The sequence below is a fragment of the Panthera tigris genome, chromosome A1 (assembly GCF_018350195.1).
Source record: "Panthera tigris isolate Pti1 chromosome A1, P.tigris_Pti1_mat1.1, whole genome shotgun sequence".
NCBI classification, from domain to species: Eukaryota; Metazoa; Chordata; class Mammalia; order Carnivora; family Felidae; genus Panthera; species Panthera tigris.
In genome coordinates this window covers 2082190-2658905 of record NC_056660.1, presented here as the reverse complement: position 1 = coordinate 2658905, position 576716 = coordinate 2082190, and the positions used below count along the sequence as shown (strand labels likewise).

Below are 576716 nucleotides of genomic sequence, written 5' to 3'. Positions count from 1 at the left end.
ACCTTCCATCATGACACGTCAATACGCAAAGACAAGCAAATGCGACCCCTCCCCCGGGTCTACCAGGGAAGACAGAAGATCCCAAAGCCCAGGGGGAGGTTGCCTTGAACACCGTCTGTTGGAAGCTCTCCATGCGAGGTTGCCAAACTTCACAGCACACACGCTCTGAGTGACATTATCATATTTTGAATCAAAATGAAATGTGCCCATCAAATTTCTCCCTAGGAAGCAAACAAACTAATGCTAGCACATAACTTGATGTTTCCTTAGAACCGATAATATCCCCGCATTTAGGTGTTTGTTACTGTAAATCTTGACGACAGGCTTTGTCAAATGATGTTCATACTGCCAGAACCAGGACTGCCCGTGGCTCAGCGACGCCACGGAGGAACGTCTCTTGTGCGCAACTCTGCATGGACCGGTCAGGCCTGGTCTCCATAGTGACCAGAGTGAGAAGAAACTACCCCAAGCCAAGAAGACTGACCCCTCAAGACCTGGTACATTTGTAAAGGGAGAGAGAGTCATCTGGGGAACCAAAACACATCTTGTCCCCTGGGGACTGGACAGGTGGTGGGGAGTGGGGGTCTTTGTTGTACTAATAAGACTCGCAGGTGATCCTGGTGCACGACAGCCATCCCAGAGAGACGAAGGAAATCACGCGTTAGCCTCACGTGCCCCATGAGCTGGGGTGGCCACAGCAAAGGGGGTGGGTGACACAGTGGCCTGCCTAAGAAAGGAAGGCTCTGGTAAGGAGGTTAAGATGATTGTTGCGACCGAAGCCAAACCTCTTGGGGGTCAAGACGAAGGTGGGGCAGCTTCCTCATGATACCCCACCGTGCAGTGCGATCTGTCCGGAACACCTGATCTCCTCATACCCCACACCACTCTGAAGATCGCCGGTCACCAGTCCCCCGCCCATTTCCTCCCCCACATCCAGGCAGGCATGTCTGGGCTTCCCCTCCTGACCCTCCAGTCTGTTCTTACGACCACTGCTCTGCCTCACCTCTCTCTCCTAGAATCCAACAGGAGCTGGCTGCCACTCCTGGCTCTGGTCTCCACCTCTTCCACGCTGTGGCCAGAGAAGCCCATCTAAAGGACACATGTGAGCGGGTCTCCCCCCATGCTGCAAACCCCCCGATGGCTTCATGCCAGCTCCTCTGAAAAGTCAATGCACCTCGCCTTGGCATAAAACTGGGACTTAACACTGTTTGTGATAACCAGGCAACATGCTGGGTTCAGACGCTCTGAGGTTGCATGAATCGCTCAGGGGTCCTATCTGTTATGAGCGTCGATGACACAGCCCCCTCAGAGCCAGAGGAGAAGGCCATCAAATACCACTTATCAATCACCTCCGATACCCTTGGAAACTCTCCCGTCACACAATCAGAAACAAGTTTGCCAAACAAACAATTCTTCCCCCAAGCGTTCATGCCATGTAAACTTGCCTCATACTTTAATAATCTGTCCCTTTTTTACCCATTAATCCCCAAAGCGTAGCCCTGGGGCTACAGTCATCAGCATCACAGGCAGATTCCTGGGTTCCCCTGAGTCCTACAAACACCGCGCCCCTAGACAGAGGACCTAGAATCTCCACATGTGACAAGTTCTTCTATTTTTTCCGATACACACTGAAAGGTTGGTCCCACTGATATGTACTATCTAAAGTATAATTTAGGCTTTCCCATATGTATTCCAGTCGGTCTCCATGTTTTCAAGGGGAAAAGTGTTCAACAGCTTTGCATTTTACCAGCCTGCCACAGACGAAAGACCCACCGTGCCTTCTCGATAGGGTCTGCGGGCCCTGGGCGCTTTTCTCCCTCGTGGCAAGACTCGGTGTCCCTCCCCTGAGGAAAATGTCAGCAGCACGGGGCTGATGACCCATGTGGGCATTTCAAGAGATGGTGAGCGACTTTGGAAAGGGCCACGGAAGAAATCTATTGTAGCATGATCACGTTAACGACCCGGGTCACGCCTGGGGTCTCATTCAAGATATTGTCCCGAGAAGCCGTTACCTTCAAAGCATGATGCAACCACCGAGGATATTCTAAAGGGAAGACAAAGGCCAGGAAAGCTGGAATTGAATCAAGAGCGCGCGGGGGCCGTCCTGCCGGGGTCTGGCTTTTCAGACTTCCCCACTCAACGCCGCTTTGTCCGGCTGCGCTCTGTATTTTCCGTGGCACTGCTTGCTTTTGCGGTCAAAACTGCACGTGTCTTTAATGCTTCCTCAAAACCCAAAGAGGTGAGTCTCTCTTGCCCGCCTTGGGCCAGGGTAGGGAGTGGGGCAGGGAGGAATACTGAACGACTGAGGCTGGCAAATGGGGAGGCGAGCCGCCAAGGGCCGAGGTGGCGACAGAAACGCGTGCCCCCGGGCAAGGCCCAACACTTTCCAGAGTGGTTTCCCACTCGTCACTACCACACCCCGGACAGTGACGGGAGATGACCAGTGGCTAACTCAGAGGAAGTTCCCTATGTTCCCGTACCAACAACGGCTGGAGAGGCAAGGCCCTTGCCCGGTCCCAGGCTGTGGAGTTCCCGCCGCCTCGGTTTCACCAGTGGGATCTGTCGTGAGAAACGGAGGGCTCCCGGGCCACAGGCTCACATCCGCTTGGGACTTACTGGCTGCCGTTTGGGGGAGTCTTGGACATACGTTTCCCTGAACCTTTGTTTTTCCCGTGTCTCCCCAGACATTCTCCATATGCCTCTGTGAGAAACAGAGCAAAGAGCGTGTAGGAATGCAGACACACGCCCTGGGTTCCCGGCGAGAGAGGGGAGAGGCAGGGATTTTTTTCTTCCATTAAGCCCTGCCCTGAGCAGAAAGAAATCATCTCTAAGCTCTTGTCTTGGGTGACATTTTCCCTGACACAGGGTTGCTTTTCCTCACCTGTCTAAACTAAGTAAAGAGGATCCAATATCCACTCAGTGCTGATCTTTTCAGCAGATACTCAAAGGATAAAGGAAGGATAATTTATTATTCTTCTGTTTAATCCCATAGAGTGGATTGTGAACTTCCAAACAGTAAGGCATTCTTCTGAGAAAAGAGCCCTCCTTATCAGTTTGGCCCCGTCCAGAATAGCAATGACTTTACATTGGCTTCAGCTTCAGGATGTATTTGTCTCCTGTCAGTAACTGACGCTCGGGATTGCACTGACCCTCCTTATAAGGGAAATCTGGAAAACAAGACAACCCACCCTTCCTCACTGCATGCCAGTTCCCACTTTCTGGTGGTCCCCCTGTAACCCTCAAGAGGAGAAGGGAAGGCCGGCCTTCTTCCGTGTCACTTGGCTCAGCCGGGGGTCGGAGTTCTTCAGGGTAAGGAGACACGGCAAGTGGTTTCGAAGGTATTTCTTTTAGAAGGCGTAACCTCCAGGTGGGTTTTGCATACCTCACGAACAAAAAATTTGAGTCGGTGCGATGTTGAGTTTGCAGTACAACGTTTAGATGTAAGCCCGGTTTATTGGTTTGTCTGTCCAAGCCAGAATTAGAGCTGGCCCCCCGGATAAAGGGTCCGCGGAGCGGTGGGGATCTACACCAGGCCACCTGCCCGCAAGGCTCATGGGGCCCCAGATGCCAAGACAAGCCAGCCATTTGGTGCGGTTCTCCATGTTCCCGTCTCTTTGTGCGATGACCCTGGGGGGCCTGGGGGGCGGGGGGCATTTAGGTAGACCTTAAAGTGAAGAGTGTCACAATGGAGCCTCCTCTCAGTGGCCTGGGGGTGTGCACACATACGTACACAACCACATGCACACTCACACACAAACACACAGTGCCTCTATTTATTTATACAGGTGTATTTAAAATACACCCACATATAGTACATGAGTACTGAAACTATTCCCCAGAGAACAAGGAGGCTGTCTTTCTCATCTTTGCATTCCTTGCAGGGGTATTCAGTCAATATGTACCGGTTGGAACCGGTTCGTTCCCACTATCGTGCCTGATTTCAGCATGTATTCATTCAGAGCTATCTATTGAGCACCGACTGTGTTCCAGCTACCCTAAGGAGACATCGGGATACCAAGATCTCTCCAGGAGTACATCATCTACCGAAAGAAATATTTTGACGTTACAAATGAATTCACAAGAGTGCTCTCAAATATTTCAAGTCGGAGGGCTAAGGGTCAGTAGAAAAGTCCCAGACTTTTTTTTTTTTTACTTTGCGTGTAACCTAAGTATCCACCACTCACTCAGAAAAGAAAATAATAGCCGCCTCGAAATCCTTCCCTTCTCGTCTATTTGTTTCCTAAGTCTTCACTAGAGTGTGAAATCCTGGAGGGCAGAAACCACGGCTCACTGGTTTCTGCATCCCTGACTCCTGGCACATGGCAGGCATTCACCGTGAGCAGTCAGACCGACTCACTAAGTAAACCAATATAAAAATTTTCAGCATTCAAAATATCTGAATAAAAACAGATAGGATACGCCAAAGAAATAAATCAGCTTCCCCGATCCTCCCCCAAGCCCACTCCTAGAAGATACCTTCCATGGGAGGGCAGAAAAGTTTCCAATGTTGAGCCCACTGGTACTGAAACACAGGAATTTCAGGAATTCCTTCATCTCATGATAGCTCTGAATGTTTTTTTTTTTGTTTTTTTTTTTCAAATAACGCGGATGATGACAACACAGGCCATACATCCCGGCACCAACACGCCAGTCCCCGGCTGGGCCAAATGAGCAGAGCCGCAGATCAATCAGAGTTCCGATTACGACATCCCTAGTGTTATTTGGAGGCCGCTGATTCTTACAGCCAAGAGATTTGCCGTTATAAGGTCACTTCAGTGTGGCCCCGAGGGATGGAAATGAGTTGACAGAATGGCAGAGAGGCTTTATTTTTTCCCTTTAATCCACAGCCATAACTTTCACCTGGCTGAGGTGCCTTCACCAGTAATACGAATCGATCATCCAAGCCAAGAAAGTGTTATGGGTGACGCGATCACACGCACGATTACCGTTGGAGAAAGAGTCACGCTCTCCGAATCATCCTTCATGCTGGCATCCCTGAGGAGATCGTTCCAGGTGTGATGCTGATTCTCACTGAGGAGGTAGAGAGGACTGGCCTGTCCGCCCTTTGTTTTCAAGTACGGGCAAGAGGGCACCCAGAGCCAAAGAGCTGTGATAAAACGCAACTGAGCATTTCATCGTCCGTGCGGGATGCTGTGTTTTCTTCGGGGACGGAACCATTGATGTGTGAGTTGGTGTCTGTGCCATCAGGAGCCCCCGAGTGACTGTAATAGGCAGAATAACTCACCTACGTGAAGCAGAGACGAGGTGTGGATGAGAAAGACTTTTGTTTTGAGTCACAGAGATTGGGGTTTTCTCTGACTGCTGTTATCATAGCATAATCTAGTTGATTCTGCCTGATGCACTCAATTACTGGCAGAACTAACAAACTAGGTTAGGGCCAAGGGACACCAAAGGACCGTGCCACCAAGCCTCTGTGCTTCTCTGGTTTGCTAGGAGAGAAATTCAGTCGCTAGCTTGACACGGTGAAAACCAGAAATACAGATGCCTCCTTTCCAATGTTGTCGCATTTACCTACAATGTATATAAAGGCTTTTACACAGTTCCTTGCACACAGTAAGTGCTCAGAAGATGTAGCTATTATGACTAGAATTTTAGCTGCAAGAACCCTCTCCTTCTAGATGTTTGGGCATGAGTGAGTCTAGACGGGAGGGGTCAATAGAACCCAGACTTGCACTCGGTCATCCAACAAATATTTATTTAAAAACCTATCATGTACCAATCACTATCTAGAAGTCCCTTCCTGAGTAAAGTTTATCCAGGTAGAAGGGACATCGGAGATGTAACTAGAGGCAGATTCTACCCTGGAGAAGCACAGGTTGCCATGGGAACCTTAGCAGGACCACTCTCCCCAGGCCTGGGGCTCTGGGAAGGCTCCGTGGGGAAGGTGATGTGGAGGTTGAGATCCGTGAGATACGTCAGGGATGGTCAGGCGTAAAGAAGGGAAAACGTGTGCTCCCTTCAGAGGAGGGACAGCACGTGCAAAGGTCCTGCGGGCGAGGAGAGCGTGGAGCACGTGCAGAACCGCGGTGGCCAGGAAAGAGAGGGGGAGGGGGAGGTGGGAGCCCCGGGCAGGGGGCACACCAGGAAGTCTGGTTCTACCCAAAGCACACCCAAGCAGCCTTCACGGCAAACGAAACCTCTTGAGCTCCGTTTCTTCTCCTCGTCCACCAGAGGTGACTTGAAACGAAGTCCTGGGGGCACAGGAGACAGAAGAATCTAGCATTCCTGCACAGTTATTCAACATCCCCTTCTCTGTCCGCACGCCGTCCCGCAGAAGGACATCCAAATAGATGCGAGAATTCCCTCCTTTAGATTGGCCGGCGCCCTCCTTGCCCCGGAAGAGCGTTGGACTCCTTGTGTCCCGCCAGGACCGACCGGTTTCTGGCTGGCTCGTGCACAGGCTGAGAGACGTAGAGGATTTGGAGATGTGGCGAGGTCTTGTGACGGGCACAGAGGTCACTGACTCGGCACCCACCGTAGAGCGGAAACGTGGCACCGGAGCTAACGAAGTCTGTGCCATCAAAAGCAAGGCGAAACACAGCGGATCCAGCAAAGCGGCCAGCGGATTGTCGGTCTGTCTTCCCAAGCAGGAGTTTCGCAGAAGAGCCCGCAAAGAAGCTGGCGAAGGAGCCAGTCAGGGAGTGAGTTCCACGGGCCCCACCGCTGCCGGAAAAACACATTCCAGCATCCGGCCTCTGCGTCCTGCAGCCGTGAAGCGTCCACACGCGCGACCGTGAGGAGGGCAGGGGTTAGGTGCAGAGGTCAGGCCGGCGGCCGAGGCCCGGCCAAGGCCGCCTGGACATCCGACGTGGGCCGCTTTCCTCGCGCGGTACCGTCCGGGTGCAAGAAACGCCAGCCTTGTGTCTGGAAGAAGACAAGCCCTCCAGGACACGGATTGTTTTCCAGGCTGGCTGCCGTCTATTCATGAGACGCAGGGGCTGGGGATCGAATCTCCGAGAATGGCCTCGGAGCGGGGCTTGAACAGAGGCCAACAGGGGACAGGAACGCAGGCTGAACGCGGGAAAGACCTGTGATCAGCACGCTGCCCCAACCCCACATTCCAGAACTGTCTCTGCCCGAGGCTGCGCTTTGCTTCCCTGCTCCTTTTGCTTGATCTCAGGGCATTTCCACAATGCACAGGACCCTGCCTCCTCGAGAGAGAGGCGGCCCATTGGCTTCTTGTCACCGAGTTTGGAACAGTGCGGTCCTGTCCCCGCGAACAACCCCTGGTGGCCGCAGATCGGGGACCGTGGAGCCAGAGGAGCGGTGGCCAGAGGCAGCAGATGATTTTCCAGACTCTTCTTTCCAGGGAATGACTCTACAGAAACCGTGTGTGGACCGGAGAGAGGGGATCACTGTTGCAAGAACAGCGTGCGGGATCCTTTCGGTGGTTATCGACCTGCTTCGCAGCCTCCACGCTTCCTTAGGCCACAGACGAAGCCAAAACGTGATCGAAGGATTGTCATCAGGTGTGAGCAGGTGAAGAGATACCACCCCCTGTAAGGCATTTCTTTAAAATAAAAATCACGGGGGGCGCCTGGGTGTCTCAGTCGATTGAGCGACTTCGGCTCGGGTCACGATCTCGCGGTCCGTGAGTTCGAGCCCCGCGTCGGGCTCTGTGCCGGCAGCTCGGAGCCTGGAACCTGCTTCGGATTCTGTGTCTCCCTCTCCCTCTGACCCTCCCCCGTTCATGCTCTGTCTCTCTCTGTCTCAAAAACAAATAAATGTTAAAATCAATAAACAAATAAAATAAAAATCACGGGCTTATCACCTTAACTTCAAGCATCTTCAGAAAACGTGGGAGCCCCCCCCCCCCGCTCTGTAGAGACCGTCCAGAGTCTCCACAAAGTGAATTCACAGCACAGCCTCGACTCTCAGGGTTACCGCTGCATCAGACAGACAGCAAAGGGGGTAATGGGCATGGAGGCAACTGTTCGAGGCCAGACCAGATGCACGTTTTAAAATAAGGGGTGGGTTAATAACAGGCCCCCTGCAGAAGGGTCTGGGCACAGCGGAGAGGGGCCAGGCCAAGTCCCTCAAAGGCCCTCCGAGTGGACACGGGGCCAAGTAAGAGAAGCTTCTTCACATTCGGCACCTACCAGTTCCGGAGTTCACCTTCAGTCCTGACCTTGGCAGGCTGAGGAGGCAAATTAAAATATAGCAAGTCATGAGTTGTTATTATTCTGCGAGCTTAGCTACGAGGGAGAAGCCCTGCAGAAAGCCCGGTCAGTTTCCTTCCTGGAAGTCCTATCTTTGACATATGAAGTCACTTTCACCACTTGGGTTGCTGCCGACGTCCAAGAACGATGCGAGTCCTCTGGGAAGGAGTGAAGGGAAGTTGGTCTCACCTCCATTTTAGAGTCCTTGCGGGGAGGGGGCAGTTTTTCCTGCCTTCCTGTTTTCCATTTTTAAATTCGGGACTAGCGGGTGGGGTACGAGCAGACCTCGGAGAAGGGTCTCGAATGGGTAGGAGGGCAGCTGCTGAGCCGGCACGGTAGAAGGGGCCTGCACCCCAGAAGGCCTTGGGGTGAGCTCCCTGCATCCCCAACAGAGCCCCGGCCACAGGTGCGGACACTGAGCAGCAGGGCGGCGTGCACAACAGGAGCCGTCTGTCCCAGGTCTGTCCTTGACCCTCTTCCGCAAGCCAACTGAGACGCGGCTTCCCCGCGAGGCTGCGCTCTGCCTCTGTCAGGCCGCGCCACAGAGGACGCGGAAGCCAGAGGATGGGTTTGTTCTCTCTGCAAAAGACCCTGGAGTCGGGGGAGCGCCCGGTGTGGCCGCAGAGATGCGCCCGCCCTTCCCGCTCGGTAAAAATGAGAGCAATTCAGGACCCAAGGAGGAGAAATATGTACTCACGCAAGATAAAGATTTAGAGCCCACGCAGGGAAGTTATGATCCACAGATCTCAAGCATCACAGAGTAACCATGATTTAACCACATCACATGCCCGAATCAAGCCATGAATTTAATAGCAAGTATTCACAAAGTAATGGAAGCCCACATATCACATTTTCAAGGACAATTCCGCAAATCTGAAAGGAGATTAATTTGACTGCTGGACATTCCTCCGAATATTTTTCTACTTGTGAAATTAAATTCTCTTCCTCACTGGCGCGCTGATGTGGAGGCTTTATGGACGCGTTATAGAAAATATGGGAAACAGGTGAGGAACTGTCAGAGGGGCCCCGAGCCACTGTCTCTAAAGAGGCCAGATTTTCCGTGAGTTGAACGGGCCGGGACAAATCCTGCCTGCCGCATTCTGTCACAGCACGGGGTGTTACTAATGTCACACGATGGGAGCAGTCGTGCAATTTAACGCCAGGCTGAAATGGGCTTATGGCAGAACACGGAGGGGTTAACTTTAAAAGACCTGCCTCTGGTGTCCTTCAGCTTCTCAGAGAATGCCATGCCAACTTCGGGGTTTGTTTGCTTGCTTGTTTGTTTCTGAGAAGGGGAGGGAGCAGAAGCTATTTTCTTAATTTCTTCCTAGCGGCCGTCTTGTGGAACCCAAACATCTGCTGCCCTGAAAACATAGAAGGATGACATTTTATGTGTTCCTCTTTCATTTTTTATAAGGTCTCAGTAGAGGCTTACGGTCCGGGGCTATGCGTCTAGGAAAATAAACTGATTCGACAAAAGTTCTAGAAGCTTGGAATCCCATTTTATTGAGCCGTTGCACAGACTGAATTCGTACGAAGGCAGAGGGCATCTCGGGGGGGACCCGCAGAGGCGCCAGCAACGGCTCCTGATATCACCCTGGCAAAGGCTGGAACTAACCAGAAGAGGGTTCTAGCTGCTCCCAGTGATCCAGACAGTCCAAAGTTCCTGGACTGGGCTCCAATCACATCTGATTTTTGCGAGCCTCTGAATGTCCTCGCGGTGGGAAACGGTGGTGCTCGTCCCATTCAGGTGATTCGTCCACACCCTTTCTTTCCCAAGACTGACAAAAGGTTACGGACCAACAGCCTAGACCTTCCCAGCCAGAAGCGAGGCCGCCAGAAAGAACCACCAGGTTGAGCCTTTCGCGCGCAAGGCTAGGCATCTCCCACCAACCAACAAGAGTGGGGAAGGGTGAGCCAGTGAACAAATGGGTTGGTTGGCAGACATTTTGCAGAGGAAAGATCGGTGTATCCAGAATATAGGACAAAGCACCAGAAACACAAAGAGCTGGGGGTGGGGGGAGAGTGGGGATAAAGACATCGGTGGGAGGGAAGTGGAGGCTGTGTCCCTGCTGCCTCTCTTATAAACAAGGTTGCCCCTGCCTGTCCACGGGGTTCCCGCCCAGCCTCAGAAAATGCATTTCTGCCTCAGTTGCAATTAAAGAAAGTGTTGGAGGAAGAGAAGAGATTTGGCAAAAATGACCGGTGCTGAGTGCACAGAGGCATCTAATCAATGAGATTTGATTAAAAGGGTGAATTTGAGCCAGAGGAAACAGTGGGTAAAGTGTTGACAGCAGCAAAAGCATCCTCAGAGGGATTCTAGTGCTGGCTTCTGGCTCTTTCCGCAGGGCCCTGGGGTCATCGGGGTGTGTATGCCTCTTTCTTACCCCAAAGCCTTCTTCTTGTAGCTAAAAAGAAAAGGGGGGGGGGGGGAAACAAAGATTCAACATAATGATGCTGCCTGACTGTTCAGGCATAGGTCCCTTGGAGAACCTCGCTGGGGTCCCCATTCATTTTTGCAGTAGCGTTTATTAAGCGCCTACTGTATGTCGACCAGAGTTACATCCTTCGGGCTTTTACATTCAGGAACTTACAGTGTTATCGGGTTAACTCGGGAAGGCTATTTATTTTAGATCTTCACTCACTGCTGAGACAGGAGAATGACATTTAACTTAGGATGTCACTTTATCGATATAAATAGAAGACGTATCTTTCTAGTGACCATAATCTCTCAGACCCTGACTTCTTTAAGGGTGGTCCATGTGCTATGGAGCCATAGCATTGGCAGCACCTGGAACTCGTTAGAAAGGCAATCACTGAGGTCCTATCCCACACCTACAGAATAAAAACGACATTTTAACAAGATTCACAGGTGATCCTTATGCACATAGAATTTTGGGAAACAATGGTCTAGAATAGAAGACCTCAAACATCAGTGTGCATCTGAAGTCACCTGAAGAGATTGTTAAACCAGATTGGGGGGGTTCCAGCTGCAAAGTGCTTGATTTAGAGGGTCTGGGCAGGGCCCAAAAGCCTGCATTTCTCACCACTTTCCAGCCCGACTGTATTGTGGGGCTAGCGGTGAAAACTTAACCTCACTGGTTCTCACACTTGAGCCGCATCAGAATCACCTGGAGGGTTTCTCAGACACAGACCGCTGGGCCACCGCTCGCCTCTGTGTGTGCCCCGTGGGGTAACAGGGGTGGGCTTATACCCCAGGACATCGGAGAGAAAGGTAAGAATATCAAGGACAGAAAGAACATTTTCTAAAAAGAAATAAAGAGCTGATGGACCTTCTGAAGATTTGCTTAGGGTCTCTTCAGAATTAGACGGCAAAAGCCAGCTCAGGTACTCCAAAGTGTCGGGCAAAACCGTCATTTCGACGTGCGGGCGCCTACTTACTTCAAACTCCAGAGAGTGCCTCCTGCCTTCTACTAAAAAAGTAAATACACTTCTTTTCTCTTTCTGCTTTCACTCAGCGTTCTTGATATAATAAAACCCTATTCCCTCACCATCCCCCGAGCGTTCCTGCACGCCTACTCGGCAAATGGTTCCAGTGCGGGTTTACAAGACGTCCCCGCTTAGATCACACTTTCTACATTGCCCTTCTATCTGAAAACAGGTTGCTCTGGGTGCCTCACCTGTACTTAATGTTACAGGCCCACTGGCAATAAGGGTATCAAACCGCGTCGAAATACCATCATGGCTAAAAATAACCCCAGAATTCCTCTGGGACACACCCGGTGGCTGCCCTAGACGAGCCACAGGCACGGAAAGTCCTGCGTTGGCCTGGGTTCCTGCCTGATCTTCAAACAAGCTGCTTCCACCCGTTCCTTCCCCCCTTGATGCAGGCTTCTCGAAAAACTTGCACAATCACAGAATCAGGTCGGGGTTCCTGCCCCGTCTCCTGCCCACCAGCCACTGCGATAACGATGCATCGACTATCTCTTTCTCTCCTTCACCGCACAGCCTCTTGGGGCAGACTTTCCATATCTCCCTCTCTCCATAGCACCTACATCTAAATATGTCTTCCTCTCCTCTTGAGAAGAATCCGTTAGCAGGAAAAATAGAACACGTTCCATTCAGAAGGACTATCGAGGAGTTCTCTAGTGCTTTCTCTCTCTGCCCCGTAAGTCTTGGGGACCAGATGCTTTCCCGTGTCCCCAGCGATGCTCAAAAATAACAGAAGCAGAGGAAAAATGCTGTTCTTACTACAGTAGCTGTTTACTGTATTCATCTGGCCTCTTTGAGAGAGCACTGCTGATTCTTAAATATGCACAGGGTCCAATCTGGGCATTTAAGCGACCCTGTAGTTCCAATGAACCCCACAAATTCTTCAGATTCCAGATTTTTTGATTCTACAAACTTTGAATAGACACTTACCCCGTGAAAAAGCACCATTCGCTAAATATTAGACCTTACGAATCTGGAATCCCAGAATTGTCCATACAATTTCATGCGAAAACCCCAACTTTGGCTGTTGATTTTTCCTCAAGTTCTGATTTCTCAGGAAGTCCCTTGACTCTCCGGGCCGGGACCGTCCTGAGCTTCAGGGTCCCTCTCAACACCAAGCCCCCATGTGACCACCCGTCTAACACACGATCGATACTTGAGATAAATTCACAATGGCCTCCTGGCCTATGGCAGCTGGCTAACATTTCGCCTCTTCTCTGTTTCCCACAAAAAAAAAAAAAAAAAAAAAAAATACACAGCTGGCATCTGTGGCTGCAATTCCAAGCCGCTTTGAATACCACCGTACAAAATTGCAGATGATGAGGGCTCCGTTTTGTCTGCTCAGGTCCTCTGCGCCCTGCCCTGCCCTTCCGGGAGGGTCGCAGCCAGCCACCTCCACCCTGCACACGCTTCTGAAACGTCTTCATATTCACACGTATTGGCCCGAAGCCTCGGCAATTAGTCCCAAACAGCCCTATAAATGAGCACCTGGCGAGGTGTCCTAGATCTCATGAAAAGTCAGAGAGCGTCAACGACATGCTTATTATAGCGCACGTCTCCCTTCTCTGTTAAGACTGTTTGGGTTTCATGGAAACCAGCGTGCGTAGGAAAATGCAGGCAGCTGTCCGGTCCCCTCGGCTTGCGCCAGTGTTCCTCTCGAGCTATATGAAGCATGTAAGCAAACCCCTTCCACTTCTGGGGCCCCCCAGAAACATTCCCTGAATTCCGGCATTTCATATCGACTGCAATGTTGAGGAAAAAAATAGAGCGCTCCGGACTAAGGGCCTCCGAGTCTGCCACCAGCGAGAGAGAGTGTTTTTCCCTCGGTCTGGTTGGTGCCAGGGTCGTCCTGGAGGATTTGACAGTCAAAAACAAGATCAAATACGATACAAAACAAGAGTGCTTTGGGCCGTAAGAACAGCAGAAGGGTGGGTGATGAGTGGGGTAGGTGGGGATCACGTGAGTTTGAATGACTGGGATTGACAAGGAACACTTCGTGTTAGCACCCAACGCTCCGGACTCCCCGGGCGCTGATGTGACACCGCATGGCTGCCCTGACCTCCTTGCACCCCCGCAGGCCATCCCGCTGAGCTCAAGAACAGGGCCTAGGATGTGAAAAAGTGTGAGAACAGTCACGGCACCTGTTTTCTCCTTTCACCCAAGCCCTGCCCTCCGCCTTGTAAGATCTGAGATGGAACGCCGCGGGGTGGGGTCCAGAGTTCCAGCGCTGGGTCCCGGCTGTGCCTCCAGCACGTCCTGCCAATGTCACAGCTACTGCCTGGTGTCCAGTTTTCTCTGAGGTACAAAGGTCCCCACCCCGCAACCAGCAGTGCTCACGGCGGTCGCAGCATCAGAGGACCTGCTCCCTTCCGACAGGCCTTTTCCAGAAGCCCCTGTGCTGAGAGGCTGGAATCCCCTCAGCTCCCCCTCTCCGGTCGCCCTGTCCTGAGGCCTCCCTGCAGACCTGCCCAACACAGACTTCCCACTAACCTCCCCCCGCTGCTCGTACCCTGCGCTCATCAGGAGTCTTGACAGCAGACCTTCTGTGTCCCCTCGGCACAAAATATTTGGGAATTCCTGGCCTTTCCCACTTTAAAATGCACTCTTTTAGGATGCTCTCTGATAAATGAACCTCCGTAGAGGGGTTTTTTCTGGGACTGTGAGAGGAAGTTGCCTCTTTGTCCCTGTTTAAATGAGACCCGGATTCCTTGCTTTTTCCACTTAGTCCTTGGCTTTGCCCGAGCCGCACCGCCCGGCAAGGTCAATGTTGGGCATGAGACAACCCTCCGGCACGGAGGGGCGTAGGGAAGGAGAAGCGTGGTGCCCCTGCCCCAACCAGACGCCCATAGCCCTGCTGGGCCCTGGATGCTGAGGACAATGCCCACTGACTTCCTGATTTTCCCGTGTTTACATGGGCCTGGACCCAAAGCTTCAGGAAGTTAGGCCCCCGGAAGACGGATGGTCTGCAGAGCTCCAACAAGTTGGTAACTCATCGTGGGGAAGCAAATCACCAAACATGCTCGGCTGAATTACAGCAAGCAATTAACGTCTACTGAGAAGTGTTGTTGCCTCACAGCCAGGGGCAGGGAGGTAGGTAGGGGATGCTGGCCCTTGTCCATGTGCCGCTGTCTGCCCTCTGCACACGCCCTTCCTCCTCCCCCTCCGCCTTCACCTGCACTCCTCCCTCCTCCTCCCCCCTCCTCCGTCTCAGGCTCTCACGCTCTCTAAACTACATCTCCCTTCCCTTGGGGCCAGGCTCTGAGGAGCAGGTGCCTTCAGATCCTGAGGTCATCTCAGAACCCCCAGAACGTACAAAATCTGGACGCCCAGACAGACGTAACCCCAGATTCGTCGGGGAGGGGGCCACCTGGAGCTGAGGCAGGCTGGCTTAGCTGCCTGTTCCTCCTGCCACCAGCCGGCCACCAGGGATGGGAAGGGCCATCGAGGCGCTCCCCGTGAGCAGAGAAAGAAACGAAAAAACCAGGAAGAAGTTTCCCACTACAAGATGTTTTCCAATAAAGGGCAAGCAATACTGAAATACCATCGGCCAAAGCCAGGAAAGAGAAGACAGGACTATGGGAAGAGAGACACAACCATCAGCTTGTAGGTACAACGGATACAGGTTCAAGGCTTCACACGCTAATAAAAAGAACAGGAGAAGAGCGTCGAAGCAAGCTAGGAGCTCTGACATAACTCTGTGGAGTCATGTGCTCTGTCAGATGCAGATACGCACCTGGGGCTTTGTCCCCTTCCGACACTTGCTGTGCTTGCAAACGTCTTCGTATTGGGATCGCCGGGAGTTTCGCTATCCCCCCAAAATCGAAGGACTATCCACAGGCCCCTACACAGGCCCTGCTCTAGGCCGGGGTGGCACGGAAACACTTATCGGAACGAGGACCAGGACTCTCTAGGTCCTGTGCGTGCTGCAGACTGGAAGATTGTATGAGAAACAAGACAGGTGGGTGTGCATGCATGCGTACACACGTCTGTGTGTGTGTGGCCGTGTGTGTGTACGTGTATGGGCGCGTGTCATACGTGCGGACGTGTGTGTGTGTTCGTGTGCGTCTCCCTCGAAGACAAGAGTACATGCTCCTGCCTCGTCACACCCGCATCCACACGTACATGTTTGAATACAGCCCTTCCTTACAGAAACCCACAGGCACCTGCAAGAGCCCCAGCCGTTGCCAAGCCACCAGCCCAGCCGCACAGCTCAGAGACAAATATTCGTGGTAAAGTCATTTGTTCCAGACAGTCTGTGTCTTTAATGGAAATGCCAAAGGTGCTTGGAGGTGGGCAGCCTGGGTCGTATCCTACTCAGGAAATCTCGTCAGATTGCTTCAAGATTTCCTCAGCCTTCACTCAAAATGCTCACTGCATATGAAAATCAAACCCCACAAAGTGGATGGGTCTGCCTTGAATTTTTATGTAATTGGAAAAATGAAATAAATTCTTTAAAATTTGATTCTGATTTGCCCTCGACTTTTATGGATTTTGTAGCTAATCAACCAAGACAGTACTTACTTCATTCTTCCCTTAAAACCGTGCAACACGTATGTATCCTTTTTTGGCGAACAAAGACGACTGACAGATATTAGTATGTTCGGAGATCGCTGTTATTTAAACTTAAGTTATTTATTTACATTTGTATCAAATAGGAAGGAAAAGTAACAACAATTATTTAACTGGCCATTAACATACTGAAAATGCTCTAGAGATTTATGTAGCGATCAAAAAAATCATTACAATTTTTTGCTTTGTGTAGAACATTAGGGAACTTCTTTGTTCCTTTTGTGAGTTGTAAAAGCCAAAAACCTAAAAAGAAGAAAAGTGCTCTCCTTAAGGCAAACCCATTCAGCATGGCAACCAGTGACCGTGGGATTCGTGCAGAGGAGCCAATGAACAAGACTTAAACTCGAGAAAGGAAAGAAGGAAATCTACAAACCTTGCTGAAACAAAAATGGAAGGAAATGTGACTTTTAAAACAGGACCGTCTTAACTAGAGCCTCCAGCCATTTTGAGCCACACAGATCGCTTATACGCTTACATTATCTGGGCACGAAGGCTGAGTTAAATCAAATAAATGATACAGGTTCCAAATGTTTTGGAGCAGAACTAAATCACACTCGTTTTTTTTTTTTTTTTGTTTTTAACGTAAGGCAAGACACTGGGTTTGAAGCCGCAGGCTGTGGTCAACAATCCCACAATTTAGCACTGAGGCAGTGTCGCGCTCAAGGTGGTCCACGATGCCCCCCCTTATCCACCTCTTTCCAAGGCATATTCCTGGCACATGGGACTTTTCGCAGCCTTTGGGACAAGACTAGGGATTTTTAGTAAGAAAACCTTAGCCCTTCGGTGGGCAAATCCAAGCCTGGAAATTTGGGAGCACAATGCTACACAGCCCCAGATTGCTTTTTACCTCTTTCAGACAACTCATTTTCAATTTGCAACAAATAATTTATAGTTAGAGCCTAATGCCTGCTAGACCGTGGTCATTGGAAACATATGTTGATCCTGTTGTGGCTTCAGAAACAATCAGAAGTCATTTTATTTCCCATTTCAAAGACCAAAACAGTAGCTTACATTTTTAATACATAACCAATTGTTTAAAAACATCTGGAGAGCCATACCTTTCAGAGTTTATAGGCAGATTCTTTCTTTAAAGGCAAATAGGAAAATCTTATGAGGTCTCTTTCTTGCAGATCCAATACTCTCCACTCTGCTGGTAGAATTCTTTTGCCTGTGTTACTCACTGTTTCCATATTATTCAGACTAGAGATACATCAAGAGTATAACACCATTGCAAATAAAAATTATTCTGCCTTGGATTACCCATTAAATCTCACACTTTTCTTCACCATTAAGTACCATCAAAATACACACATAAGCACACGCACACAGACCGAGATGGCAAAGAATATAAATGGGGTCAATGGCAGCACCCCCCCCATCATAGGACTCTCCATTGGCCATTCCATGGTCTCATGAAGAACAAATGGCATGATGAAATATGGATTCTATTGCAGAGTCCTTCCCAGAGAGTGACAAGTCTGTAAGAACCTGCATTTCAAAATGTCTTTGAGTGTTCTCCCAAGTCTTAACTTTGTACACTTGTTTCTTTCTTCAGACAGTTAAAACAAAACAAAACAAAACAAAGCCCTGTGCTGATTCAAAGCTAACTTTCAGTGACTTTCTCCTGTATTAATTGTGTTAAACCTTTTCAACTTAAGTGTTAAAAGCAATCTATCGTCATAGCATGGTGGTAATGTTAGGAGTCGTGGAATTACAGGTGGGGCTTTAATGGCCTAGAAAATTCTCTAGAATCCTGTTTCTGAGAAGTTGGTTTTCAAATGGGCTCTCTACAGCCCCAATTCAGGGAACTGGTGGAGTCGGCAGACAGAACATTTTCTGTTCATCTCTCAACATTTTCAGTTTCACTGCCCAGCTGAGGGACGTTTCTTCACCTCCTGCAGGTATAGCATAGTTCTCCCAGGTTTTCCTCTCAAAGCACCACCACCTTCACCATAAGAAGAAGACTCTCTGCTCCTGTGTACATAAGTATGTTTGTTTTCAAAATACGTCTGTCAACCCAGGACGACACTCACTGTCAAGGTCTCGGCATCCGTCTCCAAAGTTGGTGCCATTGACATCTTCATGAGGAGATGCCACTGAGAAGTCCAGTGAGTGAGGAAGGGTCCTGCCCACATGTCATACCAGTTAATGTGGTCCCTCGGTTAAGACTGAAAATGACATCGTGCAAAATTCCATCTGGTTTGTAACTTGCCCTTCCTGAGTCACGCTCTGTCCAATGCCGTGCTGAGTCTACTGTGGGGCAGCTTTGGTGAATTTGTCTTCAACCTGGCATCACTTCGTTCGTTACTTTCACTACATTTATATACGACCAACTATAACACCAATCTTGAGAAAGTTTACGAATGCCCCAATTCCAGAACAACATAACAGGCTGACACAAACATGATGGGCTTATCCTAACTCCCACTTTAAGACACTGGCCATCAGCCCTACAATCACCGTTCATTTCTTCCCTCCTTCTAATGCTTGAAGCTGCTGATGGCAACCAACCGTTCTCTCTCTTTGTGGTCGCTTTATGATTCTCTTTTCCCCTGTTCCCCCTGGCAGTCTTCGTACCCAAAACACATTTCTGAGAAGTTGCTAAGAGTCTAAGATCTTTTTCCACAGGCTCTTTTACCTCACCCTCCAGGTCACCTCTGACCTGTGCCTCTTAGTGGTCAAAATGGTGGGTGCCCATGGAGGGAACTTCCAGAATATGGAGAGAAGATTGAGTGATACAAGTTATAAAGGTTGGAGAATGTTGGCAAAATTACTCAAGCTCCTTGTTCCCCCTCCAATTTATTCCTTAAGTACCTAATAAAATGTAAATGTATTTGCTAACATCTCTTTGACACTCAGATAGCTAACTGCCCCCTTTACAGGACCATTTCTCTAGTAACAGCTCACTCCTAACATGTTCAAAAGCAAACACACACGAACCCATCAGAAGTTATCCCAGCACTCGGTCCAGAGACCACGGACTCATTCTTAACTACGGTTGACCCTTGAACAACACGACTTTGAACTGCACAAGTCCACTTATAGGTGGGTTTTCTTAAACACATACAGTACAGTATTGGACACATGTTTTGTCTTCCTAATGATCTTAATAACATTTCTTTCCTCTAGTTTACTTTGTTGTAAGAATGAAGTGTACCATGCACGTAACATATAAAACACATGTTAACCGACTGCTTATTTTATTGGTAAGGCTTCTGGTCAACACCGGGCCATTAGTAGGTAAGTTTGTGAGGGAGTCAGAAGTTATACTCAGATGTGTAGGTCGGTGCCCCTAGCCCTCAGGTCTTTCAAGGATCAACTGTATTCTCTTTCTCTCACACTCACCTCCAACAGTTTCTGTCTTCATGTTCCTAAACACGTCCTACCCTCGATCCCTTTCGTCATCTCCATTTCTACCACCCGGCTCCAACCACCATCATCTCTCACCCGGATAGTTACAACAGTCTCCTAACAGAACTCTCGGCTTTATTTCTCAAAACACTCCAGGAGTTTCCATCCCACAGAAAGAGAATCCAAAGTCCTCACCATGACCTGTCCACCCACCCCCCCCCGCCCCAATGGCAACCTCACACCAGCTCCCCCTGGTTCCCACACCACACTCTGCGAAGCTTCGCAAAAATACCCACCCAGCTCCCACCGCAGGACCCTTGTACTTGCCATTGACTCTGCTTGGAAGGCTCTTCCCTCAGAAATCGTCATGGCTGACTTCCTTCCTGCTCCCACTTAAATGTCTCTTAAGCAGGGATGCCTTCCATAACCACCCCATGTACACTTCACGCTTCTTTTCTAATACTCTCTATCCTGCCACCCTTCTTAATTTTTCTCTACAGTGTCTACCACTCCCTGACGTATTGCATATCTATTTCATCTAGCCTCACACTAGGATGCAAACTCCCTGATGGCAAGTCATTGGTGCTGATACATCCAGATCCATAATTCACCTCCACGCTTACATCCTTCTTACTACCTGTCCACACAGTGGACCACCCAAGGTGTGGAGACATTATGGAAATGATACCAAGACCTAAACTCCTTGCACACCATTGAGCCAGACCATTTGGTAGTAAACTCTTTTATTCAGCCAGGGATGCACTCCTCATTTTCCAGGTACCAGGTAGATGGAAAATAACAGCTGGGAAGACACTAGTGGCGTAGACTTCATCATTATGACAGACCTGTAGAGCCCCTAATACTCTTATTTCTATTTTTTAAATGTTTATTTATTTCTTTTGAGTGGGGAAGACAGCAAGAGGGAGAGGAGAGAACCCCAAGCAAGCTCCACACTGTCAGCGCAGAGCCTGGGGATGCAGGGCTTGAACACTCGAACCATGGAATCATGACCTGAGCCAAAATCAAGAGTCGGACGCTCAACCCACTAAGCCACCCAGGTGCCCCTCTTTCTTCTATTTTACACAGGATGACCCAAAGTTGCCAGAGGTTAGTCTCCTTGGCCAAGGTCACAGAACCAGGATTCCAACCCAAGTCTCACTCCAAGGTCCAAGCTTTGGCCAGCACACCACCTTTCAGGATGTGAGTTTCATTACCCTTTCTTCCTCCCCTTCTTGGTGGATGTTTTAACCATGGCTGACGCTGATCGCCACACACACAGAGACTTAGGGGCGGGCAGGCACTGAATGGGCAGGCGGGGGAGGGGGCATTCTCACCTGTCACTTGGGATGAAGGACATCTCTCTTAGAGACGTTTCAAGTGTGCATTGCTTAGAATTGTTGTGAAGGCCCGGCTGCTAAAATAGCCCAAACTGTGCCAATATGTTTGCCCATCCACTTTTATTTAATGACTATCTCCACCACTTTGAAACCAGATAGTTTTTATGTAGTGTCCTAAAACTTTCCCCTGCTATTTGCCCTGCAGAGATTCCATTTATAAATTAGCGTGCCGTTTGAAGGCAAGTCAGCCCGCAAAGGGCCAATAACATCCTCCTGATGGGAAAATAAAAACAAGGAATGATAATTTAGAATTCCAAGTGTGGAATCCAGTAACAGATGTTCTCCCACTGCCTGAGCTTACTTTCCAAGCAAGATGTGGATATAAACGGTACTCGGTGATTATAAACAATAATTAACACAGGCTGACAAAGAATGCATCTTGGATTCCCCTGGAAGCTTCACCCAACAACAACAGGAGACAAGAGCTGGAGGTTGGGAGCGGTCCGTGCGAAGGGACATGCTCGCAAGCAGCTTGTGCTCCATAAAGGCCCAGCGCACCACGACGTTGTTCCCGCATCTGATTCTGCAGCTGCCCTGGCCGAGAACGAAGGACCGAAGTGGGTCTATTTGGTGTCAGAACTTCAGCACTCTGAGCCTCCTGGCTCAAACTCTCTGGCACTAGTCAGCGGATGACAAAAGAATGGTGAAGAGGTGACCTGGGTTCATCAGGTTCAACGAAACTGGGGGCATGGACACCTTTTTCTGCTCGGCTTCCATCGGGTCGCACCAAGGCTTCATTGGTTTTCGCTTCACTCAGAAAGCGTTCTGGCAGCTCCTCTCCGGAGTGGGCCACCTCAACCCTTAGGAGCCTCGGCCACTAGAAAGAGCTCCCTATGGCGAAGCCTTCTTGGCTTCCGCTCCCTCCTTCTTCTCCTAGTCCCAGAAAACCACACGGTGTCCTATACACGTATTTGCACAGAGGGCCATGCTGCTCTGACTCGGTGCCTCACACGGCCAAATAAATAAGTAAGCACACATGGCACGTGGGCCAACTCAGCAGCAGAAACTCTTCCCTAACTCGTGGGAAAGGTGTATCGTACTCCCTGGGGATCCCTTCTCCCCAACGGGACTCTGAGTGAGGCCGCGGGTCCGGGTCGCAGGAGTCATCCACAGAACACGATCGGTTTTCTTGACCAGCTTTCAACGGATTATCTGACGGGGAGGGTTGATTAGCCGCACCTGTCCTCTCTTTTCCATGACGACAGAAGGAGCAGGCTTTGCTGTTTCGAATGGTATGATACCGTGTGCCATCATAGCTCCTAACAAGGCTGGAGCATTGAGCAAATCCTCCTCCGATGGCCGTGTTTATGTTTTTGAAATACTAAAATCTGAAGATGACTACAATTATACGCAGTCTTTCCTACTATTTCATTGGCTTGTCTGATCATTTCCAGCTCACGAATCTTAACAGAACCTCTTCACTTTTTCCCTTTACCCAGAAACACGTCTGCTCTTTTTATTATTGATTTACGAGGCAAATTTGGCACGCGGTTCACTTACACACGCTGATTCGGGCTTATTGAAGGCAGGTGCACACTTTAATATACGTGGGCAAAGGGACCCCCTTCCATCCCATAAAAGAATACTGGGCATGTTCTCATGTGGAATATCTGTGCTCTTGTATTCATAAACCTGAAAATCTGAGACACTTGGATTGCTTTTACATATTACCATGAACAAATTAGAATAAGCAGAAATAATGTTCCAACCCTACAATGGTACCATATTAAAAGTGTTTGAGCCAAAATCTGGCCTCTATTTACTGACTGAAAGGGATCCAAGAACGGAGTGCTACTCTCCTCTTAGCGTTTTTGTATTACTGTTGTATAAACACAGTCATACTGCACCACAGGGACAGGTAAATGCAATACCATATTTCCATCAAAGGGAGACATGTGCACGGCCCTCCGGTCGCCCAGGAAAGCGAGCAGCTCTAACAGACGTATTGTTGTTTGTACAAGACTTAGCTACAAACAACCAGTTAATTTGAGAAGACCTCGTTTAGTGACCTCAAAAGTGGCTGTGTCATCTCAGCGACTGTTCCTAGAAGTCGTCAGATGTCGCTTTCAGGTGTAAGAGGAACACAGCTGCAGGTGACGGTGTCTGACATTCACGGACCAAGGGAGTAGATAGCTCCTAAGCAGGTCTGCTGCGTCCCTGGCACAGCCACATGAGCGAGGAAAAAGGGAAGGGCAGGGCTGAGAGCCCTTTCGTCTGAGCTCCTCGAACAATTTGCAAACCTCTCCTCTAGAGTAGCACGTGGTGGGCCAATTGGTGTTTACTTACTCATACCCAGCTGGGCAGAATTGGTTTTCTTGTGTCTGTGTACGAGGTGGTAGCCCATATGGGCACATGGCAGGTACTCAAAAGGGTGTCCTGAGCAGACAAATGAATCGAAGAAGGAACCCAGGGTTGGATGACCTAATGCTAATTAACTGTAAAATGAAAGGGTAGGTCGTGAGAGGATTTTGAGGAACCGTCCAGTCAAAGCCTTTATCTTACAAAGAAACAGACCAAGGTCACCAGAAGTTAAATGAGACACCCAAAGGGGCACAGGTCTGTGGTGAGGAATAGAATCTAGGTTGTTTTCCTCTCATTCTTGTGCCGCACGCACATATCTGACGTCACTGATCTTACAACACAGCGATGTTCACCAGCTAGCATATCTTCAGTATACTCCTGAACCTTATATTTGGACAGAGTGGTGCCACGCAAGTGTTAGGACTACAGCCTTGACCTCATGTGAGCAGGGCTGAGCCGTGACCAAGGTGGAGCAGGCAATTGTGAGGAGGTGGATGGACTTGAGCTATGGAATAAATGGGAGCCTTTATCGACAGTTGACTACGAGCCTTGTTTCCAAGACTTTGTTTGCTTTGTCTTCACTTTCGATTTCTATGCCCCACAAGAAGGTACGTGGATGCCCCAAATTCAACATATATAGAAATGAGCCCATTCCATCCTATGAAATCGACAGCCCCATTGTGCCCCCCAGCCCTGACCAGTCCGTCAGATGACCTCCAATTTACCATTGGACTTACCCAACCCCACTGGTGACTGATACGATCACTACTACCTACTGAAAGATGATTAAATGCTCCGCACAGTGCTGACCGCCCACCTACATTATCTTTCAACCCCAACGGTGACCCTGTAAGATAAGTTACTGTTACCACCCTCATTTTGTGGATGAGGAATCTGACTCGGAAACTGGCAGTAATTAAACCCCTAGCCAGGACTCAAGCTCAAGTCTGTCCATGTAAGAAGGTTAGTGCAGTGTTTAAGGTCCAAGAGAAAGAAGAACATTACCAGCCCCAACTGGACCATAGGCCAGGAGATGTTTCCCACATCCCTTTTATAAAAATGCACTGGTCAGCATTAAGCAAATCCAGATAATGCGTGTATGCCAAAGTGTACTCACTCCTTCCACATTCTTCCCCTGACCCACTTAGCAGCCCACAGCCCCCCCGCTCATCTTCCCTTCACCTCTATCCCCTTCTTCTCTTTTCCTGACTCCGCTGCATTCTGTTTCCCCCAGCAGGGGACAAAACTCCTACTCTGTGTATCTAAGTTATTTGAATCGTTCTGAGAAACATCGTCAGAAATCTGTCCCGTTTTATTTATTTATTTTTTAATGTTTTAATGTTTTATTTATTTTTGAGACAGGGAGAGATAGAGCATGAACAGGGGAGGGTCAGAGAGAGGGAGACACAGAATCTGAAACAGGCTCCAGGCTTCAAGCCGTCAGCTCAGAGCCCGACGTGGGGCTTGAACTCACGGACCGCGAGATCATGACCTGAGCCGAAGTCGGCCGCTTAACGGACTGAGCCACCCAGGCGCCCCTCTGTCCCGTTTTATAACCACCACATGGCACCACACAAAAGCTGCATCTCGAAGAAAAGGGAACACGTCACAGAACAAGTCGAGAGCAGCCAACTGCTGAGGGTGGGAGCGCTCGGCAGTGCATGGTCTGGCACAGAAACTCCCCTCCGTCTGCAGCCACCCCCCTGCAAGGTCGCCAGTGTGGGTGCCCTTTGGCAGTGCTTCTAACACAACGATGCCCTGCCAGTTGAGTCCCCTCCACAGCCACGATCCTCCCTTTCAGGCATGATCACTTATCTGTAGAATCTAAAATTCGGCTTTGTTCATCAATAGGTGGTGAGTGTGGTGTCCTCGGTGTCCTTTTGTTAAGACCCAACACTTCCCATCCCTTCATTTCCGTGAGACAAAGCCTGGATATTAAATTCCCTCGCACAGGACTGAGCATCTCCCTGTAATAAGCCCATCTCGGAGCTGCAGTTCAGAGTTGCCTTTGTTTCTCCCCCACAGAGGCTTTCCGGCTGGAAAACCCACCGGGCGGCAGACACCCCAAAGCCCCTCTGCCAAGCCCTTCACATGCCCAGTCCCTCATGAGCCACAAGGGAAACAACATTCCCATAGTTTGGGGTCATGTGGCCTAATATGGGACAAAGCTCAACTTCAGGTAAAGAGACACCAACACATGCATGGAAGTAGGAGAAAAGTTCTCTTCAGAAACGTAAGATCTCCACAATTAAGACGTGTCTGCAAGGCTACCTTGTGTCCATGATAAGGTATTCTCAGCCTCCCTTTAGGCTAGCCAGATTCAAGAGTTGGTATTTATCACTCCTTGCAAACCACGGCACCGGAGCAGATCCAGAGGTAGGGAAGGTCCCGGGGGATTAATCAAGGCATAACTGGGAGCCTCAGATAGAGACAATTGCTCAGGAAGGTCAACAAAGCATATTTACAAATGACCGAATGGAAAGCGTGCTGGGAAATGCAATTCCTTTTGAGGCCATGTGAAGACAGCACCTTTATCTAATAGAGCTTGGTTCAGACCCCCTGGCGACAGCAGAACGAGGATGCCTGCCCTGGTGGATGGGCCCCGGTGGACAGGTGCTTGGACTTCAGATCCTGTCCAGGTGCTCACTCCCCTTTATGCCGTGCTCTTATGGTACCAGCGTGGAGAAGGAACAGCGGATGATGAGTGAGGAATAATACATGTTTCATTTATAATGAAGAGCGATATAAGCAAAAGGCGAGAACTGTATAAATGATCATCTACCTGAAAATCAGAAAGCAGTAAAGACAGGGCTGCCGACAACATCTAGGTTACCTGAGCCAACAGTAAGGCTCATGGTGCCGCACACCCCCCACCGGCCACTGGTGTCCAGAGTCCTCGCCTGTGGTCCCCTGCACCTCGCGGGCTCTGTCGAGGATGGATCCACGTGCCGGATCACAGCTGCCACCTCATAAAGCACAAGGTGCTGCCGTAGCTCCTTCAGAAAAGAGGAGACTCCCAAGGAATCCCAGACGCTGGGGAGCAGGGCTCAAGCTGATCGCTTTTACGGAAGCCGGAGCCAGGAATGTAGATGATGCTGGCAGCCTGCAGAGCTTAGCACACGTGAGGAGAAGGACTCAGATGGCCTGGGCTGTGGTTCTAGAACCAGGCAGGAGGAGTCTTCCCTAACCGGACTGGCTTGATTCTGTGTCTGCTATGTTTTCTTATAATGATTTCTGTGTATGAAGTTTTGTGACACCAATAATTATATGTGTGCAAAAAAGTACTTTGTCGCTCACACACACACACACACAAGTTGTCTTTGGTTGCCGTCACAAACAGGAAGGCCATTGTGGTGACTTTCTACAAGAAGAAACAGAGATGTCTGGAGCTGCTTCTAACACTGTGGCCACCAGAAAGTTTGGTCCTGGCACAAAATCCCTTAATGTTCAGAACCAAGAGCCGGATGTTCAAAGATCTGGCCTCTATGGACATGGGCCAGGCAGGCACAATGTGGGGAAGTGAACACAGTGATTATTCAAGGTTGTGTATCTATGATAACCAGAGCACTTCTGAAGATCAGGCACAAAGAGCAGGCGCACCCTAGAGAAGAGGTCAGCATGGAGAGCACCCCACTGGGCACTTATCCATGGCCCAGGGACTACAGGTGGCCATCTGCACCTGTCCTCTTTCTAGAAGGACTGTCCACTTTCTGGAATTTTTCTTCAGTGCATCATATTTCATTTATATAAGAGATTATGCATCAGATTCCAACTCGACTTTTTTCCACATCAGTGACAGTTCACCCCCTCGAAGGACAGGTGGGTTAAGACAAAAAGCTCTCCTGTGCAGGGCAACTGGAGGGTGTAGGGGAGGGAGGGCCTACACAGGCCAACAGGGTCACCATGACTGAGCCACCCAAACCCCAGCCACCACAGCAGACAGCTCAGGAAGACAGCTGCAACTCCACTACTGTCCCCAAAAGGCAGGAAGATGCCAACACCCTAGGGACACAAAAATGCTGATTCGAAGGGGCACATGCACCCCAATGTTTACAGCAGCGCTATCAACAATAGCCAAAGAATGGAAAGAGCCCAGTGTCCATCAACTGATGAATGGATACAGAAGATGTGGTTTGTATATAATGGAATATTACGCGGCCATGAAAAAGAATGAAATCTTGTCATTTGCAACAACGTGGACGGAGCTAAAGTGTATAACACTAAGTGAAATAAGACAGAGAAAGACAAAAACCTTTCCTTCATATATGGAATTTAAGAAACAAACAGATGAACACAGGGAAGGAAGAAAATAGAGAGGAGGAGGCAAACCATAAGAGACTCCTAACTATAGAGAACAAATTGAGGGTTGCTACACGGGAGGTGGGTGAGGGGATGGGCTAACTGGGCGATGGGCCATGAAGGAGGACACTGGCTGTGATGAGCACTGGGTGTTGTATGTAAGTGGTGAACCACCAGATTCTCTACGCTTGAAACCAACTTATATCATGCGCGTTAGCTAACTAGAACGTAAATAAAAACTTGAAGTTTAAAAACAGATGGCAACACCTTAGGGTTAACAAAGTGCAAACCTCGTCCCTCCAAAAAAAACTTCCAAGCACTTGAAACGCTGGGATGAGGTCCCGTCTGTGACCTTTCAAAATGAGGAAGTGCTTGCTGATAAACCTTACGAGGGCTTGCTAGTCTCAGGCAGGGTTAGCAAGGAGCATTTTCAGGGTTGAGAGACAAGCGTAGTCCATGGTTACCAGGTCCAAGGAGATTTACAAATGTTAAGGAGCATTGCATTCCTCTCTGGACACAAGCCAGTTTTCTCCCTGAGACCAACAGGGATCCCGTATGTCAGGAAGAACTCCCATTCTTCCCAAAGAAGAGGCCGGTGAAGGTCCACAGCATGCTTTCTGCACACCGTCCGTGTTACCTTCCGTTGGAGGAAATGACTGATTTCGGTATTCAGTTTCAAAGTAACTCGCTGCGCTTTACAGGGTGTGTTTGAGGGGCAATGTGATCCAAGGGATAATCATAGTTGTCATTTATTGAGCGCTTAATATTTGCCAGACACTCTGCTAAGCACTTAACATTTATTACCTCATTGAATTCCCACATTAATCCATGAGAGAGGTAATATTATTTTCCTCACTTTTATAGATGATAAATTGAGGCACAGAAAGTGTAAGCAACTCGGCCAAGTTTATGCGGCAGGTGAGTGGCTGAGCTGGGGGGATTCAAACCCAAGCCTGTCTGAGTTGGAAACGTGGCCCTGGGATTACAGCCGCAGATTCCGTCTTGGACCTGCCTCGGGGCCCTGGGTGCTCCTGAGCAAACCACTTCCCTCCTCTCCGCACCTCGCTGTCGTCGCTTCGACCAAGACTTGCGTCCGCTGTCACTCTCCGATCAAAGGCGCCGCCACTTGTCCGGTCGAGGCCAAGCGTGACTAATGTCCATCCGTGCTTTCCGAGCTAAAATACTGAACCCACAAACAGGGTCCTGAGAACTGCTCCCCCAGCATGACTACCAAAGGCTAGAACACAGGCCCCTGCCATTTTGGTTTCTTGGTTTATACCCCTGATCTTCTACAGGAGGACACTGAAGCCCCAGCATGTTAGGCGTCCTACCCAATATCACTCAGCTTGTAAACGGCAGGCGAGGAATGAATGTCCAAGCCTGGGTGAGTCCAGAGTTGGCTCACACACCCCACTTTCCTGCCATCCGGGGTTTCAGTGACTACTTACAGGAAGCTGACTGCAAAGTTTTCACTGAGATAGCTATCTTACCGCCATGACACATCTTCAACTACGTCCAAAGCTGACATGATTATCTTACTCCCCAGAGGAAGTAAAACAGGCTCACCTTCCTAAATTCCCATGCCTGGGGGCAGCAGGACCACCTCTTCTACACCAGAGCCAGAAAACAGGGACACCCGACAGTTCCTCTCACTCACCCCCCGGGGGTCAGCACAGTGCCCACCGCAAAGCAGGTGCTCAATCAACAATCGCTGGCACAAAACAAGGGAATCGGTATAGGCGAGAATTCATAATCTAAGGGTCGAAAAGGAGTGAGATTTTCCTACTGGTTCCAGAAAAGCCCAGCAAGTGTCATGCAAGATCACTGCAGGAGAAGCATCGTCAGATCATCTGCTGTGGAGCCTCAGAGGGGCCCTCGCGGTCACGTTCCCACACGATAAGCCTGTCTTCCTACCCAGCAGGGAGAGCCGCCTGGCCTTGGCCCCGGGCCAGCCCTTGCCCGCCACCCTCTTCAGAGACAGCTTCAACCAGGATTCAACCTGCAACGTTCCCTTCCACAGCCCTGAAGGGGATCCCAGACAAAGGAACCATTGTCCATTTCTCCCTGGGCTCGGGGGGATGCTGACAGCAAATGACCAAGGATAAGCTGTAACTTCTAGAAAAGACTCATTATCAAACACTGGCTCCACGGTCCGGGATGATTTTGCGCAAGGCAAGTTGCTGGAAGAGGTCTGAGCTGGAATGGGTCTGGGAAATAGGAGGGAAATAGGAGGGAGTCAGGGGGAGAAAAAGGAGACGTTTTCCTCCCGTATCGAGAGCAGCAAAATTTCATCTAACAAAACAACACGGGGAGCATAAATACAGTGAACCGAAGGCGCCTGGGCTTTGCAAGTGCAAGGAGTTCCTCGTTTTAGATCAAAGCTCTCAAAGATAAACAAGCTATAGGAGGAAAGTCAGGCAGGGGATGAGAGGGAGGTTGAAACGTAGCTTCGATTTCTTTCTTCCAGCCACCCTCTCCGGGGAGAATTCTTCTGTTTCATACCACGGTAATCAGTGCAGCTTCTTGGGAGGGGGTGGGAGAGCGCTGCCTGCACGGAGGTGGGGGCTGGGCTCCTCTTCTTCCCTTCTACCCCAGCTCTCCCTCGCTGCATACCTGTTGTGTGCTGGGCACGATGCTGCTTCGGACTGGCCGAGGATCTCACCGCTAGGAAAGAGAATAGGCATCGAATCGATCGGGCTGACTTTAAGAGCCGTGGTCAGAAACTATGTTTTCGAGTGATTCGTCGTCTACTACCTACTAAGTTCCTACGAGGTGCTCGTAAATGTTGAGTCATAACATCAAATCATTGAACCCGGCGGCCCTCGAAGCGTGATCTGGGGACCCCTCGGGTCCCTGACGTCCTTTCAGGGGATCTGGGAGAGCCAGCTGTCCTCATGGCGATCGCAAGGCATCATTTGGTTTTCTGTCTCTCCTCCTCCCGCAAAGTACAATAGAGTTTTCCAGAGGCCACACGGCACACACTGGTGCCTCCCTTCTGATGGCTGACAGGGCGCGTCCTTGTATAGGTTCTTGGGGTTTAAATTTTTCTCGCTTTCAATTTGTAAAATGGCAAACGTTGACAGGTATAACTCACGTAAACAAAGGCTCTCTGGGGTCCTCTATAATTTTTTAAGAGCATAAAGGAATCCTGAAACTAGAAAGTGTGAGGCCTTCCAACTTAAACAAACTGGATCAGACCCTTGATGTACAGACGTGTTAGCTGCTTTTCGGTGTCCACGTTTTATTGCTATCTGACCACACTCGGATGTGGAAATCTTATTTAATCTGAGGTAGGTGTGGTACTATTTATAAAATGGGTAAGTGCTGCAGTTTTCACGAGGACGTTCATACTGCATATTTGAAATCTGGAGGTTTTTCAGGAATGTATCATAAAACCACCTTCCATAAACTGTCTGTCAGGAAACAGTAATGATAACACAGCCAGTCAACTCTCATTTTTAAGCAGGTTATTGCAAACTTACAAAATCTCTGGAATCATCACTTTTATTATTATTCGTAAGTGAGGCAGAGAAACCTTCCCATAGTTTTGAAATCTTATCAGCCCAGTGTTCAGAGATATTCTCTTTGTCCAGTTGCCCCGTAACTTATAATTTTCTACCGTTTTCACCTAGCATGATTTCGTACGGCTAATCTTATGATCCGGGCCCAGGCAGAGTGGTGTTTGATTTGAACAGAGCCTCGTCTAACAGGGTTTTAGCCGTTTGGCTTGGCCGATTTATTAACACAAAGCTCCTCGGTGGTGTTTTCAAATTTTACTTCAATAAGTTATTTAATTAGCAAAAGAAAGAGAAAAGTCAAAGTCTGCCCTTTGATTTATAACCGGGAGAAACGTAGATCCAAATGAATATGGAACAAACAGAATTAGGAGTTCTACTTAATCCAATCGTGTTAAAATGATAAACATAACACGGTGAATATTGGACAATTGGGGAGCACAGCCCTGGATAGCAGTGCCACGAATTACTTTTGGAATAAATTAATATGCTGTGAAGAACGCACGTAAATCTCTGCTGTCCACAGTGTATGTCAGAGGTCAGGGAAGGCTGGAACTCTCGGAAAAGAAGAAAGTGAATTTGTTTTTTATTCTCCTAAAGTGGAAGTTTCTCCAGACAGAGACTTTCAAGAGAAGAGGCTCTGATTTCGATAAAGCTGAACTAGAACACGGAGTACTTAGAAACAAAATGTACAAAAAGACATCGCATCCACCAGGAATTATTACAGTATTCGCCATGACATCATTGAAGAGTTCTATTATTCTCCCGGTGTTGTATTCTGTCCAGGGACATTTCAGCTCAACTCTCCCCCTGGCCCCCCGGTTTCAGTTCTACAATAGAGCCCAAAGTCTACGTCCAACACAGCATGACATCAGCCTTCAAAACGTGTAGACAGTTACTGATGCTTCCTAAGTCCGAATGAAAATGCAACACGACCGAGAGAAGATATTTTGTTGAAACAAACATCAGACTGAAGTTGGCTTCCTTTGAACCCTCAGGTGAGGTTATGCAGGGTGCAAACCCCGCTTCCCATCCAGGGACATGCTTTTCTTCAGACACTCTCCCGCTGGGAGGTTGGAATCCATACCCTGCTGTTTCCTGGCTGTGAGGACACGGGCAGAGCCTCTCTGCCCTTCGCCTGTTAGTGGGAGTCACACCTGGGAGGTCTCATGAGACTTACGTGCACTTCACCTTGCACAATCCCGGCCACCAAAACTTGTGTTTCAAAATCTCAAAATAAATGTTGTTATTGCAACACTACTTAAATGTTCAAAATGAAGAAAAAGAAAAACAAGAAACTTTCATGATTGTTGGGCACACCGTTACCGGACGAAATGGGGTCGGGGGAGGTTTTTTTGATATATTTAAGTCACTGAGTGTTTGTCTTGAATTAAGTGGGAAGTCAGTCTCATTATAAGGTGGCGCGTGTACATTTTCTACAGCTTTAATTTACTCGTCTACAGGAGGGATGAGAAATGTGTGAACAGATGTGTAATGTCTTTTTGAAATTCACTTTCAACGTCCTTCAACGAGAGGGTAGGAAAACACTCCGAGAAGACAACGGGGAAGTTGTTCATCTGTTAGAACAGCCGTGCCTCGTGATTATTTTAGCAGATGGCAGGTGTGCATTTTTCCCTCCGTTCCACCAGTGGAGATCGCCTTCCTTCAGTCAGCATGTGTCACTGTGATCAGCACAGGATGCTGAGGAACACAGGAATTACACAGGGTCTAGTTCGGATGTAGAAAGAGACAGGCAAACGAACGCTGAAACTTAGATTCGAAAAACTCTATTAAGAGTGTTCGTCGTCAGGGGGAACATCTGCCCCCCAACACACACACAAATTCACGTTTGCATGCGAGAACTTTATGCTTAGGACAATATTTGTGGTTTTTTCCTACCCTTCACTCACTGCCTCCCAGGGGAGGGAAGTCTAGAAGAAATTGGAGCCAGTGCGCTGGCCCCTTCCCCTCCCCACAGACTCGGATCCATGCAGGGCGCCCGTCCACTGGGCTGGCCCCGCACTGGACAAGCTCCCTCTCTTCTCCAGCTTCACCAGGGAGACAGTGGGTGACTCTGATTTGGAGCGAGCTATTCGTAAGCCCACTTACCCACGGAGCTACGTTCCATCTTCCACTCTGACGGCCTTTTCCCTCCTTCTCTCACTTGATCCAAACTCAGGGAGGGAAGGCTTATCGACCCCCTATATTCCCAATATCCGGCTGAGTGGACCGGAAACCTTTAAAAATGGACCAAGACTTGCATTTAGAAACCAAAATAATATGCAGAAGATATAGCGACCACAAAGGCAGGCCGCTTTAGGGCTCAAGGTGCAGTAAACGCAGGTCATGTGGGATTTTGAATTCTGCAGGTCCATGTTGCTCGTGGGGTTTCGTGACAGGTTGGAATTCGGCAAACACTGGCCACTTGGGGCATTAGCAGGCCCGCGGACAAACTGGGGTCTCAGAAAGCAGGCTGGTTGCCGGGGGCGTTGGCACAGGCCTTACCAAGCCAAGGCAGCGGAAGCCCGGATTTTCTTAGGGCAGAAAGACCTTCTTTCTCTACAAGGGCCTTTCATCGTTGGGACACAGAAAAATGATTAGTCGATTGTGCTGTTTCTCAGCCGTACCCACAGGCTGGGAGGCCAGACACAGCTATGTTTAGCTGCAGGTTTGAGCTGCTTGGGCCCTACAGCACTCGACACGAAGTTGGACCTCAAACTGTTTTCGACAGCCATGCTTCCCCCATCCCCATAATCTGAATCCAGGACCCAATGAGGAATCGGAAAGGACCAAGTTCGACTTCTTGGGGGTTTCGTCCAACAGCTATCAAAAGTCACCCCCACACCTATAAGGTCTCAGACTGGCACAGCCAATTTTTGTGAATTATATTAGGAACTGACTTTAGGTTTCAGGGACCTGAACTGTGGCTTTATCCTCAGTAGGATTATCACGTTTTATTTATAATGACACAAAGAAATTGTTTTATATACCACAGGTATATCCCAAGTATCGAGAAAAGTGCCTGGTCTACAGTAGGTGCCTGATGAATAGTTGTGAATGGCTGCCTGGAGGAAAGCATTTAGTAAGAAAAGAAACGATGCCATGATCTTGAGTTGCAGTGAAGAAACAATTCGAAAAAATGACCACAAACCTAAAAGCTAGGTATGCATTTTAAAATGCCTGTGCCTAAAATATTCTGCATCCAAGAATTCTGTTTGCTTGGATAATCAAAGGGAAGCTATATTGGCTTGAAAAGCAGGCTTAGTCTTATTATCAGATGGGGAGTGTTTTTTTAATAATGAAATCGGAATAAAGGAAGACAGGAGAGGCGTCTTTAAAAGAAATGTTGACATTTTAGAAACTGATGTGAGACTAAAGATATGTGAAAGGGAAATGACATCTTAATGGCAGATCACAGAAAGAAAAAGAAACATACACAGGGTTCACCACTTGAAAAGAGGGCTTTAGAGAGACGTCCAGATTTCAGTTGTTACAGTTCAAAAAGAGAAATTGGGGCCCAAAGACATTTGACGCGCAATATGGGACAAGCTTTCTGTGAGCAGGTTGGAGTGGTTTCCCCAGAACAGTCAGGATCCTGAAAACTCCCTAGAACCCCATCTTAAAGCTGTGAATGGTCCAGGGGTCCGTCCGCAGGGTCCTCTAACCTCCTGAAAAAAACAGTGTGAGAGAGCTTCAAAATCTTTGTTCCAGACAGACAGCGGACACAGGTAACCTGAAAATGATTTCACCACAAGTACCTAGAAATGATAGATTATATAGTAAAAATAAACCCATCCTATGGCAGGTGAGCTTGCAAGAAGAAAGAGAAAACTCAAGGTCCCAAGTAAAAAGAGATAAGTGAAATCTCCCAGGCTGGTTTTGTGTGCCTGACAGGCCAAGAGCCGGGAATGTAGGGCTGATAACCTCGGGGCTTAGGATTTCATGATAATCAACATGGGTTGAATAGAATAAAATGAATAGATCCAATTTACATTAGAAGCTTAAAACACTGTAATATCAGTCATTCATCTCCTTTTTATAATTTTCATTCCAAAGAACTTCTTTTAGCTGTTTTTTTGCAATCATCTAATGCAAGTTCCAGAAAGAACTTGAAAGTGGACATTTTAATTTGAAAATGAAAAGCAAAACTGTGCAAATGCATAGGAGATTATGATATTGCAGCAGGGAAGAATTTATTTTACAAAATGCCCCCTCACAACCATAAGCCATAAAAGAAAAGATTAATAAAGTTGATTGTATTAATAATTAAAACTTCTGTATGACACAACACTACAAAGTAAAGAACCGACCCACAAGAAACAGAAGATATTTAGAACCCAAGTCGTGTAATCGGGAAAAGATTTTTATCCAGAATATATAAAGAATATGACTAGTCAATATGAAGTGAATTCAGCCATGAGTAAATGATATGAATAAGGAATTCAAATAGAAGGAATACCAAATGTCCAATAAATGTTTTTTTAATGTTTCAAGCTTTCCCTAGTAACCAGGGAAAGACACATGAAAATAAAGATGTAACATCTTACATCCATCTGATTGAAAAGAATTAGCAAGTCTGATAACACCAAGTGTTGAAGAGAGCATCAGAACATGGGATATATCCCACTTGCTAGAATATAATTGGTTCAACTGCAGGCATACCTCAGAGATATGGTAGGTTCAGTTCCAGACCACCAGCAAAAGTTAGTGCATTTTTTGGTTTCCCAGTGCATATAAAATTTACATTTACACTATACTGTAGTCTGCTAAGTGTGCAATAGCATTATGTCTACAAAAACGTACATACCTTGACTAAAAATACTCTATTGGGGTGCCTGGCTGTCTCAGTCAGTTAAGCGTCCAACTTCGGCTCAGGTCATGATCTTGCGGTTCATGGGTTTGAGCCCTGTGTCGGGCTCTGGCCTGGAGCCTGCTTCAGACTCTGTGTCTCCCTCTCTCTTTGCCTCTCTCTCTCTCTCTCTCTCTCTCTCTCTCTCTCTCAAAAGTAAATCAACATTAAGAAAAAATTGTAATACTTTTTGGTTAAAAACTGCTAACCATTATCGGAGTTTTCAGTGGATAGTAATCTTTTTGCTGGTGGAAGATCCTGCCTTGACGTTGATGGCTGCTTACTAATCAGGGTGGTGGTTGCCAAAGCCTGGAGCGGTTGTGGCAATTTTTTAAAACAAGACAACAATGACGTTTGCCGGATCCGTCGGCTCGTCCTTTCACAAACGATTTCTCTGTAGCGTGCAATGCTGTTTGATAGCATTTCACCCACCACGGAACTTCTTTCGGAATGGGAATCAATCCTCTCAAACCCCGCTGCTCTTTTATCAGCTAAGTTTGTGAAATATTCTAAATCCTTTCTCGTCATTTTAACAGTCTTCACAGCATCTTCACCAGGAGCAGATGCCATCTCGAGAAACCACGTTCTTTGCTCAGCCATGAGAAGCAGCTCCTCGCCCGTTCACGTTCTATCACAAGATTGCAGCAAAGCTGTCCACCTTCAAGTCCCACTTCTAGTTCTGGTTCTCTCTCTGTTTCCACCACACCTGCAGTGACTGCCTCCACTGAAGTCTTGAATCCTTCAAAGTCATCCATCATGGTTGGAATCAACATCTACTGTATTTCTGTCAATGTTGATAGTTTGGCCTCTTCCCATGAATCACAAATGTTCTTAGTTGCATCTGGAATGGTGAGCCCTTTCCAGAAGATTTTCAATGTACTTTTCCCAGTTGCATCAAAGGACTTACTGTCTATGGCAGCAGTAGGTTTATGAAATGTATCTCTTAAATAATAAGACTTGAAAGTCAAAAGTACCCCTCAATCCATGGGCTACAGGAGGGATGTTGTGTCAGCAGGCATGAAGACAACATTCCTCTCATTGTACATCTCCACCAGAGCTCTTAGGTGACCAAGTGCATTGTCAGTGAGCAGCAATATTTGGGGGAAAAAAATCTTTTTCTTTTTTCTGAGTAGTGGGCTTAGAAATACTCAGTAAGCTATGTTGTGAACAGATGTGCTGTTATTCAGGCTTTGTTGTTCCATTTATAGAGCACAGAAAGAGTAGATATAGCATGTATAGATATGTAGGATTTTTAGAATGGCCATGAGCATTGGCTTCAATTTTGAGTCACCAGCTGTGTTAGCCCCTAACAAGACAGTCAGCCTGTCCTTTGAATCCAGACATTAACTTCTCCTCTCCAGCTATGGAAGTCCTAGATGACATTTTTCCAGCATAAGGCTGATTCACTTACATTGAAAATCCGTTATGTGGTGTAGCCACCTCCATTAATTGTCTAATCTAGATCTTCTGGCTAACTCCCTGCAGCTTCTGCATTAGCACTCGCTGCTTCCCCTTGCACTTTGATGTTGTGGAGACGGCTTCTGTCCTTAAACCTCACAAATCAACCTCTGTACCTTCAAACTTTTCTTCTGTGGCTTCCTCACCTCTGTCAGCCTTCACAGAATTGAGGACAGTTACAGCCTTGCTCTGGAAGAGGCTTTGACTTAAGGAAGGGTTGTGGCTGGATCAATCTTCTATATGGACCACTCAAACTTTATCCATACCAACAAGAAATCTGTCTCATTTTTTATCATCGGTGTGTTCACTGGAGGAGCACTTTTAATTTCCTTCAGAAATTGTTCCTTTGCATTCACAACTTGGCTAATGTCCCTCTAAACAATTACAGCAGTAACATCAAAGACCACTGATCACAGATTATCACAACAAATGTAATCATAATGAAAAAGTTGACAATATTGCAAGAATTACCAACATTTGACACGGAGACCCAAAGGGAGCAAAATCTGTAGGAAAAATGGTGTTGATAGGCTTGCTCGGTGCTGGGTTGCCATAAACCTTCAATTTAAAAAAAAAGGCGGGGGGGGGGAGTTGTAAGCGTGAAACACAATAAAACAAAATACAATAATATAAGCTTTGCCTATGCTTATAAAGCCATTTGGCCAGGTCAAAGTTAAAGATGACCACATACTGCAAGATACAATTTCACTTAGGTTATCTACCCTAAATGCTCTCATACATCCTCTGATCAGAAATGCAGACAATGTCGGCTGCAGTGTTATCCATAACAGCAAAACGATCTGTTCGTCAGAGGGGAAATAGAGAAATAAAATGTTTATTAATATTATGGAATATTATACAGAAGTTTAAATAAATGAATAATATTTACATAAATATATTTCAAAACATATTGATGAAAAAAATGAGTTGCAAAATAATATGGCATCATTTATGTACATTGTAAAGCATAAAAACAATATATATTGTTTGTAGATATATACTTACAAGTGGAAAAGCACAAAGCACCCTCCTGGGTGGCTCAGGAGGTTGAGCGTCTGACTCTTTATTTCAACTCATGATCTCACAGTTTGTGAGATCCAGCCCCACATTGGGCTCTGCACTGACGGTGTAGAGTCTGCTTGGAATTCTCTCTCTCCTTCTCTCTCTGCCCCTCCTCTGTTTGTGCTTTCTCTCTCTCTCTCTCTCTCTCTCTCTCTCTCTCTCTCTGTCAAAATAAATAAACTTTAAAAATATTTTAAAAATATATATCTTTAAATTTATTTATTTATTTATTTATTTATTTATTTATTTATTTATTTTAGAGAGAGATTGTGTGCAAACTGGGCAGAGGGGCAGAGGGAGAGAGAGAGAGAATCTCAAGCTGGCTCCAGGCTCAACATGATCCCGACTGAGAACTGAATCCCACAACCCTGGGATCATGACCTGAGCCAAAATCAAGAGTTGGATGCTCAACCAATGAGCCACCCAGATGACCCAAATTTTACTTATTTTTAATGATAAATCTGAAACATACAGGTGTGTGAGTGTGTGTGTGTGTGTGTGTGTGTGTACATACATAGGTATGACCTTACACTATGTATACCATCTTAGAAATGGTTACATAGGTATCTTTTAAAACATTTACATTTCATGATCATTTCATTAAAAAATCATTTTTAATGATAAAGCTTTATCATAGAGAAGTAGGAAGGAGCTCCATGTAGAAATTCATACTAAGAAAAGGAGACAGTACCTGAAAGACTAAAAAAGAGAGAGGGTATACCAGCCAGGTGAGGTAAACGTTAAATTTATGTGTCAATAATAGTTATTCTATTTCTCTTAATTATTTATATCACAGCTGATTTTAAAGCTACTTTGAAGCACTTTGCAACAAATGAGGCTTTAAAATTCGCTTATTAAATAAGAATAAAAGAACCAGCCTACAAAACGAAGATATTGTAACAGAAGACGTGGGCTAGAACAGGTAGCAGGTGACAGTCTCGTGGGATGTTATAAGTATAGGATCTGGGATGGACTGCCTGGACTGGAACAAGGGTCCACCACTAACTAGCTGTCACCTACACAAGCCAAGTGCCTCGGTGAACCTCAGCTTTCTCATCTGGGAAATAAGGATTCTATCGGTAGCTACTCTGTAGGGCAGTTATAAGGATTAAATGAAAGGATTATGTCAAGTGTTTACTTAGCACCTCAACAGAGACCTAGTAAGGGCTCAATAAAGGTTAGTTTATAATTTCCATTTTTACGACAGAAATTAAGCCTAGAACTTAATTCAAAGCTTTCTACCAGCTAAACTAAGCAAAAAGTAACTCAAGCAGTTACATAGATCCCACTACTTTGGATGGATGGATGGATGGGAGGAAGGAGGATGGAAAGGAAGCAATGAAATGTTGAAGAGAAGGGCCAGGGAGAGAGAGAGGAAAGGAAATATCTAGTTTAAAAACAGCAACATGTTTTTCCAAATTCCGAATGTGAAAGGGTCTTTGCATGCTTCTCCAAATCATGGACCTCAATCAGTACAAGGGGTGTATGTCCCAATATAAACTTAGAAACTCCAATTTCCTTTCCCATTGAATTTCACTCCCAAGAAAACTAAGGCCCCGGTAAACATCTAGGCCTTTACTGCACTAAGAAGTATCACTGAGGCACATACACAGAGATCAGTTGTGACAGATATTTTAAAGTTTCCATAAGTGCTGGACCGTTTGGGACCAAATATCAGCAAGCAGACTAAACATCACATCTTTTTCCTAATGTGTTTCTCATTACTAGAAAAAGATTTTTGGTGAATGGCAAAATTGCCAGGGATTAAAATTAAAAAGATCACTCACTGCCTGTTCAACCTCCTCCCCAGAAAGTATCAAATCTTGGGCTTTCATTCTTCCTAGATTTTTCCATTGGCTTAATCACTCTAGCATTACATACAAGAAAAAATTCCTTTGAACAGGTGCCCTATTTATGAAGACATTTATAGCTGCCATAAAAAAAAATAGAGGAAAATTATTATTCCTCCTCTTCTCGCTTTTTCTGCTAAAAAGGTAGAACAGCAAATTGGGGCTAAATTGCATGACCTCCTGTATTTACCTTGCCTAAATATTCACAAGTACAGAAAACAAAGTTCATACTTACTTGTCTTCGTTTCCCTTGATTTCTAACTGGCTTCTCCAGGACTAACTCTGACCTTGAATTTGTGCAGAGTCCTTTGAAGGGCCACTGATAATAATGAATTGTTGTATATGGAGGATGCCTCTGTGTTTCATTCCATACCCATAAGTTAATATTGCTGGTTGAAAAAGACTTCACACCCAGGTGACACCTTTACAGTATAAAGTAGTCTATTCAACACCCTAAGTGCCATCTACTATCATGAAGAAGGCCTCATGAACTTTAATTCTTTCATTAACAATTAATTCCTCCATAATTGTCTCTATCTTATAAAACCTTAAGGACTTAATGGCGTTACCACATTTAAGGTTCTGTACGTATTACGACGGGAAGCATGAAAAATTCCATGACATTCGACATGCCATAGAAAATGACGGAAGTAGGGAAATTTAACTTGAATCATCTTGATGTGCAAACAGAATTCTTAAAATTCAAACTACCCTTTTGGCATGCACGCACAAAGACCCCGCAAGAGTGGAAACTTGTAGGAGCCATGACTAATTTTGGCAAAGCCAGGCATGAACTGCGTCGGCAAAATGACCCTTGTCTGTCAGGAGCCTTTGCCCTGCATCCACGGTACGTGATCCAGGGGTCCTATCGCACCGAATTCTTAGCTATTTCTTCTCGTCTGGATTTAGTGAAGTGCTTCTCAGTGCAGAGAACAAGCAAATATTCATTCTTCTTGTTTGGATGGAGCTGGAGGGAAGACACCCTTCAAAAACTTTCATTAATTATTTGTGGGAGGAAGAGGTGAGGTGTATGGGGTGGGAGCAAAATCTTCTTGAGGTCTCCCGGATTCAGGAGATCCTAACCCTTTCCCCGCTCTGTCCCCACCTCCCAACTGCTCTCCTAGGTCCTCCTCCCAGCAAGTCAAGGATGTCAAAAAGGGGTCTGTATCTTGTCTAGAAAAACTCAAAGGCAGCCATCCCACACACAAATAATGTGAAATAAATATTATAAAAGATGGTGAGAAATGACACCTTGGCTTAGCCTCGACTGGGAAGAGAAACCTAGGAAGCCTGCTTGGAATGAAGCAAACACCAGCTGGGAAAAGAGGTTCAGGCCAGGGCCTGACCCTGAGTTCAGAGACAGAGGAGCAGGGCAAAGTGTGTGTTCTGTTTTGTAACCTTAATTTTTATGGCTATCTGCTGGTGGGCCTGGTTCTGGTCTATTTCAACATCCATTTATGCTCCACGGCTCGTTTCTTAATAAACACATTTTTTACTCTACCTTGCCAAGCAGGAGTCCTCAAACCTGGACCCACCCCGATAATTGTAGGAGGTCTCGTCTATCTGATTTGGTAGTCCTTTTACGTGTACTTCTCCCCCACACCCTGTAATTCTCAGCGTGCTTTGATTCCTGGAGCACACCAGGACCCCTGGTAACTTGAAGAACCTTGGCCCGGTCTTACCACTGAACGCCCTGGATATGATCTCGTGGTGAAAGAATCCACCTCCTCTTTCAAAGCAGAAAATGAAAACTAATTTCACTTGCGATTCTTATTCAAGATTGCCTCCATCTCGGAATTTGTAAATAGAACAAAATGATTTAAGACGTGCGAGAAAAGAACATTGCTCAGAGAGGAAAGTTCAAAAAGAACAGTCTATTCAGACGAACAATGCCACGCACACAGCCATGCAGGGATCACAAGAATTACCTGATAGGGTCTGGGAGGCAGCCTGGTGTGGAGAAGGAAGTGAATAGCTCAGGTTTCAGACCAAGGTGGGTATGCATCTTGGCTCTGTCATTGACCAGCAGCCCAACAAAAGAAAAGTGACCTAGCCCTTCTCAGCCCTAGTTTTCTCATTTGTGTAATAATGGTAGCCCTGCCTACCCCTGCCCACCACCCCGCCCCCAGCCTCCCTGAGGGTTCCACACTCTAACATGTATAGCACAAGGTGGCATTTGCAACACTTCTCACATGGTGTTGGCCCATAGCAGCCACATGGCAGAGTGGCTGTCCTTTCCCTTCCTGTGGTGTAATCCACAATAACTCAGTGTGATGAGCTTCCTCACCTTTCCTATATTGACTTCCCGCACCATGACCCTAAACATAATGTAAGACTGTGCCGTGACATTTTAAACGAAGTTTGCTGTAAACCAAATCTTCATGTACTCTTCTATTTATTACATTTGACCCCTCTTTCTAAATTTTTATTTTATTTTTTTAACAAAAGGTGTCTTTTTTTAAGTTTATTTATTTATTTTGAGAGACAGTGTGTGTGCATGAGCAGGGGAGGGGCAGAGAGAGGGAAAGAGAGAATCCCAAGCATCCTCCGTGTGGTCAGCGTGGAGCCTGACATGGGGCTCGATCCCACGAACCGTGCGATCACGACCTGAGCCAAAACCAAGGGTCGGATGCTTAACCGACTGAGCCACCCAGGTGCCCCAGAAGTGGTCTATTTTTAAGGTGAATGACATGTTGGCTTAATGTACATATACATGATAAAAAAATCATTATAGTCAAGCTAATTAACATACCTTCTCCTCCAATAGTTACCATTTACTATGGATGATTGAAAGCACCTGAAATCTACTCTCTACGCAAAGTTGCAGTACTCAAGACAACAGTATTAACTATACTCGTGTTGTACTCTAAATCTCTGGACATTCATCTTTTTTAACTGCAACTTTGTACCCTTGACCAACATCCCCCATTTCTTCCATCTCCCCACTTCTGGTAACCACCATACTATCTCTGCTTCTATATTTTCAGCATTGCCACACATCAGTGAGATCATGCAGTTTTATTTCTTTCTGTGGGGTCTGGCTTATTTCACTTAGCATAGTGCTCTCCAGGTTCATCTGTGTGGTTGCAAATTGCAGAATCTCTTTTTATGAAGTTGAGGTGTAGTCCATTGTGTGTATATATATCTCACATTCTTTTCATCCATTCATCCATTGATGGACATGCCATTGATGTAGTCTCACTTGTTTGTTTTTGCTTTTGTTGCCCATGCTTTGGTATTGTACCTTAAAAAAAGTCATTGTGGGGTATCTGGGTGGCTCAGTCAGTTCGGCCTACCACTCTTGATTTTGGACTCAAGTCACGATCTCAAGGTTCAGTTTGTGGGATCTAGTCCTGTGGCTCCAAGCTGACAGCATGGAGCCTGCTTGAGATTCTCTCTCTCTCCCTCTCTCTCTGCCCCTCTCCTGCTTGTGCACTCTCTAAATAAATAAATAAATAAATAAGTGGTTAAAAAAAATTCATTGCCACAGCCAATGTCAAGTAGCTTTTCCCTCATTTTCTTCTATGAGTTTTGTGGTTCTAGGTCTTATGTTTAAGTCTTTAATCCATTTTAAGTTGATTTTTGTGCATGGTGAAAGATAAGCTTCCAATCTCATTCTTTTGCATATGGATATCCAGTCTTCCCAGCACCATTTATTGCGGAGATTTCCTTTCCTCGTTGTGTTCACCTAGTGCCCTTATCTAAAACTGCTTAATCATGTATGCTTGGACTTATTTCTGGGGTCTCTATTCTGTTCCACTGTATAGGTACACATACATGGAGTGTTATGAACCTTTTAACAATACTAACTCTTCCAATCCATGAACATAGGCTATATTTCCATTTATTTTTGTCTCCTTTAATTTCTTTCACAATGTCTTATAGTCATCAGTGTACAGACTGTTCACCTCCTGATTTAATTTATCCCTAAGTATTTTATCTTTTTTTTTTTTTTGTCTTCTCAGCCATGGGTTTATCTTATTTTTTTAAAGTTTGCTTGCTTCATATTTTAGTGCTATCATAAATAGGATTGCTTTCCTGATTTCCTCCTCAGATAGATCTTTGCTGATGTAAAGAAATGCAACTAATTTTTGTATGCTGATTTTGCATCCCATAACTTTACTAAATTCATTTATTAGTTCTAACAGTTTTTCTGTGGAATCTTTAGGATTTTCTACACATAGAATCATATCATCTGCAAACAGAAATAATTTTACTTCTTCCTTTCCAACTCACATGCCTTCTTCTGTTTTCTGATTGTTCTTATGGTATTTCCAATCCTATGTTAAAAAGAAGTGGTGAGAGTGGGCATCCTTGTCTTGTACCAAATCCTACAGGAAAGCTTTAATTTTACCCATTGATTTTGATGTTAGCTGAAGGCTTTTCATGAATGGCCTTTATTAGTTTGAGGAAATTTCCTTTTATGCCTGTTTTTTGAGAGTTTTTAATCATGAATGGATGTTGAACTTTTCCAAATGCTTTTTCTGCATCTATTGAGATAATTACATGGTTTTCATCTTTCATTCTCTTGATGTGGTGTATCACATTCATTAATTTGCACAACCTTACATCCCAGGGATGAATCCCAGTTGGACACTATTTGACCAATTGAAATTGTCTATAGAGGTGTAGGATTCTTGGTGACTGGTTTTTAAAAAATAGAAATGATTTATACCATTATCTACCAATCGAATGGTACATACTTGCTTGTTGTCTCAATAAACTAGTTGATTGGAGGGAGGATCTATATCGTCCAAACCGATTTTTATTAAATACTAATCCAAACTTCCATGTAGGTGTGTTAAGTAAAAGATGGAATCCAGTGCCAAATTTTATTGGAGGCTATAATTCACAATTTCTCCTAAATCTGACCCTAGGAGAATGTACTTGGAGCAAATATTCAGCCCAATGAGGACCTATTCAACACCATAATAGCCTAGTAATGGAAAAGAACTTTCCCTCAGTAAAGTCAAAATCAAAACGCTCATTCAAACACACACCTTCATGAAAAGTAGAAGCAGTGTCAGAATATTAGAAATACGATGCAGGATTTCACACTCTAGAGACTTTTCTCCCACAAATTTGTTGAACTTTAAAGTCAGGACAGTGGTACAAGTGGTATAAGTGATAGATAAATTCTACGAACTTGAGGCAGTCTGGTCTTCACTGTCTAGAAAACTGGACTAAATACAAATTCTGGACTTAAATACAAATAACCATCTAAGGTCAATAGGTGGTTTACTAAATGACAATACAAATACAAAATACAAGTATTTTTGTCTGTGAATAAAGTCCTGATGAAAATCAGTGTTCTAGAAAAAAAAAGTACCTAGGAATTTTCTAGGTTTAATGGGCATAGAGAGGGTCAGTACCAGACATACAAAGAATTTACCAAGAGGTGAAGACACAGAAAGAAGGACAAGAATGCAGCGACAGAGACACAGAAGTGGAGACAGAAGTCAGAGGCAGCCACGAAAAGAGGGAAGTTATAGGAGCACAGTCTAGAAACTGAAGGTCACCTCACCATATATCACTGGCCCTGGGCTCTCTTGAGATCACGTATTCACAAAGCTGCACTATTACCACACTGGAGCACGAGAAAGTGATTTGGAGAAGTAGTTGCACATGGTAATGAGCGGTTAGAGGCGTCATTCCCCTCTACTGGCTGAGCTAATGAACTACACCACTCATTTTCATTTGATCACACACAAAAAAAAAGTTTGTGACCAAAACATAGAGAAAGAATATTAAAAATGCAGTTCATTTCTGGGAACTTGAAGCTACTTTCCATTACTAGCTTCTCTTCATTTTTTTTTCTTGGTTTGAAAATGGAAACAAAATAAAAATAAAGCTTAAGTAGACACAGTTAATGTCCCCACCAACCAAGTCATCTCCACACCCCCCCAAATTCCTCTCCATATATCATGGGAGCAGTTCTCCTCACCTGCCTAGCTGACACATTTAGATTCAATTAAGCCTCAATATCACTTTGGATTTTTTTCTTCTGCATCATACCTGCAGCAAAAAATGGTCCCCTTGCAACTTAACCCAGAAGTCAAGTGTTTCTGGGTAAAATGTTTGCAAGGACCTGTATTTTAAAAGAGTCCTCTCCTGAAGGGTAGTACCAGCTAGAGAGTTGTGGAACTGTTAGGATGGCCCAAATCACCCCAGCCTTGAAATCAGTAGCCCCAAGAAAGCATCCCAACATGGCCCAGATTTGGCCTTCTCCACAGCAGGCCAGATGCTCATTGCCAAGTCTTGGCAAAAGTGGGATCCAGCCTAAAAGGGTGAGATGCTAATCTTTCCCTCCCACACAGCAGTTGTAATGAATTCATTTTCTTTCAGTGTTCAGAAATACCTTCTCCACGGCATTGAAGGTATACTCTAATAATAATAATAATTAAAAATTAATGATTTTTTTAAATCCTTGATCTTCATTTTAAACAGTGACTTACTAGCCCTTAGTATAAATTCAGGAAAATAATGAGAAGCTAAAATAGACTATTATAATTGGACAGAAAGTGATTGCAAAGGGAGAAGCGTGGAAACTGTCTTATTTTGTACATCTCCGAGACGACTTTGAATTACATGGAGGAAATTATCTGGGAGCATATCAGAGTAGTTTCCTCTGCTAAAAAAAAAAAAGAAAAAAAGAAAAAAAAAAGCAATGAGATATAGTTGACATCGGAGTCAGGATTACATTTATTTTAATATGAGTTCCCCCTCACTACACAAAGCTAATAATTAACATTCATGTAAATAAGATAAAAATATTACTCATGGAGGTAAATCTGTGATTGGAAACACTATGATGAAGATGTAGTCAAGTGACAGATATCCAAACATGTAATGTGTTCCAGGAAGCAGGAACAATGATCATGACTGCATGTGTCGCTTAAGGTCCCCAAAGCCTTCAGTGGGGAACACAAATCGATACGGTTCACATGGGTCTCCTTTGAGACTGAAGTCCAACAAAAGATGGTTCTTTGAACCTCTAGCAGATTCAGGGACAAATCTGCCAGTTGCCTGGGCAGTAGCCTAGCCTAAAAATTTCAAAGAGCAGAATAAGATTTTAAAGTGGTTGAACATGTAATGATTTAATATTATGGAAAAAAAAAAAGGGCTTTCTCTATCACTCACTGGTAGGGAAATCAAAGCCACCTTACCAAGACTTCAGGCCCTTGATGGATTCCTTCCATAGTAATTGGGAACTCCATTGGGGGCATAACACTCATTGGTTATTTTAAGATCTGCTAGGATTCTAGGTTTGAGACAATACAAAGCTTGTATCTGCAGCCTTTCAAGATTGTGCCCAGCTAATTCATGCTGTTCAGATCTATGATACAATATACTTCTGTGTCCAGATCATACATCTGAGTCAGCCAGTATCAGACATCAAATCTTAAAATTCCTACCAGGAAGAGTTAAAATATTTAAACAACACTTACATGTAATAACTCATTCATATAGTCACTCAACGAATAGTCACAGGACAGATCCTCTACTAGGAAAAGTAGAAGGCATAAAGATAAACCTGACATAGACATAGTCTTTAAAGAGCTCATATTGAATATTGAATATTGAATATTGAACATTGAATAGTGAGAGCTCCCAAAGAGAAACAATTCAGGGCTGTGCCATCTCAGGGGAGGACAGATTCCTTCTACCAGGCATGTGTCAGCATTCAAATGCCACCTCATCGAATCCTCACATGAAGGACTATTTTTCCCATTTGACAGCAAAGGACACGGGCAGATTTATGTGATGTGGCCACAGTCACTGAGGCAGCGAGCAGGGAGGGCTGAGCCGCAAGCTCTGTCACCACCAATGACTGCAGCCAGCAGCCCCGCACTCTGACACAGCTGTCCCCAGACTGTGTCCTTCCCGAATCCGGCTTCTGCATATCTACCTGGTTACTTGGATAAAATCTGTTTGTCACTAGGCATTCAGTTAGTTTAATTTGCTTTCATTTCCTTTTTTGGATCTGAAAAACTATCAGATATTGGGTCTGTAGTTGTTCCATTCAGAGTTAGCAACCAACAGACTGAATAAATGTTAGCTTTTAATCAAAGTCAGTGTTTTCAAGAAGTGAAATCTCATATGTGTTTCCCCATTAATCATTTAAAGGTGAAAAACACTTACAATTACCTAAAAACACTGGATTATATTCTGGTAAGGGTCATTTATGAGGCTTATGGGTTGTGACCCTCATGGAAAAAAATCAACCAGGAGATCAGAAAGATCAGAATAGGATTTGATCCAAATAGCTAAAACCAGTGACAGCAGAAACTAGGAGTATTTTTTTTTAAGTTCAATAACACACCAAATAAAATAGATGGGTATGAAACACTGCAATGAAGCTATGAAGCCCTCTCTATTGGGACAGAAAGATGTGGAACTCTATAAGCGGCTCCATAGAAATTAGAAAATATTCTTCCAAAGCAACGCAAGAGATGAGAGTGTCTAACACAACAAGCATCTAAAGACCAGCGCACTTTGTGTGGCCAAAACGCCGTGGCGTAATGGTAAAGAATCGACAAAAACAATAGAAGAATTAGGTGGTTGTAAGCTAATACAGATGAGGGAATTGTGGGTGTTTTCACACCAGTCCACATTGTTCAAATCCATTTTGGCACAAACGTTTAACATGTATGTTTTCAGAATACTGAACTGAAGATCCTCTGGGACCACAGGCAGACATTCAGGCAAAAACCAACCATATCTGGGAAACATTATGGGGAAGAGTTTTGTTTTTCTTTTTCCATCCAAAGTCAGGGACTGGGATGTGGGGACTGGGGATTCTGTTGTGTTGTGTTCCGTTTGGGCTTGGTTTGTTTTTTTAGACCTGAAAAACAAAGGAATAAACAACCAGTATAGCTTCCCAATCAGCTCATAAGCCAGAAAAGGAGCTTAAAGATTCTAAAGTTATCACCTGGTAGTCACTCTTAGGATAACACAGTAATTGTATGTAGCCTTGCCCTCTTATCTACTCACATACACTCAAACTACTCATCTACACCTTAAAAAAAAATCTGCTTACAAATAGTCGGGCCTTATGGGCTTTCTTTGAGAGGTTGCCCAATGACACGAGCGGGAAGCAACTTCCCTATTTTGATTTAATCCTTGTGGTTTAAATGCTTTCAGAAATATCCTAAATTTAAAGTATTTAAAGTAAATACGTCAGTGAAAAGTTGGTTTTAGAGGCAAGCAGCCTCTATTTAGGCTATTTAGAAATGGCCTTCTAAAGATACCGCAGAAGCGATGGTTTTACGAAGTAGTTATAGGGTCGCAAAGACAAAATGCAGTAAACTGGTAATAATTGTTACCCTAGCACGCATCCCCCTAGAATATTAGTTTATATTTGTTAGCTTTAGTTCTTTTTATGAGTTATTTGACAAGGCTATCATTTATGTCTCAGTTTACAAACTCAAAAGCACGGACTTCTTCCGATACGATGTAAAGCTGAAAACCATCATTACAGCCTCCCTCTTGTGGGTAGGATTTGTTTGGCTTGCTGTAATAGCTCCCCAACACCCAGCTCCCTCAGTTATCTCTGTTCCGTGATCTCCCCGTTCAGCCCTGTGGTGGCAATGTCACCACCGTGCAGTTAGAGGATCCCCAGGTATCTGCCCCCACCAGCTGGAGCTTCTGGAGGACGGGGACCCTGTTCCCTCTGCCACTTCGAGCCTCACATGGCACCTGACACCTACCAGGCATTTGACAAATGTTTAAGAACTGCCCCAACACAAGGGGCTGACCATCCCAATGCCAAAGAGGTGGGATGGAAAAAGTAGGGGACAGGAAAGACTTTAACAAATGTAGAAAGAAGAGACCTTCTGAGAAAGTCCAGGACAAGAACAGCTTCTTGACTAAGAGTTCACAAATTCCTTAAAAAGAATGGTCTCAATGTTGACTCTTGTGCCCACCATTTGCAGATGTAGTTTTTATGATTGTCTGTACACTGGAGAGAAATGTTTATAAACAGTACACGGTTCTTGGTCATAGTGTGGTTTTTGTCATCATTATAAAATCCTGAGTTAAAGAATGTGTGTAAGCATTATTAAGAGAGATTCCTGAGCCAGGAGGACTCTGTTGAAAATCGCTGGCAAATCCCAAGGGTCCACAGGGGGCCAGACAAAGTCACCATACTCCTTAAGACATGGCTTCTTGAAAAGGCTTATTATCTTAATTTAGTATATTACAGGTTGCATTAATAATCATTTCATGGCTCTGCAGAAATCATTAGAAATCAACTAGCAAATAAGAACAGGAAAATATCTTTATTCCATAAACCATGTGGTTTGTTGACATAACTGTAGAGATTGCCTTTCCCATAAAAGGCAGAGAAAAAAAGTCTAAAATCAACATGATAAACACAGTATCTAAATAAATCCACTACAGATAAAAAGAGAAAAAAAAATAATCTGCATCCAAAGCCAAAAGATCTCAACTTCTCCAAATTCAAGACAGTCATGTTAAAGAGTCATTTTTTTGTAGAACACAGCACCAAGAGAATTCAAAATCTCGGCTGGAGGAAGAAAAATCCTAGTGGCCTTCACCAAACTACCTCACAATTTGGAGCAAAAATTCTTGCACATAAACGGTTCACATGCCCCATTTTCTTCCTTGATGAATGTCACAATTTTGGCAAAAACGAAACTCATAGCACCAGCTATTTTTGCTATGCAAACACACTAAAAAGGATTTTGGCTATTTTTCATATTGAATCAAAGTATGTTTTCCATCTTGGCGTAACTTTATAACTAAATTAACTTTTTCTTCTCAAACTTTACTAAGCTACTTAATAACATGTGAAAACAAAAAATAAAATTCAAGGCAAATCTCTGAGATACGGACTTTACTAGGGAGCAAGTAATTCCATAAATATGCTAAAACACTCTTCTGACTTAATGCACTTAACTACATTCTAATATGTCACATGTTACTTTAGAGGTTACATTCTCATCGGCCTCATATTAAATTGAGAGATTTGGAAACAGTGACCTTGCCATATAGTGGAATTCTTACACACTTTCACATTCTGAAATAAGATTGTTGCCCACCTAACAAACGAGGTATTCACTTAAGGTCAGTCTTCTTAATAATTTTATAAAAGGCCTTTACTGTAGCTAATCTCAAAAAAACATTATTTGGTCCATAGTAGATTCCTATGTGTGTAGCAGAACTGCACTACATAATGTTAAAGAATGATTTTTTTTAACTAGAAACTGAACACAATGTTTTTCCACATTCTCCACCAGCTTAGTCATTCATCGGGAGAAGTTTTTACTTCTTTCGAGCGATGATTTTATTTTCACAATTGGGATTTTACGACTTTATAATTTTATGCAAAAAAATAAGAAAACCTATTCTGAAGGAGTGAAAAAGCATGAAAATTGTAACAAAACTTTGAAAAACCCTGCTTGCAACACAAAGGGAAAAGAAGAACAAATCATCTCTACTGCACAGTGAAAAAACACACTCAGGCAGAAGACCCGTTCTTCCAAATTTGTGTAACCCTCATTTGAAGATTTATAACATTCAGAGACGTTTCTGTATGTAGATATGATCATGTGTGCACTTTGTAAATATTGGCATTATTCCTTGACTTATCAACACTCCTAAGTAGAAAAATGCTATATGGATATGAAACTAAGAATGGGCCAGGAGCTAAGCTGTGCTCTATATCTGCCCAATAGTTTGCAATACCTGCATAAGTGCACAATTATCTAATGGCTCGTCTCCAACCCAGTACAGCTAGTCTATGAGAATGTCTGTCCTCACCATGGCTTTATTTTCTGTTGCCCTTCACCATGACCCATGAGTACATCTCAGTAGCACTCTGAACACATATCAAGGCAAGGTACTGGTACCCAAACATCAAAACAATAATTTTTGAAATAATGTTACATTTGAATATTTTTTAAGTCATAGAAAAGATGATAGATGGAAGTTAGAAGTTTGGAATGCATGGAAGACTGGACATCAACAATAATCTCTTCACTACTTAGGGCCTTTCGCTAGTTTCTCACTAATACAGGAAAAGCTCATGATACATTGTTAGCCTTGACCCTTGGTACCAGGATTCCATCACTTTCCATGAAGAGCTGCAATATTTATCGAGCCCACCAGAGACCATTCAAAAGATATGGATGGCAATTTCCATTTATCTTAGATGACAATCATACTTTTACATTCTATTTATTGGACAAAAACGGAGCTAAAATTATAATATTCATTCGTTTTGAAACTGTCACAACACTGAGTCCATTTTTTAAAAGGATTTCCCATTAAACTGTCATTTAAACAGCAAATACTCATTTGCTGAGTAGACAAGAGACTTTTTTTTCAAACTCATTTCACTTTATTTTCTTTAATTTAAATCCAAATTAGTTGACATATAGTGTAATAATGATTTCAGGAATAGAATTCAGTGCTTCATCACTTACATATAACACCACTGCTCACCCCAACAAGTGTCCTCCTTAATGCCCCTTGCCCATTTAGCTCATCCCCCCGCCAACACCCCTCCAACAACCCTCAGTTTATTCTCTGTATTTAAGAGCCTCTTATGGTTTGTCTCCCTCTCTGTTTTTATGTTATGTTTGCTTCCTTTCCCTTATGCTCATCTGTTTTGTATCTTAAATTCCTCATATGAGTGAAGTCATATGACATTTGTCTTTTTCTGACTTATTTAGCTTAGCATAATACCCTCTAGTTCCACCCGTGTTGTTGAAAATGGCAACATTTCATTCTTTCTAACCACCGAGCAATATTCCATTGTGTATACATACCACATCTTCTTTATCCATTCATCTGTCAGTGGACATTTGGGCTCTTTCCATACTTTGGCTATTGTCAATAGTGCTGCCATAAACATTAGGGTGCATGTCCCCCTCCTAAACAGCACTCCCATACCCTTTGGATAAATACCTAGTAGTGCAATTGCTGGATCGTGGGGTAGTTAAATTTTTAATATTTTGAGGAACCCCCAAACTGTTTTCCAGAGTGACTGGAAAGTTTACATTCCCACCAGCAGTGCAGAAGGGTTCCTCTTTCTCTGCATTCTCGCCAACATCTGTTGTTGCCTGAGTTGTTAATTTTAGCCATTCTGACAGGTGTGAGGTGGTATCTCATTGTGGTTTTGATTTGTATTTCCCTGATGATGAGGGATGTTGAGCATCTTTTCATGTGTCTGTTAGCCATATGGATGTCTTCTTTGGAGAAGTGTCTATTCATGTCTTTTGCCCATTTCATCATTGGATTCTTTGTTTTTGGGGGGTGTTGAGTTTGATAAGTTCTTTATAGATTTTGGATATTAACCCTTTATTCGATATGTCATTTGCAAATATCTTCTCCAATTCCATCAGTTGCCTTTTAGTTTTGCTGATTGTTTCCTTCACTGTGCAGAAGTTTTTTATCTTGATGAGGTCCCAATAGTTCATTTTTGCCTTTGTTTCCCTTGCCTCCAGAGGTATGTCAAGTGAGAAGTTTCTGTGGCTGAGGTCAAAGAGGTAGTTGCCTGTTTTCTCCTCTAGGATTTTGATGGTTTCCTGTCTTACACATAGGTCTTTCATCCATTTTGAGTTTATTTTTGTGTATGGTGTAAGAAAGTGGTCCAGGTTCATTCTTCTGCATGTCGCTGTCCAGTTTTCCCAGCACCATTTGCTGAAGAGGCTGTCTCTTTCCCATTGGATATTCTTTCCTGCTTTGTCAAATATTAGTTGATCATACATTTGTGGGTCCATTTCTGGGTTGTCTATTCTGCTCCGTTGATCTATGTGTCTGTTTTTGTGCCAATACCATACTGTCTTGATGGTTACAGCTTTGTAATACAGCTTGAAGTCCAGAATTGTGATGCCTCCTGCTTTGGTTTTCTTTTTCAGGATTTCTTGGTCTATTCAGGGTCTTTTCTGGTTCCATACAAAGTTTAGGATTGTTTGTTCTAGCTTTGAGAAGAATGCTGGTGCAATTTTGATTGGGATTGCATTGAATGTGTGGATTACTTTGGGTAGTATTGACATTTTAACAATATTTGTTCTTCCAATCCATGAGCATGGGATGCTTTTCCATGTTTTTCTGTCTTCTATAGTTTTCAGTGTGCATATTTTTCACCTCTTTGGTTAGGTTTATTCCTAGGTATTTTATGGTTTTTGGTGCAATTGTAAATGGGATCGATTCCTTGATTTCTCTTTCTGCAGCTTCATTATTGGTGTATAGAAATGCAACCAATTTCTGTACATTGATTTTATGTCCCACGACTTTGCTGAATTCATGGATCAGTTCTAACAGTGTTGGTGGAGTGTTTCGGGTTTCCCACATAGAGTATCATGTCATCTGTGAAGAATGAATGTTTAACTTCCTTCTTGCAGACTTGGATGCTTTTTATTTCTTTGTGTTTTCTGTTGAGGCTAGGACATCCAACACAATGCTGAATAACAGTGGTGAAAGTGGACATACTTGTGTTCCTGACCTTAGGGGGAAAGCTCTCTGTTTGTCCCCATTGATGATGATATTAGTGGTGGGTCTTTCATATATGGCTTTTATTACCTTGAGGTATGACCCTTCTATCCCCACTTTCTTGATGGTTTTTATCAAGAAAGTATACTGTATTTTGTCAAATGCTTTCTCTGCATCTATTGAGAGGTCATGTGTTTCTTATCCTTTCTTTTATCAATGTGATGTATCACCTTGATTGATTTGCGGATATTGAACCAGCCCTTGATCATTGTGAATAATTCTTTTAATGTATCCAGTTTGCTAGTATCTTGTTGAGAATTTTTGCATTTATGTTCATCAGGGAAATGGGTCTGTAGTTTTCCTCTTTAGTGGGGTCTTTGTCTGGTTTTGGAATCAAAGTAATGCTAGTCTCAAAGGATGAATCTGGAGGTTTTCCTTCCATTTCTATTTTTTGGAACCACTTCAAAACAGTAGGTATTGACTCTTCTTTAAATATTTGGTAGAATTCCCCAGGAAAGCCATCCAGCCCTGGACTCTTGTTTGTTGGGAGATTTTTGATTATTGACCCAATTTCTCTCCTGATTATTTGTCTGATCAAATTTTCTATTTCTTCCTGTTTCAGTTTTGATAGTTTATATGTTTCTAGTAATTTGTCCATTTCTTCCAGATTGCCCAATTCACTGGCATTTAATTGTTCGTAATGGTCTCTTATTATTGTGTGTATTTCTGTGGTGTTGGTTGTGATCTCTCCTCTTTTATTATTATTATTATTTATGAAATTTATTGTCAAATTGGTTTCCATACAACACCCAGTGCTCATCCCAACAGGTGCCCTCCTCAATGCCCATCACCCACTTTCCCTGCCCCCCATCCCCCATCAACCCTCTTTAATTCGTGATTTTATTTATTTGGTCCTTTCCTCTTTCTTTTGATCACTCTGGCTAGGAGTTTATCAATTTTGTTAATTCTTTCCAAGAACCATCTCCTGGTTTCATTGATCTGTTCTTTTGTTGTTGTTGTTGTTGTTGTTGTTGTTGTTGTTTGATATCATTGATTTCTACTCTAATCTTTATTATTTCCCTTCTGCTGGTTTTTGGCTTTATTTGCTATTCTATTTCCAGCTCTTTTAGCTGTAAGGTTAGGTTGTGTATTTGAGACAAACTTCTTTAGGAAGGCCTAGATTGCCATATACTTCTCTCTTTGCTACATCCCAGAGGTTTTGGGCTGTTGTGTTTTCATTTTCATTGGCTTCCATGTACTTTTTAATTTTCTCTTTAATTTTTTGGTTAATCCATTCATTCTTTAGTAGGATGTCCTTTAATCCCCAAGTATTCATGGTCTTTCCAAATTTTTTCTTGTGGTTGATTTCTAGTTTCATGATGTTGTGGTCTGAAAATATGCAAGGTATGATCTCAATCTTTTTGTACTTGTTGAGGGCTGATTGGTGTCCCAGTATGTGATCTACTCTGGAGAATGTTCCATGTGCACTCGAGAAGAATGTGTATTCTACTGCTTTAAGATGAAATGCTCTGAATACATCTGTTAAGTCCATCCAGTCCAGTGTGTCATTCGAAGCCATTGTTTCCTTGTTGATTTTCTGCATAGATGGTCTGTCCATTGTTGTAAGCGGGGTGTTGAAGTCCCATATTATTATGGTATTATTATCAATAAGTTTTTTTATGTTTGTGATGAATTGATTTTTATATTTGGGTGTTCATATTGGGGGCATAAATATTTACAATTGTTAGATATGTTTGGTGGATAGACCCCTTAACTATGATATAATGCCCTTCTTCATCTCTTGTTACAGTCTTTATTTTAAAATCGAGTTTGTCTGATATATATAAGTATGGCTGCTCCAGCTTTCTTTTCATGACCATTAGCATGAGAGATGGTTCTCCATCCCTTTACTTTCAATCTGCAGGTGTCTTTAGGTCTAAAATTAGTCTCTTGTAAGCAGCATATATATGGGTCTTGTTTTCTTATCCATTCTTATACCCTATGTCTTTTGACTGGAGCGTTTAGTCCATTGACATTTAGAATGAGCAATGAAAGATATGAATTTAGTGCAACTGTGTTGCCTGCAGAGTTGGTATTTCTGGTGATGTTCTCTGGTCCTTTCTAGTCTTTGTTGCTTTTCATCTTTTTTGTTTTGTTTTGTCTTTTCTCCACTTAAAGAGTCCCCTTTAAAATTTCTTTCAAGGCTGCTTTAGTGGTCACGAACTCCTTTAGTTCTTGTTTGTCTGCAAAACTGTTTATGTCTCCTTCTATTTTGAATGGCAGCCTGGCTGGATAAAGAATTCTTGGTTGAATATTTTTCTGATTCAGCACATTGAGTATATCCTGACACTCCTTTCTGACCTGCCAAGTTTCTGTGGATAGGTCTACTATAAACCTGATCTGTCTTCCCTTATAGATTAAGGACTTTTTTCCTTTGTTGCTTCCATTATTCTTTCCTTGTCTGTGTATTTTGTGAATTTGACTGTGATATGCCTTGTTGATGGTCGGTTTTTGTTGTCTAATGGTAGCTCTCTGTGCTTGGATTTTGAGGTCCTGTGTCATTCCCCAGACTAGGAAAGTTTTCCACTGTAATTTGCTCACATAAACCTTCTGCCCCTTTTTCTGTCTCTTCATCTTCTGGGACTCCTATGATTTGGATGTTATTCCTTTTTAATATGTCAATGAGTTCCCTAAGTCTTGCATTGTGCTCTTTTGTCTTTGTTTCCCTCTTTTTTTCTGCTTCATTATCTCCATGATTTTGTCTTCCATATTACTGATTCACTGTTCTGCTTTGTCCATCTTTGCCATTGTGGCATCCATTCAAGATTACATCTCAGCATTGTAAATTTCATCCTGACTAGATTTTACTTCTTTTATCTACAAAGAAAGGGCTTCTATGCTCTTTTCAACCCCAGCTAGTATTCTTATTATCATGGTTATAAATCCTGGTTCAGACATCTTGCTTATACCTGTGTTGATTAAGACCCTGACTGTCATTTATTCCTGTTCTCTTTTTTTTTGGGGGGGGGGGGGGATGAATTCCTTTGCTTTGTCATCTTGGAGGAAGAAAAAAATTAATAAAATAAAAATGAAAAAATAAAAAACAAAAGAAAAAATCAAATAAAGGAAACTAGGTCCTAGGTGTGTTTGGTATGCTTGTTGAAAGAAGCTTGATAGAATAGCAAAAAAGGGGGGGGGGGAGAAAAAAAGGTAAGAAAAAATTTTAAAATTGAAAAAGTATATAGTAAAATAGAATAAAATGAAATAAAGTGAAATAGAAATAAAAAATTTTAAAAAAATAAAGTAAAAACGTAATTCAATTTTTTTTTATTTTAAAAAAAAAGAAGAGAAAAACAAAATTTTCTCTTCTGTATCCAAGAAAAAGAAAAGAAAGGGGGGGAAAACAATGCAAGCAAAAGCAGAAGCAAAAAAACCAAGCTAATAAATGAACCAGCAAACATAATGAAACCCAAATGAAGTTTCATCCAGTTTCCTCTAGAACTGAAACTATGTAGCACTCTATGTGCAAACACTAAGCAGGTGGAGAGACTTGCGCTTGTCTTCTAGGGGATCTGCTTGGAGGGTGTAGTTGGGAGGGACTTGGTGTAACGGCTCCGCTCTTCCCTAGGTGGCGCTGTTTGGCTTATTGGGGTGGATCCATGTGGCGGGTGAGTGCATGTGCCCTCAGGCATGTGTTCCAGACAGGTGGAAATGGCTTTGCCCAGCTCCCTCATCTCTGGAATAGGAACTCCGTGTTCTCACCGACCCCCTATCAAGCACCCCTCCTTTGTCTCAGGCCTCTGTCCACTCCCCACCTCCCACCCTGTCCTTTTCCAAGAAGTCTGTCTGTCAGGCAGAAGCTCCCTCCGGAGTTTTATCTCAGTTTTATCTCAGACAAAACCCCTCACTTCAGAGACCCCTGCGGCTTGGACCTGTGCCAACTCTCTGGGGTAGGGGCTTGCTGAGCAATGGCCGGGTGCTGGCTTGCCCCAGAAAACGTTCATGTGATTGCATGATGGCGGAGGTTCAGAGATTGTGGCAAATCACAACACACAGCCAGCGCCAGATTTTACCACACTCTGGAGTCTTTGTCCCAATACCAGCAATGTGACAGCTTTCTGGGGTTCGCTGGGACCTTTGCCTGTGGGGAGGCCATATGGCCTCTACCAAATGTTCTTCAGGCAGGGGAGCCACTTCTCCCCAAGTGGCACATGGACCCCTCCAACCCCTCTCCCTGCACCTGGGGATTCACCTTAATTTCTCACCAGAACACCGCCAGGCACTGAGCTCCAAAACTTCAGACCCTGCACTGCACTGTCTACAGAATCCCGGTGGTCTTGAAACCCTCTCCTTTCCTCCCACCAATGGTTTTGGAGAACAGATTTCTTGTTCAGTCCCGTGCAAGTGTTTTCACTCTTCCTCTCTCTTTCTCTCCAGCTACTTTTGGAAGAGTGCTTTGCTTGCCCCATCCTGACGCACCACACTCTCCCCCTTTCTCTGTCTTCTCTCCACAGAAGCAGCTCCCTACCCTTCACGGCTTTTCTCTCCCCCAGTTCCGCTCTCCCCACTGCGTACCTGCCGAGTTCTGTGGCTCAATTTGTGCAGATTGTTGTGTTCATCCTCGGATCAATTTCCTAGGTGTCCTATGCAGCTGCATTTAAGGGACGAGACAAGCTGAGGACCTCCATGCTGTTCCAGCATCTTCTCTCCTCTGGCTCATTAGAAACATTTGAAGCCATTAGGTATATTGACGATGCTTGCTCTCCTCTAGGTAGAAGATCTATACAAATACTCACACACACACACAAAGAGAAAGCAAAAATGATGTGATATGTTGCCATAATCTTGCCTAACGATGAAGCGTAGCATTTAAGCTCATTAGATACATTCCATTGTACAGACAAGGAAACAGCCTCAGAACTGAAGTGGCTTGTTAAATGTGGTACATCAATTAGAGACAAGAATTGTGGGCAACTGTTGAAGTTTCATTGCAATTACAGTTTTTGAATCTTCAAAAAATTCTCCTAATCATAGCATACGGTATTTCTTTTATGAGATTTTTTTTTAAGTTTAGAGAGCTGAAATGACTGGGAAGTCCTCGAATTCCATTCCTCGTGATAGAATTGGAATGGACCTTTTACAGTGTGTTACAAATTCCAGAGGCAGAGATGAGGGAAGAGCTAAGACATCTCACATGGAAGAGGGAAAAAAACAATCTCCCAAAAACAAGCTGCAGTCAACATGCCATTTAGATAAATGAAGATCTTCACTCCCCAAAACTCAGCCAGATATTTTTATTTTGTTGGGGGGTGGGGGGGCTGGTAACTTCTGATTTATGGAGAGTCTCAAGAATTTGTTGCTTAATTCTACTTTGGTAATAAAATCTTTGGATATCACTATTTGGAAATATTTTAGACAGTCCATCATCAAAAGCCCTCACCTCCTAAAAGGCATTCAGCCATTTCCTATTTCATGCATTTTGTTCTTAATCATCCCTCCGGAAGACTTTTGAACTGTAAACAATCAGGATTTAAGACCTTTAACATCAGGGGAAACTTCACTACACAACACACCCTAACATATTTAAACTCTCATGTGCTTTCTATAATTTTCCTAGCTACTGCCTAGAATGGTTATCTGAAACAACTGTAGTGTTTAAACAAGGGTGTGCAATATGGGGTCAAGGGGAGTCGGATGGGTTAATGTTTGTTCAGCACTTTGGACTAGACAGACTTGACACTGGGCCTATTGTACTAAATATAAAAGGTGCTTTATTTGACACAGGAGACCAAATAATAGTAAAGCAAAATGTTAAACGGAGGAGTTGAAGGAGAGGAGGAAAGAGACCACACCACTACAGAATTGAGGTACAGATCCCTCCATATTTAAAATGATCCACATTGAGTAAGCCTTTGACTGCTACTTTCCATCCCACGGAAGTGGGCTCCCATTCTACTTTCTAAACAAAGCATTTGCAACTACAAGTCTTGGTGCTATTGAAAACTTCTCACCTCTTTGAAGTCGTGTTGAACTCATAGAATGTGCCACACAGAGAGGATGTTCTAAGAAATAAAGCTAGAATATCCAATGGGGGACTTGGATTATAGAAGCGCTCAGACTCCTGACACCTCTAAAAGTCTATGACTTGCCCGGAATAATGAAATGGGACTAGCTCCATTTCTAAAATTTTCTAGACATTGTTCACTCGTGCATGTTCATTCACAAGCTCAGCAAGTATCTGTTAAGACAGTGTGAAAGGGGCAGTGCACAGCACTAGAAGACATATGGAAAAGCCAGTGTCTGCCCTGGAGCAGATTGGGTCTTGCAAAAAGGATGGGACCTACCTCAGATGTGCCTGTGGTGAGCCACTGACGAGAGTACCATCGTCACAAGTATGACAGAAATTCAGAAGAGGAAGACATTATGAACTGGGACAACCAGAGAGGCCAATGGACATACAAACACTTTAACTGGACTGTTAGAGAGGTTACAGATTTCAGCGGAGAATGATAAGGACTCTGCTCAGGCTGCTAATAAAATGTTACGGGAGACTTAGCTCTTTAAATAAAACTCAATGTCTTCTAAAGTGAGGAAAGAATAACAAAGAAAGGCCTTCACTTTCCAAGAGGATATCAGAATGCACCAACCCCTCTGCCAGAGAATGGGGGAGTGATGAAAAAGCTATCCTCATTAAAAAGAAACAGCTGGGTCCGGAGTGGTCCAGAGCCTATAAAACTCACACTTGGTTACTTTCAGATTAATATTCTCTTTGGATCTAAGTCTCCAGCCAGTAAAAGTCCATCTTTAAAAAAAAGAAAATAAGCAGGAGCATTTTCTAGCCAGAAACAGCAGCACACCCTCATTGTCACATGAGACTTTTCCTCATAACGTCGCTTCTGGCCCCCCTGCCCTCAATTACAAGCGATCCACTCACTCATTCCGCCATTATTCTTTGAGGCCCTGTCTGTTGGATGCTAGAGACATGATGACGGGCAAGCACAGACCCTGTCCTCAAGCAGCTTACAGTTTAGTAGAGGCGAAAGTCAAGCAAACAGACATTCCTCCTTCCACCAGCTCCACTAACCTGGAAAAGAATGAGTCTGTGGGCAACACCACCTCATAAACTTTGAGTTAAGTCAAGAATTCATAGAATCATGGCATTCAGGGCCACACGATACCTTAAGGACTGGCAAGATGTGGAAAAGGGGGCCGAAAAAGATTAAGCTCTTAAGGTCTTAAGGTGGGATTCTGGGAGTAGACTCTGAATCTTTGCAGACTGTATCTGCTGCTGTCCCAGGAACCCATTTGCTCAGGTTTTGATCCCAGTAGACATCTTTGTGCTTTATGAAGCGTCACAACATAAAATTTGTTTAAAAGAGATCTGCTATGCCAAGACTATTGTCGGCCTTCTAAATATAGTAATATAAACCTGTTTGTTGTTAATATGAACATTATTGCTAATATTAATATTAACTAATGATTTTTGCAATTGTGCTTCATACCAAAAAGGTGCTATTTCGGTTCATCTAAGTTAATTGGGTCCACCACATAGTTCAATGATACCAAAGAGATTTCCTTTGCGTGATGTACATATCTAATTAAACAACTCGTAGACTGAATAGAAAAAGAACAAACAGTTATTTTTAGAAGGGAACACATACTCAGGACAGAAAATAATCTAAGAAGTTCCTTTACTGTTAAATGTGAGCTGAAACGCTCATAATGGAAGCCTCTTTGTTTTCCTATCCCAAATGCTGTCAGGAACCTTACCTGAAATTGCATGCAAGAAAACTCCACTGTATGATATCGTACTAACATGTTTTTTGAATGCGTAACTTTTCCCAGACTTGTCAAATTCTGACACTTACATAAAACAGCAGAATTTTTGAAAATTTTTACCTCACCTTTTACTCTCCTGATATCACAGCTGCCCCAGCTTCTTCCACTTAAAGTTTACTTGTCCCAATTCAACTGCTCCTTCTCAGAGGTCTTGTGCTACTCCTGGAAAGTCCACCTTTTGGGGGGCTGGGAAAAGCAAAGGACAGGTTTGGGAACCTGCAGCCAGAAGCAGAAATGCCCTCTCTCACTAGCTGGAGATGAAGGTTGGGGAGGGCCCCAGAGGGCATTTTCAGCCCCTAGGCCAACGGTGGTTTGACTTCCACCAAAACAGAGAGGAGATGAGCACTAGGCAAGAACACAGCTCCATAAAAATAATAAAATTAAATAAAAAGTAAAAATTAAATCAATACTACAGCACGAGAAAGGGAAAAAAGTAATAGATCAATGCCTTTTTAATTGAAGTATGTGTTAAGGAAAAAAAAAATGCCTGAAAAAATGCTTCCAGAAGAGTCAACTCTCCAAGTTTCAGAAACTGCTCCCAATATAGAATGGCAAGCCAGAAACAGAGGTATCATGCCTGGGGACAATCCTGGATGCCTGACCCCACACCAGCCCTTGCTCCAGCTCCGTGGGTCTGTGGGAGGCATTTCCTTGCCCTTGTCATCGCAAAAGGACGGGGTTCTGCAGCAGAAAGAATACGTACCCCACCAGGCCTGGAAAAGCAAGACTTTGGAAACCATGTGCTGGGAAGTGGAGAATTTGCTGAAGCTTTATAGGGTAAGTCTCAACCAAATGTTTTATTCATGTCATTTAGAAGTCAATTTAACAACAGGTCCCATCCAATTCGAGCGAAAGAAAATCATCTTCTGCAATATCTTCCTTAGCTTCAGAGTGGATTGTTCTACCCAACAGAAACTCCACGTCAAACCAAGAAGGGTGGCAACCACGTGATGAGAACACTGACCCGCTTTCCCTGAGCGTTCAGGTCACGCCCCTGCGTCCCCCACTCTGGCGTATTTCAGGTGGAGGTTGGCTCCTAGGAGTGGCTGGAAGGGAACCTGATGTCTATGTGCAACAGACTCAACCACCAACTTTTCCGAGCGCTAGGGCTCGAGCTGCGTCTACTGAACGCAGGCCATTCTGGCTCATTCGCTCTCTTCCTTCTTCCTGACTTCCCTTCTCCCTCACCCTCATATTCCGATGTGAAATTTATGTATTCAGTTTATTCTCACTTTTTTTTTTTTTCTTTATCCCCACAGCTTGACCCTCTTGCCCTCTTCTCAATGTTCCCGTTTCCAGATGGTGGTTGTGTTGTCACTCACCTTGCCTAATGCATAGTTCACCCACTGGCCCAGGCTGTAGAATCAATACTTTGAAAGAAAAGTATTTTTATTCCTTTTTAATGAAATGAGATAAAAGAAAATCTTAAATGTATTCCCCCATCAATATTTTGTAGGGCTCATTCTAGATGAGTCTCCATCCTACCCCACCCTACCCCCGGGCATCCTTGGGGAAAACATCAGTGTCACAAGTAACATCTGTAATTCTCTTTATTTTATCTGACTATGCAAGACAGTCATTTGTTTTGTTTTGTTTTGTTTTCCAGGTGCAAATCTTTAAGTCTTCTAAGTATAGGTTCTCTTGCATTTCAATCTGTAACGTCTGTGTTTTCCATCTTGCCACCGGTTTAAGGATGCAGGTGCTAATAAAAAAAAAAGGTATTATTGTAAATAACTTTGAATCAAAGTGACATTCTTGATCTATGAAAAACAAAGGTTATCGCCCATTCATATAAGCAAAGAATGAGCACATATCTGATTGAACAAAGCATCTGATTTCATGATGATACAGATCATTCTTCTTGTTGAATGCCAGTGACTAAGAGGCACATGATTAGAAGCATATTATAATCATTCTGATGAATTTTTTTATGTCACAGATCCAGATTTTATAAGGGAAAAAACTCCAACCTTGAGAACGTGTTTAATGATGATATTCTTACTGGAAATAAACATTTAACAATATTGTTAACGAAAATAAATTTGGTTTAGAAGTAAAGTTTGCATTTTAAAGCATTAACAGGATTTTTATGTGAACCAATTTATTTTAAAGCAAGTAAAAACAAAACAATAGAAAACCAAAAACAAAAAAAAAAGTAAAATAATACATGTTTGAACTGAGAATTACAAGTGATCCATACCTGTAACAGTCTTCATTGGGTTACAAGTCTAGTAACAAGAGTCTGTGTATGATTTAATTTTCATTCATTTATTTAACAAGTGTTTAGTAAGAGCCTGTTATGGGCACCATGGAATAATAATGAGTAAAACAGATAAGTTTCTGAACCCTCATAGAGGAGGGTCTTAAAATTGAAAAAGCAAAATAAAAATGCCTCAAGGAACTAAAAGCCAAAATAAATAACAATAGTTAGAAATAACCTCATCACTTAGATGAATTTAGGTCTCTAAGTCCAAATGGATCACATTCAAAATACTAAAAGAGGGGCACCTGGTTGGCTCAGTCAGTTAAGCCACCGACTTCGGCTCAGGTCATGATCTCACAGTCCGTGAGTTCGAGCCCTGCATCGGGCTCTGTGCTGACAGCTCAGAGCCTGGAGCCTGTTTCAGATTCTGTGTCTCCCTCTCTCTGCCCCTCCCCTGCTCATGCTCTGTCTCTCTCTGTCTCAAAAATAAATAAGCATTAAAAAAAAAATACTAAAAGAATGTGCAAATATAGGTGCACCTGGGTGGTTCAGTCAGTTAAGCAGCCTTGATTTCGGCTCAGGTCATGATTTCAAGGTTAGCTTGCCAGGCTGTTCACTGTCAGTGCTTGGGATTCTGTCTCCCTCTCTTTCTCTTCCTTTCTCTGCCCCACCCCCACTTGCACGCAAACTCACACTCTCTCTCTCTCTCTCTCTCTCTCTCAAAATAAATAAACATTTTTTTTAATGTGATACTACAGAGCCATTGTATTTCAACAGAGAATGTGAAAAAATGAGAAACGAGAAATGTCCTGCCTTCCAAACACGAGGGAAAAGGCTAAAGGAAAATGGCAAAAAATTATAATTCGAGAGCGAATGTCAATCTCCAGAAAAATCCTTGAATAAATTATTAAATGTAGGCCTGTAAACACTTTCAAAAGGAGGCTCTTATCACTAAGAATCAGCACTGATTCACTAAGAGCGCACTTTGACAATGATCCCCACTGCTACTTATTGGCTAAGATTGTCAGAGCAGCTAGTGGTGAAGCAGAAGTATGCCATAGACACTTGGTTTCTTCATTTCAATCCGGTATTTAGCAAGTCTCTTGTAGTATTTTTTGTGGGTAGGAATAAAAATTAGAAAATTAAAAATAAAGCTTTGTAGATTTCTGATTGAATTGCCAAAGACTTTAAATTAACAAAGTCAGGTTGATTTGAATTCCCAGTGATATGCTCAAGTGTTAGCTCATGGGCCTGACTTGGTGGACATTTCTATTTAAAAAGAAGAAGAAGAAGAAGGAGAAGAGGAAACAGAAAACACAATTCTCAAGCCAGTAGGCGATACGTTGTATAGCAGAGTCGAGATTTAGAAGATCTCAATAGACTGGAACAAATGAGCCCAAAACAACAATATCAGATACACTAAGGGAAATCACATAGTGCTTCAACCAGGTTCAAAACATAAACTTACCAGCTCCCGGAGGTGCACCAAATATGTAGCTACCCATGGAGCGATTGTCTCAGAGACATCCGTGGTGACTCCTACCTGTTGGGTGAATGAGAAAAATGCCTGTATCAAAATGCATAGAGAAGACTGAGACACATTCTCGCCATAAACCCCTTTCCTGGCAGAATGCCATAAAATCATGGGCCATAAAATCAGCACAGAATCTCCAATCCCCAGCATCTCCCTGAGGAGCAAAGGGTTTGGACCATAGTTTCTAGTGCCCCACCTTTTAAGGTTCTCACCCCGTGGACAGGCTGCCAAAACATCTAGCTCTGAAAGCCAGTCCGGCTTGCATCCATAAGTCCCACTAGACTGTAGCAAAGGAGTAGTACTTAACAATCCCCATCACTATCCCCCCCAAGACTCAGTGCAGAAGAAGCAGGCAAAAATGTCTGCTTGGAAGGGGCTTGACTATATGTTGACAAGCTGCTATCTTAGAGCCTGGCTCCTAATTAGCACACATCTAGAGCACACATCTTCCTAGAACCCAGGGAAGCCAGTGGACACTTCCACCATCTTCTTTCTCCAACTCACTCCAACAATAAAACCAACACCAACATCCCTCTGGAAAGAGGTTGCATACATGTCTGGAATTCCAGCTTTTATAGCTGTCCTGGGTAGGATAGGCCCCCCTAACAACCAACTCTGATAGCTAATGAGCTTTGCATTCATAAGTTCCACAAGACTATATCAAACAAAAAAAGCAGTTTTTAAATGGGCACAGAATTGCCCCACCCCTGCCAGTGGCTATATACCCAGGCTCAGTGCAGAGGGAGTAGGCAAAAGTGTCCCTCTCCCAGTTTCTCCCTGAAAGAAATTTAAATATGCAATCTCCCAGCTGTAGCCAGAGGGAGATGCTCCTACCTAGTAAGCCTACACCTAGGTGCCAACTGTGACTCCCCTTTGGGACACTGATGGGCCTTGGAACATTCTCAACTACTGGGAGTTACTGGGAACAATGACGACGGTGTTGATAATCACAAAGGTTTGAGAGACAACAGGGAGCTTATTACCAGGCTGACAAGGTTGATCTCCTATATGAGACCAGTCTGTCAAGACGGGGGACGTGGCTGTTTCATCTAATGCAGAAAAACCAACGCAGAGTGTCAAGGAAAATGAAGAAACAGGGAAATACATTCCAAACAAAAGGCCAAGATCCATTTCCAGAAACCAATCTTAATGAAATGGATATAAGTGCATTATCTGATAAAGAATTCCAATAATGGTCATAAAGATGATTGCCCAGTGAGGAGAGCAGTGCATGAACAAAGTGAGAATTTCAAAATATTAAAAATATTTATAAATAACAAATATTTGTTCAAAGAAATAATGGCTGAAAAGCTCCTTAACCTAAACAGACATCCAGATCTAGAAAGCTCAGAAAGTTCCAAATGAGATAAATCTAAAGACATCCACACCAAGACACATTACAATTAACTTGTCAAAAGTTAAAGACAAAGAGAATCTTAAAAGTAGCAAGAGAAAAGCAACTTGATACATACAAGGAAACCCTCATAAAACTATTAGCAGATATTTAGGCAAAAACTTCCCAAGCCAGAAGGGAGTGCCATGATGTGTTCAAAGCGCTGAAAGATAAAAACTGCCATCCAAAAATACGTACAATGAACAATTATAAGCCAACAATTGGTCAACCTAAAAGAAATGGATGCATTCCTAGGAACATACAACCTACCAAGACAGAATCATGAAGACATAGAAAATCTGAACAGACTAATTACTAGTAAGGAGGTTGAATCAATAACCAAAAAATTCCCAATGAACAAAAGTCCCAACCAGATGGTTTCATTGGTGAATTTCACAAAACATCTAATTTAGAATTAATACCAATCTTTCTCAAACTCATCCAAAAAATAGAAGAGGAGGGAATACTTCCAAACTCATTTTCTGAGGCCAGCATTACCATGATATCAAAGCCAAACAAGGACACTGCAAGAAAAGAAAATTATAAGCCAATATCCCTGATGAACATAAATGCAGATAATCTCAAGAAAATATTAGCAAACCAAATGCAACAATACACTGAAAGGATCATACACCACTATCAAGTGGTATTTATTCCTGGAATTCAAAAATGAATCAACATACACAAATACATCAATGTGATATACCACATTAACAAAGAGAAGGATGAAAACCACATGACCATCTGTGTAGATGCAGAAAAAAGATATGACAAATTTCAAACCCTTTCATGATTAAAAAAAAAACCTCCAACAAAGTAGGTATAGAAGGAATGTACTGCAACGTAATAAAGGCATCTATGACAAGCCCACAATTAACACCATATTCAACAATGAAGCGCTGAAATCTTTCCTCTACAATCAGGAACAAGACACTTGCCACTTTTATTACACTTTTATTCTGGAAGTCTTAGCCAGAAGAATTAGGCATGAAAAAGAAAATTTTTTTAAAAAGCATCCAAAGAGGAAAAGAAGAAATAAAATTGCCTCTGGTTACAGGTGAAAACTTTGGTCTTTAGAAAAATCCAAAGACTTCACCAAAAAAACTGTTAGAACTAATAAATTCAGTACATTTGCATGACACAAAATCAATATACAAAAATAAGTTGCTTTTTTGTACACTAATAATGAACTATCAGAAAGGGAAATTAAAACTATCCAATTTATAATTGCACCAAAAAGAATAAATTTAACTGGTGAAGTAAAAGATCTATACACTGAAAACTATAAGACACTGATGAAAGAAACTGAAGTGGACAAAAATAAATGGAAAGACATCCCATGCTCATGGATCAGAAGAACTGATACTGTTAGAATGTCCATACTACCCAAAGCAATCTACAGATTCAGTTCAATCCCTATCAAAATTCCAATGACATCTCTCACAGAAATAAAAAGACCAATCCTAAAATTTGTATGGAACAGCAAAAGACTCCAAATAACCAAAGGAATCTTGAGAAAGAAAAACAAAGCTTGAGGTATCACACTTTCTGATGTCAAACAATATTACAGATGTGTAGATTAATGGAACAGAATAGAGAGCCCAGAAAAAAAACTCATGCATATATCAATTAATTCATGATAAAGGATCCAAGACTCTACAGTGAGGAAAAGGATAATCTCTTTAATAAAGAGACTGTTGGGAACACTGGATATCCATATGCAAAACAAGGAAACTTTACTCTTACTTTATTCTACACAAAAACCAATTCCAAATGGTTCAAAGACTTGAACTTAAGACCTGCAGCCATAAAACTCTTAGAAGAATACATAGGAGGTAGGCCCCTTGACACTGGTTTTGACAATAATTTTTTGGATTTGACACCAAAAGTAAAGGTAACAGAAGCAAAAGTAAACAAATGAGACTAGACCAAACTAAGAAGCTTCTATGCAGTAAAGGGAACCATCAACAAAATGAAAAGGCAGCCTACCAACTGGAAAAACATGTTTGCAAATCACATATCTGGTAAGGGGTTAATATATAAAATATACAAGGAACTCACATAACTCAAGAGCAAAAACAATATTCAATTTAAAAATAGGAAAAAGGGGCACCTGGGTGGTTTGGTCGGTTGAGCATCCGACTCTTGCTTTTGGCTCAGCTCATGATCTCACAGTTCATGAGTTTGAGCCCCACGTGGGGCTCTGTCCAGGCAGTACAGGGCCTGCTTGGGATTCTCTCTCTCTCCTTCTCTGCCTGCCCCTCCCCACTCATGCTGTCTCTGTCTCTCTCAAAATAAATAAATAAACTTAAAAAAACAAAAATAAAAATGGACGAAGGACAGGAACAGACATTCCTCCAAAGAAAACATACACATGGCCCAGGTACATGAAAAAATGCTCAACATCACTTTAATCATCAGGGAAATAAAATCAAAATCACAATTAGATATCATTTCACACCTGTTAGGATGTCTATTACCAAAAACATTTTTAAAAAATTAAAAAACAAGAGGTAAAAAGTAATGGAAAGGATATGGAGAAAAGAGAATCCTTACACACTGTTGACAGAAAGGTACATTGGTCCAGCCGCCCTAGGAATCAGTATGGAGTTTCCTTCAAAAATTAAAAATAGAACTACCTTCTTATCTGGCAATCCTACTTCTGGGTATGTATCAAAAGGAATGAAAGCAGCTATCCGAAAGCAACCTAGGCTCTCACATCTACTGCAACAGCATCACACTAGCTAAGACATGAAAACAACCTAAGTGTCCACCCAAAAAAAAAAAAAAAAAAAGGATAAAAATGATGTGGTATATGCACACAATGAAATACTATTCAGCTATGAAAAAGACAGAAATCCTGCCATCTGTGAAAACAATTGATGAACCTACGCAAATTGAAATAAGCCGGACAGAGGAGGACAAATCCTGCATGGTGTCGTTTGTATGTGGCATCTTTAAGAGAGAGAGAGAGAAGGAAAAGCCCGATGGATAGCAACAGACTAGAATGGTGGTTGCCAGGGTCTGAGGGCTGGGAAATAGAGGCTGGAAAAGTGTTCCAACTTTCAGTTACAAGATGGGTAAGATCCGAGGATCTAGTGCGTAACATGGTGACTACAGTTGACAACACTGCATTGTGTAATCAAAATGTTCTAAGAGAGTAAAACTTAAGTCTTCTCACCAAAAAAATAACAGTAAAAATAAATAGATGTGGGGAGCCCGGGTGGCTGCGTCGGCTGAGCGTCCGACTTCAGCTCAGGTCGTGATCTCCAAGTCTGTGAGTTTGAGCCCCGCGTCGGGCTCTGTACTGACAGCTCAGAGCCTGGAGCCCGCTTCAGATGCTGTCTCTGTCTCTCTCTGCCCCTCTCCCGCTCATGCTCTGTCTCCCTCTGTCTCAAAAATAAATAAAAACATTTAAAAAAATTTTTTAATAAATAAATGTGTGAGGTGATAGGTGTGCAAATTAACTCCATGGTGGAAATTCTTTCACAATGCATACCGATGTCAAATTGTTATATTTTACACTTTATTTGTTTTTAGAAATTATTTTTTACATTTATTTTTGAGAGACAGAGTGAGACAAAGTGAGAGTGGGGGAGGGCCAGAGAGAGAGGGAGACCCAGACTCCGAAGCTGGCTCCAGGCTCCGAGCGGTCAGCACGGAGCCCAACGCGGGGCTCCAACCCACGGACCGCGAGATCGTGACCTGAGCCGAAGTCGGCCGCTCAACCGACTGAGCTACCCAGGCGCCCCGTACACTTTAAATATATTAAAACTTAATTTGTCGATCATACTTCCATAAAGCTTAAAAAAGCAATATCTTCATATGTATATGTGAACCAGAAATACAGAGAGGAGCCCATTTGTTTTAAAGCAAAGTAGCGGGAAAACGTTCAAAGATAATGGGAGAAGTGAAATATTTTTTAAATCATTCTATTTGAATATTTCTCCCCATCTTGTAACTTAATGTATACCTACAGTGGAATTTACTGAGGTCAATAAACTTAATTGTATATCCCAAGAAGCTTAAAAGCAAGCACGGCCAACTTGAAAATGGGAAGGAAATTCCCATGGCAATAACTTTGCTTTCTAAATCTGTCCACGTGGTGATTTTCTTTCACCTTCCCATTAAAGATTTAGAAATGAATAAACCCACTCTGCAAACGATACTTTAATAAAAGCAAAACTACCTTGAAAAATAAAACGAACAGTACCAGAAGGCAAACGCCCAAGTACCGATAACTGCAGCTCATGTCAAAGAAACATAGAATGGTTTTTCCCCTGTCCGTTTCTGTTTTACTTGAAGAGCAATGTGCCTCAAAATTATAACACGGTGGACCAAAACAATGAACATGCTTTTCAACCATGTGGATAGAAACACTGCGTCCGATCTGTTCGGCCCAAATCTAGGATGCCAGAGAGAATCGGGACAAACAGAACTACATCGGGGGCATGACGGATAGATGACCTGTGTGGATTGCTGGGTAGACTGAGGAGTGTTTCCCCCGGGAACGGATGCAGAGAGGGGCACGGACGCTCTGGGCAGTGCCGTGGAGAGCAATTTTTTTAGTTTAGAGAGCTCCAGAAAGTACACCATAGCTCAGAGAATGGAAGTTACAAGAAGTCGGCAGAATATCTTACCGATCAAAACTAAAAGAATGTTTTACCAGTTCCAAAGTATGATGTGCTTCCTCGTTGGGAGATAAGGTCTCTACCTAATGGAAGAAGCCAAGCAGAGGTTGAATGGCCTTCTGTTAAGAAAAGGAAGTCATTCGGGGCACCTGGGTGGCTCGGTCAGTTAAGGGTTTGACTTCAGCTCAGGTCATGACTTCTCGTGTGGTGACTTCGAGCCCCACACCAGGCTCTGCACTGACAGCTCAGAGCCTGGAGCCTGCTTCAGATTCTATGCCTCCCTCTCTCTCTCTGCCCCTCCCTTGCTCACACTCTGTCTCTCTCTCTCTGAAAAATAAACATTTTAAAAAATTTAAGATAGAAAGAAAAGAAAGGAAGGAAGGAAGGAAGGTCACTGAATTGGGGAAAAGTTTCGACCAAAGCTGTAGTTTTCAAACTCTAGAATGCACCATAATCTCCTGGAGGTTTTTAAAACTCAGGTTGCTGGACCTCACCCCCAGCATTCTTGATTCAGGAGATCCAAGATGGGACCTGAGAATGTGCATTTCTAACCAGAATAGAGGCGATACTGATGTTGCTGGTCTGGGATCACACTCGGGACCTTAACGGTCTAAGCAGTTTCCCACAATCCCCGCTCAACTCGGTTCCCACTCTAAGGATTCTTAATACATTTTTTTTTTGGACTCTCAGTGATAGGTGCCTTTATCAAATATACTTAACCATTCCGAATTGCAAAACATGAACTCTCAAAGTTCATTACAATGATCTGGTACTAAATCTCTAATTCATGTTCTAGAAAAAAAAATCATGAACTTGCAGAGGAAATTTTATTAATTGGAATAAAATATTTTCAAAAATAAAACTTTCAAAACCTTCAGTTGTAACGTTGTACATTACATTCTCTTCTTTCAAGAAGCAAACTCTCAAAAGGAGAATTGGAGATGTATCATTTAAAACGACATTTTCTGGGGCACCTGGGTGGCTCCGTTGGCTCAGATCAGGATCTCAACGGTTTGTGAGTTCGAGCCCCACGTCTAGCTCTGTGCTGATGGTGCGGAGCCTGCTTGGAATTCTTTCTCTACTCCTCCCCTGTTTGTGTTCACTCTCTCTCTGTTTCAAAATAAATAAATAAACTTTATAAATAAACAAGGAAATAAGTAAAGTGACATTTTCCACAAGTTGATGTGAGAAATTATATTTCCTGATATTTTTCTAACAATATTATTATAAGCCAGAATTATTTTTGTATGCACCAAAATAGATGTTAAAAGGGATGGCTTTCAAGTGTTCAATCAATCAGCAAATAGTGCATTCTTATTATGTGCCATTAGCACGAAGTGATAATGAGGAGAATGTAAGAAACTGTTTCTGCCTCCAAAAGCTTGGGATGTAATTTTAGAGAGGAGCTTATACCCCTGTAAAGAAAGATTAGTCAATTCCTAAGATGTGGATAAGACCAGTAAAAGAAACTTCCTTTCATCCATTCGTTCATTCAAAATATTTACGGTGACAGACACTGTATTCAGTGATAGGGACAAAATGGGAGTGATTACGTGACTGGCATGCTCTGTGCCTCCAGAAACTCAACCTAGCAAGTGAGATAGACACGTAGGGTAATGATTACGGCACAGTGTGGCAAGAGCGAAAAGTAGAACGACCAGGCACGGTTGGAGAAACCACAGGAATGGAGGAGCCATCGAGCTGATTCGAGAGAAGTCTTCATGGAGGGAACTATTTGGGTTGGGTCTTGAGAATGAGTATGACTTTTCCAGATAAAAGACAGGGGGCAAAGGTATATCTGCCTAGAAGGATCGCATGTGAAAATCAGAGTGTGAGACACCTCAGAGAGCTCAGGACGCACTGTAGAGGGTGTGAGGGGACAGGGTCAGGCGCTCGGGGTGGAGCTGGTAGCAGCTCACCACGTGGGAGGAGGATGTTTTCACCTTCAGTGGAGAGGAGCACGATCAGATTTGTGTTTTGGGGGCTTACTCCTGCGGCATGAGCAACTGTTTTCATGAAAAAGGGCAAAAACACAAACAACGAAAGCACTGAGGAGCCTATGGGGAGTCACAACAACATGAAAGGTGGATAAAGGTGACCCCCAAGGAGTCTGGGTAGGTAATGAGTATGAGAATTATGAAGAGGTTAACCCACACATGAATAGCATCCACTAGGAATCCACCTGTTTGCTCCAACAGTATTTATTCGTCAAATATTCGTTGATCTCTTACTATATGCCAAGTACTAGGTACTAGATGCTAGCACTCGAAATGTAAGGCTCACGACACCGGACAGCAGTCTCTGGCCTCATGGAGTTCAGGACTATCAGGGGTTACGTAGACAATTAAATAATCACACAAACCAAAATGAAGTTGTGACGGGGGTGGGAAAATGGGTGAAGGGGGTCAAAAGGTGCAAACTTCCAGTTATAAAATAAACAAGTCACGAGGATGTATAGCATGATGACTATAGTTAATAATACGGTGTTTCATATTTGAAAGTGGCTAAGTCGATCTCAAAAGAGCGTATTACAAGGAAAAAAGGTGGCTCAGTCGGTTAAGCTTCCGACTCTTGGTTTCAACTCAGGTCATGATCTCGCGGTTCATGAGTTTGAGCCTCCCCCATCGGGCTCCTCACTGTTGTGTGGAATCTGCTTGGGATTCTCTCTCTCTCCCTCTCTCTCTGCCCCTCCCTTGCTCGTATACTCTCTCTCACTGTCTCAAAGTAAATAAACTTTAAAAACACTTTTTTTAGATAAGGAAAAAACAAAAGCTGTGACTATGTGTGGTGACAATGTTAACTAGACTTATTGTGGTGACGGTTTCATGATACAATTTCAAATCATGATGTAGTTAGTGCACCTGAAACTAATATAATGTTATATGCCAACTATACCTCAATTTGAATGAATGAATGAATAAATAAGTAAATAAATAAATAAATAAATATCACTCATCATCAGGGAAATACAAATCAAAACCACAATGAGATACCACCTGACACCTGTCAGAATGGCTAACATTGACAACTCAGGCAACAACAGATGTTGGCGAGGATGCGGAGAAAGAGGATCTCTTTTGCATTGTTGGTGGGAACGCAAGCTGGTCAGCCACTCTGGAAAACGGTATGGAGGTTCCTCAAAAAGCTAAAAGGCGAACTACCCTACAACCAAGCAATTGCACTACCTGGTATTTACCCAAGGGATGCAGGTGTGCTGTTTCGAAGGGACACAGGCACCCCCGTGTTTATAGCAGCACTATCGACAATAGCCAAAGTAAGGAAAGAGCCCAAATGCCCATCGATGGATGAATGGATAAAGAAGATGTGGGATATATATACAATGGAGTATTACTCAGCAATCAAAAAGAGTGAAATCTTGCCATTTGCAGCTACATGGATGGAACTGGAGGGTATTATGTTAAGTGAAATTAGTCAGTCAGAGAAAGGCAAAAATCATATGACTTCACTCATATGAGGCCTTTAAGAGACAAAACAGATGAACATAAGGGAAGGGAAACAAAAGTAATATAAAAACAAGGAGGGGGACAAAACAGAAGAGACTCATAAATATGGAGAACAAACTGAGGGTTATGAGAGGGGTTGTGGGAGGGGGGATGGGCTAAATGGGTAAGGGACACTGAGGAATCTACTCCTGAAATCATTGTGGCACTCTATGCTAACTAATTTGGATGTAAATTTTTAAAAATAAAAAATAAAATAAAAATAAATAAATAAATAGGCTGTGACCACAGCTACAAATGAAAATACAAGAGATTATGAACACTTATAAGAGGGGAGTTGATTTTTACCTTTCCAGACACGTCAGAAAATGCATCCCTAAAGATGAAACATGTGAAGTGAGACCGGAGGGTGAGGGGGGATTGTCCAGTAAACAGGAAGGCTGAACAAGGGTGGAGTGCGGGCAAGTTCATAGCAAATGTGAGATTTGAGGAAGAAGAGCTCATCTCCCGGGTCTGAATTGGCCATCCCTCAACTTCACCCCCCAACTACAGTGAGCAAAACTCTTGAGGACAAGATCTCCACACCATCTAGCATCTGGGGCGCTTTTGAGCCCAAAGTGAAACAAGTGATGACTACCTCAAACAGAGGTCCACCAACCAGCTTCACTTTCGCATCATCAGTTGGTCTGCCTCCCAGCTCGATCCATTGCCCATGCACCTGTTCAGGTCTCACCTCCTCCAGAAAGCATCCCTGACTACCGTAGCCTCTGCACAAGAAAGCGGACAGCATTCAACTGGCTGGTCAGGTTCAGACGTGGGCTGTCTGATATCATCATTTCATGCACCGCCTTCTTAAACAAGATAGCAGTGGAAGGATCAGAATTATGTCACATCTGTTCTTAAGCCACCGCATAGTAGGTACGCACTTACTAAAGAGATCACCCATTGCTTTGTGTCTTACTTTATGAAACGTAGGCTTATAGATTTATAATTAAACTATAGACAACACAGAAAAGCACACACCAGTTAGATTTGGAAGACAAATAATGTATTTACCAGGTTTAAAAAAAAAAAAAGTTTCTCATTCCAACATTATCTCTGTGTACTTTCTACCAAAGTATAGCATGGCTGTCCTTGAAACCTCGGAGCTCAATCTTTAAATGAAAAATGAATCTTCGGGCTAAGGATATAAAAACCTCAGGTAGGCCTTTCCAAATTGGTGTGGGAGTTTAAGGGTTTGGAGGCATTCCAATCTAAGCACAGAGAAACATTTATCATGCACTGCCCAAGTTCATCTTCACTGCTGTGTTAATATGAAATGTTCAGCAGTTATTTTGGTTGAGCTAGATTTATTGCTACTTTTAATTTAAAAGAAAACAATCAAACAGAAGAGGGTCCTTTTTCTCTCTCATCAAAACATTGGTATTCCAGAGACAGAGCGGTTAACGATAGAGGAATCAGGGTTACATTCCATTAGCTAGAAGGAAAGTAGCCCTCATCACATGGGGAATTATGGAGAGATGTTTCTCTTCATACGTAGACGAACATTGTGAAACATTCAAAACTGAGGGCAGGTGACTTGCTAAAAGCGTTTGTAATTTACTTATCTTCAGCCTGTGGGTCTTTGGCTTTGCTGTGTCCCCGGTGTCCCAGAGGCTGCAGTTAGTCAGAAGCTGCTTGGAGATGCCTCTTGATGAAAGCTTCATATGGGTTTCATTCTGTTGACCACTCATCAAGTATTCATAGGGCAATAAAAGACTTGTTTACATAGCCAAAAAAAAGAGAGAGAGAGAGAGAGAGAGAGAGAAAGACTTGAAGGCACAACAAAATTGTTGTGCCTGTTTCCAAATACAACCAAAGATAAAATTAGATGTTACCAAAAAAAGCATGTTTGCGCAAACTTTTACCAACTTTAGGGTCATCATGACTGTAATTTAACTGAAGATAGTGGGCCCAGTGCGTGTGTCATGTAAAAATCTATACTGCTCAGTACTTTCTGTTCTTCATGACATTTCTGCTTTGAAAGTCTTCTGACCGTAACAATCTAGAAACCCATCGGTCATTGCTTACACAATGTTACAAACAAGCCCTTATTTTCTGGCGAGATGTCAAAGGGCCTGGCCAAACGTCTACTTTTTCCAAGTACAATTGATAGCGGATGACAATGTCCAGCTCTTCTCTAAATTCTGACAACTATGTAACAACAAATAAAAAACATTCCAATGATTTACTGTTTTAATTCTACATTGTTGTGTTCTGTGTTTCTTTAAGAAAGGTGCAAGTGTATGTGTGAGATCGTGAGACACTGTGGTTACCATGGTAATTATCTCTGTTTAGAGAGCGTGTGGAGTAAAGGTCCATGTCGTAGTTGAAGAAGAGTGCATGTTAACGATGGCTTTTCACGAGCCTAAATCATGTTAAGTCCCCGGTTTCAAAGAAATGTTAAAAAAAAAAAAAAGTAAGCTTTTATCCGGAAGAGCCGTAAGTGCAAAATGTGTTTTGTTCCAGGGACCCTACTTTCCTCCTAGTGGTTAGATCATATCTAAAGGCTGAAGTTAGGACCCAGGGGGCTGTTGTACCAGGGGAAGAGGGGATTTTCTGATCAGTGAGCTTTCCTGGCTGATTTATGGGTTTTTTGGGTTTTTTTTGCTCCCTTGCTTCCCACAACCTAGTTGGCAGTCCCAAAGTCCCTTGGTAAGTTCCAGGTAGCTCGCCTCTGAGAAAATACCAAGTCCTGTCATCTGGAGGCTGCCATCAGTGTTGCCATCTAAACAGAATTTAGGAGCACTTGGGTGGCTCAGTCAGCTGGGCGTCCGACTTTGGCTCAGGTCATGATCTTGCAGTTTGTGAGTTCGAGCCCCAACTTGGACTCTGTGCTGACAGCTCGGAACCTGAAGTCTCCTTCTTCCTCTGTTCCTCCCCCACTCTCTCTCTCTCTCTCTCTCTTTCTCTCTCTCTGTGTGTGTGTCTCTCAAAAATAAATAAAGATTAAAAATAATAATAATAAAAATAACTAAACAGAATTTAGCACCAGCTTAGTCTATGTAATGCTTCCCTCATAAAGGTAAGACATGTTGATTGACTGACTGATGGAATTGTCTTCACTTTCTCTTGGGTCTGCAAAAGCAAAGGACCCAACCACTAAAAAAAAAAGAAAGAAAGAAAGAAAAGCAAAGAGAAGAACCTGATTCAAAAATGAACAAAGGACATTACTCCGAAGAAGATATACAAAGGGCCGAAGGGTACGTGAAAGGATGTTCAGCATCGCTAGTCATTAGGAAAATGCAAGTCAGAACCACAATGAGACACTACCTCACACCCACTAGGGTATCGTATTTAAAAAACAAACAAAAAAAAATACAGAAAACAAAATGTCGGTAAGTCTGTGGAGAAATTGGAATCCTTATGCGCTGTTGGTGGCAATATAAAATGATGCAGCTGCTATGGGAACAGTACAGAGGATTCCTCAAAAATACAGTAATGCAATTGCCGTATCCCGGGAATCGCACTTCTGCGTCTATACCTAAAAGAAGCGAAGGCAGGGACCTGAACATGTATTTGCACACTCATGTTCCTAGCAGCCCTGTCCACGAAAGCCAAATGGGGGAAGCAACCCAAACGTCTACCTACCGATGAAGGAGTGAACAAAATGTGGTAAACACATAAAAACAGAATTTACACACAATGGAATTTAGCCTTAAATCTTCTCTCATCCTAAACATACATGAAGCTTAAGGACATCACGCCAGGCTGAAACAAGCCTGTCGCGGGACAGATAGCGTGATTCCACTTCTATGAGGTCCGTAGAGGAGTCAGATCCATAGAGACAGAAAGTAGGATGGTGAAGAGCAAAGGGCCCATCATGCCAGAGGACCTTGGGGTGAACCCTGCTCGTGCAGGATTCTCACTAACACAGCAACCGAACAGCCAGCAGAGCTAAAGTCGGTCTAGTTCCTTGAGTAGGTAGCCTCAAAATGAAATGGTGACTTTCCCCAACTCATGGCTTTCGCTACAAAACCCAAAGCAAAAATGTTTGCGGCTGAGCGATATTCACAAGACAATTTATCCTCGGGGTTCCTCAGACCAAGTTCCAGTTAAACAACAATCAGGACCTTCTAGTAACTCAGACTCTGGAGAAAGGCAGGAAGCATCAACATTTTGCGTTAGACTTGGCTCTAAAGAAATTCTGTCCGGCGTAGCCTTTCCTCGCTTGTTTTCCTGAGGGTTAGGCAGATGTTTTTACAAAGTCCTTTCTAAATATTTCTAAGTTTGTGACAATGAAGAACACGAATTAACTTTGAAAATGTATTCACTCGAAGAAGAGGAATGAAGGACTAACGCAAGCCTTTCCTAGGAAATAAACATTGGCTCATGGGTCGGCAAGTTAGGAGAAACGTGTACAACGCTAATGAAAATCAAACAATGAGTTTAATTGGATATGTGCTGTCTTTTTGGGTGGCACAGGAGGAAGGGGTGGCAGGAGATTCACAGGATGTGAAAGAACAGAATGTTGCTATAAGCAGATTGGTTTGAATCTTTGGCCCGCAGGCACAGAAAACTCTAAAAAGATGCAAAATCATTAGGAAGCAGTGATCATGGTAAACTAAGAATGGAAAAAATACCCATTTTGTGGGTTTGTGTGGGCTTAATAATATTTGAAACTATAAAAGTACCCAAGTAGGACACAAGTATAATTAGTTACGTTACTATGCTTAGCTTACTGATAAGCCTTTTGACGGACATAAATTCTGCAACCGATTATATACAAATAAACCACACCTATGTTCTAGAAATGTACATATTTATTGATTCTGCCACAGGATCAGGCTCATTAACCCGGATTACAGGTTGGGAATGCCATCTCCACGGTGACATAGACTGTCCTTGTCCCCTCACTGACCACAGGAAACCCGTAGGCAGAGTGGACCCTGAACAGAGTTCATCCTACGGTACTTAGCAAATCCACTCGATAATACGAATTCACAAGGGGAACACCAGATTCTCAGGAGCGACCGGAAGCAAGAAAGTATTTTAGGATGAGAATAGTTACAGGGATAGCAAGGACAGCTCGTGCTGTCTGAAGGTAAAATTATTTAGGACGACACTTCGCCTACTTAAAAGAATCCTAAGAATTTAGGGGTGATTCCTACAAGGTAAACTCAGTTCTCCAACCAGCAACAGGGTCAATTCCTTTCGCTGGAACTAAGTAGTGCCCCCCAAGAGAGTGTGTTTCCTTCACAGAGGGGAGTACTTAACTCCTAAAAGGATTTTACTCATTCTGGCTCAATTCCAGGATAAGAATTCCACCTCTAATTGTCAGGAGATCCATCTTTAAGAAACATGTTATCATGTATCAATCCTCTATCACTATGGCCTTCATGCCAGTGAGGCTCGCTTTACAAATATTTATTTTAGGGGTTGGAAAAAGTCCACTCCGCATTTGGTAGTAGTTTTATTTCACTCACTTCAAAAAGAATAGTCCGCAGTGTGATTCATTGCAACGTTCTTTGTTGAGTTGCTCTCTTAGAACGCTACAGAATTGAACTAGACGGATCTTTTTAAAGATGAAGGTTCTTTGTAAATACAATCTCTTTGGAATCAAAGCGTATTTAAGCCTCAACCTGTACTGAAGAGAAAGACCTTTACAAAAAGAGTGAGGGGAATTTGAGGTTTTTTGTGGGGTTTTTTTTTCCTTCTCATTGGGTAAAAGAATAAGACAGCATACGGGATGTAGTGAGCAGTTGTTCCAAACATAACATGGACGTTCAACCTAAAATGGTTTATCGCTTTCTGTTCATGGGACCAGCGGCTAAACTTGGTGGGTGACTTCTTTCACCGCTGAAGTTAGAAGGAAAAAGTTCAGCATCTTGGTATTCCCCAAAGTGATATTTACCAATTAGCCTTTGCTGTCAACGCCACTTCCTAAAACGGCATTTTCCGATCATGAATGAAATAGCTGACTCAGCACTTAGGATGTGCCAGGCCCTGTGCTAAGTATTTCATGCTCATGGTATTATTTAACCTCAGACCATCCCAAGGGGCACTTGGGTGGCTCAGTCGGTTGGGCGTCTGTCTTCAGCTCTGGTCATGATCTCATGATTGGTGAGTTCAAGCCCTGCATCAGGCTCTGCGATGACAGCTCAGAGCCTAGAACCTGGTTCAGATTCCATGCCTCCCTCTCACTCTGCCCCTCCCCTGCTTGTGCGCTCTCTCTCTCTCTCTCTCTCTCTCTCTCTCAAAAATAAATAAACTTTTTCAAAAAAGTTTAAACCTCAGACCATCCCTATGAAATAAGAAATATAGTCCCTGTTATACTGGGGTGGAAAGCCAAGATTGGGCCACTTATAACTTATTAACATCACACAGTTATTAAGACTGAGTCTGAACAGCAAATCCCAGGCTCCTGGCCACCGCCAGGTTTACCTCTCCAAAATGCACCCCTGGCTTTTTCCTCCATCCTTACAAAGAAAGCCAGTCGAGTTGGCCCCTTGTGAAGATTTTTTCCACGGCTGAATTCAGCACGTGAATTGTGCACTGCACCAGCTTCTCCAGCCATTAACTGAGTAGAAACACTTTCTAACAGTGAGTTTCCCACGTCCCTCCCAGGGCACTGGTTAAAATGCAGGTTCTGGTTCAGCCCGTCTAGGGCAGGGCCTGAGACTGCATTTCCAAGAAGCTCCGAGAAGCTGATGCTACTGGTCAGTGACCACATTTTGAGGAGCAGGGGTGGGGCGAGTGCAAGAAATCTGCCCATTAGACTGGAAAGGGGGTCTCTAACGCCAGAACAAGGTAGGGTATTTGGTAAGACACAGAAGATAGAGTTCAACGCTTCAGGAAAACTCTCAAATGGCGCCCAGCCCCCACCCCCACCCCCACTCCTGCCCTTGAGCACCTCTAACCTCAGAGGTGCCTCTACCCCCACCCCCACTCCTGCCCTTAAACACCTCTAACCCCAGAAGTGAGGGACAGCCATCCAGAAAACAGGTAGACGCGCAGTAGTCATTTGCTCTCAGACGGGTCTGGGGCCATTTCTGAAGGAGCTTTGGGACAGCAGATTCACGATTTTCACGAATTCTACAAAAGTGGTAGGTTAATTAAATAAATTCTGATTCCAATATACAAGGACTCGACAGCCAACGACATTGTAAAAGAATATTTCAGTACCTTGAAAGATAGCCACAGTAAGTGGAAAGAGATGATTATGATATAATATATATTATGAAGAAATGCTGGAAGGATCTACATCAAAATGTGGATGGCAGTTATCTAGGGTTGGGATTTTAAGACAGTTTTATTTCTTTTGCTTATCTCTATGTTGTAAATCTTCTACAATTAATATGTCTTACTTTTGGAGTAAGAAGAAAAACCATTTTTTACTGTATATTTTTAAAGATCACTCTGAGTCCATAATGATTCTTAGCAGCCCTGAGGTGGGATGACCAGATGTTGTGGGCCGCCCAACATAGGCCAGAGAGAGCAACAGAATCACGTGTAAAATATTCTTGCCAAAAATGACGAGGCTAACCCTGACCAATTCTCTAGAGGTAACCTCCTCTTACAGGAAATATGGCAGGCAGAAGACCAAGTTCAAGGACAGAACAAGGAAACCAATGGCCGAATCCCGAATGTGGGACATTCTAGAGGACATATGACCCACTTTCTGCACCAATGATGTGAAGGCGAGTGGTCTTCTTTGTAATAAAAGGGTCTCAAGAGACATTATAAATAAGTGCAGTGGGTGATACATTCATGGGGCGTTACAGACGGCCAATTTATGTCCCCCGCCCCAAATTTACATGTTGCAGCCCTAATCCCCAGGGTGGTAGGAGCTGAAGCCTTTGGGAAGTAATTACGTTTAGATGAAGTCGTGAGTACGGGGCCCCCATGATGGGATTAGTGCCCTTATTAGAAAAACAGAGAGACCAGAGCTTTCTCTCTGCCACATTAATTACACAGCAAGAAGGCAGATTGCTGTCTGCAAACCAGGAAGAGGACCCTGGTCCCAGATACCAAATTTGCAGCACCTTGATCTTGGACCTCCCGACTTCCAGACCCGTGAGAAGTGTTTATCGTTTAAGTCACCCGCTCAATGGTATTCTGCTGAAGCAGCCCTAACTAACCAAGACGTGCAGGCCTCCCCTGAACCAACCCAGTGTAAGAAAGCATTTTTGAGTCAATCAAGAAAACTTGGTGATGCAAGCAATACGAATTTTTAAGCATGCAAGTAGCATTGTGATTGCGGAGGAAAATTACGCTTTTTTAGAGACGCAATCTGAGGTTCATAGGAGTAAAACGAAATGATGGAAGAGATATTTTTTTTAAATATCCAGAATTTTATAAATGGATCCATTAAGCAAAGCGGCAACCGTCAAATCTGAGTCAGTGCTCGCTGTGTTCTTTATTCCCCTACATTCGTGTGTTTGAAATTTGTCACCATACGATCGATATCCTCATGGAGTCAGGGTTTCTAATCTCTCTACACTCCAGTAAAATACGAACGCAAACTAGGACACAGACCCCCCGGAGACACACAGGTACTTTTTAAGCTGGAGAAAGAGGCACCCTGTACGCAAATTGAGCTTCTAAATACTTCACATAAACTCACTTGAATAGTCGGGATAGCTGCCCAGATACCTGGGCTGCGGGAGCTGCGAAGAAAGAACAGCAACACTGTAGTGAAGCTGTGTGATACTGATGAAGGCTGGCCTTTGACCTCAACTGCAATTCGCCCGGGACACCAGAAACATAGAGAAAATAATGAGGGTAATAACCAGCATGCAGCTAGTGCTTGGTGGCTTAAATGTATTTTCAGGGACCTCATTTTATTATATCTTCTTTTCCTCTCTTTTACCTCAATTTTGAAGTGTAAAGATGATTTTCCACCTTTTATAGAGATTTCTGCTATTAAAAAAAAAAAGAAAACATAGACGGACTCATTCATTCAATGAGTAATTACTACACGCTGGGCACTGTGCCTGGAGCTGGAAACGTGAGGGGGACGCGGTCTTCGGCTTTGTCAACTTAGCACTGGCAGCCAGAGGTTTATTTTCCCCTCCCTACCTGTAAGATGGAAATCTGATTCTATCATTCCCCAGATTAAAAGCCCTCGATTCACCACAGCCAAACGGGGGAAGCAACCCAAGTGTCCCATCAACCGACAAGTGGATAAAACAGAATGTGGTCTACACCTACAGTGGAATGTCATTCGGCCTCGAAAGGGGAGGAAATCCTGACACACGTTACCACGTGGTGAGCCTTAAGGACATGATGTAGGCGAAATCAGCCGGTCGCAAAAGGACAATGCTGTGGGATCCCACTTACGTGAGGTTCTAGACCAGTCAAATCCACAGAGACCAAAAGTGGGATGGTGGGTGCCAAGGGCCAGGGGAGGGGGCATGGGGGCTATTGGTTAATGAGAACAGAGTTTCAGCTTGGGAAGGCGAACACGTCCTAGGGACGGATGGTGGAGAGGGTGGCACAACAACGTGAAGGCCCTGAATGCCACCGAACTACACACAAAAATGCTTCAGATGGTTGCATTTTCTGCTACGCATATGTAACCACAAGAAGAAGGAAATCCTTCCATAACTATCACCTAGAAAAGAATCCTAAGGTTAAAGTCTAAACTCACAGCCCAGCCCCTACTTTCTCTTCCAAGCTCTGTGCAGAGGTCACACCAAATGACTTCCAGAATATGCCATGCTCCTTCACTCCTCCATAGGAGGTCTGGACACACCTCTTCCTTCTGCCAGCAGCTTGTTCTTCTTGCTGGACAAGAGTGTAGCCTTGTGCCGAAGAACAAGGGCTCTGGCATCGCACAGCCCACAGCGGCTCCCTACTCTGTCACTTACCAGCCGCACCTGTACCTTGCCTTTCAATCCTCGGTTTCCCAATCTGTAGACTGGGCACAATACACTGGCAGTGGTGACAAAGATTAAATGAACTGGCACGTGCCAAACAGTCAGAGCTGTGCCTGGCACACAGCAAACCTTAAGAAACGAGAACATCCTCTGATCCTCGAGAAGCCACGTCCACGACGGGATCGAGCCTGGGAAGCCACCCGTGCCTTCCCACCCTCATCTTGGGAATAGCTGGGCACTCCTTCCTCTGCGCTCCTGAGTAGAAATGTCATATGTTTTTAAAGAAGTACGTAGTGTCACTATTTGCTTAAACGGGTGCCTCTCCTATCGAACCATGAGGAGCTGCATTTTATCTCCTCGCCGAGGGCCATGTGCAGCCCCCCGGCGGGCACGCGCCTCGTAAACGGTGGGCACACGTTCGGCGAACAGCGGAGTCCGCCTTGTGAGGAGCATCCCCACGTGGGGTGCAGGGCTGAAGTAGACGCCCTTGAGGCCTGGGAGACTTCCTCTGTCCACATACACCTGCAAATCACCTCTGCACGTCAGTGGCATGCCAGGAACAGAAAGCACACGCTTCCAAGGGCTTACAAAGGAACCTGCATATCCTTTAAAGATGTGGGTATTTCGGGGGCGCCTGGGTGGCTCAGTCCGTTAAGCGTCCGACTTCGGGTCAGGTCATGATCTCACAGCTGGGGAGTTCGAGCCCCGCGTCGGGCTCCACACCAGTAGCACGGAGCCCAGATGGGATTCTCTCCCCCTCCCTCTTTCTCTGCCCCTTCTGCGCGGGCCCTTCTGCGCTCTCTCTCTCTCTCAAAATAAATACATCAACTTTAAAAAAGCACTTGGGTATTTTGGCCCCAGACACAAGTGGAAGTTACTGCTACCCTTCGTCGAGGAGGTACTGATTGGGCACCTGCTTTGTGCCAGGCGTCGAGAATAGGGTGGTGGCGACAAAGCCCCCGGGGTCCCACCTGCCGTGGAGCTGAAATGCAGCTGGGGCCCCGTCCCCCCCAGCCCCCGCCATCCAAGTGCTTTCACATTCTTGACAAAAAGGTGTTCCGCAGGTGCACTCGACACAGAACCGAGTTAGGGGAACCGCGGCCACTGAGCACATCCTCCAGTTACTTGAACCGAGTCACTTTAATAACACGGTTTTTTCCTTGACTGATTGTACCTGTAAAAGGATCTCCGTTTCCAGCTTCTAAGAAAGAGGGGGTGGTTTTTTTTTTTCTTACTTAAACCTCTAGTTCTGACATTACCTTGAACTACAGGTAGAGCTAACCTTTCCGTCTGTTCCCCTCACCCCCACCCCACCCTCTTCACAGGATATGTTAAGCCTCAGGAAGAATGCCTTAGTAAACACCGTTTTCTGTTTAAACATGTTAATAATTGTCGAATTTGGTTTGGGGGAATGTTTTATTATAATGGCTGTTAACAGGAAGGTCTCCAGCTGTCAAATCACCTCACGGGCTTCATACAGAGAAAAGTCTAGGTGTCCCAAGGGTGGTCCGGTGCACCTCTGTGGATTAACAGTCTAAACAGGGGGAGACGCGGGAGAAGGGAGAGGGGAGGGAGCAGAGTTCACAGGAGAACAAAGAAGAGAGAATTTGCCACTCGAGATACAGGGCACCTGCTTATTCTGTCCTCCGGAGTTTGCAAATCCCCTGCGGATCTTGTCAAAAGGCAGAGTCTGTGTGAGGAGCCTGGGTGGGACCCGAGCTGCTGCCTCTGTAACACGCTGCCTCCTGGTGCCCGTGCCGTAGATCCGATGGCCACCTCGCTATCGGGTAGAACAGCCACGGTCAGCACCGGGCGGAACTTGTCAGATGCGTTAACAGGCACCGAGTCTGTCATCCCTTTAAAAAGTAAGAATCGGGGCGCCTGGGTGGCTCAGTGAGCTGAGCGTCCGACTTCGGCTCAGGTCATGATCTCCCGGTCTGCGAGTTCGAGCCCCGCGTCGGGCTCTGTGCCGACGGCTCAGAGCCCGGAGCCTGCTTCGGATTCTGTCTCCCTCTCTCTCTCTGCCCCTCCCCTGCTCGCGCTCTGTCTCTCAAGATACGAATAAACATTAAAAAAAAGTAAAAGATAAAAAAGAAATTTACAAAAAGGTGAGACTCAACTTCACCCGGTTCTTTTTGGATTTGGAAGAACTGTGGGGGAGCTACTGTCGTGTGTTTCCTCGACCACAGCCGCACCGAGGCTGTCTAAAGCGGGGCCCAAGTGTTCTGTCTTGACCGAGCCGCTTACCGAAAGACGGACAGGTGCAGGAGCACTGTCTGAGGAAAGCAGTTGCGTTTTGGGTTCAAAGTAATGAAGAAACGCTTTTCCTTCCATTCACACCTTGTGAGGCTTCTCCCCGTGTTCTCCGTTCAGACTAAAGAGGGTGCTGACCGTGAGAATAAGGATGGCCCTCGTTTGCTAAGCTCGATGAACACGTTCAAAGCTGTAAGTTAAAGCTCTCCTCGGGTTTCACGGTCTCTGGAAAAGTCCTCCTGTCAGGAAGATCCCTGTTACAAATATTTCTGTTAATCACGAACATTCTTAATTTAGCTTTATGTAAAGCCGAATTGTCCCACGTTGAGTTAGACGATCTTGAATGAAAACTCACACTTGTTTTTCCTGTCGAGTATTCAAGACCTTTTGACTCTCTCAAGCCCAAGATTCTACTAATCCAGACAGTACATTCCCCCAAGAATTTGGCTGGTGTCCCATGACCCCTGGAGCCTTCCACAGCCTGGCCTTCATTTCAGCCTACGCCTCCCTGAGATATTACACGCGCTGAAGGTGAGTGATAGAGAAGAACACTTTTCCTTCTGTAAGAAAATGAGATGACCACAGTGCTCTGAGGTGGTCACAGCCAAATACGGCAGGTGCCGGGCAGGGAACGAGTCTCTCCACCCACACCTCTTCGTGAGCGAGCACGTAAATGTGCCAAAGGGAACACGATGGCTTTGCACGGGACCACTTCCCGATCTAATGTCACCAACGCGAGTCCCAAGTCTGATTCCCACCCTCTGACTCCAATTCCCCAGGCATCGCTCTGCCTGCGGGTCCCCAAAGCCGGGAGTGTTCGAGCAGGCTTCCCAGAGGCAGTGGCCCCTAGATCGGGGGCCCATCCAAGCACACAGCCATCCGGGAGAAGAGCTGGGGCCCCCGAGGCTTTCACACAGCTAATTAGCCCTGGAACCACATGCCTATTGTTCTCCTGAGTTCGCAGGCAGGAACCTGATGCCAAACTGCTCAGCCCACCAGGCAGCGCACACACATTCCAGAAATCTGGGCCGCCTGCCAAAGCCGCCCCGCCTGAAGTCCCCACCCCCTGAAACCCAAACCTGGGGACCATTAGCCCAGGAGCCCTCCTGATCACGCGCTGGCACCGCGGGGAGACACAGGGCTCAGGTTACCGGACCCGACGCAGAGCCAAGAGGCTTAGAAACCAAAACCCGCGCCTCTTGAATCGCGCCCAGTGGCGGGGCCACACGGAGCCTGCTCAGGTGCCCGCGCCAGGTGGCTTTGCCGCCCTCACCTTTTGACTTCGTTCTGTGGTTTCCCAAGTCTTAGCCCTGAAAGGAAAAGAAAACACCCTGGGACACTTTTATCAGCAGTTGGGTTTTGTTGTCAAGCGGTCAAAGTTTGCCTTTGGGTCTGCTGAGTTTGGGGCTTTCTTCTCCCAAGCACCCGACCCCCTCCCGCAGGCAGCATTGAACTCTAGGTCTGTCTGTCTGGGGGGAAAGCAAGTCAGTGTCACTTTCAAATCTCGTCCAGTCGGACCCTGGTAAAGCATACCCTAGTGGAGCCCTTGGCCACGGCGGGGGGAGGGGGGATACCAGGAGCACCCCCAAGCTTTGCAACAAGAGAAAGGAGGGGGAAGGTGTGTAGAAAATTATAAAATGAAAACAAGTAATTCTCTCGAAGGTTTCCGAAACGTGTCTTTTCCTACATCTCACAACACTGGCCTCCCTTCTCTCTCTTTCTCTTGGCTTTCCTTGAATATCAGTGAACCCAGGTCAGATAGAAAGGGACTTTCTGTAGCCCACCCCTCTTCACTTTCTAGGGTTTTTTCTCATCCCCTCCAAACTCCCCGCGCGCCCGCATCCCCGAGGCAGCCCTGGCTGCTCCTCCCTACTGTCCTGGCTTTTCTACCCACTTCGCCCAGACCCCTCCCTTTGCCGACCCTCCCTCTGCTCACAGCATTTCCTTTCTCCCTCTTCCCTCTGTGTTCTCACCCATCCCAAAGCATTGAACCGCCCCCCGCCATGTAGACTCTTGAATCTTCTCCTTCAGCCCGCACATCCTCCCGAAGTGTCTTTCTGTAACTTGTGGGATGTGTCCACCAGGACTTGTCCGACACCTCGGAGTCGGCAGGTCGGAGACCGAGTTCATCCTCCCCACGAGACCAGCTCCTGCCACTTTCCTTCTTTCTCTTGGTGCATCACCGCTTCTCCGAGCAAATGGGCTTGAAATCCAACAACCTGGTCGCCCATGATTCCCACCTCCAGTGGTTTCCAGGCAACGTGCATTTCTTTCTCTCATAGCTTTCCCCTCTCTCTTTTCCCACTGCACCATTCCAGACTCTTCTATGGCTTGCCTACACCGCCAGATAGACCCCTAATCGATCCCCATCTTTTTTCCTCCAAAATACTAAAGTAGAATTGGACCTTAGAAAACATCTCCTTATGTCTACGGGTGAGGGGGAGAACTGAAGCCTGGCCTCAGCATGAGTACAAGGTTACCCGCAGCAAGTTGTTCCAAGGTGGAGTCTGACGTCTCTCGCCTGTTGCTTATATAAACTGAACGCTGCAATCGAGCTCTCCTACGTAAAATCCCCATTATATCGGTCTTCGCTGAACATAGTCATCCTTTTCTGTCCCCATGCTTTGCTTCTTTTGCTTCCTTTTCGGTGAAATAATTCCTTCCTGGCATCCCTGTCCCCTTTCTTTACCCCAGTCGAGGATCACCTCAGGTATGACGCTTCCTGGAAGAGGAAGCCTATTCCGATCCCCTGCTACTCTCAGCTGTTGTCTCCTTCTTCCGAACTCCTACAACATTTTTCTCGACTCTCTTTGGAAACAAGCACAGAATTCCCTTTTTTACCATATTTGTCCCACTTGAAATCATACACTGCCTTGCTCATTTTTTATCATTTACAGAGTCTATCATTACGTCCTGCACAAGAAACCGTTAAACCGAATAGCATTGTATGGCTCCCCTTTATTTTAAAACACAGAAGCTGGTGATGAGGTCCCCAGTGCCATTTTGCTCTCTCTCTCAGATTTTCTACTCTTGCCCCAGGAATGATCCAGGTTGCTGAAAGGAAGAAAGAGTAAAATAACTGTAAAATGAAAAGAAGTAACTGTGTTTCATGGTAGGAGTGATGGCAAAGCTGAGCACTCCAAGAAAGCTGAAACTGGGGAAGCCCCTGTCACCCCTGCTCCTGGAACAGGAGCTAATGTGCACTCACTTCTGCTGTCCTACTGCCCGCACAAGAACAAAAACCAAACGTAAGTCATGTTTTGGAGAACGTGTCATGAAGGCACCCAAAACGAAGTCATGTCATGGAGACTAAGTTGGAGGCTCAATTTCAACACTTCATAGTTTCCTTTTCATAGACCTAAACATTCACCAGAATTGAGATCATTCTGAAGGACCGTGGGGTCTTAGCCCACAAACAACGGTGTAATCAATGCTTTCTACTCTTGGGGCAGGGTGGTACTGAGCAAACACAGAAGGAGCAGAAATCAGCCTCCCTTAGAAACAACCTCATAGCCAGGAATCATAGGAATTTTCTCAGGCTAATTTATAGACATCATCTGAGCTTGGTTTGCATTGCTATTAAACTCTCTCACGGAACCGAAGAAAAAACCTTTTTAATGGGCATTTTGATATTCATTTAAAAGGTTAAAAGTATTTTTTGTATTTTCAAAATACTACTTTCAAATAGTTTGAGTAGGAAAAAAAAAAAAAGATCCGGTGTACAAATTACTCTCAAATAAACTTGTAAAATGCAAATATGGCTAAAAATATGAAATATTCTTCCTCCATGCAAGCTCCAGGCATACTTTCCCCTTGGCAAGGTGCTAGGAACAAAAAGTAATGAAATGAGCTGAATAAAACCAGGAGAGTAAAAAGAGATCAAATGGTCCTTTTAGCGTCAAACGGTCTCCCTTTGAAAATGTTTCCCACTCGGCCAACGCACACGTGTCTTTCGAAGCCGTTTCAAGTACAACCAGACATTCCGGTCTCCTGCCTGCCAGCTCTGGGTCCAGCAGCCCACTGTGGACAGCGCTTGGCACCTGCAAGTAAGGGACAGCATGACATTCATTTACTTCCAGGTCAAAGGTGAAACACATTTGTCATTAAAGTCCTCAGCTCACCCGTAGAACAGTCCTTTTTTTTTTTTTTTTTTTTTTTTTTTCCAATGGGACATCAAATATTTTAATGTGGTCGGAGACATGAACAAGAGAACAGATGTTGATGTCTGGTGATGTCAGCACCAAAATAATTTTTTCCCCCTAAACTTTGTTCTTCCTTCTTTTGCATAATCAGTTTCTGAACATATTCAAAAGCCGTGGAGGACAACGTAGAAACTAATAATTCACTGTGGGCCAGTGTCAAGGAGCAGATCCAACGGCAAGACACAACTACGTTGTAAATAAGTTTTCCCTTCCTTTTTCTCTTTATTTATTTATTTTTTTTTTTTTGGAGGCTCATTCAAATTTTTTTTAATGGTCCCAAATATTACCTGTACTTCTTTTTTAGAAAGTAGTACTTTTTTCTCCTCCAAAAATGAAACAAAACAAAAGCACCTCTGGGGATGTGTCGTTGAAGTTTTGAGCTCTTCCCCTGTCCCTAGAATCTACCACGGTGACTGTGCAGGCTTCCATCTGACCCTGACCAAAGAAGGTCAACTTCCTGGTCTAGAAAGTTCCTCAGCTTTCATAAGGCTTTGTAAAAAAAGGCTGCAGTCCACCAACAAGTCTACATAGCTACTTCATGACCGCTGGGTTTTTGCATTATAGTAACTGTACTGGGTAGGGGAAATGTCACGTGCTCTAAGGGACCAACGTGGCCGCAACCATTTTAAAAATTGGCCAAAACAACTTGCTTTTGTTTCAAAATCTAAACGCCACATAGGACAATTTCTAACATAATCTCTGTTATCAGTTTAGGGCACACGTTTCATATAGAAAACAAAATAGACATCAGACCATGAACTGACCTTCATGCTTTCCCAGGTTTCTGGTCGGTTTCCATTGTCATCCTACGGGATGACACTTAGTCGTGAGTCTTTTAATAGATTATCAGACAGCATGAGCGATTGGAAAAACTGGAATATTTATTAGCGCTTTTTTACCTTTAAAGTAGATACCATTTCATTGAGATGTAATTCACTTACTATAAGATTCACCATTTTAAAGTGCATACTCAGTGGTTTTTAACATATTCTCAAGGTTGTAAAACCAGAACACTTTCATCAGCCCAAAAAGAAACCCTGTACTCATTAGCAGTCATTCCCCTTCCCGTATCGTCAGTCCTGGCAACCGTGATCCATTTTCTATATCTACAGAAGTTGCCTGTTCTGGATCTCTCCTCCAAGTAGAATCATACAATACATAGTCTTTGTGTCGGCTTTTCTTCACTTATCACACTGTCTTCAAGGTTCATCCATGTTGCAGCACGTGTCAGAATTCCATCCTTTTTCTAGCTGAATAATATCCCACTGTATGGAGAGACCACATTTTGTTATCCGTGTGTCAGTTGATGGGCACTTGAATTGTTTCCACATTGGGCTGTTCCGAATGACAATGCTGCTATGAACATTCATGTACATGTTTTTATGCAAACACGTGTTTTAAATCCTCTTGGGAATAGACACTTTTTTAACCCATCAATTGTCCCGGTTCCTCAATTTATACTTACAGACAGGTATTAGGGTGATCTCAGCATGGTCTACAAGGCCATGCATGAGCTACTGGCCCCTACACACAGCTCTGACCATACCTTTTACCATAATTCCCTTTCTCTTTATTTCCAGCTGTTCTCGTATCCCACTATAAATCTCCTCTTCGTCTACACCTGACCACTACCACCATAATGTTCCCCTCCCACAAAATTTTTTAAGTGAGTAATTGAAGAGATCTTTTCTCAATGCAACTAGCTAGTCTCACTCATTCTCTCTCCCAAGTTCTCCACCACCTTACCTGCAGGGGCTAAATAATCTTATAGCTCTAAATATCTACACGTTATGCTTGATCTTCACTCAAAGTAAGCTGTAATTCTTGACGCTGTGCCACTCATCTTCCATGGGGAGAACTTTTTTCACTGAGTTCATCACCCACTTCTCCCTTATCCACAAAGTCCAGTCTGACCCATGGATAACCCACTACCACACATCTGCACCCTCCACGCACTCACCTGGAAATCCCTGCAGAATCTGTTTACCAGGTAGTCCGGGTTTCCCAGCCTTATTCTGACCAACTGTAGGGAGAATGGACTGACACGCAGGAGAACACATCCATCCAACCACAGACGATCTCACTCCAAAGACGTAACGAGATCTCGCCCCTCACCGTGCAACCCTGTTCATCTACTAGAATGTAGGGGCAGAGAGGTCTTTTTGTCTTGATCACTACTGGGTGTCCAGGACCTAGAACGGTGCCTACACACAGTAGTCTCTCAATACATATTCTGGTGAATAATGTAATGGGTACGGGAGAAAGGAGAAGTCTTCTCTTTCCAGAAGCATTGATGCATTTTGCTTCTGCTCCTTTCTGTGCAATGTGTGAGCCTCTGTGCTAACTTCACTATAAATTTTGGGCTCATAAACCCTTCAACAAAAACAGTTCCTCTCCCTTTTCTTTCCTTTTTGGATACGTCGTGTGTTTTATGGCACTAACAAGTAGCTGAGAGCCTAAAACCATAATTAGAAGCCTACTCTTGGTTTTCTACTGAAGACAGCAACTCGATGCTCAAAACACCTTGTCCAATTTTTAATTAGTTCTGGACTTGCTGATTCCAAACAGCCGGTGGTTAGCTCTCCATAAGTGTCCTCAAACCCCATAATTTAGACTAGTCCCCAATATACAGCTAAGTTGCGGCCTTTGGCAGAACCATTGGACTCACGGTGTTCCCCCATTCCCTCCTGGCCCCCATTCCCTCCTGCCCCAACGTGAGCACTGGCTGCCACTCTTGCTCCAGAGAAGCTTGTCTTTATCTCTTCCAAAGACAAGCTATCTGACTCTAAGCTTTTCATTTCCCCTCTCCGGAACTCGGTTCCTCTGTGTAAGAACAGGGCTTTAGTCTAGATCAGCGGTCTGAAGACAACCACCCAGGGCAAAATCCAGCCCATTGCCTGTTTTTGTAATTAAAGTTTTACTGGGAAACTGCCATGCCCACTCATTTACATATTGTCGATGGCTGTCTTAATACTCCCGTGACAGACCTGCATAATTGCAAAGCCTAAGATATTTACTACCTGGTCTTTTATAGAAAACTTTGACCCCAGTCTAGATCATCCAGCCCGACATTCTGTAATCTGACGCTCAGACAGATTTTTATTTTCTATTTCCTAGTTAATGTCAGAACTTACCTGATGGGCTCTCAGGAAAGCAACTGGAAAATCTTCCAGTCTCCAAACCAAAGTAATATTTTTCTTATTTAGACCGAGTCCCTGTACCCCTCTCCACTAGACCATCAATTTTAACAATGTTTACAGAAAAACCAATATTTGCAAGGGTTGTTATGAAAATCCAGGGGTCGTAGGCAGTAATGAAATTGGTGATGGGATGTCCTGCTACAGAAGGATGCAAAGCAAGTGGAAAATGAGGTGTTCCCCAAAAGAAGGAAAATGGAGGCTAGCTCAGTTTCTGGGGAGGCCACAGACTCCCGGGCACCCCAAGTACTAGGAGACTAAAAGGGAAACCTGACTGAAATAAATGGGCTTTTTAGGGGCGCCTGGGTGGCTCAGTCGGCTAAGCTTCCGACTTCGGTTCAGGTCATGATCTCGCAGTTTGTGAGTTCAAGCCCCGTGTCGGGCTCTGTGCCGACAGCTGGGAGCCTGGAGCCCGCTTCGGATTCTGTGTCTCCACCTCTCTCTGCCCCTCCCAGGCTCATGCTCTGTCTCTCTGTCTCAAAAATAAATAAACATTAAAATTTTTTTTTAAATAAATCAGATAAAATAAAATAAAAGGGCTTTTTAAATAGAAAAGTAAGACACTGAGAAAGAGGAATGGGCGCATCTGAGAGGTGGACTTAACATGTAGGGCTTGGAGAGAAAGGTGGGAGGAGAAGTGTCACTTTGTCACTGTCAAGGGAGGAGGCAAGGGCTGGGGGAGCAGTGTCCCATGTACTGGGCCAGCCCGGTGCCGCCTAACGGGCTCCGGGCCCCAGAGCTGGCAGCTGCCGAAGCAGATATTGGCCCTGCACACTTCAAACAAGGTTTGTGTGCCTGTTGAAACTTTAGAAAATTTATTTAAGCCACAGGGTACTCGTTTTTAAACCACAGACTGTTCTTTGAAATGTGGAACGGTCGTTCAACACTTTTGAACACCTACTATGTGCCAGTGAGGGGATCAAGAGGTTTGGGGTTTTGTTTTGTTTTGATTTATTTTGTTTCAATTGGAATACAGTTGACATCCAATGTGGCATTCGTTTCAGGGGTACGACACAGTGATTCGACAGCTCTCTATTACCATCTGTCACCCTACAACGCTATTACAGTGCTTGGCTATATTCCTTATGCTAAACAAGGTATTGAAAGGACCCTGATCACTCACAGCAATCTGAAACGGAGACGCTGGGTTGGATCACTAGTTTTCTAGCCCGTAAGTAAAGGTCTCTTGCTGGGCTCTCCTCCCTGATGAGGCCAAGGTGTATGGTAGGGCAATGAGAAGGGCGTCCACTCTCATGGGGGTTTGGCCCCCAGACTTCCCCATAAGGACTCATCCTGCACACGCACACACGGTGGTCCTGTGCCTGGATGTTTACACACCCCTGCACAGGAGCTACTCCTGGTGGAGGGTAAGAGGATGGGACAAAGAAGAAATAAAAAGAGAGGGCGGGAAGGAGAATGTGGGATCATGGGTGCAGCCTCTGAATATCGGGACCTCCTCTTCACGTCGGCTAAGAAAGAATGCATTTCAGGAAGCAAGAGGCACCCCAGAGATGACAGGTCACCTGTCTCCCTGCTCTCCTGCCCTCACCTCTACCGGAGACTCACAGCTGTGGGACAAGGCAATGAAACAAGGGATTTGGGACATTCAAGGCAGGTTGATAGCTACCAAATTAATTTCAGCGATGATTAAACCCAGTGTCATCAAGAGAAAAAAAAAGGGATACATACGTTCACTACATCCGTTCAAGTTTCCAGGGGCTTTTAATATGTTAAGTGTAAGTAAATGTAATACTTGGCCTGAGCATTTTTATCATAAAGAAAGTAAGAAATTTCTATTGTGTAAATTATAAACACGTTGATAAGAATTGCGAAATATTTGATAATATGCCATATCTGTTAAGTATATGTATTTCTTGGCTTAATTGGGACAATTATATTTTGAATAAATTGCTGTATGCATTGAAAATAAGTCATTCTTTTGTATGAAAAGAAAGTGGTCAATTGGCATAAAGCATGTTAAGCGAGGTAAGTGAAGGTGCAGAAAAGTCCCTAAAACTTGCATCCAGTACTGAACTGTGACTTGTTCCTAGAAGACTTCCAGTAGCCTCTCTGCACTCCAGGAGGGAACCAGGAAACGACCATCTGTGTCAGAGAGGAACTTACTGTTTTCTGCACGGTGGGGAGCAGTGGGTGGAGCCTGGGACTTTGGGTCCCTCCAGCTAAGATTCAAATCCCAGTTTTCTAACTTACTAGCCAGGTGCCTTTGGTCAAGTTGCTTAATCTCACTGAGCCTCAGTTGTCTCAACAGTAAGATGGTGTCATAATGCTATTATACTTGCTTCTTTTATTAAAAAGAAAGTTTGCTTATTTATTTTGAGAGAGAGAGAGCATGAGTGGGAGAGAGGGAGAGAGAGAGAGAGAGAGAGAGAGAGAGAATCCCAAACAGGCTCTACTCTCAGTGCGGAGCCCAACATGGGACTCAATCCCATGACCGCAAGATTGTGACCTGAGCCAGGGTCAAGCATCAGACGCTTAACCAGATGAGCCACCCAGATGCCCCTATACTTGCTTCTTACGGTTACTGCGAGCATAGAGTGAAATAATCCAAAGTGTTGGCCAGGACTGGTATCCCTCAGCGTTGGCCCTTTTCCTACGCCTGTCCTGTAGCAGGAATAAAATGGGAAGTACTGAGCCCCTGGCACGGGGTAAGCGTCCAAGAACAGTGGCTCCTGCAAGGAATGGGTGGTTCTACATACAGAGGCACGGCGGGAGAAGGATCTGAAGACGCCCTCCAGCCCCTGGCAGGATGCCCCCTCCCGGTCCACACAGGGAGGTATTCGGGAAGAACGTCCTGGGACGGTGCCCGCAACTAACAACTGTAGTGTGGACCAAGAGGGACTGCACCCCAGCGTCCCAGTCCGTCCTGCTTCGGTGCCCAGGAGAGAGAAGACCGTGCAGTTCAACCACCCCGCTCTCTGCACGCGCCCTGAAGAGCACACAGCTCCGTGGAAACTACCGCGGACACAGAACTCTAACTGCCTACAGGAGCGGCCGCGTGGAGTGGCTATCCGCACAGCTTGCGTTCTACGACTCCCTCCAAGCGAGGTCCAAACAACAACAGATGGGTCTTGTAGCCCCGATTCCCCTCCCCCACCCAACAGGAACTCTCACTAGCATCCTAATTAGAAAAGTGTTTCTTCAATGTGGTCAGTGGGTATTTTACACTTTGTTGTCCCGAAGCAAGATCATCGAACAAACGGGGCGGGAGGGGGGCAGGCTTTCACGAGACAGCAGAGCCCTAAGCTTTAAAATCCTGTCGGGCTCACACGGCCAGAAGTGGGCACAGCTGTAAGAGGGGCTCCCACACCCCGTTTGTCGTGGCCGACGCCAATGTCATTTCTCAAAGCCCTATCAACAGACACGCCGTATCTCCAGCTTCCTGGGCTTCCCAGGCGAGTTATCCGTCAAAGGCCTAAGCCCTGTCATTTATCTGAGAACACTGACAGTGGGAGAGGGGCCAGGTTGGCAGGATCTGTGTCTGGTATTTGATGCAGGGGCTGAGCACCTGCTCCTGGAGGACGCACTTTAAGTGCACACGTCCCTCCTTCCACACTCTCTAACTGACGTTGGAATGTGCGGAAAGACAGTCGATAACCACAAAAAAGCGTTGGGTTTCCATGAAACAGGCTCGCACCAGCCTCTTGAGCTATTTCTATAGAAATATAATGTGCCACGGAGTATAAATAGAATTCACGGCTGCCAGGAATTTTGTTTTCTCCTCTTTGTCCTTCTATAGGAGCTAAAGATATTCACAGCAGCAGAAGAAAAATGAGTGAAGAATAATTTAAGGCACCTTTGAAAGGCCCGCTAGGGCTATTTTTACTTTTTCTCATTCCATTGAAACAAAAGGTTCTAAAAATGGAGGCGGCAGAGCTAAGTTCTGCTGCAACCATTTGGTAAGCTCCTTGAGAGCAGGACCCGTGCCTTATAGTTCGTTGGGTCCACCACAGACAGAGTGACAGGGACAGAAAACAGTGTCAGGAAACAGGACTGAGCGGAGGAAGCAGTAACGGCCAGCGGCCAGCTGAGGAGCCAAAGGCCGACGTGGGCAGGGGGGGACGGGTCGCTCACACACGGCGTGTTCCCGTGCAAGTTCCGGCTGCACGACTCACGTTCATCACGTGGGATGGGATTGAGAGCTGCCTTTGAGGTTAGCAAACAGAAGGGAAGGTGGAGGTCTGTCCTACGAAGCGAAGTTTTTAGCAGAGTCTAGGAAGTACTCTTGGGCCCAGGGTTTCCCTTCTGCGCGGAATCAAGGCCAAAGTCTTGCGCAGTCTGTGGCTTGCACACTTGCCCGTGCGATATTGAGACCTGCGCACTGTGTCAGGGGCTTTCTGAGTGCCAGAGCGCATCACCCCACTTCATCTGGAGAACAACCCTTGGGGGAGTATAATGCTCACCGCCCATTTTACAGAGAGGCAGACAAGCCCAAGGAGGTGAATCGACGTGCCCACCGTCACAGAGCAAGTAAGCGGGAGAACCAGAGCGAGAAAGCGAACCCATGCGTTCTGAGTCCAAAGCTCGTCTAAGCTCGTCTAGAGAGGCTGACCTCACTCTCTCTCCCTGTCTCCCTCCCCAGCTCTTTCCCCCCTCTCCTCTGCTTCTCCAGCTTTCTCTGTCTCCCTTTCTCGTCCCCTCTCCTCCCAGGGATGACCACGAAGCTGGCTGCCGCATACACGTGGCCACCTGGGTCGCCCCTCTCTCTCCCCCTTCTCCTGACCACTCTTCCCCAGAAACCAACTTATTAGTTCTCATGGAAGGCCTCATCTCATTACTAAATTCCTTCAAGAAGCTCGCTTTTGCAGAAAGCGCTCAATTCCTTGAGAACGTAGGCTACGTTTTACTCTCCCCCGAATGCCTAGAAAATACTAATCCTAAAGTATTGGCTCAGCAAATATCCACTGAACTGAAAAATAAAAGTGGCCACTTGCACCCAGCTCAGCAGGTGTGGTTGGAATCACCAGTCCTCACCAGCATTCAGCTCTGCCCCCCTTCGGGGCCCACAGAAGACTCCGCTCCCAGCCCCGCAAAGGTAGGCAGGGCCACGGGGCCAGTCCTCGCCAAACACGCGTTGCTTTCGGGCCAGGCTTCTGCCTCGGCTTCCCCTGCTGCAGGGACGGCCACTTCTGCCGAAAGGACAAGATCAGATCAGCTTGCGCCAGCGTCCCACACAGGGGACAGCTGCCCTAAAAAGTAGCCTCGACACCGGGTAGAAATAAACCCTGTGGCAGGCGGCTGAGATGGGGGTTTGTTTATTCCCGCAGAGGAAGCTGGCCTCCCCTGACATGTTTATTCTCCCTCTGGTGAGAGTCAAGCTCCTGTTGGCTTTTCCCCCGCAGAACCATCCTTGCTGATGAGTAGAAAATGGAACCGGCTGGATCCTCACGAACCCGGGCCACGCTGGCTGCTCCATGGTAGGCCACGTGAGCCCGAGCCGGGGGACTCTCTTCAGGACCAGGGCCCTCCCGGCCGCTCCCCAAGGCGGCCGCACTTTGCTATTCCCACCACGCGGCCATCACCCCCACCCGCACCCCGCTCCCCCTGGGCCCCGCCTGCAGAACCCGCAGCACACAATTTTGCCCCTTCGACGGCTGCAAAAGTCATTCAGATTCTGCAACTGTAACGAGAAGTGCCCTTGAGATGGCCACGGCTGTTTTCATTGTTAAAAATGAGATGTAGTTATAAAGTAAGTAAACTCTCTCGCGTGATTCATAACCTGGCACTGGAGGCGTTTATAAAAACGTTTTGAGTAAGAACAGTCTTCTCATCCCAAATGCCCAGTGTCTCCTAAGTGTAGCTAATAATAAGTGAAAAAGTAATCATTTTTCTCTGTGTTTTCCTTATAAATGAAATTGTTTAAATGGCAGAACGTAAATATCAAAGGGTACAACGCTCCTTGTTGTGTTTAAACGGAATATATCTATATGGTAATGTTCACAAAAATTATTTTTTGGAGGTACACGCTGGAACTTAACTTCATCAATTCGTTCGCTCTGGCCTTCGAGCCTTTAAAGACGTGATTGATATGAAATAAACACTTGGAAAACCAATCAATCAATCAACCAAATAAAACTGTGATTGCCTTCACGTGGGCGATGAGGTGTGGTTGAAATCACATTGACTAAAGTACTTTGTGCGGCCTCAGGAAATTACAGTCTAGGGGGGCAAACCAGACACGATCCCACAGAACACACATGATGCAGTTGGTCAGAGGACGATGAAGTGTTCTAGAAAACAAGGCGTGAGGTCGTTTTCAGAGTGTCAGGATGGCAAATGCAACTTCTATGGAGGAGTGTTCCTTTATCTGGGCCCTAGAGGATGAGTAGTATCTCAACAGAAGGATCGAGTCGAGGAGAAAGGGCCCTCTGGGGAAGGGGACGGTGTGGACAGAGCTCTGGAGGCCTGAAGGGCCTAGAGCAGAGCAGTTGGCTAGAGATCCAGGCTGGAAGAGTGACCGGGGCCCCTCACAAAACTCTAAGAGGGTGCATGTTAGGATGACTGGACTTTACTCACTGGGCAGTTGGGAGATTTCTGGATCAGAGGAATTCCAAGCTCAAAGGTAAGCGAAGGGCGATTGGGCCGGCAGTAGTACACGGGCTGGAGGGAGGGAGGCCAGGAATCACAGAGGCTGGTCAGGAAAACACTGCTGTGATCCAGGTGACAGTCACTAATGGGGGGGAGGTGCTCCAGGGACACCATCAATGAGAGATTAAGTGACAGGTGAGCCTGGAGTTGCCAAGTGACTTTGCGAGATGAGAAGGAGCGGCCTTCAAGGGCAACGAAGGGAAATCAAGACTTCTGCTTCGTCTGCTCTGTCTCTGAGATCACTGAAGCCGCTGCAGCGGGCAGCCTGGCACAGCACAGGGGGAGTGGAGGTGAGGCAGGAGAGTATTCGGAGAGGATGGGAAGTCACGGAGGAAGAGGACGGGCAGGGCGGAGAGGAGAAGGGAATCTCGTGGACCGCTGCAAACCAGGCCCATTCTACTGGGGCCCTGCCCGGACCTTGGACGGAACCAGCCCACGTGAACCAGCCTCTCTTCCGGTCCAAGCGCCCGTGCCAGACCCTGGCCAGCTGTGAGGACACCTGCGGGTGTTTGCTCTTTCTCTCTAGTCCTCGTCCTCTCTCTGGCATGAAGCCGGCTAGCTGCTTACAACGTGATGGAGGAAAGGGCTCAGTTTGCCCCTCTGAGTTCCCGCATCCCAGCCAGCCCATTTGTACTAACAGCTTGAGTATACCAGAGGAAAGCCATAAAATTACATGAAACCAATGATCAGCATGAAACCCCATGGCCATTGCCCCCACTCAGTTTAACTTTTCATAAACCTTAGAAATTGCCCTTTAAAGCCAGAGCTCCTGGTATTTCTAACCAATGTCAAATATTCTTATTAGCAATGATCATGTTTGTGGGAAAATATTCTCTATAGAGACAGCTTTCTGAAATGTGCTTGGAATTATAATAATGTAGCCATACTTGAGTATTATTTTTTTACTTTATTTTTGAGAGAGAGAGAGAGAGAGAGAGAGAGAGAGACAGAACAGAGCATGAGAAGGGGAGGAGCAGAGAGAGAGGGAGACACAGAATCCAAAGCAGGCTCCAGGCTCCGAGCTGTCAGCACAGAGCCCGACGTGGTGCTCGAACCCGCAAACTGCGAGATCATGACCTGAGCCAAAGTCAGATGCTTAACTGACTGAGCCCCCCAGGCGCCCTGAGTATGATTTTTCAATGTGTCTCTTCTTTAAAAATGCAAAGCAACATGTTTTATTTAACAATGTACATACCTGCCCTCCCTACCATGACTGGATGGCCAAGGATGGGGTCTGGAAAGGAGACCAAAAAAAGAGAAACTGTAAAAACATGCTCTTAGCCATGTGTAGGTAGAGTTGGCCATTGCTAAGAAACCATGACTCAGGACTCCCAAAGAGGGTGACATCGCAAAAGGCCTCTGTGCGTCACAGCAGGTGCAGCCAGGAACTCGGGGTCCCGGGTCCCTACTCTGCCCCATTCTGGCCTGGGAGACTGAGCAGAGGGCGTCTCTGCTTCTGTTTTCTAACTGCTACCCTGACTTGACCTCAGAATAAAATCTCCATCTCTCGATCTCCTAAGTAGGGATCTCGATTCAGCATCCTGGCAGCACCTTCAATTTGCCACTTTGTTTGGGCATTTCTGACCGTGGTTTGTCCCTGACTCCAACTACCCCAGTACCGGCTGTTGGGAAAGAAACAGCCCAAGGTGCCCCCCTCCTAACACCTACAGCACATTCCCTCAGTTCTCCCGGCAGAGTCTTCCTTCCATGGTTAAAGTCCAAAGGAAAGAGAATCTAGAAGTGGGGAAGAGAACAAGCAACTTTTCCTCTTTCCTGGGGAAAAAAAATTACTTTGCTCACATAACAGTGGAGAAGGAAACATCCCACCCTGTCTGGGGAACTGCATCAGGCATCAGGGAATGGCTATTTCTGGACAACCAGGCATGACTCTGCACAGACAAGGCAGAACTAAGCAAGGTGGTCATAAAGCATTTAGATGAAGAAGACATAACTGAAGGAATGAGCTGAGGCTCTGTCATCCACTCCCCTCGAATACCTCGTGAAGGGACAATAGAACTTATTAGCAGAAGGACCCCCAAGGGACAACGCTAAGTCCCACCATAGAGGAACAGAAGATTGGGCACCGTTTCACAAACCGGAGTCCTGGTGGAAAGTTCTACTGACAGAGCTGCATAAACAAGGGAGTTGAGGCTCAAGGTGACAGCCAGCTTCCATTCCAGTTCAAAGACCAGAGCAGCCCTGATGAGATGAAATAAAATCAAATTCATTTTCCTAAAATGAAGCTGATGTCACAGCCTCGAGATAAGATGGATATTCTCACTGAAAAGTTTGAGTGTGTGTCTCCAGTTACTTGCTGGGGCAAAACAGGGAGAAACGTAGCAAGTGGTTTTGTTGATCATTGCGATCCATTCATCCCCTCTAGAAAATATAAAAGGGGCCAGATTTAAGGCCGAGCAAACAGAGGTAGAGTCTGCCCCTGACCACCCACCCCCCAACTTCAAATGTAAGGTCATGCTTGATACTAAAACAAGAAATTAAGAAATCATGTTGGACTACTAAAACGAGATCCTACAAGCCACATGTATGAAACAAATTGTATCCAGGAAGCATTTTTGAAAACGGTAAACTGTTATTCCAGTGGCAGCCGACTCTGTTCACATAATCCTAATTATCTATGTTCTTAAAGCAGCAAGAGTCCAGTCTGCTTCTAAGATACTCTGACATTTAGACTTCTCCCTAATGTCTATTTTATTATTTTTTTCTTACAAATGATAAAGGTTTTTATTTTTTTGACCATTTCTTTTTTTTATTTTTTTAATATGAAATTTATTGTCAAATTGGTTTCCATACAACACCCAGTGCTCATCCCAACAGGTGCCCTCCTCAATGCCCATCACCCACCCTCCCCGCCCTCCCACCCCACATCCGAAAAAACAAATAATCCAGTGAAGAAATGGGCAGAAGACATGAATAGATACGTTTCCAAAGAAGACATCCAGATGGCCAACTGACACATGAAACAAGTGCTCAACGTCACTCCTCATCAGGGAAATACCAATCAAAACCACACTGAGATACCACCTCACGCTGATCAGAGTGGCTAAAATGAACAACACAGGAGACTATAGATGCTGGCGAGGATGTGAAGAAACGGGAACCCTCTTGCACTGTTGGTGGGAATGCGAACTGATGCAGCCGCTCTGGAAGACAGTGTGGAGGGTCCTCAAAAAATTAAAAATAGACCTACCCTATGACCCAGCAACAGCACTGCTAGGAATTGACCCAGGGGATACAGGAGTGCTATGCATAGGGGCACTTGTACCCCAATGTTTATAGCAGCACTTTCAACAATAGCCAAATTACAGAAAGAGCCTAAATGTCCATCAACTGATGAATGGATAAAGAAATTGTGGTTTATATACACAATGGAATAGACTTTTCCTTAATTTCAATGGAACTTTCTCTCCAATTAATTTTGTTTAACTTTAATAAGATTATATATCTAAAAGACATTTTATTATTCTGGCATCAAAATATACCCCTTTAAAGCTAAGGATCCTAAGGTCCGGGAAAGTTAAATGACCTGCCCAAGGTCAAATAGCAAGTTGGTAGCAAAACCGGAGCAAAAACTCAGGTCTCCTGATGAGCCAAAAGGCTTCTCTCCACATACTCTGCTTTCTTTGTCCTCTGTTAGAAAACCACACTCACATGGGGCACCTGGGTGGCTCAGTCGGTTAAGCAACTGACTTCGGCTCAGGTCATGATCTCAGGTTTGTGGGTTCGAGCCCCACATTGGGCTCTGTGCTGACAGCTCAGAGCCTGGAGCCTGCTTCCGATTCTGTGTCTCCCTCTCTCTCTGCCCCTCCCCTGATCACGCTCTCTCTCAAAAATAAATAAACATTAAAAAAAAAAAAAGAAAGAAAATCACACTTGGTATCTAGAATATATAAATATCCCCCACGAGCCAATAAGGAAAAGTCAAAAGAGAAAATACAAATAGGCAAAAGATGTCAACAGGCGATGCACAGAAAAGGAAATGTAAGCTGTCAAAAAGTGTATGAAAAGGGGCTCCACCTCAGTAGTAATCAGAAAAATGAAAAATGAAGCAAAACACAATTTCGCACTCAGAAGATAAGCAAATACCTAAAGTCTGGAAACACCAGATGAGGGCTAGAATGTGGAGAAGTGAAAACTTTGCACCCCGTTTATAGGATGATGGGAGCACCAGTTGGTATAACCACATTTGACAACAATTTGGCAAAACCTACTAGAGCTAAAGGCGATGTTACCTAAGACCTCACGATTCCACTTCTAGGTGTGACCCCAAGGAAGTTCCAGACAGGTGCACAAGGAGACATGGGTAAGAGTGTTCTTTGCACTATTTTACTAAGGAAAATATTAGAAACAACTTAAGCATCGCTTGACACATTTGAAAATCAATTGGGAGCGGATAAATTCTGGCATGTTCTTACAATGGCATAATGAAGAACACTTAAAATGAATTAACTAGATCTACATGTATCTACATGGCTAGGTCCCAAAAATATAATGAGACACAAAAATAGAGCAAAAACGTAAAAACTGTACAGTAGGATGCTATTTGTGTAAGTTTCTAAATACTCAAAATAATACCATATATATTATTTTAATTGTACACATACTTACATAGTGGAGATGCAAAGAAGAATGTGGTATTTGCTTTCTAGTGAAGGTATTGAAACACAGATGTAAATAATAGAGACCTACTTCTGGATAGTAATTACCTCCGTAGGAACAGGTGAGAAATTAGACTGCCAGAGGGATGAGCCAGGACTGGTGAGCCTTCAACTGTATCTCTATTTTTATTTCCTTTGAAAAAGATATGGCCAAATGTTATGCTTCTGCATGTTCCTGCACTTCTTTGTATGTTTCAAATATTTTATAATCAAATTGAATTGAAGACAGAAATTTTCATTGTTTTGACTAATAGAATATATATAAACCCAATATGCCATGCAGAATGTGAATCTAAACAAAATGTGGATGATTGTGGGGAAATCTGTCCTTACATGGTTCTCTGCCCATTTCCTGTTGGGATCAGCAAATCTGGATTAAATTTAAGGGGAAATCTTTAAGCAGATTTGCAGATTAACTTGATTAACTTTGTCTTTTAATAATTTTCTTTTCAGAAGACAATTTTCCTAGACTTTTAGTAGCTGTACTTAAAATTCCCTAGACTTTTATTAGTTGTTCCATACTGGTCTTTTAATCCTATTTCATAGATGATGATAGATTAGAAGATAGATACCTAGATACATAGTAGATTGATTGATATATAGATGATTGAATGACAGATAACAGATAGATTAGATAGATAGATAGATAGATAGATAGATGATAGAATGAATCACCTATTCCATAAGGTTCTCTCTGATGTGTGGCTTTCTCTTCTAACAATTTATAAGATACTGGACTTGGGGGTTGGCTTGGCACATGGAAAACATTGGAGAATAAAGGTGAGGGGCTCAAGAACATTTCCATGACTTTCTATTGATCAACAGTTTTCCCTAAATTTGCCCTCATTGACGATTTCCTGTGAAAGCGACTCCCCACCCCACCCCCCCAGAATGCTGATTGCCATGCTACAATCAAGTGGACAGAGTGCCAACTCCTGAGGTTCTCTTTTCAACCCTTGAGACTTTGAGCCTCTACACTCAACTGTCTTCAACCAGGAACTGTCTGATTGGGATTACAATGGTTCACAAAATTCAGGTCGAATTTTCTGGTGCCTGGATTGGAAACGTCTTTGGAAGCTAACCATTCCATGAGCTATTGGGGAAACTTTCTGAATAAAGCTCACTTGTTTACAAGCAGGTACTGGACACTGCTCCTCACAAGAGCCGACTGTCTAGTGCACAACCCCAGCACGCGCCTGGGGCCCACCCAGCTCTTCAGATGCATTCGGGGCTCCCTCCCGTCTCCTCTCTCTGCTTCAGCTGTCTTTGTTTTCTCCCAGTTACACAGCAACATCTTGCTCTCTCCATCCCAGAGTCTCCAAACCACTACTGCATTTCAGCCTTCTCCCACCCAGAGGGTTTCTTAGATCTCAGAGGATAGTCTCTTCCTGGGCAATCTCCCCCAGCGAGGCCTGTGCAGGTCCCTCCAGCACCCTGTCCTCCCATCCCGACAGCTGCAGCAGTTGGAACTGTATGTTCCGTGTCTGCCTTTCCCACCGACGAGAACTCTGCTTTGTTCAGCCCACTAACCCCAGAGCCAATGTACCGCCCTACCGTGCCCGGCATTTAGCACACGCCCAATTAATATTTGCTGAATGAAATCATTTACACTATCACAAGGCAGGGTGCCTGAGGTGCAAATGAGCAATCTGAACAGATAGTGGAAATGGGAGAGAGATCATTTGTGCTGGGAAGCACTGGAAAGGTCTCAATGAACTCTGTCACCTGAGAGTTAAGCCCACTTTGAAGGTAACTCGCTTTAGGAGGGGAAGGTAGGGGGGACACACTAAAAAGCTTCATCTCTGGGAGAGCAAATTAAATGTACAAGAGCTACAATATTCAGGACAGGATTGGCAAAGTAAGATGAAGTCCCTTCCACAATTTCACTCAACTTCAGGGCACCAAAATACTCTAGAGTATTAGGTTAAAAAAAAAAAAACAGGTCACAGTCCAACAGACTGTGAGACCAATGCCACCAAATAAACCAAAGACGTCATCGCTGTCCAGAAACCACTATTTTTTGGTTTCCTCCAGCCATTGATTATTCAAAACCAGTACAGAAGGCCCAGGTTTGAATGTAGGCTTTGACAAATAATCTTAGTACTAAAAAATAAAACAAAACAAAAAACCCAAAAATGTGACAGTTACCCTTAAGAACCCAATGTATGCATTTTGAGGCACGGCTCAGTTGGTTAAGTGTCCAACTCTGGCTCAGGTCATGATCTCACAGTTCATGAGTTCGAGCCCCGCAACAGGCTCTGTGCTGACCGCTCAGAGTCTGGAGCCTGCTTCGGACTCTCTGTCTCCCTCTCTCTCTTCCCTTCCTCCACTCACACTCTGTCAAAAATGAATTTTCTCTCAAAAATAAATAAACATGAAAAAATTTCTTAAAAAGAGCCTAACATTCATCTAAAAAATATTAAAACTCAAATATTTCAATGTTAAAAAAAAGATGATCACCCAGGAGTATCATTTTTGGCATATGATGCGACATGTACCATAATAAAGCATCAGAGCAGCTGTCCAGGGCCACGGGATTTCCATCCTGTCTTCTCTCTTTTGCCACGATCTTTAGAGGACTTGTTCTCAGCGCGCGTGAATGTGGATGAAGACTGCGGTTTTGACTAGAGACTTTTCACACGTTTCTAAACCCCACCTATCCAATCCCATTCTGGTTAGAGACACAAACGCTCTACCCTTCATCATGCAAGGGACGACATCACTTGTTGCCCAACAACCACAGACCAAATGGATGAATACACCGTGACTCTCAGAAGAGCACTTGGGAGAAATTTCCATCACTGAGCACAGATTGCAGCATCATTCCTGCCAGATTCTAGCAACACACTCACCAGGCTCACCATCGGGCACCAGAAGGACAACTGGACCAGCTTCCTCTGAGGGTTAGGACATTTAAAAAGTTGTGTGAACTCAGGATACCATCTGTGCACTAACAGTAATTGACTACATAATAGATTATTCTCGGAACTACGTATCCCTAAGTGTCGAAATGTACAGAGAGTTCTGCCCTTGGTTGAATTTTTGTTTATGTTTCTTATTTTACTTATTTTGCTGCTACTTATTTGGTTATTATTTGTTCTGATGTTGCTTATTTTATTGTTACCACAAGACCGTATTTGGACTCCTTCTTTCACAAACCAGCAAACTGATTACTTGCCTGTTGGGTTAGAAGCCAGCCTTCCTGAGGCCCTTCATGCTTTGTACCAACACTGGGGCTCACAGGATGGAAAAAAAAAAATTTTTAAGTCCCTGGGTTTCTCTGAATTTTTTTAAAATTAAAAAAGAAGATCGGCCTTTGGGCTTTTAATTTATGCATCTTCAGTTTCCATCCCAGCTGTCAGCCTTGGAGAAGAGAGCAAGAGAATCTTGCAAATCTGATAAACTGTAAATTGATCCAGCCAAAGTTTGTTGTTGTTGTTTTTTTTTTTTTTTTTCCAATGCTGGACAGTACTGCTCAGTTCCTAACAGGGAAATGATAGTCACTGTTGATCTTGGTTAAAATGACCTTACTCTCTCCAGCCTTGGTTTCCTCACTTGTAAAAGCAAGATAATAAGCTTTCCTAAAAGACTTCTGTAAGTATTTTAAAGAGGACACATTTAAAAGCACAATGCATGACACACAGAAAATGCTCAGTACTTGACCCTTCATTCCCTTACCTCCAGATTCTCAAAAAGAGCCTTTACCTAGGAGTCAAGAAATTCTCAACAAATTTCACAACCCGAATACAAGTCAAGTGACTGTTTCATACATAGAATAGAGCCAAATTCATTTGGACCCCATGAATTCACGTGTTGTGATCATTTCATCAAGGACTTTCCTTACAAAAAAAAAAACTTGTTTCACAAATAATACCAACTACAATGCCAAGAATATCAAATATAGGATATTTTTAAATCCTGGAAATTTCTTCCAATATCTTTATGCAGTTCAGGAGCTCTGTTCATATATACTAATTGTAAATCTCTTATCAATCCATTAATGCAGGTAGTGAGGAGTGAACAATGGGTTATTTGAAGAGCACTAAAAATTCATTCCCATAACAAATCCTAAAATTGGAATTTTTAATAACTTGCTCTTATTTCTCTACAATTATTCCAAATAAAAGTTCACATTAGACAGCTCAGGCATCTATTGAAGGACAAAGAAACCAAGGGCGACTCTCACCTTAACACAATATTGCTGGCGTCCTGTCTTCAACAGCTGTGAGCTGATGCCTACGTGCCCCCACGTGCTGCACCTGAATGCAAAGTAGCCTGTCACCTTCCCCAATACTTGACCTCCTTGTACAACCAGATTACTGTCTTAAACTGTTTACCCATGATGTGTTTCGCCATGCATTTTTCTCTTAGGCAAAACCCTCTGAGACTTATGGGAAACTGAAATCATGTGTTTCTGGTTAGTTTATACTTTAAAGTACCAAAATGTTATTTTGTAGAGCTATTTCAATGTCCAAAGAGTTCTTCAAAGATGTTTTCCTTAGAAATAGAGGTCAACATTTTGCCCAGGAAAAACAATCCTCGACCCCAAGGACCAGGTCTGGCTTAAGATTTCAAGTCCTTAAATTTGCAGAAGACATTCAATTCAGCCAACTAGATGTCACATCCACCAGAAGAATCCCAAAAATCTGATCAATGCGCCACGTGGGGAAGTCTGCCATTACCTTTGGGGTATGCCACAAAGAGTTCACATTCATTCCTTTGAGGAATACTGGGTTTGAAACAAAAGTCATTTCACTCTCAAGACCAATAATACAGAGCTTATTTTTCTGTTCAAACACATCTTTTGAGCATTGCTAGACAATGTACGAAAAGATGTCCTTGAAGAGATGCCCATTCTGTTTTGAAATTTTAAACCTAACTGCAAAATGTTTTTACTTAAGAGCATTCTGAGGCTCCCATCTAACTCAAACTTTGGGCATATTTTGAAACCAGGGAAAATCTGGAAACAAGTTATGTCCCTCAGAGCTCTCCAAAAGCATTCACTGTCCCTCCATGCCCCTTGCTCCCTATGTCCTCCCTGTTTCCTTCGACTCTGGTTGTCACTTATTCTCCCATCCTGGCCCACTTCCACCAACACAACTAACTCTCCCTGAGAGTTAGTCCAAAGGAAGGCATCGCTGTCTTCATGAGACCATCCTGTACCACGGAATCTAATAGTTGATGAACTTGGGTGCTTTCACTTTAAAATACACATTGTGGATATTGTGTATACCATTTAGATTACTTAATGACCTACCCCACATTTAGAAATCACTTATTTCTAAATATAGATTCATGGTAGATACATAACTTGTGGTAAGTTATGAGATGCATCTTAGCATGTTATACAAGAATGGTCATCTCTTCTCACAAAAAATTGTTACTCAAAAATTACTACTCAAAATAAAATTAGTACTATTACATTTATTACCTACATATGTGAGCTATTATAAAATCATGTGACTTTTTTTTCACTAAAGCATCAGAATTCGTAGAGTATCCATCACAGAAGCAACAGGTAGCAGCAAAGGCAGCCATAAAAATCAGAGTAAAGTAAAAAAAGTAAAGTTGCCTTGAGTGAGGCAGGGTATGAAAGAGGAAACAAGGAATAACCCCATCTAAGAATGTTCTACCAGTTCAGATGTAAAAGGGCAGAGCCAAAAGTTGGTCATGTGAGAATCGTAAGGGTGTCCACTTACGATTTAATAACACTTTTAGAACTACACCAAGATACCAAATGCAGCAGGCATTGTCATCAAGATAGTTCAACTTATTTATACTGTGTCTTTTCATAGCAACAGCCATGTCTAATTTTATATGGTAATAATTTCAGATAGGGAGAGTTGATAAAGGTCGCCATGGTGACCACACATTTTTTTGTCTCCATGGTGACACTCACAAATGGTGAAGACCTTTAAATTTAATTTTATGTAAAGTTCCAAGTGATTTTTTCTCCTCAGACTAGATAATGTAACACGACTAAAACAACTTTAGTTGTCTATCATCTTGTATTCTTAGGAAATCAAAGGGAGAAGAAAAGTTAAAAAAAAAAAGAAAAAAGAAAAAAGGACTAGGTAAAAACTCTTTCAAACAGATAGAACATGGGTTTGTTTTTCTTTCCTGGAAAACAAACAAGTGGCCTTTGATAAATAATCATAATAGTGTCCGATAATTAAACATCCACTCTTTTGTATCTGTTCTCCTATTCAATCTTCATGATAGACACTTGTCCTGTTTTTTCAGATAAGAAAACCGAGAAGCTGAGTCGTTGGTTTTTCTTAAGGTCACAAAGCTGGTAAAGGGTGGGGCTGAGATTTAAAAGGCTGTCTGACTCCAAAACTCCTACCAGGCCCGTGAAGATATTCCATTTATTAAAGGGTGTCAGCACAGTCAGCACTTAGTCAACTTCATAAAAATTGGTCGAGCTTCAGGAAGAAGTCAAGTGAGACATGAATTTCACTCCTTTTGTCTGGACAGGAATTTGAGAAGACTCGGTTAGTCACACAATTGCTAGGGAAATGTAAGCAAATGAAAGAAAGTTTAGAGGGGGAAAAATGGGGAAGAAAGTTTGGAGCTCAGAAGTTTGGATAGCAGGCCAAGAAGATAACTAAAAGGTAACGTGACAGTAAAATATAAACAGTACAAGCTTAGAATTCTTGGATAGGGCTAAAAGTATCTGTGTCTTTATAGACTAGGTGTAGAGCAGAGAAGCTGGAAGGACAGTTTCTTGAAGTAAAATCCTATTTTTCATTAACTTCGTTTTAAAAGTACAGCTATTTTAGGGACACCGGAGTGGCTCAGTGGGTTAAGCATCCAACTCTTGATTTTGGCTCAGGTCATGATCTTATGGTTCTAGAGATAGAGCCCCATGTCAGGCTCTGCACCGACAGTATGGAGCCTGCTTGTGATTCTCTCTCCCTCTCTGCCTTCTCCCCCTTTGCACAAGTTTCTCTCTCTCTCTCTCTCTCTCTCTCAAAAATAAAAATACATAAACATTTAAAATAAATAAGAGTACAACCATTTTACCCCAAATGTCCTTTGATGTTCAGTGGAAACACTGACAAACCTCAGGGTTCCCAGAGGTGAGCCTCAGAATATTTCAGCTCTGCCTTCACCTGTTCATGGGAGAGTGGCCAGATCCTAAGAGCTAGACTTCTTCCAGGAAGAAGACTCCCCTTTTTATCTGGGAGTCTCCACTTGACCCATTTCTTACATCACCTCTGAACACCAATGTCACATCTCCCAGTTCCAGTCATTCTGTTCCCTTCTGGTCCTTTCTGTGTGCAGAAGGTCCCTCATTGAGTTAAGTGCTTCATAGCCTTAATAAGGAGGAAAAGCTACTTCTCGTGAACTATTCCAGTCCATACTTCCAATCTGGTGAACTGTATTGCATATTCTACCCGATAAATCCTGCAAGGTTCATATTTTATTAAAACATACTCATTTAAAAGGAAGGACACCTGGAGAACACGTCCTTGTGTTTTTCAAACTTCCACTCTTGAAAAACATTTAGTTCAATGAACAACCTTCAGGCAAAAAGTAGAAGCAACAAGAAAATAGCCATGGTTCTCACAACTGCCCTTCCTCATCTCCTAAGTGTAAGATCATCCGTTTTCTGGTCTCCATAACAGAGCCAAGAAAAAGTCAACAATAAATAGCAAGAGAGTAGTATACATGTGGTAGACATTCAGAACAACCACCAAAGAATAAGTGAGCAGGGCAAGTTTACAGGAAAGCACCCGTGGAAGGAGTTATGTGAGCAACGTGGGCAGTGAATACACTGGTGATTGAGAGTTTTACAAATTATTCTTCGACAAGAAGAATAATCAAAACTGACGAAGGTCACTTTCCTGCTACACTAAGTTAGTGTGGCTGCACCTTAGACGTTTAAATATGGTATATCAGGGTACTCCAGAGAAACAGAACAAATAGGAAATGTAGAGACATTCAGAGAGCAGAGGGGATAGATTCTGTTTAAAGAATTCACTCATATAATTACATGATTATGGAGCAAATTTGAAATTGAAGGAGCCCAACATCTGGAAACTTAGGCAAGCATTCACGGTCCAGCCTTGAGACACCATTCATTCTTCCAGGGAACCTCAGTTCTTTTCTTCAGGCCTTCGACTGATTGGATGAGGCCCACCAAAGTTACCAAAGATAAGCTCCTTTAAACTAAAGTTACCTGATTGTAGATGTCAATCACATCCACAAAATACCTTCAGACGATATAGGGACTAGTTTTTGATCAGCCACCTGGGCACCAAAGTCCACCCAAGTTGACACAGAATCAATCGTTACACGGGACACAATCATTTCCTTTAAAAGGCAAGTGACCTAAGAAGGTAGGAAGATCCCTGGGGGTGGGCGTGTTCCTGAGGACGGGGACAGGAGCCAAAGCAGGTGAAGAGGGGCAGGGAGGAGACACTTCCTTCATAAAGAAAACACAGCAGGAAGTCAAAAGTGTCAATAGGTTTCTTAGGGTCTAGGAGGTCAACAGGCACGTTTCGTGCCTTAATGGATATTTATTTGAAACAGCCCAGCAAAGCATTATCAACGCAAAACACTGATTAACTTCCCATTTTCCATCGCCGGTTCACTTTTAGTCGAAAAGAAGATGACCCTCAAACCAAATAATTCTGTGTTTTCCTTGACAATGTTTTGACCTCTAATTTCTCGCTCTCTGTAAATTCTCTCCCAGTGAACAAACCAGAAAGTGCTGGAGGAGGAAGTCAAGGCCGAGTTGTAGGGTCATTCAGAGAATGGGTATGTGGTGGGCAGGACCATCAAGAGGCATGGAATGCACCCGTTCTTTAAAAAACGTTCTGTGGGAAATTTCATTCAGTTCAGACAGGTTGAAATACAAGCTACTGAAATATATATATATTAACATGAATAGCTGCACTACGGTAAGAATGCCTCTATTATCCCAAATTAGCTGCAAAAAATCCCTTCAGAGGCTTGACAGGAGGTAAAAAAAAGAAAAAAAGAGAGAGAGAGAGATTTCTCACAGCATCACAGAAAAGAAAAACCCCGGGATAAGAATATTCGTACAATACAATTTTGTTTCATAACACACTCACACAGACTTTTAATACCCAGCAATTACAGCAAAGGATAAGAATGAAAATTGCTGCAGGAAGCAAGGATAAAAGACTGAAGAGACTTCGCACAAACATTTAAGAAAAAAAAAAAAGAAAAAAAAGAATACTACTTAAAGTCTCTTAGGAATTCCCAGACTTTCAAGAGGTCAGCGTGAGGTGGTGTCAGCGGGATGAAATTTATTTCAAGGCGTGCTCCATGCCGCGTGGTTCAGCCTTGTTTTGGAGAACAGCTCTTTGCCTTTGCCTTACCAGTCAACACACTGGCAAATGGAAGCATACGTGGGAGATGCTGTGGGACACGTTCCAGGCCACCGCAATAAAGCAAATATCACAATGCAGCCAGTCAAATGCATGCTTTGGTTCGCCAGTGAAGAGCAAGGTTACGTTTACACCGTGGTGTAGGCCTTTAAGTGTGCCACAGCATTACGCCCCAAAAAGCAACACACACCCCTTCATGGAAAATACTTTATTGCTAAAAAAAAAAAAAAGAACGCTAACCAGCAGCTGAGCTCTCGGCAAGTTGTAATCACTGACCACAGAGCAGCCAGATGAGATAATAATGAAAAGCTCGGAAATATCGCGAGAGTTGCCGACACGCGACGCGCAGACGCAAAGCGAGCGAACGTCGGCAAGATGGCGCCGCCAGGCTGGCTCGGTTCCGGGTTGCCACAAACCGTCAATTCGTTAAAAGAGCGCTATCTGCAAAGCACAAGGAAACGAAGGGTGTCGTAATCCAAACTGCAGGCGCGAGGCAGCGTGGAGCTGCTGAGGGGGGTATTATGATGAGCGTAAAATGGTCCCTGCCTTCAAATATCTCAGACTCTAGTAAACACTGATTTTTTTTCTGAGCAGCTGCTATGGAGTCTTCTGCTTCCTCCTTAAAACTGAGTGATTTTGTCTGTACAACTAGACCCCCCCGCTTATCGTACGGCATCATAAAGATCAACCCCACACCGAGGATGACCCGGTCCTGCCTTCACATGAACCCGTTCGGTTCAAATCCATAAAAGATACTATGTCAGCCCGTGAGGGTTAAATAGAGAGTGGAGCGCTCCTGGCGACCTCAGACGGCTTGCATTCTAACGGAGGATACTGACCTGCACACAAACGGTGCAAATATTAGCAAAGTAGAGCAGAGCTCTGAAGAGCAAGATGAACACCAAGGCGGCCGTCGGGGAGGTTCGCACGGAAAATCAAGGCGGGAGACCACCACTGACTGAGATTCTACCAGCCATGCAGACCCTATGCCGCCGGGATTTATGCGAGGACTGAGAAGAGGCATCCAATTTCAGAAGGTGAAAGAGGGTGTTCCAGGCAAAAGAACAGAGGTTGCAAACAGAGACAACCTGAGGCAGGCAAGATGCCATGAAAAGGCGCTAGGCTGTCGGGCCAAACACACTCAAATGGCAGCTCTCCCCGTGTGAAGCGTGGAATGTTCGTTTTACAGCCTCCTTGAGCCTCGGTCTCCTCGTTCGTAAATTACAGGTGCTAACAGGTGTGTCACCCACGAGTGACCCAATGAGATGTCTGCATACCGCCTGACACCTGGTAGTGCTGTATGTTTGTTTGCAAAAATAACAAAGATAAATAACTAAACCATGCTACTACCTAACAGATTTTTTTGAGGCAGCCAGATGAAACTCCTCTAACTTCATGTCATTTTCTCACGTTCAGCATTCCCTACCTGCAATATTCAGATGCAGCGCCCATGAGCATTATTACAGTTCACCCATTTCCAAACTTCACAGCCATTCCCCTCATCATTCCGCTGTGAGGCTAGAGTCGTAATGGCCCAGCATACGCCCTCAGTGCGCAGTAACCCTTGCTGGATATTACCGCTGTCCGCTGGGCGACTGGAAGAGAAGCAGAGAGAGAGAGAGAGAGGTCTTTAAGAGCGGCTAGCCACTTTGCTTTCCTTGGAAGTAAAATTCTGTATGTGGAAATTCCTGAAATGCTACAGACAGAAATTTATGCGAGGTGTTAACAAGGTCTCTGAAAGCTTAGAGATGCCTCCTAGGCTAATGTCCAAACTCACACTTAGGAAGACTCTGTCCCGTGAGAAGAAAGAGCTATGGTTAAGCGGGTGTAAATCACCAATGTAATAAAGTAAGAGGTGCTATGAGCATGTGCCGGCAGTTTAACAAATTCCCTCATTTTATGCATGATTTTTGCAGTGTTTGCCCCAAACCCTGGAGGTACTTTACTAAACAATCTATCGTTGGGATAGAAGTAAATGTCAACTAACTCAGAAATATGTTTCCAAATAATAAAAAGATATGAGGCCTGGTGGCTTGGAGAATACCTACTAGCCCAAAGCCTCTTTAAAATTTAAACATTTTTTAAATACTTTGTTGATTAAAAAGGACAACAAAAACTCCAAAAGTGACCATATTTACCTTCTCTCTGAAACTCTATTAACAGGCTCTGCCCATTTGAACCATTTCCTTTGTCATATCTAGCAGAAATGGGTTTTCCTACGGGTATGATGACAGACAGATACAAAGAAACATAGCTAGATACTATATAGACTATGGTTTTCCTATATAAAGTTGCACTGATTTTTCTCCAGCTCTACCAAGTGAGAGGTGTGATGAGAATGAAATCGTATTTGCAGGAAAGGAGTTGGTACGTACTGGATAAGACCATCTTCAGCACATTCAGATGTCGTGGGCAGTTTAAAGAAAGATTAAGGATTTCCTCAAAAATATAGTAGGTGGCATCCCCCTCCTTTAAAACCTCACTTAAATGACAGCAAAAAAAAAAAAAAAAAAAAGTAATCTAAGCCAACAATGATGCAGAGAAGAAAAGAGAGAAGAGAGTTCAGGGAATTTATGAGAATGAGACGTTCTAGAGGAGCTGGAAGTGCTGAAGCAGGACAGGAGGGACCAATCAAAGCAAACATATGAAGCAATCGAGCTCAGGAGAGCAGTGTTCCAGACAGAACCCCAGAGGCTCAGGACCTAGAAATATCAGGTCCATGAAGGACAGCATGGGGGAGACAGTGCAACCAAACCAGGAAAGCAGAGAAAGGAGAAGAGAAAGCTCTAGGGAGGCCAGGGAGGAAATAATTGAAAGTTATTATAAGAAGGAGTCAGTTTCACATCCTTTAATTTTCAACCAGGAAAATACTTCCAGGCAAAAAAAAAAAAAAAAAAAAAAAATCTAGAACTTCATCTGACCACTACAGAAGGAAGAATTTTGGATTCTAGTATATAGAAGCCCCCCAGTAAAAATCTTCCATGACTACCAAGTACCCTAAAGCAAGCCCCACCAATTCACAAACCCCATTCATATACAATGAATATCAGCATCAGGCTTTTAGTGCCTCACCTTAAAATTGAAAGGTTGGCCAAGGATCACCAACATATAAGCCTCCATCATGGTCGGGGCAGTGGAGGGGAGACCAAGGTAAATAAATTTTTTTTAAAAACATGCAGTACCTGGGTGGCTCAGTCGGTTAAGCATCTGATGCTTCAGTTCAGTTCAGGTCATGAGCTCACAGTTCTTGAGTTCAAGTTCTGCATTGGGCTCCACGCTGCCAACATGGAGCCTGTTTGAGATTCTTTCTCTATCTCTCTCCCTCTTTCTCTCTCTCTCTCTCTGCCCCTCATCCCCCCCCCAAAATAAATAAATAAATGTTTAAAAAATACAATAAAGTATTTGGGAATAATTTGAACACTCTCATTTGTGTACTCATTAGAGAGGTTTTGTATTCATAAAGCAAAAATAGAAAAATCATAGAAAAATGAAACTTTTCAAGATTAAAAACCATAATAAATTAATAGAAATATTGGGAGGTAAATTGGGAAAACCTCCTAGAAATAACTAAAAGAGAGACAAAGTTGAGATAACAGATAATAAGTGAATAGAATTAGTCTCAAAGGTCCAAGACCCACTTAAGAGTCATTCAAAAAAAGGAAAAAACAGAGAGGAGAAAATGATCAAAAAAGGTATTCAAAAGAATTTTCTAAAGATTGAAGGATAGCAATCTCCATATTTTATTTTATTTTTTAATGTCTATTATTTTTTTTTTAATTTATATCCAAGTTAGCGTATAGTGCAACAATGATTTCAGGAGTAGATTCCTTAATGCCCCTTACCCATTTAGCCCATCCTCCCTCCCACAACTCCTCCAGCAACCCTCTGTTGTCTATATTTAAGACTCTTTTATGTTTTGTCCCCTTCCTTGTGTTTATATTATTTTTGCTTCCCTTCCCTTATGTTCATCTGTTTTGTATCTTAAAATTCCTCATATGAGTGAAGTCACATGATATTTGTCTTTCTCTGACTGACTCATTTCACTTAGCATAATACCCTCTAGTTCCATCCACATAGTTGCAAATGGCAAGATTTCATTCTTCTTGATTGCCAAGTAAAACTCCATTGTACATATATACCACATCTTCTTTATCCATTCATCCATCAATGGACATTTGGGCTCTTTCCATACTTTGGCTATTTTCTATAGCACTGCTATAAACATTAGGTGCATGTACCCCTTTGAAACAGCACACCTGTATCCCTTGGATAAATACCTAGTAGGGCAATTGCTGGATTGTAGGGTAGTTTTATTTTTAATTTTTTGAGGAACCTCCATACTGTTTTCCAGGGTGGCTGCACCAGTTTGCATTCCCACCAACAGTGCAAAGAAATCCTCTCTTTCCACATCCTTGCCAACATCTGTCGTTGCCTGAGTAGTTAATGTTAGCCATTCTGACAGGTGTGAGGTGGTATCTCATTGCAGTTTTGATTTGTATTTCCCAGATGATGAGTGATGTTGAGCATTTTTTCATGTGTCAGTTGGCCATTTGAATGTCTTCTTTGGAGAAGTGTCTATTCATGTCTTTTGCCCATTTCTTCACTGGATTATTTGTTTTTTGGGTGTTGAGGTTGATAAGTTCCTTATAGATTTTGGATAGTAAGCCTTTATCTGATATGCCACTTACAAATATCTTCTCCCATTCCATCAGCTGCCTTTTAGTTTGGCTGATTGTTTCCTTCACTGTGCAGAAGCTTTTTATTTTGATGAGGAGCAATCTCCATATTTAAAATGTTCCCACATGACTAGAAAAAGGATCCACACTTGTGCCACACCTGCGTGCAACATTGTGAAATTCAGAATGCCACCAATGAAGAGGAACTGTCTACAGGGAGAAAAATCAGGCTCAGTAGAAAATAAAAGGCATCAAGTTGCCTTCTAATCACTATTCTCAAAACTCTGAGGGAAAATTACTTTCCACCTAGAATTCTACTCATAACTATGAATTAAAAATGAGAATAAAATGTAAACATCTTCAGAAATGGAAGGCCTTGGCAATTTATTCCCATACTCACTACATCTAAAAGTTATTTGAGGAGGTGCTAGAGCATGCAAAGTTTAAACCAAGATGAATCAAATCTCAGGATCTAGGAAGCAGTGAAACCAAACTAGAGAAGCAATAAAGAAAAGTCCCCAAATCACAACCAGGCAGCAGGCCTGGACAGAATTAAGTCCAAATTGGAAAAGGAGGAGGCAAGACAGCAGAACTCTTTATTTGGGATGGGGGAGGCCTCTAGGGAACATCATATTAAATAGATAATTAGATAGGTTGGGCAAAGTTGGTTAAAACTGAGAATGTGATAAAGACAACAGGAAAAGTCAAAAGTAAAAGCAATTAGAAACTCCAGGAAAAACAAAAGGATAAACAAGAAAGAAAATATAGGGCTTTATTTGGTTCTGCAATGAATAATACTTGCATAGTCACAATAATGAACTATATACTAATTTTCAACTTAACCTCCAGAAAATGAATGAATGAGATATTTATGGTTATAGAACAAAATTTAAATGTTAATAATCTTTATATTTTAAAAGTAAGAAGAAATGACAGTAGAAGCAAAAGAGAAGAAAGAGAGCTGAAGAATAAGATGGGGTGCAGAGGCACCTTCAGGATGTACAACCTATGCAGTCACACACAGCTCATGCCTAGAAGGACCCCATGCAGGGTTTGATGATCCTGTATCATCATCTTGATATTCAGGATAGTTTTTAAATGAGAGAACATGCATTTTTATATTCCACTGGGCCCTACAAATTACAAAAACAGTCCTGAAACTGAGTGCAACAAGAAACAAAGGTCTGCTTACAATTCTTTTTTTTTTTTAATTTATTTATTTATTTTGAGAGAGAGAAAGTACGAGCAAGGGAGAAACAGAGATAGGATAGAGAGACGTTGCCAAGCAGGCTCTGCACTGTCAGCACAGAGCCCAATGAGGGGCTCACATTCACAAACTGTGAGATCATGACCTGAGCCAAAACCAAGAGTCAGAAGCTTAACCGACTAAGCCACAGTCTAGTTATACTTCTTAAAGTTACAGAGTAACTATATTTATAGAGATACTGGGAGAAATGGTGAGAAGAATGTGTACATTAACTAAATCCTCATCTTACCCATCAGAATAAAGACATAAAGAAATAATGACTGTATTTAGGGATTGACAATGACTAACATAAGAAACAACTAAAAGAGATAAAAGTAGTTGCCCCTGGGAAGAGGGACGAGGAAGAGAAAAGATGGGCCCAGGCACCACTGCTTCTTATTATAGGCCCTAATATGTTTTGTTTTATTTTTAATTTTTCATGTTTATTTATTTTTGAGAGAGAGACAGACAGACAGAGTGTGAGTGGGGAGGGGCAGAGAGAGAGGGAGACACAGAATCCAAAGCAGGCTCCAGGCTCCGAGCTGTCAGCACAGAGCCCAACGTGGGGCTCAAACCCATGAGCTGTGAGATCATGACCTGAGCTGAAGTCAGATGCTTAACCAACTGAGCCACCCAGGCATCCCGTGTTTTATTTTTTTAACCTTGTATGTATATATTACTTTCATTTTTAAATGAACTTTTAAAGGATAATTTTAAAATCATACTATAGAAAATAGACATTCTATAACATATTCTAAAAAATAATTCCATGAAGCAACAAATCATTTACATAAACTTTATGTAAACTTTACATTAACTTTATGTAAAGTTTACATAAACTTTACATAAACTCTAATTTATTTAATACAAATATTTTATGATTTATATCTTAAAATGGAAAGTGGCAAGCTCAGAACATGTATGACATAGTTTCTGCCCTCTTAACATTCACTTATGTTATAAATCACATTGTCTCAGCCAAGGTCAAGGCTATACAGAGAAAGAAGAAATTATCAAAGCTGAGTAGCTTCCAGTGGTCATGATTGTTTTAAAGGTCTGTTTGTCCCATTTCTTTTAACCGTAACACTGTTTTTAAAAGCTAAATATTTCCAAATACCGATACAGTTTTTAGTGACTGGTCCATATTTTCGTTAAGGAGGAAAGAAGTAGAGTTCTTATGCTCTGAAAAATAACTACTTGCTTATTAGTACTCTAAATAAAAGGAGGGGAACCCTGTGGGAGGTTTGAGGAAACCAAGAAGTACTCTGACCCATTAGCTGCTTTCCTTGGACTTTTCCCATGATACAAACACAGGTGCACTTCATTCTCAGCAAGTCTGGATAAATATCTTTGGCCAGTGGGTCAAACTACCAGTTTGCTGATGTAGATGTAAATAAGAAAGTATTTGGAAGACAGAGACTCTGGTAATGCTACTAAACATCCCATGTCATGAAGAGAAATTGTAGTGGTTACTGCATAATCATCAAGTCCTGAATACTTTTGCCTTAGGGGGAAAAAAAGCAATTTACAGCAATATCTACAACCTGCTTCCTGATAAAATAATCCAGTGTAACGAAGTATTTTTTTAAGTTTGTTTATTCTGAGAGAGAGAAAGAGCATGCGCACGCGCACGTGAGTCAAGGAGGGGCAGAGAGAGGAGGAGAGAGAATCCCAAGCAGGCTCTTTGCTGACAGTGCAGAGCCAGATGCAGGGCTCAGGGCTCGACCCCATGAACCATGAGATCATGACCTGAGCCTAAATCAAGAGTCAGAGGTTTAACCAACTGAGCCACCCAGGCGTCCCATAATTTAACCAAGTTTAAAGGGCCTACAAGCTCCATCAAATTCCCCTTCCCAGAACGTTTTAAAAAAAAAAAAAAAAAAAAAAAAAAGGACAAGGAAATCCTAGCATGAAAACCATAGTCCATTAGGTGCATAAACCAAAATCTGGCATTGTTCAAGTCTTGCTTAGTTCCAGTATTTTCACTAATGGTCTTAATGCCAAGATGGCCAAATTCCCTTAATGTGAAAGAGTGATCATTACCAATCACGTGATAATCTTTCGGTATTATTTTAACTAATTGATCTCATACCCAGCTGATGATAGGGTGCTGGAACTTTGCTAAGGTCGACAGTTGGGCCATACCTAAAAGGGCAGACAGGTGCTGATGGCCTGTGAAGTTTTAAGTCCTGCCAAGTGCCTGAACGTAAAGGACAATTTTTGAGGACGCAGTTTTGAGGAACAGGAAAGCATATGGTGAGTTTGGTAATTCCTGAAGGAGCCATTCCAGATCCACCTAAAGGACATGGTTTCCCGGGGGAAAACAAAAGGCCCGTCCACTCAAGCAGCAGGTAAGAAAGAGATGGGTCATCAAAGCGACACCATGCAGCCTAACCATGGCCACCCACCCACTAGGAAGGTAACTAGCCCTGTGGTAAGAAACAATATGGTGGAAGGCAAGCGGGCAGGGAGGAGGGAAGCAGGCACTGCCTGTATCACAGGGAGTCAGAAGAAGGGCGAGTTACTGGCCAGGTAGGTGGGAGGGGCCACCAAAGCAACAGCTGTAGAAAGAACCAACATAAGGGAAGAGAAGACGTGGCAGGACAAAGTGACAGCATGTGGCTGGTCTGCAGAGGCAGCAGGGCAGGGAGGCTGTGGCTGCCTGTCTGCGGGAGTCCCCCAGCCCTGCCGTGGGAGCGTGCCTGCAGACGGGGTCATTTAAGCACATGTTAGTGGGCTCCAGAAGGAAAACATGGAACACCAGAGAATAGAAAAAACAGAATGAGATCCGGATTCGACTTTCTCACTTGCGTCCAGCAAAAATTGTGGCAATATTAGTAACCTGTTTCCCTTTTAACTTTTCCTTTTGAAACCACTGCATTTGCAATGATTGCAAAAATGAGACAAAGAACTCCCACACCCTTTATTCAGATTCACCATTTTAATGCTTTGCCACAGTTGCTTTATCATTGCCTTTCTATATATAGCACATTTTATATACTTTATATAGAGTCTATGCTATATAATAAATAATATTGGATTTTTTTCCCTGAAAGTCTTGAGAGTTTGCTGACAATCTCCTGCCTTTTCTCCCCAAGGTCCTTCAGCATATATCTTCCGAAGATAAGAATGGTCCCTTCCATTACAATGAATTAAAAATACAGAGAAATTAACTCTGACTTGATAGGGCTATCTAATCTACAGGCCGTATTCAGATTTCTCCAGTTGCCATAATAAATGTCTTCACATCGGTTTTCCCCCTGATCCGGAATGCAGTCCAGGACCCTGTGTTGCATTGAATTGTCATGTCTCTTTAATCTCCTTCAGTCCGGAGCACTTCGTCCCACTTTCCTGGTCTTCCACAACATTGGCACTTTTGAAGACTTCAGGCCAGTTGTCTTTCAGTACGAATTAGATTCAAGTTATGCATTTCGGGCAGAGATTCAAGGTAAGGGGTGCTTTAAGTACCTCAGACCGGAGCTGTGTGTTGGTTGCTCCCGTGATAGGTGCTGTAAACTTTGATTGCTTGGTTGGTTAATAGGAGGTCCCCAGGTATCTTCACTATGAAGTTACCATTTTTACCACTGTGGTTAATAAGTCGTGTGTGGGAAAGACTATGAGACCGTGTCGATCTCCTGTCCCTCTCTAAACTGTCATCCAACAGTTTTAGCATCCATTGATGATTCTGAATCCATCTTCACTCTGATGGTGACAAAATGGTGATTTTTCTAAACCTGTTCTTTCCACATTTATCAGATGGCATTCCACTTTAAGAAAGAGGTCTCCTTCTATTCCCCATTTATTTATTTATCATCACTATGGACTTGGGGATCCCTATACAATTCAATGAATTACAACCCATTGCTGCCATCGTTCCTTTTGATGCTTAGACTGTCCCCCGTGGCCAGTGCGAGCTTCTTAAGCCTGTCCCAGTGGCCTTTCGAGGCGTCCTCCTGTTCTGTGAGCACTTCCTTACTTGCTGACATAACGAGATGCCCCAGAGTCATCCTGGGCTTTCTCCCCTTCAGCTCCGAAATCAGCCATTTTTTTGAGGAGCGTTGGTTTACCTTAGTGGTGCATAATATTTAGAAACGGACATCTAAACACACATAGTGTGCTCAGCTATTAGCAACTTCTTACAGAGGACCATGAAGGTCAATCTAGAGGTCTTTCTCTCGGGGGAGAGAAGGGTCGGGTGGGTTTCAGAGAAGGAGTTTCTAATTGATCACACGGCATTTATATTTTATACTTTACGTATTTAATTTATGTGTTAGCAAGAACAGGGAAAATGGTATTGACACTGCCCCTATTTTCATTTCCAGATGAATGGTCTTGCGATGGCTGTGGCTGAGGTTGCGGTGGTTGCTGCTGTTCCGTAACCCCAGGTGTCGTCCGGTGTCTGGGGCGTAAATACCTCGAATCCAGCCGCAACCGACCACCTCTCTGACCGCTCACGAAGGCTGCGTTTGTCGGTAAATGTAAACTAACCCAAGCTGGCTCTTTCTGTACTCCTACTTTGGGGCCAGGACACGGTAACCCAACAAGGGCAGTGGTAACACATCCGGCAGTGAGTATTCACACAATCACGGGCCGCACCGGACAGCTGGGACTCAGGCCGCTCAGAGCACTCAGCCCACCAGCTACCCCCACTACTCGAATAAATGTTCCACGTCCTCTAAAAGCTCTTTCAAAATACTCACAGACTCTTTTCCATCCTTTCTAGGTCCACCTTTAAGTACAGCTGCGTTCCAACTCATGCCTTCCGTTGGCTGAACCTCCCCGCATAAACCAAAATGTTCGGTGACATGATATTTTCGCAGACTACGGTCAACATAATTGGCGGAAATAAATGCAATAAGCAACACTTCTTGGGAGCCGTCTATTCCCGTTGTGGGCCAGCTTCAAATCCGAAGTGGAGTGATCAGCCCAAATTTCCGCAGTTTGGTGGCATGAGGAAAAGAAAATACTTATTCAACACGAGTGAATTTCCTTAAGCATTGTGAAAAGATTGCTGTCAACAAGCTGTATCTCATGCCACTTTAACTTCTAAAATCCTGCTCCTGATTTAGAGCAGCTGCACCGGGAAATGGCGTCCATACGATGTCCAAAGAGACATCCCTGCCTCTTAACTAAATAAAAACCGAAACAAGCATTCTCGGCTGGTTATAGAGTAAAACGTGACCTGCGTTCCATCCGTTAAGAGATCTGCCACCACTACGTCTGTAATTTTTATCACTGAATGCTAAAATTGTTTTCATGTTCCCGTACCTTTTGCTCCTAAATTTTCTTTACGATGTACACGCGTTGCCTTTGCCAGAGGCTCAAAAGATAATACTAAACATGGGTGTATAGGCACTGGGAAAAGAAAAGGACCCGTCACCCTAGCGGCTGTTGCAGGCCCCAAAGGAGACGCTGCCGGGGTAGTGCGGGACGGCAGTGGGGAAATGACATTCAGTTAAAAGTCCCTTTTTTGGTGGTTTTGTTCTGTTGCGGTTGTTTGTTGCAAAGACATAACATTTCTTTAAACGGCAACTATAGGCTATCTCGTGAGTTTTTCACTTCATAGTGTTTTCTGCCAATGCTCAGAAGAGAAGTTTGCATTTTGAGAGATTATGTTAGCTGGCAGAACCCCAAGAAGACATCAGCTGCCTCTGGGCTCTGGAAATCTGAGTCTCCCTCTGCACGCAGAGCGGAGGGCCCATGAGTCGGGTGGCAAGGAAGGTGTAAGGAGGCCACCTCAGAAGGGGGGGTTGCTCTGGCCACCACGAGCCCCAGACAGTCCCCTGCACTGCTCTATTTCAATACATCGAAGAGGTGCATTCATTCAACAACCGTTTTCTCTAGACCTACCCTATTCCGGAAACTCTGCTAAGTATCAATAATACAAAGATCAATATGGTCCCTGTCCTCAAAGGTTTGGAACAGGAAGGACAGGATGAGGGAAATTGTACATTTACAGAAGAGAAGGCTTTCTGAGTAAAAGGTCTTCTAAAGAGAAGGAAAGGGAAAAGAATGAGTGAAAGAAGAAGGATGGCAGGAGAAAAGGAGGGGAGGGATGGAGGGACGGAAAGGTCTATGTGATATGTGACCACAGTTCCTAAGCACTTTGATAAGCCAACTACTTTAGCGCAAAGCACTTCAACGCCGAGGAAAAAGTCCACTCCTTTGCCTTAATCATTTCTAACATCGAACCAATACTGATATCACAGTCCCTCCAGTTACCATCCCCACAGGAAACACTTGGCTACAACTGCATTTCCTACAACCCCAAGCACTCACTAGTCTATCAAGGGCGCTGGCATCTCGCTTCGTCCTGTGGGGGACAACCTGTACTCCCGACAGTGTGCAAAGTGGGTGGGTGGTAGAGAGCATCCGGGGGGCTGTTGACCTTAAGCACTCTTCAATAGCCTGGCCAGCAGGGTAAAAGGTGTCTGTCGCAGAAACCGTGGGTGCCCCTGCCCCTGCATTCTCAGCATTTACCACTTTCCTACAGGCTGGCCCAACTTCCCAACTGCCAACTCCCTCAACTCTTTCCCTCAGGGCTTCATCCAAGCTGGATCCCACTCTTCTCTCCCACCAGGCAGTTTAGAAGCACTGGGGAGTTAGCGGCCTCCCCCAAAGGCAACTCTCAACCAATGACCAAGAGGAGTCAGTGGAGAAATACCCCACTCCCTTCCACCGGGGCGTGGTCTGGAGACACGTGATCCACACTGGCCCTCAGAGTTCTCGGCGGGGACAAGACCCGGATGCCCACAGCGGTACTTGCGCGAGAACGTGCTGTTTATTCACTGTCTTCACGTCCCTATCTGACTCCCCTTCCTGTGCCTCCTGGAACCACCTCCCAAGTCAACTACTTGCAGTGGAATCCTTATCTCAGCATCCACTTCTGGAAGAACCCAAACTAAGACAGCATCCCACCCTAGACAGCTTCCCATTCAAATTGGCTGTCAGGTCTCCTAAATAGGATGAGTGCCCCCAGCCAACTGCACAAACACAGCATTTCATTTCAAAGCTTGTTCAAAATATGTGTTAACGCACCAGAACCCAAGAGCTAGAGTCTGGTAGGTCCTTTGTTGATTGTATACTTCTGTTGCATGGATAGATTAATAGAGTTAAGGATTTGCATATGCCTCGATCATTCAATTTAGATAGTACATCGCTTACTTCCAATTTTTTTTGTTTTTTTTTTAAGTTTATTTATTTATTTACTTAGAGAGAGAGAATATGCACAATCAGGGGAGAGGCAGAGAGAGAGGGAGAGCGAGAGAACCCCAAGCAGGCTCTGCATTGTCAGTGCAGAGCCAGATGAGGAGTTTGAACTCACCAACTGTGAGATCAGGACCTGAGCCAAAATCAAAAGTCAGAGCCTTACCCAACTGAGGGGCACCCAGGTGCCCCTTCCAATTTTTTTTCTTAAACGCTTAGATTTTTCTCATATTCCAAGCCACCATGGCATATTTAAAACCACTGTCTATTACAAATCATAACATTAAAAAAGTTAACAGCGTGTAAATCATTTTGTTGTTAGTATTTACTGTAAAAAATAGTGGATTTTATGTAAGAAATTAATAAACAATACCCACTTTAGCTTTTTGTGAAATATATGTCTTTTAACAATAAAATTGCTACATGTGCCCTAAAGAATCACGTGAAAATGATAGGCAGAAAAATAATTATTTACGCCTACATACAAATTGTTGCTTTTGATATCTGGGTCCGGAGGTCAGACGCATCTGGGACCTCCCGGTTAAGAATCCTGGCCTTACAATAAAGGAATACAGCATTTTGGAAGTGGTGCAAATAGCATCTGAATTGTTTTTAATCATAATTGCACAAAACTAATCAGATACACTGCGAGACTCGATAACAGACACAATTCCCCTAGTCGGTTGTGCTGAGGGTCTGCTGTACATGAGACGTACGTGAAAATCCAAATCGGTATCTAGAGCTTTCTATACTCTGTATAAGATGAAAGGCTCATTGACATGTTAATACTGAACAACACTGACGGCAGCCCAGCCTTATACCGCCTTCTCCTGTCACCACAGCAAGAAACGGCCTTCCGTCTCAGAACACCCCAAGCTTTCCAGTCCCGTGTACGTGGTACCAGCATTCCCTGCCTTGTGTTGGTGGAGGGCGTCTGGTCTCCTCTCTCCCTGCTAGATCAAGGCCATCTGACACCTTTCTTTTTTTTCTCACCCAGACTACAAAACAGCATCTCGCTTTCTACTTAATAAACATTTGGCGACGGAATGAACTAACTCACTGGTCTTTTTGAGGTAATCATTTGGAAAAACGGGCCAAGTGATTCCAAATAGCAAACGCTATCTCTATTCATCAACCCAGTGGCTCTAGACATCGTACTTCCTCGCTTTCTCCACGCTGAACACGCACACATCCCACGGACACCTTACTGATAACCCAAATGAAACGTCAGAGCCAAGTGACCACAACTCAGTGACAATTTTACAAAACAACTGTGATAATGTCAGATGCCCTCCGTGCATTCAGTCAGATGCCCACACAGCCCAGGCAACACGGAACGTAAAACTCATCCTTAGAATCACTTGACCTCCACATTCAGCACTACCATCCACACCCACCAAGTGACCTTGGCTATGTTGCTCATCCTATCGGCACCTCAGGTTTCTCTTCCACATGTTGGGAACAACCATAGATAAAGAAGCTGATTAAGTGATAGCTGTTGTCACATTTGATGTCTCAAACTTGTACTCCACCCCCACCTACCCGATACTCAGAAGCTAGATGCAGCACCTATCTACTTTAAGTCCTTAACCAAAGCCGCAAGCAAGCCTCTTTGCCCAAAAGGATCCTTCAAACCTTATGAATTAAAAGAGAGTCATCTGACCAACAAGCATTTACTGAGCATTTGCTATGTGGCAGGTGTTGTGCCAGGGACTGGGCAAACAATGCAACAAGAGCCACACAATGCCTGCCGTCCTGGAGCTTAGAGGTTACGGAAGGGACAGACCAAAACATTCTGCAGGGGGGTGAGTACAGTATGGGGTCCTTGGGGGTACCCAGGAAAGGATCTGGAGGAAGAGGTGTTGGAGCCCAAGGATGTATAGGAATTGGTCAGGCAAACACAGCATGTGCAAAGGCCCAAAGTGTAGCAGATTATTGTATTCATGGACGTTATAGACATTTACTATCACAGAGGTGTAGAACAGTGGCCAGAGATAGGCCGGGGCAGAAAGCACAGCCGGATTGCCAGCAGCCTTGTAAATCTCATAGGGGAGTTTGAGCCTTGGGATACCATTCAGGCTGTCAAAGCCATGGGATGTGGAACATGATCAGATTAGAATGATTGCTCAGTTCTGCAGGACAGAACTTTAACATGAGAAGAGCAGAGGCAGGAGTAGTTAAGACGACGACTCCTGCAATACCCCAGGCAAGAGCAAATGGTGCTTTGGGTAGGATAATGGCAGCAGGGGTAAAAGTAACAGTGGATGAAATTGACAGATGTTTAGGAAGTAAAATCATGAAGTTTGTGGATACAGGGGCGACAAAGAAGAAGGTGTTGAGGATGACACCCAGATGTCTGACTTGAGCAACTGGACACATTTTTTGTGATGGAGAAAACCAGAAGACGAATTTGGAGGAAAAGATCCTGGGTTCTGTTTCAGACCTGGTAAGATGGTGATGACCATGGGACATACGAATGGAAATAATTGTTGGGCGCTTAGAAACAGGGTCTGGGGGGCAGATGCAAGTTTGGGCTTGTTGACTCACAGACAGTAGTTGGGCCCTGGGAGTAAAGAAAGGGCCAGATTGCTCAGTAGGCAGACTAAGCATGCCCTTAGCATATTAGCAAAACAGGAAAAGAAAGGAAAAGAAAAACGATTATGAAAGAAATTACACATTTTCTATTTCAAAAAGTGGAAGAAACTAGTCCTCGTGGGGAAAATCAGCACTTACTTAAGCCATCATTGGGTATGTTTTGCAATTTAGAATGAATTTGAATTTGAATTTTTCATAGCCAGGAAGTGGAAGATTATCATAATGCTTTCAGTATTTAGGGCCCCTAAAGATTTTACTGCACTCCTGAATGTAAACATTACCACCGCAATCTCAGAGCCACCGTGGGAAATCCAAGCTCCAGAAAACAAAAGCGATGGCTCTCTCTACAGATGCTCTGGGAACCTTGTGGCAATGTGAACTTGGGAAGGTAAGGAGGGCGGAGTCCCTGGTCAGAAGCCAGGTGGGTGACGGAGGCACTGCCTGAGGTCCCCGCGCCCTCGAGCCCCTGCAGGTGATATCTATTTAATCATAGTATGTGGTCTGGGTGCCGATACCTTAACACATTCCTCTTTTAAGTAGAATTTTTGCCTTTTAAAGGAGATGTTTTGGAGACCATGCCCAGACCAAAATGCAGAAATCTTCTGGTCTAAATTTCAGACTCTGAGGTAGGTCTGTGAGGAGAGAGGCCTCCTTCTTGGTCAGGGGGCTGCTTTTCTGGCAACTTCCAAGTCACACTACATAGGTGGCCCCATTCCTCCGCCTGCTTGTGTGGACAAAGCCATAGAACGGCCATCACTTCTCAACTCTCTTTGTATCCAAGGCCTGGATGGCGTTCAAACCTCACCCCCCTACCAAGTCCCAAAACCACTTCTGGCTCTTGAGGTGCTAGCCACTTATAAAACTTCTGAAAAGTCAAAGTAAGGGCCAACTGCACTGTAACCTGAAGGCTTTTACTCGAGTAATCGCCACTGCTGCTGAAGGTCGAAATGCTGGCAGGAGAGTGTCCCCAGGGCCCATAAAGCTGTGTTTCCATTAAAGCGTCCTCAGATAAATAAGCACTGGGCCCTTGTAAACACTCTGTCCTCTACGGATGTAAACATTCTCAAGGTGTATTCAAGAAACTGAACCACTTCCAGTGCGGCATGTTATTAACAGCTGCTGGTTATTCCGCCCCCCCCCCCGCCCCGCCCCCCGGTTCTCATGTGCCACTCATTTAGATCAGTATGGAAAGGGGGGGGGGGGAATTCTGTTTACTTACAGAGCAAGAGTTACTGCTTAACCAAGCCGTGCTTCGCATGTTTGATAAGAGACCAGAAAGCAAGAAACGGTATTTTTTCCTTGGAAGTTAGCAATTAACTTATGAAAAGCATAGATATGTACCAGACTGGTTTGACAAAGGTTCTAGAAGGTGGTACTCACCTTCCACTCACCCCCAGGCGTGCAGTTTGCAATGTTGCCAACAGAACGACCGAGCGAGCCTTACTGAAACGATTTCGGGATGGGTTGCAGATCCGTTGGAATAAAAACCACTGGAGCTGTCGGAACGAAAGACATGTGTGAGGGCCCAGAGTATAAACTGGCAGTAATTCCCTCATCAGGCTCCACAAACCCTAAGAGGCGGCCATTTTGTTCTGCATTAACAGCTCTGTGCGCGCTCCCCGACGCCACACATGGAGGCCTGAAGAACTTCCGGTAAACCGGGAGCCCAGACAGCCGGGAAAGGACTGTGGGGAGGGAAAACACGGGCATCCTGCCCTCTGTGTATGAGGGATTCTTCTTCACGTGAGAGGCCTGGGGACTCAAGGCAGGGACATCCTCTTTAAAGCGTACTTCTCCGGAAGTAAAAAGCAGACATTTTTCTCCTACGCTGGTGAGAGGCCTGAACTTCAGGCACTGGGACAGGAAGTGACATAATATAAGAGCAAGAGGCAGTGAGGTCGGTGGTGATAACCACGCCTCTCAAAGCTCTGTACATCCACTCACTTCAAAGCGCGTCCTGTGGAAAATGCCGAGAACGCATTTTCAGAACCAAGCTGATGGCCAATTGTGCAAAAGGTCCTCCCTGGCATTTCCGGCCCTCGGTTGGCATGCTCTAGGGGACGTGCCCTAGGGGACGGTGAATAATTGTTCTTGGCACGAGGCATTGCGCGCTTGACTCTGCTTCAAATATCCTTTGCATAGTTTTCTTTCCTCCTATGTTTAAAATTGCTTTTTAAATTCCTCTGTGTTATCAGAGGGGGTTGTGAACTCTCCAAGTGTCACCGTCTTCTTTGGATCCATTTTCTTCCCTTTAAGAACGAGGCTTTAATACACAACATATTCATTGAGAAAGCTGCTTCACCGGCGTGCTGATGAGCCGCTCAGTCACAGAATGTGTACTTCTCTATTTATCTAGGTGTGTTTCTTTGTCTTCACATTTATTTAAAAAAAAAAATAATAAAAAGGAGTTTTATGAGCTTGGTGTGAAGTCTGGGAAAGTCCCACAGTCCGGGAATAGTATCAATGTGCTGTGGGTAAAAATTCAGGAGCAAACAGAAACCCAGATGAAGGGATAATTGAAATCGAAGTTTATAACCCAAAGCTGCTTATCTGATGGCTCGAGTCGCTGAGAATCCACTTTCCACATCCTTCTGCCTTGTAACCTTCATGTTCTCAGACTCCCTTTCTCCTTCCCTCCCTCTTTCTCGCCCTCCTTCCCCCTCTGGGCTTTGAGGAGACATTAGGATATGTGGGAATATGATGAAGACATATTTGTGGCATTTATCTTCAGACAGCAACCAACCAACCTTCTATAAGAAAGAGATTCCAGGGCACCTGGGTGGCTCAGTGGGTTAAGCGACTAACCTCAGCTCAGGTCATGATCTTGCAGTTCATGGGTTCAAGCTCCGCATCGGGCTCTGTGCTGATGGCTCAGAGCCTGGAGCCTGCTTCAGATTCTGTGTGTGTCTCTCTCTGCCCCTCCCTCATTCACTCACTCTCTCTCTCTCTCTCTCTCAAAAATAAATACACATTAAAAAAATCATTTAAAAAAAAGAGATTCCATCTTCTTAGAATGGGCGAGCTATCCACCCTGACTTTTCTGATTGACCTCTAGCATTCTTCCCTTTGCTAAAACCCCTGCGGAGGGAAGCATACGTTGCTCATCTTAGAAAGGCTCTACCTGTCTGCACACCTCCAATCGTCTCGCTACTTCAGCCAAACACTCAGGATATCAGGACACAGTCAAAACATTTCAATAGTTTATTCTGACTTTAATTTACACTGAACTCAAGACACTTTATCCACAGAACAAGCTACAGAATAGTTAAGTCTGTAAAGCCCTCTCTTCCTCCCTGATGTGAGGGGTAAAGAGTTGTCCTAGAATCAATTATGTGTACATGGACAGATGGGCAGAAGTTCCCCCCAAATTGCACTGTATCCAACTAGAAGTTTTCTTATTTTGAAAACTCTAGCTCATGCCAGCATACCTAGCTGATTGTCAATCCAGATTCTTCCACCCCTTATTTCTTAAGCAACTGATCTTATCTCACAGTCGTGGTACCATATCTGCCACAGTGGATGTGCCCAAAAGTGCATGCGGCCAGGCACGCCTGTGCACACGTGCACGCCCACAGCTCAACGTCCAGGCCCAGTATCCCCTGAGTTTCCCCACCCAGCGACATAGAACAGTGCATCCAGTTGGCACTTACTTCTGCTTCCATAGGTCCCTATCTACCCGGTTATTCCCAACTGCACCCACCGTGTCTCCAGACAAATGCCTTTTGCCTCGGGCCACAGATCTAAGTTGATTTCCAGCTCTGAAGCCTGGCTTGCCTTTTTCTACTAAATATATCATCCCTGTCTTTGGTTTGTTGTGGTTTTTGTCTGTTTTTTGTTTTTCAATGTTCTGAGTTCTTGGGTTATAAATTCACATTTGCCCTCATAGTCAACTGCCTGTCAGTCTCCCTTTGTCAGTGGTTTCCTCAATATAAATCAACACACAAATGCCCAACAATTTACAAATGCAGCCTGGGTTCCCTAGGCCATCCCAGCCGGCAGGCAGGTCTGGGGTCTCAAGAAGATTCACACACAGCAGGTCTCAAGCTTTGCCCACCCTCGCCACCTCAGAATGTCAATCTCTCTTCAAACTCGTCCCCTTTCAGGAAATCCCCAGGAGCGTTCCATAGTGTCTGTCCCTGTCCCTCGCTTCTACTGAGGGCTCTGAAGTGCACGTAGCAGCCAGGACTGTGTGAGCCCATAACAGCAGTGCCTTTGCTGAGGCCACCCCGGGCTGTGCCACAGAAGAGATGCTCCCAGTTGTCGGTACCAAAGCTGTCCCTGCGGAGGGCAGAGGAGTCGGTGCCAGAAGGCCAACCCTCATGGCTACCAAGCCACTGGACCTACTGGCTTCTGTCTCTGCCAAGGGCAGTCAATTTCTCTCCCCCACATTTGTCCTGAATTATCTTGGTTCTGGAACTCATCAGCGAGTGCCCCCTCGCAGCCCAGTATTGTACAGACGCCAACGAGGCAGCTTTTCCTGAATTTACTCCCACGCTATTGCTGTAGGACTCAGACACAAACCCAGGGACAGGCCGGTGTGTATTGCAAATATTTTATCCTAACTGGCCTTGAAGTCAGCTTCCCTTCCACCCTGAGCATGCATGTTTTCCAGGTGTCTTTTTGGTTCTTCTCGAGGACAGCCCCCCAGCAGACTCACATGCCAGCCTCTCAGGCAAACTGAGTCACATCCAAACCCCTGCATGAACTATATAGCCTGGGTTCCAACTGCAATCTTTGCTACACATACGTACAGTGCCGTGGGTGTCCTGGCTCGGAGGCATGAGAAAGGTCTGCTTCTCCCCATGTTTTTGTGTCTATTGTATTTAAAAAAATGTGTTCCTAGTGTTCAACACAATGATATTTCTAAGGGGGAAGGGATCTTATTTAAAAGGTAAGTGAAACTAATGAGGGAAAGAGGCAACACTTTGAAAAGGATGCCCTTGCACCAACCGCGGACTAGGCCCACTCAGTCTCCCTGGTCAGCCATTCACCTCTGTGGGACGGGACCCACCCAAAGGAAAAAGTCAGCTCCCTCCCGGGTCCAGCCTGTCCTTGGTGTCCTGTGCCAGAGCACTCACGTCCATAGGAAGGCATCAGAAGTTGATGGGTAAGGGGCTGGGGGGTGCTGAGGCTTATCAAATCCCATGAAGCACCGACTCCATGCCCATATCAGCTTACTCATCCTCTCATTAACTATGTGTGCTAGTTTTCTGAGTGCATTTTCCGTATGAAGCTATCGATGCCCAGAAAGAACAATTTGCCCCCAAATCACACAGCTAATGGAAATCGTTGTGACAAGTCTCATATTCAGAGCTGCCTGACTCCAAACTCCACGCTCTTTCATTTAACTGAAGCTTTCCTTGGGGCTAAGGTGTAGAGAATGGCCCAGGAGAATGGAAGCGATTCAAGAAAACCTCAGGGACCGTGAAGAACATTAGGTAAGTGGTGACCGCCACATTACGGTGCCGTAACTTCCCTCACGCTGGATCTGTAGGAAGCGTGCACCCCCATTGGTCTTGACAGTTAAAACCCCCTACCAAGACCATCTGCGGCTTTTTAGTCTCAGGCCCTTGGCACCTGGTCGCATTGCTGAAACTCCAGATCACCTGGAATCAAGCGACAAGTGGAGTAAAGTCCTCTACAAACACACACAGCATGGGGAGTGAGCCTCTGACTCACATCCGTGGCATCTCCCCACTGCCCCACCGGAAAAGAGACTCCGAGTTAATTTTTAAAACTCTTCTTTTGGATGAGATCTAAATGAAGATCTCACCGCCGCTGGCCCTTCTCATTCTGGCATGGATACTTGGGCCACATCCTACCCAGCTGATTAGAATCTGACTCTTTAATCTCTGGCCTCCTATTCAAAAGTGAAAACTAAAATACATTGAGACTTTTCACAGAGAGTTGATTAGTTCCACCACAAAGTTGTCTGCTAGTTCTCCGGTTAATGCCTTAAGCAAACAGAATAATAAACAATCGCCTGCACGACTGTGATAAAGGGGACTATCTGGCTAGAAAATGGGAGTGCTTGGCTTCTATTTTCAAAGATGCAGTCCTCGTAATTCAACAGCAGGTTAACAATTAGTTATTTCAAACAGTGTCCTCTTCTATCTAGTGTGTTATCACAATTTACTATCTCTACAGCTACATACTCAGACGTATACGGGAAAAATTACATACATTCTCACGGTCCATTGTACTTTAAAAAAATCAGTTGTTTCCTTTGGGTTTTGATACCTGTACTTCTGGTACTTGGGGGCTAGAGGCCAAAAAATGTTCACAGATCACCATGAATATTGCAAAGTTTCAAATGAGCGCTACCCTCCATACAGTCCCTCAACTTAGCATTTCTTTTTCATCTCCTCTTTGCTCTCCTAAACCCGCTCTCTGTTGGTTATGCAATCCGAGTAACCCCATTCAGAGCAGGACGCTGCCAGTTCAGATACAACACTTCACAGACTCCTGTTTTTCTCATATTTAGTCCAATTTCTAATCCTCACTCAACCAGAAAGAGATAGAAAGATAGAAGGCACTAAAGAAAGACTTTATTAATTTTATGGCCGCTCAATTAAACTATTACTTCTGCAACTTCTAAGTTCTCATCTGACCATCTGGGAAGGTCTGCCAAGACATAACCCGAAGACAAACAAGCACAAAGTTTGTTTGCATTTTGCAAAGCGCTGGAAATCAAATACGTGTGTACCGCAAGCTAAATTCCATGAGTGTCCCGATCAAATGTGTATAATTCCATACGTATATTCCAGCCCAGATTTGAAAGTGGAAAGAAGGAGAACGTTTTCTTCCTCCCTCCCCCAGTGCAACGTTAGAATTCTGTTTAATTTAGATCACTAACAGCAAAGATTTTTTGAGATGCAACATAGCGTATTGGTTAGGAGTACGGATTCTGGAGCCAGACCTCCTGAGTCAGAATCCAGGCCACACAACTTACCAACTGTGTGTCCTTGGGCAAATTACATAATATCTCTGTGCTTCAGCTTTCTCGTCTGCAAAGTGGGGATATTACAGAATACTTACCTCACAGGAAGCTATGAAGATTAAACAAACAACATTTGTCCAGCTTTTAAAGGAGACCCAGACAAGTGTTTGATAAAGAGAGAAAAGAAAAGAAAAAACTAAATACCATTGTGGGTCACACACCATCTGCTGCCTTTAAGGTAATCAAAACTAGCTAGGAATATAAAGGAAAAGCAAATAATAGTACAAAGAAACATAACAATTATGAAATAAATACTGGCTTTTGCTGGTGGCCGTGAATATAACCGGAATATTTGCCTGAAAAACAGACAATAGTTATGACGTCCTTTGAATTGACAAACTGATCCAATATTTACACTGTAAGTCAGAAAGACCAAAGTCATTTTATTCATGGCACTGTTTAGGTTTGAAACTATCCCGAAGAAGGAAAATCATCCATCATCTTGGAGCTTCCAATTCTGGATTCCAAATCCAGGCGATTATTTTTACTGCTTCATTTTTTTCACCAGATGGAGTTAAGAGTTCTCTCAGTATTTCTGGCCTGGAAGAAACAAATTCCAACTTATGTTCTAACGTCATTAAACGCTCAATGGTGATGAAGGTGATATATAATAATTTTCTCACCTCGAACCTTTAAGTAAGTGTAAAGTTGGGAAATTCATCATGTTAAAACTTATTCACAGCTTTGTCTTCTTACGTTTTTAGTAAAAATGGAAGTCTATCGTAAAGCATCCATTTTTCCCCAGAGCCCACTATGTGCCTAAGACAGGGCTATATTCCATGGAAGAAAGAGAAAATCAGAGAGGCAAAAAAGTCTGTTCTAGAAAATTTTACCATCACACTGGAGAGACAAAACATGCTGATACATTTAAGACAACCAGAGAACAAAATCAAGATCATATGGAAGAAAGTACCTGGTGGGGTGGATCTTCAAGATGGAGAAGAACTTTACACAGAGTCTCAAGACGGTGAATTTTTCTGGTACAGGCACAAAAAAACGTGTAGGAACAAATGCCTTCGAAGTTAATTTAATGGCTAGGTGAGGAATTAGAATAAATGCCATAGGGCTGTGAACCAGGAGTACACCTCAGCTAGATTAGACTATACACAAGAGAAACACACCATCACCCCACCCCACTGGCATGAGTTTTCGGTGAGAGTAAGTCTAACCCTCACTTGTTTTGTGGTTTACCTGATGAAATACTCATGTTCCAGTTTGGTAGAGTTGGTACATCCGTTTGTTTACAGACCACGAACACGAACAGAAAATGAGAAAATCGTTTGTATTTGCTTTTGAGCTGTCACCATCGACAGTGGAATACAGGGGAGGTAATCATGTGAAGTTCGTGGCATAAGGGAGGCGTCAGAGGCCCAATGCATTCAGAGCCAGGGCTTTAAAAAACATTCCGTTGGCCTCTCCAAACATCTTCAGCAGGATTTGACCCTCTGGCACCTTCAGGCCAAACTCAATTGAAAACAAAGCAGCCAAATCATGGGGATGTAATGTACAACATGGGGACTATAGTTAATAATCCTGTACTTTAGGGGCGCCTGGGTGGCTCAGTCACTTAAGCATCTGACTCTTGATCTCGCCTCAGGTCATGATCTCACGGTTCCTGAGTTCGAGCCCTGCATCAGGCTCTGTGTTGACAGTGCAGAGCCTGCTTGGGAATCTCTCTCTCTCTCTCTCTCTCTCTCTCTCCCCCTCTCTCTGCCCCTCCCTGCTCATGCTCTCTCTCTCTCTCAAAATAAATAAGCAAACTTTAAAAATAATAGTAATAATATTGTACTATAATTTCAAAAGTTGTTAGAAATTCTCATCACAAGGAGAAAAAAACGTAACATGTCATGGTGACAGATGGAAACTGGGCTTAATGTGGTATACATGTATAGGCCATGTATACAAACGTTGGATTTGTATGTTATATACCTGACACTAACATAATGTTGTGCCCCGGTTATACTTTAATTTTGTTTTAAATCAGCCAAGTGTAGAACAAGAGAAGCTGCTTGCTAAAAAGCAAGAAAAAGCCCCGTGTCGAAAGACCAGGCAGGAGGTACAGAACCCAGAGGAGGCTGGAAGCAAGGGGCAGGGCAGAGAAAACAGAGTAGCACAGGACAGCACCAAAAGCTGGGTCTGGTCAGAAACCTATCTCAGGCCATAGGCAGCCTGAGGCCACCTGCGGGTATAGACACGTGGGCCCAGAGATCGGGCTGGGGGCAGGACGGGCTAAGACGAATGGCCTGTGCCCATGGTTTCCTGAGGTTTCCCGCCAGGATTGCCATTAGATACTCTGATTTCAGGGAAGGCCCCAAGTGACCTACCTTTTGAGTTTCTTTTTTTTAAATAAAGTACTTGCTGTTACGAAATTGCATATTGATTTTCATTTTGTTTTACTGTTCTCAACACGACACATGTGTTCAGTCCAATGGCAAACCGTTCTGTAAGGCTTGTCGAGAAAACAACAGTCACAGCTCCTGCCCCATATTTCGCTCCCCGAAAGCAACCGCTTTTGAACCTTTTAGGATGAGAAGCTGAGCTGGCTATGACATCTGTCACCCACTGATCACCAGGGTGGATTCCGCTGATCTGGCTGGCGAAGCAAGTGTCCCCTTCTTCCCTCACTGCTTCATCGGCATCTGTCCCGAAGCTCCATTCCCTGGGGAGGAGGAGGGCCATCCCTGAGAGAAGAGGACCATTCTTCAGTCAGGGGTGGACAAGCAGCGGCACTCCGCTTCTAGAACCTCCAACCAAGCTCTCAAATCTTTTAGCTCATCATTTGCATATTTGCATCCACGTCTGTAAGTCACTTACACATATTGCTACTTCTGAATTCTTCCATTTTAGGTATTATCTGTTGGCTCTCACACACACACACGCACACGCACATCCGTTGCACAGCCACCGTCTTCCCGATGGAGTTAAACTGTGATTTACATTTGACCCATATTCACGGGTTGCACTGTTATATCCACGTAAATGCCATTCACAGATTATTCACGTGACGCAGCATTTACCCTTCCCTGCGGACACAATAATTTGCTTTCCTTGGGGCATATCTGCTTTTCTTTTACTTACTTCTCTATGTTCTTATTAATTCATCTCTCAGTTCTCCTCCAGTTCGGGAAAGCTCCTCACAATACATTCAAATGCAAACGTGTGCTAGCTCCTGGCCTTTTCTTTCTGGACCTGGTGGGTGTAACCTTTCTAACAGCATCGTTTCATTGTCCCTTCGTCGGTGCTACAAGAGGGATGACAGCCAGCTGTGGGTGTTCACTCTGCCATGCTGCTTAAACTTGTCATCTTTACCCATTGATGGTTTAATCAGAGCTTCAGTGCTTGGGAAATCGAAATATAAGGATATTGCGAAAATAAAGATGAGGGATTTCATTTTCAACGCCCCTGGTTTTAAATTTCGTCAGCGGCGTTGTGCTTGATCTGAAGGGTCTCTTGTGAGTGAGCCTCGCCTGAAGGAAGAAAGCCACGCGGAAGACCTCGGCATCCACCTCGAAGCTCGCATTGACTGCATCTTGGCCCTTGGCCACCACCTGTTTGCTGAGGCGACCTTCAGTCAGACTTCCCTTCGGCGTGCCCTTCGTCAGGACACTGCTCGGGTACCCGCTGTCTTCTTTCTCAAGAGCTATCAGATGCGGCTAATAAAAAGCTAAGGAAGGAACTGTGTCCCTGTGCCTCCACGAGCCAGCTCCTCTTCTGGGCAGATCCACGTTGATCACCTGGTGACATGTTTTTGGTGACCCAACCCCACAGCCCTAAAATGATTAAGGCTTCAGATCCGGTCCTAGGAAACCCGCAAAGTAGGGAGTGGATGCCATAGACAAGACCCCCTTCCTCGTTTTGGCCGCTCTCGTCCCGCTCGGGGCTCACTCCTTGTCTCAAGCTCCTGGCCGGCAGGTACTAGTAAGAGCACTGGTGGAAGTAAGACAGGTGTACTTCCCATGCCCACTGTGTGATTCTGGGCAAGGAATTTAATCCCTCCTGAGCACATAATTATTTGCAAACTGGAGATAACCATGCTGGCCTAGAGAAACTATTATGGTATTTATAGTTAATTAATACAGAACTGTCACTGCCAGCAATATTAAGGATTTAGTAACCTGAAAACTCCCACTGTAATACAACGTGAAACACCAAACAAAATATCGGATTCCTTGTAAATGCCTAGCTGGGTCGGTGGGAATGCGAACTGGGGCAGCCGCTCTGGAAAACAGTGTGGAGGCTCCTTAAACAATTAAAAATAGACCTACCCTATGACCCAGCAATAGCACTGCTAGGAATTGACCCAAGGGATACAGGAGTACTGATGCATAGGGGCACTTGTACCCCAATGTTTATAGAAGCACTTTCAACAACAGCCAAATTATGGAAAGAGCCTAAATGTCCATCAACTGATGAATGGATAAAGAAATTGTGGTTTATATACACAACGGTATACTACTTGGCAATGAGAAGGAATGAAATCTGGCCTTTTGTAGCCACGTGGATGGAACTGGATAGCGTTATGCGAGGTGAAATAAGTCATACAGGGAAAGACAGACACCATATGTTTTCACTCTTATGTGGATCCTGAGAAACTTCGCAGAAGACCATGGGGGAGGGGAAGGGAAAAAAAAGGTTAGAGAGGGAGGGAACCAAACCATAAGAGACTCTTAAAAACTGAGAACAAACTGAGGGTTGATGGGGGGTGGGAGGGAGGGGAGGGTGGGTGATGGGGATTGAGGAGGGCACCTTTTGGGATGAGCACTGGGTGTTGTATGGAAACCAATTTGACAATGAATTACATATTAAAAAATAAATAAATACATACATACATACATACATACATACCTAGTTGGGTTCTCAAAAACGGGGAACTTTCCAGAAGCCAGATATAAAGAAGAAACCAAAAACCAGAGTGCAAAGTTTGTGAGCTCACACTGTGACAACACAGGGAGGGGAGAAATTGGAGTTAGCCAGAGGAGCCAAGAGGTTAAACTGCAAGTCCCATATAAAGACACAACTCTCCAAGATAACTCAGGAAAACAATGAATTAGGAAAAAAATTCACCTCCAGTATAGGCAGAAAAAGAGAAAGCCATTCTATTTCTGATTGGATTAAAAAAAAAAAGCTCCCCTGGGAATTCAAAACCTCAGGCCAGATCTCACACAAGTTTGAAGAAATCATGCTATCCAAGATGAAACCTTGGGTCACCTAGAAAAGCAATCCAGAACCCCTCTAAAGGGACATGATTCACAAACCTGAGTACAGCACATGGAGAAAGAAACCGCCATCAGTAAGACTCAGCAGACAAAATACACAGCAGGATTCTATTGTTAACGAATTCTGACCATGAAACAACTGCATAGACACTAAAAAATAAAATTTTTAAAGATTTAGGACAAAAATCATAAAAAATATACAAAATGAATAAGATGCTATTTTAAAAAGGAATAGGCAGGCCTAAAAAACAAATAGAGCTTCTAGTAATAAAAACTATAGCTGATGAAATGAAAACAACTCAGTGGATGAGTTTTAACAGACTATTAGACAAAGCCGAAGGAAGAATTAGTAAACTGAAGATAAACCTGAGGATACTGCACAGAATGTAGCATCTCTTTTTAAGAGGTAAAAATATGCGGTGGATAAAATGAAAATGTCCAAAAAATATCTAACTGGAACTCCAGAAGAAACGGAGACTGGTAATAAGAGACATTGTCTGAAAACCAGGAACTGAAGGTGCCGAACACATTTTAGGACCCCAATAAATAGTAATGATTTTGAGTTTGGTTCTTATACTTATGTAACCCTGAAGCTCAAGCACTAGAAACCACACGAGCTCATAAATTGCCATAGATCTTCTACAATCTGGTCTGTTGGTGGAATAGTTATAAAACGAAAGAAACTTAGAGGTAACCTATTTATATCACCTAGTGGATAACCTGCGTTTTAATCCCAGCTCTCTCACTTATTAGCTAAGCTTATTGTTAACTCACTGAGCTTCAATTTCTTCAGCCATATAATGGAAATACAAACAATCTTCAAAAAGTGTTCCTCTAAAGATCAAAAGAACAAAACACATGTAAAACACTTAATACAGAGTTTGGCACAGAGTAAACATTCAATAAATGAAAGCTATCAATACTTCTTATTGTTAATTTTCACTTCAAGTGAAAAATTAGAAGCCCAGAAAAGCTAAATAACTTCTGAGACTCACACAGAATATTAACAGTACACCAAGAATTAGAATCCAGCTTTCTTAGCCCATATTCTTGTGCTGTCTCTGCCATAATTCACTGTGTCTCAAATGCAGCTATTAGGAAGCTAGAGGCTGGCTTTAAAAGAGGTACGTGAGATTTCAGAAGCATGGCCCAAGACGTTTCCATCCCATCTTAAGATGACATAATACACAGTGGACAGACACAATAAGCTTTCATGACATAAACAAATGACTACTCAGTGATGAAAAATAGGCCTATAGGGAAGGCATTTCTTTCTTTTTTTTTTTTAACATTTATTTATTTTTGAGACAGAGAGAGACAGAGCATGAACGGGGGAGGGGCAGAGAGAGAGGGAGACACAGAATCGGAAGCAGGCTCCAGGCTCTGAGCCATCAGCCCAGAGCCCGACGCGGGGCTCGAACTCACGGACCACGAGATCGTGACCTGAGCCGAAGTCGGACGCTCAACCGACTGAGCCACCCAGGCGCCCCAGGGAAGGCATTTCAAGTGAGAGGACAGATGTGACATCTCAGGGCATATCAAGAGAAGATCAATGTTGACTCCACTTCTCAGAGTGATGGGATGTACAGAGGCACCAGTTCCTTGCTTTCAGGGACCGAGGAAACAGGAGGACTCAAGTGTATCGGGGAGGTACTTATTCATGGTATATTGCCAACAGCCTCTGGAGCTCAACTGGAAAAATCAGTCAGTATCAACCTCACAGAGCTGTGTGTGTTTCAGTAGCACCCAAGGAAACCTGAAATCGTCTATGGTCAAAGGTAGAGTTTCTTGTTTGCCCTGAGGGAATCTGCAAGTGTGGTGTCAATTGTGCAGTTAGAAGACTCAACTATATGCTGCCTATGAGAGACTTACTTCAGCTTTCTTTTCACCTCAGCCTTAAGGGTGCACAGAGACTGAAAGTAAAAGGATGGAAAAACATTCTATACAAATGGAAACCAAAATAAAGTAGGAATAGCTAAACTTGTATTAGATAAAATAGACTTTAAGACAAAGAGTATAAAGGTGAAAAAATGCTCACCATCACTCATCATCAGGGAAACACAAATAAAAACCACGATGAGATACCACCTCACACCTGTCAGAATGGCTAACATTGACAACTCAGGCAACAACAGATGTTGGCAAGGATGCGGAGAAAGAGGATCTCTTTTGCATTGTTGGTGGGAACGCAAGCTGGTGCAGCCATTCTGGAAAACGGTATGGAGGTTCCTCAAAAAGTTAAAAATAGAACTACACTACAACCCAGCAATTGCATGACTAGGTATATATCCAAGGGATACAGGTGTGCTGTTTCAATGGGGCACACGCACCCCAATGTTTATAGCAGCACTATCCACAATAGCCAGAGTATGGAAACAGCCCAAATGTCCATTGACAGATGAATGGATAAAGAAGATGTGGTGTATATATATATATATATATAATGGAGTCTTACTCGGCAATCAAAAAGAATGAAATCTTGCCATTTGCAACAACATAGATGGAACTGGAGGGTATTATGCTAAGCAAAATAAGTCACTCAGAGAGAGACAAATATCATATGGCTTCACTCATATGAGGAATTTAAGATACAAAACAGATGAACATAAAGGAAGGGAAGCAAAAAGAATATAAAAACATGGAAGGGGACAAAATATAAGAGACTCAAATACAGAGAACAAAGTGAGGGTTGCTGGAGGGTCAGTGGGTGAGGGGATGGGCTAAATAGGGGAGGGGCATTAAGGAAGACACTTGTTGGGTTGAGCACTGGGTGTTATACATAGGGGATGAATCACTGGAATCTACTCCTGAAAACATTATTGGACTATATGCTGTTTAAATTAAACTTAAGTAAATTAAAAATAAATAAAGACAATGACTATAATAGGAGACAAACAAGGTCATTATAATGATAAAGGGACCAATCTAACAAGAAAATATAGCATTAGTAACTTAAAAGCACCAAAATACATAAAGCAAATATTAACAGAACTAAAGGGAAAATAGATAGCTATACAGTAATAGTAGGAGACTGCAATACTCCACTTTCATCAATGGATAGATCATCCAGACAGAAAATCAACAAGAAAACATTGGACTGAACTGGCATGTTTGACCAGATGGACCTAGCAGACATACACAGAACATTCCATCCCAAAGCAGCAGAATACACATTCTTCTCAAATGCACATGGAACATTCTCCACGATAGATCTTATGTTAGGCCACAAGACAGGTCTTAATAAGTTTAAGAAGACTGAAATCATATTAAGCATCTTTTCTGACCACAACAGTATGAAACTGGACATCAAATACAAGAAGAAAACACAAATATGTGGAGATTAAACAACAACTGAACAGCCAATGGATCAAAGAAGGAATCAAAAAAGAAATTTAAAAATTTCTTGGGACAAATGGAAATGGAAATAAAATCTTCCAAAACTTACTGGATGCAGCAAAAGCAGTTCTAAGAGGAAGGTTCATAGTGGTAAATATTTACATTAAGAAAGATCTCAATCTTAAAAACTGAGAACAAATTGAGGGTTGATGGGGGATGGGAGGGAGGGGAGGGTGGGTGATGGGTATTGAGGAGGGCACCTTTTGGGATGAGCACTGGGTGTTGTATGGAAACCAATTGACAATAAATTTCATATATTGAAAAAAAAAAAGATCTCAAACAAGATCTCTAACTTTACAACTCAAGGAATAGAAACAGAACAAAGCCTGAAGTTAGCAGAAGAAAAAAAACAGCAAAGTGAATAGCATCTACCAGTGAAATAAAAAACTAAAAAGACAATAGAAAAGGGGCTCAGCATCACTAATCATCAGTGTGTATCAGAACCATGAGATATCACCTCACACCTGTTAGCATGGCTATCATCACAAAGAGATAACAAGTGTTGGCAAGGATGCGGAGAAAGAGCATCTCTTTTGCATTGTTGGTGGGAATGCAAACTGATGCAGCCACTCTGGAGAACAGTATGGTGGTTTCTCAAAAAAAAATTAAAACTAGGACTACCGTATGATCCAGCAGTCCCACGTCTGGGTTTATATCCAAAGGAAATTAAAACTAGGACTACCATATGATCCAGCAGTCCCACGTCTGGGTTTATATCCAAAGGAAATCAAAACAGGATATTGAACAGATATCTTCGCTCCCATATTCACTGAAGCATTATTCGTAATAGCCAAGAGATCGAACAGCCTAAATGCCTATCAATTGATAGATGCATGGATAAAGATGTGGCATCTACACACAGTGGAATACCTTTCAGCCATGAGGGAAAAAAAAGAAATCTTGCCTTTATCCTTGAGCTCATTATCCTAAGTAATGTCCCTTGAGAGCAGTATCCCAGGAAAAATAAGCCAAAGAAAGACAAATGTTGCGTGGTATCACTCATAGGTGGTATCTAAAACAAAAGTCAAGGGGCGCCTGGGTGGCTCAGTTGGTTGAGCGTCAAACTTCAGCTCAGGTCATGATCTCACGGTTCATGAGTTCGAGCCCCGCGTTGGGCTCTGTGCTGACGGCTCAGAGCCTGGAGCCTGCTTCAGATTCTGTGCCTCCCTCTCTCTCTGCCCCTCCCCCACTCATATTCTGTCACTCTCTCTCTCAAAAATAAATAAAAACATTAAAGAAAAGTGTTTAAAAAAATAATAAAAAAAATAAATAAAATAAAAGTCAAACCCATAGAAATAGAAAGTAGAAAAGTGTCTGCCAGGGTTTGGGGGGTAGAGGAAATAAGGAGAGTTTGGTAAAAGTATACAAACTTTCATCTATAAGATAAGGTCTGAGGACCTAATGTAAACATGGTGAGTTTAGTTGATAACACTGTATTGTAAAATTGAAATTTACTAAAAGAGTAGAGCTTACATATTCTCACAAAAAGAGGGAAATCCTTTCACAATGTATATATGTATATTAACCACTATGGCATACATTTCAAATATCTTACAATTCTTTATGTCAAGTATATGTCAAAAAAGCTGAAATAAAAATAAAAATAAAATAATAATCATAATAATAATAATATATGGTAATAAAAATCCCATTACTAGCAAAAATAGACTAACAAGGATCAGGTTAACCCTCCCACCAGAAACTACTAAAAACTAAACAAAATAAATGAAAAAGAGTTTTCACAAATTAAACATCAGACAAGTCAGTGATTCCTGAAAGAGGAAATATGAGGCAAGCTTACTGTCTCAAGAGGGTTTCGAGGCCACAATGCACTGATAAGGAATGCAGGCGACACCATGAAGTCTCCCTGAGCTGAGGAAATATAAGTCCAGGAAAACCAAGGCAGCTAGAGCTTGCCAAGCAAAGTACTGGAGAGGAGAGGGCTGAACAGAGGGAAATCCCTGGAGCCTTCTTCATTCAGCTAAGTTCTGACAAGAACATGCATATGAGGAGGGGCACCTGGTGACTCAGTTGGTTAAGCAACCAACTCTTGATTTCAGCTCAAGTTATGATCTCATGGTGGTGGGATCAAGCCCCACATTGGGCTCTGCACTGGTCATGGAGCCTGCTTAGGATTCTGTCTCTCCCTCTTCCTCTGCCTCTTCCCTGCTTATGTTCTCTCTCTCTCTCTCTCTCTCTCTCTCTCTCAAAAATAAATAAATAAATAAACATTAAAAAAAATAACATGCATATGAGCAAACTACCATGACTAAGGAAATAACTACCCAAAAGGAGCAGAGAGAACCATCCCTGGGGCTTAGACTCATAAATAATTCGTGTTCCCATTAGTCAGAATGGAAAACCTCATAATTCATGAATTATCAGGTCACGTACTCAGTGGAGCATTTCCTCAGCAGAGGGCAAAAACTAACACTATATTGAAGGATGGCTCTAGTCATGCTTTAAAAACTTTTAAAGCAAACCCTAAAAACATCAAGACACTTCTACATAATTGTTCCATAGCCAGAATGAATCTCTAGAATATTTATAGAAATACAACTATATCGATCATACCAATGGATAAAACTTACAATGCCCAATATCTAATCAAAAATTACTAGGCATGCCAAGAACCCATGGTTAGAAAACGATCAGTAGAAACAAACTTAGAAGTGTACAGATTAGTACAGACATTAAAACAGTGACTTAGCTGTATTCTATATGTTCAGGAAACTAAAAGATTTGTATGTTAAATAGCAACATGGGAGATTTTTTTTTAAAGATCCACATCAAACCTCTGAAAGTGAAAATATGAGAAAAGAAGACCACCAACCTGGAATTCTATAGCAAACAAAAAGAAGTTCCAAAAATTAAGAGAAATAAAGTATTTTTCAAATATACAAAAGCTGAAATAAGTCATCACCAGCAGACTTGCACTGTAAAAAACATTTTAAGTCCTTCAATCAAAAGGAAAATGATACAAGATGGAAATATGAACCTAAACAAAAAAAATTAAGAGCACCAAAAATAAAATATGAGAAATACAAGATATTTTTTTCTCATTTTTAACATCTCTTTAAAAACTAACTGGTCAAAACAAAAATAATGACAATGCACTATGGAGCTGATAACATAAGTAAAATGTATGACAACAATAACACAAAGACCAAAAAAAAAAGAATGGACATATATTGTTATAAAGTTCTTATCCTACACACAACATGGTATATTACTTGAAAGTAGACTATGTATCCCAAAACAACCACAAAATAATAAACAAAACTTACAGCTCGTAAGCCAACAAAGGGGATAAACAGAATTTTAAAAATCAGTTAATCCAAAAGAAGCCATACAAAAAGGGAAAAAGAAATAAAAAACAGACGGGACAAATAGAAAACAAATAGCTGGATAGTAGATTTAAACAATGCCATACCAATAATCACATTAAATATAAGCATTTTAAATGCCTTATTTAAAAGGCAGAGATTGAATTTAAAAAATAAAAAAAGCAAGATTCAACTATGTGTTGCCTACAAGAAACACATTTTAAATATAAAGATGCAAGTTGGTTAAAAGTAAAAAGATGAAAAAAAGGCATAATAAGCTCCTACTAATCAAAAGTTGAATTGACTATATTAGTATCAGACAAAGTAGATTTCAGAGCAAAGAATATTACCAAAAGTAAAGGCTATTTCATAGTAACAAAAGGTTCAATTCATCAGGAGAAGATAAAAATCCAAAATGTTTATGTACCTAAGAAAAGCTCCAGAATGCATGAATAAAAATGACAGAACTGCAAGGAGAAATAGACAAGCCCACATTTACATTTGCAGATTCAGCATCCTCCTCTCAATAACTGATAGAACAAGTAAGCAGAAAATCAATAAGGATGTAGATGGGGGAGCGGGGGAGGGCAAAGGACTTTGAACTCCAAGAGTCTGGGCGGCAAAGTGGCAGAGATGCCTCCAGGGACCCACCGGGACAACGTGATGGGCCATAGGTGCCTGATTGCAAACTGGGAGAGATAAAATGAACGGAGGGAAAGGATCCCCTTCTGCGGAGAGACAAAGGGAAGAGAAAAAGAGGCTGGGAAAGCATAGGACTGTATTTGGACAAGAGAAAAACCACAGACCTGGACAAAGATCCAATGTCTAACTGCCAGGAGTTCTCCAAACTGGGGCCGGCTGCCCGGATCGTGCACCTGGGGAGGAGGGGAGCCATCCCCAGGCTCAGTGGTAGGTCAGGGGTGCAGTCTGCAGTGGGAGAAAGAGATCCCCTCCCTGGAGTGCTGTGGGCAGAAGGTATATATCCGCTCAAAGGAGTAGCACATCCTGGAAACTGGGGCGGATGGGGCGGGACCCTTAAAGATATCAGGGTGCGAATCCCAGCGGAGCACCAGGGAGGTGAGGGAGTCAGTGGAACGGCACAAACCGCCTCGTTCATGCCCACAGCACAGTGAGGACAGCCTGAATGGGGTGGTTTGGGACACCAGGTCCGGGGAGGAGAGACTGGGGTGTTGCCATTTTCCTCCCCATCACCACCAAGGTGAGACCTCAGGGGATGGACAGCGGGCCCACAGGGGAGGTGGGACGCACCCACACCAAACCATGCCCTTCCATGCCTGCTAACCGCAGATCTACTGGAGTGGGATTCACAGTGGAACCGGACAGCCCCTCCTCCAGACCAGTGCTGCCACCACTTCCAAGGCACCCAGCGGTTTTGCACTGCCTGATGTAATTCTCAGACAATTCTTATTATATATATATTTTTTTCTTCCTTTTTCTTCCGTCCTCTGGGCTCGTTATTCTGGTTGTTGGTTTGTTTAAGCAGACATGTTTGATCCATTCTCTTGATATATGTTCTACACCTCCTTCTTTATTTTGCTCTCTCTCTCTCTCTGGACTAAGTCTTAGAGATTCCATGTCTGGTCATTTTCTTTTCTTTTTTTCTTTCTCTGCCCCATTTCAATCCTCAGATGGGATAAGGCCTCTTCCATCAGCTCTGCTCCCACCCTGTTGTTTACTTGTAGCTGGTGTTTCTGGTTTTTGTTTTTCTTTTGTTTGTTTGTTTTTATTTGTTGTTTGTTTTTTCTTTGTTTATTTTCTTTTCCAAGGCTACTTCAATGAACAAATCAAAGCACACCTGGTGGAGGGTCCAAAACATCACTACAGTAGGGAGATAAAGTAAGCAAAGTCACAACAACAGAAAGCAAGTAACACTTTCCAAAAAACACCTGCTGAAGGGCCAGGCCCTGGACAGTGTATGACCCCTCTTTAATATACTAGTGCTCACAGGAGCAGGGGACATAACAAGCTTTTAAAACACATAAGGGACAGAAAACTAGCCAGAATGATAAAGTGGAAGAATTCTCTCAAAAGATATCCCAGGAATAAATGACAGCTAAAGAATTGATCAAAACAGATATAAACAATATAACTGAACAAGAATTTAGAATAATAGTCATAAGATTAATCACTGGGCTTGAAGAAAAGCATAGAAGGACACCTGGGTGGCTCAGTTGGTTGGGCGTCCAACTTCAGCTCAGGTCATGATCCCCCAATCTGTTAGTTTGAGCCCCACGTTGGGCTCTGTGCTGACAGCTCAGAGCCTGGAGTCTGCTTCGGATTCTGTGTCTCCCTCTGTCTCTGTGTCCCTCCCCCACTCACACTCTGTCTCTCTCCCTATCTCAAAAATAAATAAACATAGGGGCACCTGCGTGGCTCAGTCGGTTAAGCGGCCGACTTCGGCTCAGGTCATGATTTGTGAGTTCATGAGTCTGTGAGTTCGCGGTTTGTGAGTTCATGCCCCGCGTCGGGCTCTGTGCTAACAGCTCGGAGCCTGGAGCCTGTTTCGGATTCTGTGTCTCCCTCTCTCTGACCCTCCCCTGTTCATGCTCTGTCTCTCTCTGTCTCAAAAATAAATAAACGTTAAAAAAAATTTTTTTAATAAATAAATAAATAAACAAGAAAGAAAGAAAGAAAGAAAGAAAGAAAGAAAGAAAGAAAGAAAGAAAACAGCAGAGAATCTATTGCTGCAGAGATCAAGGAACTAAAAAATAGTCACGATGAATTTAAAAATGTTGTAAATGAGGTGCAAAATAAACTAGAGGTGGTTATTGTGGGGATTGGAGAGGCAGAGGAGAGAATAGGTGAAATAGAAGATAAAATTATGGAAAAAGATGAAGCCAAAAAAACACAGAGATTAAAAAAAATTCTGGACCACAAGGGGAGAATTAGAGAACTAAGTGATTCAATGAAATGGAACAATATCTGTATCATAGGAGTTCCAGAAGAAGAGCGAGAAAAAGGGGCTGAAGACATACTTGAACAAATCATAGCTGAGAACTTCCCCAGTCTGGGGAAGGAAACAGACATTGAGATCCAGGAAGCACAGAGAAGTCCCTTCAGACATAACTTGAATTGATCTTCTGCACAACATATCATAGTGAAACTGGCAAAATACAAAGATAAAGAGAATTCTGAAAGCAGCTAAGGACAAACAGGCCTTAACCTACAAGGTAGACACATAAGGGTAGTAGCAGACCTATCTACTGAAACTTGGCAGGCCAGAAAGGAGTGGCAGGAAATTTTCAATGTGCTGAATAGGAAAAATATGCAACCAAGATTCCTTTATCCAGCAAGCCTGTCATTCAGAATAGAAGGAGAGATAAAGGTTTTCCCAGACAAACAAAAACTGAAGGAATTCATCACCACTAAACTAGTCCTACAAGAGATCCTAAGAGGAACCCTGTGAGTGAAATGTTGCAAAGGCCACAAAGGACCAGAGACATCATTACAAGCATGAAACCTACAGATAACACAATATCTTTCAATAATAATAACCCTAAAGATAAATGAACTAAATGCTCCAATCACAAGACATATGGTATCAGAATGGATATAAAAATTAAAAAAAAAAAAAACAAGACCCATCTATTTGCTGTCTACAAGAGACCCATTTTAGACCTGAGGATACCTTCACATTGAAAGTGAGGAGATGGAAAACCATCTGTCATGCTACTGGAAGTCAAGAGAAAGCTGGAATAGCCATACTTACATCAGACAAACTAGATTTTAAACTAAAGGCTGCAACAAGAGATGAAGAAGAACATTATATCATAATTACAGGGTCTATCCATCAAGAAGAGCTAACAATTATAAATGTTTATGCACCAAATCAGAAGAACCAAAATAATAAAACAATCACATATATAAGCAATCTTATTGGCAAGAATGTGGTAATTGCAGGGGACTTTAATACTCCACTTACAACAATGGACAGATCATCTAGACAGAAAATCAATGAAGAAACAATGGCCCTGAATGATACACTGGACCAGATGGACTTCACAGATATATTCAGAACTTTGTATACTCAAGCAGCAGAATACACATTCTTCTCCAGTACACATGGAACATTCTCCAAGATAGATCACATACTGAGACACAAAATAGCCCTCAATAAATATGAAAGAATTGAGATCATACCATGCACATTTTCAGATCACAATGTTATGAAATTTGAATTAACCACAGGATAAACTTTGGAAAACCTCTAAATGGATGGAGGCTAAAGAACATCCTACTAAAGAATTAAGGGGTCAACCAGGCAATTAAAGAAGAAATTAAAAACTATATGGAAACAAATGAAAATGAAAACACAATTGTCCAAACCCTTTGGGATGCAGCAAAGGCACTCTTAAGAGAGCAGTCCAGGCATATCTCAAGAAACAAGAAAAATCCCAAATACAAAATGTAACAGCACACCTAAAGGAGCTAGAAGCAGAACAACAAAGAAACCCCAAGGCCAGCAGAAGAAGAGAAATAATAAATATCAGAGAAGAAATAAACAACATAGAATAAAAAAAAAAAAAAACAGTACAACAGATCACTGAAACTAAGAAATGGTTTTTTGAAAAAATAAACAAAATTGATAACCCCTAGCCAGACTTCTCAAAAAAGAGAGAGAGAGCACCCAAATAGATAAAATCATGAATTAAAATGGATTTATCACAACCAATCCCTCAGAAATACAAGGAATCATCAGAGAATACTATGAAAAATTATACGCCAATAAATTGGACAATCTGAAAGAAATGGACAAATTCCTAGACACCCACACACTACCAAAACTCAAATTGGGAAAAATAGAACATTTGAACAGACCCATAACTAGTGAAGAAATTGAATCAGTTATCAAAAATCTCCCAACAAATAAGAGTCCTAGGCCAGACAGCTTCCCAGGGGAATTCTACCAAACATTTAAAGCAGAGTTAATACCTATCTTTCTCAAGCTGTTCCAAAAAGTAGAAACAGAAGGAAAACTTCTGGACTCATTCTATAAAGCCAGCCTTACCCACACCAGAGACCCCACAAAAAAGGAGAATTACAGGCCAATATCCCTGATGAACATGGATGCAAAAATTCTCAACAAGATACTAGCAAATCAAATTCAACAACATATAAAAAGAATTATTCACCATAATCAAGTGGGATTCATTCCTGGTCTGCACGGCTGGCTCAATATTCACAAATCTATCAATGTGATACACCACATTAATAAAAGAAAGGATAAGAACCATATGATTCTGTCAATCGATGCAGAAAAGGCATTTGACAAAATACAGCATCCTTTCTTAATAAAACCCTCGAGAAAGTTGGGATGGAAGGAATATACTTAAACATCATAAAAGCCATTTATGAAAAGCCCACAGCTAATATCATCCTCAATGGGGAAAAACTGAGAGCTTTCCCCCTGAGATCAAGAACATGACAGGGATATCCACTCTCACCACTGTTGTTTAACATAGTGTTAGAAGTACTAGCAACAGCAATCAGACAACAAAATGAAATCAAAGGCATCAAAATTAGCAAAGAAGAAATCAAACTTTCACTTTTTGCAGATGACATGTTACTCTACATGGAAAACCCAAAAGACTCCATCAAAAGGCTGCTGGAACTGATACATGAATTAGGCAAAGTTGCAGGGTACATAATCAATGTACAGAATATATACCAATAATGAAGCAACAGAAAGGGAAATCAAGAAACTGATCCCATTTACAATTGCACCAAGAACCATAAAATACCTAGGAATAAACGTAAACAAAGATGTAAAATATCTGTATGCTTAAAATGATAGAAAACTTATGAAGGAAATGGAAGAAGACCCAAAGAAATGGAAAAACATTCCATGCTCATGAATCAGAAGAAGAAATATTGTTAATATGTCAATACTACCCAAAGCAATCTATACATTCAATACAATACAATCAAAATTGCACCGGTATTCTTCCCAAAGCTAGAGCAAGCAATCCTAAAATTTGTATGGAACCACAAAAGATCCTGAATAGGCAACATAATATTGAAAAAGAAAACTAAGGTGGGAGGCATCACAATCCCAGACATTAGACTCTCCTACAAAGCTGTAATCATCAAGACGTATGGTATTGGCACAAAAACCAACACATAGACCAGTGGAATAGAATAGAGAACCCAGAATTGGACCCACAAATGTATGTCCAACTGATCTTTGACAAAACAAGGAAGAGTATCCAATGGAAAAAAGACAGTCTTTTCAGCAAATGGTCCTGGGAGTACTGGACAGCAACATACAGAAGAATGAAACTAGACCACTGTCTCACACCATACATAAAAAATAAACTTAAAATGGATGAAAGACCTAAATGTGAGACAGGAAACCATCAAAACCCTAGAGGAGAAAGAAGGCAACAACCTCTTTGCCCTCAGCTGCAGCAATTTCTTGCTCGACACGTCTCCAAAGGCAAGGGAATTAAAAGCAATAATGAACTATTGGAATCTCATCAAGATAAAAGTCTTCTTCACTGCAAAGGAAACAATCAACAGAACTAAAAGGCATCTGACAGAATGGGAAAAGATATTTGCAAATGCCATATCGGATAAAGGGTTAGTATCCAAAATCTATAAAGAACTTACCAAACTCAACGCCTGAAAAACAAATAATCCAGTGAAGAAATGGGCAGAAGACATGAAGAGACACTTTTCCAAAAAAGTCATCTAGATGGCCAACAGCCATGAAAAGATGTTCAACGTCACTCATCATCAGGGAAATACAAATCAAAACCACAATGAGATACAACCTCACACCGGTCTGAGTGGCTAAAATGAACAACTCAGGAAACAACAGATGCTGGCAAGGATGTGGAGAAACGGGAACCCTCCTGCACTGTTGGTGGGAATGCAAACTGGTGCAGCCGCTCTGGAAAACAGTGTGGAGGGTCCTCAGAAAATTAAAAATAGAAATACCCTACAGTCCAGCAATAGCACTACTAGGAATTTATCCAAAGGATATAGAAGTGCTGTTCATAGGGTCACATGTACCCCAAGGTTTATAGCAGCACTTTCAACAATAGCCAAATTATGGAAAGAGCCTAAATGTCCATCAACTGATGAATGGATAAAGAAGATGTGGTTTATATATGCAATGGAATACTACTTGGCAATGAGAAAGAATGAAACCATGCCATTTGCAGCAACATGGATGGAACTGGAAGGTATTATGATGAGTGAAATAAGTCAGTCAGAGAAAGACAGAGACCATATGTTTTCACTCATATGTGGATCTTGAGAAACTTAACGGAAGACCATGAGGGAAGGGAAGTGGGAAAAAAATAGTCACAGAGAGGGAGGGAAGCAAACCATAAGAGACTCTTAAATAGAGAACAAACTGAGGGTGGATGGGGGTGTGGGAGAGAGGGGAAAATGGGTGATGGGCATTGAGGAGGGCACTTGTTGGAATGAGCACTGGGTATTGTAGGTAAGCGATGAACCACGGGAATCTACCCCAAAAACCAAGAGCACACTTTACTCACTGTACGTTAGCCAATTTGACAATAAGCTATATTAAAAAACAAAAAAATAAAAAATAACTAAAATTTTTTTAAAGGATATAGATGCAGAAGATTTGAACAATGCTATCAAATAACTTGACCTAATTCATTTTTATTGGACATTCTACCCAACAACAGCAGAATGCACATTCTTTCCAAGTGTATCTGAACATTTACTCAAATTGATCATGTTCTGGGCCAAACACCAAGTCTCCATATATGTTAAAGGGTGCAAGCTATGTAAAGTACATTCTCTGTCTAATATTGAATTAAAGCAGAAATCAATAACTGATATATGAAAAATTCCCAAGTATTTTGAAACAAATGAACAAACCACTAAATGGCCCATGGACCAAAGAACAAATCAAAAGAGAAATTAAATTGGCAATGATTTCTTGGCTGTGACACCAAAAGCACAGGCAACACAAACAAAAAGAGATAAATGGGGCTACATCAATCTTAAAACCTTTTGCACATCAAAGGAAACAATCTACTGAGTGAAAAGGCAACCTACAGAATGGGAGAATATATTTGCAAATCATGTATCTAATAAAGGGTTAATATCCAGAATATATAAAGAACTCCTACAACTTAACAACAACAAAAAACTCAAGTAGTCTGATCGAAAAATGACAAAGAATTTGAACAGACATTTCTCTAAAGATGATATATGAAAGCCAGCAAGCACGTGAAAAGATGCTCAATATCATTAATGATAAGAAAAATGCAAATCAAAACCACAGTGAGATACCATTTCACATCTATTAAGATGGCTCCTATTTAAAAAAAGAAAAAGAAAAAGAAAAAGAAAAGAATGAGTGTTGACAAGGATGTAAAGAAATTGGAACGCTTATATACCATTGGTAGGATTACAAAATGTTGCAACTACTATGGAAAACAACGTGGAAGTTCTTCAAAATATTAAAAATAAGACTACCATACAAAAAGAGATTCATAAAGACAGAGAACAACCTGATGAGTGCCAGAGGGGAGACCATGGGGAGACGGGTGAGATGAGTGATGGGGACTAGAAGGTACAGGCTTCCAATTATGGAATAAATAAGTCACAAGGATGAAAGGAACAGCACAGGGAATATAGTCGATGGTATTGTAATTGTGTTGTCTGGTGACAGACGGTAGCTACGTTTGTGATGAGCAGAGCATAACATAGAGTTGTCAAATCACTATGTGGTACACCTGGAATTAAGGCAACATTGTGTGTCAACCACACTTCAACTTAAAAAAAAAAAAAAGACTACTATATGATACAGCAATCCCACTTCTGTGTCTATATCCAAAAGAATTAAAGCAAATTTTCAAAGACATACTTGCCCACCCATGCTCACGGCAGCACATTCACAGTAGACAAGAGGTGGGGGCAACCCAAATGTATAAATGGAAGAATAAATGGGTAAACAAAATTGGTATATACACACAACGGAATATTATTTAACCTTTTAGAGGAAGGAAGGAAATTCTCTCACACGCTACCACATAAATAAAACTTGAAGACAGGTGCTAGCTGAAATCAGCCAGTCACAAAAAGGCAAATGCTATATATTTCACTTATACAAAGTATTTAAAGTAGTCAAATTCATAGAAACAGAAAGTAGAATATTAATTATCAGGGGAGGGAGAGGAAGGGGATTTGTGTAACAGATACAGACTTTCAGTTCTGCAAGATGAAGTCCTAGAGATCTGTCTGTTTCACAATAACAAAATGAATATACTTAACACTGTCAACTGTATGCTCAAAAATAGCTAAGATGGTACATTTTCTATGATATTTTTTTTGGCACACAAAGCAAAAGAGGCAGAATGAGAATAGTGCTATATGAGAAAGACCCTACCAGCCACTGCTGTTTTTGAAGATGGAAGGGGGCCACAAGCCAAGGAATGCAGGCAGTTTAAAAGCTGGACAAGGTTAGGAAACACAGCACCCCCCTAGGGTCTCCAGATGGAATTAGTGCTGCTGATACCTTGACCTCAGCCCAATAAGACTGGTTTTGGATTTCTAACGTCCAGGGGTATATAATAAATTTGTGTTTTAAGCCCCTGGGAGTAGGGGGAGGAAATCAGGGTGTATTCTGAACTGAATGAAAATAAAGACACAACTTATAAAAACATGGGAGGCAAATTTATACATCTAAATACGTATCTCAGAAAAGAAGAAAGTTTTCAAACCAAGGACTTCAATCTGCATTTTAAAAGATAAAAAAAGAAGAGCAAATTAGACCCAACATAGGAAGAAAAATAAATTAAAAAGATAAGAGCAGACATCAATGAAATGAAAAACAGAAAACCATCATCAATGATCACAAGCTGGTTTTTAAGAACAACCAAATCAATAAACCATTAACCAGAGTGACCAGGAACAAAAAGGAGAAGACACAAATCACCAGTATCAGGACTGAAGGATATAACATCACTACAGATCGAGCAGATACTAAAATGATGTTAAGAGAATGTTACAAACAACAGCATGCCCATAAATTCAACAACTTAAATTATATGGAGAAATTCCTTGAAAGACACAATCTGCCAAAGCTCACAAGAAGAAGTGGGTAACCCTAATAGCCCAAGATCTATTTTTCTTATACCTATTTCTTAATTTAAAATTTTAATTGTAAATTTTAAAAACCAATAACTAAGATACAAAGCTCAAGAAAAAAGATAATATTAGTATTCTTGAGATGTGAGGGGGTGATTTCAGCTGTAAACAGTAGGTACCCCAGTTGAGAAGAATTTATGAAGTGATATAAATGGATATAAATTATGGAGTGACATATGGACAGTATTATGGCAAACATTGTAGGAGACATAAAAAACAAAGAAACAAACAAACAAAAAAATAAGACCCACATGTTGTCCCCAAGGAACTCATAGATGAGCTAGGAAGACCTAATTAATGTACAAGATACCATCAGAGAGCAAGAGGTTAAACACTGGGTATAGGAATTCTGAAAAGAGAATGTGGTGAGCTAAAGTATCCAGAGAGGGCTTCCTTGAGGAGGTGTATTTGACCTTGGCCTTAACAGGTAAATACTCTAGAAGATCCATAGGAACAAGAACAAAGAGAAGTAGTCTTTAAAATATGAAGCTTCAGAGAGTATGGAGGCCACCCAAATGAGACTCTCAGATCCCTGTGGACAGCATAATCGACCAAGAGCCCTAACTACAAAAGCCACCACTGCGTTCACAACAAAGTCACACTTTCCATGGGCTGCTCCCAACCAATGACTGAGTTAGCAGGGATATTAAAGCAGGCTCGCTCCGGTAAGACATGGGACTCTTCTGATAGGCCAGTTCAGTTGACAGAATCCCAGATAGGCTCGCCAATCCCCCTCAGAACTGCACAGCAGACTAAGATTGTTCCACTCAGCCTACCTTCTTTCCCTCTCTCCTTGACCTGAGAATCAGATCCCATTTCTATCCTAGACCCCTCCCATCCCTCACAAGTATTGTTCCTAACAAATTCTTGTAAAACTAATCTCATCTTAGCCTCTGCTTCTCAGAGGCCCCAGACAGACCAACACCAAAGGAAAACGCCAAATGAAAAAAAAAAAAAAAAAAAAAAAAAAAAATGCAGTCCCTGCATTCAAGAGACTTAACATAAAGTAAAGAATATAAAAATGTATGTAAATAAATATGATATGGCTACAATAAGATAGATGCTAGAAGTGATTAGGAAAAAAAAATGTTTTAGGACACACAGAGAAGGAAATGACTAACTTTAACCAGTAAGATCAGTGAGGGTTTACCAAATAGATGATATTTGAAATGAATCTTGAAGACAGATATAGTTTTAGCATATGGAAAAAACAGAGGGAAGAGTCTAGGCCAATGAAAGGGCATGACGCTAAGGTACAGAGGAGCACCTGGGTGGTTCAGTTGGTTAAGCATCCAACTTCGGCTCAGGTCATGATCTCATGGTCCGTGGGTCTGAGCCCCGTGTTGGGCTCTGTGCTGACAGCTCAGAGCCTGGACCCTGCTTCAGATTCTGTGTCTCCCTCTCTCTCTGCCCCTCCCCTGTTCACACTCTATCTCTCGCTGTCTCAAAAGTAAATAAACATTTATTAATAAATAAATAAATAAATAAATAAATAAATAAAGTACAGAGTATATGTTGGCAAAGTTAAGTGATCGCATAACGATCTCATAAGGAAGGTTTTTACACAGGGATATATATTTCAGTCTGCCTTCAGAAAATAACTAGGATCAAATGTAAAGAATAGATTAGAGAAGAGAGAAAGGTCAAAAAATAGAGAAGTTAATACAGTAATCATGAGGAATAGTTAAGGAAGCCCAAAGTCAAGAATAGATGGGAAGGACCGTATGTGAGAACATCTTGGAGGCAGAATCCAAAACTTCTTAATTAATGGAATATGAGACATGAGAATCAAGGCGTAACCATATTAACTAACTCTAAAGACACTAGCCTGGGTGCTTGCAGAAGCGCTAGCAACAGAAGAGAAAGAACAGATTTGGGGTGGAGGAGAACACCAGTTCGGTGTTAGAAATACTGAGTCTATCCAGCTAGAGAGAATTCAAAAGCTGTTGGAGGTACTGGACTAATTACATGGGGAAATGCCAGTTAAAGATTTGTATTTGGGATTCCTCACACAGAGCTGATGACTGAACCTCTGACAACGTGTGCAAAGGCCCTAAAATGAAGTGTACGGCCATCACATAGAAAGGACCTGACGAACGTCTGCCTTCAATGTGAGGGAAGGGCCCCAGAAATGAGGCAGAAATCATCAGAGGTAGGAGGCGGGGCTGGGTCTCATGACTCAGAAGAGGGAGTAGAATCAAGGATCTGAGGCTTTTTACCATTTCTCCATCCACAGAAGCCCTCTCTGACACCCCCAAGGTGGAATGGGAGCCTGGCTCCCTGAGGCTTCTGTTACAGAGTCACACATGCCTTCACTGTGGCACTTACAACATTATTATAATTGCACATGTATGTATCTACCCATTAGACTGTGAGCTCCTAGGCACTACAGATCCAAGACTTAAATACTACACAGAAGGATTTCAATAAATATTTGTTGAATGACTGAATGCATGCATTCAACAAATATTCAGCATGTACTGCTCTGTGTGCTAGATACTTCACAGGTCCCAAAGATACGTTGGTGAAGAAGACAGACAAGGACCTCACTCTTACAAAGCTTATTTTCTAGTGATGAGGGTAGCATTGGGGGACAGACAAGCCGCATTCAAACAAACTAATGACAAAGAAAATGTCATATTATCCTTCTATAAATACTAGAAAAGAAAGAGATCCAGTTGGCTATTGAGAGTGCTGGGGTGAAGTCTGGGTGCTGATTTAGATTGCATGGTCACAGGAGGGCTCACTGAGGAAGTGGTGTTTGAGCCAGGGTCTGAATGAGAAGAAGAAAGCCATGCAGAGTCTGGGAGCAGTTCCCAAGCAAGTAGAAAAGTTTGTATTTCCTAAAGAGAAGATGTCAAAGGAACAGAACAAAGGCTAGTGTGAGTGCAGCTTGTGAGCAAAGGCACGCATGGAAAGAGATAAGGTCAGGGAAATAAGCAAGAACCAGATGGTGTGATACCAACATCATCTTGCAAGGCCTGGGGAAAAAGGAATTTGGATTTTCTCGTAAGTGCCCTGGGAAGCTCCTATATGATTTTAAGCAGTAGAGTGACCTGATCTTAATTTATGTATTTGAAATATCATGTTGGTTGATGGATAGAAAACTGGATGGATGGATGGATGGATGGATGGATGGATGGATGGATCAAAGGATGGATGGATGGATGGATGGATGGATAGAAGGATAGAAGGATGGATGGATGGATGGATGGGTGGATGTTGAGGAAATCTGAGAAGAAAGCACTGTGTGAAATAAGTTTTAGGAGGGATCAGAGAGAAGCATGTTTTCAGTGGAGAGGGAGGAGTCTGTGGAAAGGAAAGGGTCAAAGTTACAGAGATTATGGCTAAAGCCAGGTGACAGAAGGGACCACAGGGGACACAAGAAAGGGAATGGGAGAGGGGTCAGACGTGGAGGGGAGAGACAGCAAGAAGCAAGGAGAGCTGATGGAGGCCCCTGGGGCAGCCAGCCTCTCTGTGAGAGTGATGGGGATGGAATGGGGCGTAGAGCATGAGCACCGCTGAGTCAGGAAGGGCACCGATGCCCATGAGGGATGGATGAGACCAATCTGAGAAGCACAGAAGTTAGGATGTGGGGGCTGGTGGTGAATGCAGTCATCACGTGAGCTTGTGCGACTTTCTCGACATCGCTCAGAAGCCCACCCACAAGAGCAGAGGAAAAGCAGAAAATTGGCCTCGGGGAGCCAGGAGTGAGGACTCAGTGTACAACTGAGAATGTGTGGCTGCCATTAACTCAAAAAACACCCACTGAGCACCTCTCGCGTGTCAGGCAATGTCTTAGGTATTGGGGTAGGACATGTTCCCTATCCTCGCAGAAGCCATGGTGTCCGAGCTCGGGCTCCTGGAACAACCACCACAGACCGCATGGCTCGAACAAGACATTGTTTCTCACAGTTCTAGAGGATCGGACATCCAAGATCGGGTACCAGCGAGGTCAGGTTCTAGCCAGAGCCCTCTTCCAGGCTTGCAGAAAGTCACATGGCGGGGAAAGAAAGCTCTGGTCTCTCTTGCCTTATAAAGGCACCAGCACGGATGCCATCGTGAGGGCCCATCCTCACGACCTCATCTAAACCTAACTGCCTCTTAAAGAAGCTCCATTTCTTAACAGCGTCACATCCAGGGTTAGGGTTTGCCTCATTCTGCTCGGGCTGCTACGACAAAACACCAAAGGCTGTGCAGCTTTAAACAACTCACGGTTCTGGAAGCTGGAAGTCTGAGACCAGGATGCTGGCACGCTCACGTAAGGGCCCTCTTCCGGGCCGCAGACTTCTTGCTGTGTCCTCACGTGGCAGAAGGATCAAAGGAGATCCATGGGTGCCCCTCATGACCTAGGCACCTAGAAAAGGCCCCCCCTCCTAAGACCTTGGACATTAGGATTTCAACCTAGAAATTTGGAAAGGACACCATCAGTCCATAACACACAGATCGGGGCGGGGACGGGGGGCGGTGGCGGACAGCGGGTGCCAGAAGCAAGCCTGCAACGTCCAGCCAGTGTGACACATGCCACAAGGAGGGTGAACTGGGATTCTTTGGAGGCACCGAGGAGGGGCGCCCTACCCAGCCTTGGAGGTTTAGGAAGCTTTCCCATTGGAAGTGACTTCGGGGAACCCAGGAGGGTAAACCAGCAAGACGGCCAGGGGCGGAGGGAGGATAGACAAGAGTGTTCGGGCTGCAGGGTGGAAGACCACGTGGTGCAGCTGGGGATACAGGCTGGAGGCACGAATAGGGTTCCAGATGCAAAGAGCCCCATGTCATGGTAGAGCATTTGACCTTGATCCTGAAGAGGACGGTCTGTGGAAGGGGGTTAAGCAGAGTCAGGCAACATCGATCTTGGATTAAGAGAGACCCTTCCGGCTACGGAGTGGACCGAGGGAGTAGAAGCCCAGAAGGCAAGCTTGAAGTTAAGTAAAGATATTTCTGTATCTCCCAGTTCAAAACAACGCCCCCCCCCCCCCCCAGCGGGTCAACTCGAGAATGTTAAAGATAAAGAAGGTAATAAAGATAAGACAGGGTGTGAACCTGAATGCCGGCCTCAGAGCCCAGACAGGTGTGCAGATAGCAAGGCATTATCTGTAACACTGTCTCACTTTCCTTTTACACCTCCTCTTACAAAACCAGTAGCATGGCTTTTTGTCTTTTTCTTTATTTATCATTTACAGTGATAAGCATCTTTTTTGTTCTATTAAATAAACTTGCAAAACGCTCTGGAGTCTTGATGCTGAAAGGCTGGTCCGCTTTCCACGACCCCATAAGTCCACATCACCACATCAGCATCATCTGCACTTTTATTAAAAAAACAAATAACAAAAAACCCTTTCATGAGCCCCACCCGTGGCTCAAGATTGACACCCGTGGCGGGGGCGGGAAGGGGTCGCTCAGGAATCTGTATTTTAACAAGATTCGCAGGTTAGTCTTCTCAGCCTGCCTTGACAAAATACCACAAACTGGGGGACTCAACACAGCGAAAAGTTACCGACTCACAGTTCGGCAGTCTAGGCACCTGAAATCGACGTGCTGGCAGGGCCATGCTCCCTCCGAAGGCGCTAGAGAAGGACGCTGCCTGGCCTCTCTCCCAGCATCTGGGAAGAAGCTCTTCCAATCTCTGCCCCCGTCTTCCCATGACCTCTTTCCTCCGTGCGTCTGGGTCTTCAGAGGGCTTTCCCCCTGGATATCTGTGTCCAAATTTCTTGTAAGGACACCAGTCAGCATTCACACCCACCCTAATCCAGTACGATCTCATTTTAACTTGATTACATCTGCAAGGACCCTATCTCCAATCAAGTCACATCCATAGGTACCAGAAGTTAGGAGTTAGGAACATAGCTTTCTGGGGAACACAATCCAACCCACAATTGTTCCCAGGTAAGTTTATGGCACTGGGAATGTGGAGCATCTAGGAACTTGGATGACAGATCCCATTAAGGCACAAGTCCACCATAGCCACCTAGCACCCTGAAATGCTGGGGTTTGACCTTGGGGGTTGGGAGGGGAGGGAGAAGGAGATGTGGGCAGGAGGTGAAACACAAGGAACCCTCTCTGGAACATACACAAGTGCCATGGGCTCCATATTTCAGATCAACCCATCAGTTCTCCACCCAGTTTACTTTCCCGGAGACACGGTCCGAAAAAATCCACAGAACAAATAAAAGACATCTTATTTTTACCTTAGAATTGAAACCAGAAGGAGAAGCCTTTTTCAGCACGTGAGTCACCTAGAATACGGATCTTGGTGTATAAGTCTGCCTATTTGATAGACTAAAATGGACCCACATTCATTTGTGTACAGGGTGGCACTTTCAGGGACTGAATGTTTTTGCAAGTTCTGGAGCCAAATCACCTAATTCAACTCCTGGCCCTGCCGCTTACTAAGTGACCATAGGCGATGTACATAAGCCTCAGTTCCCTCGTCTGTAAAATGGGCACAAAAATAGTAACTACCCGATGGGATTAAATGAGATAATACATGGAGAGCTCTTGTCATATAATCAATGTCTAGTACGTGTGACTTATTTTTCCTATAGCATCTCTACCCTGGTTGTTTTTGACAAACGTGTACCTGATGGAACTTGGCTTTGCAGCTTTGGCTGTTAGCACTATTCTTCCGTGCGACTCTGTAACTGGAAACCTAAAAATTTATGAACCAACGCTTTCCCCTCGTACCAATGAATCAAGTCAAAACGATCTCGAGGCTACGAAGTATGTTTTGGAAGACACTGCTCTTGACAAACCAAAGCACTAATGTACCTCCTCGAGGACTGCAGAAGAATGGCCGAGTTTTAGAGTATGCGTTCATTTCACTCTCAGTAGCCTACTTAAAACTGCTGTTTACTGAAGAGTTGTATTAAACGTCCCACGAAACAGAGTATGATTTACTCACACACGTTAAGATGAAATAACGATGTTGCTTTTGACTCCCTTCTCCCCAAACTCAGTAGAATCCAGTTAGCACATCACCGGGTTAAACAAACAGGAAGTTGCCAACCGTGATCAAGAAACTCGGAGTTAGTGGCAAAGGCTTTGGGTCGGTTTGTTTGTTATCGAAAATCACATGGGTCGGTTTGAGAAAAGTATGTAGAATGGAAGTCCAACAGCCGCCCGGCACAGCGTCCACACGGGCTGCTGTGGGTGTTGCTGCTGTGTTGACTCACGGCATCATCAATCATAAAAATCAAAACCGACACATCAGACAAAGGGCCAAGGTCTTCCAGAAGGCTTGTGTCTCGTCCTTTTAACATTGCCATCCACGTCATGGTGCCATGGCCTCTGGTATCAGAACGACAGAGGGGACTTAAATCATGTCTTTTCCCAAGCAAAGGCATCACCTAGGCGGTTTTCTACCCACGTTTCAATGACCCACTTTCTGCTGGGGGCCAGATGAGCCGGTTACACAACACCACAGATGTTTATTTCCCTGGTTGATGTTTGCGCAAAATAACGTCCCCGTACTGAAATCAGGTTGCCCGTGGAGGCTGATGCATTATGGCCAGAGAAGTAGGCTCGGTGCCAGGGTTAAACCGGACACACGCTAGCTTCCTGAGCTGTCGGGTGTTTTGCAAGCTCTTTTCTGTCCGTGGCACTGTGTGGGGCGGTGTGCGAGGCAAATTAGGTGTGAGTGTTCTCTGTCCTCTAAGGCCTGTAATCCAATGCCGTATGTGCTCATACGTGCAGCACAATTATTCTTTGTGATTTTGTCACTACGCTACCCGCTGCTTGCTTCGCGTGTCGTGTCTCTGCTCCTCACCTTCCCTCAACCCAGCGATCCCTCAGGGGAGCTGTGGAGCCCGAATTCTGATTTGCCATAATTAAGGCGAGCAGGCAAGAGGTGAATGATCCATTGAAGTGAATCCACTCTGTTTTGGTTTTTAATGTCTATTATTTATTTTTGAGAGAGGGAGAGTGCGAGCGGGGCAGGGGCAGAGAGGAGGGGGGCACAGAGGATCCAAAGAGGGCTCCACGCTGACAGCAGAGAGCCCCACGTGGGGCTCGATCTCACAAACCATGAGATCACGACCTGAGCCCAAGTCAGACGCTCAACCAACTGCACCACCCAGGTGCCCCAGAGCAAATCCACTTTCAAAGCACCTTTTGTGTGTGCCTGCCGCAGGTTGGGCGTTTTGATATGTCACTGGCATCGGAGTGAACGGGGTACATGGGTCACAAGGAGCTGTCACCATTTCTCCCCGGGGTGCTGAAGCGGGCACGTGTGAGGGAGCGCAGAGGAACTCAGGGCAGGGGGAGGCCCCAGAGGATGAGTTTAGGCAAAGAGATAAAGGGGAACTGAGACCAGGGGGCCAGGCAGCAGCCGGCCGAGCGAACGAGGAGGCCGGGGCAGCCGGGGCAAGACAAGCAGGGCAGGTGCGTAGAAGCCCAGGGCAGGCGGTGGGCCTGGAGCTCAGGATGTGCGGGAGAGGAAACCAGAAGCACGTTCCTGGGCCAGATCCCAGCGGGGCCCAGAGGCCTCTCGAAGAAATGAGGCCTCCACCCTAAAGACAGCGGACATTTTCCTCCAGGCGAGGGGCAGATTCTCCTTCTAGAAACTGCCCCAGGGGATAACGGGCAAGAACTCCCAGAGGAGTGCAAGAACGGAGGCGGGAAGACCCCAGAGAGAGACGGTGGCCTGATCCGAGGACGCCTCAGGGGGCCCGACTGAGAGGCGGCAGGGCGGAGGGACAGGCCTGAAGGCTCCAGACAGTTGGATGAGTCTCGGAGAGCAGTCGGACGTGGGGTGAACACTACGGTAAGCCCTGGGGTGGGGGGTGTGTGGATATTACTAGACAGCAGTTAAGTAAGGGACGACCACATCCGCGTCGCTCTTTTCCTCTTCTAAGAGGCTTCTGGCCGTGTGTGAGAGGGAGGGAGGAGGGCCTTAAGAATTCCAGCGTCCGGCTCCCAAAACCTGCTCCCGGTGCCCAGCTGCGGCTGCCCTCTCGGCACCTGGCCCCGTTTGTCAACCTGCCCCAGACTGGCTCTGCGCAGAAGGTCAGTGCCAAGAGCCACCCTCCACCTCTGCTCGCTTCTGGCCGCCCCGCGGCCCGGCGGCCTTCTCTGGGGCCGCGTCACAGGACCTGAGCTTCGGGGCGTCTGAGGACGGGCCCTCTGCCCGTCTGGCCCGTGCCCACCCGTCGTGCACTGGAACAGCTTCTGCGACCGGCGCCCGGACCCCGGACCCGCTAAAACGGTGACTTCGAGCCCAGAGGCTCACGGGGTCCCTGCGCCCGGCTGAAGCGTGCGGCGTGAGCTGTTCGTGCAGTGGGAGTTGGGCCCGGAAGGCCAGGTCCGTTCCCTCAGGTAACGTCTACTAAGCACCTACTGCGTGGGACACACCGAGGGGCATCAGAGCATCGGAGGCGTGGTGGAGGAGGCCACCCCAAAGGAGCGTGGGAAACGAGGCAGAGAGAGGCAACGACCAGGCAGGGACGCGCCAGCCCGGCCCAGACATTGGTCACAGACACCAGGCGCACTCTTCATCGTTGACACGCAATTTTCAGCGGTCGGGTGTTCGGGAGCTTTCAACGCCAGTTGTTAGGCCGTGAGAGGACGTACGCCACAGAAATCGGCCAGTCCTACAAATGCGGCCTCTCCCATCCCACACCTCACCCATCTCCTTGAAGCCCTACAATCCCTGCCCCCTTCTCCCCTCCCCGGGTTCTGGGATCCATCAGACGGCGTGCAGGACAGCAGGCCACGTCCCTGGGGAGCCTGGCAAACTGTGTGGAACCTCGGGTTAGCTTTGGGGCTTGACGCTATGAGCAGCAGAGGACTGGGATGTGGGGGGGCCCTGGCTTCCCGCCCCCCCCCAACGCTCAGCCGTAGAAGTAGGGGGGCTCAGTTCTGTGGCTGCAGGTGGCGAAGGAAGCGTGGCTGCGTGGGGTCAGGTTGGTCTGTCACAGTCCAAGAGGAAACTGAGGCAGGGTGGGCAGCGGGGGCCAAGCCAACGTCTCCATCACCTTCTACTGCGAGGACTTATGACTCCATGCCTCCACCTCCCCATCTGTAAAATGGGGACACTGCCATCTGCTCAACAATGGTTGGGACTAAGGGATGTAAGGTGTGGAGCACTATCACGGCGGGCACAGAGTAAGCCCCTTGCAGCAGAAGCCGACCTGGCTGCTGGACCTTCCCGATATCCTCACGGGAGGAGCGGGAGATCGTCCCGGTGGACTCATCTGAGTCTCCCCTTTCCTTCCTCTTGTTTTTACTTTTATCCCGTGACTAGACTGGACTTCCAAAACTCCCTGGCCGAGAGCTCCCTAAGGATCTCAATCATCAAAATCTTCTGGAAACCCCTTAAAACCCGGATCCGGACTCGCCGAACAGTATGTTGGCCAACCCAGGAACGTGCTTGTTCCGAAAGCTCCCCGGGGATCCCACTGGTGACCTAGGCTGGGAGCCTCCCACCCCCACGTCGGGGCTCCAGAGGCCAGGCACCGTGACCACTCAAGGTGGCCAATGTCTGAAGATAGGGATGATCCTTTTATTTAGAGGTGGTTTTAAATCTGGGAATCAGACCTTGCAATAAACAAGTGTGTGCCTTCTGACAAAGTAATGCAAACCAATAACAGCCTCCAATAATGCTATTTTTAAAAGGCTTTAAATAACTTTTTCAATGCAAAACAACCCACTCAGGCGGACTTAATTCGTTTTATGGGCCAGCTGAACCGCTAGGGCTCTGAGAGCCTCGCCGCATCGCCAATCAGAGCTGTATCATCTGTCCCCACTTGGGTGACCGGTGCTGCGGGGTTCAACCAATAGGTTCCACATGGTCCCCACCAAAAGGACGTGATCTATGTAGCCCCCTCTCCCCGGCTTTGGGACAGCGGCTGGCACGGTCTAACAGAACTGCCCGTGCTCTTAACTGCACTGTTTCATGCACCAGAAAGTTCTTCTTCTGAGCCTCTGCCTCCTGGCGAAGCTGGAGCTAAATTCGGCCGATGCGTTGTCCCTGATAAGTTAACGTTACAGGCTCCGCAAGGGTGACCTCAAATCCACACTGCGATTACCAGCAGTTCAGCCAACGCCGTGAGCTTCATAGCCCACTCGCTGCCTTTTAATTAAAATTCCAAGTTGGTGTTTTTGTTTGCAAAGGAAGGATGGAGCCCATGAAGGTCACTCAGTCCAGGCGCTGCTGGGAGGAACGCCTGGCTGCACATTTACACTTCAGCAGCTCCTGGGAGGGCAGCGCGCTGCGGCAGGAAGGATTTCTAACAACTTCCAGAATGTTTTCCAGATATAAATAGCCTCTACGGCATGATATATTCTAGCAGGAAAGACGGGAACAAAAGTAGGTTATTGACTGGCAGATGCCTGCCTTCCAGCGGGCACTGGATCATCAGCACTGGGCTCCTCCCAGCTATATTTAGCATCCGCATTAATGTACTGCCGAACAATGCCCTTTAGAAGAGCCACATAAATCAGAGGAGGGAAGATTGCTAAAATTTATGAAGCAATCACCGTGAGCAACCCCTGGGCACAATCGCCGTGATAAATACCTTGTTAAGCCCCCTGCCCATCCCCACCTTATGTTTCTTGTTAACACGAGGGGTCCCTGACAGAGCGCTGCCCCTTCCCAAAGGAGAAGCCATCTGCATTTCGGAGCCATACAGCAGCCTGTGCCCAACCCAACCTGACAAAACCACTCTCACAATTACAGCGACGGGAGGGCCCTGGAAGCGAGCAGTCTCCCCCGGATTTTCCAGGGTGATCTCAATTTTGCATCGGCACTCTGTTCTTTTGAACAGCAAAAATCGTTCACTACAGAAGCAAATAGGTTTTCACGGTCGCTCCCCGGCAAAACGTTCCACGGAAGAAATGGCACAGTTCGGAGGACAATCCTTTGTTGGACTGTGCTCCCTGGTTCAGGGCCCAGAAATCAGGATCCATCCTTGGTTTGAACTCCCCTATTTTGAAAATGGAAGCGAAGAGTCCTCTCCCCAAGAGAGATCCAGCCAGGCCACAGGAGAAGCGACTCTTGGGTCTGACACGAGGCGAGCTCACCAGGACCCCGCGTTGCCTCAGAAGGAGAACCGATTGATAATTACACTGGTTGGTTCTGGCCTCTGATAGGACAGCCGACTCCGTAGCAGGCACGCAGGGACGTGGGTAAGGGTGAATCTGAAACCAGCTCAGTCGCTTTCTGAGTGGTCTTGGGCAAAATCCTCCAGCCCCTCAGGCTGTCTGTTCCTCATGTGTAAAACGGAGACACTAAGAATACAAACCAAAAGGCGTTGTCTCGAAAATAAAAAGAGCGAGTGCACACCAAGGCATTTATCACGGTAACTGGTGCAAAGTGCTAGAGAAATACTAGGTCTTATTATGCCAGTCGTCGATCCCCCAAAGGGAAGAGAGAGTGATAGAAATAGGGAGATTTTGCAAACGTGGACTCCTGAGCTCTGCCTTCATCACCTCAAAGCCAGCGGATGTAGGGTAGGTGGGAGAGGACAGAGTTGTCTACCACCTTGCCATTGAGAATACTACTCATCCACTGAAATATGAACTGAGTACCCACCGTGCGCTACGTATTGTATGAGGAGGGTCATGCCTTTGCCTTCGTCTTCCCTCTCACAAGACAGGATTGGGTATTCTGACCTATGCTGCGAGATTATAATGAAATAAATCCAGTCCACTCATGGATTGGTCGCATTCACACAGATCATTTTTATTTTTCATGGCGGTAATGTGGGTATTATTCATGGCGCATAATTTTCGGAAATAACTGAGATGTTAGTGTAACTGGGACAAAGCAAAGACCTTTTGTGTATTAAATAAGAAGAGACTCAAAAGGAGGGATTTTTCACCTCAAAACTTTAGTGTTTTTTTTTTTAACCATTTCGGTGCACCCTTAGAGCAAGATGTCGGTATTGAACCGAATAGCGCTACGAAGTTATGAGGAAGGTCCTTTGCTGAACGTAGCCGTGAGTGAAGGTGGGTAATATGCTAAGATCTAGGTACAAGAGGATGAAAAAGTGCCTCGGCTCCCCCCTCAAGACAATGGAATTGGCTGGTGCGTGAAAAGAACGGGGATGACAGAGCCCACATTCAAACCCTAACTCTCCAGCTCTGTCACTGTGTGAGTCTCTTGAAGCAGATCACCCAACCTCTGTAAGCTTTAGTTTCCCCATCCGTACAAATGCACATAATGAGACCTAAGTCCAGGGTTCTCGTGGGGATTAGATGAGGGAACGTATCGAAAGAACCCGGCATTTTAGAGATGTGGAATACAAGAAGCGTCTTCCTCCCTGGACAACAGGCCGCTCCCCTCCTGTCTCGTCCCCACCCCCAGGTGAGTGAGAAGTCCCCTCTCACCAGGTGAGTGAGAAGTTTAGACCAAGGCCAATCACAGGTGTGCCCTCCTCTCCTCCAGACGCCAACATCTTTCTAGTGATGAACTCAGATTAATAGGAACGTCAAAGCAGTGTCTCACTTTGGCTTCTGCCCTCACCACTCTCCTGAAACTCTGCAAGACCTTTGAATCTCCAAAGCCAGTGGCCTTTGGCTGAGATTCATTTTCCTCCCTTTTTCTGGTAACACTTGACACTGGCTGATTTCCATCTCGAAATCCTTTACTCTCTGGTTTCTATGATATGATACTGCTCTGGGTTTCCTCCTGCCTACACGATACTTTCCCTCCTGTCTACATTACAGGCTCCACTCGTCTTCTGATTTGCAAATGTGGGATGCCCCAAAGTTTCTAGAGCTCTCCTCTTTCCAGTCTCTCCACCCTCCCCTATAGCGGTCTCATTCGTTTCAATGGCTTCAACTTTCTCTTCCTAAAATCATGGCTCCTGGGCCTGCCTCTGTGGCTCTGACGTGTTTTCTAAGCCCTACATACGGGTTGAATACCCGAATACCTACAGAAGCCAGGCAGGAAATATAAATAATATATATACCAGGCTGGTGTATAAATATAAATATAAATATAAATATAAATATAAATATAAATATAAATATAAATACAAATATACCCGGCGGGACTCGAGGGAGTGGTGGAGACTGTTGCAAAGCAGAAAGCACGTTCTTCACTCTCAACTCAAGCCAATTGTTGTCTTGCAAGAATGAGGGCCCAGTGATTCCAAATCTTAAGATTTTTCCAAAAGAAGTCAAAAATGCAGATTTTTTAATAAGCCGTTAATTAACGACTAATTCAGCTGTTTTTTATATAAACTTATTTATTTATTTATTTTGAGAGAGAGAGAGAGAACACAAATGGGAGGGGCAGAGAAAGAGGGCGACAGAGTTTTCTAAGTGGCCTGGATGCTGACAGCTGAGAGCCCAATGCGGGGCTCAGACTCATGAGCCAGGAGATCATGATCTGAACCAAAGTCAAACACGTAACTGACTAAGCCACCCAGGTGCCCCTCAGCTGTTTTTAAGTCATGCAGCTTACCCAGCGCGGGACAAACTCCTTCTGAAAGCCAAGTGTGGCTCATGAGCAACCGATTTGCCATTGTATTCTAGACCCACAAGTTTAACTATTCATTTTAAACTTCATTTGGAAGCCTTGCTGGAACCTCAACTTTAACGTATTCGAAAGTCACCACAATCTTCCCTAACACAGCCCCTCTTACTGGTCTACACTTCAAATATTACCAGTTCCATTCTCCCAGGGACCCAGGTTTTGAAACCTCTGCATCACCTTCAACTTTTTCTTCGCTTTCCTCTCAACTGACCAGCTCGGCTGTATTACCTTTGCAAACAGTCTTGAACCTACATCCCCATTATATTCCCATCGTCACCATTAGTCCTTCACCGAAATACTGCAGTAGACAGTGTCCCCGTCTCTGTCTCTCCCCATCTTAATCCGTCTAATCACACTGGCAGATTGACTTTCCTAAAGGACACCTTTTCACGTCACTCCCCCCTTCAAAAGCTTCGCGGCTTCCTATCACCTCTGAACTTTAGTATATCCTTCTCCACCTGACACTCAAGAGCCCCCATAATCTAGGACAGATACGACCAGTTGTCCTTGAATATCCATTCTCTCCTCCTTCCAAGGCAAAAGAACCCCCAATGTGTTGCTGGAGATGTAGACACCTAAAATAAAGAGTGTATTTCACAGGACCCCTTGCGGCTAGGTGAGACCATGTGACTGAGTTCTCGCCAATGGAATGCATGTGAAGTTCTATGCAGTAGTTTCTGGGAGGCTCTCTAAGAGATAGGACACCTATGCCTTTACCACCTGCTCCTTGGTCCCTTTCTTCACCCTGATGTCTACCATATGATGCTGCAGTCTTAGACCACCAATGAAAGTCCCACACAGTGGAGTAAGAAGAGAGACAGAACCAGGGCACCATACCAGCCCTGGGGACCATCGGACTTCACAGATTTATATCCTGTTGAGCCATTGTTACCGTTGGCTTTCTGCCACCCTCAGCCAAGCTTAATCCTCACTATTACGGATCTCACCTAACGTGCCCCTTCTCGCTCCCCTGACCACAGCCTATCCACCGTTCAAGGCAAGCGATACACATCGACCCTCCTATCCTACCCCTCTGCTTTTTTCCGCGCTACACCTGATTGCTTTTCTCTTACTGAAAGTCTAGCCCCGTCTCAAGACCCAGCTCATGTCCCCACTTTCACTTCCATCAAGTCATTCTTCGTCCCCCAAGAGCACGTGACTTCTCTCTCTAAATCCTGTCAGCAGCGAACTTACTCCTCTCACATTATACTTGTTGCAACACACACACACACACACACACACTGCTTGCCCTGTGCAGATGAAACAGGGTGAGTCCCCGATACCACGTGTTTAGGTGACCTGAGGAAAGTCACCCCTGGGACAGCAACAAACAGCTGAGGGGTGTGCACAGAGGGCGTCTCCTCACAGGTCTCAAGGTGACAGGGGACAGAGAGGTCTTGCGGGCAGGCTCTGTGTGCGGATGACCTGGTGTTCGATGCACCAGCTGGAAACACCATCTCCACATCACTTCTTAGAGCCCCGTGGCTCCAGATCTCAGGACCAAGTGATTGCACACTTTCCCTGGCTCTCCCCCTGCCTTGCTTCTTCCCTACCGTCCCCTGGTCAAGGACGGCCCTGAGTTAAACGCCTGACGAATGGGCCGTTTGACTTCTTTATCGTTGATCAGAAGCACATTTGAAAACTTCTGCCTCGGACATTGTCTCGACCGCACCTCAATTCCACAAACGCTTCTAGATTTGTTCTTTTGGAACCTGCCTCTGAACGACAGTAAGAATAGCCCGGCTTGGCAGAGGGTCCGGGTTCGGATTACATGACATATGGCCCTGTTGGATGCCAGCCACGCTGTCAGATCACCCGGGGGGCTGGTCTTGGTGCCTGGGAGCCGCTTACCTGAGAACCCCCATCACCCCTCTCAGCAGATACCTCTGGCAAAAGATGACATTTGAATGTAAACAGCAAAGACGAGAGTTGGGAAAGGAGACAGAAATATCGGCTCCCTCCAGGCCCCGGGCTACCCTAGACTGAGCCTGCCAGGGAGTCGGATGCTCGCTTCCGACCGAACCCGCCCTTGCTGCTCTCGGGGTGACATCTGTTCTCTCAGGAACGGCTCAGCTTTTCAGCAGGCCGCGCGGGAGGTTTGCGCCGCCTCCGACAGGAGAGGCCCCTTGCCCCGGACTCTGTCCTCCCAAATGCCCAGCTTAGGCTTCCAAAGCACAATTCAGAGCCGAGGGGGACCGCGGGCGGGAAGAAAGGAGACAGCCGTCCACGTCGCGGGCCTGACGTGAGGCATCCCCAGCAGGGAAGAAGGAACAGGGCACGGGGAGGGGAGAATGGTGAGGAGTTGGTGTCCCTCAGTTAAAAACAAGCGTCCCCGTCAGGTACCGAAGGCCAGCCCGTCCATGGCTCTCTCACCCCTCAAAGCAAACCTCTGATCCTGGCTATTGATTCTACTGTCACTGCAGACACACGGCATTTTTCCAGGCACTTTCAAAGGGATTCATGCAGGCCTAGACCTTGGCTAGGACCTTGGGTTTGTTGTTTCTTAACCGGCCCTCCGCTTTTATTGTTTTTGCCATTTTTCTTTTTGTGGGCTACTTGAAACTTCTTCTTTATTTTCGTTAACTTATTTCATCTTCTGCTTGTTTCTTTTTCTAGGGGCAACAAGAAGTGTTCGAGCCTCGGGTGCCATGGGATGGTGCCCCTGAGATGTCTCAGATCTGCAGTCAGCAGACGTGTTCGGTCAAGAGCCACACAGTAAGTGTGCCTAGATTCGGCAGGCCACGTCGTCTGTGTCAAAACTACTTTCTGTAGCTGTTGTAGCATAAAAGCAAGCTGCCCGAGATGGTACAGAAACAAACAGGCATGCTCGTTTGCCAGTGACACTTTGCAAAAAAACAGTCGGCAAGCAGATTTGACCTGTGGGCCATCGTTTGCCGATGCCTGCGCTAAATCCAGAGCTGATCCAGATGTGGAGACCCCAAGAAAAGAGCCAAGCAAGGAAACTAATCTCATCAGCCTTTCCACCAGGCACCCATTCCTATTCCCAACCTGCTAAGAGTTACACAACCTCTTTGCTCACATCTGAGTCTCTTAGGAACCCCATTTATGGTCCTCAAGAATCACCCAGAACTCTCCTAGTCAGACCACAGACAACGTTTTCATTCTCATCCGTTAGCACCGACCCTGCACGTGCCCTGGTTTTCATCTCCACCCAGGGCCAGGCCATGGGTTTTATTTCTGGACAAAGTGCTAGTGGGAGCATAAAGGGACACGGCAACAAAAATTTACCCGCGGTGTCAGAAACGAATTCACAAAGGCAACATAGGGACTGGGGCTCTGCCGGGCCAAGAAGGAAAAAACATACATCCCAGGTAGAGGAAAGAAATTAGTAAATAGAAAACCCGTACAATAAGATTTTGATTTTAGAAAGATGGTTTCAATATGGTGGAGTAGAAGAGGGTGGGACCAGAGCAAGGAGACAAAACAACGAGCTGTTACAAGAGCCCAGGCAAATTAGGACAAAGATCCCAACAAAGGGACATTTCTTTCATAGCAATAGCAGCACATTAAGTAATGGTGGATCTTACAGTCAACAGCGTGTGTTGAAAACACAGTAGAAAATCAAATCACAGTCGAGCCGGTGCTGTGGACTGAATCAGTGCGTTTTCCCAAAGTTCCTACGTTGAAATCTTAACCCCCAGGGTGGCGATGGTATTAGGAGACAGGGTCTTTGGGCAGTTATCAGATCACCAGGGTGGAGCCCACATGATGGGATCAGTGCCCTTACAGGAAGACACGCTTCCTCTCTGGCCTCTCCATGTGAGGATCCAATACGAAGTCAAGAGGTCAGCAGTCCGCAAACCAGGGAGGGGACACTTACCAGACACCAATCTGCCAGCACCTCGATCTTGGACTTTCCAGCCTTCAAAAATGTGAGAAATAGGTGTTTGTCGCTTAAGTCACCCAGTCTAGGATATTTTGTTGTAGCACCCAAACCAACACAGCTGGCAAGTCATCAGATATGAACAGTTTCTATCGTAATATTGAAAGAATGGAGTGATCAACGGAACAGGGGCAGTGGGAGAGGGGATGGGCATTGGTTAGGGTTAAGAATAGATTAACAAAAAAAAATAAATAAATAAATAAAAAAAAAAAAAGGGGCGCCTGGGTGGCTCAGTCGGTTGAGCGCTGGCTTCGGCTCAGGTCTCGATCTCGCGGTCCGTGAGTTCGAGCCCCGCATCGGGCCCCTGTGCTGACAGCTCAGAGCCCGGAGCCTGTTTCAGATTCTGTGTCTCCCTCTCTCTGACCCTCCCGCATTCATGCTCTGTCTCTCTCTGTCTCAAAAATTACATAAACGTTAAAAAAAAATTAAAAAAAAAAAAGAATAGATTAACCATAGGGTTAGATAACATTTAGGTTAGGATTAAAATTAACAGCTTGGCGCAGAATCGAGGCTATCACTGGTTCACTTCCCATTTGAAAACATGATTCGAAAGACTCTTGTAATCTCTCTTACTTCACCAATTCTAAGACGCGCTGTTTTTCGCATTTTACATATCTAGTTTTACACGTTTATTTTTCGCACCACTGCATGTAGGAGATCTCCAAATATTCATGTGTTTCCTCATTTAATTGCGGGACATTTCTTTCATAGCAATAGCAGTACATTAAGTAGCGGTGTTCAAAACACAATAGAAAATCAAATTATTCGAGTTAGTTCAGAGGGAGCAGAACCATCACTGGCATGCATTGTTTGCTAATCGTATTTTTAAATCTTACATCTTCAGCTTTTAGAGACCGTGAAGTACTTTCTCGAAGAAAAGCTAATCAAGCTCACTTACGTATGCAGTGCACTGTGTTTTCTGGAGGGGCCACAGAGGGTTGGGTAGCTAACGTGGTGGTGTTCCGGCAGCGTGTGAGAACACATGCCAATTAAACAATCACCACTGAGGTGGCTTCTGCCAGAAGTGAGCATGGCATTCTTAAAAACGGAAGGTAAGAAACCAGAAAACATCACAGCAAGAGGTATGGAAGTTAAATGCAGGCATTTAGCAAACAGGTGAATTCAGTAAACAAAACAGCTATTTTTAAAACATCTTGTGACTCATTACCAACCTACTCTATGATTTGAGTTCATTCAAATAGGTCTTTTGTTGTGGTTCAAACCGGACTGTGTGAGTTGTGTAATAAACAGAGTGTCATGTGAACATGTTAATTGCCTGCCTCTGCAAGAGGGCTAGAAATTTTAAAAGGTGCCTAAGCATAAGAAAGAAAACCTCTCTGAACAGGAATTCTGTTCTGTTTCCTGGCCACACATCTAGATGAATGGAACCACCTCCTGATGGGAGTCCCTGACCCTGATCCTGTCTGTTCCAAACTGCTTCATATCTCTGCCACTCGGGTTCTTCTGAAGTACCATTTTCACATCTCTGTTGTACTCCAGAACCCCTAATGGCTCCCTAGTGCCTCTCGACTATTGTCCAAACGTGTGTGCCTGACTTGTAAGGCCCCTGATGGAGTCTAAATTCCCGCCCCCGGTTCCCACCATTCCTCTCCTTGCGTCCTCTAACAAAAGCTGACTTAAGTCCACCCTCAAGGTCTTTTCTAAGATGATTTTCTCCCAAACTGGAATGCCCCTTCCGAAACTCCTACCCATCAAATTCCACTCCTTCACGGGGGCTTCCCCCGCTGCAGTCAACAGCCCTGCCATTCCCAGAGCTCCCCTGTGACAGAAACCTGCGATCCCAATCCTGGTGACACAGCCACCCCAGGGGGCTCTGCAGAGGCGGCCATTTTCTGTGTGACTAAGATCCATCGGCCAAAGCCGGCTGGATCAGGATGGGCTCCCAATCTCATCTGGACAGTCGACAGGCATGCCGGTGGGCAGATGAGTTAGCCAGGTGCAAAAGCTCTGCGGCATTAAGGGTGGTGAGGTACAGGCAGACCAGTGAGATCCCCTCTCCTGGAAACATGAACAGAAGATCAAGAGAGAGAGGGAGAGAGCTCAGAGGCCCAGGAGCGAAAACATCAAGTGGTCAAGTTACGTTACCAGTAGAGCCTTAGCGAGGGAGCCAGAGTACCTGCTGCTGCCAGGCCACAAGATTTTGCCCTGTTACAGGAGCAGCCTTGGACCCAGTACAGCCTCCCAAGTTCGCTTTCAATGGGGCTGGTCTAACTCAGTGTCTATTTTCGCCAAGAACACTGTCTGTACACCTTATCCTGGATCCTTATGAGGTCCAAACCACTGCCTGAGATTTCTCTTGCCCCCATGTATCCATACAGAATTTAAGGGGACCGGAATAAGTATTAAATCCAAAAACAAAAGGAGCTAACACGCACAGTGACCTTTCCCAGTCCCTGTGCCCCCACACATCGGCAGCACTTCCAACCTGAAGCATGTCATTTGGTACTCACTACGGAATGTCTCTCAAGGTCACTAACTTTGCACATGCATTAATTTTGCTTCCCAACAGATCATACACTTCCTCAGGGCAGGCCTCGTGGCTCACGTTTCTTTTTTCTCTCTCTTGTCCCGTATGACCTTGAAAAAGTAATTTAATCTCCCCAGGAATCAGTATTCTCAGATGACAGTGGTACCTACTTTCAAGGTTAATTGTGAAGAATCAATGGAAGCATGTCTATAAAGTGTTTGGCACAGTGCCTGGCACACACCGAGTGTCCTGTCAAGTGCTGGTGGAGGAAGTGATGGCAGTGGGGGTGTAACGCTGGTGATGGTCGGATAGTGGTATTGGTGGTAGTCGTAGCGGTGGTGATGGTGGTGGTGGCAGTGGTAGTAGTGACAGTGATGCTGGTGGTGGTGATGGTGACAGTGACGGTGGTAGCAGTACCGGTGATGGGATGGTGGTGGTTGCGCGAGGTCATGAGAGTAGTCATAGATGGTGGTAGTGGTGGTGGTGATGCTGCTGGCAGTGGTTCTGGTGGTGGTTCTGGTGGTGATGGTGGTGGTGGCAGTGGTAGTAGTGACAGTGATGGAGGTGGTGGTGATGGTGGTGGTGGTGGTGATGATGTTGATGGTGATGGTGATGGTGATGTTGGTGGTGATGTTGGTGGTGGTGGTGGTGGTGATGGTGGTGGTGGTGGTGGTGGTGGTGGCGGTGGTGGTGATGGTGGTGGTGGTGGTGATGGCGGTGGTGATGTTGGTGGTGATGGTGGCGGTGGTGGTGGTGATGGTGGTGGTGATGGTGGTGGTGGTGGTGATGGTGATGTTGATGGTGATGGTGATGGTGGAGGTGATGGTGGTGGTGGCGGTGGCGGTGATGGTGGCGGTGATGGTGGTGATGGTGGTGGTGGAGGTGATGGTGGTGGTGGTGGTGGTGGTGGTGATAGTGATGTTGGTGGTGGTGATGGTGATGTTGATGGTGATGGTGATGGTGGTGGTGATGTTGGTGGTGATGTTGGTGGTGATGGTGGTGACGGTGGTGGTGATGGTGGTGGACAATACACATCATACAGTTCTGACCATACGGTAGATGGTTTGGGAGTGTTGACTAATATGTGGGTCATCTGGCAAAGCATATAGCACATGAATTATAAAGGAGAATATGAGCCAGAGATAAGCAGAAGTGAAAAACAACATTTGTGAAGCACTTGCTTAGATATCAAGGCACTTGCTTAGATCGTGAAGCGTATGTTATCTCCTTTATACCTCACAGCCACTCACGGGCAGGAATTCTAACTTAAAGAGGAGAAAACTTAGGATGAAATGGATTTAATCACTTGCCCAATTTTACAAAACTACGTGTGACGCTGCTTGGCTCAAGATCTAGCTAAGTCCAGAACCGTGCCTTTTCCGCTACACCGTGTACTGCACAAAATAAGCCTTTGGGAATTAACAGAAAAAGGGAATCCCAGCAATATCTCCCAATGCAATAATGGTTCCAAAATACAGATTTCATGTTTTCTCAAAAAAGGCCATACTTACGCACACCACACATACAATTTGCACCCCAATATCCCCCATCAGGCTCCATTCTCCATATATATCTGATCAAGCATTTGGAGAAATAAAGTTAAATTACTCGATCCCAACTTTGATCTGAAAAGGAGGAGACACAAAAGTGAGGTGCCAGGAAGTGGTGCTGTTGCTGAGAGAGGGCAAGAGACCATTAGGATGTATTTCAAGTGCAGATCTTTCTAGAAAAGTCCTCAGATGTTAGCCGATTCCATTCCAGAATGGAAATTTTGAAAGGTCTGCTCTGTCAGGGTCTGTCTTCCCGAGCTTTGCGTGTGATTCCGGTTCTGGTAACTCCCAAAACCGGCCAGTGGAGTTCCGGTGCCGGTAACTCCCGAAGCTACCTTCTGGCCAGTGGAGTTAGGAAGGAGGCAAGTGATAACATGTAGGAAGTGTCTACTGCATCCGGGGACTTCACCATCACTCACTTATGTGAAGTTCTCGGTGGCCCTCTGCTGAGCCACGTTTCACCAGGACGAGGACACGAGGCCCAGACGGTGCCTGCTGTGATTCCTTGGTGAGTAAACGCTGAAGCTGTGCTCCCTTCCGGCACTCTCTGTCACATGCCTCGGATGCTCCCTGCAGCCCTGTTACCCCCTCTGTCTCTCCTCCCCCCCCCCCCCCCCCCGAGGCGCCAATTCCCAGAAGCAAAGGCTCTGTGGTCAAGCTGGCTCGGGCTGACTCCAATTCAAATCCAGCGGTGCCCGCTCTAGCCAGGTGACTTCCTGACACTTACCTAATGTCTCTGAGCCTTAGTCTCCTCAGTCTATTTACAGATGATTCCGAGTCCTGAATAGACTATACGAGTAAGTCTTGCAGAGCACAGCCCCACACTCACACACAGTGAGTGTGTGATTTGCTTCGTGATTTTTCTCCCTCTGATTCTCGGTGCGGACTCCTGACTGAAAGCTACAAACCAGCAAAACCGCCGTAGAAAACCAAAGCCCGTTCTCTCCCCTGAGCAACCACTAAGGCTGTGAGAAATTGCTGGCAGGAGACAGTGAAAAAGAAAATTAGATATGAGTTAGTAACGCTGATACAGCAGCAAAAAGGCTAATGTAGTTTTGGGCTTTGTTCCCAATGGTTTCATCAGCAGAGAACTGAGGTGAGAGTCCCTCTCTAATAGCCTTTCTCAAACCCCACCTGGAAAATTACATTAAATTCCAGGCACTTCAATACCATAAAGACGTAGAAAAGCTGAGGGGAGTTCAGAGAAGAGTAATAAAAATGATGGGGAGGTTGGGAGAATTGATTTACTGGGAAAGATTAAAATAACTAACTATGTACAGCACGTCTGGGTGGTGACTGGTGAGGAGCAAAGGAGAAAACATAGCAGCCTATAAATAATGGAAACATGTAAACACCCGCGGGAAGTTATTTCGCATGGTACAAGGAGGCACAATCCCTAAGTAATGAGGGGAAGATGAAGAAAAGGACAATTTATGAAGAATGCTGGAAAAGTTGTGTTGGGTTTTCGAAAGACAGAGAGAGAGGAGGGAGAGAGAAATTAAAGATACCAAGAAGTAATGTTCCAATTCAGCAAGAGGAAATCCCTTTTTTTTTCTTTTGAGGGTGAGAGAGGGAGAGAGAGAGAGAGGGAGTGTGCAAGCAGGAGAGGGGCAGAGAGAGAGAGAGAATCGCAAGCAGCTTCCACTCTCAGCACAGAGCCCGATGCAAGGCTCAATCCCACCAACCTTGAGACCATGACCCGAGCCAACATCAAGAGTCCAATGCCGACTGAGCCCCCCAGGCACACCCGCCATTTTTCTCCATACTTTGGCTTCCAGTCTACCCTGGGCACGTACTACTCTGACGGAAACTACACGGATCATTGTCCTCCCTTCCTGTAGCCTGGAATCTCAGTGAGAGTGGAAATCAGTTTTGCTCACTGGTGACTTCCCAGCCCTGGATGCACTGCCTGCCTTACGGTCACTGTCCCATGAATATTGGCAGGATGCAAGGCTGAGTGAATGAGCAGACTGCAAAGAAACAGAATAAAATAAAGCATTTATTACCAAAAATGATATGTAGTAATGTAGTCATGGCGCCAAAGATCTAGAAGCATCATTGTTATTGATTGTAAGACACAGAATTTTAGCATTAGAAGAGCCTTTCTATTAAAAGTCTCATATTCACTGATTCTCAACTTTTTTTCCCAAGCCAGTTCATGTGTGCACTTCAGGCTTTTTTAATATATACGTTCATTTGCTATTTTTTTATTTGCACCTAGAATTTTATGCACCATGTCCAGCCCACTAATACGTTTCCACCCCTTTCCTTCCACTGTAAAAAAAGCTTATCAGAATGCAACTCATTGAGAGTGACATTATCACAGGGATAACCTTGAAGCCACTCTAGTCCATTAAAAACAAAAAAGTGGGGCGCCTGGGTGGCTCAGTCCGTTGATCGTCTGACTCCAGCTCAGGTCATGATCTCACGGTTCGTCAGTTCGAGCCCCGCGATGGGCCCTGTGCTGACGGCTCGGAGCCCGGACCCTGCTTCGAATTCTGTGTCTCCCTCTCTCTGTACCCCTCCCTAGCTTGCACTATGTCTCTCTCTCTTTCTCTCCCTCTCAAAAATAAATAAAACATCATAAAATTAAAAAAATAAAAACAAAAACAAAAAAGTAAATACTTGGTGGACTGTTTGTTAGCAACGCTTCCCTAATTACCCTTGGGGGTACTTCCTCGCGGCCCACCTCCCCTAGAGGACTTCAGCCTCCGTGTGGGCAGCTGTGACGTAAGTCTGCCCTGTCCCGGGTGCATGAGAACATTTTCTGAGTTTCTGAACGTTGAATGGCAAGGTTACGCGTTCCACTACTCACACCTTGTTTGTGTGTTGACATATCACAGACCAGCCTGCTGTCCCAGCTCACCACCGTATTTGCAGCTTAGCTGGAGTGTCTTTGCCCCGGGTGACCCAGTTCATGGCACAGCCCAAACCATAGGAATGGTTCCACTGTAGATTTACCGAGCTTATCAGCCTCCATTCTTAGTCTGCTATGGTCTTCAGAAAGGAGGAAACAGAGTCTTGAAGAAGTTAAGTCACTAAGTCGATCGAGCAACGGAGCTCAGACTGTGGCCACGAGGGCCACCTGCAGACCCCACTGTCCGCCCGCTCCTCTACGGCCTCCCGGGGACCCCTCCCCACACTCCAAATTTCTCCGCAGCAGCTCACCGAGTAAAACTACCGAGTACCAGTTGGTGAAGGTTTGCAGGGAACGCGGGGTTTTCTTTGTCAGTTGAACCAACACTCCTGAATTGAAGTTATGAACTTCAGAGGCCAAGTCCAGACAGCTCTTGATGCGTAAATGGCTTTCTGAAAACGTCAACTTCAAAACCTAAAGTGCCATCTACGGAATCCCAATCCCCCGGTAACACCTACAATAAAACAGGATAAATACCTTCCAGGGAGAAAGTGAGGACAGGGAGCCGTGCTTTTCACGTGACTCAATAAACTTGCTAAATGCTCCCCAGTCCCCGGGCATTTTGTAGGTAGTGGGTATATAGAGGCAAACAAGACCCAGGCTTGCCCTGCCAGCCCAGGATACAAAAAAAACCATGTCAACATAGTATGCTGTGTGGCCAGTGGAGGACAAGGTGCTGTCTTGTGGGCAAAAACCCTAAAAGAAGGGACGCCTGCAGTGAGTCTAAGAGTGTGCCCAGCAGGGGATCGTGGAACAAAGACCGGAATCAAGAAAGAGCACGGCGCACTCGGGGCACCGTGTCAGGGGCTCTGGGGCAGAGGGGAACGGAAGAGTGGATGTCGCCCCTGAGGAAGTGCAGGGAGCCCAGGTGATGGGAAGCTGGGAAGTTGTAATAGGATCTGTCCGATAGGCCAAGGGGACCACAGATGTTCGGAAAGTGAAGAGAACAGTGCGGTGAGAGGTCCCCGGGCGTGCCCGCCGCGGAACCCAGAAAGTTCAGAACACAGCTCTAAGGTTTGACACTTTAGGTGACAAAGTCGAATCTGATCTGAGCTCGAGGCCGCAAAACCTGACCTGCACTAGTCTGAAGCCATGTGTACGCTTTATCCGCTGAACGTGATACCTGATTCTGAGCAGAAACATTCGTGCTTTGGAATTGGAGCTGCTACCTCGGGTCCTGCTGGGGGTGTTAACTAGCATATGGCATGTATCGTGCATGGCCTTTCTAAAATCTACAGCATTCCAAAAGCCAGCCGGCCCCAGGCAGGCCCGTACCACTCGGCAGCCCCGTGAAGGATGGAGGGGAGGGGCCGTGATTTGAGGTGGGGAGTCCAGATGAGCTATGGGGGTATGTTCAAGCGATGGGGCTGGGGAGGGGGGGCGGAACTGTGGAGGAAGGATGGAGGAAAAGAAAGGATTCTGAAAAACGACTCGGAGGGAAATCAGCAGAATTTGGTGACTGTGAGAAATAGGACGGGGCTGGGGTGGGGACAAGGACGCCGAGTCTCTTGCTGGGTGCGCGTGTGGGTGGTGATGTCGCCTTAGAGACGGCGTTCACAGGCAGCAGGGCAGGATTACGAAGTCACACAATAAGGTTACGCTTGAGCGTAGCAGTTTGAAGTACAACGAGGCATCCAGCTGGAGCTGTCCAGGGAGCTGGGCATGTACGTAGAAGCTCAGGGGAGCCGTTTGGCAACGCATCTGATAGGTCAACATCTGATAGAGTGAGGGGCGCCTGGGTGGCTCAGTCGGTTAAGCGTCCAACTCTCGATTTCGGCTCAAGTCATGATCTCACGGTCATGGAATCTAGGCCCGAGTCAACTCTGTGCTGAGCATGGGGCCTGCTTGGGATCCTCTCTGTCCCTCTCCCTCTGCCCCTCCCCTGCTCACACACACACACGCGCGCGCACTTTCTCTCCCTCAAAAACTAAATAAGTAAATAAATAAAATAAAACAAAACAAAACAAAATAAAATAAAATAAAATAAAATAAAATAAAATAAAATAAAATTTGACAGAGTGATCCCAAGCAGAGACCTTTCTGAGGTACTTTCTGCGTGACAAGCAGAGAAAGGCCGAGAGCATCTGGCCAGGCTCTCCAAAATCTCCCTAAAGAAGGTCTGTTATATACAGTGGAGGCAGGTGCAGGAGAGCAGAGAAAAGGCTCTCAGGTTGCCCTCATCGTCTGTTCCCCCTGCCTTTCTTGCGCTGGCTTGGTCACCTACAAAGCTGCTTGCTCCCATTGGCCCCGTTAGCACCAAAACACCTTTCTTGATAGAGCCTCTCCTACTCTCCAGTGGCGGTCACTATCCATGTACTGTTTTGTTAATTCCAGGGACAGGTTCTCAGCTGAACAACACGGTAGCAACTCATACACCATTATATGGCGCGAAAATAGAAACACATCGTGGGCTTTCTCTTCTGTTGTTACAGAGGTGGAAGAATGTGGGTTTGCCCATCTTCTGAAATTGGCGCAATAAATAGTTACAGAATTTCCTGAGCTGACTTTTCATTACGTAGAGGTAGACATAACAATACAACAATCATGTATGCTTCCACCACCACACTTTTCCTAGCGCTAGATTCCTTACATACACATTTCTAGTCTTCTCCAGATAATCTCGGAAATAGTTTCCAAAGTCATTTGTAAGACACAGATGCGTCCCCTAGTAATAAACTACTGAATTCCACAGCAGAGAGAATGCGTAACAATGTACCCAGCAAACAGTCACCAACAAGGGGCTGAATTCCAAAGTGCAGTTCTGGAACAGAAAATAAACGATGGAACTGCCAAGGATTGCAAAGTCATTTTCCGTGAAACAAATTCTTCCCATTCAATTAACATAGAGGGTAGCATAGCCATTTTCTGTTTTTGCCATTGGGATTCATTGCTTCTTTCAAATGGACAAAACTGTGTTTTGAAAGACCCAGCATAAAGCTGCTAGAGACAAAGAACCTAAGAACCAAGTCTTAGATAAGAAAAAAGGCAAAGATGAAAAAAAGACATTTAACAATACAGTATCGCTATCTTTCTTTATTTCTCTTTTAACAGCCCGAGTAGGGGGGCTGGATGTTCGACTCCATAAGAGCGTTTGAGGAACTCAGGTTTCTTCCCTGGTCAATCTTCACCCTGGGATATTGAGCTTGTCTGCCATGGTCAAAGTTGAGTCTCAAGGTCATATACATCTCAACTCATGGGAAGGAGAAAGATAGGAGGGTGAACGTGTGATACTTGAGGCCCAAGTCTATCATTGCCATAAGTCCCTTCTGCCTACATCCATGGCTAGAAATTGATCAGGTGGTCAAACCTAGCTGCAAAGGAGACTGGGAAATTGAGTCTCTGGCTGGGTAGTGATGAACTCAGCTAGCCACTCGTTGGGAGAAGGGAAGAATGAACCAGAATCTACAGTGGTCCCCACCTATCTGTGCCCCCCCTCGCCCCCCACGCCGCATTGAGCCCAGGGATAAGGTTAGCCCAGTCAGGTACTATCTCAGGATTCCTGAACTACCCATAGGTCAGATGTCTGCATGGAGATGAAGTAAACACATTTAGAAGACTTAACAGAAAGGAACGGACATGTGATTGGGATGCATAAAGTGAAAATTAGACCATTGTCTTTTAAGCTTACATTTGTTTCAAATTTAAAGAAGAAGGAGGAAGAGGAGGAGGAGGAGGAGAAGGACTAAAAGGAGGAGAAAGAGGGGAAGAAGGGGAAGAAGGAGCTAATGCTGGGCCATCGCTTCAACTCTCTAGAATGCGGTGAAGGTAAATGAGGTTGTGCCTTCCCCTGCTTTGCATTCTAAGAGGCACTGCAGCTTGTGCAAAGAACAGTACAGACTCCAAGCTTGGACTGCCAAAGCAGAGTCAGGAAGAACACACGGAAATCCACTGTGATTTCAGAAAAATGCTAGGTGGGAGTTTCCAAAAAATGGAAACCTTAGTGAACAGCACCCCTCTCACGTTGTAATACAATATAAAGGAGAAAAGCTTGGACCAAAGTCAGAAAGCCTAGGTACAAGCACAGATATGGCATGAACTAGCTAGTTTACTACCTATAAAACAGGGAAAATAAGTTCCTTTTATGTTATTATAAGGATTCAAATGTAAGGTATGTAAGGATAGCCAAGATCTAATGGGTGCTTACTGTGTGCCAGGCACTACTGAAAATACTTTACAAATCCTCAAGTCTTTGATCCTGACGAGAACCCCTACACAGGTAGGGATAGAGGGCCAAACAAACTAAGGCAGAAAGAGGAATGCAGTTTTGTCCCAGGCCACGAAGTTGGAAGAAATGGAGATGGGATTCAGATCCGGGCCACCTGATTACAAAGTCAGTGCTTTTAAGCACCAGGCTAACTGGCTTGGTGGAGAATAGGTGTTTAATAAATGTGGACAATGACACCAAAGGCAACTTTCATGATTCTTAAAGTATCCGTCAGTCTCGTCGGTCTCCCATCCCCTGAGAAAACGCAAATAAATATTCTTTACAAACTAGTAATACCCAGATGTGAATCGACACCAGTATGATTAATATTGGACTGGGTTCAATCTCCTTTTCAAATAATTAATTAAGCAGCACAGTTGGAACGTGTAAAGTTTAAGTCCAATAGATTCCCATTTAGTGTAGACACTACACTCTATACCGCAAGGCACAAATTGGCCCAGTTTCTATTGAGACAAACCATAGCTGATCTGTCTACTGCCCACCAAGTGAAAAGTTCTCATTCTAGTTATAGAAAACAAAAATGAGGCTCTGAATGGATCTCCTCACCTTGATACATGGCTTGTTTTCAAACCATTAATCCATAACCCAAAGGTCCTGGCCTTCATGTCATCCGTTAAATATAAAATAGTATATCTTAAATAGAAGTGGAGAGGATAATTCAGTCACTGCATTACACATTGTATCAATTCTTTAATCTCTCACAAACTTCACAGCATAGTCTAAATTCTGGCATTTGCCTCAAATCCTCAGCCCTTTCTAGACAGCAGTAGCTAATCGAATGGGTTTATAATTTGTTCATACATTTGTCACGTAGCCCTTAATATAGTCCCTTGAATGTGCTCAGAACAATTGGGTGTGGTTCCCAATTTAGCCTCGTGACAAGCTGTCACGTGTTTCGGAGATAAAAACAGCTAAACAGGAATTTTGAAACTTAACTCCTGTTCTGAACTAAAAATATAGAATTAATCATTACAAAGCATACCCAAAAGGCTACTCTATATGATATTACGTATATGTTTTGATTTTCTTGTTGGGTTTTTTTGTTTGTTTCGTTTGCTTCCGCATCTCCTTTGTTGTACTTGTAAGTAGAGTCACTCTCTCCTGATAACAGTGTGCTGTCCCCCCATGAAGGTTTCATTTAGGATCGGGGCGGGGGATGCTTTCAGCCATCATGCATCAGGAAATGCTCATCCCCGGAATCATCGGCCCCTCTCTGACCCTTCACTCCAGTCCAAAACTGTCATAGGGACAGATATCGTAAAACTCTTTCCCTTCTTCTGATTCCCCCTTTGCCTGCTATTTGGCAAATTTTAGGAGCTCTTCCTTGATGGGAAAACATCAGGCTATATTGTAAGTAAAGGGAGCTGACTTATATTTGGATTCCTCGATGTACCAGGATCACACCAGCTTCCATTATCTCCTTATATCTGTGTAACAGCTCTGGAAGGTTGATACTGTTTGTAATCATTTCATATTATTTGTATTTTTATAGATCTATAGCTGGCATACAATAAACTGTACCAAAGTATATAACGTGATAAGTTTGACATATTTATACACCCAGTGAATCAAGATCACTAGCATAGCCATCATTCCAAAAGTCTCCCCACGTCCCTTTGTAGTTCCTCCTCCCACCCCTGTCTGTCCTACTCATCTCCAGGCAACCACTAATCTCTCTATAACTCTACGTGAGATTGAACTTTCTAGAATTTTACCTAAGTGAAATCATCCTGTATCTACTTCTTTTTGTCTAGCTTCTTCCATTCAGCACAACTATTTTGAGTTTCCTCAGTGTTGCAGCATATTTCAGTAACTCATGTGTTTTTATTGTTGGGCAGTATCCCAATGTATCGATGTTCCAGAGTTCATTCATCCAGCTGCAGGGTACATTTGGGTATGTTCCAGGTGTTTTGGCTATTATTTTAAAATCTGGGTTTGTCTTTTTATGAACATATGCTTCTATTTCTGTTGAGTACATACATAGGAGTGGGATATCTGGATCACATAGTAAGCATACATTTAACGCTTTAAGAAAGTAACAAAATGTTTTCCAAAGAAGTTGTAAAATTTCTACCAGCCGTGTGTGAGAGTTCCAGTTCCTCCAAATCCACACCGACACTTAGAATGGTCTTTTTTTTTTTTTTTTTTTTTTCATTTTAGCCGTTCTAATAGGTGTGCAATGGTATCTATCACATTCTGGTTTTATTTTGCATTTCCCTAATGAGCAATGATGTGGAATCTCTTTTCATGTACTGATTTGTCATTCATAAATTTTTTCAATTTGTCTATTCAAATTATGTCTATTCAAATATTTTGCCTATTTTCTTGAGTTTCGATAGCTACATTCTGGATATAAGTCCCTGGACATATAAGTCCAGTCATAATTTACAAATATGTTCTACCAGATTATGACTTTTCTTTCCATCCTCTTAATGCTATCTTTGAAAGTAATTGTGTCTTTCTGTGTTGTATCTGAAAAATCTTTACCTAATATCACAAATATACATTTCCTTGTTTAATTATAGAAGTTTTATAGTTTTTTGTTTGATGTTTTAGGTCTGTGATCCATTTTGAGTTAACCTCTATGTACAAGATGTGAATTAAACGTTTTGAATATGGATAGCCAATTGTCCCACACCATTTGTCAAAAGCTGTCTTTCTCCACTGAATTCCCTTTGCATCTTTGTCAAAACTTAGCTGTCCATGCTGACAAAGGTGTGGGGCAACAGGGACTCTCAGAACTCATTGCTGGGGGGAATGCAAAATAGTATGCCCTTTGGAAGACAGTTTGATAGTTTCTTACAAAATTAAACATACTCTTACCATATGATCCAGCAATTGAGAACCTTGGTATTTTCCCAAAGGAGTTGAAACCATGACTACACAAAAACCTGCACCCAGCTGTTTATAGCAGTTTTGTTCATAATTGCCAACACTTGGAAGCCACCAAGATGTCCTGCTGTAGGTGAAGGGATAAACTGTGGTACATTCAGGCCAGGAAATATTATTTGGTGCTAAAAAGAAATGAGCCATCAATCCATGGAAAGACATGGAGGGAACTTCAGTGCCTAGTATTAAGTGAAAGCAGCCAATCTGAAAGCACCACATGCTGTATGATTCCAGCTGTATGACATTCAGGAAAAGCAAAGCCATGGAGACACTAAAAAGATCAACGGTTTCCAGGGGCTTGAGGGGTGGAAATATAAATAAACAAAGTGCAAACGGTTTAGGGGGTAGTGAAAATACTCCATATGGTACCATGACAATAAATACGTGTCCTTATACATTTGTCCAAACCCATTAAATGCACAACACTAAGAGTGAACTGTAACGTAAATTATGGACTTTGATTATGAAGTATCAGTGTAGGTTCATCAACTGTAACAAACGTAACAAACTGTAACAAACTCTCATGAGGGGTGCTGGTAATGGGGAAGGCTATGCATATGTGCAGACCAGAGGTATATATGAATTTTAGAATCAATTTCTTAATTTCTAAATTAAAAAAGAGAGAGATTTTGATTGGGATGGGCTTAAATCAAGATGTCAATATCCAGGGGCGCCTGAGTGGCTCGGTCGGTTGAGCGCTCGACTTTAGTTCAGGTCATGATCTCACGGTTTGTGAGTTCGAGCCCCGCATTGGGCTCTGTGCTGTCAGCTCAGAGCCTGGAGCCTGGTTCAGATTCTGTGTCTCCTTCTCTCTCTGCCCCTCCCCAACTTGTGCTCTGTCTCTCAAAAATAAATAACATGTAAAAAAAATTTTTTTTAAAAAGGTATCAATATCCAAAAAATGTACATCTTAACAATACGTAAATATGGTATATCTTTCCATGTATGTAGACCTTTCATCTATCTCAGCCCTGGTTTATAGTTTGCAGTGAATTGATATTGAATATCTTTTGTCATATTTACCCTTAAGTATTTTTATCCTGTTAAATGTTGTTTCCATTTTAATATCTGATTATTCATTAAGGATTTGTAGAAATACAATTGATTTTTTGTATATTGATATTTCATCCTACAGCCTTGCTCAACTAATGTTTTAAGTCCAGTAGCTTTTTGTGGGTATCATCAAATTTTCTACATAGATGATCACGTCATGTGCCAAACAAAGATAATTTTTCTTCTTACTTTCCAATCTGGATACTTTTATTTCTTTCTCTTGCCTTATTGCTCTGGCTAGAGTCTCTAGCACAATGTTGGATAGAAGTGGTAAGACTGGAAATCCTTCTTTTTCCTGAATTTTGAAGTAAAGCACTCAGTCTTTCATAAGTATGATGTTCAAGTGGTTTCTCTGTAGACCTTTTATCAGATTGAGGAAGTTTCTTTCTATTCCTAATTTGCTGAGGATTTTATCAGGAATTATTTTAATTTTGTCAAATGCTTTTTCTGGGTTTTATCAAGATGATAATGTTTTCTTTTTTAGCCTGGTAAGAAGATGAATTACATTGATTTTTTTTCTTTTTGAGAGAGAGAGAAAGAAAGAGAAGGCACAAGTGAGCAAAGGGCAGAGAGAGAGAATCCTAGGAGGGGCAGAGAGAGAGAGAGAGGGAGACAGAGAAGCGGGGCTCATCTGAAACAGGCTTGTGTTTTACCCAAAGCAGGGCTCGTGCTCACCCCAACCAGGGCTCAAGCTCACCCAACATGGGACTCAAATTCACAAGCCATAAGATCATGACCTGAGCCAAAGTCAGAAGCTTAAGGGCTGACCCACCCAGATGCTCAAAATTGATTGATTTTTTTATTGGTAAATCAACCTTGCATTCTTGGGATAAATCCCACTTGGACACGATATATGATCCTTTTTATATATTGTTGGATTCAATTTGCTGAAATTGAGGTCTTAAAAGATGAGGGATATGGTCTTTCATTTTCTCCTCTTGTAATGTCTTCCTGTGGATTAATTCATAAAATAATTTTTTTAATGTTTATTCCGACAGAGAGAGAGAGAGAGAGCGAGCATGAGTCGGGGAGGGGCAGAGAGAGAGGGAGACACAGAATTCAAAGCAGGCTCCAGGCCCTGAGCTGTCAGCACAGAGCCCGACATGGGGCTCGAACTCACGAAGTACAAGATCATGACCTGAGCCGAAGTTGGATGCTCAACTGACTGAGCCACCCAGGCGCCCCAATTCATAAAATAAATTTTAAAATAATTCCTTTACTTTAATTTTCTGAGTTTACCTTGAAATTGTATTTCTTTTTCCTTAAGTGTTTGGTAGAATTTACCAGTGATGCCTCTAAGCCCAGAGTTTTGTTTGTGGGAAGGTTTTTAACTACAAAATTAATTATGAATTTAATAATTAATATTAATATATATGCTATATTTGTATAATATTAATATTAAATTATTAGTAGGGCTAATATTAATTATTAGGGCTATTATCAATATAAAATTAGGGCCACTCATGTTATCTATTGCTTCTTGAGTCAGCTTTGTTATTTGGTAGTTTATGTTCTTCCAGAAATATGTCCATTTAATCTAACTTGTTTAATTTACTCACCATCAAACATTAGTATCAATTGTTCCTAATATTCTCTTATTTTGTTTTAACTTCTGTAGAATCTGTGGCAATGTCACCTCACCCTTTTGATATCTATAAATTTGTGTCTTCTTTTCCTGATCACTTTGGCTAAAAATTTGATTTTAATAATCTTGTCAAAAAAAAAAAAAGCAGCCATGGATTTCATGGATTTTTTCTACTGTTTTCATGTTTTCTATTTCATCAATTTCTGCCCCAATCTCTATTTTTCCTTTCTACTGCTTACGTTAGGTTTATTGACTCTTATTTTTCTAGTTTCTTAAGATGGAGGTTGAGATCATTGATTTAAGAACTTTCTTCTTTTCTACCGTAGGAAGGTGGCACTATGAATTTCCCCCTAAGTATTAACTTAGCAATGTTCCAGTTTTTGATACGTTGTATTTTCATTTGTATTCACTTTAAATCACTTCATAATTTCAGTTCTAATTTCTTCTTCAAAACGGGATTATTTAAAAGTGTGTTATTTAGTTTTCCGTATTTGGGGATCATCCAGAGACGTTTCAGCTAGTTGAGTTCTATTATGATCAAAGAACATTTGTATGACTTAAATCCTTTTAAATTTAGTGAGATTAGGTTTTTTTTTTCATTTTTTTTAATGTTTATTGTTATTTTTGAGAGAACAGGGTGAGAGTGCAAGCAGGAGGGGGGCAGAGAAAGAGGGAGACACAGAATTCGAAGCAGGCTCCAGGCTCTGAGCTGTCGGCACACAGCCCGACCCGGGGCTCAAACCCACAAACCGGGAGATCATGACCTGAGCTGCAAGTCAGACGCTCAGCCAATTGAGCCACCCAGGCGCCCCTTTAGTGAGATTAGTTTCATAAATATTCCTTGTGCACTTAAACAGAATATATACTCTGTTGTGGGGGATGGGGAGATTGTTCTATAAATGTCAATTAGGTCAAACTGGCTGTTAGTGTTGTCAAAATATTCTATAGTCTTAATGATTTTCTGTCTACTTGTTCTATCAGTTATTGACGAAGGTTATTGAAATCTCAAATTATAATTGCGAATGTGGCCATTTCTCCTTGCCGTCTTTCACATTTCATTTCATGTGTGTTGAAGTTTTGTTTATTAGGTACACAAACATTTCGGATTTTTATGTTCTCTTGGTGAACTGATTCCTTTATTAATGTAAGATGAACTTTTTTATCCTTAATATCATTCTTTGCTGTGAAATCAAGCTTGTTTGATGTGAACAGAGCCCCTCCTGCTCTCTTTTGTAGACTATTAGCATGGTATATATTTTTCTATCCTTTTACTTTTAATCCATCTGTGCCTTTGAAGTGTGTTTCTTATAGGCAGTATGTAGCTGAACCTCACTTTTTTAAATCCAGTATATCTCTGTTTGCAGATGTTTCCACCATTTGCTTTTAATGTGATTATTAGAGTGGATAGGTTTAAACTTATCATCTTGTTATAGCTCTTCTTTTTTATTATTTTAGGAATTAATTTAGAGTTTTATGCCACACCTCTTTAACTTATTGTGATATTATATACCATTCCATGTATATATAGTACAAGAACTTTACAGGGGCACCTGGGTAGCTCAGTCAGTTAAGCAGTTGACTCTTGATTTCAGCTCAGGTCACGATCTTGTGGTTCGTGGGTTCAAGCCCCACATCCGGCTCTGCGCTGACAGTGCAGAGCCTGCTTAGGGTTCTCTCTCTCTCCCACTCTCTCTCTCTGACCCTCCCCTGCTTGCTTGCACACGCATGCACACACGCTTGCTCTCTCTCTCAAAAATAAACAAACAAACATCCAAACAAAGAACCTTACAATAATATACTTCAATCTCTCCCCTTCCCGGTCTGTGCTATTGCTGTCACGCATTTTACTTTTCCATATGTGATAAACCCCACGGTACATTGTTATTATTTCTGTTTAAACAGTCAACTATCTTTTAAAGAGATTTAAATAAGAAAAAAATATATATATATTTGCCCATGTAGTTATTATTTCTGGCACTCTTCATTCCTTTATATAGATCCATATTGCCATGTGGTATCTTTTTCCTTCCGCCTGAAGGATTTTAACATTAACAATTAATATTTACAATTTAAGGGTTCCTATCATATGAGTCAGCTGATGCTACCTTCTTTTAGCTTCTGTATGACGGAAAAAGTCTTCACTTCACCTCTGTTTTTGAACTATACTGTTGCTGGGTATATAATTTGAGTTTGACAAATTTGTTCTTTCAGTACTTTAAAGATGTTACCCACTGTCCTACTGCTTACATTGTTTCTGAAAAGACATCTGCGGTCATCTTTAACTTTGTTCCTCTGTATGTGATGCGTGGTTTTCTTAACTGGTTGCTTTTAAGATTTTCTCTTAACACTAGTCGTTAGCAGTTTGGTTGTTGCGTGCCTTTGGTACACTGTTTTTTTGTTTGTTTGTTTTCACATTTCTTATGCTTCAGATTCACCAAGCATCTTGGATTCTTGTGTTTATAGTTTTTATCAAATTTAGAAACCTTCTGGCCATAATTTATTCAAATATTTTTTGTTTCCTCCTCTCCCTCCTCTCTTTTAAGGACTCCAATTATTTGTATATCAAGCTGCTTAAAGTTGTCCCATAGCTAGTTGATGCTCTATTCAAGTTTTTTAATGTCTTTTTTTTCTGTCTTCCATTTTAGATAGTTTCTGTTGCTGTAGTTTTGAGGGCACACATCCCCTGTTTTGCAATGTCTAATCTGCCATTAATCCCATCCAATGTATTTTTCATCTCACACATGTACTTTTTTTCTCGAGAAGTCGAGTTTTAATCTTTTCTTGCACCTTCCTTGTCTCAAAGTTTCTTAATAAAGAACATAGTTATAATAACTATTTCAATTTATTTTTCCATTCACTCTAAAATATTTATCAGTTCTACATCAGGTTGAATTGAATGCTTTTTTTTTTTTTTTCCTTCTCATTAAGGGCTGCATTTTCCTGCTTCTTTTTCAGGTCTGGTGATTTTAATTGGATGACAAACATGATATATTTTATCTTGCTGGGTGCCAGATACCTTTTATTCCCATAAATTTGATTGAGCCTTGTTCTGGGATGAAGTTGGCTTAAAATAGCTTGATCCTTTTTGGTGTTTCTTGCAAAATACATTAAGTGGAACTGAAATAGTATTTAGTCTGAGGATAATTATTCTTCACAACTGAGGCAAGACGCTTCTGTGTGCTCTGCCCAACGCTCTCTGAATCTTGAGGTTTTCTAGTCTGGTTGGTAAGAAGACGCACTGTTCCTGGTAAGCTCCAAGTACTGTTACCTTGCATCCTTTAAACCGGTCTTTCTCTATTCTCAGGTTATTTCCATATATTCGTGTACTAATCAGCTCCTTTCTAGAGGGCAGTAACTAATCAAATGTATTTATAAATCGGTCATACATCTGTCACATGCTCCTTAATATAGTTCCTTGAGTGTGCTCAGAACCACTGGGTGTGGTTCCCAAATAAGATAGCCTCATGACAAGCCATCACATGTTTCTGAGATAAAAACAGTCACCCAGGAATTTTGAAACTTAACTGCTGTTCTAAATTAAAAATATAGACTAATCATTATAAAGCATGCCAAAAAGGTATGCTAAATTACATCGTATTGACTTTACGCAGGTTTTATTTTTCAGAGGCATTTTCTAATTCAAAGTCAAACCAAGAATGAATTCCTTTGGGAACAATTTTAAGCACCCCGTTGAATGAAAACCAAAAGAATATCTCCAAATGGCCTGAGTCCATTATTTAAAGATGGTACTATACTTCAAACCACTTCTCCAAGAAGAAGTCATGGTTTGTATAAGAAGGAAAACTTAGGACAGTTGGTTTATCACACTTTCACAAGGGGTAGGTATAAGCCAAGTGAGTCAATATATAGTCACATTGCAGGTGAAAACAAATTTTAACAATTTTGTTTATATTTTCATAATTCCTGGAATACAATATATATCAATAATTGCTTGCTGAATAAATTGATGAGTTTCAATGAAAAGTTCCCTTTGCTTAAATTTTGGTCAGGTTCTAAAATCATCCGTTGGGTATTATATGGACATACTGAAAAATCGGGGGTTTATCTAAGGATAAAACTCAATAGTTGAGCAATTTTTTAAAAGTTTGCTAAAAAATAAAAGCACCAAATGTGACCCATGACTACAAAAACAGTAAGTTGTATTTATCCAAACTATGGTAATAATTTTATTATTTCTATTTTATTTTTAGTATTCCTATATTCTGAGCCTCTGCTACTTGAAAAAAACATAGGACCCAAGTGTCTATAGTAACCAGCTAATGAGAACATAGAGCAACTAATTTGAGATGCAGTTCAGCCATTTCAAGGTACTGATGCATTTGAGAACATATTTAGGACCCCATGGAACACAGAATAGGGCCATGGCTCGTGGATATGAGCTCAATGTGACTAAGCTGTATTTTCAGGCAGGTTAATTCCCCTGCTTCAACAGGAAGCACTGTTAAAATAATACAACTCTTCCACATAATATCTATATATTGACAGGAATAAGAATTTTGCATCTAGAACCAAATGAAAGTTCTGAGATGACCATAGTAGCACTCAACCTTCTTGCGTGGAAATACGCCAGCAGGAAGAAACAGGAAGCATATATATAGGTATATGAGAGTCACCACAAAATTTAAACTTGCTCCTCTGAAGCAGATCATCAAAAGAAACAGTCCTATTTCTAATTTTTCACCCACTTACCAAAGAGTCATTTATAACTTGAATCTATCTCACTTTAGACATGGGGCGAACGGCAGCATCATGGAAACAGCCTGCCCTGGGGTTTTATCCAACCAGAGACAGTCACATGCATCTCCCGAAGGGTGGAGACTCTCTTTCCTTGCCAATCCGGCTTGCTTTGAGTACTGCTCTAATCCAATTAGCCCTCATTTCCTCAGCCAAATTTAAGATCATAAACCTCTTCTGGAAAAATTCCAGAGACCATCCATCACATTCTGTCCGTCCTACTTGTTCTGTAGCATGCACCTAAACAGGTGTCCTCTTTCAGTGTGGGATAGGGACAAGGAGACCCAAGACAGTGGGAAGTCCAGGCATCCCTAGAACAGAAGAGGAAATCAAAACAAGCCACAAGGAAACCAGAAGTTGATTGGCCACAGATTCGTAATTCCGTTGAAGACAAACAATGAAAGTTGTATCCCTCTAGCCACGATGCATAATATCATCTCTCCGGTATTAAAGCTGTGGTCATCGGCCCATTTACATTTCAGCGAAGTGAATTCTATGGGAAATAAGGTATTTTTCCAAAGCTTCCTTTGTCCTTTTAGTGTCATGGAGTTCCGGTACCCTTAAAAGACATCACAAATCTACAATTGATAAACTGTTACAATTCCATTGCCTTTTCCTTTGGATTTTCCTGAAGGGGGAGAAATGAAACAACACCGGTTCTGTTGTTGTTGTTTTTTTCTTCAAAAGAAATCCATTTACTGTCAAAAAGGAGTCATCTATTGAAAGAATCTGTATCATCAAATCTGAGGACACTCTTTTAAAAGGCTATCCTCCTTGAAACAATAGGGATTTGAATGAGGCTGCCTCTGGGTTCTTACATAGTAGTATAAATTGACTATCCAGTTGAAGAAAATGAAGTTCATGGAAAATTGCCAGTGTTGGCCTAATTGCCTTAAAATGTGGACATCCCAGTCCTACAGTGTTTTAAGCAAGTATTGCATGTCTGTATAATCAGTGCTGTGGAGCCTAGCCTGGCAGTTAAGATCTGAATGTTGTCTGGTATTTTCTCTATCATATCCTCAACACTGTTCCATGCAATAGAGCAGTTGCCCAATACGTATTTATTGAAAGAACGAAGTGCATATTTTAAAAATTGTGTTATGCTTTTACCTCTTTTATTATCCTCTATTTTAATGACTTTCACGTTGCGGATTTTGCCCCAGACGGGAGGCAAATGTGAGGTGGGGAAACCATTAGTCACTGAAGCGACTAATGTTAACAAAATTGAACAGAGTCGCCTTCCTCTGGATAGAAACCAAGAGTCACCGGCAAAAGGGCATTCTGAGCGTGGCCTGGGTAAGCACAGGCCAACAGGCCCCAACTCAAAACCTGATTGTGGTCATCTCCATGAACCAATGATGCATCCACGGCCAAGGCTGGCCCGTCAGCCAGGACTTCTTTCATCCTCGGGCTCAGTCACAGGCGTCCAGGAACCATGAGCAAAAGACACGACGACCCCAAATGCTCCGAGCACAAGGCCCTTTCTTGACACATTTAGAACGCCAACAACTACAGCTCTCTTTTCTCTACTTCCTCTCGTCTCTGGCATGTCACCTCGGGCCTCACGAGCCGGGGCCCTCCTAAGTCCACACTGGGCATGCTCTGTCCCACAGCCCCGGGACCCTGCCCACCACGTGCTCCCCCAACAGGCAGCATGCCTGTTTGTTTCAGCTGTGTGTGTGCCATCACGAGCCGCGTCCATGTGTCGCGAGGCCAGCTGCACCCACTAAAACGAAGGAGGGAGGGGGAGGGACGGAACGAAAAACAGACTCTGGTCGACCGTCAGGAGATGCTCAGAGTAGGTCTTCCTTCCGCAAGAGCGCTTCCAATCCTGATCCCAGCACACTAGGAAAAGCCCTCTTTCCATCAGTCGGAAACAGAAATCTCCCAGAGCTGTCACACACCCTGTTATCACACAGACGCTAGGAGGCCAGAGGCAACAGCCAGGAGGAGCTCACACGATGTCTTGCGACATCCCACAAAATGGCTGGGAAACAGCCTGCACGACTGCTTTTAAAAGTTAAGTTTCTCCAAGGGCCACGCACACCGTCCGTAACGTTTGTGCGAGGAGAGCAGGACCAGTTGTTCAAGTCTGAACGTCCTGAGTACACTTTTGCTTTTAACTCTTTCTTTCCCGGTATCGAATGTTCCTTGGTATACTAACGGCAGTGGGGATCATAACCCAAACCACATCTGTCAGTAGAAGATCTTCAGAAGGAAACAGGAAAAAAACCAAAAGCCAAAAACCAAAAAAGCAGCCAGTTACAGGCACAACTTGCCCAGGGCTATTGAGATATTTGGTACGCCTATGATTTTCTTTTAATTAAAGTTAAGTTTTGGGGCGCCTGGGTGGCTCAGTCGGTGAAGCGTCCGACTTCGGCTCGGGTCATGATCTCACGGTTCGTGGGTTCGAGCCCCGCGTCGGGCTCTGCGCTGACAGCTCGGAGCCTGGAGCCCGCTTCGGATTCTCTGTCTCCCTCTCTCTCTCTCTGTCCCTCCCCCGCTCACACTATGTCTCTCTCTGTCTCTCAGAAAATGAATAAATGTTAAACAGTTTGAATACATTGTTTTAAAAATGTTTTCTAAGCAATAAGATGGAATGTAACTGGTGAATCGTGGCAGCTCTAAGAATTTTCTTTTACCATTAACCAGACCAGCAGAGAGCTCCCTTTGGTGTTTCACGTGCATCCCTGGTGGCCGTCACGACAATCATCTGACCCGACAGCCAACTGTCTCCCCACCGGATGCCTATGCTGGCTGGAAGCAAAAGGGAGAACACACATTGAGAATACTCGCTTGCGCTTCCTTTCCAAAGAAAATGATACAAGAGGCTACTTCTCAACGTCCACACGTTCCTCTCCGGTGAAGACAATGTTACACTGGAAAGTCTTCTAGAGGATGGATGGCAACGAACCCTGATGGTGGTGATCATTTCACGATAGATGTGGAAACAAAAACCCACCACGCTGGACCCCTCGTACGTCTACAGGGATGCGTATCCATTTTATCTTAATGAAACTGGAGCGGGGGCGGGGGGGGGGGGGGGGATTCTCCTAAAGACCTAAGAGAAAGCAGCCACCAAAGCACCCTGCAAGGAAAAGGTAGAACTCACACCCTCGGCCACCGTTCACGCCTTGGTAACCACACCTGCCGTGGCCGGGGCCATGCCGCGAACCTGAGTCCCGGAATTCGGGGCTACACACGGAAGGAGGTAGGGGGGTTGATTCCCACCATCCCTCCCCGTTCCACTTTTAACAGTGTAATAGCAGTTTTCAAATGGGACACGTCTGTGGACACACGGGGCGTCACGTGGAGTACATAACACGCGCGTGCGCGCACACACCCGAGGGGGGCTCGGTGGTTAACGCGTCTTTGCAATCCATCTGGCGCGTTCTCCCACCCCCGCGATTTCACTGCCCTTTCGTGCGAGTGACCACAAACGGTGGATCTAAGTTCAGCACGTTTCAAGGTCAAATGATGCAGCAAACAGAATTTGACCTCGAACAATATGCCTTTGTCCGTTCAGCCATCCACGAAAATGTGTGCACGCGCTGCGGTTCGCCCGCTGCAAGTTCATAAATCTTTCTCCCAGATCACTCGCCTCTTCATCTCAGCCTACAGAAAAGAAAAGACATCTGGATGTGTTTGTTCGTCCCCCTCCACCCCCCACCCCCCCATCCCCTCAATACACACGCAACAGCTGGAAGAACAAGGAGAGCATGTTTTTAAAATTCCATCGGTTCATGTAGGCACATAATCTGAAGCAGCTCCAAAATGGACATCGAGTAAAAAATACCAGTTTTCAAAAGTCTGTAATTATGTATTTACACAAATTACATAATCCTGTATGTATTTACATACAATTACAGATGATCAAGTGAATGACACAATGTTGTAGTGTTGATGAGATGAAATAGAAGGAAAACACCGGAAACTAAAGCCATTCGTTTCTCTACAAAACAGGACCTGGCAGGGACAGGTTCCCCAACACTGACCTGGCATGCCCTTCACACTGCCTGGGGACATTCACGTGACAGATGGGAGGGTGGTTCAGCCCGTGCCCGTTAAGTCTCTGACCAAGGTGCAAGTGTTGCCACCAGTAAGGTCGTGGTTTGGCCATCTGAGCATCTGTTTCCGAAAACTGGAACCACCCACTCCACACTGGCTCGGAGCAGCCGTCCGATGGGCTTTGGGTCTCTTACGACAAGACCCGGATGCAAACCCACTTGCTCTGAAGCCCCGCAGGACGATGCCCACGCCCAAACCCTGAGCCATCTACTCTCCCAGAACACTTATTTACATAAATTGCATAAGCCAATATTTATTTATTTACAGACCATTACAGTTTATTGTATCCATTGCCAAAAGCACGTAACATTTTGTTTTTCTTAAAAAAAAAAAAAAAAAGAAAAAGCTACCAAAACAAAGTGACTCCAAAAGTGGACGTTAAAGTAGCATTTTGTAGGAATGCATGGAGAGTTTCGTCTTTTTCCACAAATTGGTTGCTTTCTTTGAGGCCAAATACCTAGCATCTCAGGCTACTTTAAGACCACTTTTGGCTACCTCCTAAAATCAATCTCTTCAGTGCTAAGTATTGTACCTGTGACATCCTACAAACTTGCTTCTTCCCTGTGGTCAGATGTTTAATGTTTTCAGCCAAAAATATTAAATGCCTTTTGGGAAAACTAAAGCCTGAATATGTGCCCATTTCAGCAGCAGCCACGGGTTGAGTAATTCTGTTTAGAGAGAAAAGCAAAACGAGACATGAAGAGGACGTTCTGAGTTTATCATAAATCAACTATTTTACACTGCTTCTGTCCCCTCCCCCCCCCCAAATATTTGTTCATTCCAAATGTTAGACTTGGTTTTTCCTTAATGCACATCAGCAGGAGGGTTTTGCTACACGCTCAAACCTGGACCACAGAAGGGCCACGTGTGCTCGTGGCAATACGTCATGCACTCCTACTGGAAAACAGCTTTCACTCCACAGGGACATACTTTTCTTTTTCATAAAGAACGTGCATCAGAGCAAAACAAAGTTGGAATACTCAATTTTAAAATTAGTCACATAAATCCCAACACATTTTGTAACTGTCACTTTCCATGTCCCAACATAACGCTACAAAGTTGTTATATGTGGTATGAGAATTTGTTATAAATTCCTTTTTCTTAAATATTGCTTTAAGAATTTGGCTCTTTTCTCCTTAGGATATAGTAAGAAATAGTCTTCCTTGCCCAAGGGCAAGTTCCAAAATTATTGCTACTAAAGAAATATGTATTCTTACGCTTTTCAGCATAAAATGTTATAAAAGCCTCGTAAAAGATATTCTATATAGTAACCTCCCCTCTAAAAAAATTGAGCGCTTGTGAAGACCATTTTAAAAACAAAACACAGTCAACAAGTAAAATATTTTCCCCCTCATTGTCATTATGGATGAAGATTTATTAGTTTCGTTTTGCAAGTTTTACTTGAAGGATTCTATTACCATGTATTAGGACGGTTCTCACCGAAAGCAATTTTCTATAAAAGATCTTACAGTGACCCCCCTGGTACTTGTCTCATTTCATGTTTGATAAGCCACGTGCACGAATAAAATTCTCCAAGAATTATCCTTGTTTAATCTGACTCTTGTCCCTTTTAAAAAAAAAAAAAAAATCTGTTCTGTGTAGGCTTTCTTTTTTTTTCCCCCCGTTTTTGAGCATCTAAATCAGTACAATGTTTGATGTTAGACCTGTTGTCCTGGAGATCAACTAAAACAAAAGCAGAGTTATTGTTTAGCTTTGGTATATTCTGCAATAGATTTAAACACGTAGGATATATACCAACCCTTATATCTTCCAACCGTGGAGTTACAATGATGGAGTAAGTCACTTAATGAGAGAGGAAATATTACAGACACAGAATAAAAGTTTGAGACCCAGTTTTTCTTTAATCCTCTGGGATAAGCTATGAAACAAGCAGTCTGAAGAGTGAATACTCAGTGTCATGAATGATGTGCATAAGTTTACAATAATACGGGCACAAAAGAGATTGTCGCCTTTAGTACATTAGGGTCATTAGAATTTCTCACATCCATGCACCGTTATTTACTTGCATGAATTTACCACAGGTTCGTAGCGGACTTTGCCATTTAATGCTTACAGAGCCTAAAGCTTCCAAAATGCCTATCTGGCCTGTACATATTTCATTAAAAATAAACTCTATATAATAAATAAATATATAAAATAAATAAAATGTTGCCTTTGGAATTTCTATAAATAAATTTAACTTTTTTTTTGTTTTGTTTTGTATTTGTTTTTTCGTTTTTTTGTTTTTTGCCTAAGAGGTCTTTGCTTTCAATTCACTGGGATGGCACCAGCGAGCATGAACTGAAAAAGTCTCTGAAGTAAGACTGCACCCTCCACACCTCTGAAAACGCAGCGTGCCCTTGCGAAGGCCACCAGCCCCGATCCTGATGAGTCGAAGTATGGCTGTGCGGATACAGGATGAAGTACAACTGATCAAAAATGTAAAAGCGCGTCTAAATCCCAGCATGCATCAGGCCGTTGTCCTCTCTGCCTCTCTCTTCAGTTCCCCCTGCTACTCATCCACGCACACACTCGCACCCCCGCTCAGTCTCCCTCTCCTCCTCGCACAAGAAATCGAGCAAGTGGGCAGCGGCCGGCCTCCGGGAGGACCAGCCTGTAAGTGCAGAACAGAATCGGCATGTTCCCGTCCAAGCCTCCATCGGACATCATGCATGCGGCAAAGTTTGGCAACAGTGGAGCTGGGGTGACCCCCAGCTAATCGAGAAGAACCCACCGCGTGAAACCTTTATAGTGGTTACTTTTTTTAAGGGCTCAAGTGAAGAAATTGTCTTTGTCAACTTTGGCTTAGAATATCCTTATATAGTTCGGGTACTTTGTCGGGGTCCACCGGTCTAGGTAAAAAATGTGTGAATTTCTGGTGCCGTTTAGTCCTGGTTCCTTCTCTGGGGGTCCCGTCTTTGTTTAATGCAACGTAGTATCGCCTTCCAGTGTCCACGTGCTTATAGAGATTCGAAGAGTAGGTGTTATACCAGTTTTCTTCAAACTGTTCTCTGAATACACACTCTTGGGTTAGTTTTTCCTGTTCAAACAAACACACAAACAACAAATGAGTATTTTTTGCAAAATAGCTACTTTCTGTATTTGAAGCAATGTTCAGCTGCTACACGATATAACTCTGAAGAGAAAATACGGATTTTAGCCCATTTTGACCATCGGGACACAGGTAGTTAGAGTACAAGTCTAACTACGTTCTAATTGTTTCTCACGGTGACCAAAGTGTGAAAGATCGCAAATGGTTTCAGATTTTTTTCATACGCCAAATGATTTCAATGAGTCTAACAGACAGAGGACGACCTAGGCCGTGCGTTGTTCCCATTTTTATCACAGCAAGTAGGATGCGGACCGTCAAGGCGGGGAGAGCCTCAGCTGAAGCCAAAAGTTCACAAAACTGCTCCACCTTCATTGTGTGTTTTAGGAAGTGCTCGCGTGTAGACCAACCTTCTCAACATCGGCAGCGGTGCTCATTTATTACTCTGTCAGAGTGCCTCTCAAACTTCAGGCTTACAGAGGAATCACCTGGGATGCTTCTTTAAAATGCAAATTTCCAATCCCCAATCCTTTAAAATTCGGATCCGGAAAGTCTGGAAATAGGCATTTTTAACAGGCCCTCGGGGCAGTTCTGATGCAGTTAATTCCCAGTCCGCCTTTTAAGACAGAAGGCTTTCTGTGTGACTTGAGGCTTCCTGAATACAAAGAAGTGGAAACAAATGTTGAAGCCCTCCCACCTCCTGGAACTCAGAAGAACCCTCCCCGAGCAACCCAGCTTAAAAAGCCACGTTCTCGTTCTCGGGCACACGGCTACCGAGAGAAGAGCTGACGCTCCTACGTTCCCGAAGCCGAAAGCTTCCGCATTTTCACAACTGTGCTGTACCCCTCCCTTGACCTGAGATTTAGGAGACTCTAGGCCCTGTTTAACCCCACAACCCGGGGCTCCTGCAGGGTCCTCCGCGTGTCTCGCGGGCAGCAGCCGTGACCCGAAACAAGGGACGCGTCGCTCCCCCAAACCGTGAGCACACCCCAGGCATACAAGCTGTCCCCTGGAGAAACAAGGCGACAGGATCCGAGAGCCTCCCTGCCCTTGTCACCACTGGACTCAAGTTTTTCAAACCAATACCTTCCTAGACGGTACTTTTACAGAACAAACACAGAGCGATCTTGCAAACTGTCCCCCTTGCTCTTGCCCCCCCCCCCCCCCCCCCCGGCACCTGACATGAATAAGAAAACAACCCGACCAACCCGTGTCCGTGCACAGGCTTAACGCAGCACAACCCAGGAAGGCGTCCGACGTCCTTCCATTTCTGACATTCGCATTCGGACCCAGAGGACGGCGAACCAGGCACAACCAAAGTACAGGTGTCCCTTTCCGCATGCCACACCTGGGACGCCACTTGGTGCCCTGAGCTCACGGGCAGCAGCCCTGGGCTCCTCTCTGCGGAGGCAGTCAGGAGAGCAAAGGAAGGGACAGACGGAGACAATGTGACAAGGTGAAGCGGCCAGTGGAAGGCCGGCTTCCCCACTGTTGAACGCACCGCAGGCTTAGAACCCACGGGAAACCACACGGGGCCTGCACTCCAGACAGGCGCTCTTCCGGGCACCAGAAGGGTCTGTGACACAGCGTCACCTCATTGGACATGTTTCTCGCGAAATCCGACGGGGAAAAGCCAAAAGAAAAAAACGACGCCTCCGTCAACGTGGGGAGCGATGGGGAAACTTGGCAAGGCTGACGCCGTGTTTCCAGGGACAAAGTGAACTGTGGGCAGTGGGAAGTACTCTGTGGCTCCCCCCTGGCTGGGTTACCCCACCGGGGCGCCAGGAGAGGCTCCCTGCCCACGGGCAGCCCTTCGCTTCAGTCCACACGGAAACCAGAGGCACATTCTTCTGAGAAAAGCCCAGCAACCCCTACCCGCTCTGTGCTTCTGCGCTGGGGGACAAGGCCGCGTGTGAGTTCTTTCATCTCTGTTAAGACTGACGAAATAAAAATAGTGTGTTAAAGGCATTACCAGCTATTTTAGGCTTTACTTCCATCCGCATGATAAATGTTCTCCACACAGACAAGATTACTACTGGCTAAAAATGTCTGGTTTGGGTTTGCTGTGATTAAGTAAATTTTCTAAACAAATTATGGTGAGCTTTTTTTTTTTTTTTTTTTGTTTTTGTTTTTTTCTTTTACTTAATAAAATGGACCGGGGCGCCTGGGTGGCTCAGTTGGTTGGGCATCCAACTTTGGCTCAGGTCATGGTCTCGCGGTCTGTGAGTTCAAGCCCCATATCGGGCTCTGTGCTTGACAGCTCAGAACCCGGAGCCTGCTTCGGATTCTGTGTCTCCCTCTCTCTCTGCCCCTCCCTGGCTCACGCTCTGTCTCTCCCTCTCTCAAAACTAAATAAACATTAAAAAAATGTTTAAAAAAAAATAAAAATAAATTAAGAAACAATAAAATGGACCAGAGTACAAAACCTGCATACTGAACTTCCAACTCTACAAAAAAAAAAAAAAAGAGAAAGAAACCATGAAAACCGAATTCATTTTTTTAATTTATTTTTTTTTACTATAATTTATCGTCAAATTGGCCCAGTGCTCCTCCCAGGTGCCCTCCTCAAAGCCCATCACCCACTTTCCCCTCTCCCCCACCCGCCTCCACCCTCAGTGAAAAATGAATTCAAATTAAGCTTTCTTTTCCTCAGGAAATCCTATCACCTGACAGACATTTTATTCACAAACTAAAACACTTCTTTCTCCTTTTGGAAACATGACTTACGCAACTACTCCGTGCCTGCTTTACAGACCTATCGAACCTATAACACGATGGCTTTTGTTGGATTAGGAACACACACAGGGGCGCTGGGTGGCTCAGTCGGTTGAGCATCCGACTTTGGCTCAGGTCATGATTTCATGGTTCGTGGGCTCGAGCCCCACGTTGGGCTCTGTGCTGACAGCTCAGAGCCTGGAGCCTGCTTCGCATTGTGTCTCCTCTCTCTCTCCCCGTCCCCCGCTCACACTCTGTCTCTCTCTCTCAAAAATAATAAGTATTAAAAAAAAATCTTTTTTTAAAAAGGAACACATGCACATCACCTCAGCGGAGTATAGGGAGCTTGCACGGTGGTGAACAGAACAGCCCAGCTGTGGAATCAAAGGCCCACGCAGATCCCAGCTTCGTCCTTCACTAGCTGCGGGACACTGACAACTCCTCACTTAACCTCTCCAAGTCTCGTAACTTCATCTGTAAGGCAGGTTGGTAAACAGCATCTGGAGGCAGGGCTATCACAAATCCAGCCCCAGAACACGCCTGGCACAGAGGAGGTGCTCCAGGAACCGTGGGGGTTGCCGACATAAAGTCCACATCATCACCTCTCACTCCTGGGACGCAGTCTAGGAAACGGCGAACGCAACTTCTCCCATTAAATATGTGGGACAGGGAGGCCCAGATGTGAAATGACTCGCCCCGGGGTCTAGGCCACGGGATCTCCTTGTGGTAATGCAGCCACCGCAGCAAGAAGCTTCCAGGAGCCCTGCTGGAGGTGCCCCACTCTGGAGCCCGGTCCCTTCCATGTGTTTTGCTTTTCACTAAGCAATTCACTGAGCAATTTCACTAAGGAATCTGTGATTCCTCCAGACCCCCTCCCGCAGGGAGGCTTCTGATGCTGTTTCCAAAGGGCCAGGCCTCAGGGCGGGCCACGCAGGGGAAAGGCCCGAGCTCACAGACGAGGCTCAGACATACCGTGCGGCAACGTTAGTCTAAGACTCGTAGAGGCTTCCTGAGCGTCCTTTCTTCTTTACCTCAACGAAAATATAACTTTTAGAAAACACAATTGGCTTTGCAAGAGGAATGCATGGAGATGGAAAGAAAACCGAGATTAGGAACAGAATTCTACAGTGACAGGGACATCACAGTCTAGCAACGGGACACGTTTGTTGTCAGTATTTATGAAAAGGTTCTTGTTCTACATGTTTCAAGAGGGTTTTGTAACATGAAAAAAACAAAAAAAAATTTTTTAATGTTTATTTATTTTTGAGAGAGAGAGAGTCAGAGCATGAGCAGGGCGTGGGGGGGGGAGGGCAGAGAGAGAGAGGGAGACACAGGATCCGAAGCAGGCTCCAGGCTCTGAGCTGTCAGCACAGAGCCCGACGCGGGGCTCCAACTCACGAGCCGTGAGATCACGACCTGAGCTGAAGTTGGACGCTTAACCGACTGAGCCACCCAGCCACCCCTGAAAAAAACATTTAAAAAACAATAAGCTAAGAAACTGAACTAGCCTTTTCAGTACTCAGAAAACACTGCTCTATTTCCCCCAGCAGGCTATTATAGCATTGTTTATATACACATAACTTTCTAGGCAACCCAGAAAATAAAGTAAATTATTCCAGTTAAAACAGTATCATCTATAGCCAGCATTTTTTGTGATGGTTAAGAGTTCAATTGCCCCCTATACGGAAGGGCTGCATGACTTCAGTTAACAAGTTAAATGAGACTGTGCCGACGTGACATTGCAAACCGCTGGTACCTTTCAGCTCCCACAATTGTTACACACTTAGTATAATGCCGCTCAGATAAACTGACATACCTTAAAAATTAAAACGATCTTGAAGAATTAAAGGCCTCGTTACTTTTTTCTACCACGCATGTGCTTTTAAATTTCTTCCTCTTGTTTTGGGATTACGTTAACATGTGACTTCTGTTTTGGACAGATAGAATAGCAAACTTCACAGAGTTGCTCTCTTTGTGCTCACACTTTAGAACTCGGTGACAAAATATTTAGTGAGGTGACCATTCCTATGTATTTGTACTCCACAGTGATTTTTCTAAATTGAAAATAAGCAAACGAGTGCAAATTGGGACAGCACAAATACATTAACCTGTATTCTCCTATATGTGCAAAGGAGAAAAAAAATTCAACTGTACACTTTAGAATTATAGAAGTCAGATGTTTTCAAACTCACCACATGTTTCCAATGCAGACAGTTTATAGAGTATTCCACTATAAAGTGATCAATTCTTGTTTTATTGTATTTCCATGTTTTAATTTTTTTTTTTTAGATTATTTAACGATAGCTGTTTATGGCATACCTATCTTTGAACTGTTGGATTATATCACTAGGCTTGGGTGGAGAATGCAGATTTAATTCAAAAGTCTACTGAAGCCCATGCTTTGGAACAAAATCTGGTGAATGTTAGCAACTATGGAAACCTCTTTTCATTTTATATCATCAAATTCTAAGCAGTGGGAAAAACTGAAATTAAAACTTCGAAACTTTTACGAATCCTATTAAAACCGAAGAATGAGATAATAATGTGAAAATTACAGCACACCCTGGAGAATGTTCAGGAACGCCGTAAGACATAGACTCATAGAGACACTACTTTAAAATATTAGACAATTGGAAAATGTGTCATCCACATGGCTATGATTATGCCCAATTCGTATCTATACCCATTTAAAAACTGAAATCAGAATTTTTCAAAATTTGCGGCTCAGCTCTTCTCATGGGAAACAAATAGGCTTCGTGCTGCCATTCCAGCCATCCGTATTTCTATATATACGTAAATATGTACGGTGTAGTTTTACCCCCCTATCCAAATGGTCGTGTGTATTCAACTCAATGCGTCACTTAAACCGGTTGTGTAAACTAGCCCGGCACGTTAATCCGAGGTCGGCGACTATACAGGAACTAACCTGATTGTAGAGTTCCCAAACATCTTACAAGTTAATGATTTCATGTAATCGCTCATTCTTATATCTCCCGTTTATTACAGTCATGGCATTTAAACCTCCCTCGACCACAATTACTCGCACAGATGTACTCTTCCTCATTAATAATCTAGCAGTAAAGTCTTAATGGGAGTTGTTGCAAGGATCGGGGTGATTAAATACGATGACTAAAGGACCATTAATAAGAAGCCGGGTCTTTTAACTCTTCTCTCCTGGGAGAAGTCCCCAAATAGACAGAAAGCAGCAAACACAGAGGAGAACAGGCATGAGGGCACTCTTCCTTATTTTATTACAAGCTCCAATTCAGAGCCATATCCCCTTGTGCCCTCGATATGGCTCACCTTAAGCCCTATCTCCCAAAACCTCTTTAAAATCCCCACTATTCCAGGCGGGCCTGCTTTCATACCCGTGATTGGAATTGTGGGAACAACAGAAATAGCTGTATCTGGTCAATGTAAACAAAATGAAGCAAGTAGGCGGGCAACTTTTCATTCTGTCTCATCAAAACATATAGAAAATTAAGAATTCCTCCATTCTCTCCTCTCCTTCCCCACCAGAGACTAAACCACACAAAACAAACACAAGTGACCTTCTCTCCAGAAGCTGCTACTTGGGTATTTGGGGATTCAAAAGTCGGGTCCCAGTCTGAATCTAGGGGCACACAGACACCTTCTATGCTGTGCCCTCACCAGCCTTCTGGCACCAACGATGCCTGCCAGCAAGGACAGAACCTGCCATGGACAGGCTAGACAATTTAGGGGCCTTCCTTAGAAGCTGCCTAGAGACACGGGCATTTGTTTAGCAAATCTTTTCAGCTTGTAAACTTGTAATACATTTCCAGAGATGTAATCCTAAGGGGAAAGAAGACCTTGCTCAAGGATTTAAACTTGAGAAGTCCAATATTCACTCTAAGAAATGTTATTGCTTGGGCGCCTGGGTGGCTCAGTCGGCTCAGCGTCCCACTTGGGCTCAGGTCATGATCTCGCGGTTTGTGAGTTCAAGCCCCGCATCGGGCTCTGTGCTGACAGCTCGGAGCCTGGAGCCTGCTTCACATTCTGTGTGTCTTTCTCTCTCTCTCTGCCTCTACCTCGCTCATATTCTGTCTCTCTCAAAAACAAATAAACATTTAAAAAAATTTAAAAAAAAAGAAATGTTATTGCCTGTATCCCCGAAGAGACGATGCACATTTAATGCTTCCACAAAGAACCTTACAGGAAAAATTCATGAAACTTGTTTTAGGATCTTGGAACAGCAGAGGAAAAAGAAATCACAGGTAACATTTCTTACCATAGATAATTATCTGGTAAGAGGAGTACGTCGTCCAGTGACCACTGAAAAGACACAAAAACCTGCAAAAGCTGAAGAAACCTCGCACGAGGTAGCACTCGAGGCAAGAGCCAAGGGTAGGATGCCCTTGAAGAGTCAGACTGACAGACAACGGCCGAAACACGTCCAGCTGAAGAGCTGGGACGGGAAATGAAGGAAATAAGGGATCCTAAAAGACAAAGACAACTGAATCCGACTGTTGTGTTTCCACGATAACCATCTGATATACTGTAGGGAGTGGAATCGGAAAGGAAAAATGGGCCTCAGGTTTTTTACGCTAGACAAAAACGGGTTACATTAAGAACTTGGCTTGTGGGAATAAAATTAGAGAAACTGAAAGGTGAACCAATAGAATGACAGTATAAGCCCAAAGACTACTTTGGAAGAACTGAAAGATTCACGGAATTTCCTTACATAAAGGAATGCCAGACTTCCGCAAACACACGCGCACAATCTGGGAGCAGTGGGCGGGTTGATTAATAATCCTGGGCCTCGTTTCCTTTATCTGTAAAACGAGGGAACCGGACTAAGATATTCCTGAGGTCTCTTTGGGTCTGAGATTCTGGTGATTCAGTCTCGGAACATGGAAATGCAGAAGCAGAGGTATCCACAAGAGCTCTGGAAGGACACGCTGAACAGGAAATGGAAAAAGAAGCTGCAGTGGAGGAAAACAGGGAAAGAAACCAAATAAAATGTGCTGCATCAGTCGCCCACTGCAGAGAAGGTGGGGGCAGCGGATCAGAAACGCAGACTGAATTAATGCTTCCAGAAGCAGCCAAGGGAATGAGGCTGCTATTTCAAGGAAGAGACGCGGCATGGCGGAAGACCTCACTTCGGCACCAGGGGCCCCTGCTTTCCTCTCCCCGGGAGATCTTCGGGTGGTCCCGTCCTGGAAGGTGTCTTGCCTACCACTGCCTGGCATTGTGGGGCCCGCCGCTGGCCTCTCCCCCGCGTTGGCCGCAATAGACATGGCTCATCAACGAATGTCTGCCTGACCAGCAAACCCTACATCGTAGCCTCTCCCTAGGAGAACTCACTTGGGAGAAAAACCAAGTCTTGCAAGAAAACAAAAAGTCAGCAATGTCACAGAGCACTCACACCCGACGGGAAAGCCGGACGCGCGCCTAAGGCAGACAACACGCAACGCTGAAGAGACATGATACCGGAACTCTTGAGTTTCTCACACACGCCCCCAGGCCATGCTCGTGTGCCCCTACACCCCCACCCCACCCAACGCCCACAGAGGAACACTGTGCAAAATCGCAAAGTAGATCAAGTTTGTCTGTAGCAACCCCCCTGCTTCTTGGGTCTCCAGCTTCCAACTCCAACTGCAGTCCTGCCAGCCCAGATTCGTCTGGAACCAAGCTTTTCCACCCAATACATAAATGGCCCTGCTCTCTTAGAAAGTGACCAGTGTTGCTGTCCCTTCCTCTCTGTAACACACAGATGACTGTGTCTAACTCTCTCAGGGCCCGCTCTCTCTGCCAGACTGTAACAACACACTTCCATACTAATCAGGCCTAATACCATCAACTAGTAATTCCATCCCATACATATGCTGACACGGATGTTTTTTTAAACAGTGCTTGAATCCTGAAAACACGATTCTGATGGTAGACATTTTGGGGCTGTGACAGCCTGGTGCATTTGCTACTATGTGAACGTTAGAAAAAAGAATAAGAATAATACAAAGTAAATGAAACCCCAAAGAAAGAAATTTTTTCAACGACGTGGATAAAACGATTACGAGCTACATATGAAAATAAAGTATCTAAAATTAATCTTGATAAACACGGTTAACACTTTATTAAAAATTTTTTAATGTTTATTTATTATTGAGAGAGAGACAGAGAAAGAGACAGAGCACGAGCAGGGGAGGGGCAGAGAGGGAGACACAGAATCTGAAACAGGCTCCAGGCTCTGAGCTGTCAGCACAGAGCCCGATGTAGGGCTCGAACTCACGAACTGAGATCATGACCTGAGCCAAAGTCCGATGCTCAACCAACTGAGCCACCCAGGCTCCCTGAGCACGGATAACACTTTCAAGTATAATTCAAGGGATGCCACATTTTGATGTGGAGGAAATCTGTATTTTCATACATTATGTCATAAATCGTCATTCCAGAATCCAGACGTGCAAGAAACACACTTTGTGTGCATCTCCCACCCCGGAAGGAATATGAGAGGCTGCACCAAGGCGGCCTTCCAGAAGCACTGCCACACTCATCCATGAAGAATGCTAAGGGAGCAAGCCTGTGCTAACGAGCCACAGCGAGCCAAGCAGTGTGCGGGCTGTTTCATAGGCTTCATCTCCTCTAATCCTCACAGCAATGCTGTGATGTGGCTGTCATTAGCCCCGTTTCACAGTTACAGCTCAGCAAGTTTGAGTAGACTGCCCGAGGTCACACAGCCGGGGAGCCACAGAGCTGGGATGCGAAGCCTCGTGTTTCCACTACTCTCTGTCTTACCTCCAAGTTCGAACTGTTCCAAATGCAAGTACAGGCTTAACTATTCCATCAAAACATCGCAAACTGAAGACCAACTTGAAAGATGCAGAAAGAAAAGGAACGCAAGCCAAGTGAACACAGCCAAGAGAAAACTACCCGGAACACAGCAATTCGTATGCAAGAAGGAGGGAGGGATGAGACCTAGAGCTGAGAGTGGACAGCATTTATGTGAGGACACAGAGTGCATCGTGGCCGCTAAATGGGCAAAGATCACGCCATGCTAGAGCAAAGCGATCACACTGTGCACCACGGGGAGAGGGATGTCTTTGGCATGACCTTGGCAAGTCTGTTCTTAGAATACTGCATTGAGCTTTGAGCATTTCATTACAAAGCAAAAGCAAATCACGATGGAGATTTCAATGAATTATAACACACACACACACACACACACACACACACACACACACACACACACGAATAGGGAAAGAGGAGATCAACTTAGGTCAGGATTTTAAGCATTTATACAGAGGATGAGGAAACACAGCTCTGTGTAGGTCTCTCCCACTTAACGCCATAACCTGTCAATCCTTAGGGGAGCCCTCTGCTCCCCTTAGGGGTGTCAGGAATGCAGACATTTTTCTCGGCCGCCTGTTGGGAGGCTGCTGGGGTGCACCAGGTCAACAGACTGAGAAGTGATGTCTGTGCACAAGGACAAGTCAGTCCCGGGCATGAGGGAGGCAGGAGGGATGAGGTGGCCGGGCCCCTGCTGGACCTGCTGGCGGGCCAGCGGCTGCCACTTGGCTCCAGGGTGGCCAGCTTTCTTTGTGAGGCCGCGGGGCACCTGCCAGGCCATGGCTGATGATGATGACAGGGGAAGACCCTCCAAAGCCAGCAGTGTAGCATTGGCAGCAGCTGGGAGAAACGGCAGTAACGGACCGGACCACACCATGGGGGGTGGGGGAGGTCAGGCGCAAAGATAACAGAATTAGCACACATCCACCAGCCACCACGTTTCCAAACCCTGCAGCAAAGCTGCCTTCCACAAGCCTCCCTCCCCTCAGGACACCTGCCTATTGTCCTCTGTCCTCCGTGAATAGTCCTGACCTCCTCTCCTACCCTAGAACTGAGCTCTCTCCTCTAAGCTCTCCGAGCCCTTTTTGCACGTAATTCTGTGATAATGTGTATCAGACCAAATTATAATTCTTGGTTGGTGTATCTGCCCCCCCCGCCCACGAAGCTGCAAGTTCCAAGTTCACCCACAAGAGAAAGTACCATCTGCATTTGTACGTACAGTTGGCTCTCATCATGCGTGGCAGCGCTGTTCTCTAAAGCCGCCGTGGACGCTGAAAGGGCGAATACGGAAGCAGTGCTCCCAAGAGAAATAGGGTCAGGTTCCTGTAAGCCCCCGGTCACAAGCATCAACACGCGATCTTGGTTTTTTGTGGGTTTCTGTTTAAGTTAATGTTGCAGATTCGTTAACGATAAACTCACAGCACGAGAGTTCATGCCCGAACAAAACTATCCAACTTATATGGCTTGCTCCCTAACACGTGTCAGCCGTCTCACATTTAGAAATACCAGACGGGGTCGCCTGGGTGGCTCAGTCGGTTCAGCGTCCGACTTCGGCTCAGGTCATGATCTCACGGTTCGTGGGTTCAAGCCCCACATCAGGCTCTGTGCTGACGGCTCGGAGCCTGGAGGCTGCTTCACGTTCTCTGTCTCTCTCTCTGCCCCTCCCCCGCTCATGCTCTGTCTCTCTCTCTCTCTCTCTCTCTCTCTCTCTCTCTCTCTCTCTCAAAAATAAACGTTAAAACATTTTAAATACTAGAAATACCACACAGCACTTCAGCACTAGCTTGGGGGCATTTTAACCCGTAAAATCACCAACAAAAACACAAAAAGGAAAAACATGGCGCTAAACAGATGCCCAAAAGGACACCTGTCTTCAGGATGAGCTGACACAAGAAGGCAGAGCGTCACCTGGTGGGCCCCAGCTGGAAACGTGCCCATCGGGCAACTCCCTTTCGCTTCTCCGGGAATGTGTGCAAATGACCACGGAAGAGCCAGCGGGAATGATGTTAGGGTTCCAAGCAAATGCAGGAAGTAGACGAAGCGGCAAATATACAATCTGCAGGTCATGAGGATCAACCGTGTTCCCAGCAGGTGTCAGTGGGAGGTGGTGTCAGTGACGTTGTTGGCTTTGTGAAAGCAAGCGGGAAAGACTGAGGGTGTGAGCCGGTGAAGGTGTGAGCAGGCGAGGGTGTGAGTGAGTGAGCGAACGAGGGAGTGGAAGCAGGAATGAGCAGGACTGACCCAATAGCCCTTCCTAACTCTCATCAGCTTGTCCAGCATCACTAATTCAAGGAACTGGGGGAGACTGATGCACTTTACTTACTTACTTACTAATTTATTTACTTACTTATTTACTTATTTACTTACTTATTTATTTGTTTATTTGTTTATTTATTTTTAACGCTTATTTATTTTTGAGAGACAGAGACAGAGCACCAGTGGGGGAAGGGCAGAGAGAGAAAGAGAGACATAGAATCTGAACAGGCTCCAGGCTCTGAGCTGTCAGCACAGAGCCTGACGCAGGGCTCGAACTCACAGACTGTGCATCATGACCTGAGCCGAAGTCGGATGCTTAACCGACTGAGCCACCCAGGCGCCCCAAGACTGATGCACTCTAAAGAGAAGCAGGGGGGCTGTGCAATTCAGATCCTGTCCACGACACAGGCTCCAGGCAGGAGCAGTTCAGGTTCTCTGTGACCAACAGTCTATTCTGAACCGAGAGCTGACGGTGGAGGGGTGAGACAGAGCACAGGGTGAGGGAGAGTTCCAGGCAGGTTAGGAGCAGAAGCAGCAGCGGGCGGGTGTGTCGGAGGCAGTCAGTTGGTACCTTTGCTGTCCCCAGTGTTGCTTTCTCTTGGTGGTCCTCACACTCCCCAGTTTACAAATTAACCAGATTTCCCAGGCACAGGGAGGCTCAGGACCTCAAAACCAGAGGTCAGCATTGTCAGTGCACAAAATAGGTGAGCAAAATATCCATTGCACAGATATGCTGCTCTTTTCCAACGAATATATGAACTGCTCTGTAACAAATTCATTTTAAACTGTTCAGGAATTCGCAGAGGTTTTTATCATAATGTATTTTTTCAATCCAAAGACACCAGTACAATTCCTATCCTGTGGGGCTCCCTAACGCTTTTTATCCAAATGGGAGCCTTCTACACAAGACGGTCAGGAGCCACTCTGATCTGTACATCAGTCCTTCTAATCTTAAATACCTCTTTATAATTTGGATGCTTAGGAGCCAGGGCCCACGGGTCTTTGGAAAGAAAGAAAGAAAGAAAGAAAGAAAGAAAGAAAGAAAGAAAGAAAGAAAGGGAGGGAGGGAGGGAGGGAGGGAGGGAGGGAGGGAGGGAGGAAGGAAGGAAGGAAGGAAGGAAGGGAAAGGAAGGAAGGAAGGAAGGAAGGAAGGAAGGAAGGAAGGAAGAAAAAGGAAGGAAGGAAGGAAGGAAGGAAGGAAGGAAGGAAGGAAGGAAGGGAAAGGAAGGAAGGAAGGAAGGAAGGAAGGAAGGAAGGAAGGAAGGAAGGAAGAAAAAAAGGAAGGAAGGAAGGAAGGAAGGAAGGAAGGAAGGAAGAAAGAGAAAGGAAGGAAGGAAGGAAGGAAGGAAGGAAGGAAGGAAGGAAGAGAAAGGAAGGAAGGAAGGAAGGAAGGAAGGAAGGAAGGAAGGAAGGAAGGAAGGGAAAGGAAGGGGTGATTTGGGATCCCACTGACAACACAGTCATACTTTCAACATGTATTAAGTGTCAACCCACAAGCAAGACAGTTTTAAGTACTGGCACTTCCATGGGAAACGAAAGTAACCGAGTCCCTGCCTCACCCTTTATGAAAGGACTTCGAAGGACGAGGAACCAGTGGGGGCTCTACCCCAAGAAACAGCCACTCACTCTCTCAAGCTTTCCTCATCAGACTTTGCTGGCAGGCACTAGGCAGTGGGGCTTCAGAAAAGGGAGCAGTATAGAGCAGGGACGAGCAGTATAGAGCAGTAAAACCAAGGGCAGGAACACAGAGGGGACCTTATGTGAAGTCTGCACCTGCCATGAGGAGGATTCTACTGTGAGACTCCTGAGCCTGAGCAAAGACCGTTCCTGAACGTGTTGCCTGGTACCCAGAGCCATCCTCCTCCAGAGAAGATGAGAGCAATCTACTAAGCTATTGGGACACCTGGGTGGCTCAGTTGACTTTGGCTTGGGCCATGATCTCGTGGTTCGTGAGTTCAAGCCCCGCCCCGGGCTCTGTGCTGACAGCTCAGAGCCCAGAACCTGCTTCAGATTGTGTGTCTGCCTCTCTCTCTGCCCCTCCCCTGCTCGTTCTCTCTCTCTCTCTCTCTCTCTCTCTCTCAAAAAATAAATGAACATTATAAAAATTTTTTTAATCTACTGAGCTATTAATGACTAAAACCAAATCCTTTCCAAAACCTGCAACATCTCCAGACCTATGCTCTGTGACTTTGGTCATTACTGACATGGGAGGTTTTAAACATGTCTCAGTAGATCAGCAAATCAGTACAGCTACTCCGCTGAACAACAAACGCTGAAGTAAAGTTAAATAAATAGAGACACATTTTTAAAATGATCTTCCACTAACTACTGGCCATCAGTATAGATGCTAAAGAAACAAACCAACCACAAAATAAAAACTAGGCTGCTAGAGAGAAAACATAATTGTTCCCAAATCATATCTGCAAAGGAAATACTAAAATCCTTCTCTTAATACATGGTTAATTCTGGTAAAATTATTTTTTATTCACAAAAATGGATGGCTGCTCTCATGCATAGGTATCGAACCAAGTTTATTAATTCACCTACGTTCCAATCATAATTGTCTGTCAGTCTCCATGCGACCTCGAGTAAACCACTAAGCCACTAAACTCTCACTCTCTCCAGCCCTAATACAAGGACAGTGTATGAACTAAACCGAATAATGCAGGATACGGTGCTCTTCTGAGAAGCCGCCCTCTTTATCCTCAGAGAATTACTCCTTGATCCTTTGAAAACTGGCAGTGTGCACCCACAGTGAAGGCAAGGCTCTATTACCCAAAACATCTGTTTAAAACCACCTACTTCCAGAGCATACCCGCTATCAGGGAGATTACGAAACAAATGACCCTTTTCATTTCCTTTACGTGAACTACGTTCCTTGGAGACCTCCTACAGGACACGCCTGAACATCTGCCATCAAAGTAAGCGGAACTGACAAACCACAGGGACAAATCGCGAAGCCCAGTGGGGCCTTGCCGTTTGGTATGGTTTCCCGTTCCACACGCACGCGAGTGTCTTCGGCCTGTTCGCAAGTTGCTCCCGAGCGCCAATGCGGAATGCCTACTGGAGACAAGAAGGCCTCCATGAAGTCGCCTCTCGGGCCTGCCGCCGACCCTCCTTGTAGGACCTCACACCTCCTGTGATGTTTTCAAAGCTGGCGTGTGCAGACCCCTGGAGCACCAGGGCCTCATCCGCGGGACCGTGAGTTTTCTGCCAGGACGTCTTCACTTTGTCTTTTCGTGTCGTGACAAAGCAAAGGGATCGTGGCGAGGCTATTCGAGACCCTCCAGAGGACCACCTGTAAGCACACACTGCCACCCAAGGACGTATCTGTGCTGAACAGCACTACCGAGTGCTACCCCCACCATGGGGGCCAACAGGAAAAGAAAGGACAGACTGGGCACATCAGCAAAGACCAGATGACATCATGTGGCGTCCCAGTAATTGGAACAGGAAGACTCGGGGGGTGGCGGGGGGCGGCCGTCTTCCCAAGGTGCTCCAAGGTGTGCAGAGCTCCAAAGAGCACTAGGGCCACACTGACAGTGAAGCACCTCTTAGCCTACGGCAGGTGACGTCTTCCATCACATCAACGCAACTGTGCCCACATGGACGGTCTTAGAGTTTCGTGTGAACTTTCACATTAATATGCTTGGAATTGGAGCTGCCAGAGAAGTATAAGAAGTTCACGGTGGTATGTATTCAAATGACACAGTAACAGTAATTGAAATCAGTACGGGGTTCTAAGGATCTGAGATACTTTATTTTTTTCCTCTTAAAGAAGCTGATATATTCCTTCCTTTGGGGACAGGTGGATTTTTGGGGTCTCTCCTCCTCCACCCCACACCATGGAAACACCTGGCAAGGGACAATTTTTGACTCACGTACCTCTGGCCAGTAGAGACAACTGCTTCGACTAATGTGTTTTCTTCTTAAGTTTATGTGCGTAGGAAACATAGTCAAAAATCCATCACACCTTCTTGTACGTGGATTCATATAAACCAGGTCCCAACGTTGTCTCCGGAAACCTAACAACCAAATCTTCTAGGAAACACATGTTTCATAAGCATCTCCATCAAGATGATGGTCGGGTTCCAACGCACAGGTCTGAAGGCTGCAAGAGTCCCTCTGCCATCTACAAGGCCTGGGTCTCTCAATAAGGAAACACAGAGAGAGCTCTGTAGGTTCTCTCTGTAGGCAACTACACACAAGGTAATGCCATCGACACACAGTGCTCAAGTACGGCAAGGCTCTGCACGTGTGCAGGTCGTGACAGGCTGAGTAGTTGAGTCGACAAACACTGACCATATGCCAACTGCACATAACATGTACTGCTGGGCCCTCAAGAAACAGAAAGATGAGAAAGAGAATCTGACTCCTAGGAACTGAATCTAGTGGAAAAGACCAACAGGAATTAAAGTTCTGGACGGAATAAAGTAAGTGTTACAGAAGGGATACAAACCTGAAATCTGCACATCATCCTTCTGTATCACTTTTACAGATTCTATGCACTACTTTCCTCTATCATTGCGATTTTAGTGACTGTGCTACCTTTTTTTTTTAATATTTATTTTTGAGAGAGAGAGAGACAGAGCATAAGCAGGGGAGAGAAAGAGAGGGGGCGTGGGAAGACACAGAATCCAAAACAGGCTCCAGGCTCCGAGGTGTCAGCACAGAGCCCGATGCGGGGCTCGAACCCACAAACTGAGATTATGACCTGAGCCAAAGTCGGATGCTTAACCGACTGAGCCACCCGGGCGTCCCTACCGTGCTACCTTTTTTAATGAAATGGTAAAGTATCTTTCATTAAATGCAAGCTTTTTTTTTTTTAAGATTTTATTTTTAAGTAACTCTGCACCCAACATGGGGCTCAAACTCACAACCCCAAGATCAAGAGTCTTCACATGCTCCTCTGACTGAGCCAGCCAGGCACCCCTAAATGCAAAATTCTTGAAAGAGATTAATTTTTTCCATGGCATTCTTTTTTAAAGAGATATTTATTATAGTCAATTTTTCTTAATGATTAAAGAATCTTGATAATATTCAGATAAGTTAGATTAAGACTCTAAAAGTAACTATCTGAGCCTTACTTCTAGTCTCTTTGATAAGAACAAAAGTGACAAATGTAATACTCTAATACCATAATCCTCTGGCCAAGCAAGTATGCGTGCACATGTGTGCGTGTGTCCGTGTGTGTGCGTGTGTGTGCGATCTGACACCTTCTCTATGACTCAGGCAGATACCTTAATCTTTACATTTGAAAGCTCATGTGCCCTAACTTGTCTGCTCTTCCTTTTCTGAGACTCCTATTCATGCCTCAAGATCCAGTTTCAATGTTATCACCCAATTTCCCTGAGCAGTTATTATGCACTCTTTCGGACCCCCCCCCCCCGCAAGACATTTGTGTGTTTTTCTAATATAGTACATTTCACACGGCACTGAATGATTATAAGTACCTTTCTCCTACCAGAGTCTGAGCTCTTTGCTGCGCTGTTATGCATTTAGCATAGAATTAGCTGTACTGCGCATATAAGTGTTTGTAAATGAATGAGCAAACAAAGGATTGACACATGGGTGAATTAACCCATGAATGCCAGAGTCAGACCCCAACCCAGAGTCGGAAGTATTCAGGTCAGGTTGTCCTTAAATCATATCGTGATGCACACTACCAATATCCTTTCTCCTACTGCCACGTTCTACGAGGATAGCAGAATCCTATGCATTTTTCTAAAGAAATATGACTCGGTTCACCTCTGGCCTTTGAGATACATTCCCAACATAAACTTGAAAACAAAAGAATTACATAGATGAAAAGAGACAAGTTACCCCAAAACACATTTTAAATTAATTTTTGCTGCATCTACACATTCATGTACTTTTCGTGAGGGGAAGTCTGCTACCTCCCCACATCTCCTCTTAGCCTTCTTTCATAGTAACACACAACCTCATTCAGGCAAAAAGTCTTTAAGCTACAATTTGTACTGTACCCTTGACCCCATCAACCGCCCCCCCCCCCCCCCCCGGTGGAAAATCTGCATGCAACTGCACTACCGATCGCCAGCTGTTGACTAGAAGCCTTACCTGCAACATGAGCAATTAACACACATCGTGGATACTAGATCCTTACAATAAAGTCAGCTAGCAAAGAGACAATGCGAAGAAAATGGTAAGGAAGAGAAAATACATTTACAGTGCTCTATTGTATTTATTAAACAAATAAATAAATAAGTAATTAAACAAATAAAACCTGCCTATCAGAGGACCCGCACAGTTCAGACATGTGTTGTTCAAGGGCCAACTGTATTTAATAACAGAATCATTGCCAGTTTCCCTTCTTTCCTTCTCCCAGTCTCATCACAATGAAATGTGATGTTTTGGTCACTCCCGATTTCCACTGCCACACCAGATATGGTAACCACAACCCCGATGGAAAACGTAATTCCCGGCCACGGAGGAGCCCTGATCTAATTTCCATTCCCCTCTCCTGCCTCAGGTACAGACCAAAGGGAAAACCATCTGGCTTCCCAGAAAGCTTTCTTCCCAGCTCTACACGTAAGAGACAAAAAGACCTCGCGGCACACACATTTTGTGTACACAGAGAACATCACGCGTTAGGCAGGTAAGACCCAAGAGTGAATCCCAACAAATCCAAACCACACATTCTTGAGATCCAGAGTAGGAAAAGACACTCCAGATAGCCAAGTCAAGCTGTCGCTTCATAGGTGAGGAGAACAAGGGCCCTTGCAAGTGGCAGAGACAGAATGAGAGCCCAAGTCTTCTGACTCCGACTGCCAGGCTCTTACCACCATACTATCTTTTCCCAGCCTCAGCCATATCAGCCTTGGGCGGGACCCACCAGGGACGACATATCACAGTCCAGCTTAGTGTGGGAATAGGAAGATGGGGGTTCTCCCTTCCAGCAGAGTCCTAAGTACACCTGACCACAGGGGCAGAGACACAGCGAGGGCCACACCCCTCTGTTTAACGAAGCAGCAAAATAAATCACAACGCTTCGTTCTTTTCATACCAACAAGTGTTTATCGAGCACCTCCCTACCACGTGTAGGTGCAGGCAAAGTGGAACCCTGAATGCTGTGCCAAAGAACGCAGGCATTCACCTTCAAAGGTAAGCATCTGATCTACGTGGACAGCTGACATTCATTTGCGAGTTCTGAAGGGCAATTCTCCCAGGAGGTGGAGAATGGATTGGAGAGGGGAGAAGCTTGGTGTGCAGAAGCCTCTGGAGACCGCTCTCCAGAAGGGAAACCACAGTATGCAAAAGCGTTCCCTTCCATACTTTCCCCTGAGCAGTTCCCAAGCCTGCAGGCACTCCGTACACGAGAAACTGGGCATTCCCCAAGCACGGGGCGGTGGGGGGAGAGGAGGCCTTTTCTCGGACCCTCCCCTTCTAGCTGGGGTTCCACGACCGGGGTTGTCGGCCAGCTGTGTGGCTTTGTGGCCACATGGCAGCGGAGGTGGGACGTCTACTCCCAGCCACACACTCGGTGGGCTTCCCAGAAAACATGCCAAGAGGGGGTTCTCCAACTTTCTGCCACCTGGCCACCGTTTCGGAGAGTCCTGTCACTGATAATGACCGGGCCTACCTTCGGGGTACATTCTAGAGCCTGCATTCTGTCCGCAGCCTGTGCTGCTGACGGGGCCTACAGAGGCAGGCAGCTGGAGGAGGGGACAGACAAGCAAGAAGCCACCGAAAGAATCCAGACGGGGAGATGAGGCTCGGCTGGTCCACACACACAGAGGCCACTGTGCTGGACACAAAGTTCCACTGCTCTCCTTGTCAACCACGAAACTGCAGGGGCGTGCACGGTGGTCCATGGAGAGGGGAACAAACGTGGCCTCTATTTGAGTTTAGTCATTTGTCACAACCTTTACAAATGTTTACCTTAATACGGGTTTTGTAAAATATAGCAATCTATATGAACTCTATTTTATATAGAGAGTCCTTAAATAATTTAACATACACTGTTGAGACCCAGACTCGAAAAAAATTGTTTGGGTGGTGATGTGTGATCAAAAAAGCCTAGAGACCATGGTGATAAACCAGTCCCTCCACCCACTAGATGTCAGACTGTGCCCTCCACACAAGAAGCGTTTTATTGAGTTCAACTGTGACCGACCTAATTAAATCCACACGATATACCTAAAAGTGGAAAAAAAAAAAAATTTGAGGGGGTGACAAAGGAGAACATCATTTTATGTTTTAAAAGTTTAAAAGCTTCCTTATACCTTGTATCTTTGCACTTAAAAGTGCTGGCAAAGATAACTTAGGCAGTAAATAACTTGATCTAAAACACGAACGGTGTTTCAAAAGCTCAACCCAATCCTATGCTTAAAAAGAGACTTTAAAATCATCTATTTTCTCAAGGACACACTTCTTTTTAAAAGACTTAAACATCTAGCAAAATCAACCGATCTAGATTCAAATTTCACCAAGGCAGAAAAACCAATGTCACATCATTGAAAATGGTGTGTGCTGTATTCAAATGACGCAGGACACTTATTGTCATCTGGGGATTTTGCGTCTGAAAGCATTCCAACCCCTGCGTGTGTATGTGTGAGTACACACATATATTTTCTAATATGTGGACAAGAAAGGGGTATATCTAGACAAGGTTTCTCTCCATTATGTATAAAAATGCCCTTCATTTCTGCCTCCCATTCTCAGTTTCTTTTAATTTTCAACTTTTTGTGGATCTAATGGAACTTCTCCTATTGCCGATAACGCGGATTAAATTCTCATTTGGCCACCGATAATGGCAAGGAAAAACTAAAGGCTGGTTTCACTACAAGCGTTTTTTTTGTCGAAAATTCAAGTTGGTGTGTAGTAACGAATAATCTATTATTCATACTCATACATTTAGCAAAAAAAAAAAATGCATTAAGTTCCTACTGTAAAGCATGCACTGTGTTTTAGAAACTGCTAGTACAAGTAAAGAGATAACAAAGATGTAAAGTCAGTCCCCTTCGCTCAAAGCAGAAGCAAGGACTTTGTCTCAGTCACTGCCATCCCAGAGTGCCTAGAATACCACCTGGCACCTGCTAGGATACAATAAATACTTCTTCAGTGCCTCCTTCCGGGAGCTTACAACCCGATGGGAAGTGAGATGGAAAGTGAGACCGGAAAAAAAAAAAGAAACTTATGATACTTGCAAATAATTATAATATTTTTATACTCTTATTCACGTACAAGAATATCTGGCAATAATTTCCATCCCTCTCTTCCCTCTACATAATGAGAGTCTTATGGAGCTCAGAGAAAGGGTTTATACTCACTGCATGGCTGTCTGTTTCTAGTTTTAATTACACCACTTTGCAAAGCTTAGGAGAAGATAATTTCAATTCATTTCAAAAATAACTCCCATTCAATACAAGAAGATGGGATTTTTCACACTTGTGAATTTTTTATTTACTTGACAATGAAAATGGTTTGGCATATAAATAAAGCATTTTCTTAGAAACTTGGGTCTGGTGAAGGTCCAGGGCTGATATCTATAAATACAAACAGAATGGTTTTTCTCAAAAAGCAAGAACTTACGCTCTCCTTCCAAAGAGACTCAGCTTCATTTCTAGATATGTATCATCTACAGAAAATGCAGTTCCAATCAAATAAAGCAGAAGATCACCAAAGTCTCTCCCAGTACTTACTGATCCATACAGCTCCCCCTTCTCATTCATCCCGAGGTAGAGTCCACTGTCCACGCCTCGAATGCTGACCAGGCCCACTGCTATACTGATAAATTCCAGAATGCCTAAGAGACAAATGGCAGAAGGCAGAAGACAGGTCAGAGCACAGAGCAATTCCTTAGTCTCAGCATCCCTAAGACTTTTTGAGAGGACACTGAGCCCAACTCCCAACTTGGATAATCTCACACTTATTGAAGAAGTGTCTTCTCTTGGGGCTCCTGGGTGGCTCGGTCAGTTAGGCGTCCGACTTCAGCTCAGGTCATGATCTCGCGGTTAGTGGGTTCGAGCCCTGCGTCGGGCTCTGTGCTGATGGCTCAGAGCCTGGAGTCTGCTTCGGATTCTGTGCCCCCTCTCTCTCTGTCCCTCCCCCGCTTGTAATTTCTCTCTCTCTCTCTCTCTCTCTCAAAATAAACATTTTTTTAAAAAAATTTAAGTGTCTTCTCTTAAAACCACTGCCTAAGAAAACTGATTTTTCAACTAAATTCCATCTTACAAAAATGATATAAAAGTACTTACTAACATGACACATAACAACAAAAAATTTTTTTGAAGCTAGTGTTTACAGATACCCTAAGAAGTGATATGACAGATAAATCAAAATACATCTTCAAATTAACCTTAGAAGAGTCTACTTTAAGAGAAAAACAACTTACTTCTACTTCATAAATACGAAATTAAGTATTTGTGTATGGGCAGGTATTGGAAAATATTCTATTCAGAGACTGATCTTATGTCCCTTAAAATAAGAGTATGAGGTGCTAACAAAGACCTGATTGGTTTATATAGAATATTATTCACCTTTTTATTGTATAACTTTATTGAGCTCCACCTGGAAAATTAAAATAGCCTACATACATCCCAAATATTTCTGCTTAAACGAAGTACTGATTTTTGCTGTACTTATCCAAGCCTCAAAGAACTAGTTAAACAATTAAGATAACATAATATTCTGAGGGGAAAATGCTAACATCAAAAATGCTCTTGAATGAAAATGGGTATGAAGGACTATATCCCCAAATCAAACCAACATCATGATCTTTTTCCCCCCATCTTTCCCCGTGCTTACCTCACTAAGAATAACAACACCTAAGCTGGGCATCCATCCAGAATTTTATGGCCATACAACACCAACTTTAATTTCTCTAACTATATTGTTGTTTTAAGATGATTACCCAACTGTATATCTGGGACAATGCTAGTATTTCTTGTGCTTAGCCATTCACTCAATTTTGTTATAAAAGGATATCCTCTGTGTAGACCTTGAGTTAACACATACCAAATATTGAATTCTTGTTTTAAAAATATCTTCAAATATTGAAAAATTCACTTACAGTTGAGAGTTTAGCAAAACACTAAGGATAACAGTGTGCTATAGTCAGTCTCCTGTGACTAATAAAAAAGCACTTATGTGGATTTTGAAACAATTAATTCTGCAACTCTCACAAAATAGACTGTGCTGCAAAATCCAAAGAAGACGTGCGCTACATAAATCTCATAAAGCAAAGGGTTCCAAGGTGATACAACAAAGAAGAGAGATTTCTTATAAAGGGGAGTCTTAATTCTTTTATAAGCACAAAATGTAACCAATATCGTGTGTCTGCATTTTATAGAATATCTGTCTGAACGTGCAAAACTATTTATTTTCATAAAATGTGAAGCAGTGCATGGAAAAAGATATAAAGAGAAATTACAAATTACACTTCGGATCTGATCATCTCAGACGTCGGAAGGTGCGTCCAAAGAAGCTAGTGTACGACGAGCCTTCCCCACCTCACAGAGCAAACGGAAAGGTCAGTAAGGAAATACTTCCAGGAGATTCCCTTCACACGAGATGCACTCCCTGATTGACGCAATTCTTTCCTTTCATTGTACTATTTCCAATTCTTATGATTAAAAACTCATCTCAGCTATGGCATTTGACTACTATTGGGAGTCACGTGCATCACCTCTTCTTAGCTACCTGAAAACAACCACAATATAGGTCACAGTGATCCCGAAATGAGTATAAGGAATTTGCCAGTGTCCAATTTTCATCATAAAACGAAAGACAGGAAGCATTTTGCCCCCGCTGGGGTCTGATCAATTTACTACGCCCTATCAATGGGGAAGGCTTTAATCCCAAGACTAAAAGACACTCGCATCTTCTCACAGGGTATGTGAGGATCTCTGTGTTTTCCCTAAACATGAGGCAGCTCTGGGAACGAGTCATGAATATTCATCATCGTTGCCCATCAGGCCCAAAAGCAACAGGGTGGGTGGGTGTGATCTTACAAAACCGTTCCACTAGCTTGCCTGCAGAACATCGAGAACACTCTCGATACCGAAAACGACGACAGTCAAGATAGCTTGGACACTGGAGCATTTAGTCAGTGCCAGCGGTGCCTTCCACTCAGTGCTCACAACCCTAGGCATTACAACGTTTTAATCTTCAGCTCACAAATGGGGACACGGAGGCGTTAGGATGTTAAATAATTTGCCCCTGCGCAATCGGACACCGAAGCCCATATGCTTGTTGATTATGCACATCTTACCACTGTTTTTACCTTTTTTTTTTTTTTCATGTATCCGTGATTTCTGTGCCATATTGATAGAGTCATTCCCTTACTGGTGACTAGAAGTCGTTACCTAGATGAGACTCCACCACAGTGGGCATCTCCTATGTATGTAGACTATTTACCCAAAGTGTTTACGTGCGCAAAGTTCAAGTCTGTTAGAGGCCTTACGGACTGAAATTATTATATATTCTGGAAATGAAAGTATTGAGATATCTACCTTGTTTCTTTTTCTGGCATCAACAAGATAGCTGTAATTCATTTATACTGACTTATCCAATCAACCAACTATTATTGAGTGACTATCGTAAGCCAAGAACTGTGCCGTGTATTGAATATATAAAGATAAATAAGCCATGGCTAGGCCTATATCCTCAAAGAGCTTACCATCTAGTGGAAGGAGAGACAAATGAGTAGATAAATACAACAATGTGGGAAAGGCAGTGAGAAGAAGACGTTTAGGGTGTGGTCGGTGTCCAACGAAGAGTAGCTCACTCAGGTTTGGGAAGGGAAGTCAGAGGGGGCCTCCGGAAAGAAATGATTCCTGAGACAAGTTTCCGAGACGGCTCTCGAGGTGAGAAGAAACTACCTATGTAGTTACCCCAGGTGGAAAGGATTTGATCATCTCAAACCACCATCCTTGAAAAATAGACACCTCAAAAGAAAGGCACAGCTTTTTATGAGGTCATCTCAATGATCCAAGGGCAAGCAGAAAAGCAGAACACCTGAATGCCTGAGTCACAGCATCCCCCTCCCCCCCCCCCCCCCAGAGCACCAACAGCATAAGGTCAGAAAGACCCGGCAACGGGGCAACAAGATCCCCTCCGCCCACATTGGAATCCTTATCATTCCTGGAACCATCTTGTCCACAGTGAACTCCATAACCTCCACCGAGTCAACTAATGTCTCTCTGGGCCTGAGCCAAGCAAGGGCTTCCAACCATTCTCACTTGAGGGCAGCCCCCACCCCTGTTTTTGCATGAGCGTCCGGCATAGAGGGGTGCTGGATCAATACAACCCAGGAGAAGGCTTCCGTGTAGAAACCCTTAAATGTTTAATGAGCAACAGGAGAGGGAGGGCAAGAAGGGAAAAGCCAGGAAGAGGAGAAAGAAAACAGGAAGCGAGAGAGGGGGAGGGAACGGTGGGATTGTTGCCGAACACCTAAATGTACGCCCTCACACGTGGGCCGCAGGGGGCTGTCCCTTCTCTTAGGCAGGCACAACCAAGGCATCCTCAACTCAGAAGGGCCCCAGTAATGGGTGGCGGTGGAGTGACACGGGAAGCACAGGGTCAGCGGCTGGTAGCATCTGACTGTTACTCTCTTTCACAGCAGCCAACAGTTCCTTTGAGGATGTGCTCACTGGGCCCAAGGGGGTCTCATGGGGTCTGAGGTCATCTCTGGTCCACAGGAGGCTGGGACAGCTCCCGAGACCACCTTAGGAAAATGACCACACCAGACCTTTGCTCCAGACTTACTAGATATTAGTGGTCAGCCCAGAGCTCTGTTCAAATGGGCCACGAACCCAAAGCTGGCCCGGCTCCCAAAAGCCCGTCTGTATCGGGCCTCATGTCCAAGGCCATAATAAGGCCGGCCATGGCAAGTGGAAGGGAGGGCACATGTTCCACTGTGGCCTGTGTTAAACAACCCTCTGGGCTAAAAGCCCCCAACACTTAACAGAGCTGCATTCTTTAGAGGACAAGAATGTATGTGGACTGTGGAGAGAGGCAAGACAGGAGGCTTTCGAAAATAGATTAGCACCCCTCCCTACGGAGCTCCCTCCTCACCCAGAGAATCCCACACCCGGGCTGCCAAATCAATCATCTCCAAGCCTGGGACGGAGTAAAGCTGAGTCTGTAGCAATCAGAGCAGATCTCAGAGTTTCCTTAGGAAATGACGAAGTGGGAGTTACAACTCCCAGTTTTTCAAGAATCTGAACCAATCCGGAAAATAACACCTTAAACAGGCAGTCTTTCTTAGAGCAGCCCCAGGTCGGATGCTCATCTGGAGGGCTGATGAAGTCTGGCCTTTTCGAGCCAACACTCCAGCCCAAAGGGCACAGCAGCAGAGAAGCACGCCATCTTTCCACGAAGTCAGGGGGTCGGTCCACTCGGGCTTCCTTGTGCCAAATCAAATAGCGGAAAAGGACCAGCGCTCACTTTTTGATTATTCTGCATTACCTTTTCCTCAATCGATTTTCTGCTCACTTTTTTTCCCCGTCGAGCAAGTGCTTTAAAGACAAAAACTATGCATGAAGTGAAACATCCCGCCCCCCCCCCCCCCCGGAGCCTATTACCCAGAGAGATGCAATACCCTGTGCCAGTTCTCCTGGCTCAGCCTTATCTGCATACCACCCCCCCCCCCCCCCCGAGGAAAACACAAAGGGCTTTCTCAAGGTCCCACCTAAGTTGTCACTGCCGCAGCTCCCGCTGGGACGACGGTAAGATGCCCCCGCCCCCACGTCCCCTGCACTGCTGCTGTGTCACCACGAAGCCTGCCAGCAGCTGCAGTCACCTGCGGCTGCATGGGGGGTGGCAAAAATCATTCCTCCGGCACGTCTCCTGCCGCCAGCTCATTGCACGCAGAAATGCACCTTATATTTTTCATCGAAGTGTAAACCACCCCCACCCCCTACCTACAGCTACTCCTTTCTAAAGAATCGGGACAGAAACCGAGGGTCTTGAGGACTGAGTCCCCTGCAGGGAGCTGGGGCGAGGAGAGGGAGGCAGCGGGCCGGGAAGGGAGGAGGCCGGCCAGGGCGGCTGCGGCGGGGAGCGAGCGGGAGCGCCAGGTGTGGCGGGCCGCTGCGGCCCCTCCGCCCCCTCCCCGGGCCGCGCGCTCCCCCGCCCTGCCCGCAGGGTCCTAGCGCCGCGGAGCCCGGCCCTGCTTCCGGGCGGGGCTGGGAAGGCAAGGGTAGGAGGCTCCCGGCACTCGCTCGGCGCTGCAGAGGTTGCTAATATTGGGACCTGCCGCAGCGGTAGCGGCGGGAGACCGCGGCACTGCTGTCACCCCGGGGGCCGCTTCTCCCGGCAAGCGGATGAAAGACTTAAATAACCCTCCTGCCTCACCCTCCTTCCCCACCCCCACTGCGCACAGCCACCCACTCGGCTCCATCCAAACGGGGGCGAGTGGCACAGCGGAGCGCCGGGCGCGCCCTTCCCCCCGCGGCCGGCTCCCGGCCGACCCTCGAGCTCGCAGATCCGAGCCCCTTCTCCCCCCGCCCCCCAACGCGGGCCGGGGCTGACCTCCCCTCCTCTCCTCCTCCCCGCACTGCCCCTACCAACCCGGCCAACAGTGCCCAGCGAGTCTAAGGAGTAGAGATGTCACTTCCTTGGCGACACCTTTCTCCAACCTCCAGGATTGGGGGGTGGGGTAGGGGTGGGGGGTGACGACTTCCAGTTATTTTTTGTTCTATGGTCTCTATTCAGCTGCTGTAGCAGCGGTCCTCGTCCGATGACCCCAGAACTCGCTTTTGGGGTTCTCTCCACCCTCGCGGTCCCCACGATTCAACCCTTGCATCCTCACTCTCCCGGTGGCAGTTACTAGATTTCTAATGACTCACTCGACTGCGTTTAGCAAACGTCCTACCCTAAAGGTGACTGCATTAAAAAAAAAGAAAAGAAAAGAAAAAAAGAAAAAGGCTATGGGGGGGGGGGGACGTGGAGGAACCCCAAATGGAACAGCCCATAATCTGTCCACGCCGGGGCCCAGTCGGGCTGCGCCGGGGTTCCGAGGCGCTCTCGCCAAGGCAGGACTCGGCTAATTCACACAATGAAGCTACCCTCGCTCCGCATTGTTGCCCCGCCGCGCTCCCCCGGGCCCGGAGGCCAGGGCCCAAGCCGGGTCGCCGAGACGCAGGCCCGCGGGCCGCGAGCTCCGCTCCCGGAACGCCGTTAACAATAGCTCACCGCCCCCTCCACCCGCCTCCGCGGCCCTTTGTCCCCCCACCCCCCCCACCCCTTCCCCTGCGGCTCCGGCCGGCAGGGCCGGGGTCCTCGACCCACCTCCCAGGCACCGCTGAGCCATCGATTCTCCGAGACCCGGCTGCGTGCTTCAGATGAGGGAGATGGGTCCGAGACGGCACGGGGGAGGCCAGGGGTACGACCTCCAGCCTGATCTCAGTCCCCGCCACCAGCTCTCCCGCCGCGGTGAGCGCCTCCGGCGGTTCCCACACCGCGAACACCCGCGCTGCCCGGGGCGGCGGCTGTCAGCCTCGCTGGACCCACACTCACACACAAAGAGAAAGCGAAGGCACTAAACTCTGGCCAAAAAAATCTCATTCTCTAAACACTACCAGAAGCGTGTCGGCCCCTGCCCGTCGCCCCCGGACGCAAGGAGTCCCTGCAGCACCGACGGGCGCACTCCAGCCCGGTAGAAAGGGGGACGGAAACGGAGCGTGTTTAGGACCGCGCGGAGCTGGCCGGGCGGCCGCCGAGAGCGCCGGGGGGCCCGGGCTGCCGACTCGGCACCTGCCGGCCGGGAGCGCGGGAGGACCGGGGCTCCAGCCGCCCGGCGCACCTAGGCCGCCCGCCCACGCCGCCGGCCAACCGCCGGCGCGGTGCAGACGTCCAGCGGGGGGCCGCTGCGGCCGGGCGCACATTCGCTCCCCCACCCACGGTCGCCCACCGTGGCCTGTTGTTCGGGTACCGAGCGCTAGGCACGGTAGCAGCCCTTAAAGTGGCCAGACAGAACAGCACTTTTAGTAAAGTTTAGTCTACGCTTTGCAACAACCAGGGCTGCGTTCACTTCGGGGGGCGGGGGGAGGGGCAGTTATATTTCAACTGAATAATTGCAAAGCAAAGACCTACAGCTTTGCCTTTTCCTTTCCTTTTTTTAAGCAGAGAGGGGAGACTGCCAGAAATATTTACACTAGTAGGTTCAGCTTGGGGCTTAGGCTTGGCGGTGAGCAAAAGGAGAAAATCCTGGGCCTCGCGGATCTGGGACCATCCCCATCCCAGGCCTGAGTCGTCCTCACCTTCTGGCATCCTCTACAGCCCCACGAATCTAAACAGATAGTTTAGGCTGCGTTCAACATCTGGCATTAAAGCATGAGAAAGAAAAATCACCACAGGACTTTGTTTTTTACGACCTAGTTTAAGTGTTGTCAGGTGGGTTCACTGAGAAGTTAACTCCTTCCAACAGTCTGGTTGCCCAACTGGAGCTTGCTTGCTTTTTAGTGAGTAAGGAAAACACCCGAGAGTCTCCCCATCGGTATTGTGCTCGCTGACACTGTGCTGCTGGGCTCAGGGTGGCCCCGCAGGCACGTGCGTGCAGGCATTAAAGGGAGCAGAGTCACCAGCACCCGGGTCTGCAGCCCTCAGTGCTGAGTCACAAGTACCCTCCTTGGGAAATGAAATCCTCGGAATGTCCTTTAAAATTAGCTCGCAGCTTTTGCACGCGCGCGCGCGCGCGCACACACACACACACACACACACACACACACACACACCAGGGAACCACCCAGGAAAGCCACACAGGGCTGCACACTGTACAAATACAGAGCATAGGTAATAACTTGATAGCTGTAAAGACAAACGCCCCCGGTGAGCGTTCGACCCCTTCCCGAGTCATTTTCCCCCAGCGCTCTGCCTCTGCTGCTCTCGGAGTCTAAAATATGACTTTAGTCCTCCCAGCAGAACAATCAGTCAGCAACCTTCGCCTACGGGGTTTTCAGACCCTCGCGGTGGGAATAAACAATACGCTTAATTTACAATTCAAGCAGTGTACTTATTAGAAGAAAAAGAGGGGGAGCAAAAACTTCATTGGGGCACAAGATAATAACCACTGCCTTCGGCAAAATGCATTTTCAAGTTCTCAGTAGTTAATGATTAAAGCTTTAAACTCGCGGAATCAGTCCATTCAAAAGAAACTTCCTAAACCCGATCTTCCCGTGTATCTGATGCAAAAGAACTAGAGACTTGTGTTATATTTATAAATCATGCCCTCCTTTCAAAAAAAAAAAAAGTGGGGGGGCCTTTCAATGTAGAGTTGCATCAGTGCCAGCAGCGGATCTGCAATTCCGGAGGCTTTTTTTTTTCTCTTTTCTTTCTTTCTTTCTCTTTTTTCTTTTCTTTTCTTTTCTTTTCTTTTCTTTTTTTTTTTTTTTTTAAGCTGGCAAGACAGAAACAGAAGCAGAGGGAGAGACCCCTTCCTGCATACCCCCGCCCGGCCACCACCTTCTTGGTAGTTATAACCCGAACATGGCATCGCACGGACATTAAAGGGTTAATGGTATACCTACCAAATCGGCTGTGGTCTTTCCTGGTTCCCTGGATAGTACCATTGGGGAAGATTTCTAAGTGAAATCCAGTCCTGCAGTATAGCTGCCTCCGCCTGAGAATCCCCTTTAAATGATCCAGGTCCGTGACCGCGGGTCCCCTGGGAAGCCCCCCTGCTTCGGACTGACCCAGGTGGTCACTTAACAAAACCGGACTGTCCACCGGCAACACGGGCACATTCCCAAATGGTACCGCATCCTGCACACCGAAATAGTTCCCAACTTCACCTAAGGGAGCCATCAGAGGACTCGGCTTTTGGAGCACAGCAATAAACAATAATGACGGTATGAACCCAGAAGATATTAGGCGAGGTATATCCAACTCCCCTCCCTTACTGCAGTTGCGGAGAGAGAAAAAAAAAAAAAGGTTCTTTTCTTCAATCCATTAAATGCATAAATAAAAGTAATCTGCTGTTTCACTGGCACAGGTTCAAGGTCAAACCACTGATAGTCTAAGAAACCACCACTTTATACTCACACACTGACATATTGATAAACATATCTATGTATCTCTATGGATAGATCCCCAGCTCTTAGCAGGCAGGAAGGTCTTCATCCCATCCGACCGTAATAAGGAAAAAAAATCCGTAGTTTCTCCATTTGGTTTGAGATCGGAATGACCATAGCAACTTAAATGCCTAGGCGTTATTATAAGGATTTTTAAGATGCACGGGCTACGTCAGAATTTACGGATCCCGACTCCAGGAAGGCATGCGCTGTTTTTACTCTAACCGACTCTGCAGACATCAGCATGAATCCTTCAAGGGGAAAAAAAAAAAAAATCTCACGTTGGCGGCGGCGACAAAATCTCCCCTCCCGGTCCCCCCTCTAAAAAAAAAAAAAAAAAAAATTATTGTTATTTAAAAAAACAAAAAGCAGAAAAAAACTTTAGGCGTCCAAAGCTAGTATCCAGAATTCTCCAGAGGCTCGGCAGACGTCCATTGGCTTAGAACGGGTGGCGAGCGGCGAGCGAGCGGAGCCGCGACCGGGAGCTCGCGTGCCGCCCTGGCTGCCGCGAACAGGTGTTGCCGCGCCGGCTCGCGGAGCGTTGTAGCCGGGCGGAGCGCTCCTCCTGCGCAGCCCCCGCCGGCGCGCAGAGTGGCGCAGGCAGCGGCATTGGGCTGGGTTTAAGGTAGCGCCGCGGCCGCCCGGGCTCCCCGCGGTCCTAGCGCCCGCCCGCACGGCCCGCGCGGCTCTGCCGCAGGCCCGGCGCAGCGTGCCAGAGCGCGGGACTTCCCGGGAGACGGCCGAGCAGCCCTCGCCGTACAAAGGAGGATGCACCGAGGGAGGCGGGAGGCGGGAGGCGGGAGGCGGAAACGCCGCGTCTCCTGCTGAATCGAGGCTGGCGACCTAAAATCTGGCTGGAGACACCGACGGAGGTTCAGACTGCCATCGGGAAGCGGGTTTTCGCGTGGACTCTGCAGTGTTGCCTTGCATTATAAAATAAAACTTAGTTGAAAGAGTTGGAGGGAAGTGGGGGGGATTCGGTGAGCTCGAATGCACAGGGCAGTTTCTCTTTCATTCTTAATGCCAGACACGCAGAGGCGCAAACCGTGCTGCAGGTAAGCCGGATGGATGTGGACCCAGCTTCTCTCTCTCCCTGTCTTTTTCCTCTCTGTCTCTCGGTCTCTCTCTCCCTCTCCCTACCCCCCCTCCCCCCCCCCACACACACACAGGCGAGGCAGATGTGCCCACCGTTCTGTTCGGGGCTTTCTGACGGCATCGGTTTCTACACACCCGGCTATGTTTAGGTCCAGCCTGGCAGCCCGGATCCGGGCGACCGCGGTGCAGCCGGCAGCGGGGGCGCCAGAGAACCGCCTCGGCCCCCGAGTTCCACTAGCGCGCGCATCTTCGGAGGGTCGGGGTGGAGGCGAGCGCGCCAGTGGACTCCCTCTTTGCCCCCAGCCACGCTGTTGAGGGCGAGCCGTGCCGCCCTGGCGGTTGCCGCCCGACCGAGGAGTTCCGGGGTCTCCCCCACGGTCGGAAGCCAGCCGCGGAGTCGGGGGAGCGCGCGGGAGGCGCGTGGGGGGCGCCCTGGGGCCCGCAGCCGCTCCTTCCTGCCCTGCCTCGCGGGGCCCCAAGCGCAAGCCCGAGCCCCGGAGGCCGGGCTCGGCTTCCTGCCCGCGGCCAGCGGCCTCCGCGCCCGGCCACGGGCCGGGACAAAGAAAGAAATCGCCACCCCGGGCCTCGGGGGGCCCCGCCGAGCCAGGCCGGCCCCGGAGCCCGGCGGCGGCGCGCTCGGAGCCCGGGCCGGCCGGCCGGCCGGCGCCGGGACCCCCCGCGCCGCCCCCCGCCCCCGCGCGCGCACACCTTCGCCCCGCAGTCCGCCCGCCGGCCCCTCGCCCCGCCGCTCCCCTTTGTTCACATTGTCTCAGGAATGGCCCGGCTCTCGGGTCAAGATGGTGAAAGTTGCCGGGACTTGAGCACGGCTCTAGTGCGCGGGACGTGCGAGTGAGGCGCGGGGTGGGAGCGGAGACTGGACCCCTGCGCCGGGAAAGGGAGGCAGCCTCTTTATGGGGGCGCGGGGTTGGGAGGGGGGGGGGGGATCCGCCCCAGGAGTCGGCGAGAGGCCGGAGGTGAGGCCCCGGGGCTGGCCCTGCTCGGGACGAGAGGGTTTCGCCGGAAGATGAGAGGGAGTCGTGAATTGGCAGATTTCTCGGGTGCGGGGGGTAGCCGGCGACCCGGAGCGACCTTCCGCCGCCCCCGGGGCGGAAGGCGTGCTCCGGCCCGGCCCCGGCGGAGAGGAGGGCGAGGAGCGAGGGGGTCCTCCCTCCTGGCCGTTCCCACACCCCTTTGCCGCAGTCCCAGGTCATTGGGTGTCCGCGGGCTGACTCCGTGCGTCGTGCTTACGTGTTTAGGAAGCACCAGAGCCCTGCCCCGCGGCATTGACGGCGGTCACGTCGACGGTGGGCTTTCACGGTAACTGCTCAAGAAGCCGGGGAGGAAGTGTCACTTCTCATAAACCACCCGAGTGGCCGGCATCCAGCACGGAGGCAGCCAGCAGCGCCGGCTCTCGCGGGGCCGTCCCTGGGCCGCGCGGGCCCCGTGCGCCGGGTGGGTGACTTTGCCAGCAGAAGCTGATGAAGGGAGACAGGCGACCGGGGGCGGGGGGAGAGGGGGCCAGACGCTCGATGAGGGGAGCCATGAGCAGCACGTGGACGCTTCCACTGAAGACCGGCCTGGGACAGTTTCCGCCAGCTGTCCCCAACCACATTCTTTCGGTCCGAGTTTAGATGGTGAGCCAATGAGCAAAGACCATTTCCGCTTCCGAATCCTGCAGCCCCGTGACTGTCACTTTAAAAAGGATGCGGCGGCGGGAGCCGGGGCTGAGGAGCTGACGGAGCGCTTCCCCGCCGAGGAGCAGCGTGCTCCCGGCGTCGCTCTGCTACTGCGGCGGACGAACCCACACTTCAGCCGCACGCCGAACTCGAGCCGCAGGAAGCCTCCGCCCCTTCCTTGCGCCGTCGACGTGCGGGTCAAGGTGCCTTCCCCTCTGTTTGGTGCTGCCTTCCTATTACAGTTAAGGCGATCATCGCTTTCCTTCCAGGGGTCGCGTCCCATTTTCGCCAGAACGCATGGTCATGAGCTCCTGGGTCCACGCCTGTGTGCGTAGGTTTTATAAGTATTTTTCAATTGGTACATAGATGCCAAACTCCAAGAGGAATGAGGCCTTGCTTTCCACACACGTGGTGTAATTGGCTTAATAACACCTGCCTTGGAAGACTGTTGTTAGGAATAAAAGGAAAAATGCATATAAAACGGGCAGCAGACAATAGACACTTAAGAGCTATCATTATGCTAGTCCTGATGTCCTTCCCCCCACATCTCTGCCCATGAGATATGCAGCAAATACTATTATTGGTTCCCATCGCAGTGCTCTCTCAGGCTGTCTCCCTCCTCTCAGAATATTTTAATCCCTCTGGTTTTCTCTTCATCAGTCTCTTCTGCTGATCATTTAGTGCTTAGACCCCGATGGGAATAAATGATGAGGTAAGTGAAGAGAGCCATGAAGAGCAATGAGCACTAAGATAGGGGGCAACAGATCTGGAAAGAGCTTCCCCAACCCTCCCTGCCCCACCGAGATCTGCTCCCCGTGATTGCTGATACCCCTTTCATGGGCCGGGGCTGAGTTTATGACACATGTATGTAAACAATGGCCTGTAAGGTATAATAAAGTCCCTACAAATTTCAGGTGACCGCTGGAAAAAGCGCTCTGCCCACCTCTACTGCTTTCTTCATTAACACGTGTCCCCTCCTCCTGACTTCCCTGGACCCCCAAATGCACATCACCATGGAATACTTTCATTCGTTTCCTACAATAAAGGTGTAACTGGGCCTCCACCCTCCCATCTCCATTTCCCCCACCCTCCCCCCTCCTCTACAGCCCCTTAGTCAAGGGCTCTGGTTTGGAAATTGTGAGGAGTGTGGAGTGGAGAGGAGTGTTTGGGAAGGTTGAAGTCAGTTCCTATTCTGACCCCCGGGGACTACAGGTAAGCTTCAATGGTAAGAGGACAGAACTATTGGAACCAACATTTATTGACTGCTTGCTGTGTTCCACACTACTAAGTGCTTTTGTGTTTTACCTTTTTAACTTTCAAAATCGCCTTATGAGATAGGTACTCTTATCCCATTTTACACATGAAAAAACGGACTTCTAAACATTAAGTAACATGCCTATTGCCACAGTGCTAACGAGTGATGGTGCCAAGTATATGACCCTCTAGTATAATAAGCATATACGAGCATATACTATATGCATACTATACTGTGCATACAATAAGCATATACTAGCATATACATATATGCACATATATACATATATTATAAATTTTTATAAATGGCATATTTGCATTAAATAAATATAAATATAAAAAATAAATTTACACAGAAGGAAATTGCTTATATGTATACAAGAACAACTAGTTAAAAGACATAATGAAGGAATAAAGGCCGTAGTTACAATACAGGGGGAACAAGAAAGATAAATTTCCAGGAATACAATTAACAAAAATGTGCAAGGTCTACATGAAGAAACACATTTAAAGCTCTCTAGGGACACAAAAGAAGAACTAAACAAATAGAAAGGCATGTAGTGTTCTCAGATTGAAAAAACTCAATTTCATACATACATAATCATTCCTAAATTAATCTAAAAACTTAACATGAACACACACAAAAAAAACCAGTATGTTTTTTAATTAGAAACTCGGATGCTCAAGTTAATATAGAAAATTCATTTTAAATTGACCAAAAAATGTTTGAAATTGACAAGAAAAATAAGAAGGTAACTAGCCATACAATATTTTTAAATATTTTAAAGCTATAACACTCAAAACAGAGTAGTGTTGTCATATAGATAAAGCAATGACACCGAATAGAAATCACAGAAATAGACCTGAATACATAGTATAATTTAATACATGATAAGCAATCGGGGGAGGTGGGGAATGAACTATTGAGCAAATGGTTTTGAAACAACTGAATAGACAGCTGGGAAAAAATAAGTAATATCTATTCCTCACACTTTACGTGAGGATAAAACCTAAATGGAGCAAATATTTCAATATTAAAAAATAAAACCATAACAAATAGTAAAAGAAACAATGGAAGAATTCCTTTATCATCTCAGTAGTGAAGTTCTTACTAATTGTATCACAGAATCCAAATGCCCGAAAGGGAATGATGACAAATTCTACCACAGACAAAACAATGTTTAACTGCAGGGAGGGAAAACACAAATTCAGAAGATAAATGACAAAATGGAAAAAATGTCCATCTCACATCAAGATAAAGAACTCATTTCCCTAATATATAAAGAGCTCCTATAAATCAATAAGAAAAATAGGACTTCTGTTTTCTAGTCTGACATGTAAAGACGGGGAAGTCATCATTCCCTCCAGCCCCCTCTAGACCTCACTGTGGGGAAAAGGAAATACCCAGTTCGGGATTCCTAAAAGACTGAGACCTCGTCATAGGACTAGAGAACACTTCCCCTGCCTCTACCTCTTACCACGACATCCAGAGGGCTCCAGCATAATACAGGGATTATTAGAGCCACAAGAACTGCAAGACTCAGACCTTATTTACGAAGCCTCCCAGATAAAACAAGGGAGATGAAAAAGACACCGGAAGAAATTTTAGTCCCTGACCCCACAGCAACTGCAAACAGTAAAAACAGCCTAACTCTTAGCCAGATAAATATAAAATCTCACACAAAAGGCTTGTCTACCTAAGTAATTTTTACCCAATACATCATATCCAGCCTTCCACAAAAAGGTTAAAAGGTTAAAAAAAAAAAAAACACACAGTGTACAAAGACAAAGTAAGAGTTAGAAGTTTTGGAATTATCACACCCGGAATTTGAAACAACCATCACTAGGGGCGCCTGGTGGTTCAGTCAGTTAAGCATCCGTCTTTGGCTCAAGTCATGATCTTCACAGGTTCGTGGGTTCGAGCCCCACACTGGCCTCTGTGCTGACAGCTCAGAGCCCGGAGCCTGCTTTGGATTCTGTGTCTCCCTCTCCCTCTGCCCCTCCCTCGCTTGTGCTCTGTCTCTCACAAATAAACGTTACACATTTTTTTGAAAAAAACATCATTAATGGGTTAAGCTCTCTAATGGAAAAAGTGGATAACATGCAAGAACCAATAGGTGATGACAGCAGAAAAGAGAAAGGTAAAGGGAAGAGTCTACGGGAAGTGCGAGAAATCCGAAACACTGCGACGGAAATGAAGGGGGCCTTTGATGGGTTCAGCAGGGCACTGAACACAGTCAGGGAAGGAGCCAGTGAGCTCGGAATGCATGCCAATAGCAACTTCTCAAACTGAAACGCGGAGATAAAAGAAAGAAAACAACAGAACAGAATATCCAGGAACTGTGGGAAAACGACAAGGGAAGTATCCCACATGTAATGGGAATACTAGAAGGAGAAAAAAGAGAGAAACACAGAAGAAATATTTGAAGAGATAACATTTAAGAAATTTCCAAAATTAATGACAGACTCTAAGCCACGGATCTAGGAAGGTCAGAGAACAGTAAGTAGGACAAACCCAAAACAACGTACAGCGTACCTCACGCTCAACATATATCCATGTCCACAGTGTAGACAAAGACAAAGAGAAAATCTTGAAAAAGACCAGAGGGGGGGGCGGGGAATCCTCCCTATAGAGGAACAAAGAAAAGAATCACATTGGACTTTTCCTCAGAAACCATGCAAGCAAGAGGAGAGTGGAATGACATATTTAAAGTGTGGGGGGACAAAAGAAAAATACGATAGAATAGTTTACAGAAAATACAAATGCTTCTTAAACATTAGTAAATAGTTTCAATTCCATTTATAATAAAAGAAATGTAAAATAAAACTGCAGATATACCATTTTTGCTATAATTCGACAACTATTTAAAAAATAATATAAAATACTGTGTTAAGAGTTTGGGGAATTCAGATGCTCTCATATATCACTGTGGAGATGAAGTTGTCACAGCCTTGAGGAAGGGCACTTTTGATAATATCTACTTGTATATCACAACTGCACAGATCCTTTGACTCAACAATCTCTCTTCTGGAAATTTATCTTCAGTATCTATATACACATGTACAAAATCCTGTGTGCAGAAGATTCCTCACTGTAGCGCTCTTTGTGGTCGCAAAAGACTGGAAACAGTTCATGTGTCCATCAGGAACAGGTTATGGGGCATCTGGGTGTCTCAGTCAGTTGGGTGTCTGATTCTTGGTTTTGGCTCAGGTCATGATCTCAGGGTACGTGAGACTGAGCCCCACGTGGGGCTCTGCGCCACTCTCTCCCCGACTCATAAGCATGCGTGCACACTCTCTCTCTCAAAATAAATAAAGTTTAAAAAATGAATGACTGGTTACACGAATTAAAATAATTCCATAGGGGCGCTTGGGTGGTTCAGTCGGTTGAGCGTCCGACTTCGGCTCAGGTCATGATCTCTCAGTCTGTGAGTTCGAGCCCTGCGTCGGGCTCTGTGCTGACAGCTCAGAGCCTGGAGCCTGCTTCAGATTCTGTGTCTCCCTCTCTTTCTGCCCTTCCCCCGCTCATGCTCTGTCTCTGTCTCTGTCTCTGTCTCTGTCAAAAATAAATAAACATCAAAAAAATTTTTTTTCAAAAATAATTCCATAAAATAGAATCTCAAGCAGCTTGGTAAAGGAAAAAAAAAAAAATAGGGAAGGTTTTTGTATACTACCATGGACTAAACTCCAAAGAATACTGTTGAAGAGAAAAATACAGTCCAGAACAGTATATGTGTTATGGCATCATTTATGTCCTAAAGGAAAACCTTTATATTAATACACGTAAATAATATCTCTAGAAATATATAGAAGAAACAAAGACAATAGCTTTGCTTGTCTGCTGAAAATCATATACCTAGGGGACAATGAATAGGAGGGAGAATTTTCACTGCATACACTTTCTTACCATCTTGAACCACACGAATGTAGCGTTTCTTTACAAAAACATAAGCACGGCTTAACTTTTTTACGTAATTACATATTCCTCTTTGGAAGGAATGGAAGTACAGCACCTGGTCTTGGGAGGAGCTGCAGAAAATGTGATCAGGGAAGACTTTTCTGCACACGACCCAGGTTCGTGAAATAACACATCTCTGAAAATGTAATAGAGTCAATCTCCAGATGCTGCTCCTTTCCGTCTCTTTCAGGATAATTCTTGTGTGTCCTTAGCAGTGTTCAGCACTTTCCCGGTTCCTTTTACCTTTCTGCCTCTCCTGATTTCTCCTATCATAAAATGTGACCGGCAAAGTCCTAGGACTTTCTTCACTTGTAATTGTCCCAATATTAGATCACATCGCCGGTTCAAAATGTCCCACCTTCCACTCCGAGTTCATTCTCATGGCCTGCAAAGCTGCCCAACTTCCTACCGTAACCTCCCCTCCTTGTTTGCCTCTCCATTCCCATGCCTCTCCACTTTCCTTTTGGTCACTCCAGCATAACTCATTTTAACTCTTTTTCTTGCCTCTTTCTCTACTTCCCCCCACCCCCACTTTTAGAATATGGATGGGGTAAAAGTAACAACAGCAACAATAATAGTTATCACTCAATACACGCCAAGAATTTCACTTGCCCTATTTCATTTAAAACTTCATTACACTACAAATTCGACATTATTACCTCTGCTTGTTAGGGTTGAAGAAACTAAGACTTAGAGGGGTTAAGACACTTGCCTGAAGTCACACAGCTGAACAGCGATGAAGCAGGATCCTAACACGGACCTTCCAACACAAAAGTCTGCGTTCTCCACTCCTAATTCTTTGCAGTTTAAGATTAATTTGTAACCAGATTCCCACTGAGTTATCTGTCTATATTCTCTTCTCCATTTTTTTTCCTAACTCTGCCTTTGGTTATCATTAATAAGAATGCTAAATTTAGGGGCGCCTGGGTGGCGCAGTCGGTTAAGCGTCCGACTTCAGCCAGGTCACGATCTCGCGGTCCGTGAGTTCGAGCCCCGCGTTGGGCTCTGGGCTGATGGCTCGGAGCCTGGAGCCTGTTTCCGATTCTGTGTCTCCCTCTCTCTCTGACCCTCCCCCATTCATGCTCTGTCTCTCTCTGTCCCAAAAATAAATAAAAAACGTTGAAAAAAAAAAATTAAAAAAAAAAAAAAAGAATGCTAAATTTAACGGAACATCTATCTACTTCGTTTCTTATAGTTTGATGCTTTTTAATTGCCAAGTTTCTAATATTTAATAAGTACCTAAAAACATAAGACATAGGAAGAACAGAAAAAGTATAAAATGTAAGTTACATTAAGAAGCATAAAATAATATCAGAGGTGTGACTGACATTTCTGGAAGTCATATATCAAATGAGGTAAAGGGTGAGTGAAAAAGAATAGGCATCTCATTCCAATTATCTACCTACTAACATCAACGTCATACTTTTATTAAAGAGTTGCCTTTCTGGGGCACCTGGGTGGCTCAGTCAGTTAAGAAGCTGACTCTTGGTTTCAGCTCAGTTCATGATCTCACAGTTTCATGAGTTTGAGCCCCAAGTCTGACTCTGTGCTCAGAGCCTGTTTGGGATTCTCTCTCTCTCTCTCTCTCTCCCTCTCTCTGCTCCTCCCTCACTCGCTCTGTCTCTCTCAAAATAAATAAACTTAAAAAAAAAAACTGACTTAAAAATAAATAAATAGCTGCTTTTCCATTTACATCAAAATCTCTTTAGAGTGGGAGAAAACATCTAGAAAATGTTTACTTTTGTACAGCCTATATTAATTTATATCCATGCATGTCTAGATATTATTGATTGTATGGCAGCTATTTAGAAATATGTAAGTTCCTGCTGATGCTATATTCCACTAGAGAGCGTGTCCCTTTTCTTCTTAGATATGAGTGGCTGATCATGTGAATCCAATCAATAATTGACCTGGGCTGGGGTTGGGTTGCAGTTTTAGTAAGACTCTACAGATCTTTGGTTCACCCAGTTCCTTGAGTATAGCCCTCCCTACTTCTGATGGAGAGCCCAGGGGGTGTCTGTTTCCTCAACTCTAGAAGAGGTCAGACATTTTCAAACCAACTTTCCAGGTTCCTCACCCTTACAAAGCTTCAAAATCTGGCAAAAGTCTTTTTTTTTAATGTTTATTTGGGGGGGGGTGCAGAGAGAGAGGGAAACACCGAATCGGAAACAGGCTCCAGGCTCCGAGCTGTCAACACAGAGCCCGAAGTGGGGCCCTAACTCACGAACCGTGAGATCATGACCTGAGCTGAAGTCCGACGCTTAACCCAGGAATCCCAAAATCTGGCAAATGCCTTAAGGCCAGGAGGAAACAGCCATGTGCTTGAAGCGGGCCCGATCCCCCAGAGGCATCTTGCTTTTTGAGAACATAAGCCTGTGGGAGGTTTCATTTGCCCCTTAGAAACTTTCAGCTTCACTTCCCCGCATCCTATGAACCCTGAGAACTCAGCAAACGTCTTGTGGAGAAAACCAGCTTTGAGGGTGAAGCCCCTCAAGTTTGTAATATTTTCACACTAGGCCCCCAGTTGGTTAGAGCTTTGTTGGTTTCTCTTACCTTTACAAGGACCCTCTGCCCGAGCCACGCCTGATCCTCAACCTGTGCCCAGAATCAATAAATGTCACCAGGGCCAAAAACATCTGTGCGTCTGCAGCTTACCTGCAAACAATTTCTCTCTCTCTGTGATCTTAGTTCATCTACTACTCATTTCTTCCACAACCCAGGGGCGCCTTTCCAGATCTCATTTGTGTAATTTCTCTGGTTTTTCCTAGTCGTTACAGTAGAGTTACTGGCCGGCCTCAGCTGACTGCACAGTATCCACAAGTAGAAGTTTCACATTTTATTTCTGAAGATGACAGGATTATTACGATAAGGATTCTACCTTATATGTCATGATGTTTTGTAGTTTTCGAGGGTGTGACACATCCACTATCCCAACGTTTACCAGGTCCGTGGCGTAGGGTAAACTAGGGTACCCGACTCGGCGGGACATCTGTGAAGCCACACCCGTTGGGCACAACCGCCCACGGGGAAGGGAGGAGGGTTCTCCTCCGTTCTTCTGAGACCTGGCTTGTCTGCAGTCCCTCTGTATGAAGGACATGAAAACAAATGGGAGCTTATTTGCCAGGCTACACAGCACAGTCTCCAACAACTGACTCACGCTTGTTAGTCTCCGCTTACAAGAATGCTTGAATGCACGCAGATTCAGGCTGATTTCAGGTTATTGGTGAATCACCTGAGATCTTCATAAAGGTGGGTTTACAGCACTTATGAAACATTCACCTCAGACAGCATTTTTCCACCGGGTTACTGATGGGAAGAAATGCAAAATCAAAACAAAAAACAAAAAAACACACAAACAAATAGAAAACAGAGAGGGGGACAAACCATAAGAGACTCTTAAATACAGAGAACAAACTGAGGGGTTGCTGGAGGGAAGGTGGGTGGGGGGCCGGGCTAAAAGGGTGGTGGGCACTAAGGAGGACACGTGTTGGGATGAGCACCGGGTGTCGTGTGTAAGAGATGAATCACCGGGTTCTACTCCTGAAGCCAAGACTACACTGTATGTTAACTCACTTGAATTTAAATAAATTAATTTAAAGAATAATAGTAACATCCCAAAATTTTCTAAGGAGACACACACACACACACACAGCAGTAAAACTGTACCCTTTATGAACCTCCCGGCACATTAATTTCATGAATTATGCTGGTATGTAAACTTACCTCTAGAGAACCATGCTGGCTTCTCGATATTACAGAGCTGGGAGGATACATTTATCCTTACTATCTCTCTAGACAGGTTTCCCAAGCTGACCTTTCAAAGAGGTGGAATGTACACCATCTTTAAGTACCTTCTAGATAGCTTCTGCAATTCGACAAAGCCCCTGTCGCTGTGGCAGAGTAGCTGCTATTAAGCTGAGCCGGTCTTCGGCGTGGTCGCCGGCAACACTCACGTGGTGTTCTCTGGAGGAGATTCGGGAAGTCCCTATGGTCAGAAATCCTCTCCCAGCATCAGTGCAATTCTTGTAGAAATCGGAGAGGGGAGGAGAGCAAGTCTTGGTCATAAACTGGTCAAACCCAGAAGAAGCACAGTTGATATCAGCTTGTGTACGAGACTCAAGAATAGTTACACAGCGTGGGTTCAAAGAAAAGTGAAAACTAGAGCCACGCTCAGCACACGACATCACCACAGACAGTAAATGCTGGGGCGGGGGGGGGGAGCATTATTATTCGCAGTACACGTGAGGTCCTTGAGGGCAAAGGAAGTAAAGTCATGTTTTCGTGCTGTAATGTGATCACACGCGATTTTAATCAGCCATATTTGGGAATTGTTTATTTATTTTTTTCATGTAATATATTTAATGTAAGGGAATTGTTTATTCTAATGTGGCACGATTTGCTTCAGTACACAGCAAAACAGCAGAAGGTCCTTAGTATTTCTGAGTATACCCCCAATGGAGAGAATGCTGTACTCGGAGTTACTTCTTCACGTGAAAAAGAGATTCAGCTCGCTGTGCTCCTTCTTAATCTCTGAGCATTTCTTTAATCGTAGCTGAATTGTACTTATTCATGCACTCAGTTATTCATTTTACTTTGCGTCCTTCCAGTGGACTTGGATGATGATGTGGCACTTTGGTCTGTCCGTGTTAAGTATGTATCCGATTACGTGGATTTCGAGTGGGATGGTTACCAGCGACTCACCCAGAGCCCCAAACCGTGGCTCTCCAGAGTTCACTTTTCCTCAGTAAACATCATTGGGATGTGACCTAAATTTGAAAACAGAAATTGAAGTAAAACGTGAAAAAAAGGCGCGCTTCACTTTGTCGAGTTGCGGGAAAATACTGACGCCATACGATACAATATGGAACGAGCTACTGAGTCTTCGCACGTTCTTTCTCACAGAACAAGATGAACAGGAGTGCTCTCTCAACCCATCAATGCCGTTAGCCACGAAAGAGAAGATGGCGTAAAGCAAGCAAAACACGACTGCGTGGCAAAGGGGAAAGAGCGTATTTTTCCGAAGGCCTGCCATCGGGCAGACTGCACGAGCTCTTCAGGGACTCCCAGGCCAGTTTCCTCATCTGTAGCCCGGGGATGAAAATACTCGCCCTATGCTTGTTTGCAGGATGAAAAGAGAGCCCGTGGAAAAGGCCGCGCATCTGAAAGGGCCCCACAAAGTTCCACCTTATTAATGAGCGCTCATCGGTTTTGCTTTTTTCAACAGAAAACTAAATAAGCAAAGGGAAAATGAGACTTATGAAGATGAAGTCGTATCAAGAGAGGAAGCTGGGAGAAATTTTAAACACAGCGTGACTGCCTCTGCACAAAAACATCTGCACGGGGTGGGGGTTCAGGAGGAGAGGAGCCTCCAGGAAATGCGCCGAAAGCCGACCCGAGTCACGTTCTGATCGCGAACGTGAGTGTGTGTGCCTTCCGTTTTCCACATTTTCAACGGTGTGTTTAACGTGACTTATATGAGAATGCTTTTTTTTTTTGAAAGCCAGACGGTGCCTTTTTCACAGAAATTCCCCACTTCCTGGCAAAGACATCTAAAGTGTAGATGCTCCAGAGGTGTTTGTAGCCATTGCTAGTATGACGTGCTGCATCCAACTCATCATTTATTGAGCACCACGTGCCAGACTCCAGAAGGAGACAGAATACATGAGATGGAGGCCTGTCTTCCTTCTGTCCCTGGATAATAAACGGCGTTGTTCTTCTGTTGTAAGTCAGCTTGAGCATTAAGGCTTAAGGGGAAACAGAGGAGGGAGCGAGAGAGGGAGGGGGAGGGAGAGATACATATTCCAACAACCGTGAGGGCCGGCAAGGCGAGTTCAAAACCTGTGGGGCAGGCCTGCAAGCCAGAAACTCGGGAGCAAAAGCTGAAGCCCTGTGGACAGACGAAAGGTTTCCCACCCCAGGGAAACCTCAGTTAATGTCGTTAAAGGCTTTCAACTGATGGGCGCAGGCCCACCCATATTATTCGGGATAATCTTTACTTCGAGTCAGCTGATTATACGTGTTAGCCACGTGTATGAAACACCTCAGAGCAACACCTAGACAAGCGTTTGATTAAATAACTGGGGACTATAGCCTCGCCAACTGGACACATCAAACTGACCCTCAGGGCCTCTCAATATTCTCTCCCACCCATGCTAATTTAGTTAACGGGACTACTTTCTCAGCTCATTTCAGACCTCACCAAACACAGAACTCTTAGGAAATAATGCCCTGTCTTCCTTCCAAGGCCCGCTTAACACAACGCTTGGTCGATTGGGACCTTTACACTTGACATATTCTTACTTCAGGTAGGTGGTTGCTTTAAATTTGGTGACAACCAACGTAGCGAGGCGCTGCAAAAATCGGTGAAAAGCAAAATCCGCTCCCTGTGAACCACAACGTCAACCGTGAGGAGGCCAAAGGTGGAGAAGGGCTATCACTCCCACACTCCAGGCTCCAAAGGTTTTCGATTGTTTTTCTTTATCAAACTTTATTTTCATTAGACGATCTCTTATTTAAATTTATTTTAGCCTATGGTCCCTTATTTATGCGACTAGCCTTCCTCATGCCATATGTGTCTACACCAGGGGTTCTCAACTGGGGTGGTTTTGCACCCCCCACCCCCACCCACGGGGCTTTCTGACATTCTCTGGACACATTTTTGGTGGCTACACTTGAGGTTACACGGTAGAGGCCGGGGTGCTACTGAACATTCTACAGTGCACAAGACAGGATCCCACAACGAAGAATGATCCATCCCCAAATGTCAACAGTGCGAAGATTAAGAAACCCTGGTCTAGACGATACTGGTATGAGTTCTGCCACAAATTCTGATCAAGTTCCTCAAACACTAGGTCTATGGAGAAAATAAGCTTGTTAAATTCCCTTAATCTGTAGTTTCCGAACTTGGCTGAAATTACTCTTTAAAATCATGTCAGAGTTTTTGGTGATTTTTGGAAGGGTAAAATGAATAAAATATGTTCACTTTTAAAGTGGCTGAAAATATTAATGTTCTGAGTCAGTGAAAGTTACTGATTGTAGTTAAACTATTAAAACTTTAGAGGCGGCTGGCTGGCTCAGTCTGTAGAACACAAAACTCTTCATCTCAGGGTCATGGGTTTCAGCCACACGCTGAGTATAGAGATAACTTAAAAATAAAAATCTCGGGGCGCCTGGGTGGCTCAGTCGGTTGGGCGTCCGACTTCGGCTCGGGTCACGATCTCGCCGTCTGTGAGTTCGAGCCCCGCGTCGGGCTCTGTGCTGACAGCTCAGAGCCTGGAGCTTGCTTGCTTCAGATTCTGTGTCTCCCTCTCTCTCTGACCCTCCCCCGTTCATGCTCTGTCTCTCTCTGTCTCAAAAATAAAATAAAACGTTAAAAAAAAATTAAAAAAAAAAATCTCTAGGGGCACCTGGGTGGCTCAGTCGGTTGAGCATCCGACTTCGGCTCAGGTCACAATCTTGCAGTTCATGAGTTTGAACCCTGCGTCGGGCTCTGTGCTGACAGCTTAGAGCCTGGAGCCTGCTTCAGATTCTGTGTCTCCTTCTCTCTCTGCCCCTCTCCTGCTCATGCTCTGTTTTTCTCTGTCTCAAAAATAAATAAAACATTAAAAAAAAAATTTTATAAAAAAAAATAAAAAAAATAAAAATCTCTAAACCATTACAACTTTAAATATAGTAGTATGTATGGTTTAGTTTATCATGAAACATAATTTACATTATTTTTTAAATAACATATTTATTTAAATATTTAATTTAAATATTAAATATTTAAATAACATATTTCAAGTGATTTATTCAATTTTCATTCACTATTTTTTTATATTTATTTATTTATTTATTTATTTATTTATTTATCTATATAATTTATTGTCAAGTTAGCTAACATACAGTGTATACAGTGTGTTCTTGGTTTCAGGGGTAGATTCCCATGACTCATCGCTTACATACTCATCAGTGCTCATCCCAAGTGCCTTCCTCAATGCCGGTCACCCATTTTCCCCCCTCCATCGTCTCCCCATCAACCCTCAATTGTTCTCTGTATTTCAATCTCATGGGTTTGCTTCCCTCTCTGTTTGAAACTATTTTTTTCCCCTTCCCTTTCCCCATGGTCTTCTGTCAAGTTCCTCGTATGAGTGAAAACATATGATACCTGTCTTTCTCTGACTGACCTATTTCACTCAGCATAATACCCTCCAGTTCCATCTGCATTGTTGCAAATGGCAGGATTTCATTCTTTCTCATTGCCAAGTATTATTTCATTGTATATATAAACCACATCTTCTGTATCCATTCACCAGTTGATGGACATTTGGGCTCTTTCCATATTTGGCTATTGTTGAAAGTGCTGCCATAAACATTGGGGTACATGTGCCCCTATGAATCAGCACGCCTGCATCCCTTGGGTAAATTTCTAGCTGGGTCATAGGGTAGTTCTATTTTGAGCTTTTTGAGGACCCTCCACACTGTTTTCCAGAGCGGCTGCACCAGTTTGCATTCCCACCAACAGTGCAGGAGGGTTCCTGTTCCTCCACATCCTCGCCAGCATCTGTAGTCTCCTGAGTTGTTCATTTTAGCTACTCCGACCAGTGTGAGGTCGTATCTCAGTGTGGCTTTGATTCGTATTTCCCTGATGAGGAGTGAAGTTGAGCATCGTTTCATGTACCTGTTGGCCATCTGGATGTCTTCTTTGGAAAAGTGTCTTTTCATGTCTTCTGCCCATTTCTTCACTGGATTATTTGTTTTTTGGATGTTGAGTTTGGTAAGTTCTTTATAGATTTTGCATACTAACACTTTATCTGTATATGTCATTTGCAAATATCTTTTCCCATTCCGTCGGTTGCCTTTTAGTTTTGTTGATTGTTTACTTTGCAGTGCAGAAGTTTTTATCTTGATGAAGTCCCAATAGTTCATTTTTGCTTTTATTTCCCTTGCCTTCAGAGACGTGTTGACTAAGAAGTTGCTGCAGCTGAGGGCAAAGAGGTTGTTGCCTGCTTTCTCCCCTAGGGTTTTGACGGTTTCCTGTCTCGCATTTAGGTCTTCCATCCATTTTGAGTTTATTTTTGTGTATGGTGTAAGAAAGTGGTCTAGTTTCATTCTTCTGCGTGTTGCTGTTCAGTCCTCCCAGCACCATTTGCTGAAGAGACTGTCTTTTTTCCATTGGATACTCTTTGCTGCTTTGTTAAAGATTAGTTGGCCATACATTTCATACATCCAATTCTGGGTTCTGTATTCTATTCCATTGGTCTATATGTCTGTTCTTGTGCCAGTACCATACTGTCTTGAGGATTATAGCTTTGTAGCAGAGACTGAAGTCCAGGATGCTGATGCCTCCGCTTTGTTTTTTTTTTTTTTTTTCAACATTACTTTGGCTATTCGGGGTCTTTCGTGGCTCCATATAAATTTTAGGAATAAACCTAATCAAATATGTAAAAGATCTGTATGCTGAAAACTATAGAAAACTTATGAAAGAAACTGCACTTGATCTTAGCCAAAAGGCCGAGAAGCGATTAAAATAAATCGAAGAAGACACAAAGAAATGGAAAAACATTCTATGCTCATGGATTGAAAGAACAAATATTGTTAAAATGGCAAGACTACCCAAAGCAATCTACATATTCAGTGCAATCCCAATCAAAATTGCACCAGCGTTCTTTTCATTTACCGTTTAATTGAACTTGTATTCAAAATCTATTCAAAATCTATTTCATCTCAAAAGTAAAATAAGAGGAAGTTTTTTTAACCTATAACTGTAGCACCCTCATGCCCCATGAATGTAATTCATAAGTAACACAACATATATTTTTCTGCTAACAATCCAATATATTTATCACTAAAAAAAAAAAAAGAAAGGTCAAAAATACAATGAAAATTGTGTGGTTTTTATCATCCATTGTATTAGTCAGGGTTCTACATATGCATATACATAGAGAGATATTTACTACATAGAATATTATTAGACTTTATATATAAAGATTACATATGTATGAAGATTATTATATAGAGATAGATTACATGAAGAGACTTATTATAAGGAACTGACTTATGTGATTACAGATGCTGGTCAAGTCCGAAATCTGCAGAGCTGACATTGTAGTTCACGTCTAACGGCTGGAAGCTGCCAAGTGGAAGAGGCAGTGCCTAGTTCAAAGGCTGTCTGGCTGAAAGATTCTTTCTTACTCGGAGAAGGTCAGCCTTTGTTCTACGCAGGCTATACACTGATTGGCTGAGGCCCACCCACGTTTATGGAGGGCAGTCTGCTTCAACTCAGTCTACCGATATAAATGTTAACCTCATCCAAAAATACCCTCACAGAAACACCTAGAATAATGTTTCACCAAATACCCGACATAAATTGACACATAAAATTAATCACTATGGCCATTCAGGAGAAAAAAAAAAGACACCTGGAAAAGGGGGAAAAATTATAAATAACTTATAATATCCAAGATATGGAAACAACCCAAGTGTCTTTCCAAAAATAAATGGACAAAGAAGATGTGGTGTGTATATATATATACACAATGGAATATTACTCCACCATAAAAAAGAGGAGATATTGCCATTTGCAACAACACAGATGGACGGATGGACCAAGAGAGTGTCATGCTAAGTGAAACAGGGCAGACAGAGAAAGACAAATACTGTATAATTTCACTCGTGTGTAGAATCTAAAAAACAAAACAAATGAATAAACAAAAAGCAGAAATCAGAGAGTAAACTGATGTTTGCCAGAGGGAAGGCGGTACAGGGTTGGGCAACATGGGTGAAGGAGATTGGCGGGAGATCCAAGAACAAAAGGCACAGCATAGGGAACATAGTCGATGATATTGTGACAGTGCTGTGTGGTGACAGATGGCAGCTACACGTAAGTGAGCACAGTATACCGCACAGAACTGTTGAATCACTATGTTGTACCCCTTAAACTAATGTCACATTGTGTGTCAACTACACTCAAAAAAGTTTTTTTAATTAGTAGCAACTTAACATCAATAATAAGAATTCTAGTTAAATAGAATAATTCAGCCCCGTGGTAATAGATAAAACCGTTATTTTTCTAGTGTGGTAGAGACTGTTTAGAGTCACGGAAAAGTTTCATAAATACCATTGGCCAGGCTCGGCCATTATATACATGAATTATTACAGTACCTTGAGATATAACTCGTCCAGGCCTAAAGATTCAAATCTATTTAGTATACTCAAGTACCGACTTATCAGAGCCATACAGTGGAATCACATAATTGGAAGGAAACTTTGTGATTATCCCCAAGTCCCCCCAATAGTGACAAAGAAAAGCAAGACGTTGATTTAGATTTGTCTTGAGTGTTTGACAGAGCCTTGATGTGGGATACTTTAAAATAATAAGCCTATAAATATCGGACTGGGATTCGATGCTGACCACAAACAAATGGGAAACGTGCAAACTTATGTTGGCACAAATCATGTTTCACTACTCCTGTTTTTTGCTGATGTCAAGAGTACATTGGAGAGATTGCCTTGTAGTCCGTAGAGTATGGTTAGTATCAAAGAAACCCCAGGGGTAGGTCTCAGTCCTGGCTATGCCTCAGAATTATGTGTGGAGGAACATAAAAACATAGCCGCTTGGGACTCATCTTGGACTCTCTGCTAATTTCCCTCCCCTTCTGGCGACAATGCTAATCTAGAGTTTTACTTTAACTTTTGACTTGCTTTATGTAGACATGTCCAAAGCAAGAGAGCAAAAAAAAAAAAAAAAAAAAGTATTAGACATGAAATTATGATTTTTTTTTTTTTGCCTACAATTTGGGGACCTATGTTCTCAAGGGACACTGCCCCTTACTCATCACTAAAATACAAGCCCAACCAAAAGATAGGACTTTCAGTCATGAAAAATAAGACCTTCTTGCGAGTCAACAATGGTCTCTTTCCTTCGCGAGAATTGTTCCACTTTATTTAGCCAAGAATCAATCACTCAATCAATAGTAAATTAGTTAAATAACAACTATTTAATATATACTTATTTATACATTAATTCTAGGCTACTACAACAAACCAATTCTCACAAAGGAGAGAAACTCTTCTTTTCCATATATATAGAGAGAGAGAAAATATATATCTATAATATCTGTATATATAAATATATATCTATAAAAATATATAGAGAAATATATAGAGAGAAATAACATATATATGTTATTGCATACATAATACAAGTTTGCTGTAAAACATTCAGACAGTTCAGAAGTACATGGATTTTTAAATCTCTCCCATCCCTTCATAGGCACTCGCTAGTATTTGATGTGCGTACATCCTTCCAGAGCTTTCTGTAAGTACCCATACATATGCACATATGTATAGGGGTAGTTCTTTAAATGGGAACAAATTACACATAATGACATGCATACTGCTTTTCAAAAACCAGTACTCTGGGGGGTGGGGGCAGAGCGGGAGTGGTGGGGGGTGCCCTGGGTGGTCAGTCAGTTGAGCATCCAACTCGGCTCAGGTCATGATCTCACAGTTCATGAGCTTGAGCCCTGCGTCGGGCTCTGTGCTGACAGCTCAGAGTCTGGAGCCTGCTTTGGATTCTGTGTCTCCCTCTCTGCCCCCCTGTCCCCGCTTGCGCTCTGTCTCTGTCTCTCTCTCTCTCAAGAATAAGTAAACATTAAAAAAAATTAACATTAACATTAAAAAAAAAAAACACCAGTACTCTACCACTGATATCCTCCTCTGTCAGAACAGGCAGACTTCCCTGGTTCCTTTTCAATGGCCGCTTCACCTTCCATAGCATCGATATACCATAATCCACCAATTTTCTCCTATTGATGGATGTGCGACTTGTCAACAGTTTTTCACTCACAGTGCCACAGTGAGCATCCTTTAAACTAGACACAGTCCACCCTGAAGTCGGCGCCCCTCCTTGCCCAACTGCAGGGAGTGGTGTCTGAGACACGGAGAGCTGTGCCCTGGGGTTGGGCAGGAAGACCTGCCCCAAGTTTCCTTTAACTTAGTTCTTGGTATTCCGGGCTCCCTGATGAGGCTTTCCTTGTATGTTTATACTAGTTCAATTCTAGCCAATAAATATGCATTGAGCCCCTACCAAGTGCATAGCCCTGTGCTGGAGGCTAGGAATTCAATGCCACACGACACACGGTCCCTGCCCTCAAGGGTCTCACCACAAGGCGGTGGTGGGTACCAATCTAGTAGTAGCAAGAAACGGCAAAGGCAGAAGGAAAGTAGGTAGAATGGCCGCACTAGGCCCTGCTCTTACCTGCGCTAAAGCTTTACTAATTATGCACCCCCCCCACCCCCAGACAAACCTACCTGGTCTCTCAGTCACTACCTAACATTCAACAGATGAAATCACTCCAAGAACGCGTCAAATAGTTCTCCTCTGGGTGATATGTTGACTATATATCTTGGAACCTAAAAACAAAAACAAGCAAAAACACCCAAACAACATAGAAATATATATTTCTATGCCACATACAGGGGCATCATGTGCGGTGGGGTGCACATACAAACGTGTCTAGAAGTGGTGAACCAGCCTCCTACATAGATGTTGCCTCAGATGGAGGAAAAATGTCCCCTGTGTGTAAGCCCAACCCTCTACCTACACGTTAGACACAATCCACATTTGTTCTCTAAATGTACAGGTCCATGTACGGTGCACTATTCTGTGTTTATCTCCCTTAGACAATGTATTGCTTATTGACGTTAAATAAGTTTACAGCTATTTCGAGTTTTTAAAGGTGGAAGAAAGCTGAAAGATAGTTCATGCCCAGCTCTGGGAAGACCACGCGTAACTTATCTCATTGTTTTTCCTTTCTTTGGCATTGCATTCCAGTCCTCGTTGCCATTCTTCCATATCTTCGAGTCTAGATTTCTTTCCTAGCAGCTGGCATGGCTCCTGCCGTACCACCCTCCTTGGAGGTGGCCGCCGTCCCCTCCAAGATAACAATTCTTCCTATACTCGAATCCCATCAGAAAGTCTAGTTTCAACTGCGTCTTCCCAAGCTCCATGACCCTGAGTCCCTCACTTCGCTTTCATTTTCCTCACCGTCCAAACTTAGGCGAGATGTTTGGATTTTCACTGCCACTTTCTACTCAGTAGGACATGCTCTTCAACACCACCCAGTCGTTGAGCCCTGCAAAGTCAGGGGCCTTTGTCCTGGTAACCAATGTGTCCAAGTCCCAGGAAGAGGGGCTGCGCCATCTTGGGTGCTCCACAGAGATTTGTTGACTGACTGAACGCATGTCCCCGTCCCATCTTTCCATGTTCCCAGGCCGATTAGATCCGATACGTGGGATGTTACGGCATTCGCTTTGCCTTCGTTTCTGCTTTCTAAAACGCAAGGTGATGTCTTTGTGCCAAGCCCCAACTTTGCCATTATTAATAAGGAAGCAGGGTGTCTAGCATTATAGGTCAATGAACGTTGACACTTGGGTCAGAAACCAATTTTTGAAAAAAGGCTAATGCTAACATTTTTCTTTTCCTTTGTGAGTGATTATCTTCTGTTCAACTTTTGTCACGGAGCACAGTGATTTCTAGAAGAATGTCTTTGGCTTGGAAAAGCCAGGGTAGATTGACTCTGAGATAAAGTAAAAGCTACCTCCTTCACGTTCCCTTTACCCCAGGTAGGTTTGCTGTCGTCCCCTAGATTATGCAGAAAGGAGGGGAAAATCTGAAAGAGGAGTCTGCACAGCTATGAAGGCTCCATTAGACCTTGGCAGAGGCCCAAAGAGACCACCAAGCTCGCTCATAAATGCACAGTGTCTAATAAAAATGTGATGATGATTATTATTATGCATTTATTGAGCAGCAAAAATGCGCTAAATTTAAAAATGTACGTACTCTGTTATTCATATCTCCTGATGGGTATGTAGAAACTGCTGGCTGTTTGTTTTCCCCAGTAATTAGCACGTTGTTTTCACAGCCTGATGGCTGCCAATGGTCACCATTCTGCCCACATGCTTGAGGTTTCTGTGGCCCAAGGACGACACCTAACCCCCCAGCACCTCACACCCGTAAGGCTTTGTTGTGGGCCAAGTTCCAGTCTATGATGGAGTCGATACGGCACAAGCATGTTTAACAAGTCCCTTGGATTTTTTTTTTCTATTTCTCCAAAGAAAAACATTTGAGCCTTCAAACTGAGGAATTTGCTTCTTCACCCAGAGATCACACACGAAAGTGACTTCGAACCTTAAATCTACTTCTCGTTCAGAAATCACTGCAGGAAATCACCAACATCTTAGGCAAACTCCCATTCTAGTTAGAGAATAAAAACAACAACAAATTAGTTCCTGGGGGATTTTCGGACGCTTTCAACAACCATTACTTTGCAAGCACTTTATCCACTCTTAGGCAAAGTGTCTTAAAAATATAGCCAATGTTTAATAAGAGGGAAACCACAACCTGTATTGCAAACCAGAAATAGGTGCCTTGTGAACTGCCTGCTTTCTCTAAATTCTGCAGTGAAAAGAGTAAAATCAGTCGATAGGAAGTTCTTATTTTAAATTAGGTGAAGTCTGCAATTTTTCCTTGTGCTCCCTCTTAAAAAAAAAAAAAAAAAAAAAAAAAAAAGCTACAGGTCCCTGAAATGACTCAAGCCAAAGCAGAGAACGGATATTACAGGACCCGACTTGACCAGGCACACCTAAGGCCAACTGCTCAAAACCTTCCTTCCCTGCTTGCACCTGCAATTATTTTCATGCAAATAGTGTTAAGTTAAATTGGCCACTTGTGAGCTGAATTCAGCACTGTCTCCTCATTCTGAGCGGATAAGGGATCATCTTCTAGGGAAATTATATTTTACGAGCAATTTTTGTGTCTGCGTGCTACGGCTGGAACAACACTTAACCCTGAAGATGACAGCAAGAACATTTTTTAAAAACTCCCATACACCAAACGTATTTGCGACTTTCTCTCGTCTCCACTCTTCCGTGATGATGAGTCAGCAGCTATACTATGGGAGCAGACTCCAAAAAGCTAAGACAAATTTGAAGCTTCCCCTTCCCCACCCCCCACACACAAACAAAAACGTCCAGATCTGGGTCAGTCGATTCTGCTCAGGATAAATTACTCTGACGAAAAAGACCTAGCCTATCTTGAAATCCACGCAGTAAACATACTGCCGTCTTCAATTTTTTCCTTACGTAGGTTTTATGTTTAAAGACGTTTGCGGCTCATTCAACACCTATGTCTTTCTATAGAGGAGATGTGGTGTGTGTGTGCGTATTAGGCCAAATTTACCATCGTGCTAATTCCGTAAAAACGAAGGGATCCCATCGTTCCGAGAAAGAGCGCTCATGCCTCAAAGGGGACTGGTTCTTCTCGGGATGGGGGTAGGGTGAGGCCAGAGAGGTGCCCGGGACGGACAGTTGAAGAGGCCCTCGTGCTGGGGAGCTGACCCTGCCCGGGAGGGCCCCTAAAAGGCAATGCCTCCTTACTCACTCTCGGAGTCCAGGCCCTTCTGGGGTCAAGTCGGGGCTGCTGTGACGGCACAAGGCCGGTCTTTCCCACAGGTTGGGTAAAGCCACGTGACCTTAAACTACAGTGGCTCCCACGGCCGGGCCTGGAAGCCCCAGTTCTGTCACCGGAGGGGTTAAAACCTGTGACAGTAAACGAGTCCGGTGATTTGAAACGGCACCGACCGGCTCTCGTTCCCGGCTACAGGCATCCACCCGTGTTGACGGATTCTCATCGCGGGAACCCTCTCCTGCCTTCGGTGCCCCCCCCCATTCCCTCCGAGACGTGACAGGTAACTCTGAAGGCCGCGGCTGGCGGAGGGTCGGCGCCCGTGTGCCGGCCCCGGCTCTGTACTTGTTAAGTGGGATGCCGTGGGTAGAAAAGGGGGCTACCGCCCCGGCGGGAGACGGCCCCGGGGAGAAGGCGCGCTTGCTTTCTCGCCTGCTGCTGCAGTCTTGGTCTTGCGAAGGGGCACAGGTTGGTGTCGCCTCGTGTCTATTTCGGCTTTCTCGGGAGACACGAAAACCCCTCCTAGCCAGCGATGCTGAAGTACCAGTCACCGAATGGACATTGTCACAGGCCTGTTGCTGCTCAATGAGATTAGTCTCTAACTGATGCACACGGGTCTCATTGAAAAGGCTATTCTGTAATTGTTGCCATTAGCGAGGCCACCATTAGGCAGTTGCCTAAACTTCCTGGAGGGACCCGCTGGCGGCTCTGGCCGCCACGGTTCACTCACGTAGAACAGCAGGAGCCGCACTAATTTCCAGTCCCCGTCCATTAGGGGAGAGCAGCCGCTCATTAGAGGTCCTACCCTCTCAACTCCAATTACCCCGAGATAATGACAAAACAGGGAGCACACTAGAAACTTTCAGAGCTTCCCAACCATTCCTCCCATTCATGCTCTCTGCTGATTACATCCACAGAAATCAAGCCCAGACCCCGAATCTTCTCACAGGCGGGCCTGTCCGCAGCATCGGCCATGTGAACGTTGGGTCACGTTAATTTAAAGGCTGAGAGCTTTCATCCACACTTAAGACTTCGAGAAAACGCTGCACATAATAAAGCAGTACAGAAAGGGCCGTTTCGCCCTTTCTCCCCACCCCTCTTCACCTTCCGAGGAGAGCAAATCTCAGAGCCACGTGAGGCAAGTCATCAGTCCCAGAAGGTTTAACATCTCTTATCTTTGCAGAAAGCCGCGTGAACATAAAGCCCAACCTGGCCATCCCTTCTCCCCATGTCATATTAATTTGGGAGTATAAAGGTGGGGGCAGGCAAGCGGAGAGAGAGAGAGAGAGAGAGAGAGAGAATTACTTCCCAGGAAAGCAGGAAATCGCACAAATCTGCTTTAAAAACGGCACCGTCACCCATGTGCCAACGTATCGGCCCTCTAGGCAGAGCAGAACCCCTGAGCCACAGGGACCGCCCTTCACATGCTTTTATCTAGTGTCACCAAAATTTCACTTCTATTCCCTCGCGCTCTGATCCGCTTACTGCATCGTCTGTTTGCAATTTCACACTAAATTCAAAAGCCACAGATTTTTACTTTCAGATTCCTCCACTCACCCTTTTTGGCCACTGAGCGGAGTTTGCGTGTTTGTGTACATGTGTCCTCCTCGCTCGCGGCCCCCTCTGACATGGCGGCCCCTTTCTGACTCTGGCATGCGACCTGCCAGAGTGTCGTGTTACTCACGTCTGAACTTATTAATGGCAACGTCTCCATAGTGCTGTAACTGTCTGAATAAGAAGAAAATGTACCATCCAATTGTTTCGCCGTTTTAAATGGATCAACCACTTGTTTTCCGCGTCATGTAAATATTCTTTCAAATAGGCAGAAGCATGCTCTGGAGACTAGTGTGTTACTGACAGGCCTTGTTCGTAGGCGCTAATGAAGGAGATGTTTTTACAGATAAGCCAAAGAGCACAGAGCTCATGTAGTGCAAGAATACTGTTAGGAGACGCATTTCCCATGGTTTTCTGATGTCCTAATCTAATATCCCCAAGTCCCAGTGGAAAAAATTATAACCGTTTGGAATGTGGTACAACTGTCAAAATTACATGAAGTCAGTTCTGCAAACAGCAAAACATAAGTCAGTCTTCTGTTTATTCTGTGCCAGTACGAAAATATAAACGGTCGCTTCCAGATGGAAAATGGTAACAAAGAATACAGGCGCCCTCTTCTGGAGACAGCTAGCCCTTCCACTTCGAAAACCTATTCGCCAAATCAGAGAGGGTCCCGAATCCTAAATACACTTTTAGACACGTTCCCCTTCCTCATTCTTGCTCGAGCAAACACTTATTCTACCAGGCAGAAGCATCACCAGCTTGTCATTTTCTGGACAAGCAAACGCCTTGCCTCCCGAATCCTTCTTGGCGGACTTACCTGGGCGTGCCCTTAGCCCGGTGAGCTCCAGGAGGGTCTGCCTTCTAGGCGCCTCCTCCGTGGGGATTTCAGACAAGGCCTGGGCCGCCCGGCTGACAGCCACTCCCGCGGGTCCCACCCTTTCGGGACATCCTGGAGCCACAGCTAGTGAAACTGGTCCCTCCCTTTATCAGACACTACATTAATTCTATCTTCATTGTGTGCAAAAGAACCCCTGATGCGGATAAATCTTATGATCACTGTCGTCAGGGAAATAACGGTGCCATTCTTGCATGCGAGGGCGAGGGCCCTCGCGCAGCATTTCTCGCGACAGATGTGCATTGCTAGCTGCTTGGCGGCCTCTCCCCAGACGGCCGGTGCTCTGAGGATGGAGCCCATCCCCTCCTTTGACTGTGGCACTCTCAGGGCCTTGCACAGTTCCTGGCCCACAGCGTGTGCTTAATAACGAGGGCTTGAATAAATAAATTCCACTTCCGTGTCCAACGGTGGCTGGCTTGAAGCCGCAGCCAAGAGAGCCAAAGAAGCAGTACTCACACGGTCACAGGAAGCACAAGGAATCGTGGTTGGGACGGTAAGAAGTCCCCCTTTCCAGCCACAGGAGAGCAGAGGTGAAAAGAGAGAAAAGGCAGGGCAGCTAAACCTCTTTGACTGAAGCGCGGCACGCCCACCCAATGCTGCTGGACCCAAACCTGAGTGGGCACCAGACTCGTCCGGGGGGCTTCTTACAGGTAGCCGGAGGGCCCCACTCTAGAGTCTCTGACTCAGCAGGTCTAGGTGGGTCCCAAGAAGGTGCGGCTCTAACAGGTTTCCAGATGGTGCTGATGCTTTCGGTCCAAAGCCCACCCTTCAAGAACCACCGATAGAAAGCTGTGTCTCTCACCCCGACTGCACATTAGAGCCACCTGGAGATTTTTGAAAACATAGGTTCCCAAGACACCTGAAATCAGAGTCCATGTGGGTGGGACCCAAGCAGCAGTAATTTTAAAGCCCACCCCCACACCCCAGCCAGATAGAAGACTTTTCTAGACAGAAAGGCTTCGCCAAAGTCTGGGGCCCAATGCCTGTTAGGCTATCTGTTTCAGTGACGGAAACATATAATACTTCATCTCTTTACTGCAAAGCCTTCCCCTACACTGTCTCATCTGAGCTTCAAACAATCCTGGGAGATAAAGAAGGCAAAAGTTTTAACTCAATTTTAGAGAAAAGAAGGCAAAGTGACAGCTCTTGGACTTCGATCAGATTTGTTTCTAATGTCAACTTTAGCGTCAAATACACCCGGGATAGAGGTATAACAGAGGCCATGGAAGAGCCGAGCAAAGTGGTCTGGAGATTGGCAACAAGTCTGAACTTAAAGGGAAAAGCGAGCCGTCACAACCCAGGGTCACTTGGTGGAAGCCGGACCCACGGCGGACCGGGTAGAGCCACGGCAACCAAAGAAATGCCTGGCTTCTCCCTTTCTGCCAGATTCCTCCTGGAGCCGTCTTTTAGCCCGGCCAACGTGGAGGCCGCCTGACGTGGGGGCAGTGTGCGAGGTCAGCACAATGGTAAGGATCCGAGTGTAAACAGGCCCACAGCTGGCCACGGGAATGTAACGTGCCCATATAAGCTGGGCAACCGTGGTCAAGTTACCTGACCTCCCAGGAGTGCAACGGGCCTCTCTAGAAAATGAAGATTACACATCTGGGTTGAATAACTGCACGAGGTCATGCAGGTAGCCTCTAGCACAAACCAGGCACTGAAGAGGCACCTCCTAAGCATAGTTTCCATCTCTTCGCCCGGTCCTCTGCTATCTAGGCTGCTGGTGTTCCTGTTAGCTGCCCCACAATCCCAACACTACTGGAAACGATGGGTCCACACATTAGCAATGTCTGAGCTGAGCATTTTCCCACAGTGCACTGCGATTAACTGCCTCCATGACTGCAGACCTCTTCGTCACAAGACGGCTATCGCTGTCACGGGTGAGTTAGATCAGTACTAGAGAAAGGTAGCTACCATGGGATACCGCATCACAGCGTCCAATAGGTGCTGAAGGCAGGGCGCTGGTCAGTTTAAGGACCTGCTTACCATACTGCTCGGAGAAGCGATGCCACTACTGATTAGACAGACACGGAGGTATGAGGTGTAGGCTGGCCCCCAAAATATCGTTGCCCCTGCCGCTCGGTTGGCGGCCACAAGCTGTGGAATTGATCTGCCCTCCCTTCCGATGGGATATCCACGAGAGGAAACATTTTCTGAAGATATTTTCATGAACATACAGAGCATTTATTTTTATTTCAGTATTTTTAAATGATTTTTAATGTTTATTTATTTTATTTTTCAGAGAGAAAGAGAGAAAAAGCATGCGTGGGGGAGGGGCAGAGAGAGAGGGATAGAGAGATTCCGAAGCAGGGGCTAGAGATACAGAATCTCCGAAGCAGAGATTTCCGACCAGGGGCTCGAAGTCACAGACCATGAGATCATGACCTGAGCCAAAGTCAGATGCTTAACCAACTGAGCCACCCAGGGGCCCCGAGCACTGTTTTTTATCATCAGTCAAAAGCAGCAGATTCATCTTCTGGTCACCTTTCGTCTACAGAAACTGGACGCACATTACATAAGAATCAATCAATAAAAAAGAGGTAAGAGAAAAGAAAGAGTTGAAGGCAGGAAATGTAGTTTCATGATTATTTGGTAAGAAGTAAACAAGACTGCCAACATTAAACCTAACATGGCAGGCTTTGGTTTTGCTAGTCATATCTAGAATGTTAAATTATTAAAGCCTAATAGCAAGATGGTGTTTTTAAAAAAAAATTAAAAAAAGCAAAATTTTTATCTGGAAGAAAGTACTTATCTAGGAGTCAGTAGACCTAGGTTCTATCACTACATCCAGCACAAAAAACGTCAAGTCTCTGGATTCATTTTATTTCCTTTGTAAAATTAAAGAGTTAATAAATAATTTTAAAAGTTCCTTCCAAATCCAAAATTATATAAGTCCTTTATTCGAAAAAGAGATTTCAAATTTCACCTTTCACTTTTAACAACTCTGGTTTTATTTAGCAATATATTGTCTTGTTTTTCTCGGGTGTACACAGACCAACTATTATCCCACTGATAGTAGGAGGAGGGTTAGGTTTAAAAGAAGCAATTTGTTAGTGTGGTTCCCTGACTTTCTCTCCGGGAGGGAGCACAGTACCAGAGTTAAGAAGGAAGACTGGAATAGGACTCTCTATAGGCAAATCTCGGAGCCTCCTTCTTCTGTGCAGTCAACGGAGTGACCGCCCTCCTTGGGCTGCTGGGAAATTAACTGAGCCCATACATGTTAAGCGTGATGTCAGGGGCCAGGCATGTGGCATCAGTTATGTTGACCATTATCACAGCACCCTTAAGTTCTAAGAAGAAACTTGTTCTCTTTGTTAGTATATAAGAAATTTGCAGAATCTCATACCAAAATTTATCATTAAAAAAGAGTATCTTAAAATTATAAGGTCAATTAAATCGCCATTCAAATATTACTGAATATAATGGGCAAATGAGTCTTTTTCCCTTGTTATTACTACAAATATTAGAATAATAATATCTTTTTCTCCATTCAGATGGCACTTCTATTCCTAAAGAGTTTGGTGTATTTTTCCTAAGTGTTTTCTTTAAATATCTTGACTATAGGAAATAATCCCAGTTAAAATGTAATGTGCTTTAGAGGAAATAATCATTATGATGTAGTTTTACAATCTTAAACTTTATTAGGGAAAATTTATATACCCTTTGTCATCTTCAATATTATTTTTAAAAGCATCACATTTTAAGGTAGATTTTACTATTAATTATTATTATTGTCAATAATAATAATAATTATAACCATTAGCCATTGGCAGCTGCTCAGAGAAGCTAGAGACTCAATAAGCTTCTTTGAGTTTAGCATTTTCATGCAACATATAATTTTAAACTACTGAAAATAGATTTAAACACTAGTAATTCTATACTTGTTTCCTTAATAGTGTTGTGACGTAATAGATTTCCTTCCTATTTAAGTTGTTTCCTCCAGCTGCACACACCGCAATTATTCAAAACTCTGGAATTCACATTAGACTTGGATACAGACATTCTGGTAAATCTCACTCAAGTTTGGAGTCAAATGTGTCAATTAAAATTGTTAATCTTGACATGTTTTATTGTGCTTCTTAATTCAGCTTATTTCCGAGCCTAGAGACAAAAGTGTACATATTTTCCCATTGTAACAACATCTTAAAAAGAAAACTATCAATAAAAGAAGTAATAAAATTAGTAACTCTAATAAGAATTTAAAAGACCTAATTCCACTAGTGTTACACATCCTAAACATTCTAGAATTGATCGTTTCATCTGAGTACGGAGTATCGATACTCACCAGAAAGGAATCCAAAAGTGCTCAACTGTTTCAAAGGATCATGGTGAAATGACAGTAATATGTGCTTTAGAAAGTTTTCCAAAAATCATTCGCCTTCCTCAATCCTATTTAACTTAAATTTTTTTCAAATATCTTCCTTTATATTTTTATATAGTACTCTGTGCTGCCTCTATCCAAACTCACATCCACCATATTCTATTTCATTACATTTAAAGAATACAAGTATTTGCTTTGGGGTAAATAAAACTAGGCAATTATCTCATTATTTCATTCACCTCATCAAAAGTAGTCAGAGTTTTTAAAAACTCTTAGTAGTAGAACTTGTGACATCATCAGATGTCATCGGGCTCTCAGATCTTGGTGCATGTAAGAACGAGCTGGGAGCTTCCCATCCGGCAGAGTTGCAGTCTAGATAGTATGAAAGGCCCTCTCAATGTGCAACAAGTAAATTCTACATAAAAAGCCATTTTTGCCACATTGGTGGGCTCTCGGGAATTAAGCTGTGGCAGTCATTATCAGGGGTTACCAGTATCTGATTCTCCTTTCCTTCTTGGGCCTGTGGAAGATCGTATTTCCCAGGTCCCTTGCGGCTGGGGGAATCACATAACTCCCTCCAAAAATATGAGCTGGATGACAAATGTCGCTTTTGAGTTGACAGAATAAAAGTTTCATATAAAATTCTCTCTGCTCTCTTTTCCGTTTACATCATGAAAGCAGGGCCCTCACGTTGACACAGTAGAACCATAAGAACAAAGTAACCTGGGCTGCCTGAGGACAGGTGCCCTGGTGATACATGTACTGTGACCTGCATCAGTCCTTATGTGGGTGAGAGATCAACTTATGCTGTTTCAAAAGACTGAGATTTTTGGAATTGTTTAACACAATGTAGCCTAGCCTATTCTAACTGATTCATAACATAAACTTACAAGGAAGAAAAATACACAGTGAGTTATAAATGTGGGTAAAGTGCTGTGTTGCATGGCAGTAAATATTACATATCAACCTAGCCAGGATGAAGGGAGGGGAGTTGAAATAAAGGCATGAGGATTTGGCCAGAGACTCGACAAAGGTCCAAAGAAACCCCTATCTTCCAAGAAGAAACAAATATCCTCCACTGAGGTCCCCAGGGTTTCCACACATTAACCGACTAAATATGAATTCTCAATCAAAAATCATAAATCAGGGGTGCTTGGGTGGCACAGTCAGTTAAGCGTTCAACTTCGGCTCAGGTCATGATCTCACGGTTCATGAGTTCGAGCCCCACATCGGGCTCTGTGCTGACAGCTCGGAGCCTGGAGCCTGCTTCGGATTCTGTGTCTCCCTCTCTCTCTGCCCCTCCCCCACTCATGCTCTGTCTCTCTCACTCTCTAAAATGAAAAAATGTTTTAAAAAAAATTTTTTTTAAAGAAACGAAGGGGTCAACCAGGCAATTAAATAAGAAATTAAAAAATATATGGAAACAAATGAAAATGAAAACAAAACAGTCCAAACGCTTTGGGGTGTAGCAAAGGCACTCCTAAGAGGAAAATACGTTGCAATCCAGGCGTATCTCAAGAAACATGAAAAATCCCAAATACAAAATGTAACAGCACACCTAAAGGAACTAGAAGCAGAATAGCAAAGACAACCCAAACCCAGCAGGAGAAGAGAAATAATAAAGAACAGAGCAGAAATAAACAATATAGAATCCAAAAAAAAAAAAAACAGTAGAACAGATCAATGAAACTAACAGGTGGTTTTTGAAAAAATAAACAAAATTGATAAGCCCCTAGCCAGAATTCTCAAAAAGAAAAGAGAAAGAACCCAAATAATAAAATCATGAATAAAAATGGATTTATCACAACCAGTCTCTCAGAAATACAAGGAATTATCAGAGAATACTATGAAAAATTAGATGCCAACAAACTGGACAACCTGGAAGAAATGGACAAATTCCTAGATACCCACACACCACCAAAACTTAAACAGGACGAAACAGAAAATTTGAACACACCCATAACTAGTGAAGAAATTGAATCAGTTATCAAAAATCTCCCAACAAATAAGAAAGAGTCCTAGGTCAGATGGCTTCCCAGGGGAATTCTACCAGACATTTAAAGCAGAGATAATACCTATCCTTCTCAAGCTGTTCCAAAGAATAGAAAGGGAAAGAAAACTTCCAGACTCATTCTATGAAGCCAGCATTACTTTGGTTCCCAAAGCAGACAGAGACCCCACAAAAAAGGAGAATTACAGGCCAATATCCCCGATGAACGTGGATGCAAAAATTCCTAACAAGACACTAGCAAATCGAATTCAACAGCATATAAAAAGAATTACTCACCATGATCAAGTGGGATGCATTCCTGGGCTGCAGGGCTGGTTCAATATTCACAAATCAATCAATGTGATACATCACTGTAATAAAAGGATAAGAACCATATGATCCTGTCAATAGATGCAGAAAAAGCACTTGACAAAATACAGCATCTTTCTTAATAAAAATCCTCAAGAAAGGCAGGATAGAAGGAACATACTTAAACATCATAAAAGCCATATATGAAAAGCCCACAGCTAATATCATCCTCAATTGGGAAAAAACTGAGAACTTTCCCCTTGAGATCAGCAACACGACAGGGATGTCCACTCTCACAGCTGTTGTTTAACATAGTGTTGGAAATTCTAGCATCAGCAATCAGACAACAAAAGGAAATCAAAGGCATAAAAATTGGCAAAGAAGAAGTCAAACTTTCACTTTTTGCAGATGACATGATACTGTACATGGAAAACCCTAAAGGCTCCACCAAAACGCTGTAGAACTGATGCATGAATTAGGCAACGTCACAGGGTACAAAATCAACGTACAGAAATTGGTTGCATTTCTATACACCAATAATGAAGCAACAGAAAGAGAAATCAAGAAACTGATCCCATTTACAATTGCACCAAGTACCATAAAATACCTAGGAATAAACGTAACCAAAGATGTAAAAGATCTGTATGCTGAAAACGATAGAAAACTTATGAACAAAATTGAAGACCCAAAGAAACGGAAAAACATTCTATACTACCCAAAGCAATCTACACATTCAATGCAATCCCAGTCAAAATTACACCAGCATTCTTCTTAAAGTTAGAACAAACAATCCTGTAATTTGTATGGAACCACAAAAGACCCCGAATAGCCAAAGTAATGCTGAGGAAGAAAACCAAAGCGGGAGGCATCACAATCTCAGACTTTAGCCTCTACTACAAAGCTGTAATCATCAAGACAGCATGGTGTTGGCACAAAAACAGACACATAGACCAATGGAATAGAAGAGAGAACGCAGAATTGAACCCACAAATGTATGGCCAACTAATCTTTGACAAAGCAGTAAGGAGTATCCAATGGAAAAAAGACAGTCTCTTTAGCAAATGGTGCTGGGAGAACTGGAGAGCAACATGCAGAAGAATGAACTTGGACCACTTTCTTACACCATTCACAAAAATAAACTCAAAATGGATTAAAGACCTAAATGTGGGACAGGAAACCATCAAAACCCTGGAGGAGAAAGCAGGCAACAACCTCTTTGCCCTCAGCTGCAGCAACTTCTTACTCAACACGTCTCTGAAGGCAAGGGAAATAAAAGCAAAAATGAACTATTGGGACTTCATCAAGATAAAAACTTCTGCACTGCAAAGTAAACAATCAACGAAACTAAAAGGCAACCGACGGAATGGGAAAAGATATTTGCAAATGACATATACAGATAAAGGGTTAGTATGCAAAATCTATAAAGAACTTAACAAACTCAATGCCCGAAAAACAAATAATCCAGTGAAGAAATGGGAAGACATGAAAAGACACTTTTCCAAAGAAAACATCCAGATGGCCAACAGGTACATGAGACGATGCTCAACATCACTCATCATCAGGAAAATACAAATCAAAACCACACTGAGATACCACCTCACGCCGATCAGAGTGGCTAAAATGAACAACTCAGGAGACTACAGATGCTGGCAAGGACGTGGAGAAACGGGAACCCTCCTGCACTGTTGGTGGGAATGTGAACGGGTGCAGCCGCTCTGGAAAACAGTGTGGAGGGTCCTCAAAAAGTTCAAAATAGAACTACCCTATGACCCAGCAATAGCACTGCTAGGAATTTACCCAAGGGATACAGGAGTGCTGATTCATAGGGGCACATGTACCCCAATGTTTATAGCAGCTCTTTCAACAATAGCCAAATTATGGCAAGAGCCTAAATGTCCATCAACTGATGAATGGATAAAGAAGATGTGGTTTATATATACAACAGAATACTACTTGGCAACAAGAAAGAATGAAATCATGCCATTTACAGCAACGTGGATGGAATTGGAAGGTATTATGTTGAGTGAAATAAGTCAGTCAGAGAAAGACAGATATCATATGTTTTCACTCACTGTGGATCTTGAGAAACTTAATAGAAGACCATGGGGGAAGGGACGGAGAGAAAAATAGTTACAAACAGAGAGGGAGGGAGGCAAACCCTAAGAGACTCTTAAATACAGAGAACAAACTAAGGGTGGATGGGGGGTGGGGGAGAGGGTAAAATGGGTGATGGGCATTGAGGAGGGCACTTGAGATGAGCACTGGGTGTTGTATGTAAGTGATGAATCATGGGAATCTATCCCAAAAAACAAGAGCATACTTTATACACTGTATGTTAGTCAATTCGAGAATGAATTATATTTTTTAAGATAGTAGGTAGGTAAGTAAGTAAGTAAGTAAGTAAATAAATAAATAATGAACCATGATCAAGTGGGATTTATTTAAGGAATTCAAGAATGGTTCAGTATATGAAAACTATCAATGTGATATGCCACAAAAATAGAATGAAATGGGAGGAACCACCTGATCATTTCAATTGCTATAGAAAAAGGATTTGGCAAAATTCAATGCCCCTTCACGATAAAAACATTAAACAAACTAGGAATAGAAGAAAGCTACCTCAACATAAGTAAGGCCACACATGAAAATTCCATGGGAAACATCACACTCAATAGTAAAAGTTAGGAAGCTTTTCCTCTAAAATTAGGAACAAGGCGAACATGTCTACTTTCACCACTTCTGTTACACAGTACTGGAAATTCTAGCCAGAGCAATTAGGCAAGAAAAAGAAATAAAAGGTGTCCAAATTGGAAAGGAAGGAGGAAAATTATATGTGTTTCCAGGTGATATCATTTTAATGTAAATCCTGATAAATTAAAAAACTGAGTATTTTTAAGTTCCCCTAGTGTAGTCCGTAAGACTACATTCAATCCCATGGCCCTGGGTTCATGATCTGAGCCAAAATCAAGAGTCAGACACTCAATGGGCTGAGCCACCCAGGTGACACTCTTTTCTAAAATAAACATCCATGTAGACCATGAGACAACACTAGAGGAACTTATAAAAGATATATTCATGAGAAGGAAAATGATCTCAGAAAGGGGGACTGAAATGCAGGAAGAAGCGGGCAAATAACTTGCCTAAAATGCAGGAATATCTTCTGAATCAATAGTAATGTTTGATTTGGAAAGATAAGGCTAGAATAAAATGTTGAATAAAAACAAGATAAAAATTGGGACAAAGTGATCAGAGCTAAAGTGTTCCAAGGACCCAAGTTGTCCAAAAGAGGGCTAAAATATTAACTTCAAATGTTGATAAATAAGTATGCATAAGAGTACAAATATGAAAATTGAAGGTATCATTTCCAACCAGTATTCTTTTTTTTTTTTAATTATCAGTATTTAAAAGGCAAGAAAGAAGTAAAAAAACATAGGAAAACATAGTCAAATAGACAGCACCAAGTAAGATTATTGAAACAAATTTAAATATGTCTATAATCACAAGAAAAGCTGGTGAACTAAACTTGCCAGATAAAAGACAGGCAAAACCTAGCCATATGCTATTCACAAAAACCAAAACATAGAGATATGGAAAATTTTAAACTAAATTTTACCTCATTTTTACATATGGAAAAAGACTTCCAGGAAACTAATAAGCAAAAGATAGCTAGAGTAGCTATATTTATTTCAGACAAAAGATATTCTCTGACCACAAGCACTATTAAGGATACATCATTACATGACGATAAAAAGAGTCAGTGCACCAACAAATTACTACAATTCTACAACTTATATGCCTCAAAACTAAAAAACAAACAAACAACTACTGCTTGAACTACAGGAAGTAAGTGACAAATTATTGTCGTAAGATGTGTATATTGATTGGAAGAGTTCAACATATTTTTCCCAAACGTGAAATAAGACAAGTAAACAATAAAGCAATAGCAACTACAGCTTTGAAAGAATTTGAAAACACAACAAATAAGCTTGACTTACTGGACATATCTAGAACAGATCCAATAATTACAGAATGCACATTTTTCTCAAGCACAAAGGGAATATTTACAAAAATTAATGCAAAGCAAGTCTCTACGTTTAAAAGAAATAGCACACAAGTCTTGCTCTCTAAACACAAGAGAAGGCATAAACAAAAAGATAAACAAAAGGCCCTATATTTGAAAATTAAAGCAAAACTTCACAAAATGTGTCAAAGAAGACATCATAGTGGAAAATTTTAAATATTTGTAAATGAATAATTTACAAATATTCAATTTGAGCCCCACATTGGGGGTAGAGTTTACTTAAAATAAATAAATAAATAAGCCAAATATGGTGAAATTAAAAAAAAAAAAAAGAGGGGCACCTGGTGGCTCAGTTGGTTAAGCATCCGACTTGAGCTCAGGTCATGATCTCACAGTTCATGAGTTCAAGCCCTGCATCGGGCTCTGTGCTGACAGCTTGGAGCCTGGAGCCTGCTTCAGATTCTGTCTCTCTGTCTCTCTGTCTCTCTCTCTCTCTGCCCCTCCCCTGCTCATGCTGTTTCTCTCTCTCTCTCTCTCTCTCTCTCAAAAATAAATAAGCATTAAAAAAAAATAATAAAAAATAAAATGAAATTAAAAATTAAAAGAAAAAAGAAACACCACATTCGAAAACTTGTAGGCGTATGGCAAAAGCAGTAATTCATGAATATTTAAAGACTTAGATGCCTAATTTAGAAAAGAGGGGCACCTAGGTGGTTCAGTCATGATCGCAGGGCCATGGGATCGAGCCCTATGTTGAGCTTTGTGCTGAGCGTATAGAATGTTTAAGATTTTCTCTCTCTCTCTCCCTCTGCCCCTCTCCCCCATGTGCTCTCTAAAATTAAAAAGAGAGAGAGAGAGAGAGAGAGAGAGAGAGAGAGAGAGAGAAAATAAAGATGAAATCTAAGTATATACTTAAAAAGTTAGTAAAAAGAGGGGTGCCTGGGTGGCTCAGTCATTTAAGCATCTGACTCTTGATTTTGGCTCAGGTCATGATCTCACGGTTCATGAGACTGAGCCCTGCGTCAGGCTCTGCACTGGCAACACAGAGTCAGCTTGGGGTTCTCTCTGTCCCTCTCTCTGCCCGTCACATGGGCGCATGCATCCACTCTCTCTCAAAATGAAAATAAACATTTTTTTAAAAAAGAAAAAAAGAAGTTAGTAAAAAGAAAAAAAAGATAAACAGAAAGTAAAGTAATAAAAAGGAGAGCCAAAATTAACTCAATAGAAAAACAAAGAGGCTAAGAAAGAAACGGTGCCCTAAGAAGTGTCAGATTCCCTTAATCAGTAGTCTCAAACTTTATCTTGCAACAGAATCATGTGGAGGGCTTGTCAAAACATGGGTTGTTCAGAATCATCCCTGAAGTTTCTGATTCAGTAGGTCTAGGATGGGCCCAAGATTTTGCATTCTAACCAACTCCCAGGTGATGCTGATGCTGCTGGTCCAAAGATTAAACTTTAAGAACCACTGATCTAAGTTAATGTCTTTAAATCCTAACCAAATTAACCATAAAAGTACTTTTAACTCTACTCATAGAAGACAGATAATACATACGTATTTACCTTCTCTCCACTCTGAGACTCTGCTAAAATGTAAACCTACATAATAATGAGACCAAGAGTCCATCAGCAGATAAGAAATCACAATAAAGTTCTGGAAGAAACCAAATGGAGTAATGGTAGCAAAGTCCATGATGAAGAAAACCACAACTTTATTGGAATCAAAAGTCTACTGAATTACTCATGATAAACTCTAAACAGGATCAGAATCAGTCTAGCATATGTGACATCAGACAAATAGAAAATCAAGGAGAAAAAAAAGAGAGAGAAAATAGCAAAAGAAAATTATCAGTGAAATACACAAGAAAATAATTTGGTTTCAATTAATTACCTTAGGATCTACTCAGAGAGATACATATTTGAAGATGACAATTACAGAACAACAGTCCAGCTGAGTAGCTAGGAATATAAGGAAAGATTTTACAAACAAGTAGAACTTGACCTTGTTCTTAAAACCACCATATTTGTTATATGAGTGGCAAGAGTTTGGTTTTTTTTTTAATAATTTTTTTAATGTTTATTTATTTTTGAGAGAGACACACACACACACACACACACACACACACACACACAGAGCATGAGTGGGGGAGGGGCAGAGAGAGAAAGGGAGACACAGAATCCGAAGCAAGCTCCAGGCTCTGAGCTGTCAACACAGAGCCCCGCGCGGGGCTCGAACTCATGGACCATGAGATCACGACCTGAGCCAACGTCAGATGTTTAACCGAGTCACCAGGTGCTTTTGGCTTTTTTAATTTCCTTTTTAACGCTTCATCTTCCAAAGTAGCTTGCACCATTGAGGAGTGTCAAAGGTAGGTTACAAACTTATTGAATTACTAAGAGAATCGTTCATCTTAAGTATTTTTACAAATTATAATTTTAAACATATTCATGACTTTAGTAGGAAAGCAGGAAAAGTAGATGAGAAAAGTTTTATTAGCAGAAGATATTAAATAATGCAAATATATTCAAAGCAATATAGTTTTACTCCAAAGACCATGGAAATCCAGGAAAACCTGGACTATGTATGCTACAGCCTGTAGATATTTGACATTAGGAAAGATTCAAAATAAATTTGTCAACTTATAAGGAAAAAATGTAAGGGATTAACTTTATTAAAGCATTAATAATAAATATTTAGTTTTAACTTGGGTGTTTATATTTCTTTAAATCTTGCTCTAAGTCATATATCATTCTTATATGCAATATCATAGAACAGTAGAGGAATATTAAAAATAATCTAGCCCTTACATTTTACCAGTAAGGAAAAGGAGACCCAGAGGTAATATGTAAACCCATTGTTGTGCTCTTATATTCTAATAAAGAATTTAACTTAAAGAAAAGCCTTAATTGCAATTAATTTTTATGTGGTAGTATAAAATTAAGTTTAGCTTATTTAGCAAGCAGTGTTTGTTTGACCATTCTGGGAACAAACACTCAAACTGCAATGGTTTTTAAGTCGAATTCAATACAAGTAAAGTTTCATGTATGCCAGCTTTGCAAATGGAAAACTGTAATGTGATTACAGTTGAGTTTGCACTGCGCAGGTCCACTTATACATGGATTTTTCCCGATAAATACAGTACAGAACTGTAAATGTATTTTTTCTTCCTTATGCTTTTCTTAATAACATTTTCTTTTCCCTAGTTTATTGTAATACAGTATATAATACATATACAAAATATGTGTTGACTGTTGATCAATAAGGCTTCTCGTCAAAAGTAGGCTATTAGTAGTTAAATTTGGGGGGAATCCAAAACGATACACGGATTTTTGACTGTGCAGGGGCTGGTGCCCCTAACCCCTGCATAGTTCAAAGGTCAACTGTACAAGTATTGCATCATAATCAGGGTCAATTTATCACCTTTATTGGTATTTTTCTCCCCAGAGGACATTTTCTTAGACATCTATGCGGTCATCATACTTTTTATACTTTTTAGGAAGAAATAGGCAGAGAGTACATAGCCCTTTTTTCTTTTTAATTTTTTTTATGTTTATTCATTTTTGAAAGACAGAGAGAGACAGAGCACAAGCAGGGGTGGGGCGGAGAGGGCAGGGGACACAGAATCCGAAGCAGGCTCCAGGCTCTGAGCTGTCAGCACAGAGCCCGACGAGGGGCTCGAACTCACAAATGCGAGATCATGACCTGAGCTGAAGTCGGATGCTCAACCGACTGAGCCACCCAGGTGCCCCCATAGCACTTTTTTCTGAAGTTCCAAATACCTATGGCATTCAGTCATCATCCCATTTCTGAACGTCTCCTTTTTCTTCTTCACATTCTTCTATACTTCTACTTCTGCTAGGGTTGCAGTGGGGTGTGCGAATGCAATCCTTGGTTTCCTTCATTCTTTAGAATTTATTTTGAGAAATTAGGTAGATTTTCTGGTTAGACATTCTCCAAGAGAGCTGGTTTTTATTGTTCTCCTCAACAAGAGACCAGCCTACCCCAAATGTGTTGGCACTTATGTTCGTGTTTGGAAGTGCTTTCCTGCTCAAGAACTGCTTGTATCTCACGTGGCTCCCCGATATATCTGTGTTCATCCGAACTGCATTCCTGGTCTTCAGGCATCCTGAGTATCTTTTATCTCTCTCCCACCTAGTAACAGTTCTGTTGGGTTGAATACTCATGAGATACTTGTATGCTAGTGCCATCTATTGTTGAAAAAATATACGTGAATATGACTCTTGCTAATGGGACTAGAAATTGGATTAAGATTGGCTTTAAGACTACCAAATGATAGAACCACAATTTTGTTACAAAAACACTCATGGAGTAGGAGAGGATACTTAAGCGGTTGTATTTTATCTTTGTCTTTATGTAAGATTTACAAAGACTGTTTTCATTTTCCGCCATATTTAATTGGACTAATTTTATAATCATAGTTAGCATAAGCACATATTCCAAGCATAGAAAAGAGAGTAAGATTCAAGTGAAAAAACAAGTTAAATAATGAAATGTATCTCTTATGTATATACAAAATTGTCAGTGTTACAGTCAATTGAAAACTTTAAGGTACTTGTATTAATTGTAAACCTTTAACTATAACAACATAAACATACTTGGTAATTTTTCCATTTAAACTCCAAGAATTGACTTGAAATAAAATTTTTAAGATATTATTTTAAAATAAAGCTTCTCTTTGTGGCTGCCTTCAAAATTCAAACAAAACACCCCATAAGACACGTTTCCATTCCTACTCTCCCTACCTAGGAACTAAAAATGTTAGAAGTTTAGAAAATAAGAATCATAAAGGAAAGATAAAAGATACTAAGATTATTTACAATCTCCTGTGATCCTTTCTACTTTGGGTTCCAAAAGAATCAACAACAGGGATGTCGTTGGAACCAGAAGGTAATGACTAGCCTCTAACCCAGCAATGCCTAACCAATCTTTAACTCCTAATCTTGAGCTCATACGGTTTTGGGTGACAGTTAGGCCAACTTTCCTCCCAAAGAAAAAATGACTTTTGAAATACCTCAACAGATATCTGGTCAATCATACTCTCCTTGAGCACTTCCTGAGTGGGAAGTCTAAGGCCTCCTGAGGAAGCCTGTTCCATTGTGGTAGGGAAATCAAGTGAGGAAATAAAGTTAAAACTAGAAATGCCTCCGAAGTGACTAGAAGGACTTAAGCATAGAGGACAAAATCGTTTTCCCGTTAACTGACTACCCGCACAGCTCTCTATTCTGACTGCTGCATCCGAACATTAGGATGATAACACTTTTATGTAAGTATATTCCACAACCTTTCAATGATCCATTATAAACTATAAAACCCGTCAATAACAAGACTCCCTTGAATCAACAAACGATTCTTGAAATTAGGCCCTTTTCCCCCCTTGAACCCCTGTCTTTTTTTATCACTTAGTGATAAGACACTTAGTGTTTTTCTCCTTTGTACATTTTTTTCCTCTTTAGACACAGTTATGTCTGATAAATGCTAATGCTTTTGTTTCTAAGTATTTCTCCAATATGATAAATGTACTTTAAGTGTGGGTACATGGTATTTCTATAGTATTATGGGGGCTTTTCTAGATTTCTCCCTAAAATCCATTCTCCAGTAAATAATAGGCATCCCTGAGCTCAAGAATATTCGCTCTGACTGCTCTCCAAAACTCCAAACATGCATTCTCACTACGTGCTGTACTTTCCAACGTCAACGTTTCAAAATTACCACAAGACCAGAACGGAATGTTGACTCCCTTCCTCACCACCTCCCTCCTCCCTGTGTAAACCTGCCTCTTTCGTGGCACCACCAAGACTGTTCCGTGTTCTTCCTCATCTTCAACATCCTCTGGACTCTGCTTCTAGCTCGGGCTTCTAATCCTCCTGTTCTCCATATCCTCTGCTCCTTCCCTTGGTGGGATCTTTGTGTTCTGACTTCTACACTGTTTCAGTAACTTCCTAACTGATCTTTCAGTCTTCCAATGAGAAACTGTGATGATTCTCCATTAAACGCAGAATGAAGTCCAAACCCTTCCATCTAAAATTCAAAGGAAAATCCTTCACTTTTGGATCTTTAAACTTCTTTTCAGCTTTACTTTCTACTTCGCTTCCCTTTAACCGTACCCTATAGTTGTTGGGTGTCCTCTCAGAACATACCCTGCCCTGTCCTACCTCAACACCTTTGCTCAAGTATTCTTTGAGCAATAGGTGCTCGTTGACAACGCTCTCCATTCTTGAATTCCCACTGCAAACTCCACTACCCCTTCCAAGAACACTCCCGGTTATAATTAATCCCTCTTTCCCCAAATACTTGGAACCTGTCTGCAGCATTCATCACATTTTACCTTCTATCAGAGTCACGTATATAGGAATCTTTCTCCCACCAAACTGGGAACTTCTTGAAAACAGGGACTGTGTCCTATTTATTTCTGCACCATTTACAATTTGAGCAAAATTCTTTGTTCATGGTGGGTACTTTATATTTGCAGTAAGAATGAACAAAAGTCTCATGAAAATCAGAGTAGACTAAACTATAACATGAGTCAGCTCTTTAAGAAATGGTAAGAGATATCCTTCCTGTTTCCTTAATTTGTTTTGATGTGTATATACTGATTAACAAGATGTTGTTAATGCTTCCACTGTGTGCCCTGGGAATTAATAAAATAGGACAAAGGATTTTAGAAAATGGATTCAACCAAAATTTGGTTGACATCAAGCGAAAGAAATTTACAAAACTTGCCCTACCATTTGTCCTCAGGATGCTAGATTTAGGTTGTTTTGCTTGTAAAAGATAAAATTTCATAAAGCACCTACAACCTAACAGGGAATATGCAAGCGTCCTCTGGAAGTTCTTTGATCACATAATATATTTCTTCTTCACTCTGGCGCTCAAAGGAAAGGGATGACAGAGAGATTGAGCGGAAAATGGAAGGGTGGGGGGAGAGAGAAAAGAGGCAAGTGGAAGGAAGAGTGGTAGGAGAGAATAAAAGGCAGAAGTAACTTAAAAGGACTAGAAGTGATTTATAATCCGTTTGGTGTCCAGCGTGCTCATCACTCTGCCCTCTGGCCCCGGGTTGTCTTTGATCTTCCTCACGGCTCGTCCCATCCGCTCCCTGAAGAAGCTGTAAGGACCAAGGGTCAGAGTAATATTATTTCTTCTCTTGTTGAACCCCGGGCTCTCCTTGTAGTCCTGCTTCCTTGCTACTTTTCTTGGGACTAAAATCAATGACCTGCATATATATGCATGTGCATATATACTCAAAGTGGCTGTTGTGGGTTGAACTGTATCCTCCAAAAAAATGTTCCAGTCATAACGCCCAATTCAGGTGACCATGACCTTACTTGGACACAGAGTCTTTGTGGACATAATCAAGTTACGATGAGGTCATAGGGGGCTAAAGTGGACCCTGGTCTAGAGAGTAGTGTCTTTAGAGCAGAAAGGAGAAGGAGATGTGGACACAGAGGCACTGACACACACAGAAGAAAGAGCCACGTGGTGATGGAGGCGGCTGCTTGCTGAGGAACACCAGGGATTACCAGCAAGCACCAGAAGGTGGGAAGAGGCCAAAACGAATGCTTCCCTAGAGGGAGCACGGCCCTACTGACACCCTGATTTCGGCCTTCTCGCCTCCAGATCTGTAACGGAATACATTTCTGTTGTTGTGAGTCACTCCGTCAGTGATAATTTGTTATGGCAGCCCCAAGAAGCAAATACAGGGACTAAGGCTATTGAGTAATCAGAGAGGATCTTAAGACCAGAGAAGAAAAACTATTAAAAGTTCTCTCCTCCTAAGACAGAAGTTCATCCATTTGGCCCAGATTGCTAAACAATGTGTTTTGCTCTACTGAGAAAATATTTTGTAATATGAAGTTCAGCCTGGTTAGTTTCATTTTATGATGCTTAAATTCTCAACCAGAAGAAAGAAGCTGTCACTGAAAAAGAGAAAAAAGCCTAAGAATCACAAATGCCTGGCACCTAGTAGAGGTTTAATAAATACTTGTTGAGGGGCGCCTGGGTGGCTCAGTTGGTCAGGCGTCCGACCCTTGATTTCGGCTCAGGTCACGATCTCACGGTTGGTGAGTCTGAGCTGCATGTTGGGCTCTGCGCTGACGGTGCGGGGCCTGCCTGGGATTCTCCATCTGCCCCCTCTCTTTCCTCCCGCCCCTCTCAGAAATAAATAGACATTTAAAAACATATTTGTTGAATGAATGAATGAATGAATGAAGACAGAATAACTAGACAAGGCTGTTAAGACATAAAAGCAGGGCATCTGATCCTGGTATCTGAGCACTTTCACAGACCGAGCTAACACAAGAATGCCCACGTACCACTGGGGAGACACGAAATCAAGAGTAGTTCGCGTAACGTAAAATATAAACAAAGCACTGCAGAAACCACCATGTGCTGTAGCAAATAAGTGTTTTCCTAGGTGGATGGGTTCTGGGATGAAACTGTAAAGTAATGTGGTATGCACACACTGCTTGTTAAAAAAAAAGGGTAATGAGTCAAAGGAATTGGTTATGATGTGAGCACCTAATTTTATTTATCTTTCTTTTCCCTGCCCCCCCCCATTAAACCTGCCCCATCCCATTCTTCTTCTCCTTCAGTCTGAATGCTTGTATCAAGCAATCACTGTCTAATTATATTAGTTATAATTAATATAACTAATAATTATATTAATTATATTTCTTCAATAACTTCCAGCCTTCACTCAAAAATCAAGTTTTCCTTCCTTTTTTGCCCCTTATAGCCAATAGAACTTTCCGCAAACATGAAAGCGTTCTGTGTCTGCACTGCTATCCAACGCATGCTTCAAATGTACCTAGTGCAACTACAGAACTGCGTTTCAGTGTTTTACTTAATTTTAGTTCATTTCAGTAGCCACAAGTGGCTAGCATCTACTGTATGGGCTAGCAGAGCTCTAGACTATTTTTGAGGAAACCCCAGTCTTTTTCATTGCTTCCATCACCCTCTGCCTCACCCTCAAACTCTGGTCTGAGGGGGAAAGAGTTAATAGCCAGCCATCTACATACACTCTGTCCATTAGCCTTGAAACCTGCAGAATGTTCCCAGGCATTGAAGAGACTGCCTGCCCCTGCTTTGCCTATGAAGTGGCAAGTATTTGGGGAATCGATGAAGTTGCAAAGAAAGCCATCATCCAGCCATTCTGATAATCCATCGCCGAAAAGAATTTTATCACGAGACTGAATGATCCAGTTCCACCTGGAATTTTCATCTGATATTTCCAGCCAACTATGATAATGACCATCACTTGGCATTTCTTAACACCCACTATGTACAGAGTGTGGTTTTCTACGTGGTATAAGAAAGCAAAAAAGGGACTGAAGGGGGGGGGGGCTTTCCTCTAACTGGAAAAATCTAACATTCACAAAAACTAATATACATATTTAAAAACCAGATATTCAAGACGTATTTATCTGTTGTCTTCTGTTCCTTATTTTTTTCACCAGGGGTCTTAAGCGCAAGCTCTCTAAGGACAGAGACCGTGCCCTTCTTAGGACACTAAGGGTCTCCCATTCCTAGTCTGAATCTCAGCTGCCACATCAGGATCTCTTGGGAGCTTGTTAGAAATGCAAGCCCACCTCATTACTGTGGAACCGAACCTGCATGGTAATGAGACGCCTGGCTCATTTGTTCACACATTACAGCCTCCAAAGCTGATCTAAACTATTCAGCATAGGCCACACTGATTCCAATTAATTTTCGTGCTTGTTCGGAAAGATGGTAACAGACTGGTCTTCAGCTGGCATTATATTTTATGGGATATTTAAATTATTTGGGAAAAACTTGTCAATTGACTATCACAATTTACGCTTGAGAGTAGTATACTGTTGTTACAGAAAGAGCGTTCGATTAAGACCAGAAAAATCTGAATTTTCTATTCTTGACTTTGTCATCATCTTGCGATGGAACTTTGGGCAAGCCATTAATTTTGTTAGGTTTCAGTTATTTGGTTTTTGTTTTATTCATTACTTATTCATTTAAATATATAAAATGAAGGTTTTCTACTAGTGGCTGCCGAACCGAAATCGTTAGAATTTCACAAATGAGTAATGACCAGACCTCAGATAAGTTTTTGTATATCTAAAAAAGACTAATACTGGACTCACACATTCAACCATGATACGGTTACCCAGAATTTGCTCTTGAGCTAATTCAGTGCCTCCCAGATTAACATCAAGATTTAAGCTGTCTCAGACACACGAGGAATTCTCTTATTTTTAAAGACTTCCGGAATTGCTATGGAACCGATAGTTACCAGTCTTCACTGTAAACGAACCTAAACCCTTCCATCCTTAAAGCTGTAGCTTGAGCCTGATTCCTCAAAGTCAGCGGAGATGAGGGACAGCTAGTCCCTCTGTTCTGAAAGAAGCCTTTCACATATATGTTACCAGGGATTAGCTGGCAGTTAGCTTGGGACAAGGCCCTCCAGGAAGGACACTCTGGCTACTTGCAAGGGCTGTAATGGAAGGAGGAAGCTGAATGAGACAAAAACAAAAGTCATCCACCTAGGGTCAAAGGCCTTTCAAGTCAAACACAAAAAGGAGGACGGACACATTTCTTCCTTTGCTCACGCTTTTGTTTGGGTTATTTCTTTTGTGGGCTTTACTATGAGTTTGAGGGCTTTTTTTTTTTCTGTTCACCTCCAGTGACTTCTTACAGTCACTACTTTGTAAGATCGAAAGCAGATATGTCCCCAGTAGGGATACCTGAAAAATTTCCAGCGCCTCAATGTTCTAGAGACTTAGTCAGGGCTATATTTAGATACCATACCACATTTCAGAGAAAATGTGATTTTCCTTGAAGGGTTTGCTCCCACATCCCCTACTTAAACCAAACATACTTTCAAGTTAATAAAAGCTCTACCTGCCGAGGCAGCAAATCTGGCTATAATTAAAAGGGAGGAAACATTGTACACAAGAAAATGTGCTATTTGGTCAAAGCGTAAATATGAAAAACTGCGAAACGTGATAGCAAGATATAATTTGTATTCCTGCTTTTTATTTACTGAACAAGATGTTGGAAGAAAATTGTCTTAACTACAACTTACTGTATTCTAATGCCTTTAAATGTTTCACACAGTGACTGCAATGGAGCATGGAGATTTGGTTTCATTTTCAAAACTGCTCTGTTGAGAAATACGCCCTAAAAGGCAATTCTCATTTTACTCCGTTACAGCTCCGACAGCTGCAGGACAAAATATAAAATGTAGCTAACCCAATCTGAAATTTAGAATTTTGATCTCTGAGGAAAGTATTTTTGAAGAGTCTCACACATGCTGGAAAAAGGATTTAGAACTTTGATAAGGCTTCACAAAGAGAGAAGCACTATAAAATTTTAACAAAGGACTACCTTCTTTTTTTTCTTTTTCCAAGAATGCCTCAGATCTACACTATATAATTTAATACTTTATATACTGTATTACATACGGATTAGCAATACTTTATTCCTAAATTTTACACCCTCTAGACATATCATAGTATCATATTCTGAAAGATACTTTATACAAATTCAAACATTTGTTCACGAAGAAGCAAATTTTTACACACACACACACACACACACACACACACACAGCATGTATATTTTGTATATTTGTTTTCTGATAATTCACCCATAAAAAAACATGCTTTCAAACACAGCATATCTTTCTGAAGCTGCAGAGAGTTCTTTGAGGAGTTCCCAGTTAATAAGGACCCGGAGCCACGGTCATTTTTCAAAGTCTATCCCAGGGGAACATCATAGACATCACAGGCATCTAGGCAAGTGTGGAACCGTGGAAGTGTGCAGCCTTCTGTCTGCACTGCCGGGCCCTTGCTTTTAGCACAGCATAGCCGCCGTCCCACCTGACACTGGCCGATACCGCTGCGGCCGGCACCTTATCTTCACTCACAGGGACACCTAATTCATCATTGCTGTCATCTTTGAAAAAAATCACGTATTGCAGTATCTGTTGTACTGCAGCCGTGACAGTTTGGATGTCTGCACTAGAAAATATACTTAAACAATTCTCATATTAACACAAAATGTGCCGTGTGCTACCCTCGCTACCTTTCTCCTTTGACTTCACTGAAAGACTTTTAATGAAATTTGCAAACGCTATATTTCTGCCTAAATCATAAGTTATTTGACGTCTACATTTGAGTGAGGAGTGAAACGGTTCTTGCAAAAACAGTGCAATGCACACTGAGATCACTTGAACTGAAATGTAGAAGGGCATAAATGTAACTAAAGTCATGTGTACCCTACAGATATACCTACAGTTTATGTCTTGATCTCCATTTAGTATAATGTCCCTTTTCCTAACTTCTGTGCCACTGTCACATCTAATTCATTTTAAACGTATAACACTTTTAAATCAACACATATACTGATAATTAATTAATCAACCAAGAAATATTTATTAAATGTTACTGGAGAACTACCAAAAATCTAGAAGACCTGTTACAAACTCTTAAGGAATTTATATTCAAGTAAAAAATAGAACCAGATAACAGTGAAAGTCTACATATTTTTAAATGTATTCATAGCAGTTTCTGTACCAAAAAAACATTTGAGGCATGTAACGAAACATTAAAACAGGGGTTTATTTCTACGTTATACCAAGAAAGTATGGCGACACGGGAAAATAAAGGTAGAAAACCAGGATAATGTATGTCACAAAACTGAATGACATATAGCAGAATAATATATACAGTCACCACACCAAGTCACAAAGTTGGTGCTGAAGAACACAGCACCGGTTACCAGACACAGAGTGTCTGTGAGATAAAAAAAAAGACCAGGCACACTGGTGAGAGGTCTTTTCTTCCTGCTGGAACTAAGAGAAATTTCCCCTCTGGATTCTCTTTAAGAGAGACAATGTGGGGCGCCTGGGTGGCTTGGTCGGTTAGGCGTCCGACTTCAGCTCAGGTCATGATCTCGCGGTCTGTGAGTTCGAGCCCCGCGTCGGGCTCTGTGCTGACAGCTCAGAGCCTGGAGCCTGTTTCAGATTCTGTGTCTCCCTCTCTGTCTCTGGCCCTCCCCCATTCATGCTCTGCCTCTCTCTGTCTCAAAAATAAATAAGCGTTAAAAAAAAAAAAAGAGAGAGAGACAATGTGACTTAGTGGGTTACAACTTCCATACTCTTTAAACAACATAAGCGTGAGTTTCATTTTGCTGTATTCTTCGCAGTGACGTCAACAAAAGACAAGAAGTAACTGAGAGGTGCCCTGGAGATTTTAGATAGGGAACATTAACAGAGAACCTGTGTGTCACGCAGGGCAATTCATGCCAGCTATCCTAACGTCCAAGCACAAAGTCTAGGTCGCTTCACACAAAACAAGTCAAAGCCACATGTAGGTTGTGGGTTTCTCCCGGCCAGCTCTCCTCCAACAGGGGATGTCTCTCTTAGCTGTACCACCTGGAACGCATGGCCTCCATGACCACTGCAGAGGGTGATCCACGCAGGGCACGGAGGAAGGTACACTGACTCTCAACTCCCTTAGCTCAGAATGATCTCTCCTTACTTACACACCATTGGCCAGACATGACGACATGACCACACCTTGCTGCAAGGGAAGCTGGGAAATGCAACTTCCTGTGTACCTGGGCAGAGGAAAATAAAATGAGATGTGGCTGATTTATAACACTGTCTGTGTCACAATTGAGAATGCGAGGCCGGGAGACTGGATTGGATCCAAAATGTACTACACCTGTGATTGTCAAATGTGAATGTACGTAAAATGAAGGACACACAAAATATTACAACTTCTATGTGTTGTGTTATTTTAATCCAACAAAAAGAAAAAAACACATATATAAGCAACACATATATGCAGTAATACCCACATGTAAATAACATATATTCACTACATAAAATGGCTTCATATCACAATACATGAAGTATCCTCACAAAAGAGTAGGAGCTCTGTGACCTGAAAGAGTGGGCCAGATGCCAACAGCTGCTCACCAGGTTTTGCTACATTGTCAGGTAGTGTAGTCTCTGTGCATCTGGGTGGGGTAGATTACATTACCTAGCATTAATAAAAATAAGCCTGGGGTGCCTGGGTAGCTCAGTCGCATGAGCCTGAGACTCTTGATTTCAGCTCAGGTCATGATCCTGGTGTCATGGGATCGAGCCCTGCATCGGGCTCTGCACTGAGCATGAAGCCTGCCTATGATTCTCTCTCTCCCTGTGCTCCTCTCCCCCACTCACACACACTCTCTCTCTCAATAAATCAAATAAATAAACAAACAAATAATAAATAAATAAGCCTGATGAAAATGGATAACTGGCTTTAAGACTCCTGCAAAAGCCAAAAATAGAACATAATAACTAAAACACTAAAATGAACGAAGTAAAAACGGCAGGGCTCATGCTTCTCCTTCCCAACTGTATTATGAAATGAAAACAACTATCTAATCAGACAAAGTCCATAAAAACAAAACAGTTAGCAATTATTTGAAAAACGGATTTATGTTCACTAGCGTTAATGATGAACCCAATCCTGAATGTATATTGTGTCTGGAGGTCATTAGTTATCAATGGTATGGGGCCGAGATCATTAGTTATTGATGGTATGGAGCCAATATGAGATTTCAAAACAAACTATCTAGAGCATGAAGACAAGCCTCTATAGTCAATTTTTCTCAGTAATACTCAATCCAGTAGTTAAACAAAATTTTAATAAATTTAAAGATAAATGCTCAGGGGCGCCTGGGTGGCTCAGTCGGTTAAGCATCCAACTTCAGCTCAGGTCACGATCTCGCGGTTCATGAGTTCGAGCCCCGCGTCGCACTCTGGGCTGATGGCTCAGAGCCTGGAGCCTGCTTCCGATTCTGTGTCTCCCTCTCTCTCTACCCTTCCCCCATTCATGCTCTGTCTCTCTCTGTCTCAAAAATAAATAAACGTTAAAAAAAAATTAAAAAAAAAAAAAGATAAATGCTCAGGAGGTCCTTGTGAGATTTGTTAATCACAAGACAGAAACCCCAAAACCCACTGAGAAAATCCTTGTTTTTCTTATTATATCCATTGAATTAATAAGTAGTGATTGCAGTCTGCTAGGTGGTAGGTACGGCTCTGGGCACCAAGAATAGAAAGGTTACGCAAATCAGGGAAAACGCACGGCTCTCCTGGAGCTGACATTTTAGAGCACTGGTTCTCAACGGGGGCGGAGATTCTGCCCTCTGAAGGCAGTTCGGCAACGTCGTTTTTGCTTTCACAACTAGGAGGGGGGTGCTGTTGGCATCGAGCGGCTGGGGGCCAGGGCTTCTGCTAAAGATGCTACCGTGCACGGGACAGACGCCCACCACAAAGCGTTATCCTGCCCAGAGCGTCGGCAGCGCCGAGGCTGAGAAACCGCCAAGGCCCCATTTCATAAGGTGTGTAACATACCGTAGAATCTTCGCAGTGCTCTAGAAATGAGACAGAAAGTGATCCTGAAACTGGCGGATCCCACCACAGTTTGCCGGACGACTGGCAAGCAAGTCATTTGAGCATCTGTCACATGGAAAGATGAGCTGCACATCTTTCTTTTACAAAACGACGCGTTCCAGATTTTGTGCCCACTTCTACAAGTGGCCGTCAGTAATGCACACTTAATTAAAAAAACATTTTGTCATTTAAAGGCAAAAGTGATGTTTTTCACATTGGCCAAGAAAGTGATTGCTTTTTGAAAGAAACGTGTGCTTTGAAAGTTCATTTTGGAAACCACTACTCGGAGATGTCTGCATCACCATGTGATTTGTTCCCCCCGGTGATGTAAGTGTGACCTAGGAAAACTCTTTTATTTACACGCTTACAAAGCCTGAACACAAAATGTTCTAACCCATTTGAAAATCTTCTTCTAAATATTAAAGTATAGTTGAAACATAACGTTATATTAGCTTCAGGTGCACAACATAGCGACCTGGCCAGTCTGTTATGCTGGGGTCACCACAACGCCATTAGGATACCATCAACTATACTCCCGGGGCTGAACCTTTCATCCCCTTGACTTACTCGTTCCATAACTGGAAGCCTGTATCCTCCACTCCCCTTCATTTTGCCCATCCCCTCACCCCTTCAAACATTTTTGGCAAGTTTCGAACTCCATTAGTGTAAAAGCACAAGTGAATGACCAAGGCAGTCAGAGGTTCCAGGGGTCAAACTAACACCTTCTTCCCCTAACTGGTGGCTGGAACTGACATAAATAAATATCAGGGCGGTATCGTGGGCTTGCAGTCAGAGGTGCCAGACATGCAACTGCCTAGGGTCCTCGCCACTGGCCGTGCCCACATAGCTCGTCCTCGAAGGACAGCTGCATGTGAGCAGTGGAGAGCGGCCAACAGCCAGCAGCCCTGCCACAGCCCTGGAAGAAGCTACGAAGCAGTGCCTGTCCCGGGCAGAAGGCTCCCACCCTCACGATTACTCCAACAATCAGCAATAGGCACAGCGGCCTCGGAAACTTCCATGCCCAGGCTCCGTGCTCACACCCTCCTGATCCCAGACACGGCTTCCACTCAGACCCTCCTACTGATGGGGAACAGTCCCCCCAGCCCACTCAGCCAGCCCAGCCCTGCAAAACATCTCAAGCTCCTAAAAAGGCCAAGAGGACCTCCAAATCGCCACTACGGCCTAGTGTCTGAGTTCAGGGCTTCAGTGGCACAGACCACATCTGCCATGTGGCTGCTCCTCAAAGACAGACCTCCAGTGGTCAGGCAGTCCAGAAGCAGCCCTATCACGCCCCCCGGACTATCTACATACCCAAATCCCCCAAAGAAGGTATCTACACCCCCAAAGAAGATGCTCTTGGCTTCACAGATTCAGCTCTACTGGCTCTAATTCGGAACAAGTTCCCCATCAATGGCAAGAGCTACTACTGGCTCTCAAAAGCCACCCAGCGTCTGCACAGCTCATCTTTGTCACCAACAACCACTTCTGGGCTCGTAGGCTTGTCTCTTCATCTGGAGGCCCACTCTCAACTCCCAACCCCCAAAGGTCGCAGCTAAAGGCTTCACAACTGGGAGAGGTCACTGAGGTCATGCCAGGAAGCAAGCCCGACTGAATACCTCATCCCTCAAGGCCATCCGCATCACCTCGCAGCAAACCAAGCAGGCAGCAGATCACCGACATCCAAGCCAACATTCTGCGTGTGTTCAAGGGGCAGCTCTATCCACCCTGTAAGTTACTGGAGGGTCACCTGTCACACCCTGCCCTTGCCCTCCTTGCCACAGCCCCAACATTTCTCGACGCCTAATGCTCATCACTGTCCCTGGGAGAGCCACCGAACAGTGACCATATCAAAATAATTGTTCTGAATCCCTGAAGCACGAAACAAACTTAGGACAACCCAGTCGGTTGGAGAAAGACGCTTCCGAAAGGAACTTAGATTCTGCTGCCGGATGACCAGCCTCCAGCCCTGCCAATGCCCAGGGCACGAATCGCCTTGGGCGGGTGCTGCTGCTAACTGCATAGTCACCCAGCTTCGTGGCCTGAAGACAGAACCAACAGACCTGCTCTTGGGGGAAAGAAAAGCATAATGAAGTTGCAATTTTTAATTTTGTTTTTTTTTTTAAGAAAGAATGAAAATAGTGACGCTTTTGCACTAACTCGATGCCCTCATATTTTGCACAGTCGAAGACAGGCTAAGATATTCTGGATGTCCTGATGCACATGAATCCATACCACGGACTTGAAATTTTCTATGAAACCTTGGGATCAAGGAACATTTTGCTAGATTTTTTTAGTTCCCGTCCCAGTCTTGCCCTTGCTCACCTGGATATGACATGGCTCTTCTAACTCCTCCAGTCATCTTTTTTTTTTTTTAATTTTTCTTTCTTTTAGAGAGAGAGAGAATGTGAGAGCAAAAACGGGGAAGAGGGACAGAGAGAGACAGACAATCTTAAGCAGTGTCTACACTCAGACATGGGGCTCAATCCCATGACCCTGGGATCATGACCTGAGATGAAAACAACAGTTGTACATTCAAACAACTGAGCCACCCAGGTGCCCCCTCCAATCATCTTTGATTTGCTGGAAATACGTGGCTTACAGTTGAAAGGCAGCAAAGGAGGAAAAAGTATTATTTTCCTTTCTTGGTGACATATGCAGAACTTTCGAGATATTATAACTGACTTGAAAATAATCAAGTTTTGGGGTGCCTGGTGGCTCAGTCGGTTAAGCGTCCAGCTTCAGCTCAGGTCATGATCTCACAGTTCATGGGTTCGTGTCCCATGTCAGGCTCTGTGCTATCAGCACAGAGCCTGGAGCCTGCTTTGGATTCTGTGACTTTCTCTCTCTGCCCCTCCCTTGCTCATGCTCTGTCTTTCTCTCTCCTCCCTCTCTTTCTCTCTCTGTCTCTGAAAAATAAATTGACGTCACAAAAAATTTTATTAAAAAAATAAATAAATAATCGAGTTCCCCGAGCATACACAGTCTGTCCCATAAATGTGTTTTCAGATAACATCTATTTTGCAACTTCAAACGTTGTGCCACCACTCACCCTTAAGTGCACTTCACTATAGCACAGGTCACTCTCCCCATGACGTGGAAGTGTTACGCAACCCTTGCAGAACAGTCTTCTTCTCGTTGCCTCGTGTCTAACTTCCCGGCATTTCACGCAACCTTTGTGACTTTTTTCCTCAGTGCATTTTTGTGTGTCCATTGGATTACAAACACTATTAAGAAATACAAAACCGAGAAATTGGTATGTAGATTTTCTTTTAAAGTCATCTTGTAAAAGGCATGCTCAAATATTTAGAATAAAATTGTATGAGCTTGAGAATTACTTCACCACAATCTAGTCGGGGGAAATGGCGCAGGTACAGATGAAACAAGATGGGTAATGGGGTGGTAACTGTTCAAGTCAGGGTAGACGTACATGGAGGTTTATCATGTTATGCTCTCCAGCGTTGTGTATATTTTAAGCTTTTCATGATAAAAAGCTTAAAAAGACACAAGTATCATGATTTCAGTACTTCGGTTAATAACACACTCCTTCCCTCCCTTTGAACATTTTTTTATGAGACAGCTTTTTGAGTTTTTACAGTTATTAAAAACTAGCATCTAAATTAACCGAACATAATGCCAGAACTTTGCATTTCTTTTGTTTGTTTGTTTTTAGGGTTTTTTTTTTTTTTGCATTTCTATCTCACAAAACTTAAACCAAAATTATCCAACTTAATGAAGCCAATTTAATCACATTGATCCCACTAGATATTAACATTTTTAGACAGTGCGAAACATTTATTGCACCTTTAAAACCAAAATTAAATTTTATTTTATAAGTACTATTTAATTTTTATCTCATAATTAAAATTTTACTATGAGCTTTTCATTGTTTAATTGTAAATGTGTTGGTTTAAGAAACAAATAAATGTACATAAAGCTTCAAAAAGTTTTAAGCATAAGGGCCACAATCCAATGTGTGAAGACCCCTGCCGGTGACAAAACCCCACAGGGGGAGCTGTTACTTATTTGTCTGTGCATCTCAGAGGTATGGCACTAAGCTTGGCACATATTTCACACTCAATCCAGTTTGCTTAACTTAAAAAAAAAAAAAAAAAAAGCCACTCTGGAGTGGCACAGAATGAGAATTTCAGAACTGGAAAAACAAACTGAAACCAAACGCCTCATTCTCCAACAAAGAGAGGTTTGGGAAGGTTGAATCACACAGCTAATGGAAGTGCGGTGAAAGAAATGTTTAGGAAGATTGATCTGACATAGATCTATGGGATGCTTCAGAGGAGAAAAAGGCTGGAAGCAACCGTGTGTGTTAAGAGGCGACTGCCATCATCAAAGCCTGCGGTAATGAGGGTGTAAACTGGGGTGATGGGCAGGGAATGAGAAGCAGAGGAGGATCTGAAAGACATTGAAAACGTACCCTTCACACTGCTTTTTCACTGTCAGTAAGATTTAATCTTGACCTATTTCTGCACAAGCTGATATCAATCACGATACCCAGATATTTTTACCCATAGCCCCAAACTGCACAAAAAAAGACATAATTAGCAATTCTTTTGACTCATCTAGGGCCTCTGAGAGTGATTCATACCCTTCACTACACAATTATCCACCATAAATATAGTTTAACCTCTGCTTATTCCAAGCAATGGTTCTTTAGAATGTCCATCTGTACATCACTTACTCTTTTGCTGTAGGATTAAGTCCAACCTCTTTATCTTTTGAGATCCTCAGCATTTTTTTTTCTCCTCCACCTAAGATAATCAATCTTGACACACGTTATTCTGTAATACGACAGTAAGGAATCTTTCAGAATCAGGATAGCAAGTTTTGGTTTTTTTTCAATTTTTTTAAAGTTTATTTATTTTGAGACAGACAGAGACAGCATGGGTGCGGAAGGGGCAGAGAAAGAGAGGGAGAGAGAGAGAAATCCAAAGCAGGCTCCCCACTGCCAGCGCAGAGCCCAACACTGAGCCCAACACTGAGCTCGAACTCACAAAACCGTGAGATCATGACCCGAGCCAAAACCAAGAGTCGGATGCTTAACCAACTGAGCCACCCAGCAGAGCAAGTTTTATTTATCTTCCCTAAACACGCTAAGATCAAAGATTCATTTCAGTTAACCTTGTCTTTTAAAATGGACATACGATAGAGTAAATGTCTTCAATAAGAAAAGCTGGTTGATCTCTTTTGTTCAAGACCAACAACCCAGAGAAAATCAAACTTTTGATTGTAGATGGGAAGGAAAATAATTTAGAGAAGCAGATGGGATAATGGGTGAGAAAGGCCAGGATAAAACTGAGCAGGCAGAAGGCAATCACTTGGGTAGCGTCTGACATGCAAAGTCTGATCAGGCCCTAAGGGGAGTGGGGGCAGAGATACTGGAAAAGAGGTATAAGTACCCCAAAGACAAACCTGTAGAGGGTCAAGAGAGCTGACAACTGTCCCACATATCGCTGGAAATACTGCAGAACCCCTTGTGGCCCTCAAGCCACTCAGGGTCACCCCTAAACCAGTTCTGCTCCAAACCATGCAAACGCACACTGTACCTAGTTTTCTCCCATGCTCACAACCCTACTCCGATCTCTGAGGATCCTATCTATGCAAACCTTTCTCGCTTTCCGAGTTCCAGATTAGGCTTCCTCTCTTTCCTAGTTGACCACTGTAGCCAACCACACTCCTCCTCCTTGGTGTTAACAGTCAAATGCCATCTTGCATTGTTTTCTTTTTTTTTTTTTTTTTTTTTTCTTTTTAATTTTTTTTTTTTTAACATTTATTTATTTTTGAGACAGAGAGAGACAGAGCATGAACAGGGGAGGAGCAGACAGAGAGGGACACACAGAATCTGAAACAGGCTCCAGGCTCTGAGCTGTCAGCACAGAGCCCGACGCGGGGCTCGAACTCACGGACCGTGAGATCATGACCTGAGCCGAAGTCAGACGCTCAACCGACCAAGCCACCCAGGTGCCCCTTGCATTGTTTTCAATTCAGGCCTGGCCTCCGGTAAAAGCAAAGTTCCTTGAGAATAGTTTCTCTGTCCTATAACTTATGTCCCTCCTTCAGAAAAAAAGCACAACGTGAATGAAAAGTGTTCTTTTGGGGGGTGCCTGGGGGGCTCAGTGGGTTAAGCGCCCGACTCTTGATTTCAGCTGAGGTCACGATCCCGTCATGATCTCATAATGATCATGGGTTTGAGCCCCACGTCTCTCGCTCCCTCCTTTTCTGCCCTTCTCCTGCATGGGCACACGCACGCGCTCTCTCTCAAAATAAATAAATAATTTTAAAAAATAATTTTGGAGCTACCGGTGTTTCTATTCTGTTTTTCTCCAATTATCATTTAAAGCGGCATAGATCTTATAGTTTTAGAAGCAGTTCCTTATTTGGGGATCAGTTTATAAACTACATGGTTGAAAATACATCCCAGCCAAGGATGTATATTTTTCTCTACAGCTGGTGCTGAAGAGACGAACAAAGCTGGAGCCTAAAAAGACCAATATAGTCAATGCACTCAGACAAATGTCAACAGCTGCCAGGGAAGATTTCATACTTAGAATGGTTAGTCGGCTAGAAATTGGTTCTATTATAAGAATTTGTTTCCTCTGCAAAAGAAAAGTTTGAATACATTAAATCTTAATGAGAATTCTACAGGCCTGGGCACACAGTCCAAAAAAAAAAAAAAAAGGGGGGGGGGAAACCTAATTACAAAGCACAATTTTCCAAGTACATTCAAAGATTTTCAGCAAAAATAATTTAAATGAATTTTTTGTCTTGGAAAATAAATTATATAGATTTCTGATGTTTGATACTCAAAGAATGGAAATAGGCACACCAGAGTTTCATTTGTGCCATCTATTTTTTTCACTTATTCATATATTCATTCACGGAATGTCTAATACGTACTGGGCATTGTGCTAGGTGCTGAGGAAACAGAAAAATAAGATAGGCTTGCCCTGGAGGATGTCAAACTGTGGGTCAAATAGAATGTCTTTAAATATGCCCAATGCTCCAATGGGAATACGCAATGGGAATATTTGGGGCTCGGAGCCATGACTAAGTAATAGATGTGGGGTTTCATTAAATAGGTAGAGGAGGGGCGCCTGGGTGGCCCCCGTCGGTTAAGCGTCCGATTTCGGCTCGGGTCATGATCTCGTGGTCCGTGGGTTCGAGCCCCGCGTCGGGCTCTGGGCTAACAGCTCAGAGCCTGGAGCCTGTTTCGGATTCTGTGTCTCCCTCTTTCTCTGACCCTCCCCTGTTCATGCTCTCTCTCTCTCTCTCTCTCTCTCTCTCTGTCTCAAAAATAAATAAATTTTAAAAAAGAAATTTTTTAAAATAAAATAGAGGAACAGTGGGAATTAGACAGTATGTATATACCTAACACTACCATTTTAACCATGGTTTCTGGAAGCCAAGAGTATAGCGCAAGGTAAGCAGAAGGTAAGGTCTCCGTCAAGCTCATTTGTGATCAGAGGGCAGGAAAAACCCAGAAGTTGAAGAAGATAAACTGACACGGGTGGTGAGTCTACAACGTGCCGGGCATTTGTGGGCTTTCTACAGAAGGTCTCCTTTCATCCCCCAATGCCAAACCATGGCAGAGTTGTTTACAGTGGAGAAAACCGAGACCCAGAGAAATTAAGTTAATTTGCCCCAAATCACAGTGATCATCCTGGCACAGCCGGGATTCTGACCGTGTGGTCTGGCTCACACATCTCGGTGTGATGAGTCTCATCTACTGCCTGCTGGCCTGGGAAGGCACACGGAAAGTGGTTTCAGCAGCCGGGGGAAAGTGAGGAAGCTCTGACTGCAGATGTGGACAAGCTGGCGAAGGAAAAGGGAGCAGGAACCGAGGGCAGATCGCGACAAAACGACCTGAGAATTCAGTGGTCAAATCAGACTCGCTGTGGCACTTGTTTTTTTTGTTGGTTTCACAAACTGCAAGGTGACAGTGACTATGTGGTCGGGACCTTGCCACCATTTTGGCTGCCAGTTACTGCATAAAGCTTCTCCTTGGGACGCTTCAGAGGCTGAAGCAAGCTTATTAAGGAAACGTGCTCTGCAAAGTAAAGACCAAAGAACGGAGGGTCGGAGGCTACCAAACAAAGGCCTCTGCTAAAGGCACGAGCCTCAGCTAAATCGTCTCTTCTGACCGTCGCAACAACCTGGACCGAGGCTTTTTGTTCCAAGCCTGCACAGGGGAAAACATCATTGACGACAGCGACGTCGGGCAGGAGTCCTGATGCATCTGACTTGGTCCCAGGTGGGACGACAGGTCTCAAACACTTCACTGGGACAGAATTTAAATTCCACACTCAGCAAATGCTGATCGCCTGAAATAGGGCGGCTCTGTTTGCGAGTTCATTAGAAAATACCCCGTCAGAGTGAGCAGGCTGGGATAGGGTAGGACGTGGCAAAAATGAAAGAGCGGTCAAGAATACAAGAATAGGGAGGACGAGCAAGACAGACGGGGAAGATGCTATTTTTTAGGTTTGCCAGTTTTGCAAGACGAAAGCAGTTCCGGAGACGGACGGTAGCGATGGTTGCCCAACAACGTGAATGTCCCAACGCCAATGAAGTGTGTATTTAAAAACGGTTAAGACGGTAGCGCTGTGCGCATTTTGCCACAACTGAAAAAATAAGTTTAAAGTTTGCTTAAGCTATTAAAGTGAGATAAGAGAACACGCTCACATTAAAAAAAAAAAAAAAAAAAAACTTGCTTTAAACACTTTTGTTTACTAGAAGCTGAGCGAGCTAATTGATGTTATTTTAAATGGCCCGTGGGAAAGTAACTGCAGCGTCTGTGGATTTCAGAATAATGATACAAGTACTTGGAAGAAATTCTTAACACGCGTAGGCTCGTGGAATTTAAAACAGATGTAGCGTTAAGGACTATGCAAGGTTTTTCAGTTACACGCCCCAACTTCTTCCGGGATGGGCTTCCACTGCTAAGCTCAGGCCCATCAGAAAGGCAAACCACACACTCGATCACAGTTACTGTCCGCAGTGCCCGGCTCACCCGTCCGTGCTTTCCCCTCCAGCCCGCGGCGCCCACCAAACAGCGGCTTCTCCCTAGCGAATGACACGTTTTCCTAACGAAAATCGTAGGACCTCCCTACACAATAGGGGAGCTATCTCGTTCTCGACTGCGGAGGCCACTTGAGGTTCTGTTCGGACCCCTTTCCAGCTACCCGGCTCCCTTGCACACGCGCCCCTACCGCCGCTGCGAGCTACGCGGCCGCAGCCGCCCGCGGAAGGCAGGCTCCGGGGGGCTGGACGGAGGCCGTGCGGCTCTCGCGAGACCCGTGGCCGCGCGGGAGTTCTCGAGTCGTGCGACGAGGCGGCGGCGGCGGCGGCCCGGGACTCGGTGATGGATGGGGCGCTTCCGCAAAGATGGCGGCGGCTGCGGTAAGAAGCGCTCGGCTGACGGCCTGGGGCGGCCGACTGCGGCGTGGGCTCTCCGCCGGCCGGCGGGCTTTGCCGGGCCCCAGCGCCTGGGCGGCGGCAGTGGCCGGCGTGGCCCTGGCAGGCACAGGAGTGGCGTGGTACCACGGCCGCGTGAACGTCGCGGCGCCCGAAGGCAGGCTCACCGTCTTAGCGCAGGTACGGGACCGGTCCTTTTCGCCGAGCCCACCAAGCTCCTCCCTCCTCGGACTCCCGGCGGCGGAGGGTGAGGGCTGCCGCGGGCGGCCCCGGCTCCTCTGCCGGAGGCCACGTTAGGGGCGCCGCCGCGGAAGGCCCCGGACGGGTGGGAGGCGCTCCTTTCCAGCCGCGGCCCCCGCCGCGCGCGCCCGAGGGCATCGAGGCCGACGGCGGGACGCGCAGCCCCTCCGGGGGGAATCCCGCGAAAGCCGCTCGGACACCCAGCGCCCGAGACGCGAATGGAGACGAGGGGTGTGGGCGTGTCTTGGTTTGTGGATTTCTCACTACACCTGGCCCGCGCTCCCTCCCTTCCTGCTGGTGGTGCCCAGACGCTCCGGGGGTGTGTTTCCAGGGACTCACCTTCGTAACTAAATCCTTCACGACTGGTTCTCTGCGTAGCGTGGTGAAGTTGTCCTGATAGATGACTTTTTTTTTTTAATCGTAAAAGTGCCAACCATAAAAATTAGCAGGTTGATGATTTCCAGATTTTATCATCACCCGTGGGGAACGGTATTACATGATTATAAACCTTAATCTTCGGTAGACTCTAAGTACTAAGCAAAAGACGTTTCTTCTGAAACCTCCACGTTTAAGGGACAAAGTTCCCTACTTCAGTGTAAAACTGCCCGGTAAAATATTTGAAAAAGTACTACTTCTTAGATATTTTATGTACTTTTAATAAGTTTTAGTGTATGCGTTGCTTTGAAAATTGGAAATCGCATTCTTTGTTAGGTGTACCTTGTATCTTTTTTTTAAGGGTCTCTTCTGTTTAAAAATTTTTTTTTAATGTTCATTTATTTTTGAGAGAGAGACAGAGGGGGGCAGTTTGGGGGTGGGCAGAGAGAGAGGGTGACACAGAATCGTAAGCAGGCTCCAGGCTCTGAGCTGTCAGCACAGAGCCCCATGCGGGGCTCAAACTCAGGAACCGTGAGATCACGACTGAGCCACCCACGCACCCCTACATTTTACCTATCTAATGAAAAACCCAAGGAACGGTCAGATACAAAGAAAGAGAGGAAGACAGGCCTTCTGAATTAAAATTAAGCATTGATAAATGATATTTTGACTTGTATTAAATTAAGATGCCGTATGGGTAACAGGTTCAATAACTTTCCTATCCTCTTACCATTTCTGATCATAGGTGGGAGGATATGTCTTGTGGTATTTTATGGCATTTTTGTTAGTTCTCCTGGTGCCAAGGATTCAATTTATTATTCATCATTGGTTTCTCTCTGTTCTCAGCTCTTTTTTTTTAATTTTTTTTTAATGTTTATTTTTGACACAGAGACAGAGCTTGAGCGGAAAGGGGGCAGAGAGAAAGAGAGGGAGACAGAATCCTTAACAGGCTGCAGGCTCTGAGCTGTCAGCACAGAGCCCAACGCAGGGCTCGAACTCATGAACTGTGAGATCGTGACCTGAGCTGAAGTCAGATGCTTAACCGACTGAGCCACCCAGGCACCCCTCTCTCTGTTCTCAGTCTCTTATTTCATTCTGTTTGCTACCTTTAGGTTAGTCTTACGAAGAATGACTTTTTAACCACATAGCGTACCCTTCTTCAGTAACCATTGGTGCCTCATTCTGCCTAGGATAAAATCCACATTAGAAAATTTTGATACTCAAAGCCCGTTGTGGTAATATTCTAACCCATCACTCCTTCCAGTAAAAGTGATTCACTTCCTTTTTTTTTTTTTTAAACATTTATTTATTTTTGAGAGAGACAGAGCATGAGCCCAAGAGGGGCAGAGAGAGAGAGAGGGAGACACAGAATCTGGAGCAAGTCTCCAGGCTCTGAGCTGTCAGCACAGGGCCTGACACGGGGCTCGAACCCACGAGCCGCAAGATCATGATCTGAGCCGAAGTCGAGGCTTAACCAATGAAGCCACCCAGGCACCCCTAAGGTGTACAACTTGATGTTTTTTTATACGTTGTGAAATGGTCACAAATAACGAGTTAATTAACATACCCATCACCTCACCTAGTTACCATAGAGTATGTGTGTGATGAGAACACTTAAGATTTATCCTAAAACAAATTTCTAGTGTATAATAACAGCATTGTTAATTGCAGTCACCATAGTGTATGTTAGATCTCTAGGACTTACTCATCTCGTTTAACCGAAACTATTATCCTGTGACCAACATCTTCCCATTTCCCCCAACCTCGGGCAACCACCATTCTGCTCTGTTCTTCTATTCAACTATTTTAGATTTCACATATAAGTGAGACCATGTAGCATTCGTGTTTCTGTACCTGGCTTATTTCACTTAGCATATCTTCCATTCTCATCCTTATTGTTGGGTGGCAAGATTTCCTTTTTCAAGGCTGAATAATATTCCCGTGTGTGTGTGTACATGCACATCACACCTTTTCCTTTCAGCCATTGATGGACAGTTGGTTATTGTAAATAATGCTGCAAGGAATGTGGGAGTGCAGATACGTCTTCACAATACTGATTTCATCTCCTTCAGGTACGTACCCAGAAGTAGTGCTGCGGGACCATGTGGTAGTTCTATTCTTAATGTCCTGAGGACCCTCTGTATTGTTTTTCATGATGCCTGTCCCACTTTACTTTCCTAGCCAACAGTGTAGAAGGGTTTTCTTTTCTTCACCTCCTTTTCATGACTTGTTATCTTTTGTCTTTTTGGTAATAGCTATTCTGATAGATGTGAGGTGGTATCTTGTACAAGTTTTGATTTGTATTTTCCTGATGACTCATGATGTTGAGCACCTTTTCATATATATGTTTGTCTTTTGTATGTCTCCAAAAATGTCTGTTCACGTCCTTTGCCCATTTTTTAATCTGGTTATTTTATTTATTTCTACGGCCATTTAGTTTGAGTTCCATTTATATTTTGGTTATTAACGTCTTATCAGATGTATGGTTTGCAAAAATTTTCTCCCATTCTGTAGGTTGTCTTTCAGTCCGTGGTTTCTCTTTGCTCTTTATAAGCTTTTTTTTTTTTTTTTTTTTTGAGACAGAGCAAGCACTTGCATAAGCGGGGGGGGGGGGGGGGGGGGGGGGGGGGGAGCAGAGGGAGAGGGAGAATCCCAAGCAAACTCTTCACTGTTAGTGCAGAGCCCCAATGCAGGTCTCAACCTCACGACCATAAGTGAGATCATGACCTGAGCCAAAATCAAGAGTCGGATGCTTAACCAACTAAGCCACCCAGGTGCCTCACTCTGCATGAGCTTTTTTGTTTTTGTTTTTTCAAGTTTGATGCAATCCCACATGATAATTTTTGCTTTTGTTGCCTGTGCTTTTGGTCACATATCCAGAAAATCATCACCCAGACCACTGTCAAGAAGCGTTTTTCCCTATGTTTTCCTCTAGCAGTTCTGCTGTTTGGGATCTTGCATTTAAGTCTTTAATCCACTGTGGTTAATTTTCATATATGATGTGAGGTAAGCATCCAGTTTCATTTTTCTGCATACAAATATCCAATTTTCCTAATACCATTTGTTGAAGAGACTGTCCTTTTGCATCGTGTATTCTTATTTGGGGGCTCTATTCTGTTCCATATGTCTATTTTTATGGGACTGTCACATTTTTTTGATGACTGTGCGTTGTAGTATATCTTGAAATCAGTAAGTGTGATGCCTCCAGGTTTGTTCTTCTTGCTGAAGATTGTTTTGACTTTTCAGAATCTTTTGTAGTTCTATATGAACTTCAGCATTTTTTTTTCCATTTCTGTAAAGAATGCCATTGGGATTTTGATAGGGATTACATTGAATCTGTAAATCACTTGGGTACTATGGACTTTTTTTTTTTTTTTTTTTAACGTTTATTTATTTTTGAGACAAAGAGAGACAGAGCATGAACAGGGGAGGAGCAGAGAGAGAGGGAGACACAGAATCTGAAACAGGCTCCAGGCTCTGAGCGGTCAGCACAGAGCCCGATGCGGGGCTCGAACTCACGGGACCGTGAGATCATGACCTGAGCCGAAGTCGGACGCTTAACCGACCGAGCCACCCAGGCACCCCAGGATGTTTTTTTTTTTAAGTAGGCTTTACCCCCAGCTCAAAGCCCAACCCAGGGCTTGAACGCATGACGCTGAAATCAAGACCTGAGCTGAAATCAAGAGTCGCATGCTTAACTGAGCTACCCAGGTGCCCCGGTAGTATGAACATTTTAATATTAATATATTAATTCCTGGAATGGTTTTGAACAGTTAAAGATTAAAATTAAAGGTAGGATTTATCTCTGTCAGGGTCCAGTTAGGAGACAGAAACTTAAACCAGTTATTTGAAAGGTGACATTGAATATGAAGGATGACCTGGTAAAAGAAGGTTGACTGCTAAAAGAGGAAGGAAGGACTTTAAGAGGTCCAGAAGTAGCAGGTGTCAAAAAGTAGCTACTACCTGTAGGTGAAAGGAAAATAGACAGTGAAGAAGGAACTAAGGATTTGGGAAAACTCCCCTCCAACCCTGAGGGGTTGAGCTGAGATTTAGCCTCTTTGAAGAGGACTTGGCTGCCACAAAAATATAAAGACCACTATTGGTAGCTCTGGCCGGATGGCGCAGGCCAGAGCCAGTCTTTGGAAGAAGCTTGTCACTGCTGGAGGGTGTTTGGGGGCTGGAACCGGTCTCTAGGTTCGACCCACTGAAGAGGGATGTGGCCCGAGGGCGTGGCCAGAGCTCCCGCAGAAGTAGCACCTGGAGCTACTCTTTTTTTTTAATGTGAACTTTACTGTCAAATTGGTTTCCGTGCAACACGCAGAGCTCATCCCAACAGGTGCCTCCTCCGTGCCCATCGGAGGCGGCCTGGTGGGTTGTGTGTTGGCCTGATGCCACCCCCCACAAGAGCGGCCACGGAGTCCGCCTGTAGAGCTGTCGGGAAGCCGCCCACCTGGCGGGAAGCGTCTGGCCTGAGTACGGCGTAGCCAGAGCTGCTGCACCTGCCTACTGGAGTTGATTGGAAATGGCCCTGGCTGGTCTATGAGGGCTGCTGGGCTCCAGCTCAGAATAAAAGAGGCAGAAGGCTTCCGGCCTCCGCTTTCTTGCAGTGTCACTGCAGTGCTCTCTGTTGACTGAGACTGAAACTGGTCTAGCCGACCGAGGGGAAAAGTCTGCAGGGGGTTCAGTTCTAGTATCACAAAGCAGGACGAAGGAGGGTAGATGAGGCGCGGAGACAATCGATGACTCCTGTGGAGTTCAAGAGTGTTTGTCCCAGGTTTCAAGGGACAGGGAAACCTCCATTTGACCACCCGTTACGAATGGTACCAGGTGGGTTGCATATTGGCGTTCTGTGCGTTGCAGAGGATACGTGGGCACTTGGTACGGTCCGGCGTGTGCTTTGTGTTTCTTCAGTTAGTTGTTATCAAGGAGTAAAAGAACGGAGCAAAGTGAGCTTTTCTCACGTGTTGTCTCTCTAGTGCTGAACTTAGGGCCTGGTGCTTAAAAGGTGTTCATTAAATGTTTGTTCAATGTACATTTCCAAGGTTGCAAGGTACACCCTTCTCCACCAGAGATTTCTCATGGAATTAATTATTTCTCTTTGTAACATTCCTGGTATTGTGGAAACCAGTAATTAAGGTTTAGAATATTTTCATTGTAGGGGTGCTTGGGTGGCTCAGTCAGTTAAGCATCTGACTCTTGGTTCGGGCTCAGGTCATGATCTCACGGTTCTGTGGGATCAAGCCCCGTGTCAGGCTCCATGCTGACAGTGCTGAGCCTGCTTGGGATTCTCTTTCCCTCTCTTTGCCCCTCCCCCTAATGGGCTCTCTCTCAAAATAAATAAATAAACTAAAAAAGGAATAGTTTCATTGTAGTCAAAAAAATAAAGAAGTTACGAACACTGTTGAAATTGCCATGTTTATATTATTGAGACTGATGACAATAATGATGGCAAGAAAATTAGTGAGGTCAGAGTGATCATTAATTTTATGTGTCAACTTGGCAAGGCTGTGGTGCTCAGTTGTTTGGTTAAACATTAGTCTAGATATTACTGTGGAGGGGGTTTTTAAGATGTGATTAACATTTAAATCAGTAGACTGCTCAGTAAAGCAGATTACTCTCCATAGTGTGGAATGTAATCCAGTCAGTGGACCGCCGTAAGAACAAAGCTGAGGTTTCCTCAGAAAGAATTTGATCTCCCGCAGGCAACATAGAAACCTTGCCTGAATTTCCAGTCTCTTACCAGAAATTCCAGCCTGCCCCACAGGTTTTTGATTTGCTGTTGCCCACAATCTCATGAACTAATTCCTTAAAATAAACCCCTCACTCCCTCTGTCTCTCTTTTTCCCTTTGTACATATAGGATATATGACTATCTTATTGGTCCCATTCTCTGGAGAACCCACAGATTTTGGGACTGGTGATTAGGATGCTGCTGTAACAAGTATCTAGAACCGTGGAAGTGGCTTCGGAATTGGTTACTGGGTAGAGGCAGGAAGAGTTTTGAGGCACGTGACGGCAGTGGCCTCGATTGCCTTGCGGAGACTGTTGCTACCAATGTGAATGTCATGGGTGCTTCTGGTGAGGTCTCAGATGGAGAGAGGAACACGGTAATGGAAACCGGAGCAGAGGCAGTTCCTGTGATAAAGTGGCACTGGGCCAAATTGTGGTCCACTCTTTTGGGACAAGTGGAAATTGTGAGCGATAAAATTGGATATTCAGTTGAGCAGATTTCTAGCAGAGAGTTGAAGTCATGGTCCAGTTTCTCCTCGCCGGACATAGTAAAATTTGAGAAGAGAGAGAGAGAAATTAAGGAAGGAATTATTACCCAAAAGGACCGGAACCTGAAGGTTTGGAAAGCTGTCGGCAGGTCTAGATTGTGAACAAATGAGAAGGACGCTCCGCAGAGAAAACTAAGGATGTGGCTCGACCACCATTTGCTGAAGAGATTACGTGTGTTGCTCCGGAATCCAGTCAACCAGCGTGGCAAAAAGGCTGCCAGGGTTAGACTGGAGGGAGCAGAGAGCGATGAAGTGAAAAGAAGGACTTCTCCACTTCTTCAGGCACAGGCAAGAAACAGGTCGATGGAGCTGTCTAGCTGCAGACGTGTTACCTTTCCAGAAAAGACCAGAACAATTTCGGAAGCACAAAGCACCCAGCCACAGAGGATTATTCTCAAACCGTAAAATCCGGTTTGCTCTAAATTTCAGGCTTGCCTGGGACCCATGTCTTGGATCTCTCTTTCCAAATGGTGAAGTCTGTCCTGTGTGTGTCCCCTCGTTGTATTTTGAAAACGGATGACTTGACTAGTTTCATAGGTTTACAGAACAAGTAGACTTTCACCCTAAGAAAGTCATACCCTGAGTCTCACCCAGACGTGATTGGGAGAATTTACATGATGAGATTCAGGACTTAGTTGATGGTATTTAGATAAGACGTTGGACTTAAAGTGGCTGCTGGGCTGATTAGAACTTTGGAGGATGTCAAGGATGAGGAGAGTGCATTTTGCATGTGAAAGCACGTGACTTTTGGAGGCCCATAGGGTGGACTCTTGAGGTGAACTGTGTCCCCGCAAAATGCACATGTTGAAGTCCTGACCTCCATTACCTCAGACCTTATTTGGAAACAGGATTGTTGTAGACTTAATTAGTTAAAATCAAGAAGAGATCGTATTGGAGTAGGTTGGGCCCCTGATACAGTATGTCCTTATAAAAGGGGGAAGTTTAGGTGCACACAAAGGGAGAACGTCATGTGAAGACTGGAATTACGCTGCCACAAGCTGGAGAGATGCCTTCAGAGGGAGCATGGCCTGTGGACCCCTCCATCTCAGGCTTCTGGCCTCCAGACCTGTGACACAATAAATTTCTGGTATTTAAACCACTCAGTTTGTGGCATTTTGTTTCAGGAGCCCTAGGACACAATGCAGTTAGTATTTGGTCTGACTCTAGGAGCTATGGCTTCTAGCCGTTTTCTATCAGAGAGACTTCTCAAGATCCAGAAGAGAATCAAATGGGCAGCCTTTCAGAGATCCCTTTTATATCTGCCTTCTATGTGGAAGGTAGTACTCTGCTACTAAAACTTGAAAACAATCTTAGATTGTTAAACTAGTCATCTTTTTAGAGTTCAGCATACATCAGGTATTATAATGCCCTTGAGTTTTCCAACAAAGCTCATATTTTTAATGAGAAAATTACCAATATGAAAACCAGTCTTGTGGACCAGAAATTGGTGTTGCAGTTCAGAAAATACACATTTTAAAACCATACTATAAGAAACTTATAGTTTCAAGGTTTATGAAAAATGTGGCTTGTTGTGTGGGAGAATCACCTTGATCTTCTAAGGGGAGAAGTTATTGTGTACATTGAGGTCATGTGTTGTTTTCTTGCGTAATTGTGATTATGATTTAGTTGTCAGGTCTGATTTTAATGATTTCTCATTAATTTATTTCTCAATAATTCTCAATTCTCTTTATTGACTTTTTTTAAATACATTTTCCTCTCTTGATGTTTTAATTTGCTTGCTTTTATTTAAGTAAAAAATTAGAAGAAAGAAACGTTTTGTTTTGAGAAGAGAGTGCACATGAGCAGGGGAGAGGCAGAGAGAGGGGGGAACAGAGGATCTGAAGTCAGTTCTGTGCTGACAGCAGAGACCCTGACGTGGGGCTCGGAGTCATGAACTGTGAGATCATGACCTGAGCTGAAGTTGGATGCTTGACTGACTAAGCCACCCAGGCACCCCAAAAAAACACTTTGAAGATGGATTCATATGAGGATCTTTCATGCATGATGAAATGCCTTACACATGAACATATCTTAGAAGTGATATGTGTGTGGATGTGATTTTTTGTTTAGATCCCATTTAGTAATCTTGACCTATATTTCTGGAATGATATTTTGCCCTTTAATCCTGCCTCACCTTAGATTTGTGATAGAGCATGTTCGATGGTGTAAACGGTAGACTGCAGCAATACTAATCTGTTAGCAATTTGCAGCACGAAATGGCATTAGCTCTTAGAAACTTTTTCTGAGAACAGTCTGGTTTTTCATGCCTTTAATTTTCAAATTTTGACATCCATGATAATTAGTAGTTTCTGTTTTATCAGTTCCTGTTGATCATTAGGAATCCCTCCTTCTGGCTATCCTAATTATATCCATGGAGATGATGATCTTGGAGCCTCCTTTAATACCTCCTTTCTTTAACTTTTCATAATGTTTTGTTTGTGCCTTCAATTAGCATTTGCATTTTCTTACGAGAAAATCTAGTGTCTAGTCTCTCTAACAACGTTAGCCTTTAAGCTCAGAAACTATTTTTTGTATTCTGACTCATAGCATTTAATTTGTTAAAATATCTAATAACTTTAAAAATCCTTATTAAAGTGGAATTAATTAGAGTGTCAGCACTCTGGTACTTATATTGTATTTCATTCCGTCTAGGACACTTTTTTACATTTTAACGTATCTGAAATTGGGATACATTTTAGAGTCAGTGGTGTTTTATAATCCCTTTTGTCCAGGTGGCAGTCATGGCCTAGATGTCATTGCCTGTTATTGTGAGAATTTTTTTTATTATACTTTTAAAGTTTTATTTATTTATTTTGAGAGAAAGAGAGAATGTCCGAAGCAGGCTCTGTGCAAACTTATGTGCTGTGACTCCCTGACCTGAGCTAAAACCAAGAGTCGGTCGGGCTCAACCAACCGAGCCAACCAGCTCCCCCCTCCTGTGAGAATTTGTCCACATTTTTATCACTTAAATTGAGATACATTCATTGTTTGACAGAACCTTAGTCTTTAGAAGAGAAATCATGGGCATAGAAATACCTCTCAAAGAAACATGAAAGCACAGTTTCCCTCAGATCAGAAAGTGATGCTTAGGGCAGGAAAAAAAGGCAGAACAGGCCAAGAGGGGTCAGAAGAAGATGCTGATTTGTCACTGGGGTCAAATCATGGTAGACTAACATAATTTGAGGATTAGCAAATAGTATTACAGGGTCTCCCTAAATAGGTGTTAAGATTGCCTTAAAAGTCTTTGGTCTTTTTATAGTTCACTTATTTTTTTTTTTATTTTTTTATGTTTATTCATTTTTGAAAGACAGAGACAGAGCACAAGCAAGGGAGGGGCAGAGAGAGAGGGAGACACAGAATCCGAAGCAGGCGCCAGGCTCCGAGCTGTCTGCACAGAGCCCGTTGCGGGGCTCGAACCCACAGGCTGTGAGATCATGACCTGAGCCGAAGTCGGACGCTCAACTGACTGAGCCCCCCGGGCGCCCCTATATTTCACTTATTTTTATAACCTACCTAGAATGTGGGTTTAGAGGTGTTGTCGAGGAAAAAAGAATACGGCAGAATATCCTATTCCACTCACTGTCTCACATTATAAAACTTTGTTGATGTGTTACATTAATTTTCACATAATTATTTCTATAGTTAATTCTGTTGTATAAATTTATTATAAATGCCAGATTTGATATTACTTAATAAATTTGATTTAGGTGACTTCATGTTGGGAGAAAGCAAAATGCTTCCCAGAGTGCAATTCTAAGTTTGGCTTCTTTGAATCTAAAAAAAAAAAACCAAACAAACAAATCAAGATGCAAGACTCACTGAAATTCCATTCACCTTAATAATTAAACGTCGGTTTAATTATTAGTCTCTTACATAGTCGAAGGTGGCCAGAAGGGGTAGACCTCCAGTTGTGAAAAGATGTCCTGGGGATGTACATCATGGTGACTGTAGTTGATAATACCGTATCCTATGTTTGAAGGTTGCTAAGGGAGTAGTTCTTAAAAGTTCTCATCGGAAGAGAAAAGCATTGTTCCTGTGTGGTGATGGTTGCTAACGAGACTCATGGTGGTGATCATATCGGCGTGTGTACAGACAACAAATCATTATCTTGTACACCTGAAACCGTATGTTACATGTCAATTATGTCTCAATTTTTTTTTTTAATTTTTCTTTAACATTTATTTATTTTCAAGAGACAGTGAGAGAGCATGAGCAGGGGAGGGGCAGAGGGAGACACAGACTCCGAAGCAGGCTCCAGGCTCAGCTGTCAGCACGGAGCCCGACGCAGGGCTCGAACTCACAGACCGCGAGATCGTGACCTGAGCCGAAGTCAAACGCTTAATGGACTGAGCCACCCAGGTGCTCATTTTTGACTTAGGCTATTTTCAGCTTACAGTGGGATTTTTTGGGGCCTCACTGCATCATAAGTGGAGGAAGATCTGTATTTGAGTAATGGATCTGCCTGTATGTAACCGGTCTCCTGGAAGATAGGCCTTGGGCCTGCCACGCCTGCTCCCCTCACACCTGACCAAGGGGAAGGAGGAAGAGGGGGCCTGCAGCTAATTCTTGATTAACGGATCTAAAAGGAGAGGACTTGTAGCATAAGTAACACAAAACAACACCTTGCCTAGGATGCAGTACGGGACAGTTTCTGAAATGTCAGAAGGAAAGAGGGAAGAGGATGCCTGGAAAAAAGCAACTTCCAGGAGAACAAAAGTGGGTATCTTCCCCCACTGACTTTAATGCTGTCATCGTTGGTTTTTCGTTTTCAACTATATTTGTATGTTTATGCTGAGCTTGATACTGAAATAATTTTAAATGGCTTAGGAAAATGCTGTTGTGGGTAATAATTTTTAAATGGAGAGAAAACTAGTAGATACAAGATGAAACTATAGAAAAGACGAAAGTAATGCTATGAGATCTTGTGTTATACTTGGGGTTAATCACAAATTTGATTTTAAATTTAGCAACAGGTTCAAAGAGGGGAACAGGCCAGTTATATGCTTCGTTGCAGTCAGTTGTTTAGAAACAACTAAATCTGGGAACAGGACAGTTATTTTCTCCTGTTTCGCAAAGAGAACACTGTAGCATCATTATAGTAATAAGTATAGCAAGAGGTTTCATATGGCAGTTTTTTATAATTCAAAGAGGAATATTTGCATAGCCAGAAAATATTAGATGGGTTTACCTTTACAGTTTAGTCTTTTTTAATGTTTATTTATTTTTGAGAGAGTGCGAGCAGAGGAGGAGCAGAGAGAGGAGGAGACAGAATCCAAAGCAGGCTCCAGGCTCTGAGCTGTCAGCACAGAGCCCAGTGCACAGGGCTCGAACTCCCAAACCGTGAGATCACGACCTGAGCCGAAGTCGGATGCTTAACCGACTGAGCCACCCAGGCACCCCTATGGTTTAGTCTTGAGAAAACCTTTCAAGGAGGAAGGGCCCACTTAAGTCTGCTGCTGCTGAGATGATGAGAACACATAGTTGGGCTTTGGATGTGGCAGTTGGGAAGGTGTTGGGGACTTTGACAAGAGGAATTTCAGTGAAATACTGGGGGGAGAAATTTAATTGGAATGTATTAAGAAGAGATGGTTAAGGAAGGAAACAAAGGATATGAATAGAGATACTTCTTTCTAGAAGTGCTGCTCTAAAGGATATTCAAGAAGGTACTCTGACAGGCGTGAGGTGGTACCTCATTGTGGTTTTGATTTGTGTTTTCCTGATGATGACTAATGTTGAGCATTTTTTCATGTGTCTGTTAGCCATTTGTATGTCTTCTTTGGAGAAGTGTATATTCACGTCTTCTGCTCATTTCTTAACTGGATTATTTATTTTTGGGATGTTGAATTTGATAAGTTCTTTAAAGATTTTGGATACTAGCCCTTTATCCAGTACGTCATTTGCAGAGATCTTCTCCCATGATGTAGGCTGCCTTTTAGTTTTGTTGATTGTTTCCTTCGCTGTTCAGAAGCTTTTTATGTTGAAGAAGTCCTAATAGTTCATTTTTGCTTTTGTTTTCCTTGCCTCTGGAGATGTGTCTGGTAAGAAGTTGCTACAGCCAAGGTCAAAGAGGTTACTGCCTGTGTTCTCTCCTCTAGGGTTTTGATGGTTTCTTGTCTCCCATTTAGGTCTTTCATCCATCTTGAATTTATTTTTGTGTATGATTTGAAGGGGCACATGCACCCCAATGTTTATAGCAGCACTATTAACAACAGCCAAATCATGGAAAGAGCCTAAATGTCCATCAACAGATGAATGGGTAAAGAAGGTGTGGCACGTATATAAATGGAATATTAACCTTCACGAAGAACGAAATCTTGCCATTTGCATCAACTTGGTTGGAACTAGAGTGTATTATGCTAAGCAAAATAAGTCAGAGAAAGACAAATACCGTATGATTTCACTCACATGTGGAATTTAAGAAATAAGACAGATGAACATAGGAAAAGAGAAGGAAAAATAAAATAAAGGCAGAGGGAGTCAAACCATAAGACTCTTAACTATGGAGAACAAACTGAAGGTTGCTGGAGGGGAGGGGAGTGGGGGGAAGGGCTAAATGGGTGACAGGCATTAAGGAGGGCACTCTTTGTGAGGAGCACTGGGTGTTACGCAGAATTGATGAATCACTGAATTCTCCTGAAACCAACACTACACTATATATTAACTAACTTGAACTTAAATAAAATCTTGGAAAGGAAAAAAAAAGACACAAGATATGAGACCAAGGTCAGGTTTTGTTTTTGTTTTCAGATGTGAGACAGTAGATGAGATTTGAATGCTGATAGGATGACATAATAGGGAGGCAAAAATTGTTTACAGATCTGTGAGGGATAATTATAGGTTGAAGTCTTTTGAGGAGGGAAGTTGTGTGGAGTCAAGACCACAAGTAGAAAGGTTGGACTTTGACAGCAAAAAAGATTCTTCTGTTGTAACAGGAGTGAAAGCAAAGGGTTTGGTTAGACCTAGAAGCTGGCTATAGACCGAATTCCCACTTTCCTTCTATGAAAAAACAGGCAAAAAGAGCCTGATTGTGAAGTGGTCTGGAAAGATGGGCCATGTCAGAGGGATCTATACTAACTGCTACAGGAGAGAAAAACCCCTAGAGACAATGGGGAGGGCATAACCGAGTTCACGAAGAAGGAGAGCTTAGCAACCACAGTCATGGTGAATACAGGACTAATTTGCCACAAAATTCGAATGGCTTTCTCTTAGTGGGTTTTTCCAGTGTGGCTAAAAGGAATACCTGATAAGTTATTTGGAAGAAAACTCGGTATTATGATTTTAGTGTAAGTAGTATCCTGCACCATGGCATTAAGTTTTAAAATATTAAAGTCTAAGATCGTAAGAGAACACCAAAGATGTTTTGCTTTCCTTTGATAATATTTAAATTCACATTTGAACTCGTATTTTACATTTTGTGTGTACAACCTGACTAAAACAAATGGTCACAAATTTTAAATAAAAGCAAGGAACATAGATCATGTTTAAACAGTCAAAAATATATATTAATTGAGAAGTGAATTTGTAAGTTTCATTAAATGTAATGCATTTCTATCATATATCAGTGAATAATTTACAAGCCCCAATAATGTAATTAATACAGTGGAGCTGTTTTAACTTGCTGTGACAACCCTACTCAATTCATAAAAAAATTGGTGTTGCTCTCTTTTATTCTAGATTGTCTGACTACATTTGTGGTGATTATTTTTGTGAAAAGAAAGTAAAAGACATTAATAATACCATTAGCAATTGGGTAAAACTTGAACTTACTGGGGTGTACTTGGGTTGGAGTATATTTGCGTGCAGTGCTTTGGGTTTAGTGATAGTACATTTAAAATTGGTACGCCAAGGGCAGTAAACTTTACAGCAACATACAGGAGTTTAATAACCGTGAAACGTTGAAAGCCCAATGAAAACTAAAGCTTTCTTTAGTCAACAGTAAAGCAAGAATGCAGACATTTTTATTCTTAATTGCCTCGGGTAAAAATGTCTCTAGAAACAGGTAAGTGATGACAAAGCTTTGATGTTAATAAACCCAAATGGAAGTAAAAAATCAAAGTGTGTAAATAGCTAGATTATGAAAAGAAAGATGACAAAGTTATACCCTGCAATTAGATGTAATTTGTGCTTTTGGCATAGCTATTTGTCCTACATGAATGAGAGGTTGTCTTACTCTCCTTCCTTGAATAATGGGAGGACAGTACTTACATATCCTACTGTAAATCTTTTGTGGTACTTGTCTGGGGGGGGAGGGGGCAAGAAAGAAAGAAAAACAAATTGTATATCAAAGCAGAAGTGTATTTTAATCTTTCTTTTGCAGTTATGTTTAGCTGAACCCAAGTAAAAAATCCCTGATGCTCTTATTCAATCAAACATATGTTCTAGTAGATAATGTATACAAATTAATGTTCTTGTTATTGTGCCTTTGGAGTTTTATGAGTTACAGCAGTGCATAAACGCCTCTCAAGCCACCAATAGTAGCAATATATGAATTAAAAGTTGAATAGGATTGAATGAGATAAGATTGTTAAATGTTTCAGATTATAAACAATTTCATTCTAGAAATAATACTTAACCACATATTTAAGTACAGCCTGGTCCATGTGGAAAATTTTTGTTGGCATGTATGAAAGTTCAATGAATGTGTGATGTGTAGAATAAAAGTTGTGATTGCTATTAAGAAATACAGCCTTGTAAAATCTTTTTTTTCTTTTTTTTAATATGAAATTTATTGTCAAATTGGTTTCCGTACAACACCCAGTGCTCATCCCAACAGGTGCCCTCCTCAGTGCCCATCACCCACCCTCTCCTCCCTCCCACCCCCCCCCCATCAACCCTCAGTTCTCAGTTTTTAAGAGTCTCTTATGTTTTGGCTCCCTCCCTCTCTAACCTTTTTTTTTCCTTCCCCTCCCCCATGGTCTTGTTAAGTTTCTCAGGATCCACATAAGAGTGAAACCATATGGTATCTGTCTTTCTCTGTATGGCTTATTTCACTTAGCATCACACTCTCCAGTTCCATCCACGTTGCTACAAAAGGCCATATTTCATTCTTTCTCATTGCTGCATAGTATTCCATTGTGTATATAAACCACAATTTCTTTATCCATTCATCAGTTGATGGCCATTTAGACAGCCTTGTAAAATCTTAAATTTATCCACATGTATATGGTATGATTTACGTATTTTGTACTAGAAACTTTATACCTGTGTTTCCTATTGCACGTGAGTTCCAAGCATCTCCCTCTTCTGGTCCTCATGACTTGGCTGGTGTCTACCCTGGTAATGCAAACCGTTTTTTGAATTAGACATGATAGGGGCGCCTGGGTGGCTCAGTCGGCTAAGCATCCGACTTTGGCTCAGGTCATGATCTCCCGGTTTGTGAGTTCGAGCCCCGTGTTGGGCTCTGTGCTGACAACTCGGAGCTTGGAGCCTACTTCGGTTCCTGTCTCCCTCTCTCTCTGCCCCTCCCCCCCCCCAAATAAACATTAAAAAATGTTTTTAATTAGACATGATAAAAACCTAAAATAGGAAAGTACAATATTTTTTCATAAATTGTTTTAGATATTTCAAAGCAAAATATGAGTGACTTTTAAACCTGGGAATATCCTGTCCTTTTTCTCATTTGCTAGTGTATTCAATTAGAAGATAATACATAAGAAATTATTAGTGGGTTGATTTCTATGTGTGCAGTGTAAATACCAAGAGATCAAATCACACTATTAACGATGTTTTAAAGACAAATTATTTTCCGGTTAATTTGGTCAGAGCCCTACTGTGGCTTCTTCCCCTGATCAGACCCACAGTGCTGGGGAGTTGTGAAATGCTTGCAATTGCTCCAATGTTAAAGTCCGTGTTAGGAGACTGCTGTTGTGGTATGGTACTGCCTTTTTTTTTTTTTTTTTTTTTTCTTTTTAATGTTTAGGTTTATTTATTTTTGAGAGGGCACAAGTGGGGGAGGGGCAGAGAGAAGGGACAGAGGATCTGAAGTGGCTCTGGGCTGACAGGCTGACAGCAGTGAGCCTGACGTGGGGCTCGAATTCAGGAACCATGAGACCGTGACCTGGGCCGAAGCCTGGACGCTCAACCAGCTGGGCCACCCAGGTGCCCCTTAGTACTGCTTTGATGTGTGGCCTCAGTGTGTGTCCCGTGGCTGTGACCACAGATACTGCAGAGGAAAGAGAGTGGACAGGTGAGCACCATGTGATTAGCAGTGCTACATCTCTCGAGGTGTAATAGGAAAGCCTGTTTCTTCCAGTAGACATACCAAGTGTAACACTCTTTAATGGCGAGCCAGGAAAGTGATTATACGCAGACCTCGGGATTTCACCGGGAAACCACTGCAATAGAAAGCGGACAGCCAGTGGTATAATATGAGCCAAAGGCACACTTGTTTCAAAACCTAACGATAAGTAAACATATTTTATTTGTAATCGATTTTACTTATTTATGCAACACTGCAACTGTTTTGGTTTTAAATTAGGACTTTGAGTTTCAAGAGTAGACTTGGCCGCCGGGCACTGATTAAATCCATCTTAAACTACCATCATGGAAAGATTGCTTCTTGAAACACCGTCAAAATACTATTTTATCGTGGTTACTGAAATTCCTTCAAATATATTAGCAAGGGAGTTGGAGCTGTTGGCTATATCTCGATTCTTGGAGATTACTCGTGTTGGGTTTTTTCTTGAAATATACGTATGTTGCAGAAAATTGAGGAGAAAAGGCAAAAAGGAAAGTGTAAAAACTCTCTTCCCTTTACCATGACTTAAAAAAACTTGCCATTATTAAAGTTCTGAGTTTTATATCTTGAGTAGGAAGGTTTTTCTTAGAACTTTGCGAAACAATATTATTCACAAAATATTTTTTCATATTATAGAAATAAAGTCAATGGCTCACTAGAGTAAAAGTGAGCTGTCCTTGACCTTTGGGGGACTGTCTCTTGCCCCTGTATCTTTGCTCTCCAATCTCTTCTCATCCATATTTCTATATAGTGGTTTCTCTGCTAAAAGCTGTTGAGTTTTTACTGTGCTACGTGCCTAGATAGTGCCCTATTTAGAGTAGTGCCTAGTTTGGGGAAAGCACCCTACAGTGGCTTTTGCACCGCATCGGTGAAAACGTACGATGATGTTATACAGCGAAGATGTCCTTTAGGACACTGCTTTGTCCTGGCCAGACAGCAGTTGTGTATTCTTTATTTAAATCTAGATTAGCTGATGGGAAATGTAAGACATTTTGGAAGGACCTGGAATTAGAAAATAGGTTTCTCGTTTTATATTTAGTCCTGTTTGGGAAGCTTTTTTTTTTTTCCTTTGAAATTTTAAGAGATCCCTACAGCCAAATGTTGAAAACAGATTGAGTCTGATATTCATCTCAGTTATTTAAAGTTAATTAATTGTATACACTATTCTAATATGGGCAGTACTCAAAATTGGAGCATTTTAAGATTTTATTAATCATTGTATTTTATCATATTATCACTTATATTTGCTGATGCATCATTGTCACTTATTTCTTATCTTTGAATAGGTTGTGAATCCGTTTAAGAACGTGTATACTTTCTTCCCCAAAGTGCATATACACGTTTTCACGTATAATTTCAGGGAGTTATGGACACCAGGAAGTGTGACCATGTAGTGTGGGGACTTAGAGCCTGTGCGAGATCTAATGTGTTAGAATACGTCCCTTGTCCCTTCTTTCTTCATATTATGAAATGTTTGCAGTGTTACATCTAAAATTATTTCTAGTTCACTGCTTTTATCATGTCTCAGTGCGTTACTCCTAGCTTTTCAGTGATGTTACCCTCAAGTCAGATAATTTATGGTATTACTCTTCCCTTTCACCGATTCTTTGCTTCTGTTTGACTCTGCATTCTCGTTTCCAGCCCAGTGTATGGGCCATTAGCCCTATTACACTAGCTTACCCTGTGTATAGCTTTATAAAGAGAACACACACCTTTGTCTGTCCCTCTCCTTTAAGTCTTAAAGGCCCATTGTCTGAGGGAGCGTCTTCAAGTTTCCTCTCTTCACCGGTGGCCTGTAAGTAGGTTGGGTTATTCGAGTTCTCAGAGCTTAGGATTCTACTTACAAATTCACAGGAATGTTATTAATACTGGTAATCTGTAGTACATATATAAAGTTTTTAATTTTGTCAATTAAGTAAACAATAGCAATAAATATTGAGAAATTAATTTTATACTGAACAAAGTGACAAAATCTGTCCAAGTATGTAAATATTAAGAGTTAGTTACTCTTTGGGACTTCCCTGGCAATTCATGTTTGGAGATTTGGGTTGCCTGAATCATTTCAGCGCTTCAGGCTCTGTCTCTTCTTCTGTCCCCTACTCTTCCCGAGATTCAAGTAGAGTTATTCTCTTGGTTGTAAAAAATACGGGAGTAGATTATCACCAGATACATTTTAACAAGATTACCCCAGTGCTAGTTCTGTCCATGCCTACCCTTAAAGTACACATGTAACAACTTACCATCAACCACAGGTTTTTACTGGTTTTGTTTCTCATATAAGATTCTAAAATTCTCAGGGACGTCTGGGTGACTTGGTCAGTTAAGCATCCAACTCTTGGTTTTAGCTCAGGTCATGATCTCACAGTTGGTGGGATCGAGCCCCATGTTGGGCTCTATACTGACAGCATGGAACCTGCTTGGGATTCTCCCTCTCCCTCTCTGCTCCTCCCCTGTTCACTCTCTCCCTCTCAAAAATAAAGAACTCTAACTTAAAAAAAGGATTCTAAAATTCTCAGGGGTCAAGATAAAATTTTTCTTAACATGTACCCAGAGAACTTCGTATTTAGTACACGCCTCACTGTTTCCTAGGCAAATGCTAACAGTTCTGCTAACTTCGTGTATGATTCACTGGCACGGTTTTATACGGCTCCTTTCCTGTATTTGCATGTTAAGTTATAGAAACCCATGATTCCTCATTTGACCCAAGTGTTGTAAATGACATAAAGCGTGGTAGAGAAGTTGAAGGAGAAAAGTGACTGAGTACTCAAAGTAATGGCATTTGAAATAGTAAAATGGGAAATTCTCTTCCATTTATTTATTTAGCAGTTGTCTACTTGACTTATGCTTAAAGCAAAACACAGTCTGTTTGATTTTCCAGTCAATATACAACAGATTCTATTATGGAATCATTTTAAATCTTCACTGTTACAGTATCCTCAGAAATTACTAAATAAAAGCATGGATATCTTCTCATGAAATTTGTCCAAAGAATAAAATAAAAGCCGAAAGAGAGATTTTGGCAAATCTTTGCCAGGTCTTAAGTGATTTGCTTGAATAGTAAATTCATTTGCCAAAATATATAGCCATATCTGTGTGTGACTTGTTTTTCTGTATTGTGTATTTTTATTGTGTAATCTATGCATCACTTTTTTTAACTGGCGATTTAATTTGTAAACATCAACAGAAATACAAGTGGCACGCATCCCAGTACCTTTGCTCGTAAACTCTACCTGCTTTGCCAATGCTTGGTAAAATGTCTGGCTCATCCCCCGCTCGTTTCCTACCAGTACATTCTGATAGCAAAATTTTTATCATAAATACACTGTAAAGTTGTGTCAGTGATCTCCAAGCCAAAGCTGAAACAATCCGTTAAAACCTAAACCGAACATGATGTAAGGCCTGAAATCCATTAGGTCATTCGTTCAGATTTACAGGAGAGTGTGAAGCAGCTGGTGTAATCCAGTTGAGAGCATTCTGTTTCTGAGATTCTATGATTTCTGCATCGGCAAAAAATAAGGCAATATTCTTTGGTACGGTTAACACTACCACCACCTGTCAATGGCTTTACCTCTTTCCTCTTCCCAAGAAGGCATTTTTTAAAACCGAAGTACTTAACAGGATACAGTAATTTGTGGTTATAATAACAGGAACCAAGGGGCCTTTATTTCCTTTTGCGTGAGAACTTCTTTAGTGCACATGACAAAGTGCATACCTGCCTAAAGATATTTTGATAAGCTAATGGGGTTTTAAATGTGTAAACACACAAAACAAAATTGTGCGTATTCACCCACCAAAATCTTTTTAAATTATTATTTTTTTAACGTCACACTCTGGGTTTGGAATTGGTTCCCATTCATGAAGACCGATGCGTTCTGGCACATTTTCTTTTTTTTAACCATTTAGCAATATTAACCATGTAGTAGGCACTGGTGATACAGAGGGACAAAAATACATTTTCTGTTCTTCAAGAATTCACTGTACTGGACAACAGACGATTCCAGCACAGAGCTTGATAAACGTTTACTCTGGGTTCTCTATGCTCCTACCTGAGAGGCTACCTAACCCGAAGTGGCTACTTGAGGAAGGATTCCTAGAGCAATAACACCAGAAGTAATTCTTACCCAGTAAGTTAGCCAAATGAAAAAAGGGACCAGAAGCAAGAAACTATGTTACATGCTTAGCTTTGTGAAGTGTTTTGATTACAGTCAGAAGCAGTAAGTGGGTATTTAACCTGTCTTCTGGAAAGGTACGCAGTAAGGTTTATCGACGCTCATCACAGGTAGCCGGGTAAATGCGGAAGCTTAAGGACACAGGAGCAAACATCAGTTTCAGGAAAATCATATTAGCAATGAACAAAACTAAGGTTGACATTTTATTTTTTTAAATAATTTTTTAAAGCTTATTTATTTATTATTGAAAGAGAGCACACAAGCTGGGGACAGGCAGAGAGAGAGACAGACAGACAGACAGACAGAATCTGAAGCGGGCTCCAGGCTCTGAGCTGCCAGCACAGAGCCCAACACAGGGCTCGAACCTAAAGACCCATAGACCATGAGATCATGACCTGAGCCAAAGTCAGACACTTAACCGACTAAGCCACCCAGGCGCCCCGACATTTTAAATTAGTACAGTATTTATTTTGCACAAAGACCTAGTTCATAATAATAATAATAATAGTGCCAATGGAATATTTATTTATTTATTTTACCAATGGAAGTTTTAAATAGAAATATAGTTTTGTTTTTAATAAATTGCGAATCTGCCCCTTCTTTCAGGCTTTTGTTATCTTTCCATTTATTTATTTGAAGGTTTTTTGAAAAATTTGTTTTTGTTTTGGATGCAATTTCTGTTTATATGCAAGCAACAAATTGCTGTTTTCAAAAAATAATTCCACTCTTTGACCAAATTTTGTGTAGGGTTAGGGTATGGGGCTAAAGGAACTTGGTGCCAGGCAAACTGCTATCAGTATTCAGCCACAAGCTTTACGTGGCCATCCACACAGTGAGTGTTCCTGTAACTAAGGGGACGGACAGTCTTTTCCTGGGACTTGGGGATGGAAGTCTGAGTAGATCACAGAGAATGTGGCAGTCTGGGGAGAAAGCAGTGCAAAGTACTCTCGGAATGAGTTACTTTCCCTCTGAAGTCCCAAACTATAAAATACTTTACAGCTACAGACTGCAGCTGTTCCCCACAAAGGGGAGGGAGGGAGGAGAGAAGGGCCCATCCCTTCTTTACTCCAGACTGGGTCATTTATTGCAGGATACGGTGTCCTAAATGTTGTTATCTTTAGCAGCGGCCTCTGTTTTTGACTCAGCCCTCTGATAGCAGCACTTTCTCCGGGCTTACCTGAAATTCTCAGTTTTGAGAACTTTTTGCATGGGTGAGTTCGTTGCAGAAATTAGACCACAGCTCCCACCACAAAAGGTTCTTTGTTACTGCTCTGCTGCCCAAAGGAGAGAGACCACAATCCAAATAAATTTACTGATACCAGACCTGTTGCTAACTTCCTACTTAAACTTAATTGTATCATCTTGAAAAATATTAGTCTGATGCATGTCTCATTTTGAAAAGTAAGAAGTCACAATGTCATGGGTGATAAATAACATGGGACAAGTAATGACCGTAGTTTGAAATTGATCATCAGTGAGACACACACACTTGCAAACCCCTAGTAGCTCCTTTCCTACTTCTGTCTAGCACTTCCCGCCTTCCACTCCATTACGCCTCCCCCACTAGAAAGTGAGCGCCTCTTCGTTTTATCTCCATACGATGCTAGGTCAGAGGAGATGCCTGGTATTTGTTAAATAAGTTGGTGTTGAATAGTTTTAGCAAGAGTTCACAAAGTAGTTTACCTTCTCCTGTGGGAGCAGGGGGAAATAAACTGAAGTGACTCAATCATGCCCTTGGAAAATGTCACTTAGTTATGGTTGCAATGAGTGATATTGATGAAACTTGGGATTGTAGTTTTAAGTCGAGACTCTAGTCTTTTTTTTTTTTAAGTCGAGACTCTAGTCTTTTTTTTTTTTAATCATATGAAGCCTAATTTAAACTTTTTGTTAAGAGCATAAACAGAAGTTTATGTAGTTGTTATGTACTTCCTGCAAGGTAATTATGGAAGAAGAGAAAGTGAGTATTCTGTTCACTCATCTCATCAGGAGAGAGAAAGCAGTTACTCGAAGAGAAGGCGCTTATGTTTTTACTCATCAGCGTCCCCTGCCAGTGGCCACTCCTCTCTACACGGAACTCTACGCTTTTTTTTAAGTTAATAGAAGCATACGCCATTTCATTACTGCACTTATCCAAGGAAAGTCACACTAGCGTTCTTCTAGTCTCTGGAAAGAAGTCTAGGCTAGGCCCTCACTAGACCAGACAACATTCAGAAGCCAGCCAGAGTCATTCCCGGAACTTCAGGGTCTTCTAAGAGTGACTTTTGTCTCCTTGGCTAATATTCTCTCATTTTGTAGAGTTTATTGTGAAGTATAGCTTATGCAGTTAATATTTCTAATTTAGTCCGGCAGGACTTTTTTTTCATATACGATGAATTCTCCCCCAATTCAGAACAAAATCGGAAAGTTCTAATGACTGAAATTTTTCCACTTGTAAAAGCTTTCTTTAAGAAGAAAAGATAGTCTTTCAGATGGGCCACAGAAAGTTCAAAGACAGCAAAGCGATAATATGGTATCCAGATTGTTACAAATTCCAAAATAAAGGTCCCAAATGAATACGGTTTTACTACGTTTGGTCTAATGCATTGTGGGTATATTGGATATATTGGAAGCATTGTAAGGAAGGCTCTTTCTTTTCTCACTTTCTTCCTGGGAATGCAGAAAGCAAAGAATGTTCAACAAAGAACAGAGAGCTAACTTTTTCGAATTTGTCACTTCATGGATAAAAACTAGAGACAGAATGGTGAAGCACCTGTTGCTTTAAAGGCAATAAACTAGGGAAATGTTTTAACAGAAGTCATCAGCTTTCAAAGATCTCTTTTATCCACTTCACATCACTCATTGCTCTTAATTCCTTTGTCACATTTTTTCCTGCATTACAAGTAATCCTTGAAATCCATGGAGCATTTTATAGATAACCAGAACCATGTGGATGGTTCTCACGTGCTCAGCATAGCCCCAAATCCCAGCATTTCTGCTGCCCCTCCTTCCCCACGTATTTAGCTTTAGATGCAGGTTTGAGAAGCAAATAGTTGTGGTAATGGGAATTCATCCCCACTGCCATCACTTTCCACCTACCACGACTCTAAATTCAGTCTCTGGTGGGTTTCGGATGACAAGAGAGCCACCAACAGGCCCCCGGCGTTTCTTTGATCTCCATCACTGCATTCTACACTCTTCGTTCTGAGGGGCTACTTTCTCCGGCAGCTGCTGCCCTCATGCCAGTCCGCTGGTTATTTATGTGTAACAGTATACCTTGGCCAACAGAGCAGAGCCGTGGAAGTATCTTATGAAATCTCATTATTCAGATAAAAGTTACGATTAATACCGTTTAGTCCGTTCCTAGTAGAAAAGTTCTCTTGAACTGCGGTGAATGAGATGAGGACGAGCCCTCTAGGTTGAGTGGTTTGAATGTGCCCTCCCCTTTGGACTGCTTTCATTTCCCTACATAACATGTAAGACTGAGACGTGTCTTTTAAGAATAACCTTAGAATAGGAGCATCTGGGTGGCTTAGTTGGTTAAGCGTCCGACTCTTGATCTCCGCTCAGGTCTTGATCTCAGGGTGGTGAATTCCAGCTCTGCATTGGGCTCCGCGCGGGGCACGAAGTCTACTAAAAAAATAAAATACATAAAAAATTAAAAACAAATCATCTTAGAAATAAGTTATGACTTATCCTTTACTGTGCCCTTTTTTGGGTATTAGCCCTTTAGAAAACAGCTTTTGAGATAACCAACAATAAAGGCGTCATGGTTTCAACCTTACTTCGATTTTCTAACATCTGCCTTACTTAGGTTTTCTGAAAGAGACTGAAACTGATCAGTTTCCTCTGAGGCCTTCCAGGATTATTCAGACCCGAAGTACATACACATACATAAGACGGTGGCAGAGGAGCAAATTCAAAGCTTCATTTCAGTAAAGTTTGTTTTGTTTTGTTTTTTGTTTTACACTATTATTTTGCAAATTGATGTCTGATTTTGCCCTTTCTCTTTCCGGAGCACGGCAGTTAATCAGAGGTTGAGTTTTTGTGTCTGTCATGCATGTGGATGTTCTTTTCCGATTGCTTCTCTTCGTGCTTTTCTTCTGCCTTCTGTGTGATTTTTCCCCCTATCATGTAGTCCATGTATTACTGCAAGGTTGATTCTAATCTTTTCTGTTCCTTAAAGTATTTTAAGTTTTATAATGGCGTTTTCTCTTATTTAGTGAGACCAACTCCCTTCTCAAGTGTTTCTGTTGTCTGTCTGGCATCTTATCTTGCTTTCTGATGTTGTAAGGTTGCCACTTTTGTTTCCTATGATTTTTTCTTATTTTCTTTCAGAATGGGATTTTCATTGTTCATTGTTTCTTGTTGTTCTTCATTTTTTCCCACAGAACTTGCATGGTCCCAACACTAGGTTTTAAACAGACTTTCCAGCCAAACACCGTGTGTGCCAAAAACCATGTGAATGTTTATCCTTGACTTCTTTCCATCTTGATCTAAGCACTCTTTATCTTTGCATTAGAATATTAGCTAAGAGCAGGATGTTAACAGCAACATCACCTGTTCCATCATTTAGCTGCCTGAGGGCTCCATGGTCATGAGTAAGTATTTTTCCTCTGCCCCACCAAGTCATAACTTCTGATGTTGGCCCCCTTTGGTAGAACACAGGAGGGGGAAAAGGACAACTGTTGGGCCTGTAGTGAATGCAGAGAGTGACAGGAGCTCCCCGTGGGACGTCCTGTACTTTTCTCTGGCCTTCACAGCCCCTGCAAACCAGGAGATGTCAGTGACAGCAATATTCCTGTCCCGTATGATAACTTTGTACAGATTGGGAACACACACCCTTTCCTCAGTGCACTTTGCTCCCATTTGCTGGACGATTGCATGGTGATTCCAGCGAATGGTGCCCCATGGACTTGTGCGGTGCACACAGCTGTCCAGGGTGGCCCTCATCAGTGAGGGATTTCAGGACGTCACCCACTCACTCCCCCAAATGACACTCTCCTCCCTGGAAGGAGAAACTACTTTTCGGTCCTAGTGTTTTCTTACAGTTGGATCCAAATTACCAGAAGATCCTTCTAGGACAAGTTTAAAGTAGGAGGTTAGGAGCTAGCCTCGGCATGGCTGTACTTACTGCTTTTTATTTTTTTGTCGTGATGTGGGAGGGAGGTTTTAAGAACTTTCACATCAGTTTTTAGAATTTTGTTTCTGTTTTGTTTTGTTTTTTAGTGACCCTTTGATTTTGTTAAGAGTTAACTCTCTTAAGAAGGTACCTCATACCTTCTTTTTTTTTTTTTTTTTTTTTTTTGGAGGAACCTAGTATAGTAGAAAGGACCTTTCCAGATTTTATTTTCAAGTGAATTATTATGTTGATTGAGATTAAAAACCAAGAATCCAAAGGAAAAAGAAAACTTGTTTATGCAGTAGATCCTTTAATACCTGGAGAGTCCAACTTCCTCTGGTGCTGATATTCTCTCCAGAGCCTTGGAACAGTCCTCTGTACTTAGAGATTTCAGACATGAATATCTACATTTATGCTGAAACGTATATCCTAAATAAATTGCTTGTAATTATGGTTTGCCGTATGCTACTTTTTGTCTTTGAAAGGAATTGATTTAGCCCCAGGAAAAAGCAGTCGCATTTCTCTTCACATCCCGAAATCCCCCACACCTGTGTTTCAGCATACAGATACGTTTCTCGTAGATGCTTTTCCTGTAAGTGATACTGCGTTGTGACTAGGAACACACTGGTGGTAAGTTCTTTTAAAGGTGTATGTTAACAGTTTTGGAAAGATGAAAAGATTCACATCCTGTGGTCTAATTTTATTTGACATATAATAGTATTTATGGCAAGCCCAAACCATGTCTGCTTAGTTTTTCTGAAAGACATTCTATTTTCACTGAAGATTCTACTCATTTTCAGTTTATGTAAACATAGGCCTGGTATTTTTATCTAACACACATTCTACAAAGTACTTTGGATATACTGTAGATCAGACAGTAATGCTGAATTTATATAGCATCATCCGGGGTGTGCATGTGAGTGAATCTTCAGATGACTAAAATTACCCTTGCAAGCGGTAAAACATCCTTTTTATGCAAGATGTGCGTTAACATTTAAACCGTGTTACATATTTTCATACACTTTTAACAGAATATTCCCTACATAAATTAGCAGTTTCTCAATGCCTGAAGATCATCCCCATAAATAGCCCCAGCGGCTACTGATTGGTTGTCGTAACGGTGATTGGTTCAGACTCTTCTCGAGGCTACTGACTGGTTGTCGTAACGGTGATGGGTTCCGACTCTTGCAGCCAGGTCTGTTGTACATTTGTCTTCTTTCCTATCTCACTGTCAGGCTATTTAGATCTCACTTCTGCCATCAGTGTATGTGCATCTAGCATTTGTAACTTAATGTTTTTAATGTGCTGGGATGCTGAAACTTAATAACCCAAGCTTATTAGATCTATTTGTACGTTAAGGGTAAGTGTTGAATCGCGGTATGAGTTTCCTGTAGAATCGGCTAGGTAGGTTCCAGTGTCCCACATATACGGTGGCTGTTGCATAAAATAACAGAAGAAAATGTCAGTAGCCAAGATGACCTTTCCAGTGTAGTGTGTGTGCCATTCTCCTCTTTGGTCCATTTATGTTTTCATATACCCCAGCAACCCTCTACACCACGGATGTGCCCCCCGCCCAAGCTCAGAGCTGACTTTAGTATAGTTTGCTGTACTGCAGCTCCTTGTACCCCCTCTTGTGTGATGTGGTTCAGCCATCTTCTGCTCTGCGATGCCTTTCTGAAGTCTTCCAAGTAACAAGACAGTCCATTGGTCCTCTCTCTGCCGTCTCATAGAATTTTTTCTATAATTCTATTAGAGCATTTGTTAAAATTGTATCATAGTAGTAATAGCTAACCTTCTAGAGCACTTGGTGTGTGCCGGGCATTATGATAAGGGCTTCGTGCGTATTATTTCACTGAACACTCATTCTTTAAAAGAGCCTTTGAATGATACAGGGAGATGAAAAGATACAGCATAAGGAGTATAGTCAACAATTTTGTATGGTGACGGGTAGTGACTACATTTATTGTGCTGAGCATGGAGTAACCTATAGAACTGTTGAATCAAAGTGATGTAACGTTGCATGTTAATTACACTTAACTTTGTTCAATGACTAAAAAACGAATAAAAGACCTTTTGAAGTAGTGACTTCTGTTTTGTCCATTTTATGCATTAGTTAAGTGAAGAAGGATAATACAACTTGACCAACTGATAGAGCTGGCATTTAAACCCAAGTAGTCTGATTCCCATTTCCACATTTTTCATATGAATCAGATGAGGCACAGAGAGGTCACTGGTCCAAATTTCACATGTCTAGTAAGTGACAGAACAGGAATTTGAATCCCAGGCAGTTTGGCCTGAGAGACAGTGCTCTTATTAATTATTTATTTGCTATCCAGCACTCCCCTCTGTAAACTCCTTAAAGGAAGACCTCATAGTATCCATCTGTATATCTACAGAACAGTGACACATAACAGGTTCTTCAACGTTTGAGAATGAATTAATGAGCTTTTCATTGCCTGATATGTGAGAATACTAAGCTACGATTTGCTCATATATTGTTACTCTCAGATATAACTTTAATATTTTGACCTTTATTGTTCCTTCTCATCCTTTCCATCTAAACTGATATTCTGATGACACTTACAAAGTCTATAAGCCAATGTCTTTGCCTTAGTTCAGTTTACCAAGCCCAACCTACCATAGATAGGCCACATGTATGCCAAAGTGAGAAAGAGACTAAAGGAAATGAATGGAGGTTAAGCAAATGAGTACCCAAAACAATATCAATAACAATAATAACAACAACAGTAATCGTTCAAGGAATATGAAAGCAGCAGTCAACAATTTTTACAAAGCCACCTGAAAACTCCTGTTTTGGGGATGCTTGGCTGCCTCAGTCAGTAGAGCATGAGACTCTTGATCTTGGGGTTGTAAGTTCAAGCCCCACACTGGGTGCAGACATTGCTTAAAAATAAAATCTTTAAGAGGCCCCTCGGTGGCTCAGTCAGTTAAGCATCTGACTTTTTGATTTTCAGCGCAGTCATGCATGATTTCAAGAGATCAAGCCCTGCATCAGGCTCTGTGCTACCAGTGCAAAGCCTGCTTGGGATTCTCTCTCCCTCTCTCCCTGCCCCTGCCCTTCTCTCTCTCTCTCTCTCTCTCTCTCTCTCTCTCTCTCTCTCCCTCTCTCTCAAAATAAATAAACATTTTTAAAAACCTTTAAAAGTAAATAAATAAATCCACCTGAAGCATGTAAGAGAAGGAAAGAAGGGAAGGTGGGAAAAGAGCATGCAAGCATGTGTGTAGGAAAAGAACGCAGATGAAAGAGAGTTGGGGAGGAAGGAAAAATTGTTCATTCCTGACAAATCCATCCAGTAAGTCTGAAATTTGATCAGAATTGGTTACACAAATGAAGTAAGGCAGGAATAAACCTGGCAGGTAAATAAAAGATTAAAAATGGCAAATTAAACGTGACATTATGTGTCATATGTGTATACTTCAGTGATCTAGATTTATCATCTAAATTCTGTGAAGTAAGCATATGTATATATATAAGCACATCAATTATACTAGTGGTTTTTAAAATTCAATACTGGGTGCCTGGCTGGTTCAGTCAGAGGAGTGTGCAACTCTTGATCTTGGGGCCATGAGTCTGAGCCCCATGTTGGGTGTAGAGATTATTAACTAACTAACTGAACTTAAAATTCAGCTACTGTATGGTAAAGGTGACCTAAATAAAACTAATTTGTTGGTTCATCAACCTGGAATTATAAAGGTTCTAGTGATTTTAAAACAGTACTTCCCCCCCCCCCCCTAGGTAAAGTTCATGGCAGCAAAGAAACATTAGAAATCCTACGTTGATTGAAGGAGAGAAGCCATAGTTAACATTTAGGAAATGGACAACAGTTAGCCCAGGCCTAAATATGGCTAATTCTTGTCGTAGTCATTTTTATTCTCTAGAGCCTCGCTTAAATCCCACTGTATTCACGAGCTGCCTCAGCCATCGTTACCCACACTGCTTTCTCTGTTTTGCTAACTTCTGTAAGTCTTAGAGGAGCGAGTGTAGGGTAGTGGTTGAGACTGGGGTTATTGTCACACTGCCTATGCTGTGGACTTACTTGCTGTGTTAATCTGAGCAAGCCGTTGACCCTTCACAGGCCATGGTTTCTTCTTCTGTAAAATGGAGACGGTAAAGATGTGTGCTGTTGGGGTTATCGCGAAGGTGGTAAAGATGTTGGCACGCTGCCCTGCGTATACTCCATGTCAACGCCAGCTATTATTGTTAGGCTTTACTGCTATCCTGTTGCCGCCTTGACTCACACGTGTCCTGTCTCTTCCTAGAGAGACCTCAAGTTAGTAGATGCTCCAGTACGTTTTTACTTGAAGGGTGGATTAGGATGCGGGGAAGACTAATAGGAAGAGGCTAACTTGGAGCTTCCACTTTGTGTTCCATAAGAGAAGTGGTAGGATTAGAATCGACGATGGTGGCGACCTCCAAATGATGGCTGTGTACTCAGTAAGCAGAGTGGGAGAGGTAGTAGAAAGGATGAGGGACAAAAAGAGACATCATGCCGTGGGAGTTGAAAGATTTGTAGGTAGTTGAAAGAATAGGTTTGTCTATACCACAAAGTAGCAGGAATTAAAGGCCACAATACCAGAGTGAATTGTGAGGGTGTTGGTAGGGGTTGTTAGTTGTATTTCATAGCATCTGCTGATAAAGTCATGGTGGTAGGACAGATTTGGAGGTCATGTGCTTCTAAGTGACCTTCTAAATTCATGGCCTGTGATTCATATGACAACTTTAAGCTCAGAGATCCGCCCGTGAAAGGGAGTTGTAGTTTCACCTCCTCTACTTTTTCTTGTTCACTGGAGAGGATATTTAATCAAAACTGGAAGGGATGACAACCCAGTCGGCCATTCGTTAAAATGGCGCTTCCCAGAATAATTGATTCTTCTCAAGACTCTTCGGAAATGTTATGCTTATGCAAGTTACAGACATACAGGCATATGGAAAATATGGAATGGTAACCATGAGATAGGGGATTTTTAGGGTCTAAATCTCCTAGAAGAAAAAAATAGGATTTCTTTGCAAGTAGTTTTCATGTCTTGCTGTAAAATAGTGGAAGGTTTGTTTTTACTTCTTGGTCATTTTTGACACGCCAGGAAAGAATAGGATTGCTACAAGGGGGAGGACATCATGAAAACCAAGAGACGCGGAGGTAACAGTCCATCCTGTTATGAAACCATTTGAGGAGGAGCATAAATGAGTAATTGACTCCTTTTAGTTGGTTGAAATTTAAGAGTTTGTTTACACAAAAAGGATTAAGTTGGGCAAAAAGCTGTTCTTTTAATTAGTCAGGAGCAATTTAGATATTAGGAAGCATTAAAAAAAGACGTTTGTTTAAGAATTTGGAAATATAGGGGCACCTGGGTGGCTCAGTCGGTTGAGCGTCCGACTTTGGTTGAGGTCATGATCTCGCTGTCTGTGAGTTTGAGCCCCGCGTCGGGCTCTGTGCTGATGGCTCAGAGCCTGGAGCCTGCTTCGGATTCTGTGTCCCCCTGTCTCTCTGCCCCACCCCTGCTTGTGTTCTGTCTCTGTCGTGTCTTTCAAAAATGAATAAACATAAAAATTTTAAAAAGAATTTGGAACTACACTATATTTTTGTATGGATCACTCACTTTTGTTAATTTCTTAATAAACTATACAATAATATTAGTATAGTAAATAGAACTATTCTCTAAACTAATAGTATATATGCCCTTCTTTCCATTCTTCTACTGTACTGTATTCTCTCTCATATCTAGGACTTTGGCAGTGCTGTGACATTTACTGAGAAGACCCTTACCCGCTCTCCCCTATCTCATTTGTATCCTTTTTTTTCACTGCCAAAGCACTTAGTACATGCTGGTAGGAATTAACGTTTGTCTTGTTTACCACTGTTTTCCTACACATACTCGGTATCAGTTTCTTAAATAAAATAATAATGTTATCTGTTACTATATCTGCCTCATATATAAAATGTTTGGAGTGTTAATAAAATCCAGTTCCCTTCCTTTTTTCTTTTTAGAGAGAGACAGCATGAGTGGGGTAGGGGAGAGGCAGAGAGAGAGAGGGAGAGAGAGAGAGAGAGAGAGAGAGAGAGAGAGAGAGAATGAGAATCCTAAGCAGGCTCCATGCTCATCGTGGACCCCAACACGGGGCGCGATCCCATGACCTTGGGATCATGATCTGAGCTGAATTCAGGAGTTGAACGCTTAACCAGCTGAGCCATCCAGATGCCCCAAAATTCACTTTTCTGATGATTAGGATAAGAGTATGGAGTAATATAATTAAAACATGACTCTTGGGTTATTTTTGTGGTAGTAATTTAAGGAGAAATAAAAGGAAAGACACAAATAGACAAGTTCTGGGGAAGATAGGGGTTCAGATCATTGCAGTATTACTGAGTATGTATGTTTAGTATTCTGGTATGCACTACATAGACCACCACAGAGGTATGAAACTAGCTGGTCGAAGAAAGCAACAGTCAAACCAAGGAGAGAGCATTAACACTAGGCAGAGGACTAAGATCAGCCCAAAAGGAGCTGTTGACTTAGAATTTTGTTGGCTCTGAATTTGGAGAGGTTGAAGCAACTGGAATTCACATTTTTCCCCCCTCTCGATTCTAGTCAGTGAGCATCACTGTGTGTCAGGGCAAATAATAGGTTCAGTGGTAGGAACTGTAAAAGGAAAGTGATGTGTCCAGGGAGGATGTTGTGGTTCAGATCAGAGCAGTGTTGTAAGGAAAACAATCCAGGGTGAGAGGATGCTTTCGGATTTCTGCATCTACTGCTATCTTGACATTGGTGTCTGCGTTAACCCCTGTGTTGTCTTCCTCCATATGTCTAGGATACGATGCCCGGCCTTGGATGGGAGGTGAGTGTGGTAGGTAAGGGTCCAAACACTGCGAGTTGGACACTTCTGGTTTTTTATACTGGCTGTGCCAATGACTTTAGTCTCCATGCCTCCTGCAGTATCTGTTGTTCAGTTGTGGTGAGGACTGAGTAATCATGTGGAAGGCTTTATTAGTATAGTCCCTAGCACATAACAAGTGCTCAACGAAGGGTTAGCAACAAAGATTTCGATATTGTCTCTATCCACGTTTGAGTCGAGATCTAGGTGCCGTTGCCTGAGATATACAGGCTCTTGTACTAATAGTATTTTACCAGTTCCCATTTCTTATCCTTTTAGCACTTTCCACCTGTGACGTAAGTAGATTTCTGAAAGCAGGGCTGTTTATCAGACATGATATGTTTTCTCTTCGTGAAAAAGCACAACTGTACTTGAACTCTTGCCTACCCATCTCTCTGATTTTATTGACTGCCACGCTGTTCCTTGAACAGTTTCTAGCTTACCTAGAAACACACACACACACACACACACACACGGGAATCTCATGGTTTTGGGTCTTACTCTACCCCCTGCTTAGAATTCTCTTCCTCCAGAGAGCCCCATGGCTCAATGACTGCACTCATTTAGTCTCTGTAAGTGTCAGCTCTTTAGAAAGGCCTCCCCTCACCGTCCTCTCTAAAATACTACCCCTTATGACTTTTATCCGGCTTGCTCTTGCTTCCTGGCGCTTCTCATTATCCTACATGATTTTCTGTGTGTATCCATTAGTTGTCATCTTCCCACTCTGTCTTGTCATTCACCATTGTCTCCTCGAGCCTGAAAGAGGGGCAAGTAGACACTCAAGTAAATAGTTGTTAAACGAACGATGTAAACATTCGGAGATTGGTAGACCTAGACACTGAAGCTACTCTTTCAAGATCGTCTTAAAAGTAGCTAAGTTGAGGACTCATCCTAAAAAAAAAGTCTTAAATTGCAATTTCTTTTTCTTTTAGAAAATGGTCGACTCCGGAGAGATGGGAGAAAAACTGTCCCTTCGGAAACAGCGCTTCATGCAGTTTTCTTCCCTGGAACATGAGGGCGAATATTACATGACACCACGAGACTTCCTCTTTTCAGTAATGTTTGAGCAAATGGAACGTGAGTTGTTTTTTGGATTTTTTAAGTTTTTCAAAAAAAATCAAACATTAAGGCTGAAAAAATTCTATTTTTCAGAATTGGTAACAGCTTTTCTTCATTTTCTTAAAATTTTTTCTAATGTTTATGTGTTTTTGAGAGAGAGAGAGACACAGAGCACAAGCAGGGGAGGGGCAGAAAGAGAGGGAGACACAGAATCCAAAGCAGGCTCCAGGCTCTGAGCTGTCAGCACAGAGCCCGATGCGGGGCTCGAGCCTACGAACTGTGAGACCATGACCTGAGCTGAAGTCGGATGCTTAACCAACTGAGCCGCCCCAGCGCCCCTTCATTTTAATTATAATTCTTTGTGCCACGCATTTGCTTATTGTTTAGACTTTATCTTCTTTGTGACACAAATTTAGTTCAACTTTTTATGTATTTATCTAAGAGGGGCGCCTGGGTAGCTCAGTCGGTTAGGCGGCCGACTTCGGCTCAGGTCATGATCTCGCGGTCCGTGAGTTCGAGCCCCGCGTCGGGCTCTGTGCTGACAGCTCAGAGCCTGGAGCCTGTTTCAGATTCTGTGTCCCCCTCTCTCTGGCCCTCCCCCGTTCTTGCTCTGTCTCTCTCTGTCTCAAAAATAAATAAACGTTAAAAAAAATTAAAAAAAAAAAAAAAAGAAATAGTTGTTTTGTATATGGGTTTTTCTAAAGACCCAGAGGAAAAATAGGTACGTTTTTAAATGTCACTAACTAGGTTCTTAATAGAATAAATTTATTCAGGATATTAGTTTTTGGTGCTATTGGTGTTTTAAATTGGGCAAAAAAAATGAAACTAGATTAGAGCAATGGGGGGGAACCCACAAATACAATAAGAAGCAAAAATCCACTGTACTTTTCTGCCCTAAACCGTCAACTTTTAGTTACTCCAAATGATGTTAGAAATTCTTAGTTTTATTACCTAAACTAGTCCCTTTTACTTTGCAGAGAGTAAACTGGGGCCTGTCCTCTGTGCCCTCTATTATAGACGTGTTCTCTGAAAGCTCCTTGCCTCGCTGACCCCTGTCAGAGTGTGCTAGAAGTACCGTGCGGTAGGTGGCTGTGTGGGCGAGGCCGCAGGGAGCAGTAACAGAGTGCGGGTTGAGTTGAAAAGACCACGAAGACTTGGGAGAGCACTGTCGAGATTGAGACGTGACTTGACCAAAAACAAAATGAATCATCATGGCATGCTGTAGACACTAAAACCGAAGAACTGGGTTCGGTGTAGTGACAGGTCAAACCGGAAAACAGGTAAGGGCCATATGGTACAGGAACCCTATGCAACCGTCAGAGACTCGTGTGTTTGGTAGAGTTGGGTGGACATCGTTTGTGACCAGTGAGGGACCAGTGAAGGTTTGTGAGCAGAAAAATAAATGTAGGTTATTTTGGTTACCTCTTCTTTGGAGGGGAGTTTGGCAGTATGTATCAAAACCCTTAAAACATGTACTCACTTTGTTGCAGTAAATTCCCGCTAGAAAACTAATTAGTCTAAGTAAATGACTGGAGAGATACAAAAGAATTTTTTTTTTTAATGTAGTTTAGCCCCTCCCAACGTGTAGAGTTTGAACACGGTGATTCCTATCCTCAGAGCAAGAAAAAAGCTGAAACATTGAAAATCAGCAACTCTTTTTAGATCCATCAGAGAATTGAGACCACAGGGCGCAGGGACCTGAAAACTGGGGACGGGCAGATACAGAGACGCAGAGCTTACCCAGGGCAGAAACTGCCCAGAAACCACCACTGCAGCCAGCATCTGGTAGGCGTATTTAGAGAGTGGTTTGGCTAATTGCTAGAGTCTGAGCATGGGCTAGCTTGAGAGAGAAGAACTGGTGAAGACCCAGCCACGAGGGTCCCAGATACTTTTGTGAGTTTTAGAGGAGCCCCACCATGTGTCACAGTGGAGATCTGAGAAAAATCTTCCCTCCTTCCCTCAAGGGGAAGGGAAAAGTAATCATCCGAAATACTCCCAGAGCATTCAGTTCTCCTTAGCAAAGGCCTGCACGGAGAGGACGCTGTTTTACCAGATTCCGACCCACTGGTGTTTTACCACAGCCTAACCAACCTTGAGGAATGTAGTGCCCACCTCTGGCCCCCTCTAGCCTTTCTGTCTCGCTTAAGAAGGAAAACAAAAACCTGAAAGCACTTGTGAGGATCACAGCCCACGGACACAGGCTCACTAGCCGACTGAGACCTAACCACAGGCTTTGGAAGAGCTTCTCCCCCCCACCTCCCCACACGTCAGTAGGGCTCCTGTCTGACAGAGGGTTACAACTGACAGAGCTGTGCCTCTCGGGCCGTATGTACGAAGGAGTCTCTAAGGAAGTGAAAGCAGCAGAGGAGACGAAACAAGGACAGCAGAGGAAATGTTAGCCTCTGACACCTGCAGCCAGAGCAGACAGTAAACCCATCCTGATGTCGTCCAGATAAACAGAACCTCACACTTAAGACCTGTTTCCTTAAGTAACGTTCACCTGCCAGACCGTAGCTGGCTCTCAGAAAGGTCAGTTGGCATGCCAACAGGCAAAAGGCGGTCTGAAGAGACCAAGCAAACACCAGAACCAAATCCAAAGATGGCAAAGGTTTTGGAACTAGCAGACCAGAATGTAAAATAACCATGATTAATATAACTAAGGACTCCAGTAGAAAAAGTACACAACATATAACAGAGAGGTAATGTAAGCAGAGATGGAGAAACTCTTAGAATCAAAAGGAAACGTAGAAGTAAAAAACACTTATGATAGAAATGAAGAGTGCTTTTAATGGTCTCATAAGAATAATGCCCTGGGCCGAGGGAATAATCAGTGAGCTTGAAGACATGTTAATTGAGACTTAACAAACTGGAAAAGAAGAAAGACTAGAAAAAACAGAGTGTCCAAAAAATGTGGGGCAATTCAAAAAAGTGTAACATGCACATAATGGCTATACCAGAAGAAGAAAGAAGAAATATTCGGAGTTATTAACAACTGATAAATTTCCAAAACTATTTGTAAACACCAAACCACAAATTTGGGGAGCTCACAGAATTCCCAGCAGGATAAATATTTTTAAAAACCCTATACCTAGGCATATCATTCACACTGCAGAAAATCTCAAAGAGAAAATTAAAGACGAAGAGAGACGAAAATCAAAGACAGAGGAAATAGAAGTCAGAGGGGGGGAAAAAACCTCACCTAAAGGGAAACAAGGATAAGAACTATATCATACTTCTCTTCAGAAGCTATACAAGCAGGAAGAGAGTGAAATAAAATACTGAAAATTTTGAAAGAAAAATCCACCAACCTAGAATTCTGTATCCAATGAAATTATCCTTCAACAGCGAAGGAGAAATAAAGAATTTCTCAAACAAAAACTGAGGGAATTTGTCATCAGTAGACAGATCTGCCCTAAAGAAATGTTAAGTTCTTCTGAAAGAAGGAAAAATGACAGAGGTCAAAAATTCAGGTCTACATGAAGAAAGTAACAGAGTTAGAAATGGAATAAATGAAGACACAAGAAAATCATTTTTCTTAACGGATCTGACAGTTTTCTCGAAATAACAATAGCAGCAATGATTATAGCTTATGGAAAAGTGAAATGCATGCCAGCAGCGTTCTGAGGAATGGGGTTGAGGAACTGGGGATGCTCTGCTATAAGGCACCTGCACTACCCATGAAGCAGTATGGTGTTACTTGAGGGTAGACTTAGGTTAGTTATAAATGTATGTTGCACACCTTGGGGAAACCACTAAAATATATTTGAAGAAATATAATTGACATGCTATGAGAGGAGAGAATCCAATTATAGAAAAAAGACAAAAAAGGAAGCAAAAAACAATGATGAACAGAAAACAGTTACAAATATCGTAGATAGTAATCCAACTATATCAATAATCATTTTAGCTATGAAAGGTCTAAAGACACCAATCAGAGACAGGTATCTCATTTATACGTGTTATGGAAAAGAAACTCATTTTAAATATAAAGACATAGATGTAAAATAAAGGGATGGAGAAAGATGTACCATGTTAACCCTGCAAAAAAGAAAGCTAGAATAGCTATATTAAGTACAAACAAACCATATTTCAGAGCAAGGGAAGTTTTCAGGAATAAAGAGGGGCATTATATCATGACAAAAGGGGGCAGTTCTTCAGGAACACATAACAATCCCTACTGTGTATGTGGCCAACTACAGAGCGTCAAAATACATGAGGCAAAAACTGATAGAACTGCGAGGAGAAGTAGGTGAATCTACCCTTAGGCTGGAGACTTCAGCAGCCCCCTGTCGGTGATTGGCAGCAGCAGGCAGAAAACGAGTAAGGATGTAGCCACGCAGCCCAGTCAGCCAACCGGATGTACCTGACACTTACAGAATACTGTATATCCAACGACAGAGGATTACACTCTCACTCCAACCTGGAGCCTTCACCAAGACTGACCACGTCTGCGGCCATCAAACACACCCAAACAAACTTAGAAAAATAAAAATGAACATGCACTCAGGCCACAATAGAATTAAACTAGAAATCAGTAACAAAGGTAACTGGAAGTTTTCACAATATTTAAAGATCGGCCACTTCTTTTTTTTTTTAAGTCTGTTTATTAATTTTGAAAGAGTGCACAAGTGGGAGAGCGGCAAAGGGAGAGGGAGAGAGAATCTCAAGCAGGCTTCGCCCTGTCAGTGCAGAGCCCGACGCAGGGTTCGAACTCACAAACCGTGAGTCCAAATCAAGAGTCAGACACTTAACCAGCTGAGCCACCCAGGAGCCCCTAAAAAACACACTTCTAAATAAAACATGAGTCCAAAAAAAAAGTTAAATATTTTGAACTAAATGAAAATGGAGATACAACCGATGAAAATTTATGGGATACAGCAAAGGCCATGCCTAGGGGGAAATTGTTAGCACTGAATGCAGGTTAGAAAAGAAGAAATACCTAAAATCCAGAATCTAAGTTCCAATTTAGCAAATTCAAAAAAGAAGAGCAAGTTAAATCCAAAATAAGCAGAAGATAAAATATTGGAGCAGATACCGTTGAAATTTGAAACAGGAAATTAATAGAGAAAATCAATGAAACCAAAAGCTGGACTTTTGGAAAGATCATAAAATTGATAAACCTCTAGCCAGGTTAACCAAGTGGGGCAAAGTAGTATCATATGATTCTCATTTTGTACAAAACCCATAAAAGAAAAGATTATTTTTAAAGTTGGCTATATTCTGAGTAAGTAACATTAAGATTTCAGAATTCCTTTTAGGAAAAGTTGTTCTTTTATCTGGAAGAAATACCTTAAGGAATCTATCTAGTTATAAAAAGTAATATCCTTTGGGTATGGCCAACATTGCAGAATTAGACAAAGATGGGCTAAGTATTTCTGCATAATAAGGAAGTGGGAAATTTGGAGCCTTCAGCTGGTATCTTCAGAAGGAAGTTGGGACCCTCAAGAGAATCCTTGGAAGGAATGGTATGTAAGACTGAGTGGCAAATTCAGTAACATGTAGGACCAGGCAGAAAAGTATTATGTAGATTGAATCAACGTACAGTATGATGGTGGGGGGGGGAGAAGGGGTCAGCTGTAAGAAGCATTCAAATTTCAAAATTGTGTAAAACACCCTGCTACACAACTAAACATTTCTGCAAGCATAATTGGGTCCATAGACCCCAATTTGTAACCCTTAACCTATAGATTTCGGTGTAATTCCAGTAATAATCCCAATAGGGTGGGACGCCTCGGTGGCTCAGTCTGTTAAATGTCTGACTTTGGCTCAGGTCATGATCTCACAGTTCGTGAGTTCGAGCCCCACATCGGCCTCACTGCTGACAACGCGGAGCCTGCTGGGGATTCTCTTTCTCTCTCCCTGTCTCTCTCTGCCCCTCTCCTGCTCACACTCTCTCAAAAATAAATAAACGTTTAAAAAAAAATTTTTTTTTAAGTCCCAGTAGGGTGTGTGTGTGTATGTATCATGACAGGCTGATTTGAAAATTTGAATGGAAAAACAACAGGCCTGAACTATCTAAGACACTCCTACCAGCTTACGACTTATTATAAAGTTATAGTAATTAATATCAAGTGACATTGGTACAGGAATAGACAGATTGGCCATTGGAGCAGGATAGAGCCCAGAAACACATGGGCATAAGTGGAGCTCATGTACGATAGAAGGGGCATTGTAAATCAGCGTGGAAAGGAGGACCTATTCAATAAATCTACTCTATATGGAAGGAGATAATTTTAAAATTGTTAAATTATAAAAATAATTTTAAAAATCTGTCTCCTTGGGCCAGAGAAACATTTCTTAAAACACAAAAAGGACTAACATAAGAGATTGACAAATTCAACTATATTAAAATTAGAACTTCTGTTTATCCAAAGTCACATTAGAAAAATTGAAGACAAGCCACCAACTGGCAACATTTATGTACGGTGCTGACAAAGAATATTTAAAATATGTACAAATCTACAAATCAATAAGAAAAAGACAACCTAATCAAAAAATGGGCAGAAGAAACAAATGGCATTCACAGAAGAGGAAACATACAAGAACAATAAACTTAAACATGTATTTACCTTTATTAGTGACTACAAGATACAAGTTTATACCTTTTAGATTTTCAACAGTCAAGTCTCTTAATAACAAAGACTATAGAGGATATAGATCAATAAGGCCTTACTTTTATATCCTATTGGTTATAAGTATCGACTGGAACAGGTGCTTTAGAAAACAATTTGGCATTGCCTTGTAAAGTTGGCATAACTTTTGATCTAAAAATCCCCTTCCTCTGTGTATACATACTGCACAACCAACAGGAACACTTGCCCATGTATAGAATATATGTATAAGAATACTCATAGCAGCAGTAGTAGCAAAAAAAGCTAGAAACAACCCAAATGTCCATCATTTAGAGAATGGATAAATACACTGTTCGTGTGTTTATACGATGGAATTTTATTTAGTAGTAAGTGAACAAACTGAAGAGATCAGCTCCCATCGTGTCAACCTGAGGAGCTCCATGGACCTGCTTCCCACTGAAACTGATTAAATATTTTAAAATATCATTTAAAGTCTCTAGAAATGTTCTTAAGGCCATACAGCACATGGAGAAGCATATATTCAAAAAATCAGCTAAAATTGGATAAGAAATGAGGGGCTGTAGTGTTTGAACTAAGACTGATCCCTCCCTCCTTTCAGCTCATTGAGGCCAAAACTCCATTCCGGACTGGTGCAGCCAAGAACACAGGGTTCCCTCTACCCGCAGCTCCTAGGCAGAAGACTCACTTCCCAGGGTTGAGCAGGACACCGGCATTTCTCATCCTGCCTGCCCTCAGTTACTTGCCAAGGCTAACTTCTGTGCAAGTACAGTTCAGAGGTCGGAGCTCCCTTCTTGCCCCCCCAGACCTCACTCACAGAATTGAGAGTCTGCCTTGGGCTCTGTGCCACTGAGAATATTGAAACCTTGATTTCTCTTTTCCCAGCTCACAAGGCATTGCTTCCACACTGAGACTGGAGATTACTACCACCCACCTTTTGGAGTAGAGGTGTCAGAGCCCTACTCCCAGCTCTAGAGGCCTGGGTCAAAGATATTGCCTGGGGGAAGAAGCAGGTGGTAAAAAAAAAAAAAAAAAAAAAAAAAAAAAATAGTTCCTAATCTCTTTGCAAGGAAACTGACTTTATTTTAAACAGCAGAGAGAAGCTTAAGCCTGAGGATGCTCTAAAAAAAAACAGGTGGAAGAGTGTGGTGAAAGGTAATTGAGAGGATTTTGATAGGTTCAGTGAAGATAACAAGCTTAACTGTAGGCTGGCTAGTTTGCAGAAAAGAATGAGAGAAAGGCAGCTAGAAGGAGCCCTCCTGGGTCCATAACAAATATTAAATACTGACCATGGGAACCATGCCTTCAAGGAGCCCAATTTTGATTGTATTATTGTCCGAAGCAATCTGTGTCCCAGGCATTCTCAGAAACAGTAGTTAGCTGACAGTTAGTGGAGCTTAACACCGTGATACGGTCAGGGAAAGGGACCAGGAGAACTGCCAAAAACTGTTGTCATCCCAGTGATTGTGGGCACACCCAAAGTTGTGCCTCCCCGAGAAGCAACGTCCGAGGCTTAACACACATAGAAAACACAAAGTAAAATGGTAGATATAAATCAGCTCTGTCAGTACTACCATCAGATGGGCATGGATCAAGCAATGCAATCAAAAGGCAGAATTCGTCAGACTAGATTTTTTAAATTCCAGTTAACATACAGTGTTGTATTAGTTCCAGGTGTACAATATAGTGATTCGGCAGTTCTGTAGTCAGTACAAGTGCCCTCCTTCATCCCCATCACCTGTTTAACCCATCCCTCAACGCCTCTCCCCTTCGGTAACCATCAGTTTATTCCATATAATTAAAAGTCTGTTTCTTGATTTGTCTCTTTTTTTCCCCCTTTGCTCATTTTGTTTCTTAAATTCCACATAGGAGTGAAATCATAGGATATTTGTCTTTCTCTAACTGACTTATTTCACTTAGCATGTATACTCTCTAGCTCCATCCGTATCAGTGCAAATGGCAAGATTTCATACTTAGCATGGCCAAAGAATAATCTAGTATGTATATATATAGGACACATCTTCTTTATCCATTTATCAGTCCATGGGCACTTAGGCTTCTTCATATCTTAGTTATTGTCAATAATGCTGCAGTAAACACAGGGTGCATATATCCCTTTGAATTAGTGTTTTTGTATTCTTTGGGTAAATACTCAATAGTGCAACTGCTGGGTCGTAAGATGGTTCTATTTTTAGCTTTTTGAGGAACCTCCGTACTGTTTTCCGCAGCGGCCGCACCAGTTTGCATTCCCGTCAGCAGCGCAAGAGGGTTCCTTTTTCGCCACATCCTTGCCAACACCTGTTGTTTCTTGTGTTGCTGATTTTAGCCACCTCCGACAGGTGGGAGGTGATAGCTCATCGTAGTTTTCATTTGCATTTCCCTGATGGTAAGTGATGATGAACATCTTTTCATGTGGTCAGACTAGGTTTAAAAACAACATCCAACTAATTGCTGTTAATGGCAGACGCAGTCTAGATGCGAAAAAGAAAAAGGAATGAAAGTGAAAAGATGGGAAAAGATATACAAACGACCACCACAAGTATGCTGGAGTGTGGTTCTACAAGTATGAAATAAAATAGACTTTAAAAAATGTTACCAGAAATAAATAGGGACATTTTAAATGAGAAAAGGGCCATCCACCAGCAAGATATAACTGTGCACCTAGTAAGAAGAGCATATCAAGATACATGAAGGAAAAACTGTAGACATTAAGACAGAAATAGATAATTCAACAATAATAGAGGCTTCAGTACCCACTTTTTTTTATTGAAAAAAAATTTTTTTAACGTTTATTTATTTTTGAGAGAAAGAGAGCACGAGCAGCAGAGGGGCGGAGAGAGAGGGAGACGCAGAATGGGAAGCAGGCTCCAGGCTCTGAGCTGTGAGCACAGAACCCGACTCGGGGCTCGAACCCACAAACCGTGAGATCATGACCTGAGGTGAAGTCGGACGCTTAACAGACTGAGCCACCCGGGTGCTCCCCAGTACCCACTTAAGTTTCTGTAGCAAAAGCAACACCGTAGGCAGTGTTTTAATGTGTCCTGTAAGTTTCAGTATGTGGTGATTTTCATTTCCATTCTTCTCAAGGTATTTTCAAATTTCCCTTGTCATTGCTCCCTTGACCCATTGGTTATTTGAATGGTGTGTTGCTTAATGTCCACAATATTTGAATTTTTTAGTTTTCCTTCTGCTACTCATTTCTGGTTTCATCATAAAGCATAAAACACAGCCTGCAAGGGCATCGCCAGCTGCTAATAGTACACGCTGAGTTTCTGGCCCTGTCAGTTTTTATATTTTCTTCTTGTTCTTACCATTTTCTAATTCATCTGCAAAATATATTGTGGGTATAAAAGAGAAAAAGTTTAAAATGCTTCTTAAATCGACATTTAAAATGTAAGTGAAACAAGAAGAGGCAATTACAGAGAACTTTAAAATACGACTATTAACCAGCAGTGAGAATGTAGTATCATAGAAGTCAGAAAATATTTGGTCAAGAGTGTGGGTGGATGTTCCAGAAAGGTCCAGTAGAATGATAACTGGAAAGAGGCTATTGCATTTGGTCACTAGCAGGAGCCATTAGGACCTTTGGTAGATCAGTTGCAAGAGACTGGTGGGCAGGTGAACAGAATCAGAAGGAAGGAAAACAGCAGATACAGATTGCTTTTTCTGAAAATTTTGGTTCTAAAAGACACAAAACAGCGGGATGATAGTATGGGAAAAAACAAAAGATAACGGAAGAATTACCTAGAAATATTTTGTAGCCAGACAGCTCTTGGTTATCAGAAATGTCTGTGCTGTCTCCTAGACTGTGATTTTTGTTCATTTTTTCATATAAGTGTTCCAAGTAGAGGTTGTAAGAAACGGATCATCATCCTCAAAGTGTTAATGTATCATATACTTGTAGATAATAGGTATTAGTATTTGTTTTCTCTTCCCCTAGCTCAGTGGTTCACTCCTTTGATTTTCCTTAAACATTTGTATTTTGTTCCTCATCAACTATTATTCTATGCTTAATGTTATCAAAGAATTTCTTCCCTTTTATCTTCTTTCAGTTGAATCCAGTTTTTGCTTTTACCTTATTTTAGCCACAGACCCATGCTATTCTTCTAATCAAGTTCAAAGTTTACATGGCTTTTTTCTTTGTTTCATTGTTTTTATGCAGTGCTTGATTTAACCAATTTAGGTTCTTAAGAGTGTTTGCACTTTTATTATTCATTGGAATGCAATTAAACTCATCAGAAGGCATTTAGCTAAATCAAGAATTCAGTAATTTGCAGGCCAAATAATACGTCCTTTATGCATATGATGTACTTCATCTTCATTTTTCATCATGGATAAGAAGATAATAATCTCGGTTGCATTCCTTCAGATCATGGTGAACAGAAAAACAAGGAAAAGCAGAGCCAACCCAGTGACCCATGATCTTCATCGTATAAACAGAAAGAAACAAAACAATCTGAGATTTATTAGATCCGAAACTCACTTTTGCCCGGGACGTAGTTTTTGGGACTTCGTGCAAATAATACACTTTGCTGATAGTAATTGATGGGGCTTGTGGAAATCACCTCCCTGCTCTTCTTTCAAGGGGACGTTCGATGCTGCCTCTACATTCTTTGCTCGGTTTGGGGCAGGTCCGTGCCGTCTTTGATTCCCCTTTGCAGACTCTAAATGCCATAAAAGCATGCTCCCTTGAGAACTAGTTTATGTGCTTGAAACACCATTTTCCCTTATTTAGGTTCCTTTACATTGAATTCCAGCTTGCTATTTTCTACTCAATTTCTTTAGCCTTACAACTGTAAGCTTCTCAGTTCCAGGGACCTGACCTCTTTTCGCTCACATCCTATGCCCATTGCCTGGGATTGCTCCGGTTTAGAAATTTCAGATCACAGAGGCCCAGTCTCTGGCGACCCTCCACCTGCCCCACTTTCTCATACCCAAAACACCTATTCTTGACCTCAGCACTTCTGGGTCTTCTTCCTTTTCTGTAGCTGCATGGTTTGTCATCTTGTCAGTCACTAATGCTTGCTTTCAAACATCTTTCTCCTTTGTCTTTCTTGTTAAACCTAAGACCTCTTGGGAGAAAAGTCACATGACTGTGCGGATTGGAGCCTCTAAATTTACGTTCTTTGGCTTCACCTCGACCCTCTAAGGCATTTACACACCCTCAGGCTGGTGTGCTCCTCACGCTGCTGAGACTAATTCCCCCAGCATCTCCTCTAGTTTTGTCATTCGTTGAATCTCTACTGCCTCCTCTGAAATTTACAACTCGTCCTGTGTGTTTACTCTCGGAAAAATCCCCAACGTGAACGTGATCTCCGCTTCTCTTTGGCTCTTGTCTTCTCAGCCAGATTTCAGCCATCCATACTCCTTGCTTTACAGCTCACGTACACTTCGGTGCCCCGCAGCCTGGCTTCCTCTCTAACCTCTCCACTGAATGTTATCTTTTAAGCATTACCACCCACCTCCAGATTGCCAAGACCAAAGGCTGCTTTTCCTGAGTCTTCTTAATCTTTGAGCAGCATTTACTCCCTCCTCGAAACTTTGTTCTCGCTGTAACACATATTTCCTATTTGTTTGTTTTTTTCTAACAGATGTGTTCATTACCTCTCAGCTGGTTTTGTGGCTACTCTTCTACCTATCGATTCTTAAATGCCCATGTTCTGCCTTAGCTCTGGTCACTCTATGCATAATCCCTGAATGATCTTATTGTCACTCATGACTTCAGCTGTTTAAGTGGCTGTTCCTTTAGATATTTTTCGCTTTAGCCTCAAACTCTGGTGGCCACCAGAAGCACATATCTTGGCTGTCCGTTAGACATTTGGGTGTCATCCCCACAGGCATTAGGAACTCAGCACGTCTGGAGCACCGGGGTGGCTCATCCAACTCTTGATTTCGGCTCAGGTCATGATCTCGTGGCTCGTGAGATCGAGCCCCACGTTGGGCCCTGCACTGAGTGGGGAGCTTGCTCAGGATTCTCTCTCTCTCTCTCTTGCTGTCCTCTCTCCCTCCTCTCTCTCCTCTCTCTCCTCTCTCTCCTCTCTCTCCCCCCACCCCCTGCCTCCCCACTCCCTCTGCCCCGCCCCCGCAGATCGCGTGTGCAGGCACATGTCCTCTCTCTCTCTCTCACAAATAAAAATAATTTTTTTTTAATTTTTTTTTTTAATGTTTATTTATTTTTGAGATAGAGACAGAGCATGAACAGGGGAGGGTCAGAGAGAGAGGGAGACACAGAATCTGAAACAGGCTCCAGGCTCTGAGCTGTCAGCACAGAGCCCGACGCAGGGCTCGAACTCACGGACCATGAGATCATGACCTGAGCCGAAGTCGGCCGCTTAACCGACTGAGCCACCCAGGCGTCCCTAAAAATAATTTTTGAAAAAAGAAAATCAACGTGTCTGAGCCTGAATTCCCATCAAATCTTTTCTTTCCCTGTATCTTCTTTGTGATGGCACAACCCTCATCACCTCCCTGAGCCACTCAGTCTTTTGGGAGTTTTCACAGACATCTATATCTCTCTCGTTTTTTTTTTTTAATTTTTTTTAACGTTTATTTATTTTTGAGGCAGAGAGAAACAGAGCATGAACGGGGGAGGATCAGAGAGAGAGGGAGACACAGAATCTGAAACAGGCTCCAGGCTCTGAGCGGTCAGCACAGAGCCCGACGCGGGGCTCGAACTCATGGACCGCGAGATCATGACCTGAGCTGAAGTCGGCCGCTTAACCGACTGAGCCACCCAGGCGCCCCAATATCTCTCTCATTTTTATATACAGCCCATCACCAAGACCTGCTCATTCTGCCTCCTTAATTTCTCTTGTGTCTGTCCTTTTCTTATTTCCTTTGCTTTAGTTTAGGCTGTCAGCACTTCTCCCTGGATTATTGCAATGGCTGCCTTTCCTTCAGTTTAGGCTTCTTTTTTCCCCGTACTAACAACTCATCCTTTTACACTCCCACTTAAAATTATTTAGCATTTCCCACAACTTTTAGCTTAACACTCAGAGCCCTTGTTGCTCTGGCTGGTGCCTATGTCTCTCCTCTGTGTTGTGCTCTTTGCTTAGTCATGCAAAGCAACTTAACAACCAACTGTTTCATAATAAAGCTGTGTTTATAACAAAGCAGCAATACTGCCATGAGAAATTCACTTAAGCTTTATTTGGAGAAAATAGCCAAATTTCATATGACTTTTTCTCATGGTAGTTTGATCAGGCTGCTTGTTTTAGTAGAATATGATACTTGGTGTATTCCTCATACATTATAATTTTAGTGAATTAATTTTGGCATCTTCATAATTAAAAACGTTGCTGAAAATGTGTTTATGATTACCATAATATGTCTTTATACTGTTAGAACGTTGTGTTATGTTAGAAAATGAAAATTTTGTGGTCAAGCGTACTTTTCTTTTTGCCTTAATGGCCAGCATGCTTAATTGAATGTATTGTTCTGTTATCATATAATGTATATCTTATACCTATTATATGATTCTTTTTTTAATGTTTATTTTTGAGAGAGACAGAGAGACTGACTGAGTGTGAGTGGGGGAGGGGCAGAGAGCGGAGGAGACACAAAGCAGGCTCCAGGCTCTGAGCTGTCAGCACAGAGCACAACACAGGGTTCGAACTCGGGTGCCGTGAGATCATGACCTGAGCCAAAGTCGGACACTTAACCAACTGAGCCGTCCAGGCACCCCTACATATTATATGATTCTTTAACATATTTATATAATGCCTTAGAACAAATGCTGTTATAATAGCACATATGGAATGTTGCACAGTATCTGTCTACCTTATAAATTTTGTTTAGGACACTTTATTTCAATTCATTTAGTCAGACAGAGCTGCATTTTTATTTAGCTGACCGAACTAAGGCAGGAGGCACAGAAGTGGATGAAGGATGTGCTAAGATTGGCAATTTCTTTTTTAACCTCATTTGCAGGCTTTGCAATGGAAATATAGGAAAGTTTGCTAAAAAGCCAGCCCAGACAGCAGTGAAGGAGGGGGCTGTCCAAATCCTCAAGACCTACAACATAAATTTTTAGCCCTTTCTCCAAAGACTAGACATAAGCATGCTATCTACTGCCCTTCTGTTTCTCATAAATCCAAGTTAGACAGATACACAGAGCTGAATTAAATATGACATTAAAGTATTTTATAAAGCTATCTGCCCACCACCATCACCTCTCTGACCTTAAACTCCTGTTATTCTCTTCTTAGCTCTCCTTTCCAGCCACACGGCCACCTTGCTTCCCATCAGACACAACAAACGTGTCCCATCTAGGGCCTTTACACTAGATGTTCCCTTTGCCTGCAACACATTGTCCAGATATCTCTTCGTTAATCCCTTCCCTTTTTGCTAAAATTGCCTTCTCAATGAAGAACTGTAGTCTCACACACACACACACACACGCACACACGCACACACACCCATTCATCTTGCTGCACTTTTAATCCCTCTTACCTTGTTCAGGTTTTTCTCATAACACTTATCATGATCTAATGTATACTATATCTAATTTACTTATTTTCTAGGTTTACTGTCTGTCTTCCACCCCTAGAATGCCTGTTCCCTGTGAGCAGGGATTTTTGTCTCTTGTGCTCAGTGACACAGACCAAATGCCCAGAAAAGTACTTGACATATAGCAGGTGTTCATTAACAAGAGAAGAGATTGGGTAAGCAGTTAGATACACAAGAAAGAGAATTGAACCAAAAGTGTAAATTTAAGACTTTTCAGTAAATTAGTGTTATTTAAAGCTAAGAGATTAACTAACATGGATTAAAGACCTAAATGTGAGACCTGAAGCCATAAAACTCCTAAAAGAAAACATAGGTGATAAACTTTTGGACATCGGTCTTAATATTGTTTTGGATCTGTCTCCTCAGGCAAAGACAACAAAAATAATAATGAACAGTTGGAACCACAGCAAACTAAAAAGCTTTTGCATGGCAGGGAAACTGTCAACAAAATGAAAAGACAACCTACTGAATGGGGAAGATATTTGCATATGATGTATCTGATAACAGGTTAATATACAAAATATATAAATATCTCCTACAACTCAACACCAAAAAGCCCAATCTGATTTAAAAATGGGTCGAGGGTCGGAATAGACATTTAAAAAAAAGAAAACCACACGGCCAACAGACACATGTGATGCTCAACATCACTAATCACCAGAGAAATGCAAATCAAAACCACAGTGACATAGCACCTTACGCCTGTCAGAATGGTTAGTGTCAAAAAGGTAAGAAATGTAAGTGTTGGCAAGGATGTGGAGAAGAGGGATCCCTTGTGCACTATTGGTAGGAATGCAAACTGGTACAGCCACTATGGAAAGCAGTATGGTGTTACTCAAAACATGAAAAGTAGAAACCCCATATGATCCAGTAATTTCACTTCTGGATATTTAGCTGAAGAAAATGAAAACACCAATTTGAAAAAGTATACGCACCCCTGTGTTCGTGGCAGCATCATTTACAACTGCCAGGATACAGAAGCAACCCACATGTCCATCAGTGGATGAATGGATAGTGATGCAGGGTATCTTGGGAACATAGCATAACGTGTAAACCTGTCAAATCGCTATGTGCTACACTTGAAACGAACGTAACATTGTGTGTCAACTATACTCAAATAAAAAAGGCCGGGGGGGGGGGGGGGTGGGGGGCCTATGATATATCTTTATACGGCAGTGGAATATTACTTAGCCATAAAAAATGAAAGCTTGCAATTTGCCATCTTACGACATTGATGGACCTAGAAGGTGTTAGGCTAAGTGACGTAAGCCAGAGAAAGACAAGTACCAAATGATTTCACTTATATGTGGAATCTAAAAACCAAAACAAGTGAGGGGCGCCTGGGTGGCTCAGTCAGTTTAACATCTGACTTTGGCTCAGGTCATGATCTCGCAGTTCGTGAATTCAAGCCCCGCGTCGGGCTCTGTGCTGACAGCTCGGAGCCTGGAGCCTGCTTCGGATTCTGTGTCTCCTTCTCTCTGTGCCCTTCCCCTCCTCACATGTGCACACTCTCTCTCAAGAATAAATATTAAAAAAAAATTTAGAGCAAATGAACAAAGAAAAAGTCTTATGAGAAACAGACTCATACAGAGAACAAGCTGGTGGTTACCAAAGGGGAGGTGGGTTGTGGGATGAGTAAATAGGTGAGGGGGATTAAGAGGTACAGACTTATCAAATAAATGGGTCATGGGGATATAAAGCACAGCATAGGGAATAGAGTCAATAATATTTGGGGGCACCTGGAGGGCTCAGTCGGTTGGGCGTCTGACCTCGGCTCAGGTCATGATCGCACGGCTCTTGAGTTCAAGCCCCACATCGGGCTCTGTGCTGACCGCTCGGAGCCTGGAGCCTGCTTCGGATTCTGTGTCTCCCTCTCTCTCTGCTCCTCGCCCACTCATGCTCTGTCTCTCTCTCAAAAATAAATAAACATTGAAAAAAATCATGAAAATAAAATATTGTAATGACTTTGTGTGGTGAAGGATGTAGCTACCTTTGTGGTCAGAATTTCGTCAAGTGTTAAATGTGGAGTCACCATGTTGTACATGTGACACTAATATAATGTTGATTGCCAGCTATACTTCAGTTAAAAAACAAGTAAATGAATGGATGGAACATTGGATTTGGCAACATGAGGGTTTATTGGTGGCTTTTCATAGGTGCAGTTTTGGTGCAGTGGGGTGAAGAGAAGCCTAGCTAGAGTCGCTTTTGATGGGAATGGGAAAAGAGAAAGTGGAAAAAAACGAAAATAGACGGTGAGGGGTTTGGCATAAAAGGAAAGAGAAGTTTGAAGCAGTAGATGGCAGTGGAAGTGAGATCAAGAGAGGATTTTTTTAAGACAGGAAAAACAAAAGTTTATACGTTGACAGATGAGAGAGGAAAAGTTGACAGTGCAGCAGAGAGAGAGTTTCCAGGACAAAGTCTTTGAGGAAGTAGGAGGGGAAAGAGACTAATAACAGCGCGGAAGCTTGGCCTTGGAAAAGGCACGCTGCGTGGTGGGAGCTCGTGCAAGTTCTGTTTCTCTTTCTCGGTGAATTAAGAATCCAGGTCATCGGCTGAGAGTGAAGAGGGGGGTGAGGTGTTGGAGATTTGCCAGAGTAGTCTTCTAAAACAGTCAGGTTTGATCGTAAGGATTGGGAAATGCAACATGATCGCCGATGGCCTTATTGTAATCCCAGTGGAGGTCACTACTTACGAATTTTACGTGAGTCTAATCGACGTGATTGTAGTTACTTTTCTCCATGTTCCCTGGACAAGTGTTGGGACGGAAAAGGCAGGGAGTCGACTCTGACCAGGGTTGGGGTCGGCCAAGAGCGTGTGACGACGTGAAATAGAGGCAAGGAAATGATTGCACCGGTCGGACGTGGAAACTGAGCCAGGTGGGAAATTACAACACCAGCAGGCAAAAGGAACAACGAAACGGTGGCGGCATCGAACAGATCGTAGGGCCCAGGGGCTCCAGGCATGGATGGAGTCGGCATACGAGACGGAAAGAGAGCGGCACACTTGAGAGCATGCGTGCGGAGTTGGGACGCTGCCCCTGCCCCCTGGAAGCAGTGGGTCTCCCAGGCTCGATTGCCTCGTCACTGAAACGGGAATGCCAGCAGCACCTCCCTTCAAGGGTGGAGATTCAGTAACGCGATACGAGTAGAGCACTGAGTTCTGGCCCGTGGGGGGCTGAGATTTTGGCCACTTCCTGTAATTGTTACTCTTATTAGGGAAGATGCAAAGCATCGGGGCAGTTGTTGTGTCTGCGTTCTCGGAGTGTGAAGGATTTTAATTCTTTCATTCTTTTCCATATCTTTTAAAGATTTTACAATAAGCATTATTCCCAAAATTGGGGCGGGGGGGCACAATAAGTATTTTTAGTTGCAACTCTGCTTAAGTTTCAGTGGTTAAAAACTGAAAACCAAACATTAATGAATTTATGTAGCTTTGGAAAACCAAAAGTGTCTGGGCTAAGGCAATAGAGTGCATTTTACCGTGAGAACTCTTTCCTAAGAGAAGGCAGATATTTGTATCTCTTGTTTAAGCAGCTACAGTTTATAATAATTATTGGTAATAATATTGGAGGGAAATCAGTGCTGCCGCTACCCCATAAAAAATATCTGTTCCACCACTTGTTGGACTGATTTTAGCTTAATTCTTAAAAAAGTTTTTTCCCACAACCAGAAGCCTTTTTATAATATAAATCCCCTTAAGAATAAAGTCACAGCTTAATCCTCTATTACTGAAAGCCAAGTGTAAACAAAAAGGAGTCACAGAAGAGATGTCAGGGAGTGTCTGGGAAGAGAGGAATAAGGCCAGTAGGAGAAAGATACCACAGGAAGCTTGCCCCATACTGGTCCGGACTGTTCCTTACCTCCATATATTGAGGGCCTTTGTATATACTTACAACACAGACTATTTGCAAATAAATAAATAAACCAAATTCAGCTTAACCTGTTGGCAGTTTATTGTGGTGCGTGTGCCAGGGTTGCTTGTGTGAGCCCATGTCTTTGTGTATTTATCTTGGACTTTTGAAATTCCACAAGTGAATCTTAAATTTTAAAATGGTTATAGTTAAAATATATGGTTCTTGGGGCACCTGGATGGCTCAGTCGGTTGAGCGTCTGACTTCGGCTCAGGTCATGACCTCACGGTCTGTGAGTTCGAGCCCCGCCTAGGGCTCTGTGCTGACAGCTCAGAGCCTGGAGCCGGCTTCGGATTCTGGGTCTCCCTCTCTCTGCCCTTCCCTCACTCATGCTCTGTCAAAGAGATATCTCTCTCTCTCTCTCTCTCTCTCTCTAAGATAAATAAACATTAAAAAAAATTAAAAACTATATATATATATATATATATATATATATATATATAGTTTTTATTTTTGCCACTATCATAGGTATTGATTTGGGGCTAGTCTCTGAGATCGTTTTCAACTCTATCAAATTAGGTGTAATTTCATTCTTTCTAATCAAATGCGATAACAGGATTTTCCAGACTTGCTTCATAATACATTCACTTGGAGCGCTTGTTAAAAATCTCAAGCTCTTTCCGGCCTCCCCTGATGATGTTGATTCTGAAGGTCTGGGATAGGGCTGTGGGATCAATCAGTAACACTTCCTCCCTCTCTCTACTTACCTTTGTTATATTCCTGATCTACTTTCTGTCTCTATGAATATGCCTATTCTGGATACCTCTGATGAGTGGAATCATACGGTATTTGTCCTTTCGTGTCTGACTTCTTTCAGTTAGCATAATGTTCTCAAGACTCATTATGTTATAGCATATATTACTTCGTTTCTTAAACGGCTGAACATATTCTAGCTTATGGACATACTGTTCCTGTTTTGTCATCTGTCATTTGGTGGTGGTTTCAACTTTTTGGTTACCGCAGATAAGCAGACACTTCCCTGACATTCACGTGCAGGCTTTTGTATGAACGTGTTCCCACTGCTCGTGGGTGTACACTTAGGAGCGGAATGCTGGGTCGTGTGGTGGTTCTGTCGAGCTTTTTGAGGAACGGCCAAACTCTTCCCCAAAGTCCGCACCGTTTCTACATTCCCGCTAGCAGCGTGTGAGGGTTCCATCTCTCTACACCCTCCCCCAAACTTGTTATTTTCCAACGTTTGTTTTTTTATGATCGCCATCCTAGTGCGCGTGAAGTGTTATCTTGTATCAATTTTCATTTTCCTGATGAACGGTCATATCGAGCATCTATTTGTGTACGTGTTGGCCACCGGAACATCTTCTTTGGAAAAATATCTTCATATTTTTTACCCATTTTTACCGGGCTTATTTAGGTTTTTACTATGGAGTTGTAAGAGTTCTTTATATATTCCGAATACTAGACTGTTACCAGATAAATTATTTCTAGTAATGTTCTCCCGTTCTGGATGCTGTCTTTTCCCTTTTTTGACAGTCTCCTTTGACACACAAGGTCTTAATCTTGATGAAGTCCAGTTGATCCATTTTCTTTCCTTTAGTTGCTTGTTTGTTTGGTTTTTTAAATTATTTTTAAATATTTATTTTTGAGAGAGAGGGAGAGAGAGAGAGCACATGAGCAGGGGAAGGACAGAGAGAGAGGGAGACACAGAATGGGAAGCAGGCTCCAGGCTCCGAGCTGTCAGCACAGAGTCCAACGCAGGGCTCGAACCCACGAACCGCGAGATCATGACCTGAACCGAAGTCGACACAACCGCCTGAGCCACCCAGGCTCCCCTTGGTTGCTTGTGCTATAGGTGTCCGTTAAAGAATCTGTGAGCTAATCTGGGTTCATGAAGAACTTCACCTCTTGTAAAAGTTCGTATAGTTTTAGTTCTTCTGTTTAGATCTATGATCCATTGAGTTAACTTTGTATGTGGTAAGAGGTAGGGTCCATATGCATCCGTTTGCATTTGAGTATCCATCCAGTTGTCCCAGCACCATTTGTTGAAAAGGTCGTTTCCCTAAAGAAGTCTTTGCACCAGCTTCTTTCACTTTCAGTGAAAAAAGTAGGGATGTTCTTCCGGAAATGTTTCATCATTGCTTTTTGAAATGCTCTTGGGTGACTAAAAAGAATTCTATATAGTTGTTTCTACAGGTTTTCTTAAGAGACAACAAGGTTTAGGCTCAGTCACATCTCCCCACTAATAGAACCTACATTTTATTTTCTGAAGTTTTTTTTAACATACTTATTCATTTTTAAGTAATCTCTACACCCAGCATGGGGCTCGAACTCATGACCCCAAGACCAAGAATCACTTGCTCTTCTCACTGAGCCAGCTAGTTTAGAAGACAAAACTTCTTGGTCTATCTTATGCTTTTCAAATTGACTACAGCTTACCCTTAGTTTCAGTTTATTAGTTGTATTTGAAGTAGGTCTTTGTTAGTATAATTGATCCTTGAACAATATAGGGATTGGGGTGCATACCCCCATGCAGTCAGAAATCCACATAGAGCTTGTGACTCCCCAGTAACTCAACTACTAATAGCCTTACTGATAATATAAACAGTTTAATAACATATATTTTGTATGTTACACATATTATACACTGCATTCTTAAAAAAAAGTAAAGTAGAGAAAAGAAAATGTTAAGAAAATCATAAGGAAGAGAACATACATTCACAGTTCAAACCCATGTACATTCATTGTTGACATAGTCCATTATGATTTCAGGATATTCCAAATTTCCCTTAGTTTCAAGTTTACGCTTCAAATTTCTTGTGTTTAAATACCAGTCTTTGACAGACAATAAAAAGCGTTGACAAGGATGTGGTGAAATTAGAACCTTAACATATTGCTTATGGGAATGTGAACCGGTAGAACTTTGGAAAACAATTCAGCGGTTCCTCAAAATGTTAAACATAGAGTTACTATATGACCCAGCAGTTCCACTCCTAGGTGTACCATCCAAGAAGTAACAATGTGCCTCTACACAAAAACTTGTCCATGAATGTTCATAGCAACATTATTCACAGTAGCCAAAAACCAGAAACAAACTAAATGCCTACCAACAGATGAATGGATCCGCAAAATATAGCATATTCATACAGTGGAGTATCATCCAGCTCTTTGAAAAAAGTGAAGTACTGATAAAGCTGCTACAACGTGCATGAACTTAGGGAACATTATGCTAAATTGAAGAAGACAGCCACAAAAGGCCACGTTTCGTATGATCCATTTTTATGAGATGTCCAGAATAGGCAGATCTGTAGGGACGGAAAGTAGATTGGTGGTTGCCTAGGAATGGGGGCGGAGCAGTGACTGCCAGTGGTTTTGCATTGTTTTCGGGTGATGTCATGTTCTGAAATTAGATTGTGGTGATTGATGACTATACAACTCTGTGCGTACACAAAACCGTCGAACTGTGCAGCCTAAATGGATGGATTTTGTGGCATATGAAATATATCATAATAAAGGTTTACAAAATACATGTGTAAAATGCAATCCTTGTACCCAATTGAAGGTATTAATATTGGGGCACCTGGGTGGTTCAGTCGGTTAAGCGTCCGACTTCAGCTCAGGTCATGATCTCATGGTTCGTGGGTTTGAGCCCCGCGTAGGGTTCTGTACTGACAGCTCAGAGCCTGGAGTGTGCTTTGGATTCTGTGTCTCCCCCTCTCTCTCCCCTCCCATCTCATGCTCTGTCTCTCTGTCTCTCTGTCTCTGTCTCTCTCTCTCTCTCAGTGATAAATAAATGTTGAAAAAAAAATTTTTAAGTATTAATATTAAAATTATTAAAGTTTAGAAAACGTAAATGGAGGGGCACTTGGGTGGCTCATTTGGTTAAACCAGCTCTTGCTTTCAGCTCAAGTCATGATCTTCATGGGATCAAGACCCACGTCAGGCTCTGTGCTGACAGCACGGACCCTGCTTGGGATTCTCTCTCTCTGCCCCTCCCCTGAGCGTGTGCACACACATCCTGTCTCTCAAATAAATATTTTTTAAAATAAAACATAAATGGAGACACTAAAATAATAAACACAAGACCCTATGTGCTTTTTTAATACCAGAGAACTCCTTGTGGGTCTAACAGATATGTAAATCAAAGCATCCATCTAGTGCAATTCTAGTAGAAAAGTGAATTGATTCATAGGAAGTAGCTTGGTTTTTATATGATGAAACGTTTTAAAAGCACAGATTGATGATAAATTCATTTTCCAAAAAATAACTGCTGTGTTAGGCTTCTAAGACTCACTTAGAAAAGAAGTCTCATTCTCATTCTTCCAGTTAAACATGAGGTCAGTACCTGTGTAGACCAGGGCTCTAAGTGTAATCTACTCTAACAGCATTTGAACACTATACAAAAGTACCAAATTTTTTCCAATTGGTTGCTCTACACACATAAACATTTCTACCCTGCGCTTTCTTATAAACACATGCACAGCTAAAATGGAGCCCAATAAGGATTCCCTTAGTTGTCAGACTGCATGATGGCAAGTAACTTGAGACCTCCATGCCCCCTGGCTCATCACCAACTCACCCCCAACCAGTGAGTATGCATTTTCCCGTGTGAGAAGAACAGGTTTAAAGCCCACAAGCACTGTGTTGGATGTTGGGATATAGTGGTGAATAAAACAGATAGTGTTATTGTGTTAGTGGAATTTACAGCCTGAGAGTCTGGGTAATAGACTGTCTTCAGTATTAAAGTTTCAGTGGAGAGGTCAGTGGGGCTAAGAGTGCTCAGGACTTACCAGAGGGTATGAGAAGACTGGATAGAATTTCCTTTAGTGAAGAACACAGCCCAGATTGCACATAGGTGATAAATTGGTCAAGATGCTGTGGCAGATTGTATTTCCAAAAATGGCTGCAACAGTATTTCTGTTCCCATATGGTCTTCCACAGCTTTGCCATCAAGAGGTGGAGCCTGTGTCCCCTCCCCTTGCCTCAATTCACAGAACATGTGTGGAAGTGACAGTATGGCACTTTTGAGGCTAGATCCCCAAATGCCATATGGACATGAAGCCAGTTGCTACGATCACTTTTAATGGTGAAGGGTTGACCGCTTTGCCCCAAAGGTCAAGAACGAGGCAAGGCTGTCCACTCCGCCACTCGTATTCAACACTGTACCAGAAGTCCTAGCCGGTGCCGAAAGGCCAGAAAAAGAAAGGAGACCTACAGGTTTAAAAGGAAGAGCTAACGCTGTCTTTGTTCAGAGACATGCTTATCTATGTAGACAATTACAAAAGCAATTACAAATAAAACTACTAAAATAAGTGACTTATCAGGGTCACAGGATATAGCCTCCCCATACAAAAGTCTGTTGCTTTTCTTTCTTCTTGCAATCTCTGATGCACACATGCTGTTTCTTACACTTTTTCCTACGAGTTCTAGCAAACTACCTGGTCACTTACTCAAAGAGAAGATCAAAGTCTTCAGATAGCAGTTGCCGGCTTCCTGCCACCAAAACTACTTGCATGACCCTGCCCCTCTCCTCCCTCCTCATCACGATAGAAGTGACTGGCAGGCTCTCCTCCCTGTTCCTAGAGCTCCCAACTCTCCGGGCGTCAGTACTGAGCTGATTCATGCTAATCCTTCAGATGTTAACGTCAGCATTTCTTATTTGGAGAAGCTTTCCATATATTCCCCTCTCCCCTTTAGTTTCTTAGCTGCTGTATTTCCCCCTTTACATCAGCTTTTTTTTAAAGTTTTTTTTTTATGTTTATTTATTTATTTTTGAGAGGAAGAGAGACAGAGCACAAGAGGGGGAGGGGCAGAGAAAGAGGGAGACACAGAATGTGAAGCAGGCTCCAGGCTCCGAGCTGTCAGCACAGAGCCCGGAGCGGGGCTCGAACCCACGAACGGTGAGATCATGACCTGAGCCGACGTGGGACGCTCAACCGACTGAGCCACCCAGGTGCCCCTACATCAGCTTTTAAACTGGAATTAAATAATTTGCTGTTTATAATGTAGTTCTTATTATTTCACACTACTTGAGGTTGCAAAAAAAGAGTCACCTTTTTTTCCCTTCAAAACCAATTTAAATGTATTTGAAGAGCAGTTTGGCAAAGTTGACAAGTAGGCCAATTTTAGACCTCTCAGGAGATCACCATTTGTCTCCCTCTAGAAGAAATACCAACCAGAGGGTATCTATTCCTGTATTTATTCCAGCAGAAGTAAGCAAGCCACGTGCTCTGTTGAAGGAAAATGACACCATTTAATTGGCCCTCCTTTTTTTCCTCCAGTTTTCACTTTTATTGCTGATATTGGGAAGTTTAATTGTTTTGCTAGTGTGTCATTTTCTGCCTCGGTTTCCATATTAGCCGTGACTGGATTCAAGCGAGTGTTGGAGTAACTAGTCCTGCCATGTACTGATTCTAACATCGATGCCAAGGTGTTCCATATATTCATGCAAAAGGTACGATGGCAGTGTCTCTGTTGTCTAATTTCTATGTGTCGAAAGCCCACTTACTTCCAGCAAAATGAAATGGAATTAGATACCATTAATAATGTTTTACAGTTACAATCATCAAATAACGCTACTTTGGCTAGCGTTTGACCGCTGACGGTACTTAGTGTGTATGAATGCAGTTTTACTTACTTTAAGTATTAAAATGGCCGTTTGCCTGTAACAAGATGTGCTTGTTCCCTAGTTTTACTTCAGAAATCCTCTGTAAACGGTGAAAGCCACATGGTGGAATCTCTAGGAGAAGTGGAGACCTTTAAAAACATTCTACTTCCTGAGCCAGAATTCCATCACGGTGCTTCATAGATCTTCAAGATCTATGCTTTCCCCTGCCAAGAAAAGCCACAATGTATTTTCCACGCTTCATGCTCATTTAATAGAACATTACAGTCTCAACTCTAGATCTACCTTTGTTGCTGTTTTCCCCCATTCTGTTATTTCCATATATGACTGCAGGAGTATATATGGAATAGCGATGATATAGTAAGGCTGGGTTTTTTATGTGTGTGAAGGTAGAAATAACTAAAGAAAGAAACGCAGGAATTTTCCCCTCCCTCCAAAAAACAGATCCAAAAAAAAAAAAAAAAAAAACCAGAAAAACCTGAAGGAAAATTAGATTATTTACAGATGGGTTTTATTCCTTATTCTTAAATAGAAAAATGTGTCCAAATATATTTGGGTTTATTTAATAAATATGTCCTGATGTTATAATTGCTGTCAGAAGAATAAAGGTCATGGCTCATCATACTACAGATCAGACCACGGACCTCTTGTTTTGATCTCCGGTCTCCTCGTTGGTACAGCATATGAACAAGTGGTACACAAGGGGGCGTACCTGGGCGAGACATCCCCCTGCTGGAGAGACCTGCCAGAGCGTTCTGGGTTTGAAGCACCACAACCCCTTCTCTTACTCAAGGAAAAGTTTATTAAGTTGCAGAAAGAGGAAACAAAAGAGATTAGGCATTCACCCCCGGTAGCTGTGACTTTTTTTTTTTTTTTTTAATCTAAAAATGAGTTTGATGTAAGAGAGCGATCCCTTTTTGGCAGCTAACATGTCATTTTCTAATTATTGATTCCATTAAAAAATGTTTTTTTACGAGAGATGTTCATTAGGTACATGGTTTCTCCATTTTGTATAATCAAATGCCTATTCAAATACCAAGCAGAACTTGTAATCCACACGAAATAGCCAGTGTTGCTTCTCGAGCCACCTCATGCTTAATCATTCAGTTCTGTGAAATTTCCTGACATGTTGAGAGTGGTCCACAGGTTCCCAATTACTACTTTAATAGCGCTCAAGGCATCTAACACCAGATTTTGAAAACCCTGGGTGAGAAACCCTTCATTGCCCGTATTGTGACCTAATTCCTTTTGCACATCAGTAGGCCTTATTTGTCTTATTTGTAAAATGAGGATTATAATTTATTAACCACTGAAAGGCAAGGATCTGAATAAGAAGACATTCTGGAATCTTCTAATTCTTATTCAGTTACTCATTCAATAAATATTTAAATGCTAATCACTGGGCTACATTAAGGAAAGGACAGAGATGGAATCTGCCTTGATAAGGTTTTAGAATTTAGTTCTTACCTGTGATTCTGGTGTTATATTACCAATATATTATCAATTGGTTCATGACTTTATTGTTGTATTTTTCCATCTAGTACTGAATTTTACTGACTTAGCTGTTGACATCAAGACTTCTAGATGCAGGGAAGCAAATGCTACCTTCTTTCCTCATTTGGTTTCAAGTAGAGCATTTTTTTAACAACAAAGATTTTAAAAGACCAAAAAAAAAAAAATCTAGCTATGAAGCAAATATAAGACCCTTTAGACATAGTTTTATTACTTAGAAACCACCCATATTGTCACCTTCAAGATTGTCATTTATTACTTCCTAGAATACATTTTCAGTTGGGTACGAGGATTAGTCTTTTTGGGGACTAACCTTAATTGTCTAAAAATAAAACTGCCTATAGTAATGAATAAATGTGAATATGACTTTAAAAACAATATAAGGTAAGTGAATCATGATCAATTTCTTTTTTTAATAGAATATAGCAGAGGCAGATAAAATACACGTATTACATAGTTTTCTGGGGTTTGTTATCGGCATTGTATTACCACACATTCACACAAACCCTTAGGTTTGTAAATTAAATGATAAGTTTTGTCTATTTGATAATCTAATGGTATATTAGCACCTAATATTAGAATCTAGGGTTCTTTGTCATTGGGTAACACATAATAGCTTAAAATTATCCCAGAATAGTAACATCTACGTTTATAAACATGGTCATAGATGTTTCTAAAAATGAGACCGTCATGTTCACAGCTACTGTCTTTATTAATAGTGCAAAGCTAAAATCTTGATGGTTTATTAATGCCAAATGATAGAATTCATCCCCGGTAGATTTATAGTCCAAATTAAGCATCCCACGCTACAGAAAAGGCACGTGTAAAAGTATTTATTTTTTTAACCCGTCACCTAAACTTTCATAGACCGTTTCATTGTACTGAGGGAACCTCATAGATAAGATAATCTTGAGAGCAGAAGGGGGAGTTTGTGATGCACATGGCTTATGCGGGAAACAAAGTACTGGAGAACATTTTTCAGTATTCCAGATGGATAAGTGACTTGAGGCTGTCATCAGAATAAGTCTCAACAAAAGAAGCAACTGATTGCTTTAGAATTATAGTGGGTCAGAGGAAAATGCTGTGAGCAGTAAAAAAGATGGCTAAACACCTGAAAGAATTTTTGGGTTTTTTTTGTTTGTTTGTTTAATTTTAGAGAGAGAGAGCAGAGGAGGGGGGCAGAAGAAGAGAGGGAAAGGGAGAGAATCTTAAGCAGGCTCCACGCTTGGAGCATGGAGCCCCCAACTCGGAGCTCAGTCCCACGTCCCTGGGATTATGACTTGAGCTGAAATCAAGAGCCAGATGCTCAACCAACTGAGCCACATAGGGGCCCCAAGAATTTTAATTCTCTGTTATCCAAATGGAAACTGTTAAAAATAACATTACTTTAGAATGGATAGTCATGTTGGCTAGACTTTTAAATTGACTGAAGAGCTGTAAACTTTAAAGAACTTTTCGGGGTTCAAAAAGGTAGCTTTCTAAAACATAAATGTGTATGTTTTTAATCAGTGAAAGCAAAAAGAATTTTTAAATCATCTTGGCAAGAATTTATGATACAGACAACTAAGAGAAGTATAAAAATGGTGATAAGATTTTACATGTCTGAAGTAGGGTGAGTGAAATTGAAAACTAGGTCTTACAAGAACCCACGTATCTTTGTGTTTAGACTTAGAATTCCTCGGCTCACAACTTTGATATAAGGATATTAGCAAAATTGACAAGTTTTTTTTTTTTTTAACAAATATTTAGTTGTTTATTTTGTCTTTTAAATGATTTTCTTTGTTAGTGGAAGTTGAGTTTTACCAAGTAATATGGATACTAAATAATGTTTCTTTTTTGCTATAGGTAAAACTTCAGTGAAGAAGCTGACCAAAAAGGTAAGTAGTATGTGTGGGAGAAAGTTCTTTCTTTATTTCTTTTCATTTGTTTTTTGGTGACATAGAAAATGTACTTTTATAAGTTAAACTTAAAGATTTTAATGTGTATTCAAAGGATATCGAGGATATACTGGCAGGAACCCAACCAGCTTGTCGTGGATCAACCTTTTTTAGAGACCTTGGCGATAAAGGTAATTTTGATTTGTTGTTAAATTTCTGTTTATGTGTTTGGGGTGCCTGGGTGGCTCAGTTGATTGAGTGCCTGACTTTGGCTCAAGTCATGAGCTCACGGTTCATGAGTTCAAGCCCCACGTCAGGCTCTGTGGTGACAGCTCAGAGCCTGGAGCCTGCTTCAGATTCTGTGTCTTCCTCTCTCTCTCTGCCCCTTCCCTACTCATGCTCGCTCGCTCTCTCTCTCTCTCTCTCTCTCTCTCTCAAAAACAAATAAACATGAAAAAAGAAAAAGAATTATTAAAAAAATTTTCTATTTATATGTTTTATTTAACCGGGGTATTATTAAGGAATTAAGTTGTGAGGTCTGCATACAGTAGAGAATCTACATAGAAAATGCTTTAATACCATGTTCTTTAATAGATGTTTTTAAATAATAAAATACTCATCAAGTAAGAAATAATTTTCTCAAACTCTCTGAGCGATTACAATTTTAATTAAAGTCTGGGGAGGAGGAACGGGGCCGGGTATCTAAAGTGAGAAGAGAAGGCCTCAGAGAGATCCAGAGGAATACCACCATTTAAGGCAGTAGAAGAGGAAGCCGTGCCCAAGAAAGAGACTAGGGCAGAGCGATCAAAGAAGCGAAAGAGAATCAAGCTAATGTTAACACAGAAGCCAAGAGGAGAAAGTGTTAGGGGAAGAGAAAATTAAGTTCAGACCACTTGAGAGACCTGGGTGTGAACAAAAGGAATTAGAGGGCAGTAGCTGGGGACGGAGACAGACCAAGGGAATGTTGGTTCATGCTAGACCAAGAGACTTGAGCACGTTTCCTGTTGATGAGAGGGAGAGATAGGAAATGAGAGAAAGGAAGTATGAGTGGGACAGACTCCTTGAAAATGGGAGAGAAGGGATTGTCTTCAGAGCACCAATGGGAGGATCAGCATTCCACAGGGTGCACAGCTTTTCCATTGCACCAGTAAGAAAGGATGTATACAGGTGGGTGTTTCATGCAGATTTTGCAAATTCAGTGGCAAGACCCTGAAGCAGGTTGTTTTGGATAGCTTTGATTGTTTTTATAAAGTAGGACGTGTGCAGAAAGAAGGTTCAAGGTAGCTTCTGTGATTAGGAAAGAGACCCAACCAGAGAGTCCTAGGAAACCTCAAGGGATCGAAAAAGGGACCTCAAGGGGCCGACGGAAGATAGCGTCGGTCATGAAAGAATAGTCACCAGTCAGTGCGGTGATGGGACGATTCTCCTGCCGGCTATAGGTAGGAGTCGAGATGTTGGACAGCTGTATTAGAGTTAGGATTTTGCTGAGCGAATGGGTAGGAGAAGGGTCACAGGCTAGGGAATTCAAGCTGTTGAGGGGAAAGAGGTTTTAAGTAATGAGCCATGGAATCTGAGCAAGATAATAGAGAAGAAAGTCGAATTGCAAAAGAAAGGAAAGGGGAAATGAAAAGAAGAAAGTGGAACAGGGAAGTGAGATCTGCCAGTGAGGTTGAAAGCCAGCTCTAGTAGGAGTCCCAGAGCAGAACAGAGCTGGCAGTCAACGAGTAAAGTGCCGAGGTTTACGATTTCAGAGGTGAAACGGTTCTGGGTGATTTCGGGGTTCTAGGTATAGTCCTGGAATTCGAATCTCAAGAATTAGTTCTCAGGGATGTGAGAGAGTGTGATCGGAGAGATGGACCATGAACCAGCTACTAAAGCCTTGGGTGACTGAGAGATGGGGAGAGGGCACTTTGGTAGATGACCGCTGAAAGGGAAAACAGACAGTGGCCCAGCCGGATGACATTTGCCTCAGAAGAACAGAAATTTTTGTCAAGAGGTTAGAAGAAAAAAGGTCTAGAATTAGCAGTGAGGCGGGAAAAAATGAGTAACCTCCCTTTCAGAAGTCCTTAGCGGAGATCCAGGTTTCAGATAAGGCAAGACCACGCATACGGTGAATGAAGAGGTGAAAGATGTTTACTGCGGAGAGAATTTCAGGGCGCAGTAAGAAAGTTTGGGTAGGAGTAGAGGAGTGGGAGACTGGTTGAGTCGGGAGAGATGAAGCATAGACCAGCATGCAGATGTGTAAACACAGAGGACAGGCGCCATTTCGGAGGGGTGTGAAGCTGCCGAGGGCAGTTGGAGGTCGGCCGAGAGGTAGGCAGAACCTCAATCTTAGGTACCTGTAGAGGGTGTGTTAAAGAGTTTAGCCCTTATCCTAAGAACCGTGGGCTGCCCTTGACTTTAAAGTAAGCAAGTGGCAGATGAGAGCAATCACTCTGGCAGCTGGCTAGTGAATGGAGTGACGAGGGAGCAGAAGAAGCAATGAGGAGGTTTCGCAATAAGGTAAGAGGTTGTATGCTGGAGAGGAGGGAATGGAAATGGAGAGAAGAGTGTAGATTTAGCAGATATTTTGGTGATGTTTGGTGATCGAGCGATGGGCCTTAATGACTGACTGGATATGAGAGGGAGGAAGAAGAAGGAAACATGTCCGATGCCCAGATTTCTGGTTTAGGCGAATGATTGCGCCATTCGCCAGGATACGTGGGTCGTAGGGGAAAGAGCGAAGGGGGTGGGGGGTGAGGGGGGCAGAGAATGAGTCCAGTTTAGGACATAAGGCGTTCAGATTTTCTTATCATCGAAAATGGCACTGGAAGCCACGGTGGCAGATGTGACCACGTAGGAAGCACTGAGGGGAGAAGAGGCCCCGAGATAGATCAGGTCAGTTTAATGAACGGGCAGAAGAGGAGGAGCCCTTTAAGCGGCCTGAGAAGGGGTGGTCGGTCGGGGGCTCACCCAGGGGAGCGGCCTGGCGGTGCGGTGCCCGAAGTGCTTCCAAACAAATGCACATGCTCAGTAACAACTTCAATACCGGAAATATTTACTGAAGGCTTCCTACGTATCACATCGTATGCGTAGCCCTCTACACGTATTACCGTGTTCAGTCCTCAACGTTCCTTTGAGGAAGGTACCTTCGTTTCATACTCCCGTGTTCTAGATGAGTTAATTGAGGCGCAAAGAGGTTACGTAACCTGCCCAAAGTCATAGACGGGGAGTAAAAGCACTTCCTAAATAGCCTTTAGCTTTACTGTCCTATGTATTCAAGTCGAATTTCACTTCAGTAAGTGTCGGTGGAATATATTTAAATACACCCGTACAAGTAGGCAGAGGACCTGCGTGGTCCTTTTCACGTAAGGACCAGTCTGTGACAGGTAGAAAAAGGGTTCACCTGAAGGTGGCGATGAATGAATAACAGATAACGTTCTCTCCTGTTATCTGAGGAAGGAGTTGGAGAATTAAGCTCCGCGTGTAATTTCCAAGTCAGTCGTTCATGACCCTTTTATTGAGTGCAGAAGACTTGTGACCATTTAGCTCGAGAGATTTACGACATTCCCAAATCAACATTTGTTTTCACTTTGTTTTTGTATGTCAGCGTTAGTTTTAAAGTAAGCGTAGCATAAGTGTATCACGTAACGCTCCATAAGAAGGAAAACAAAATGTGACAAAGAGGGGAGCACATTGGCACCCTAATTGCAAGAAGGCAGCAGCAATCAAACTGCTGATTATTAGCGAGCATCGATCCTGCTCGCACGTCAGTGGGTCGGCATCTGGTGAACCGCGTAGACTTTACGTACATTTGACGAGTGCTCCTCGTACCAAATGTGACACCACCCCACCCCAGCCCTCACCTGATTCCTTCCAGTCGGCACCACAACATCCCTATGTACTTTTGTCAAGTGGGAATTTCCTGGGAGGTAGTCTCTGGGTAGTGAATAAGGGTATATTCTGGACTCACAGGCTTATATTCAAATTTTTCCTGGTTTTAGGACCTCGGGTAGTTACTTAATCTCTTTCATTCTCATTTTCATCACCTTTAAAACAAGATAGTAATGCCCACCTTCATGGGTTTGTTGAAAGGAGGTAATCAAGTAAGATGTTTGTAACATTTATAGTATCTGCTACATGGCCGTAAAAACTGACGAAGATCATGGGCTGTGTTTATAACTGATAATACTGGCAGTGTTGTGATTGCTGTATGTTTTCGTAAGATTTTAATGTTAACCAGACCTTGGCCTCTTATTAGTGAATTTATAAATTAAAACAAGTAATACCTTTAAAGTCATTGTTAATAAAGATTTTAGGAAATTGTCGTTAATCTGGCACTTTAGAGTGGTTTTAGGTATAGTATTTAAATCCCAAATACTGATATTTAGATCAAAGCTGCAGCTTTGAGGTATCCTTTCATGACAGATACTTTCTGAATGCATTTTGAGACTTGAAGAAAAATATCATATTTACCAGGTGTGAAAACTTGAGTGATGTCTATAGATATAAACTCATTTACTTTAACTTTTTTTTAATGTTTATTTGTTTTTGAGAAACAGAGACAGAGCATGAGTGGGGGAAGGACAGACAGGGAGAGGGAGACACAGAATCTGAAACGGGCTCCAGGCTCTGAGCTGTCGGCACAGAGCCCGACACGGGGCTTGAATCCACAAACTGTGAGATCATGACCTGAGCTGAAGTCGGACGCTCAACCGACTGAGCCACCCAGGTGCCCCCAAACTAGTTACTTTCTATCTGGTTGTATTTTCCCCTGAAGAAAGGAAGCCAGGGCAGGGGGAAGGCAAATTCCAGAAAAATTCTGACCTTGTGGCAGAATATTAGTCTAAGTAGGAGGTTAATTCAGCATTCGTATAAAGCATTAATACAAATATGTAATTTTAGGAATTAAAAGTTATTCTTAAGGGGAATTCATAATAAAAACTGAAGACAGAAAATTTGAGTTACTTTAAGAGAGGGGTGCCTACGTGGCTCATTCGGTTAAGTGTCCAGTTCTCGATTTTGTCTCGGGTCATTATCGCAAGGTTTGTGAATTCAATCCCAGCGTTGGGATTCTCTCTCTCTCCCTGTTTCTCTGCCCTGTGCACGTGCATGCTCTCTCTCCTCTCTCTCTCAGAATAAATAAATACACTTTAAAAAATTTATCTTAAGAGAAAAGTGTTTGAGAGATAAAAGATTAATCTGTAGTACTCACACGAGAGACTCATTTTCAAGGGCCTCAGAAGCACACTTCACTCCTGCAGAGAAGTAACCTCCACAGGCCTCATTCCCTGCCATTAACCTGCCCCACTTTGGGGAGTGCCTTAAATGCCGCCTGCTGTTCTGGCCAGACTTCCCTCGCCCGTCGGCTTCCTGCCCATTGGCCATCCTCCTCTGTTAAAGTCATCTCTGGAACCACCGGAGGTCTTGTGCTTTCTCATGTTTTCATTTTGTTTCACTGTGCCGTCTCTCATATCTGTAATTAAACCACAACTTCTCTAAAAGGAAGACTCCGTGTGGTCGTTTGCCTAGCATGTTGCCTAAATGTTCTCTGGCACGTAACAGATACTCCTCTAAGATTGCATTCCAGGGGCGCCTGGGTGGCTCAGTCGGTGAAGCATCTGACTTCGGCTCAGGTCATGATCTCTCGGTTCGTGGGTTCGAGCCCCGCGTCAGGCTCAGAGCCTGGAGTCCGCTTCGGATTCTGTGTCTCCTTCTCTCTCTGCCCCTCCCCTGCTCATGCTCTGTCTCTCTCTGTCTCAAAAATAAATAAACATTAAAAGAAATCAGGGGCGCCTGGGTGGCGCAGTCGGTTAAGCATCCGACTTCAGCCAGGTCACGATCTCGCGGTCTGTGAGTTCGAGCCCCGCGTCAGGCTCTGAGCTGATGGCTCGGAGCCTGGAGCCTGCTTCCGATTCTGTGTCTCCCTCTCTCTCTGCCCCTCCCCCGTTCATGCTCTGTCTCTCTCTGTCCCAAAAATAAATAAAAAAAAAAAAAAAACGTTGAAAAAAAAAAATTTAAAGAAATCAAACTTGCATTCCATGCTAATTATATTTCATGGTAATTAATGTTAACATTGACATTGCTGATGACAAATTATTCTGACCTATTTGAATGAGTCTCTGGAATATTTTTGTTACAAACCTGAGTTAGCCTTTCTGTGAATTGAAAGTGTGAAGACTACATGTTTTTACAACTATTTTCCAGTTAAAACTGTTTGGCACTTTATATGGATCTTTTTCCCAGTTATAATTGGTATCACTTATCAGCAAAATACACTGTCATAAATTTTAGAAAGAATACATTGACTTTATCAACACCCGAATAAAAGCATGAAATTATCACCAAGTAATTTTATTTTCTTTTTCATTTAGACACTTTTTTGACTTAAAATATTTCTAAAATATCCTAGGTGAAATGTTTGCCCCCTGGTAACCAACATTTTGTCGGTCTAATGACTCACAGCTATTTTATAGAATAGTTTTCCTTTTCCTGACCTAGATCTTCTCTAAGTTGAAGTTATTCACTGTATTACCGTATTTTATGTGGTGTGTGGTCATTTCAGAGTTCATTACCTATGAAATGAAGTCACTTAAAGAAACCTGATCTTGGCAGCCTTGTGCACAAAACAGGTTTTTAAGTTGCACTACCTAACTGTAGATTGTAAGAACATATGCCTCATATCATATTCTGTGTTCACAATCATGAAGGTAATTATTAAAACTAGTAGAATTCACAATGAAGTATATCCTGTCCTGTGCACGGAAGAATTTTGTGAATTTTAAACCTTTTGTTCCTTTGAATAAAATAAAGGGGCCGTGCCTCCAAAGCTACCGCCTCTGTCTCCGGCAGCCGACAGGACAGCCGCGTCCTCTCCCCGTCACCGTCACCGTGTGACAGGAGCACCGTTCCCTGTGACGGGAAGGGCCGCCTGCCTCCCGTATTGGTGCCGGGCCTCTTCTGTTGCCTTCCCGAGACTTCTCACCCTGCTGTTACTCCCTCCCCTGCCCCATTCTCTGTCCCGCACTCTGTCGTGCTTTCTTACATAGCGACCTCTGGACATCTCCCATCTTTGAGGAAAAGCCTCCCTCCGCTGACCCTACATCTGCCTCCTGCCTCTCCATACTTCTCGGCCCTTTTCATAGCCAAGCCCTTTGGGCTGCGTTGTGCTCACTTCCTCACGTGCCAGGCCAGGCATCCTCCTGCCCACTTGGGCCAGCACCCACCCTCCGGCGACACCACTCTCGTCAGGACCATCAGTGACCTCCCTGTTACCAGACCCGGGGAAGCTATTCTGCATTCTCGACGCCCAGGACCCCGGCAGTACCGATGCTGTTACCTGCTCTCACCCCAGGGCTTCTAGGACCCCGTACTTTGTTGTGTTGTTTTCTTACCATCCTAGGGGTTTCCTCCTAGGAAACCTTCCGTGAAATTCAGCCATGAGCCACCTAAACTGGGGAAATCAAACAGGCCCTTCTGATGGGGGGAGTCTGAATGAAGGGGCTGACCTCTCAGTCCTGAGCAAGCAGTGAGAAAGCCCATCTCACGGGAGGGGATGGAGTTTGAAGGCGAAATGTAAGGATCTCGGAAGGAAGTAGGAGGCTGTTGGGCAGATGAAGGGCAATGTCTTTGAGACCTGAAGTGTGACGCGGGGGTTGAGATTTCAAAGAGCAGTAGGCAGACACCCCTTTTCTTGGTGGAGAGAAGGTCGTGAGTGGTGGCAGTGCTTCCGTAACACGGATTATAATGCAGGCCCGGAAGCAGCGGTGAGGTTTGAAGGGAAGACAGTTATTACGGCTTCCAAAACTGTGTTTACTTACGGTCTTAATTCTTCAGGCAGGGGGAAAAAAATCTGTAGGTTTTCTTTATTCTCTTCTTCTTTTGGGGGGAGGGTTTTGTTTTTTTTTTTTAAGTTTTATTCTCTTCTTGAAATTGAGAGCACTGTTCTCCTCATTCAGCCTCTGCTCGCAGCACAAGATGCATGAAGCATTTTCGCATATTGGCAGATGAGGAATTGGAAAAGCATCCTCATGAGAAGTATTCTGTCAGGATTCTCTTAGAGTGTGGCCATTTCCAGAAACCGTGGTTCTGGTGTCCAGGAGAAGGACTGTGAATCTGTGTATCTTTACAGATATATAGAGGACACTGAGGGAGATGATCGGGAACTTCTTTATTCTCTTTACTTTCAGGCACCTATATGTCTGTATGTCTCTCTCCCCCCCAATATATACTCTCTCTCTCCCCAAATACACACACACACATATATATATATATATATATATATATAAAACTGTCAAGGGAGATAAATTCATCAGCCTACTCACACATTTTCCTGTTGGGTAGTTCTCTCTCCCTGTTCCTTACATAGCTGGAGAACTATTTATATTCCCAGAAAGAATAGGGGCATCGTACATTTCCAAGATTTCTAAAAGCATGAAAAGCCAGTATTTCTAGATGGCTGGGGAGAAGGCCCTTCGTAATGGACTGTTAGAAAAACAAAACGGAAGTCCGTAGCAGAAAGGTTGATATTTTTTCCTTTAGGTAAAGTGCACGAGGATAATAGTGTGAGAAATAGGGGATAGGAGACAGAGAGAGAGAGAGCTTAGGAGGAACCAGAGGAATAAGTGACTGCAAGGATAGACAATATCGATGGCATTCATTTCAAAGTCAGCAAGAAGGAATAAATAATCTGCACTGCGCAGCCGCAGGAGGGGAATGAAACCTAACTTCCTGCCATTGACCCCGGAGCGTATGAAAGCACAGCCTTCGTTAATGAAGGACCAGTAGGGAGATCGGGACTCAGAGTATGACTGAATGATGGCAAGAAGGGTAAGCAGCCGACAGGGACATGCGCAGCAGGGTTGCGTGCGAAAGGGCAGAGTGAGAGCCGCGAGCTCCCCGTTCCTCCAAATGCTGGCCTCCCTTAGCGTGGGCTTTCCTGTGCCGGCCAGCGTTCCACTCTGACCGCGATGTCAGGCCCGACCCTTCGCGTTCTCCGTCCCTCCAGCAGCACGTCTGCTGCACGACTCTGGAGCTGGCAAGAGGGCGCCCGGCCCTGGGGACGGAAGGGGTCCGGAGCCTCACCACTCCTGTGTGCCCTGGGAGCTTGCACGTTTCTTTAGTGTCTACTGCCTCTGTAAGATGAAGGCAACGGTCTCTGCTTCCACAGTTACGGTGGGAACAACGTAAGTAAGGCTTCTCCACCGTGCCTTGAGGTCAAGGCCGGAAAGATCTCTTTATTATTAGGCAAATCCAAGTGCCACGAGTTCTCTTGGATTCTTTGAAACTCCGTGATCCCAGTTCTCTTGGTACCTCTCTTTCTGTCGTCGGTTTCTCTGCCTCCTCCTGGCCACGCAACACCGGTGCTCCCTAGGATCTGTCCGCTTACGGTTCTCCTGCTCCCGTTGGTTTGGCATCCGTGTGTGCCGCTGGGACGCTCAGATCCCAGATCCCCGGCCGTGTCCCCGTCTCCGGCCCAGGCCGCTCTCCTGAGCTCCAGACTTCGGTATCTCAGCCTGCTGCCCGATGCCTGCTCGCGCGACTCTCAGTTCCCTGGAGCTTCCCGTATTCCAGACCCAACTCATCATCTTGCCCTAAACCCGCACCTTTATTTCTAGTGTCGTTTGGTAGGACTGCTTTTCACCCACCCCGTCGAAACCCAGCAAATCTCTTGGAACCCTTTCTCTCGTTGCCACTCCCACCCTGCAGATGGGGAGTCAAACACCGTCTTCCTGATGTCGCCTGCTGGGTATTTATCTACTTCCTCCTCCCTTCTGCGGCTGGAGAAGTTACAGGAAACAGACCAAGAAAAAAATCTTGGAGAGGGTCTTAACAGCAGTTTTTTGTTTTTCTCTGAAATACACGAATTGAAATGTGCATTTTCAACTTAAAGAAAAAACACTGATACGGGGCACCTGGGTGGCTCTGTCGGTTGAGCGTCCGACTTCGGCTCAGGTCACAATCTCACGGTTAGCGGGTTCGAGCCCCGCGTCCGGCTCTGTGCCGACAGCTCAGAGCCTGGAGCCTCCCTTGGATTCTGTGTCTCGCTCTCTCTCTCTGCCCTCCCCCGTCACGCTTTGTCTCACTGTTTCTCAAAAATAAATAAATGTAAAAAAAATTTTAAAAACACTAATATGAATATTATAATAGAGGAGAGATTCAATAGGTACACTTTTTTCACATATGCTTTGTTGATTTTTTTTATTTCTTTATTGATATTAATGAAGTCACTTGAAAAGAATGTAAAATTTAGCTACGTTGAGAACAATTTTAAATATTCCATTTTACCACATAAAATACGTATCAAAAATTACACCATATGATAACTAGCAAAAAATAGTATACCTTTGAAATAAGAAAATAACTTACCCACCGTTCATTACTATAAAGAAAAATACGAGTTATCGTGCTTTTTTTTGCAAGTTCCGTAAAGGTTTTATTACACCCAGAGAGGAGAGGTTCAGTCCTTGGCTGCCGCTTCCCTCATGTCTTCCTCTCGGCACAGACGTGTGTCCCCACCCTGTTCTTGGTGAACTTGAGGGCGCACTTGTCCTCGGAGACCTTGAGCAGCCCCATGGCACACCGCTCGATGGACAAAGCCGCACGCCTCTCACATCACGTCCTGCGCGAGCCTGGTGTGCTTGCTGAGGCGCCCGTGGCCGCGGCTGTGCCTCAACTTGCCCCCGTCCTTAGTCACCTTGTGGCCCTCGTTGAGGCCCAAGGCCAAAGGGCAGTGCACAGCCACAGCTGCTACTCCTCAGGGATTCCCGCAGCGTGCAGCTCGTATGCGCTCTTGTAAACTGAGCAGAATTCTGGGGGTGCCTGGGTGGCTCAGTTGGATAAGCGTCCGACTTTGGCTCGGGTCATGATCTCGCAGCTTGTGGGTTCAAGCCCCGCGTCAGGCTCTGTGCTGACAGCTCGGAGCCTGGAGCCTGCTTCGGATTCTGGGTCTCCCTCTGTCTCTCTCTCTCAAGGGTAAATAAACATTTAAATAAATAAGTAAGTATTAATTTTTTTTTATTTTAAACTGAGCAGAATTCTCAATATAATACAGTCCTTAAAGATGTACTGAATATAAATTAAATACATTGTAAGATAAATAAACATGTTCTTATGATAGATGTATTAATCTCGCTTTGGGAAACAGTTCTCAAAATTGCATTCAGTAGCAAGTCATTTTTTAGAATGGTTCCAAATTTAAAATATTTTTAGAGAAGCATAGTCATTAACAGAATTTAATCCTCTCTTCTTGTGGCCCTTCCTTAAGGATTCATTAACAAATTTTTAAATATAATTATTTAAAATACTTTCCTATTTGACATGTACTTTTAAAACATTGCCATTTACTTTACAATTAAGTGTAAGAGATATGTATTGTTTTTCCTGTATTCCAAAGTGTCAGTTTCCTTTACAAGTGTTTTCAGAGGGCAGATATTGAGAATGCTATTGTAGAATTATATTTTTTTTAATTTTAATTGTAGAACTATATTGTTTATCATGCACTTGAGAGTGTAGGTGCTGTTTTATACTGTCTCAACTCTGTTTATTCAAGCTTTTTATTCAAGTCAGCATGTCAAAGAAAGACACTGGAATTTTCTTTCTCACAAAGTCCCCATTTAGAGGACGTGTACCTGTGTGGAAAGAAGAGAAGAGTGAGGCCTCCTCTTGGCACTGAGCCCACGTCAGTCTAGCATTTTGGCCATTTTTTCACATTACCATAGTCCTTTGAAAATTGGAGGCGAAAAAAAAGCCACTGTCCACTTTACTGAGGCTGCCAAGGGATGAAATACTTTGATCCTTCAACTGACACCAGAGCACTTCTCTCGGGTACGAGATTTGACAAAACACATTTCTTTCTCTCTCCATATAAACACTGAACGTTTTTAAGGAAAAATATCTGAAAACTCACGGTGGGCTTTTTTATTAAAAAGAAGTACACTGGCTCCAAAATAAAAACAACCAAAAAGTTGGTAATGCACAAAAATATAAGTCATTAAAAATATTATTTTAATATTATCATTTAAATTTAAAATATATGCCTGAAGTTGCTTGTAGCTAAACCATTGAATTACCTGGATAGAAAGTCCTTACCTGCCTTGCTCTGAACTTGGGCCCCAAGTCTGTGCGCCACCTGATTGGGAGCCGTCAGGATCACTGCCGTCAGCCTCTGCGGGAGTTCATTCCTGTGTCTAGGCTACCATGGGCCTTAGCTCCCATTGCTTCTTCCACATGGATGTTATTTCGGACCATCAGTAACTTTTTAATTTTCATATTTAGTTTTCATATTCAGCCTTATCTGTCATCCCACCGCACTTAATTAAATTTTCTTCCATCATTTGAAGACCATTTTTAGAATTACTTCCTCTGTGACATCTCTGATCACCTCTGACATCTCTGCAAATGATTTCACATACTTCCAAAGTCGGTAACTTTTACTATCACGGTCTCTTAGTAGTATATAGCATTTTCATAAACATTTTTATTCCGGCCTCCTTGATGGAAGTATACAGTACCATCTATTACGAATTCTTGCCAAAAATCCAGCTTGAATCTCAGCACACTTCTAGATCCAAAGACTAGTGTGTAGAAAATACAGAAGTTAGAGGAACATTTGAAATGACACCAAGAAGATGCAGTCAGCAAAATTCTAGATGATAAGAAACTTTATAGGACTGACGGCCAGGCATCTTTAACAACTAAGTTGAAAGAGGGGGGGAAAGACATGGGAGAATCTATAGATTTTTTAAAAGAGATTTACAGCACAGGGAACAAAAGAAAAATGTTAAACTTTTGTGAATCAAAGTACACAGAGAAGAGAGTGAAAAGACAACCCACAGAATGGGAGAAAATATTTGCAAATCATATATAAGGGTTAAAATCCAGTATATTTAAAGAACTCCTGTAACTCAACGACAACAAAAAAACCAAACAACCCAATTGAAAGGGAAAGACTGGAATAGACATTTCTTTGAAGAAGATACATGATTGACTTCATGATTTCATTCCCACATGAAAAGATGCTCCACATCACCAACCATTAGGGAAACGCACATCAAAACCATAATGAGACAGCACATAATAAATACCATTATTATCAAGAAAAAAATTAACAAGTGTTGGCAAGGATGTGGAGAAATGATAACCTCTCTGCACTGTTGGTGGGAATGGAAAATGGTGCCAGCACTTTTGAAAAAACCATGGGTGTTCCTCAAATTAAACACAGAGAATGACCATATGATCCAACAATTCCCCTCTGGGTACGTACCCAAAAGAATTAAAAGCAGAGATTCAAACAGATATTTGTACACCAATGTTTGTAGCAGCATTAATCACAATAGCCAAAGAGTGGAAACAACCCAGATGTCCATCAACGGATGGATACACAAAATGTGGCCTATGCATGTAGTGGAGTATTATTCGACCTTAAACAGGAATGGAATTCTGACACGTGCTGCCATGTGGATGAACCTTGAAGACATGATGCTAAGTGAAGTGAGCCAGGCACAAAAGGGCAAATATTGTATGATTCCATTTATATGAGGTCCCTAGAGTAGGCAAATTCATAGAGACAGCAAATAGGATAGAGATTATAGGGGCCAGAGGCAGAACGAATGGAGTTAGTGTTTCATGGGTATGGGGTTTCAGTGTGTGGTGCTGAAAAAAGTTTTGGTAATCATTGCAAAACAGTGTGAATGTACTTAATGCCACTACCCTGTACATTTAAAAATGGCTAAAATGGCAAATTCTGTTATGAATGTTTTGCCACAACAACAACAACAAAAAAAGTGGCCTGAGTCCTGTTGACCAAGTACAATGCAAGGACCTTTCTCGAATCCTGATTTGAGAACACTTGAAAAATTGTTTTTCTGATACAGGGACGTTTGTAAAAGTGGTATGAATCTGATGATATTGAGGGATTATTGGTAATTATTTGGAGGGAGGGAGCCGTGTTTTTAGAGATACAGCTTGGATTTTCTACTATGAAATAACATATGAGATTTGTTTCAAAATAATCCAGTGGGAAGTGGGAGAAAGGAATGGAAAGAGGTATAGGTAAACCAAGATCTGTCATGAGTTGATAATTACTGAAGCTGATATATGTATAATACACTTATTCATTATATTCTTTCTACTTTTGTGCGTGATTGAAGTTTTCCATGATACAGTTTTTTTTTTTTTTTTATTGTGTATTTCGCTATTATATCAAATTTATGACCCGGAAGGAAAATTTTTTTGGCTTATCAGGAGGCCATGATTTACAAGATACATTTTCTGTATTTATTGCTATTGTTTTCGTTGCAGGCACATAAAACCAGACACTATCTATTTGAGCAAGAAAGGACAGACGTGGAGCTAGTGGCCAGACACAGAGCTAGCTTCAAGTTCAACTTAATCCAGGGCTCAGACATCACCAGTATCCATCTTTCATACCTGCCAATTAGGATTGGCTGCATTCTCAGGCCCTAAACACCGGCTGTCTGGCAGTTCCAGGCCCTCTTTCCATTGCCTCACATTCCTAAGTGAAACATTCTCACATCATCAAAGCCCAGGAGGGCTGGCGGAGGGAAAACAATGGAGTGAAGGTTCAGCATTCTCATCAGAAATGCCACTCTGAATGACCCAGCCTAGGTCAAGGCCCGTCGCAAGTCCCTGCAGCCAGACATGTGCAGCCTGCTCCTTAGCTTGGCTCAGCTTCTTGCCCATGTCTGCGCCGATTCTGGGAGAGGACAGTGATTGGCTGAGTCAGTCAGCATCCACCTTGAGGGGTGAGAATGGGTAGTCCTATGCCTGGCCTGCATGTTGAGAATGGAGAAGGAATGGTTTCCCGAAGGAAAATCAAGTTACTGCTGCAAAGACTTAATTTTCTCATTTTAAATAATATAGTTTGGCCTTTGGTATATCAAGATCTCCGTTACTCTACTGAATTTTCAAATTTGCTTCACTTGAGATGTTGTGAATGGTGAAATTTGAGTGCGAGTCGCATAAAGTGCCGTGCAAATCAAACCTGTAGTGGATGCCTATTGTTTGCTAGCCAACATCCATCCCTCCTCTTACTGGTAATAGTAACCTGATGAAAAAACACGGTCTCTTTTTTTAAGTATTAGTACTGTACTTAACTCTATTGTAGAAGTTTTCCACTGTATCAAAGAGGGGTAAATTAAAGTAAAAATGTGTGTGTTTTTAATTCAGTGAAGTTTCCATATAGTACCTCTATGTGATTACTTGTAAACCATGTAAAGCTTATTTCCTGATGTTTTTATTTTCTCCCTTTCAGGACTGATATCCTATACCGAGTATCTTTTCTTGCTTACCATCCTCACTAGTAAGTATCCCACAGTTGGTCTCTGTGATCATGTGCAATTCTCTGTTCTTGCCAAACAGTGTTTTGGAAGTTTGGCATTTATGTCTTTTACCATGAAAAATATCACTGCTATCTTAGTTTCTGTGTCAACGAAATGATACCGTTGGATTAGATTATCCCTTCTACCTCCCTTGTACTATGGCTCCCCATAACTTTGTCTCCTTAAAAGACTTGTTGAACAGAAGAATGAGACTTAACCTTCGCATATTTAAAACCCCTCGTTAGATACTCTTCAAACTTCCCGATCGGTACTCTTCAGACTGGTCATGAAAATCAAGGAATGAGCGACAAACTTTCACAACTTGGAGCAGAGTAAGGAGACATAACAACTAAATGCAACATGATTTCTTTCCATTTTTTTTTAATGTTTATTTATTTTTGAGAGAGAGAAGAGGGGAGGGGCAGAGAGAGAGAGAGAGGAAGAAACAGAATCTGAAGCAGGCTCCAAGCTCCTAGCTGTCAGCACAGAGCTGGACTCATGAGCTCAAACTCAGGAGCCGTGAGATCATGACCTGAGCCGAAGTCAGACGCTTAACCAACTGAGCCACCCAAGTGCCCCCAACGTGACTTCTTATATTGATCCTAAAATAGAAAAATAGCATTGATGGAAAAACATGAAATCCAAATAAAGTCTGTAGTTCAGTTGAAAATACTACTACCAGTGTTAATTTCTTAGTTTTGACAACGATACTGTGGTTATATAAGATGTTAAAAATAGAGGAAGCTGGGTGAAGAGTATGAGAACTCACTATGCTATCTTTACAACATTTCTTAGGGCTAAAATTATTTAAAAATAAAGTTTGGTTTTTTTCATATTTATTTATTTTTGAGAGAGAGAGAGAGAGCAAGCAGGGGAGGGGCAGAGAGAGAGGCAGACACAGAATCCGAAGCCGGTTCCAGGCCCTGAGCTGTCAGCACAGAGCCCGACAGGGGGCTCGAACCCACCAACAGTGAGATCATCACTTGAGCTGAAGTCAGAGACTTAGCCAGCTGAGCCACCCAGGCGCCCCTCCAAATAAAAAGCTTTTTAAAAACCCTGCTCTGAGAGGGGCGCCGGTTGGTTAAGCGTCTGACTCTTGATATTGGCTCCGGTCGAGGTCTGGCAGTCATGAGATCGAGCCTCGTGTCGGGCTCCACACGGAGCATGGAGCCTGCTTGGGATTCTTTCTGTCACTCTGTCTCTGCCCCTCCCCTGCTCACTCGCTCTCACCCTCTCGCTCTCAAAATAAATAAGTAAACCTAAAAAACAAAAACCCTACTCCGAGGAAAGGAAATCAAGAGTAATAATCTGTACGAAAATAGCCGAGCTATCATGAGAATAGAGGAAACCCCTGGTAGGGTTAAAGAAATAAATTAAGTTCTCAAATGGATTTTGCCTTGAGAAGCAGAGCATTTAGCGGCAGAACAACACGTCTTCGGAAATAGATCAGCCTCTGAAAATTGTTGTAAGAAGAGATCGTTTTTTCTCTGTCGAGGCACTTGCATAATAGTTTCTGGAAGCTTTTTTTTTTTTCGAATTCGAAGACCTACGGACCAGCAAATATAATTTGCATTTCACCAACATTCAAATAACTGTTCGCTTTTCACTTAATTACAGAACCCCATACTGGGTTTCATGTTGCTTTTAAAATGCTGGATGCAGATGGTAATGAGATGGTTGAGAAAAAGGAATTTTTTAAGGTAAGTAGATTCTACTTATTTTTGGCTTATCATAAGACACTTGGGTGTTTGTGTGATTTTACATTTCCATAAAAATAGAAATTATATCCACTGCTTACATATGACATGTCAAGAAATCATTTGTACATTTGGAAGTGTTAAATTTTCCGTAGTGCAGCCTTGAGGGAAACTGTTGAGGAACAGAGTATAAGATGCCTGTGGGAGAAATGGACTTAAACATCTACGTTTTTTAGGGTTTTGTTTTATGATAATGATAACGATAATATATATAATGTATATAACGATAATAGAAATGATAGAAAAATGAAAAAGCTACAATAGGTATAAATGGGTGCAGGTTTTCCAGGAATTTGCTAAGGCTAATATTTGAAAAGCTGGAAATATGTTTAAGTGAAAATATGTTTCCAAGACAACTCTAGGACATGTGACCAGTAAATGTTACTTCATTCCAAGAATGTTGATGGTAGTATTAAAAAATACCTCACTGTGCATAAACTGTTGAGTATGTGACAGAGTTAAATGTTGTTATTTTTTTAAACTTTTTAAACGTTTGTTTATTATTGAGAGAAGGAGAGAGACAGAGCATGAACATGGGAGGGGCAGAGAGAGGGGGAGACACAGAGTGAGAAGCAGGCTCCAGGCTCTGAGCTGTCAGCACGGAGCCCGACACGGGGCTCAAACCCACGAACCGTGAGGTCGTGACCTGAGCCGAAGTCGGAAGCTTTACCTACTGAGCCACCCAGGCGCCCCGAGTTAAATGTTTTTAATCTATTAGAGTGTTTTGTGGAGAAAAAAACACAACATAGTAAATAGATAACACAGTGCTTTGTACATACTGACTTCTTTGAACTATGATTGGTAATGCATACATACATAAATGACTATGACTTTTTTTTAAAAAAGCCTTTAAGACCTGAAGCAAATGGACTCTTTTACATGTAGGAATGTAAAAGAAACACACATTTTGGAAAACAAAATTGGCAGTTTCTTAACGATACTTGGCAATTCTACTCCCATGTATTTAGTCAAAGGAAGAAAACATGTTCACCCGAAGACCTGTGTATGAACGTTCGTAACAGCTTTATTCATAATAGCCCCAAACTGGAAACAGAACCTAAGTGTTCGTCAAGTGACTAGATAAACAAATTGTATTCATACAATAAAATACTACTCAGCGATATGAAGGAAAAGTTACTGATAAATACAACAACATGGATGAATCAAGGTGAAACAGACAGTATACAGAGCGGGTGATTCCTTGGATACGAAACTAGAAAAGGAGCGTGTCTACACTGACAGAAAGCGGATCATTGGCAGCCTGGGGCTGAGAGGGAGTGAGCAGTTGACTGCAGTTCCCATGAGGGAGCCTCCTGAAGTGCTAGAAATACTTTAGATCTTGGTGAGGATGGCAGTGACATGGGCATATAAACGTGTCAAAACCCATCGAGCTGTGTGTGTTTTGTTATCATACAAACTGTACGTCAGTAACCCCCTTGACAAGGTTCCATACCACAGGCTTTGCAAATTTAGTTACTGAGATAGTTGGTTCTATGTATAAGAAACTGTGTCAAAGACTGGAAGCAAAGGACATGGCAAAAGTTCTAATCAGAGAATAAATATAAAACAAAAAATAGGCTCATGAGTATTTACCATATGTGGAAATCTGGAAGAGGATGTAAAGAGTGCATGAATGTTAGCATACGGGGGAGACTAAGTTAAGTGACGTGAACGTCTGTGTGAGTAAACAGGTGAAATTGTCAGTGTTGAAAGTGGAGCACAGTCCATCTTACCCCGTGTGGCCGCCATCGGTAGTTGTTCCACTGCCTTAAAAAGTCTGTCCAAGTGGGGAATCATTTTGAAAGATAAAGATACTTACGTAACAGACTTTTTAATTAACTTAAGAAAATACACATCCTTTTTTTTTTTTTAACATTTTTATTTATTTCTTTTTGTATCCATTTCGGAACGAAGGCCGTTTCTTTAGAGTGGAGCCACTGATTGGATTCTTGCTACACAGTCTCATCATTTATCATCTGCAGTTTCCACTTTGTTTTCTTTAAAGGGCAGAAAAAATGTAAAGACAGGTAGGAAGCACTCAATGTAGAATCCTTCAAGATTTGGCGATTTTCCCCACTCTTTACAGACCTACCCCAGCTAATCAGAAGCAGCTTTTTTTTAGTAGTGTCCCTTTATAACACAACTCTGAAGTATTCCTCTCACTTTTTTATCGCAGCAACCCTTTTCAGACTCCTTTTTCATGGATACAGGCATTTGCATTGTTGCAAGTGACTTCACGCACACCCCTTTGTGTATGTAGTCAAGGCCCACGAACGCAATGAAACAAGCTAGCCGCCAGGACAGGAATTGATGCAGGCCATCCCCTCGCGGCTTCCTCGACATGGCGTTTTCTGGGGGGCCTGGCAGCTCCCGTGACAGTGGCCCACTCATTTCAGGGTGTTGCCAAACATAAGGCACTAAATGCTACGCTTTTATGTTTGGAGTTTATATCACTTTCAAAAACAAAACGAAAACTCACATAAACTGTCTTCTGTGCTTGGTGCATCCATTTCAGGCTCTTCTGGTTTCTTTCACCAAATTCAGTTGTCTTTGAAGCTACGTTCTCACCTAAGGCAAAAAAAGGAGACCAATGTCCTAGTGTCCCCAAGTAGTTAACTTCTACCTTCAGCTTTCTGGTGTTTCCAGAAAACCACATTACTTCACAGTAATATTGAATTAAATCATTACAGTAACAAGTGCAATGAGCGTAATTGGTTTGGAAACACACAAAAATTAGAGCGGATATTGAGGTCAACCGCTGAGAGCAGGAATACGCAAGCAAGCTTGAGACTGGCCAGGAGCTCACTGGGCATATCTGTCCCGGAGATCTGCAGGGGCAGTAGGGAGCCTTGATTAACCTGCATTGGTCAAGTTTTTGGTTTTTTGTTTGTTTGGGGGTTTTTTTGCTACATTTTATTTGAGGAAACAGAACCCAGTATACAACTATAGGAATTAAATTCTGGAATATCTAGAAAGGAATGGACTCAGCATAACTACCCTCAATACCCTCAATATTTCAGACCAGTATGTTGGTATATAGTTCTTGAAGGTGTGCTAAAACACACAGAAAATACACCCTCACACTAAAACAGATACCTTTGGATTGTTGTGTGGTTAGGTGTACTTTACAAAACACGCAGAAAAGTTTCAAAACTTTCAGGAACAACTGAAATAATGGGAGGTAAGAGGCTTCTTTATGAGGACCTGTCTTAAAAATAGGTGTGTGTCACGGAAAGACAAAATGTATGATCTTCTATGTAGAATCCAACAAAAAATCAAACTCCTAGAAAGAGATCAGATTTGTGGTTACCAGAGGCGAGGTTGGGAGTTGAAGGAAGGTGGTCAAAAGGTACAAACTTGGAGCTAGAAGATGAGTAAGTGCTGGGGGTGTAACGTGCATCACGACAAGCATAGTGTTTACACAGGAAAGTGGTTGAGAGAGTGAATCCTAGGAGCTACCGTAACAAGGAGAAAAGATTTTTCTTTTGCCTTTGTTTTTTTTTTGCATGTGTATGAGATGATGGATGTTACCTTACTGCAGTAATCATTTCAGAACTTCTCTAAGTCAAATCATTGTACACAGTGAGGTATGTCGATTATATCTCAGTACAACTGGAAAAAGATAAGACTCATGGAGGTCTCCTTCTCTCTCTGCCCCTCCCCTGCTGGTGCTCGGTCTCTCTCTCTCTCTCTCTCTCTCTCTCTCTCTCTCTCTCAAATAAATAATAAAAAAAACTTTTTTTAATTAAAAAAGGTATCGCTAGTTTCCTATCACTGGTATCAGTGAGATCTTTATGTCAGTTCTAGTCATCTAGTTTTTCTTCCAATCTCCAGTGTACTGGGAAGACAGGCAACAAAGCTTGTTAAAATTAGGTAGAAAATATAGACTCTATTACTTGTACTCTCCAGTAGAGTAGCCAGTAGCCATATGTAGCTTTTGGGCCCTTGAAATTTGGCTTGTGGCCACAAAAAACTCAAGTTTTTAAATTTTAATTAATGTAAAATTTACATTTAAAACCTGATATTCCCTTTAGGTATTCAGAAATGTTTACATATGTTTGAAGCTACCTGGGTATAGGGAACCCCTTTTAAGTTGTAAATCTTATGAAATCTGAACGCAGATCAAGTATTTCCAATGAAATGTAAATCTGAATTGATTGTTCTGTAAATGTAAAATACACAGTGGATTTTGAAGAAAAGAGAAAGGAATGTAAAACATCTGAATTTTTACAGTAAATACATGATGAAGTATGATGGGATATTAATTCATTTTCATGTGTCTTTTTTTGTTGCTTTTATTTTTTTGAATATGGCTGCTCAAAAATTTTAAATTACTTATGTAACTCCTTTATATTTCGATTGGACAGCACTGCTTTAGAATATACAGACTATAAATTCTGAGAAAGTCTCGTATATATTTTATCATATGCCCTTAAAACAATTGTTTCAAATGCTGAAAAGGATTTTCTTACGCGTGGGTTTGCATCTTACATAAGAAAGCTGGAGGATTCCAGAGGATTGAAATTGCCTAAGTATACTTCCAGATAAGTGAAGTTTCACTTACTGTTCAGAAAAACAGGTAGTAATCTTCCAGAATTCAACTTCTTAAAGTGGCAGAAGTTAAAAGTAACAGAAAGTTATGGAGAAAACTATACTATGTAACTGCTTAAAGAATATTGGGAATGTTTCACATATTCAAAACATGTGGTTTGAAAAAGATAGAAATTGTTTCATTCTGACATCATTGTGAGCAAGTGTTAGCAAATTTGCTTGTTACCCACGAATCAGTATGGATAAAGTTTATCATTATAGAGCAACTGGATTATGAAGGCAGCATGGAATTCTACAGAGAAGTTGAGGGTAGTTTAAATGGACAAAATGGGGGAAAAATAAGTAAAATAAAATAAAATAAAATAAAATAAATAAAATAAAATAAAATAAAATAAAATAAAATAATAAAATATGGATTTCTAGGTATCATGGCTCCTACTCAGTACCTCAGATGAAAAATTACTCACAAAGCAAGCAGGAAAGGAAATACTAGATAGTCACCATAAATTTATCTTTAAATTCAATTTCATTCAGCATAGGAAAACAGAAATAACCATATTGCTCTATTTAGCACCAACAGTCATTAAATGACCATCATTACCGGTCCCTTGGGGAAAGAAACTTTATAAAATACAGACCGCTGTAAAAGCATTGTTGCTGTCCCTGTGTGGCCGACATGTAAAGAGACACCTCAGAGGCAGAGTCCCCAATGTGAACTGTACTTCACCACCGGGAGAAACCAGTGGACAGCTGTCAGAGATAATTGTGCTTCAGTTTTCAAAAATTATCTCTGTCCACAGTGTGAAAGCTGAACTAGAAGAGAAGAGATTGGAGATAGGTGGCTTGTTACACTGTTACAGTAGTCCAGTTTACAACTGCGAATGCAAAGTGGGAAATACGGTCAAGACGTGCTGTGGAATAGGCTCTGAGGAACCTGGTTTCCAGCTGGATTGAAGAGACGAGGGGAGAGGAGACATAAGTGGTCACTCCTTTTTCCAGCCAGCCTAACTAGGAATTATGGTGGCACTAACTGATCTAAGAGGACAGAAGACTAGCTCTTATTGAGGATTGGTTATGTTCAACATATATGTCGCATTGTTGCATCTTTGCAGCAACCTACAAGGTAAGTAGTAGTATCCCCATTTTAAATATAAAATCGATATACAGTCAATATAGCAGCCATGATTTGATTCCAAGTCAGTCCATCCAGTTCTACAGCCCTGCTCTTTCCTTAATGTTAGCCGGCCTCATTTGAAGGAGAATGCAGAGGAGGACCGGGTTGAAAAAGATCTTAACTCTGAGCTTGGAAATGTTGACCTTTATAAACTATTGGGACATCTCTGTAGAGGTAGATATGAGTAGCAAGCAACTGTCTGGAGATAAGAATGTAGCCGGGATTAGGAAGCATCCTGATACAGGTGATAATTAAGTCATGAGAGTATGTGACCTAAAGGGGAGAATGTAGAGTGAAGAAGGATAAGATCAGAGTTTTGCAAAACAGTTGCATTTAAGAGGTTAAGCTGAAACTGAGAAGCCGAGAATGAAATTGAGAAGGAGCAGAGTACAAGAGAAGTAAGAAAAAGCCCAGAAAGTGCAGGATAATGGAATCTAGGGAAGAAAAGAGCAACGATGAAGTAATGTTTAACATCAAACTTTTTAAAAGTGGTCAAGTTGGACAGCGACAGAGTAGAGGACTCCTTAAATTTTGTAGGTCTTTGGGAGCCATTACAGAAGCAGTTTGAAAATAGTGGTAGGGACCAATGCCATAGAGCAAAAGACTAAAGAGGAATGGATAGGAAATGCAAAATCGATTGGGGGAGTTAAGATGGCACAGTAGTGGGGGGACCCTGGGCTTCCTTCAGACACAGCTAAATCAACATCAAATCATTTTGAGCACCTAGGAAATCAGTGTGAGAATTAAGAGAACAATCTGCATAATTTGAGGGAGAGAACCTGGCAGGCTTATTTTAACAAAGAAATCAAAGCACACCTAGTTAAAAGTCCAAACACTACCCACTGCAAGCAAGGAGGAGCTCTGCAGAGGACTGACCTTGGGGAAAGAGCAGCCAAATCACAGTAGCGAAGTGTAGACCACATACACCGTAAATACTTTCTGAAGCACCAGGCCCTGGACAGTGTATGACCCCTTCTTAAGATAGCAAGACTCTCAGGACCAGGAAGCATAACAAGCTTTCATAACACACAAAGACAGAAACCTAGAGAAAATGACAAGGTGGAGGAACCCCCCACCCCACAAAGAAAGATCAAGAAGAAACCACAGCCAGGGATTTGCTCAAAACAGATATGAGCAATATATCTGAACAAGAATTCAGAACAATAGGCTCGAGAAAAGCCTAGAAGACACCAGAGAAACCCTTGCTGCAGAGATAAAAGACCTAAAAACTAGTCAGGCCAAAATAAAAAATGCTATAACTGAGTTGCAAAACCAACAGGATGGAATCACAATGAAGGTGGAAAAAGCAAAGGAACAACTGGGTGACATAGAAGATAAAAGTATGGAAAATGATGAAGCTGAAAAGAAGAGGGGAAGAAAAGTATTAGATCGTGAATATATACTTAGGGAACTCAGCAGTTCCACGAAGTGCAATAATATTCATATCTTAGCAGGCCCAGAAGAAGAGCAGGGAGAAAGGGGGAGAGGGTTTATTTGAACAAATTGTAACTGAGAACTTCCCTAATCTGGGGAAGGAAGAGGCATTCAAATCCAAGAGGCACAGAGAACTCCCCTGAAAATCAACAAAACAGGTCAATACCAAGACCTATCATAGTGAAACTTGCAAAATACAAAGATAGAGAAAGGCACAAAGATCCTTAATCTACAAGGGTAGACACATTAGGTTTAGCAGACACATAGAAACGTGGCAGGCCAGAAGGGGGTGGAATGATGTATGCAGCATGCTACAGGGAAAAATATGCAGCCAAGAATACTGAATCTAACAAGGCTATCATTCAGGGTAGAAGGAGAGGTAAAGAGTTTCCAGGATAAACAAAAATTAAAAGAGTTTGTGAACACTAAACCAGCTCTATAAGAATTATTAAAGGGGACCCTTTGAGCAGGAAAGAGAGACCAAAAGCAACCAAGACCAGAAAAGAACAGAGATGATCTACAGGAACACAACTTTACGGGTAATACAATGGCACTAACTTGATATCTATCGGTAATTACTCTGAATATAAATTGACTAAATACTCCAATCAAAAGACGTAGGGTATCGGAATGGATTTAAGAAACAAGACCCATCAATATGCTGCTTCCAATAGATTCATTTTAGACCCAAAGACACCTTCAGATTAAAAGTGAGGGGATGGAGAACCATTTTTCATGCTAATAGGCATCAGAAGAAAGCTGGAATAGCCATACTTCTATCAGACAAACTAGATTTTAAACCAAAGACTGTAATAAGAGATGAAGGGCATTGTATCCTAATAAAGAGGTCTACTCAACAGGAATATCTAACAGTTGTAAATATGTATGCCCCAAACTTGGAAGCAGCCGAATATATGAATCAATTAATAACAAACTTAAGCTCACTGATAATCATATAGTAATAGTAGGGGACTTACAACACCCCACTTATAGCAATGGACAGATCATCTAAGCAGATCATCAAGGAAACAATGGCTTTGAACGACACACTGGACCCCATGGACTTAACAGATACTTTCAGAGCATTTTGTCCTAAAGCAGCAGAATACATATTCTTTTCAACTGCACATGGAACATTCTCCAGACTAGATCACATACTGGGTCACGAATCAGGCCTTAACCAATACAAAAAGATAGGGATCATACCATGCATATTTTCAGACCACAATGCTATGGAACTTGAAGTCAGCCACAAGAAAAAATTTGGAAAGACCACAAATACTTGGAGGTTAGAGAACATCCTACAAAAGAATGAATAGGTTAACCAGGAAATTAAAGAAGAAATAAAAAATACATGGAAGCAAATGAAAATGCAAACACAACATTCCAAAATCTTTGGGATGCAGCAAAGACAGTCATAAGAGGGAAGTATGTAGGCCATAGCTCAAGACGCAAGAAAAGTCTCTCACAACCTAACATTCCATCTAAAGGAGCTGGAAAAAGAACACCAAATAAGCCTAAAACCAGCAGAATAATAAAGATTAGAGCTAAAATAAATGATGAGCAATTCTATGCCAACAAATTGGGCAATCTGGAAGAAATGGATGCATTCCTAGAAACATAAACTACCAAAACTGAAACAAGAAGAAATAGAAAATTTGAACAGACTCATAATGGCCAGCAAAGAAATTGAATCAATAATCAAAAATCTCCCAACAAACAAGAGTCCAGTGATGGATTGCTTCCCAGAGGAATTCTACCAAATATTTAAAGAAGAAATCCTACCTATACTTCTGAAACTGTTCCAAAAAATAGAAAAGGAAGGAAAACGTCCAAACTCATTCTGTGAGGCCAGTATTACCTTAATTCCAAAACCAGACCAAGACCCCACTAAAAAGAAAGACTACAGACCAATATCCCTGATGAACATGGATGCACAACTCTTCAACAATATACTAGAAAATCAAATCCAACAGTATATTAAAAGAATAATTCACCACAATCAAGTGGGATTTACTTTTGGGGTGCAGGGCTGGGGGTTCAAGATCTGCAAATCAATCGACGTGATATGCCATATTAATAAAAGAAAGGATAAGAACCATGTGATGTTTTCAATAGACACAGAAAAAACATTTGACAAAATACAGCATCTTTTCTTGATAAAAACCTTCAAGGAAGCAGGGATAGAAGGAAAATACCTCAACATCATAAAGGCCATATATGAAAGGCCCACAGCTAATATCATCCTCAATGGGGAAAAACTAAGAGCTTTCCCCCTGAGATCAGGAACATGACAGGGATGTCCACTCTCACCACTGTTATTCAACATTGTATTGGAAGTCTTAGCCTCAGCAATCAGACCACACAAAAGAATAAAAAGCATCCAAATCAGCAAGGAAGAAGTCAAACTTTCAGGCTTTGCAGATGGCATGATACTTTATGTGGAAAACCCAAAATATCCACCAAAGAAATTGCTAGAACTGATACGTGAATTCAGCAAAGTCACAGGATACAAAATGAACGTACAGAAACCTGTGGCATTTCAATACACCAATAATGAAGCAACAGAAAGAGAAATCAAGGAATCAATCCCATTTACAGTTGCACCAAAAACCATTAAGATGTCTAGGAATAAACCTAACCAAAGAGGTGAAAGGTCTGTACCCTGAAAACCGTAAAACACTGATGAAAGAAATGGAAGAAGACACAAACAAGTGGAAAAACATCCCATGCTCATGGATCAGAAGAAAAAATGTTAAACTGTCTATACTACCCAAGGCAATCTACACATTTAGTGCAATCCCTATCAAAATAACACAGCATTTTTCACAGAACTAGAACAAACAGTTCTGAAATTTGTGTGGAACCAGAAAAGACCCCGAATAGCCAAAGTAATGTCGAAAAAGAAAAGCAAAGCAGGGGGCATCAGAATTCCAGACCTCAAGCTGTATTATAAAGCTGTAATCATCAAGACAGTACGGTACTTGCACAAAAACAGACAGAGATCAGTGGAACAGGATAAAAAACCCAGAAGTGGACCCGCAACTGTATGCAATTAATCTTTGACAAAGAAGGAAAGAATATCCAATGCAGAAAAGACAGTTTCCAACGAATAGTGTGGGGAAAACTGAACAGCGACATGCAGAAGGAACCTGGACCACTTTCTTACACCTTCCACAAAAATAAACTCAAAATGGGTGAAAGACCTAAATGTGAGACAGGAAACCATCAAAATCCTAGAGGAGAACACAGGCAGCAACCTCTTTACCTCAGCTGTAGCAACTTCTTACTAAACATGTTGCTGGAAGCAAGGGAAACAAAAGCAAAAATGAACTGTTAGGACTTCTTCAAGATAAAAAGCTTCTGCACAGTGAAGGAAACAATCAACAAAGCAAAGGCAACCTGTGTCGTGGGAGAAGATATTTGCAAATGACATACCAGATAAAGGGCTAGTATCCACAATCTGTAAAGAACTTACCAAACTCAACACCCAAAAAATAAATAATCCAGCTAAGAAGGAAATAGGCAGAAGACATGAATAGACATTTCTCCAAAGGAGACACACAAATGGCTAGCAGACACATGAAAAAATGCTCCACATCACTCATCATCAGGAAAATACAAATCAGAACCACAATGAGATAGCACCTCACACCTGTCAAAATGGCTAAAATGAACAACTCAGGAAACCACACATGTTGGTGAGGATGCAGAGAAAGGGGAACCTTCTTACACCATTGGTGAGAATGCAAACTGGTACAGCCACTCTGGAAAACAGTATGGAAATTCCTCAAAAGTTAAAAATAACTACCCTACAGCACAGCAGTTGCACTACAATACAGGAATTGTATTTACACAAAGTATACGATAATACTGATTCGAAGGGGCAAATGTACCCTATTGTTCATAGCAGCACTATCAACAATAGCCAAATTATGGAAACAGCCTGTGTCCATCAACTGATGAATGGAAAAAGAAAACTTGATGTGCATGTGTATATATGTATATGTGTGTATACATGTGAGTAATGTATGTATACACACATATAGATACATGCACATACATCAGAATATTACTCAGCCATCCAAAAGAAGGAAATGTTGCCATTTGCAATGACGTTGATGGAGCTAGAGTGTATTATACGCTAAGCTAAATAAGTCAGTCAGAGAAAGACAAATACCGCATGATTTCAGCCACATGTGGAATTTAAGAAACTAAACAGATGAATATAGGGGAGGGAAGGAAAAATAAATAAGATAAAAGCAGAGAGGTAGGCAAGCTGTAAGAGACTCTTAAAGAGAGAACGGAGGGTTGCTGGAGGAGAGGTAGGTGGGGGGATGGGCATTAAGGAGGGTACTGGTTAGGATGAGCACTGGGTGCTACATGGACGTGATGAATCAGTAAATTCTACTCCTGCAGCCAACACTACATTATATGTTAACCAACTTGAATTTAAATAAAACCTGGGAAAAAATAATAACTTGTTGAATAAAGATATAGCCACAAAAAAAATAAAATAAAATAAAATAAACCCTTTATCACTCTTCCTGTCACTAGAATAAATATACAGCCCAGTTTGTTCAAATGTAGACAGCCCAGTGGTTACTCGTACTAACTGCCAGTATTTGTAGTGCCCTCCTTCACTCTTGCAAGTACCTGGTTTAAATAATAAATTACACGGTTAATATTTAAAAAAAAAAAAAAAAAAAAAGGAAATACAAAATCGATGTCCGTAGATAAAAATTATTCTTCTGAGATGCTTGGCATTTAAAGAAGGAAATTAATCTGACACTAGTTGAAGGTAGGAAACCTATCTGTCTGCACCAGTGACACCTGAAATAGTGTCATACGGGGTACCATTACGCTCCGCCTACCTCAGTCTACCTCAGGTGCAAGAAGAGGGCATGTTTAAGATTATTACTCAGGTAGAGGCTAATAGTTATGAAAAGGCTGTTCTATATGAAGGCAAAATTCCGTTATGTTAATTAAACTGTCAGCACGTTCACAAACCATAAATCCCTCAGACTTGGATGAACTTTCTGCTTTTGTTTTGGGCAGTGGCAAAGCATGGGGAGCCAGACCTCAGAGGTACTGCCTCCACCATACGTACATCCCTAGATTTGTGATGTCGGGACTAATTTTACACAGTGGGCACAATAGAGCCCCTGGTAATATCGCTGTCATACTTACAAAGACCGAAGTTCTGATTCGTTACAGTAATGTTTGATGAAACCCAAGTCTGAATGACAAAGCCTGCGGATGTAGAAGACACTGAACATGAAACTGAAAAAAGACAATAGAAGGCACGTTGGTTTTTTTCTTTGTCGTCTTCAGGTCTCTTCTCGCAGTGAAACATAGTTTCCTACTCCAAGAGACTAGGCAAGTCTCTTTTACTGCATATACAGCCTTCACTGCTAAGATTGTTGAGCATACCTACTTCAAAAGTTTTGGGGGGCACCTGGGTGGCTCAGTCTGTTAAGCATCCAACTCTTGATTTCGGCTCCGGTCATGATCTCGCAGTTCGTGAGTCCGAGCCCTGACGGTACAGAGCCTGCTCGGGATTCTCTCGTGAGCTCTCCCTCCGCCCCTCCCCGACTTGTGCACACTCGTGCTCTCTCTCTCTCTCTCTCTCTCTCTCTCTCTCTCTCTCTCTCAAAGTAAATAAACAAACATTTAAAAAATAATAAAATTGGGACGCCTGGGTGACTCAGTCAGTTAAGCGTCCAACTTTGGCTCACATCATGATCTCATGGTTCATGGGTTCAAGCCCTGCGTTGGGCTCTGTGCTGACAGCTCAGAGCCTAGAGTCTGCTTCAGATTCTGTGTCCTCCTCTCTCTCTCTCTCTGCCCCTTCCCGGCTCTCTCTCAAAACTAAATAAACATTAAAAAAATTTTTTTAAATAAGAAAAGTTTTTGGATACTTTTTCTTAACATAATTTAACATGCTGAATTTATGCAACACTTTCTAAATACTATAATTTTTGCCTTAAATATTTGGAAAATTCTTAGATGATCAACTTATGAATTAAGAAAAGAGCATGTTACAATATGTCACTGATTTTTTTTTAAGTGTAAGGTTATAAAGGTCAAACTTCTAAGCCTATACAAGGTTCTTTATGCTTATCATAGAAATAAAGCAGTAAACTTGATAACTCATGGAGCATAATATAGTCATTTAAAATAACTGCATAAAGGGGCGCCTGGTTCAGTTGGTTGAGCATCTGACTTCAGCTCAGGTCATGACCTTGTAGTTTGTGAGTTCAAGCCCCACATTGGGCTCTGTGCTGACAGCTCAAGCCTGGAGCCTGCTTCGGATTCTGTGTCTCCCTTTCCCTCTGCCCCTCCTCTGCTCACACTCTGTCTTTCTCTCTCTGTCTCTCTCTCAAAAATAAATAAACATTTCAGGGTGCCTTGGTGGCTTAGTCGGTTAAGCCTCAGACTTTTGCTCAGGTCATCGCCTCGCAGTTCATGGGTTTGAGCCCTGCATTGGGCTCTGTGCTGACAGCTCGGAGCCTGAAGCCTGCTTTGGGTTCTGCGTCTCCTCCTCTGTCTGGCCCTCCCCTGCTCACGCTCTATCTCTCTGTCTCTCAAAAATAAATAAACATTACAAAAAAAAATTTTGATAAATAAATTAAATACCTGCATAAAGAAAATTGGGGGTATAGGAAAACCCAAACTTACTTCCTCCCGTGGACACCCCAAGTCTGTGGCTGCATATGGATCACTTCCCTCTGAAAAGGACCTGAAACGAGCTGAACAGCTTCCCCACACTGAAAGATAACAAGGCCGCATGAAAACGGATAGGAGAGGAAGAGTGTGTCCCTGAGGGGGTTCGAGCCCCACATCAGGCACCCCAACGCTTGGAAGCTACACTGAAGAGGTGAGCTCCCAAAACATTGAAAACCAAGGGGACTTGCATTCAAGAGATCCACAGGGCTGTAGAAAACTGAGACTCTACTCTTAAAGAACTCGTGCACAGACTCACTCACCCCAGGATTCAGCACAAAAGCAGTAGGTTGCAAAGTGCCGAGGCCATCGATGGAGGAAACTCCCTGGCCGGTCTTCAAAGCACCTGCCGGAGGAGCAGATGGAGGTGGAGGGGTCACAAGCACGAGACTTCTGTGTCATTTTAACTCGCTTCTGCTGTTTGCCCCACTCGTGCACTCTCCTGTGGCCCACCCCTTCTAAACGTGGCAGTGGGCTTGTCCTGTTACGCCAAGTTGACAGGTGTGTGCAGTCCGCATAAGGGATGCCCCTTAAATGCCTGGCTCTGGTGGCCACAGAGGATTGAATTTGGGGGGCCCACATGACTAAAACAATTGAAGAGACGGTTCTTGACAGGCCACCACTCCCAGGGCAGTGTGCAAACAGCTGACTGAAACACATCCCCCGTCTTCCTGTGACCACTCCATCAAGATGAGATACAGCTGTTTTGCCTCATACGTAGAAACAAATACAGAGTCAAACAAAATGGGAAAAAAACAAAAACAAAAACAGAGGAATATGTTCCAGATAAAAGAACAAGATAATTCCAGAAGAACACCTTAACAAAGTGGAGATAAGTAATTTACCTGATAAAATGTTCTAAGTAATGGTCATAAATATGCTTGCCTATCTTGTGAGAAGAATGGATGAGTGCAGAGTGAGCTTCAACAAAGAGACAGAAGGTACAAGAAAGTACCAGACAGAAGTCACAGAGCTAAAGAACACAATAACTGAACTGAAAAACACCCTAACGGGGCTCAAGGCAGACAAGATGAAGAAAGGATAGGTGACCTAGAAGACAGGACAGTGGAACTCACCCACACAAAGCAACAAAAAGGAAAAAATAAGATAAAATAATGTTAAAAAGGGAAAATAGTTTAAGGGACCTATAGGACGACAAGCAGAAAAACATTCACATTTAGGAGTCCCAAAAACAAGAGAGAAAGGGATGTAAAATTTTATTTGAAAAAATGACTGAAAACTTCCCTAACCTGGGGGAGGAAACAAACTTCCAGTTCCAGGAAGCACAGAGAATTCCAAATGAGATGAACCCAGTGGTATCCATAAGACCGATTATCTCTGAAATGTCAAAATTTGAAGATACAGGGAGACTCTTAAACGCAGCAGGAGAAAAACAACTTGTATGTACAAGGGAGACTCCACGGGGCTGTCACCAGATTTTTAAGCAGAAACTTTGCAGGCCAGAAGGGAGTGGCATGATATTCAAAGTGCTGAAAGCAACAAACTTTAACCAAGCATACTTTCCTCAGCAAGGTTATCATTCAGAATTGAAGGAGAGATAAAGAAGTGTTCAAACACTAAAGGAATTCGCTACCGTGACTGGCCTTATAAGGAATTTTAAGGGACTTCTTCAATCTGAAAAGAAGGGGAGCTAATTGGTAACAAGGAAACATCTCAAAAGAAAAATCTCAATGGTCAATGCAAATGTAGTGGACAAATCACAAATCTGGCATGAAGCTTAAAAGAAAAAAGTTAAAATAACTATAACTACAACAATTAGTTAATGGGTATACAAAATAAAAACATGTTTAATGTGACATCCAAAACCTAAACTGTGCAGGGGGAGGGGAGTAAAAATGTAGGTTTTTAGAGTGCAGTCTTAACTTGGTATCAATGTAAAATAGACTGATATATATATATATATATGTTTTACATACACGCACACACACACACATTTATATATATATATATAAAAACATACATACACACATGCATACAGGCCAATATATGTAAGCTTCCTGGTGACCACAAAGCAAAAATCATAGTAGATACACAAAAGACAATGAGAATGGAATCTAAACACTAAAAGATGGCACGTAACCATGAGGAAGAGAGCCAGAGAAGAAGAAAGAAACAAAGAAGAACTACAAAACAACCAGAAAACAATCAACAAAACGACAGTAATAAATACCTATCTATAATTACTTTAAATGCAAATGGCCTAAGTTATTAAGAAAAGATATAGAGTGCCTGAATGGATTTAAAAAAAAAAGAGAGACCCATCTATATATCGCCTACAAGAGACACATTTCCGATCTAAGACACACAGACTGAAAAGTGAAGAGACGGAAAAAGATAGTTCATGCAAATGGAAACCAGAAGAAAGATAATAAGTAGCTTTACTTACATCAGACAAAATAGACTTTAAAAGAAACTTTAATAAAAGACAAAGATGGGCATTACATAATGATAAAGTATTCAATCCAGCAAGAAGATATAACATTTGTGCACTGAACATAGGAGCAACTAAATATATGACTATAAATCTATAAAGCAATATTAACAGACATGAAGGGAGAAATCAACAGCAATACAATCATAGTAGAGGACTTTAATACCCCCTTACATCAGTGGAAAGCCCATCCAAAGTCATTAAGTAAACATCAGCCTTAAACAACACATTAGACCAGATGGACTTGATATACACAGATATTCCATCCAATAGCAGCAGAATACACATTCTTCTTAAGTGCATATGGAATATTCTCCAGGATCGGTCACAAAATGAGTCTCAAATTTAAGAGCATTGAAATCATATCAGGCATCTTTTCAGGCCACTCTGATATGAAACAAGAAATCAGTCACAAAAACAAAACTAGAAAAATCACAGATGTTTGGAAATCGAAGTGTGCTACTGAACAACCAATGGGTCAATGAAGAAATTAAAGGAAAAATAAAAAAATACCTTGAGACAAATGAAAATACAAACAAAGCAAAATCTAACTTTATGGTAATACAGGCCTGTCTTAAGAAACAAGAAAAATCTTAATCTAACTTTACACCTAAAGGATCTAGAAAAAGAGGAACAAAGGAAGCCCAAAATTAGTAGAAGGAAGAAGGAAGAAAATAATTAAGAATCAGAGAAGAAATAAATGAAATGAAGACTAGAAAGACAATAGACAAAATCAATAAAACTAAGAGTTGGTTCTTTAAAGAGAACTACATGGGGTGCCCGGGTGGCTCAGTCGTTTAAGCGTCCAGCTTCGGCACGGGTCATGATCTCGCAGTTCGTGCGTTTGAGCCCCACATTGGGCTCTCTGCTGTCATCGCAGAGCCTGGAACCTGCTTTCGGAATCTGTGTCTCCCTCTTTCTCTGCCCCTTCCCCACTCTTGCTTTGTCTCTTCCTCTCTCAAAAATAAATAAACACAAAAAAAAATTGTAATAAAAATAAAGAGAACTAAAAAATTGACAAACCTTTGGATAGCCTCATCCAGAAAGAAGTGCTCAAATAAGTAAAGTCAGAAGTGAAAGAAGGGAGGTTACATCTGATACCACAGAAATAGAAGGAATCATAAGAGACATCTATGAAGAATTACGCTCCCAGCAGACTGAACAACTAGAAGAAATGGATAAATTCCTAAAAACATACAATCATCTGAGTCATGAAGAAATAGAAAATTGGAATTAAACTGATTACCAGAACAGAGACTGAATCAGTAATCAGAAACTTTTCAACAAACAAAAGTTCAGGACCAGATGGCTTTACTGGTGAATTCTCCCAAACATTCAAAGAACATTTAATACTTGTACTTCTGAAATTCTTCTTTTAAAAAATTGAAGAGGAGAATGCTTCCAAACTCATTTTACAAGACGACCAACATTATCCTGGCACTAAAACCAAACAAGGATATGGGGCGCCTGGGTGGCTTAGTCGGTTGAGCGTCCGACTTCGGCTCAGGTCATGATCCCGCAGTCTGTGGGTTTGAGCCCCACGTCGGGCTCTGTGCTGACAGCTCAGAGCCTGGAGCCTGCTTCGGAATCTGTGTCTCCCTCTCTCTCTGCCCCTCCCCTGCTCATGCTCTATCTCTCTCTCTCTCTGTCTCAAAAATAAACATGAAAAAAAAAATTTTTAAACCAAACAAGGACACCACAAAGAAAGGAAGGAGAAAAGGAAAAACAGAAGGGAGGGAAGGTAAGAGGAAAGAAAAAGAAAAGAGAAAAGGATAGAAAAGAAAAGAAACGAAAAGAAAAGGAGAAAATCATAGGCCAATATCCTCGATGAACATAGATGCAGAAATCCTCAACAAAATACTATCAAACTGAGTCCAGTAATACATTAAAAAATATCATAGTCATGTTCAAGTGAGATTGATTTCAGGGGTGCAAGGATGTTTCAGCATCTGCAAACCAATTTACATGGTACACCACATCCACAAGATGAAGGATAAAAATCATAGAATCCTCTCAACAGATACAGAAAAAGCATTTGACAAAATTCAACATCAGTGTAGGGTAAAAAGTCTCTACAAAGTGGGTATAGAGGGAACCTACCTCAACATAATAAGGCCAGATATTACAAAGCCACAGCCAACATCATGCTTAATGGTAAGAAGCTGAAAGCTTCTCCTCTAAGATCAGGAATAAAATAAGGGTGCCCACTGCCACTACTTTTATTCAGCATAGTGTTGGCAGTCCCAGCTGGAGCAACCACTGCCTCTATACGTGGACAACACTACTGTACGTATAGAAAGATATTGAAGACTCTGTTGGCCAGAAACAGATTCAGGCAGGGTGAGGATAGAAAGTCAGCGTGCAGGAACCTGTTGATGTCTTTGTACACTAACAATGAACTCTCAGAAAAATTAGGAAAAAGTTCCATTTAAAATTGTATGAAAAAGAATAAAATACCTGGTAATAAATTTAACCAAGGAGGTGAAAGACCTGTAATCTGAAAACCACAATACATTAGTGAAAGAAATCAAAGAAGACACAAATAAATGGAAAGATATTCCATGCTCATGAATTGGAAGAATTAATATTGCTAAAATGTCCCTATTACCCAAAGCAGTCTATAAATTGAATGCAATCCCTACCAAAATTCCAATGACATTTTTCATAAAAATAGAACAGTCCTAAAATCTATTTGGAACCACAGAAGATTTCTAATAGCCAAAGCAACCTTGCATAAGAAAATCAAAGCTGGAATTATCATGCTGCCTGATTCCAAACCATTGCAAATCTACACTATGATATTGGCATAAAAGCAGACGCATAGATCAGTGAGACAGAAGAAAGAGCCCAGGTATAAAGCCATGCATATATGGTCAATTAAATCCTGACAAAGGAGGCAAGAATATATCATCAGGAAAAGACAGTCTCTTCAGTAAATGGTACTGGGAAAACCGGACAGCTACATGCAAAAGAATGAAACTAACTATACCACTGTCTTCCACCATACACAAAATTGACTCAAAATGCATTAAAGATTTGAATATAAGACCAGAAAGTATAAAACTTCTAGAAGAAAACATAGGCATTTAGCTCCTTGACATTGCTCTTAGCAAAACATATATATATATACATATATATATATATATATGTATATATGTATATATATATATATATGTATATATGTATATATATATATATATAAAATCAGACTGCAAAGGGAATGGCAACAAGGTATAAATAAACAAATGAACTACAGCAAACTAAAAGGCTTCGTGCACAACACAGGAAACCATCAACACAACAAAAAGGCAGTCTGTTGACTCGGAGAAAATATTTGCAAATCATATTCTGATAAGAGGTTAATATCCAAAACGTGTAAAGAACTCATTCAGTTCAACACACACACAAAAGCAAAAGCAAACAATCTGTTTTAGGAATTGAGCGGAGAATCTGAATAAGCATTTTTCCAAATAAGACATGCAGATGGCCAACAGACACATGATAAGATGCTCAACATCACTAATTATCAGGGAAGCACACATCAAAACCACAAGGAGGTATCACCTCACACCTGTCAGAATGGCTGTCGTCAGAAAGGCAGGAAGTGGGAGTGCTGGCAAGGATATAGAGAAAGGGAACACTTGTGCCTCATCGGTGCAGATGTAAATCGGTGCAGCCGCTGAGGAAAACAGTATGGAAGATTCTCCAAAAACTAAAATCAGAACTATTACATGATTCGGCAGTTCTACTTGTAGGTACTTACCCCAAGAAAATGAAAACGCTAGTTCGGACTTCTCTTTGTCTCAGCATTGTTCACTATAGTCAAGCTATGGACACAACCAACATGTTCATCAGTGGATGAATGGCTGAAGAAGTAGTACGTGTGTGTGATGCAGTATTACCCAGCCGTGAAAAAGAAGGCCGTCTTGCCTTTTGTGCCAACATGGATGGACCTTTAGGATATGTTCATGCTTCGCGAACTAAGAGAAAAACAGACACCATATGGTTTTACTTGTACGTGGAATCTAGAAAACAAAACAAATGAACAAACAAAACAAGACTCCTAGACAGAGAGAACAGATTGGTGGTTGCCAGAGGAGAGTGGTTGGAGAGGTGAGTGAAACGGGAGAAGGGGATCAAGACGTACAAATTTTCAGTCATAAAATAAGCAAGTCATGGGGATATGGTATACAGCATAGTGACTGTAGTCAGTAACATTGTATTGCATATTATGTAACTCTGTAGGATAACAGAGGAAAACAAGATTTATCGTGGTGATCATCTCACAGTATATACAAATATCAGGTCATTATGTTGTGTACCTGAAACTAATAAGTGCTGTGTCAGTTATACCTCAATTTATTTTATTTTCTTTCCATCGCAAGTGCACTCCTTGAGCCCCATCACCCATTTCACCCATCCTCCCATCCACCCCTCTCTGGTAACCATCAGGTTGTTCTTTATAGTTAAGAGACTGTTTCTTGCTTTGTCTCTCTTCTTTGTTTTTTTGTTTTTTTTTCTTTGTTCATTTGTTTTGCTTCTTAAATTCCACATATGAATAAGATCATAATTATACCTCAATTTTAAAAATTACAGCAGAGAGTAAAAGGACATTTACACTAATTATTTGAATAATTATTTCATTTCCATGGTCATTCTATTAGGAAGCTTAAGCATGTAACATTTTATATTTGAAGTTTTATTCGACAAACCTAACAGTTCTCAGATCAGAACATATTTAAAGGGTATGGGATATTTGTTTTGTTTTATAAATTATCTGAATGTTTCTCCAGTAAATTTTACTTATTGCTGTTCCTACCATAAGTTCTAGTGCATAATGAGAGTAAGTGATGAAAATTACTTTAATCCCCAAAACCTAGATGTAACAAAGTAATATGGACAGCAAATACAAAAATAACAGGAAATATGTTAATATAAAGCCTCTTAAAAATGTCCTAAAACATGCGTTTCCTCCATTTGTTCCTTTTGGGTTATGCAGTATATTCACGTTTCGTTAATATCCAGACCTAGAAACTGTGAAGTTGTTGCTTAATTCTCTATCCCAAAAACAAGTAAAATAGCAACTCTCTGAATAAGCTGTTTCTGTCAGATAATAATAAACAATACCAGCAATGATCAAAGCTGGCAGTAGTTAATGCATTTAATCTTTACCTTGATAGATAGCACATCTGCTTATTTGGGCCAAGTGCCAGGGCTTTAGAGCAATTTCTTTAAACAATAGCCTAATGACAAGTCTGTTTACCAGTGTGAATTTCTCCTTAGGTGGTCCTTTCATTTCACATTGATTCCATACTGGCAAAAAGGCTTTTGCTCTTCATATAGTAGTGTTATAACTTTATCATGCTGAATATACCTGCTGGAGTTACTATTAAGTACATGTAAAAGCCTTCAGTAGAATTTATTCTTCTTGATTTTCAGTTAATGTTCTTGTTTCAGAATTTAAACTCTCGCGATTGTGAAAGCAAAAATAAGTTAAATCAACCCTATATACATTTCTTCATTTTCGGCCTGTAATTGAAAATCCGGATCAATGTAAATTTAAATAGCTTGGCAGTGCTTCAGTAATCCTAGAATTTGTATTTGGTGAATGTGCTCATGTATTCTGACCACTTTACTTTCTTTGTTTCTCTCAAAGCACCCTGATTTCTGCCACAAACTGTCTTTTTCCCTCTGCCCAGAATGTCCTATCCCCATTCCTTTGGTAGCTTTTATCCGGCAGATCTCAGCCCAAATGTCAGGTGCTCACAAAGAACCACCCGGAATAAACCTAGCAGTAACCCAGCAGTCTCAGAGTCCTGCTACCCCACTTTTGTTTTATCTTACTCTAGTCCTACACTTGACATTATTTGAAACTCTCTTACTGATTTGTTCACTGTTATCTCTAGTCCGTTAGAATGTAAGTTTCGTGACAGCAAGGATATGATCTGTCCTTAACTGCTATATTCTCAACACTTAGAACAGCACTTTGATTGCATGATAGGCACTTAGCATATTGCTAGCATGAATCTGTGTCGTGTACAGCCATTTGAGGAAGTATCTCAGGAAACCAGAGAGTCCTTTTGGCAGAAGAGAATACAGCTGACCTTTGAACAGCGTGGGTCTGAGCTACACAGGTCCACCTACACGCAGGTTTCTTTTACAGCACTGTAAATGTATTTTCTCTTCCTTGTGATTTTCTTAATATTTAAGAAATATTTAAGAATATCTTTAGCTTACTTTATTGTAAGAATACAGTATATAATGCACACAACATACAAAATATGTTTATGTTATCAGTAATGCTCTCAGTCAACAATAGGCTATTAGTAAGTTTTGGGGGACTCAAAAGTTATGCGCAGATTTTCGGCTACACAGGTTTGGCACCCCAACCTCTGTGTTCCTGCTCTTTCAAATGGAGCTTTTACTGTAGAACTAAATATACAGCAGTATAGTCTTCAGACTACAGTAAGACCTGGCATAAGCCCCTCCCTGAGTACAGACTGAAATGTTGTAGATGCGACACTAACACGACGAGGGTTTCTTTTTTTATTATTTTATTTTACATTTTTTTGACCGTAGCTGACACACATGCTACATTAGTTCCAGGTGGACAGCATAGTGCTTCAGTAACGCTGTGTTACGCTGTGGTCACTCACCCTGAGTGTAGTTAACCACCTGTCATCATGCCGTGCTATCACAGTGCCATTAACTGTATTCCCTTTGCTTTTATTTTCATGACTCATTCTTTCCATAACTAGCAGCCTGTACCTCCTGCTCCCTTTCGCCCAGTTGCCATCCCCCCATTGCCCTCCCCTCTGGCAACCATCAATCTGTTCTGTGTATTTATAGATCTGATTCTGCTGGCTCGTCTATTCATTTGTTTTGTTTTTTAAGTTCCAATATAAGTGAGATCATACGGTGTTTGTCTTCCTCTGACTTACTTCACTTAGCTTAATATCCTCTGGGTCCATCCATGTTGTCACAGATAGCAAGATCTTGGCCTTTTTAATGCCTAAATATTATTCCATCGTATGTTTATCCCACATCTTTATCAGTTCATCTGCGGATGGACACTTGGGTTGCTTCTGTATCTTGGCTATTATAAAGAATGCCGCACTAAACATAGGGGGGTACAGATCTTTTCAAAGTAGTGTTTTTGTTCTCTTTGAATGAATACCCAGTGGTGGAATTACTGGATTAGGTGGTGTTTCTGTTTTGAAGTTTTTGAGACACCTCCATACTGTTTTACCAATTTACCAACAGTGCACGAGGGTTCCTCTCCTCCGCGTCCTCGCCAGTACTCACTGTCTCTTCATATGGCAAGCTTTATCTTTATGCTTTATGCTTTAGGACAGACCCTTATTGTTCTAAATTCCCCACCATATTGGAACAAGCCAATATTGTAATACGCCTCCTAAAAAATTCTCATTTCAGTGAACTAATCCTATTTGCTTTGTTTTGTTTGTAACTATTTAATGACTGTGTGAAGATTATAACAGCTATATTAAATGTCATAATAAAAGAAGTATTTTAAGTTTTGTACAAAAAAGTATAATCCTTATGGGTAACATCTGTTTTTACTTTTAAATTGTTACCTGTATGATAAATTTTGAATAATTTTCAGTACTGGATCTAATTTTAGAACTTGAAGAGGGTCCAAATTACCAATGTTAGAAACGAAAAGGAGATAACACCACAGATTCTGCAAATATCAGAGGATTAAAATGGAATATTGTGAACAGCTTATTCACATGTGACTGTAAATTTGATAACTCAGATGAACTGGACAAATGCCTTAAAAAAAAAAAAAAAACTTACCAAAACTAAAAGAGATAGAAATCTGAATAGCCCTTTACAAATGAATTTAATTTATCAAAAACTTTCCCACAAAGAAATGTTCAGGCCCAGATGGTTTTACTGGTGAAATCTATCAAGCATTTAAGGAGGAAGAAGTGCCAGATTTTCACAAAGTCTTGCAGAAAATACAAGAAAATGGAATAATTCCCTCTCATAACTGGCATATCCCTGATAACTAAAATTTGGCAAAGATCTAACAAGAAAAGTAAATTATAGACCAAATTTCATCATAAACAAAGATACAAAATACTTAGAGCAAGACACATTGTATACTATATAAAAAATTCACGAAAATCAAGTGATATTTATGCAGAGAATAGAAATTTGTTTAATGATTAAAAATCAACTCAGTTCAATCCATCAGATTGACAGTAGAGATCAACATGACCCTATCACTATATGCATATAAAGCATTCAATAGAATAAGCACGTTCATGACAAAACTCAGCAAAGTAGAAACAGAAGAAAACTTTTTCAGTCTGATAGAGGGCGTTTACAAAAGGCTTAAAGGTGACATCATGATACAAGATTAAATACAGGGGCGCCTGGGGGGCTCAGTTAAGCGTCCGACTTCAGCTCAGGTCATGATCTCTCAGTCTGTGAGTTCGAGCCCCGCGTCGGGCTCTGTGCTGACAGCTCGGAGCCTGGAGCCTGCTTCACATTCTGTGTCTCCCTCTCTCCCTCTGCTCCTGCCCCGCTCATGCTCTGTCTCTCTTTCTTCTCTCAAAAATAAATAAAGATTTTTTTAAAAAGACTAAATATGGAATGTTGTCCCTTTATGATCAGAAAGAAGGCAAGGATGTATTTTCATATCTCTTCTATTCAACATTTTACTGGTGATTCTAATGATAATAGCGATACAGGTTGGGGGAAAAGGGATAGAAGATTGGAAAGGAAGAAGTAAATTTGACTCTACTCACAGATAACATGATTGTGTGTAGATAACTCTAAGTGATCAACAAGAAAAGGAAAGCCTATTATAACTAAAAGCAAATTTAGGAAGATCAATATGGAGAAATCAATTGTATTTCCATATACTAGTAGCATAGTTGGAAAATGAAATGAAAATCAGTTCTCCTTTGCATGATATCAAATAACATTAAGTAGAAACAAATTTAACAAAAACCATTCACCAAAAACTTCAGACATTGCCAACAGAAATTCAAAGAGACTTAAATAAATGGAGGAATATACCATGGAAATGGTTAGAAGATTCAGTACTGTTAAGATGTCAGTTCTTCCCAAATTGGTCTAAAGATTTAACTTTCCCAAGTGAAATCCCAGCAGGCTTTTTTTTTTTTTTTTTTTTTTTTTTTTTTGGTAGAAAGTATAAGCTGATGTTAAAGCGGATATGTAAAGGCAGAGAACCTAAAACACTGCAATCAGTTTTGAAAAATAAGAACAAATCTGGATAACTCACACTCCCTGACTTAAGACTTAATTGCAAAGCTACAATAATGGTTACAGTGTGATATTGACTTAAGGATGGGCAAGTAGATCAATGGAGGATAATAAAGAACCGACACTTAGATGGTCACTTAATTCTCAATAAAGTCACCAACCCAGTTCATAGAAAAAGAAAAGGTCTTTTCAATAAATGACACTAGAACAATTGGATATGTATATGAAAAAAATAGTTATGACCCCTGCTCACACCATATGTTGGCATAGCTTGGAGACACCTCCCCCCTCTCTCTGTCTCTTCCCAGCTCACACTCTGTCTCTGTCTCTCTCAAAAATAAATAAATGTTAAAAAATTTTTTTTGGAAAAAAAAAAGAAAGAAAATGAATAGGCGAACTGTAGGATGGGAGAAAATATTTTCCAAACATATATCTGACAAAGGACTCATTCAGAATATATAAAGAACTCTTACCACTTAATAACTTAGAGTTCAGAACGAATTAACTGTTCCCCTCCTAGGAATTCATCCAAGAGAAATACTAAAACATACATTTACATACATAAAATAAGAATTATGCAAGGAAGTGTATGGCAGAGATCTGCCGTACAAACATAGTGCATATAGTTAAGACTGTGGTGTTGTACATTTAAAAACTTAAGAAGGGCACCTGGGTGGCTCAGTCGGTTAAGCATCACCTTCCGCTTATGTCATGGTCTCACGGTTTGTGGGTTCGAGCCCCGCATCGGGCTCTGTGCAGATAGCTCAGAGCCTGGAGCCTGCTTCAGATTCTGTCTCTCTCTCTCTCTCTCTCTCTCTCTCTCAAAAATAAACATGAAGGGGCACCTGGGTGGCTCAGTCGGTTGAGCATCCGACTTCGGCTCAGGTCATGATCTCAGTTTGTGAGTTCGAGCCCCGCGTCAGGCTCTGTGCTGACAGCTCGGAGCCTGGAGCCTGCTTCAGATTCTCTGTCTCCCTCTCTCTCTGCCCCTCCCCTGCTCATGCTCTGTCTCTCAATAATAAATAAACGTTAACAAAAGTTTTTTAATAAAAAAAATAAACATGAAAAAAAGTTTAAAAAAAAAGAAGGTACATCACATGCTAAGTGTTCTTAGACCAAGGGAAAAAGAAACAGAGACACGAATCTCTTGGAAGTGATGGGTATGTTTATTACCTCGATTGTGGTGATGTATCTCAGATGCATGCATGTGTCCAAACTCATCAAGAAGTATATACATCAATGCATGCAATTTTTTGTATATTAAGTATACTTCAGTAAGGCCGGGGGTGGTGGGGAAAGAAAATTTATGGGAGCTTGATTCAGAGTAGTCAAACACTAGAGACAATGCAAACATCTGCCAACAAGTGAATGGACAAGTAGTGATCTATTCAGACAATGGGACACAACTCAACAGTAAAAACAGACTACTTCTGTTCAAACGTAAATGAATCTCAAAACCGTTATGCAGAGAGAAGGTTGATAGCACAAAAGAATACATACTATCATTTATTTGATATCATTTATTTGAATTTCTAAAATAAGTGAAACTCATTTAGATGGAGGAAAACAATCAGAAGTCTAATATTCCTCTGTGGGGATGAAGAGAGAAAGGATTGACTGAGAAGAGACACAAAGAACTTTCTGAGAAAATAGAAATGTTCTATACCAGGGTAGGATAGGTTACTCAGGTATATCCACTTGTCAAAATTGTATGGCCATAATTTGTACATTCAATGTATATAAATTTTTCCTCAAGAGATATAAATAACAATTGAAAAGGAATGGGGAATGGGCAGAATCCTGATAATTGTTGAAGGTGAATAATGTGCGGTTTATTACAGAGTTCTCTTTGCTGTGTTTGAAATTTTCCATCATAAAAGTTTTTTAAGGTAGTGCAGTAAGCAAAGGGAGAAAGATATTGAAGTTGGCATTGTACTATTTGATTGTCAACTTGAAAAATAAGGGTAAAACAAATGGAAGACTTTTCAACACTTTTTCTCTAAGATAAGTTTGAGGGAGGAGATGTGGAAAAGTTTGAGGGACTTAGAGATAAACTGTTTACCTAAAACAAACATCTTAGAGGCAGCCGAACTTGAGATGATTAATTTGGAATTTACCAATTTTCAGATTATTAACAAAGAAGTAGCCTAGGAAAAAAAATGAGTGAAGGTTTGTCTCCTAATCCGTTCAAATCCATAGTTTCAGATTTTGTCTGCATTTAATTTTTGTTTTAAACCTTTTTTTTTTTTAATTTGCTTTCCTTTTGAGGATTGGTACAAATGACTCTGAAAGGTAGGTTTCTAAATGTACTCAGTCTCAAGGTACTATTGACAATTTTATTAATGACAGAAATGTAGGTTTTTAAATTATTTTGATGCTTTATGAGTGCATATGGGGAAGAAGACCATTTGTATGATACAAGTGGCTTTTTAAGAGCTACATACTTGAAAATGTGGCCATGAATTATCAATGATACAAAAATTAATTATGAATGAAAATTCTGTTGAAGAATGAGGATAATTATGAAATTCTTATAGAGTGATATCTTTAGAATATGTATGTATTAAGTAAACTAGCTTTCTTAGGAGGAAAAAATGATTCAAATTATAAAAGTGGTAACATTGATACTTGCATATCAGTTTTTCCTTCGATTCCTACCTGATTTAAGAAAAAATAACTAACACTGTTAGCTATAATGCAGAAGGAGTTTAAGTTAATGTTTAACGACTCGTATATGTTTTAAAAGGAAAACTGAGTATCTTTTTCTTAGACTGTTTTGAAAAGTCCAGTAGATACACATCTGAATTCGTGTTTGCCGTCTTTTCAGCTGCAGAAGATCATAAGTAAACAAGATGATTTGAAGACAACAGCTAATGAAACGGACTGCCAGGTATGTGCAGATAAACTCATATTTCCAGACAGATGATGTTTACAGTAGCTTCTCTATTTGTTACATCAACATCCCGACAGAGTTGGGAGATTTATCAGTAACTTTATTTGTCCAAACACCTTGAAGCAATGCGCTGCATTCCCATGGCCCGGACTTCAAAAGGCCCACAAGGGGCTGTGCAGAGAGCAGCCAGCCAGCTGTCCCTGAGCACTGAGTGCTTCCAGTGCCCGTATGTGCGCTCAGAGATACTTCGTGTGCGTATAAGGGTGTCTGTAAAGAAGCAACTGAATACATCTGTATGTCCTTTGTTTCCAATTTCCCCACAAGGAGTAGCACTGCATTGTGCCACACTTTCCCGTTTTTCCTCAATACCTCTCAACATCTCCTTTTTCACAGCTCCATAGTGCGTTGTCATGTGGATATAAGCAGCTTGTGTAATCATTCCCCTCTTTAAAGACATTTAATATATGTCCAGTCTTCTGACGTTGCAAATAATGCTGCAATTAATAATCCTGTAATTATAACATTTTTTATATATGGGAATGTATCCGAAGGATAGCTTCCCAGAAACGTGATTGCTGGGTCAAAAGGTTGAGCATTTCTAAGGTTGTCGAAAAACTTTGACAAGTAGTGGCAAGTATCTTCTGTAGAAAATGAACCATTTTTCATTCCCACCACTAATGTGTATCAGTAAATTTTCTATGGATAATCTTTCAATCAGCTCTAGTCCTGCAGCATATTTACCACGAGATTTTCTTAAATTTTCAAGTCATTTCATTTTTTAGAGCATGTCTTCAAATTTTTCAAATTATTAAAATCACAATTCTTTCTTAGATGTCATCCCTTTGAGCAATCCTGTGCTGGACTTCCTTTTTCCATATCCAAGTCCTTGAATGGAATTCCCTTTTCCTAGATGTCTGTGTCCTGTGCATTCCCATCTTACCCTGTATGTCCGCCATCATAACACCTGTCACATGTTAGGATAATTGCCTAATTGTCTGTGTCCTTCTCTGAACTATAAGCATCATTCCTCTCTTTACAGTTGTTTGAAGTTAGGGAGCAGTCCACAAGACCACCCTCAGGTTCCATAATTCACTGGAAGGACTCCCAGAGCTCACTGAAAGTTGTTAGGTTCGTGGTTACATTTTCTTACAGTGAGCAGATACAGATTAAAATCAACCAGAGGAAGAGACGCATGAGGCAGAGGTCCGGAAAGTCCCACAAGCAGAGGTTCCATTTGACCTCTCCTGGTAGAGTCACGGACGGTGTCAACTTTCCCAGCAAAGACGTATAACTGTACGCCCGGAATAGTGCCCACTACTCCAGAGATTTTCTGGGGGTCAGCCATATAAACCTGGTTGGCTCCCCACGTGGTTAACGTCTGTTCCTAGCCATTCTGGAGGTCAGGCTGAGAGCCTGTGAGCCAGGCCACCATGCTAAATCTCATGGTTAGTCTGGGATGGCCCCAAGCCCCCAAGTAAATAAGACCCTTCACGTGGAGATCACCTCCCAGCAGCCCAGGACAAAGGCCAGACCTCTACCTGGGTACAGTTAATTCTTTACTACATAAATTGTATCTAGTTGTATCTGCATAGCCTGGGAAAGCACCAGGCATGATCTACCTGCTCGGCAAATATTTGTAAATGAATGAGCAAATATTCAATCATATGAATGTAACATTTTTATTATTGATTGTTAAGATTGCTTTTAAATATTTGCTATTAGAAACATGCCCGCAGTAAGTAGCTAAACATGTAAATTTAGGAGAGTTCTAAAGGTGAGATTGTTGGGTCAGAGGCATGGACACTTTTAAGACTTTTGATTCCCGTAGCCAAACTGCCTCTGGAAGGGTTATGAAATTTACAGTCCCACCGCCGTTGAGTAGGCATGTCCCCCTGTCAGCAGTCTCTCTGGGGTTGGTATCTGTTTTGTTTTGGTTAAGCAGTGCCGTTTGATGGGGGAAAAGGTATCTCAGCTGTTCTTTTTTCAAGACATTTTATAAAGTTTCTGTTTTTGTTCTTTGGGAATTTCTTTACGTTTTTTAAAGAGTATTTATGTTTAAGAATATTAATAACCTAGTGTCTTAAAATTAATGAAATTTTTGTCAGATTTGGTTTTGTTTACGGTGTTTTGGTTATAAGTCTTTTTATTTTTATGTGGTCATATTTGTTGGTCTTTTAATTTTATTATCTGGTTACTTTCATTTTATTATCTAGTTACTTTCATTTTTTAAAATGTCTTTCCTCCGTCGAAATCGGTTAGAAATACTAACCTGTGTTATCCTCTGGTTTAGTTATGCTTTTGTTTTTTTACATTTCGTTTTTTTCATTCATCTGAAGTTTGTTTCTTAAGGGCATCCCTAGTGACATGACTTTTTTATTGTGCGAAATTCTTTTCCCTCAAGGGAAACGTTATTGCAATTAAGCAGGAAATCTATTGGATTTTTTGTTTAGCCTGGCTTCCTAGGAGTCCCTCCAGTGTCTGCACGGCTTAGTGTCCAGCCAGAGGTCATGCTGAGACACTGGAGCCGTTAAGGTGTGTCCTCTCTTCCCCCGCTGATGGGTCTGCGTAAGGCTGGGCGTGCATTCCCTCTCGAGGCTCTTCTGACCTGTGCCAGCTCTTCGAGCCAAGGACGGGCGGTGAGCTGGAGCCGCTGTGCTCTCGCCGTGTAATTCGCACAACCCGGAGCACAGGGAGAGCTCGGCGAGCCCTCGTGGTGGGCTCGCCCCCGAAAGCAGTCTTTTGGGCACTTGGCCATCTATCTGCCCGCTTCAAGGAGGCTTGCGGTCTCAGTTGAAGGAGTCACAACGATCCCCAAATGAGTCCCCTCCGTCAGCAGCAGGGAGATGGTTTCGGAGGGCCTGCGGCTCTCTGGTAGAACTGCCCCAGGGTACAGCTGGAAAGGCAGAAAGGCCGCAGGCTGTGTGCTGCCCAAAGTTTAGTGGTTCGTTTGAAGAACACGACTCGGGGCGCCTGGGTGGCTCGGTCGGTTAAGACTCTGACTTTGCCTCAGGACATGATCTCACGGTCCATGAGTTCGAGCCCTGCGTCAGGCTCCGTGCAGACGGCTCAGAGCCTGGAACCTGCTTCGGATTCTGTCTCCCCTCTCGCTCTCTGCCCCTCCCCCGCTCGCACTCTGTCTCTCAAAAATAAACATTAAAAAAGAAAAAGAAAAACACTTCTCACTTCGTTATATGCCTTTGGTTGAATTCCACAGCACTGAATAGTTGTGTCTTGACCACTTTGTCCAGCTCTCTAGTTTTTAGGGAGAGGACCTCACTCTACCCTGTAGGAAGTCAGAAGACAGTTATCGTGTTTTAAGTGGCCAGTAGATTTACACTGGCTTATAATAAACATGGTTACTAAGTTCCAAAAGCAAATATTGTAGGTAAATCAACATAGTTAATATGGTATAAAATGTTACCCTTTATTTTTTTTTTAAGTTTATTTATTATTTTTAGGAGAGAGAGTGAGAGCAGGGGAGGGGCAGAGAGAGAGAGAGAAGGAGACTCAGAAGCCAAAGCAGGCTCCAGGCTCCGAGCTGTCTGCACAGAGCCCGACACGGGGCTCAAACCCATGAACCGTGAGATCATGACCTGAGCCGAAGTCGGACGCTTAACCCACTTAGCCACTCAGGCGCCCCTAAAATTTTACCCTTTAAAATAAATACCATACTCTATACCAGAAGCATGAAGTAGAATGTGTTTTGATGTGGCTTATATTAATGGCACTGAATGTTTAATAACTAGTTGTTAAGGTATATGAAAAGTAAAGGTTAAGACTTTAAAGGTCTAGGGAGTAAAATATGTAGCATGGGGAACGTAGTCAGTCGTGTCTTTTTTTTTTTTTTTAATTTTTTTTTTTTTAACGTTTATTTATTTTTGAGACAGAGAGAGACAGAGCATGAACAGGGGAGGGGCAGAGAGAGAGGGAGACACAGAATCCGAAACAGGCTCCAGGCTCTGAGCGGTCAGCACACAGCCTGACGCGGGGCTCAAACTCACGGACCGCGAGATCATGACCTGAACCGAAGTCGGACGCTCCACCGACTGAGCCACCCAGGCGCCCCCATAGTCAGTCGTTTCTTGATGGGGTCGTATGGCGACAAGTGGCAGCCATGCTTGTGGGCGTGACATAATGTACAGAGACGTTGAAGCCCTGTGGTTCCCCGAGACTAATGCAACATTGGGGGTCAACTAAGCACAAATAGACAAATTCAAAAACGAAAACGAAAATACTTGAAAGAACGTACATGAAAGAAACTATAACCACGAATTTTAACTCAGGAACATAAGAGAAGATTGGAATACATAAAAAGAGACGCTTTATTCTTAGCTAGGAAGAGTGAGCACCGTAAAGTGGCCAGGTCCCACAAAATCAATCTGTGAATTCCATACCGTCTGGGTCAGAACTCAATGGCTGAGAAATTGGTTTGGGTGTGGTGTGTTTGGGTTTTGGGTGGATTTTTGGCGATAGTGGTTACAGAAGAAGTGGATGCAGGTAGGAGGTGTTCAAAACCTTGGCAGAATGGTCCTTAACTTCATCTCGAAGAATAAACATGAGAGGGAATGAGAACATTCTGGAAAATGCAGGTAATGAGAGGGATAATGAAGTGGTGTAGTGAGAAACCGAACGGTCAGAATACAAACCCAAAGACATATGGCTGTGGGTATACGATGTAGATATTTTGAATCAGTAGGAAAAAAACGAGTTACCAAATTACTCTTCAGCGACCCAGAAGCCTGGAGGTCTTCCCCGCTCTCTCCTTACCCCTCCCATCCAGTTGCCACGAGTCGCTGCCCCCTCCATCCCTTTGGCTTCTGTTTCCACCACTGTCATCAGACCAGCTTCATTTCCCACTCGACTTACAGCAGCGGCCTCCTGACTCACCTCTCTGCATCCACCTGGGTCACTTCTTTTCAGTTACTCAATTTATTTTTTAATTTACAGCCAAGTTAGCATGCAGGGCACTAGTGATTTCCAGAGTAGATTCCAGTGATTCATCCCCTTTGTATCACACCCAGTGCTCATCCCAACAAGTGTCCTCCTTAATGCCCCTCCCCCATTTGGCCCATCCCCCCTCCCACCACCCCTCCAGCAACCCTCAGTTTCTTCTCTGTATTTAAGAGTCTCTTCTGTTTTGTCCCCCTCCCTGTTTTTATATTATTTTTGCTTCCCTTCCCTATGTTCATCTGTTTTGTATCTTAAAGTCCACATATGAGTGAAGTCATACGATATTTGTCTTTCTCTGACTAATTTCGCCTAGCATAATACTAATTCCATCCACGTTGTTGCAAATGGCAAGATTTCATTCTTTTTGATCACCGAATAATACTCCATGGTATATATATATATACACACCACATCTGCATCCATTCATCCATCGATGGGCATTTGGGCTCTTTCCATACTTTGGCTGTTGTTGAAAGCACTGCTATAAACATTGGGGTGCATGTGCCTCTTTGAAACAGCACACCTGTGTCATTTCTAGTTCATTTTTCACATTATAGATAGGTGACCTAAAAGCACAAGTAAAATGTGACTGCCCTCGCCAGCCATTCTTCCAGCCTCCAGCTGTGCCATTTTCTCTGTAGCATATACCACAGTGGTTAAGAACTCAGGCCCAGGAAGACTGTTCACATGCTGCTTCATCTGTTAATAGCTGTGTGGCTCTGGGCAAATTAGTTTACTTCTCTTTGCATAAAACTGAGTTTCTTCATTGTAAACTGAGAATAATAGTAATCTACCTCAGGTGTTTTTGAGGACTAAATTAGTTAATATATTTAAATCTCTTAGAACTGTGCTTAACACATAAGCGATATATATGTATTTGCTATTATATTTATTATTATTGCTTTCTACACCCCAGCCATACAGCACCATGCTCCGTCGTTCCTGTTTGCAAAGTTTATTCCCACTTCTCTTTATTTGTGACTTTTTTATTTATTTCGAGAGAGGGTGCCAATGAACGAGGGGCAGAGAGAGAGGACAAGAGAGAGAATCCTGTGCGGGCTCTGCTCTGTCAGTGCAAAGCCCAAAGCGGGGCTCGAGCTCACCCGCCGCGGGGCTTGAACTCATGAGCTGAGATCGTGACCTGAGCAGAAGTCGGATGCTTAACCGACCGAGCCACCCAGGTGCCCCCCCCACCACCACTTCGTATTTTCTTAACTTCAGTTCAAACCTTAGATCTCCGTTTAAACGGTATTTTTCTTAGGAAAGCCTCCCCTGAGCTGCCCTCATAGCTCCTTGAATTTCTTCCCAATACTTCCGTTGTTGGATTACTATTTTTAATAACTTGTTTAATGCCCAGTTACCCAAGAGGAACAGGAAACCATGGAGCCCCAAGGCCTAACAAAATGTCTGACGCATGATGGGCATTTACTACATCCTTGCATGTGACTGACTCCTGGGGTGACTGGCTAAACAGTTCTGAGTGTGTGTATCAGTTCTCATAGCAAAATAAATTCCAAAGAGATCAAATGATGTCAAAATCAAACTGTGGAAATACTTTAGAACGGGTGGGGCTCTTCTCTCAAGATAGCAGTGCAGGAAAATGCAGAACTCAGCCCGTCCCACACAGACACGAAACCCTTGAGTGCACGTGGGTCATTTCCCTCTGAGGAAGATCTGGAACTGGAAGAACAGCTTCTCCACAACAAAAGGCAGAAAGACCGCGATGAGATGGGTGGGAGAGGCAGAGACAGGGTCTCACCCAAAACCCCACCCCGACACTGCAGCATAACAGTGAGGCTTCTCACCGGTCCCGCGCTTCTCCCAGAAAAGTGACGGGCTGGTGTCCCACTGAAGACACCCCTGCCCCTGGGACCTGACCCAGAGAGACGAGCCCCCAGAACATCTGGCTTAAAAATGCAAAGGGCCGACATCCGAGGGGCCCGAAGTGCTATAGGAAACCGAGATTCCCCTTTTAAGGAACTCACGTGCAGTCTCGCTCTACCCACGACCCAGCAGAAAAATAGCAGTTTGGAAAGCACCACGGCTATAAAAGAAACCAGTTGATAATCTCAGAACGTCTGTTGGGAGAGCAGGGGACCATCGAAACTCTCCCTGGGGACAGAGGTGCTGGCAGAAGCCAACTTTGCACTGTCCGCCTACCCTGCTAGCACCAGTGGGTGGGCTCGGAGGCGGCACCCTCCTCCTGCGTTGCTGAGACGGGTGGGGGCAAGCGGTCGCCATCCCATCCCACTGCCTCGAGGAAGCTGGAGAGCACACGAGGGTTCACTGCCCCCCTCCCTAGCTGGGGCAGGCAAGCACAACATCCATGGCATCCTCTCACTCCCTGGATAAAGCTGGGCAGTGGAGACAGTTGCAGCGCTCCCCCACTGGCCGGGGCTGTCATTTTCCCGGCTTAAAGCCAGCATGCGTGCACAGACAAGGAAGTCTCCCACGACATTCCTGAAGTCCACAGGGGTATAGTCAAGACACTTTCCCCTGCTTGTCTGAAGCCAGCAAGCATGCCCTACCCCATACACCTTGCCTAGCTAACGCCAGCAGGTGCATGCCGTCCACACGGGGGCCACCACTCAATCACCTGGCCCTGGTGGCCGAAGTGGCCAACAATCCTGAGCTCCACAGACACGCTAACACAGTTCTTGGCAGACCACCACCATCAGGGCACTGCATAGACAGCAGACTGAAACACAGCCCGTCTTCTGGAAAAAAGGCCTATGTACTTAGCTTGGAGCTTCAGTCTAAGGGACAGGCTTCGGGTTTCCCATGCATATATAGATTAAGGAGGTGCCCCCAGAGAACCTAAGCAGGGGCACACCATCCTTGCACACCCCCTCGGCCTTCCAGGTCTCAACTCTGAGAAAGGAGCTCTTACACTTATCTGGAACCCCAGTTTTTTACAGCTGTCACCCAGGGGGCACCTCTAAATCTCCTGGTCTGGAGGCAGCAGGGACTGTGATTGTAGCCCCACAGGACTATATATACTTTTATATTTTAAAACTTTTTTTTAAAATGTTGAATTATTTTTGAGAGAGAGAGAGACAGAGCACAAGTCAGGGAGGGGCAGAGAGAGAGGGAGACACAGAATCCGAAGCAGGCTCCAGGGTCTGAGCTGTCAGCACAGAGCCCGACGGGGGGCTTAAACTCACGAACCGTGAGATCATGACCCGAGCCGAAGTCGGACACTTAACCGACTGAGCCACCGAGGCACCCCTATACTTTTATACGTTAAAAGCTGCTGCCTAAGAGTGTGCTTGCAGTCAACCTGAAACTCGGTGTAAATGAGATTCCTCTCTTGGAACAGGCAGGTCTTGGCACACCCTAACACCAGGGACATATCAAGAACGAATCAGGTGGTTTAGACAATTACAAAGGTTCAAGAGACAGCAAAGAGCAAGGTTGGAAGAGAAATTTCATCACCTACACAGGGCACTACTTGAAGACTGAGAGCTGTTTCACCTAATACATAGAAACACACCGAGAGTCAAGCAAAATGAAGAAACAGAGAAATATGTTCCAAACAGAAGAGTATGACAAAACCTCAGAAAAAGACCTTAATGAGATGGAGAAAAGTAATCTAAAAAAGAATTTAAGGTAGTGGACATAAAAATGCTCATAGAACAGGTCCTGGGTGGCTCAGTTAAGTGGCCAACTTCAGCTCAGGTCATGATCTCACGTTTCACGAGTTCAAGCCCCACATCAGGCTCTCTGTGCTGACAGCTCAGAGCCTGGAGCCTGCTTCACATTCTGTATCTCCCTCTCTCTCTGCCCTTCCCCCACTCACACTCTGTCTCTCTCTCAAAATGAGTAAACATTTGGAGGGGAAAAAATGCTCAAAGAACTTAGGGGGAGAATGGATGAACACAGTGTGAGCTTCAACAAAGAGATAGTATAAGAAAGGACCAAGAGGGGTTCAGTGGCAGGCTAGATGAAACAGAACAGATCAGTGACCTAGAAGACTGCAGTAGAACTCACCAAAGCAGAGTAATGAAAAGGAAAGAAGTTTTAAAAAATGAAGGTAACTTGAGGAACCTCTTAGATAACATCAAATAGAGTAACACTTACATTATAAGGTCCCAGGAGAAGAGAGAGGAGAGACCAGGAAAGTATTTGAAGAAATAATGGCTAAAAACTTCCCTCACCAGGAGAAGGAAATAGACATGTAGGTCCAGAAGGCTCAGAGGGTTCCAAATAAGAGGAGTCCAAAGAGATCCACACCAAGACACATCATAATTAAAATGTCAAAAGTTAAAGAGAGAATCTTAAGAGCAGAAAGAGAAAAACAAATTGTCACATACAAGGGAAATCCCATAAGGTTATCAGGAGATTTCTTGGCAGAAACTTTTTGCAGACCAAAAGAGAGTGGCATGGCATATTCAAAGTGGTGAAAGGAAAACATCTTTGAACTAGGAGTGCAGGCACATGTCAAATATTACAAAAGATTGAATCAGTAATCAGAAACCTCCTAAGAAAAGTCCAGGACCAGATGGCTTCATTGGTGAATTCTACCAAACATTCAAAGAACATTTAATGCCTATACTTCTCAAACTCTTCAAAAACATTGAAAAGGAGGGAAGTTCCCAAGCTCATTTTGCAAGGCCAGCATTGCCCTGATACCAAAACCGAAGAAGGACACAGGGAAGGAAGGAAGGAAGGAAGGAAGGAAGGAAGGAAGGAAGGAAGGAAAATGAAAGAAAATGAAAGTAAATAAAATTACAGGCCAATATGCCTGATGAACATACATGCAGAAATCAACAAAATATTAACAGACCAAAATAACAATACATCAAAAACATCTTACATCACGATCAAGTGGGATTTATTCCAGGGATGCAAGTATGGTCAGCGTCCGCAAATCGATCAAGACGGTATACACATCAGCAAAATGAAGGATAAAAATCATATTATTTTTGTGAATGCACAAAAAAGCATTTGAGAAAATTTAACATCCATTTATGAGAAAAACTCAACAAAATGGATATAAAGGGAATGTACTCCAACGTCACAAAGGCCGTAAATGACAGACCCACAACTATCATCATCCTCAATGGTGAAAAGCTAAAAGCTTCTCGTCTAAGATCAGGAACGAGATAAGGATGCCTACTCATGCCACTTTGATTCAACATAGTATTGGAAGTCCTAGCCAGAACAACTAGGAAAGAAAAAAATCAGTGACATCCAAATTGGAAAGGAAAAAGTAAAACTTTCACTATTTGCAGACAACATGATATGGAAAAAGACTCTACAAAAAAAAAAAAAAAAAACAACAACTGTCAGAACTAATAAGTGAATTCAATAAAGTTACAAGATACAAAATTAATATACAAAGATCTGTTGCATTTCTATACACTAACAAAATATCAGGAAAATCAAGAAAATAATCCCACTGACAATTGCATTAATAAGAATGAAAAACTTAGGAATAAATTGAACTAAGGAGGTGAAAGACCTATACACTGAAAACCACAAGACACTGATGAAAGAAATTGAAGATGACACAAATAAATGGGAAGATATTTTGTGTCAGGGGTTAGAAAAATCAATGTTGTTAAATGTCCGTAAACCCAAAGCAATCTACAAATGCATTGCAATCCCTGTCAAAGTTCCAATGACATTTTTTGCCGGATTGGAATAATTCCATAACTTACGTGGAAGTAACCACAAAAGACCCCAAAGAGCCAAAGCACAGTGTTAAGAAAGAACAACAAAGTCAGAGGTTACTGTGCCTGGTTTCAAATGGGATTATAAAGCTGTAATCATCAAAACCGTGTAGTATTGCCACAAAAATGGACACAGAGGACAATGGAACTATACATGGAGATAACCCACAAATAAACCCACATGTATGTGGTCAGGTAATTTTCAACAAAGGAGGCAAGAAAATACAATGGGGAAGAGGCAGTCAGTCTATTTAGTAAACAGTGTTGGGAAAATTGGAGAGCTACCACACACAAAATAATGAAACTGGACCACATACAAAAAATTAACTCAAAATGGATTCAAGACTTGCATGTGAGACCTAAAGCCATAAAATGCCCAAGAAGAAAACATAAGCAATAAGCTCCTTGACATCAGTCCTAGTAATTTTTTTTATCTGACTCCAAAGGCAAAGGAAACAAAAGCAAAAATAAACAAACGGGACTACATCGAACCAAAAAGCTTCTGTACAGCAAAGGAAACCCTCAACCAAACAGAGAAGCAACCTATGAATGTCAGAAGATATTTGAGAATCATATATCTGAATAAGGGTTAACGTCCAGAATATATATATAGAAAGAACTCGTATAACTCAATAGGAAAAATAATCCAGTTAAAACATGGACAGAGGATTTGCATAGACATTTTTGTACAGAAGACACACAGATATCCAACGGGCACATGAAAAGATGCTCAACATCCCTTATCACCAACATAATGAGATAGCACCTACACCTGTCAGAATGGCTAGTATCAAAATGACAAGAAATAACAAAATGTTGGCAAGGATTTGGAGAAAAGAGAACCTCGTGCATTGTTGGGATTGTAAATTGGTGCGGCCGCTATGGAAAACCACTTGGAGGTTCCTCAAAATTGAAAATAGAACTACAGTATGATCCAGCAATTCCGCTGCTGAGCATCTGTCCAAAGAAAACAAACACTAATTCAGAAAGGTGTGTGTGCCCCTTTTGTTTCATTGCAGCACTTTTTTCAAAGCCAAAGTGTGGGAACAACTTAAGGGTCCGTTGAGAGATGAGTGGATAAAGAAAATGTGGCTTATATACCCAGTACTGTTCAGACATAAGAAAATATTGCCATTTGCCACAACATGGATGGACCTTGAGGGTATCATGCTAAGTAGTATAAGTCGGACCGAGACAAATACTACAGGACTGCACTTACATATGTAATCTAAAAAACAGGACAGAACCCCAAGAGTCATAGATACAGAGAACAAGTTGGTGGTTGCGGGAGGGGACGGTGTGTTTTGGGGGGAGTGACACAGGATCAAGAAGTACATACTTTGAGACTCTTTATTTTGGCTCGGGTCACGATGTCACGGTTGTGAGACTGAGCCCCACATCAGGCTCCTCGCTGAGGGTGGACTCTCTGTCTCCCTCTCTCTCTCTGCCCCTCCCCTGCTCGTGGGCATGTGTGTGTACTCTCTCTCTCAAGATAAACATTAAAAAAAATAAGATAAAAATGGAGAGGGAGGCAAACCATAAGAGGCTCTTAAGTACATCCAAGTGACTAAAATGAGATAACTGACAATTCCACTGACCACCAGATGCAGGGAAACCGGATCACTCATCCACTGCTGGTGGGAACGTAAAATGATACTGCTGCTCCGATAAAATGGTAACTGCACGCCTGGCCATCCATCCCAAAGAAATAAAAACTATGTTCACACTAACACCTGTCCACAGAGGTGTCGGGCAGCTTTATTTGTCATAGCCCCAGGCTGGAAACAACCCAGCTGTCCTTCAACAGGTGAATGGTTAAACTGGTAATCCATACAGCGGAACACTGTTCTACAAGAAACAAGAGCAGACGATTGATACGGCAACAGCCTGAGGGAATATCCAGAGAATTGGGCTGCACGAAAATGCCAATACCAGAAGGCTACACACTGAGTCCATGTATGTAGCATTTTGAAATACAAAATTATAGAAAAGGAAGTTGATTAGCGGTTGCCAGAGGTCAAAGAGAGGGTCGGGGCTGGAGAGAAGTCAGTGTGGCCACAAGAGCAGATGAAGGGTCATCGTAGTGAAGAAAATGTTCTTCTGTGTGTTGACTGTATCGAGTTATCTGATGATGTTTTGCAAGATGTCATCAGTCACCACCGGAGGAAACTGAGTAAAGGGTACAAGAGATCGTTCTGCATTATTTGGTACCATTGCATGTGAATCTTCCATTATCTCGAAATACAAGAAACCTTTAATGTAAATAAGGGGCTTATGGGGACACGCATTTGTTCCTTGTATTATGTGTTATGGACCGCAAGACTGGATGTTCTGTGTCTTTTGCCGATTTGTTCTGTTTCTCGCTGTGGTGCCTGTGCTTAGTTGTCTTCCTGTTTCTTTCGTTCCTGCCCGTGCCCTGCCCAGACCTCATCGCTGCAGTGGAGCACAAATGGAACTCTCTCTGCTACTCTTCCCACCTGATCTGGAACTAATTTATCTTTGTCCTTCTCCGCTGCTGGCATTGCATTTCGGTGCGCTGTTCCACGCACAAAAGGGGTGGAGGCAAGGGGGAGGAGACTCCCCTGGGCAGATGCAGCCCTTGCTGAAGAGCCTGTGTTCTGTTGATCCTCCTGATCTCCTTAAGGCTCTGAGACACAGCTCACTCCTCCCCGCCGAAGTACATTCAACTCTGTGGGCTTAGGGTTGGTCCCTCTGTAACATAGTCCCCTGAAAGAGTCTGTGCCCTCGAGACCTCCTTCCCTCTGCGTAAGTCTCCCCAAGCTCTAGAGGAGCTTCTTTTGGAGTTGGCCTTACCCGTCCCCACTACTCTGCTGTCACTAAATTAACGTCTTTAATGAATTTCTAATGTAATAGTCTCAGTGCCACTGCTATTTCTGAGAAGTAGGATTAGAAGGTAGGATTAGGGGACATGGGGACCATACAACACCTGAATCTGGTGTTTCTTTCTCCAGCTGCCTCTTTTCAAAATATTTGGTTTAAATCTGTAACCCTTTTTGTTTTGTTGCAGCTGATCATCTTTTTAGCAGTTTTGTTTTGTTGTTGTTGTCTATTTTGTTAGAGATTTGAAGGAGGAAGAATCCATGAATCTGCTTTACTCATTAATCGAATTCTTACCTATTAGTTTTGTAATTATGAAAAGCAGATGCTTTTCAAGTATTTCTAATATTCAGCAAAAACTCAAAGACCTTCTGGCTTTAGTTCTCAGTCCTGCTTCATTAAAAAATGCCTAGAGATCACATTTTGAAATAATTTTTTTCACTATTCTAAGCTTTCTTTTTGGACTGATCTAAGATTTTGTTTACTGCTGAAGTCCATCTTGAGTGTTTGGAGAGTTTTAACCCTCGTTGTTTTTCTCCTGCTTGAGCAAAGACAATTACAGAATAATATGATGCAAAGTAACAGGATGACCACATCTCATTCTTCCACCCCTATTACGAGAACCTTTTATGGATATTGTCCTAAGAGTTCCAGGCTACAGGGTCCATTTTTGTTCTTGGTTATAATTACTTGGAATTATCGTCTCATTTTTTATAGGAACCAACAGTGAAAGAACCTGAAATTACCACAACCCTTCAGATACATTTCTTTGGAAAAAGAGGAGAAAGAAAACTTCATTATAGAGAATTTCGAAGGTAAATGTAAATATTTATATTCATTTAGGGAAATTTATAGCTAAGAGGTTACAAAACAACTGAATATACTCCTGTCACAGATCTGCAGACAGTAACACTGAACATCATATGCAGAACTATATAGTATTTATCTCTGAGAACAAAACCTATGAAATATAAACTAAAGTACTCTGCTCAAAAACATCTAACCTATATGAAAAGTAGTATCTGTTTTATAGCGTACCATAATTTTTTTAAGTCAATGCTGTCATAGATGTATAGAGTTGTCCGGTAACACAGGTCACTAATGTACTGGTTTGGAGTTGGGGAGTGGGTGATCAGGGAAGGCTTTCTGAAGGAAATGGTGCATAAACTGAACCTTGACAGATGAGCAGGAAATACCCAGGCAAAAATGGTTTGGCGGGAAAGCGTCTGAGGGAGCGAGAACAGCGTTAGAAAAGACGTAGAGGCATGAAAACGTACGGTTTGTAAAGGGAATTATAAGCAGTCGCATCTAGAGTAGCAAATGGAAGGTGGTGTGGTAAAAGGTGGAGCTGGAGAAGGGTGTGCTTGCCTGTGGAAGATTTTGCACTCCACGGGATCAAGCTTGAATTGACTCAGCGATGGAAGATCCTGAAGGGTGATGCCTGAAGGATACCTGGTCAGGTGTGCCCATCGTTGTGTGCGGTAGCAGAATAAAGGATAGATTTTATGCGAGAGAAGACCATTCAAATATCCCAGACAAGAAATGATGAGAGCCTTGAACCAACGTAGTAACAAGGATTTTGAAGTGGGAGAGTTTTTAAGACATAGTTAGGACATAAGATTGTAGGACCCAGAGGCGCCTGGGTGGCTCAGTTGGTTAAGCATCTGACTCTTGGATTCGGCTCAGGTCACGGTCTCACAGTTCATGAGTTCAAGCCCCACGTCGGGCTCTGAGCCGACAGCCCGGAGCCTGCTTGGGGTTCTCTCTCTCCCTCTCTCTCTGCCCCTCCCCTGTACACGCTCTCTCTGTCTCTCAAAATAAATAAATAAACTTAAAAAGAAATTTTGTAGGGCCCAGTGATTGACGAATGAGGAATGCCCAAGTTTCTGAATTCTGTCCAATTATAATGTACCCCATAGCTGAACTCCAGGAAGTCATTTAACCTCTACAATAGTTTTTCTCGACAAACATTTTTTAAAATGTCTTTTCTTATACTTGAAAAATATTACTGTCTCAACACTTCTTAAAATTTCAAAATAAATACCATGATTTAAAGCCAAGCCAGGCTATTATATCAGCTGTACTTATTCAGACTAATACACCACTTCCCCTTCACTTTAAGATTCCCTAAACTAGTTAATTTTAAAGGTGTTCTGGGAAGCAAATGAAATAGAAGTATTTATAAATAAATTAACTAAGAAATGTAAAAACAGTTAAGAGTATCTATTAAAACAATTAAATATTTACTTTATGTAGATTCCCAAATTGTAATGAGTGGGGAAAGGTTTAACATTAGGAAGAAGTAAGGGCCTCCAGGAAGGCAGGCTGCAGCTGCGAGGGGGAAACTGGCTGAGGAACTGGCAAAGGCAGCAGAGTTTGGGGAAAAAGAGGTTAAGATAAGAGTATTCTGGACCTGCCCAGTCTAGGCGCCATGCATGAAATCTCACAAACTTTCTGATAAGGTCCCAATAAAAAGTCAGGGACAAAAATCCTCGGCGGCCACCCAGCTGCGACCCCTCTCACTCTTGAGAGCTTTATACTTTCTCTCAATAAACTCTATTGCTTTACCCAAAAAAAAAAAAAAAAAAAAAAAAAAAAGGTGTTCTAACTTTAATTTTCTTTAAACAGAATAATTTTATTTAAAATTCTTACTTTAAAAAAATGTTTATTTATTTTTGGAGACAGAGACAGAGCATGAGTAGTGCAGGGGCAGGGAGAGAGGGAGACACAGAATCGGAAGCAGGCACCAGGCTCTGAGCTGTCAGCACAGAGCCGGACGCGGGGCTCGAACTCACGGACCGCGAGATCATGACCTGAGCCGAAGTCAGATGCTTAATTGACTGAGCCACCCAGGCGCCCCCAAAAAAATTGTTTCAAAGAGATGTTTGTCCTTGGTGTCGGCCACGTTCTTCCAGCTTCTCTGATAAAGGGATATTGTTTTAGAAGGTACAGCTTATTAGTTTCAAGGAAAGGCAAGGAAGGTGCCACCAAGTTATAGCTTTGGGGCTACTTAAAACTTTTGCCTGTAGACGTTAGCTTCTCATTTAGAGAAACAGTATCGATTGTGAAAAAAACATATTTGTGATTTAGACAGACCTGGGTTCAGATGTGGAACGTCATCATTTACTAAGTGGGACTTGATGAACAAGCATTTTAAGCAGAGGCTGCATTCTCTGTTCCTTCATTTGTGAAGTGATGATGATAAATATCTACTTAATAAGGTTATATATGTATATGTTAATTTATTGTGTGATTATCCATTATTCATTATCATATATTATTGTATCCTATATTGCATCATATCATATAATTATTATATTATTCATATAATGAATGTGTTGATTAATATATAATGATTAATATGTCGACTTACTCTATACAAGGGTCGGGCTCTAAGTAGGCACTCATAATAGGATGTAAACACCGATGTCAGAAGTGGGTAAGAGAAACGAGCAGAAGAAGAACAGTGGCAGTGTCATGAAATATGGAGCCACTACTGAGGCTCGCACACGAAGTCCAAACCGTGAGATTCCAGGCACTTGCTAAGAACACACCGCACATGTGGCCGCGCTTTCTGGCAGGCACCATGAAGGGGATACACGTCAGTTACCCAACTCACCGTGTGCCTGAGTTGGAAGCTCACTGGTTCGGCATGAGGGGTTGGGGGGGGCGGAGACGTTCGGTGCTCATCACGAGGTCAGAAAGAAATCTTCCGAAGGGGCTTTATAAAAAGGACACTGCGTAACATAAAGAATTGTACTCTTAACAATTATAGTAAGACCAGCGATAAATTCCACGGCCTTTTTTTTTTTTTTTTTTTTTTTTTTTTACAGCATCCTGTCAGTAGAGAACAACTAAAGTCACAGTTTTAAGCAAGGAGGCATACTTCACTTCAGCTTCTAAAATTCAGCTGCTTTTTCTTTAAAACCGCTTGAAGCTTTACTAAGCAAGTACAAGTACTAACAATTAAATGCCACAGTCTGAGAAGTTGGTAACAACATAAAAGGGAGAGAACACGGGACATGAGGTCCAAATGGCTGTAAATCCTAGGTGTGCGATTTATTTAGCTGTATGGTCTTGGGAAAATCATGTACCTTTTTCTAGTCTTTGTAAAAAGATACTTGGCAATATTTGTCCTGCCCACTTTAAAGAGTTGTGAGTAAATTTAGGGGCACCCGCGTGGCTCCGTCGCTTACGTGTCCGACCCTTGATTTTGGCTCAGGTCGTGATCTCCCGGTTCGTGAATTCAAGCCCCACGTTGGGCTCTGCACTGTGAGCACGTAGCCTGCTTGGGATTCTCTCTCTCCCCTCTGTCTGCCCCTCCCCTGCTCACTTGCTCCTCTCAAAAATAAATAAACTTTAAAATAATACATTTTTAAAAAGTAAATTTAAAAATTACAAATTATAATTTTAAAATAATCTAATGAAGGAAAAGAGCAAATCTCTAATTCATGCAAATATCCTCCTTCCTAATCATTTTTCTTTCTACTCTCATTTACATTAATATACTATCCCCAACATGAAAAGTCTGAGGTTGATCTGAGAATTAAATGAGATAATATAGGTTAAAGTATACACAACATAACACACGGTAAGCATTCAGACTACGTGCCAAACTCACGTCACCTTAGTTTTAGAGTTTCTAGTGAGTTTGTTTCCCAGCTCCCAGATCTGTCTCCTTACGGAATTCTTTTCCTCTGGCTTCTTCCTCTGTTTGCATTTCCCCGGCTCTCTTGGCCAAGAGACTTCTTCCACTAAGAGTTTCCTCAGTCTCTTTTCCCAAAGGCTCCTTAATCCAGCATCTAAACAAAAAAATCAAAACTAAAAGTATATTCTCATCTTTTCCCCCAAGGACTGACTGCTTTAAAATTCAGAGAGAAGGATTTTTCAAGTTAGAACAGAAAGCTGGATACTACTTGTATTTTTCATCACAGATGACAAAGCTATTTCCTACTTTATTATCAATTTTTGTATTTGAAAATTCAGTAGTGTCACTTTAAGACAAAATATTGAGAACTTGTATCAGTTTTATGAAGGATCCCTAGTCCTTATAAAATCTGCTGAAAATGCTCTAGTAATATAATTAAACTTATGAACAAATACAAAATTAAAAAGCAAGAATTAATATATAAAGTGTCAAGAAAAGGCAAGGCTAAAAACACATTTATTTTGCGATCTTAGGAACTGCATCAGGAGACAGACATTAAGGCAACAACCCAGATCATGGTTCAAAGAGACAAAGGAGCTCAGATTTGTAAAGGCAAAGGAAGGGGGCACCTGGGTGGCTCAGTCGGTTAAGCGGCCGGCTTCGACTCAGGTCATGATCTCGCGGTCCGTGAGCTTGAGCCCCACGTCGGGCTCTGTGCTGACAGCTCAGAGCCTGGAGCCTGTTTCAGATTCTGTGTCTCCCTCTCTCTGACCCTCCCCCGTTCATGCTCTGTCTCTCTCTGTCTCAAAAATAAATAAACGTTAAAAAAAAAAATTTAAAGGCAAAGGAGGAATTTTAGGCACATTACATAAGTTGGAGGGTTTTTTGTTTGTTTCTTAGGTCGGTTCTGGCAGGCTTAGGGTAACACTGTCCCGTACGCGATTCGTTGCCAAGATCAGTGCTGGGCAAAAAGTCCGTTTTCGTCCATTCTCGCATGTGACACACACTCGTCTAGAATGCTTGCAGTTTGGCAACAAGCCAAGGTTAGCATTCTTCCAAGAACTGAGCCGGGAAATACGCATAGGCCCTACCTCTTCACTGTCCTCCCCACTCCATTTGAAGTGACTTTCTTCCTCAGTGCTTACTCTGTTCTATTGTTCTTTTATCAATAGGAAAAGGTAGGTCAAATTGAACCAGTCAATATTCCAGATTTTGTTTCATGCATTATTAATTTAAATTCTAGAATTCGTTATAAGTTTAAATACTTCACACAAAAGAATTTAGAAGTTTCTGGAACGAAAACATTTCTTAGTAAATGTAGACTTGACACTAAGGAAAAAAGCAATTATTTAAAAATCTGTTTTACATCCTGTAAAACAGTAATTTTGTTTAAATCTCCAGGTCAGGGGCACCTGGGTGGCTCAGTCGGTTGAGCGGCCAACTTCGGCTCAGGTCACGATCTCGCGGTCTGTGAGTTCGAGACCCGCGTCGGGTTCTGTGCTGACAGTTCAGAGCCTGGAGCCTGCTTCATATTCTGTGTCTCCCTCTCTCTGACCCTCCCCTGTTCATGCTCTGTCTCTCTCTGTCTCAAAAATAAATAAACGTTAAAAAAAAAATTTTTTTTTAATAAATAAATAAATAAATCTCCAGGTCAATTTTTACTTTACAAAATATTGATGTTTCCATCTAACTCTTGGCCCTAAATTCTTATTATACCTGATAATATGCAGAAATCCTGTACTAGACAGGCTCATTGTGTGATACAGCCAAAACACAGGGAATTTAAGTTAGAAAAACCTCATCAGAAATGTGTTAAGTTATTGCCATTCCACAGAAGAATTTAACTGATGTACTGTAGACAGACCACTGCTGTGTTCAGATAGTTCATGTTTTTAATTTCTCAGGAGGAGTCCAAAGTTGCATAATGTCGGTAGGAATTGTCAACCAGTGTTATCCGAACCCAATGATTACTAAGTAGGTAAAGTCGCATGTCTGAATGCAGGAGACAGGGCACATTCAGAAACGAGACGTTCACCGTGGCTGAAGCAGAAGTAAGAGCGGAAGCTGGGAAGATCAGCAGAGGCACAGCGGTGAAGGCTTTCGTGCCTTGTGGAGAAGGGCCGAGAGTCACCAAAGACCTTGAAGCGGGGGGGAGGCGGTCATCGCATCCGGCAGATTGGCCAGGCAAATCCAGCAGAGGGCAAGGAGATCCGTCGGAAGCCGTTGCATCAACAGAGCAGAAAGGGCGGTGATCAGACCGAGGTGGTGGCGGCGGGAACAGAAATGAGTGGAGCATCCAAGGGATTATTTAGGAGAAGGGAGTCAACAATAGTGGTGACTGACGGGATGAGGAGTGAGGAGCAAGTCCAGGCCACCGCCTGCTGTGTGTGTGGAGCCGGTGAACAATGTGATACCTGTTCACTGAGACACAACCCGAGTAGGAACAAGCTCAGCAAGGAAGGTGATGCATGCAGGGTAGACATGCTCAGGGGGAGCAGAAGGCAGATTGCAGTGGGGCGAGGAGGGAGGGAGGGGAAAGAGTGACCACAGCACAGGAAGTGGGGGGCAGGAGGCGAGGAGGGGGGGAGGGGTAAGAGTGACCACAGCACAGGAAGTGGGGGGCAGGAGGCGAGGAGGGGGGGAGGGGTAAGAGTGACCATAGCAAAGGAAGGGGGGGCAGGAGCAGGAGGGGAATGAAGAGGTTTCCACACGTGTTTGAACGATGATGTAAAGAGAGAAGGACTGAATGCAGGAGTGAATGGGAGTCAGCAGAGCAGCAAGGCCCCTGAGGAGGAAGAAAATAGAGGAAAATAGAGGTGGAATTCAGGGTGCAGGTAGATAAATCAGCCGTCAGCGGGAAAGGGACTCCTCCTGCCCCTGGGACAGAAAGGAGACGGGGATGAGTGTTGTTACATCCCTGGGGTGACAGCCAGAAAATGAGAGCGCGTCCTAAGCAGTGACCTCTGGTTGCTCTGGGAACTGGGGGCAAGCCGTGTGCTGAAGACAAGCAGCCATGGGATCGATTTGTCGAGAACGAACGCAAGTTGAAATGGCCACTGTGTGAAAGAACGGAAGAGAGCCCCCTGGCCTAGCGGAAGGGTGTTGGCAGCGTCGAGGACCCGGTCACGGCTGCGGACCGTCCGTTTATGCCGGTAGCACTAGGCGCAGTTTCTGAGGGATTTTCTTCAAGGTGCCCCCGAAGAAGGCCTTCGACGGCCCGAGGAAGCCGAGGACGTGGAGTCTGGGCTTGAGTGAGGATGAAAAGGGAGGTGGTTACCTGCAGCCTCGGCGCCGTGACCGCGGCTGACTGCTGAGTACTTCCACGCGCCTGGCCCTTGTCTGGGTATTTCACATATATTATTCCCCCGGTCCTTGGAAAGCGAGGCAGGAGTCGGATGAGATTCACAAGGGACTCCGTCCAGGGTTATATGTCTTAGAAATTGAAGACATGAGGTCCAGACCCAGGTTTCTCTTTAAAGGCTTCAAGAGCCACAAAGCTCCTAAAAGGAGTTGTCCCACAGTTCCCTGGTAGGTGGTTGGGTGCGTTGAATGGGATTTCAAGGAGCTGGCGCTAGACCAGGTGACCGAAGGGACAGAGCCAAATTAAGTAGACACGACCACATGTCGAGAGAAACGGATCAGTTAACGAGGGAGCATGTGGATAAATCTGTGATCTGTTGGGGCGCCTGGGCGGCTCCGTCGGTTGAGCGTCCGACTTCGGCTCAGGTCGTGATCTCACAGCTCGTGGGTTTGAGCCCCGCGTCGGGCTCCGTGCCGACGGCTCGGAGCCTGGAGCCCGCTTCGGATTCTGTGTCTCTTTCTCTCCCTCTGCCTCTACCTCACTCATATTCTATCTCTCTCAAAAACAAATAAACACTTAAAATTAAAAAAAAAAAAAGAAATGTTATTGCCTGAATCCCCGAATAGCGCTTTCATACATTCAAAGCTGTCTGTAAGCAGTGTTGTGCTAATAAATACACGTGACAGTCTGCTCTCGGGAAGAACAGCCTGATTTGTAGCATTTGGTCATAAGTAACGTCAGTACTCTACCAGGCCAATTTCAAGCTGCCATACGTGAAATACAGGCGGGAAAACGTGTGTAGACAATTCTCAGAGCTGGCGTGAGCCAGCTCCAGCACCCATGACCTAAAGAATTTTTAAAACTTTTTTAATGTTTGATTTTTGAGAGAGAGAGAACGCACGAGGGAGAGAGAGAGAGAGAGAGAGAGACAGTGGGGCAGGGGCAGAGAGGGAGGGAGACACAGAATCCAAAGCAGGCGCCAGGCTCCGAGATGTCAGCACAGAGCCCCACGCGGGGCTCGAACTCACGGACCGCGAGATCGTGACCTGAGCCGAAGTCGGACTCTCAACCGACTGAGCCACCCACCCATGACCTAAAAAATTTTTTTAAAAATCAGATAAGAAAAAGATTTTTTTCCCAATGTTCCCACTTAATCCACTAATTTATAAACTGTTTAACTTGTTCAGAATTTATCTGGAGACTTTATACGGTATGAATTCTTCAATTCATGTATTTATGTCCAGTGTCATGTTCCATAGTTTCCAGTCATAACAAGATCGATAATTTTAGAGTTAGGAAAGATGGCATCCTAACATATACTTTTGTTCTTCAAAAGTAACGCAATGAGTGAGGTGCCCGGCTGGCTCAGTCAGTGGAGAACGCAACTCTTGATCTCAGGGTTGTTCGAGCCCCACACTGAGTGTAGGGATGACTTAAAAATAAAATCTTCAAAAAACTAAAACAAAACAAGTGTAATTAGTAAGATGAAAGTAGCTGAAGCCAAACAATGTGTAGTTTAACAGCAGTTAAATTTTTTAACGATCCTAATAAGTTGAATGTCATCACAATATACAGTATAATAAAACTCGGTAAAACAGAGAACAAGGTATATCAGTAAAAGGTTTTGATGATGTGTTAGCCCCAACTGGAAATGCTTCAAGTGGTAGATAAAATTCTGCCTTGACCCGGAAAAACATGGCATTGATAAATCTGTGTCTCCAGTACCTTCAGACACTGTTGCGGGTAACAGACTCTTACCCATCACACAGATAGAAGCCCAAGATCAAACTCCCCCATGCTTTTCAGGTTTATGGGATAAGCGTAGAACCGAAAGCAAGTCGTTTAACAGTGACTGTTTTTCTCCCATTGAACTGGAATAGACCTGTTTTTTACCCCATGTATAATTCCATTAAATCGTGGCATGAGGGTACATTTCTTTTAACATGTAAAAAGGTGAATAAAGCAATCTTCAACGTATTAAAACACATGGAGATTATACTTTTCACATGACTTAGTTTATAAATAAATGAAGTGCAGTGGTTTTGAGTTCTTGTTCAAAGACAGTATTTTTTTAATCTGATATCCTTTCAACTTGTACTTTTCTAGGGAGCTGTTGATGAGAGTTTGCTCAAAGTGCCATGTTTTTATTTTAAAAAGAATGTTGAGTCATATATTCACATGTTATTGTCCAAATGATTATAAATATTTTCAAGTAAATCTAAGCTTTTGATGTAAAGCCATTGATTACTTGATCAACTTTGGTATCCAAAAATATTAGGAACCATTAATTATGATTAACATTCTTTTTTTTTTTTTTTTAACATTTATTTATTATTGAGAGACAGAGCATGAACAGGAGAGGGGCAGAGAGGGAGAGACACAGAATCCAAAGCAGGCTCCAGGCTCTGAGCTGTCAGGACAGAGCCCGACACGGGGCTTGAACTCATGAACTCCAAGATCATGACCTGAGCCGAAGTCGGACACCCAACTGACTGAGCCACCCAGGCGCCCCTAATTATGATTAACATTCTAAAGGCAGTAACCCAAGTGAATTTTAAGTTTCTCTGATCTTGATAATTTTTCTACATTGGAAAAAAAACTGTTACAGATGCATCAGAGCAACGTTTTACATAATTTTTATAAATCTCTATCAGAAGTAGGTTACCAAGTATAAGTTGCACAAACAAATTGAGTATAGAGTGTGACAAATTGGAGCAAGTATTAAGCAGCTTCTCTGGGGGCACCTGGGTGGCTCAGTCGGTTAAGCGTCCGACTTCCGCTCAGGTCATGATCTCACGGTACATGAGTTCGAGCCCCGCGTCCAGCTGTCCGCTGTCCGTGCAGATGCTGCTTCGGATCCTTCTGTCTCCCTGTCTCCCTGCCTCTTCTCCACTCATGCTCTCTCTCTCTCAAAAATAAACATAAAAAAAAAAAAAAAGAGTTCCTGGAAATGAAGAGGAAAGCTCTTGAGAAAGACAGTGGTACATGCCAAAAGTTAGAACAAATAAATTTTTTTTTAAATCAGCTTCTCTTCATCTTCTCCTCCCCACACCCCTTTCACCACACTAATGCTTTGTTTGACTCAGCATGTCAAGAGGCCAGCCGCTCCGTGGGTACCGCCGAAGGTGCCTCGCGGGCCTACTGACAATATTAAAATCGAATGCCACTAGTTCCTGACATCAATTTTATATTTTAACGTTTAGATTTATGGAGAATTTACAAACAGAGGTCCAAGAAATGGAATTCCTTCAGTTTTCTAAAGGCTTGAGTTTCATGAGAAAAGAAGACTTTGCAGAATGGCTACTTTTTTTCACTAACACTGAAAATAAAGACATCTATTGGAAAAATGTAAGAGAGAAGTTGTCAGCAGGAGAGGTTCGTATGCCTTTTTATTATGCTTTTGGTAAAGATGAAATCATGTTCAAAACATTTATATAATTGAATAAAGTAGCTTTCAAAGTAACCCAAACCATGTTACTCTCTTATTTGAGTGTAAAATCAAGGTGAGAAACGGTGTTTACGTTTTCTTATGAATGAATTACTGCCCAGATGGAATCAGTGTTCCAAACAGGAGTTTTGCCTTTCCGGCAAAGTCAGTAATAACAGCGTCCACTGTCACCACTGTTGTTCTGGAAGTCCCAGCCAGTGCAAACTAACAGAGTCAAAGAGTATGAACATTTGCAAGGGGGGACAGTCGGCTGTGTGTGCATAGATGTGATTCTATGCCTGCAGAACCCAAGAGAGTCGCACTGAAAAGCGATTAGAAACAGCCAAAATTCAGTGAAGTGCCTGTTACACTGCTAGGATGTTAGCAGTAGCTGCCCTGTGTGCAAATTACAGGTTAGAAAAGGTAACGGCAGGGGCACCTGGTGGCTCAGTCGATTAATCCTGATGTCAGCTCAGGTCATGATCTCACTTGTTCGTGAGATCGAGCCCCACATTGGGCTCTGCACTGACAGCGTGGAGCCTGCTTGGGATCCTCTCCCTCTCCCTCCCTCTCCCTCTCTCTCTCTGCCCCTCCCACATTCTCCCTCTCTCACTCTCAAAATAAATAAGTAAACATTAGGGGCGCCTGGGTGGCACAGTCGGTTAAGCGTCCGACTTCGGCTCAGGTCACGATCTCGCGGTCCGTGAGTTCAAGCCCCGCGTCGGGCTCTGGGCTGATGGCTCGGAGCCTGGAGCCTGTTTCCGATTCTGTGTCTCCCTCTCTCTCTGCCCCTCCCCCGTTCATGCTCTGTCTCTCTCTGTCCCAAAAATAAAAATAAAAAACGTTGAAAAAAAAAATTTTTAAAAATAAATAAATAAATAAGTAAACATTAAAAAAAAAAAGAAAATGTAATGGCGTGTATATATACACACTTTCTTTTTTTAATGTTTACATGTGTATATGTTTATATATATGTGTATTAAGTAATGATTGCCAAACTATTAATGATTAATATACTGTTGTAAGATTTGAAGTGATTTTTTACTTTATATATTGCTTTTACTTTATTGTTCCAAAACATAGTATTGGAGTGGGCATATGTTTTTATATAATTTTTTCATTTTTTTTTTTAATGTTTATGTATTTTTGAGAGAGACAGAGAGTAAGCAGGGGAGGGGCAGAGAGAGAGGGAGACACAGAATCCCAAACAGGCTCCGGGCTCTGAGCTGTCAGCACAGAGCCCGACACGGGGCTCGAACTCACGAACCGTGAGATCATGAGCTGTGCTAAAGTGGGAGGCTTAACCGACTGAGCCACCCAGGCGCCCCTATATAATTTTTTAAAGCTATTTCTATAGTGAGGGAAAAGATCATAAAATATAATTAAGATCTCATTTGTAATTGAAATAGAAACACATAAAATTAAAAATGAATTTAACAAGAAATACATGAAAATGAAACTTTAAAGTCTTGATAGATATAAAAGAAAACTTGCCTAATTATAGCGCCATCTCCTATTTCTGAACGGGAAGTCTTAATATTATAGACGTAGCAGTTGTCCCTTAGAGTCGTCTGTAAATGTAACGCTTATACTGGAACAGCCTGGGTCTGCTGCAGTTCTGAAACTGCCGCGCCGTCCCCGTGGCCAACGCAAGGAAGATCTCTTTCTCAGTCGTGCCACATTCCACTGTGGGCTGCCAGGCGCCTCTGCCTCCTCAGTCGCTCAGGGACCCAGACTCTTCAAGCTCTGCCATCTTGGGGCTTTACCGTCTGGAAAAAACATCATCTTCAGAGGCCGTGGCGGGAAAAGAAAGGAGTGAGTACATTCCAGCAATTAAGTGTGTTGGCCTAGAAACACCACACTTGGCTACCGGCCACACTGATCACGTGACCCCACGTAGCTGCAAAGAAGCAGAAAGGTGTGATCTTTCCTATGTGCAGGAACCAAAAAGTATCGGTGGGCAGTAATGGGTTTCAATAAAAATGTCATCAGATTGTCATGAGTGAACTAGACAGGCCGTAAAAGTTTCTATGAAAAGAATGCTGCAGGGACGAGATATCCAGGAAATCTCTGTAACTTCTCCCAGTTTGCTATGAACCTGAAATGGCTTTTAAAAAATTAAGTCTTCGGGGCGCCTGGGTGGCTCAGTATGTTAAGTGTCCGACTTCAGCTCAGGTCATGATCTTGCCGTTCTGAGTTCAAGCCCCGCATCGGGCTCTGTGCTGACAGCTCAACCTACTTAGAATTCTGTGTCTCTCGCTCTCTCTGCCCTTCCCCCACTCACACCCTGCCTCTCTCTCTCTCAAAAATGAATAAATGTTTTAAAATGTCTAAATAATAAAAATTTAAAAAACAAAATAAAAAATTAAGTCTTTAAAAAAAGAATATTGAGATATTAAAATATATTACCAAATATTGATAACTAGAACAGCCTGTTACAATGAATTTGACAGACCTATCAATTGAACAGAATATAAAGTCCAAAACTAGACCCAAATACACATGGAAATCTAGTATATGTGAATTCATATTGTAAATTAGCTGGGTAAAAGAGGAATTATTAATAAATGGCATTAGGTTAATTGACTGGCCATCTGAGGGAGACATGAACGTAAATCTCTGCCTCACTCCTTACTCTAAAATTCCAGATAGATCTAAGAATCAAATGTTACAGGGGGAAATGAAACTGAGTATGTAGAGAAGGAAACTTGGAAACAATCATCTCAGAGTAGGGTATGCATATTTCTCTAGGCAAAACTCAGAAGCTTTCAAGGAAAAGTTGATGAAATTGCTGTCTAAAAGTTAAAAATTCTGTTGCTTTCCCCTTATCCCCCTCAAAACTGGGATCAAAGTCAAAAGAAAAAATATTAACAAATTGGGGGGAGGGAAGAAATATTGGCATCATATGTAATGGGCCCATTTCTTTAATTTATCATGAGATCTTTAAAAATCAAGAATTTTGAAAGGTCTTAAATTTTGCCCTATTTAATGTATAAAGGGATCCTAAAAACCAATGTGTTAATAAATGTAAAGTATCTGAGATTTTATCTATTTGGAAGTTAGCCTGTACCATTTCATGGATGCTGACCGAAGATACAAGACTATCGGGTCAGAGACAAAGAACATTATCATTCATAGCATAGCAACAGCATGAGCATCATGTTTGTGTCAGTCCTCCCTCGCCTCCCAAGTCCCATGGGGACCATGCTGAGTACCCTGTGGATGCTGCCCACACACATAGCCAAGAAAGCTCATCTTCAGGACTCTGAATCTTTTATAATGGGCAGTAAGCAAAACTGTGCTCTACTTCCAAAGCAGGCATCGTCAATATTCTAGGCTGTTCGCTATACAAATGCCCTTAGAAAGATAGTCTGGAATAATAAAGTAGTTGGAGCTTCTCATTGAAAGATGTGCAGAAACGTGAGAGACCCATGGAGACTTGTCTCTCAGCAGTAAGCCACATAACAGCTCATTAAAAATCTAGGCAGAGGACATAAAAAAGACACAAGAATAGAACTCCACAAATCACCAATAAGAGCAGAAGAGAAAAGTGTTTAAACTTCATTCACAGTTAAAGACCTACAGATTCAAACATTGATGGCATGCTATTTTTCACCTATCAGTAAAGGAAAAATCAGAAGGTTGCACCGAGGGGCGGCTTTGAGATTACGATACAGAGGAATGGCCACTCTTCTGCTAATAAGATGTATTCTTAAGAGTACAAAGCAAAGTGTAGAAATGGGTGAAGAGGACACTCCCACTGTGTAAAACAGGGGTGTGTGTATGCTCTTTTATACGAGTAGAATATTTCTGGAAGCATACGCAAAGAATTGGTACCAGTGCTTTACCTCTGGGAAAGGGAACTGGAGGTCAAAGGAGGGAAAAAGACTTTTTGTTTTTTATCCATTCTAGAATTTGTTTTTTTACCATGTGTATATGTTACCTCTTCAAAGACTTAACTAAATTTTAAAAGTAAAAATTCCATGAATTTACCAAGGCTGTGGGCAGTGAAACTTGAATAAGACCACCACCTATATGCAGAGGACATGATCCTGAAGGTGCCTACAAAAGAAACCTTTATATATATATAAATATATGTACATATATATATTTATATATATATATATATATTCAGAGAGAGCGAGTGTGAGCAGGGGAGCGGGCAGAGGGAGAGAGAGAGAGGGAATCTCAAGCAGGCTCCCTGCTCAGCATGGAGCCTCACGTAGGGCTCCATTCCATGACCCTGGGAGCATGACCTCAGCTGAAATCAAGATTGGACGCTCAACCGACTGAGCCACACAGGTGCCCCGAGAAAGTTTTTTTTTTTAGGCAGGGAAGAATTTACTTTCAAATTAACAGTTTTCATACTTTGTTTACTTTTTCAGTGGAAAAACTAGTTTTTCTAACTTTGTTTTGTTTTGTTTTTATGGGCAGAGGTTTTGAAGTTAGGAACCAAGGTTCAAATCCTGATTGTTCCACTTGGTAGATCTTGAGCAAATCACTTACTTCCTGAAAGGTTACTCCGCTAAGGCTCGGAGAGGCCAAGACCATGCACACAGTAAATGGCAGAACTGGAATGAAAGCACAGGTTTTCTAACTCCAAAACCCAGTGCTCTTTCTCCGTGCCGTGTCCACGGATAAAGCAGAAAAGCAAGGAGGCAGAGCACTTAACGGGGTGTTAGTTTCCTCAGCCATAACAAAATGCCACAGGCCGGATGGCTCAAACAACACATTCATTTTCTCACAACTCTGGAGCCCGGAGTCCAAGATCAAGGTGCCGGCAGGTTGGTTTTTGGTGAGGCCTCTCCTCCCAGCTTGCAGACCACCACCGCCTTCTCACCCTGTCCTCACGAGGCCTGTCTGTGCTTACGTGCGGAGTGAGCGTGCGCTGCTGTCCCCTTCTCTTATCGGGACATCGGTGCTATCAGAGTGGGGTCCTACCCTTGTGACCTCAGGTAGCCTTAATTGCTTCCCTAAAGGTCCCGTCTCCGAGTACAGTTATGTTGGGTGTTTGGGTTTCAGCCTGTGGATTTTGCGGAGACAACTCGGTCTGTGACACAGGGCCACCCCGGTTCTCGCCCTGCGCGATCCAGGAGACCCCTTGCACAGAGTGTGCAGTCTGCCACCCATGCACGGTGGCCCTGCCCGTCTTTTTAATAGACTCTCTTGGAAGGCTACAAAAGTTTGCAAGCTTTATGGTAGAAACAGGACTTACGCTTCTGCTTATATTCTGAGATCGGTTTTACAAAATCGTAATTAACACTCACTTTTGTTATTTTATTAGAGTATTAGTTTGGATGAGTTCAAGTCCTTTTGTCATTTTGCCACCCACCTAGAAGATTTTGCTATTGCCATGCAAATGTTTAGTTTAGCTCACCGTCCTGTCAGACTGGGTAAGTGACGTGACTTCGTTTAATTTTTGTCATCTACAAATAACATCACTCTGTTCTTCAACGAGAACATACCAGTCAAGGAGCCAATTACCAGTGAAACAGTTGATTAGCCTTTTAACTAATTCAGTATGGTTACTCTAGACTTACAAGGACTCTCACATTTAACAATTACGTTATTTGCTTTTACTTTCTTATTTCCTAAAAAGGAAAAGGGAATATTTAAATATGTTCTTTAGAACATTGATTCAATTAAAACAGGCTGCCTCTCTTTCGGTTACTTTCAAGACATTTCTCAGCCAAATGTATTATTTCAACATATTCTTAATGAGTATTTTTTGTTTTGTGATAATGAACATTTAGACTTAATTTTGCTTCTCAAATAATAAAATTTAGGTGAATTCCACTTAGACTATTTCACACAGTTGATGCGTTGTTTTATGTTTTCTTTTTTCAGCGGAGTTTAAGAGGGCCGTGAAAGTAGCAACAGGGCAGGAACTCTCAAACAATATTTTGGACACCGTGTTCAAGATCTTTGATGTGGATGGTGATGAATGTCTTAGTCATGGAGAGTTTCTCGGGGTGTTAAAAAACAGGATGCATCGAGGTTTATGGGTAAAGATTTTGAGTTTTTAATAACTACATGTTTACATGTAATTAAGTGAATGGCATTACACCTAGAATTTGGGCAATGTGTGTGTGGTCGTAAATGGAGGTCTTATCATTTGTGAAGAGATTATAAGCCATGATCACAAACCGAGATGTCTCCTTCAGATGGGATCCAGTATTTTCCTTTGCTTTTTTTTTTTTTTTTTTTTTTTTAATATGAATCTAATCAGAAACTGCCATTCAGAAATCATTTTACTTTGGGCTCTGTAGTTAGACACACCTAAATTCAAATCCCAGCTCTGTCACCGGCTGCCTAATCTTGCAAAGCCACTTAACTTTTCAGAGCCTCCCATTCCTCATCTGTACAATGAGGAAACTAATAGAATCTACCAGAAAACAATGTTGTAAGAATTAAGCGTAAAATACTTAGGATAGTGCCTGAGACAGTTGAAGTAAATGTTAGCCATTGTTATTGTATTCAGATTCTTCACAAATTAGTCTATAATTGTGGGGCAAATAAAACTCAAAATTTTGTTTAAATTGGAATCTGCTTAGAAGCACCATCATAAGGGTAGTATGCTAAGCGAAATCAGAGAAAGACAAATATCATATGACTTCACTCATATGAGGACTTTAAGAGATAAAACAGATGAACATAAGGGAAGGGGAAGGAAAATTACATAAAAACAGGGAGGGGGACAAAACAAAAGAGGCTCATAAATGTGGAGAACAAACTGAGGGTTGCTGGAGGGGTTGTGGGAGGGGGATGGGCTAAATGGGGGAGGGGCACTAAGGAATCGACTCCTGAAATCATTGTTGCACTATATTCTAACTAATTTGGATGTAAATCAAAAAGTAAATAAATTATTAATTAAAAAAAGAAGCACCCTCATAAAAGCAGTCTGCAGGTTGAAAACAAGGGTGGAAAGAAAACTGTATGGTAAGAGGCAGTTCGGCCAGAAGAAAGGAGAGAATGAGGGAGAGAATGTGGTGGCTTCATGAACAGCCCCCTTCATTTACTCCTCGAAAAGCACATCATTTTCCTGCTACCCACATTATTAATGGAAAATGAGTAAATATGATTTCTGTTAACAGATGTGTCTCACAAGCTTTGTAGGCATCCAGCATCTCATCGTGAATAATCCTGTCCCTGAAAATGAAACCAGCCTTTGCAGTAACGATTTAATATACCCACGAGCCTCTGCCGTTTCTCAAAGACATTAAATAGAGCTGTAAATCGATCCGGAAAAGAATATATATAAAATCTAAAATAGGGACACCTGGGTGGCTCAGTCTGTTAAGCGTTTGACTCTTGATTTCGGCTCAGGTCATGACCTCACCAGTTTGTGAATTCGAGCGCCGAGTCAGGCTGCACCCTGATAGCTGATAGCACAGAGCCTGCTCGGGATTCTCTCTCTCCCTCCCTCTCTGGCCCTCCCCCACTTGTGCACGCATGCTCTCTCCCTGTCTCTCTCTCAAATAAATAAACTTTTTAAATAAATCTAAAACTTTAGCAGGGCACCGGTGTAGCTTAGTTGGTTTAGTTTCCAACTCTTGATTTCGGCTCAAGTTGTGATCTCACCATCATGAGATAGAGCCCCATGTCGGGCTCCGCACTGGGCATGAAGCCAGCTTAAGATTCTCTCTCTCTCTCTCTCTCTCTCTCTCTCTCTCTCTCTGCCCCTCTCCTGCTCACACATGCTAGCTTGCTCACTCGTTCACTCTCTCTAAAAAAAAATTTCAACTGGCAGATTTGCTTCCATTTGGGAGATATCCAGCAATGCTGTCCTCCTGTGCTCACCAAGGATACAAATGTTTTTTAACCTTTACTTTCTTCTTTAACAGAGGAATAATACTCATAGAACTTTTTAATTCACAGAGCACTTAGGTGAATTATAGTCTTTTTTCTTAAAGCCTCTTATAAAATATATTTTTTCTTTTTAACTTAGGTTTAAATCAGAGTTTTAGGCTTATAATTTATATTCCACATAGCTAAATAAAGTTCACCATAAAAAGGAAAACATTATAGGGGCGCCTGGGTGGCTCAGTCGGTTGAGCGTCCAACTTCGGCTCAGGTCACGATCTCGCGGTCCGTGAGTTCGAGCCCCGCGTCGGGCTCTGGGCTGATGGCTCGGAGCCTGGAGCCTGCTTCCGATTCTGTGTCTCCCTCTCTCTCTGCCCCTCCCCCGTTCATGCTCTGTCTCTCTCTGTCTCAAAAATAAATAAATGTTAAAAAAAAAAATTTTTTTTTAATTAAAAAAAAGGAAAACATTATAAAATATTATAAAGCGTCATGAAATCATTACATTTTTTAAAACCAATATATGAAAGAAATTGCCCACGATCTTCATTATCTTCTTACGGAAGAGGCTCCAGTCACGTGCACTTAGCCTCCACTCTTGAGTTCCCCAAGGCTGTTCTTACATCACGTTCACGTTTTATCCTTTACCCCGTCCTACTTACAGTTCTGTTGGAATCCTCTTTCACAACATAATCCATCTCAGGGGCTCTCTGGAGGCATGTGGGAAATAAATGGTAACCGAGCTCGCATGAAATCGTGTCTAACCTTGAAGAGAATGATCTCTTTACTTTCGCTTTGTGTTAACAGGTCCCACAGCAACAAAGTATACAAGAATACTGGAAATGTGTGAAAAGAGAAAGCATTAAAGGAGTAAAAGAAGTCTGGAAACAAGCTGGAAGAGGTCTGTTTTAGAAAAATAATATGGGAATTACATTGCTCTGAATGTCAGAATTTGGAATTTTTTTTTTAAGTACTAGATGTTTGTCTTCTGGAGGCTTCATTGATTTTCTTTGTCATATAAAGATGCCTTGTATTTACTTCCTGATTCAGTAATTTCTTGATAAAATTTCATTAAAGAACTTAGTAAATACAGGTACTGGATTCTGTCAGAGGGCCTAGAATTGAAGTCATGCTTTGTACTTTGATAAGATTGAAAACCTCATTATTCACTGATTTCTTAGACACAGTAGTAAAACATCTCTTTGGAAGGGTGTCAGTGAGTAATTACAGAAAAAAGTAGACACACAAGGCTAAGATCAAGGCCAGGAGTCCTGGTGTTCCCAGTAGCACAAATTCAGTTAAGAACATTTCAGGTTTTCTTGTCTGCATCTCATATCTCATAAGCTTCTTGTACATTTTATTTCAGTTAGCTGTATATTAATTGTCCTAAAAATAATGTGTAAATTTCAATATCGTATGTGGAAACCAAATAAAGTATTTACACAGATACAAAAATTATATTTTTAATGTGTTTTTTAAAACTTTTTTATAAATATAAATACTCTCATCCTTGCCAACCACATTAGTTCAGGTTCTCAGAAACTAGCGTAATTGGGGGATCCCCTGGCTGGCTCAGTCAGTGGAGCAAGCAAGACTCTTGATCCTGGGTCTGTGGGTTCAAGCCCCACACTGGATGTAGATGTTATTTAAAAATAAAATTAAAAAAAAAAAAAAACTATAGTGTTTTGGGGAGAATCTTGAACACAAGATCGGGGTCTCATGGCATATAGTGGGTTGTGGGTAAATGTTTTAAATGGCACTAAAAATTAATTGGCATTAAATATAAAATGCTGTTGTAAGTAAAATGGCATTTTTAAACACAATAAGTGAAAATTACTTTAAAAAAAATTTTTTTAATGTTTGTTTTTGAGAGCATGAGCAGGGGAGGGGTAGAGAGAGAGGGAGACACAGAATGTGAAGCAGGCTCCAGGCTCCGAGCTGTCAGCACAGAGCCGAACGCAGGAAAATTATATTTTAAAAATAAGCTACTTAAGTAAGAATATTGCAAATCTTTGAAACAGGTTTCGGGGTGCCTGGGTGGCTCGGTCAGTTAAGTGTTCGACTCGATTTCAGCTGGGGTCCTAATCTCACTCTCATGAAATTGAGCCCCACGTCAGGCTCCAAGCCGAGTGCAGAGCCTGCTGAAGAGTCTCTCTCTCCCTCTCTCTGCCTCACCCCTCCATTTCTCCTCCTGTGTCTCTCTAAAATTAAACAAACAAAAAAAAAGTTTTAAAAATAGTAATAATGATAACTAAAACATGTTCCATTCCCTGGTTAAATGGCTGATTCTGAGACCAGAGCAGGGAAAGTACAAGATGAGCCTGGAAGTAAGAGATAATAATGAGGATGTCCCAAATGTAGCAAAAAGGCAACAGCCGACTTGAAGGGGCTCCCCCTGGCCGAATCCGGTACAATCTGCGTATCAAAGTAATTAATGTCAGCAATGGATCGTAACCTACTGACTGAATCAGAAGAATCTGTGAGGCCAACAGGCGGAAAAGCAGGGGGATCCATACGTCCGGCGTCTCTCAAACAAAGAAGTGCAGAAGCCAAAGGACTTTGAACACCAGAGCCTGGGAGGAAACGAGTCTGAATCTACCAGGAAGAAAATGGGAAAGCGGGGAAAAAAGAGAGGTGCGTAACTGCGAGCTGGGGGAGACAAAAGGCCGTGCGGGCGCGGAGGGGAGGGACCCCCTTCTGCGGAGGGACGAAGGGAAGAGAAAGAGTGGCCAGGACAGTGCGGGACCTTATCCGGACAGGAGACAGGCCTCGGACTGAGACAGAGGGATCCGATCTCTGACTGGGGGGCTTTCTTCGGACTGGGGCCTGGGGCCCGCTCCCTGTTCGCGCACCTGGGGAGGAGGGGAGCCAGGGGCCTGGGTGCGGGGATAGGTCAGGGGCTCAGTCCGCAGCTGGAGAAAGCGGTTGCCATTCTGGAGGGCTGCGCGATAGCACAGACCCCGCCTGCGTCCACCCCCCACCCCCACCCCCACCCCCCCCACACACCCCCCCCACACCCCACCCCCACACCCCACCCCCGTGCAGTGGCTGGGCCAAGGGTGCAGTCTGCAGGAGGAAAAGGCCGCCGTGTCCCTGGAGTCCGCCACCCCGGGGCTCGCAGGGGCAAGGGCAGCGGCTCTCCCCATCTGCAGTACGAGAAGGCGGTGGTCCCTGAAGTGCGGCGGCAGAGACGAAGCCACCAGGACCACACGTGGCCACGACGAGAGGCGCTTCCCCAGCGCCAGAGCGCACGGAGCGCGACTTGGAATCCTAGCCAAGCGCAGGGTCAGGGGTGTTGGCGGAGAGAGAAGGACCCCCCCCCCCCCCCCCCGTCTGCGCCCCTGGCACGGTGAGGACGACTCAAACGGAGGCCACCGGGTGGGCTCCGTGGAGAAGAGACTGGGGGCTCAGCATTCCCCCCACCCCCCCCACCAAGGAGGGGACTCAGGGCTCACCCCCTGGGCCCATAGTGGAGGTGGGGCCAGATGACGCCAAGCCACGCCCCTTTGCCCTGGGCAACTGCCTATCCACCGGAGCAGCACCGACCCTGCGGACAGCTCCTCCCCACAAGCGTTGCCTGGATTGACTCTAGGTCAACTCTGGATGAGCAGATACATTCTCCCCCCACTCCCCCACCCCCGCCCCATTTCTCCTCCTTATCTCCTCCCTCCCCTGGGCTGGTTACTCTGGTCATTGGTCTCTCTAAACAGGCATAGTTAATCCATTGTCTTGCACATGTTCTACACCTCCTTCTTTACACTCCTTTCTCTCTCTGGAATTACCAAGCCATATAGTTGCTCTGCGTAACTTTCTCTTTGTTTCATTTTCCCTGCCTCCTTTATTTTCCTCTCTCTCTCTCTCATGATTAAGCCTTCTAGTCTCTCAGCCTGGTCAATGTTTATTTTTTCTCCCCCGTCATTTCTCTCTTTGTACTCTTCCACCAGCCCCGCCCCCACCCTCTTCTCTACTTGCAGTCAGTGTTTTTTGGGTTTTTGTTTTTCTATGTCTGTGTCATTTATGTGTTTGCGTGTTTTTGTCTCCTGTTTGTCTATCTGTTTTCCTTTCCAGGGCTACTCCAAGGAACAAGTCAAAGCACACCTGTGGAGGGTCCAAACTATCACTACGAGTAGGGTAATAAAATAAACTCACAACAGAGAGCAAGTAACAATCGCCGAAAAAACACCTGCTGAAGGGCCAGGCCCTGGACAGTGCATGACCCTCCTTTAATACAGCAGTGCTCGCAGGTGCAGAGCACACAACAAGCGTTTAAAACACATGAGGGACAGAAAACTAGCCAAAAGGACGAAACGGAAGAATTCTCCTCAAAAGAAACTCCAGGAAGTAGCAATAGCTAACGAGTAGATCAAAACCAATTTAAGCAATATAATGGAACAAGAATTTAGAATAATAGTCATAAAATTAATTGCTGGGCTTGAAAAAAAACATAGAGGACAGCAGAGAATCTATTGCTGCAGAGATCAAGGGACTAAAAATAATCATGATGAATTAAAAAATTCTATAAATGAGGTGCAGAATAAAATGGAGGTGGCCACAGCACAGATTGAAGAGGCAGAGGGGAGAATATGTGAGATAGAAGATAAAATTATGGAAAAAGAGGAAGCTGAGAAAAAGAGAGAAAAAATCCAGGAGTATGAGGGGAGAATCGGAGAACTAAGTGATGCAATCAAACACAACAATATCCGTATAATAGGAATTCCAGAAGAGTAAGAGAAAGAGAAAGGGGTTGAAGGTGTACTTGAACAAATCATAGCTGAGAACTTCCCTGATCTGGGGAAGGAAAAAGGCATTGAAATCCAAGAGGCACAGAGAACTCCCTTCAGATGTAACTTGAATCGATCTTCTGTACGACATATCATAGTGAAACTGGCAAAATACAAGGATAAAGAGAAAATTCTGAAAGCAGCTAGGGATAAACAGGCTCTAACCTACAAAGGGAGACCCGTAAGACTAGTGGCAGACCTATCTACTGAAACTTGGCAGGCCAGAAAGGAATGGCAGCAAATCTTCCATGTGATGAAGAGAAAAAATATGCAGCCGACAATCCTTTATCCAGCAAGTCTGTCATTCAGAATAGAAGGAGAGATAAAGGTTTTCCCAAACAAAAACTGAAGGGATTCATCACCACTAAACCACCCCTACAAGAGATCCTAAGGGGGACTTTGTGAGTGAAATGTTGCAAGGACCACAAAGTACCAGAGACATCACTACAAGCATGAAACCTACAGACATCACAATGACTCTAAACCCATATCTTTCAATAATAACACTGAATGTAAACGGACTAAATGCTCCAACCAAAAGACATAGGGTATCACAATGGATAAAAAAACAAGACCCATCTATTTGCTGTCCACAAGAGACTCATTTTAGACCTGAGGACACCTTCAGATTGAAAGTGAGGGGATGGAGAACTATCCATCATGTAACTGGAAGTCAAAAGAAAGCTGGAGTAGCCATACTTATATCAGACAAACTAGACTTTCAATTAAAGGCTGTAACAAGAAATGAAGAAGGGCATTATATAATAATTACAGGGTCTATCCATCAGGAAGAGCTAACAATTATAAATGCCTATGTACCCAATATGGGAGCCCCCAAATATATAAAACAATTACAAACATAAGCAACCTTATTGATAAGAATGTGGTAATTGCAGGGGACTTTAACACTCCACTTACAGAAATGGATAGATCATCTAGACACATGGTCAATAAAGAAACAAGGGCCCTGAATGATACATTGGATCAGATGGATTTGACAGATATATTTAGAACTCTGCATCCCAAAGCAACAGAATATACTTTCTTCTCGAGTGCACATGGAACATTCTCCAAGATAGATCACATACTGGGTCACAAAACAGCCCTTCATAAGTATAAAAGAATTGAGATCACACCAGGAACACTTTCAGACCACAATGCTATGAAGCTTGAAATCAACCACAGGAAAAAGTCTGGAAAACCTCCAAAAGCATGGAAGTTAAAGAACACCCTACTAAAGAATGAATGGGTCAACCAGGCAATTAGAGAAGAAATTAAAAGATATATGGAAACAAATGAAAATGAAAATACAACAATCCGAGTGCTTTGGGATGCAGCGAAGGCAGTCCTGAGAGGAAAATACATTGCAATCCAGGCCTATCTCAAGAAACAAGAAAAATCCCAAATACAAAATCTAACAGCACACCTAAAGGAACTAGAAGCAGAACAGCAAAGACAACCCAAGCCCAGCAGAAGAAGAGAAATAATAAAGATCAGAGCAGAAATAAACAATATAAAATTAAAAAAAAAAAAACAGTAGAACAGATCAATGAAACCAAGAGTTGGTTTTTTGAAAAAATAAACAACATTGATACACCTCTAGCCAGGCTTCTCAAAAAGAAAAGGGAGAGGACCCAAATAGATAAAATCAGGAATGAAAAGGAAATTATTACAACCAATGCCTCAGAAATATGAGCAATTATCAAGGAATACTACGAAAAATTATATGCCAACAAACTGGACAACCTGGAAGAAATGGACAAATTCCTAAGCACCTACACACTTCCAAAACTCAAACAGGAAGAAACAGAAAATTTGAACACACCCATAACCAGTGAAGAAATTGAATCAGCTATCAAAAATCTCCCAACAAATAAGAGTCCAGGACCAGATGGCTTCCCAGGGGAGTTCTACCAGACGTTTAAAGCAGAGATAATACCTATCCTTCTCAAGCTGTTCCAAAAAATAGAAAGGGAAGGAAAACTTCCAGACTCATTCTATGCAGCCAGCATTACTTTGATTCCCAAACCAGACAGAAACCGAGCAAAAAGAACTACAGGGCAATATCCCTGATGAATATGGATGCAAAAATTCTCAACAAGATACTAGCAAATCTAATTCAACAGCTTATAAAAAGAATTATTCACCATGATCAAGTGGGATTCATTCGTGGGCTGCAGGGCTGGTTCAACATTTGCAAATCAATCAATGTGATACATCACAGTAATAAAAGGATAAGAACCATATGATCCTGTCAATCGATGCAGAAAAAGCATTTGACAAAATTCAGCATTCTTTCTTAATAAAAACCCTTGAGAAAATTGGGATAGAAGGAGCATACTTAAACATCATAAAAGCCATTTATGAAAAGCCCACAGCTAACATCATCCTCAATGGGAAAAAACTGAGAGCTTTCCCCCTGAGATGAGGAACACGACAGGGATGTCCACTCACACCACGGTGTTTAACATAGCGTTGGAAGTTCTAGCATCAGCAATCAGACAACAAAAGGAAATTTGTCAAAGGCATCCAAATTGGCAAAGATGAAGTCAAGCTTTCACTTTTTGCAGATGACATGATATTATACCTGGAAAACCCAATAAATTCCACCAAAAGGCTGCTAGAACTGATACATGAATTCAGCAAAGTCGCAGGATACAAAATTAATGTACAGAAGTCAGTTGCATTTTTATAAACTAATAATGAAGCAACAGAAAGACAAATAAACTGATCCCATTCATAATTGCACCAAGAATCATAAAATACCTAGGAATAAACCTAACCAAAGATGTAAAAGATCTGTAGACTGATAACTATATAATGCTTATGAAGGAAATTGAAGAAGATACAAAGAGATGGAAAAACATTCCATGCTCATGGATTGGAAGAATAAATATTATTAAAATACTTAACAAAGTATTAACAATACTACCCAAAGCAATCTACACATTCAACGCAATCAAAATTGCACCAGCATTCTTCTCAAAGCTAGAACAAGCAATCCTAAAATTTGTATGGAACCACAAAAGACCCCGAATAGCCAAAGTAATTTTGAAGAAGACCAAAGCGGGAGGCATCACAATCCCAGACTTTAGCCTCTCCTACAAAGCTGTAATCATCAAGACAGCATGGTATTGGCACAAAAACAGACACATAGACCAATGGAATAGACTAGAGACTCCAGAATTGGACCCACAAAAGTATGGCCAACTAATCTTTGACAAAGCAGGAAAGAATATCCAATGGAAAAGAGACAGTCTCTTTAGCAAATGGTGCTGGGAGAACTGGACAGCAACATGCAGAAGAACGAAACTAGACCACTTTCTTACACCATTCACAAAAATAAACTCAAAATGGATAAAGGACCTGAATGTAAGACAGGAAACCATCAAAACCCTAGAGGAGAAAGCAGGAAAAAAACCTCTCTGATCTCAGCCGCAGCAATTTCTTATTGGACACATCTCCAAAGGTAAGGGAATTAAAAGCAAAACTGAGCTATCAGGACCTCATCAAAGATAAAAATCTTCTGCATTGCAAAGGAAATGATCAGCAAAGCTAAAAGGCAACCGACAGAATGGGAAAAGATATTTGCAAATGACATATCAGATAAAGGGCTAGTATCCAAAATCTATAAAGAACTCACCAAACTCCACCCCCGAAAAACAAATAATCCAGTGAAGAAATGGAGAGAAGACATGAATAGACACTTTTCTAAAGAAGACATCCAGATGGCCAACTGACACATGAGATGATGCTCAACGTCACTCCTCATCAGGGAAATACAAATCAAAACCGCACTGAGATACCACTTCATGCTGGTCAGAATGGCTAAAATGAACAAATCAGGAGACTATAGATGCTGGCGAGGATGTGGGGAAACGGGAACCCTCTTGCTCTGTTGGTGGGAATGCAAACTGGTGCAGCCACTCTGGAAAACAGTGTGGAGGGTCCTCAAAAAATTAAAACTAGACCTACCCTATGACCCAGCAATAGCACTGCTAGGAATTTACCCAAGGGATCCAGGAGTGCTGATGCATAGGGGCACTTGTACCCCAATGTTTACAGCAGCACTTTCACCAATAGCCAAATTATGGAAAGAGCCTAAATGTCCATCAACTGATGAATGGATAAAGAAGATGTGGTTTATATACACAATGGAATACTACGCGGCAATGAGAAAGAATGAAATCTGGCCATTTGCAGCAACGTGGATGGAACTGGAGGGTATTATGCTGAGTGAAATAAGCCAGGCAGAGAAAGACAGATGCCACATGTTTTGACTCATATGTGGATCTTGAGAAACTTAACAGAAGTCCATGGGGGAGGGGAAGGGAAAAAAAGTTACAAACAGAGAGGGAGGCAAACCATAAGAGACTCTTAAATACGGAGAACAAACTGAGGGTGGATGGGGGGTGGGACGGAGGGCGGGGTGGGTGATGGGCATTGAGGGCACTTGTTGGGACGAGCACTGGGTGTTGTATGGAAGCCAATTTGACAATAAATTATATTAAAAATAAATAATCCATGAGCTTACACTGATAACTGACTGACTGACTAATGGGATAAGAGAAACCCCTCCCTTTACAGCTGTCAAATGATAAGGCCTTGAAATACGCCAGCCTGCTAAGTGGGAGACTCGTGTGATTTAATGCTTGAGAATGACAAGGGGTGAAAACTTTTTGTCCCATTATTATAAAACAACACTTATTTTGCTGCTGATTAGGAAACAAACTTGTTCTCATTTTAGAAATAACGAATTCTTGTATTTCTCTATTGTAGAACCAAACCAAGAGAAAGGAGAAACGGTACAAATGGAGAACGTGCATCCGCATCATTTCCTCTGTTAGCCACGAAAATACTGTCTGATTCTCTCCTACCCGTCTGCTCACCTGTCCTTAGGGGTATAAAAACCAAAAACTGGGATAGTTTCTGGTGTCTCCAGAGTCTCAACTTTTCCAGCCCCTCCCCTGGTGCTGACCCCCCCCTCCCCCCGGCTACTTTCCACACCATCCCATGAATACCATGCTCCCACCCTATGAAACCCTTGGCCTTTCCCCACACAGGACACGTGCTTTTCATCGTCACCTTTCCCTACCCCCCGCCTTTACACACACCCCACCTTCCCCTGATGGCAATGCTTTTCCCTCTCCTGTCCTCCTGGTGAAGCTTTAGACCTCAAGTCGCTGTCTACATACCAAGTTTGTGTCTACTAAACTGTTCAAATTAGGAGCAGGAACGGTGACTTTCTCATCTTTATATAATCTAGCTGACTACCTACCACAGAAGGCATCCGACAAATACTGGTTAAACAAAGGAAGGGAGGAGGAGAAAAAGAAGAGAAAGGCAAAGAGCGAAAGAGAAAGGAGGGAAGGAAGGGTTTTAACGTCTGTCAGCCAATAACGGTGCAAACGAGGACCCACGAGGTTGCTGAGCATAAAATGCTGAATTAAGACGAATGATCACTCATGGAACACAGTCGAATGTTTATTTCTAAAAAAGCAAAAGAATTTAAATATACCATTATAAATTGATTGTTTAAAAATAGAGCAATGTTAGGGGCGCCTGGGTGGCTCAGTCGGTTTGAGCGTCCAACTTCGGCTCAGGTCGTGATCTCCTGGTTTGTGAGTTTGAGCCCCGCATCAGGCTCTGTGCTGACAGCTAAGAGCCTGGAGCCTGTTTCAGATTTCGCACTCTGAAATTTTCAGGGCTTGCACTGTCTCTCTCTGCCTCTCAAAAATAAATAAACATTTTTAAAAATGTTTAAGAAAGCAATTTTGGAGAACTGCAATAAATTTTCTTAAACCAAGAGTTTTCAGGAATTGAGGATACAGTTTTCAATTTTTCTAAGACAAAAAGTGTTCTAAGCAAAAAGTCTGAAAATGAATAGTTCATTATCACTCTCTATGATTGCTGCAAACAACTCGATCCCATTTGAAAAGAATATGGATAAAATATCTGTATCAAATAAGCAAATTAGATTTCCCAGTGTCTGCTCGTAGGAGTCTGGAGACAGTCACCTTGAAAGCAGCTGCACTTCCTAATCTGAGCTGAATTTTCAGGCATTTCCTTGACTGTGATTATGTTGAATAAATGATCATTAAGTCTCCTACTATTTTGGCGGTTAGCTTGTATTCCTCTGTTTCTCGAAGGCAGGGAGGGGGGTGGTTGTCCATTCCTGAGCCCTGCCTCCACCTGTCTTCTCGTCCACTGCCATCCCATGAACACCTCTGGCTTCTGTTGCCTCCGCTGAATTCCTGGCCCAGTTACATTCAGGGTGTCTGCATTTGGTTGGTCCAACTCAGCATGTCCACAATTGATCTGGGCATCTCCCCCTCTTTCCCCAAACCTTCTTCACATGTGTTCCTCTATTTCAGCAAGTTCCTCTATTTCTATTTCAGTGACCAAACCAGGAAGCAGGGAGTTGTCCTAGAATCTTACTTCCCTATTCCTCCATATCGAATGAAGTTCTGTGAATTCTACTTCCTCAAAATCTCCCAAACTTGCTCTCCACCTTCCAGCCCCATTGCCACTGCCTTAGTAGAGGCCTGGAGCAGTTAGTTATTACTGACATCGCCACAATAGAATCCTAACTGTTACCCTCCAGGCCCCGCCCCCAGTAAAAGCACAGTGATTAAGCATCCATACTGATGGTAGACTGGATTTAAATCTCCATCACTTACCAACTTTCTAGCCTTTGGCAAAGTACTTAACTTTTAAGTGCCCCTGTCCTCATCTAAAAGGTGGAAATGATTATCATTCCAGTGTGGTAGTGTTTTATGAGGATTAAATGAGATAATATGTAAAATGCATGGGAGTACATCCTCATTATGTGTTAAACTACTGTTAACTTCTTTCAAATCCGCCTTCAGAACAGATTGATTTTTCAAAAACAAATCTGATCACATTACTCCACTACTACCATTCCTATGACACTACAGTCGCTACAAAATAAAATTCAAGGGGCACCTGGGTGGGTCAGTCTGTTAAGCGTCTTCGAGACTTCGACTCAGGTCATGCTCTCATGGTTTGTGAGTTCAAGCCCCGCGCCGGGTTCTGTGCTGACAGCTCAGAGCCTGGAGCCTACTTCAGATTCTGTGTCTCCTCCTCTCTCAGCCCCTCCCCTACCCATGCTCTGTCTCTCTGTCTCTCAGTAGTAAATAAATGTTAAAGAAAATTTTTTTTAAATAAAATAAAATTCAATTCCTACCTGATCTTGCCCCACCTACCTTTCTGGCCTCATCTCCTAACCTAACCCTCCCTCCCCGGCCCCCACACCTCACACCAAAATTCCTTGTTAGCACTCCAGCTGGCCGTGTTCTCACTCTGCATGTATTTGGACTTGGTGCTTCTGCTGAAGATGTTCCCACCTGGCTAACTTCTTCAAGTGCCACTTCATTTGTGAAGTTACTTGTTTTTCTCCCAGCTTTTCCCTCAAACTCATTTAGGAAGTCCCTCTCTTGGCTCCCTCAACATCTTTTCCACCTCTTTCGAACCTCACCAAGTATACTGAAATTTTTTTCTTGCCTCTCGGACTCAACTAGCAGCTCATTAAGAACAAGGATCTATGATTCTTTTAAGACCATCTCCCCAGCATCCATCAGAGAGCTGGCACATCGTGGTTGCTCAAAAATATGTGAGAAATCAGAAAGAAAAAGGAGGGAAGGAAGGAGGAAGAAAAAAATGAGACGAGTAATATCCCCATATGTGCATGGCCTTTCCTGGTAGTTCAGCTTTTTGGTTATAGGATGGACAGGAAAAAGAAGACCACTCTCTCAGGATCTGTGTTAGCAGAACTACAAGACAGTTCTGGTTTGGCCTCTGCCTTGGACGTAGAGGGCAAGTGAGAGAATCTGGCCAGGGCTCTGATCTGGTCGAAAGGCAGAACAGGTGCTGCACACAGAAACAAAGGTGAAGTTCCCTCCCGAGACAAATAGGTTTACCGTCAGGGAGTTCAAGAATATAAACAAACATAACATAGAGAAGGATGTCAGGAAAGATGGCAGAGTAGGAGTCCCAAGAATCGGTCTCTCCACGGAAACAACTACGGAGCTGGCGGGAACTGTCTAAAGTTACTATTGTGGAACTCAAGTTCAGCATCTGTGGGAGAGCTCAAGGAAGAGGCTGACAAGTTTTGGTGAGTTTGAGCCTTTTGCGAGGCTGCAGTTACCAGCCCACATCCCAGCAGCAGGCAGCTGTGGACGTAGCAGCCTACATTCCTTGCGTGGCCTACTAGAGCCAGGAGGGGCAAAAAGTTCGTCGTGTTGATAGCTGATTCCTGCCTTTGGGCACTGAAGGCCCAACCCAGAGGTCAGCCATTTTTCAACACCTACTTCCTATGAGCAGCTTCTGAGTCACGTGGAATTTAAAGAGGCAAGACTTTTTTCCCCCTTACTCTTAGGAGCCAGACATTTAAGGAAATCTTTGTCGGGTCAGGGCTGGCCACAGAGAAAATGGAAAAGAAACTTCGATGACTACAAAACAAAAAGTATACACTTCAAAAAATAGTTTGGAAAAGCCGCAGGTGGATGGATCTAATCCAAAAAAAAAAAAAATCTCAGAGGAGTGGAAGAATTTAGGTTTCCAGAGTTCCTATAACATAGACTATCGAGTTTTCAACAAAAAATTATAAAATATAAAAAGCAACAAGCAGGTATGATCTTTTCACAGGAAAAAAAATTCACAAAAATCATCCCTGAAGAATCCCAGATACTGGAATTAATACCCAAAGACATTAAATTAACTGTCTTAAATATGTTCAATGAGCTAAAGGCAACGATGGACAAAGAAAGACTAAAGGAAATCAGGAAACTGATGTCTGAACAAAATAAGAATGTCTATAAAGAGAAATTATGAAAAGGACCAAAATAGATCACTAGAGGGACTCAGCAGCAGACTTGAACAGGCAAAACAAAGAATGGGTGAACTTGAAGACAATGCATTTGAAATGATGTGGTCTCAGAAATGGAAATAAAAAAGAATGAAGAAAAATGAACAGTCTGAAGGACCTGTGGGACACTGTTAAACATACCAAGGTATGCGTAGGTATCCCAGAAGAGAGAAAAAAGCAGGAGCAGAAAACATATTTGAAGAAATAATAGCTGAAAACTTCCCAAATCTAATGAAAGCCATGAATATACACATCCAAGGAGCTCAAGGAACTTTAAAACTATAAAATTCTTAGAAGAAAACATAGGGAACAAGCTCATGACATTGGATTTGGCAGTAATTTCTTAGATATGACACCCAAAGCACAAACAACAAAAGAAAAATTAGGTAAATTAGTCTTCACCAAAATTAGAAAGATATATTTATCAAAGGAAAGTATCAAGAAAATGAAAAGAGGGGTGCCTGGGTGGCTCAGTACGTTGAGCTTCCGACTTCGGCTTGGCTCATGATCTCACAGTTGATGGGTTTGAGCCCAATGTCCGGCTCTGTGCTGATAGCACAGAGCCTGGGGCCTGCTTTGGATTGTGTGTCTCCCTCTCTCTCTGCCCCTCCTCCACTTGTGCTCTGTCTCTCTCTGTCTCTCAAAATTAAATAAAAATGTTAAAAAAATGAAAATAAGTCATAGGATGGGAGAAATATTCACAAATCATATACCTGATAAGGGATTAATATCCAGAATATATAAAGACCTACAACTCAACAACAAAAACAACCAGATTCAAAAAATATGCCAAGGACTTGAGTAGACAATTCTCCAAAGAAGATATACAAATGGTCACTGAGCACATGAAAAGATGCCGAACATCATTAGCCACTAGGGAACCAAATCAAAACCAATTCACACCCATTAAGATGCCTATTATCAAAAAAAAAAAAAAAAAAAAAAAAAAAAAAAAAAAAACCTGAAAATATCAAGTTTTGGTGAGAATGTGGAGAAATGGGAACACTTATTCATTGTTGGTGGGAATTTAAAATGGTGCAGCTACTCATGAAAAACAGTTTGGTGGTTCCCCAAAATCTAAACATAGAGTTATCATATGATCCAAGAATTCCACCCCTAGGAATTGAAACAGATATTTGCATGACAATATTCATTATTGTTCATGCATCATTATATACTTAGCCAAAAGACACTCAAGTATCCATCAACAGATGAATGGAAAAACAAATACGGTATATCCATACAACGGAGTATTATTCAACCACAAAAAGAAGTGAGGCTCTGCCATGCTACATGGATGACCTGGAAAACATGCTAAGTAAAATAAACAAGGCACAGAAGGACTAATATTGTATGATTCCACTTATATAGATACTTCATAGGCAACTTCATAGAGACACAAAGTGGGTTAGATATCACCAGGGGTTGGGGAGGAAAGAGAATGGGGAAATGCTTAAGGGTATAGAATTTTAGTCTGGGTGATGAACATTTTTGGAAATAAATAGTGATGATAGTTGCACAAATTTATGAAGGTAATTAATGCCACTAATTATATACTTAAAAATGGATAAATTAGGAGGGCACCTGGGTGGCTCAGCTGGTTAAGTGGCCGACTTCAGCTCAGGTCATGATCTCACAGCTCGTGAGTTCAAGCCCTGTGTCAGTCTCTCTGCTGACAGCCTGGAGCCTTCTTCGGATTCTGTGCTTCCCTCTCTCTCTGCCCCTCCCCTGCTCATACTCTGTCTCAGTGTGTGTGTGTGTGTGTGTGTGTGTGTGTGTGTGTGTGTCAAAAATAAATAAAACATTTTTAAAAAATTGTTTTTCAAATAGGGCGCCTGGCTGGGTCAGCATCTGGCTAAGCATCTGACTCTTGGTTTTGTCTTAGGTCATGATCTCATGGTTTGTGAGTTTGAGCCCCACATCAGGCTCTTCACTGACAGCATGGAGACTGCTTGGGATTCTCTCTCTCCCTCTCTCTCTCTCTGCCCCTCTCCAGCTTGTGCTCTCTCTCTCTGTCTCTCTCACTCAAAAATAAATTTAAAAATAAACATTAAAAATGGTTAAAATGGAAAATGCTGTTATATATTTTACAGAATTTTTAAAAATTAGTCATGTTATATACCAATGAATGCTGAAGTTTATCCTTTACATGGTTAAACCATATGGTATGTGAATTATATCTCAATCTATTTTTTTAAGAAACCATAATGTATAATACAGACCAGGTTAGCCAATGGTAGGTTGAGAAAACATATTTGGAAATGTCAGAAGTCAACAAGGGATTAATATCTAGATCAGTGGTTCTCAATCTGATGAGACCCAATATCTTCCCTACCACCATCACTATTTTTTAAAAATATTTTGTAATGTCCTTTTTCCTCTCCTGAAATAAAATTCATAGGTAATATAACCTTCTTACACACAGGTTTTTTAAAAATAACATAAAGCACTAACAAATGTTTTAAAGAATTTATAATAAAATAATATGTAATCAATATGCATATGTTCAGGCACTACTCTACTAGAAGATCCAAAAAGAAAAATATCTATATATTTCCAAAACACCTCCAAGGGTCAGTACAATATTGAATATATATAACAACAAAAAAGTAAATAAATGAGGGGTGCTCGGATGGCTCAGTTGGTACAACATGCAACTATTGATTTTGGGGTCATGAGTTCAAGCCCCTTGTTGGGCGTAGAGCTTACATGAAATGAATGGATGGATGGATGGATGGGTGGATGGGTGGGTGGATGAAAGAAGGAAAGAAAGAAAGAAAGAAAGAAAGAAAGAAAGAAAGAAAGAAAGAAAGAAAGAAAGAAAGAGGCTCTTGGTAGGAAAATAAGCAGTTAATACCGATTTGCATAACTCACGAAAGGAAAATGAAGTAGTAAGTAGGAGATGGATCTGAGTGACTGAAAAAGAAATCTTTGCTCACCGGCAATCAGAGAAACACAAATGAAAACAACAAGATATCAATTTACACTTACCAGACTGGCGAAAAATAGGAATCTGATAATACCAGATGTTCGTGTAGGCGTGGAGAAATGGAGTCCCTCCTATGCTGCTGTTTTTCTAAAACAATCTGGTGGTCTTAAGTGAAATTAAGTACGTGTTCACCCTGTGACTCAGAAGTCTCACTCTTGGATAGATGCCCTCAGAAAAACAAGCACACACCTCCATGAGGGCATGTACAGAGATGTTCGTCCCATGTTAACTGGGGGAAAGGTGGGGGAACACAGGTGTCCACCACTACGAGCTGCATGAGTAAAATGTGGGGAGTGCATGCTGTGGAATACTAGGTACAAAATAGAACTATAAAATGGAACAACATGAATAGATCTTCAAAATATAATATTGAGTTTAAAACAGAAAAAGATAAGATTGATAGCAAATACAACTTACATAAATTTAAAATACAAGAGCAACCACATTGGCAGAGGGGAGGAGGGGAGGGAATGGCGATGAGAAAAAGGAATAAAGAGGAAAACAAACAGCAGTGAAATGAAATGAGACCAATAATGATGGCGTGCCTCAAAATAAGGAGTATGACTAACTCAACGCTATGGACCTGAGGTCCAATATAAAACAAAACAAATAGGATCTGATGCAGGCAACATCACCTAATAAGATGGCTTCATGTTATAGTTTAATAGAATATTAATATATCCAAAAACTTTTTTCTCTCAGGCTCATACACTGGATTTCTCTTCAGAAACCATGTGAGCAAGAAGAGAATGGAGTGAAATATTTATAAGAGTTGGAAGAAAAAGGAGGCACCCGGGTGGCTCAGTCAGTTAAGCGTCCAACTTCGGCTCAGGTCATGATCTCACAGTTCGTGAGTTCGAGCCCCACATCGGGCTTTGTGCTGACAGCTCAGAGCCTGGAGCCTGCTTTATATTCTGTGTCTCCCTTTCTCCCCCTCCCTGCTCATGCTCTGTCTCTCTCTGTCTCTCAAAAATGAATATATGTTAAAAAAAAAAAGAGTTGGAAGAAAAAAACCCCACCAACCTAGAATTTTCTATCTAGCAAAATCATCCTTCAAAAGTGAAGCAAACAAACAAAAATTCAGGGAATCTGTTGCCAGGGTACCAGCTTTGCAAGAAATGTTAAAAGAAATTCTTAAGAAAGAAAGAAAATGATGTAAGTCAGAAACTCAGCTCTACATAAAGGGAGAACATTAGAGAAGGAATAAGTGAAGGTTTGTTTTTTTTTTCTTATTCTTTATTGATTTAACAGATGACGGTTTGCTCAAAACAATAATAGCAACAATGTCTTGGGTGATTCTGGATCACCAGTTCATAGATAAGTGAAATGAAATGACAGCAATACTATCATTATTGGGTGTGAGGGAAAAATTGGGAACACCCTGTCGTACATGAAGTGTATAGCGTTCTCTGAAAGAGGGCGTGATTAGTTGTAAATGTATATTGAAAACTCTGGCACAACCACTAAAAAAGTAACTAACATATTTAGGTTACTTTCGAAGGCCTCCTGTAACAATAAAATATGAATGTTACCATGGTCTCAAGGTTCTTCCAGGCCCTGCCCCGACTGTCCCCATCCTGCCGCCCATTCTTCTTCTTCTTGCTTGGCCATCGTGGCCACTTTGTTTCTTCTGGAACTACAAGCTCACTCCTGCCTCGAGATGTTTGCCCCTGCTATGCACTTAGCCTACACTGTTCTGACGCTGGGTCTTCCATGGGACCCCCTCTCTCAGCCTCTACCCTCTCGCAAGCTATTCTTACCAAAGAGACTCTCACAATGTCCATCCTCTTGTGATCTCCAACCCCTCTCCATCTTCTTATTCCACTTTTTCTTCATAGAACTTTATCATCACCTAAAAGGGTATATGCACATATCTTTTTGAAATACTCTGGCCTGGCCAACCTTTCCTGATCACTCTGTGACCTTGATGTGGTCCTTCCATGTGTATTCATTCATTAAGACTCTTGGACACAGACAGTAGAAAATTATTCTTTTTTTTTTTTAATTTTTTTATGTTTATTTATTTTTGACAGAGAGACAGAGCATGAGCAGGGGAGGGGCAGAGAGAGAGAGAGACACACAGAATCTGAAACAGAATCTGGAACAGGCTCTGAGCTTTCAGCACAGAGCCCGACGCGGGGCTCGAATTCACAGATCGCAACATCATGACCTGAGCCGAAGTCGGACACTCAAGCGGCTGAGCCATCCAGACGCCCCTGTAGAAAACTATTCTGAAACAGGTTAGACTTAGACAAAAGAGGAACTTTTTGGAAGTGTGTCACATAGTCAAACCCTGGGAAAGTCAGAGGAGCAGCTGAGACTTAGAAAAACTCCAACCAAGGACTTGAAAACCACCAGAACTTTTACCATCCTTTGCTCTGCTCTGTCTGGGTAACAATTTCATTCTCTTTCACTGCACATGCACCAGAAAAGGACCAGTTCTGCTCTCTCTGAAATTCAGAAACTCCTGGGAATGGTGCTGGTTGGCTGGCCATCCGGATCAGGTTCCAGCCCAGACCAATCAACTGTGGCCAGAGGGTGCCAGCTCCTAGGAGGCCGCGTGGTCGGAGTGTGGCCGAGCAGGGGCCTTTTCTAAAACAGCGGATTGCCGCTCTCAGAAGAATGTGAAGGTACCGGGCAGGCACACAGTAGATTCTTTCTCCTCAAAATGAAATGATGTAAACTACAACCAGTTCAGGAGTCTCTAGAGGCATGCAGGGCAAGGTAGAACTCAAACAGGCTTCAGGAGAACTTTCAAGAAGTTGGCTGCCTGGCCAAAAAAAGGATACAACTAGGCAAATTCCTCCAAAAATTCAATATGCTTAACCTTTTTCCACAAGTGTATTGGAAAGGAATAAATTAAGAGCTATGGAAGAGGTCTGAATTTGACTTGCATACTTTATTTTTTCCCTCCTCTTGCTATGGCACGTCTTACACTTCTGCGTGGGGGCGGGACGTGGAAGAGAAGGAAAATTTGGCCAGAGAGCAGCTAGCGAGGTCTCTGGGTCCTGCGTCTTCCTTTCTAAGCCCGTAAGGATCCCGCATACGAGTCAAAGCACTAGGGCCTGGAATCCTTCTCTTACTGACATGTGCGACCTTTCTCCAGACCCCACCCTCCCTCCCAACACGGTACCAAAGAGAAGCAGAATCGGTATCTGCAAATGCACGTGTTGAACATTAAATTTCATGTAATGGAAATTACCTGTGCTCAAAAGCTGGGATGCAAATCAACACTAATACTACCCCAATGCCAAAAGGATGAGATGTTTAAAAAGAAAAACTAATATTGAGAAAAATTTAAAGAAGCCTGCAAATATTTCGCAGTAGCTCTACAGTTAATTTAAAATCATGAAAGAAAGAAAGAAAGAAAGAAAGAAAGAAAGAAAGAAAGAAAGAAAGAAAGAAAGAAAAAGAAAGAAAGAAAGAAAAAGAAAAAGGGAAAGAAAGAAAATTAAATACCAACGTTCCACCAGATGGCACTCTTGCTTTTCCAAAATGTTTCACCTGCCCTGAGCACCAAGCATGATCTTTAAGAGAAAAACCAAGCAAATGTATAGAAAATTACAGAACATTTCAAAGAGGACTTCCTTGTTAAAGGAGAAGCACTCTGGGAGACCTTGGACTGACCTTGGACTGACATGCCTTAGCTAAATATTTACCAGCTCTCAGAGAAATAAACACAGTAAGTTACCATATTTACCACTAACATGTGCTATTTGTGTTTGGTTAGATTCAGCGAGGAAGGAAATTAATCTTTGGAATCTGCAGCTAATGCACCGGAATTGGGGAGGTTACGTCCTCAGCAGCACTGCCATCAAATCTTTATTGAAACTCTCTGTTCAGGGCACTCCCTGAGGGGCTGATCCTCCTTCTGTAAGAGTTTTATTCCCAAAAGGATGGAAACAGAAGATATTTTGGTTATAGCATTTATACCATCTGGATTTACATAATTATGAGACATCCAATATTGCAGGAAAAGAGTACTGATTAATAACTCCGTTACTGTTTGTGGAACGTCATAAAGCCCTCCCCAACCGCAAGTTTTACAATCCAAAGAATATTAAAGAAATGCTCATCGCAGCATCATTCCAGATAAGAAAACCCTGGACCCGACTTGAATATCCAGCAGCATGAAAATGGATAAATAAACTGTTCTACAGCTGCACCGTGGAATTCTAGGCAGCTGCCAAAATGATGAATGAATCAAATAGAGTTACATGATTTCGCTGGTCACTAAGCTATTGTCTCTCGGCTCCCACCCCTCCCTTGCACACCCTCTGCTTTCTGATGCTGGGCAGACTCTGCAAAGCCTGTTCCCCTTTGCTGGGAGGTTCTTCAGGGCTGGAGCAGCTCCCGTTGGCCTGCTGTCCTGGCGGTGTCCCCACGGTCACAGCCTTCGCCCTGGCAGCTGTTGGTACCAGTCTCGGGCTCTTGTTGTTATTGTTGTGAAGCTCCCAGAACCAGCCCATTGTGTCCTGGAGGGCCAGTACTGACTGGCAGGCGCCCCCCTCCCTGAGCAGGACAGGGCCTTTCCCCGAAGCATCTAGATCTTAACACACCTGACCTCTCCCCTTTGTGCCCCTGGCCTTGGGAGTGGTAGCCCTTGCTGCAGGTGCTTTCCCTGCGCTTTCCCTTTGCTTTGTTAGTTCTCTAACACCTGTTTGACCCATTCCTTCATAGTACACTTTGTCTGTTGAAATACTTAATGTGGCCCCTGACCGATACAGTTGCTATATATATACACCAGGAACTATAGATATATAATATAGGTAGATGATAAACAGATTCATATATACATATGAAAACGTATGTGTGTATATACATGTGTGTATATATACAGACAAGCATATACATATACTTGTTTTACATATACTACATTAATACCCATATGCCTACATTGTACTTAAAACTTCATCTAGTCCTGGCAAATGCTGAGATAGATACTATTACCCCTGTTATACAAAGGAAAAAAGTCTCAGGGAGCTGAGACAAATTTCCCAATACTACATGGCTGATAAGTGACAAAGCTGGAATCTGAGTCCAAATATCACTGACTCCACAATTTTTTTCTAGTCTGCCCAAAGTCAATTTATCCTGAATAGGGCTCTATATTAAAGTTCAATCCCTAGGCTCATCCACAAATTTTTTTCACCTCATAATATAAACTATAACACTATTCTAATAACCTAGAGAATATAACCATCATATACAAGACTGCCTCTGTGATTGAAGTTATGGGAAGTTCTAGAAGAATCAGGAAAGCATGGACATACATAATTCCAGGGTACTTATCATTCATTTGATCATTTAATATGATTTAGTGCCTTTTATGTCCCTGGCAATGTGCTGGGCTATCAGTGCTAAGCAAAACAGACCTAGTCACTCTTTTAAAAAGCTTGCAGTCTGGGGAAAGTGACTGTGTTTGTTTGTTTTGAGAGAGAGAGAGAGAGCCAGCACATGCAGGCGAGCGGGGTAGAGAGGCAGAGAAAGTGGGGGGAGAGAATCTTAAGCAGACTCCACGCTCAGCACAGAGCCAGACCTGGGGCTTGATCCCCCAACCCTGGGATCATGACCTGAGTCAAAGTCAAGAGTTGGATACTTAACCGACTGGGCCACCAGGCACCCCAAAAGTGACTGTGTTTAATTAAATAATCATACATAGGAGAGGTACCTGAGTGTATTTTACAGGGACAAACAGAATGATTACAGGGCAGTTCCAAAAGCTGGTCCCCCTGTACACACACATTCACACTCACACTCGCTCACATACACACACACACACACACACACACACACACACACACACACAATGTGGCGTCTATCCATCTCCTGTCGAGTTGGTGTGTCCTTTCTGCTTTTGTTTTCCAAGAACTCGTCAGCTCTTAATTCAGAGTGATCAGAGAGAGAGAGAGAGATGACAACAGTGGAGACTGTGGAGTTGTGAATGTTTCCTGAAATCTGCTCTCCTCCTACAAGGAGTCAATCGGTGTTTCCAACGGCAGCAGCCACACCCAGACTCTCCTCTGTCGGCTAAATGCAATCGGTGACACATGCCTGGACTGATAGATGAACAAGCGGCCAAGAAGCTTTCTGGAGGACAGACTTCCAGATGTGCAAACATCAACGTAACCAAGCCAGAAAGTCTTGCGGCCATCAGGGTCAGGAATCTATCTGTCATCTCATCGTGACAGCTAAGTCTCTGGACTCCCTTTTTGGCTGTATCTCATTAGTCAAGAAACAGATCATTAGTCAACGATGCAGCAAAGAAAAAGGCCTGGCCGCAGCCCAGGTCCCCAGATGGATGTTACAACTTGAGAAACCTCACAGAGAAACAGGATATTTGCATAGCCTCTAGCCTCAAAGTACCTCCAATCACTGTGAACGGCTAGAATAGATGTCCACACATTCTTTGCCATTCCTCCCTCCGGGAGGTAGAATTTGCCCACTCCGTGAGTGCGGCCAGACTTAATGACTGTTGTCCAATGAATAGTGTAGGGAAAGAGAAAAATTGTGACTTCACCGTAGCGATAGCAGCTTATCCAAGGGATGGAGGCCAGACTGATATTACCAGTAAGAGCATGTCCACACTGACATGATCGGAGGGGAAAAGCACATCATCTCTGCGGTTTTCTTCCCCCAAACCCATAGCCCCAGTCTAGTCAAGGGAAAGCATCAGACAAACCCAAATCGAGGGGCCTTCCACAAAATGCCTGATCAGTCCTTTTCAAAAGTGTTTTTCCGTGCAAGGCAAGGAATGTCTGAGAAATGGCCGGAGAAAGAAGTGTTGACTGAAAGCCAACCTCCAAGTAGGTTAGGAAGCACTTTATTCATTATCCTCCTGAGGACAGTAGACTGGGAGTTTTTCAGATTGCCCTGAAGAACTGCTCCACAGCTTCCAGAATTAAAAACGATTCTGGAATTAAAAACAGGGGATTCTAGAATTTAAAGCGTATAGGGGTATATGTGCTTGTAAGCTTCACAAGGTATACTTTGGTTGTAAAACTTAAGGTTTTCGGATTTCCACATAGACATGAGAAAGACCCTTAGGGCATCTTAATACATTATGTTTCTATCATATCTGATTGTCCAAAAATATTGCCTGCATGCTTCTGCTTAACTGGCTTCCCGGTTCTTCCTGCTTTTGATATTTCCTTGAGGTCTCTGAAGAGGTCACAGAAGGCTGACATCAGTCACCTACTGCAGTTTGAGTGCACAGAAGGAGACTAAGAAGACATGGTAACTAAATGCAAATCCTGGACCAGAAAATTACATTGGCAGAAAAACTGGTAAAAACCAGCCTGTAGTTTAGTGAAAAGTGTACCAGGGTTCATTTCTTACTTTTGAGAATTACGCCATCGTTGTGTAAGATACTAACGTTAGAGAAGCTGGGTGAAGGTTATATGGGAACTCTGTAGCATCTTTGTAACTTCTCTGCATATTGAAAATTATTTTCTAATGGGGCGCCTGGGTGGCTCAGTCGGTTAAGCGTCCAACTTCAGCTCGGGTCATGATCTCACAGTTCACGGGTTTGAGCCCCACCTTGGGCTCTGTGCTGACAGCTCAGAGCCTGGAGCCTGCTTCAGATTCTGTGTCTCCCTCTCTCTCTCTCTCTCTCTTTCTCTCTCTCTCAAAAATAAACATTAAAAAAAAAAACACTTTCTTTTTGATGCTAGAGATTTCATTAGGAACATGTGGTGATAATATCTGTAGGGTAAGTGCTGATTAACTACTTGTCCTACAAGTTCCTTTGATGATAAGCAAGCATTCCCATCCCTTGAGCCTAGGCCTATGAGTTCTTGGTTCCTTCAGCTATGCCTGGGGATGAAATGACCTCTAGTGCTCTGAACTGATAAGATGGATGTTTGGATGGTGTCTTCATTTCCACCTTTCAACAACTGTGAATAGTGCTGCTATGAACGTGGGTGTACAATATCTGTGTGAGTCCCTGCTTTTTTTCTCTGGGGTATACACCAGAAGTAGATCATAGGATCATTCCGTGGTTAATTTTTTGAGGGATTGCCATATGTTTTCCACAGCAGCTACACAAGTTTTATATTTTCTATTTATATATAAATATATTTTATATTCCCACCAGCAGCATACAAGTGTTCCAAGTTTCTTCATATCCTCAAAATTTGTTATTTCCTTCTTTTGTTGTTGTTGTTTTTTATGTATTTTGAGATAGAGAGAGAACGAGTGGGGAAGGGGCAGAGACAGAGGGGGACAGAGGCTCCAAAGCGGGCTCTGTGCTGAGAGCAGAGAGCCTGATGCGAGGCTCGAACTCATAAGCCATGAGATCATGATCTGAGCAGAGTCAGATGCTTAACCAACTGAGCCACCCAGGAACCCATGTTGTTTGTTTCATAATGGCCATCCTAATGGTTGTAAAGTGGTATCTCATTTTTTTGCTTTGCATTTTCCTAATGGTTAGTAATGTTGAGTGTCTTTTCATGTGCTTATTGGTCATTTGTATATAACTTTTTGGAGGAATAGCTATTCAACTCCTTTGCCCACTTTTTAGTATATGTGCTGCAGAAGTGAGCACTCCTTTGCTCACTTTTTAATGGAGTTGTCTGGTTTTGTTGTTGTGGAGTTATAGGGGCTCTTTATATATTCTTGATATCAATCCCTTAGCAGATATATGATTAAAAGTATTTGCTCCCATTCCATTCATTGCATTTTCAATTTGTCTTTATTCTTAAGTAATCATTTCTCTGGGGATAAAATTTAAGGATATTATTTTCTCTCAGCACTTTGAAAATATTACTTCATTCTCTTCTGGCATCTGTCATGGCTAATAAGAAGTCAGCCATCAGTCTAATCGGTGTTTCTTTGGTAATTTAACTTTTACGCCTGGAATTCTATAAGAGTTTTTTCTTTTTCCTAAACGTTCAATAGTTTCACTACTCTTTGTCTAGGTAAAGATTTATCATTATTTATCCTGGTTGATATTCAAGTACCATTTTAACATAAGACTTACATCTTTCTTCAATTATGAAATACTCTCATGTATAATCTCTTCAAAACTTGCTTCTTTAATATTATTCTCATTCTCTTCTTTTTTTTATTAAAAAAATTTTTTTAATGTTTATTTATTTTTGAGACAGAGAGAGACAGAGCATGAACGGGGGAGGGGCAGAGAGAGAGGGAGACACAGAATCGGAAGCAGGCTCCAGGCTCTGAGCCATCAGCCCAGAGCCCGACGCGGGGCTCGAACTCACGGACCGCGAGATCGTGACCTGAGCTGAAGTCGGACGCTTAACTGACTGAGCCACCCAGGCGCCCCCTCATTCTCTTCTTTTGGAACTCTTTTTTTTTTAAATAAAAAGTTTTTTTAGTTATTTTTTGAGAGAGAGAGAGAGAGAGAGAGAAGGGGAAGGGCAGAGACAGAGCGAGAGAGAGAGAGACAGTCCCAAGCAAGGCCTCACACTGTCAGCACAGAGCCCAATGCAGGGCTTGAACTCATGAACCATGAGATCATGACCTGAGTGGAAATCAAGAGTTGGAAGCTCTTGATGAAGTGCCAATAATTTGTTTTTGCTTTTAATTCCCTTGCCTTTGGAGACGTGTGGAGCAAGAAATTGCTGCGGCTGAGGTCAAAGAGATTGTTGCCTGTTTTCTCCTCTAGGATTTTGGGTATGCACCCCCAAACCAAAAGCACACTGTATACCCTGTATGTTAGCCAACTTGACAATAAATTATATTAAAATAAATAAATTCAAAAATAAAAAGAAGTTTAAAAAAAAGAATTGGAAGCTCAACCAATTGAGCCACCCAGGCACCCCCTTCCAGAACTCTTAATAAAGATTTATGTTGAAGCCTGCTAATATAAGTGTTTTTCCATGTGTTTTCATATTTAAAGAAAACTGTCTGTGTTGTGTTCTGCATGAGTTACTCAGCGCTGTCTTCCAACTTGCTAAGTCCCTCTTCTCTGGTGTCCAGATTACACTTATTTTATCGATTTTTTAAATTTGACAACAATATTTCATTATCTTGAAGATTCCTAAATATTTTTCAAATCCACCTGCTCTTTTTCCGTTTTTGTTTATTATGTGTTTCATATTTTCTTGTTCTATTTAGATAGAAGTTATTCTTTTACCTCTTTGGGCATGCAATATAGAGTTTGGAAGTCTTTTTAAGATTGCTTCAGTCTTTAAGCAGTCTTTAAGATTGCTTAATTTTGTTTTGAATGAATTAATTTTGTGTGTGTGATCATTTTTTTTTTTTTTTTGGAGGGAGAGAAAATGCAAGCAGGGGTGGGGCAGAGGAAAAGGGAGAGGGAGAGAGAGAATCTCAAGCAGGCTCCATGCCCAGCACAGAGCCCAACATGGGGCTCGATCCCGCAACCATGAGATCATGACCTGAGCTGAAATTAAGAGTTGGACACTCAACTGACTAAGCCACCCACGCGTCCCTGCATTCTTTCTTAGTATCTTTGTGGGTTTGGGCATTGTTACTTGATTCTGAATTTGTGAGTTTGTATTTTTTTCTTCACTCTTTCCGTATCCACATGGTTTCCGTAAACCCTGTCTAATGGTTCCATAGCTGCCTCTAGCTGCCCTTACTCTTCTCCATCTTGTGGTTCAAAACTTGAACTTGAAATGGCATTTTGAGGTTCCTAGATGGTGGTAATAATAGGGACACCATATCGAGTCACAGCTGGCAGTTTGGTCTACTTCCAGGTCAGGGAGCTGCGCTGTGTCCTTCGGCCTCTGCTAAAAGCCATGATCCAAGGGGTTGAGCACTTTTTTCTGTCCCCTTTATTGAGGGCAGGGGACAATAGAAGTTGGGACTGGAGGTTTGAACCTGAGTTGGTCTGATTAGTTTCCTATGTTTAGATTTATATTTACTATTGATGTGTTTTTGGAGCAGAGTGGGTATGTCAAAGTTGATCTGAAGCCCTAAATAGCTTTCTTATCACTCTCTTCACTGCCACACCCAAGTTCGGGCCACCATACCTGTTGCTGGCATGACTGCAGCATTATCCTAACTGGTCTCTCTGCCGCTAGTCTTTCTTTCCTCCAGTCCATTCTTCCCCCTAAGGCCGGGGGATTGTGATAAAATGTAATTCCACTCACACCACTACCCTGCCTAAAGTCTTTAATGATACTCTGTTGTCACAATCAGTAGCAGAGATGGTGAGAAATCACCAGCCCAACGTGGAGAAGGAAGGAAGGCATCTAAGTTGCAGGTTCTTAGTGATTCCAGGCAAAGGAACATTAACTCATGTCTCGTCATTTAAGATAGAAAAATTCTCAAAAGAATGAAAATGTTATTACCTCCCTGAAAATGTGGAATATCTCAGGACAAGGCAATAGATCAGAAACATTCTCTCGATCCCATGTAGAATCGACACCTTCTTAGAACACGTGACAATCGTTTAGAAATCAAAACTAATGTGATCCGGTTGGTGACTCCAGAAGTTAGGAAGAATAGCTAGATCATAACGGAAGCATTTAAACATCCACTCAAGAAAAAGCTATTGAAAATTTCCCACTCACAAGGCACTGTGGAGAAAATCAGATGTGTAGATACCATCTACCTTCAAGGATCTCACAAGGTAGTAGGCAAGGTGACATTTACAATTAACTATGAAAAATATGTGTGTTGTTGTGGGTCGGATGGTGTTCCCCACAAGATATGTTGAAGTCCTAACCCCCGGTACTTTAGAACGTGACCGTATTTGGAAATAGAATCCTTGCAGATATCGTTACTTAAGACGCGGTAGTACTGGAGTAGGATGGGTACTTAATCCAGTAGAGAAAGACGGGTATAGACACAGGAAGGGAAAACGTCATGTGACAATCGAGGCAGAGATTACAGTGATATAGCTGCAAGCCGAGGAATCCTCAGGATTGCTGGCTGCTACCGGAAATGGGCAAGGATTATCCTCTATCATTTCAGAGGGAGTACAGCCCTGCCGTCACCTTAATTTAGGACTTCTAGCCTTCACAACTCTGAGACAATACATTTCTGTTGTGTTAAGCCGTTCAGTTTGTGGTGCTTTGTTATGGCAGTCCTAGGAAACCAATACGTGTATTATGAGCAAAATGGCACAATGGAAATGAATCATTCCCAGATTAAGAATGACTTCTAGAGGACATGGCATTTGTACTGAGCTTTACGAGGATGATTTTTATATACAGAGATGGCAGGAAGGAAAAAGGCTTTAAGTTATGGGCTTGCCTGTCAATCCAAATTCCAGCCTGAAGCCTAAACCTCCTTGAGAAGCCTCTCTGGACAAGAAGCTGAATTTGCTCGACTTTAATGCCTTCAACCTGCTGTCAGTTTTGCCACTAACACCACTTTCAAGACACAGAATCTGGGACAACAAAATATTTCCCACATCCTTCATTGTTTCTAGCACCGGTGTGCGGTGGTTACATATTATTTGCTCTCACCAGCTTTTTATCACACCCATAAAAGGGGGAAATCCATCTCACGGAGACGTGGAGAGCAGTAGCTAATTAAAATCTTAGTCTAACCAAAATAGACATGAGAGCAACTGGAAATGCGGCGTGGAATAACTCGTCATGCTCCTGACCTTGTATTATGATGTCTTCACAGTGATGCTTCGGGGTTGTTATGACTACAGGCATCATTTAGCCAGGTGCCCCACTTGTAAATAAATTCTCGAAGATTCAGTAGTCGTTTGGGGGGCAGGCAGCCGGTGGTTCCTCCACTTCTCACAACCCGATCTTAAATTTGGGTTCCAGATCAAATTGCCAGGTGCTCCATGGCTTCTATACTAAATCTCAGGCAACTACCAGTTCCATCTTCGAAAAATGATAACGCCCTGGGGTCTGAGGTCGCCCCTGGGCACCTCCTCCTCCTCCTGGGAAGGAGGGATCAAAGGGGTGTTTTCATCTGTCAGTTCTGCCTGCAATACGGAGCATATTACTTCCAAGTACAGGGGTTCCTAACCTGAGATGCCATCGTAAGCATCGGAGGAGCTTAAAACAATACCCATTCCTCGCCCGCACTTGAGGGGGGCACGGTCTGCTCCTTATCGGAAAATGGGCCCCGACTAGTCGGAGTCCGCAGGACCCCAGGGGAGCAAGTTCCGTACTTCGTGGCCCGAGGCCCACGACCCGGCCAAGGAAATCATTTCCAGCTGCCCCCCGACGTGAGACGCAACCCACGAGAGCCACGTCCTCTCCCGGGCAGCCATCCAGGAAGCGTCCGTCGCCGCGCGCACCGCTCCGGGCTCGCTTCCTTCTCGGCCCCGCGGGCCGGTCCGCACCCAGCCCCGCCACGCCCCCAACGGCCGCCGCCGGCGCAGGCCCCGCCCCCACGCCCGGGCCCCGCCTCCTCTGGCGGCGGGAGCCACGCCCCCGGAGGCGCGGCGCGGGCTGCGGCGCGCGGAGGCGGGGCGGGCGTGGGCGCGGGGGCGGGGTGGGGGTGGGGGCGGCGGGATGCAGGACCGGGGCGGGACCCGGCCGGGCGAGGCGGGGGGAGGAGTCGCGGAGGGGCCTCCCATCTACTCTTCCTGGGGCTCGGGCTCGGGCTCGGCCTCGGAGGCGGGGCGCCTGGACGAGGAGCGGCCCGGAGCTGCCGAGTCGCCGCCGCCGCCGCCGCCGCCGCCGCCGCCGCCGCCGCCGGGGGCCTGGCGCTCCCCTCGACCGTGGGGCGCCGGCTTCTGCAGCCGCCAGCGGAACATGGCGCCGTGGACGTTCTGGCGCTGCTGCCAGCGCGGCGTGGGCTGGGTGCCGGTGCTCTTCATCACCTTCGTGGTCGTCTGGTCCTACTACGCGTACGTGGTGGAGCTGTGCGTGTGTGAGTACCCGGCGGCCGGGCTGCGGGCGGGCGGAAGGCCGGGCCTCTGCGGCCCCGCGCCCCGCCGGCCGGCGCCTGCGCTCGCCAGGCGGCCGGGGTCCGGCCCAGACCCGGGAGGAAGGCCGCGCCGCCGCGCCCGTGGCTTTGTCGCGGCGGTGCGGGGCGGCGCGGCCTTCCGGCGTGCGCGACGCCCCGCGCCGCGCTCCTCGGGGCCGAGGTCGGGGCGGAGCGAGGCGGTGTGAGCGTCCTGGGGTCTGCGGTCCCCCGCGGGCGCCTCGTTCTCCTGGGGCGGAGCGCTCAGAGAGGGGCTTTCCTCGAAAGGAGCAGCCGCACATCGTCCAAGTGTGTGTGTGTGTGTGTGTGTGTGTGTGTGTGTGTGTGTGTTGCATTCTTTGCTTTTGTTAATGTTTGCAATAAAGAAATCTGTCCCTCCTAGATCGCCTAACCAGCGCGGGAGGAAAACTGTGCCACCCGAAGAGCCAGCCGGCCGGGGCCGGGGCGGGGGTGGGGGGTGGGGGGGGTGGGGACAGGTGGTCTGTTCGCTGTCCCCTGCTGACCGCAGGCAGGTGAGCGGCGCAAGAGTGAGCGCCCGCTTCTGATTTCTCGTGGCGCGGGACCCGTTTTAAAGTTCATTTCTTTCGAGTCCGAATCCAGGAACTGACACAAAATGCCCCTTGTAAGACCGAAAGAATGAGTGAGATGAGATCTAGCCCGATTCTCTTTTATATTACGTCCGTGCTGGGGGTTTGAGGTCTCATGTTCGTTACTGCCGATTCTCTCGTTAGTTCTTCGTACCCAGTTGCTCACCAGGTTCCCTGGGATTAAAAAAAAAAAAAAAAAAAAGAGTGGCATGGCGGTACACTTCGAGGACGTACGGTTCCGATTTGAATAAGTTGCCCTTAAGATGGAAGGGAAGTGTTTGTGATCCAAACGTTGTTTGAGGGCTCCGACTGTGTGTGTCACCGTGATGGGTTGCTCGGCCTTAAATGTTCGTAGGCTTTGAGTGTGCGGCTGTTCTGGGGTTAGGCTAGACGGTTAGGCTAGCCTTCTGCTTTCCCGTATGTCTGCTGTTTATAGCAGTGCGTCGTGAAAACTCAGGGCCGAGTGGGAAGTGGTGTTTGTAAAAGCAGTCCCTGGGCATCCCAGAATGATCTAGTTCGTCCCCAGACTGAGGCCACAGCTATCCAGAGGGCTCTTGTGACATGCACTTAAGAAGAGCCACCTGAGCTAGACCGATCCCAACAGGATGAAATGAAAAGTAGTTACAGCACCCAGTCCTCTTGCAGGTGGCAAACCCGGGACGCGTCGGGTTGTGGCTCTGGGATCTGTGCGGCTCTCCACTTGGTTTGGACCGAGTTCTGCACGTGAAAGAATGCTTTGCTTCAGGAAGTTTCAGGGTCGGTTTTTAAATGAAAATAACCACCTTCCAAAAAATTGTACAGAAAACTACCCCTGCGACTAGGCCCAGAATACATTAGCTGTCAGTAATAATAGCGTTCATCTGTTGAATGTGATTGGAAAATGATGTTTGAATCCGTTAAAATTGACTAGATTTAGGTATTTCTTGAAGCTGCTTCCCGAAAGTGATAGCGATCATAGGACTGATTCTCTTCCGCTTTTGATAATACTTGGTCTTATTTCCTCTGAAGTGGGCGTTGATTCCAGACGTGGTACCAGTCTCATTTAATTCTGTCAGGAGATTATTCCCACGCCATTCTAATGCCACAGTGGCTTCGAAGTGCATCTTGTGAAGGAACACGGTTACGTTGAAACCACACGTCTTAACCCGTAGGTGGGTTTTGTCCAGAATATCAAAAGGTGACATGAAACATAAGGAAAGGGAAATGAATATGAACTGGGAAGTGCTGGGTGCGAGTGTGGGTGGCGGGGACATTTTATTCTTTCCCTCCTTTAATCCTCAATATCTCATGGCATAGATGTCTCTACAGATGTAGGAAATGAGACTGAGCACAGAGGTCGTCCTTTGGTCACACAGTGGTTGAGTGGCCGCTGTACTGTGATCCGCGTCTTTATAGTCTCCAGGTAACCTTGAGTGCGTCAGTGCAACTGTCATTGTTCCACGATTGGGGAAGGGGTTTCGGTGGGGATAAGTGGTTGCCCTTTCTGGAGATCGTAACTTGACGTAGGCTTTAGGCCCATCCTTTAGAGAGCATACCCCAGGATTTCATGAAGTTACACATTCTGCAACAAGTAAGGCCCAGTGCTTGACAAAATTTTAAAATATTCAGTAGTGAAAGGTCTTCCATAGGGCCTGCATTCAATGCTTCTAAGTTTGGGGCGCCTGGGTGGCTCAGTCAGGTAAGTGTCCGACTTTGGCTCAGATCATGATCTCGTGGTCTGGTGGTTCGAGGCCCACGTCGGGCTCCATGCTGATAGCTCAGAGCCTGGAGCCTGCTTTCGGTTCTGTGTCTCCCTCTCTCTCTCTCTGCCCCTCTCCCACTCACACTCTGTCCCTCTCTCTCTCAAAATAATAAATATTTAAAAAAGTTTTAATACTTCTAAGTTATCTGAGTTTAACTAGAGAGGATTTGGGAGTCTGCAGTGTCACGGGACTGTCTGGTTGAGCATAAAAGCTCATCCACTCTCATAGTAAAACTGTCTTTACTGCTTATATATATTTATGTTTTCATAGCATGGACCCGGCCACTAGAATATATCGCTATATAACTTTGCTTTAAGTTGAGTGAAGTGTGAGTTTTACCTGAAGTGCTGTTTTAGCATTATTTGCAATAGCTAAACTGCAGAAGTAGCCCAAGTGTCCACCGGTTGGTGAACGGATAAAGAGGAAATGGTGTATATATACAAGGGAATATTACTCGGCCATAAAAAAGAATGAAACCTTGCCATTTGCAACAACATGGATGGAGCTAGAGACTATTACACTAAATGAAATCAGTTAGAGAAAAATATCATGTGATTTCACTCTTAGGTGGAATTTAAGAAACAAAACAAATGAACAACAGGAAAAAAAAGGCAAACCAAAAAATGGGCTGTTAATTACAGAGCACATAGGGGACGTAGGTGAGAGGATTGGTAAAGTCGGTGAAGGGAATTAAGAGTACACTTGACGAGCACGGAGTGCCGTATGCAATTGTTGAATCGGCCTGTTTTACACCTGAAACTGATACAACACTAGTATGTTAACTACATGAATGAAAATAAAAAAATAAAGTGCTGTTTTAATGATTTTTATAGAGTTTTCTTAGTTCCTGCTAATTTTTTTATCAAACCAGATGGGAAAGGATGATTGTATCTTTACTGTGTTAATTCATTTAATACTCAGAAGTGAAATAATTTGTCCAGGGTCATACAACCAGTAAGTGGCGTCAAGTGGCTTGGAGCTAGAACCTGGGCTTTCAAAATTAGCTGCTATGCGGGGCGCCTGGGTGGCTCAGGCGGTTAAGCGTCCGACTGCGGCTCAGGTCGTGATCTCGCGGTTCTTGAGTTCGAGCCCCGCGTCGGGCTCTGTGCTGACGGCTTGGAGCCTGGAGCCTGCTTCGGATTCTGTGTGTGTGTGTCTCTCTCTCTGCCCCTTACCCGCTCATGCTCTGTCTCTCTTTGTCTCTGAAAAAATGAATAAATACTAAAAAAATAAAAAAAATAAAATTACTATGCAGGAATAGTCTACTTGGTTATCAGGATCTGTACACTGAAGGCAGATTTCAGTCTTATCCGTAATATATGTATAGAAGGTAATTTTCTGCTAAAAGGTAGCCGCAGAGGGTTCCTAAATATCTCAGACAATTAAAATGCCTGGCCCACAGGAAGACGGTTGACCAATAGGTTATGAGAGGCCCTCGTTCCATCTTAGCCTCTGTAAGTTTCTAATTTGTAATTCCATACACACACGTATGAAATGTGTAATTCCTGTTACAAGACGGAATAATATTGAGGACAAAAGTGAGTAAGAATCAATTGAAGGTGGCCATGTTACAAGGGTGATAAGCAGAGAAATAAGGATCAAGTAATTAGTCATATCGGTGCTTGGTGTTCAGCTGAACTCCTCTTTTGATTTTCTCCCAAGGCTGATGTTTAAACATGAATTTATGGGCGGATTGCCCCATTTTTACGCTTTGGGCAAGATGGTTATTTCTGAGGAAAGTGCTAATTCAGGTTCCCAGGGTTTTATCGGGATGTCTCATTCAGGTCAGCTAGAGCTGTTGATTGTAGACGTGTACCTCTTATGTGGCATGTAGAAGATCTTAGAGCCCAGAGAGGTTTTAGAGATGGTCTAATCATTGCATTTATTTAGCTTATGAAGAAACTACTGCATGGAACAGCTGTGTGGTTTGCCCGAGGATGGATATGCCTCTTTTCTCGGAGAGAAGTATGTAGAGTAGAAATGGAACCTCTGAGTCTATATATCTGACATTCCTGTGTCTCCTTCGTAATTTCTTCAAATTTAGAATGAGGCAAGATAAATAGTTGAAATATCAACATTGAGCGTAGCTCTTGCCACATTGATTTTTTTTGATTTCAAAAGAACCAGCTTTTGATTTTTCTTGATTTTATTTTCTATTTCATGGATTTCTTGCCTGATATTTATTATTTCTTTTCTTTCTTTTACTTTGGGTTCCTTTGCTCTTTTTTCTAGTTTTTTTTTTTGTTTTTTTTTGTTTTTTTCTTTTTAGAGAGTGCGAGCAGGGGAAGGGCCGAGGGGACGGGGGAGAGAGAATCTTAAGCAGACTCCGTGCCCAGCATGGAGTCCAAGGTGGGGCTCCATCCCATGACCCTGGGATCATGACCTGAACCAAACTCACGTTGGACACTCAACCGACTGAGTCACTCAGGTACGCCCACTCTTTTCTAGTTTCTTAATATGGAAACTGGAGTCACTGATTTGAGTCCTTTCTTACGTGTTTAGTCTTGGAAATTTACTCCAGATACTGCTTAATTCACATCCCATCAATGTTGATATGTTATACTTTCATTTTCATTCAGTTAAAACAATTTTCTAATTTCACTTTTGATTTCAACTTTGACCCATGGGTCAGACTAGAACTATGCTAGTTTGCAGTTATTTGAAGATTTTTCCAGGTACCTTTTGGTACTGATTTTGAATCAGTTCCATGTGGTTGGAAGACATACCTTGCATGACACGAGTCTTTATGTACCTGGGCTTGTTTTTTGGCCCAAAATGTGGTCTGTGGTAGAAGCATTTCATCTGCATTTGAGGAAAATGTATTCAGTGTTCAGTCGTGTGTTTTGCTGTTTGCCATTAGGTAGAGTTTTCTATTATGTCATAATGTGCTGTGGATGTCAAGGCAAGTTGGTTGACAGTGTGTTTCAGGTCTCGTATGTTCTTGCTGATTTGCTCTTTGTTCTAGCAATTAATTATTGAGAGAGGTATGACTATAATTACGCATTTGTCTCTCCTTGTAGTTCTGGCAGTTTTTGCTTCATGCATTTTTCAGCTCTGTAATTAGGTACATATAATGTTTGGGATTATTGTGTTCTCTTGGTGAATTGACCCTTTGTCATTATGAAATGACTGTCTTATCCCTGGTATTGTTTGCTTTCAAATCTAGTTTGGCAGATATTAACAGTACCACTAATCTTCCTTGTGATTAGTGTTAGCATTGCAGATCCTTCCCTGTCCTTTTAACTTGTTTGTGTCTTTATATTTAAAATGCATTTAAAATGCCTGGGTGGCTCAGTCAGTTCAGCGTCCCAACTCTTGATCTCAGGGATGTGAGTTTAAGCTCCACATTGGGCTTCATGTTGGGTGTGATGCCTATTTTAAAAAAAGAATTGAAATGCATTTCCTATAAGCAGCATGTAGTTGGGTTTTTTGTTTGTTTGTTTGTTTGTTTGTTTGTTTTAATTCAATCCAGTCTGAAATGTCTGGCCTTTTTTCCCCTTTTTTGGGGGTGCTTTATAGAGCTAAAATTGACATATAACATTATATTAGCTTCAAGTGTACAACATAATAATTTAAAATATAAATATATTTGACATAATTAAATGATCACTGCAGTAAGTCTGGTTAACGTCCATCACCCACATATAGTTAAGTAATTTTTTTGCTTGTGTTGAGAGCTTTAAATATAAACTCTCTGCAACTTTCAAATATACAATAATATTATCAACTATAGTCACCCTGCTGTACAATCTATTTTAATTGAGGTGTTTTAACCAGTAACATGTAGTGTGATTATCATGTAGTTAGGTTTAAGTCTTATCATTTGCCATTTTTTAAATCTGTCCTATCCTTTGTTCCCTTTTCCTTCTCCTTCTGCCTTCTTTTGAGATTATTTAAAAAATTTTTTTACTGTTTATTTTTTGAGAGTGTGCAAGTAGGGGAGGGGCAGAGAGAGGGGGACAGAGGGTTGGGAACTGGCTCCACGCTAACAGCAGGGAGCCCAACGTGGGGCTCAAACTCAGGAACCCTGAGGTCATGACCTGAGCCAAAGTCCACGCTCAACTGACTGAGCCACCCAGGCGCCCCTTGAGTTAATTTTTAAATGATTTTTGAGTTTCGGTTTTTTTAAATGATTCTATTTTCTCTCCTTTGTTGGCTTATCAGCTGTAACTGTTATTTTAGTGATTTGCGTTAGGGTTTACAGCATACATTTTTAAAAATGTTTTTATGTATTTTTGACAGAGAGAGCGTGCGCGCAAGTAGGGGAGGGGGGAGGGGAGGGGTGGGTACAGAGGATCTGAAGCAGGCTCTGCACTGACAGCAGAGAGCCTGAGGCGGGGCTTGAACTCATGAGCCGTGAGACCAACACCTGAGCCGAAGTCAGATGCTCAACCAACTAAGCCACCCAGGCGCCCCTTAGAGAGCCTAATTTCCATTTGACATTCAGTTAATGTGTGTTCAGTTGAATAGAATCATACAGTGAGGGTCTTCAAAGTCACTTGAATTGTGTTTGAATATGTTAGAACAAACATCCACAGTAACAATATTAATTAAATTGTAATTACCTGACATATATTTCCGTATCTTCAGGGTTGAAGCCTAGATGAGAATGCTTATTGGTTCTGTATCTGTAGTCTTTGTTTTGGATAATGAAACAATGATTCTTTGAAATTATGCTCATATTATTTAGGAAAAAATTCTGGCTCCCTGTATCTCATCCCCAGTGGTTGACATAATTATAGGAAAATTTAAGACGTGATTTAGAATATTTTTAAAAACCTTCTTATTTTGTTATTTCCTTTTCCTATCTGTTCTCAGATCCTGGAGTGTAGTAATTTTCTATATAACTTGCCTTTTGAAAGCTATAGTGCCCTGCAAGCCTTATTTACATTCTATAATTATCCCAGCCTTCTTTCCTTTTTTTCTTTTTCTAAAGAACAGATTTTTTTTTTCTTTCCACTGCTAGTGAATTAATCTGTTCTTTTGTTATTCTCTGTTGAGACCAGAAAGCAAACTGGTCAGAGAGCTCTATAAACAAGTATCAAAAAAAAAAAAAAAAAAAAAAAAAAAAGCCAAAAAACAAAAACAGCTCAACCCAAATGAACAAAAAGAGCTTTTTTTTTTTAAATGTTTATTTATTTTTGAGAAAGAGACAGAGCACGAGCAGTGGAGGGGCCAAGAGAGAGGGAGACACAGAGTATGAAGCAGGCTCTAGGCTCTGAGCTGTTAGCACAGAGCCCAATGCGGGGCTTGAACTCACAAACTGGGAGATCATGACCTGAGCCAAAGTCAGATGCTCAACCAACTGAGCCACCCAGGCGCCTCAGAAAGAGCTTTTATATATTCTTTTATATAAACTGATCCTTTGCGTCTTCACTGGTTTCTTAGAACACAGGAGATATGAAGGAGAAGGTACTGGACAACTTAGAAACCAAGGCAGACTGTTTGGAAGAGGGTGATGCCCTAGTGATACAAATAAAACTTTCCTTCTCCCCTGGCCTCTTCTAGTTTGTGACACAGAACATACAGCATGTATCTTTCTTTGTCTCTCTTTGTCCTTGTCTCTCTCTCTCTCTCCCCTGAACCAGCTCTTCCTGTCCTAGCTCAGTAAATAGTTTCATCCTTCTCGTTTCTTGGTTGACGAATCATCCCGTGTCCAACATCAGCAAATCCTGGCATTGAATCTGCCTGCTGACCATCACTACTGCCACTGGATTCGTTCAAGCCACCATAAAATCTCTGTCTTGTGAAGCAGATTGAAAAACAGGATTCCAGCAAGTTGCACCTCCTTTCGTCAGGATAGGGAGTCTTTGCCTCCCCCGTGAGTCTGGGCTTGGCATTGTACTGGCTTTGATCAATAGAATGTGATAGAAGTGACGTGTGAGATTTGGACCCGAGGCATCAAGACGGCATGCCTCCCCTGTCTCTGCTCTTTGAAACCGGTTGCCTTAAGGGAGGTCAGACTCTATGGAGAGAGAGGCCCAGCCAAGATGAGCTAAGTGCCAGAGGCCTTCATGTGTGAATGAGACCATCTTAGACTCTCCTGCCCCAGCGGAGCTGCCAGTTGACTGTAACGAGCAGGAGAAGAGTCCAGCTGATCACGGCCTGAACTGCTAACCCCCATGATTCCTGGAAATAATACATGGTGGTTTTTTGAAGCCATTGAGTTACCGGTGGTTTGTTACATCATTGTAGTACTCGACATTTTTGGCGCTCTCTCCTCACCCCGTATCCCGTCCGCTCTCCACACAGCAGCCGGAATAACTCCTTGAAAATCAATACCACATTTGTCACTCCTCTTCTGAAAACCCCGGGTGGCTTCCTGTCTTGTTCAGTGGACTACCTGAGGTCCCTACCATGGCCTCCTCCCCTCACGACTTCTCCGACATAATTTCCTCTCCATTCCTCCTTTGTTTCTACAGCTGCTACACACTGGCCTCCTGGCCATACTAATACTCGTTGGATGATCTTCATAAATTATTTAACCTGCCTGTGCTTGTTGCCATGCTATAAAATGGAATAATGCCGGTCTTGCAAAATAATGTAAAGTTTTTAGCAGAGCAGGCTTTCAGATATTACTGGAGGTGGGGCAAAGATTTAAGTAGCCACTAGCGTATTTTTTCTTGTCTTCCTTTTTTGGGCAGTTTTCTTTGTTTCTTTATTTTTAGTTTTTTACAATGTTTATTTATTTATTTTGAGAGAGAGGGAGAGAGAGCACCAGCAGGGGTGGGGGGCAGAAAGAGGGAGAGGGAAGATCTCAGGCAGTCTCCACGCGGCCAGCGCAGAGCCTGACATCGGGCTCAGTCACACAAACCGGGAGGTCATGACCTGAGCCAAAACCAAGAGTCTGACGCTTAACCAGGTGGCCACCCAGGCGCCCCGTGTTTCTCTATTTTTAATTCTTAGAGTTTTTATCCCTTCCTCCCTCTGACTTCAGTGAACGAAAGAGCACTTTCTTACAGTCTTTTTTAATTCTTAATTGACTGTGTCTGAAGATCATATTGCAAAAGCGTGTGCCTATCTGGCATGAGCGGGTGGGGGCGGGGGACGGGGAGTATGCTGAGAGAGGGGGTCCTCCACGTCACATGGGACTTTAAGAAGATTGATACCTGGCACTGTTCTTGCAGGTGTATGAGCTACACAGATTTAGGTGTTGCTGAGATACGCAGCACGTCGTCCTTAGGGGATGGGCCTCTCCACTGAGCTCAAGTAGTAGGTCCCAAGTAATGGTGATGATGCTTTGATGGAAAACGGGTTTCTCTAAAGTTGAGATCCACACGCCTTGATGATAAAAGATCGTTTAAAATTATTTTTAGAACATTTCTGTTCTCTGTGTCCTCTCACTTCTTCCAATGCTTCGTTATGCTTACTAACGTGAACGTAGGCCCACCCAGTTGGAATCATAGGAGGAGGCATTTTTATTAGCGTACTAATTGGACAACATATAAAACTAAGTATGAACTTATTAAATGTGAAGTCTTCAGGGAAGCTTTTTAAACTAATTGCATGAAAAGGATATCATCAGCACCTGAAGGAATTAATAACACCGAAATGTTATTTTTGCACGTGGATCGCATATATCACTGGTGTGAATTTACACTGATTTTTTCTTGTTCCTGGTACTGTATGGTTCGTTCTTATTTTTCTGTGGATAAGTGGTATACTTTTTACAAGTATTAAAAAAGGAGAAGTGAGAGGTCGTGGCTATGAGAAATACCATGTACACATATGCAGTAGCTTCCTAACAGCCCCCCCCTCAAATGTCAGCAGGAATCATTAAAAATCCGAGGCAAGATGATGACTTCTGTGTTCAGCAGCCTCCAGTGACTTTCCTCTTTGCTCCTCACGAAATCCAGCGTTCTTTCTGTAGTCCGTCAGGCCCTAAGTGTTCTGGTCCGCCACTGATTTTGACTCCTCTCTTCTCTGCCCACTTCGCTTCAGCCAGACACGCCTCCTTGCTTTTTACCTGTCGGACCACGCACGTCCCGCCTGAGGACCTTTGTACGTCCTTCTCTTTCTGCTTGGGATGCTTTCCTTCCAGGTTCCGAAGGGCTGCTTCTCTCCATCTAGGTTTCTCTCGAAAGGCTCGACTGCCAGAGAGGCTTTGCTGACTGCGCCACGGAACATAAGTACTTCCTCTTTCACTTTCTTTGGTTTTCTCCATGGCGCTTACTGCTGCTTAATGTAGTTATTTGTGTTCCTCTCCTGAGTAATATGTTCACTGCTTTATCTCCAGAACCTAAAAACAGGTCCTGCTTAACATGTACTCAGATATTTGTTGACTGAGTGAATCGATTACATAGCACCAATTTCCATGCTAGTAGAAGAGGGAGAATTGAATGTATTCACATAGGAGATAGCTCACAATCTTGAATACAGATATGCCCCCGACCTTAAGAATATCTCCGTGTTGATTTCGTCATTTAACAAACATTAAGTGCGTATAGTGTTCTCGGTACCGTATTTGGCACTGGGAATACAAAGATGTATAAATGTGCACCGTCAAATGCACTTGTACTTCATGTAGTAGTTCTTTAATATCACAGCGCTCATTTGCATATTACAAGTTTCCGTTTTAAATGCCAGTGTAATTAACAGTGTTGTATTAGTTTCAGGGGTACAGTGTAGTGATTCGGCAGTCCCGTAGACTTCGCATCTCTCGTCAGCATAAGCGTCCTCTTAATCCCCTTCCCCTGTTTCATCCACCACCCACCTCCCCTCTGGTAACCATCAGTTTGTGCTCTGTAGTTGAGAGTCGGTTATGTTTGGTTTGCCTTTGTTCATTCGTTTTGCCTTCTAAATTCCACAGAGGAGTGAAACCATGCGCTATTCGTCTTTCTCTGACCGGCTTATTTCACATAGCATTGTACCCTCTGGATCCACCCGTGTAGTTGCAAATGGCAAGGTTTCGTTCTTTATGGCTCAGTAACATTCCATTGTGAATATGTAGCACAACTTCTTTATGCATTTATCTGTCGGCACTTGGGTTGCTTCCATAGGTGGTTATTGTAAATAATGCTGCAGTAAACATAGGGGTGCGTATATCCCTTCAAGTTAGCGTTTTCATATTCTTTGAGTAAATACCCAGTTGTGCAGTTCCTGGATCATAGAGTCGCTCTATTTTTCATGTTTTCAAGAACCTCCGTCTTCCACAGTGGCTGTACCAGTTTGCATTTCTACCATCAGTGCACAAGGGTTCCTTTTCCTCTACTTCCTCACCAACCCTTGTTTCTTAAGTTTTTGGGTTTAGCCATTCTGACAGGAGTGAGATGATCTCTCGTTGTGGTTTTGATTTGCATTTCCTTGATCATCAGTGATGTTGAGTACATCTTCCTGTGTCTGTTAGACAAATGTGTGTCTTCTTGGACAAATGTCTATTCATGTCTTCTCCCATTTTTAATTGCATTATTTTTTTGCTGTTGAGTTGTAGAAGTTCTTCATCTAGTTTGGATATTAACCCTTTATTGTATAGGTCATTGGCAAACATCTCCCATTTGGTAGGTTTTTTAGGTTGTTGATTGTTACCTTTGCTGTGCAGAAGCTTTATATTTTGATGTAATCCCAATAGTTTATTTTTGCTTTTGTTTCCCTTGCCTCAGGAGACACATCTAAGAAGTTGCTATGGCCGATGTCAAAGGTTACTGTCTTTGCTCTTTTATGGTTTCAGGTCTCATATGTAGGTCTTTGATCCATTTTGAATTTATTTTTTGTGTGTAAGAAAGTCATCCAGTTTCATTCTTTTGCATGTGGCTGTCCAGTTTTCTCAGTGCCATTTATGAAGAGATTGTCTTTTTCTGATTGGATATTCTTTCTTACTTTGTTAAAGATTATTTGACCATATAATTAGCAATTTCCTTCTGGGCTCTGTATTCTTTTCCATTGATCTATGTGTCTGTTTTTCTGCCAGCACTGTGCTGTCTTGATCACTACGGCTTTGTAATATAACTTGAAGTCTGGAATTGTGATAACTCCAGTTTTGTTTCTTATTTTTTCAAGATTTTTTTTGGCTATTTGGGGTCTTTTGTGGTCCCATACAAATTATGGAATTGTTTGTCCTAGTTCTTTGAAAAATGCTGTTGGTATTTTGATAAAGATTGCATTAAATGTGTAGATTGCTTTGGGTAATAATAGATATTTTTTAACAATATGTGTTCTTCCAGTCTACGAGTATGGAATGTCTATTTTTTTGTGTCGTCTTCAATTTCTTTCATCAGTGTTTTATAGTTTTCAGAGTACAGGTCTTTCACCTCTTTTGTTAAGTTTATTCCTAGATGTTTTATGCATATTACAAGTTTTAAGAAGCCCTGCCATAACCAAGTCAGTAACTGTTTCACCCAGTATTTTTCTAAACTTTTGCCGTAGAATTCTTTTTTCATGAAATACCTATTTAAATTCTTTTAGACTTGTTGATCTTTGGGGACAAAGCTACCAATAGTGGTGATGGGGGTGGAGGGTGGGGAGCACATCACTACTGAAAGGACTGTGCCTCTGGAAAAAGTGGTATTACAGTCCATCCGGGAGGTAGTAGCTAATTTCTTCTACTTACCTTTTGTTATTAAATTCATCATTTAGGAAGAAAAGGCATTATTGCTGTAGATGATGAAGAATTACTTGAAAAATGCCAACATCTATTTCTAATTTTATGTATTTTTTAAGGTTTATTTATTTATTTTGAGAGAGTGAGAGAGAGAATGAGTGCTAACAGAGGAGGGGCAGAGAGAGAGGGAGAGAGAGAATCCGAAGCAGGCTCTGCACTGTCAGCACAGAGCCCAATGTGGGTCTTGAACTCACAACTGTAAGAACATGACCTGAGCTGAAACCAAGAGTCGGATGCTTAACTGACTGAGCCATTGAGATGCCCCTATTTCTCATTTTAAAAAAGACTTGATAAAATAGTAATAAATGACTTTTGGGCAAAATTACACACATACAAAATACTTGATCACGTTCTGCTAAAACCAGGAACAAGTAAGATGCTTTGTTACCATGGCCATTGCTGTGTACCATTGTACTGTATTGACAAATTCAACTGCTATATTCAATCAAGAGAAAATAATTAGAAGCGTAAGACATTGGAAAGGAATAGAAAAAGCTACTTCTCTGTGTAGATGATGTGATAGTATATGTTGAAAAGCCAAGAGGATCAATAACAGCAGAACACTGAAACCAAAAGAATTGAGTAAAATTAGCAAACAAAAGCCCAATACTTTCTGTATATACATAATAATTTGTTTGAAAACATAGTGGAAGAAAAGTCTCCTTTTCCACTAACATCAAAAAGATAAAATACTTAAGAATAAACTTAAGAAATATGCCAAATCTGTAAGGGGTAAACATTCTTGAAAAACACAAAAGTAGACTTAAATAAGTGGAAAGACATTTCATATTTCATGTTCATGAATAGAATAACTCAACATTACAGAGATTTCTGATCTCCTCAAGTCAATATATAAATGAATTCCATTCTCAACAAAGTTGTCTTTTTTCTGGCACTAGATAAGTCGATCCCAAAAGTCATTGGGAAAAACAGACAAGAAAGAACCAGGAAACCTCTGAAAAAGAGTCATAAAGAGGGCAAACCCCACCAGATTTTAAACTACAAAACCTCTATGATTAAATCTGTGGGGGGAGCCTGGGTGGCTCAGTCAGTTGAGTGTCTGACTCTTGATTTCGGGTCAGGTCATGATCTCATGGTTAATGGGATCAAGCCCCACATCGGGCTCTGGGCTGACAACATGAAGCTTGCTTGGGATTCTCTCTCTTTCTCCCTCTCTGCCCTTCCCTTGCTCATGCACCGTGCGCGCGCTGTCCCTCTTAAATTAAAAAAACCTGTTGGGGTAAGGGGGTATTTGAGAACTCACTCTACTGTCCCTTCAGTTTTGCTCTGAACCTAAAGCTGCTCTAGAAAATAAAGCCTTAAACAATTGTATGGTATGGTGCGTGGATAGAAGTATTGGCCAATGGAGCCGACTAGAATGTCCACAAATAGTAATTATAGAAATGTAGGACATGATGAAAGTAGCATCTCAAGTCACAGAGGAACCGATGGGACGACTGGGTGGATATTTGGTGAGAGATAAAATCCAGTCCATACCTCACATGATGCTCCAAGAATAAACTACAAATTGATAAAATCTTATTTTTTCTTTGCTTCTATTTCAGCATTTTAATTTTATTATTTTCTTAATGTTTATTTATTTATTTTGAGAGACAGCAAGAGCTGAGGAGGGGCAGAGAGAGAGAGGGAGGGAGGGAGGGAGGGAGGGAGGAGGAGGAGAGAGAGAGAGAGAGAGAGAGAGAGAGAGAGAGAGAGAGAGAATCCCAAGCAGGCTCCACACTGCCAGCACAGAGCCCAATGGAGGGCTTGATCTCACAAACCATGAGATCATGACCTGAGCCAAGATCAAGAGTTGGATGCCTAACCGCCTGAGCCAGCCACCCGGGCGTCCCTAAACTTTTAATTTCAAAGTAATTTCAGACTTGGGAAAAATAGTCCGAAGGATTTTCATATATCCTTCACCCTGATTCCCTGAATGTTATTATTTGCTGCACGTTCTTTGTCATTGTCTCTGAAAGAGTTTGAGAGTAAGTTGCAGATATAATGTCCCTTCACTGATACTTCAGTGATATTTTCTAAGAACAAGTTTGTTCAAACTTCTGTAACAGCACCGCAGACCAGGTGGCTTATAAACAACAGAAATTTATTTCTCAGAAGGCTGGGAAGTCCAACATCAGGCACCACAGATTTGTTGTCTGGTGAGGGCCCGCTTACTGGTTCATAGATGGCCATCTTTTCACTATATCATCACGTGGCAGAAGGGACAAAGGATTTCTCTGAGATCTCCTATAAGGGCACTAATCCCATTCTCGAAGGCTTCACCTTTATGACCTAGTCACCTCCCAAGGGCCCCATCTTCAAAAAAATCTATGAATTGGGCGTGGGGGGGACACAAACTTCCATCCGCAGCAAAGAACATTTTCTTACGTAGTATCAGCATACGGTTCACAAAATCAGGAAATTAGCGTTGATAAGACACTACCCCAGTCTGTAAGCCTTATTCAGATTTCACCAGGTGCCCCACTAATCCCTTCTGCTCCACAGTCCGGCCTAGGATCACACACTGCGGGTAGTCCCCTGTCTCTTAGTGTCTTTTCATCTGGAAGAGTTGCTCAGTATTGCTTTCCCTCTCGTGACCATAACAGTTTTGACGCGGACAGGCTTCCTCTGCGGAATGCCCCTTAAATCAGGTGGTGCTTCCTCACGATTAGATTCAAAGCGCATGTTTTTAGCAGGAGTACCCCAGAGTGACGCTCTGCCATGGATTGTACCATGTGTCGGATGTTAACTTCAGTTACCACTTCAGGCGCTTCAGGCCAAGTTTCTCCATCCCGTAAAGGTACAGTGTCTCTTTGTAATTAAGAAGTAGACTCAGACGTACCACACAGATCCTTCGAGGAGGCGCTTGCCGCTCAGTTGTGTCAGCTTCTGGCTGTCAGCTCTGTCAATGTGACTAACTGCACACACGGTCACACCTTCCTGTGCCAGCCTGCGTCCATCCCGTGTCTGAGTGAGAAGGGGCCCGCCTGCTCTCGAGCTCTCTGTAGTCGGCCAAGGTTTTGATCAGCCTGTGCCACGGTTGGATTTCTCCTTAGTACATGGCTTGTGGCCCGCACGGTGTCTCAGCATCTGACCCCAGATGGGTGTCTTTGTGGGCAAATACCTTGAGACTCTGTAATCTGCTCCTCATATTGTCCCAGATTTGGCCCGTAGGAGCCCCTTCAACTTTTCCATGTTCTTTCAACATGTCGCCATCATTTATCCTTTCCTGACTTTCTGGCAACACAAGATTTTTCAGGCTTATCTGATACTTTTCCCCTTTCAAAATGGGCCACATTTGAATGTAAAAAATGAAAACACTCAAGTACTGGAAGGAAACATGGGTGGATGGCCTTATAACCGGGGAGTGAGGAAAGCCCAATAGAAAAAAAAAAAAAGTGCCTAAGTGACAGAAACAGTTCCGGGGAAAGGATGGAAGGAAGGGACTGGCTCATAAACATATGAAAAGATGCTTATTCTCTTGTAGAAGAAAATGCAAAGTAAAATCACCCTGTGATACAGAACGTTTAGAAACACTGTATTGGGTCGATGGTGGAAAAACAGGCAGTCTCCAGCATCGCTGGGAGGGATATAAAATGGAACAACCCTTCTAACAGGGATTTGGGGAAACCAGGCAGATTTACTTTTGGTCCGGTAATTTCATCATCAGTAATCGACACTGAGAATAAACTTCCACAAATAAACAACACATGCATAAGGTTATTCATTGCCACATTGTTTGTAACAGTAGAGGTTGGAGACTGCCCAAATGTCTATCAACAGAGCCCTGATTGTAGAACTGAACACCCACACAATGGAATACTGTGCAGTGCTTTAAAACACAAACAGTGATTGTCTCTATGTACTAATGTGCAGTGACTTCTAGGGTGTGTTAAATGAGAAAAGCAAGATGCAGAATAAATATGTAAAGGAAGAAATTAGAAATACATTTTTATTTGTTTATTTTGCTAAAAGAAGTATGATAAAGGAGGCTAATAAAAATGACTACCTGGAGCGAGAGGGTAAGGAAGGAGAGCTAGGTCTTTCTGAGTACCTTTTTGTGTAGTTTTGGCTTTTAAGCCATTTATATTTTTTGCATATTCAAAAAATAAAATTAAAGAGGAGGCAAGAGCAAACTGTAAAGTTTGGGACCATGACACAAATAACTTAATTTTACGTAAAATTGATACTATACACAGGAAAGAATCATTTCAAAGTGGCTTTTGGATATTGTACTCCTTCGTGGGATATAGTTTAAAGCCAAAACGAAGCAGAATTTTAAAACTACAAAGAAACCGTAAACTAGTATGCAGTTTTTAAACTATTTTATTTATATTTTAGGATGAGCTGAGTAAGTAAATTAATTAGGAACTAAGATTTTCACTGTACATAAATGCAAAGAGATACAAATATAATGCCAAGAAAATTAAGGAAAAACTTCATAATGTTCTATTTGAATTGGAAATATCAATGTGAATATAAATATGGATTTGTAACACTATTTCGGTCATCCCAAAGGGCCTAAAAGCAATGAAACTCCAGTAGCTATGAGCACCCCTAGTATTCAACACTTGGTTTCCAAATACTACTAAAAGGAACCAATGCAGGCACCGTGGCTGGCTGGGTCCGTAATGCATGCCACTCTTGATTTGGTGGGGGGGTATGGGTAGGAGTCGTGAGTTCAAGACCCACATTAGGGTTTGAGCCTACTTAAAAAAAAAAAAAAAAAGAACCAGTGCCCCTTGGAGAAATGGCTAATTTCAGGTCTGCAGGAGGGAAGATGTAAAGTGAGCCCTGGGACATCTTGTGCTAGACAGCAAAGACGTGCTCAGAGACTAATGGGGCCCATTCAGGAGGTTGCAGGGGTCCCTCGGAAGAGCATTGGCCAAAGACGAGACAGTTTGAGCCTAAAAAAGAATGAGGGTAGCCGATAATGGCATATTAAATAAAAATCCATAAGTTTCCTCGTTGATATTCAAAAAGAGAAAATTTGAATTTATTTGCTAACAGTGGAGTTGAATGTTATATCAACATTCTGTTCTGAAAGTGGGTAAAGGGCAATAATTAAGTTTTTGTGCTGCCTTTTTCGGAAGCTCTAGTTAATCACTAGCTGAAAGCGCTTTATAGAAGAATGCCTGCTTAAAAGTGTAGAAATAAATAAAAGAGGGTTTTTAATGGTAATTTTCAAATTCTACAAAATAATTGATTCATCAGCGGATATTAACACCATTCGGTGGAACGTGTTGGGTGAAGAAGATATTCACATATTGTTAACTTTTACCCCACAAAAGACTTCATGACTGTTAAGTGAAAAATGTGCCTTCACAAAGGAGAGACTTGGTGGTTGCTACCTTGTCAAGTGTTCCGAGCGTGGCAGAGTAACAAACTTCAATAATATGCCTCCTGATCCCAGAATATTCAGATCTGAATATTCTTGTCCATTCTCTCCCTCCCACCCCCAAATTACATTGAAACCTTTACACTTGGAGAGGAATAATAGGAAGAGGAGTTTGGGGTAGGGGATAGAGTATGAACTTGAGGACACCAAAAAGAAACAGACAAATCCGGTACATTTCATAAGGCGTCTGGCCTATTCTTTTCATTACTTATTTATTTTCAGAGAGGAAGAGGGAGAGCGCCCATGGGAGAGCAGCGGAGAGGGGCGGGGGAAGAGAGAAAATCTTTTTTTTTTTTTAATTTTTTTAAACGTTTATTTATTTTTGAGACAGAGAGAGACAGAGCATGAGCAGGGGAGGGGCAGAGAGAGAGGGAGTCACAGAATCTGAAGCAGGCTCCAGGCTCTGAGCGGTCAGCACAGAGCCCGATGTGGGGCTCAAACTCACGGACCGCGAGATCGTGACCTGAGCCGAAGTCGGACGCTTAACCGACCGAGCCACCCAGGCGCCCCAAGAGAAAGAATCTTAAGCAGGCTCTGTGCTAAGCTTGGGGCTCAGTCCTATGACCCTGGGATCATGACCTGAGCTGAAATCAGGAGTCGGATGCTCAACCATCCCAGGCACCTCTGGTCTGTTCTTTTCAAAAAGTCACTGTCATGAGATTCTGGGAAGGTGATGGTGCATTATTTTTGAGTCTCCCCAGAGCACAAAAACATTCAACAAATTGAATAATATCTATGACAAAACCAGTTTGCTAGAGAATGGGAATGAGTTTTAGACAACCAGAGTGACTGCAGAGATATCAACTTAAACTCTGATCTGAACATTAAATACGTCTGTTCTTAGAGACCTGAGGCCTATAAGTAAAGGTAATAAGGAAAAGGGACTATAGTTTGTAATTGGGTATATGCTACAACATGTAGATATAGTAGAGCTATTAGAAAATGGACAGCAGTGTGTAAAAATTATTTAAATAAGTAATCATATTTTCAGTAGTCATATTGGTCTCATTATCGAAGTTGTTGGGTGGGCAATATGGGATAAAGAAAATGAGTAATAAGGGACGCCTGGATGGCTCAGTCAGTTGAGCATCCAATTTCAGCTCAGGTCATGATACCGTGGTTGGAGAGTTCGAGCCCTGCATTGGACCCGCTGCTGTCAGCACAGAGCTAGCATCAGATCCTCTGTCTTCCTCTCTCTCTGCCCCTCCTCTGCTTGCTCTCTCTCTCTCTCTCTCTCTCTCTCTCAAAAATAAGCATTTAAAAAAATTAAATGAGTAATATATGATATTCTAATTCTTCATCCTGTCTTTGAGAACCAGGGTTCTCAGTTCTTAAAAAAAAAAAAAAAAGTACAATTACAAGATAAATGATAAAAACTTTGTAGACTTGAATTTGAATTTGAATTATTAGTATGAACTCATGAGATGTTTTACTTTAAAAAAAAGCATGTATATGCATATACATAGATAGTAGGGAGAGGAAAACTGTTAATAGACATCATATATGTAGAAAATCCCAAGGAATATACAAAAATGCTATTAAAAACTAATAAGTGAATTTAGCAAGTTCATAGGATATGATGCAAGATCACTAAACAAAACTCAGCTATATTTCTAACTAATAAGAATTAGAAATTGAAATTTTTTAAAAGCACTATTTATAATCACATCGAAAACATTAAACACTTTAGGGATAAATGTAACAAAATACATACAAGATTTTGTGTATTGATGAGATAAAATCTAAAATGAAGAGATGTACTGTGTCCGCGGAACGGAAGACTGATTATTACAAAGATGTCCGTTCTTTCCAAATGGATCTATGGAGTCAACACAAAGCCAACCAAAATCCCAGCAGGCATTTTTTTTTTTTTTTAAGAAATCAGTAAGATAAGTTTAGAATTTATATGGAAATGCAAAGGACCTAAAATAGCCAAAACACCTTTCAAAAAGAAGTTGGAGGACTCACACTGTCTGATTTCAAGATTTACTAAGAGCTGCATATAATCAAGAGAGTGTGGTATTGGGGTAAGATTGGTCACATATACATCAATAGGCAGAATAAGAGTTCAGAAACAGACCCTTACACATTATTTACTTTTTAAAAAATGTTTATTTTTGAGAGAGAGAAAGCGTGGGGGAGGGGCAGAGAGAGGAGACAGAGGATCTGAAGCGGTTTCTGCACTAACAGCAGAGAATCTGAGCCATGAGATCATAACGTGAACCAAAGTCGGATGCTTGACCAACTGAGCCACGTAGATAACCCCCATTAATTTAATTTTTAATTAGTTTTTTATCAAAAGTTTCAAGGCAATTCAACAGGGAAAGGATAGTTTCAGCTAAAAAGATTGGAACTGTTGGCCATCTAAATGCAATAAAATTTATTTCAACCCTGTTTATACCATCCTTTTTATACCATAATTTTTAAAATCAGCTTTTAAAATAGATTACAGACCTAAATGTAAAACCTATATAACCTCAAGAAAGAAATATATGAGCAAGTCTTTGTGTCCTCTGGTTGGTAAAGATTTGCTAAGTAGGGCCCAAAGCATGAACCATATAAGAAAAAAAATGATAAATTAGGCTTCATCAAAATAAAATATTTCTGCTCTTTAAAACTCATTGTTTTACTGTGTTTCTTTAAAAAAGAAATAAAACTGTTAAATAAGTGAAAAGATAAAATATGGATTAGATGGAAATATTTGCACAATATATTGGTTAAATAAGGACTACATCTAGGATATATAAGGAGCCTACAGTTCAATAATAAAGGAAATAATGATTAAAATGTGGCCAACAATCTCAACACACAACTTCACAAAGAAGTGTAGGACTGGCCAATAAGCATGTAAAAAGATATTCAGCATCATTAGTCTTTAGGGAAACACGAAATCACAATGAGGTATCACTATGTATTTTTTAGAATAGCTGCGAGTTTAAAGATGGACAGTTCCAAGTGTTGATGAGGGTGTGAAGCAACTTGTAACATACATTTTTGGTGGGGAATGTAAAACAATACAGCCACTTTTGAAAGCGGTGTGGCTGTTTCTGATAAAGTTAAACAGAGCTCCAGCAATCTCGTATCTAATATTTACCCAAGTAATGAAGATATCTGTCCACCCAAAGGTTTGTATGTGAGTATTCATAGTAGCCAAAAACCAAAAGCAAATGTCTTATCAGCTGGTAAATGGATAAATAAGTTGTGGGACCTCCATACAATAGAATACTACTCTGCAGTAAAAAGAAACAAATTGGAATTTCCAGTTCTGGGACAAGTGAATACACACTGTTCTTCCTGCTAAGTACAACTAAAACCCCTGGATATTGTACGGGGGGCACCTGGGGGGCTCAGTCGGTTGAGCGTCCGACTTCAGCTCAGGTCATGATCTCACAGTCTATGAGTTCAAGCCCCGCGTCGGGCTCTGTGCTGACAGCTCGGAGCCTGGAGCCTGCTTCAGAATCTGTGACTCCCTCTCTCTCTGTCCCTCCCCTGCTCACGGTCTGTCTCTATCTCTCTCTCTCTCAAATAAATAAACATTAAAAATAATAATAAAAAAACCCTGGAACATAAACAAACATAAGATTCTGAAGTGTGGAGAGAGAAAGGCAGATCAGCTGAGGACCTTGGTGCCTGAGGAATGAATGATAGTGAGGCAAACTCCCTGCTTCATGTGTCCCATCCTGCATGCTAGAGAAGCTGGCAGCCTGGAAGCACCAGTGGGCACAGACAGAAAAACCCCAAGGAAGCTGGTTTTCTTTAGCCAAACCAGGAGAAGGGCAACCTAGGAAGACAAAACTAGACAGTGACTGCCCTGCTCCAGCCAAAAACCACGGAAAAACTACACTCTGTCCCCACTTTCTCCAGCAGAGGCTGAGTGTGGGCGTAGGCTTCCCCCTGGCCCAGCTTTCGCAAGGAAACCCTCTTGTATCTCCTCCCCCACTTTCCTACTGGGGCTGTGACAGAGCAGGTGAAGGCCTGGGCAGTTGGTAGATGTCCATTCCCACGGGGCAGGAATGAAGCATCCGTCCCCATGGCATCAGTGGAGGCTTGTGGGGAGCCCTCGTGTAGATCTTGCCCAGTTCTTACGTCCACCCAGAGGAATGTTATCTTTTTACGTGGCTTTATAAATAAAACTTCATTCACTTCTAATTTCTACAGAGTGATTGCATGCATGTTGGGAAAGCTCTGATTTCTATATACCACTACCACCTCTCTTTATGGTAGTTTCTCCGTTGGTTTTCTGTGGCTATGAAGGCTTGTAGTCTTACAATATACAACTAGTGATACATTTGCTTCTTTTCCATTTGTATACCACTAATTTATTTCTCATCATTGTGTGGCCTGCCTAGTGCTTCCTGATCATTTCACGTCGTGACAGTATTGAAAATTTTATTTTTAGTGTATGTTAGCATAAATGGGGAATGCTCTGTGAGGCCAGGGGGGACCAGCCCAGGATCTAACTACTCCACTCTTCTACCTGACTGTTCTGAGCTGGGTTGAGAAGAAGCCCTATGCCTCTCTAAAACAATGCTTTAAAAAAAATCATGAACTTGCTTATTTTGTTCCTGAACGTTAGTGGGAATACTTCTGTCGTGTTTCTCATTAATTATGCTGGTTTGGGGATTGAAGTAGATCTATTTTAGTTTATTAAGGAGGTGTCCAGGTACTTCTCTCTTTTATCAACAGATTTTAGTCCAAAATGGTTATTGAATTAACAAATATTTCTTAAGCATTGCTGCCGTATGCCAGGCTTTGGAACTAAAACAATGAATAAGGTGAGAGACACTATCGGACAGAATACAAGTCCAAGTAGGCTTGAGCTACACTACATGTACTAGTTTTGTGACTTTAGCCAAGTCACTTAAATATTTTGAGCTTTAGCTTACTTGTCTGCAAAATACAGTTAATGATAATTTTTAGGGTTGTTAATCTAAGACATGATTCCACACCTGTGCAGTCCAGTAGAGTGAGACAGACATATCACCAAGTAATTGCCAAAAAAATGGCGTGGCATGGTAGAGATGAAAGAGTGAGCAGTGATGATAGAAAGGAGTGTCCGCTCTGCCTAAAGAGGGACTCGGGAAGGCTTTACAAAGGAGGTAGTATTTAAACTGTGCCTTGGAGTATGAGTTGGAGAGGCACACGGCACATGTGGAACTGCTCGATACATTTAGGAAACTGCTGTTTATTCAGGATAATTAGACCACAGGTATGGGCAAATGACAGACCGGAGAGGCAGATCACAGAGGGCTGTGGTTGCTACCCTGAAGATCTTGGACTTTATTCTGAAGGCTGCTGAGAAGTGTTAAAGAATATTCAGCCATCAAATTTGCTGGTGGTGAGGTGTGTTGAAACTGATAGTTGAAAGTGTCTTTAAGCCATTATGTTTGAAGAGGGCCTGAAATAAGGTCATGGGAAAAATTGAAAGGAGGTGACAGATTTGAAGAGGCTTAGGTAGTAGAATTAACAGGACCTAAAAGCCATTGGACTACCTGGGGAGAAGGAATAAATAGCAATTCCCAGGGTTTTAGGCTAGAGATAAAAAGCACTCTAAAAATTATAGGGATGGGTTCCTTTCCTTTTTTCTATAGAAAAAGACAAATTGTCTTGAGTATAGTTTTCACAAAGTTTAGTAAGGTACATCCCAGACTGATTACGTAAATATGAGTGCCATAGAGGAGAGTCCTATTTATTCTGTAGGTGGCATTAAGGAAAGAGCTAAAGAAAACATAACTGTATATGTATTGATAGGTTTGAAAGTAACAAAGGTCTGAAAAAAATTTTAATGTGATTGGTTGATGAGAAAAAAAATCTTATGTTTAGCATTTTAGTGTTTTTAAAGTGTGCGGTCTTCTCATATGTGGAACTTGAGAAACTTTGTGCGGTCTTCTCATATGTGGAACTTGAGAAACTTAACAGAAGACTATGGGGGAGGGGGAGGGGGAAAAAGTTACAAACAGGGAGGGAGGGAGGCAAACCATAAGAGACTCTTAAATACAGAGAACAAACTGAGAGGTGAAGAGGGGTGGGGGAGAGGGGAGAATGGGTGATGGGCATTGAGGGGGGCAGTTGTTGGGATGAGCCCTGGGTGTTGTATGTAAGTGATGAATCATGGGAATCTACCCCTGAAACCAAGAGCACACTGTATACGCTGTATGTTAGCCAATTTGACAATACATTATATTTAAAAAAATAATAAATAAAAAGTGTGCAATCTTGAATTTGCATTAGTGTTTACATATTATAACTAAATTTTATTTTTGTGAAAAAGATATTAGGATGAATAGTTGCTCTGAAAATTTATGTACAAAATGTTTAAAGTATATTATTTATTCACTATTTTTCTTCTATTCTAGTTACTCTCTCTGGAAATGGAGAAAACGGTAAGGCAATTTAAGTCTCAATTTAAGTAGAATATTTATGGTATCGTAATTGCAGCCTGCTTGCTTTTATTTAGTGATGACTATATGTGTTTTTGTTTTCAGAAATAAAATCTGTGTTTTTAAAGTTTAAGTAGGAGATACAGTATTGTGTTTATTCGTATTCATTCGATATCTTTTCATTTGTGGTGTTTATATAAGTTGGAGTAGCTGTTATTTTGTAAGGCACCTAGTACCGAAACTTCTTTGATATATTTATGTACATATTTATGCCTTGTATGTTCTTCAGAACTCTTGACAGTGGTACTTCAAAGATTTTGTTTCTTTTTTTTAATGTTTGGTTAGTTATTTTAGAGGGACAGAGAGAGCTTGAGTGGGGGAGGGGCAGAGGGCGACAGAGAATCCCAAGCAGGCTCCACCCTGAGCATGGAACTGCCACAGGGCTTGGTCCCAGGACCGCAAGATCATGACCTGAGCCAAAATCAAGAGTCGGGTGCCCAACCAACTGAGCCATCCAGGCACCCCCAAAGATTTTTAATATCCATTCTAGCTAGGGTTGAAGAGGGGATTTTGTTTCATGACGCCCAGATTTTACTGATGGTTCTCTTGATAATGTGTTTGTTAAAAATAATGCTTTACTGCTCACAGACATCTTACAAAATAACCAGACTAAATTTGTGAATTGTATTACGAGTTTATTTTGAAAGGGAATTCTACTTTTTGTAACAACTAGTCAACGAGATAATGCCTAGAGGGAAAAATCATTGCTCAATATTTCACCAGGATAAAAGAAAATACTAAGTTATTGAAATCAAATTTCAAAAATAAAACTTGATTTGAGATACAAAATCCAGAGGATTTCTAAAACAGTTGAACGGTTAGAAATTACTGATAAATACTTATTCTTATTGGAAAGAGGCATTAAGCATGTAGATCTCAAGTTGCCTTTGACTCTGATCTGTCAGTTCTAGCCAGGGTTGGAGAGGAATATAGACTTCCTCCCCTTGGTAGGCTTGATTTTCTTCCTTTAAATCAAAACTGTTTTCTATATGTGATAGCACAGATACAGAAAGCAGAGAAATTTCTGAAGTATTTATAAAAGAACATTTAACTTATTATTTCTTGGGGCTATTTTGCCCATGTCTTTCAAAGATTCTTTTGATGGAGTTTTTTTGTTTGCTTATTTGTTTGTTTTTTTAAATTCACTTACCGGTGATTTTTGAATCAGATTTTTTGATTTATAGATTTTTTTTTTGCTTTGATTTAATTTGCTTAGTTAACTAAGATTTTACTTTGTTACTTCTGACCAATGGTTTATAGCATATATATGTGACCAGAAGTTTTCTTACTAACAATCACATTATTTCTAATTTATTTAAAAGCAGTATTTCATCAGGGCGCCTGGGTGGCTCAGTCAGTTGAGTGTCCCAACGTCGGCTCAGGTCATGATCTTGCGGTTCGTGAGTTCAAGCCCCATGTTGGGCTCTGTGCTGACAGCCCAGAGCCTGGAGCCTGCTTTGGATTCTGTGTCTCCTTCTCTCTCTGCCCCTCCCCTGCTTGTGCTCTGTCTGTCTGTCTCTCTTTCTCTCTCTCCCTCCCTCTCAAGATTAAAAATAAACATAAAATAAATAAATAAAAGCAGTGTTTCATTACATTATAATGTGATAATTTCCATTTGTTAAGAACTTATTATATTTCAGGCATTATGCTAAGAGATTTATCTGTTTTGTTCTTTTAGCTGAGGGTCGAGATTTTTAAAGCAGAAACCATTTTGTTCTGTGGAGAGCAGAAATACTCTAAAAATATATTAAATGTCTTTAAAAATATTTTGAGAGTATATTGTTTCATATGCTGACCTTAGTTGTAAGTAACTAAATGATTAAGAAGTTTAAAGTACCTCAAGGTTACCGTTTATCTCAAAGCTATACAGTAGTATACAGACGAAGATTGACAAATTTGATTGAATATGGAGGCCAGGCAAAAATATAAATAAGTGAAGCAAGCTAAGTAAAATAATACTGCAGACTCAGTAAATGCCTCACTGTTCATATAAGAGTAGGAGACTGAGCTCCAGTATACTTTTCCAAAGGAAAGTCAAATGAAGGAATAATAATGAATCCATTGGGTAGACCATGGGGTTCAACCTGAAGGGAGCAGAGATTTTCAGAAACCAGAGTTTTCAGTGAGGGTGACAATCAGTTTTAGTGGACGTTGAAAAGAAAGCAAATTTGAAGATAGATGGGAGATGTGGGAAGGATTTTATCTTGGCATCAGATGTTGGCTCTGAAATCGGATGTAACTACTAAGATGGTGGGTAAAGTGAAGGAAACCTACTTTTGGAAAATACGACGTAATGAAAAGAACCTTGGATTTTTGTCAGGCGGATGTGGGTTTGAATTCTGGCTTTATCATTTACGAAGTGACATTGGGCAAGATACTAAATTCTCTGAGCCTCAGGTTTCACATTTGTAAACTGAAAGAACACCTTCCAGGACTATAGGGAGGGTTAGAAATAAGGTACACATTATATACCTTCAAGTAGGCTTTCAGTGGGTGGAATTAGTGATCGGAGTAGCTGTGGTCAAACGTGGCTACTGAGAAGTCCCAGTGGTTTACAGCGCATACACCGGTCATGCACGTGGAGTCACTTCCCAGCAGTGTCACAGCCAAGGTGATACTCTGAACAACACATTTTATACTGGCCATTGAGATGGGCTGGAGGCAAGGAGACCAGTTGGCTTTTGCAGTGAACCAAATGAGATAAGCAACAGGATATGAGCTGTTACATTGAGAGTGAAAATAACGAGAGAGAGTTTACTTTGAGAGAGATTTTAGGAATTGGAATTTGAAGGACTTTGTGCCGATCAGCGGAGCGATGTGAGGAGTCCTTGGGCCCAGGCTTCCCGCGCCAGTTAACTGTGGGACTGGTGGTTCTGCTCTCTTAGCCACACATGCACCAGCATAACAGCAAAAGAAAAGGCTGGGTCCAACGATTGTTAATTTTTTTATGATTATTTTATTTCAAAAGAACACTTTTTAAACCAGAAGTGAGAGAAAAATAACCTCAGACCAAAGGAAGAATAGTACTTCGAATTCAGTACATGTTAGCTTTATGAAAACTTCACTACATTGTTCTTAATGTTTCTCATTTCACTGCAGACCAGTGATAACTTTTATCATTTCTTTAACTTGGGAAACACTGAAATAGGGAACGTGCAAAAAGAACCAAATTTTGAGAGGAAATTAAGATTCTTGGATAGTAATGATAATAATAGCCAGTACTGGGGCTCCTGGCCGGCTGAGTCAGTAGACATGTGACTCTTGATCTCAGGGTTGTGAGTGCGAGCCCCACGTTGGGAGTAGAGATTTCTTAAAAAAATAGCCAGGATTTATCAAGGATTTAGTATGTACCAGGGACTGTTTTAAATGTTTTGCATGTATTAGGTCACCAATATTAAGCAGCTAACTTTAATGAAACAAATTAAGTGCTTTAACTGAAGTCTGAGCAGATTTTGGAGGGAGTATGGTACAAAGAGGTAATGAATTGCAAAAGTAATGGAGAAGGCTTATGTGGAAGAAGTAATATTTGATCTCAACTTTCAAAATGAGTAGAATTGCAGACTTTTATGCTTGTGTCTACTTTGTTTTGTTCAGTGGTTTGTGGTGCCACATTCCAAATGGAAAAGGACTTTAGGCACCTGGTAACTAGTCCTTGCTTCTTTCGGAAACCTGTTCTGCTTCTTTCAAATAGAAAAACTGCAGAAACAACAAAAAGCTTTGAATTATATCTGTGAGTTAATATGTGGAGCTAAGGGTGTTTGAATGTTACGCTAATCTACTTGGGAACCAGTTATGGCCCGAATTTTAAGTGGCTGAAAATTCTTGGGCACCCTTTGTTGAAAGGAGAATGAAATTTAGCGTAACTTTTCTGGACAATCCAGGAACTGAGTTTTTCAGATGACTCATTATTCACTGTGATGGGAACTCCCTGTATTACTTTCAGCTGATAGTTCCTTGGACTTAATGTTCATGGTGGTGGCTTCTGTCTTAAATAAGTTTTAAATCATTTAAAATGTAACTTTTAGATGTAACTTAGAAAGACCTTGAAATACACTGAGAGAAGGTGTTTCAACTTGAATCTTAAGCGTTTTAATAAAATCAAATCTCCTCTCAGACTGCAGTCTTTACTTATAAACCAGGCTGATAACCCTTAAATGCAGAAATTGAATGTTTCTTCATATCTGTAATTGTTACGTCATGCAGATAAAGGCGTTTACATATTTGATGTCTTCAGTAGATTTTCATGAAGGTTATTTATTGGATTAAGCCTCCTGACCCTAAATATTGTGTTTTAATGTAAAGCTTCTTCCTGTTTTCACCTGGATTCAATGAAATGTTATTTGTTTTTATTTACCAGGAAAGGCCGTTGTTTACCTTGTGGCTTTCCATCTGTTCTTTGTTATGTTTGTATGGTCCTATTGGATGACAATTTTCACATCTCCCGCTTCCCCCTCCAAAGAGGTAAATTTCATGTTGGTAAATTGCCAAATGCTGTAGCTAATTGTGGAATTATTTTCCCTGTGTTACCTTCGTTAAAACTTTATTACATAATGCATTTGTTCTGTTTCCGCTCATGAACTCGCTTGGTGACTCCACACTGTGAATGTGAGTCGTCAGCCAGATACAACCCGCTCAGCACACTGAGATCGAGAATAGTGCTAAAGTTTGCTTATACTGGTATTTTTCGGCCATGCTATGTTTTCTTAAAGACATTTTTTTTTTTTATTGGAGTAAAAAATCTGAAGGGACAGAGAATTGAATTAGAGAAGTAGAGTTTATTTTTGGACACCTTCACGTATTTTCTCAGGCCTGAACAAATATGCTGCGACCGAAGAAAGTTTTGGTTGTGGAGAACAACTTGTCTAGGCTATTGTTTGTTATACTTTAGTATGTCTAGTGTTTCTTCTAATTTGAGGTTCCACTGGGAAAAATAATGTGAGTAAATATTCATGTAGAGTCAGTTTCAAGACCAGTATGTTTCTCCTGCCTTGACATAGCTGACTGACATTTGGTATAGCTAGATGGCTAAGAATATGCTCTCTGGCGTTAGGGTTACCTGAGTTTGATTTTCTGCTCTAACACATTACATAATGTCTCTGAACCTCAGTTTTCTCACGGGAAAATGGAGCTAACAAATAGTGCCTGTTTCCGTAAGATGTTTGTGAGGATTAAGTGAGATTCATTCACGTAAAGCTTCTAACACAGTACCTGCCACGTGGTTGGCAACCAGTGATTAGGTGATGATGATGATTATTTCCCCCCCTGTCAGATTCTTTCAGAATTATAGACCCTGTGTTTAAAAAGGATACCAACGTTCATTTAACTTTTTGTAGAACATACACACAGAAGAGTATAAACATAAGTGTACACTCGATGGATTTTCACAAACCGAGCACCTTTGAGTAACCACCCCCCAGTCGAAGACACGACACATCTCCAGCGTCTCGTCAGCCTCCTCGTGCGCCCTCCCAGGCACCCACCTGCCACAAACCACTCTCCTGACCCCTTAATAGCATCAGTTTGCTTTGCCTGGTTTTGCACTTCATGTAAATGGAACCCTACACTCTGTGTGTTTGTGTGTCTGGCTTCTTTCATTAACATTCCGTTTGCGAGATTCATCCGTGTTGTTGCATATAGTTGCGAAGCATTCATTCTCATTCTTGTTGAGTATTCGGTTGCGGTAAATAACAGTTTGTTTAACTGGTCTGTTGTTCGTGGGCAAGGGCATTCGGGTGGGTTCCAGTTTAAGGCTGTTAAAAATAGGGCTGCTGTAAACATTCTTCTGCATTTGCATATTATATACACATACATGCATATCTACAGACGTACATATATAGCTCTTCTGGGTAGATGCCTAGGATTACAACTGCTGGATCATATGTGGTGTGTAATTGAGCATTAAGAAAATGCCAGATGGTTTTTGCCCTTTTTTTCTATTGGGTGCTTTTGTTTTAAGGGGTAGTGAAATCATCGATCAAACTTTGTGTTTCTTCAGATATATTCTTCAGACATTTGCAATAATTAGTCGCCTCTTAAAGTTATGTTACAAACTGCCATCCATACCTTAAGCTCTGAGTTGAAAAGGAACTGATTTTATTGGATCGCTTAATACTAGTGATGGCCATTGAAAATATAGCATGTGTAGAAGTAAATGGTTCTCATTATAGGAAAGAAAACATAGAATAAGAAAAACAGTCGGTAATGCTTTTGAGAAGCAGTACAGTGTAGAGGTGAAGAACTCAGGCTCCGGCCCCAGACTGCCCTGGCTCAACAACATTGGAGACTTCCCTCAACCGTCTGTACCTCACGTCTGTCCTGTAGAACGAGGACAATACTAGTATATGCCTTACGGGATTGTTGTGAACGTTGAATAAATTAATAATATGTGTGGTTAGTAATGTTTATGATAATAGTATATGGTTAATAGTGTATGTAAAGTGCTCCGAAGAATACACAGCACGTAATAAGCGCCATTTGAATGTTATTTACTTATTTTGGTTGTTGTTTTGTCACATTGCATCCATCTAGCATTCAGCCCAGGACCTAAGCCGTTACATACACCCCCATTCTTCACGCTCCCTCTTCTGAGAAGGTGAGCTGACTGCCCCGGCCTGTGGCCAGTGGCCCTGCCATGGCACGCTCTACCTTCCCGTCCTAGAACTTACCGTCCAGTTTCATAGTTGCCTGGTGCCTTGAATGCATCACTTTACTGTCCGTTTATTGAGGGCAGAGATCATTTTCATGCTGTTCTGTGCTACACCCGTCTCCCCACTACTTAGCACATAGGTGTAAGGTGTTCACTACTGAATGAGTTAATTATGAAATCATCAAGGGCAGCTAAGTTAAGCTAGAGTGACAGCCAGAAAAGAGCAGGAGTTTGTGGTTCTCTGATGACCGACTGAGGTAGCTCCTTGTAGGAGTTACAAAGCTGTGAGGCGGCTCCTAAAGTAACTGCGTTAAAAGGACTCTGTGAGCTGAGAGGTTAGAAAAACACTTGGCCATCAGACGCAGGGAAATTGTTTGAATCTAAAAAGCTCTACATTTTTAGGAAAGTTAAATTATACATACGGGTACTTTTTTCTTTTTTTTCTTTTAGTGTTTTTATTTTTAAGAGAGAGAGGGAGCACGAGCGTGCACAGGCGGGAGAGGGGCGGAACGAGAAGGGGGAGAGGATCTGAAGCGGGGCTCTGCGCTGACAGCAGCAAGCCCGACGCGGGGCTCGAACTCACAAACTGGGAGATCGTGACCTGAGCCGAAATCAGACGTTCAACCGACTGAGCCACCCAGGCGCCCCTGGGTATATTCTTCATTCTTTGTCAGCAAGTACTTAGCACCTCCTGTTTACCAGACTGTGCTAGGCTCTGGGAATTAAAGGAACAAGACAGACATGGTCCTTACATTTTAAAGGGAGAGACAGATGGTAAACAAATGATCATAACTGTGATACGTTTACCTAGTTTTAGAATGAGAACATGATGATGGAGTAAAGCATGACAATAAAAGCCACCAGGGAGAAAAGCTACTTTGGGTCGTACGGTCAAGGGAACCTCTGAGGACGTGGCACCTAAACTGAGACCTTTATGAGCACAGTATCTCTCTCACTGAAGTACTAGCTTTTTGAAGGGAGGATCTTCGTTGTTTATTGCTCCGTCCCCATTGCCTCGAGTCAGACCTCGTACACAGCGGGCAGATTGCTAAATATGTGAATGAATGAACCGTGAGGAGGAGCAGCATCTGAAGAGCCAGCAGGCATCTTCTGTCACTAGGCGTCCTCTCTCCGAGGACAAGATACGGCCCCATCGCTCCTCCCTGCAGCGGCTGCCGGCCAGCTACAGGGTGCAAGCCGTGCTCCTTCGCACGGTGCACGAGACCCTTCGTGACGGCTACAGGGTGCAAGCCGTGCTCCTTCGCACGGTGCACGAGACCCTTCGTGACGGCTACAGGGTGCAAGCCGTGCTCCTTCGCACGGTGCACGAGACCCTTCGTGACGGCTACAGGGTGCAAGCCGTGCTCCTTCGCACGGTGCACGAGACCCTTCGTGACGGCTACAGGGTGCAAGCCGTGCTCCTTCGCACGGTGCACGAGACCCTTCGTGACGGCTACAGGGTGCAAGCCGTGCTCCTTCGCACGGTGCACGAGACCCTTCGTGACGGCTACAGGGTGCAAGCCGTGCTCCTTCGCACGGTGCACGAGACCCTTCATGACCTAACATCTTAGCAGCGTCATCTCCGCTGCTTCTTCCTGGCCCTCGATAGCCAAGTCCTATCTCGCGCTGACTGTACCTTGCTGCAGTCACGTCTTCGTGCTTTCTGCATGCTGCGCCTGTTCCCGAGATTCTCTTCCCCTCCTTGTTTTCCCGCAAGATTCCTGTTTATCTCTCAGAACCCAGCCCGGACCCCACTTCCTCCAAGACACTTTCATTGGCAGTTCCCGCTCCCTCCTGAGGGAGCTTTTATCGTACCTGGCACTTACGCTGATTTGTCATTTGTACTTCTCTGTTGGCATGGCTGACCTTCCGACGTGACCTTCCATGGTCCATGGCATGGCTGACCTTCCAGCCATGACTGGACTGTAGAAATGGACTTTGGAGGCAAGGGCCACGTTGTTACCCATCTGTGGATTCCTGTTACCTGGAACAGTGCCAGGTTCTTAACTGGTATTTAATGTGTATTTAAATGGAACCATCTGAACACTGAATTTAAGATACTGGCGTTTTATAGTTTGAATGATACTCATAGCTTTTAATGAAAACCAGATACATGATAATAATTTCAGAACTCGAACCCATTAACATTTTTTTTGTTCCATACCTCACCTAAAATTCTGGTGTCTCGTGAGATTTTCATTTCGTGTAAGTTTTTCATAGTTTGTAACAGTAGTCCTTAAGGCAGAGTGATGATGTTGAGGCCTGGCTAGAAATAGGACGGTCCAGGGAAATCTGTTCACGTTTTACAAGGAATGTCTCCTTTCCAAATACATATTTATCCTCATACCATATGGTTCTTATACTTTACTGTGAATGCGACAGGGGCACATCATGTCAGGAAAGAACTTTTAATTCAAACAAGTTACCAGTTATAATTCTCTTAAAAGAGAATGGGCCATTTTGCAAAGCAGGGAAGTACTTCGTTATCTGATTCAAGAGGGACTGGACCTCAGAAACGTCGTCTGAAGATTCCTACCTGCCCGGGAGGTTAGATAAGTGACCTCCACCGTCTCAGGTTAAGATTATGGGAATCTTTTCTGACTGCTTTCTGTCCTTTTTATTTGTCTGCATTACTCCTTACAAATCATTTGGGGATTTCTTGTGCCATCAAGATTTGAGTGTGAGAACCAGGTGAGGTAATCTAAATAGACTTCCCCATCCTGAACTGTGGTGTCTGGTCAGGTTAGAGTAATAGTCTGCAAAAATCAAGAACATTTATTTTACGTTAGCAGTATGGAGGGACGCATGCTGGAGTAAAACTCAAAAGACTTGTGTCTGAATGTCAGCTCTGTCGGCAAATGCGCAGTCTTAGAAAGTTCCTCAACCCAGAGCTCCTTCTGACATGCCAAACTGTTGCCTTGTTTGTAACGGGAGAGAGTGCACTGCTAAGCTAATACTGTTATTATGGATGATGGGGCACCAGGAGTATGAAAGTTTTGTAGTGAGTTAGCAGGTGGATGAAAATACTTGAATGGAAAGAGATGAAACTCCATTCAAGCAAAACCCTGTAAGTAAAAATTGAGAAACAGAGCAAGTCTCAAGCCATTTTTAGTTTAAAAAGAAATTCTGTGAAATGAAGAGAGAGAAACTGGAAGCCTCTATCTGCCTGAAATTATAGAGGCATAAGACTCAGGGTCCTTGAGATGCTGGGATGACCACGACCTGACAAGAAGAGCAGCTCTGGACAGTCCTGTGTGGGGAAGGTGCTGTTCAAGGAAACGAACTGCAAGCTGGCCACACTGTGGGATTAATTTAGACGTGAGAGATGGAAACTAGAAACAACTCCATAAAGGAATCGCTCTTGGAGAAAAGGAGACTGTGCCTGCCTTGACAATCCTTAGTCATTTTGCGGAAAGTACTCCTGTTGGTTAGCGTTTTCAAAGCTAAAACAAAGTAGTAAAAGAATGGCTTGTCCTCACTGAGATATTTGGCCAGAAAATAGTTGGACCCCATGCCCGCGATTTAACCTGTTACCCAAAGCAAGTGAATCTTTGGGCATCCTTCCAGAAATTAAAAATTTCTTGACACTAATTTTCAAACACCAAAGTTTTTCTAATAGAAAGTGTATACTTAACCCTTTTTGGTTGGGAGGTATTTAGTTTTGTCTGTAGAAAGCAAAGATACACAATTTTCTAGTTCATATTCTTTCCCATCATTAGAATAGAGGGCAGATATTTTTTAATCTGTCAAAGGTATGTAGTTTTGTTAAAATGTACTTGATTTAGCCTCTTAAATCTGAAAACAAATTTTGCCTTCATGGAAGAAAATGTTTTTTGTTTGTTCTGGATAAAACTTTCTTTTTCTGAGTGTGATATAGTTCATGATCATGGGATTAAAAAGAATTAATAGTTATTTCTCCTTTTATAGTTCTATTTGTCCAATTCTGAAAAGGAACGTTATGAAAAGGAATTCAGCCAAGAAAGACAACAAGAAATTTTGAGAAGAGCGGCAAGGGACTTACCTATCTACACCACATCAGCTTCAAGGAGTAAGAAAAACCAGTCTTAAGTTTTCCTTTCCGTAGAATTTTTAAAATATAATTAACCCTGCCAAGATATGTCTGCATGATTTGACTATTAAATGGATATTGTGATTGCTGCAGATAATGTCTTCAAGAACAAGATTTTCCCGTGTTCTGTATCTTCTGTGGTATTTCAGAGATATGTCCATATGTTGATAATTGATTTTTTTTTAATTTTTATTTATTTTTGAGACAGAGAAAGACAGAGCATGAATGGGGGAGGGTCAGAGAGAGGGAGACACAGAATCTGAAGCAGGCTCCAGGCTCCGAGCTGTCGGCACAGAGCCCGACGCGGGGCTTGAACTCACGGACCGCGAGATCATGACCTGAGCCGAAGTCGGACGCTCAACCGACTGAGCCACCCAAGTGCCCTGATAATTGATTTTTTAACGGGCTCACTATGAGTCTCTGTGCATTTTTTTTCCAACTCAACATCATGGCTAAAAATTTCATTTGTTATTCTTAGTGAACCATCTTTTGGAAATTCTGGTTTGAATTTGAATATCGTGTGTCATCACAAGAGTAATTTTTTTTTAATCAAGAATGCACGAACTTAGAATGGATAGGAATAAAAGACACAAAGGGGAGGAAGCCTGTTCCAGTTTTTTTTTTTTTTTTTTAATGTTCGTGTATTTTTGAGGCTGGGGGAGGGGTCGAGAGCGAGAAAGAGGATCCGAAGTGGGTTCTGCGCTGACAGCAGTGAACCCAGGGTGGGGCTCAAACTCACTATGAGTTCGACCTGAGCCAAAGTTGGGCGCTCAACCGACTGAGCCACCCGGGTGCTCTCTGTTCAGTTTTTAAAACTACTATTCAGAGAGCCAGAATTTGAACTCAGGTTAGTCTGGTTCCAAAGCCACTGGTATTTCCGCTGTCCCGCTTCCTGCACTGAGGTGGGTGACTGCTCCAGCACCTTCCTTTTCTCAGGTGGGAGTCTTACGACAGGGATGAATTTCTGAGTGACCAGTGTGGTCACTTCAATATAGGAAATTGTTTTACGTTATGTATTACGTACCTCCTGAATTTGTTCAAATAGCAGATACTGTAATGGCCGACAGTTATTCAGTTCTGAGTGCTTTACACACGCTCATTTAAACTTCACAACAGCCCTGTGCGGTAGACACTGTTGTCTTCATTTTACAGGCGAGGAGACTGAGACACAGAGAGGTTGGTAACTTGTGCAAGGTCAGACAGAGACTATGAAAAATTGGAATAAAATCGAGGTGCTGTGGCCCTAGAACCCACTATGCTGCTGAACTCCGCGGGGAAGCAAAAGGAACTTTACTTTCGTATAGTCACATATAAGTTGTGACTAAGGAAGTACAAAGTTTGTACCAGATTTTAGGAGGGGGTATTTGATTTTTAAATTTTTCGTGCGTTTAATACTATTCATTTTGCATGACTAATACATTGCCATACATAACGAAAACGTGAATATCCGATCAGACCCCAGCTTTTCTATTACTAGTGTAGTGAGAGTCACTAGCTTTGTAAGTGCTTGTGTCCTTATTTTAAAACAGGGCTAAACATATCTCCGTCTTTGGGTTAGTGGAAATATTAAGTGAGATACGTAAATGAGATGTGCATTTAGTGTAGATCTTGGTATGTAATTATAAATTTTCAGTAAATGATAGCTAATATAAAATAATCCTTTTTCTATTCAGTCATGAAAAGTGTGGTTTACAATAATTATTTGCTCTTCTAGTTCTGTAGATTAGACATTCTTAACCTAAAATCCAAGATTTTGAAGAATTTATGAATCCTGAGATAATATGCAAAGTTGTGGGTACGTGTAGCTTTCAGAGTAGCCCATTCATAGCAAGATCATCTGATTTTCAGAGCAGTACATGTGTCCTGAAGAGTTAATAGCCACTGATGTAAAATCTTTACACTTTAAGCTTTATTATTTTTCATTAATTATAATGACTTTCCTCTAATCTGAATAATATCCTTCATCTATTCAGTCTTACACACTTTGCTGGTGATTATTTAATCCTCGGGACAACCCTGAGGTAGGTGATGCACTTGTCCTCATTTTAGAGATGAGGACATGAGGCACAATGAGGGGTCCAAAGTCCCCGAGTGATAAGGTCTGAGATTTACAGCTTCTTACCTTCTGACGACAGGCAGAGTCCTGGCTCTGGAGCACTGTTTCATACTGCACTTCAGCTGCTTAGAATTCCAAACTTTGGGGACTTTTATTCTTTTTTCTTGTTGTAGAAGTCAAATCTATTCATTCTTTAAAAAACAAAATTACAGAAACACGTATTATAGGAAGTGGACCTTTCATAGACCAGAGACGAATGAAAGTGACAGAGCTGCCTCCACAGGAAGGATCTCCGGGGGCAGAAGGGAAGCTTTTCACTCACTTCCTCTTCGGTCTTTTTGAACCATGTGGACATATTATTATCTATTCATCAAACAAACAAAATTTAGTCTCCACAGGGTGGATCCAACCAACGTCTCTCTCCCTTTGTCCCACAATGTTTCCCTGCATCAACTCTGTGCTGAAGCACTCTGTCTTTCCCCACCTTTTTGAAATGTCTTTTCCTCTGCCTAGAATGATTATTTTTTCCTCTTTAAATCCAGTGTAAGTTTTAATGTCTACTTTTCACCCAGTTCTATTCACTTGAACAAGAAGTAATTTTTAAAAGTGCTTGGAACTTCTCAAATTCTTACCTTGTTGATCACAAATCACAGCCTCATAGTCATTTCTGTTTATCTCACCTCCTCGACCTGATTCTAAGAGTCTGGCAGTCAGGAGTTTCTCCTGTGGTCCCTAACGAAGTATCTCATTAATAGGCCCTCGGTAGGTGTTTGTCGAATGAATCTGTCCCTCCTCCGGGGCCGCTCCTGCGCTCCCTGCACGTCACTCTCGTGCGGGGGCCTTGCCGACCTTCTCTGTGTCATCCCAGTCCTAGTGTCGCACCGTTTGTGCACTTGGGAATCTAACTAGCCTTCTCTCCATGATTTTTCCCATCATAGTCCGAATTTCTATTTTATCAGGAGTTGTAATCATATATTTACCAGAAATAATTTTTATTATCCTATGAATAACACCTGCTTTATTGAGAATCTGATATGTTGTAGAAGATTTTGTATTTACTCTGCACGGCAATCCCTTACACGTGGTATTATTTGCACTTACACAGGAGGAAACTGAGGCCGTAGAAAGTGAGTTACTGACCCAGGGTCACGCGGTTGGCGGGAGAACTGGCATCTCACCTGACTGGTGACAGAGTCCCTGCTGCTCCCAGCACAGTGCACTGTCACCACACCCTTACAGGCCGGCTTTTCCAGAGCTTATCAGTTTCCTCTTGGTGTCTGTGTTCCTGTCCTTTTTGTTCTTAATGTTGATTTTATTTATTTCGAGAGAGAAGAGGGCGGTAGAGGGGCAGAGACGGAGAGAAAGAATCCCAAGTAGGCTTTGCACTGTCAGCATAGGGCCTGACGTGGGGCTTAACTTCATGAACCGTGAGATCATGACCTGAGCTGAAATCAAGAGCCAGACATTTAACCAACTGAGCCACGTAGGCACCCCTCGTCCTTTCTTATATTTGCATGGAGATTGCTGACCTTTTTCTTCTCTTCTCCCCCAGTTTTCTCCTAAAACTCTTGTTTCTCCACTTAATAAATTACAACCAACTTCTTCCTTCTGCTTTCAGGTATGCGTCAAAGTATGTCTCTCTTAAAAACAACAACAAAAATTTCAGGGCACCTGGGTGGCTCAGTCGGTTAAGCATCCAGCTACTGACTTCGGCTCAGGTCCCGGCCTCACAGTTCGTGGGTTCAAGCCCTGCATCAGGCTCTGTGATGACAGCGAGGAGGCTGCTTGGGATTCTCTCCCCGCTCCCCGCCCCTCTCTCTGCCCCTCCCCCACTCACATACTCTCTCTCTCTCAAAATAAATAAACTTAAAACAACAGTCAAACAAAAATTTGGTTCTGATGATATTCTAACCACTATTATATTTTGAGTTAGATCCTCTGGTAAGCTGTCTGTACCCAGGGCCTGTGCTCCTTCCCACGTGATTCCAGACAGCTGGCCTCCATTCTCCCTACTTGAGCTCAGTGGCTTTTGCCCTCTGACTTCTTGAGAAGCTTTCTTCTTTTTGCTTTTCTAGTATAGTTCTGTTCTGCATCCTTGAATGATTATTCATCCTCCTAAATTTTTTTCTTTTTTTTTAATTTAATTTAATTTAATTTTTTTTCTTTTTTTTTTGTTTTTCTTTTTGGAGAGAGAGAGAGAGAATGGGAATCTTAAGCAGGCTCCATTCTCAGTGCAGAGTCCCATACGAGGTTTGATCCCATGACCCTGGGATCATGACCTGAGCCAAATTCAGGAGTCAGATGCTCAGCCAACTGAGCCACCCAAGCGCCCCTTTTTTTTCTATTTCTTAACTTCACAAGGGTGCCCTGCCCCAATTCTTTTTGTACTGTTCCTCCAACTTTTGTTTTCAGTTATGGAATTCTGACACCGTGCTATTGTGATCATTCGTTTATTATGTCTCAATTTGTTTTCTTTAATAGTTTTCAAGAATGAGTTCACTTTCCTCGTATGAATTAGAGCAGGTTCAAGGACACTGTCACACCAGCACTCACCTGTATCCCAGACCCTTTCTTGTATGTCGGGTACATGGGCGGAGTTGCAGCTACACGCGAGGATTGCTTGTCTGCCTGGAGGCCTCCCACCTCCCTGCCCCAGGGCTGCAGCGTCCTCCCCGGGGATGCAGAGGGAAGAAGGTGTAGCCCTCTCCCCCTGGGGGCCCGGGACCCATCATTTAAGGCTCCACACTCTCCGTGGCCTGCGCCGCCCAGTTCAGCATCTCCCGCTTGGTTCCTGTTCTGGGTTTCTTGCACCGATGTGTCTGTGATCGGTGGGTGTCCGTGGGATGAGGTGAGCTCGGGGTCGTGCTGCTCTATCGTCTTCCCAGGCCTCCCCCAGGACAGCTGTCCTTGAGCCACCTATTATCCAAACCTACAAACCCAGACAGAACTGGACACATCAATTCAGACTTTAATACCGTCAAGCAGTATTTGCCACGTGGCAGAAACTCTCTGAATGCTGTACTTGCTGCATGAATGGGTGAGAGAATGAATCCATGAAAAACACCTACCCCAGGCCACCCGGCCGGCCCGCCCTCACCTGGGCTCCCTTCGGTGGTTTGCCGCCTCGTTCATCTAGGTGCCCTAGACCAGAAGCTGAAGTTTGCTGATTGCTTCCTTTTCCTCGGTTCCTCTATCCACTCAGTCCTCAAGATCCACCACAAGTCGTCTTCAAACATCTGTTCAGGGGCGCCTGGCTGGCTCGGTCGGTTAAGCGTCTGACTCTCCGTGGCGGCTCGGGTCATTATCTCACGGTTTTGTGAGTTCGGGCCCCGCACGGGGCTCTGCGCTGACAGCGCGGAGCCTGCTTGGGGTTCTCTCTCTCTGCCCTTCCCCCACTCACACTGTGTCTCTGTCTCAAAACACATAAATAAAAACTGAAAAAAAAAAAAAAGTCTGTTCAGTTTAGTCTCCTCTCAGGGCAAAATTACCATCTCAGAATTTTGAGTAGAAGAATCGGGGAAAAAGAAACTAAGATACTCTTGACCCTCATCATCTTACTTAACCGCCAGTTCAGCTGTGTTTAGCCTTTGGGCAGATTACTTCCTCTCGACTTTGGGGTGTTTTTCATCTGTTGAATGGAGAGATCAGCTAGCACATTCCTACGGTCCTAAAGCTTTACTTTTTCTACATTGTCTGGTTTTACCTCCCTAGTGTCCAACCCCGGTGATGGGGTTAAGGCCCTCTAGAAGGCCCTCAGTGTAGTACGGCTTACTCATTTAAGGAGTGGGTATTTACCTACATCCCCTTCATTTTAAAGACGTTTTTGTTGAAATTACAAAAGTAATACATGCACATGATTTAAAAAAAAACTTTTAGGGCACCAAATGAAAAGTGAGGTTGCCCTTCACCCTGGCAGTGTTCTCCAGGGGGACCCTTATATCCTTGCAGAAAATTTTCACACTTGGCAGAGTATTACAAAACTTACATGCAATTAATATATTTCAGCAACTAGAGTGGATAGGTATTAACCAATACAGATTTAGTTACCTGGATAGTGCCTTTTAGCAAGTATAACATTGCTTCAAAACTTCAGAATAGCACTTTGTCTCTCTTACATGTTAATTCACCTCTAGAAGGTGGATATATTTTATTGGGATATGTGAAGAGAAAAGAATATACTTATTTCCCTTAGAGATGCGAAACATGCTGTATATTCAAACTGTTCCACAGTTTGCTTTTTTTCATCTGATATATTTGCATTTTTCCAATTTAGGGTACGTGTGTATTTTGTATGGAAAATTCTCGTTAAAGTCTGCATAGTATTCCACTGTATGGATAGATATAAAATGCCTAGTCATTTACATAATTTAAGTAATTCATAATATTTTATTGTTAAAAATAATGCTATAGTGAACATGTCTGTAGAATTTTCTAGAAGTAGAAATCCTGGGTCAGAGAACATATACATATTGAGTTTTTATAGACGCTCCCAAATTTCCTTCCAAAAAGATTGTAACACATGACCTCGTACATGCAATTTTTAGAGGGTATCGTTAATTTAAATTTTTAGTTGAACCTATTTTCTGTGCTAGGAAACAAACAGTAATAGTACAGGAAATAGGCTCAAACAAATAGGATCACAAGTAATAGGCAGCAACTTAGGCTTTTAACTCTCACCCCAAAAAACTACTGAAAAATATGAAATGGTGTCAGGAATTGGTGGGTATTTCCAGTATCTTAAGGGCAGGACTGCAAGACAGAACTGGAACCAGAATTGGAGAGCCAAAGCTGGGACTCCGTGGAGCTTGTTTCTTCTTGTTCCTGCAGATCTGTTTGAAATCAAACACTGTCTGCCTGCAAATGAGTTTTCATTTTTTCCCCAAGTCACGTGGCAGACTGTCACCGTCGCGTGTTTCCCAGCTCCAGGGCTCCGTCTCTGTTCTGCGTCCGCGGGAGAGAGAGCACGAACTAGAAGGGGGAAGGGTGGTCTGAACTTGTCCCCCAGAGGAGGAGAGAGTGGCTTTTCGACCAGGCAGATACGCCCCAAAGAAGCCCACTACACTTAGAACATCAAGTAGAGTATTTACCATTTAATTGCTCTAATATGTAAAAGTTTCAACAGTTTGCGAGAGACCCTTGGCCTTGTTGCCAAGTCGGTACAATGTGTTTGCTTTGGAGGCCATCACACAGAGAACAGTGAGCATCTAACTATGATGATATTGTCGTTATTCATCCATAATAATGGTTTTAAAAAGTACTTTTGAGGGGCACCTGGTGGTTCAGTCGGTTGAGCATCCGTCCGACTCTTGGTTTCAGCTCAGGTCATGATCTCATGGTTTGTGAGTTCTACATTGGGCGGAGCCTGCTTGGGATTTCTCTCTCCCTCTCTCTGCCCCTCCCTGGCTTGCTCGCTCTCTCTCTCTCTCTCTCTCTCTCTCACTCTCTCAAAATAAGTAAACATTAAGTTTTTTTTTAAATGATTAGTTGCCAGTTTCACAGAGTTATTTGTAAAAGAATGAAAGCAAATGTTATAGTCAAATTCAGCTTGTACATCCTTCAACAGTTTCCTTTTGATTCTTAAATGTAGCCATCAGATATTGTGAAAGATGTCAGTTGATTAAACCTGACCGGGCACATCACTGCTCAGCATGTGACATGTAAGTATGACTCATTTGTTTTCGTTTAACCCTAGCACTGCACATTGGTGATGGGAGAATAGTAGGGGATGCAATATTTTGTATGCTTTATGCTTAGCAAAAATGCTTCATCCTCTCCAATTACTTGCTATGTATGCTGAGCTAACAAAAATATTTATATAAGCTAGAATATACTTTGAAGTAATCTCGCTTCCTGTACTAGTTGATAGAATGTTTTTTAAATATACTTCCTATGCTTATGCCTAATGTAACATTGATGAGCAAGTAATAACCCCTTTGAGAAAGATAACCTTAGCTCGCAGATTAAAAAGACTATCATGACAATATTCTTGTTTATCTTGTTAATATTAAAACATAACAAACCACAAACACACTGCTTTCAGTTACTGTCTGTGACATCGTTCCCAGAAAAATTTGAAAGATTTTATTTTATGTGCACTTTTGAGAAGATAGTGTATTGAAGGAAAGATCTATAGTTTAGGAATCTCTGCTAGTCCTTGAACTGTAGTTAGGTTGTTTAACATTCTGGGTATTAGTTTATTCATTTCTTATGTTACAGCAGTCCCCTCTTATCTGTCTGAGGATATGTCCCAAGATCCCCAGTGAATGCCTGAAACTATATATACTATGTTTTTTCCTATACATACATAACTATATGAAAAAATTTAACTCCTAAATTATGCACGGTAAGAAATTAACAACAGTAGCTAATAATAAAACAATAGTTATGACAATAGGCTGTAATAAGTGTATGTGAATGTGGACTCTCTAAAAATGTCTTACCGTGTACCTACCCCAACTGGGAAGAGATGAAGGGAGGTGGGTGACATAGACCCTGTGACGTAGCGTCTGGCTGCCGCTGACCTTCTGGGTGCGTCAGAGGATCATCTGCTTCCAGACCATGGGTGACTGCTGGGAGCTGAGACGAGGAGAAGCAACTCTAGATAGGGGAGATGGCTGTATCTGAGATGTTCTCTGGTCTGACTTCATACAAATCTGGATTATGTGTATTGGCGGGGAGGCAGATTTGGAGGGGTTTTTTTAATTATAAAAGCATAGTCGTGCTCATCTATGGAATCCAATTTTGTGAATTGTGCGGGAAAAATAACCATCTACAAGCCCATCATTGGTAATATTTTAACATATTTGTTCCTATGGTTTTATTTTTATGTCTTGCATGTGGTTAAAACAGCCTACGGATTTCTGTGTTTCATTTTATCTCCCTCAGCTAATTTGTAAGCTGGACCTGTCTAATTGACCTAGTGTTACATGTACCATATCAGTATATTAAAATATCATTTGATGTGGTTCAAAGCAGCTGACTGTGCACAACTGAATTCCCAGTATTAAAAATCATTATTTCTTACCTGTAAAAGTACTTGGCGAAATATCAGAAATATTTTCTAAACTAATGTTCACTGGGTTGGTTCTTCTAAGATGTTATTTGTAAAGGTAAAAATTTAAGCCAAAGAAGAAGAAAATTATGAGCAATTAGAATTAGGGGAATTTTTATAAGGATTTTCTTATGCTTATTTGTTTTTTAGATGTATTCTTAAGATGGATCATCACTGTCCTTGGTATGTATAAAAAATAGAGGAAATCTCATTGGGGGTGGAGAGGTGGGAAGGAGACAATTGAGAGTAATTTACCTCAGCATTTTTGAATTTTGAAGGTCAGTGTAATTACTCATAGATATCAAGATTGATGTAGTCATTTATATGCATATATATGTATGTAGTTGTTTATATTAAATGTATTCCTTTAACTATAAATCTGATGTATTAACCCAAGTAAGTACATAATAAGAATTGACATTGGGGCACCTGAGCGGCTGTCAGTTAAGTGTCCACTCTTGATCTCAGCTCAGAGCATGATCTCACGGTTCGTGGGATCAAACCCCCTCTGCGCCGCCCCCCCCCCCCCCCCCCCCGGGCTCCACACTGACAGCACGGACCCTGCTTGGGATTCTTCTCTCCCTCTCTCTCTGCCCCTCCCCTGCTCGTTCTCCCTCTCTCTCAGAATAAATACATTAAATTAAAAAAAAAAAAAGAATTAAACATCAAAATTCCAAATTGCTTGAGACACCTGTATAGCTCAGGCGTTTAAGTGTCTGAACTGTTGATTTCGGCTCAGGTCATGATCTCACAGTCGTGAGATCAAGGCCCGGGTTGGGCCCCATACTGAGCTTGGAGACTGCTTAAGATTCTTTCTCCCTCTCCCTGTGTCCTTTCCCTCTTCCTCTCACTCACTCTCTCTCTCTCTCAGAAATAAAATAAAATAAAATAAATTCCAAATTCCTCATAGAATTTATTAAAAACACACATCCACAATGAAGACACTGCTTCTCCTACTTCCCAAATGGCTCATTTCCAAGTAATAATGATTAAGTTTTTTATCTGTCACATGTGTTGTTGTTTTTATTATGGTTTAAAAAATAACGTAAAATTTGCCATCTTAACCATTTCTAAGTGTACACTTCAGGAGGTACAAAGTACGTTCACATTGTTGTGCACCCAGCGTTCAGAACTTTTCATCCTGCACAGCTAAGGTTCTGTGCCCATCCCTGCCCCATGCAGCCCTGGAAAACACCATTCTGTTTTTTGTTTCTGTGAGTTTGTGGTTTGTCATATTTTTACAGTGTGACTTTTTGTATTCTTCTAGGGTGAATAACTGTGTGGGATTTTCTAATTACAAATTCTTCCTGCTGTTTTTATTGTATTCCTTGTTCTATTGCCTTTTTGTGGCTACAACAGTTTTACAGTACTTTATAAAATTTTGGACGGTAAGTCTTTTTTCTATCTTAAAACATATATTTAAGACTTTTTTAAGATGCTATATTCATAAAGAATTCCTTCATTCTTTATTATAAATAGATACACTTCATTTCAGTTTTACTAGATGGAATTTATAATGGATCAGAAAGAGATCGGTTATAATTTACCTTCATATGTTTATGTTTATTTGTATATAAATGGATAGTAAATAAGATACAGTGAACTTTAGTGATCCAAACTATTTTCACCAATATTGTAACAGTAGATATACCAGTTTTAGGGAAGTAATTGCTTTTAGTTGAGTTGAAGAGACTTACTGCAGTATTACAGTAATAAAAGTGAAATTGCCAATACCCGAAATAACCACTAACCTGTTTCCTGCCTCTGTAGATGTTAATCTTTTTTCTATCATGAGTTGCAAAGGTTTTTTTTCCACGTTTTCAGTTTATATCTTACAACCCTGTTTTGTTTTTGTCAAATCGAAGTTTTATATTTTTAAAGCAGTATTTTTATGATTTCTGGTTTTCCTATTTATTTAAAAGCCATGCTTTTCATTTATGACTTCTGGCTTTAGTCTGTTCACTATACATTTATACAATATTGACCCAGGTTTTCCTTTTCCATTGGCATTTTAATTAGTTTTGTTTTCACATTTAAATCTTTGATTTTGAAGACGGGATTATTGTGGTCAAAAAGTACTTTGTATTTATCCTTCCTAAAAATTCTATTGAGAGGTTTTAAAATGTAGGTTTTATGACTGAACTGCTCAGGCATGTTGAAGCCAGCCAATCGGGAGCTGATTAGGTACCATTGAAAAGGAAGTTTGTTGCTCATGGTGTCTGAGGGGAGGGGCCCACCGTGCCATGCAGGACCACGTGGGAAGCACCAGGCAGGGTGACCAGATTTAGGGTGAGCCAGTTTGAATAATGTCTGTAGTCCCTGGGTTGTGTTCACCTTCCCGTGGAGTGGTGAAGGCAGGGCAGTATTGTCTCCTGGGGAGTGACAGCCAGGGAGAGGAGGTGGCTTGGCGTATGAACTCTGGATTGGTTAGGTTGTCATAGGCAAACAGGTTTATTCCTTGCTGTCACTTAAGGACCGGAAAGCTGTGGGAGAGGCAGCCTCTCTTCAGTCAGCAAGGCCCCAGGTGCCAGTGCGCCAAGAATACAGAAAATAAGAAAATGAAGTTAATGCAGAAGGAGCTGTTGCCATTCCCATTTTCAGAGCTGAAAACTGAGGGTGGACGAGTTAGGTAACCAGCCGGAATTTGAACGTAGATTTTTTCTGTTTCAGCATCCGGCTACTTTCCACTGTGAGTTGCTTTTCATAGCGTTCCTTGGACGTAACATAATTAAAGCCTCAGTCATCAAGCACAATTATTTATCCAGGAAATAGCTAAGATATTTTACAAGGACTTTCCCTAAAACATTTTTGGATGTTTTCGACTTGGGGCATTGAAAACCAGGGGATGCTGGCACCTGCAGTGCCTTTGTGCATATTAGAAGAAAGCACCCAGTTCTGTGTGGCCTCAGCCCACCGAGTTTGGGGTTCTGTTGTTCCCCTGCTTCTGAGCACCTTTGTTCAGTTAACAACCCTCTTAACCCTGTTCAGTGGCCCTGTTTAAGTAAAGGATTTAGTGCCAGGTGAATAAAGTCTAAATTATAGAATTTTACATTTTTTATCAGAAACTCCAGTGTTTGCATATAATGATTTGTTAATTAAAGAATAAATATTTTTAACTCCTTCAGATTCACTATGAGTAAGGAAACGCTAGTAAACTTAAATCTTTTTCTTCATTCAACAAATATTTATTGAGTACTTATTATGTACCAGGCAGTGTTCTAGGCACTTCGGATAAATCAGTGAACAAAACAGAGTCCTGTTTTTATAGAACTTATTTTTGAGGAGAGGAAGGCATATACACGTAATAAATAAGTAAATCCTACTGCGTGTTAGAAAGTAAACACGGTGAAGAGAAGTAAAAGTAGAGCAGAGTAAGGGATGCGGCAAGTTTCTTGGGGTGGCGTGACAAGGACAGACGCAGGTGTCCGAGCGAGCAGCGTAGGCCTCAGTGAGAAGACCGGGCTTTAGCAAAGGTTTGACGGGAGTTGGTGGACATGTGAAAAAGGAATATATGCACCCAACATGGGAGCACCTGAATACACAGAGCAAATATTAGCAGACCTAAAGGGAGAAAGAGGAGCAATACAGTGATAGCAGGGACTTCAGTACCCCACTTTGATCAATGCACAGATCATCCAGACAGAAAATCAATAAGGAAGGATTGGCATTAAAACGACACATTAGAGCAATGAGGCAGTTTAAATCGTGGGGGGAAAATGACACATTAGAACAGGTGGACTTAACAGACATACAGAACACTCCATCCGAAAGAAACAGAAAACACAGTGGTATAAAACCAGAAATGAGTCACAAAAACGAAAACTGGAAAACTCACAAATAAGAAAGATCTCAAATAACCTAACTTTACATTTCAGGAACTAGAAAAAGAACATACAAGCCAAAGTTGGTTTTTTGAAAAGATAAACAGAATAGGTAAACCTTTACCTACACCCATCAAGGAAGAAAGAGGACTCAAAATTAGAAATGAAAGGGGATACAGCTGATACCACAGAAATGCAAAGGATCGTCAGAGACTACTCTGAAAAATTATGCAGCAACAAATTAGACAGCCTAGAAGAAATGGATACATTCCTAGAAACATACAACCTACCAAGACTGAGTCGTGATGAAATAGAAAATCTGAACAGATTGCTAGTAACAAAATTAAATTAATAACTTCCCAATAAATGAAAGTCCAGAAACCAGATAGTTTGGTAGTGAATTCAACCAAACATTTAAAGAATCAATGCCAGTCTTCAGAATCTTCCAAAAAAAAAAAAAAAATAGAAGAGGGAACACTTCCAAATTTATTTTATAAGGCCAGTATTACCCTGATACCCAAAGTAGACAAGAACACTACAAGGAAAAAAAATTATAGGCCAATATCCTTGTTGAACAAAGACATAGAAGTCTTCAAAAAAATATATTAGCAAACTGAATTCAAGAATACTTTAAAAGGGGACACCTGGGTGGCTCATTCAATTAAGCATCTGACTTTGGCTCAGGTCATGATCCTACAGTTTGTGGGTTGGCCTCGGTGCTGACAGCTCTGAGCTTGGAGCCTGCCTCAGATTCTGTGTCTCCCTCTCTCTTTGCACCCCTCCCCCCCCCCCCCCCCCCCCCGCCGCTGGTGCATTCTCTCTCAAAATTAAATAAATAAACATTTAAAAAAAGAATACATTAAAAGGATCATATACCATGATCAAGTGGGATTTATTCTAGGGATGCAGGTTTGGTTCAGCATCTTTAAGTCCATCAGCATGACGCACCACATTTAAAAAATGAAGGAAAAAAATCATATGATTATTTCCCTGGATGCAGAGAAACATTTGACAAAATTCAATGGCCAGTTTTTAAAATGTTTTATTTTATTTTTGAGAGAGAGCATGAGCAAGGAAGGGGCAGAGAGAGAGAGACAGAGACAAAGAATCCGAAGCAGGCTCCAGACTCTGAGCTGTGAACACAAAGCCCGATGGCGGGGCTCAAACTCATGAGCCATGAGATCATGACCGGAACCAAAGTCAGAGGCTTAACCGATTGAGTCACTCAGGGGCCCCTCAATGTCCATTTTTGATAAAAATTCTTAACAAAGTAGTTATAGAGGGAATATATCTTAATACAATAAAAGCCATACATGACAAGCCCATAGCTAACATCGTAGTCAGTGATGAAAAGCTTAAAGTTTTTCCCCTAAGGTTAAGAGCAAGATAAGGATTGGGGTGCCTGGGTGGCTCAGTCAGTTAAGTGTTGGACTCTTGATTTCTAGTCAGGTCGTGGTCTTACAGTTTGTGAGATCTAGCCCCACACTGGGCTCCACGCTGACAGCATGGAGCCTGCTTGGGATTATCTCCTGTCTCTCCGCGCCTCCTTCTGCATATGCTTTCTCTCTCAAAAATAAACATTAAAAAAAAAAAAAGAAGACAAAGATTCCCACTCTTGCTACTTTTATTCAACATGGTATGTGTTGGAAGTCCTATCCACAGCAATTGGGCAAGAAAAAGAAAAGGAATTCAAATAGGAAAGAAGTACAATTATCTTTGTTTGCATAATGTATATGTTTAGAATACCCTAAAGACTCCACCAAAATGTATCCAAAGGATACAAAAATGCTGATTTGAAGGGGCACATGCGGCCCAATGTTTAAGCAGCACTATCGACAATAGCCAAATTATGGAAAGAGCCCAGATGTCCATTGACTGATGAATGGATAAAGAAGATGTGGGGTGTGTGTGTGTGTGTGTGTGTGTGTGTGTGTGTGTGTGTGTGTGTGTAAGTAATGTAATATTACTCGGCAATCAAAAAGAATGAAATCTTGCCATTTGCAACAACATGGATGGAACTAGAGTGTATTATGCTAAGCAGAATAAGTCAGAGGAAGACAAAATATCATATGATTTCACTCATGTGGAATTTAAGAGACAAAACAGATGAACAGAGGGGAAGGGAAGGAAAAATAAGATAAAAACAGAGAGGGAAGCAAACCATAAGAGACTCTTAACTATAGAGAACAAACTGAGGGTTGCTATAGGGGTGTTGAGTGGGGAGGATGGGCTAAATGGGTGATGGGCATTGAGGGCACTTGTTGGGATGAGCACTGGGTGTTATATGAAAGTGATGAATCACTAAATTCTATTTCTGAAATCATTATTACAGTGCGTTAACTAAGTTGGATTTAAATTTAAAAAACAGGATGATTGGGGCGCCTGGGTGGCTCAGTCAGTCAAGTGTCTGACTTCAGCTCAGGTCATGATGTCACGGTTCATGAGTTTGAGCCCCGTGTCAGGCTCTGTACTGACAGGCCTGGAGCCTGCTTCGAAATCTGTCTCTCTCTCTCTCTCTCTCTCTCTCTCTCTCTTCTCTCTCTGTCTCTGTCTCTGTCTCTGTCTCTCTGTCTCTGCCCCTCCCCTGCTCATGCTCTGTCTCTCTCTCTCATAAATAAACATTAAAAAAAAAAAAAAAAAAAACCGGGATGATATAAATACACTTTTACTCTACATTATTTTAGAAACCTCATAAAGTATCTTTTAAGAATTGGGAAGTACAGGGTGGATATGTCTTCTCAATGAAAATACCTATATGATTTTCACAGCTGTCCTTTTATGCTAGTCTATCAATAAACGTTATTTGAACAGAAAAAAAATAAAAGACTTCACAAAAACTGTTAGAACTAGGAAACTAATTTGGTAAAGTTGCAGGGTATAAAATCAGTTGCATTTCTGTATTAGTAACAAACTATCAGAAGAGAAATTGAGAAAACAATCCCATTTACACTGGCATCAGAAAGGGCAAAATACTTAGGGAATAATTTTAACCGAGGAGTTGAAAGACCTATACATTGGGGACCGTAAGAGACTGCTGAAGGCAGTCGAAGGCACAAACAAATGGAAAGTTAACTGTGCTCATGGACTGGAAGAGTTAACATTCTTAAAATGTCCATACTACCAAAAGCCATCTACAGATTTCAGTGAACCCCATAACTAAGTTCCAATGGCATTTTTCACAGAAATAGAACAAGCAATCCTAAAGTTTATGTGGAACCACAGAAGACCCCAAATAGCTAAGGCGGTCTTGAAAAAGAAGAACAAAGCTGGAGGTATCATGCTTCCTGATTTCAAGTTGTACTACAAAGCTATAGTAATCAGAACTGTATGGTATTGGCGTGAAAACAGACACATAGGTCAATGGAACAGAATAGGCCAGAAATAAACCCATGAATCTTGGGTCAGTTAATTTTTGACACGGGAGCCAAGAATATACAGTGGGCAAAGGACAATCTTTGTAATAAGTAATGTTGGTAAACATGGACAGCCACATGCAAAAGAATGAAACTGGATCCCTACCTCCATCATACAAAAATCCGTTCCAAATAGATTAAAGACTTGAACATAAGACCTGAAACCGTAAATCTCCTAGGTTAAAACATAGGCAGTAAGCTCCTTCATGTTTTTTAGATTTAACACCAAAGGCAACAAAAGCAAAAGTAAACAAGTGGGACTGCATCAGACTACGAAGACAAAGGAAACTATTAACAAATCAAAAAAGCAGCCTATTGAATGGGAGAAGATATTTGCAACTCATATTATCTGATAAGGGGGTAATAGACAAAATATACAAAGAACTCCTATAACTCAGTAGCCAAAAAAACCAATTAAAAAATGCGCAGAGGACATTTGCAACTACATGGATGGAACTGGAGGGTATTATGCTAAGTGAAATTAGAGAAAGACAAATATCATATGACTTCACTCATATAAGGACTTGAAGAGACAAAAGAGAGGAACATAAGGGAAGGGAAACAAAAATAATACAAAAACAGGGAGGGGGACAAAACATAAGAGACTCTTAAATATGGAGAACAAATGGGGTTACTAGAGGGGGTGTGGGGGGGGGGGATGGGCTAAATGGGTAAGGGGCATTGAGGAATCTGCTCCTGAAATCATTGTTGCACTATATGCTAACTAATTTGGATGTAAATTTAAAAAAATAAAAATGTGAAGAGGAGGGGTGCCTGGGTGGCTCAGTCGGTTAAGCATACAACTTCAGCTCAGGTCATGATCTCACGATCTGTGAGTTCGAGCCCCATGTCAGGCTCTGTGCTGATAGCTCAGAGCGCGGAGCCTGCTTCGGATTCTGTGTCTCCCTCTTTTTCCTCCCCCGCTCATGCTCTGTCTCTTCTCAAAGATAAACGTTAAAAAAAAAATTTTTTTTTTTTAATGTGCAGAGGATCTGAACAGGCATTTTTCCAAAGACCTATGGATGGCCAGCAGGTACATGAAAAAGTGGTCAATGTCACTAATCAGGGAAATGCAAATCAAAACCACAGGGTGAGACATCAACTCATACCTGTTAGAGCAACTATTATCAAAAGATAAGAAATAACTGGTGTCGGCGAGGATATAAAGAAAAGGGAATACATGCACCGTTGGTGGGAATGTAGATTGGTTCAGCCACTATGGAAACAGTATAAGGATTCCTCAAAAAATTAGAACTACTGTATGATCCAGCAATTCTACTTCTGGATATTCATCCAAAGGAAATGAAAATACTAACTTGAAAACATATGTGTAACCCTGTGTGCGTTGCAGCTTATTTAGAATAGCCAAGAAATGAAAACAACCTAAGTATCCATCAATGGACAAATGGATAAAGAAACTCTGTGTGTGTGTGTGTGTGTGTGTGTGTGTGTGTACACAATGGAATATTACTCAGCCATAAAAAGAAGGAAATCCTGCCATTTGTGACCACATGGATGGGTCTGGAGGACTTTACACTAAGTGAAATAAGTCAGAGAAATAAAAATACTATTTTTGTCACTTAAATGTAAACTTTTTGAACTCATAGACACAGAGAGCAGATTGGTGATTGTCAGGGACAACGCATGGGGGGTGGGCACAGTGGGTGAAGGTGTTCAAAATAACATACGTCCTGAGTATGTAATGCACAACATAGTGACTATAGTTAAATGTGTTGTAAAGTCGCTAAGATAGTACCTCTTAAAAGATCTCCTCACTAGGAAAAGAAATTTGTGCCTGTGGTATGGATGTTAGCTAGACTTACTGTGGTGATCATTTTGATATATATGTGAAATCATGTTTTACAACCGAAACTAACGTTACATGTCAGTTATATCTCAATTTTTGAAAAAGAGTGTGATCAGGGTAGATCTCAATAAGAAGGATAAGATTTGAGCCAAGACTTGAGGGGAGTTAGTGGACATCCGAGAGAAGACTTCTGAGGAAGCATCTGGACTTCAGAGCAAAGGCCCCAAATTTTGTAGGCGCACCCCCACCGCGTTCATGTAACAGCGAGGGGGCTAGTGTGGCTGAAGTAGAATGACTGAGAACGGGAGTGATGCGAAGCCCAGGCAGTGGGCCTCGGAGAGTGTCAAGGACGTTGTCTTTCACGCTGAGTGAAACGGGAGCAGAGGAGTGACGTGGTCTCACTGTAACGCGTCACCCTGATTGCCGAGCTGAAACTAGATGGCAGGGTAAAGGACAGCGCCCTGAGAAGGCTGTTGCGGTAGCAGTGAAGGTGGTAAGAAATTCTCAGATACAGTTTTTAGAAAGAAACTACTAATCAGAAGTGTTTTTTTTTTTTTTATTTTTCAACGTTTTTTTTTTAATTTATTTTTGGGACAGAGAGAGACAGAGCATGAACGGGGGAGGGGCAGAGAGAGAGGGAGACACAGAATCGGAAACAGGCTCCAGGCTCCGAGCCATCAGCCCAGAGCCCGACGCGGGGCTCGAACTCACGGAGCGCGAGATCGTGACCTGGCTGAAGTCGGACGCTTAACCGACTGTGCCACCCAGGCGCCCCTCAGAAGTTTTTTAATAAGAGCTATTTGCTAAAAAAAAATGAATTTTATTTTTTCCTAGATATAAATCTCTGTTTTTAAAAACAGTGTAAAAGTGTCTGTTTAAAGTGTACCTTGAATATGCTTGAAGAGCTAAATATTCGTGTCTGTGTTCTCTTTTGTGTTTTTGGAGGAAATGTCAACGACCTTTAGAGAGCAACATCTTAGTGTTCCTTCAAAACATAAAAGATCTACAAAAGTAGTGTTCAGGATAATTTTGTATAAAATTTGGTTTCTTAATACATTATCTCTATTTGTACAAGCTTTGCCGCAGGAAATCTACAGAGAGTTGTCCAAAGGTAAAAGAACATCATTGCCATGCCATTCTTGTGACATTTCTAGTAAAAACGTATAAAACTCATTTGCTTCACAAGATGGGAAGTTAGAAGAATCACCTGGTGTAGTGAAAACACATTGTGGTTACTCTGGGAGAGAAGAGAAAAAGACGAAAGAATCATCTAATGCTAAAAACCTTCCATTTACCCTGTAAACAATGTTTCAGTCAAGCAGAACCACCTCATGCTCTAGTGGAAAACCATATGGACGGTTTTATTTTAAGAGCCAACACTTAAGGGCTTCCTCTGTCTCCTATTAATAGATAATAATTCCAGGTTAAGGTTTTGCTTCTGTTAAAATGAATATTGCCATAAGAACGGGTAACAGAGAAGCTGTTTTCATTCACTAATACCTTGTGGTAAATGTATGTACCAAAATTGCTAATTACCGAAAAAGACTGGAGGAATTGAACGAGGATAAAAAAGGTAGGAATCAAGACAACTGAGGGCGTGGGGATATTTGCTGTGGTGTTCCAAAAGTAGAAATTAAAGGTAAATTTATCACAGTTAGTGTCTGATTAGCAGCATGTGTAATTAAAATAAGCAAATATTTTGGCATAGATAAGGAAAGCCGTTGTATATCCTGGATATTGGGGAAAGCATACGAAGATATGCGTAAAGTACAAGAGAAAATGTTGAGCAAAATGCATCCTTATTATTGAAAACATTACTAAAATTTTTAAATGTTTAAGAGTAATTTTTAAAATGACTCTTTCCACCTTTTATATAAGCAAGCTCCTTTGATAATGCCAATTTTCTGTTTTTGGAGATGTTGCCTTTGGATTTATTACCTCAATTTACTCCATAGTCTTCATACCTGGCACGAGTTTTGGTAGATTCGGCAGTCTTTAGGAAGAACCAGATAATAATATATTTTAGAGGCTGACGGTTCTAAAGTTGACTCTTCCTTTTTCCTTCCTCAGAATGAACTCTCTGATACACGTGCAAAGTTCCACGTACTTTTTCTTTTCTTTGTGTCTACAATGTTCTTCATCAGCGTCCTGTCACTTTTCAGCTACCACTGCTGGCTGGTTGGAAGAAACAGAACAACAATAGGTAAGTAGGTTAAAAGAAATCCTAATTATTTAGGAAAATGACCATAAATGAGTATGAAGTATCATGAGAAGATAGATGATAAAGAAGTGTAAAACAGTTCCGTATTAAGACTGTGACTGGATAAGAACAATGGGTGTACAATAAATGTAAACGTTCATTGTTTTGAAGGTTGAGGAAATGAGTTTGGCTTTTGTATGTATTTTCAGTGGTGCATTGTGTATAAAAGAACCGACTGCATAAATTTTAGTAAACAAAAGCTGTTCCCTGCGTTTATACAATGCTTTTTCAAAAATCAACCTATAAAGGTAGATAGTAGATTTACATGTTATAAGGAAGTTCATTCTCTGAATCCAAAAAAAATTTTTGAATCCTCATTTACAGCTTTTTTTTTTTTTTTTTTTTCTTTAGCTAAAACATGTGTCTTTTACTCTTTTCCCCCACAGTTGATTGCACACTGACTGGCATGTTCCCTGATTGAGTAGTGTTTTTAACATGGCTTTATGTCAATTGACAGTGAAATTTATGTATTATATCACTAATATCAGTATTTATTTCCTTTTTTTTGTTGTTCATTTTTTAAAGTACAATATAGGGGAGAAACTCAGTGAAGTATTAAAATAATTGGACAAACATTTCCTAAATAAGGGTGATGTGGCATTCATTGCTCAAACTAAGCTATTAGCCTGTAAGCAGCTACCGTGCTCTAATGGAAATATTTAGGCATTGGCTAATGTACCAAAGTACAAGATAAGGATTTGTTGGGGCACCTGGTGGCTTAGTCAGTTGAGCATCCAGCTCTTGATTTCGGCTCAGGTCATGATCCCAAGGGTCATGGGATTGAGCCCCACGTTGGACTCTGTGCTAAACATGGAGCTTAACTGAGATTCTCCCTGCCCTTCTACCCTGCTCACACTCCCCCTCTCTCTCTCAAATAAAAAATTTAAAAAAAAAAGACCAAATAGGGATTTGTCACATTGTTTCATAGGAAAGTCAAAGACTCCTTGCCATCTAAAGCCATATGTCTAACAGGAGAATTAGAGGCAGATAGATTATCATACAGAAAGATAAAGACATCTTAGGGAGACTTTTAGATATGTCTCTGGGTTATTTTAACCTTGTGTCCTATTGAGTCATTTAAGGCATGATGGGCTCCATGGTAAAGATTTCTGTGCCTTTTCTTTCCCAGCCCACCTCCTTCAGTCCCAACATGCATTCCTCCCTTTTCTGTATAAATAAACTTTCTGGTGTCTAGTAATTAATTTGTTACCCTGTTCACAGATATCCTGCCATCTCTTTGTCTTTAACCGGCAATGATAAAAGGCAGCCTACATGGAAAGTCTAGTCCTTATGAACCACCCGAACTAGAAAGGGAGAGATTTCCTATAGAAAAGTAGAATTCTTTTCAGAAATTGGTAAATCTGGTAACAGTGGGCCCGTTTTCCTATCTGGCATCCTTCGGTTGAAGCTGAGTCATAGCTGACTGCTTCAGATGGGAGCCTGAGCACTTTAATTTAACTTTTTAACCTTAACACTTGGAACACTTACAGTTCTAATCCTGCTTCGTTTCTTGCCCAGCGTCGTTGTTATGAGAGAGCAGTGCTTCATGGGAAACCCGTTGTTCTCTTTAGTCTTCTTCAAACTTTTTTGCCTGTGACTCCAGTAAGAAAGGCATCATTTGTATCGTGACCTAGTGCATGTACACATTTATAAAATTATATAAGTAAAATAAGCAAAAAATTTATAAAACATTATTAATCTTTATTTGCAATGTACTCTAATATTTTCTGTTCTAGTTCATTAAAAAGAAATGCTGGTCACAAACCACTGAGTTGATTTCACAGCCTATCGGATGTGAAAAACAGCTATCCGGGTGTTTTAACCCACACTTCGAAAAATCATTACCCGGACACACCACTTCCTTTACAGCCTCACCTTCCACACCCCTGACCTTGGGCTGGTTCTCCATTGCTTCTTCCAGAGTCCTGCTCTTGTGTCCTTTGAGGTATCCCCTCTACCCTTCTCCATTACTGTCACCTACCTACCTTGAGACCAGTTCTCCAATTTAAAGAGTTTCTATATTCAGACAACTGCGATCATCCCCGACAGGCAAGCTGTCTTTGATTCTGGTGGCTAATCATTCCCATAAACTAAATAGTGAACCTTTTATTCTCTTGGAACTGAGGAGTCCCTGAAATTTTCAATTGGAATTTTCCATTCTCTGGCCATTCTTCATCCTTTCATCTATCCTTTTCTGTATGCCACCGAATTTCCTCTTTGACCCTGCCTGTATTCTCCAGCACTTCTCTCTCAAGGACTCCCTTCCTTTCTGGTCTCATTTTCTCGTCTTTTCCACTTTAGATCCTGTAACAAGTGACTTTAACGACTCCTGACAGTATCTCACACTACACCCACCCTGGTTTCCTCCCAGAATTCATTTGCTGATCTGCTCCCTGGTTATTCCCCAGCGCTTCACTTTATCCACAAGTATGTTGAGGTGTAGAAAGCTAGGGAAGACAGTCTTACTCCCACACTGATGGGTGCACCTACCCAGTTAAAGTCTCAGACCTCACTTGGGTCTTCTCCTCTCTTTGGCAGTCACATGTCATGTGTCTCTGAAAAAATTAGAAGTTGTCACAGGTAAATTTTTAACCGCCTTCCCCCGACCCTGGTAACCTCACACAGACATCTCTCCTTTCAAACCCATCACTGTCACGCTGCCTCTAAATTCTGAGGACAAATGTCTTTTCTGGTATCTAAGGTTAATCTTTAGAACTCTTCTAGAGGCTGTCCCATTTCTTCTAGAATTTTCTTGCATCAGTTTTTACTTTACTGTTCTGTATCATCAACCTTTCCCAATTCCTCTCTCCCTGGCTTCTTACCCATAGCTTATAAAACATGCTAAAATGCATTGTACTTTTATTTAAAGGAAAAAAAACCATTTTTCTGGTGAGAAGTGTATCTTTCTTCAGCCCTCACTATGGAGCATTTAGCAGCCAAGTTTGAAATAATGGTCTCTGATTAGCATCTGCCTCTTTTTTTTATTCATCGTTCAAGATCATGTTCAAGTACTACCACCCCCATTCACACCTGTATCTGTGTCACAGTGCAGTTTTGTTAGACTTTATTAGACTGTCGGTTCTTTAAGAATCTCATCTAATTTACCTTTGGATCTCAAACATCTGGTACTGTGCCAACAGGCACGTGGTAAGTAATGAATGAGTGAGGTCACAAGAGTTAGCATATCTTTTTTTAAAAGGGAGATACAGGGGCGCCTGGGTAGCTCAGTCAGTTAAGCATCTGACTCTTGATTTCGGCTCAGGTCATGCTATCACAGTTCATGGGTTCAAGCCCCATGTGGTTCGAGCCCCACACTGTCAGCACAGAGCCTGCTTGGGATTCTCTCTCCTCCTTTCTCTGCCCTTCCCCCACTTGCATGCGTGTGCACATGCTCTCTGTCTCAAAATAAGTATTTTTTCTATGTTTTATTCTTGCAAGAGAGACAGAGCATGAGCGGGGGAGGGGGAGAGACAGAGAGGTAGACACAGAGTGTGAAGGAGGGTCTAGGCTCTGAGCTGTCAGCACAGAACCCGATGCAGGGCTCGAACTCAGGAACCGTGAGATCGTGACCTGAGCTATAGTCAGATGCTTAACTGACTGAGCCATCCAGGCACCCCATAAACTTTTGTTTTTTAAGTGAGATATAATTTTTTAGTAATATTAGATAATTCTTCTCACATTTTCATTTTATAAAGATGATGAAATACTCAGAGGTAGTATTTTTTCCCAAATAAGTTTGAGAAGTTTCTTTTAATTGTTACAAATATTTGTTTTAAATTATATTTATAAAACTTTGATATCAAAGAGAGTAAGCAAGAAAATTGCTACTTTCCATCCTTGTATAATTATTAAATGGATTAATTCTTTTTTTTAATCTATGTATCTATAACAGAATCCTTCCGCTCACCCACATTTTCATATGGACCTGATGGAAATGGTTTTTCTCTTGGATGCAGTAAAAATTGGAGACAAGTCTTTGGCGATGAAAAGAAATACTGGCTACTTCCAATATTTTCAAGGTAATTTATGAAACGCAGGTCTCAGAAATTACAGAATCTGTGATAGTCTCTGTCTCTCTGGCTAAATGTGTTAAGATTCACAGAATACTGTATATGACATCCTCTGAGCCTGGAGAATGAAAACTCAGAATATCTTGATTATATAAAATATTTTATTTTTCATGTTTTTTATTACATGGGCAAAAGAGGGTTTGGTTTGGGCATATATGTGGAAAGTGGAAAAAATGATTCATAAAAATAACAATCACTTTCTCCTTCAAAATGTAAATAAGTTGTTTGAAGTAGAAAATGATAAGAATTTATACTTACTAGCTACATCTCAAAGATTCTATCACAGATTATTCTGTTGTGTTTTAAATCAAAGACCCAACACATAATGCAATTTTTAACTTCAAATTTAAATGAAAATAAATGCTTGAGATGATTCATAGTTTCCTTGTCACCCAGACCCCGGGCATCTTAGGCTGTCTATATATCAGAGTCACTACAGAAAAGGAAAAAAATATTTGAAATTCGAATGACATATTTATAAATGTTACGGGATTTTCTTCTCTTAATTTACTGCATTCCTATAGTTTTGTCTGAAAATAATGTTTTGTTTTCACTTTCAAAAAACATTTTGCTTGGCATATAATTCTGGATATTGCTTTAATGGTCTTCTGGGTTACATTTTTTTCTGACAAGTTTGCAGTCACTCTTTTTTACTCTGTATGTGATGTGTCTTTTTCACTGAGTGCTTTTAAAATAGGCTTTTTATCACTAGTTTCATGCAGTTTGATGAGGATGCGCCTTGGTATATATTGTTTGGTATGTTATTCGTTTTTCTTGTGCTTGGAATTGGTTGAACTTCTTGGAGCTGTGATTTTATAACTTTCATCAGATTTGGAAAGTGTTTGAATCATTATGTCTTCAAATAAGAAGAAGTACTGCAGGGACTCCAAATGCATGTGTATTCGTACACGAGAAGTTCTACCACAGCTCAGTGACGCGCTGTCCGTTTCTTAGTCTTTTTTCTGTGTTTCATTTGGCAGATCCTATCGCTGTATCTTTAAGTGTACCAATCTCCTTTGTCTCCTGTATTACAAGGTAGTCCACTCTGACTGGGTAGAACACGGACTAGTATTTTTTAAGATTATTTGCTCTAGGGGCGCCTGGGTGGCTCGGTCGGTTAAGTGTCCGACTTCAGCTCAGGTCATGATCTCACAGACCGTGAGTTCGAGCCTCGCGTCAGGCTCTGGGCTGATGGCTCAGAGCCTGGAGCCTGCTTCCAATTCTGTGTCTCCCTCTCTGTCTGCCCCTCCCCTGTTCATGCTCTGTCTCTCTCTGTCTCAAAAATAAACGTAAAAAAAAAAAAATTAAAAAAAAAAAGATTATTTGCTCTAAATAGCAATTTCAGTGTTGACTGGTTTGGTTGTTTTTTTCCCCCATTCTTTAAAGATGTTGTTCCATTAATTTACAGATTGCATTGTTTTTGACAGGAAATCAGCCTCATTCATCTTTACTCCACTATTTGTAAATTACTGGGTCTTTTTTTTCCTCCTTAGCTTCTTTTAAGATGTTATCTTGATCACTGATTTTAAGCAGTTTGATATGATGTATGGTTTCTTTGTGTTTATCCTCTTTGGGATTCATTAGGCTTCTTGGATCTCTGAATTTATAGTTTTCATCACAATTAAATAATATTAATCATGTCTGCCCATGCTCTCCCCGCACTGCGTTTTCAGGCACCCTTAAATATGTGTATGTTAAATTGCTTGATCGTGACCCACAGGTCGTTGCTGTTTTTCCCTGCCCCCCATCTTTTTTCTCTACCTGCTGAAGTTTGGATAGTTCGCTGATCTTTTCTTCTGTGATGTCTGCTCTGCTGTTAAGCTCATCTAATGAATGTTTCATTTCAGATATTGTGTTTTTCAGAATACACAGAATATTGTGTTTTTCTTCTGAACTTTTGTAGAAGTTCAGTTTGGTTCTTTTTTTTGTATCTTAAATTTCTCTTCTCATTATGTCCATTTTTCCTGTTAATTCACAGACATTTATAGTCACTAATTTAAAGTGATTGCTTCAAGTTTTCATAGTCATTTCTAATTCTTTTCTAGTAACTGTTTTTTTCTTAGTTGTGGATCCCATTTTCCTACTTTTCATGCTAGTAATTTTTTATTAGGTGGTAGACATTTTGAATTTTGTGTGTTAAATTTTGCTTTCTCCCTTTGGCAGTTACTTGTGTTTTTAGTGTGGTCCTTTTGAGGCTGTTTTAAGCTTTGTTAGGTTGGGTTTAAAGTAGCATTTTCTTTAGGGCAGGTTTAGCCCTGCAACACAGGCGAGAACAAGCTGGGGTCTCTACCGAATCCAGACGTACAGTAAGATCTCTCTAGTGTGGCTGGTCAGATTCGAACGCCTTCCAGTGCTGTAGGAGCTTCATGGATTGTTCTCTTGTACTTCCCAGTTGTTCTTCTCCCAGATTCACATGTGTAGTTTAGCATTCACCACGAGACTCCGGTCAAATGCTGTGCACGTTGCCATAGGCCTTCCTCTGCATATCCGCCCTTTCTCGCTCTGTCCAGTGGATTCAAGCACATCACCTTGAAACGTGCATCTCTGAAACCTCAATTCAATGAGACGACCTTGCTCTGCTTCCCCTGGTGGTGCCCAGGTCCTGGCAGAAAGCTGGGACTCACTTGGTTGGTTTCTCTTCTTTCAGACACTACAGTTCTGTGTTGCCTGTTTGGAAAATAGTTATTGTATATAGTATTCAGTTTTCTGGTTGTTCATGCCAGGAGGTCACATTTACCAGTTAACCCATCTTGGCTGGAAGTGAAAGTCCGTTTTACCTACTTTTGGTATTTTTAAAATGTGAAGATATGTCTATAATTTTTTAATTGTAAACTTCTTGAGGGCGGAGATTTTCTTCTCCTTTGTTCACTGCTCTATCCCTACCTCTTATAATAGTACCCGGAGCATTGTAGGCATTTAATAAATACTTGTCAAATGAATAAATATGTGGAACTTACATCTTGAATTCCATTTTGTGCCTTTATGATGTCCTAACTGATAGTGATGAGCAGGTCACTTACCCAAATATTTGATTACCTATGTTTGAGGCAGCATAATCTTAATAATAATTATAGTCTTAATTACCCAAATTTTTAATTATCAGCTTCCCTGGTACTTGAATACCTATGTTTGAGGTATTATAAGAGGCTTTATAATCTTAGTAGTCATGAAAGATATTGTTTTTAAATACATGTAAATTATAAGAGAAGAGTAACCCTCTAAATTAGAAAATTTTAAGAATTATTCTCTGTAATGACAACGTATAATTTCTTTATACTGTGACTTTGAAGAATGGTTATTAAATTTGAAGACCTTGATTTACATTAATATGATTTAAATTATTGCTGATATTTTTCATTATGCAGCTTGGGTGATGGTTGCAGTTTTCCAACTCGCCTTGTGGGGATGGATCCGGAACAAGCTCCTGTTACAAATCAAAATGAATATGCCAGAAGGTGTGCTTCTTGTCATTAAACTTTTCAGTATTCATTATAAAGCAAACTGCGTGTGTGTGTGTGTGTGTGTGTGTGTGTGTGTGTGTGTGTGTGTTGTACATACATATAAATACGTAGTAATTTGTGAGCCAACATAGGCAAAGAGAAATTCTATATAAAAGGTTTTTAACTGAGAGTTAATGTGGGTGTTTACCTAGTATGTTGAAGACAGCCGTATTTTTTATCATCCAAACCATAACACTTTTAATAGTAAGAAAGAGAATGCTGGCTATTGCTATTAATACTTGAACTAGAAATCTCTGGGCCAACCAGGAAACATGGCTATCCTAAATATGCTACATCTTTCTAGAAACTAAGATATTCTTTCAAGATTTGATTCTGTTGGTTTGTATCAGCTCTATTTTTTTCAAAGAAATTGGTCATGCGATCCATCATTATACTTTGATAAACAGATGTTAACTGCGGTGTGAAAATAATATTAATGAGGATTTCAAAAATACAAATGGAAAATTTTTTCTCATTCATTCATCTTAGGAGATATTTTCTCAGTATTTCCATGCCAAGCAATCCGATTCATAAATTCACAGAAATAGCTCATTTTAAATGAAATTTTAAAGAAGATAGAGATGCTTCTGTCAAAGTGAAACAGTTGAAATTTATTTAAGACAGAATTAAATTGCGGGGGAGGAGGGATTATAAATTCCAAGCCGGCCCATTAATATCAGAACGTCGACCTTAGAACCTCCAGTCTTTGGACCTTAGAACTCTAACTCTTACTGTGGGTCTGAACAAGTCACCTCAGCTGTGTGCGACTCGGTTTCCAGCTCTGTCAAATGAGGGCAATCACAGCTGCCTCCAAGGGTTATTGTGAAGCTTGACATGTGTCTGATGCACCCAGCACAGTGTCTGGCCCGTAGTAAGTACGCAAGGAACACTACTTCCCTTTTCCTCCTTCCGTTCCTCCACTCCCTCCCTCCCCAGGTCTCTTAGCAAGAAAAGTAAGTCTACGCGGAGTCACTAAATCGTTTTTTCCCCTTAGATCTAAACTGCAGAGGTAGAAAGCAGAAAACTTGGGAAATGACAGGTAATTTTTTTTGTCCTGGCCACAGACCTAGATCCCCACCTTGTGCTACCTTAACGGCTCTTGATTAACACGTTTTAAAAGTTTCACACCAGCCTTTGGAGCTTTTTTCTTTTGTCTAATAGTTTTCATTGGCACTGTTGGAATACAGATTCTCGGGTCTAGAGAGCCATTCAGTTGGGGGTTGGGGGCATATTTTTCTTTGGAAGATAGAGTTTTTTAAGAGTGCTGAGATCTCATGAGTTGCCCTCACATATGTAGGAGAAGGAATACTAATTTGCTGCTTATTAATTAAGTATTAATTGAGCATTAAACTAGTTACTGAATTATTTTCCTCCTCTTTTCAGTATTGGCTCAAATCAACCCTTTCCTATCAAACCGCTTAGTGAATCAAAAAACCGATTGTTGGACAGTGAGTCTCAGTGGACAGAGAATGAATCTGAAGAAGGCACTGTCAGATCAGGTAATACTTACTTGTCTTCTCGAAAACACTGCTTTTTCTGGTTCAAATGAAGGTCAACCAGGTTTAACAATTGTGGAGAAATCAAAATAGCACCATATTTAAAAATACTAACATGTGAGAGACTTGTTAATGGAATATCTGACATATGGGGTGTCAGTGTTTATTGGTAGCTTTTATGGAGAAAAGGCTTGAGTGGGGAAGTGTAGTGGCTACTCCTGTGTTCTGTTCTGTTGACACGGTTGGACTTTCCTTTTGCTACCCAGCCATATGTTTCTTGACCTCAGATGTAGAAAGTTCTTTTGGCATTCACTATTCTGAGTGGCGTTTAAACAAGATTTTTCTCTAGGGTCTTAATTTTGCTTATTTGAAAATAATTTTTGAAATGCATTGTAGTCTTTGCTGCCTTAATATATAAAAAGAGTGCATCAAAAATATTTTAACCTTTTCATGATGACTGTTAATCATTTCGTGAATTATGAATTCATTGTGGAACAGTTGACAAGACAGAGGTAGTCTTTTGAACCAGGCCAGGTTTATGACATAGGCTGGCCATTTAACATGCATTACAAGCTACACTCTTTGCATGGCGGTTTTAATAGCAATAGTAATAGCACTGTCCTCATCTTGCTCTGTGGGAAAATGGTTTGGACATTCAGATCATTTTGTACCAAGGGAAATACCCTAAGACTTGAAAGCCTGCTGTCAGAATTTCTGATTTTTTGTTTGTTTTTGGCTCTTCGCAGTGCTTAAGTTATTCTCTTGAATTCGTATCATTAGGATATTCTCTTGAATTAGTATTCGTTAGGATCATCAGACCCATGTGTAAGGTCAAAGGAAAAATTCATTCATGGGCTTCGCAGTTATTGCTGCTTTCAAAGCCAATGGACATTTTCACAAATACAAGCCTAAAACCAGACTTTTAGCTCTTAGCGCTTCTGGGTTCTCCAAGAGGATATGGTTATGGTTGATAACCATAAGCATAATATAGTGCTTTCGTAAGAGTTGCTTTTACTGTGATCATCAGTTCTACCATTTAGCCAGAAACTTAATACTTCTTTTTTTGTGTCATGTCGTATATAATTATGTGCTTACAGGGACAAATAACCATGTTACAGTGGCAATAGAAAATTGAGTACCACTGGTTCATAACTAACCATTTGAATAAGAACAAGGTAAGACAGTATAAAGGTAATCTCCTTGAACAAATGCAGTTATTTTCATGTTTTCTAATCTCAAAACAATTTGCAAGTCATTTTTTTTTTTTTTTTTTTACTCTTTCAATTATATCAGCAAAATTAGGTAGTTAAGAAGAGATTGGAAGGTAACAGCTGCCTCAGTCCCATTTTTCTTACCACTCCTAGCACAATCTTAGTAAACATGTATTGGTAGGTCAATGGAGAAGCTAAAAGCTTTTTGGGGTTGGTATGTGGACACCTAATCTTTTCAGTAAACGGTGTCTTATTAATTAGTTTAAGAAAAACAAGATGACTTTTGCCTACTAGTAGAAAGATGTGGATCCAGAGAAGAGTGGCTGCAGAAAAGACAGAAGAGGTTCGCTGATGTGATCTAGTTGGAAAAGAGGTAACAAAAGAGAGTTTCCTGCAGCCAGCCACGCTGATCAGCTGTTCTCTGTGTGGCCAGCCCGAGACAGCAGCCAGAGGAAATTAATTTAACTGGCACCCAAGAACTTCCCAGACAGACTAAACATAAGCCTTAGTGCAAGTAGGCGGTGTAAGTAAGTTGAACGTGAGGGATGCGGTGAGCTCCGTCTCTCCCGATGCTTTGAAACAAAGACGGCTCTCTGTTTCAGTTGGGGACTCTCTCGATGACTTGGTGGCAGCTTGGGCAGCTGTTAGATTGTTCCGAAGTCTTCCTCGTAACCTGTATTGGTCACCCTTTGCTGCATAACAGACGACCACAGACAGCAACTGAAGACAGTGTCCCTTTACTGTCAGTTTTTCTGTGGCAGGAGTTCATTTTTTCAAGGAGTTCTCATCTGCAGTCTCAGTCAGGGGAACATCTGCTTCCTTGCTCAGCAGTTTTCGTTAGCATTCAGTTCCTCACAGAGGACCTGGAGCCCAGGTCCGCGGTAACAGGCAGAGCCTACGTGAGACCTAGAAGAATCAGAACAGAGGCTCTCAGGGTGGGCTTGTGTCAGGCTGGACTCTGGAGAGGAGTGGTGGCTGTGTGTCATGAGGTGACCATGCCCACCAAGAACTGTGGCTGTGGTATAGCCTTGGTTCTAGAATTCCTAATGTGGGTGGAAGAATGTCTGATGCTAGTGGTTGTTGAAAATCCTCAACAATCTATAAATGTTGCTGGGGGACCTCCCTATATGCTCTAGCAGTCTTAGGAAGGGGTGGATAAAGATGTCCTCGCAGGTTATGTCCAAGTTAACAGTAAGGGAGAACCAAAAGAATCTACCTCTTTTAAAATGTTCTCGTTTGCTTCAGAGGAAGAAGGTCAGCAGTACCCCTTACTTGCTGCTTATAAAAATCTTTGTTATTATTACAGTATTAGTTGTATTAAAGTATTTATTTCCTGTCTTATTTTATTTTATTTTATTATTTTTTAAGTGTTTATTTATTTTTGAAGGAGAGAGAGACAGAGCACGAGGAAGGGAAGGACAGACAGAGAGGGAGACACAGAATCCGAAGCAGGCTCCAGGCTCTGAGCTGTGAGCACAGGACCTGCCGTGGGGCTTGAACTCACGAACCGTGAGATCATGACCTGAGCCGAAGTCGGACGTGCAGCCGACTAAGCCACCCGGGTGCCCCTGTGTCCGGTCTTGTTATTTTAGCAGCTTTATACCTTAGCCCACAGAACCGCTTAATAAATCTTATTTTCAGAACTATAGAATTAAGTTTTAACCAATAACTCAATTGTTTCTGATTTTGTAGGTTTATAAAAACATATTATGGACTGATATTTTCAGTTTTATTTGCAAGAAAATGATCAATGGAATGAAATAATTGAAGTATAACAGAAGATATATTTTTTAAAAAAGGAAGCCTTTGTACAGATCGCTGGATCCACAGAAGCACTACTCCAGAGCAGGAAGATGCCTTAATCTTACATAAGCCCATTTGTGCTACGTCGACTGACTGCTACAAAAGTGACTTAATTTTATTTTGGAAATAACACCTGTTATGAGATGCTACAGTTATGAGCTATCAAAACACACGTTGACATGGCAGATGTATTTTTTTGACACCTGAGTTCTATTGTTAGAGTCGTTTCTTTGTATCCATATAAATTTTCACTCCAACAAGCTGAGAAGTTGTCTTAAGTGAAGTACATGTAGGGCAGTGTGGTGGCTGAAGGTGATTGATAATATCCACTTACTGTTGCTTGTACCGTGTAAGGAAAAGAAAATAACTTTTTTTTTATTGGGTGTTTGCTAGTTTATAATTACTGTTTTATACTTTTCAACATTTTTAATAATAAAGTTTTTTTATTGTTGGCTATAAAATAACACTCAGAAAGATTCAGATATCTAAATATAGTTATTTAAAACATGGAGCACATTTGTATAATTCATTGAGGGCTTAGTTCTAAGCATTAATACAACCATGTAATGTAGTGTTGTGCCCAAGGCTTAAAGAGAAATATTTTTGGTTTTCTCTGCTTTCAAATTCCTTTTTTGTTGAACTTTCATGGGTATTTTTATGGGCAGGGAAACACAAAGGCACATGTGCTATAGAAATATTGGACACAGAATAGTGGCAGTGGCTAGGAGAAAAGTAAAGAGGAAGATGGGCAGGTTTTGTAAGCTGTTAAAAATTACTTGTCGTCCTAAGGTATTTAGGATACACACGCTGTTGACTTTCAAATGTCACTTTAGGTGATTACTAAAAATTGCTTGGAAACTTTTTACAGCAATCTTATAAAGCTTAAACGGTGACTTAAAATGCAATTTGAACTAGGATAAAACTGCTTAGCATCATTCTACCTTCAGGAGAGAAATCCTAACCTGAGTAGTCCGTTTAAAACTTCCAGTCTGTGAGCAGTGGATTCCACTATTCGTGCCAATTTTGAAATCTGACTTCCTAAACAGCAGCCCCTTTCTGCCTGGTAAACATATATACCCCTATTCCTTTGGAAATCCAGTCTAAGCGACAGGAATTGTTGAATTAATTCTAAGGGAAAATACTGTACCCTGTAAGGGAGAAACAACATAGACATGTTACCTCATTTATCCTGCTTAGTCCTATGTGCACACACAAACCAAAATGATTGATCGCTTCCAGTATTGGATAGAGCTGAATCTTAACCAGCATCTGTAAATATTGACCATTACGGTTTATCGGTCTGTAAAATAGGATTGGAGGAAGGGGTATTATGCATGAGTTAGACTGGATGACCTCTCACATTCTTTGACTCCTAATTTTGCAAAATTAACCTTATATTTCATTCATCCACCAAGTATTTTGGAGGCACCTTCTGTATGCCAAACATATGCTGTAGGGATAGCTCTGTAATTTCCTAATGTAGCATAAATTTTTAGTCAGCTGTTCCAGATCTTCAGTTTATAGGATTCGTCTAATTCCATTGGCTATGCTAATATTAGGTTTTAATAGGAAGTAATGTTTTCTCCCTTTGAACCAAAGGAATGAGTTACTTTGAAAATACAGTTTGGAATACTATTATAATGGTTCCTTTACCTTTATTTGAACTTTGTAGTCCTAATACTCTTGACTCCAGAAAACTTTTAAGTATGAGAGTTAAGGGAGTTAAAAAAAATCACTTCACTTTGGCGGTTTATGTATTGTAAGGAAATTGTGAACGTTTAAACTTACCTGACTACTTGCAGAAATGTTCTCCCGGTACCTTTTGTGAGTATTTCTACATTTAGATCACAGGATTTGCATGCACCTGATTAACAGTTGAGGAAACACAGTTTTTCCCCTTTAACCTATTCAGGCACTTTTGTGGTGACGTAATCTTTCTCTCTTAAGTTTTATTTAACATCATCTTTAATAGTATAGCAAACACCTTTTGAGAAGTTTTCACTTAAAGCCTTTGCCTTAGTTACCTTTGGTTTAATTTATGGCCAGCACTTTGCCACATTCTAGATATTTGGCTGATTTATTCATACGTGTTAATGGTCATTCGGCAGGGGCCTACAAATGGCCTGGGAGTCACGGCAAGGTTGCCTCTTTGGTGTTTCGGCTGGTATTGATTGATTAGTGCTATCAACTCTTTAGGGGCAAAGGTCAAAACGAAGGCCTGTCGAAATGTGTTAGTACTCTATCTGTGGTCCCTCGAACACTTTGATATCTTTAGGGAAAATAAAGTTGAATTTCAGGTCCTGCCATTGCCATTAAAGACAAATTCCACCAGGAGTCTTGGTTTTACCTGGGTACAGATTTACTTGAACGTTCGGTACCTGAGGCGTCTGGCCGGTCTCATTATGCCAAACCAAAGAGCAGCTGCACTACAGTAGTTCTTAAACATGAACATGTTTACAGAGTTCAGTTCCATTTTTACATGTGGGTGATTTTTTAAAACCTTGTTACGTATTGAATGATTTTCATCCAATGTGTCATAAGCGAATTTAACTGTAAGGTTAGTTTAAATCAGATATGCAATGTTTACTTGAATTTTACTTCTTTTAGAAAGATTTTGACTATGTTTACAGGATCGTTTGAAGTAAAGATTATCAGACATGTGAGATGTCCATTCATTAATCTTTAAAGCAAATGTATATTAAGGGCTTAGGGTCTGTATATTGGGGGCACTGAATAGACAGTGACTTACAAATATGTTTTGCTTACATTTTGTTCTAGGACTAGCACTGCTATCAATGGAAACTATTTTTAACTAATCTGTTATTGAGAAATTAATCGTATTTTTGCATTTCAGCCAAAATAAAGACCATATCTGATCATTTGCAAGGTACAGGTGATGCTGTACACCTGAAATCCACGTGTTTCATATGATCTGAACTGTATTTTCCAATCTAAGTTACAAATGCAATATAGATTCAGAAAGGTCCATATTTTTCTAATGACTTCACTTGCTATTACCCTGTTGGGTTGCATAAAGGAGGAAGGAATTGTATTTGTATTAAAAGATTACGAAAGCTATTAGTCAAGTTTATTATATTTGTACATGATTGCAAATGAAGCTATATGCCCATTTGAAAGAAAAGATGGATACTATTTTAAAATGGTCTTTAATATGTTTTTATAGAAACAAATTTGAAATACGGTTTATTTTGGTTGTCTTTACTTATCAAGCACCGTAAGTCCTGTATTTGTTTGTCATAAGTATAATCCTGGACCATGACTTAATGTTCACTCTGCTTTGTCTTTTGGATGGCCTAACCTACATTAACATGAAGGCTGAACGTTTTTAAACTTTTTTTTTTTTCAAAAATCATTATATTTACCTTATTAATAAATGAAAATAAAGTCTTGTATTTGAACAGATTTTTGTTGTTGTTATAAAGTGGTATATATCAAATGAGAGAATAACTGTTATTTTGATCCTTTTGGAAATTTGGTAAAATAGTGTTTAGTTAGAGAAGCGGCTAATAATTTGTGCTAACCACATCTAAGACAGGTGCTATTTGAGTGCAAACGTATTGTAGTTTATGTAGGCCAGAGATTGCTTATTCAGAACGTCTTAAGTTTGCTTTTTCTGAACATGTTAACTTTCAATTCAAAAGTCACTTTAGGATTGTAAGTACCTTGGAAACCCTGTAAAAGTTGAACTGTGGTTGTCAGAATGCTGAATAATGGGTTTTATCTTGCGTAGAATTCTTTCTGACATTTGTATTCTCATTCCCTTCCAAATCAGCGGTTTTGTTATTTGAGGCTGCTGGACAAAACAGGAAGGTTCTGAGAGCCGTGATTCCAATTTTTAGACGAGCAAAATTTCAAACCATTTGCAAGAACCAGTAGAGATGCAGCAGCCTTTTCTGTTTTAATTGGCGGGACGGCGGGGGGCGTGGTAATTTAGAGCACCGTGTTTGAGGTCCGAAGGAGGACAGACTCCTGACTGGTCAAGGGGCCATTTTGACACCAAGAGCAGTAGTGACATCGCATCGGCCTTACTTTTCTCACTTCTTGTAAGTTAGCTTTTCGGAACCTTTCTGGAAAAGATGTTGGCCTCTTTTACCTATCTTATACTCAGGTACTCCAGAATCTAGAGGGATGAGAACTAACATTTAGTCTTTTGCGTGTAACAGGTTTTTATGAATGTTTTAACAACTCTGTGAAGTTAGCCTCATTTTCTTGAACCCCTGCATATCCGTGCCTTGCATTTGATAAAGAGGATTTAAGGTTCCTTAACTCCCCTCCTGCTGTTCTTCCGGCAAGAATGTCACCACCTGTCAGCCCATTCTCCATACAAGGTAATTCTCTTCATCCAGGATTCCCAATACAGTAGAAATCATACTTACATCATACTTCCCCGTGGCCTCCAGGCCAAGTTAGCATCGCTGTGCTATTGCTAATTTAATTTAGCCACAGATTAGTCACATGTACTTTGAAGTCAACTCACTGGACTATATAGATTTTTTTTTTACTAACTACGCACAAAATGAACACGGAAGTTCAGAAAACAATTGGAGGAAAGAATTTCATGTTCATTACTCTGTCGTGTCCCGAGCTCTCACAAGTGAGCATCAGAGCCTATAAAATTATCCCAAACTTCAAAAATACTAGTCGGTCTTTCACACATTTTAGTGGAAGTATAAATTTATGGGGCAGCATCATTGGAGAGCAGTTTGGCAAAATCATGCTTCCAAATGTCCATATTCTCTGGCCTAGCAGTTCTACTTTGGGGAGTGTTACACATTTCCTTACGCGTTATGAGCGGTACATGAGGATGTTAGTTGCAGAGCTGTTTAAAGCAACAGGACTGGAAACCGCATGTCCCACTGCCGTTTACGGTGGCCTAATGCAAGAGACTATCTGAAAGGATACACAATGAACTATTAGTGTCTCCAGAGAGGAAACGGGGGGGGGGGGGGGGTGGAATAGGTTACATACATTTCACTGTGTGCCCTCTCACTAATTTATTTTTATATTATGTGCATGTTACTTTTAAAAAAGAACAATGGTGGTTTAGATATTCTATAGACCAGTGAGGGAGAAATCAGTTATTTGATATATGATGCTGGGCCAATGTGCTAGCCACTTGGGAAAAAGGTCCTTCACATCCTACATCAGAACAGATTTCAGTTGCTCATGATATGTTAGATAGTGAAAGCAAATACTGCAAAAAAAAAAAAAAAAAAAAAAACCAAAACCCATGGGTAATGGATTTAATAATGGGCTAGGAAAGGGATTTGTAAGTGGGTGCAGTGCTGGTGACTGTAAAGCAAGACAGACTTGAATACCTGCAAAATTAAGAAAATTAGCGCTAATAGGAAAAAATGGAGATAGAACAACAAGAAATTCACGAAAGAAATACGGATCAATAATAGCGGATAGAAGATACTTCGCTTCATTAATTAAAGAAATGCAAGTGAAAACACCAATAAGATTATTTTTGCCTATGGTAGATAATAGCCAGTGTTGCTAAAGAAGCATTTTGGCGGGAACGTAAAATGGCTTCACTTTACTAAAAAAGTGATTTGGCAATACATGTCCCAAGTTTCACTGCGTAATCTTCGTACTTAGAGATACGCACATAAAGCGAGTTGTTTGAGAGGCTTTGGTAAAAGCCGTACGAAAGGAATACCAGTGTTCATTTATAGGAAATCTGCTACATTATGTCGCTCTTTTCCAGAGACCACGATGAAGGCATTTGAAGAAGAGGCCACGTGTAGCTATTTTCATCAAAACTAAAGTGTCTCCACTGGAACGATCTTGGAGACGTTACGTGAAATAATCAAATCGCAGCGCTCTGCCCACAGGGTGTGATCCCGCCCAGAGGCTTCAAAGTACCTGCCGTGTACCTGTGGGTTCAAACTCCGCCTACTTGTGGAGCACCTGCTCCAGAGGATGGGTGAGTGGTGGGACCAGGGGGAGTCCGGGGCTGACTCGGGTGGGGTCGCAGCTGCCCCTGCCCTCTGGCTGCCGCCGGAGACATACCGGGACCCCAGGACCCACACGCTGGAATGGCAGGGGAAGCTCCCAGGCCCGAATCTGCCGGGGTGCCGGCAGGCAGAGCGGGCCCCCGGGCGTTCTCGGTGCCAGGCATGAACAGTAGCTCATGTGGCTGCCCGGAAGGGACGACCGCCTGTTGGGAAGGTTTGCCAACGACCAACCTGTACAGGGTGGACAAGCTGCGGTAACACTTTGCTCAGCCTTTTACAAGAAACCTCAAGCCCCTGTTTGCAGTCTGTAGCCTTTCTCGATGCAGAGAAGCTGTCGACGTATGCTGAAGGTCCAGTTAGAAAAACGACTTGTTTTGCGATGGTCTTTCTGTTAAAATTCACTCAAGAGACACATCACCCGGAAACGACTTGCGGAAATGCAGTCTCTGCATCGCTTCTTGGATTCAGGTCCACGCTTGTTTCCAGAGTTCGAGGGAAGGAGAGAAGACAGTGAGGGATGGGGAAGGGTTTCCCCAGAATGTGTTGGAACTGTTGTCCGTATGTGCATGGTTTTCCAGCGTCCTGGACGTAGTGTATATAGTGATTAAACTTAAGTCCTTATTTAAAATACGTAGCTTTTCTACGTGCTTAGGTGTGCTTGTCATATGTTACATATGATATACAACAATAGGGAGAATATTTCAATAGTCGTAGATTGTCTTTCTAATGGAAACAGTGAATCACTCTGAGAAATAATTTATACATTCACCAAGTGGGTGGAGGAGAGTGAGAAGGGAATTATGCACGTTTACTGTAGTGTCGCTGTGTATGTGGTGTATATAACAGAAAAGGGCGTGCTCTAATTTCATATAACAAATAGGGAGCTAATAAATACTTTCGTATACTTCCTTGGTTAAGTTTGTAAGAAAGACTTTTCAACATTACTTTTAGAAGTGAAATTCTTCATCTACCCCTGAAGTACAACATGCCTGTATTTTGTCCTTGAGATAGGCTGTGAAGACAAAGAAGTAAGGAAAGAATTTGCCAGAATGTTCCTATTTAGGCGACACTTTCAGATTGTAACCGGCCCTCCCCTTGTGCCCTTTATTCCAAACGGCTGTGTGCAGAGTGAACACTGTGGGTCCGTATTTTAACATCTGGTCTTTCCAGACACTTTGAAGTGAAGATGTGTGTTACAAATAGTAAAATAATGTGGTTTTTCATATTTTTTTCCCTTGGTTGTTAAATTCAAAACCTAAGGTCCTGTGATGGGGTTTACAAAAGAGGACTGTCTTCTGGAACTGATGTGGTTCGTCCATCTCTGTGTGTCACACTTGTGACTCTTTACTGGAAAAGTGACAGAAGAGTGTATGAAAGGAAAGGTCCGCTGCCAGTCTGTTCACTTTTCGGAAACACTGCAAATCATACTTCGTTCCATATGTGTGAGGGGTTTTGGTGGTCTGGGGGCTTGTTTTGTTTTTTGTTTGTTTGTTTGTTTGTTTGTTTCGGCTGTTAAATGATCCTTTACTGAAATACTTTTCCTTTGTAGTTGTTAACTAGCGGGCATTCGGCTGCACCTCCATTGACGTCGTCAATGATGTCACGAGGGTGGTGGCCATCAACATTGCAGCCCACATACTGGGCAGTCCCCAGGATCTGTGTCAGGCTCCAGAGAGTTCTCTGGCTGAAGATCAGTGCCACGTCCGTCAGGCAGTGTTGAGAGTCTTCTCAAAAGTGGTATTTCCACTGTGCTTAGTGTTTTTCTGCTTCTCTCTCTTGGCGGTTCCTTGAGGGCTCTGATAATCAGGGCAGAGGCAGAAGGTACCAGTTCAGCCTGGACCTGTCATACCGATGAATGGTCAGTTTTACTGTTATCCTCAGACCCTTCCGGTCACTCGTTGCCTTGGCGATGTAATCACCAACCCTTTTTGGAGATTGACCCAGGGGGCCGATGTTAGGAGCCAGGGCAGAGGTGGCACGACTTTGATCTCCTTGGGGTTGAACTTAGCATGGGGGAGGTGGCTGGTGTCGGATGAACCCGGATCCAGGAAGACTGAAGAGAATTGCTCCTTGGCCTCCTGTGAGCCAGAAGGTCCACATATGTGTGTTTTCTTTAACATGCCTTTGAAGTGGGTGAAATTACATTTCTTGTTTTGAAACACCGAGTGGAATAACATTTTTAAAATATCTTTCTGTTTAGTTTTATGTAGAGTTGGAGACATATTTTATAGGTGGAATTGTTAAGCCACCTTTTTTTTTTTAATGTTTATTTATTTTGGAGGGGGGCAGAGAAAGAGAGAGAGAGAGGGAGACAGAATCCAAAGCAGGCTCAGACCTGTCAGTGCAGAGCCCTACACGGGACTCGAACCCCCGAACCATGAGATCATGAAAGTCGGACACTCAATGGACTGAGCCCCCCGGGCGCCCCAAACCACCTTTGAGAAGTATCCATTCAGTACTTATTCATTGGTTTGTGAGTGAGAGAAAAGGCAGTACACGGTTAGGGTTCTACAGATGTGTTTATATTTAGATTATAGCTGCAGATCGATCGATGTCAATCAGCATTTTATGTAACTATATAGATACATTGTTAAGCAATTAAATGGAAAACATGCTTTCTTGCTAAAACTCTAGTAGTATATAGATCAAATAATGATTAGTCTTAGAAGCATTCAGTTATATATTCTGTGCTTTGTTGCTTAGTGCTGTATTTTACACTGATTATTAAGAGAAAAGGGGCCCTTCTAACTGAAATATTTACAGAAGCCTGATGTTCTTTCCTGCTTCTAAGATGAAACATATTTTTCTCCTAGCAAAGACTAAACTGCCTTTCTTAATGGTCTGAGTTAGAGGTGTTAACTCATATTGATAAAACTACTAATGCTTTCAAACTCTGACACAGGACATTATTCACAATACATGAAAATGTAAGACGCAAAACCATGTGTATGACCCCCAGTCATAGACAAAGTGTGGGTACCTGGGCACTGGGCTCTGATTTTGTGATTATAAGCGAGTTTGTTCTGTTATCGAATTATTTTTTAGTTCTCTGTGATGGGCACATATTACTTTTAAATTTGAGGAGAAAAACATACATAAAAGCATTGAAGGAGATTGGAAGGAAGCACCAAGACGGTTGGAAAAGGGGGAGGAGTAAGTAGGGTGGCCGTGAAGGGATCGTTCATGTTTTGCTTCGTATGTTATATACTACATGAATTTTTCAGTCATCATGGGAATCAGCTCAGTGAGATTCCTGTGGCATCAAAATAAATACAAAGTAACATCTGCTTCTTGGAAATTTCAACAAACAGAAGTTGTCAGCATAAACAAAGAGTACAGCCAACAAAACCGTCCTTGACTGTGGAGATAAAGCTCCCCGGCTGGAATCAGACTCGTGTGTCATGAAGCTTTTTTTTTTTTTTTTTAATTCTTTTAAATGTTTTTTTATTTATTATCAAGAGACAGAGAGACAGAGCACGGGAGCAACAGAGAGAGAGGGAGACACAGAATCGGAAAGCAGGCTCCAGGCTCTGAGCTGTCAGTACAGAGCCCGACGTGGGGCTTGAAGCCATGAACCGCGAGATCATGACCGGAGCCGAAGTTGGACAGACGCTTAACCGACTGAGCCACCCGGGCGCCCCACCCACGTATGTCACGAAGCTTGTGGGATTTGCGCTGACACCGTAAATGACTCTCTTGGTTTCAGTTAGGGATAATTTATTGAACATAGCATAAGAGTAATTTAGAATTGTGGCTAGAAATAAAGTCTGTGAAATAATACATACGGTCTTTATTGTGCTGCTCGTATAGATCACTCAGTGGGCAAATGACTCATGTTCAAGTTAAGGTATAAGGAAGGAACAAAAATGGATGGAACAGAAAGTTTTCCATTTTTACCAACAACTTTTTAAAAGAAAAAGGGCAGCAAATAAGTAAGAATAATACTATGAGGAATCGTTGCTTTGGAGTTTCTGGCTTCTGGTATGAGAAAATGTGAATTTCCATAATAGGTTAATGAGAAAAGATTCTTTGGGGTGAATAGTTTGGTTTTGAACATTTTTGAACATTTTATTTTTTTTTTAATGTTTATTTATTTTGAAAGAGAGCATGCGCACGTGAGCCGGGGAGGGACAGAGAGGAGAATCCCAAGCAGAATCCCAATCTGCGCTGACAGTGTAGACAGAGCCCAATGTGGTGCTCGATCCCTTGAACCGTGAGATCATGGCTTGACCCGAAATCAAGAGTTGGACGCTTAACCAACTGAGCCACTCAGGCGCCCCTGGTTTTGAACATTTTAACTTGGAGATAGCATCTCGGTAAAGATGTGAAATAATGGGATATTTTAATCTGGAGCTTAGAAGAGATATCTAGATAGGAAATACAAATTTTGTGCATCAGATCTATAGACAGGAAACGATTACAGTAATGGTAAGTGTGTAGATAGTTTGTAAAATTATATTTTAGTATCTTCTCTAAAAGATGTGCTTGTTTAGGAGCTCCCGGGGGGCTCAGTCGGGTAAGCATCCAATTCTTGGTTTTGGCTCGGGTCATGATCTCGCAGTTCATGAGTTCGAGCCCTGCGTGGGGCTCTGTGCTGATGGTGTCAGCCTGCTTGGGATTCTCTCCTTCTCTCTCTGCCCGGCCTCACTTGCATTCTCTCTCTCTTTCAAAATAAACTAAACTTAAAAATGTCTAAGAGGTGCTTGTTTAAAACAAAGTATAGCGCTGTATTGTGAGATTTGTAACATAGTAAAAGCACAAAGGATGGGTTGGTAAATGGAACTATACAATTGTAGCGAAAGTAGCATAATATTAACTCTAAATAGACTGATAAAGAGGTATTTCATATTCCTGGAGAAACTGCTAAAAAATACTGCAGAGAGGTATAGTCAAAAAGTGAACAAAGGAGTCAAAATGGAATAATAAGAAATGTTAGCCCAAAAGAAGTCAAGAGGGAAACTGAGACACACACACACACAAAAACAAATGAGACTAATTGAAAACAAATAGCAAAATGGCAGACTTTACTCATAACTTAAGTGTAAGTTATACTTAAATGTATGCTTAAATGTATACTTAAATGTAAGTATACACTAAATACTACAAAGACAGTAATTGTCATATTGGATTAAAAAAAAAACACAAGACCCTATTCTATGACTATATGGTATTTCTAAGAAATGTATTTTTAAACACAAAGATAACTTGAAAGTAAAAGGATGAAAAAATAAATATACATCATGCAAACATTAGTCATCAGATAAAATATACTTTCATAGTGATAAAAGATCAAGGCTTTAGGGGTGCCTGGGTGGCTCGGTCGGTTAAGCATCCACTTCAGCTCAGGTCATGATCTCACAGTCTGAGTTTGAGCCCCGCGTTGGGCTCTGTGCTGACAGCTCAGAGCCTGGAGCCTGCTTTGGATTCTGTGTCTTCCTCTCTCTCTGCCTCTACCCTGCTCACACTCTCTGTCTCTCTCTCTCAAAAATAAACATTAAAAATTAAAAAAAAACAAAGATCAAGACTTTAGGAAGGCATAATGCCTGCAAATTTTAATGTGCCTAATTACAAAGCTTCAAATACATGAAAACAACTAAAGAGAGAAACAAACCTGGAGTCATAGGATATTCTAAACGCCTTTCTTTATAATTGATAAAATGGCTATACCGAAAGTCAGGATATAAAGTAAGAATATAAAAAGACTTGAATGACACTATTGCCCACCTTGACGTAACTGACATTTCAGAACACCTCACCCATTAACCTTAGAATGCACTCATGGGATGGTCACTAAGACCACATGGTGAGCCATAAAAAAAATTTTCAATAAATTTTAAAAGGCTGAAATCATTTTCAATGTCTTATTACCGTGACAGCATAACACTAAATTAATAGCAATAAGACATCTAGAAGAGCTTAAATTATTGGAAATTAAAAGACACACTGATTAAGTGAAGGATCTGCGATGTTACCTTTCTTACATATTTATATAGATACTAGCAGAAACACCAGTCACCTTGGTCAGAGGTCAGCCTAATTCACATTAAGAACAGCCAGAATAACACTGCAGTATTATTAGTCCCCGCATGCCTAACACTGTGCAGACGATGAACTCAGACTGTGTATGCCTACATATGTGGTGGGGCGATTACACTGTCAGAGAGGAATCCTGAAAATATGAATTTCTGCACTTAGAGAATTTCTGTCCAATGAGAGGAGGAAGGATCCTGGGTCCTTACCTTTGAAATGTAACTATATTTCCCTGGAGGGGAGACTAAAAGGAAGATAATGTCCAAAATCACTCCTGAGGTCTGGGTTATTCATTCAGTCAGCCTTGCCATTAGCCTAGGTCTCTACTCTGGAACGTTACCATTTGGCTCCCAAAGAGATTATGCTCTTATCTTTTGGATTTATCTTTTGGATGGTAACCATTAGTTCTACCTTTCAGGGGCAAATGGCTGCAAAGTGATATATGAAAATCTATTATTTCTAGGGGAGTTAAAAGTAAGCACCTTAAAATCAATTTTACAGCTCAGGAGGTTAAGACTTCGTAGGAACACTGAAAAATTCAGGAAGGATTTGTCCTTTCGTAGCATATAAATCTATCAATGGGTCAGGGCACCTGGGTGGCTCGGTCAGTCAAGCATCCAGCTCTTGATTTTGGCTCAGGTCATGATCTCATGGTTCATGGGATCTGTGCCGATAGCGCAGAGACAGAGGGATTCCCTCTCCCTCTCTCTCTCTGACCCTCCCCTACTCGTGCTCTCTCGCTCGCTCACTCTCTGTCTCAAAATTAAACATTTTTTAAAAAATCTATCAATGGGTCAAAAAAATCAGAAAGGAAATTAGTAAATACTTGGAACTGAATGATAATGAAAATACAAAATTTCAAAACCTGTCTTGTGCAGCTAATGAAGTACATACGGGGAAAATTAAATATTTAAAAGCTTGTATTTTCAAGAACCTTCAAAATCGATCTAAATTAAAAGGCCAGAAGAAGAAAAGCAAATGACGCTCAAATGAAAAGAAGGTAAAAATAAGACCAGAGAATAATGATGTAGAATACGAAAAATAGCACAAAAACTAATAGAACCAAAAGTTCTCTGGAAACATTACCAAAGTTATTAGCAAAGTCTCGATCAATACATAAATCACTAGTATCAGTAATGAAGAAGTCACTACAGATCCTACTGACATCAAGAGAATAGAAAGGGAATATTACAAACGTTATGCCAATGAATTTGATAACTTAGATAAAACATCCCTAAAGAAACACAACTTACCAAAACTGATAAGATGAAAGGAAATCTGAGTGGCAAAGACAGTGAGTTTGTAATCCAAGATTTCTCCAGGACTTCCAGCTCTAGAACAAGATTGAATAATGCCCCCTATGACTCCCACTAAGTACAACAAAAATTTCTGGATATTACCTAAAAAACATAAGGGTCTGAAAAGTGGAGAGAGAGGCCATTTAGGAACCTCAGGACCCAAGAAACAACATTTCTTTTTTGCCACGTATATCTAATACTGGGTGTTGGAGAAGCTGGCAGTGTGGAACACCAATGGGAGCAGCCTGTTCTCCGGCCAAAAGACCAAGAAAGGAACACCTGTCAAGACAAAACATTCAGACAATAACTACTTTACTGAGTCCAACAGCACGCTTACATACACACAACCACCAAAATGCAGCCCTAGCCTTACCCTACCAGCAAAGCCCAGTGAGGAGCCTAGATTTCTCCTCCCATTCAGCTGTAATGAGGTCCCCTCCCACCCCATCCTGCTGGGGTCGTATCAGAGAAAACCAGGAGGGAAACTGGAACTTTCACCACCATCTGATAATAATGAAACCTCACCCCTCCCACAGTGACATTAGAGACTACATGGGGTGGGGTGGGGGGTAATAATGAGGCTTCAGCGGCCAGAGGTGTGGTTGGTGAAAGCCTACTGAGGATCCCAAAATACCACCTCTGCCTGACAAGAAGGAGGTACCCCTTGTCCCCGGTGAGTGTCAAAGGGAAAGCCTGGACTTTCACCCCCATTTGGCAGAAATGAGACATTACCTATTTCCTTGCGGGCAGGGTGGGCAGTGTCACAGGAGACCTGCTGAAACAGAAGATCTAAGAAGACCCGAGGTCCCGTCGTACCTAAAATGGCCAAGATACAACAAAAAATCAACCCTACCAAGAACCAGAAAAACCTCAACTTCAGAGGTAATGCAAGAGGCACTGGCACTGAGATGTTGGAATTAGCTGACAAGAATGTTAAGACAGCCGTCATAAAAATGTCCCAGTGAGCAATTATAAACATGCTTGAAGCAAAGTGAAAAATAGTCTCAGCAAAGAAATAGAAGCTATGAAGAAGAAAATGGAAGTTCCGGAACTGAAAAACACAATAACCAAAATAGAAAATATAATGGATGGGCTCAACAGTAGGTTGAATGGAGGGAACAGAAGAAAGTGAAGTTGAAAGGAGAATAATGAAATTACCCAATCCGAACAACAGAAAGGAGCTCCCCTCGAGGAGGGGAGAACAGAGCCTCAAGGACCTGTGGGACTAGAACAAAAAAAAATTCCAACATTCCAACATTGGACAAAATACAGAAACCTACAGATTTAAGAAGTTGAGTGACTCTCAAACAATACAAAGATATCCAAGCCAACACCCATCGTAACCACTTCTGAAAACTAAAAGACAAGGGAAACGATTCTTGGAAGCAGTGAGAGAAACGACACCTTACCTGTAGGGAAAAACAAGAAGAATGGCAGTGGATTTGGATTGCTCATCTGAAAAGACGAGGCAAGAAGGAAGCGACACATTTTTCAAGTGCTGAAAGAAAGGAATTACCAATGCGGAATCCCATATCTGATGATAATGTTATTCCAGAAGAAATGTAAATCAAGACTTTCTCAAATGAAAACTAAGTGAATTTGTGGTCACAGATGGTAGTTAAAATTTGGTGCAATGGTGCATGGCGTAGGATAGAGCCTAGACATTGAATCACCGTGTTGTACACCTGAAACTAACGTAACACTGTGTGTCAACTATGTTTCAATTTTTAAAAAGTAAATGAATTCATTGCCAGCAGACCTATCCCTAGATAATGTCTAAACAACAACAACAAAAAATGATAAGGATTCTTGCAACATCAGAAAGAAAAGAGAAAGAAAGAAAGAAGAAAGAAAAGAGAGAGAAAGAGAAGAAAGAAAAGAGAGAAAGAAGAAAGGAAGAGAAAAAAAGAAGAAAGAGAAAGAAAAAGAAAGGAAAGAAAAGAAAGAAGAAAGACAAAGAAAGAAAAAAATAAAAGAAGGAAGCAGCAATAACATGGATATGTTGAAATCTTTACCTGTGGCCAAATAATGACGATTTTATTTTTTCCTCTAAAAGCTTTAGTTTTTCCTTGAATATTTAACTCAGATCTGATTGTGTTTATCAGATCATTTGTGTACATTTGTACAAGGATATACTACAAATGTTTATCCATTCATCAGATGAAAGTGACTTGTTTCTACTTTTTTATTAAAGGTTGATATGAACATTTAGGTCTTTCTATGGACACATGCTTTCATTAATCTTAAGTAAGTACCCAGCAGTAGAGTGGCTGAGTCATATGATAAGTGTTATGTTTAACTTTTAAAGGAATTTCCAAGCTGTTTCCGAAGTGGTTGCACCATTTTATATTCTTATCAGTATATAAGTGTTCTAGGTACTCTGTATCCTTGATGACACTTGGTATTGTCAGTCTTTTAAATTTTATACATTCTAATGGATATGTAGTGGTATCTCATGGTGGTTTTAATTTGCATTTCCCTAATGACTAATAATACTGAGCATTTACTCATGCGTTTTTTTGCAGCCCATTTGTTTCCTTTGATGAAGCATCTGTCCAAATATTTTGTCCATTCAAAAAAATTATTTTCCTGTTACTGAATTTTAAGAATGATTTATATATTCTGGATATGAGTCCTTTATCAGGTATTCTTCTTCCAGTCTTTGGCTTTTTAGTTTTTTTTCATTCTTTTAGCAGAATGTCTTTCAAAGAACAGAATTTCTTCATTTTGATGAATTCTGATTCATCAGATTGGGGTTTTACAAAGCATGACTTCATACATTTTTAAGAAATCTTTGCCTAACCCAAGGTCACAGAGTTTCCCCCTATGTTTCCCATGGGAAGTTTTATACAAGTTTTAGGTTTTAGATTTAATCCATGATCCGTTTTGAGGTAATTTTTTTTTAATTAAAAAATAATTTTTTTAATGTTTATTTTTGAGAGAGACAGCATGAACAGGGGAGGGGCAGAGAGAGAGAGAGAGAGAGAGAGAGACCCAGAATATGAAGCAGGCTCCAGGCTCTGAGCTGTCAGCACAGAGCCCGACGTGGGGCTTGAACTCACTAGCCATGAGATCATGACCTGAGTCGAAGTCGGACGCTCAACGAACTGAGCCACCCAGCCGTCCCTTAAAATTTCTATTAATGTTTTTATTTACTTTTGAGAGAAAGAGAGAGAGAACAAACGGGGGGAGGGGGCAGAGAGAGGAGACACATAATCTGAAGCAGGCCCCAGGCTCTGAGCTGTCAGCACGGAGCCCAACGTGGGGCTCGAACTCACAGATGGTGAGATCACGACCTGAGCCGAAGTCAGGTGCTTAACCAACGGAGCCAGCCAGGTGCCCCTGAAGTAATTTTTGTATCTAGCTTTAGACACAGACTGAGGTCATCTTTTGCATATGAATACTCATTTGTTCCAGCACCAGGTTTTAGAAAAGATTATCCTTTCTTCACTGCATTTCCTGTGTGTATCTGTTAAAAATTAATAAATTACATACGTGTGGCCTACTTATGAACTTTCCATTTTATTTGTCTTTATGTCAACACCACACCCTCTTAATTACTGAAGCTCTACATTAAGTCTTGAAATCAGGGAGTATTAAATCCTCCAACTTTCTGTATTTCAAAATTGTTTTTGCTATTCTAGGTCCTTTGAATTTTCATGAATTTTAGAGTTAGCTAGTCAATTTCTACAAAATAAGAAAAAAACCTATTGGGACATAAAATGGGATTACATTGAAACTATAGATTACTTTTGGTAAAATTGCCATAGTTACCTTAAGACTCTTCTGACTAATGTGCACAGAATATCTCCATTTCTTTAGGATTTCTTTGACTTTCCTCAAACACTGTAGTTTTCACTGTACTGGTATTGTACAATTTTTTCAGACTTTTTCTAATTATTATTTTTAAGAAAATGTTTATTTTCGAGAGAGAGTGCAAGCAGTGGAGGGGCAGAGAGAGAGGGCGACACAGAATCCGAAGCAGGCTCTAGGCTCTGGGCTGTCAGCACAGAGCCCGACGCGGGGCTCAAACCCACAGACGGTGAGATCATGACCTGAGCCAAAGTCAGACACTTAACTGACTGAGCCACCCAGGTGCCCCAACATTAAAACAAATTTGAATTACCCTAATTAAACGATAAAGTACCCTCCATATAGGGATCCAAGGTATTAGGAGTAATACAAATGTCCACAGACTTGTTAATTCTTTTAACCACTTTCCACCTCCGCCATCCAAATTCAGTGCTTAGCTGGATTATTTTGATAGCTACCGGGTTTTTCTATTCCTAGTCATTTCTTCCACTAACCCATTCTCCACAATGCTCTCCATTATTTAACGAATTAAGCATTTTTGATGGCTCCCCATTACTTACAGGATAAAAGCCAAACTTCTTAAAGTGTCCTACAGGAACTTTCATCTTCTGGTCCTGCTTACATCCTTAGCCTGTCGGTCACTTCTCCTCCCCCACTCACAAGTAGCCTACATTGCAACCACTGGCAATTCTATGACTCATCATTAGACTGTTACTTTTGCCTTTACTTCCTGCCACACGCTTGCCAGGCAAATTAAGCATCCGTTCGAAGATCGTCTCAAGTTTTTCCGGACTGTTCAGGGAAGGTTGATAAACGGCCCTTTCGCTGGACTCTTATTACACCTTGTATCCATGAAGTGAGTCATCACGCCGTATTACTTATGCTGTGCATTTCATCCGGTGAGACAGTGAGCTCCTTGAGGTTAATATTCGCGAGGTGGACAACCGGATGACACAGAGCCCTAGGAGCTCTAGTACAGATCCAAGCCAGCGACTGTTCAGAAGGCACAGGTCGGCACAGGTATACTCAACTAGGCATGTAACTATAATCAGCTGAGGGCAAGGAGCTCTGTTGTTAAGGAAAGATGAACTCTAGGATGGCTATGGTGTTAACATTTGTAGCCTCGCGGGGAAAAAAATCAAATGTTTCAACAGCATCGCTTTGGCCAAGAAGTGATTAAAACACAGCTGTGACCTTGTATTTACAGCAGTTAGTGTACTATATTAAAATGCGTACGATCTTTAGATAAACCTAGTGCTGAATTCTAGTTTTACCGTTTGTTAGCCGTGTGAACGTGACAGTGTTGCTGACATTTGAGCTTCAGTTTCTAACCTGTACAGTGGAGACGACTACTTCACGAGACTGTTTTACAACTGCAATGATTATACATAAAAATCTCTCCTCTCATGAACTGCCTTCTATTTCTTCAGACCCAAGATTCTAGCATCTTTTTCCTTCTCTGAGATTCACCTTAACCATTCCTTTTTCAAACTCCAAAGTTTCTGAGTTACACAGAGATCGAAGCAACAGAAGTAGGTACATTTTTTTTTTTTTTTTTTTTTGAGAGACAGAGTGCGAGAGGGAGAGGGGCAGAAAGAGAGGGGGAGAGAGAGAGAATCCCAAGCAGGCTCTGTGCTGTTCAGCACAAAGCCTGATGTGGGGCTCAATCTCAGGAACCGTTAGATCACGACCTGAGCTGAAATCAAGAGCCAGACGCTTAACTGCCCAGGCGCTTAGTTAACGATTTTATGTGAAATGGTTACAGTTCTAAGGTCCCCTGAGCCCCCTTCCTTCACCTTTCTCCTAAACAGCATTGGCTGTCACCATTTCCAGGAATGAAAAGAGATGGTCACAGATATTAACTTGCTCATAGGAACCAGAGACATTTTTGTGAGCTATAAAAAGCATTCAATAAGTACACACCACAGAATATGACCTATCAATAACAGAGTTCAGCTTGGTTAAATATTCAACTATCATGCGGCAGGCATTTTTTAGGTGCAATGAATCAAAAAAGTAATAATAATGTCTGCACCACAGCCTACACATCCCAACGGCAGATAATTAAATGTGAACCATGAATCATTCATTAATGAAGAAAACAGTCAATGCTGGCAAATGAGATTCACACTCTCATACATTGGTCTTGCTGTTTTACAATTTTTCTGGAAAGCCATTGGCAATATGCATCATAACCTTTAAATGTTAGTTTTTAACTCAAGATTCTATTTACCCCTATAGATTCAGTATGTGTTCAAAAAGCATATAAAGACGACAAGAAAAATATATATAAAAGATGATTATTTCATCTCTGGGCAATGGGACTGAATTCTTTTTCTTCCGTATTTTGAAAACGTTGTCAAACATAAACACAGCAGTTGAGATATCGAGATTATACAGAAATTGAAACCCAAGTCACATTCATTACTGGGAACGGATTTTGGACGAGTTTTCTTCACATGTAAAATATACAGGGTATACAACAGTCAAGCCCTTTATAGCATACGATTCATAATATCATATATCATACGATTGGGTAATACATGTAAAGGGTATTATACAGTAGAATACAGTATTATATACTGAAAAAGGGTATTCGAAGAGACAAACATCTTCAACTGGTGGCCTGTAATGTCAATTGTATCCCAGAAATAGGTTGTTAAAATACAACTTCACGTCGCAGTTCTGATGAATACCTTTTACTTTATCTAAACGTCTACTTTCAGGGGCGCCTTGCGTGGCTCCACCGGTTAAGCGACTGACTTTGACTCAGGTCATGATCTCGTGAGTTCAAGCCCCCTGTCGGGCTCTATGCCGACAGCTCAGAACCTGGCACCTGCTTCGGATTCTGTCTCCCCTTCTCTCTGCCCCTCCCCTGCTCACACTCAGTCTCTCAAAAATAAACAAACATTAAAAAAAAAAAAATTTAAATGTCTACTTTCAGCAGCATCCCAGAAGAAAATGCTGCTTTTGGGAGTATGTTCAACTGAACTTTTTCAGATTTTCATTTATTTCACTTTTTCATTTATGTTTAGGCGATGTTTCTACAGAAGGTAAGCGAACTCATTTACATTTTATAAAGCCCCCATCAACTATCTTCATACTGAGGCACAGATTCCAAACCATAGCTCATAGGTGTTTTTTTTTGAAGCTTCCACCCAAAATACATTTCATATCCTCTGTGACCCAGGAAATCTCCTGTGTCTTCCTATGAGGATGAAGAAAAAGGAAACAATGCGACCGAGATCAGACTCTCAAGTAGTAAAGAATTGGGAGCCCCAGATATTCTACATGCAGACCACTCCGGTCCAAAGGTTCATTTTCTCTCTCGAGGTTAGCTTTTCAGTTCCAGAACCGGGTCACAGAGATGGCGGCCCCGCGACCCGCCCAGCTCCAAGGCGGTGGCTCTGGGCTAGGACCACTTCTTGGTGACATTGAGATGGTCCAGCTGGTCTCCCACAAACCTGTGGGGGGGGAACTTGGACACGCTGGCCGCCTTGATGGCCTCGAAGGCCGCCGCCCGGCGCCCCGCGGCGTGGCCGTACTCCTGCTCCGCGGTGAGGTAGGGCATGCTCAGCCAGTAATGGTTCTCCGCCTCTATCTCCAGGCGACGGATCATGTTCTGCTTCGCGCGGAAAGACACGGCGCGCGGCCGCCGGTGCTTCCCGATCCACTGGCTGCCAGGAATGCGATTGCGGAGGAGGAGGGCGGTCACGAACATGGTACCTGCGGAGATACGGGGAAAGTCGCACCGGGAAATGGCTACGCACTCGGCCGCAGGTGACAGCAGCGCGCGCGCGCGACCCCGGCTCTCCTGCCGCTCCGCCACCCCCGAGGACGCAGAGCGTGCCCCCAAAGAAGCAGGGAGCCCAACTAGACTCCCTAGGGAAAGAGAGGGACTCCCGAAGCAACGAAATACGGTCATCAACTCACCGGCCGCGAGGTTCACAATCTCCCCCGCGCGCCAGCGGACGCGACCCCGGAAGCGCGTCCGCCTCCCGGAACCTCCTTGCCGCTTCGCGCGAGACTTCAGCTCTCGCGAGAGAGGGCTCGTGCGACCCCCGCGGAGGCGGGACACTTCCGGCGCCGAGAGATTCAAACTAGTGGCGGGCCGGCCCGGAGAGGTGGGGTCCGCTCGCGTCCTGCGTCCTGCATCCTGCGTCCTGCCGAGCAGCCCTTATCCATGGATCTGATCCGAAGCTTCCACGCGAAGCTACGGTCTCTGGCCATCACGCTCGACAGCGAGACGGCCCGGCTGCAGCGAGCGCTGGACGGAGAGGAGAGCGGTGAGTGAGGCGTCGGGCGTCGGGGCCTTCGCGGCTCCTGCGACCCGCCCGGGCGCCCGCAGCCCGCCCCGAGTGCGGCGGCTCAGAAGGGCCTTCACAAGTACGAACGCACCCACTCGGCCGAGAGTGTGTTATTTTAGCTACAGTGGCGAGGGGTGCTTCGAAAGAGATATGGAAGGGCGGTGGCACACCCATCAGAACGCTCGACGTTTGTCGTCAGCAGGGCCCCGAGGGGCTGCAGGTGTCACCTTTTTATTATTTATTCTTCTGCCCCCTCAAGTACGTTGTTGTGGCTGTTTCCGGTTCTGTGTCCAACCACATTTGCTCTCCGCAAATATTGAAATAGCACTGTCACTGTGTTAGGAGGAGAAACCGCATAGAATAAAAGTGTAAATTAAGTTGGCAGACTGAGCTCATAATGCGCACGCTCATTTATACACGATATACTTCAAGTCACATAATGGATATTAATAAAAATACGGTGTAATTAAACAAAATGCAGTTATTTAGCACGGTTCTTTGCTTGTAAACTGACTTTGTCTCACCCAAATGGCCCACAGTTGCAGTAAATGCCTGTATATTTCCCAGCAACCCGTCAATACTAGTGAGTACCTTTTTTTTTTTTTTTTTTTTTTTTTTTGGAAATCCCGACACCCAGCACAGGGCTCAAACTCAAGACCTGGGGATTGAGAGTCACATGACCTTGTGATTGAGCCAGCCAGGCACCCGTCAATACTGCTTAAAAATAAAATTAATATAGCAGAATTCTTCACCACTAACCTTTGTATTAGACATTTAAAAAAAATTGTTGCGGGGCGCCTGGGTGGCCCCGTGGGTTGAGTCCGACTTCAGTTCAGGTCATGATCGCACGGTTCGTGGGTTCCGGCGCTGCGTCGGGCTCTGTGCTGACAGCTCAGAGCCTGGACCCTGTTTCGGATTCTGTGTGTGTGTGTGTGTGTGTGTGTGTGTGTGTGTCTCTCTCTGCTCTTCCCCGCTCATGCTCGCGCTCTCTCTCTCTCTCTCTCTCTCTCTCTCTCTCTCAAAAAAAGAAAAAAATAAAACATAAAAAAAAATTTAAAAATATTGCAAGAGTAGCTCAGGTTTTGAGATTATTTCATAAATGTCATAAATGTAATTTGCCTTAAAACCTCGTCCTCTGTAGACACAGACTCCTTTTACTTTTGTTATATTATGAATAGTGTTCCAGCCATTTAAAAATGTTTATTTTGACTGTAAGAACAATATAGGTACATGACAAAAAATTTGAGAAATGAAAAGTAGAAAGAGGAAAATAAATATTTTCTGTAACTCAGCCATCCAAAGACACCACTATTAATATTTTATTATTTTTTGGTTTTTTTCTTTTTTTTTTTTTTTTTTTAATGTAAGCTCTACACCTAATGTGGGGCTTGAATTCATGACCCAGAGATCAAGAGTCTCATGCTGTACAGACTGAGCCAGCTAGGTGCCACTTTGGGTTCTTGTGCTAATTTACCTTCTTACCAGCATATTAACGTGTACACAAATTTTGCACTTTCTTCTGGTTTTATAAGAAAAAGTTGGGATGATTCTTCTATTTGTGGCCAATATGTATTACAGAAAATATGGTATTGGGGCACCTGGGTGGCTCAGTCATTTAAGCGTCCAACTTCAGCTCAGGTCATGATGTCACAGTTTGTGGGTTCGAGCCCCTGGTCCGGCTCTGTGTTGACAGCTTGCTCAGAGCCTGGAGCCTGCTTCAGATTCTGTGTCTCCCTCTCTCTCTCTGCCCCTCCCCTGCTCGTCCTCTTTGTCTCTCTCAAAAATTAATAAAAACATTTAAAAATAAAAAATATATATACGGAAATGTGATAGAGAAAATGATCACCAAAAAATTTCAGCTTTTATGAATCATTAAATTGATTGACTTTTTAAACTTCTTTGAGATGTAATTCACATAATATAAAATTCAGCATTTAAAGGATACAGTCCAGTGGTTTTTAGTGTATTCACAGAGTTGTGCAACCATTACAGTAAGTTTAGATTTTCATCATCCTCAAAAGAAACCCTGTGACTGTTAATATCCACTCCCCATAATCCCATCCCCAACTACCCTAGCCTTATGCAACTGCTAATCTGCTTTCTGCCTGTATATATTTGTATATTCTGGGTATTTCATATAAAAGGAATCATACAAAAGTAGGCTTTTGTGACTGACTTATTTTAGCCTGATGTTGCAAGGTTCATCCGTGTCAGCATGTATCAGTGATTCATTCCATTATATTTCTGAATAATATTCCATTGTATGGATACGCCACATTGTGTTTATTCATCAGTTGATGAACATTTGGGTTGTTTCCACTTTTTAGATATTATGAATATATGTGAACATTTCCGGTGAACATTATGCTCTCAGGTCTCTTTGGTATACACTTAGAATTGCTGGGCCACATGGTAAACCTATGTTTCACTTTTTGAAGAGCTGCCACATTGTTTTCTAAAGTGGATGCACCATTGTACATTTCTGGCAGCAACGAATGAAGGTTGCGGTTTCTCCACATCCTCATCATTTATTATTATCTGTCTTTCGAATATAGTCCTTCTAGTAGGTATGAAGTATCACTGTCACGTTGACTTGCATTTCCCAAATAAAAATTGGTCAGCTTCAACAGGTGAAAGGAGATCTTCAAAGGAGGCATGTTTTAGAAAGAGAAATATAATTCTTTAAAAAACCGCTTTTACATGATGTATAGTCTATATATTGCAACCGATTAGTAAGAAAGGTGACAGTACAGTGGATGAAGGATGTCTTTGCGATAAATGGTGCCAGGTCAGTTGGACCTGGAAATAAGAATGGATCTTGATCCTTACCTCATGCTATATAAAAAAAAAAAAAAAAAAAAAAAATCAATTCCAGGAGGATTGTAGCTCTGAATGCAAAAGGCAGAACAATAAAGCTTTTAGAAGAAAACGTAAGTGTTGTCATTGGCAGAGATTTTAAAAATAGGAACCAAAAAGTGCTCATTATAAAAAAAATTGCTAGGTGGAATTACATTTCCTCCTTCTCCCCTCCCTCCCTCCCTTCTTTCCTTCTTGATCTGAGTGCTAATTATTTAGGTATGTTCACTTGGAAAGTTGATCAAGCTATATACTTAGGATTTTTGTACTTTTTTGTACGGATGTGATAATTTAATAACTTTTAAAACAAAGGCTGTAATACTTTGTAATTGATACGAAACAAACGATAAATATCTACAAGGATTTTATAATTCTAAGAAACAATACTAAATTATATTTTCTATTCTTTTTCCTCCTTTTCCTTATTGTACTTTTTCCTTATTGCATTTTTTCCTTTCTCTGTTCATATTGAAGACATTGAAGATTATCCAGTGAGAATTTTATATGACCTTCTTTCTGAAGTCCAGACTCTAAAGGTATCGGTCCTGCAATATTAATTTATCATCTTTGTGTGGTAATTTTTAAATAAATAGACTTAGTCTTTTAGTCTTAAGACTAAGTCTTTTGATAGAAAAATTATAATGTACTTTTTTTTCCTCATAAAAGGATGATGTCATTCTTCTTCTTGATAAAGCAAGTTTGGAAAGTCAAGAAAGCATTGGTTTCATAAAGGCAACAAAAGTACTAATGAAAAAAAATTCAATGGATATCATGAAAATAACGGAGTTTTTCCAGAAGTATGGATATAATCCACGTGCCAAGAAAAGCTCAGGTGTGAATGATTTGCATTTTATGGCGTTTGTTTTAGTATTAAAGAAGGAAGGCAACGTGATTACGGTTACTCTGGTTCTGGCTCCGCCATTATGTGGCTTGTCATGTGTGGTCACTTATTCATCAATCTCTGTGCTGGATGCAGTGCTGACTGGTGGTGGCAAAACAAAGACAGTCCTTCCTCTCCTTTCCAAAATGCTAGATTAAAGAAGAGTACAAGAGGGGCGCCTGGGTGGCTCAGTCGGTTAAGCGACCCACTTCGGCTCAGGTCACGATCTCACGGTCGGTGGGTTCGAGCCCCGCGTCGGGCTCTGGGCTGACGGCTCAGAGCCTGGAGCCTGCCTCGGATTCCGTGTCTCCCTCTCTCTCTCTGTCCCTCCCCTGCTCATGCTCTGTGTCTCTCTGTCTCTCGATAATAAATAAACGTTAAAGAAGACTACAAGATAGATCCACGTGATTTTAGGATGGCTGGTTTCTAGTCAGCTCTGCCAAAAATAGCCGAGAGACTGGAGGTAAGGCATGCTATTTCATTTTTCTTGTTCTCAGTTTTTTCTTCCGTAGAACAAGAAATTGGGGGCAATATAAACTGATCAAGTCCTTTTTTAGGTTTTACAGTTGTAACGAAGGGTAGGATAACATGGTGTTTTAGAAGTAGAGCCAGACCATCTGAATGCAAATCTCTAATCCCACCATTGACTGTATTTACTGTATTATCTTTGACCACTTACCTAACCTCGTACCTCCGAATCTCATCTATAGAGTGCAGACGTTTAATACTCCTTACCTTTGAGGTTGCAGCAGGATGGAATGAGATAAAGTTTGTCTAGAATCGTACCTGGCATGTTAATCACCTGGTGTCAGCTCTTGTTGGGCCCACACCTGTGAGGGACTAATTTCAGTATACTTCAGTGTCTTTGTTTCCGTTATGAGAATGATCTTTGTACACAAATCAACCATTAATTACATTCAGCAAATACATACTGGGGATCTGTGTGGAGGGCATAGTAAACAGTCTGCGTGGTGCAGTGGAAAGAATTCAGTTGACTTCACTGTGAACAAGCTCTGGATTCAAGTCCTGGCTCCACCAGTTGCTACAGGCGTGTGACCTCGGATGATTTCTCGGAATTGCTTTTTTCTCACTTGCAAAATGGGGACGATAGTAACTCCCTGTGAGGCAGTGATATCGCGATGATTTTCTTAATCTTATCAGTGACTGCCTTGTGATAAATACAAGGATAAGTTTTTGGTAGCTCTTCTAACATTGCTCAGAATTAACAGAAAGCAGAAAGCACGATGCCAAAACAGAACGCTGTGAATGAGCAGCTCTTCCAAGGGCCCAAAGCCAGGAAACCAGAGTCTATAACCTTTTTTTTTTTTTTTTTGATATGGTGCATACTCCATATTTAACACATCCTGGTTTATCATGCATGCGAAAACAGTATCCTATCCTACTTTGTTTCCTGTTGCCAGTCAGAACAAAGAAAACCCTACCTTCAAAGAGAAAGCGTGCACCTCTTCACTTCCTCCAATCTGTTTGATCTCTTCGCTGGCTAACTAAATATACAGCCTAAATTCATCCCTTTTCTGTTCCTTTGGACCCAAAAGATTCTGACAGGGATCTATACCAATGTTTGATAGACCCCATCTAACTCTAACTATAGACTTTCCTTTAAAAGATGAAGAGAAACAAAAAAGACCATTATCAGACTTAACAAAAATACATTCCGATTCGTAACAAAAGTACAAATGCTTTCTTCTTAAAAAGAATACAACAAACAAGGTATTTTGGAAAAACGTTTTCTCATCTCCTTCAACAAGTACAGTTGTTGCAATTCATATTTCTAATTTAGCAACCAAATCATATCTATTCAAGGTTGGCTAAAACAGATCTTTGTAGTAACTCCCTCCTTCCTTATTCTTAAACAAATGGTAGCGTTTGGAATGAGAGGATGTGAGGTCAAGTTTTGGCTCTTTACATTGTATCAGCTGAGTGTTTTCCAAAATGTTGTTTGGTGCCTTTATAAAAACAAAAAAATATCCTAAGATGTTTTGTGCTTGAAATAGTTAATATGAAAATTAATTGGGGTGAAACATTCAAATGCCTGTCCCATGGGGGGTGCTAAACACATTTTAATTTCTCTTCCTTCAGCTCACCCCCTCCATTTTCTCTTCCTTTCTTGTTACCCTAATTACTGGTTCATTTTTCTTCTCCACTTCATGCTACACATTTTACATTTGTCCCGCGCTTTCCTAATACCCATCCCACTCTCCATACCTTGCTATCTCACTGAAACCCTGTCATTTGTTAAGTTATCTCTGCCCAGATCCTGGCCAAATCCACATATCTTCTTTCTGATTATCCTCCTTGACTTTCTGTTGTCTCTCACACTAAAAGCTAGTGGTTTTCCTTCTCCAGTTCCTTGGCATCATAGGTGCTATCCTGGACCTTTTAACTGCAACTTGGGTTCCACACCAAATTCACTAACCATTAATGTATGCAGGAAATGGCAAAGGATTGTGGGGGAAAAGCACAGTTGTTAGTAAATTATTTAGTTTGAAATGTACAGTGTGGTGATTAACCACATGGGGTCTGGAGCCAGATATTATGACCTTTTCGGGGTTGAGAAACTGCATATCTTTCTAATGCTCTCCTATTATTTTCCTCAACCAGACTTTTGATACAGGCGTTCCAGACGAAGGATAAAAACTTATCTTGGTGTGACAGTCTTTCCTTTTTAACTTAGGCATCTGTAAATGAATACTCTAAACTAATGTTATACTTTGTGTTAAATCTAGATCATAGTTAATTCCACCCTGTAGTTAATGTCATCAAATGAGAAAATAGTTCCAGAATTCATTAAGAAAGATGGGTAAATCACATTAGCTGGGGGAGTAAGGATATTGGACTTTCATTTGCATTGACTTTTCATCTTTTAATACTTTAGTTTACTTTCCTTCTTTAATGTGCAGGCAAAATGGGATCTGGGTCAGAAATTTCCTACAGGGACAGTTGAAATAAAACTTTAGAGACTAAAGAGGGAATCAGGACTTTTGCTGATTGGGGACATTTCAGATGGAGCTATTTTATGTGGCTTTAGTACTTGGGATTTTGTGGTTTGATGTTTGCCCGGAATACGACCTCCTTGGTTTTTCCTCACAGCGGATGAACAAGAAATCACTGACTCTGACTCAGAGTCCACGAAGCATGAAAATGTCCAAATGCCTGATGTGAAGGACAGTCTGTCCAATCCTGCTATTCCAAGCACTGCTAGTTCTGAGAAGTCTCCACGGAGTCCCCAGCTTTCAGATTTTGGACTTGAGCGGTACATGATAGCCCAAGTTCCACCAAACCCTCCACAGGCAGTAAACGACCATGAAGAAGAGCCCAGAATTTTAACTCCATCTTCCAAGCAGTCCGTAGTTAAAGTACCAAAAACTCCAAAATGTGCCCTGAAGATGGATGGTTTTGAGTGTGTAACTCCTAAATTAGAACACTTCGGTATCTCTGACTGTACTGCGTGTTTGAATGAAGATTCCACGATGGGACTTAAAAATATGAAGGAGAATAAAAGGTAAGCCACTTTAAAAAAAAAAAAAGTTTATTTATTTATTTTGAGACAGAGCAGGAGCGGAGGAGGGGCAGAGACAGCAGGAAAGACAGAATCCCAGGCAAGCTCCACATTGTCAGCACAGAGCCCACTGCAGGGCTTGAACTCATGAACCGTGAGATCATGACCTGAGCCAAAGTCAATAGTCAGATGCTCAACTAACTGAGCCACCCAGGTCCCCTGAAAATAATCATCTTGAAAAAGAACTGTCACTATCAGGGGTCTGCAGACTACCGCCACAGGCCAAATCCAGCCTCCTCCCTATTTTTTGTACATAAAGTTTTATTGGAGCACAGCCTAAAAAAGTTCTTTTTGGGGGCACCTAGGTGGCTCACTTGGTGAAGTGTGCAACTCTTGATCTCAGTCCAGGTCTTGATCTCAGCGTCGTGAGTTCTGGCCCCATACTAAGGCCCCACGCTGGGCTCCGTGGCAGACATGAAACCTACTTTAAAAAGTTCTTTTTCTAAAACATCTAAGACAGAAAACACTGAGGTTAGTTTATGAGGTTGACATACCCTTGATATACACATTGACAGAGCATGCAAGAGAAAACTATAACCAGTCCACTGGATGAATAATAATGTAAAGTCCCAATTAAACTACTCAGATTGAATTCACAGAATATTACAAGTATAGTAGATAACTTACAAGTTAACCTTATCTCAGGAATGCAAAGATAGTTTAATACTTGAAGCCCATAACATACATTTTAATGATTGGATTTAATAAGGGAAAAAAGGATAATCTTAATAGATGCCAATAAGGAATTTGATAAAAAATTTTTTTTTAAGTTTATTTATTTTGAGAGAGAGAGAGTGCAGATGGGGGAAGGGCAAAGAGAGAAGGAGAGAGAGAATCCCAAACAGGCTCTGTGCTGTCAGAGGGCTCAATCTCACTAATTGTGAGATCATGAACCGAGATCAAGAGTCAGACGCCTAACTGACTGAGCCACCTGGGTGCCTTAAGGATTTGGTAAAATTTGATACCCGTTCCTTTAAAACGTTTGGTCAAACTCCAAATAGAGTACTTCATTAACATGATAAATTACAAGTATCTAATAATAGTGAAGCTATCTGTCACCATTATTTAACATCATTCTTGATAACTCTGGCCAGTAACAAGTATTTCTAGGCCATGTTTTGTACATGGGCAACTCAAAAAATTCACATCTCAAACTTCAAGAAAGAGGCTCATAGAAGATGTATTTTATATAGTGGTAAGTTAACCATTTAAAATAATGTTTTCCTATATTTTATTAATAACTAGTTCCTAAACGGAGTAGAAAAAAATCCATTCAAATTTGCGACAAAAAAGTGAAATACTGATGCCAGTCGTGGGTAAAAAGATCTACATGATAAAAACCATAAATATTTCTGGGTTAAGTAAAGGAAAAAGTGGGGAATATAATGTTTTTTCTTCATCCTGATAGACTGGCTAAATGTTGTTAAGATGCTTAATCATGACAAATTAATTTATAGATGTTGTGCATTTACAACAAAGCCTCGATAGGATTTTTTTAAAGGAAATGATAAAATGACTCTAAAATTTACTTGGAAGAATAATAAGTAAAAGTAGCTAAAAAGGGGGTACCTGGCTGGTTCAGTCGGAAGAGCATGCAACCCTTGACCTTGAGGTCATGAGTTCGAGCCCTGTGTTAGGTGTAAAGATTACTTAAAAACACAAAATCTTAAAAAAAAAGAGTAGTGAAATAGTAATAAAAAATAATAGTAATGAAGGAATATGACCAAACAGTAAAATATATAATATACAGATACATATAAATATATATATTACAGAAGTAAAAATTATTCAGTAAATTATGCCAGGACAATTGGTTAGTTGAACCATCTTATAGTTACTTGATGATACTCCTCTTCATATTCCAGACATCTGAGTAAATGGCTAGAACATCCTTAGATGACAGGGATCAGTCTTTTTTAGTCTAAAAAAATGACAAGTTCTTAATTTATATCTGTAAACTGGTTGCAAAATTCCACTTTATGGTTTTGAAACCATGAACTATGTAGCTCCTGTATTTGAACTGATGAGTTAAACTTACAGCTTTCCCTTAAGTCAGGGGTTCTTAGCCTGCTTCGCAGTCAAGGCTGTCAATACCAAATGGTTCATAACCTTTTTTGAGCCATGTGTGTACATTAATTAAAAAAACAAACAAACAAACACACAGTTCAATGGGACTCGTGTCACACAGAATGGAACTGAATGTTTGCCTACACTGGACAGTATATAGCAAGACTGAATTTTTTCCCAGAGGTTCAATATTAACTTTTTTTTTTTTTTTTTACACCTTATAATTTCCCTATGAATCACGCCAGTGAGGAGGCCGTAGTATCAGAACCGGTGACCAGTAATCATTTCTTTGCTACTCCTGGCCTCATAATCCAGCAGTTGAAAAAAAATGGTGAGTATAAGAATCACATTACTTCTCAGCTATGCTTTTTCTAGATTATCTTTGTACAAAAATGGTTCTCTCATCTTAGACACCCCCATAGTCCTTCTGCGTCTTGTCAGTTCATGCTATTGAGTTATGTAAAGTTCTGTCCCATTGGGTGCGGCATGATTTCATACTAGAGAAAGAGAATTTTCCGGTATGCTTTTCATAGTTTTCCTGATTATAGCCAATATTTATCCGGGGCGCCTGGGTGGCTCTGTCGGATGAGCGTCTGACTTCAGCTCAGGTGATGATCTCACAGTTCGTGAGTTCAAGCCCCACGACGGGCTCTGTGCTGACAGCTCAGAGCCTGGAGCCTGCTTCGGATTCTGTGTCTCCCTCTCTCTCTCTGCCCCTCCCTTGCTCATGTGTGCTTGCTGTCTCTGTCTCCCTCTCAAAAATAAATAAACATTAAAAAAAAATATTTGCCAGCCTGTTTGTTTCTAACATTTTAACTTAAAACATAAATATATATTCAGTCACCAAACTTCTGATACAGAATCAACAGTACCTTTTTTTAAAATTTAGCTTCAGCCCATTGATCAGATTCTACATTATTTTTCTTACATAAACTACACTTAGAATACAGTAGCTACCATTTCAAATTGTTTTTTTAAAATACAAGAACTTAAAGAAAAATTTCATAAAGTGTTTTCATATTTGTCCCACCAACTACAAAAACATCAGTTTTCACAAAAATATAAAAGAAAACATTCTAGAGTTTTGTGATTTCTTGATTAATTATAATTGTCTAATCTCTGTCAAATTTATTGCCACATTTAAAAAAAAATTTTTTATGTTTATTTATTTTTGAGAGAGAGTGCAAGCGGGAGAGGGGCAGAGAGAGGGAGACACAGAATCCGAAGCAGGCTCCAGGCTCTGAGCTGTCAGCACAGAGCCCGACGTGGGGCTCGAACCCACGAGACGTGAGATCATGACCTGAGCCGAAGTCGGACGCTCAGCCGACTGAGCCACCCAGGCGCCCCTATTGCCATATTTTTAAAAGTAACTTGTCTTTATCAAGTCTTCCAAACTTAGGAACATCTTTTCAGAAAAATTCTTTTTGTACTAATTTCACTGACATATAATATTAAATTATGTTATTAAATTAAGTATTTCTGGCATCAACAGGTGTGAAGAAATACAAATGACTCGTAGTAAACTTAGAGCTCAGCTTGTGGGAAAGAGCCTGTCTGTACCAAAGAGGGAGAGAGTGGACCACCGTCTCGTAGACACCAAGAGTCAGTTCCCAGTGGAGCATAAACTTTTTAGAAAATGATGAGCGGGGGGCACCTGGGTGGCTCAGTCGGTTAAGCATCTGACTCTTGATTTCAGTTCAGGTCATGATCTCGTGGTTCATGGGTTCAAGCCCCTCGTGGGGCTCTGCGCTGACAGTGAGGAGCCTGCTTCCGGTTCTGTGTCTCCCTCTCTCTCTCCCCCCCCCATCTCACATGTTCTCCCTCTGTCAAAATAAATAAATGAACTTTAAGCAAAAAAAAAAAAAAAAAAAAGGAAAGGAAACGATATAGGAGAATATTTGTGTATTACTTCTGAAGTGGGATGGATTTTTTTAAACATCTTTTTTAAAGTTTATTTATTTTTAGAGAAAGAGCACGAGCGGGGAAGGGGCAGAGAGAGGGAGAGAGTCCCAAGCAGGCTGTGCGTGGTCCGTGCAGAGCCCAATGTGGGCTCACTCACAGGACATGAGATCGTGACTTGAGCTGAAATCAAGAGTCTGAACCGACTGAGCCACCCAGGTGTCCCCGGGAGGGAGTTTTTAAAGAACAGCTTACTGACGAAAAAACTTCCGTATACCACAGGCAGTGTATTTGACGGAGGGAATGGCAAGCTTAGGTTTATCCATTAGAACTTTGGTTCAGTGACGGCTTGTTAAGAGAGATTGTATCGTATTTCAGTTTGACTCTATTCTTATGCCACAAAAGTACCTTTAGTATGATTCTTAGAGTCTATACCTAGTGAAAATTCGTCATTTGTTTACCATTTTCTTTATTTACTGTTGCTTCTTACATCCCACTTATTCCTTCTGGGTCTAGTTTTCTTCTTGTGAAAGCACAGCCTCCAGCAGTTCTCTGGGATACTTCTCGTCTGGGAGAGGTGGTCTCTGGTTTTGTGTCTGAAGATCTCTTTTTTCTTTCTCTGTCATTCATTTTGGAACGGTGATTTAACTGGAAATAGACAATAGATAGCTGACTTTCTTCAAAATTTTATACAGAAATTATTTCATTGTGATCTGGTGCCCATTCCTGATGAGCAGAGTCCTGTGGGCCTGATGTGCTCTCCTGTGTAGATCTGTGGTCTTTTCTTCCCGGTCGTAAGATTTTTGTCATTATCTTTGATATTCTACATTTCTCTGTAATTTTAAAATAAGTTTATTTGTTTTTATTTACTGCGTTTAGAATTTGGTATGATTGTCAAACTAAGAACTCATGTCATCAATTTTGGAAAATACTCTGAGATTCTCTCTTTAATAAGATTACCTCTTCCCTAATTCTTCAATTTTTTTCTCCTGGAATCTCTGTAACAGATTTTAGAATGTTCTCCTTCAGTCTCCTTGGTTTGTTAACTTCCCTTTGATATCTTCCTTTTCTCTATGCTACCATGTGCTTTAGTTGGAACTTTCTTCCACTTTGCTATTTTTCTTTTATACTGAGTCTAAATTATTATTTTAATCTATTGAATTTTTATTCCAGGGACTACATTTTCTGTCTTACATGTTTTTCCCTTCAAATGTGACTGTTCTTTTTTTCCCCTTCCGTAATCCTGTTCCCTTGCCTTATGATTTCTGTGCCTTCCTTTATCTCTGAACATTTTAGACAGATGTATTTGGAAAACTGTTTAAGGTGTTAATACTTTCGTTTATTGCTCTGATTCTCTTTCTTGGAGGTGTGTTTCCTTACAGGCTTTTCGTCTTTTTTTTTTTTTTTTTTCATCTACCTCCAAGTTAGTTAGCATATAGTGCAACAGCGATTTCGGGAGTAGATTCCTTATTCGGGGTCTTTCCTGGTTCCATAGAAATTTTAGGATCGTTTGTTCTAGCTCTGTGAAGACTGCTGGTGTTATTTTGATAGGGATTGCCAGGCTCTTAGTTTTTAACTCCTCTCAGATGAAGTTGTTTTCAGTGTCATGGGTTGTCACGGAGTCCTGTGGAACCATTTCACGCTTGCCCCAGCCAAGGCCCCACGGGCTTACCGATCGCACACGTTTTTATGTTAACTGCTTGACTCAGGTCGCCTGCACTGGACACGCAGAGTGAGCTCAGAACCCACGACTCTACACCGTTTGCAGCTGCTACTCTGGTTTTCCGTTTCTTGCAAAGACTCGACTTTTAGCCTCACTTGCTTTCATCCCGTTCCCCTGGAGTCAGTGCCACTGGGCAAGCATCTTCCAGTTCCTGCTTCGCAGACCTCACTGGTCTTCCAGGCGCTCAGCTTGATGCACTGTCTCCGTTCCACTGCCCCTTCAGAGGCCGTCTTAGAGTCCCACGTGTCTGTCTCCAGGCAGATTTCAGATTAAGTAGATGTTAGCATCGTACCACATTTGCTTCAGATCTTTCTTTTACTGTTACACGTAAAGCTAAATCCCTACTCCGTTATTCTCCTTCCCTTCCTCCCCTAAAGTGATGATTATTCTAAAGTATAGTTGTGCTGTTTGAAAATTTTACTTAAGTTACAACATCCAATTTTTATTTTGTCACTTGTTTTTTTTTTCGTTCACTCCATGTAAATCCAGTTCATCTTAATTTTTAAGCGCTACATGAATAAGCCAAATTTCATTTATTCATTTGCTTATTAAGGGGTAGTTGTTTTTTACTTCTTTACTCTTACAGGCAATGCTCTGATGACTTTGTTCCTTGCGTACATGTGTTACATCTAGGAGTGGCATTTCTAGATCAAAGGTGATGCATATCTTCCGTATTCTGGAAAATGCTTAATTGCCACCCAAGAGTGGCTGTTCTGATTCCCACCAGCAGTGTTTCTGTTCCTATTTCTCCATCTTTCCCAGCACTTGATTTTTAGACATAATAAAATTTTCCTAGTCTGATCATTATTCTAACATGTTTACTTTTTCTCTTTGATTTTTTTTTTAAGACTGCTTTCATCATACTATGTGAGAGTCATTAAATGTCTGTATACACATGGTTCTGTTTCTGAGATCTCTTTCTTGTTCTGATAGTTATGGCTTTAGAGTAAATCCTAGTGTCTTAGAAGGTAGGTGACCTCCTTGTCCTCTTCCCTCCCTCTTTTCTTCTTTAGAAATTTGATCTTCTCCAGAAAGTTCATACAGATGTTAATAGAGTTACCTGTAGGCGTCTTGTCTTCTTTGTTGCTGTTATAAAAAATGTCTTCTCATAAACTGAGGGTCGATGGGTGGGTGGGAGGGAGGGGAAAGTGGGTGATGGGCATTGAGGAGGGCACCTGTTGGGATGAGCACTGGGTGTTGTATGGAAACCAATTTGACGATAAATTTCATATTAAAAAAAAGATCTTCTATCAAATTATATTTTTAATTGCTTGTTGCTCTTTTGCTAGAACTACTGATTTTTGTTTTTGTATATTGCCCTTACACCTTGCAGCCTTGCTGAACTTTTATTAGTGCCGATGATAAGCGAATA

At 42.7% G+C, this 576716-nt stretch overlaps 5 protein-coding genes and 3 long non-coding RNA genes across 36 annotated transcripts in view; 6 read left to right on the top strand and 2 right to left on the bottom strand.

Moving 5' to 3' along the window:
• The first annotated feature begins 116325 nt into the window (after window positions 1–116325).
• Window positions 116326–127083, top strand: LOC122237284. The gene is made up of 4 exons (XR_006215647.1): window positions 116326–117809; window positions 125211–125331; window positions 126206–126355; window positions 126607–127083. It is a non-coding gene; the product is annotated as an uncharacterized LOC122237284 (long non-coding RNA).
• A 41988-nt stretch (window positions 127084–169071) lies between these two features.
• LOC122237253 lies at window positions 169072–205834 on the top strand. Of its 4 annotated transcripts, none has more exons than XR_006215617.1 (4): window positions 169072–169535; window positions 177870–177968; window positions 203272–203614; window positions 205509–205834. It is a non-coding gene; the product is annotated as an uncharacterized LOC122237253 (long non-coding RNA). The 4 variants fall into 4 exon arrangements; XR_006215573.1 differs by having other exon boundaries at window positions 205506–205834; XR_006215610.1 differs by lacking the exons at window positions 169072–169535; window positions 177870–177968 and adding an exon at window positions 198821–200192 and having other exon boundaries at window positions 205506–205834.
• Window positions 205835–206866: 1032 nt separating this feature from the next.
• Window positions 206867–301240, bottom strand: FGF9 (fibroblast growth factor 9). 17 transcript variants are annotated; one of them, XR_006215404.1, is made up of 5 exons: window positions 301099–301240; window positions 294558–294732; window positions 250255–251297; window positions 249187–249837; window positions 246093–246129 (listed from the first exon to the last, which is right to left on the bottom strand). XR_006215404.1 is itself a non-coding variant. In XM_007074361.3 (3 exons), exons 1-3 carry the CDS (start codon window positions 238280–238282, stop codon window positions 207482–207484), a joined length of 627 nt encoding a protein of 208 aa, XP_007074423.1. In that variant the 5' UTR covers window positions 238283–239653; the 3' UTR covers window positions 206867–207481. The 17 variants fall into 17 exon arrangements, 1 of the variants encoding a protein (XP_007074423.1); XR_006215418.1 differs by lacking the exon at window positions 246093–246129 and having other exon boundaries at window positions 248725–249613; window positions 249709–249837; XR_006215489.1 differs by lacking the exons at window positions 246093–246129; window positions 301099–301240 and adding exons at window positions 296202–296301; window positions 298889–299196 and having other exon boundaries at window positions 248725–249837.
• MICU2 (mitochondrial calcium uptake 2) lies at window positions 300892–443903 on the top strand. Of its 6 annotated transcripts, none has more exons than XM_042979633.1 (12): window positions 300892–301111; window positions 335152–335296; window positions 364221–364252; window positions 364368–364443; window positions 379506–379553; window positions 381190–381272; window positions 409752–409814; window positions 423998–424095; window positions 434433–434604; window positions 439941–440049; window positions 440504–440661; window positions 443264–443903. In XM_042979633.1, the coding sequence occupies exons 1-12, from the start codon at window positions 300902–300904 to the stop codon at window positions 443366–443368; spliced, it is 1299 nt and encodes a 432-aa protein (XP_042835567.1). In that variant the 5' UTR covers window positions 300892–300901; the 3' UTR covers window positions 443369–443903. The 6 variants fall into 6 exon arrangements, with proteins under 6 accessions (XP_042835567.1, XP_042835696.1, XP_042835605.1 ...); XM_042979762.1 differs by lacking the exon at window positions 300892–301111 and adding an exon at window positions 301350–301418; XM_042979671.1 differs by lacking the exon at window positions 300892–301111 and adding an exon at window positions 311297–311947.
• Window positions 443904–472686: 28783 nt separating this feature from the next.
• ZDHHC20 (zinc finger DHHC-type palmitoyltransferase 20) lies at window positions 472687–540841 on the top strand. Of its 5 annotated transcripts, XM_042979799.1 has the most exons (13): window positions 472687–472889; window positions 497624–497650; window positions 502065–502168; window positions 508281–508401; window positions 516066–516135; window positions 517680–517712; window positions 518797–518917; window positions 528641–528773; window positions 532723–532849; window positions 536266–536355; window positions 537784–537899; window positions 538994–539071; window positions 540800–540841. In XM_042979799.1, the coding sequence occupies exons 1-12, from the start codon at window positions 472772–472774 to the stop codon at window positions 539029–539031; spliced, it is 1098 nt and encodes a 365-aa protein (XP_042835733.1). In that variant the 5' UTR covers window positions 472687–472771; the 3' UTR covers window positions 539032–539071; window positions 540800–540841. The 5 variants fall into 5 exon arrangements, with proteins under 5 accessions (XP_042835733.1, XP_042835793.1, XP_042835766.1 ...); XM_042979859.1 differs by lacking the exon at window positions 538994–539071 and having other exon boundaries at window positions 540800–540840; XM_042979832.1 differs by lacking the exon at window positions 540800–540841 and having other exon boundaries at window positions 538994–540454.
• On the top strand, window positions 477657–481430 carry LOC122237274. Its single transcript, XR_006215634.1, has 2 exons — window positions 477657–478256; window positions 480861–481430. It is a non-coding gene; the product is annotated as an uncharacterized LOC122237274 (long non-coding RNA).
• A 20167-nt stretch (window positions 540842–561008) lies between the features above and the next one.
• Window positions 561009–562063, bottom strand: MRPL57 (mitochondrial ribosomal protein L57). The gene is made up of 2 exons (XM_042979558.1): window positions 561966–562063; window positions 561009–561758 (listed from the first exon to the last, which is right to left on the bottom strand). Exon 2 carries the CDS (start codon window positions 561751–561753, stop codon window positions 561445–561447), a length of 309 nt encoding a protein of 102 aa, XP_042835492.1. The 5' UTR covers window positions 561754–561758; window positions 561966–562063; the 3' UTR covers window positions 561009–561444.
• A 49-nt stretch (window positions 562064–562112) lies between these two features.
• The window catches only part of SKA3 (spindle and kinetochore associated complex subunit 3), a 20766-nt gene continuing 6162 nt past the window's right edge, over window positions 562113–576716 (top strand). The window contains exons 1-5 of the mRNA XM_042979483.1: window positions 562113–562318; window positions 565670–565731; window positions 565862–566027; window positions 569187–569598; window positions 571968–572053. Of these exons, the coding sequence (XP_042835417.1) occupies window positions 562216–562318; window positions 565670–565731; window positions 565862–566027; window positions 569187–569598; window positions 571968–572053 (829 nt within the window). The 5' untranslated portion in view covers window positions 562113–562215. The remainder of the gene's footprint in view (window positions 562319–565669; window positions 565732–565861; window positions 566028–569186; window positions 569599–571967; window positions 572054–576716) is intronic.

What these genes read in the sequence shown, in the direction of transcription:
- FGF9 (XM_007074361.3), bottom strand. Translation starts at nt 238,282, where the DNA reads ATGGCTCCCTTAGGTGAAGTTGGGAACTATTTCGGTGTGCAGGATGCG. An exon ending in GAAAGACCACAGCCGATTTG is followed by an intron (nt 229,281 to 238,005) that starts GTAGGTATACCA and finishes TTTGTCTCTTAG; the next exon opens with GCATTCTGGAATTTATCAGT. An exon ending in AGGGGGAGCTGTATGGATCA is followed by an intron (nt 207,728 to 229,176) that starts GTAAGTACTGGG and finishes TTGTTTGAACAG; the next exon opens with GAAAAACTAACCCAAGAGTG.
- MICU2 (XM_042979633.1), top strand. Translation starts at nt 300,902, where the DNA reads ATGGCGGCGGCTGCGGTAAGAAGCGCTCGGCTGACGGCCTGGGGCGGC. An exon ending in TAGAGACCTTGGCGATAAAG is followed by an intron (nt 364,444 to 379,505) that starts GTAATTTTGATT and finishes TCTCCCTTTCAG; the next exon opens with GACTGATATCCTATACCGAG. An exon ending in CTAATGAAACGGACTGCCAG is followed by an intron (nt 409,815 to 423,997) that starts GTATGTGCAGAT and finishes CATTTTTTATAG; the next exon opens with GAACCAACAGTGAAAGAACC.
- ZDHHC20 (XM_042979799.1), top strand. Translation starts at nt 472,772, where the DNA reads ATGGCGCCGTGGACGTTCTGGCGCTGCTGCCAGCGCGGCGTGGGCTGG. An exon ending in CGTGGTGGAGCTGTGCGTGT is followed by an intron (nt 472,890 to 497,623) that starts GTGAGTACCCGG and finishes CTTCTATTCTAG; the next exon opens with TTACTCTCTCTGGAAATGGA. An exon ending in AGAAGGCACTGTCAGATCAG is followed by an intron (nt 537,900 to 538,993) that starts GTAATACTTACT and finishes ATGTGCTTACAG; the next exon opens with GGACAAATAACCATGTTACA.
- MRPL57 (XM_042979558.1), bottom strand. Translation starts at nt 561,753, where the DNA reads ATGTTCGTGACCGCCCTCCTCCTCCGCAATCGCATTCCTGGCAGCCAG.